Here is a 546116-nt window from a genome sequence, read left to right as displayed (position 1 = left end):
CCATTTTGAAACAATTCCCAAAACCATCTAAAAAATTGCATGCAAAAAATTTATGTTCCTAAGATTCAGTCTCTGATTAACAAAACACAGTGTTGTTGTTACCAATGTTGAATCTTTGTCTTACAAATTGATTGAAAGGGTAAAAATCATCTGTCATTTTAGAATAAATTCCTTTGCCTGAATGTATTGCTCTTGGCAACGCACTAATAAGATGCATGTCACATTTTTAACCACTAGATGGCGACATAAACATGTCTCAAATAACGAGCCTTTTTCTGCCATTCTTTATATACAATCTATGCTTCATATCGTTTCAACGTGACCGCATAAATATTGTTCCAATGTAAATGAATATGCTTCATTAGAAAATAATGGAACGTTATATTATTGTTCCTTCAAAATTATATAATTCCGAATAGAATCAAAGAGTTTCTATTTAAGATTGTGCACAGGTACTACTCAGTTAAACCTATTAGGTTATATGTAATTTATTCTAAAATGTAGGTTAAACTGTATAAGCACTTTGCTGGCAGTGAAAGGAAAATGATTCAGCATGTTTGTTTGTTTTATGCCACTTCTTTTTAGTGTGATTTTCAGAGGAACCTTTCAAGACATTTTGAAAAAAAAAAAAAGACAAATAACCTATGGATATTTTCCTCATTTTTATCAATCCCAGTTTCTCGGCTGATGAAAAGTACATAATTTGATTATTATTTTAGCAAAAAAAAAAATTATGTATGTTCAAGATGTCGCTTATAAGACTACCGTCTACTGTCTACCGTAATACTACATCTCGGTTTTTTCCCCAATACGTTTATGAGATCATGGATGGATCATTGGAGATGGTTTTGTCTTGTTCAAAGTGTAAAAATGCATTCTGAGAATGAGCCCCGTTCTGTTTCACCGTTAGTAACTGCTCACTTGCATTACTAGTAATGATGACAACGTCGGCTCGCGCACACCCAGCTCAGTTCAAGCGAACCTCTCAGCTGATACACGGTGGAGCGCGAGCCCCCATTGGATTTAACCAGAGCACTTTCTGCCACGGGTCCGGGGACTTTCCCCTGGGCGGGGGGGAGAAACTGAATCCTCAGCTAGTAGCCCAGAGTGCAAGCCTTCAGAATACACAGGCTAAGGTGGGCGGACTCGGACTATATATAACGAACACACATGAGTGGTATTTACAATCATGGTGTCACTCTAATTGAAAATTGCCCGGCAGTGTAACGTTAATCGGTAAAAATTCCGTTAATGGAAGCGGCAGTTTACTGATACAAAGATCGTCTCTTGTTTGTAAATAGGCCAACTAGCTCTTGAATTAAAACGTTCAAAAACCGCAAGGGATCATGGGACATTTAAAGTCACAGTACCTAAATAATGGCCACCACAAACATGCGGTTCGTATCTAAACTATTGTTAGTTTATGCAGGCACAGCACTGTAATAATATAATAAATCCATGTAATTCATGAGGCTGCAGCCTGGATTATTATCACTTCCGGGTTTACAAGTCATTTCTGCCTGCGACTTAAACTGTCTGAGTGCAATAGTTTAGGTTACATTATTGTTATAGCACAAAAGTAAGGAAACTGCAAATCGATAATTACTGTTGTCTATATTTTTAACTAAAAGAGGTGACGTGCTAAAGAGAAACAGGGAGGAATAAAGCATCTGAAAATTAATCGTTCTCTAACTGGGAAAAATGTTGCAAAATATTGTAAATTATTTTTCTAAACAACCACTCTCCCAAAAAAGGAAGCATGGTAGGCTAATAAATAATATTTCATGGTCTTCAATGCAAAGAATAATGTATTTTATATTCGTTTTTGTAATTAGGAGGATATAACTAGGCTATATCATTTACTTTCTTCCATGAATATGCTTTACCCATTTGCTGAATTATATTTTAATGCGACAAACTGATAATGTATCTGTGTTTTGTTTTGTTTTTCTTCATAAGACAGCGAAAACAGCCTGTTCTCAAAGGCAGGCCGTTTGTTTCATTGATTAGGACTGATAGGATCATCTGGATCGACAGAGATCAATAGGTGCATGCCATTACAGCTCCCATTCCACTGTCCTCTGAGTATATCATTTAAAATTCAAAAAGGAAAAGCAAAGGCACAGGATTAGAACTAACACTTAATTAAGTGTGACGATATTAACAAGATTACAAGGTAGCCTATTCTATCACAACAGTCGTGGAAAAACATATTTTTTTAAAGAAATCCTTACCTCATCTTTGAGGGTCATTGCAGAGGTCACGTGCTCGTCAATAGCGGCCTTTGCGAGTTAACTCCTGATTGAGGTGTAGAAACGCGCAGGTGTCAGAGATTACTGTCAGTAGTTTTTTCAGGGGAAACCAGGTGGCGCAGTTTCTTAATTCCTCAGTTTGTTAAACTTGCGGGATTGTTATACTGAATGAATTATGCACACAAAAAAAGATTCCTCTCCATCTACTTTTCAAATGCCAGCTGGAACATAATCATATACATTTTAAAACATTTTAAATCTAATTTCACTAAATGACACTAAATAACTGTAACCCCACAACAAAAACTGAGAGCAAAATTAACAACACTGTGTCAGTGTTTACAGAGGTGGCACAAAATTTTTAAAAAAATGACTCTTGAATAAAACTACTAACCTACACTTTGTATTATTATCTTTTTATTTGAATTCACTCATAACCTTTGGTGAAATATTTTGAGTCTTTACCTTGATTAAAAGTATATCGCAATAGCCCATACATATAATATATAAGTAGAGCCTTTTCCTTACACGACCGTTCAGTATATAACAATGAATCACATTTTAGAATCTATTTTGTATGGCAATTTTCACAATCGTACATCATAACCCCAAGAGATGTTTTTCCATCATGCACATCTGTGCAGTGACATGTTGATAAAGGTGAAGTCAACAAGTATAGTCACTCATGAACCTCATGAGTACAGGTATGAGGTACTCGCATTCATATTTTACTAATATATTTCAGAGATAACTACTGCAATTTTACGTCACTATGTTACCTAACAGACTGATATTTAAAAACAAAACATATCACAGATCAATGGTATCAAAATGAGCTGAACCCCATTGAAATTCTGCCTGAGATGCATCCATTATTGCATTTTATATTGTTAGAAGCACAAATGATACCTATAAATACTGTATGTGTGGTTTGAGTGAGTGGTGTGACTGCATTGCTGAGGTTATCAGGAAATCATTGCTTCAAAATATATTGCAGGCATGATTAGACTGATATGAAAATTATACTCAAAGTGTTACACCAGTATGATGGCACATTAATTACTGCTTGTGCCAACATTCATGACAGATGTTGCTGGAAAGACAGCCCACACAGAACTGTAAACTATGTGGAGGATTTTGGGGCATTTATTTATTTTTTTCCAAGCAGCACTGTGGCAGTCAACATCTACAGGGAGGTTCTAGCATCAACATGCTGCGAGAAAAATTGAGGTAGTTTGTGCTCCATCTCCTTCAGTACCTGCTGGAAGAAAACAGTGTGTCAAAAAACAGGAGGTATTATTTAAGAATTTTAGACACTACCAGGTGAAGAAAGAATTCAAATCTAGACTGTAAAAGTAATAATTCCACTGTGGAAAAATAACACTTATATAGGCTTGTTCACAGTAAATGTAAATATCCAAACATTAAAGCGCTCGTTGTGAAGAAGTCTTTAATTATTGATGAGAAAACAGTATTTGCAAGAGCATAGGGTTCGTCTCAATACTGCATTCTTGAGATTTTATTATGCACCAGTTTGTGTCCCGTTTGCATTAACGCATGGTTTAAATGTCTTAATTTTGGCAAAGTTAAAGGCCTCGGATTCTTTTTTGTTTTTATTGGGGGGAGCATATGCACATGCAAATATTGAGATGGGTCTCATGAGAGCGACAGCAGTCTTTCAGATTTTTGCTGCCTATTTGTGAAATATTTTTAACTTGTTTTGATTTCTTTTAGTTAATTCTTTTAAACCTGGAGCGACATCCATTTTCTTGTGCTACTCTCGACACCTTTTACAAATATTTAAGCCTTTGAATGCTGAGATAATTGGTGTGATTTCTTTTAAAAACATAGGGGGAAGCAATGAGCAATTTGGTAAAAAACATTCCACATACTGCAAGAAATTAGTAGATGTAAATTATTTTCAAAAACTAGGAAAATGTCCCAAAACAGATTTAAAGTTATGCTACAGAATCATTATATTTTATGCACTTTTTCCAGGTCATTTGCTTTCTGTTTTGTTTGTATTTTTTTACTCATTTCCACTTAATTTTCTTGTATTTTTTATTCATTTCTTCCAAATGTCTTCTTTCCTTGCTCATTGCATTCTTCCCATGTTTTGACAGAAATCAAGCCAAATTGCTGAGGTTTCAATACCTGTGGTGTTGCCCTCTTTTTTCCAACCTAAGAGGCCGGTAGTAACATTGGTCCTGGTGCAGCTAAGTCTGGTTTTATCTTTTATATGCCATTATACTTTGGGGGATTTTTGCATGTTATGACACACTAAACTGCAGCAGTGTGTTATAATCATCACTGTAGTGTCACCTTGTATCTGTAATCTGGGGATTTGTATGCTTTCACATTAAATAAGGATTATTTGCCAACTACATAATGTTAAATTCCAGGATTATTTGCTAACTACATAATGTTAAATTCCATCATTACAGAGCTAAAACAACACTGTAATATTCTTAGCGCCTTGACAAAAAAAAAAAAAACATGATGAGTGCATCATATTAATCTGCAATATCACTTTTAACTGTAGGCATCAGAGACAAATGTAAGTAAGTAACATTTTATTTATATAGCACCTTTTAGAACCCAGGTTACAAAGTGCTGTACAAAAGGAAAGAGTATGTAAGGAAACTGGTATCTCAAAGTTGTACTTACCCATAGGCATACAGTTCACAGGTTGAAAAACAAAATTTTACCATAGACATGTGGCAAGGAATTGATATAACTCCATATAAAAACAAGGCCACCAGTGCACCTTGACAAAATGTTTGACACACATTTACAATAGTTATGTTCATTTTACCCACAACATGAAATAAATCAGAGGCCCCCACTTTTATTTCATCATTGGTCTTTCATAACCCTCTATAATATATTTGGGTGTTTTTTTTAAAGTTTGTTCTTACTTTTCTCTGTATGTGTCTGATTTTTTTTTCATTGTCTTTTCCAATTTTTTTCTTAAATTGCTCTCATGTATTTTTGGCCATGCTATTTTTTGCTGCTCTTCATTGTTCTCTTGTTGCTTTTTTCCCCTCTGGCTTTCTTCTCACTTACAGTGTCGTATCTGTAATCTTATTTCACAAGCTGCTTCAATCTCTTCTGTTTTCACCTTTTAATCCTATCATCTTAATCTTTTTTTTTTTACATCGAATTTCTCTCACACTCTCACTTTTCCATTCTCTCCACCCTTTTTTTCTCTCATTTTCTTGTCATCTGATCCGTCTGCCTCCTCTCTTCCATCCCACGCTTTTCCACTGTAGATATCTCTTTGTATTGCTGTAATCTGTTTATAAATGTGGAGAGACGGTGATAACTTCATGATGGATGTTTCATCACTGAGCATCAATTTTCAAAGAGCTGAACTGAAGTAGAACATCAGAGTTGGTACTAAAATAATTTGCTGTATGTGTATGCACGTTTAAGACATGGCAAAAATATGTTGACACAGACTATACAGCATACGGCGCCATCTGTCCTTGACCCTCATTTTAGGTAAGCGAAAAACTTCAATTAGGAAAAGGCAACAGGGAGGAAATGGCAATAGAGGAAAACAATCCCTCTCACAGGCAACAAATCAGAAAAGATATGAGGTTATGTATGCTGATACTTGGAAATGCGTGTTATTTAGAGTGAGCATGTGTGCATGTGTGATGGCGTGCAATGTGAATGTAAGTGTGATCTTAGCGTGGGAAGGTTACGAACAAAATAAGAATAGAGAGAAAAGGAGAAAAAGAGAGAAAAATATAATGGAGATTATTATTGTTATAAAGTTATATGGATTTTACTTAGTTAAAGGCACACTTATGTAAAATGTAATTGGATGCTGTTTAAATGCTGTTTAAATCATTATATAGTATAGTATAGCATAGTAATCAAGAATGCTGTGATGTTATAGGTTATACATATAGACTACCATAATTGGCAGGGATTATTTGTAACCTAGACATCTGATTAATTTTCAGTTGGCAGCCAGACTTTAATCTTTTCTCATTAAATTGTCTGCCTAATATGAGAAGAGCTGCTGCAATTGGAATTATTGAAGATCTGTTTAACTTACGATATCAGCAATTTTTCATCATGAATAATTAAATCTATTATGAGTGGTATTTGTATTAGTATTTGACTATTTTATTTTCGCTGTTTGACCCACCCACCTTTGCAACCTCCTAACCCTCCCTCCCTGATGAGCGCTCGGAGCAGAGACGGTCAGAGCCTTTGGTCTGGCTGACTGTTGTTCAGCTGTTCTGTGGCGCCACAGGAGGCCATCAACACCTTGATACAACTAATGCCCCTCTGGCAAAAGTAATTAAAGACCCAAATTATTGTCTATAAGAGGCTAAGCTGCGCTGAGCTGCGTTCATGTTCAAGGTGGTGCTATATTGTAAAACTAAACAATCTAAGGCATCGTTTGGTACCAACCGTGTCGGCATAGCTTGTCAAGAAGTGAGTTTAATGCCCAATTAGGCTGAATTTTGGTGAGGGAACAACTATCATAGTTCAAAGGGGTCGTTGAACTCTAGCCTAGAGATATCTGAATAAAATTGGGCTCTATGGTTACTCCTGAGACTTCCCTAAAAATGAGAAAACTTGTTCCCACCAAATGTTTTGTTCAGTAAATGTACTCCTTCAATTCAAAGCTGTCTTTTTAAAGAAAATGAGATCAGGAAAGTACAAAAGAGACTGACAGGTGTGACAGAGAACAGTTGGGAAACAGACAAAGGCAGGAAGAAGTAAGGACATAAAAACCACAAAAGAAAGTGAAAACAGGTGAGAGGACTGTATAGGAATAGACAGGAAGTAAAACCAACATGACACATTAAGAGTGAATCTAGGATATCAAACAGGAAACATAAAAACATGAATGAATAACATGAAACAAGAAAAAAAAATGTGAGCAGAAACAGAATATAAAACATCACATTGCACAGTGTGATGTAATGTTCACATCACATTGTGCACATGCATCATATTGTCCTACATGTCTTTTCATTCCTTAGGTTTCCTTTTCTTTTTTTCCTCCTTCATTTTTCTCTCCCCCAGTTTTTTGTCATGTATTTCACTGTGCCAATTTACCATCTTACAACTCTTCAAAAAACACCACCCATCAGCATTCCTCTCAGTTTCATATTTCTTTTCATCAGGCCTCCTCTACCCAAACCTCCTGCATTTCACCCTGATAACCCCACTCTGCCTGCACAGGATAATGATTTTGAAAATTGGCTTTATTTTACCTCCCTCCTGCTCTTTCTCTCATTGCTTCCATATCGTGCTATTTTACCGTTTCACATACTTTCCTCTCTGTGATCTTCCTGTGTGCTTCTCACTGTGGGGCTTTTGGCTCTACATCCTCTTGAACCTCTCCACTACTCTGTGTATGGTCAAGTGCTTTTTTTTTTTTTTCCCAGCCAGACTATCCAGATAGTGACTCGGTACAATTATCTCGGTTATATTATCATATAACCAGTTATATTATCATGTAACTGTGAACCATTCTCCTCCAAGTGAACTGAAGCTTGTTAAGCAGGGACACAATTATGTGCTTCAGGTTCAGTCTTCATTCTTGGCGTCACTATGGTTACAATGCCATTTAGTGGCCTAATAATAAAACTTGAAAATGCGGTTAAAATGAAATAAAGTGCTTACTGCTTTGTGCTTATTCATTGCTGCTCGCTCTCTCTCTCTCTCTCTCTCTCTCTCTCTCTCTCTCTCTCTCTCTCTGTCTGTCTCTCAATGCTTAGGAGTGAACAGGCCTAGCAGACACAGGTCCAGGAACCCAAAATATCAGGGGCCCCCTCAACCCTCACCTGCTAAATGTCGCTTAAATGAACATGTGCTGACCAGGACGCCACTCAAAATGACCACAAAGAGATGCAAAGGAACTGCAAAAATAATAACCACAAAACGGGGCAAACAACCACTAACAAACACAAAAAGACTACAAAGAGACACAAAATGATGGAAAAATAAATGTCACTGCCCACCACTGCTTCTGAGTTTCTCCCAGCCAGCCACAAACCCGCCCTGCATCAGCCTCATTAGACTGTTTTTCTCAACCAATCAGCTCCCTGCCTGTTCTTTTGCCTAATTACCGTATTCCCCTCACCTGAGCTTACTTGCCCTTTTCCCCACCTGTACTTCATCCCCTCATCAGTGTAGTTTGTGTTTAAGTCCTGTTTTTTGCATCCATGTTTTATTCCTGTGATGTTTGCTTACTGTGTCCTTGGAATAAAGAGTTATTTGTTTGAGTTCCTGTTGCCTACCACCTCCTGCATTTGGGTCCACCTGCTCTGTATTACTTGACAGGCAGAAGCAGGAACGTAAACACAACCTTATGCTGAATTACTTCACTTCTCCTTATTTTTTATTACTACCATAAAACCTCAAGAAGCTCCAGTTATTTTGCTTATGAGCTGATCCACTTATGTTTGTGTCATCAGGCGCTGATGCCAATGTGCAGCCAATGAAAGGAGGCAGCAGAGCCCATGTGATAACACAGATCAAACGCCTTCTAATTCCAGAAATATATTTTGTGCCTTGGGCCGTCAGTAATCCCTTCTTGATCAACTGTCACTAAGCTGGCCTGAAAAATGCTGGAAGACATGTAACGGTACACATCGCTGCATTCTCTGAATCCTCTACCTCCAGGCTCCCACATCCTCCTCCTCCACATTCCTGCATTCGTCCTCCTCTTACCTTATAGTTTATCACAAATCTGGCCACTGGTGTATGTGTTTGTTGTGGATGTCAGAGCTAAGGCTTTCTGTTCGAGTTTGCTTCCCTTGAGCGTCAATGTGCCCTGACAGTTGACCCTGACTTTCCCCTGCGAGTGTTTCCCTTTCTCTTCACACAACACCTCTTCTTCTTCTTCTTCTCTTGAACTGGTTTAATCCCTCTCACCCTGTCTCCAACTATTCTGACTACTTATTCTTAATTACACACAAACACATGCACATGAGCAGCTCCTAATTGACCAAATAGCTGTGAAGGTGCACTAACATTATGGACAGGAAAGGCCTGTCTGCTAATGGGTGCTAAACATCACAAATGGCACCCATTTACAGGCAATTAATCCACAACTAAATTGACTGACTCGCCTTACATTAAGTCCACCTCAAATTTTTTTTGGTGTCTGTGGCAATTCTGCACAACTCGCACCTATAGTAATTCTGAGAGGACCAAAAACATACCATCTTTCACCCTATGAAGACCTGATTGACTGCTTATACATATACATAGAGCATATGTAGGATGTCTTTTAGCCCACATAGCTGGCGGCTGTTCTGGCAGAGGCATCACAGCAGAGGCCTCACTGTCACTGAGGAGAAAATAGCAACAGGGAAGGATAAGGGTATACGATTTTAAATGGCAGGAGGTGCATTTTCTCTCCATGAGAGGCTGCAGCTGTAGAAGGCATCCTGCCTGCATCTTCACCTCCTTCAGTCTGCATCATAATGAAACTTTTGCATTTAATTTCACCTTTGGTGGAAAAAGAAAGGTTGTTATCTCTCCCTGCCTGCTGCAGTTAAAAACAGATTTTACTTTCAGCTATTCTACTTTTATCAGAACTATGTGAGATGTGTAAATAGGACTCATATTAGAGCTTCTTCATATGAAGACTGATCCGAGCATTATTTTCTGCTGCTGCTATTACATGACTGGCCCATGTCTCACTAACCACTGGTTCTTCAGACGTAACAATACAGTGTTTGTAGGAAATCTTTACATGTGAGTTACATTGTACATAGATTTTTTATTAGAAGGACATTAAAGAAAAACTTATTTTTGAATTTGGTATTTTTAACATTGACCCTATTTTTCCATTTTTTGTGTCTAAAGCTGCTTTTACACAGTGATCACGCTATAGGGCTGCAACTAAGTCCCCTCTTTATACTGCCCCTGCAATTTTACACAGAACCAAATGACGGCAGCATCATGCCACTCCAGTTTATGATCATACACTGGATTGTGGCATCCAGCACACAAAAGAGGCAGGACATGTAACACAACAGCATCGGCCTCCAGTTTGACATATAATATATGCATCAGTATCACTTTGTGAACGATAATGAAGGCATAACATGTCCAGTAACAATCATCTACCTTCTCTGTTATATGGCAGCTGATCTTGTCCTCTGCTCAGAGGGTAAGGAGCTCCAAGTCTAAGTTTTCACTATTTGTGGACTTTTACAGCCACTGTTCTTTTTATTAGCCACTTATTGCTGCAGCTGCTTTTAAATGTCCTGCAATGGATCGCACACATAAACTCGCCATCAAAACATCACACTGATGCCACCCATGGTCACGTCTTTGCTGCTATATGTCTTACACAGAGCCTGTTTCGACACTGTTACTACCTCCTGTCCAAGTTCAGAGGCAAGAGTCTTTTTACGTCCTTTAAAAGTGCCTGATTTACCAGTGACAGACCCAGATTGTTATCATACATGTCTAACAACATTATGGAAACTTTTTCCATACATTACACTGATCCATTTGGTTTGTTAACCTGTGGAACGAGCTCTCACTTAACGAAGTGTTTCATTCTGAAATCTGGTTTTCCACATTGTTGAAATCAGCTAAAAATTTTCAGCCGTGACATTGAAAATCTTTTCAATGACACAAATCTACTTTTTCTGTGCTCCAACATAAAAAAAAACTTTTCCTGGAACTCCTCTCTCCAATTCTTACTGATGTTTCCACTTTTGTTTTTCCCGCAACAAGTCACCTCTTGCCAAATGGTTGTCCGACACTCCTAATAATAATCCGAGCTTGTCGGTGGCAGAAAACAGCACTTTTAATGGACATAAATTTATGGTGCACAGATGCCCGTATGAATTACATACAGTAGCAGCCTGTTTCTGCAGTTGCAGCATTATCTCTCAATACTGGACCAGATGCAAAAGTTGTCTTAATTCGTCATTTAGACAAAACAAAAAATGGGAGCATGGGAAAAAATGGGGCCAGGTTGAAAAATACAGACGCTTCCCTTTAAATATTCAAATTCCATAACTTGAACTTCTTATTTTTTGGAGTTAATGCACTTGGGGATAAAGATGCTGTGAAGTCAAACCGATGTGCATTGAGACAGAAAATATACACAGTGAAAGTGAGCTGTCAGCTGCTGCGGTGGAAATTTCAGGCTTAAATTTTCTAGGTTAGAGCTGTTTCAGGTTGTGTTTGAGGAAAAGGAATCGACTGGCTTTGAAGAGTGAAAACGAGCCAATTGCCCCAGATTCAACACACTGTGGGCTTGAAACTGTTCCATCTTTTCTCAAAACCTGCAGCCGATGATGACATGAGCTTATAATCTTTTTAATCACCTCTTAAAAATTATTTTCAAAATAGCCTTTTATTGATTTTAGCACACCTATGTATTTTTAACATAACTTAATTAATATTATGAATCTTTATCTTATATTGTTGGGTATTCTTTTTTTTATTATTTTTGTATTTAATTAATATTTAAATTTTATTTGCCTAAGTGCAGACTTCAAATGAGTTAATTTCAAACACTTGGTTACTGTTTAATTGTTGATATTTATCTTTATTAATTTCTAATTTACATTTAATTTCTATATTACTTTTATTGCCATATTTTATTTGCCTATGTCCTGGTATGTTTTAAATTCTGGTTCAACCAGCCAAGAAGGAAAATACGTATATTTTTTTCAGTGTCTTTGACAGTACATGTTAATTCTAATACAATTAGTACACTTTTACTATTTTTTCTTGACATACCAAATGTGAGGTGGCAGTTGGTGGACCATTGAAACCTCAGCATTTATTTACTTATAAATATCTGTAACTTTTCCATTGATGTCAGTTAATAAGCATTGGGAAAGGGGACAATAAATGCATTAATTAATGTCATCAACAAGTCATGAACTTTATTTCATGCCAAAAAACAAACATAGCATTCACATAACAACAGTATATTCCTCATAAAAGAAATGATAAAACACTTAAAAAAGGAGTGAACACATTCATTCCTCACGTTGTCAGAGCAACCACAGCTCAATATACTATCATACTGTACATTTACCAATGTTCTACAGCTATGACTTATATCTGTCATTAACTACTATACACAATCTTATACTTTCTGACGTCATTACATCGAACAGATCTGCGTAATTTCTGTACTCAAAATATAAACTTCTATTTGTGTGTATTTAACTCTTCTGATTACACACTGCAAATGCAAAACAATGGCTTTTGTGTTTTATTTCTAGAGTAACAGTACAGGCAAACTGCAGACTTATTAGTTTTTATTGTCTGCTAATGTCTCACTACACTTCAGTGCAGGTCTTGATTAATATTACATTTTCAATAGACAATTTACAATAAATATCCATTCTTTACAATTAGGTCCATGTTTCATATTTTTCTAAAGTGCAGAAGTGACACACAGATGATAAAAGTTTAGATGCGGACCATAATCGTTCATTAACTATTGGCTGTCTAACCCATCAGCAAAAAGACGCTTGGTAGCAAAGCTTTGAAGGAGACAACAAAGCACAAAACCACAGAGAGAACACGGGGAAATGCAGGTTAACCCTAACACTATTTCTGTTTTTGTCCATACGGAAAAATGAGTGAGGGATAACGATGGATAGACAGATCAGTTGTTATTCATGTGTTTCTATTTTTGTGGCATCAGCGACATATCTATTCTAGGAAGTAGTTTTTGATAGAAATAAACTAGCACTGAGAAATAAGAAATCATGCAAATCTTTTTTTTTGTCATTTCTTTTGTTTCTATTAAAATCAGAAATGTGCCTGTTAAATTAACATTGGCACAAATCCTGATCACACAGTAAAATACTGCATTACCGTAATTCTCTCTTTCCGAGGTTTAAATTTGTTTCACTCTTGAATGGTTTTTCTGAGCGGTCTTCTTTTTTAATGGCCTCAGAGCATAGCTTTGCAAAAAACGATCCTGGTCATGCCATAAGGAGGAAGTTGATATCAAAGAACAAAAAAAAAAAGATAAAACGATTACGCAATTAGCTCTTCCTCCTGCTTTTATTGTGTTGAATAGCAGCAGCCTTGCTCTGTCAGTTGTTGTTCATAATCCACCAAGAGGCTGTCAAATGAAACAATAATTAAGCATCAATATTTTGTGCTCTTTCCCAAGAAAAACAAATTACCAATGACAGCAGACAGAAAAGGTAAATGTCAACATGCACTTAAATTTTTCTCTAAGAAAGCAATGGCCTCCTGAGATTACAGTTTATTAACTAGTACAGTATTTCTCACACATTAAACCTGCATTAACTGATTTTTTTTTTACAATTTCAAAGGCAATGCTATTTCTAATTCTGTTCTCACAATTGTAATTAGAATAGTTATAATTTATTCATAAAACTGGATTTGTGTCAGTTTTTGTGTGTGAAGGCTGCCGTCAGTAGAGATTATTGTTTCAGAGCCAGGTTCCTACCTGGGAGGAGCATGGTGGAGACCATCTCAGGCTCTTCCAGTGAGTCAATAATGCAGCGCTGGAAGGTCTTACTGATGGACGACTGCAGGTAGCTGAGAGGAAAGAGAGATGAAATGCTCAGCAAGGCAATAACACTTCAAAGAGAGGATGTGAACAGCTCGGTGTGCAGGGCACATTTTGGTTCAGCACTGAAATTCTCAGAACATGTTTTCTAGTCTAATAAGCCGTGAAGCCCCTCTGATCCTACCTCATCCAGGAGAGACGGTCCTGCCAAAATTCGTACATGATGAAGCATGATCTGTCTGGCAAGTTCTGGACTGAGACGCTGAAAATAAAATGAGACAGCGAGAGAAAAAAGAGGGTAGAGGGGGTTATCTCATATGTTTGGGGAAATTAAAGCGATTTTGAAGTGGCTGCACTGAATCACAGAGATCCTGAGGCAAACAAAGGCACTGAGGCAGACAAAGGGACATACTGCAGGTTGTTTAGCTGGCTGCTGGTGGTATCTGTGTAGATTTTAAGAGCTTGCTGAAACTGCTCCACATCCTTTTCCTTCACAGACATTTGTCTTTGGACCAGGAGTATGTTCTGGAGAGAGAAAACAAACTGATGTCACGATCCCGTCTTCAAATAACTCCAGCAGAATACGCTTAATTTGGATTTTTAGTGGATTTGCATTTGTATGACTGATTCAACAGTATTACATATGATCAAATACATTAAAAAAAAACACAAAACACCTCAACAATTAGCAGTAATATCATTATATACATTTTATTTTGTGCAAACATATCTCATGTAATTTGACACAACCTCACATGACTCACCGATTTATACGTCCCTGCCAATGTGTCCTCTTTGAGAGGTTCAAGATGTGGACTCTGGAAATGAGGACATAAAGCAGCAGACTAAGCTCAATAGATTCCAGCAATAGAACGACCACAAGTTACAGTCTGTCACAAAGCATTGGTTTTTACAAGGAAAATGTTCATATTAACCCTCAACCAGCCTCACTACAGCCCTGAGAATGATAGTTAGACTATAATCTTGTCTGCATGGCCTTGATAAGAAAAAATAATTATTAGTGTGTTAGCAGGCAAGCTCATTATCCTTGCAGCACTGATATCTGACCTTGGAAAAAGACTCATCCATTTTTTCCAATGAATATGCAAAATTACAAATGCAATGAGTCCCACAGGAAGTTCTTCTTCAGACATTCAGGCAAAACTTAGGTAGCTTTTTCACAGAATTCAAAATATCTGTCTACATCTATGATCCCAGTGCATCAATAGCAGAGCTACACCAATGCATCAATATCTGTGTGAAGCGTAAAGCATTGAGTGAATCGCAGCATGTATTTACAGGCTGATGCTTATGCATGACATTCAGTTTGTGTAGTTCAATACAGCCCGAATCGTTGGCCTAAACAACAACACACACTGTGTACAAATCGTTCTCTCTGACAACATGTACCACAGAGCGAACCCTGTGTTTCTGCAAACACACAGTAGGGCTCAAACGGCCTGCTCGACATTTCTGTTTGTTAACAGCTGAGCCTCTGCAGTTAATCCTGATCCTAACAAAGAGCAGTTCTCTTAAAAGTCAGAAATTGGATGCCTATAAAAAATAAGGAATTTGAATAGGGAAGAGAGGGGACACCATCCCCCTTGTTAGCAAAATGACTAAAATGAGTCCCCCCTTGTTAAAAAGTCCCACCACACCAAGACCTATAGCTGATAAATTATTGAGAATAACTATATTTTGAGGGAGTATTTCTACTGTCACTGTTGCAGCCATGGATATATAAAGAGAACTGGATACATTGTTGTAAGCGGGGCCCTGTTCCTTCCTATGAAATTAGCTCAGTTGCACATGACGCCTAAAAAAAGCTCAGTTTTCGTGGTATAAAGTTTCCTGGATCTTCCACAAAGTTGGGCACATGAAGAAAGCTTACTACAGACTTCTGAGTCCTTTTGCGGGGCTTATGACGCAAAAAAACAAAATTACCCACTACAGGATTAAGTATTTTGGGGCCCAATGGCCTCATGTGGCAAACTTGGAAGTTGAAATTTCTTATTTGTACACTTTGTAAAAATGGGTTCAAATCGTGACACTGTTCTTGGGGGCGTGGGTGCAGCGTTTGTTCGCAAACTAAGGACCAATTGCATGGATTCAATCATCTCATGTGATGCTACTCAGCAATTAAAATCTTTGTTTTCTGATAAGGATTGAAACTCAGCGAGTGAGATACACACAGATGATACGAGATGAGAGAGGAGTCTGAGAAATGAGAGTCAGAAAAAAGGAGTATGACATGGCATGCTCTAAAGAGAGAAAAGTAGAATGGATGGACTCTTACATGTTCACAGCTGGCATTTTAAAACCAGCCTATCATAAATTTCTGAGACTGTGGTGATCATTAAAAGCCAAGCACCTTTTGACTAACATACCCCTTATATCCCCATACCCGAACAGTGGGCTTGTAAAATAAAACATTTGGCACCGAATCACTGATACCTCCTATCAAAAATCAGCACATCGCCCACTGCCTACAACTATAATACTCACTATTGAAGGAAAAGGGAAATACACTCATTTGCTTTCTTGCCAAGAGTAAGATGAAAAGATAAAGATACTGCTCTTAAAACTCTCCCCTAAATATGAAGCAGCAAGCTGAGTGCTGCATATAAACTGGAAGCAAAAAAAAAGAATTCACACAAACCTCGCACTCCAGTTTGTCTATGAGCTGCTCCAGTTGGTTGATCTGGGAGCCCCAGTGGTTGTCTGGCTCCACACTGACCCCTGACCCCAGAAACACAAAGTCATCACAACACAGGAAGTCTGAACAATGACAGTATATCAAAGTGTGGCATTTTTTGTTTTGAATGACCTACTTCTGAGCTAAGACAATGCAATATGCCATTTAAAATTCCCAACTCTCTCCAGTATCTTAATCACAGTGTTACTGAAACCAACCTGTGGTGAGCATGCCAGAGTAGGGGTCAGTAGGGGAGAGACACATGTTCTTCTGGATGCGTCGGCCGGGGCGTTTGGCCACCCTCTGGATAGGCAGGTCCTCGGGCTTCTTTACTATCCTCCGCCCTGGACAGCCCTGGTCGTGAACCGCCTCCATAGCGCAGTCCAGTGATGACTGGAGGGACTGCAGCTGGCTGGAGGTCTCCCTGAGCAGGAAGCGTGTCACAAACTGACCCAGCACTGATGAACCCTGATAGTCCTGAATGGAAGAGGAAAAGTAAACATGAAGGATAAGAATCAAAAGTACATTTTTTCCCATCATTCAGTCATTTCTCATCTCATCTTTAGAAATGTTTTCTGTAATTTTGTAATTGATATGATGGACTTGTCTGAGTGTTCATTTTCAGCTCGGGTGATTAAATAAATTGTGAAGAAAGAAGCTACAGACACTCGTAGATTTTTGGTTCATGTTATGCTCAGCTTTTTGTGCAAAACTGCTGATTCTTACATTATCTTGTATTTTGAGGTTTTTTGTAAAGATGATGCTTTCACGTCTTTAAAAAATAATAAATATACCTGTTCCTCGCTAGCGCTGCTGTCACCCGTCCCTCGTTAACACTCCTCCTTCCCTTGTTTTTCCCTGTTTCATTGTCAGTTCGTCTATGTTCAATGTGTTCCTGGTGTACTTCTTGGTTTAGATATGCATTTTTCTTGGTTTCTGGATTTACTTCTGCCTGCTTCCTTAGTTTTTTGTTGCCTGCCTGCTTTTGATGACTGAAACTGTGCTGGTTATTAAAGCTTCCCTTTGTTCCTGCAACCTGCCTGCCTTCTGTCTTGCATTTTGGTCCTTTTGAACTGAAACCACACACAAAGTTAAAATAGCATTATTTCCACCTGCCAAAAACAAAAAAGTAGTGAACACTGAAACACTGTCTGACGTGTGTAGATTACCCTGAATGAATCAATGCAAAGCACACTAGGGAATGTCTTGCAATGAGATCATTACAGCCGCGGCAGAACAATCTGCAAGTTGAAATGAATGTGGGCCAGACCAATGTCCCCCTCCTCACTCCCTACCACCCTACTTCTAGCCCCCTTGCTCAGACCTCACTCATCTTCGTACTTCAACTTGATTCTGATCTCAATTACACACTGTTTTGTCACTGTATCTTACACGGCTGTGACGCTATCACATGACAAAATCTGTCCACAGGCACACAGACAGACGTATAACACTTGGGAAAATACAATCAGTAGTAGTTCTCACTACAATTGGTGTTACCTGGAGCACATTTCACCATGATGACATGCACAGACTCATGAGGTGAAAACAATACCAGTAACAAGGTGATAATGGACATTTCCATGAAGTGTGAAGTGGTGTCATGATAGTATAAGGATGTCTAGTGGCAGTTTGTGGAGAACTTTCTGAGGCTGCTGTTTATTTTTGGGGTTTTTTTGCCAGCTCATATTTTTTGGATAATGAAGCCCGTCACTGTCACCAGCACCGTGCAGCGCAACAAAATAGAGACTGGTAAAATGACAAGGAGACATCTGAAAAATGACCAAGGAGCTTGTTGAGATCCTTGTTTCTGTGTGCTGCGTTTTCTCAGCACCAGAGACGCTGTACCACATGAGTAATGAACCTTAGTCCTTTCCTCAATTTCTCCTCCTATTCTTTTCAAGACAGAAGAGCTGCGAAATGACAGCGGATGTTTTCTTGTTATCTCAGGGCACCACGACAACACAGTGGACATATTTTCGTCTGTGAGCTCATCATTATACTCTTTGTTTGTGCAGGCACTTTTGAAAATACATGTGAGCCTTGGTGGCCCTTTGAGTACTGCTGTAGGATTAGTTTTATCTTTGGTTTAGCAATAAGAATTTAATAACTACAGCAGATCTCAGGATGGCTAAAAAAGCAGCTTCTCTTCAGGGCAAAGAAAGCTTTTTGAGTGACTAATAGCAACATGAAAAATGCATGAGCCATTGGAAGGCATGGGTGAGAGGAAAAAATACAATGTCAGAGAGGATGGATGTAGAGAGAAAGGAGATAAAACAGTGAAAGAGAAGCGTGCGTCTGAGTGAATAATGGACCCGGATTAAGAAGGAGAGAATGAGACTGAAAGAGAAGGAGATTAGAGCAGCTGAAAAATGGCCACGTGTTTGTGGTGCAGTTCTGTGGAGGACATCTGAAGTCAGATCAGTTGGACAGCTGGGGGGTTTGTCAGCCTTAGTTACTGTCATCTACGCTCTGCTATCCCCCTATGTTCTCTCTCTTTATCAGTAACACCCACTTCCTGCGCTGCACTGAAAATAAGTGGCTGCATATCACAGAAAACAACCTCATAACAAATCTGCATTTTTCACAGTCCGCACCTGATTCTTTTCCCTCATCCAACAGAAATAAATATTCACCAGTTGGCTTCACATGAGGTCGATAACACTGAGCTGAGCTATTGATTACATCTTAGTGGAAGCTCTCTGGCGTTGATCTCGGCTGTGTGCGTCTAAAACAAAATGATTACAGCCGTGCATGTCGAGGGCTGACACTTAGATCCCCTCTACATCTCGTGACGTATACAGTATACCGTTCTGCTCGACCAGGCTTCATAACAGGATTTCATAACGCTCTAATTATCATGTTTCACAGCTCAAGGCTGGTGAGTTGATGAGATGCTGTGTCTCGTTATGTGGTAATACATGTGAAAGAAATGGTGGTTTCAAAATGTTCACTCCTTTGAACTAAACACCATTGATCTCGATTTCAGCTCCAAAGCCTTAAGTTTCCAACTAGGACAGAGCGTTAGAGAGATGAAACCAAATGTATAAAAACATGTAAAGATTCTGGTTAATGGTTTGAAATAAAAAGTGAAAATAAACCCTAAATGTTATGTCAAATGAACAATATGATACAAACAGTGTACTCTTGTGATGATACATCTTAGGTGGTCATCATTGGGTTTTAATTTGCTACATGTAGAACAGTTGTTATAATTTTGCGTTTTTTATGTTTTTACTTTTACTTACAGTCTTGTAAACATCCCAGCCTCAATAAATATATTCACTGATGTCTCTACAGACAATTCCTATATATTTTTTGTTTTATTTTAGTTAGGTTTTTAAGCATACAGTATCATAAGTTAGTTTTTTTAAGTCTAGCTTTAACTTTATCTCAGTTAACTAAAATGTTTTGTCACACTTAATCTAAGTTTTTAGTTTATTTTTAGTTTACTTAAAAAACCTTGACACAAAATGCTGGTCAGTCGGTCCATTGAAATATCTCAACAACTACTGGATGGATCGCCATGAAACTTTGTACACGTATTCATAGCGCCCAGATGATAAATACCACCAACTTTTGTGACCTCCTGACCTGTTTTCTGGTACCACTGTGAAGATCATAATTGTTGTTTTGAACAAAAAGTCTTGACAGAACATAAAAAAACGATGGACGTAGTGACCATGACATCACTCATTGGATTGTGGACTCTAATTTTTAAGCCTTAAGTCTGGCATTTTGGCTGTCAAAATCTTGGATTTGGAGCCAGAAGTGACCTGAGGTTACCGTAGCTGGATGCATTTATATGGGTTAGTTATATAAAAATTCAACCCCTGAAAAGTTGTCATGAGCAGCGAAATACTGGAAACTCTGAATAAAATTAGGTTCACACATGACTCCCTGAGGATTCATTGCAAATTACTTCTTTCTCTCTTTTGTCCTCTTTTACTCTAGCACAATCATAAGGTCGCATTCCTAATCTATACTTAAAAAAACACTTTGTTTTACTTAAAATAGCAAAGTCAAAATACTAAATCAAGATGATAATCATAGTAAGCATGGTAGATCTGCTTAACATGTTGGCATTATCACTGAGCATGTCAAAATGCTGCTGTTATCATTTCGCTCAAACCACACTGTGACTAAGAACGGCTTCACAGAGCTGTTGGAGGACTTTCTTCTTGTTTTGGCTGTTGATCTGAGAATTCAAGCAATATAAGGTAGTCATCTTTGGCTCTGGAAAATGATGAATTTTCATGATTTTCTGGCATTTAAAACGACATAATTGAAATATTAGGAGGACAAATAAATAACCAAGAGAATATTCAGTAATGAATAATGCTCCATAGCAATCAATGCATCTACAATACCCGCACCAAATTGTGAAATCAGCCATATTATTCAACTGTTTCCAAAAGAGCCCAAAAGATGTTCACATAAATTGCTTTGCCTTTTCTTTACTGGCTGCCCAGCAGATTTACTAAGACAAAATGCTGTCAGTGTCTCTCACACTACAAGCTGACATTAACTATCTTGTTAGAAGAGACCGTTTTTAAAAGCATGCAGTTGTAAGCTTCTGTGAGCTCATGTTTGAAAATGTATTGTTAGTGAAAACAAGCAGAGCAGATATCAAGCACAGTCTGTCATGCTGGGCATTTTTGTTTCCTCTGCATCGCCACCACAGCAGAGTGATCTCAAAGACCTCTGAGAGGGTTTCAAACTGACAGCTGCAGCACAAACACAAAACAGCCTGAAACCCTGAATGCTTGGAGGGATAGCAGATGCCTACAAATGTTCCAAAAGCTGTTGAAATGGATAATAGTCTGCTGATGTCATGCTAAATTATCAACACGGTGCAGAGGTGAAAGCCATTATCACCCACCTCTTTAGTTTTATCCATGGCCTTCAAAATGGCCACATTCAGCTTTTCCAGAGCAGACAGGACGTTGACGTATTCCCCCAGATGTGGAGTGAAGTACTCTGGAGGAGAAGAAGACTTGTTGAATATACTTTGTGCTTGATCAGCACATCGATCAGTGGTGCTCTTCCACAAGCAGGAAATATATCACATATGATACTATTACAATGAAAGTGTTTTTTCCACTGACATGATTACATGTTAATTTCTAACTCACTGAAACTATGGGATGCTTGTGTTTTAGTTGCCAACAGCAGCTGCTAAAACTATGAAACATCTGGCTTCTTTGACACATGAAGCTGATCTTATGTATATAACATTTTAGGGGTAAATTTATAGCAAAGTCAGCAAAACAAAGCAAGAACGACACATATGTTACCTGAGAGTTTGTCTATGTCCAGGTTGCTGTGAGACAATGGGAAGAAGACAAAAAGAGACATGTTAATTAATTAAAGAGATGTCACTCAAGTGTTTAGGTTAAGACTTTTTTTGTCAGACTTTGGGGACTATCAGATTTTTTATCTAGTGCCATCATCTTGTCAAAATTCCAGTGGATGTAAACTGACAGGATTACATTGTATCTCGTTTCGCCAGTGCTGCTAAAGAAGTCTCCCCCAATACTGGACCAATTAAAAAAAAGTTGTCTGTATTAGTCACTTAGACACAGAAACATGGGAAAAGAGGGGCCTGGTTCAGAATATAGATGTTTCCTTTTAATTTCAGCGTGTGTGCATGGGGTTTTCAGCATTTTGCTTAAAGCATAGCCTCAGTCACAGCGAGGCTGTAGAATCTTGTTTTCTTGTTTCGTTGTAACTTTCCATTTGAAATAAGGAGGTATTGATTTCCACTGCTGATCTCTGAGGGGCGTTTAGACAAGGCACTAAACAAAGCAGCACAACTGCCTTGCAACTAAACCTAGAAGCACTTTTACTGTACATAAAGTATAATGTACTGTATTTAGTCATTATAACAATTAACATTATAACAAATAGTGGTGGACTTGGAATTTGATTTGTTTCCTTTAACATTTAAATGAATGCATAGCACTGTCTGTTTACGTTTTGCAAGCTTTCTATCTAAAGCTGAAAGTACGCAGATTAACTAATTCTGCACATTTAGAGGTGCAGCTCAAGCTGTAACACCTCATTTCTATTTCAACATTGTGACCACAGACACTGCAAACAATGCCCTCATATTTTTAGCCATAAAACTGATTTTTTTTTTTAATTCCAAAAGACTTTTTTCAATTTTGCATCTTTTTCAGTCGTATTCGTGCTCATCAGCGTGCAAACAGAGTGCTGCAAACTCTGAGTCTTTCACGGCAGAATTAAACCTCTAGATGGAATATTGACATAATCTCCACTGAAGGGAGGTGTTGACATCTCACTGCCAGGCAGCAGGAGAGCAGGAGGGGCTACAGATGGCAAGAGAGTTGGAGGACACCCAAAAAGGAAGATAAGCTCACTCTGTCTGCTGCCTGTCGATGGAGCAATACAGCTCCTGCATCTGGTCGTCAGTGAGGATACCATCAGTGAAGTACGACTGGAACTCCTCCAAGGACAGCTTGCCGTCGTCTGAAAGCAGACAAACACGTGAAAATTACACCTCACTGACGCCTAGGAGGTTTTATCACCTTAATGAAGAGTTTCTACATTATTTAGTATAATGGAACAAGGCCTCTTTGGCTTCAAAACACTTAATTAATTCCAGCAATAACCTTGATCGAATGAAAATGGTTCACATCAATTCACATAGTTCCAAGATCTTTATTCCACTTTAAAAACTCTGTCGAGGATAAACTTAGCAGTGTTTCCCATAAAACTGAATTAAACTACATTCCCCTTATGCGAGTTCATTACTGCAGCAAATGAGTATTTGTTGATATGTGTTGTGATGCAGCCGAAAATCCAATATTTGCTCTTAGGAGTAATAATTACCCAATTGAGCACCACATTTTCATTTTAAAGAACCCATTTTGGCCTTTATTCCCTCACTGCTGAAACCTGACACTGCATAATTTCAATTTCTGCCACAATTCACTTCTCCCTTTACAATTTTGTAACAATCACATAAACACACTTTGCACATCAACGAATGTTATACCAGTGTGTGTGAACGGCAGAGAATAAACATAAAGAGGAAGCTGAAAGCGAGCTCGGCCCGCCTCTGATAAGCAGTGTCTGGGGCTGTGTGCTGCAGGCCTGCAGGGTTCCTGAGGAATTTGGGAGCGAAGACTGAGGGCTAGTTTGAGTAGTCAGAGCAGAGCTAACTAGCGGACAAACTTCAGACGGTAATGAGAGCTCGCCTCCATCTCGCCAGCTTTGCTCTGTAAGCATCGAAGCCTTTTGAGACCCGGCTCTGAGATTCCTGCCAGGCAACAGAGCTCTGACTGATAGGCCCGAGCCAACAGTAAATCATATCATCTGTTATGTTTGTGGGAACTATTTTGACTTGTTGCCAACTCGCACAGTGGATGGCTCTGGACACGATGCAGCAAAGGCTTGTAAGCAAAAATGACACATTTCCAGAAGAGATTTACTTCAAGTTGTATTGTGTGTTTACTACATAAAGTGGAAAGTGTTTTAAATCGTTTTGTTTTGAATCGTTACATACTGATCACACCCTTAAGATGGAAATCTGTGGGTTCGCTGAACATTTGTTGGCTTCGTTGAACCTCAGATGAAAGATGAATCCATTAAAATCACAATTCTTATCTCAAACTTTCTGTAAAAAATCTTCCTTCCACATAATGTAGGAGTAAACACAATCTGTTACACCTCTGACTCACTCTGCAGCCTTCTCCATCAGAGCTGCTTTGGTGTAGATGCACACCCAATTAGACACCAAAATACAAGTTACAGTGCAGCTCAGATGGCATGTTATGCAAGTGTAGCCTTTTCTCAGAGCTGCAGTGGTGAGCTTTCAGCTGTAGACTGAAATAGTGTTTGTCTCACAAGCTAAAGGAAAGTTATCTGTGCAGCATGTGCTCCGCCTAGAAGATTTATGATTTCTTTCCAAATGTCATCACGTAATCAGAATGTGCAAAACCAGTCTTTGGAGGCATTTATTGATAATTTGTATTGAAATAATGAGTCAATTACTCAATTCGTGAGACTCTCCTCAACCTGAACGTCATACAGAACTGTAGGATATAAGGATGAAATAGTTATTGGTTTCCCATTATAAAATTCCCCATGATGTATTACCGTTTCAAATCTGAATTATTGTTAAACACATTACTGGGTCCACAGTAAATACTATTCAACATCAAGCAAAGTTAGCAACAGTCTCCCAGAAGAAGGTGCAGCAACGTGGGTTTGTTTTGTTGTTCCCTTGTGAATAGAGTAGGCGATCAGCAGGCAAACACAGAGATGCTACTTGTCGCTTGTTCTCATCTACAGTGACACAGACACTCACACAAGCATTTCTAATGTTGATGTACATTTGATGGGGTTTTCACATGTTCATGTAAAAGTGCATTCAATTTTATTTGTGGTTTTCAATATTAAACATGATTTCTATGCGTATATCAGTATGTTTTTTTGGCACATTTTAGCAGTAATGATTTTATTATTATTACTGATAACTGTGGTCACTCATGATCTCATCTCTAGTGGGCTGTTTAGTCAGACATTTCAAAATGACTTATGTTTTTGTTTTCTGGCCATGGAATATTTATTGACGTCTCCTGAACTAAAGTGATGCTTTTACACAACTTTTAGGAGCATAAATTTAACCAAAAAAATGTGGGTAGCATTAGGAAGCAATTACAAACATCCTGTTTTGTCTTTTATGTGGGGGATTTGTTAGACTAGAAAATCAATAATAATTTTGTCAGTGGGTTATTTATTTTCATAATTTATTAAGTAAATATGGTAAAAACATAAAACAACAACTGCTGCTGTCTGGTTATCGAATATTGGAAATTTGCTGCCGTTTATTGTAGATGTAGTGTACCTATCTTGTGGACATTTATGTTGACTTAACATATGTATAATAAGTCATGTGAACTCCCCCTCAGGTTTGAACAACTTGCACAGTCAGTGAAAATGTTGTTACACGAGTTGTGGTAAAAGTAAATATTTCGTTGATGCTAAAAAAATTTAACTTAAATTGTAAATCACTTCTTCACTTTCATGTAACCTTTAGTATGGCATTGGGTTGTAACCATTGCTGTAGAGTGACCTCCATTAGTTAGAAAGATTATTTATCTATATTAACCCTGATAATATTAACCGTTTGTTTTAGAGAACATGCTGGTCCAGAAACAGCGACACATCTTTTTTTTTAATTCAAGGAGCATGTGAATGCAACAAAAGAGCAGACATTTCCTTCCACATGTGAAACAACATGCATTAATTAACACAACGCAATGCACAATTTAACTGTCTTCCTCTCAATGTCAAATTTGTACTTTGATAAAATACAGTGCATTATTTATTTTGTGCCTTCTCCCCTTTGTAAAATTATTCAGTGTTTTCTAATAATATATACTGTAATATATTTATACTCTTTGTAAAAGTCTCATGTAGTTCTTCATCAGGAAAGCAGCTGTCATGTCATCAACATTCAGCTCCTAAAACAGCGAGATTTAATTAGAGAATATGCAGATTTTGCAGTGATTGATCCCGAGACTTTGTGACTAACAACTGTCAATATGACACCTCTGCTGGGAAATTTGAAGTGTTGTTGAGACAGATGATAAATCTGTACCTCACAAAAGAAGCTAGGCAGTTTACTAGCTTTAATTGTCTCATTTCACACTTAATGTAACGGCGACTTCAAAGAAAATCACTCCCTGTACCATAGCTCGTATCTTTCCAGTGCCCATTTTCCTTAAGGGAAAGGATTAAAGTGCTAAAAACCGAAGAAGCACCAATAATTCATAAAGCCCAACAGTGCAATTCAGGAGAATATGAGGGATAAGAATAGATTGAGGAGTAGACACAGACCATAAAACACACGCTTTACAGAGGATCATGGTGAAGCTAGGTCAGAATTTCAACTTCAAGTTATTTACAATTTTGTGCAGTATATAAGTTTAAAAAATATATTCATTTTCTGGTCATAATTTCAGGCATCAAAACTAATTACTGGAGTTATTTTGTAGCTAAAATAGTCAACCAACTACTAATGATGTCCCTCTCCTCCATTCAGAGCTGCAGCTCTTCTGTACATCATCCTTTGAGGATTCTGCAGCAGTCTACAATCCTCCCTGCCACTGCACTGAACACAGCGTTAATTAAAAAACTGCAAGTATGTGAGGCAGAAACCTCACAGAGAGTCTTATAATCTGCGTGTCAAGAAAGAAAAAGCAAAACTACCTTTGCACCTTACATTTTAATGGAAACACTTTTTTTTTTAAATCAAGAAAGTAAAGCAAAACAATACCCGTCTATGTTATTAAACTAGAGCTCTATAAGCAAACCAATCAATGGCCTTCTTGACAAATCATTTTTCATCCCACTGTTTGTTGTAAGCTCCGATGACGACACTTTGGTCTGTTTATTATGAAAGACTCCTGAAGGCAAATGTGTGACATATCACACTTAACAAAATGAGTCTCTTCTATTTTAAAAGACAAAATCTAACTGCTTACTGATCAGTGTTTTTCACACTTTCCTGACAAATCCAAGCCACACACACTGAGAAACTGGATTCTAATATCATAGATCAAATCCGTTTTCATCTCTGAGCTCAGTGTGCAGAACTTCATGCTCTTGCATTCACACGATTGTTTTATTGCATTTAAATAAAAGCTGTAATTCCTCATTACAACAGTATGGAGGAATGAGAGTATAGTGAGTAGGTAGCCAGCCCTCATTATGTGCTAAATCCGCAGTGCTCGGAGTGTATCATGGCAGCCCACTCAGTGCTGATTGGTAGGAGGCACTTTTCCTCTCGGGTGCACGACTCAGTGAGTTCGTGAAGACGAGACCCAAGCAGAGCTCGGCTGCAAATTGAAGATAGCTACCACAAACATGAGTTCTCGCCTCTCGCTTTTATCTTCTACAAAGAGTGAAAAATAAAAGCTTTGTGTGAGGGCTGGAGGACGGCGGGTGGAGGAGGAGGAGCAGGCTCACCAAATGCATTTAATATAAACACTAACTGAAATGGAGTTAACATTTTTTTCTATTAAAACCTCACACCTCTGTTATGTTTGCAGCAACTGCGTCAGTCGACTAATTCACAAAGTAATCGCCCGAGATGACACAACACTTCAAGAAATAAACAACCACCCACCCATTCCTCTGTTTTCAACACTTTCTTCACAACAGCCGCACAGAAAAAGCATCTTTTAAAGGTTCTTTCATAATTCACAATTTTTTTTTATTTGAATACCTCCACACATGGCACCGCAGACGACCCTTGCTTATGGTGGCTCATGTTGTATCATTAATCCTGCTCTAATGCAACACATCCAGCATCCTCTCCAGGAAACTGATCAGAGTTCATCGATACTCCACAGTACATGCATTAATCTCTTGCCCCTTTTTACATTCCATTTAATGGAGCTGCGGCGCATGAATAAAAAATTAAGACCAAAATCATTTTCCTGTTTGTCAGCACTGTTTTTTTCATGCGGAGCTGAATGCTCCGCGTTTTCCCACAAGATATTTTGGGAGGGGGGTTCCTTTGAAGTAAAGAGTTGATTTAAATATAACACGGTAACACGTTTAATCAAATGTAACAGCGACACGTTTGCAGAAGGAATATATTACAATCACATTAGGTACAAGTCTGCAGTGAATTTGTAGCAGTTTAAAAATGTATTTTCTGCTGAGGCCATATTAACAGTCGAGCAAGACGACTGAGACTGGAGGGATATATTTCAGTCTCACTGAGGATATATTATTAGATATCACTGAGATGTTCATGGAGTTCATCCTGTCAAATCCAATCACATCTGAATTCCAGTAAGAAGCAGCTGCACCTGACTTGGTTATTTTTATCTTTCTGGATCTCTCCAAGGTGGCAATAAAACAGAAAGATCCATTCGAGTCACATAAATCCCCTCAAAGCCAAAACAGGTCGCCTGTCTGAACCAAGTCATCAAACACTTAAGTTTTAATTAGCCATGTCATCTAATTAGGTGCATATTTTGCTTACTCACCATTTTTGTCTGCCCGGCGGAAAATCTGCAAGAAGAGGAGAGGATCATGTTTAAGTGGTTTTGGTTTAGGTTGGGGTACATGCACAAACAACACAAAGACAGTGAAAGAAAATAAAAACAAATGTCAGTTTGAAATTTCAGCAATTAAGAGGACAAAAAGTACAGACAGGAAATCTATCTGTATCACACTAGTCCCTTTTCTTTATACACAGAAGAGAAACCCAAGAGGAGCTGTAATTTTTAACATTTCAATAACAAAAGAGACATCTCAGGAAATGAAACGCTGACATTTATGTGCACCCGTGAGGAGCTTTGGAATAATGGCTTTTTTTTCTTACAGGGCATCTGGAATGATCACGCTGCTTTAAGATATGTAACTGGTTTGGTGCAAAACCTGAAAGCAGGAAGCAACCGTGCTTTGTGTTCACTGATTGATGCTGTGAACGCGGTTATAAAATCATTACCGATATCTTCGACCTCATCTCAGTGTAACACTGAGCCTGTGAGAAGTCAGATCCGTTGATGGAGTGTGAGGTGTTTTGTGTGAGATCAGAGTGGCAGCTCTTTCATTTCAGTGTTTTTTTTTTACTTGCTCAATCATCCTGCGTGGACCAATGGAGTCCAGCGGCTGGTTGATTAACTGAATCATCAAGGTGGAGCGGTGCACTTACATCCAGCTGTCGACTTTTGAGCACATCAGAGTGTGAAGGCCTGGACACGCAATGCACATATCCCCCCTCAATTCAAGACACATCTACTGATCCTCACAGAAATATATACCATAAAAAATGGTACTGACTGTGCATACAGAATTAGAAAGATGGCACTGAACATCTCAGGAACCTTGAAAACATTCAGCCTTTATAGTCTCATTCAGAGAGGACTTAAAGGACGCAACCAGTTTGTACATTTAACATTTCTGCTAACCATATTTGTATACTTAAAGTACAGTTTGAGGTATTCCCTACAAATCCAGGCTGGTTTCCATTCATTCCTGTATGCTATGCATACTCTTGAACCCTGACTATGTTGTGTAATCAGCCACAATGTATCAAGCCTGCTCTCATTTATTTCAAAGTTACACTATCATTGCATGGTAATGCAGTTTATGGACAAGATAGATAGCTAAAAGACTTTGATATGATCCAGAAATAAATAAGAAGAGGCTGGAGGGAATGGTAGGGACGTAGATTCAAACTGATTGTTGAGGCTAATAACAATATCAATAATTTCTTTAAAAAAAATCTTTTCATTTGTTTTTTTTTTAAGATAACCCATTACATTTTTCCCAAAGCCCTCTTATAATTGTTTCTTAAAGGATTGTGACCAAGATATGTGCTAAGTTTTTAACATTACAGTCAAAACTAAAGTTGTCAAAAACAAACACTGACAAAAAATATTAAGTTAACCTAAAAAGCCAGACCACACTGTACATTAAATTGGTGACAGACAACTTAAATATATATCAAAAACACTCTAACAAATAAATAGTAAAAACATTAAATTCAGTAGCATGTGCATATTTTGAACCAACCAAATTACTGATATTTAGGAAAGCACGGAGCCCAAAAACTGACTTGAAGCAGTAAAAAGGTAGTCAAAATGGCAAATCTGGAATATAATACATTAATAAACAATACAATTAGTGCCATTAGTACAGTGGAAAAAATACCAGCAAATGGAAGAGTATAAAGCTTTATATTTCAGTATTATCTATTTATGTATTCTGCTATATTCTGGACTCGTCTAATAATCTTTTAATGCCTTCTTTTAGCTTTGGGACTTCATAAAATAACCCCCCTCACATAAACTATTAATGTATTTAGCTGCAGGAAAGCTTTTCATGCTGTTATTTATGTTGAGTTTTATAAAGGATTTGTAGTGAAAGCACTAAACCACACATAACGAGTATGGCCCTTTAGCACCTCTGAGGAGACAGGCAGTCATGAGGACTACTGCTGGATGCAGGTGATGGTGTGAGACCTGGAGGCTGTGCAATCATTGTCAAATCTCCCCAAACCGTAAAAGTGCTGACGCAAGCATCCTGTCTAAGACACCTCAGAGGAAGCCAACAGGGAGGTGCTCCATAAAAATCTGGGGAACAAATTGTGAGCAATAAACATCAGCTCTGGAGAAACCCGAGCAGGAGATTTACTGGCCTTTATTCTTCCTTTGTGCTGTTAAGTGGGAGGTCGGTGGAGTCGATGGAGCTCATTCTACAGAGCCAATGAAGCTCTTCTAAAAGCATTATTAGCTACATGGATGCTGCTTGTTGTTGTAATTTCTATCTCAGCCAGTCCCGTGGGCCTGCCGATATATCACACTCATAATACAAATACAGTAGGAGTAGCTGACACCCTTTGAACATCTACAGCGTCTTGGTTATTTGTGAAAAGCACGACAAAGCTTCCCATCAGCCTCTCAGGCTAATTACTATCTCAAAAGGAGCAGCAATACACTTCTCAGTGAGGTAAAAGCCCTCACACGGATGTGAGTCTGTTAAATCAAACAATGTGTCCTTCAGCTTGTCTAATTATATCAACAGACAAAGACCCTGTTTTAAAGAAACAGAGACAAGCAACACAGAAACCCTCTTTAAGTCTAGGAGAGCTGAAATGTGCCTGTGTAGAGGGAAAAGAGCACGAATAAAGAGAATTTTCTGTAAAATCCTGCATATGCCAGTGTGAGCATCAGCACGGTTTAGTTAAGGGTAACTATGTGGGAAGTAACCTGTGTGTAAATGAGGTGTGGTAAACTATCTTAGCAGCATCCAGATCTCCCTGCTCATCTCTCAGCTAAAATTTGCATCATACAGCATCATTTTCGTAGGCTCTGGGGTTTTTGCTTAACAAACAGAGATGATTTTGTCATTTTTAGGATCATCAGTACATGAAGAAACACTTGATTTTTGCTCCTTGCCAATATACTTTAGTGGTAGAAGGTTTTTATTTTACCATGCTAACAGGCCAGAATCACTCTCACCTTTCAGACACTCAACTGTAAATTGAACATTTATTGATTAGGTAAGATTCATTTAAAATTGGTAACAAACTGACATTGGAGTTTTATGATTTAATGTTAAGGTTAACCAATTTAATGTGAATGCTACCAAGTTTTTTATTCCAAAGGATACCTGTCAATGTAAAGTTAGCTTCTTAATAGATAGATGACAGTAATTTTCATCCAGTATTTTCATGGCACATACTATGAAGCTCCTTTTAGCATATTCTAACGTCAATGTTTCTTGAGAGTGGAAATTAATAATTGTAACCTACATTAATTGCATTGGTGAAATGTATTTTTCCTCCATCAGGAGAACCTCCCAAGTGCATCTGGGCAAAACACCACTTTTTTTTAGTTTTTTAGTCCCACCTTCGATGCAGATTAAACAGTAAAACTTTGCAGTGCTGATCAAATATAAACCAACATTAGGTTACTGTTTTGTCTTTTCATCGCCTAATATGATTTCAAAAACACATTAGTGTTTTGTTTGGCTGTGAATTTGAGAACAAGGATCAGGGACCATTTCCTGTAATGTAAAAATGGAGGCTGAAAATACTGAAACCAAATGGTAAAACTAAGCAGTGCTGATAAAAATATAAACCAATAATCTCTTACAGCACTGAAAATGTTCAGAAACATATTTTAGTTTGCTGTTTAAATGCAATTTGATTGTTTATCAGCAGCAGATTAGTAGCATAGCTGTCTGCCATACTGTTTCTTGTGGGATGGCTAAGCTTGCATTACGTCACCCACCGGTGCATTCTGGTACTTGTAGGTTTTCTATCTCTTGTGCAAAAGCAAATGCAATGGCCTTTATTTCTGTTTTCTCTCTTCAGCTAACACCAATTTTTAAAGTATTTGCATCATCCTACTGCATAGACAACCCAGTTTTCTGACCAGAACACCTTCCCACCAGTGAATTACATCTTTGAGAACACGCAGGAATTAAAGAGCAAAGAATCAGTTAAGGTCGATGAAGGTGGATAAGTTGCCTTCCGGTGATCATGCTTTTAATTTCTGCAGCTGTTGAAGAATGACCAACCATTAGCCATTAATGTGTTCAGAGAAGAAAGGTAATGCAGTGTTTGCCTGGAGAGAAAAGAATGCTAACTGCATTTATACCAAATGCGTACTTGCTGCAGTCTAATGTTCCCTTCACTGGCCAATAATCTGCCTTGAGGAAACTGGAGAATTTTATTTACAGTCAGCTGTCAGGAAGTCTAAGGCTGGGAAATGATGCTGCTAATACACTGTCTTGTATTTGTGTCGTCAGTAAACCAGAGGCACAATAGCCATTAAGGCTCCAAGCATAAAGCAATGATTTTAAACTGACTGTAATACTGCACTGTATTAGTAGTTGGGGTTTTTTTTTCATACTGAAGCAAAAGAAAAAGGCAGTGGAGTAAGAGAACATTTGTGCATATAAATCCAACCCTCTGCCAACTGTGCAAGCAATACCCTGGTTAAATAATTCAAATATAACATCTCTATTTTTATGTATCTGATTAGAGTTGAGGGGAAGGCTGCAGATTAAGAATTCATACATATCATGTTTAATACAAACACTATGCTTGTTTTATCAAAGCTACAATCAATGTCATGAGGCTCATCAGCCTATGAGGGAAAAAAAGCAAATAATCTAAAACAGCTGCATTGTAAAGCTATGCTGTTTTAAATGGATTAAAACATCTGTATGTCAGATGACTGTGTTGTGGCATCTCTTTTGTCATTCACGCACTAATGGTCATGCACTCACCTTTCTTACATAATACTGCACATCAAGCACGATGTGAATGGGAGGCTGACAAAATGAACCATTCATAAAGAGCAGCTTAAAGGACGGTGTTTTACTCATATTGCGCCTTTTGAAAGACGACCCTCTGAGAGGCGGTCATGAGCAAAACACGCCTCAATATGCATACATGAGCAAATTTCTAAAAAGATGTGCTATTGGAAAAAAATGACAAGAGGGTGAAGCTACTTAAATGTCACATAAATCAGCTTTTACTCACGTCGTGGAAAAGAGAGATGGCTTGATTTTGGTTGTGGCCAAGCTCCTGCTGTTTCCTCAAGTGTTCGTGCTTTGCAGACTGTAGACACATGGTGATCATCTCCGTACAGGCCAGCATCTTGCCGCTTTCGATGCGATTTCCTCTTCTTTGTTTGAATAAAATGATTGCACTGTCTCTGTGTGTTTTCTGGGAAGGCTCGTCCTTGTCAGGGTGGATGGAGGATGATGATGTTGGTCCTGTGATCCTGTCAGGATGATGAACCCAGGCTGCTGCCCTCTGCCTGCTGCCCGCCGCCTGCACGTCGACAGCAGCACAGAAAACTCCGCCTCTACACGACCAGCAGCGGGTGATTCATAAAATGCACCATCTGCTGGTGAGAGCTCACACACTGACAGAGAAACAGTTAATTATAGGCAATGAGTTTTACATGGGAGGGCTGAACAAAAAAAGCTCTGGCTGACAGACAGTGGTTATCTTCTGGGATATTAATTCGAGATTTGCACCTAACACTGCATCAATGTTCTAATAATATCCCCAAATGAACTATAAGGGGACTTCATCTGACTTTTTTGATAATTTGTGGGCAATATTTATCAGGACTACCCCGCCATCCTGTTATGTTATCTTCATGAAGACAACTTTGCTTCTCTCACATGCCCCCATGGTGAATGAAGAATCAAAAAATAGGGAAACGTTTTTATGAATCAGACATTGTACATGTGGTCATGTTTAGAACAACATGATCACATACAAAACTATAAAAATCAGTTTACAATCTCTCACAAAACTGTATCCAGTCCCATTCCCAGACTTCCCAAGCACATGCATTTTTGTTAAATACCCTATAACACAAAAGCAAACAAACAGATGGTTATGATGGTACTTCATTTATATAGCACCTTTAACAACAGAGTGTTAATAACTATTTGAATATAACAAACTATTTATATGTTTAACAAACCAGACATCGAAGTTAAATGTCCACCATTCAGTCACTGTACAAGACAGAGAGTGACACAACTTTAATGGAACCCTATCAGCATCTTTGCACCTCCCACACAAACACACACACACACACTGACGCACACACACACACACTGACACACACCTCCCTGGGTGGCCCCCCAATGCTGAGACCCATATGACCCTTCTGATGGGTGGGAGCAGAGCTGATTTCATAATGCTCTTTGACATCTTACTAATAACTGCTGACACTTTCTAACCTTCTGTCTATTTGCTGTTTTGAAGTTCGTCCTCAGTGCAGGTCAACAGGTGAGCTTCGTCACTTCTGACCTCTTTCATTATTATTATTATATTATTATTAATGATTCTGTTGTTGTTATCAGCATAGCTTTTTTCATTATTTTGATTTTTTTAATAGTAGAAGGAGTAGTTGTGGTAACAGTACTCATGCTATTGACAGTATTAGTATCAGTGTTATTGTTATATACACGGCTGTACGCTACCATACAATATTTATTGTTACATACTACAGCAATAACAAAAGCAATAAATAAAGCATGTTTTTCATATTTTTCTTTTTGAATTGAATACTTTTTATGTTAATTTGTGTTTTATTCACTGATCGTAGTGGAGAACACACTAAATGACAGAATATAAATGTATGCACACATAATCTTTCTCTAAATGACTTTTGCTGACAGTCAAAGAGAAAAAATATGAGATGGGAATTTAAAAGCATGTAGCTAACTTAAGAAAATTATGCTCTTTGCATGTGATGAATAGTTAAATGTATTTAACAACAGTAAAGACAAACTTTTGACCTACTTGTGGTCTTTAAAGGGTCTTTGATGGACCAACTTAAAGATAACATCTAACCACAAGAAAAAGCCACAGATCCTAAGAATTGCTTTATCTGCTGCCTGCAGGAGATTGTGAAGGAAGTGACACAGTCCGTCTTTGTTTGTAAACTATACCACACATAGAGGTGCTCGTCTGTAAATAAAACTAAAATAAAGATAAGTTATTTTTGTTGACAATTTGTGGATTGTTTCCATCCAACTTTTAATTTGTCCTCTGAGACTGAGACTCTTTTAACAGCAGGAAAATAAAAGTTATTTATCAAAATATGGAGATGCATCCCTGCTATATTTTATTGGGGATTATTTCATCAGTAATCAGCCTCAGCTGATGACGTTTATCAGGGCTGCACTTGAACGCCTGCTGAGTTAAGATAAGCAGCAGCAACCTGCCGCACCCTGGAGGAGGCACCGACTGACACTGAACCAATATACACATCTCTGCCCCCTCTGGACATGCTTAACTATGTAAAGTATGATGCAATTGTCAAGTTCAGTCATCCTCATTTCACATTTTGATCAACTGACTATATAAAGCATGGCATATGAGGCAAAAGTAAATGTATAACCAGTGGTGGTATTTAGTTCCTTTAGTTAAATATTCTTTTAATAATCTGAAGTCCAGCATTGAAATGTAATAAAAGTATGTAAGTGTTTTCAGGAAAATGGTAGGTATAGGTAGGTATAAAACAAAAAAAGTTCCTATATGCAGAAAAATTGGATGTACAAAAAACTCAAAATGATTTTATAAAAATAATATAAAATTACATCAATGTTTATCAAAAGAGTTCCCAGCTAATTGATTGATTAATTGAATAATATTTTCAGCTATACTTTTATTAACTGTTGGGTTGTTTATTTTCTAACAAAAAAAAATCATATTTTATAAAGATTTCTTGTGTTTTTTCTTTTACGCAGAAATCTTAACTTGTAAAATAGTAGCTTAAGTTTTCAGATAAAACCAGTGAATTAAAAAATACAATAGCTCACTCTAAAATCTTGTGGAGTGAAAGTATAAAGTAGTATAAAAGGAAAAGACTCAAGTAAAATATGAGTGCATCAAATTTGTTCTTAAGTACCTAAATAAATACACTTACTTACATTCCACCATTGTTTATAACACTTTTTTACACATCATAAATGTAATGAAATTCACACCCTTTGCAGATATAAAGCATATGTCCGTGATATTTTTCAAAATGAAATTAATTTACTATCTTTTATCCTAAATCAGAGAAGGAACAGCTGAAGTACAATGGCGGCCTTCCTTCACCACTGCCCCTTCCTTAAGTCTGCGCCTCAGCCAGCTTTGAGGAGAACTGGAGCTGCCTTGCTGTCTATGGCCAACCAATGCCCCATCATCGTTCGCCAGATCAGTGTGAGCAGCGCAGCCTCTCTGGGGGCCAAGCTGAGAGTCTCACCCACCGAACAAGAGTCTCACCCACTTCCAGTGGAGGATCAGAAGAGGCAGTTCGCTCAGAGAGCTACTCAGGTGGCTCTGTCTGTATCGGAGAGCTGCCCCTTTGTCAGCTCTCAGATTGGGATGGTCCGAGCCAGTCCTGAGGTACAGGAGGATGTCCAAGAAGGTGGGAGGAACTAACACTCCATAATGATGCTGCATAGACAAAATAGTAACATCTCACACTGACAGACTTGCACTCATCTTTCACAGGTTTGTTGAGTTCTCTGTTGAATGGTTTAAAGGATTCAATCCTCCTAACATCAGCTGAAACCAATTCTGTCAACCACCTCCTCAAAGACAACATGGGTAAAATGTTACCTATTTCATTTGATACAATTTAGTAAAACATGTTTCTTTTATTTGCCTAATTATTAGTTGAGCTGCTCATTGAATGCTGTAACTGATTTTAAGTCAAAACTGTCACCTCTGCAGTTGGTCCCAGCTATGACTATGACCACTTCTTTACTGAGAAGATTGCTGAGAAAAAGAAGGACCACACATACAGAGTCTTCAAGACCGTGAACAGGAGCGCTGAGGTCTTCCCTTTCGCTGAAGATTACTCCATCTCTGGACGGGAGGGCTCCCAGGTGTCTGTCTGGTGCAGCAATGACTATCTGGGAATGAGTCGGCACCCACGGGTCCTCGGTGCAATAAGGTAAAAGGAGACAGAAAAAAAGCAAATGTTTGCAACTGTTCTGGCGCAAAAAAAACCCCAAAACATTAGTTGTTTGTCTGCATTTTCCTTCCAAAGCAGCATTGATAGTATATTTTTGACATAGTGTCCATGAAGTTCTTTTAGCCCTTAGAGGCCTACCATAGACCCATTTTTGTCTTTTTTGGGGGGGATTGGGGATCTTTAGGGGTAGATAGCAGCTGGTAACCTGAAGATTAATTTGAGATGCAGCTCAGCACATGGTGTCAAGTCTCTTTAGTCAGAAATCTGTAATAAACATTGTATTTTGATCTGGCTTCTATTTAAAGTTTGAGGTTTATATTGTAAAGGGGCTTAGAACATTATGATGAAAGTATATGATGGCCACTCACATGCTCAGTTATGGTGCATACATTGTTGCAGCAACCTTTGAGCTGATGTTATTTGTTGCATAGATTTGGTGGAAAATTTAAGCATTTTTACACCACTTGAGAATTGGTAAAAAAAAAAAAAAAAAAAATCCAAGTCCAGTCTCCAGTCTGATTTGATTCTACAGCTCTGGCAAAAACAAAAGCTGCAGCCATTTTTTGACATGTAGGCTACATCAGGGGTCAATCCATCCTTTTTATCTATTTTTCAGTTAGTGGGTTTTGTAGAACCTGGAGCCATTGTTTTGATGTTAAAGAATTAAGTTGAAAGAAAATTTGAAAGAAAAGATGCCTGTGGGCTTTATGTTTTATCATTTTGTTTTGGATGATTTCAGAGATGCCCTGGAAAGGCATGGTGCTGGAGCAGGTGGGACCAGAAACATCTCAGGCACCAGTAACTACCACGTGTCTCTGGAGAGGGAACTGGCTCAGCTGCACCAGAAAGATGCAGCTCTGGTCTTCTCCTCCTGCTTCGTGGCAAATGACTCCACCCTCTTTACTTTGGCCAAGATGCTGCCAGGTAAATACTGACCTCTGACATATATTTTGCATTTCATATATCATAGAAAAGGTGATGTTATCTCACAGGGAAGTTATCTTCACTGGTTTCATGCTGTATTCACTGCTGTGTACAGGGTGCGAGATCTACTCTGATGCAGGGAACCACGCATCAATGATTCAGGGCATCAGGAACAGCAAAGCCAACCGTTTTATCTTCCGCCACAATGACAGCCGACACCTGGAGGAGCTGCTGCAACGCTCAGACCCTAAGACGCCCAAAATAGTGGCATTTGAGACTGTGCACTCGATGGATGGTAAGTACTATGAAATATTACATTGCAGTGATAGAGGAGATTATTTAGATTTCATATCTTTACTCATAAACCTTGTGGAGGTTACAGCTATTTAAAAATACTGTATATATACAGAAAGATATTAGATATAAATCAATTAAAATGGAGAAACAAGAGATGTAAATTTTGATATTTTACCTTCTGTGGCTGAGCTGAATAAGATCATGTGAAAATACTATATGAACATATGTATTATTAAGATTGGATTTATCTTAGTTTACGGCACATTGGTGGCTGTGTGATTGTGGAAATACCAGGCTCACAGTTAAGCCACAATATATTTATAGTCTTAGTAATAAAATTCTCCACTGAAAAAAATAATAATATAAAACTGGCACGTGAGCCACATCAATTCGCAAATTCTTTATGTATATTATAAGTTAAGTCATCATGTGCAAAATTAATAATTTATAGCCAACAAAGGGAGAACCAGGTTTAGAGTATTTATATTTCTATTATCTTCAGTTATTTAGTCTGCGCTATTTATCATTTATCACTGTCTCCCATGGGAGGAAATAGTTTTCCACCCTCAGCTCTATTTCTCTGTGTGATATTACACTGCTGACAGCTCCATAAAGCACAAACTGAAGCAGGCTGAGTGGATGACTGGGACCATATCCAGGATGTTTTTTTTAAACACTAACACAAAAAAAGAGGTGTTTTGATGTAAACAATTTGTAATTTATAGAGATTTTTACATTTGCAAGTAGTGTAAATAACTCCCCAAATTCAAGCATACACCTAGATCTACACAACAATTACATTTGCAGCATAAATTTGCCTATTTTGCACAGTTCTAATTATAGCACCTTATTCTCTGGGGCTTACAGGTGCCATATGTCCTCTGGAAGAGCTGTGTGATGTCGCTCATCGTTATGGAGCTCTGACGTTTGTTGATGAGGTTCACGCTGTGGGCCTGTACGGAGCTCACGGAGCTGGAGTGGGAGAGAGAGACAACATTATGCACAAGATTGACATTGTCTCTGGGACCTTAGGTGAGGAGCTTTTGTAGAGATTGTTGTTCTTTTAAAATGTCTAAACAAGTGAGCAAACTGTTTTGTTTCATCGTACCTTTCTATTATATGTAAGGTATGATGAAATACACTATTACAGTAAAAGGGCGAGGCAAACGGCTTCAAACTGTCTTAGATTAATTGCCTCTTTTCTTGGCCAAATTCCCCATTTACAGCCACTTGCACTAACTGACACTGTCATATTGCCAGCACGGGAGCAATGGCTCTCGACAAGGATGATGCTGCCCCTATGTTGGTTAAATAAGGTCAGGAGTGAAAGCAGCAGTTTTATCAGCTGGGTGCCGACTCTACTCCCTCTCTGGTTGCACTGATAAAACCATCATCAGGGAGTCGTTGAGTGTGTAGCTTTATGACAACTGTGTAGTTCTAGGTAGAAAATCCTGTCAGACTCACATTAGTTGTAAACTAATCCTGGATTACAAGACTTGACATTACAAGACATTGCTGCAAGTGTTGAAATGGCAATAAATAATCAAACAACAGCAAATAAAAAATTCATAGTGGTATATCAACACACAAAACCCAAAGTGCAATTTTTGATACATTATTGTGATGTCATAATTTGACACAGAAATGAAATGTACCATGTCATTTAAGGATATTAAAGTATAGCAATTGGGACTTCAATATTAAACAGTGAGAGTTAATTATCACACACAGAATATGTCATGTATTATTTTGGTGTAGAAAGTATCCATCAGATTCTTTGCCTTAGTAAAAGCAGCAGTGTCATAATGTAAAAATATATCATCATAATAAGTTAGGATTCAAAACTACAGAAGCATCATGAATAAAGCTACATTTGTATAAAAAGTATAAAAAGTATTCAGTAAGCAGGGTGGTGCGTATCCAGCTTTATGTTATTGTGTAGGTTAAATATCCATACTGATGTTATTATTAGAGCAAATATTATTAAAGAGATATATCAGATCTTTTGAAGTGGGGTTGTTTTGGGTACTTATCCATCATCAGCGTATTACAAACAGTAGATGTCAGTCAGTATGCCCCCTGTTTGGAGAAGCAGGCTGGAGTACTGCCACTGAAGCTAAGCAGTGTACTGCTGTGGAGGGCTCAGCATAAAACATATTATAGCGATTGTGATGTCTTGAGAGGTCTGGAACTTTCCTGGAGCTTTCGAGTTGTGGTGCAGGAAATGAAAACAATCAAACGTTGCTTTTCAACTTACACTCACTCCAACTTACAGTTTATTTAGTATTCGGTCTTCTTTAAAAGGTCAACTTATCTCTTTGAGACAGAAGTTAAACAAAACAAAAACAGGCATGTAAATCAAAACTCCAGTTCACTGTCTCCTGGGTACTATAACTAAAATCTCTGCTCGTGTCTGTCTGTCTCTGTAATTGACTTTGCCCCTACATGCACTGACTCCCCTTCAGCTCCCTCACCAGGGCAATCAGCTGATTTGTCTCAGCTGGGCAGCAATCAGTGTCCTGGCTGAAGCCTGCTGGCTTATTGTAGTCTTTTACTGGATGCCATGATGGTTTGTAGGCCTTGCTGCAACCACCAAGAATGCATCTCCCCCAATAACTCTACCTCTCATGACACCACACCACCTATAGAAAAGTCCTAAAAAAATTATTATTCGGAATATTTTCTTTACTTTACCTTGACATCAGATAGAGTTTTCTGATGGGGGAATGAAGCCGTCATAATGCCCTTTTATAAGCCAGACTCCAATGAGGGAAAAAATGATTTCAGTAATGTAATAAAAACAGTAATGTTGGCTCGCTAAACACAGGAGCTGTTTCGATTGTTTGCCTTCTGGTGTGACTTTGGTGTTTTACTGACCAAAGTCATACAACAGCAGAAACGAACAAAATGATCAAGGCACTTGTAGACCAACAGCTCTCATGTTTAACAAGCCAACATGACTGTTTTTGTCAGTGGATACTGGTGGTTTTGATGAGAGCATAGAAAGGGAACTGACAACATTAACAGTTCACCCTTCGGAGTGGGCTATTTGATGTAAAAGCAAAGCAGTGAAAACACTCTATATAGTGCACTCTTGAAATCAACTGATAATGATTTTTTTAGGTGGATAAAATATGTTCCTCATCCACAGCAGTACATTGCTCAGCTTTGGTCTCAGCACTGCTGGCCGTTCCTCCAAACTGGGGGCATGCTGACAGAAATCTTGCGTTATCTGTTACAATACAAACTTCACACTTTAATGGTTGTAAATTATGTACGAATATATTAGTCTACAAGGTTAGCTGTCAAATTAATGCATAAGGTAAAATGTTTCCCCTTTGAAATATGTCTCAAAAAACGTAAGTACTATTAAATGGAAATACTCAATTTAAATGTTGGATTTGTACTTAAATAAATGAAACTCCAATTATTGCCTCCTCACCTCACATGTCCTCTGTCATCGGTTACAGGTAAAGCCTTTGGCTGTGTTGGAGGCTACATTGCCAGCAGCGCTGCCCTGGTAGACGTGGTGCGCTCCTTCGCAGCTGGCTTTATCTTCACCACCGCTCTGCCTCCGATGGTCTTGGCTGGAGCCCTGGAGTCTGTCCGGGTCCTGAGGAGCCCCGAGGGGCAGCAGCTCCGCAGAGCCCACCAGAGGAACGTCAAACACATGAGGCAGCTGCTCATGGATAAGGGCCTGCCTGTGGTCAACTGTCCCAGCCACATCATCCCCATACGGGTAAGACAGTTACCATATCCCACTCCATCAACTCCTCATCTGATCATTCCAGTTGTTAGTATTTGTATTTAGAGTATCTTTTTGGTCAGAGAAATATTAGGAATGCAATTTATCTCAGGAGAAAACTCAAGCCTATCTAAAAATGTTTTCAGAAACAAACACAAATCACAAATTTTCTCATCTTACAGTTAAATAGTGCACTAAAATGTGTTTCTGAATACATTTTAGGTAGCAATAACAAAAACTTAATTCATATTTGTTTAGCGCTGCCCAGATTGACATGACTGATTGACTGACAACTGCATTGGAGACTCCTCGGCTCTGACTGGTTGTTTTGGTTTATGTGCAGTAATGCCATTGGAAGCACTACGAGAAGGCAGAGGAACATGATTTTTTCACAGATTATCTGTCTCTTCGTGCTGAGTGGATGTAGTCAAGAAGCCTGCAGTGAAAAAGGCCTAATGTCTACTCCTCTATAACTTCACAAGTACATCATTAAACATCTGGAGTCTTAAGTGTGCCATCCAAATAATTAGAGATTTTCAGTGTTTAATTATAATCCAATTTATGATCGTTAAAAAGTAATTCTAAGATGTTAAGTTAATTAAATTTGCATTTACATTATGCAAACTTAAATCTTTTTGTGATATCATTTATTTTTACGATTCCATTTAAAAATTCAGTTTTGACTTCATTGTGGCTTTAATGCATCATTTAAATGCTAATTAAAATCATCAATTTGTAATTACTTTTTAAAAATGTATCACACTGTTGAAAGTAAACACAGAAAACTTCTATAAATAATTCAAGCAGCACACTCTTAGCTCTACAGACAAAGTCCACCACAGTAATAGCATTGATTACTACATGTATGTCCTGATTGTGCTGAATAAAAGCATCCACGTCACTTTTTGTGTTCTGTTTTCTAGGTGGGCAACGCCGAGCTGAACACTAAAGTGTGTGACACTCTGCTGGAGAGACACAACATCTACGTCCAGGCCATAAACTACCCCACAGTGCCTCGTGGTGAGGAGCTGCTGCGCCTGGCTCCGTCTCCTCATCATAACCCTGCCATGATGGACTACTTTGTGGGTGAGTGTGGGGATCCTTACCAAAATTAGGTCAGAGCTGTTCTACTAAACCTCCAATCAAGTTAAGTGGGGACAACAGCCAGTACACGTGATTTATGTTTGTCCTTTGTGAGTCTCGTTGCTCTGTAAGCATATATGAGTCTCTTGGCATCCACTTGTCACAACATACTGCAATGCAGCAAAATGACAAAACTCTGAAGAGATCTTTAAATTGTCATCATTTAGTAGCAAAACTGACATTATAACCTTTTTGTGTGCCAACCGAATGAGCAAAGACTAAATTTTACGACGCAGAAATAAATATTGGCATTTATTTTTGTCATTCTTATCAGTGTCTGTGTTTCATTCACAGAGAAACTAGTGGAGGTGTGGCAGGAGGCGGGGCTCCTGCTCAACAGCCCGGCCACAGCTTCCTGCGCCTTCTGTGACCGCCCGCTACATTTTGACCTAATGAGTGAGTGGGAGAAATCCTACTTTGGCAACATGGAACCACAATTCATCACTGTGCTTGCATAATACCATAGTACATGTGGTATCTCAACGCAAGTTATACATGCAATACATGTATACATTTAATTTTATATTCAACAGCCTTTTTTAAATACAAAGTTCTTCATCAGGTGCACTGAGAAGAGTACATAAGTCTTGACTCTGTACTTACATTAAAATGTTCTTTATTGTAAGTGGTACGGACTAAACTCCAGTATTTATATCTGTTTTCTTGTATCTATGCTTATTAAATTGTGTTTGCTGTCATGGATTGGATTAAAGAAAATTGTGTCTTCTCCATTTCAAAAGCATAAAACCTGCACGTTAGGCACTTTCTTAAATCTTTTATCTAGGTGTGATGGTTTGTATTAAATTATTTTTAATTTTATGCTGCGTGATTTCCTTTATACAACTATAATGACCATCATGATTTGTTTTCGTTATCACAATAATTAAATTGCTGGTGTTTCAGTTAAAAATACGATGTGCTGAAATTAACTGGTTCATAAAATATGAGATAATAAAATATTCAATAAATTTGTGAAGTTGGGAATCATTACCGCCAACATACACCTCCCATATTCAATATACTGCTTTGCTGTAATGATAAATATATTGAAACCTATGATTAATGTTGTTGTTAATGCTGCAAACTTAACTGGAAGACATACTATGAACCAAAGCACCTTGTCCAAAAGAAACCATCAAATATGTTATAAAGTTGTGGAAGATTTCGCATTAGTTAGAGAGTAACTGGCATACAAATGATCATTTAGGGGGTGGGGGGGGTGGTTGAAGTGCTCCTTTAAGGTACAGGCACTGACATGGCTATATTATGTGAGTTCGGCTGGAGCTCCTGTGTACCTTTGACTACAGCGCTAGTTGACATTGCAGGGGCTGGCCACTTCTCGTTTGACCTTTGCCTTCAGTCTGCGGAGCTCTGCATTCTCACTGTCCACAACAAGACCACATTCAATCAATGTCCAGGATTTACTGAGCTGCTGCTCCCCATAGTGTTGCAGCGCCCCCCGCAGGAAGCACTCAGCCAGACGTAGCCTCCCCAGACCAGTCTCCACGCACTGGATTGTCTGATTCCGGTGGAGCTCCAATGCCCGAGAGAAATCCTCCAGAGCTGCTCCTTCTCTGGAACAGAGCACCAGGCTGCGGCCTCGCCGACACAGGTCCTCCGCCCAGACTTGGGGGTCCTCTGAGCAGTTGGAGTCAGATCCATTGTGTTTCTGGATAACTGTGTCCAGATCAGCTATGGCCCGCTCATGTAGGCCAAGCTGAGCGAGGCAGGCTGCCCGCTGGCGGAGATACTGGAGTCTGTGATTGCCCACTGCTTGAACTGCCACGGTCAGCAGTGCGAGGGCCTGCTCCCACTGACCATCTGACGACACACTGCTGGCCTCCTGAGCTGCTGCCTGTTGCAGTATAAATGTAGAGCAATTTATAAATTCAGAAATATTCCTAATTTACAGGAAATTAGCCAGACTAAGGAAAGGTGCTGTTGCCCTGTCTTGTAAATTAATGTAAAAGTTTTTATTGATGCTCTGCATCACCACATATTATGCATACTTTTCCATCTTTTCTGACCTTACTGTCCATTTCAACCATAGTAAATATTCATTGTGATACAGTGAGAGAGAACCTCCTAAATTGTTGGACGTGCTAGTAGAGTTTCAGGCATTTTGGTTTTCATTGTTTTTTGTTTTTTTTAAAAATATATTTTAGTTGGCACTGTATCAACCAAACCATAAAAACCATAAAAAGTGAAGTCAATAAAAATGATAGCACGTAAAAAATTCAGGCAGAACAGATTAAATCAAGACTGAATGCAGGGGAAATGTGAAATTATCTTAAAAAAAAAAACAGGAGTGTCACAGAATCACAGAGGAGCTCAGTGCAGTGTGATGAGATGGATAACACCACAAATTAGACAGAAAATTAAATTGAAATTAATCACATTATAATAGTTTTATCTTGCTTTTTTTGCAACACTCCACTGTATCACTACAGCAATGCTGCTCATTCTAAAGTGGATCTAAGATTCCTGCACGGAGGCTTACCTGTGCCATGCGTTTTCGCTGATTAAATGGGATCAGGGCCAGCAAGAAGACCAGACTGGATGAATCTTTCTCAGTCAGTTTGCTGAGCCTGCGAGCTGCGCTGAGGTAGTTCTGCTGCCAGGCCGCCACCACACCCACTCTGGCCTGGGCCACTGCATCTCTTGGCTCCTGGCCAAACACCTGGCACAGATGAGCACCTGCTGCCTTAACTTCACCTGGCACAAATGGACCACAACAGCAGGAGTAAGGATTACTGAAAACAAGGAGCGCTAAGTTCACTGGGAAAGTGGATCAAAGTGGAAACGCCATACAGACTGAATTGTCATCTCTTCAACACACAATTTCCAGTGACATCAAGGCAAGAAGTTGAGCAGCAAAGTTTGGCGAAGTTCCCATCTCACCTTTGGCTAAGAGAATGTCCACATAGAGGAGATGCCATCTGGGGTCTCTGCAGTCAGTCCTCATCAGAGCTCCACCAATTATAAAAGCCTCTCTGAGCTGCTCCTCGTGGCAGGGGACAGCATTAGCGAGCAGGATGTCTGACAGATTGGTCCGACAGAACTGATGCAGCCAATCACAGACCAGCTTCCGTGCCTTGTCTTTGAGTGATAGGATATCTTTGGTGACGATGTCAGCGTTAATCTGAAGTGCTGACAGGATATCATGGGTGCATTCCTGACAGGAAAAGGTAGATGTTTATATTTAAATTGAAGATGCATATTGCCGACAGCTGCGTTAGACACTGTTATGTAAAAATATATCTGTCTTATACAGGGTATACCCACCTTTCAGCTAAAAGGCCATTGGAATAAACAGGAGAGTATACCCACTTTCTCCTCGGTAACCTACCCATCTACCTAGCAGTGTACCCACCTCATCAACTACATCTACACCACTGCACATTGGTCAACATAAGCATGATATCGGTGGTTTACAGTCATTATATATTGTGCCTAGTGAAATTCTAGTTCCATAAACAATTACCTTTCACGGATGGTTGCAGCCACTAATGTGTCAAGCTGCCTAGTGTAGTTAGAAGTCTCGAGAATGCCAAAGAAAAGAAATAAACTTTTTAAAGTTCTGAGCTACGGCATGTTTTGACAGCATTTCAACTCAAGAATACCTTTTGTTGGTTCAGCATTAGATAGGTGAAGCCTCTTCCACAGAGGGCCTGGACGTGTTTCGGGTGCTCCTTCAGAATGGCACTGAAATCAAAGATGGCTGTCTTTCGTTGACCCAGCAGGGCGTAACACCTCGCTCTCTCCAGCAAAGACTCTGCTGCCTCACCACCTGGAAAAATTCATTTAATTAGTTTCACAATATTCACAGCACGATCATCCCAATTAAACTGATTACTTGCACACTTCCATAAAGAAACAGTGACCAAAACACACAGAGTATGCATATATGCTGAAATTGCTTCCTTATTGTCTAGTTCAATAATACAGAGCCTATCTGTCTGCTTTTTGTTTAGTGTTTTGAAAGTTATGTGGCTCTACTGAACTGAGTCCAAACACAGAAATAAAGTCCCCGTTTTGTACCAGCCTTTCTCTTATCCCTCTAATCCTATCTAGATTAAAGTATTACCAACTATCTATTGAGTCAACAACCAGAATGAAACTAATAAACTACCAGAGGCCATAATGGCGATGGAGAGGTATGCCACAGCCTCCCTGACGGCGCTCTCTTCTCGTGTGCCCCCCAGGATGCGTTTTGCTGCAGAGTGGCAGTGCCCCTGCAGCAGAGCTCGGTCCTTCTGTTGTGCCACCGCCAACAGGGGGCGCAAGCAGCTCGTGTCACCACACTGAATCAGCTTTTTTAATAGCTGCAAAAAAAAGGTCAGATATTAAAACTTTCTCTTTTTTACTGTAAAAGCTATAAAATGTGGAGATAAATGTATTAAGCTAGCTGACCTGACACACCATATCACTACAGAATAATGTACTCTGGTTGTATTCAGTTGATGATTTTACATTGCCTGAGACCACACCTATTGATTATGAATGTATAACAATAACTAAAAAGAAAAAAAATGTTTTGCAAAACTAATGTGGTGTATTATTTCTTAGCTTTGCTACAGAAACTAAAAAATGACCTTTTGGCAAACCAGGCCTGTCCAATTTATCTTAGACCACCACTAAATGACATTTAATCCTGGAGGAATATGTTAATTAAATAAAAGGGAATTCACATTCACCGCTCTGTTGGCCTGTGACTAATATAAACAGACCAGTAGTTCGACTTGAGTCAGTGTTGACTCATTTTTACTCTACTTCCTAATTTGTAGTTCTAATGCTGAACATGCTGATGATTCTACAGGTGACTGGGTTGTTTTAATGTTTCTTCTGTCTGCTGGGCAGCACTGTACTTCATAAGGTATCTGTATTTGTGCCCCGTTGTTCGTGTGGTGAAACATGTATAGATTTACTCTGGCACCAGGTTTGACAAAGGCTACGTCTACTCATATACAAATAAAGAACACTACAGTAATTAGAGGGAGTGTAAATGACTCATTGAGGTTCCTAGAATGCACTTTGAGGCTGTGGCTGGGGAGCAATATAAGTAAATGAGAATAAGTAAATGAGAATTATATTATGCAAATGTCACCCAGTGTAACACATACTGTACATCCTACTGTAAGAAAAGAACAGAAATTTCAACACCTTGTTTCAGAAAAAAAAAATTAATTAGATAACTGTGTCTGTATGTGCAGAAATTGTGGATCATTGATTTCTTTTGCCAAATCTTCTCATGCCATAAATCACAAAACTGGTAATGTTTTTTTTTCAAGTAATAAATATATAGTTTTCCTAAATAGGCAGGAACACACCCTGCCCGAATCCCCCTTGAAAAAACATGTAGTTGCCTCTGCACTTTGGTTGCCACCGCTCAAAACTTGCATACCTGGTTGGTGTCATAAAGAAAGCCTCTGTGCAGCTGCAGCAGGGCGAGGCGAGCCAGGATGGGTGCTCGAGGACTGGTGGGCCCGATGGAAAGAAGCAGCCGGTAGGCCTCCTCCACCCGTCCAAGCTGGTACAAGGCATCTGCTGCCAGGATCTGAGACCCATCAGCACCAGGCTGGAGTTCCACCAGCAGTGCAGCCAAAGACTGGACACCAGCTGGAGTCCTAATGCACAAAGAAGAAAAAAGTGCAACACCAAATGAATGCATTTCATTGAGAGAACATGAATTAGAGTGAGGATCATAAACTGACATTTGTAGTTTTATTCAGATGAACTATAACCTTACAGAACTACCAGAGAAAGATTTTGCTACATAGCCTTTTCTTTTCTCACGAGAAATGAAACAGCTTCTTATACAGACATTATGCAGTGATAGAAAAAACAGAACATTTTAAGATCTTAAATAGAATCAGGCTGAGTCAAGAGAAAGGCTATTTCTCAGCAGTGGAAGTTAGGTAGTAGGAGAGAATTGTCAAAATCTCATATTGATATTAAATTGAGCTATGTTTTCCCTGAGAGAAATAAGTTGTACTAAGAAGAAATCTTATTTTGAATTTTCCTGTCCTTTGGGTATAGACATTACATTTCCCAAAAATGCATAGTTCTGGTTTCAGAAGTGACACATCAGACGCACAGCAGACATTTGATTTGTCATAGCAGGGGAAGCACAGGTGTTACTAACAACATTAACGATAGATCAGTTCTTCAGTCCAAATAACCCATGACTTTGTGACAGAGAACTAGTACAAAACCAGCACCCTGAAAAAGAAGCATCTAAATGGAATTCAGCTTTCATTCATTTTATCATTTACACCTGTGTTTTTCCTACTGTGACATGTCAACTGCCTCCAAAAAATGGCCTATTGAGAGAATTTTATGTGAGACAAACATCATACCCTGATCTGTGGTTGTCTCTCTTGGATGGGGCCTGCGGCTGATCCCTCTGCTGGGGCTGCTTGGAGTCCTCATTGGAACTGGACTTGGCTTTGTGCTCTCCAGTCCCTTCCAGCATAACTCGTCCCTGCTCCAGTAACACAGTAAACAGCAGCCCTCGGTAGTTCCATGGCACCAAGCAGCGAACAGTCAGAGCTGTTTCCTGAGGATGCAGCCTGCTTGCTGTCACATAGTCCAGAGCTGTGAGGTAGTTCAAACCACCCATCATGCGCAGGAGCCCCCTGCCACAGAGCGCCCGCACACAGCTGGACGGGTGGGGGGCACTGTGTTCAATTACAGCCTGAAAGTCTTCTAACGCCCCCTTATGGTCATCTGAGAGAAGTCGTGCATATCCACGAAGGACCTGCACCGTGTTTTGATAGCTCTGCTGACCTTGGGAAGCGGCAAGCTGGCTGCAGATAGAGAGGGCCTCTTTGTGTTCCCCTCTGAGGAGAAGACAATCGGCCAGTCGTACCCGCAGCTCTCTGCCTCCCCCATCAGCTTCTAAATGGCACAGAGTCCGTAACTGAGTGATCGCAGGGTCCAGGAGCTCGACCCCTTCAGTGGACCGCAGGTCTGGACGGATGAGGACCCTTTCTCTGTAACCAGACAGGCCTCTCTCTGCCTGCTGACGGAGATGGTTGCGAGCAGCGACCCCTGTACCTTGATCTGTGAACAGCTTTTGAAAATAAATTCGGGCAGTGGCAGGGTGGATCTCAAAAGCCTCCCCCAGGTCCCTGCACGCCTCCGCAGTCCGTCCACCTGCTGACAAGCAGGAAGCTGCTCGACTAGTTAGGAGTCTGGCTCTCCTCTCAGGAGTGCCTTGGAATGACTTCTCTGTACTACTCTCTGTCATTTTATGGCAATAATCATGATTCAAGAGAGCGGAGTACACCTCTGCACTGTCCCCAAACCTGCCTGTCAAAAACAAATGTGCTGCGTGAAGCTCCTGCACTTCTGTGTTGCCAGGTGAGATTGCCAACAAAAACTCAATAACTATAGAGGATGTCTCTACATCTAGCTGATCATTCACCTTAGTTGCCACTGCACACTCACTGTCAAATATTAAAGAGGGGTGTGAGAGCAGTATTTGCTCTGTAAAGGCCTTCACTATTTTGGGTAGGTGCTGAGCTTGCCTGCTTGTCACCAGTGTGACAGTTTCAGATTTGTTGCTCTGGTAAACTTTGAGGTAAAGCTTTAGTCCTTTGACACTGTGAGGCTCCGAGAACAAGCAGGCCAGGGCACGAGTTAACTCTAACACCATGGGAGTTCCACCATGAGAATGAATGTTTCTCATCCCTTCAAGCAGAGCAGTGCAGCGAGCAAAAATCTCCTCACAGCCGTGCCCGCCACTCTGAAGGAGAGACTCCATCTTGAAAATGGTGGCTGACAGATTGTTGGGGCAGAGTGTGGACAGAAACACAGCTGCAAGACCTTTATTAAGACCCTCAGCGTGTTGGGTCTCCCCATGACTGTCAAGCCAGCCTTCTAGAGTAGAGATTACCCCACCAAGGCCTGACTTCAATTTCCGCATGTGGGACACGGTGGAGGCGGCATGGGTCCTGAAGGCAGACATGTAGAGAGAGGTGGCCCTTCCAAGCTCTCCAGCCTCAAGGAGCTTGTCTCCGTCCTCATAAAGCTCTGAGACATTGACCCCTGGTCGAACCACTGCAGTCATGATGAGGCAGCAGGCTCTCTATATCTGTTTTTCTTTCGTCATGTGCTCACAGTGATGGAAACGTTGATGCCACCTAATTGTTAAAAAAAAACAGGAAATGTGTTAAAAGTTATTTTTCAAATCTTACATCATTATGTTAAAGAGCAGAATTTTCAATTCACAAAATAGTGTATCAACGTGTCTCACAATCGGCATTTCATCAGCATTGTCTTTTTCAAGTGTCCCAATGAGCCATGGCAGAGTTAAAAAAAAACAATACCAGAACCTGCAAACTGAAGCTGCTAAATGGAATTCAGCCTTCATTATTTTTGTCATTATCTGGTTCAGTATAATTTCTATCTAAGAATGATACTGATGCAGATCCCCATTTAGCAGGCCCACAAGGGACTATTGCCGACCGAGCTGGCTACTTTCAGTTCAGCACTCTGCTAACTTGAATGGTAATAAAATGATTCAGTGGTCCAACTCTTTTAGATTTTCCAAACATTATTGGACTGAAATGGATTAAATTCTGATAGTGACAGAAGTAATTTCATGGAGGATGTGATACTCAAAAAAATGTATCCACTGATTTAGTACAAAGAAGTCATTTTGGGCCACAAGGCCTGAATTTCAACCTCCTGCAGAGACAGAGAGCCACACTGTATGTGCGATTATCAGACCCACAGTTTTATATTGAACAAATGAAGATTGCAAAATATATTTTTAACATCATGATTGTGAAAAAAATACCAATAGCTTTGGGTTGGCTATTGCCTGTTTAAAATAGAGGCAGAAAACTACATAAGATGAGTAACAAATATTGGCTACAAATATTGGCTTCAAAGCCCAACGCACTTCCTGGGAGCCTGAACTTCTCCAGTGTGACAAGCACGTAGGAGAAAACATGAATGACCCCATCTAGAGCCAATTTTTGGTTTGTCCATTCTAGGCTACTGTAGAGCAATAACTCCATGGATAACATGTGGATTCTTATTTCCAGGTAATTATAAACCAAAATTATGAAAACATAGTTGTGTATGTTATATTTAATTTCTACCAATGTATTGCCCTAAATCCTATCCACCACTGTGACAATGAAAAATGCCATACATGAAAAAAAAATGGTAATAATGAATAAAATAAAAGCCTAATTTTGATATATTTTTTTCTTTCTTTTTTTTTTTTTTTTTTTGTTGCATACAGAAAACCTATAATCCCCCTGAGTGGAGGGGATTTGTTGCTCCCTCTGACCCATGCTTACCAACCTGCTCCTTTTTCTTTTGTTGCCAGAAAAAAATCCATAACAAAACCGAATTAAATCCGTGACTTTTAAAATAAGAAAATAACTCACCGATACGGTGTCAGTTCATTTTCTGTTACTGAAGGTCCCGAGAACAGAAAACCTGGGCCCCATTTTTGTAATTCAATAGCTCTCGGCTGGGAGTTTCCAGGGCAACACGGTGTGTCAGCTCACACAACAAAAGCTGCAGCAAAGTTTTTTAAAGTCTCCAACAGGCGGGGAGACACGGAGATAGCAACTAGATACTAACAAACCAACCAAAACTGGCTCCCCTTCACGGTAAACTCCTCCTGGCTCTCTGCTGCTGTCGGTGCGAGAGCTGTTGTTCTCGGGACCTCGGGTCCGGTTGCCAATGGAAACCACTAACGCTCACGCTCATAGGGAGACCACAGGAAGACACCCTCATTGTTTTCCTGCTTAAAATCGTCTTTAAAATCTGTTCCTTTACGATAACTGATACAGAAAAAGACGGTAAGTGCTTATCGGAATGCTGAAAACCAGAAAAGTGACAAGGTTGTTTAAATGCCTCATTATTTCCCCTCAGAGATTTTCACAGAGGCAGAACATGTGAAAATGTGACAGCCAAGGAACTGTTCTCTACTTATCAGAGGAAGGGGGAAGCCACAAAGTCATAATATTTTTTCAGGAGCCCCCCTAAATGACTTGTGGAAAATGCATGACCTTCCCTCCACCATAAATTAGCTCAGTTGGTGGGTTTTTAAAAATGAGGCTACCCTTTGATGTATAGAAGTCAGAGGCTGGAGATGAAATCCTGGAGTTGAAAAAAATCCTTAGTTTTTTTCACTCTCTTTTGCTGCCTGGTTGTGTGCAAAGAAAAGTTTAATGATAATTGTAAATGATGAAATATCACCATTTTTAGCTTATATTTGATTTTGTTTTGTCTCTCTGACAGAAGCATTTGTCCCACATCATGTATTCAAGGACTGTCAGAAATTTGAAAATCCAAAGATAATTTCTTTTTTCACAGTTTCTGGCTATTGTAAACGCTGTAATTTTGGGGATTTTATGTTTCCTTTAAAAATCTGTGGAAAAATAAATACCAAATACAGCCATATAAAGCTGCACGCCCCTCCCCTTAGCCATATTGTAAGACATATCTGGGATGTCTCCCCCTTTTTTCACCACCAGGATAATAGATACAGATTTTTGTATTTATAGCTCCTATCTAATGTGACCATGGAAAAGCAATTAAAATTGTGGAGTAATTTAAAAATATGCCAAAATTCTGCATTTGAGTACAGATGTAAAATGACTTCCCTCATCTAAAGTTACTTGGCAGCATATCTGTTTATACTAACACGTTAATGTGTTTTTAAAGCAGCTGTCACAATTTCAGATGCCGCAGTTGTACGTCTACAAACTAATTAACATGAAAAAAAATATCTTGGGTCTATATCTATCCAGAGAACACAGACAATGTGGGACAGCTGTTCTTTGTGCTGAGACGGAATTTGCAATTCATGAGATTGGTTTAATCCACCCCAAGAATAAAAGCTCCTCAAGCACCCTGCCTACATCTTCTTTGTATGGGATCCTGTGCTCAAAAGTGTGCGCCAGCTGCTGCTGTTCAAAGACTCAGCTAATACTCCCACCTTGTGGCCAAGAATTTTACCTACGACATACTGTTTGAACGTTATCATGTTACCATTACTTTAAGATAGCTGACTGAGGTGAGGGGTGTTCTTGTGGTATCTTTGGTTGAAGGGGTGGACAGGATGGCTGGAGGTCTTAGCAAAAATCACAAACAGGCAAACGGACAAAAAATAGAAAAGGTAAGACACAGAGGTGGAATTGCAACAAACCTTGTTCGGCAGGGAATGACTGTTGAGCTGGCTCTCTTGTAGGTACAGGCTTGATTGCAGGCAGGTGTGTAGAGTGCAGACAAGGGATGGGGGGGGGGGGGGGAAAGGAGAGACCAAAAACCAAAAACCAAAACACAACAGGCACACACCAAACACACAAAAGTGACTGGAATAAAATAATCAAAAATCACCCTCACCCTGATGGTGTTAGTCAGTCCACTCTTTGAGTTTAGAATTAAAACATACATCACAGAACAGAAATGTGATGGTAAAATACACGCAGGCACACCACAAACCACAGACCTAGATTCTTGTTAGAGCATTTATTAATAAACTCAATTCACTGGAAAGTCCAAGTCCTTTACTGTCAGTCACTGAACTGACACACAAAAACTCTCAAAGTGAGATACCCCAACCCCATAACAGGAAACCATCAGTTTGGATGGAATATGTGTGGAAAAACCCAGCCTGCTGCACCTTGACACCATTTACTTGCAGGAAACTGAAAATCTGACGTCCTTTGGGGATTTCAGTATACTTCCCTTACAAGGGTGCGCAACAAGAATGAGCAGCTGAGTTGTAACAGAAGACTTTCCTTCACTGCAAACACAAAGGAGACGTCAAACATGCTGCTCAAACATCATAGATGCACACTAAAATATTCACACAGTTTAAATAATCAAACTGATAAAGAGTCTTTACTTTGACTAGTTAAATGATAAAATAAAGAGAGAACAAAAAAGCACCAATGTACGGAGGTATAAAATCACATCTCTTTGGAATTTAAATTAAGAAGTTTTTCTCCCTTTTCACCACTGCTTTGCAAATACACACTCACAGATTTACACATATGTACAATACAGTATTCGGAAATAAAACCACAACCCTGAGCTGCTGGCCTTTAAGAGGGAGCATATGAGAAACTGGAGGTTAAGAGGTGTGTGAGAGTGTGTTTTGACAGTAGACCTCATAGGAGGGGATTTCCCTTAATTCTTGGAAAAGAAATCTCCACTTCGATAACTAGAGTTCTGCCTGAGTGGTAACAAGTCTCAATGTCCTTTATGTGGGCGGCTACGGCTCAAGGGGTAGAGCAGGTCATCCTTCCACACTCACTGCACAGTGTCAGGTTATTTCATAAATGACCCACTTATTGTACAGTCTTATTTATTTCTTGCGCACTGCTCTTTGCACTATGTATATCGTTTATTCTGTCATTCTGTGCACTATGTGCATTGTCTTGTTTTTCTTACCTGTTTGTTGTGGTTGAGCGGAGCACTGTTACGAACAGAATTTCCCTTGGGATGAATAAAGTATTCTGATTCTGATTCTGATGATGATGAATTAGAAGGTTTGGCGGTTTGATCCCTAGCTCTTCCTGTCCACAAAAAGTATTCTTCAGTAAGACACCGAAACCCTGAGTTGCTCCCGATGAGCAGGCCGGATGCCTTGCGTGGCTGCTCTGGCATCATCGGTGTGTGAATAAGTGGCAGCTTGCAAAGTGCTTTGTCTGGTTGAAAGCCGCTTTATAAATGGAGTCCATTTACTATTTTGTTGTGCTACTCTTGTTGTTGTCCCATGCATTAGAGGAAGCCACTCCTCCAGTTCTGCTGCTGACTCTGCAGTGCAACAAATCCATTATTTTCTGTGTACAGTACATTCTGCATTTCAAGTGTCAGAGGTAAAATATAGCTCAACAACTAGCACAAATATTATGCACTTATCTGCAGTTCATTTGATACCCTTTACCCTTTAAAGAAAGTGGGAAAAGAGGTGATACCCCAGTTGTAGTTGGGCCAATGAGGATCTCCACAGTGCCCCATAATGCCATGTAACACACAACAGACAGGTGAGACGTTAATGGCAAACCCAACATAATGTGTCCTAATAAGGTTTTTAGTCATTCAAGTCCCTGACCTCCTTATTCTTCCTAAAGATATTCCCTCATTTGGTGTTTTGATGATGGTTTTTGCTGTCTCAGGGCGCTGATACTCCAAACCACCTGGTCAATGGCGGGCTGTCGGTGAGTATGTTTCCCTCGTATTTGCGGTGTGTCCTTTGTCCACTTTTGTTACCAGACGATTTAGCATGTTGAACTGGCGATGAAGCCAGCAACGCCTGTCAGTGGTTGAAATCACTCTGACTGACAGTTCAGCACAGCGCACAAGAAGAGAAATGGAAGTGAGGAAAGTAAAAAAAAAAAAAAAAAAAAACACTGCTCAAAAGGGCCTAAGATTAAAACACACTTATATGTATTAGGCCTCTCACGCACGCGCAGAACATACAGTACATGCTACTCTAGTCTTTGACGCTTGTCCAGATGCATCTTTTTTTTGCGAGACGCAGGCACCATGAGGCCACGCAACAGTCACCTTTAGTTGCCACTAGTTCTTTGACATTGATTTGGTGTGTCTGGATCTTGAGGGGACAAGTGGACCCAAACCACGCCGTTTGTAATGTTTCTCTACTCTTTTATTCTGTTTTTTTTTCATTACTTTGTAAACCGCTTGTAGATTAAAATAAACATCTGCATTACTCAGTATGAGTCATCTGTGACATCATTGCAGTTTTGTGTGGTTGTGCCATGTAATGGCTACAGTTAGTAACGTTCTTTCCAGGAACTGATGTCCACAGGTGAAGCACTGATGTGTCATTGTATGACAGTATGGTGTTTGTGTCCCCAGCCTCAGGTGTCCTGCGCTGTCCCACTGACACCCTGCTTCACTTCAGGGCTCCAATTCAGCTTCTCCAGGCTTTCCTGCAGCAGCTGGGCACAGCCAGATAAATCCATGTAGTGCAAGGCTGAGAAGACATCATTCAGGCTAGCAGAGGGGTGCTGGCTCCACAGCCTCAGCATCTGGTACTGCCTCTCCATAGAGCCCAGACAAAAACTGGCCTCCAGCTCCACCCGTTCCAGCTCCTGATCAGCCACCGACAGCAGGCGCAAGAACTCCTTCCACCTACGCAGGGGCACCTCTTTGATAATCGCGTAGAGGACGATGGCAGGCCAGTGCTCTGTTTGCTTATCTTGTCTGGCGGCTGGAGGGAGAGAATCAAAGACCATCAGAGGACACCAAAAACTCTGCTGGGGATAAAGGTCAGCTGCAAGAGCGTGCTGTCTGTTGCCAAAATGTGAACCCAGATTCAAGCTAAACTAAAGGTCATTAAGATACAGTAACCGTAAAGAGGTATTTGAGTTAAACATGCCAGAAGATCAGCCCTGCACTGACTGCAGTCATCATGAAAAGGTTCATGTGCTCTTAAAGGATAAGTCTAGTGTATTTTTCTCATTGAGAAAAATAATAAATATAAATAAATATACATAATAAATCTCCACCCACATACATTAACAGCAAAGCAGACAGCCACCGTCCCAAACTCGTGAAAAGGACGAAACGTAATCCTCACCACAATACCAACAGCATTACAAATATGACGGGGTTTTCAGCTCAGCCACAAATGCCAGACAGCACAACATGACATTACGAATGACAGGAAATGCAGTTATGTTAAAGGTCCTTCAGAGTGTTGTTTTTTTTTTCAACACAGGGCTGTATTATGCAATAAATGAATAACAACTTGATAAGCATTATAAAGAGTGAAGCATTAATCGACTGTCATTTGCTTTAATTATATGAAACTGATCAGGTATTAAATATCATTAGAATGAGCTACTGAAATGTAAAAAGAAAGCCACGGAAAATATATGTGACCTTTCACACTCCATATTTCTTTAAATAACATCCGAAGATGTGTGGATGGTGTCAAGGAGTTAAAACATCACGCACAAGGATGCAAATCATTTGAGTGACATGCACTTGCTATCTGATTTGCCATTTCCCCTACCGCTGAATTGCTGACTGATGCGAAAAAGTGCGGGCGTCCTGTTTCCCAGTTCCAACCTCCACACTGTGGGTCACATGGCTGATCAATGATAAATAGCGTGCTAAACAAGCAGAGATGAAAAGGTTGCTGCTCCAAGTGTGATAGTGCTGCAGCTGAAGATAACACACCACATCGCTAATCAGTTGGTGGAAAGTGTAACCATGACATTTTTTTTCTCATGTTTGGCATGAGTGGCATGATGACTGGCGATGCTGCATTTTAACAGGTGCAATGTGTTGGCAACTTAATGAGCTGAAGAAGCTGTCTGCGAAAACACATAAACTCTTTCCTCTCCGTGTGGACGTTTTGTGAGGTGACACTGGAATCTTTGTAACAGCCACATCAAATCCGTCATACAGTCATGCTCTTTTCATCTCGGGAAAATTTTTAAAATGAAATTATTTCTGTCTTCTAAAAAACTTGAAAGAGTCATTCATGCTTTATTTATTCGCAGCTTGATTATTGCAGTTCCCTTTTTTCCATTTGCAATATAAAAGTCTTTTTCCTCTCTACAATTAAGACAAAACACAGCGGCCAGGATTTTAGGTACCAGTAAATGAGAACACATCACACCTATCGTGCCATCTTTGCACTGGCTACCTGTCAGTTGATTTCAAAAAAGTTACTTATCACTTCTAAAGCCCATAACGGTTTGGCCCCATGCTATATTCTGACCTTTTGACCCTCCAGGTGGCTCCTAAATCTCGACTAAAAAACAAAGGTTACACTGCGTTTGGAGTCAGGCCCCCCAGACTTTGGAACAACCTTCCAGAGGGACTAAGGAAAGCTACATCCATCTTTTCATTTAAGGCCCCATCAACATGCACACGGGTATTTTGTAAACAGATATTTTTCCTTTACATTTTGGTCTCTCGTCCACAAGCAAGTTGAAGGTCAATAAAATGGAGATACCTCCATAAAACCCTGACCTGGTTTCTCCCCTTATTTTGACTTTGAACAACTTTTTTTTAATCTCTAATTTCTGAACAGGCTCACTGAGATCTTAGATTAAATTAATGTATTACACCTCCTGCTACACTTCATTTTTTCAAAAAGGATGTTTGAGTTTGTGTTTCCCTCAGTCCTTCATACTACCAGTTTCTCTTCACTTTCTATTTTCCACCTCAGAAATGGACTTTCATAAATACTTCTGAAGAAGTCTTGACTTGACTCTGTATCGGAACCAGTTTCACACGTTTCTTTACACTTGTGGAGAAAGTAGTTTCTTACTTTCAAGAGGAAAAGTGTTTCTTTGATAATACGAATGTGTCCTCACATCTAACAACAGAACTGAAACTGCTCTGCCTACACGGTGATGATATCATTACAGCTTGATTCAAAGCCTCTGAACTGCCTTTAAAGCTATAGCTGTTAACTTTTATAAAAAAAAAACTTTTGTCATATTTGCTGAAACTGTCACCATATTCAGACAGTGGTACATGAGTCAGATAATCTGATAAACAAAATTATATTCTTTTGCCTCCTTCGCCCGCTTCTAATGGCATTTACTACAATTTACCATGACAGTTGGAAAACAACCAATCAGAGCTGAGGACGCTCAACACATCTGCCAACCGGTCAGTAACGACTGCATTACCTATTTCTCACTTTGTTTTCAGAAACATATTAGCAGTAAATAAAAGTTTTCTTTGGCCGATGGGCAGTGCTTTGTTTCGGCCATGGATGTTAAAAAAGGGAGAGGCCAGAGCGTCATGTCACTGAGGTACAATACATGGGCAGTGAAATCTAGTCTGAGCTTATGGGAATTACTGAGTCATACCACTGAGGCGTCCGCAGCTGGCCTTAAGTGCAAATATTTTTGTGATATGACTATGATTCTGCATGTATCTTACCTTTGTGTTCAGCGTCTGGCGGTAGAGGACCGATGTGGGCTGGATGTTCGGGTGGGGCTGGACTGTGGCTGTTAGTCATCATGGGTGTTTTCTCAGATATGTGAAGTGTCTTGAAAGGATAAACAAAAAGGAGGAAGTAAAAATCTTTTTTTGCAACCACATTTCTTAAATGTTAGAGAGTGACAAATTAAATCTTTCAACATTTCTAACACACCAGCACTTCTCTATAATTGATTTGTCACAGCTTTAGTTCAATTTAACCCTAATTTGGATCGACATTTTACCTTTGCTCTCATTGACATTTACACTTTTTTTCACAAGGCCCTCTGACTGTCCACCTACAGTGCTGCTACAATCTATGTCACAATCTAAAGAGAGGAGAAAATGTATGAAACTGAGCACGAACCTGCGTGTCTGGGCTGCTGCTTTGATGACAGTTTTGCCCTGTTTGAAAGGAAAGCAGATATGATCACTAAACTTCCTGTTTCAGCATGTTCAGTTGAGGAAGCACATTTAAATATATATACACACACACACACACACACACATATAATTTATATGTATATATAATAATTTGAACTTGAATTGACTTTTTACAAATTTCTTGCTAATTTTTGGAGAATTTATATATAGAATTTCTTTGAAAATACTTTTTTTTGTTAAATAGCAGAAATACTTTCTGTGGCAATAAATGTCCCTTTAACTTGGAATATATTTACACATATTTCTATTGTGTAAGGAATCACTACACACATTTTTTAGTGGATAACCAACAAACCACTAAGCACGAGTAATTACAACCCAATCACCAGAATAAATGTTGTTATTGTACGTTTGTGCAATCCACAGATATGTTACATTTCTACATTATTATGCAGAAAATATGTTGAAACTTGACATTCTTTATGTTTCAATAACTCTGTGGTTAACGTGTAGTTATGTTAAGGCAAAAAAAAAATACTCCGTTATGGTTGAGAAAAAGATCATGTCTTGGCCTACAACAACTATTTTGATGCCACTATTAAGGCTAGAAATGCAGTCAATATCACACTTAAAAACAGCCAGTTTGGATGTTTGTTGGTCTCAAACAGTCGTCTGCAGCTTGGCATGCCGTGTTTCCTTGAATTCAGGAAGAAAACTGTTTTTCTCACATGCCTCCATGGATTTCATTGATTTATCAGGGACCAGTTTTAGCAACAGCAAAACATCAATTTACAAAATCTCATACAGCTTGTGCTCTATAGTCCAAGTTTCATGTATCTAGTCATGTGTTCAGTGCTTCCGGAACATATGCATTTTCACAAAAAAAACATCAGTATTAGCCCCTGTCTTTTAAGAGAGCATAGATAACTTTTACTTTCTGTTCAGTGCTAAATAGAAAGGTTGTAGTAAAAAGTCCAAATATATCGACATTTGGAGTTATATTAAAGTTCGGTTTAGTTAAGTTGAGGGATAAGTTACATAAAAAAAAAAATACTAGAGTGAAGCACGAGTTACTCAAACTGTACTCAATTACTGGAACAGATGTGCTTATATAAATTCCACAATAATTACCGCTGAATGGGGGGTCCTCGGCAGGCGGTTCCAGGTCTTTGTTCGTTCTCCAGCAGAGACAGCTGAATCTGAGTGGGTTCTTGGCAAACACCAACAGCAGCAAACAGAACACCATAAATGTCACCATAACTGTCACCAGAAACACCACGAGAATCAGCCAGGGACTTTCCTTTGCTGTGGACAAACAAGGACCATCCATCAATTCTAACATATACTTATTCTATGTAAAAAACTGATGATGAAAACATGACATGAAACAATCCACGACAACAGCCACACATGGTGGGGACAAAGGGGATTCAACCAGATTCTGTTAAACTTATTAAAATATTCATAATGTGAGTTTAAAATATTAGGCAAAACTATGAAACCAATGCATGATTCAGTCATTTCCCTTGTTGAAGTACAGCACACATTTAGCACTAACCGTTATGTGTAACTCGAATTTTGATGGGGTCCGTTTTGTTGTTTGAAGCTGTGGTTTTTGTAGATGCAGTAATTATAGATGTGGATGCAGACATGGTTGCAGCCGTAGATGTATGTGGACGTGAATGACTTGCTGCACATTTCCTCTTGCATTCTGGGACTTCCAAACACTCCTTCCTGGAAAAAAGAAGAGACTAATGTAAACAACAGTGGACTCTGACAACACAATCACAATAATTCTCGCTTTAAAGGATTTAACACAACAGTCTTAACACAACCGTCAGGTGTCCATATGTTCACTGAAACAGTTTTTGCATGTTGTATTCATCCCTCTTGTTCATACTGAGTAGGTGTAGTTCAGATGAAAAAAAAAACTTCCGACATAAAGCTGCTCACAAAAGGTCTGTGGATTATCTTGAGTGATCGGGTCATGATTTAAAAGAGATATTGCTGTTGAGTTTTTCAGATTGTTATTATTTATTTAATTATTTTTTGGCACTTTGAGGATCACAAGCCGAGTGTCATCTAGTTCCATTACATTGGAGAGAAGACAGACATCTCTATGGCCGATATCTCCGAAACACTGCAAGTCACATACAAACAATCTAGATTGATAAATAGTACTGCAGGTGAGAGGAAAACTACACCTACTACACCTTTAAAATAGGAGTGATTACAGCAAAAACAGCTTCGGTGTTCCTGTGGGCACCTGGCTATTGTTTTTATTTGGAAAATTGTGAACCTATTCTTTAAACAGCAGTACTGTATACAGTTTACTTTATTAACAGTCTTAACAAAACTGACTTTACAGTATGTTGAAACATTTAACATCTCTAGCTATATTGTTCAGCGCAGGTGGCACAGTGCCTCAACCAAACCACAGAAACTGTCTGAAAGAGGTGAGAAAAAAGGTCTGGAATTTTGCAAAAGTTTCCTCCAGTCTGATTTCACCACAGTGATACATTTTAGATCACGACTAAAATGCACTTTGTTTGGTCTTTTTTCCACAAAACAGTCAAAAATCCAAATTTAAATTAATATAAAGCAAATTATAAAATTTGAGTTCCAGAAGTGAACAAAAAGTTGCCTTTTTGGCTTGATTAAAATACTAAAACAGTCAATCATCAGATTAATTTTCTGTCGATCGACTAATAGATTCACTGAATAATTGTTTCAGCACACAACTATTTTGTGTACTTTTATTAACTTGGTAAAGTAAACATCACAGAAATGAAGATACGTCGTATCTACACAAACAAACTCATTGTTGCAATCCACATAATTAAAAATCCATCTGCTCCGATATCAAGCAAATCAGGAAGAGCCTCCTTGGAGGAAAAAAAAAAGAAAATAGCATGAAAAACACTGAATCTACTGCTATGCCAAAAGCTTTACACAAATTACATATAAGTCATGAATTTTTCTAAAAAAAAGTTTTACAAAGGAGTAGAAAGGGGTAAAAATAGTAACTATGAAAAGTAGAAGGACAAAGTGACGATAATAAATTAGACACCCAAAACAGTATTAAATGGCAAAAACACTTGCTATCACAACAGTATAAAGATTATATTTTCCCTGTGATTTCTGCCATCAGTTGAGGTAGCAGCTCTGTATTTTCCAAAATCTACACATGTTGAGACATCTGTCATATTGTAAGATCTCCTACCGTTGGCAAGGCTGGCACTTCATGATGTAGTCAGGATCATTATCAGGCTCTGAAAAGAAAAATGAGATTGTGAGAATTCAAAGAACCCAATGGCTTCCTTTAGAGTGTTTCTATTACATTGAAAAGACCAAAACATGCATCAGTATGACAGCTGTGAATGCCAATCTAAGACTGAGTTCACTTACCCTCACAATTTTTACAGTTGCATGCCTGGCAGTATCTATCCTTGAGGGAAGAGCCTTCATAGTAGTATCCCTTTTGACAGTCACAGACCGTGTTACTATTATAGGTGCAGGGCTTTATTTGCACTTCCTGATCTGGTGAAAAATAACAGTTTCTTTCTTAGTCCACATTCTTAACATACAAACAAGGTTGCCATAAGGTGTCATGTTGGACAATACTATCATGAAGGCGTGATCCAGGGATTATTTTCATCAAGTCAACACACAGCTAACTTTTGAAACTCTATGTCAAAACTTATCCTATACCTTTTCCGAGTCATGACTGAACTAAAAAAAGGCTACAGCTGATCATTTTTATGAAAATAAACTTCTGTCTTATTTGCTGACACTGTCACTAAATTGTGAAAAAAATACATGATACAGATTATCTGTGAAAAACAAATCAGGTCCTTCATCCTCTTCCTACTGTTTTTAAAGGCATTCACCAGAATCTACAGCAGTGCATAAAAAATAACCAATAATGGCCGAGGAGTGTCTGATGCACCGATCAGTTATATCTATCATGGCTCATGAGCTTTGGTCAAATGGTCAAACTTAGTAACATTGATCACATATAAATCCAGATTCTGCTCCTGCTTGCTTATTTCTCACCTCAAATGTTTTCAGAATTGTACTGCACTGCTTTCATCATGGCAGCTGATCACAAACTTTCTCATTTCGCAGCTAAACAGTACACTAAAATATGTTTCTGAAAACATTTGAGGTGAGAAATAGCCAATGCAGCAACAGATTCTTAATTTGAATTTGATCAGCGCTGCTTAGTTTCACAGTTTGACCACAGTTCACAAGCAGTGATTGACATAATTGACAACTGCAGAAGACTAAGCAGAGGAATAAGATCTGTTTTTAACAGATTATTAGCCTCATTAAAAAAGTTAACAACTACAGCTTTAAGACAAGATCCCATTTAAACTGTATTAAAATGAGTATGTGTTGCCTTCGCAGAATACAGCCTCAACCTGAGACCTTACACTATTGTTCCCCTTTGTAACTGCAACGTTTTCTGTGGATATCCCACAAAAACATCCCACACACTGTCATTATCTTCTTTCTTGCCATTTCATTTTCTTGCATTTTTCATTTGTTTAGAATGGCATGAAGATAATGTTTTGTCTTGGTCAAATTTAACTTAAAAACATACACAATATCCCTCAAGCTGACTGTATCTCTCACATCACCCTATAACAATATTTGAACAAGGCACTTACATTCACATATTTTACACCTCAGGCAGTCTTTAGAGGTGTTTTCTTTTTCTGTGTATTCAGAATCACCACATTTTTTACATTTGTGCACTGCAACTGGATCACTGCAGTGACCAACTTTATGATATCCTGGGAGACAGAGGAGAAAAGGAGAAGGGTGAATGAATTACATCCACTTCAAGTGTAAAACACAAGCCCAGTGCATACAGCTCCTTGTCAAAACTCACCTGGTGGGCACATTCTATAGCATTTCCTCTCTTGATCTGTCACCTCAGCGTAACTCTGTCCGGGTGACAGCAAGCAAACTATCAGTGGGAAAACCTGAAACAAAGGTTAAGGTTTAAGGTCTGTGTGGAGGAGAGGATGCTCATAAATCAACTGACATTTTAAAATATTTTACACTCATCTCATACATAAACACACAATATCAAGGGGGTGGGGTGGGGGGTACAAGAAAAGATGCAAAAGAGAGGAAAGTACATTGTTATGCACACTAATGGGGATTTGTCCAATTTTGACAATAGAGCAGAAAAGGTTACCAGCTGTAAAATCTGACAATTTGATTGTACTTAAAATAATAAGTACTTCATATGACCTCCCTTTAAACATCCAAACTATCCCTTTAACCATTATTTTTCACCCACTAATCCAAAAAGTTTTATCAATTTGCTGCTGGTCAGATGGAGCCTGTGAAATACTCTATTATAGTAGCCCATGCCTGATGCATATTGATAAGGAATGAACCAAACCTATTGTGAACTGCCAAGAAGTAAAACATGATATTTGTGAGCCCAGCTTTTCTTCCCACTGCAGTTTAATGTGATATAAAGAAGAAGATGCTGCTGCATGGATTGTCTCTTACTAAAACAGACACACACACGGAAGAAGTTAGACCCAAACTCCGTCTGCAACTCTTTGAATGAAACAAACTTTCCTCTCTAAAGACCTCCTTTACACAGGTCACACCTTTTCTCACCCGCAGATGAGGTGAAGAGACAAGGAGGGAGGCATGGAAAGGAAATATGGGAACCAAAATAGGAATAGGAGTAAAAATGAATCCTAAGCTGCCCTCAGATCTCAAAACCCCACAGAAAACTGGATTGTGGGTAAAGAGGCACCTGTTCTGTGGTGGCTGGGCAGTGATCAGAAAGCACATGGCAGCAGGGTTGCAGGAGTGTTGTTAATTACTATTTTTACAGAGTTAAATCTGACCGCAAACGACAACAGAAGCTCTGGGTTTGGCTCTACGTCTTTATATCGTATGGGCACAAAGGCGCATAAATATGTGAATCTTAAAGCTCAAACAATCGGTTGATTCATTGATTAGTCGCTTGACAGAAAACTGATTGAAAGCTATTTTGATAATCACAAAAATGCCAAGCATTCAGTCTCTCAAAGTTGGATATTTTCTTCTTGGCTTTTATGAGTAACCGTCTTTGGACTTTGGACTATTGATTGAACAAAGCAAGACATTTGAAGATGTCACTCGGAAACTTGTGCTGGGCATTTTTCGCTATTTGCTAGCATTCTTAAGACCGATCAATTATTCGAACAATCAGTAGATTTAGCAATACTTTAAATGATAATAATAATGAAGCAAATTTATAAGGTTAGATACCATGAGCCCCATTAATCAGGAGACCTGCCTCACTTCATTCATCCACAGATAAGTTCATGACTCCTCTCAACACAGAAACCTTGGTGTTTTACTGCAACTGATAAGCAGCAACATGTTGAGCCTTAATGTTAACTCTTAAAAACAGACATAGTGAGACTGTGCTTATCCTGTATAACTCTCTCTCAGTGTTCAATAGTCAGTGATGCTGTACCATGATTCACAGTCACCCAAAAATATACAAATGACAATTTCTTAAAAGAATAGAAGCATTTAAAAATGGAAGCAATTCCTTAAATTGACCTTATCTAGCAACTATTGAGACATAGTGTTTGTTTGGTCACTTTCAAGCAAGACCGAAACAACAGCTACTACGACAATAAGCAATGATGATGTAAATCTACTCATAGAGGCTAACTAATCCTTGAAACAAGCGTAAAGATGATCCAAATAAAACATCTGATTTGGATAACTTACCAAAACAAAGTCCATGTTGGAAGAGTGGACCCTGACAGGCTGTAATGACCAACTTTAAATGAGTGTTTGTTTCACTCATTTAAAAAAAAAAAAAAAAATCAAAAAGGCAGATGATCACAATAGTGTCATAACCAGGCAAGGACGGTTAAATTCACAGACAGGCTGAGGGATTCTGACCCTAAGCCATCTGTAGATTTCCTCTGACGTTGAGTTAAATAAAGCAATAAAGAAAGCCTCTGTGTGTGTGTGTGTGTGTGTGTGTGTGTGTGTGTGTGTTTGCGAGTATTTAGGTCAGAGCTACCAGTTCTTAGGAGTCTTCAGAGAAGTGGTGCGAGAAACAGGAAACACAGTGAGATCACACAACACCCTCCACAATCTCACACACACGTACAGTGACATGACTACTGGTGGCAACGTCAGTGAGTTTTCTCTGCCTGATTGTTTCCTATGATTCCACTGAACCTCTGTGATAATAATGCGGTTCAGACTGGTGACATATATGGGAATAACTCATGAGCTGGATACAGTATGTAGGTGGGAGTGGGAGTAAGGGGTGGATGGGCACACTTTAATATTAGGCACATTAGTGGCTTCTATGCAAATCTTTTTTGCTTGGCGGCATACACACGAATTAACTAAATACAACTAAATACACATTTAGATGACATAGCCTCGTAAGTAGGCAGCTATCAAAATAGGGATCAATCAAGCACAATAAATTTAATCCCTGATCAGACAGATGAATATTCATTTAAAAAAAATATCACATCAAACATTTAAGTCTTCTTGACTGTTGAAAATATTTGAAAACGCAATGTAGATTAGTGGACGTTACAACTGAGTTATATGTGGATGGAAAAAAAAGTTTTTTAAATATAGATGTCTAAGCTATGCAACTAAATCGCCAAAATAAATGCTGGCATTGTTCATTTCTATAAACCACAGATATTTTAAATTAGTAAGTTTCGTATGTGGCGATTATCTTGAAATGTTATGTTCCTGTCATCATATTCCATTTTTGACATTATGTTGTGACAATGCTGTGGAAATGTGTGGTTAGGTTGAGTTAAAAAAAAAAACAACAACAACAAAAAACACTTAGAGTTAAAGGGAAGCTCATGTTGGAGTGAAGCAGCAACCCCTGGGTCTGAAAAACAAAGACTATGCAAAAGTGCCTTAAATCTGCATTCTTTTTGATGGTCAGCAGGTTCTGTTTACAAAAAGGAGTCTAACTGTATAAAAGTCTCGGTGAAAATTACCCCATTTCTCAACTGATTTGGAAGATCAGTGAAAATCTTCTTTGTTGTATGTTTATGGTCTGAACTGCTAGTTTTAGGTATTCAATGGTTTTGCGTCAAAATACCCAATTTGGTTGCTACAAACACAGCTGTAAATGTCGAGACATCTCATTATAAATGGCCAGTTTGGGGGTGCAGAGTAGCTCACCTGGTGGAGCGCTCGTCACATGTACAAAGGCCATGTCCTTGCCACAGTGGCTGTAGTCCTTTGCTGCATGTCATCCCCTCTGTCTCCCCCTTTCACTCTGAAGCTGTGCGATGTAATACAAGAAAAAAGCCAAAAAATAATTAAAAAACAACACAAGTAACAAATAAACAACAAATAATAGGTCTACCCAATATGTTGTTACAAACAAAATTAGAAATGTCCCAAAGTCCTGTCAAAAATAAATGGTTTTGTTGCCACAAACAAGGCTGAAAATGTCCCAATGTCTCATTCAAAATGCTTGGTTTTATCACCGCAAACTCACACTGAAATGTTCCAATGTCTTGTTAAAAATACCCAGTTTGGTTCTTTGTTGGTCTCAAACAGTGCGCTGCTGATTGGCAGCTGTCTCACCTAGATGTCACACTGATGGAGTCGCAGTGTCCTCCATCCCATCCCTCCTCTTCTTCCTCAGCTCGTATATTTGTACTGCATTACTTTGCCGATATGATATAAAATGTACAAATGCAACATATTCGTGGTTTGCAGAAATGTACACTGCCAATTTTTTATTCTGGTGACTGGGTGGACATAACTGTCATTTCAATGCTTTGTCAAAGTAAAACAAGTCCAAACCACACATTAAAATATTCCCATTTCATGGTGAAATATGGTTGAAATAGTGTCTGCAGGTTTCTCTCAACTATGTGTTGACAGAAGAGTTATGCATATTATGTAACCTAAATATTAAAACAAAACAAAACAAAACAAACCACTTTTTAACCAGTTATGATCTTAACACTGTCTAGGTTTTGAAAAAAAGGATTCTTGGCCAATGCATCTGCCTTTATATTTTGTTAGCCTCTATTGGGGTGGTAATACTTATTTTTGTTATTATTATGATAATTAGTATATCTTCATCTTTTTTGCCCTGTGCTTAAATGTTACACACCAAAAAAATCACCAATTCAAATTCCCTTTAAGTGAAAATCTACTTGGCAATGTAACATTTCTGATTCTGATACCCCCTTGGCAAGGTCTCACCAAGCACAATAAGGACTATTATCTGCCTTTAATAAAGGACACGATTAAAACAGTTTTTCCCCTGTTAATCACCAAATTAATATTTACCGGAGAGTTTGATTGTGGGTTTTAAATCATCAGATTTGGACACTGGTGCATCTAAGTTTTGGATTACATCTTTCTTAATTTTATCCTCTATATTTTAGAGATATTGCACTTTTACTGTCACTGTATCTCTCTGACTGCGTTTTTTTTTTTTTTTTTTTAATATATATATATTTGCAGTACGAGATTTCACACATTGTAATGAAGACATAAAATGCTGCAGATTAAAACACCTAACAGCATCTCTTCGGCAATTTCAATTGGTCCTTTTTCTTATTAAACTATTGTTTCTTTACATATTTTGCCACATTCAGCAGTCAGTACTTTACTGAAGTGAAAATTTCAACGCAGTACTTTTCATTGTAATAGAGTATTTTTTACATTGTTGCGTTGCTATTTCGGGATTTGACTTCCACCCCTGCAGATCTGCCGACTAAATCCAACCCAAACACGCGCTGAAATAAGGTTATTATATTCATCATGCATGCGGTGTCCACTAAACATGAACAAAGTAGGTCATCGTGAAAAAATCCAAAGCAACATTACCAAAAAATATATTTCCTCCTGTGTGTGCGCGCGTTTGTGTGTGTGTCTGTGTGTGTATGTGAGCCTGCAGCAGCACCCAGAAGTGAACAAAGCGACCCGGAAGCGGTGGTCCGACTGGAGGCAGGCAGAAAGAACATCAACCTTTTATATTATAGCTGTACTCGCAAGACAATATCTGCAATCAGGACACAAGGTATTTGTGCATGTCTTCTCGTGTCTTCGCAGCTGTGTGTTTCTCCGATAAGCGCTATGCTCCTAAATGCGTGCATTGTGCACGAAATGCAACCGCTGTCCTTTGATTCGTCCAAAAGTTGCAGAATGTGAAAAAAAAGCAGCCCTAAAAGTGAAATTTGGCTAAGATGGCACAGCGTGTTTGGGGAGAAAGGGCATTGTGCGCCGGTTACATTGTGACCTTAACGCGTCGGTACGGTTGTTTTAGTCGGTGTGCTGTTTGGCTCGAGCCTGCATCTTGTCCGTTTCCGTGCTGTTTTTGCAGGGCATGGTTGTTGTAGGAAGTGTCAGTTTTTTTAAGAGGTGGGGAGGCCGGGCTATTCAAACCTGCAATTCGCCGTAAACAATCATTCATGCCTTTGACATGATAAACACACCTTTGTGTGCGCGTCGGCTCGCTTCTTTCCCCCGACAGCCTCCTCACGACAACATGTTCATGCTCCTAAATTTTTGGGGTCTGCAGAATATGGCGTCCCGCCTTATAAAAATAAGGCTGCCATTTTTGTTTCTCTTTTTGTCTGGAAATGTTTAAAGAAAACTGTCTGAGAATGTCTGAGTCGCACCGGGAGGCTCGATCCGTAAAAGCCCGCATCAGTGAGAGTCCACGGAGGCTCCGAGACAGCCAACGTGTCCGAAAAGTCAAAGAAATGCAAAGTTTTTTGTCCTTTATTGCGTTAATGTGAACATTTAAAGCGACGTGCACTTATTTCAGGATTTCACTCTCGGACAAAAGGGACAGAGGAGCTAATTGTCCAAGCTAATCGGCTAAGGCTGTGTCACACTGATGTCTTTTTTTAGGAGTAACTAAATGTTTCTAAGTGACATTTACATGTTTGAGCCGCGTTAAGTTGACGGGGGACACTTTGGGCTCACTGAAGGTCTAATTTACACACAGTTATTAATATGGATGTGAGGCTGTTGCTGATTAGTCTTTATCCAATGTTTATGACTTTATAATTATTTTTTTTATTAATTGCATTTGTAGGCTGTTATAGGGTCTTGAAAATCATGAATAGTTTTCAGACAAAAAGAATTAAATAAAATAAATATATATAATTCAAGGTGCACTTACTAGATTATTCCGACTTTCAACTGCATCTCATGGTCTTCCTCCTTGACATGAGTTTTCTTTGCTCATGGTAAGTGAACCCCATGATGTGATGTGTTTTTTTTTTTGGTCAAACTATACGTTTTAAGATTTAATTAAATGAAATGAAATTGTACTATCTTAAAATCTGTAACATATATATATATATATATATATATATATATATATATATATATATATATATATATATATTTAAAGAAGTTTATTTGGGGCTTTTATGCCTTTTAATGATAATACAGGTGAAGATAGACACAAAAGAAGGGAAAGAGAAGTGGGATGATATGCAGCAAAGGGCCACAGTTTGGAACTGAACCAAAGGCCTTTAAAGTATGTTAAATTGTCTTTATTTATGAAGTCTTAATGTAAATGTTGGTTGTTGTTGTTGTTGTTGTTGTTGTTGTTGTTATTAACTGATTTATTTTAGTTCTAAAAGCCCATAAAACCCAAAGCCAACATAACATTGACCTCTATGGGTAACCACAAACCCAACTTCATTTTTATATACGTGTCATAAAAAAATTAACATAACCTTTATATTTGTCCCAGAGTAAGTTTAAAGAAATGTATATAAATGAAAGTCCCTCTATTGAGCTGACTATTAAATATCCTTTAGTTGCTCTTATTTGTGCCCCGTGTAGTGAAATGTATACTTTATACTTTACTTATCATGTGTCTTTTGTCTTACAAAGAACTTTTTTTGTGTGTTTTTTGTGTTTTTTTTAATTCACAATGCGAGCAATCAAGTGAGCAATCAGTGAATCATACTTAATACTGAAAAGTTATGTGACTGAAGTGCATTCAAAGCTATGAAAGTGCATGTGATGGAAATTAATGAAACACAGAAAGTAGTCTGGGGTCAATGGAAACTGCTCACCTTTTCTACTAAAGATGAAAACGTTGTTCCTGAGGTTAAGGTGTCATCCTTTTCTTCTCCACAGTGAAAGTCTTCCCGTCTGTAACATTAACGCAGTCTGCCTACAGATCATATTCAGAACATTCAAACACTTTGTAGTTCAAAAAACAACACTTTGTATCATAGATTGTGATCCTGCCTGACGTTGTCAAACTTATAGCAAGATAACAGCTCATTAAGTATACTTTGACTTTTGGGTTGATAGTTCAACGTGCTCTGTCTACTGGTTTATGTTTCGGAAAATGAAGCTACCGAACAATGTTATTTCAGTTCTTTGAAAGTGCTTCGATAAAAATATATATTATTAAGTATAACTTGACTTTTGACCATGACTAAAGTACATTTTATTCGTTTCAGAATGGCAGAGCCTCGATTTAACAACCCATATTTCTGGCCACCGCCTCCCTCCATGCCAGGCCAAGTAAGTCCACTCATCACATGTAAATACGGGACATTTCTACCTGTCATTGCCATTTGTTTCCATGTGTGAATGTCTTTTCAGCCATTCAGCACCAGTCCATCACTGAGACAAACTCTCAGTGAGAATCCGTCACAGCTCGTGTTCATAGATTTAGAAAAAAAGAGGTGAACTTTTTACTGTGTGCTGCTCAGTGTTTTCTATCCTGGAATGTGTTTTTGGGGCATGAATGACATTCACACACGGTGGCTGTTTTCTGTTGAGCATGACCCGTTAACCCTTTCAGCTGGATAACCTGGTGCTCATTAACAAGATCAAGGAGCAGCTGATGGCTGAGAAGATCCGACCCCTGCACCTGCCGCCTACCTCCACCCCTTCCCAGCAGTCTCTGCTGGTGCCCACCTCGTCCCCGGACGGCAGCTCTCAACATGTCATGTCGGTGCCAAAGCCGCAGCCACAGCAGGTGCCGGGCCACCACCCGCAGCCGCAGGGCTCTGGACAACCGGACATCGCTCTGCACGCTCGCCCTGCCTCCAGCTCTGGACCAGGTACAATATTCGCTTTGGTGTTGGTACGCCCAAATACATCAGAAGCCTAGACTATCAAAAACCAGCAAGCATTAAAGCTGGCATTTAGTGCTTGGTCACATTTTAGCCTTTGTTACTTTTTTATTTGATCAGATATTTTCTGTTAGATTCAGAAAACTAATTTTTGTTTTGTCTTACAAGGCAACTTGTGTCACAGACCACATATCTTAGACATAATTTGTATATTAGTACCGCAGCTTAACTATCGTATTGGCATAGGAATCAAAAAATGTCAAACCATACCCAGCCCTAGTTTTTTGTAGACGTGTTAAATCTCCAAGTTGAAGTTATTGAGCTGTCTAACTTGTATTTTTAAGGTCTGTGGTTGATTTTCTTCCATCAAATAATTTTGAGGACCTCAGATATAGTGGTGATGACGGCCTCTGGAGACGACAGTTGTTGACTTTACATATACGACACAGTGCAAAGGTCTCTCTATATAAAGACATAATTCAGTGTTCACTGATTAAATCACCTGACAACTTCCAGATGGAAATATGGACGACAAGTCAGCAGTGAAGGCCAAAGGATTGTGGGAAGACTGGCACATGAGACAGCTCAGCGAGCAGCAGGGCCGCGTCAACCATCGCTCAGGTACTGCAGTCTGTTGAAATGGTGACATGTCAGCAAGAAAATCTGCCTCTGATTTATGTAAATCGACAGCAGTTTTATCAGAATTAATGGACAAACCATAGCTGGTAAATAAGAAAAGTATATTTGCTGTACGAACATTCAGTGTGCATTTAGGCAGTGAGCATAGGAAACTGTGGAGATACTGTATTAATAGTTTATCTAAAGGTTTGCAAAATGTCACATAAAACATTTTATTGAACAGTTCCTGACACTTTAAGTGTGGAAATAAACACAGTGTGTATTGTGCAGGCTGAGCTGTATTAGAGCAATTCTGAGAGACACAGTTGTTGGTTTTCAGGCATTTTTGCCTCAGCTAATTTTAGAGTGAAGTTGGTGCAAACCAAACTATAAAACTTCCAGATACCCTGACTTGTGGTAAACCAACAAAATTTTAAAGCAATATATCAGTGTAACGCTCAAGTGATACACAGGCTGAGGACGCTATTAAACTACCATTATCAGTGGTTTTGCAAGTTGTGGCCCATTTGCTACAAATCTGCATTCTCTGCAGCACAGCGGACCATTTTGCAAACGGTGCAAAATGGAATTTTTGTTTATTTGTTCTGTTTCAGGCAGCCGTTGGATTTTATTCATTTCTGTTCGAATCATTGAGCAGACTTTTGGAACTTAAGTTGTGTGCCACATATATCTTGCACACAAGTTTTTAGGAGTCTGCTAACTGATTGTTATACCATACGGAAACAAATGGAAACCAGTGGCTCTTTAGGAGGAAATAAGACTTAGTACAAATGTTGTATTACATCCAGGGGCGATTCCTTGCGTCCTGCCTCACACAGAGTGTTGTTAGCCTGATGCGCATTCCTGTCGGCATCAGTGTCATGTCTTGCATCAATAGATCCCAAGTGCGTTTACAAGGCAGACTATCAGTTATAGTTATAGGAAAACATGAATAGTATATTTTTGCATGCATTCAAATAAACGGATCTCACATTGTATGTGCAAATTATTCGGTCTAGTTTGCTTTATTCAAACCAAAATAATTCAAGTTTTATGTTCTGAATTCTCACAAAGGTGCATGCAGGTTATCATATAAAGTATGAATGTGCACGCACAGGCTGAACCAATAACAGACCTCACTGAGGTCTGCACTGTTGCGTCCTGCAAAAAAACTCGCCCATCTGGGTGAAATACCACATTTTAAGAGAGTCCCAGTAAGGAGTATACATTAAAAATCAAAATCAAAAGATCAAGTTGGTCGTCACAATGTGCCTGTGTACCAAAAATGTGAATGTGATGTAGATTTATAACTTGGTTATAGAAATAATCTAACTCCTCTGTAGTCTTGTGTAGTGTTATAGTAGGTGCTTGTGTTAAAACAGGTGTGGTTTTCACCGTCACAGGTCTGGCTCCAGCATCCCGACCCGACAGCCACAGCACCTCAGAGGCCCTGACCCCCACGACTCCCACCTCCAGCAGCCAGAACCGCTTGGGCGGCGCCCCCTCTGTGAACATCATCTCTGGCCTGGCTAGCGGTCCTGGCATGGACCACATGAAAGTGGGAGGCCTGGCTGGACTGTTGGGCCCCCCACCCAAGGCACCCCGGGGACGGAAGAAGATCAAAGCTGAAAACCCGTCTGGTCCCCTGTTGGTGGTGCCCTACCCCATCCTAGCTGACCAAGGCTGTGTCACCGTGGCACCCAAAGAGGGCAAAACCTACAGGTTGGGAACAGGAAGCTGCTGATATTGTCTTCAAGTTTAAATGCATCACAGCGGAAAAAGATATTTCCTTTCAGCACTGACTTTGCAAAGCCAATTCACAAATTTAATTGTGGTCCACAAAAGATCAATAGACATTGCTCGAGACAGGTTTGATTTTAAGTAAGCTGAAGATAATTTAGATGTGTCTCCTCACTGAGACATCAATATGAAACTAACTTTCACCTGATGTCTCAGTGAGGAGTTTCCACTCATTGAACTGTCAGCTCATCTTTGCCACCTATTATCGCCTAGAAAAATATTGCAAATTTCTTCTTCTACTTTAGTTAAGTGTACTTGATGCATTAGGTTAGCACCATGCAGTTCTTAAGGAATGTTCGTAATTAATAGCTACTAAACCATCAACTTCTTTTTAGTTAATCTATAGTTAAACTGTACTCTTACTTTGGTTGGTTCTCAGTGCCACTGCTAGTTTGGATATAGATTATGATCCACAATTGTTTGTGTTTGCTATATATTTATTGAAAGTGACTTAAGTGATCTTGGTATTTAGTTGTTTAAACATCAGTTGTTTAATACTTTGAAACTTTCAAGGAATACTTAACCCCCCCAAATGACCATTTGTATATCAAATTACTCACCCAGTTTTACGCCGAATTTGTGAAGAAATCTTTGTTTTTCTTGAAAGTACCACTTATTGTCTGCTCTCTTCGTAACCACATTCAATTGACCTTTCTGCACACTGAAGCTGCTCATCCAAAACTGGCTCCATCACTTAGTCTGTTTGCTATTGTGTGATTTTGGTGTTTTAAAAGGTTATTTTATACTCACTAAAGTCACTCAATAACACAAGAAAAATACCAGTTGAGGCAGTGTAAGCTCCTGTGTTCAGCAAAGCAACATGACTCTTTTGTGAATGGAGTCTGGCTCTTCTTCAGAAGGGCTGTCTGTTTGGGAGGTGATTTTCTACATTTTTGGATTCTTGGTTCATCACACACATGCAAGAAAAATTTTTTTTTTTTATCTCAAATTCAGCCTAACACGGGATAAGTCATTGAAATACCGTCATTTGGGAGATGAAGTATTCCTTTAATGGTGTTACACTGTGTAGACTCTTTAGGCTGTACTTTTAGACAAAACTGACTGAAACTACCTGATCTGATCACATTTATGCATTTTTGTGTCCTTTTTTGAAGATGCAAAGTGTGCCCACTCACATTCTTAACCAAGTCAGAGATGCAGATTCACTCCAAGTCCCACACGGAGGCCAAACCCCACAAGTGTCCCCACTGCTCCAAGACGTTCGCCAACGCCTCCTACCTGTCGCAGCACCTGCGCATCCACCTGGGGATCAAACCCTACCACTGCTCCTACTGCGAGAACTCGTTCCGTCAGCTGTCACACCTGCAGCAGCACACCAGGTCGGTCCTGCTGAGAACACAAAGCAGGGAATGTCAAGCTACAGCCAGCTCATCCATCAAATCTTACCCCATTTTTTCATTTTCCTGGCTCAGTATTTCTTTCATTTAATGTTAGTTTCATCAGCGTTGAGACGGAAAGATGTGTGAGAAGATGGCGTGACAGAATTTATTATGGAATCAGATTGTGTTTACACTTCTTCAACTACGCACATCTCTCTTAATTAAAAAGCTAATGTTGAGTAATTTTTTCAAACTTTTTTGATCCACTTCTTTTGCCACAGAATCCACACTGGCGATAGGCCTTATAAATGTGCTCACCCCGGATGTGAAAAGGCTTTTACCCAGCTGTCTAACCTCCAGGTCAGTACATTGTCACACAACTTAATTCTGCAACACATTTAGACAGCTGCACAGGGGAAAATGTAGTAAAAAACAAATTAATTGCTTTGACTGTAATCAAAATGCTAATTAAAGACCTCTGTCTGTTTTTCTTCCCTAACAGTCTCACCAGAGGCAGCACAATAAAGACAAGCCGTATAAATGTCCCAACTGCTACCGTGCCTACTCAGACTCCGCATCCTTGCAGATCCACTTGTCAGCGCACGCCATCAAAAATGCGAAGGCCTACTGCTGTAGCATGTGCGGCCGGGCATACACCTCAGTAAGTAAACCACAGCTTAGCTGTAAGTTATCTTAATGTGTGTCAGATTTTCCCAGGGTGCCTACAGACAGACTGTTGGTATGGCTGATAAGATGATGGCCTTTGATTAAACTCTGCCTCACTTTATCTGAAACTAGACGTGTTTCCTGTTTTTGAGCATTCAAACATACAAAATGAATTCTTGTTTGGGAATTCGTCCACTTCTCATTTTGACATATGGGGATGATGTACCATGCATCAGTTCATTTGATTACTTTTATAGGTTAACCTGGTTTGCATACATATTTGATCTCTTTGCCAGTCAAATGAAGATGTCTTCTACCACCTTCCATCTGCAAAGATCTCCATCAGATTACTCTAGAGCTGAAAAAACTCAATCGACAGAAAGTCTGAGTATTTTCATTGTGACATAATTTTAAAAGTACATTATGTAATTCAGGAGAAAACTGGTATTTAATGACGTGGGACTGAGACTAAAAAAATCTGTTGTCTTTTTGCAGACACATACTGCACCTTTAATGGAATTTTTAAAACAGAAATGCTGAATATTTACTGGTTTCAGCTACCAAAATGCAAATACTGGCTGTTTGGCATCATAATATGAATAGAATTTTGAACTGTTTTTTTTGCCAAAAAAAAAGCAACTGCTAGGAGGAAGTGCTCCTTTTACAGAAGAGATTGATGCTGCTCAACTGTGTACCATTTCATGAGTAGTGCTTGTGATTTAGTGGCATCTAGCAGTGAGGATGCAGATTGCAACAAGCTAAAACTTCTTCCATGTCCCCCATGTGGATTTCTTTAGTGTTCACTGTTCAGGAGCTTTTCACCTGAAGTGAAATTATCTGCAGAGGTCCCTTCCTCTCAAAAAACAAATGGTCCAGGTGAATTAAACATAAAACAATTTCACATCACAAATCAGTTTTTCTCTGACACTGCTAGACTTTACAGTTGAAACATCACGCTGCTGGATCCCACACGTTTACCTAGAAATATGTTTTATTATTTTATATACCTGTACTCTTGGTATATTTGAATTATAAGATTAAGTCAAATGCCCTTAAAATAAAAGGCCAGTAAGGAGGAGAAATGCAGGGATTTCAACTGTTATTGCTGATAAAGATAAAAATGTACAGTATAATAACTGGGTTTATTTTTAGGCTGTTGTCTCATCTTTTTGCTACCAATAGCAGTAATTTCATTTTGGACAATTTGTTGTGCATTGCTGTGTCTTTTGTAGGAGACCTACCTTATGAAGCACATGTCCAAACACACGGTGGTGGAGCACCTAGTGAGCCACCAGTCGCCTCAGAGGACCGAGTCCCCCAGCATCCCCATACGCATCTCCCTCATCTGAGCTCCCGGCTGCTCAGCAGCAGGTCGGATTCAGAGTCTACGTTAGGCTGGAGCTTATGAGGCCCTGCACCCACAGCCATCTACATAAGGCTTACATTAGCATTATGACAGCTGACATGAGCATTCAGTGCTAGATTCAGTACACAGGCCGCCTCCATCCATCTCGACACAGGCCGTCTGTCAAAAAATGAGCACAGCGTTATTTTGTGAATGTAAAGAAAAAAAATACAGCTAGTTGTTGTCCGGAGGATCGAGTGGCAAAGAATGTCTTGCGTCAGATTTAATAAGCACTTTCGTAAGCGTCATGTAAACTGCCGGATGCATTGGTCATCAGAAATGTTTTAGTTAGTTTTTCTTTTTCTCCTCTTCCATGAAATGGGTTTCCAAAATGTGCCAGATGATATTTGCCCTTATAAAGAATTGAGAGAATAGAAAGTAAACATTTGCTGGGTGTATTCTGGAGACATCCAAAGATAATCTTAAAGCACTTTTAGGCCTTGTGGTTTTGGCTCAAATTGTTTCAATCTTGTTGGATGGAAAATGCCAAAGGGCATTACTTGTGGCAGCTAAGAGTACTGACTGTGTATAAATAACAGTCTTTTTCTGTTACCTTCTTTGTTTTTGCTCACACTTTTTGTGCAAGTACACATTTACAGGGTCATCTAAATTTGAAGAAAGGCAATCGGTAGATGACAATTTCAACATTTAATGATTGTATTAAGATGCTATTGACTTGGGGAGGCAAAAAAATAGATGGAAAAGAAGAGCAATGAATGTTTTTCTTTTTAATTATTATTATTTCTAAAAAATCTGTCACTCCATATTTGACATTCACCTTTACGGCACCTTTATGATCATAACACATGATCAAAGAAACACTGCTTTTTGCATTATGTTCTCCTCTCTTTCCATTAACTAGTGCCATATAATGAACCTTGTTAAGGTTTTTTACGAGGAAGCAAATCTTATAGTTCGGTCTGCTTTCTCGACTCTGTTAAGCTTTTTGACTTTAATTTTCTAAGTATTAGAGGTCAAATACGTTGCACATCTTTGAGTGCCAGCTGTACTCTACTCAGCCCGACTTTTAAAACAGCTGAAATTTTACTCAAGTGGTAAATTTTAAACCCAAACATTGGACCAAAATGTGAAGTTATTGTACAGCTACTCTGACCCAGTTAAGTATTTTTTAAATCTTTAATAAGCTTTACCCATTTGGAATAAACTGCAGTATAAGTCATATTCCATAGGCCTATATTATGTGGAGGTAATGCTTCTCCTTTTTGAGGTTTTTTTTTCTCCTTAGTATTCTTTTTATTGTATACAGTATTGTTTGTTGTATTTTTACTGTAACTTTAACCTCTGGATGGTACTAACAGAGTACCCTGTATTCTTCAGGGCACGTCAGAAAAAGGTGCTACGGCTAGACGATAATGTTTGAGATGGAACTGAAAATAATGTAAAATACATATACAGTATATAGTATGTTTTCAAAAGAATAAAAAAAAACTTATTACTCAAGCCACTGGCCTGAAAACAGACATTTACGCCAACAACAGACCCTGCCTCTTCAACTTACTCTCTCTCTCTCTCTGAGATAATGGGAAAATGTACATGTTGCTGTACTGTAAAACATGTTACTCATTTATAGTACCTATTTTTTAGTTTTCATAAACATGCTCTGTTTGGGTTTTGTAAAAGTTTATGTATGAACTTACTGTAATTATTTTAGTCTACCCATATGTTATTAATATTCATGTTTTATATCAGTTATTTACATGTAAGCCTTAACTGTTTTATCATCCCATTTCCATTACTCTGTATTGTGTTCTGCAGTATTCAGTCGTGTAAACATTTTCATTTTTTTCCTTCCGCATGGAGTTCCTGAGCTGTAATCTGTATGATAACTGTTTAACCCATGTTCTCTATGAAAAGATATTGCGTAGATTTATTACACTTTTTCCTGTCTTGCATTGTGGTTTCATATACAGTTTCTAGACGACTAAATATGCACAGCCAAGACTGAGAAGTTAAACTAAGGTTATCAATGTTTAAAAAAGGAAAAAAAGCTTTGTATCTTTACCTTGTTTAATAAACAGACTGTTATAAATTCATCACTTATTAATCGATTTCTGCTCCAAAATGTTTCTGCAAACCAAAGGCGTTGATTTGTTTCCACAATGGGAGACACAAATATAAAACAAGGGTGTCCTCTGCCAGAAACCTTTGAGCATCAAACATTGAATTCTTTTATGTTCAAATTTTTGCCTTCTCTGCATCAATTTATGATGTAAACATCTTTAATTTCATCTCTGCTACTTTCAGATTTTTATTGGTGGGGACAAATGCATATGTTCTATATACTGAGGGAGACGTGTCCCCCTTGTCCTCTCACAAAATTTACGGTAAATCTGTGTCTCTTAAAGTGCAAGATGGAGCAGGGAGGGGTAAAAAAAAAAAACATTTGTTGTATATTCTCTTTTATTTATGAAAATATTTTTTATGTTTAAAAATGTATTTACACAGAAACAAGAAGTCAAAGTTCCTAGGTCTCAGTTCAAATGTCTGTCGCAAACAGGCTTCTGTTATTAGACATATTCACACAGCAGCAAGACAAAGTAATCACTTCATCATTTCAGGCACATTGAAGACAAGATGGACAATAGTTTCCACAGTTTATAGTTCTATTGTTGATATTATTTGACACAAAATAATAATAATGGTCAGAAATATTTCATGGTATTCTATTCTTGACTGAAGACTCATGCACACCTTTAGGTCCATTCATAAAGGAAGGGAGAATACTGTACCTGCACACTGTCCTTTTACTTGCAATAACTTTAATTAGAAATACAATGTTTCGGTTTATAACACAACGGATTTAGTTCATTTAATCAGTGCTAATAGGACGTTTTACAAATTATCTTTGGTTATTAGTTAAACTTGGCTCCTATAGTGACACCTAGTAACCTGCGGACCTGCATCCCCCGACCACGACAACTATAGAGCGAAAACACCGTGAGTCTGTGACTCAGTGATTACTTCCCTTCCTCGAATGTTTTGACTTAGACATGTCTTTATGTTTTATGAATCATGAGGAAAGCATATAAGTATTTTTAGAATAAAACATAACTCTATTCCAAAGTATCTTGTTTCAAATTACCATTTTTTTTACTCTTGTCAAAAACCAATTACAAAATACTAAAAGGTAACTGAAATACACATTTCAAATACAGGTAAGAGAAATACTGACCATCTCTGATCACTGTTCAGCATGGAGGCTCCATTTATAAGTCCAGATAATGTTACTGTGTACCTGAGATTTTCAGGTTGAGGGAAAATAATAGCTCAAAAACATAAATCACCCCAACCTAGCTTTTTTTGTTTATTAGTTTGATGTTCTGTTCCAACATTTTTTTTAATTCAGTTATTATTGTGAGTTTGACATTCAGGGATCCAGATTTATTCAAATATTTATTTCAGTATTTATTACGTTTACTTAGATGCTAAGTGAACAGTTATCCAGTGTCTAATAAAATCAAAGATTGTTTATTTTTTAAATAAGCCAAAGCCAAATAATCAGCTAACACATTTTTCCAGTTCAAAACTATCGCTAATAAACTGTCCTTTAAAAAACCCCTATCGGTCAACCTTTATTTCAGTCCTTAGACCTTCATCAGTTTAAATTTGTAATGTGCTTTGATCATCTGCTGATGAGGGTCAAATTACCCAAACATATTTTGAAATAAAGTTTATTCCAAGTGAAGGGAGAGTGTGCTGGACTTGTGTGCTTTTTCTTGTTGATGTGCACTTTATTCTCATGTCACATCCTTCTCTTTTAGAGTACAAGTACTTTCTGATTGAGAGTCCCTGAAGGAAACCATTGAGGTTGACCCATGTAAAAAAAAAAAAAAAAACTGCTTGTGATGCTTGAAATAGACTGAAAAACCTCCTGGAATTCAGAGGCTTTTTCTGACCTTTTGGCTGCTGTTTTTAACTGCAAGCAAAGCTGCAAGTTGTAAATACTCTGGTGGCTGGAGCTAACGAGCAAGAGGAGTGACAGATCTCCAATATCTAGACTCTGTTTACCACACAGGCTCTTAGACTTAAAGTGGGTCCACAATATTATCAATGTTATACAAGTATGATTTTGTAAAACTACAAGAATGCTGATGCTGTTCTAAGATATTTTTTTTGACACAGTAAAACTATAAACAAACAACCCCGTAAGTGTTGTTCATTGAAAACACTGCAGTTCAATTTAAGTAGAAGAAAATACAAACAGTTGATATACTGATATTCCACTGCTACATTTTTTCAAAATGTAAACACAAGTAAAACTTCTGATAAAGTGCTCAGTTTAAAGAGTCTCCTTCATGAAACGTCTGACAGTCGCCGTGCTAGTGTGACGTACATCGTCTCATCTTGTACCATTACATTAAAAAAAAGGCTTTTAATCGTTCTGATTTGCTTTGGTGTGCCGCTACAAACAACTGGCCAACTTCCGAGGCATGTGCACACATTTGAGCAAACGAACAAGGTTGTGTCACCTTTTCAAGCCTCGAAATCAAATCTCTCATTACATCCTGTTTCATTTCAAATATGTCATAAAAAAATATCTGATTGACACTTGTAGCTTTTTTTTTTTTTTTACAAATCCCCCAAATTTTCCTGCTGACCCTGCATCAAAAAAACATTACTTGCAAGCCAAACAAGAACCTGCTTTACAATACAAAAAAGATGTCACCCTGAGCTTAACTGCAGTGGAAGCTCCCTTTTATTATTACTGGCTTTTAACAAAGATTATTTGCTTTTTAGTTATTGTCTCCAGTGGAAGTGGCAGATGCTTATAACTGTAATCCTCCTAAAATTCTCCACCTCATACCTGGTCAGTGGTATCAGAGCTCCCCTCTGTGCCTTTGGTGTCTGCATGAGCCAGTGAGGTGAGATTCAGGTAGCCCTGCTCTGACGGTTGGTGTGTGGAGACAGATGCTCGAGTGCCGTCCGCCTTCACGCGGCAGATTGCGTCCAGGATGTTCAGTGGGTCACAGGAACCTGACGTCAGACTGGTGACGCAGACGCAGTGAGAAATGGCAGAAAATATAAGCATTCACCTATAAATAAATCTATCAGTGTGTGATGTGCTCAAAATCGCCTTACCTTAGTGTAGATGTATGCAGGAAGCCATCGCAGAGACTTTCAGAGGGAAGCACTTTCTTGGCATTCTGTTGAGCATTTCAACCATTTATGGTTTTAAAAAAACGGTTTTCAATACAATAGAAGAAGCTACATGTCACTCATTTCGGCAAACACTTACGTTTATAATTCTCCATCTTGCTTCACTAATGCTGGATGAATCTTTTTTTAATCTAAATAAAACCTGTGAATTTTGGCTAGCATTTCGCATTAAGGTATAATGTACTGTCTGGTGTTACCTCCAGGCTGTAGAACGACTGGACGTTCCTCAGGGCACGCTCTAGGGAACTGACTTGATTGGAGAGTTTCAGGGTTCGATCCTGGAGTTGTCTGTTTTCCACTTCTAAGACTTTGACCCTATCAACAGAAACAGAAACAAACTGATTTGACAAATGAAAAGGGGAAACACATCATGTCCTTGCGTGCGCACACACACGGACACCTACACCCAAATAAAGGTACAGATTCACAAAGATAAACATACACAAACAACTCATAAAGGTTACATACATGCAAGCACAAAGACTTTACACGTGTTAAATCTTGCACAAAAACATGCGTATATTGCCATGAATTAGGGGACATACATACAAGGACACGCACATTTGGAATGTGTAAAATAATTGTAATGTGATGTGAATATTGGATTTTTATATGATCACGTCACTATTTCTTATGTTCTTAATTTAACTAATGTACTCGTGGTAATGATGATATGTTATGACTTCTTCAGATGCAAAACCGAACCAGGGACAGGGGCCAAAAATTTGCCTTATAAACACATAAATAAAAGAGACACTTCAGTCAACTTAACATGCATTCAGTGATTCCATATCCAAGAAACAGCAGCAAGTGTGAGGTGTCAAAAGTAATTCATTAATGCGATTCACTGAGATACCTATGTTGGACAGTGGAGGCGGTCCTCATGCCGTTGCTGCTCATTTCCTCTGCTTCACTTATCTTCCGCAACAGCTCCCTCTTCTCCTCCAAAAGCTTCTCGTTTTCCTCCGTGACTGTATTGATCCTCTCCTTCTCCTGAGAGCCACCAGGGAAAAATACACAGACACAGAGATGCTTTTGAAAATATTTCTTCGCAATAAACGTGTCTTGTGGGCTGTTTTGAAGCAAAGGAAGTGAGACGGCATTCTGTGTTGTGTGTGTGACCTTGTGTGAGAGGCTGGAGGCCAGCATGAGGTCGTTCTCCAGTTTCTGGATGGTACGATCCCTCTGTGCAGTCTCCTTGAGAAAAACCTGCTTGGCCTGACGCAGCTTGGTCTTGTGCTGATTCTGCTTCTCGTTGTACTTCCTGGGCGTTTGGAAATAAACCTCAGGGAAAGCAAATACTTTTCTGTGCACCTGAATTACTGATAGTGTTGTGATTTTATTCATCTGATCAAAAAATATGTGGTTAATTTTACTGGGATGTAAATATGTATATTTGTGTGTGTGTGTGTGTGTGTGTGTGTGTGTGTGTGTGTGTTTCACCTGACATGTGTGTCCAGTTGGAGGAGAACTTGCTGCAGCTCCCCCTGAAGTCTGTCGCACTCCTGCTGACTGGCCATCAAGTCCTCCTGCAGTCTGTGGTTTGATTTCTGGCTGTCTCTCGCCTGAAGGACACATACAAGACATACATTTTATTCTCAATTTAAAATTCATTTTGAGATGCTGTAAAATTGAAATATATCGACAACATGGACAGCAGTTTAATTAGAGGAATGTGTATACTGACTTTGTAAAAGTGACAGTCAAAAGTTCAGAGATTAAAAGGAGATTCTATCACTCGCTTGTGGGAATTTACTTGGTTGCAGCTACTTACTGAAATCTTGAAACAGCTCAAGATTAAAAGCAGAGATAACATGACAGAGGTCACACACTGTACTAACATCGTTCTGAAATAAGCACCTCCTACACACAGAACCGCTGAAAAAAACAAGGTCACTTTAACTTTATATTTTACTCCTATTAATTGATGAGAACTTGTGCTTAGGAAATACAAACTTTTCAAGTCAACAATTCGGAAACAACATCTAATAAATGACGAGTAATGCAAATTTGAATGCTGTGAAACTAAAATTTTTTTGAATTGCAGTTTTTTTTCTAAGAGCTATAACTGATGGGGGAATGATAAAGTGTTAGCATTTGATGTCCTGAGAATAAGAAGGGGTTGCAGCAGCTGTGACAATGGTCAGTTGCTGTGTGCTGTTGTGCGCATGATGAACACACTGTGTTGCACATGCTTGTAAATTTGAGCAGCACAGAAATCGGCTGAATCTGAGACTGATCAAAGCTGAAAATCAAACGATTCCAGGCCCCGGTCGATCCACTGATGCATCAATACTATTGAATAACGCTCCTTACCTCTTCTCTGGCCTTGCTAAGCTCAGTCTCCAGGACGGCCAGACGGGTGTCCAGCTGCTGTGCACGGTGGCTGAGCTCTGCATTTGTCCTGGCCAAGGAGGCCTCCTTTAGCCTGAGGGAGCGCACCTGCTGCTGCAGCTCCTCCTCACGCTGCTCTAACAGCTTCCTGTGACAGGAATGGAGCAAAGAATAGATAGAAATGTATCAGAATTGTGCCCTAAAACTTGTAATGATGGATATTTCACAATTACTGCGACTGGGACCAAGTCAAATTGGGCAGCATTGCAGTTTATGTGACCTGGTGATGTGCTCCTCCTGCTGCTGGGCTCTCAAGGCTGACAAGGTGTCAGACAGATCCCTGCTGTCCCTCTCCAGGCGGCTGCTCTCGCCGGCCCGGGCTTCCTCCATACGCAGCTGGTGCTGAGCACTCTTTAACTGCTGCTGCAGCTCCAACACCTGCCATCACAACAGAGCCACAGGCATCACTCAGTGACACTAACAGATAACAGGAGCTCGCAGCCAACCATTTCCAGAGTATACCAGGATTTCCTGAAGGTGTCTGACAGAAATAGTCTATATATAATGCTGGTGATAAACCCTGAGAAAGAGCTACGCCATGTGAAGCAGAACAAATTTTACTCTCTTTATCTTTATACAGGCAAGACTCATGTCCTTGTCAATGCCTCTTCTGCGTACTAAATATTGAGATAAGGACCAACTTTATTAAAACTCAGGGGCTATCTAGGTCACAGAAATCATATTGCATGTATTAGTATGCAGTATGTATGAAAATATATTCAAATTGGCTATTTGCAATATCACATCTTGTACTAAAAGGAGAAACTTAGGAGTAAAATCATCCTGGGTCTTCGTCTCAAAGGCTTAAAACAGCAACCAGGGATAACCAGTATGCTAAAGCTGCTTAGCAAAAAGTCCAGTAACTTCTTGTGAACGGTAGTTTATTTGTGTTTCTGTGTGACTTTGATGAATCCGGCACTGACCTTCTTGTCAGCAGCAATGAGTCGCGCCCTCTCGGCCTGCAGGTCCTCCTGCAGACTGGTGGCGGTGCTGCGGTTTGTCGAGTTGCGTGCCAGTTCCAGCTCCAGTTCCCTTATTTTCTGTTGCTGACGTTCACACTCGGACGCCTGAGAGTGAATGCTCTGCTCCACCTGGACCAGCTTGGTCTGGACCTGCTTCAGCTCTGCACAAAGCTGAAGGAAAAACGTGGACCAACAGAGCATGAGCACAAACCCAGATACTGAATACCAGCTGACAACTATCCTGACAATTACAGCTTTTTGTATGGCACCTTTCTTCCCTTGAGGTTTATGTTACAGTTTCACATTTGCTCGCTGTAATTAGCATTCACAGTGAGGCAACTCAGTGACTCCGAGTGATTAAGATGATGATTAAGTGATAAATGTCAGAGGCATTCAGGAAAGTCCAACTGTGCTGTTAATTAAATACCAACCTTGAGTTTTTCCTGGTCCAGCAGGGTGTTGTGTCTCTTCAGGTCCATGTTTTTCTCCTTCTCATAGCGCAGCTCTCTCTCTGCTGAGGTGAACAAGCCCTGGACTCTTTGCAGGTCCTGCTTCATCTGTTTAGCCTCCTCTGCCTTCTGGTTCAGTACTGAGTCCTGAGACTGAGGAGGGAAATGAGAAACAAGTTTGGAAAATGTTTATGCTGAAGGGGAGAACAGATAAATGCAGGAGGCTCAGCTAAGATTTTTTGTGGCTGTTGTGAATCATCAAGCCAATCCCACATGACCTCGAACTTTTTTAATCAAGAGTCACATTCTGTAAAAAGCGCGCGACAAAATATTTAAAACTTTTTCTTAATTGTCATTTCATTCAGTTCAGTGATGTTGCCCAATTAGATAATAGATCAAAAATGTTTATTGCCTCAAGTATGAGGGCATAATGCAGCTGCTGCATAGACCAAAGTAAAGCAGTGAAAAGACATTCATAAACTGAAAAATACTGAATACAAAAGAGACTGATAACTAGAGGTTTTAAACTGAACCACAGAAACAGCGTGGCTATCTGGCTGTTTTATGAGCATGTTATGATCATTCACACCTTGACGCGTGCCTGGGCTTCATTGACCTGAGCCTGCAGGGCCAGTTGGTGCTGAGAGGCAAGCTGTCGCTCTTCAAGCAGCTTGGCCTGCAGATGATTGAGCTCCTGCTTCATACATGAAAGCCACAAGGACAACACACACATATAGTCTATGAATCATACATGATCATAGCAGAGGAATTTCCCTTTCTGCTTGGCTTCTATACAAGCAGGTCAAAGGCTAAGATTAGCTTCAGTCTTCTAGCTGGTGGGGACACAAAGGCTACACAGCAACACTTTGAACCAGGGCATTAAAGGACATTCTCTCTTCTTTACTGTTACCCCAATTTCTGAACATCTGACTCAACAGTCACACAACATGATTTCACATATGAACCTTTTTACAAACCAAATAACCCTGACAGTTACCATCCAGTTACCTGATCAAAGCACCCATCCTTGGTCTTCTCCACTGGACTAAGCCTCGTTTCTTTGTGAGCTGTTTGAAATTCAGGCTTCTGGCTGCTAATAAGTGCTTCCTTTGTAGATGAGATCTGCTCTTGGTGCCACTTGAGCTGCTCTTTGAGGCGCTGTATCTCAAGCTGTAGTCTCTCTCTTTCCCCCTCAGCTTTCAGCTTCTCCTGGACACTGGAGCTCAGCTTGGCCTGGAGCTCAGCAGTCTGCAGCCGCTCAGAAACCATCTCCTCCCTGGAACATATGAACATTTATGCAAAACCAGTAAGCTCCGGTGTTCCAGGAGTAGTGATAGAAGTACCAGTTACAGCAGTGCCATCTCTCATCTCCTAATATTGAATATTCAAAAACACAACTGCAAGCGCCAATGCTTTTTTGTACTGTGAACTCTTGACTGATAAGAACCTCAAAGCGTTGTGTGCTGTCTGGAGGCTGCTGAGTTCAGCAGTTAGCCGATCAGCCTGCTCCTGCAGCCGCTCAACCTGAAGCCTGTTTTCCTTCTGGTCCTCCTGGGTGCGGTTACTGTCCTTATAGCGTTCCAGCTCACTCTGGAGCCGGCTGTGGGTGCGACCCATCTGGGCCACCTGTCAGGAAGATGGAGAGAAACTCATTTTAGTGGGGTACATGTCCAATTGAGTGGTAGGCATGAAATGAGCTGTGCCTTGATATATATATATAGATATATACATATTTATTTCTTACCTAAAAACACCACCCAAATGGTTTAAATGAAGAATTAGACATGACTTGCTTTTTGTGATTTTTTTTGTTGTCTCCTTGCACCAATTGGCTCCATTTCCAGTTTGTATTCCATCATTGTAAGAATATATAGCAGCACTTGTTTGAGACCATGTTTTTGTTGCTGAGCCATGACTTGACCTGTTAACTGACCTTGTGTGTGTATTCAAGCTCCTGATGACTGAGTAGGTGCACCTGTATGAGCAGCCTATGCGTGTGGTAAACCAGTATGCATGCTTCATTCTGCACTGAGGAAAGTCCAAGATTGAGTGAAACGTTTGCACTTTGGCACTCCATGCATTTTTGCACATTTTTTCCACTGTCTGCACAGGCCTGCAACATGTGTAATACAGATTTCTGAAATACAGACCTCAGTCTGATTCCTTTTTTTGTGCCAGTCCTCCTCTGCTGTTGTTTAAAATGTTGAATTGACACATGCTGTGAATACATGTCCGTTTATTAAATGTCGTCAAATTTATTTTGATGCATTCTTTGCATTCAATTATCACTTCTCCCCTTCACAAGAATGTTTTTTCCCCAGTTTCATGAGAAAAGGACGGACCAAGATTCAACAAAGTCAACAAATTGCATGCAGACTAAGAAAATCAACAAACCTTTTCCTCCAGGATTGCTTTTTCCCCTTTGACTTGTGTGAGGCTCTTGATGAGTGTTTTCCCTTGTTGGCATTCAGTCTGAAGGCTGTTGACCTCAAGTCTCAGCTTCTTCAGCTCTCGCTCAGCAATCTGCAGGGCCTTTGGTGTAGAGAGTGAGGGAATTTGATACCGTTTCTTAACAGCTTATAATTCTTATTTTGTAAATATTGTACTTTTAAAAAATAAATACATTAGTAACTATTTGCCTCAGGAAGCTCTTGAGCTGCAAATTAAACGTCACATGGTTTTTACCTCCTTGTCTTTTTTTAGGGCAGCCTGTGCAGCATTGAGGTCTACTTCCAGTTGTTTCCTCCAGTCCTTCTCCTCAGTAAGACGAGCCTCGAGCAGAGCCAGTCTCTCCTGGCTGCTGTCTCTTAGGTGCTTCACACATGGTGACAGAAGAACAAAAAGCATTTATATACATACAAATATATGAAAAGTTTTAAGTTTCTACCTCTTTTTCACATTTTTTTCATATGTCAATCTGAGAGGATAGTATGATACAGTACAGTAAAACAATTTATTCTTAATGTGGCACAGATGGATGGCCATATCTGTGTTATCGTCCAGTTGCTGCTTATCGTTACATAAAGAATTAAAACTCATTTTATCATAACATTTAAAACATTAGGATTACACCTCTTTGGGTTCTTTTTGAATCTGTGTAGCTGAGGTGGTCATGGGCCATAGCTTTCTTGCTGCGTTAATAAGCTGCTGAGAAATTAACACAAAAGAAACCTTAATGATACTGAAAAGTCATGGGTGACTTACCAGCTGTAAGTAGGACTCAGTGGTTTTAACTTCTTCTCCGTTCTTCAGTATTTTTTCTGGGACATCCTGCTTCTTCAGCTCAGCCTCCAGACTTTTGATCTGCATTGACAAGTTAAAGTTTATCTCAATTGTATATGTACAAAAAAACAGAACTATGACCTCAGAGATATTCATATCATATCTGTGTGTGTCGTCATGGTGGAAAGAATCAGTTTTTAAAGAGAGCATGTTTTTTGTTTTTTTCTTATTTTTTTGCCAGAGATCTGTGAAGTTTTGACAGATGGTTAATTTTTAATTTTGCATTTAGATTTTTGAGAGTTTGAGCTAAAGTTTCAGGAAACCTGTTTAAACAAGTTTTTTTAAAAACTGTTCTTCTGGTCAAAGACTAAAAAAAAGTCATGAATTCTTCAACCAGTTGAGTAAATGACTTATTGAGCATTAATTCAGTGCTACTCATTACCCTTCTGTGCAGTCCCTCCAGTTCTCCCTCGTGGCGATGCCTCTCCCCTTTACTGGCATTTTGGGCCTCCCCCAGCAGCGCTTCCAGCTCCTCGTTCCTCTCCTCCAGCTCTTCCTGTTCCTTGCGTAGCCTCTGGATTTGCCGTTGCAGCTCCCTCATTTGTACAAGCCCATCTTCCATCGCCTCATGACACCTTGCAAAATATGAAGATGTTTGAAATAAAAATAGTCTTAAAGAATGTCAACAATAACTTGTCACATGGTTAATCAGGATAAAATTAGTGTATTTACCGTTTGTGAATGGAATCCTTTTCTTGGGCTGATGAGGCAGACACAATGTTTTGTGGTTCACTGCTAAAGCTCTTGTCCTTTTGATCGTCTTTGATTATGACATCTTCTTCTGCATCTTTTATTGCCAACTGGACAAATGCAACACCAATCAACGTCAAGCTGCTGAAACAACATTTTGAGCTTTTATTTCAGTTAAGACATCAGCAGAATACCAACCTGGTCCAGGAGATTTTTCTTTTCAGACTCTACAGTGCGGACTCTCTCCCTCAGAGCTCGGTTCTCAACATCTAGTCTGTCATTTTGCTCTTTGGCTCGCTGCAGCTCCACCATATCTGTGAAGAGACAAAACCACCAGAATCATAAATACTTTATTGATATAGCAAGTATAAATAAGTACCAGCACAAAGTATGTAAAAATAGAAAATAGAAATACAGTAATATTAAAACAGTGAGCACTAATGTGTGAATATTTAAAATGATAAATATGTATATGTGGTGACCACGAATATCTATCTAAGTGTATATTAGACATGACATTTAATTTTTTTTCTGTCTTGTTTTTCCTAATAGGGCTCTCTGTTAGAACTAGTGTTACATTAGTGACTCTGTGCACTGTTATAATTATGAGATTAGATGGATAGATTGATAAACTTTATTGTCCACCTTTAGCTTTGCTCAAAGATACATTTACACTTACTTATACTTTTACTTGCTAAATGTACTATCAGACCATGGATGGATAAGATTTGGCTCAGTCAAACCACTATCACTGTGGGTGAAAGGTATAGGGAAAATATTTCTACTACTAACACAATCTAACATTTTGCTCCAGCATGGTAAGAATATAAGAGGAGTAACTAAATGCAATTGTCAGATGTGAAAGCCAAAGGAGAGGAGCATGTAAAAGCAATAGTAAGTGAATTAACTTCCTAATCAGATAGCGTTTCCAGACATAATTTCTTTCTAAATCAATTACATTTATATGCATCAAAATTAATGTGAAAGATTGAAATTAATTATATTTTTCCTTTTCCTGAGCACAACAGAATCTGTAATATCCAAACAATATCCAACCCTACTGGCAATTCATATCCGCCCATTCATTTGAACAACTCTCAAGCCAACTAGAACTTTGGAATAGTAAAATAAAATCTTCAAACACTGTGGCTGGTGTTAAAGCTACTCACTAAATGGCAGTTTTTATATTCACATCGAAATCTGTCTCACCACAGTGTTTCAGTTTGTTCACTTCCTTCCTCAGGTTCTCTACTTCTTGGACGGTTCCCTGGAGCTCAGGTCCTAAAATTAAAAGCATTTTTTTTTAGTTCTTTAAAGCAGAAAATATACTTACTGTTCATTTGTGCTTTTTAAAACATTTCTTTTCATATGCTGGTCATTGAACTTTGATCATGTTTATGTTTCCTACAACCACTTGATTCTGCAATAATGTGCAAAACCAATGTACAAAACTGTAAGTATAAAGAAACCACAAGAAGAAATCACATCAAAATCTAACACAGACTTGTAATTCTCTGTGGGATTCATACTGTAAGTCATTGCAACATACCACATGGGTCTAGGTTGTTGTTTTTGGCAGCATCCAGCTCATTGGTGAGTCTACGGATATCCTGGTGAGCCATTGCCAGCCTCCTAGACGCCTCTTCGAGGTCCCGCTCCAGTCGCTGGCGCTCATTTCGCTCCTGGGAAATCTGCTCACTGTGGGCCTGATGTGAAAGAGTAAAGCATGGATGGTAAGAGTGGGAGGAGTGCAGCAGGAACGAATACTGGTAGCCAGAATAGAGATGCAAATGGCCCGTCATGCTGTTGCAGGAGACATGCATTCAGACGCTGAGACTCATCATCACTGCAAGCTGGGAAAGGAGCGAGAGAGATGAGCTGTCATCTTACATGTCAACAATCACCTGCATAGAGAACCCACTGGGACAGTACACATGCTGTTACCTGTGACATGCTGTTACTGTTCCACCCGTTTCGAGCACTCATCCGTTGTTAGAAAATTACATTACATCACAGATGTGATACTGAGACAAGCGTCTGCATCATAGTGGTCATGCGGATATCAAGGTATGTCATCGGTTTGAAATGTGTCTCAAAAAGTAGCACCACTGTGAAACAAGCCAGTGACGCCCTCGATATCACAACATCAGTGTGTTAGTGACTGAGTTAGTAGAAGCCGTGAGGTGGAAACCTACAGGGGTGATATTGTGTTTGCTCTGACCAGACCTTCGCAGCCCAAACAGCTTCTTCCATGGACTCTGGGATGAACACTGCTGAGAGGAAAGACCCATGTGTGCAGAATCACAACGGACACTACATAACTATCACGTGTTGTCTCCGTCTTTTCTCTGCAATAATTAGCTTTTTCTTTTCTTCACAAAAGTTAAATCTACCTGAAGTCTTACAGACCTGTAACTCAGCCAAGGCACAATGACAGTGACCTCACCTTCGCCATGTTATCTATGGTTTTCTGCATATCCTCTCTCTGCTGCCGTAGCTCCTCCCCCATTGTGTGGCAGATATGCTCCTGTCAAACAGTCACAGAGAGACAGAGACACACCTAACCATGTTTGGTCTCTGTATTTGCCTTTGGAAAGCTAATCTGAAAATTCAATGACTTCAGACTGTACATTCATTGTTTAAGATGGTAGAGGCAGTCAACATTCATTGGAGGCTTTACGTTTATAGTTCACGTGATGAAACATGAACTACACCTCAGAACAAACTTTATTAGTCGTAAGAAAATTGCAAAATTGATGTGATTGGTACCTTTCCTGCAAAGAAGACAAACTGAGATTCTGAGGTAATTGAACAGTCCTCCTATGTTTGTAGGACCTTTACCTGGTGGTGGACTTCCCTAAAGTTGCCTGTGAGGCTCTGACTCTCCAGTCTCCTCTCAGCTGCCTCCAGCCTTTCCAGAAGTGTGGCCCTCTCCACCAGCAAGTACGCCACCTGCTCACTGGGGCTGGTCAAGCCCATCTCACCAAGGTCCTCCTGAGCCAACATCTCAGCCAGTTCCTTGCTCTGACTCTCTGGAAAAGGGGGGAGTTTACACCAGTCAGAATTTTTTTTTTTTGACAGGACTCTAAAATAACACTGAAGACAAGATAGAGAAACAACAAAATAGTGCATGTGTATTGTTTTATGGAAGGAGCATAAACACGAATAAAAACCTAACTCAGAGTTTATATAAAAAGGTTTGTCAGAGGAGGGCTGCTTCACATGTGTAGGTCTCAAAAACAGGTGCTGTTTGGATTCAAGGACAAAAATGACCAGAAAAAGTGGGACAGGTTCAACTTGGTTTTTTTTCTGTTGAAAATAAATCAAAACCAAAAAAATCCAAGGCCCGCTGTTTTACAAAAGTTAAAAAGCTTTTAACAAATGGGCTTGACGCCTGTGTGTTTCACCACAAAGTCTTCATCGGGTCATGTAAAAACAAGTGGCATCTCACAGATACCAAGCTGGATGTCAGGTGCTAGGCAATCAGAGTAGCACTAGATAATTGTCACAAGTGCAATCAATTAAGTGAGTGTATGAGAGTGCATGTTTTAATATATTAACAGGCATGATTCTAGTACACTCAAGGCAAAGAGGGATTGTAAGCTGTTGTGTGTATGAAATATCTTGCTCAGGGGCTCTGGGGAACCAGGCTAGGCTTAAATTTGAAAGAATGCCAACACTGCACTACATTTGCACCGAATTCACCTTGTTGTTGTCTGATCTGATGAAGCTCTTGTCGCAAGTGTTCATTGTCTTTCTCATACTCTGAAGTCAGACACTCGCGCTCCTCCAGCAGCCCACGAATATGAGCAACATAGCTCTCCACCTGTCAGACAAAAAGAGAGAAATCCAAAAGTAATTCATCTGTGACTGAAATACCACTTTGTGTAACTGGCAGGGACAAAGTCATAGGCTACAGCTCTTAAATGTATCTATAGTTGCAATGAGAATGAAGAGCATGCCATTATAAACTGGAAGCTAGGAACACAATCAGGGCCAAGAGGACTGTGCCAGTTAACAGTTGGTGAAGATAAACTCCAAAGAATCCAAAATATTCACCTCTTTCATCTCATTGGCCTGTTGGGTACGTAAGGTCTGCAGCTCTTGTGTGGCTGACTGAAGCTTTGCCTCCCTGGTGAGCAGCTGCTGCCACAGGTGACGCTGCCGCTCTTCCATACTGGCTCCTGGAGGTAACCCATCCTCCTGAAGCCGCACAGATATCTGGTCCAGCTCTGTCCGCACCTGAGAACCCAGAGGAGGAGCTGAATGTTTTAAACTATTATGTTGATATGCAGCTTGACTGATTTTATAAAATTAAATACTAGCAAGTACTGTGATGAATCAAGAGGTATCCGCAATTTAAGCTTGTCTGTGAATGAATAGCCTTGGCATTACACTCCATGTCAAAGATTTGTTAGTCATAGAATAACATACAGTATATATAACTTAGTGTCATTAACTAAATCTCCTTATTCTCATAGTTCCTTAACTTTTGTATTTCTTTTTTTAATATGCACATGCTACGACACCTGCAATGAAATAAGCAAAATATTCTCACTTTTGTTCATTTGTATGGCTTACTTTTGCCAAACAATGACCTGAGAAAACTATCCTGCAAACTACAGCATTAACAAAAGTGTTCAACATCAAGGTTGTCAGTCATACTGTAACCTGATCAGTTTGTCTGTCACACACAGGAGAGGGACACAACATCAGCGTGGCATGCCAGCACTAAACACCTGTTGCTGAATTCAATACTGTACTTTGTGGGACTTGTAACCTGAGCAAGCCCCCTGTGCAGCAGTTAAACTACTCCAGAAGCTGCTCCAACAACATGCTACATATTGCTAAGTATCAGGTCTCACGTTCCTGTTGTCCTTAAACATCACAGCAATCAGTCTATGCTCTTGTCATTGTGGAGTAAATGGCTTTCGACCACAATCCTAATACTGATGAATGTTGGCTAAGGGTGCAATATTTATTCACTCTCACAGCCGCTTTTGCATGTACATCTTTAATTTTAAAGTAACTTATGCTTGTAAAGATGACAAAGTATGAATGTGGCCAGTGAATAAAAAAAAACATAATCAGAATAACAATGTCACAACTTGACTTGTTCACAAGTGCAATCAAATATTTCTGGGACAAAGCACAAAGCACATTGACTTGGTGATCTGCAAGCAAATTAAGAGTCATGATGGTTACCTCTTCATGATCCATGGTCATACGTTAAGTTTGATGAAGCTGCATCTGTGAATGATGAACCTTTTCCTCAGTGGTGAAAGTACTGATCCAAAACAATTTAGCCTACATGGTATCCAACAAAGCACGGCTCAGTTTGCAATGATGTGGCTAAGATCAGCATGTACTCAAACTTCATCACCCCCATTGTTGTTGCAATACATCCTTGACATCTCTTGTCCTCCAGTTGCCCTGTAAAACATCGGATACTTTAGAACAATGCTTTAAAGTCATGTTTGGACCTGCCTGCAGTCACAAGTTTAGGGATTAGCTACCTCGTTACCTACCTAGTTTAGAAAGGCACACACCATTGTAAAAGCTGAGTTACACCGCATCACCCGAGGCTATGCAAAACTTTAAGATGATTAGCTATATTTTATCTGTTGTAGTGTAATCATGGTATCTTTTAACACAGACAGCAATGCGGGTAACATATCTATTGCAGCCAGCGTTTTCCTGCCATGCATTTGGGAATTATGCATTTAGCAGCTACATCTAAACTACAAGTGATGACCTGCAATGTGCACAGTGCTGATAATGATATTCCCAATATGCAACGACTTCCCTGTCAGGTTAAAAATATTTGTTTTCTTGCTAACTACTCTTCCCAAAATGTCTGACGAGGAGGAGCAAAGGAGGGTTTTTGTAGCACAGCAGCCACTTGCATTCCTTTCTGGCCACGCAAGCTCACTACTCAGTAAGATGTGGTTAACTAATAATAACTAATTTGCGAACCACGTTGTGCTATTACCCCAGTACACATCCCACAATGACAACTGTAGTTGTGTCCCAATTCAGGGTCTACCCGCTAGCTAGTTAGCAAAGTTAGCTCCAAAGTTATCGCAGTATACTTAACATTCAGCTAACGCTAGCTCGCTAACGGTAGCCATAGCTTTCTCCAGTGACCGCTTGGCAGCAACTGATGGACGCCGTAAGGGTTTCGTTATTGTGTCCGAGGGTCCCTGCTTAAACGCTAATTTCTTTGCAGTGGTGGAGCTGAGTGTGCAGTGTGAGGTTAAACTTTTACTCACCTTTCAAGACGTAAAGGCGACAAAAAAGCTAAGTGCTAAGGACAGGCGTGGCGGAGTGAATTGGCTTCTAGTAGCACCTAGGCAACGGACCGTACCATTCAGAGAATCCGGGGGACAATCCATTAGGAAAGTATCTCTGTATTATTGTATATGTACTGAAGTATGTGTATTGTAGTATGTTTCATGTTTCCATGTTCACAGTGCATTGTGGTTTTATGATGATTGAAACTCCGTCCCTAAGTATGTTCAATTGCAGAACGATGTGCAATGTTTTGCTATGGACTGAAGGACATGTTTCATTGAAACAGTGTGAAACGGTGTGCAATGGCCTTTTAGGTATTTTTTTCTCCCATCTGTTGGGTGTTTAGAGGTGTACCCAATCAGCAGCGACGTGTATATAAACCTAATTGTGGTAGATCTTTACTGTGCATATACATTTTGCTTTTATTTTATTATTTTGCTTTTATTTACATGATGCTGTATTTACTCTGGACATTGGTTTTGATGAAACATGTATTATTAATTCATGATTATAAACACCAGGGGGCGACAAACATCAGCCTTTTCCTTGTGGGAGGTGAAATATCAAAATTAATATTAGAATTTTGTCATCATTTTAGCATTTAGCTCGTTCTTCTCATATAATATATTTTGAAATTATATGTTTCTCAGATTAATGGAGAGATGAAGGCATTCATATACTTATTTCTCTGTCTTTCTTTCTTTTATTTGTTTTTTCTTTTTGTTTAAACCCAATTTAGGAACTGTTTTTTATTTATAGGAGGGAAGGGGGTGGTCCAAAATGGAGGAGGCATGTCAAATAATTTTTCAAGCACCTGAGAGGGACTTGCATTTGGTATTTATTTTTAAATTACCTCTAAACCTCAAATCCCACTGGAGGCTTGAAATATGTGTTTTCTTTAAAAAAACGCCAAAATTACACAATTTCACATAGCCGGAAACTGTAAAAACAGGCACAAAATGTGCAACTAAGCCATGAAAATAACTCATTTAAAATGATTGATGGTTGTGTGTTTTCCCTCAGTTACTCAGGGACACTACAATAGTCCTACATGTAGCTTCAGGGAGGGTCAAGATTAAAAAAAAAAAGGAGTGACATCGCAGCCACCCCTTCCTATGACAAGTATAGTACAGTCCCTTAGATGTTATTGTGTAATTGGTGATTTAAAGCTTCATAATTCGTTTTTCTGTGACCTCCACTGACCCCAGTATATAAACTCAGTCGTATTTACTTGGTGTGTCCCACCCAGAGGTTTTCTGTGTGACTGGTGCACTCTGAATACTCATTATGTTCTCCTGTAGAAATGTGAGTTATGTTGCAGCTATGTGTTTATTTTTCATATCTGCCCTAACAAGACCGGGATCATGAATGGATGAGATATGGAAGAATGGTCATTATGCCAAAAATGAGAGCATTCCAAATGCACTGTTTACAAGAAGGTTTTTCATGTGGTTTTTATGTGCCTCTGCTGCCCATGGGTGTGTCCCATTTCAGTCTTTTTTAGGTGGTGATGTTGTACTGAGGGACTACAAGGCAGAGCAAAAAGGGAGCTCTGTTCTGCGCAGAGGAAATGGGCGTTCTCCTTGGAAAATTTGGATGGAGTGGCAGAAAAAATAAGGGGGGTGTGGTGAGACTGGAAAGGAGAGGACCACCAAAGAGGGGCACAATGTTGTAGAGCGGTGGAGCTACTTATAAGATCTCTTTCAAGGGGAACGGTCAATACCTAAGGTGAGTGGATGAATCCTTGACTTTTTCATATGATTTTAATGAATGTCTTGTGTAAATACTGGTTCCAGTTATTTTTAACACAAATATGCCATTACAGTGATTCTTACATCGCATGTACTTATAACACAAGCTTAAAAAAAGGTCATAGGTAGCAACAAGACATGGCATTAAAATATATTTTGTGTGCCATAGAAAGATATTTTAACAATACTGCAACACAGGAAAATGTTACTCAATATATTTTTGTGTGTATTTTTATTTGCGTATTGCACTAAAATGCAATAAGCAAATAAATAAGCAAATAAAACAAGCCAAATTGTCAGGAAATCAATTTGGCTTGTTTTTAAACTTATTTAACTGAATGTTTACCTTTTATTGACTTAAACATGATGGATGAAATCTAGCGTAATGACATAATTTGAATGTAATTGTGAGTCCACCGCCCACCCAAATGGAGCTTTCCAACAGATAACAATCTACACAGATCATTTCTTTTTTCTTTCACTGCTTGTGTCCTCATTGTGAACTAAAATTACTGTCTTCGATGTTTGCTTTTGCACTGTGACTGTACAGCACATACATTATCATATAACTTTGAAAAATGACAGACTTCTCCTTAGACTTGTATTTTCTCTAGGTTATTTATAAGTAGAGCAGCTTTATTTAAATCCAAATTACACCCTGTTTACCCTACGCAATAAAATAAAAATAAAAACAATCCAGAGGTAAATTGGGTAAATATTTTGGAACTGTTTAGATTTCAGCAGACCCACCCATCTGTAGGTTTGCTGTGCTTTGGCAACACACAGGCCAGTCAAAGAGAAGTTATAGAAATAACTCATGGCACTCTGTTTTGAAGCGTGGTCTTACGCAACACAGAGTATGCTCTGTTCAGCTACTCACATTTTCCACTTTATGTTTCAAAGCAAAACAGGAAAGTTCCCCAACACTGATTTTCACAGTGGAACCAGTAAACATGTTAAATTGGGCACACACTATTTTCTTGCTCACTGTAATGTTGGATGCTCAGGAAGCCTATGTTTAAACAGTTTTGGATTTTTTTGGCAGAGAATTGAAAATGGCATACCTCCTTATGTTTGTGACCCTGCTGCATCTCATCACACTAGCAATGCTGTTTATCGCCACCATGGAAAAGGTAATAGACACATTCAGGACATGGTGTTTGTTGGCAGTAATGTTTTTATTTCATGGATCGTGTCTAATCTGTCTTTACAGTCCTGGTGGGTGTGGGATGGCATGGAGAACTCAGATCTGTGGTACAACTGCAGGTTTGACAACTTCACAGGAACTTGGTTGTGTGCGTCCTCCAAGGAAACTGGTGAGCAATGATTTAATTTGAATACCTCCACATGTGAACATTTCTCTCCCAAATTTGAGAACTATGACTGTTTTTTAGATGTGGAAATGTCTTCATGCTTTCTCAGAGTGGCTCAAGGCAGTGCAGGTCCTGATGGTTCTTGCAGTGGTCTTCTCCTCCGTCTCCTTCTTGGTGTTCCTGGGTCAGCTGTTCACCATGTCTAAGGGCGGACTCTTCTACTTCACCGGGCTATGTCAAGTCTTTGCAGGTAACAGCAGGGTGTAACGATTTGTGCCGCCGACATGCCTCTGTATGATGAAAATATTTGGAAAGGGTGACACTTGTTTTGGCAAACTGAGAGTGGAGGCACATGATCCAAGTCCATGGTTAGCCTTTATGCTATTTGGAGATTGGGCCCGCTATATTTTAGGTATATAAAGAACAAGAACTTGTTGGTAGAAAAAACCTAATACAAATAAATGAAAGAACCAGGGCCAACTTTGTAGCCCTGCTTTTAAATATCATTTTGTACTGCAAGTGACAGAAAACATTTAAACCATGTTGTAGTCAGTGAGTACTGGCTGTAACTTCAGTTTATTCTTTCTGATGGCTGAACTGGTACAAACTTGCATAATACATATCCCTGAAACATTTGTGCTCTTTGGGGGACATGAAACCGAGGCCTTTATTTAAAAAAAACAAAAAACAAAACATGCATGCAGTCTATATGAGCCTATATTTACTGTGAAAAGGATATCCAGGTCTTTTGATGTAACACACGATGGCATGACCAACAGAACACATAATCTGTCTTCTCAAAAACAGGCAATTGCAAAAACATGTTTTATGGCAGTAAAGGGAGTAAGTGATAAAATATATAAAGATATATTGTTTCTTTTCGTCATAGGTATTTTTTAAATGAGAGTCTTAACTGCATCATATTAAGATTTTAGAAGTCTGCATCAGGTATACATCTGAGGCCCATTATGGCAAACCCGCAATAAAAGTGACATAGACCTCTAGTTTGTACTGAAACACTGCCACAGTTTTGCATTCATTACATATGTGAACTTTTCTGTGACACTGTTTTAACAAAAAGTTGGTATATTGTGATGTATTCATGTTATTTTGCCCACGTTTTGTACGACATGTACAGGTGGCCAGGGTGTGGTTGTTGATATCATTTTATTGTGTATGGTATTAATCAATATGCGTATGAAATGAATCAGGTTACACATATTAAATATTAACACTTTTCCAGACATCCCAGTCCTAAAACAATCACTTTTTCTTTTTTTTCTTTTTTCTTTTTAGGGCTGACTGCCTTTTCTGCCACTCTCATCTACACATTACACAATAAAGAAATCCTTCAGGACTCCAGAGAGCTGACATCAGGGCGCTTTGGCTACTGTTTCATCCTGGCCTGGGTGTGTGTCCCCTTGTTGCTGCTCAGTGGGGTCATATACATCCACTTGCGTAAGAAAGAGTGACCAGAAAATGGAAAACAATGTCAACAACAGTACTGAAAATAAATTAATCAACCAATTAAATTGACCTTACTGACCCGTTTAAATCAGAAATGCTAATTTTGCTGGAGTCACAGAGTCACAAACGCTCATAAATTTAGGTTTTGTTACATATGATAACCGAATAGTAGATACAAGTGTACTGGAGAAATAATCAATGGGCTTTCTCTGTGAACACTGAATCCTCAGTATCAATCTATTATATAGCCTAATGCTCACCCTCAAGGTTTTTGGCGTAAAATTGCCCAGTTTGTTGACCGAGGAAGGTAAATAAATACCAAAGCAGTGTTGTAGCTAGTGATGTAGCTATTTTTATTGGTGTTGCAGGCCTTATGAGGCATTTTAAAAGTTTTAATTGTAATTTTCTCCAGAGCAAACTAGAAATATGTATATTTTTGTACCTAAAACCGGTATGTAGAACACATTTAGTTGCTGCTTAAAATAAAAATCTCACAAAGAAATTAATTTGTGTGCAGTCCATTGTTGTTACAATTTTGTGAAGACACCCTGATTTGTTTTCATTTTTGATAATAAACTGCACATTTGACATCAAGTCTGTAAATGACCTTTTAGACATTATTTTTCATATTTAGAGCATGTAACCTAAATTATCTGCACCATGTATAGAGTCGATTGTGTGTGTGTGTGTGTGTGTGTGTGTGTGTGTGTGTGTGTGAAGGGCAGACCGAGGGCAGTTGTAAGGGGCAAACATAACAAGTTGCACCAATCAGAAATGAGATAGAACCATGAAACTCTTTCTGCATGTGGTCTATGATGCCTCTCTGCCTGCCAAAGAATAAATTCATGTCTTACACTTGTAAAAGTTTTTTTTCTCATTTTAGAGGTATGAAAGTTTTTTTCATCTACAGACCTCTCTCAACACACTGTCTAAATTTAAAACTGTCTTATTAATAAACTTTCATATCTTTGTCAAAATAAAGTATCTTCCATCGATCTATCTGTTAGCTTCACTGTTTCTAGCCATAATAATAATAATAATCATATATATATATATATATATATATATATATATATATACATCAAAGACATGACAACAGACTAGACAATTACAAACAAAACATACAATTGATTCTAAAAATCAGAGAAGTATAACCAACAATCTTATGGATTTCATACAAATTATGCATTAACATAATCCATATTTATATTCAGTCATTTTAAAGTGGGCTATGTATTAATATACACTAGATTCAGAAAAACTAACAGCAGCCTACATAAAGTGAAATCTTATAACTCATGTATGTACATAGTAGACTATCAAGTAGAACACAGGTACAGCTCTTCTATTTAAAATCTACTTTTTATTCAAATAGCTCAAGAGGTTTTTGAGTTATGACAAAAAAAGGGGGAAAAAAGTTACAATTCCCCCTAGTCTCCCCCTATATGTGTGTGTGTGTGTGTGTGTGTGTGTGTGTGTGTGTGTGTGTGTATAGCACACATAGCAGACATTTTGACATTTAATAGTTGGAAAAGCACAGGTGAAATTGATAACATTAACAATGGCTTGGTTCCATTAAGTGTTCCAGTAAGATATTGAAGTGAGCCAGCATGCACACTGCCAAGACTTCCCCTGAGTGGAATGCAGCCATCATTAATGTTAAAAAATACACCTGTGCTTTCCCTACAATGACGGGTCAATATGTCTGCTGTGAAAAGGGTCTATTATCTGCACTATATATAACGTTACTTGCCTGTATATAGAGCCTATGGTGCTAAAAATGTGTTTTTAAGCCTTTTGTTACGGTTTTATCGGTAGGACACGCTGAGGTCGTTGCCATAGCGACCGTAAACTTAGAGTTTCTCAAAAGGCAACTGGCGTTAGCTTAATAGGCTAATTTTAGGTTGAAAAACTAACATAATACCGGATTTGCCTTTAGTCTGCCAATTTCAATAGGGTCTTCTTATGATAATGGAAGCTAACCCTCGTGCTTTCGGGACAACATCCATGCCCCTCGCCTTACCCAAAGGGACGGAAAAGTTGTGTGAACTTTGTCAAGGAAGAGCTCACCTACAATGCACCAAGTGTCGAGTCACCTTTTACTGGTAAGGTCGAGTTATTCTAGCTAGCTACTATTTTTGTCATCACATGTTAGACATTTAGTTAATGGCTTTCAGACCACTTATTTGCGAAAGCATGATTTCCAAAAGTTAGTGCTGAGTTCATTTTGTGTGGGTTATTATGTACTAGTTGAAAGCATGTCTACAGTTTGGACGTTAGGTGGCAGTGTCCGCCATTTGTTTCACAGCGCCGCTGACAGAAGGCGCCAGAGAGGGAGAGGAGCAGATCAGGCTGGAAATGAGATTACCACAACGTTTATTTCTTGCTCATGTGACTGGGGTGAGGTGAGCTGTTGTCTGTTTGATAGTTTTAGTTGTTCAAAATTACAGCGTTTCCTTCGGCGTTGGCTTACATGTCTTCAGAGTCAGTTACAGATCATGAGATGGTGCTCGATGAAATCCTCGTTGGCACAGTGTGTGGTGACAGCCATCCCTGCAGGGATTAATGTGAAGGGATGAGCTACTAAAGCCAGTGTCTTAAACGGAGCTTACAGCCACTCATTGCCCTTGCTTCCCTGTCGTTTAAAAAGAACTACAAGTCAAGCACATTTTTGAATTAGATGGATAATTGTACCCATGTCATTTAAAGCAAGGCGTAGATGGGAGAAAGAAAGGAGTTTGATCTGAGCAGGAGCACATACAGTAACTGAAAAAATGTAATTGGTAAAAAGTTACAAGAAAATTACCAGAAACAATTAAAATATATAAATATATGTATAAATGCTATATTTTTTTTTCTGTAGCGTATTTTTAAACGTAATAAATCTAATTATATAAATATAGTTTTCTGGACATTTTCTTGTTTTTTTTTTTAATAATGTCAAATTATCCATCCCTGCTAATTTTCAGATAATTCTTTTCACCTTTTAACAAAAAGGTAGGTGGTTGCAATTTGCGGAACATTTCTTGCTGAGTTGCTCATTATGTTCTTCCCATGTTTTTAAAGGGATCAAACCAATTTTTCGGTTCTAGAGGCTTACAGGGCATCTGAAAGCAGCACAAGAAGAGTGATGTCGCTCCAGGTTTCAAAGGGTTAAGAAATGAATAGGCTTTTGTTCTTTGCTTAAACAGATGACTTTGGTTTAAAAGAAGATTGTAAAGTTGTCACATGTTAGAGCTGAAATGGTTTATTGAGGACCTGACGAGCCATATCATGTTATTAGGCTGCTGGCGTGCCAGCATCCAGACTAATATTTGTGATAACTGTTTATTATGAGGCATATTGAAAGAAAATAAAGTACAATTACCATGTAGCCTAAGAAGACCCCTTGATTTGTGTGTATCTGCGCTTCTGTTGTAGTGACGTGGCCAGATCACTGCCTGCGCTGCTCCTGTCTCCGGTCCAAAAAACCAATACAGTGGTGTGCCTCAGTAGAAAAAAACTCAAGGAAAACCAAGACAGTTTCCACAGAAGTGTGCAGGAGAGGAGAGCCAGATGAACAAAATTACAGAGCAGTTATGTAATGGCATACAATTTAGTATGCCCTCTTTGCACTCAGGTGATATTTTCTAAATAGGATAGAGGCTCTGCTTTGGAAGAGTAGCACTTCAATTCAAACCAGCCAATATACTATATAGAAATATTTCACAGTTAACCCTTTTAAGCCTGGAGCAACATCAATTTTCTTGTGCTGCTTTCAGATGCCCGTCACAAGTATTAAACCCTTCAACCCCGAGCAAACTGGTGCGATTTCTTTCAAATACATGGGTAAAAGGCAATGAGCAACTTTGCAAGAAATGGTCTACAAACTGCAAGAAATTAGAAAATCTTGAAAATTATTTTTTAAAAGCCAGGGAAAAAGGTAAGAATTTAGGGAAAATTTTAAACAATCATTATTACATATTAAAATTATGTTACAAGCACTTTTCAAAGGTCATTTCCATGTGTTGTTTTTTTTTAATGAAAAAAATGTGGTAATTTATTAAAAACCTAAACAAATTTCTTACTACTTTTTGGGGGCCTTTCTTCTGTCATCGCTCATTGACATTCCCATGTTGTGGGTGAAATAAAGCCAACTTGCTCAGTTTTTAAAGGGTTAATGGTATTATTATTTTGCAGCTAAGATGCGGTATAGGCTGTTCAGATCATAGCAGGGAAACAGGTTTTTATCAACAAATTGATCCCTAAGCCAACAACATTATGCCCAGAGCAGAGATTCAAATGCATTAAAAAATGTTTGAAACAATGCCACAAAGAAAGTGATTTGAACTTGCATTGCTTTTAAAAGTCTTTTTTATTCTCCAGTCATACAGAGCACCAGCAGGCTGACTGGATGGGGATCCATGAAAGAATCTGTCAGCTGCTTGTTCCCATTCGCGCTCCGACACTCTTTAGTCTCCGCTCTCGAGCCGGCAAAATAGAAATGCAGCTTAAAAAGGTGAGGATGCATGTGATGCATTGGGACCCTGATTGTGAAACATAAAGTGCAATGTCGACATGCTTTTTTTGAGTTTGAGTCTAGTTTACATTTCTCACTGTCAAGGAAAATGTAAAGAACAGCAGTAATCATGGAAACTTTATCTCTAGGCTGTTTAGAATTTTTGTATTAGAAGTCTGTCTGTGATCTCTCATTTCGTTTCAAATGGTCTAATGTTTCGCTTCCAGGCTTTTAGTTCTAGCTTTTCTAATTTCATACGACATAAAGAGTAACCTCTTTTTTTTTTTTTTTTTTTTTTTACTTTGGCCCTATTTTTCCATGTTTTTGTGTGTAAGTGACTAATAGACAATTTTGCGGCTTGTGAAAGGGGCAAGTCATGAAATGGGCTCAGATTGTTTTTCTAAGTGTCTGTCATCTTCCTTTTCCTTGATCTGGTCCGTTTGTTGTCTTCCAGCATTTACTTACCTCTCACTAAGCTATAGACTGAGACTTCTCTGTGAACAAGACTTGAATAGACATAGTAACAAATAGACCAGATCAGCGAGAGGGAAAGAGAGACATTTTATTTCTCAGTAGGGATCCTTTCCATAATGTTGTTCGACACTTAGAATAACAGCCTGTCAGTGACACAAAAAAGCACGTTCAGTGGGTGTACGTTGATGGTGCGCAGGCGCTGCATAGGATTACATTGCAGCCTGTTTTGCAGCTGCTGGCTGCAGCACTCTCACTTAAAAATAGACTATTTTCAAATGGTGTTCTCTGTATTAGATAAATCACTAAGAAAAGTTGTAGAATTTGAAACCACATAAGAACAGTGTTTTGTTGTCATTTTACATTTATCTTTGTAAAAGATGTGTAGGTGTGAAAGTAACCTGATGTGTTCCTTGGGTTTGGTTCCTTTCTTAGGAGGAGCTGATTGAGATTTGCAGGTCGGTGGCTCAGAGTAAGCTGTCAGAGGGGAAACACCAGGAAGCTCTGCCTGCCGCCCAGTTCTACCTGCGCTGTTCCATCGACATCCACGGCCCCAGCTCTGTCCAAACGGTCCCTGCCCACCTGCTGCTGGCTGAGGCCAATATGGGTGAGGAAGGAGCACAAAATGGTTTAAGCTCAAATTGTCTCCTGTCTCCCACTTGATGTTTTATGCATAACTGTGTGTGTCCCTTTCAGGTTTGGGTAATCTAGCCCTGGTGGCGGAGCTCCTGTCAAAGGTAGAGTGGATGGTGTTGAAGAACCCAGAATGTGGTCCCTCGGTCCACCAGCGGCTGCACAGGAGCCTGGGCCGCCTCTACACAGCGACCGGAAACCTGGAAGCAGCTCTGTTCCACTTTGCAAATGATGTTAGTGTCATAAGTAACACACTCACCAGAAACAGCTTCAGTACATGAAGCATTTACAACTATTCAATAACCTTTTTGATATTGTGAGAAACAAAATGAAAGCCACAACTCATCTGCACATCTCACCTCTCCATTTGAACTTTCTCACTGTTAAAATACTATTGTCGCAAGTGAAAGTCAAAAAGACTTAAATGGTTATCAAAATAGTTGGGGATACATTTTATGTATATTGGCTAATTTGGTAATTAACGAATAATTTCAGCTGTCCCTGTATAAATTGTTCAGTAATTTTATTTATAGGAAAACATCAGATTTTATCAAATTTTCCTATGTTTTTTTATGCAGACATATCAATTTGTAAAGTAACTAGTTACCAAAGTTGTCATATAAATGTGGTGTTATTATAAATATATTGTGCAAATTGTTTATCTTTCAGGATGTACAGTGTGTTGTTCCTTTCTTACCATTCACTGTATATGAATATACCTTGTAAAAAAAAGCATATTTCTCTGATGTTTTTTTGTTTGTTTGTTTTCAGATATATTTTTCCAGCGAGGAGTATGGTCTGGATAGCACGGTCACTGCTGGTGGCTGCTTCCTCATGGCTGATGTTTTTGCCAAACAGGGGAAGATGCACACTGTTCGCTCCGTGTACTCTGAGGTAAAATAACAGAGATGAGACAAATTTGGCCAAATCTGTGTTTGTCTATATATTTCATGGTTTATCCTCTACTGCTTATATTGTAGGTGGCACAAACTTGGCACCGGCATCTGACCAAACTCTTCAAGACCCACGTCGAAAATATGCAAAATCTTGATATGTTGTTGAAGCCGTCTTATGGTACGTCCTCTCATTAGATCCGTGCATTGTATATTTAATATAACAAAGCCATATAAAAAAATAACAAAACAATATAAAACCATACATATAGCTTTTGTCAACCTAGCCTATTCTACCACACTAGTCAAAAACAGTGCAGAGTCAGAAAATGATGACATCACCAATCCATCATTTGCTCCTATCGCTGATCAGCAGAGAGCTCAATTGGCGTATCCCTAAAAAAAAAAAAAATAAAAAAATAAGGTCAACAGTGCCTATATTTAGCTGAGCTGTCTTGCTGTGCAATCCGCAAGCTAAACCCCAGATTTACACTAGCATGCTTAGGGCTGACTAGAGACCAGTGCTGACACATCTCTGGCTGTGCAGCATCCGCACCACTACCCACTATCGCAGCTGCTGCCCTACATATGATGCTAAGCCTGTTAGCTGCAATGTAAGTTCCCAGGATGTTTACTAGGGAAAAGTGGCCGTTGAAAGGAAGTTGAATAGTTACACTAACTATACAGAAGATGCAGACGGATCGGTGTATATATGCCTATGGTAATGTACTGTAAGAGCTAAACAACATATCCATCTCTGTCTCTTTTCATGACTTTCAATCAGCCAAAGCCCAGCAGGTTGAAGTTGATGAGATTTTGAAGACAATGTTGGAGTTTGTACAGAATGACTTCAGAAAGGACTCAGCTCAGATTGCACTGATAGCCCACTGCCTGGCCATGCTGTGGTTCCTGGGAGGAGACTCCCTAAAGGTGAGTCACCTGACGAGGTGTGCAGGCATTAAAGGCTCAGTTTGACACAGTGACACAGTTCCCCATTTCCTCATTTCCTCATACACCTACTTTGAAGGGCCGTCTCCAGATGGGATTATCTCTAATTGGTAAAGCCGAAAAGATGTGGTGGGAATTAGCGGGAGTTGATTCAACTGTCTCGACACTCTGACTTCCACCCTTGACTTGCAGTCTCTCAGTAATACCATTGGCGGCTATTTGTGCGTGTAAACTGCACGTGTTTAACTGAGGGATAAACTAGCAGATCTTCAGTGTGTCACGCCAGCTTAGAGGACGAGACAGCAACAGTGCAGCGAATGTGTCAGTACAAATGACTTTGCAGGAAGTTTTGTACCAGAGAGGTGACTGCCCTGAGCAGGCGAAGGAAAGAGATTGTAGCCTGACTCTAGTAAACACATAAATGGACACGACACCAGGCAGTCATGTTTTTATCTGGTGATTTAGTGGGTTGTTACGGCTGAAAAAACACAAGTTCAGTTTTTGTAATATATACTTCACCACCAACAACACCAAGGTCCCCTAACTAGTGGAAAAAATGCTGAACATATCAAGTCTTCTTTTTTTTCAAATGGTGCCACTCTCTCAGGTCCAACTGTCAAGCAGAGACAAAATAACACAAGTCAACCAAGTCGCTCCCTGTGGTTAAAAATCTACGTTTTTAGTGCCAGAATAGCGGTTAAGAAAATAAGGATCATGGCTCACCATGCCGGGATGGTGACTAAGTTAACTAGCCCGCGGGACATTCCTACCGATTGAAGAGTATCTTTGATCTCCGCAGTGAAATTAAGTGTTTACTTTCCCACTTCCTAAGGGAGGTCACAATGAAGAGTTAGCGACATTTGCTCATCTGTACCACCAAGCCACAAGTCTGCTGTTCAGTCCTGTGGTCCACTTTTCCTTAGATTTATTAAACTATTAACCAAAACAAAAACTAGGCATTTTAATGACCACTTTTCCTCTTTTTTTTTACAATATGGACTCCAGTCACATGACTTAGACTCAAATCAGATTCCAATTACAATTTTTCTTTTGAAAAAATCCAAAAAAAATTTACAACTTGTACTCAGACTCACTGACTTCACTTCACTGGGACTTGAGCCTTTTTGACTTGAATATACATGACTTCCCCCAAACCCAAAGATTTAAAGTATATTATCTAAAAAGTGTGTCACGTCAATTGATCTCCTGTTATTTGCTGAATCAACTGTCAATAATGCTATTCTTTCTAGCAAGTTGACACGTATTATTTAGTTCCCATGCGAAAACTATGTGATGGTCAACTAAAAACGAATTGCAGTATGCAAAAACATGCAGGTCAAGATTACATATGAAGGAGAACAAAGTTCAATAAACTTGTTTTGTCAAATGTAAATCCAACTTTTCAAAAATGTTGATGTGATTTTTGTAAATTTAATCAAATATTACTCTGCTGTTTAAATAGCATTAAGTGGTGAAGAACTCATAGTGTAGGACTTTGGACTTGACTTGGGACTTGTCAGTCTTGACTTGGGACTTGAGTGCAAAGACTTGAGGCTAACTTACCACCTGCAAAACAAAGAGTCCCACCTCTGGTAGTGTGTGATGGCAATTTTGATTTTTGTTTTGACTTTTGGCCATGTTCAGTTTTTGTCATTGGGATGCTTGTTTTACATGAATCATAATTCAGTTATCTTATTTTTTTTCCTTGTGAGTCAACGCGTTGTTGCCAGGAAGGAAAAACATTAGATAAGAAGCCTGAGGAGATGTGTGAGACAGCTGTGGGTTGATATAACATCGTTCACACAACACTTGATTTGCACATACACAGAGCATATTCCCAGCTGTTTCTTAGAAACTGTGGGAATTCCACTGATGTCAGTGCAAACCTCAATGAAATCCACATTGTGCCTGCCATGTTTTCCTCTAAGCATGCATTGCTTCGTCAGCAGAATCAGAAAATGCTTTTCATGTCTAAATTTTCTCTCTGTTCTAAACTGTAAAGGACGCTTTAACAGCCTACCGCATCAGGTTGTTGGAGGGGTAAAGTGGGATAAGTTAAGCAGACCGAGTTGCAATTCAATTTTCAGTGATATTATTATATAAGTCAGCTTATTCTCCCCAGAGAGTTTAACAGCTGCAGCTGCTGTGTTTTGTTTCCCTTTGTGCTTGTGTGCCAGGCACTGGGATTTGGCAGCACTGCCCTGCAGGCCAGCCAGCTGATACCAAACCATGACCTGACAGAGCCCATCCAGGGCCTGCTGCAGCTGGTGCAGAGTCCGCGGACAGAATCACATCCTGGTTCTGACTAGTCACCGTACCTGCCCTGCTGATCCCTGTGCTTGGAGATCTGCTCCATCAGGACGTCTGTTTCACCCTACGCTAATTCACCCATGTGAACGAACAAACCACTGAATTGGTAGAAATAGTTTATAACAAAAGAGCTTATGATGTAATTTAGCGTTCATCCAGATATTGTATATATAGGCAATGTAGCACATAATGACAATATATTGTTGGGTTACATATCGTTTTAACATTGAAATGCTCGATAAAAGCAGTAAAAGGAGGAGAGGACACATTTTCATTGCTTTTGAATAATGACTCATCTTTATTTGAATCTAAAAAAAGAGGGATATATATTTACATCATTTTGCACATATGTGAATTACATGTATTTGGGATCCTTTTTGAACACTGTCAGAATGATACAGAACAGAATAATGGTGAGGGCATTTGCTAACAACCATTTTTAATGCAATGTTTTTGCTTAATTCGTACCTAGCAGTCCATAACTTCATCATCAATTCACCATATGCAGATATAATTAAATGTCTTCTAATGTCTATATTTTAACAGAGCATAAACATTGCATTTTCTTTCTGCAAATCAAAGTATATTGTAAACCTTTAAGCAAATCTCATGTCTGTTGTAAAACACATGGACATAAAATGAACCCAGTAATTGCTGTGAAATCCTACATATTATATACAATTCTGAAACATTTATTCATTATATCAAAACAAAGAATCACTTTTAAAATCATCTTACTACTAGTGTTACTAGTACTGATTTATACAACAAAATGTTTGTTTTTTTGGCATTCAGATTCATTTTTATGTGTCGAGAGGCAGCAAAGCATGGAAACGCTTAGGTTTCCGTGTATTCCCTTTTTAATTTTTTGAGCCAAATATACATTAGCAGCAGTTTGGAATTAAATAGTAACTTTGTGCTCTGTTGCGTTGCTGTACACAGTGACGAGTCCAGAGGTCCCTACACGTTTGTTCAAGGCTGACCAGGCACCACACGGGCCAGAGTACTTCCGATCATTTTGTGATTTACACACCAACCTCCTTCCTTCCCTGTGTCACGAGCATGCGGTACCCGTTTTCTTTCAATATGCCTTGTATCCACTTTATCATGGCCATTGATCTATAAATACCAAGCAGAAAGAAACCCACCTGACCCGGGATCTTGACTCAACTATGATCCTTAAAATCCCAGAGAAACCAGACAGTGAAAAGGCCTTGTGAAAGTTGTTGGGGCGCAGTAAAATGAACCTGAAATGGCTGGATGTGCTCTGTGTGCATATGGATGATGTGTAAACTACAGACTGAAAAAACAGGGCTGTAAGAGAGATATGAACATTTCATTCTGTCCTATGGCTGGCTTTTTAGTGTTTTGAAAGGATATGTGATCTTTGATTTACACTCACGTACACAATGTAGAATGACACAGGCTTCAATACAAAGACTTAAAAAAGGGGGACAACAACAACTGGAGATAGTTCACTCATATTAGCTTTTATGTTGGGATGTGACTTGTTGGTGATCAAGCCCACGTGCCTTTGCATGTCAGGAGAATGGACATGAGCAGATTCACAGTTTGTTTTTCAGATACTTTCATTATATAGATACCAGACAACATCACAGTAGTGTAAATGGTGTTACTGTCTCAGTGGAGCCAATGTGATTACTTGACGGCAGATTTTAAATATAAAAGCTGCATTTACTGTTGTCTGGCCGCTTTAAATTTGGCACCCCAAAGCAGGCCCCTGTTAGATTCCAGGCAGTTAGTAAATATGGGCCCACAATAAAGGAAATAAAATCAAGCTTCACAGCGGTTTCATTTTATTGAGACAATATTAGTGCACACAAACCACTTTTTTCTCTTTAAAATACCATAAATTAGGAAGAAAACAAGGAACAATATAAAACAAGCAAGGAAAAAAAGTGCATGTTAACCATGGTATACACCACATTGTCTTATATTGTAGTTTAGAACCTTTTTTTCGTTGTTGTTTGTGTATCTTTTTGTCTGCCTGTGGGGCTATGTGTAATGTTTTTGACATGTCTCCAGCTTGGATGAATATGTCATGCCTTTGGGGGTCAGGGGTGAGATCCAGGCTGCTTCCCTGAGTTGTGTTCAACAGAAAGGGCTATGAGTCAAAAAACATGGACGTCACTACGTTGAACAACGTAAGGTTTACATTTGTGCTTTTGATTGGAGCTGTAAATTATTTTTGATGAATGGCATTAGCCTCCCTCGGTGTTGATTTCAGAAGGCATACAAGAGGTAAATCAACAGGAACAAAAACCGTAAGCAATAAGCTTTTGGCCACTGAAATCCCTGGATCTTTTTCCTTTCTTTTCTAAGAAGAGAAAAAGTAACATTCTATTGTAAGAGACTGCAAAAATATACTTCTCTTTTTTTTGTTATTTGTACACCATGCCAATGTATTTTGTGGGTTAAGATAGGTATTATCAAAAAACAAGGGAAAAACAACAAAATCTACAAATCATACGACTGAGAAAACACATCTAACCAAATTCATAAATGTTAGCACCAAATTTCAAACTTTCAGTATTGCAGGTCTGTACAAACAAGTTTGTTCACAATAGCTTATGAAAATTTCAAAGTTGGCAGTCATGTCAGCTGTTCCAGTTTCATCAACTGGATACTAGAATGTACTGAATCCACTACCTAAATATTTACAAAAAAGCTAAAAAATGAAATAAAAAAAGAATACACAACTACTTTTTTTTATTTTTTTAGCTCTTTGACATAAAGGGAAGGAACACCTGGTATATCAGGGGCCATTTGAAAACCATAAGGATCCTGGCTGATATGTTCTGTAGGTTTTTAATATCTATGTCATCCTATGGCAGTGAGAAGTCACTGTTCTGAGGTATATTTTGTTCGCAAGTGTAGACACAGCTTTAACAACCTGTCTCGTGTTTCCTAAATATGTCATCTGAGCGATTAAAAAAATGCATCTGTTCATCATAAAGTGCTAGACATTGAATGGGTTTTTAAAAAGCAGCAGACTGCTGCTGCTGGTAAGGGTAATCAAACAAGCAATCTATGAACGTGAAATTAAAAATCAAGTCATGGCACTCAACCAATTTTTATATGCCAGGTTGTGAGTCGTCAACAAAACTGCTATTTGTTATTTTTACTATCCTGCACAGGTTAGGGCAGTGTTGCTTCAATCGCAGTGAAGAGAATTAATTTATGGACAGCTTCTTATTCACTGTCAGCGTAGCAGCTCTGGCTACATTTCAACTATGCTTTTATTTAAAGGAGAGTAAAAACAGTGAAAATACATTCTGCTGTAGTTGGTTTTACAACATATGACATATTGTCATGTAGTGAAATTGTCTCTCATTTTGGTTAAAATGAAGGGCAGTAAATCTGACATAAATTTCCTCCATCTCCAGTTGCTGCAGGACAATCCCCATTCTGTTGTGTCCTTGACAGCAGCACTACATTGCTACATTGAGACTGTTTAATGTGTCAAGCATGAGGATGTATTCCTCTCACAAGAAGCTCATCACTTGGAAAAAAACCCACTTCATTTTACTTCCAATCCATAAATTATTACTGAAGTCTCAGCAGGAAACCCCCTTTTGTAGATTATCCCTTAGATAATATAAGGATATAAATATGGCAGGTGTATGCTTTTATTAAAAAAAAAAACATAGTCACCCTCCGGTTTCTTGCAAAACAGAAGCTCAGGTCAATTTGGCCGTTATGTACTAAATCCCACTCTTGCCACCACGCTGCGGTGTGAGCTGAGTTTGGATAGTGGGATGTGCAGTTTGGGAGTAGAGGTGCAAAGCGAGAAGAGTCAGGGGAGCAGCCTCAGATCTTTGTTATTTTTGAAGGGAGTTAGTAGGAGAAGGCTCATGTTTTGGTGTTTTTATTTCTGTGGTTGTGTCTGTGTGTTCAGTTTTGCTCTGCTTTGCATTTAACATCCTGTGTTTTTTGGATTGATATGTGTGTTTAAAAGGAATGTCTGTTGCCATGTGTACAGGTGTGTTTTTAATGTGTATTCGTGGTGTTTGTGTGTGCGTGAAGCTGCTTGAATCTTACTCAGTCAATAATTTGATCTCATTGGCGAGGAGGGTGTTGAAGTTGTAGGCTGGATCGGGTAGGTCAGGCAGGGTGGGGGCTGTGGACTGGCGGGGTGAGGACTGAGAGGGCTCTGCCAGCTCCGGGTCGCTCTCACTGGAAGTGGAACCCACGCTCATGTTGCAGACGGCCTCGGGCAGCGAGCCACCGCTGTTGGGCACGGAGAGCACCTCGGGCTCACTGCTGGTCTCGCTGGTGCTCGACACGACGGACAGCAGGGACATCTTACGAGTGAGGCGGCTGGGAAGCATAGACAGGGCGTAGTCGGCAACAATGCCTGCCACATCCATGCCACAGGCCTGGTCGAAGGCGATGAAGCCCACGTTGGCATTGGCCTCGCAGACTACAAATGAGCCATCGTTGAGTTGCAGCAGGTCAATGCCGCACACATCCATGCCGAGGATGTTGGACACCTCTATGGCCAGCTGCTTCCCCTGCTCACTCAGTGGACACATCATACCCACACCACCTAACAATCCACAGAGAGACATCAAACTGGTTAACACCTACAACCATCTCCTGTTCATTCACGTCACCATCCAAACAGTTTAAAATACTAACAAATACTGTGTATGTGGCAGATTTAAGATGTTTTTAAGAAGGATTTTCATCTTTTGAATATTCAGTATCAAAGATTCAAAAAATGCATCAGATCCACCGACAGTGAGTGAACATGATCTGTTTCATAAATGCAGAATAATGGATGGGACGCTCCTTATCGGCTGCAGAACTGCTCCTCACAGAGGAGAAAAACATGATTTGGTTAGCGCCAGTTGGATCAGATGCACCTACAGTTACTGCAAATGTCAACATGATCTGTTTCATAAATGCAGAATAATCTGATGACTGGTGTCCTAAATATGTCACAGCGCATTACAGCCTCAAAGAGACCAAAACAGCTCATGCTCTGACACTGAAAAACAGTCTCATCAGCTAGAATACTGTGTCACTTGATGTCTCTGGGGCAGACTCGGGACAAGCCTGTTGATTTGGTGTTGTTTCTCTAAACTGGCTTATATAGTGGATGGAGAATTATACTTGATCAAAAATTTAGAAACATGAAATATTTTCCTCATATGCAGGAATGATGACCAATGCAGGGACACACAGGTCTTTGTTAATGATAAATGCCTGTTGATTGTCTAAAAAACTCATTAGTCTTGAAAACTTAAACCTATTAGAACCTATTTTCCAGTGTTTTTTTTGGGTGTGAGTGACCAACAGGATCAACACATTAAACCACTCCAGTATTGAGCGAGACTGCTGCAGCCAACATCTGCGAAACAGACTACATGGTCAATTTAAGTCCGCTAAAAACAATCCTTATATCCACTAAAAGTATGTTACAAATTATGAAAAGAATCCTGATGAAGATTTACCCTTTTGTTAAGGAGAGAAGTATTTTTGTTTCAGAAGAAAAGCCCAGAAATTGTGATCACCAAACCCACCAGACTCCATAAAAAAAGACAGTAATTTTAGTATGTATTGAGGCAGCATATTTTCACATCCAACTTGGTGATTAAAAAGTTTACTTCAACCAAACCAGAGTAAGTGATTGTTGGAACATTGGAGGGACTAACCAAGACGGCTTTTGAGAGATTTATTTTGTTTCTGTTAACTTTAAATTAAGTGGGTTTTAGGAGGATAAAATTTGTGTTTATTTCAGTGGAGACTGCTAGGTTTGGTGATAGCGATTTCAGGCTTTTTCTGGTTAAACAAAATGGATTTAACTCTTTAACAAAAAGTTCGATCTCTGTAAGGACCCTTTCCATACATTTTCAGACACTTGGAATAATAATCTGAGCCTGTCAGTGGCAAGAAACAATGCACATTAAAAGTGCGAGCATGCCACAAAAGTGTTTACATGGCAGCTTTTTTGGCAGCTCTCACTCAGTACTGGACCAATTTCAAAAACATTTGTCTCCAGTAGTGAAAAACATGGGAAAAGAGGGTGCAGGTTGAAAAGTTGGGCCTGTCCCTTTAAGAACTGTTCCAGTGTAGCAATGCTCACACTGTAACTGTAATAAGAAGAAGGGGGAGTGAAATCAGTACTGTAATATGTCTGTGACAGTGCTTAATAGTTTAGTAATACAGAGTCATCACAGGCATCTCGGGCGTCTGCCTACCCAGGGAGCAGTTGCTTTGCATGCGACCATCAGTGGAACAGCGTAGCATCGAGCCGATGACACGACCGCCCACCAGGACCACCCGCACATCTCGGCCATGTGACTCCTTGACGTACTCTTGAAAAAGGTAGGGCGTATCGTGACGGATCAAGTGGCACAGGTCTGTGAGGTGGTGTTTGTCCCGTGCCAGGAACACAGCCTTGCCTAGGAGAGAGAAGGACATTTAAGATAAAGGGAGCAGAAAAGTGGAGCTACTCCTCAGGTTGTTAGGATGACTGTAAACATGAAAACAAGATTTGTGCGGGGTCTGATATTTGCATAATATTAGTTGGGAGTTGGATACCCAAGTTTTGCTGACAAGTAGCTGTTTCTGCTGACCAAGTTTCTTGTCAGTTCCTGTTACTCATGAAATGGATGAGACACTCCTCTTAGCAGCCACAGAACTGCTTCTCACAGAGGAGAGAAAACGCCTGTTTTAATTAGCACCACTTGGCTCTGTCTTCTGGTTGTCAAGCCCTCTGACCCCCAAAACCTTGTGATTGTTGTGCGTCTGTGTAAGTGCACATTGTGTGTAAGTGACAATCCAAATAAGATGTCAAGGCAATCCCTTAGTAACTTCATAAAGATGTGAGGATGGACAGTGACGGACATGTTGTAACACATTACAAGTCAAAAACAAGATAAGCAAGAAGTCACTGTCCTGTGACTCAGCGAGACACATGATCACTCTGAGTGAGATTAAACACACTAAGGCATACACTCTTGAAAATTGCAATTCTTAACATCCCAACAACTTGCAAGGAAGAGAACATGAAAAATGCATTTGGGTCATGAAAACCTGGAAAAATGTTTTTTTACAAAGACATTTTTCAGGCCTGAGAAGGCCATGTAATTATTAAAAACAACTGAAAGTTTTGGAAAAGTCATGGCCTCTTGTTATGTCAAAAAAAAAGGGGCAGTACTTTTTCTTTGGATAATGTCTATGTAACAAAGTTATGCAACCGCAAATGTATTTTCTGTAGCTGCTGATGTAATGATGCTGTTTGCCATCACGTACACTTCTTCATTTTCACTCCATGTTCTGACTCTCCCTTCATGTATGCCAACAGGCTGAAATTATATTTGAAAAGAGTTCAAATCTGATATGTTTTGAAAAACAATGGGGAAGTGGGGCAAGGAAAAAAATTAGGGTCCTTGAAAAGTCATGGAAAAGTCTTGAAATGCTGTAAGGAAAATGTGTAGGAAACCTGTTGATACCAATGATTCTTACGATTTTGAGACAGCCCTTTATATTTGTTTACAGGCATTTGTATTTGCTCATGAGAAGGAGACCAGGTTGGATATTAGCCAATGTCAATGGTCAACCACAGAGGGGAGGAAAGCAACCCTTGAGACGTGGAACTCCATAAAAAGGGTCAAGTTAGTTGACCAACGGCTGCTTTCCCTAACAATGCGCTGTGATGGCAGTCCAGGCTGGCCAAGGTCCATTGTTATTCCTTTATACAATGGCAGAGCCAGTCAAGTGTCAATAACTATGAATGGGAAAAGGCTAATGGGTCACCAGACAATGCTGGAACTTATCTTCAACACTAATGGCAGGGCTCAAATGTCCCACACAGGCCTCCTGAGAATTCATGCAAAATGAGGAAACAACAGTTTACTAGAAATAAAAATGATTATCCAAGCATCCACACTGCAGGCATTATAAGTTCCTGTTTTGTGTTTGCTGCAGCACCACCGTCCTAATCATTTCACACTCTGTCAATGAATTTCATGTTAGGGTGGGCTGGGCTGCCATTAGGGGCCTGCGGTGTACAGATTTTTTAAGTGTGGTGCAGTGAACAGAGCTGGTGACGGGAAGAAAGTGACTGATGATCTTACCTCTGTGGCCACGTGCGTTCTTCACCACCACAGGGTAGCCCAGTGGCTCCGCCTCGTCAATCATCTTGCGGAAGTTGTCATGCCCACCTGGGAAATGCCCATGCACACAAACACAAAGCAGGAACACATGCAGACACATTCGCCCACACACAGGTGTAAAATATATTAAAAACTGTCCTTGTTTTGATAGCGTGGTTCACACATTACAGCTGACTGAGCAGGGTGGCGGGAGGAAACGAGGCCCTGTCGCCATGGCAACAGAAGTGACTTAAAACAGCGAGGCTGTAGCAGTGTTTCCTGAGCTTATACTTATTTTGCTGCCTGATTCATATGATTGGAACAGAACAGTCGCTGAGGGACGCATTAATGTGAAGCAGCTGACCGTATCTGATGCTGGCTCAGAGTGGCAGCTTGTAGCAACAGATGTGCTTCAGCTTTCTCTGCTCTGGCTCAAAAAGTGATTGAAAAATATCAAAAAAAAAACCTGAAAAATGTATGCGTTAATAACTTCTCTCCATCTTCATCTCTGTTTGCCCGTCTGGTCTTATCTGGCATTCGGTCAAGGGAGCAGATGTGAACTACCTCGTCACACAGCTTTTTCCAAAGGGATTCACATGTGTTTTCAGTGAGAGGGAGGAAAAACAGAGGGAGCAGATGAGGAGAGCGAGAAGACATAAAATGTGGGTCCGACCGCGTCATAAGCTGCTGAGGTGGAGAGCAGGAGGCAGGCAACGGCATCTTTTATTTTGAAAAATTCAGGGGGGGGCATGGGGTGGGGCGTTGGGGGGGCCGTGTTACATAAGCTCTCCAGCCGCTCTGCATGCACCGCCTGGCCTACTGTGCAGAGAGACAAATGGAATGTAGGCCAAACACCCCCTCCTCTTTCTTCCTTTCTTTCTCTGTCTGTATCCTTCTCTGTCTGCTCTCACAAACACCACAGCATTGTCGATTTTTGGAAAAAACAGAAAGAAATGTGTGCTGTCTGTTGTCAGCCATTGTTTTGTATTTTAAAATCAACAAAGTAGAACAAATAAAGACAGCAGTCGGGCTTGTGTTGTTGGGGCTGCATCCTCACATGTCTTGCCTTTATCAACAGTAGGTTAAAACCAGTGGTGTTAGAGAAACTGAGAAATTATAAATATATGTGGTGTAGTAGACAGCTAGTGGATTTGGCCCTCTGTTGTTTGAGCAATGGCAGTGGTGAAGTGACTGTCTGACTGATGGCTTATTAATCTGTTACACAAACACATTTGGACTAAAGCCTGTGATGCAACTAATGTGATTGGTATATCAAAAAAAACATGCTTGGCACAGCAGTGCTGGTGTTCATGCTAATATTCGTTTTATTCTACATGACTGTAGATTCTACTCCCTTGTAATTTGTTTATACCCACACAGGCAATATTTACATCTTTTTTTGTTTACCATAACCTATAGCTTGTGTTTTTTGGCTTTCACTTAAGTTGACAGAAATAAATTAAGTCATGGCATGAGCAGCAAAAGCTGTACATAGATGTTTTAGTAAACACAAAGCACAATGAAAATTCATAAACTGATGTATGAAAGAATGTATGTTTTGAAGCTGGGTTTACTGACTCTGTGGTACTTGCCCCTCAAGTGGCATTGTCACATTGTCACTTACATAATGTAAAGTTATGTTCTTATTACAAAATTACCAGCAACCCTGTTACATAGGTTAGGTTTAGGAAAATAACACTGGGTGTCTTCATGTTATGTACTTAATGCAAAGTTGGGTACTTAGTGGAAAGGTACATAGGTTAGGTTTGGAGTTCAGTTGCTGAGTTAGGTTGGTTAGAGTTAGGTTAAGAAACATGGTGATGACGTACCTTAAAATATCTCAAAGTTAACTCGGTTTCACAAGGGACACAAACACTGGTCTCCTGAGGAAAGCCCTGTGTTTGTTTGACCAATCCATTATACCAACGTGCCTCCTAACACAGAGTTTTGCTTTTTATACAGTGCATTGTGTATGTCAATGCACTGATCCTGTGATTGCAGTCTTCCTGATTACATGGGTTATTTATGAATTCTGCTGCATTGCATATGAACAGTGCACGAGGACAGCCTGATTTGAGCCAAAGTGTCTATATTTATTCATTCTTGAGACAATTATTTTTAGTGCTCTTCTCAGGCTACCAGTCTGTATTTTGTAGTCTGCACAGAACCCCAAGAACCCTGCAGGAGGTACAATGCAGCGTGGACTCTGTAGATGTATTAATAAAGTTAGTTGCATCACACATTCATTAACTGACTTGCTGATTATAGTCACGGAGAACCACACCACATCAGATGTCTTAGTTACAACAACACAGTGCTACCACAACACACCAACACTGTGAAAAAGCTAAATGTCAACTATTGATTTACCGTAGGAAAAGGTGTCAGGGAGAGGCACCCCATGGCCGGCCAGCTCCTGAAAGGTCCAGAACTTGTTGACGCAGTTGAGTATGGCCTGGGGACGGTTGATCAGCCGGCAGCCCATCTTCTCCAGGTGGCGCAGCACAGTGATGTCACTATCTGACTGCACCCAGGGCGTGGGCACTCGTACTACCACCACCTGAGGATAAGATGTCACCAATTCCTGCTCCACTCGCAGACCTGGAGGGTGAGCAGGTGGTGGGGGAGAGGAAGGAGAAAGGGTGGAAACAGGAAGACCATCATCAAACAGAACACTAGATTTGTCATATATACAGTTAGTTCTTCAGAGCACTCAATACACTTATGTAGAAAATGCACTCATATTATCCACTCTGTTTCTGCAACCAGAGCCATCAGCCAACACCACCTCTCCACTTGCCACGTCAGAAAGAGACGCATCATTGTTTATAGCGACCATTGCATCCTAAAAGTTACATTTACAGGAGCTGGAAAGATTGTGAAAGTGGTTGGTGAGATTCTGAATCCACCATCTCCTGATGGAAAAGTTAACTCTACTTACAGAGACTATTTGTGGACATTGTTCCAGTCGCTGCCACACAGCTCTGACTGAGAGCTGGCCGGGTTACAGGACAAGGCAGAGGCAGCCAGCTCTGAGGCTGCTGATGTTAAGTCATGAATTTGGAACCTCTCTTGCCAGCCGAGTATTTACACGGTGCCCATATCCACATACAGTAGTCCCCTGCGATGCCGCCAGTTCCTCTGCCTTTTGGGCCATTATATGGTCTTCTCCTCTGACTCAGAAAGGGATAACCTTCCTGACGTACTGATGTTATACACTATTTTGTCTCAATGTAGGGCAGTGGGGTAGGGAGAGATGTCTGAAAAACCCAAGGGTCTGCAATTTAACCACACATGAAAACACATCAGAGAGAAAAGCATCACCACAAACATGACTAAACTAACAAAGTATTTGTTTAGTTTTGTTCTTTAAAAAATTCTGGATATTTTTGACTAGTCCAACATTTCTTAAATTACATGGTAATACATTTGGATCCTAAATCATTGTCATTTAACGACTATTATCTGAAATCCCCTGCCTTTTGTTTTATTGAGAGTCAAACTGACATTGGTTTTCAATGCCTCAGCCTGACACCACTTTTATTATGCAAATGTGAGCTAAGTAAATACAACAGGCTAACTGAACACATCTGAATAGGTCACTGATCAGCCTCAGCACAGCGTGCATAAGCCCTGCAAAACAGGAGCGAGTCAAAGAGAAGCTTGTATAGTACCATGGTGGAAATAAAGTTGGCATGACACAAATACACTGACTTTTCTACACTGAAAACAAAAAACGGTCAAATTTCAAAATTTTCTCCATTCTCTATCAATCAACTGCCATCTGTAAAGAACAGAGTAAGATTTTAACAGAATATTGGCTTGATATTTGCCAAACACAGATGGCAAATTCACCAGCCATAATCAGAGATTTGGCAGCATTTTACTGGAGACTGGTGTTACTTTGTCACCCTTTATGAGAAGAGGAAATGGAGACAGACTGTGAGATTTTTGAGAAGGCGATGCGACCCAACAGCTCATCAGGAAGAACAGATTGGGTGACGACAAAACCTGTGTGTTTGTTCTGGTATGCATACATCTTTATATATGAATACAGGAAAAAAAAAGGAGGGGGGGGGGCATCTTTGTCATGGGCACAGCGCTTCACCTCTATCGTGACCTGAATTTCAGCCATCTTAGAATCTGCAGGCTCACAATAGTGACAACGCTGCTGGCTGAGATCATCAGAGGTCACCAGAAGATTGGTGGTTGCTGAATACATAATGAGAGCAGACATGTGCCGGCAGATGCACTGTGCATCAAACCTACATGGTGTGTATCATGCACACACTTTGGGTGTGGCCAACACATGTTTTTAGGGTAATTCAGTGCAGACACAGGTAGAGGAGAGAACAGGAGAAAGGCAGCAGGCAGAAAAGGTCAGAGATGTCTTGTAGCCTTAACAGAGAGGAAGGGAGGGAGGGAGGGGAGGGGCAAATAGAGGCGTATAGGAAAAAAGGAGTGCCAAGCCATGAAAAGACTGCCACCCCTCCCTTTTTCTCCGCCTCCTTCTCCTCACAATCTCAGTATAGAAGCAGGAGGATTTACTGTCCCTTCAGCCCAATTCAGCACTCACACACTGCTCTGATTGTGCCGCCTCTGAGAGTGGTATTACAGTGGGAAGTGTCAGGGGATGTGGTCTCATGGTTTTTGACAGACAGTATTCACTGTTCATGGTGCTCATCTCCATCTCCAGGGGAACCAAACAGAGACCAATGAGGCAGCCGGATGAATCAGCCCTATTCATTTGTGCAAGAGTTTGTGTGCACTGCACTGTACATCATGTGACCATTGCAAAAACATTCAGAAACCCTCCTGACCATTACTGTCTTTAACAAAAGCAACTCGGTTTTTTTTTTGTGTGTGACAATGTCTAATTTTCTGTGGGTGTGACCTGTGAGAGAATTTCTTTCCCTTACATCTACGACAGACCGTAATGTTTTTATGGTTCAATGGACTGTATATGTGCGTCCCATTTTAAATCTGCCTGACAAAGCTAACAAGCATTACAAGCATTCTACGCATACCGCTGCGACGTCACAAAGCAGGCGATGCCGACAAATGCTGTGCCAATGCTTGGCCAACGGGTCCTGCCAGTCCTGAATGCCGTCTCAGACTGAGTGTGGGTATCCTGTCTAAATTAGCCTGATGATGGGGCGGCAGCTTAACCCACAGTTTCTTCTGGTTTGGTTTGAGCAAACAATGCCTTCAATGGTCTATTTGCATATCTGTCATCAGTAACAGACATCAGACAAAAACATATACTGTAGGCCTGCTGTGAGGCCAAGCAAAAAGATCTTTTGTTCGCTGAGCACAGAGGCCTGCATATCCTCTGTGAGTTAGCCTGTGAACTGTATAGCTGAAGCCAATTTGGCATTTGCAGTACTTGATCTAACCTGCGGCAGACGAGACATATCAAAAGATAACAGAAATATTTGAACAGGATATAAACAGAGCTCAGCAAACATATTAAATTGCCACAGAGGACTTTCAACATTAAATAGGTCAAACACATCAACTATCTGTTATCTTTTATGCGCCTGCTTTAGGGCTTAGAAGTAGTTCATTAATATTGTATACAATATTTCAGATGAGATTTAGCAGGGTCATATGATGATGCTTTAATATGATAACTCTCAATTCTAAAAAGATAAAGCTCTAAGAAGTAGAAAAACTTGTTCACTTTTCTTAAGATGCCAGTTCTCTTTGACATCACACTTCACAGCAACATGCTGTTCAGTTTGGGGAACATCAGTTTAAGCTGTGATTTAGCATGTGCAGTACTACAATGATCAATCAATATCACACCATAATTAATAAGGAAAATATTCATAGTAACATTTGTAAATATGCATACAAAAACTGAATTGCTATGAATCCTTATGAATAATACTCACCGCGGATGCAATATGTTATAACAGTGTTGTTGTAGGGAATTAAGGTGTACTTGTGTGAGTCTTACACTGTCATCACGCCTTACTCAAAAGCTATTTATGTTTTTGACATGATGCTGTGTAGGAAATATTTTGTTTCCACCAGCAACAGAGACTGGTGGTACAAACACTAAATATGCCACTGATATTTTAAGTGAATTACCTTTGACATCTCTAAATGAGGCTTCATCACCTACCAGAGTGTAATACTGCTGGCTCAAGATTTCTGTGGTGGCTGATTTCAGGTTGTGTGTGTGTGTGTGTGTGTGTGTGTGTGTGTGTGGTGAGGGGGTTATGTGATATGACAGCAAAATCAGAGGAACATGCAGAAAATATTCCATTTTTCAATAATATTTGTTGGTTTGTGGTAACCTGCAGCCCGTTCCCACCACAGTGATGATACAGTGATCATTCAGCTTCTGAGAGCATTAAGTTAAGAGGTTTAGAGTCCAGTAATCATACAGCAGACACTGCTCCCTTTGGCGACTGCAACTATGCAAATTACAAATGCAAGTGCTTATTTGTGGTATGACCATGTATAAAAAGAAAGGCTCAACATTCAAAACAGATAAAGAGAGATGCGTCAGCCGCTCGCGTCATAATAAGGACCTCCTATTCTAGGAAGTGTTGTCAGGTACAACAATAACAGTGAAAACAAATTTTCAGCATGTGTCAGTCAATGCTGCTGTCACTTGAACTATTTTTTCTTCTCGAGGAAAAAGCAAGAACTGTGATCCTCTTTGGCAGTACCAATAAAATGCAAATGTCCCTGGCTGCATGTGAGTACCTGCAAATGAGATATTGCCAGCTATAAAGTGATTACCTGGTTTTCCTTTGAGGGAGTAACATGCACAATCATAAAAGTCACAGCCCCAATAACTCAGTCTTATCATATAAAGATGTAGTGTATATTTGCTAAGCGTTTTTAAAATATCTATATTACAAGGCAACTGAGAACCCAAAAACGTGGGGTAAACATAAGCGACAGTGAAATTAAGGCCCATCAAGTATCCCTAATTTATGACATGAACCACCACCTGTAAAATAACACTCCGCAGCTTGTCGATGTAAATCAGGCTAACAGCTATGACATACTGCTGGTTTCATTTCTCATCAAATGGGGAGTAGGCGCTTCATAAATAACCAAATGAGGAATGGCATTCAAGCCACAGTATCTCAGCTGCATGGGTGTTGATGCTGAGACACACTCACATGTCTGGAGGTATATTAAGCCTGCCTTAATCTTCACGTTCACTGACAAAGGAGTGTTGCATTTGTCGTGTTTGGGGTAAAAGTGAGTCCACAGACGTGTGAAACCATCGCTAAGGATTGTGCCATCAGTTCATATCCGGTTGCTTTTTAAGCATGTTGCAGCACAAATCATGGGATGTGAAATGCCTTTAGCTCGCTGAATGCTGGGTTTGGCTCTTACGCAAGGGACCATGATTGGTTATTAACACATGATGTTGTGTGTGTGCATGCATAGTCATGTCTCCTCCTGGGGACACGTTGAACCCATTAACTTCAGTACGAAATGTGGACCTCAACCTGAGTCAAGACCACACAAATGAGCCTAGGGAATGAGAAACCTTTGGAATAGCAAGCTGTAAAGGTGTTATCAGTTTTAGGATTGCATTCTGACCTAACCTAAAACAAATACTTTGTGTGCAAGACCTCTACTTTTTTATGGTTGAGGTTGCTATTGTAGCATCTTTTACTAGTGGAAAGGTTATCCTTGAACCATTTCTGTGTCTTATCAGAGTCAGCGTCCCATATCATTCTTACTTCTAAGTACCATGTACTAATTTTAGGACAAAACATTTCTTTTTGCACCCTCTGAAATAACTTGTTTAATTGATATCAAATGATGTGTAAAACCTCATATGTAAACACATTTTATTCAGATGTAAATGCACCTGAGTAAAACAGACAGTAGTGGTAACCACTTAAAGAGGTGGTCAGTGACTGCAAGAGCATTATTGATTACATGATGGTGAAAAACCATTTATGTTTCTAATGTAGAACCAATGAGGGCTGTAAACACTCACTGATTATCTCTCAGTCAGTGCATAAGTAGCTGTATTTCCCTATGTTTGTCTTAAAATCCAGAGGCTGCTTATTGACTCTGGTGCTGTATTCTTATAATAATCCACATGAAAATTCAGACTGACTAAAGGGATATAAATACTACAAGATATTGGCAACTTTAACTCCATGAAACGATGTGTTCAAGCTGCCAACTTCTGTTTGGACTTTGATTTGAAGTTCCTGAAGAGTTTCTGTAGTCCACATGTAGTGTGGGTGATTTAAATGTAGATAAAAGCAGCATGTAATATGTAGGTATGCAGGGTCAGTGTGCACCTCAGGACCCCAGCCATATGTAATCTTTGGTTTCCTGTGTAGCAGGCCAACAGTGTGGCCAATCTGTCCACTCGTTGTTAATCTGTGATGTCAAGCCAAGGCTCAGAAGACGTTTACTGTGTGCAGACTTAGGGCCAGGATGGATTACGGCTCTTGCTAACTGCCCTGCTCCAGTTGTGTGTATCTTTATTAGATACAGGTCTAGACAGCCGCCTGCCTACCTATCCTGTTAGCTATGTATGGTTTCATTGTCTGACTGTCTCCAAGACATATTGAGCATTTTCTGATATCTAATGATTAGCCTATTTTGGTTTGTTTCTCAAGCCATGGTAGTAAAAACGGCATTATAATGTAATTTTCATGTGGTAGATACTCTTTACATATGCCAAAAAAATTCTTCAATTTTTGGCTCTACTATGGTATTTGAAAGACATGTAATTCCTTAAGCGCCATGCCTTCCGCTTCAGTGCTCCATTGTGTTGAGTTTACAGCTTTGTCATGACTAAGCTGTACAGTAGACCTGATGTAACAGTATGTAGTCTGCAAGGGACGTGCTGCCCAATCTCACCCCTATTCGTCCCACATCATTTCTCAACTATTCAGCCTCTGCCAGTGCCAGCCTACACTGTTTATGTGTTAATTGAGACCCGCACGCCTCTCATCTGGTGACACAGGCCCCACTTCACACCGCCCTGATGAATTCCATGTGTGTCTGTTTGTTGAGAGCTCCTACTGTTACCATCACTTTATCAAGGCCTCCTGAGTCGATGCTGTGAAATGTTGTCATCTCGTAACAAGCAGAGCACAAACAGAGTGTTCTGGACATAGCAGTACTGAAATGACGACAAAATATTGACTAAAGGTGTGTCATCACAAAATAACGCAGATAGGGTAAAATATACAGAAAACCTGAAATAGTCGCTGGATTAAAGGGGAACACCAACTAAATTAAGGATTTCAAAATGTTACTTTCATGGTGGAGGAAAGTTCAGTCAATATTTGTGAACATGAGCTACTCTGGTTCAAGTATTAAGTCTGGAGCTGCTCTACAGACAATGAATGAAAGCCGGATTTTGTGGACAATATTTGTCTGTTTTACACCCAAATGAACCTTATTCTATTGTGATGTTCTCATTTCTTTAACAGAAGTATAAATATCTATAATATAATATGTACCCAAATTATACTCAGAACATTCACCTGGGTGCTCTCAGTGTCTTGTATAACATATTTCCTTTTTCATTGTTTATGGAGCAGCTCCTGACTTTATACCCCGTGACATCACAAATTTGAATTAATTTACTTACACAATTGGACTGTCATAGACCATAAGAATAAAATGACTGAATTTTCAAAATGGTTGAAATTCCCCCTTAAGCTGGTAGTTCAACTAAAAAAACAACAACAAAAAAATAATCCTAGTTATTGTTTTCCTTCCTTTAACCTGATTTTTTGGAAGGCTTGTGGTTGGACAATGAATTCATTTTTTAGAAATGACTTTAGGTGCTGGTTATAGTAACATTTTAAATCAAAAATACTGAATGGATGGCTCAAACTCGACTAGGCTACTTATAAGCAAGGTGTCTGCAGGTATTAGACACTAAATGTAATGCTTTTTAAGACCTTTTCAAGAATTCAAATCAAATTGAAGACAAATAATTATTTTCTTATTTTAGTATTGCACCTTTTTAAATATATATGTATATATATATAACTAAGTGGAATATAAAGATACATATATAAGTAAGTGGAAGGTCAGAAATGTGAATTTTCACACAGTAGAGCTCGACTCATTTTGACAAAAAGAAATTAAACACTGTCAATTATTAGACTAAGACCTCACAAATTAAAACTAGGAAATTTAGGACTTTTTAAATGACCTGCTTGCAAACCTTTCTGCATGTGAAACATGTTTACATTCTTCTTTTCAGGACAGTTTTGAAAAGAAATGTGCCTGGTGCCGGGTTACCATGTGAAACACAAGCTAACACATTAAAGAATATCATGAATGTGTTTTCAATAACAAATGCCTAGGCTTTATACTAGGGCTTCTGTGATATTAAAAATCCCTGTTGTTTAGATGCTTAAGTAGATCGTATCATGGACGGTATTGTTGGGACTGTAACGTATTCAGTGAAATTAAATCAAGCATCATCACTCCCCTCTGGAGGCAGTCTAGCTGAAAGTGGGTTAGGCGGTCACGTCTGTGGTTACACTTGGCTTCCTTGCTAGCAGGCAGACCGGGCTAGCCCCTCTACTCGCTATACAGCAGTGTGGTCCCCAAACAATGACGGCCTGCCATTAACTTTGAGGAGCCCGTAGATCACTGTTGATCACTGCACCATTCATCCACACAGCTCACGACAACACATCCACTGTTTTGAATAACTGGGTGATACTTGCCTAATTGCCCCTCGCTGATCGTTAGCACGATTTGATCCATGAGAAGGGAGCGGAATTCAACATCCTCGTCGGCGCAGCGCTCCTTCAGTGCCCGGAGGATCTGAACTTGTGGGTACTCCTGGCTGATACGCCTGTCGGTCACGAACCAAACCCGAGAGCACATGTTGGATTCAAAAAGTTAAAAACAGAAAATCCGGCTGTGAAACACACAGTTGTAGCTGCGGCAGGTGTGGTGGTGGTGGCGGCGAGGGCTCCGGGGGTCGGGCGGCAGCACACAGATGCTCACACAATGGAGACCTCGGCGGCTAACAGCACGAGCAGGCGGTGATGTGGCTAAAAACAGCGCTAACCGTTGAGTGGACCGAACCTGCTGATGAATAATCTTCTTTATCACCTTTGTTTCCCTTCATTTGCAGCCATTTAGTCTTCCCGGGGGGCGTTAGTTGAACCCAGACCGCGCAAATTCGACACGAGCGAGATAAAAAATAACGGTATGTTGACTAGCAGAAACTTGTATCTTTCAACCGATGATATCCAGCTCTCGGCACTATTTGCCCGCCGGGGCGAACAAAGCCCAGGCTGTGCCGCTGTATATCGTCCAATAGCCGCCTCGAAACTGCCGATAAAGTTTTCCTGCGATCGCTGCACGGCTTTGCAAACCGCTAAGTCGTGGCTTTATGACAATAAACAGCTAACCCACACAACGACTACCCTCTCTCCTCCGTTTGGCTGCTGTCCACGAGGTATTGGTGCTGAAAAGTGCACGCGCTTCGTTTACAACTCCACTTCTCCGCGTGCGCAGTAAACAGGGACTGCCCCAAAATAAAAGTTTTGGAGCGGCATTAACCAATCGCAACTCGTACACTCCCTCATTGTCCAAACAGCACGCGGAAGGTGTGGGCGGGCCGCGGCCGTCCTTACCAATGAGGGCGGGATAAACGGAGCACGATGAGGGCGCGCGGAGTGCTGTGTGAATCAGTGCATGGAGTCTGCAGTGCGCACGAGACCGCGCACATCCCGAACCGGTTCAGACCAGACGGTGCGAGGAGGTTTGGCGAATACCGACAGCGCTGTCTCCATGCCGAAGTGGCAGGAAATGAAACAAGGTCATCACAAACCAAAGACGCTTCCTAGCTTCCTTTCTTCCGTTCGGTTTGTAAAGACTGAGAGGCGTTTATTTTATCAGAAAGTTGTATTTTTACAGTCAAGCAGTGCAGTCCAGGGATATCTGTGTCGGCTGAGTAGGAGGAAAACACTCCCATGTGATAACGGTGAGAAATTATGCGAGTGACCCACTTCCTCTCCTCTCCTCTCCTATCCTTTTGCCAGACACGGCGACTATCACTGGGGGTGGGGTTAACTTAATGATGTGAACACACAGACACCATGCACATATTTTTAGATTCAGTGGGTCTGGCAAAAAAAAAAAAAAAAAAAAATATGACGCTGCTCATAACTCCTGAGTTTCACTGACAATCAACACGTGTTTAAGTTTTCTTCAGTATCAAAATATTACAGTGATAGACTATGTGATGTCTATTTACGGATGATGGGTTTTGCAAACATGCACTGCCAATTAGGCATATCCTGAATGGTGCTAACGTTTCTGTTTATCAGTGGCCTTCATAAGTAGACTATTCAGATCCATTACTTAAGTAAAAGTACTAATACCACACTGTAAAAAAAAGTATGTAAAGTAAAAGTAAGTAAGTATATTCAGGAAAAAGTACGTAAAGTATTTAAATTAAAACTACTGTAAACCTGTGTATATACATATATATACACACACACATATATACTTTCACAAAATTCAAAACTATGAAAAAAAGTGAAAAGGTCTTTATCAGAGTAGTTGGCAATCCATTTTCTGCCAGTTAATCAACTAATCAGTGCAACTGTACTTGTATAAACTGGTTGGTAATTTAATTTATAACAAAACATAATATTTTATAAACTTTTTACGCAAGTATCTGAAGTAAAGTAAAGTAACTAACGCATTCAGATAAATGTATTGAAGTAAAACGTAAAATATTTCCCTCTGAAATATAATGCATCAAAAAATATAAAATAATATCAAAAGAAAAGAATTGAGTTAAGTACAAATACCTCCAATTTGTAGTACAGTATTTGAGTAAATGTACTTAGTTACATTCCATGGCCACTGTTTATAAACTCCCAGAATATTATGTCAACTGTAGTTTCAAAACTTAAATATCATTATACCATAGATAGAAATAAGACAAGGAATTAATACCGGCAACACTATTTTTAAGGCTCATTGTTCTTATGTGCGCCCTACACATGCTCTATACACTAATATTTGTCCCGTGTTAAAAACAGTGGTGAGGAAATATTCAGATCTTTTACCTAAAAAGGCTAAAAGTTACAATACTAGGCCAGCAGTGCAAAAAATACTCTGTTACGAGTAAAACTACTGCATTCGAAATAGTTCTCAAGTAAATTTACATCATCAAAACGAAGGCCTAAGTAAGCTATTGAAACACACACACACACACACACGCACACACAAACACACACACACACATATATATGCAATTTTTTCGGCATGTGCAACTCTCATCTCAAGAGAATATATTGTTGTGACTCAGCAATATATTCTCCATATCTCTTATAAACCCATAAAAGTTCACATTATCTTAAAACAAATAATTATAAAAAATAATCAAATTAGAATTATCAAATAATTTAAATAGGCTAGCCTAAATCTGTTAGCACATAATGGCTGTTGGCATATTAGACTACCATTTATTCAGAAATGCCTTTATAATAGATTACTTTGTATTTTCACCATTTTATTATGTTTGTCAGAAATATATCACTGCAAGATATTACTAATACTTATAGCAGACATTGATAGCTCCACACTTAGACCTTGAAATTTAAATTCTTATTGTTTGCTTTGCATACGTATGTCTTGCTACTTTAGGTTCCACACTAAGAAGTTGCATCCCCTGTTGCTCTGCCCTCCCTGCATCCCCTGAGCTCAAGGCACTGCAACATATGAGAGCCAACAGCAGGATCAAACCGGGCAGAGCCAGTCGTGCTCGACCAATCATCACAAAGTAAGGGGAAGGCACCACAGTAGACACATTCCTGTTTATAAATGCAGTACCAGACGTTTTTTTTTTTCTGCAAGAATCAAGACCAACTTCCCATCCTATTTGTCCAACATGACTATTAAAGTATTAGTATGTTCTTTTTGAGATAAAGTGTGAAAATTGAGTAGAGGTGACATCATAAGTCCCTAATTTGCCGAATATAAGCTTGTAAATGTTTGGATAGAGAATAAGCACATAAAATTCAGCCAGGCCTAATAGCTGTTCACATTTTGTCATCATGAGGTCAACAGACATTTCATTATCGTTGGCTTTGAGGTCAAGGCTGTTTGCATTTTGCATGGACAAGACAGATAAGACATGTAACAACGTCAACACCCAACAATGTTTCACGTGACTATTCACAGTGTTAAAGTACATTTTGTAAAATGAAAGCAAAACACAGATAAGTGCACATTCAACAAACCTCAATGTTTTTTTTTTTAGTTTATGAAGATGGCAACACATTATCTTAGACTAGAGAGCCCTCTAGTGGTGGACATATAGATTACAACAGTTTGCCCAGAAGAAACTCCTAGACAAGGTTAGTCATTCATTTATACGTCTTTAATGTTAATGTTTGAAACTTTAAAGTAAATTCATGGCCCATATGTATATATTTGTAACAATCACATTGGTCGTTATCATTTTAGGAATGTTCGAATTACATATTTGTATAGAGCAGTTGTTTTTTTTTTTTTTGGATCTTGCAGTGTCTTTTTGACAATTTATGTAATTCATGAAGAAATAGAAATTCCAGCACTGTTTATTGGTGCTTTGAAAATTTATGAAATACCTACATAGATATTTAATTAAGCATTGCACGCAGCTCCACTGTCCAGACGAGTGCAGCACTGAGCTGTATTAAACCTAACGCTGACAAAGTGGGAATGCACTCCAACCAACTCTAAGACAAAAACACAGACTTCGTTCCTGGTTTGAAGCTTGGGAAATAAATTTTATTAAAGGAATGGTGATCCAAAATCTACTTGTAGTTGTTTCGACAGCTGAACAAGTCAGCTTAAAGATCCCCCTCAGACTTTAAGACATTCTGCTCGCACTAGTTATACATTTGTTTCAGATGTGGTTTTCAGCAAACAAGTTCAATGAGCCTTACTTGTCAGAAATATTCAAAATTAAATCTACTCCTCATGCCTCGTTGAAAAATCAATATCTAAATACCCTAAAATGCAAATACTGCTGATTTCAAGAGTTTAACTGGTGACAGAAATACTTTCAGATATATAGAGAGGTAAACAATAATAAATTTAAAAATAAAAATAATACAGTGTATATACAACTAGAAATAAAAACACCAACTACCAGAGCAATTAAAGACAAAGTTACTAGTGAAAGGGAAAAGTTAAAAAGTAAAGTGACGGGATATGATTAATAGCAGCGGGTCTAGTATTATGTAAACAGCGTACACCAGAATAATAAATACTGTTAGTCACTATATGTCTCTTATACATCACTGAAATGTCCATTCTCCTGTCTCTATGTGCACTTGAAGTTTCCACATAACAAGAGCAAATTTGTGAGATCCCAAGTTTGATGTTACAAAATCATGCTTGTTATCAGAGGTGCGGTAATCAAGGTTTTGACTTGAGTCACAAATATGATTGGCCTATTTTAGACTTGTCTTGACAAAATCAAATAAGATGTGTGATGTGACTTTGACTTTAACACCAGTGACTTGTGACTTCACTTGGACTTGAGTCTTTTGACTTGAAAACGAGTGATACCTTCCCCTAAACCCAAATACTTAAATATATGTTATTGAAAAAATGTGTCACAAATTACTTAATTTCCCTCCGTTTTCTGAATCAACGATGTTAATGCAATTAATTCCCAGCAAGTCGATACTGAATTCCCAGACGTTCCACTTTAACCAAACTGACATCACTCAAATAAGTTACAAGAGAAAACCATGAAGAACTAACGTTAAATTTTGTTACTGGATGCCAGTCAGAAAAAAAATACACCAAATATGATCAGTATTTGTAGGATAAAGATTCGACGATGATGTGGTTAACAAAAAACAAATTGCACTTTGCATAACGTGGATAAAGAATTACAGATGAAGACACAATAACATCCAACAAACTTGTATTAACAAAAAAATGAAAAAAATGCATTTGTGATTTTTCAGAATATAATATATATTGTTACTCTGATGTAAAATGGAAAAATAATGACTTGTTTAGGATGCAAAACTCAAAGTTTAGGCTTTGGGACTTGAGTGCAAAGGCTTGAGACTTAGTTTTGACTTACAAAACAATGACTTGGTCCCACCTCTGCGTGTTATCATGTCATTTTTAAGGTGAACACAGAGAAGCTTCCAGCAGATAAATGCAAAAACAGCCCTCAAATGTCAGACGCTGAACCGACGTCATTCTGCACAGTGAAGGTCAAACAGCCGAGTAACAATAAGCAAAACTGCTACTTGTTGCAAGTCAAGCTAAATATCCTTTTCAAATGTTCTTCTTGCCTGCATTAATACACTCCTAAGCAGTTTTTCAAGGCAGTTTTGTTTGTATAACATTGTTCAACAACAAGGCAATTTAGTGCTTTACAAAAGACACAAAGGGGAGTTCGAGTTATTTAGTCTCTATATTCTTACTTTTTTATTGAGTGAATCTTTTCAGTCATCTTCTCTGGATACATGCAAATTGCAGGCTTTGTGACGGGATTATGGAGCTAGCTCTATGCTAACTCTGCAGCAAACAACTATGGAGCTAAGTGTTAGGGGGATTTGCACACTTGCCAAGCAAAATGTGTAAGGAAGCCTGCTGTGTCTGCATAGATTTAAACCTGGCTTGTGCCATTGTTGTGCTCCTCTCTCTTACATGCGTATCTACTAAGCTACTTCCAGTTACCTCACATAGTTCACAATGTGTAGTGTGACACAGAGGTAACAGTCGTCTGTAAGGAAACTACCATGAAGTGCTGTAACAGATGAAGCTGTTGTTCACAGTGACACAGCTGTGGGAGCCTCCTGTTTACAAAAGAGGCCTTTGTTGTCTGTACTTTTAATTCTCAGAATTTAGTTACACATGTGTGTTTATTTAGTGATTCAAATCCCAGTCAAAAACTTTGAGGTTATATTCAGAGCTGAGGGGGGAAAACTCAAATGACTTTGATACAAATGTCACTCAAAACTTCTATTTAGATCCAATAGTTTCACCAAAAAAACAGTTTATATCATGTTACACTAGTTGTATGTTTGTGTTTTGGGAACAATTGTCTGTTTGTCATTGTTGCATTATAAGCAAAACTCAACTCGCACTCATCCATAGCCGTAGATATCGGGGGGGAGCGGGGGACACATTCCCCTCAGTATTTAGAGCATGTTCATTTGTCTCTCCATATAAAAAAACATGACAGTAGCAGAGGACTGTTGCCTGTCAAATCATAAGTTGATACAGAAAATGCACAAATTGGTGCAGAAAAAAATCCCCCAGAATGTTTGCTTAAAACTTTCTGAATCACTGAACCAAATGTTTCCTAAGTGTCCCCCACCCCAATTCTTAAACCAAACCTACACCCTTGTGCTCATCTTCTAGCATTACAGTATAGGCTATGTCTTCAGGGTTTAAAATCCATATTTTGGGCAATCTTTTGCAGTTTATTCATTGTCCGTAAGTGCTTATCGTATGCAGGGTTGCTGAGGCCTTTACCAGCTGACACTGGGCTAGAGGCAGGGTACACCAGACTACTACAGGGCTGACACAACCAGCCATACAGACGCACATTCACGCCTACTCCAGAGTCCACGATTAACCTAACCTGTATTTCTCTGGACTGTGGGGAGAAGCTGTAGAAAACCCACACTGACATGGGGAGGACATGCAAACTCCACACAGAAGGGCCCTTGCTCATAGTGAGGCGACAGTGCTAACCGCTGCACCACTATGCCTTTGTAAAGTGTAACTCAAATAACTGACGCACCGCTAAAGTCTACTGCAGCAACGGTATCAAATGTGACATCATACACTGGAATCCTTGAATCTGTGTGAACTGATGAGTTATAAATGCCAAACACATCCTGCTCTCCTTTCTCTCTGGACAGAAATCTTGAAGGCGCTCCTGTGTGCTGTCCTGTCCAGGTGGGTGTGCTGTGCTTCACATGAAGCTTCTTCCTGCATTTAATCAACAGATTACAGGCATGCAGTTCCTCAACTGAAACAGATAATACACCACCAAGCCCCCAGTTTGTTGCCCTAACAGAACAGTATAATTTGCCACTTTTATGCAGCAAATGTTTTGTTGTACTTTGTGCAGGGTATTAATATTATTATTGCACACATGTCCTTGCCTAAAATAGTTGTGCCTAAAATAAGCATTTTGGTGTCTGGGTATCACACAGAGAGTTTTCTTTAGTTTTACTGCTTTAGCAAAACAGTCAAAAGTAGAACCGCCACGATTAGTCGATCAGTTGATTAGATGATCAGGATATAAGTACAACTAATTGAATAGTTATTTGAATAGTTTTTTAAGCAAAAAGGCCTAACATTTCCTTGTGTTGCCTATTAAATGAGATAATTTGATGCTTTTCTTCATCATACATGATAAAATGAGTAGCAGTGGATTTTTATTAACTGTTGGTCGGATAAAAATATCACTTAAAGATGTGACCTTGGTTGCTGGGAAATTAAACAGGGCAGATTTCACTATTTATTTATTCATTTATTGACATTTTATCCTAAAACGATTAATTGAGAAAAATGATGGGCAGATTAATCGATAATGCAAATAATTCATTGACGCACCTTATTTGTCATGATTATAATGACAATGATGACTGTAGTCTATCATATGATGATGATTACTTATCAAATCCATGAATCTAACATAATGGTATGATAATTTATGTCACATTATTATTAGTAATTACATGCCAGGCTTTATGCCAGACAAAGGCTAATTATGGTAGGTCCGTGTGTGTCTTGGTGGAATCTCATTAATATTGATATTGGGAACTAGTTAAATGGATGTGATTTCTTTTTTTTTTTCCTATTGTGGTGCATGAATTTATCTTCAACGTGCTCCGGCTGGCGTTGGAAGTAGTTCCGGTGGTTTAGCAGCCGAGCGGAGCACAGAGACCCGGGATCTTCGTGTTGTTGAGCGCAAATGCGAATAGCGGGTCGAGTCCGCCCGTCATGACTGTCGAGTGACCACAGCAGCGGTCAGTTTGACGCCGGCACAGCACCGTGCATGCAGCCCGGCTGACAGCGCCAACGCACCGCCGGAGCTTTTGTCTTCGAGGGGGAATTTTCAAGTGCAGAGTCGGCGTCTGGAGCTCCTGAAGCAAGAGTACAGAAAAATTGAGCCGGCTCATCTTCACCTACGACGGTGAGTAGTCTGTGCAGAAGAATGTTTGAATGTCAGTCATGAAGGTTTGTGACAAATAGCGATTTAACGGGGAATAAGTGTGATTGAAAAGCTTTTACTTAATGGCTGGCTATGACAAGTTCGTTGCCTGTCACACTGAGCACGCATCCAGACACTGTAGCATTCGTCTTTATCCCAAATGTCCGTCAGATAAAGTCAACTTATTTTAAGTTTGCAACAAAAGTCCATCATTCAGACTGCGGGGAGAAAGTGTGCGAGAAAGTGGCGTTTAACATAACAATTATCCGAGTGTATTGGACGAGGACTGTGCCTTGCACAGATGAAAACACTTTTGAAGTGATCACAGTGGAAGCTTACAGCCTGACCGAGCAACATACCCAGCTGAAGACTGTAGAGTTCTCATTGGTAGTAACGTAATTGTATAGAAATGCAAAATTAGCTTGAAACTAATAACACCAACTACCAAGTTTAAATTGCTGGAAGGAAAAGTAGCAACAGAGGGGGAAATTAGCCACTTTTGCGTCACAAGATTTAACCAATTTAGGTTCACAACATAACATATTTCTATAGATTTATATAAAGGTGCATGAATACCTGCCTAGGTGTCAATGACACCATGGCAGGCATTCACAGGTGTTGATTTATTTTTGTTTACTTGTATATACCATGTGGACACACAGTATGTTTGCAATCATATAATTTAATTATGCCTGTATACATCACACTTTTAAAGGATGTGATATTTTCAGTGGTGCTCCGTGTTTAGTTTAGAGCCGACTAGTTGATTAAATGTTGCTGTCCTTGCGAGTCAGCACCAGAAATACAAGTCGGTTGAACTTGTTTACTAAATTATCACTACTTTATGCGATTGCATTCCACAAATGAAAATGTCATTGTAATAATCAGCACATTTTCTGTGGATTTATTTTTCTAAAGAATATTGTTTTCAATAAATGTAATTTGTTAACTTTTGTCGATAGTTGTCATGCATCAATGAAAATTATGCAGTGTTCATAATGCATGGTTCAAAGTATTTCACATTTCTGTGGCATTTCAAATAGTATTAGGTTATTGAAAAATTTGGTTTATTATTTCAAATGGCTCTCGTAATATAGGTCTACTACTACTTGCTTACCTTAATGGATTTGGCCTAAATTGCTCAATTTTGACAGTTTTCTTGAGTGTTTTCTTATTTGTAGACTAGTCGATAGGGTCTAGTTCCAACCTCTGTTTTAAATGTTGACAATATTAGTTGTAATTACATTTTGTTGAAAGTTAACAAAATTTACAGATTTGAGATTAATATTACCTTAATATTTGCACAGATAGCGTTAAATGGCACATCTTTGGGTGAAATGTTTCAGCATGCTAATTCACGTTATACAGACAGAAAATACAGTTATTTGTCATAACTGTCCTTGAGTGCTTGTTTTTTTTGAACAGTGTATGCAGGTCACTTTTATTTACAGTTTTCCAGTATTTTTGTTGATGGTGCAGTTATGCTCACCCACTATGGATTTCTTTTCCATAGGCTGCCTAGTCTCTTTCCATAAAGAGACTATAACCTTACAATGAACGGTGAGCGTCTTATACTGTAAAGGAGTCATTATCTTTCATCATGCTGCAGTGTGGAGAGCCAGCCAATACTATACAATTTCTTCTCTCCAAAAACACACAGACAACGGGATGTGTGTATGTGTGTGTGTTTGTGGGCGACAGACTGAGAAAACGTTTGAGAGAGTACCCTGTTCCTGATTTGGATGCGCCTCTAATTCCTATCAAGATGAGAGCTGTCTGAACAGATTTCTCTCATCATTATTTGCTCTGAGATTTACTTGCGCTTGTAAATGGTGTTGATTGAGGGTAATTTGGCTTTTTAATTGCCGAACAGCTGCCACACTCACTGCTGATTGCCATTGTAGACTTTCTCAGTAGATCACTCATAGACCCCTAAATGCCTCATTAAAACGTTATGCAGAATTGCATGAAACGTGAAGAGAAGAAACCCCTCACAATGTTTTACTGATTTCTGTTTTATCATCGGAAAGGTCGTTGTAATTATCGTCAATGTCAGCAAATGCAATGCTAAGAAGCGAGTGTAGTAATGACTTTTTGAAAGTTGAATTAAGGGCTATTTGTGGATACACTACATGCATTTGAGTTTCTTTGATAAAGATGAGCTTCATATGTCAGTGTGACGGATGTAAGTTTGGCATAGATGAGAAGGACTCAGAGGGCAATTTTCCACTATTTATTCCATTCTTTGCAGGAAGACAATATAACACACACATACTGTATGTTGCTTCAGGTTGGTCACTGCATATCTGGATCATCAATGCAAAGCAGCACTTGGAGCACTTTTCTTTACACTGTCCCAGGCAATGCAACAGTACTAGATAACTTTGACATGTATATGTGTATGTATGTGTATTATGTACGGCTTAGCCAGTGAGTTGCCCGTGTTAGAAAATTATTAGCTTTTAAAATTTACTGGAAAACATTGTTTGTCCAGTTTTCTTAATTTGGTATAACAAAACATTAACTGTCACTCTGAGAGAGAGTTAAGTTAAACCATGAAAAATATTAAAAAAAAATGTTAACCTAGTGCAATAAGATGTTTGTAGGGAAGCCACAAAACATAGAAAACAACATAATTCCAGTTACCACAGACTAAATATCTGCAGGAAGACAATTCAACTCATATATTTCTCCAGGTCGGTTACTGCACAGCTGGAGTTATATTTACTAGGAATGTAAGAAAATATGCGATATTAAGTCACAATAAAATATTGTGATTCTTTGTGATATGCTGAGTATTGCAACAACATATACTGCAATTTATCACCTTTTGCTCAACTGTTAATTATTTTCCCAAGAAAAACTTTGTCAACTTCTGTTTTATCTAATGAGATAAAGATTCTCACTTCAGTCATTTTTATTGAAGCAAAATGTAATGTATGTGGACAGAAAATACTGGGAAATATGATACTTGGCGTTGTTGTTTTGAAACATTATTGTAGTACAAAGTGTTGTGATACATTGCTCTTTTAATTTCTTACCCTGCCTCTATTATATTTTTTGATACCGAATCGATCTGAAAAAACCCTATGTTGATTTTTAATTAGTTTACATGCAAACGTTTGTGGTAGTGACTCATTTTGTGTTGAGATTGCTCTATACTGAGACAGATTAAAATTAAAAAATTAGACTCAAAAACTTGCAATATATCACCAAGCTTGCAGTATTTAATGTATCGCAATATATTGAATCATATTGTGTATTGTGATACATATTGTATTGCCAGTTTATTGTCAATACAGAGCCCTAATATTTACAAAATAACAAAAATTTACACAAATGATGGCCAAAATCTCCACACGGCTACATGAGTCATGTGTAAAACAGGCGGCCTGGCATGCCAGGAGAGCACTTAGTGAATTGAAACAGTGAAATGGAAACGTCGACAAAGTTAATATTTTAGCTGTCAAAATATTTTACATAATACTATTATTAGGCAATATGCATTTAAGGTTACAGCTAAAATGATGAGTTCATCAAAGAAAACCGTAAAATGGCACCACACAACTTACTCACGTCTTATGTGACTTAATTAGCAAGGAAGTGTTGTCAAATAAAAATAGACAAGGCTGCTCAACAAATTATAAACAGAATGAATAATTTTTTTTAAAAAAAGAAAAGAAATCAGAAACTAATTAATAAAGTACATTTTTACATATATCAGTGATGGCTATCAAGATTTCATGTTGTCAGCCTGCATATTCATTATAACTTGACTTTATTTTTTATTTTTTTGCATTTGTGACTACATTGGTAATGTTTGGCAACCAGTCCTTTTTCTCAGTGTCTGCGAAGAATGATTTGCCACTAAATTAAATGTAACGGATTTAAGATATTGTGCATGTCTCAAATCATGACAGCATGTCTTATGTTAAGCAGCTTATGTTTGCAAACGAAACCTACAGTTTTTTTCATATATGTATTTATTTTTTTAATATTTGTTTGAGTACATATAGACTTGAAACACAATCCCAGTATCCACGTGTCTGTGCAGTTTTCACTCTGAGTTCATTTTATTGAAAAACCCAGCATGAGTTAACTTTGGCACTTAGAAGTATTCTTTTTGTGAGCTCTGAGAAAAATGTTTGTCTGTCTCAGCCCCAGTGTTGATTCCCTGTAAACAGACAGACTATGGTCTCACCTTTTCATACCGCTGCCATTATACACAACCGATGTTTAACCTTGGAAAGAATATCCGCTTCTTGAGGACTTATTAAGTAAGATTATGCATTTAGCAAACACCAACACCCACTCTCTTCAGTTGTATGTACTGTTGCCTGTGAGCATCTTCGTCTTTTACTGTTTATCACGAACACTTCCTCTGGAGCGTCTGTTGGTACACTGCCTCGCTCAAAGACAGCTGAGGTGAGGAAGAGGTTTCCTTTGCTTCAGCTAGACGCCCTCTAATCTGTCTCTGCAATTATCAGGCCACCACAATGTCGCTAGGTCATTTTAGTAACTTCAGGTCATGTCAATAATCAGCTGTTTGAAGCATCATTTAGACAAAGTGATTATTGAAATGACCTGATATTTGAAGTATTTAGCGGACCCCTGCAAGTGAGTGAAAGTCAAACCTTTCATCTCCAATAACATGCTCCTCAGATATTGATTTACCTATATACTGCACCATAGCAGACTCCTCTATCATCAGGCGGGGAAGGCGAAAAATTTGACAACGCATTAGAGCAGACTTAGTCTGCTTTTAAGTACCTTTAAGTTCTCTGAGTGCTCCCAGTCAGTGTGATTTTTGTCTTGTCCCCAGGAAAGTACACATAATTTGGATTCAAATGCAGCAAATCCTTTTATCTTGTCAAAATCCTCTTTGATTCTGTTAGGAAAGCGTTGCTATGATTTGAAAGAGAAAGATGTAAAAGATAAGATGGGGGATGATCACTTTTAAAGGGCTGTCATTTGGATTGAACTCAGCAGCGGCGGCGCTGCCAGCGACGAGAGTTCAGTGCAAAGCTTCCATTGTGAACCTGATGTAAAGCCTGTGTCTCTCACAAGCTGAGAGTGTTGTTGCACTCTCCTGGTTATGTTTTAATGAGTAACAATTGTAAGCCAATTTGCATGTAAAACAATGTAATTATAAACAAGCATCAAAAAGCTGTAATACTTCTAAAAAATGTAAATTACTCTCCATTATAAAGCGCAACAAAACCTAAGCCATGCCTCTGAGCCAGGGCCTCTAGGTTTTGGATGCTCGCTTCCATTATTAATGCTATTCACAAGCCAAACTTTTTAGGTTGGTGCAGTTGGGCTCTTTAATCTATTTTTGCTGTAAATTAATGAATTTTTAAAGAGGACTAGTCCTTGCTGAATAGGGCTGGATGTGGGAATGTAGTTTGAGTCGTGGTGACGCAGTGCTATAGCCCCCTTTACTGTGCAAAGCATGAGTTCACAAACAGCATCCCATCTCTCTCTTGGGACCTCTCGTTGGGGGAGTTTGCCGAAATGCTGCACTCCTATGTTTTATTTATGACAAAATATGCCTTTTTAACTTCGCCGTTGTCAGAATCTGGAATTGTGATAGCTCTTTCCTAGTCGGCAGTGGTAAGTCTTCTGGGTCGCTAACTCCCTCTACCTTGGCAGATGTTTTCAGGTGTTATGTTCTGTGTGGGCTTAGCCAGTTAAATATTTTATTCCAGGACTTTGGGGATTCAGTGGAACCTACTGATTTTCTTTGCCTTCTTGCAATCAGATGTTCTCTCAGACCTGAGAAAAAACGAGTTAAGCAGTATGTTGTTTCATTCGAGATGCCACTTGATTGACTCTGTCGACACTGACCGCTGATGAAACTGTTTTTCTGTTGTGGATAAATTATCATCCTCTCTCAGTGTTACTCTTTTTTCCAACCTTATTTTTCCTTTCAAGCATCAGTTTGCCTGACCACATGCTTTAAGGCCACAAAATGTATCTCAGTTTGAAACTGCATTACATCGATGCCTCTCCAGGTCTCCTTTGAGAATAAGTAGACAGTATCAAGCGATAATTGCTTAACCCAGCTCCATTGAGAGATGAGCAAGCAGCCACCATAAGGGCAGCTGATTTGCCTTGATATCTTATAATTGAACCTTTTCAGGGGTATGTTTTCTGGCGCTGAAGCAGAAAGTAATTAAGACGTTCAATACTGCTTTTTGGACCTTTTCCTCCTTCTTTTGAATGGCCCACACTCCTAGACATGACAGCGCTCAGTATGCTTACAGACTTTCTTTTGACACATTAGCCTCACCGTTGCCAAGGCAGTCCTTCCCAGAAACCCCCTCTGCTCTGCACACTCCGGGTGGGTATTTTGTCATTACTTCATTTTCCTCTGAAAATATTTTGATGCCTCTTTCTTTTGGTTCCCTGCCCCCCCCCCCCCCCCTTCTCTCACCCATCCCCCGTCACTCCATTCAAAGTTCTCTATTAAAATGCAGAACTGTAAAGCCTCTCTCAGTCTAAAAGCCTGCTAGCAGCAGGGGACTGTTAGCTGTTAGTGATGCATACAGCTGAGTGAGTGCATCACAGCTACAAAGTCTAATGGGTGAATACATTCAATCACACACAGACCCTCGACTCTTTTAAAGGGACAATGTTCCCAGTCATGAAAGCTCCATCCACAGTGCGGAGAGTGATGTATTTAAATTCTTTGGAGGAGAAAGATTTCTTGTTCATAAACGTCCAAATCCGTGCTCGTCTTATTTTCTGTATTAATGCATGTAATCTTTTTTTTTTCCTGTAAGTGCCAGGTAATAGCTCACAACTTCCAAGTTACCAAAGTTAACTTTTTTTCTCCGTGTCGGGTAAACAAAATGAAAATATCCCACGTTCTTTTTTTAATAGATTTTGAACCACCTTTGATACCTGCCGATGTTAGCCAAATGTCTTTGTCTGAAAATGTATGTTCCTATGCACACTCATACTACAAGCAAACCACTTAATCAAACACTCCTACGTCTGTATGATCAGCTGCCAGACTATCCCCTCTTCGCTACCTTTATTTTCTATTCGACTACAGCTCTTTGAAATCTGTCTGGTTGGTAAAGTTTTTGATGTTTCCTGATCAATGATGTCGAGCTAAATCTTGTGGGCTTTTGACTCATATGTGCAGGAATTGTGTTATTTGGGGTTATTGTTTGAGCCCCCAATCACTGAGGTACTTTTAATTCTCTCCTGCCCTGCAGCACAGAGATCCGCTTTCATGTGTGCGGTTTTCTGAACTGTTGTGAAATTTTGGTGAAAGAAATCTGCTCAATTTTATTGCAAACATGCCATTAATCATATATTTATAAAGAATAGCACAGGCATTTTGTTGGTATTGTTAGATTGAGCGTGGACTTTACAATCTGGTAATTAGGTTTTTAAATAATGTCTCATTTGAAATTTTTCCGATTTAACATTTTTATTGGAATATCAGTTAATTAATAAATAGTGTTTGAGGTGCCACTTTCATTTGATAAACAGCAAGGAACATCATCAGGTATCAAAGGCACTCCTGATGTGGATCTGAACCTGAGCATGATGACATCATCTCAGGATCTGGTACAGTATCCCTGTGGCCAGTGGTGGGTAGAGTACTGAAAATGTATACTCAAGTAAAAGTTCTATTACTCCCATTTTAAAATGACCTTTTTTCACAAATTACCCAAAGGACACATTACTTAACATTTTAATATTTTTTAGAGTGTGATGGGTAATGTTAGATAATAATATTATTAGTTATGCAAAGCTTATAATAATAATAATAACAATAATATAAAAAAACATTAAAAAAAGGTCACGTTTTTAAACTAAACATATTGGTTGATATGACCATTACTGCAGTTGTGTAAGTGAAGTTAATGTTAGTTGGTGTGTTTTTGGACATAATTCCATCAGTTGATGACACAAGGCTTTTTATTGTGAAATATTTGCAGGACTGTGTTGTTGACAATGCAGTGGCTTGCAGGGCTTCATTAATGAGTGGAGTATATAGTTAATATACATAGTTTATATAGTTAATAGTGGAAATAGCAGCCGGCAGCTCTGCAACAGTGTCGCTTCAACAACGCTGTCAGTGTGAAGACCACAAGCTTGCCAGACGCAACAGTTTGGCCACCACGCGCTCCTCATGAATGCAGTGTGTCCCGGGCATAAACCCTACACACTGGACCCTTAGCTGCTTTCTAAAGTACACCAATTTAAAAGACCTACAGGCCACTAGCTGCAAGATAAGTCAATGTTATTATCATAACATCAAAGAGTAACGTTAGACATGAAAGATTAACGTAGCTAAAATTAGCTAGCTAAGTATATTCTTACCCCAAGTATGTACAGCTTACTTCACTGTGCTTGCAGAGTCTTAAAGATTTTAAAAGCAGAGATCTCTGTTTTTTTGGGAGGCAAGGCAGCACTTCATCATGTAACTTGTCTTTTTTAGATTATGGCATTTGCAAATGTGGCCAGGGATGGTTAATGGATGCTTCTGGGTGTTGTGCCGTCATCATTGCATCGTAGTCACAAGGCAGGTGGTGCTTCTTTTTTATCCAGGCAGCTGGCAACCTGGCATCTACAGCAGAGGTGCTGCTCGCATTCTCTCCCCTACACTCAGTCCCTGCATTTAGAGCAGACTTATTGTAACAAATGGTAAATGTAGTGAAGAAAAAGTAGATTACTGGCTCAGAAATATACTTCTACTTCGACTAATAGTAGAAATACAGTCTAAAAAAAGGAAAATGAAAACTACTTGTTCCTTTAAAAGATGCTTTTTTTCACTCATGTCTGTTATCTTGAAGGCATTGCCCTGCTGATAGACTGTTTGGATGTTTCCAGTCTGAATGTTTGTCCCTGAAATGCAAAATTGTACCTGAAGGAGAATCTATTGACAAAAGTAGACAGAAGAGTAACTGTCTTCTCTCTCACTCATACTGGTGTTTCAGTACACCCAGATAATCATGAACAATTACCTGAGATGAGAGATGAGAGTTTAGCACTCATCATCTTGCATACAGTATGATACATTTCTGTAGAAAACTGATAGCCCTAAGATAAGCAGAGATGTACTGTAAGCTGTCTTCTCTGCAGTGATTTTTTTTTTCTCCCCTGATAACATGTGGGCCTCTGAGGCTGATGTGAAACACATCAGATATCAGAAACAAAAGGCACAGGGCCGAGGTTAGCCCAGTCACCGTGGGACCAGTTGACTGAGTCGACTAGGTAATTGGCTGCGTCTACCCGCCCAGCAGGGCCCCTCTCCCCAGAAGCCAAGTCATGCCCCTCCTCTTCTCTCTCAGCTCTCTTCTATTACTCATCATCCCAAAGCCTCACCAGGCTAGCAGTGCGAAGCTACACCGTGCCGCCATGCAGCCAGCCCACGCTTCCCAAACTTCTCAACAACAACAGCCACGGCAGCACAGCAGGTCAGGGCTTGTGGCAGGCTGATTTGCAGCTTGAGCCTCCTTTTAATGAGGGGAAAATAAGTACTTGTTGTTCTGTGTCTTGTGTGTCACCACCCCCATCCCCACCTACCCACCACCACCACTACAACTAGCAATGCTACCTTCCCTTCAGCGAGAAAAAAAAAAAGAAAAGAGAAAAAAAAGGTGCACTAATTAAGATGGCTTCCTGGGATTTGGAAGAGGGGGGTTGGCTATGGCTTCTCCCACAGTGGCAGGGCCTTGAGGAGGAGATGGGGGTGGTGTTGTGCAAGAGGCCTCATTGGGCATATCTCTTCTCTCGGTTCCTCTTTCCTTCCCGTAGTCCCACTGCCTGGCTTGTTTGGCTTGATGAGTCTGCTGCTAAACATTTGTTTTTTCTACTTGTAATTAAGCGAGGTTTTTTTGCAGGAGCTGAGTACTTCCCTTCCTCTTCTTCATCCTGGTGTATTTGGCTCTCCAGGGGAATTGGTGGAAAGAGAGACTGGGGTTTGTGTTGCTCCTGGTAGGCAGACTCATTGAAGTTCTCCCACCTTGATTATATACAGTGAGCATGAATGGAAAATGCGTGGGCCAATAGGCTCTTTGTTGTTCAAGGACATGCAAAGGTTACTGCATGGGATGGCAGATGAAGGTTTAGATGTAGATTTCTGTATCCTTAGGAGGCTGAATCCATCCAGCCATTGTTAACTATTCACTGGCATTGGCCCGCTCTTTATTCGTCTCTTTCAGAAAACCCGTAGGTTCACCTGCGTTTCCCAGAATATAGGGCGTTCATCTTCCAAAAGCAGCGAGCACTAAACAAGGCAATTTTCTTTGTTGAATCAGAGTGTGATCTGAATGCAACATCTTCACTCCAGTGATGAGTAACAGTTACATGACATTCTCAGTCCAGTAGTGACAAATCTACGAATGTACTGTGACTGACTGGAGTACAGAACAATTGGTGAGTAATTTCTCTCTCGTGTACCAAACGATTGTCTTTGTTGTTTTTCTTTTTCCTGAATCATGCTGAAAGTATTTGCAAAAGCCCCCACCACAAAAAAACTTTCCTTCTCTACTTACACAGGACACATTTTTAAGTTCAGCGCCATTCTAAAAATAGCTACCAAATTAAAATGTTGGGGCTTTGTGAATTTTTTTCATTGTTTGTGTCTGTGTGAACAGGATCTGAGATGCTGGGGGAGTCGGGGTGGAGGGGACTTGACAGGAGAGTGAGGCACGTCGAGAGTCAGAGAACGGGAACACAGTGTGGGGGGGTTACGCAGAGAGGGAAAGGGGACGAGCCTTTCGGCTCCTCTAGAGGGTTGGAATTCCTCCCGAGCTGTTCCCCCCATTTGGCAGGCACTTGTGAAAACAATTCCCCAGCTTTTAGTCACTCTGCAGATCCAATTGCCATTTCCACTTTGGAGAGAACGAGAGTGAGAGGCAATCCAGATAGACAGAACACAGAGAGAGAAAGAGAGAAGAGTTTTAATCGGGTTGGACAGATGCCGAGGCCAGTTGAGCGGTTGTGCGATATTAATATCTTATGAAGGCTGTCTGGCAGTGCAAGCTCACCGTCTTGTGTGGTTCTGTGTTTGTGCGTTGCAGCAGCGGCCATTGCAGCGGCTAAATGAAGATCTTGTGAACATGCACGAGGGAAGGACTCTACCTTTCACTTCGGTGACTTCCCCAGATGCTTTGGCCCAAAGAAAGATGGAAAGGAATGGGAAGAGTAAGACACTTAACTCATACCTAGTCCCCTGTGCTGCTTTGCTTTTCACTGTATAATTAATGGAATACAACTGTTTGATTCAAGTTTTTTTCTTATCCATTGCTCGCATTGCAGATCATATTTATGTGCAGTGTTAAAGATGAAGTGATGAACATGCCAAAATATTTAGTTTTCCATTATACAAAGCTACACTGTATGTGGAAAATAATGTGCAAGTTAACATCTGAGTGTCTCTGCCAAGCGTGCTTTCTGCTCCAGCTAAAGGAGATGAATAGGCATAGTAAACAAACCTCCTGCTCTTCCAGACTTGAGCCAAGGCTGCTGCACAGCACCCATTCAGTGAGCCAACAGGAGATCCTCCATCCGCCACGTCGCTGAGCCTCTCACCCTTTCCCTTCTACTCCCTCGACCTACAAGCATCATGACCTCTGAGCTGGAGAGCAGCCTCACCTCAATGGACTGGCTCCCCCAGCTCAGCATGAGGGCAGCCATCCAGAAGGCTGACGCGGGACACCTCCATGGCCATCACCATGGACACCACCACCACGGCCACCATCACCCACATGGCCCTGGCAAGAAAATCGCCCATCTAGACCCAGGTACAACGCTGGACCAGGAGGAAGCTGCACAGCATAGAGATGGTAAACCACCTTACAGCTATGCCAGCCTAATCACCTTTGCAATCAATGGCTCGCCGCGCAAACGGATGACTCTCAGCGAGATCTACCAGTGGATCTGTGACAACTTCCCCTACTACCGAGAGGCAGGCAGCGGCTGGAAGGTAAGAGAAAAACTATGTGATATGGAGTGTGGCTCTTTAGTGTTCAGTTTTTATAGTATGGTTCTGTCTAATCTAGGGTTTGGCTGGTGCCAAATTTTTCAAACTGGTTTTATATTAAGCCAAACACCTGACTTGTATATCAAATTCTACCAGTTGTCACACTCAGGAGCTGCTTCTGAGTGGAATATAATGACACCATGATTACACCAAAAATAAGCATTTGAGTATCGCGTTATTCATTCATTCAGTCATTGGCTGTAACCGCTTATACCTCTGATGGGTCGTGGGGGGCCTGGAGCCTATCCTGGCTAACATTGGGCGAGAGACGGGGTACACCCTGGACAGGTCGCCAGACTATCACAGGGCTGGCACATAGAGACAGATAACCATTCACGCTCACATTCGCATCTACGGCAATTTAGAGTCACTCATTTTTGTTAATCGGCGGCTATAGGGCGATTCATAAACTATCGTTGTTAGCGGAGCTTGGCTCTGATAGCAGCCAAAGGCGGTGCAGCCTCCATAAGCCACATCAGAACGTTCATCCCCGGGTCTGACCAGAGCTGAAGAGCGGAGGATGTGTTAAATGATCTGCTCCAGAGAAAGCAGCACCCCTCTCCGCTGTGTGACGGTGTCTAATGTTAAGTGTGGTGTTCTGCATTTTAACATGTATTTAGGCTACATGAATTTTGGGCTGGACTGCAACAATTTCATACACCTCTGGTTCCCAGCCTGGGGGTCGTGACCCCACTTTGGGTCATGAGATTTTCTCGATTTTAAGGGGTGTTAAAAAACTTTAAAAAAAAACTTCAAGATGTACTTTTTATTTTTTAATCTCACAGGGCAGGACCTGAACACAATATAAGCTGTATTCACAGAGCCTTAAACCTATGCTAAACAGCCTTGTCCTGTCGTAGAAAAGACAGCCAAGCAAAAGGAATTTCTCAAAAAAGAAGCCTTTAAATAAGGCGTATGATTGTAGGTATATAGAATCCAATAAAAAGTTTCAGCCAATATCAGGAAAACTCATCTCTGATGCAATATTAACAGAAAAATTTCTGCTCAAAATTCATCGTAATTGTTTATCTATCACAAACTTACTGCAGTTAGGGATTTGGGTTAATTGAACAGTTTAGCAGTTGTTCTACATGGTTATTGTTATGTATTTAATATAATATGAAATATGCCTAAAATATGGCATCAGTTTACTTATTGATGGTAAAGACGTCCCTGAAGAAAAAGGTTGTACACAGTGCAGACAAATACTAGATTTTAACCGAGTCTTGTTAACAGGAAAAAAAAAAGTTTCAAATTGTGATATTTACGGGAAATGACAAACAATATAGCCAACAGCAAGAACCTCAACTGAAAGTCTCGCTGGTGATCTCCCTCATGACTAACTCTGTCATGTCTCCTCTCATCACCCCAAAAAACACATGAACCTTTCACTAAACAAAAACTGCATGGCCGCTTCTCGCCCTCCCACCTCCACTGAAATTTGATCACCCTCATTTTTCTGGTGCTCAGCTCAGCAATAAAAGACTTTGTTTATAAACCTAATATATCAATATTATTATTAATTGTCATATTAATATTAATTACCCTGTCATATTGCTGATTACTAATGTAATATGAGCTGTATTTAGCACTGTGATGCCGTCAGCATAGGTTGCTGATGTAAGCTGCTTTTTAATTTGCCAGAACAAGTCATCATGACAAATGATGGTTTGTATAAATTTAAACTGCTTCAAGTTCGTACACCAGACCGGATTGGCAAAACTGTAAATGGACCCAACTGTAGTCCAATCAGGTCAGTTTACTGCTATGGATCTCGGGTCTGCTTTAACACGTCTAATACCCTGTTGGATTGTTATTGTATTATTAATTGACAGTTATTTTTTAGAATTGTATTCACAGTTATTAATTATATAGGGCATTATTGCTGCTGTTTGTTGAGGTTTTTGTTTTTTTTTCTAAATTGTCAATGCTTCATGCCTATGCTGGGGTTAATGTGGGGTCTTGTTTAAATAATTCCTTTTTGAATATTGGGTTTGGTTAGGTTTTCGGTTAGGACTGTTTTGGGTCGCGTCCAACATATGGGTTATACTTTGACGTATGTGTTATATCAGTAATCGAAACCTTTCAACATAGTGGTTCTGAATGAGGGTCTACTGTTTTGTACTAAGTGGCTCTGAAGTGTGCAGAAGTAAGTAGGCGACGTCTATTATTTCGGTGTTTTTCTTAGCTCATCCTATTTTCAGGTCATAACCACAGTGCTACTACCCTCCTGACCAACAATATGTGTTTACAGAGCTCATCAAATCTTTGCGTTTAGTTATTTATAACTTTTAAATGTTGAAAGCTAAACCTAGATTTGCATTCAGCAAGCGGCTTTGATTCTGGATTCAGATTTGATCAACTGCTCTTAAACCTTAACCCCATTGCAGGTGCTCAAACTGCACAAATCTGATCTGGCGGTTGCCTTGAAGGGCACAGAAACCTTTTAGTGAACCAGGATTGATTGACAGACAGTTTTCGTCTCATTCAGACGACATTATTAAATCCTTATGTAAATGCAGCTATGCAAATCCTGGCTAATATGAGCAGAAAGGTGGCTGTGTTATTGGAGACAAATGAATAGATCCCTACGGTTGTGTCTTGGGGATTCTCTACCTTATTAGTGAAGAAGGGGATGGATATAGTCCTTCCACTGACACATTGAAAAAGCTGTCTGCAAACTATCAACCAATTCATCTCTCTGAGAGCGGGAACATTTTTCTTCTTCTCTCATTATTTCTCTCTCTTTCACTTTCTATCTTCATCTCCCAAGCACTTGCACTCCACCCTCCCTCCCCCTCTCTCTTAGTCACTCACTCCTCTCTTCTTCTTTCCCTTTCACGAACCTGTGTTTGTTCCCCGTCTATAATCTTCAACACACCATTCCCAGAGCAGAGATGCATGCCAGAAACGGAGACAAAAAGGTTATGATACAAGCCAGGTTGTGTTGGCAGAGCTTCTTACCTGCATGTAGGATTCAATCAATTCGTTTTCTGTTCGGAGAGAGAGGATCGGGGTTATTAAGACCATTCAGGCTTTCTCTCGCTGCAGCTCATGACTGCCTTCTCCTGCTGGTTGTATTTGGGTGCCAGGATGTTTTAGTATCCCATAATTACACCTCTAGATTCATTGATTTGTGTGTGTGTGGCTGCATTCTAGTAGCATCATTAAAGCACTGTTCGGAAGGCGTTGTGCTTATATTTTCACATGTTCTGGCATCTCTCCCTGATATCAGTGCAGAGAGTTTGTTGTGAGATACATAACCCAAAGTTGTGTTGCTTTCTACTTGGGCCAGGGGCATATAAACAGTGCACAATGTTCTTATTTGTTAGTATTTTACAGAATATGTTTTTAAAGCGCAGAACTAGGAAAATCAACTGATAATGGTAAATCCGTTAACCGCCAAAGATATTTTTGATGTTAAGCATGTCGATTGATAGTTCAATTTTGCTCCTCTTCAGTTTACCGTGCTGCGCACCACTGTGAGGGCAGGACCTGCCCAAGACTCTAGGTAGCAATGCTGCTAAATTCAGCAATTACTTCTGCTACTTTTTCAATGAAAAAAGCTAGCACTAAATCCAAAAGTCTTTCAAATTTGTCGGATAATGTCAAACACTCATTTGCATATAGTGTAGTAATTGCGCTGTGTTAGCATGGCTAGTGGTGCTAACGTGGTTAAAAAAAAAATAGAGGGGTATTGCAGCTCAAAATGAAGTGACTTACCCACAGGAACTACCTGGCGGGGTAAGTGTAAGGGGGCCAACGTGTCTGCGTCAATGCTGTCCTGCCACCGGGACGGTGTTACTAGCAGTAATCGCCGAATGAGTGGCACTGCCAGGTAACATTAGTTAACCAGTGGAGACTGGGGCGTGGACAGCAGGCACTGTTTCCATTAGGGGGACAGGAAGTGCTCTGGGTTATGAAGCCAGTTTTCATGTAATTACACCGACACATGATGCTGTGTGGCCCGAAAAGACTTTTTCCCCATAGACTTACGTGTTGAAAGAGATGTCTGTAAATCAATGGATACATTTTTTTTGATCATCACCACCTCCTTGAAATTAATCCTTTTACTATCAGGATTTGGTCCATTCAGTCCAATAACATTTAGAAAGTTTAGAAAAGTCGGCGTGATCTAATCACTTAGTGCTAAACCAGAAGTCTGTAGTGTGTCTGCTCTAAGGAGCTCTCAGTGTGAAAGCAATGCAGATTATCTGGATAATTTTTTAAAAATTCTTTTGGGTCTCATGCGCCAATGAGAAACTTAGGAATATAGGAATGAACAAGGCCCCACCTTCAACGCTGTATCCAGGTCTCTTTATGCATCCATGGATTCCACATGTTAACACAGCCAGCTGGCTGTCTGTCTGCAAAAGCCAACAGAAAAGGTTAGACATTTAAATCACAAAACATTAAAATTTTATCACCACTAAGTGGATAGGGCTTTAAAATGTGTTGCCAAAGCTCATTGGGTCAGTGGAGCGCCGGACTAAAGAAAAGGCCTCTTGTATTTTACGTCATTTTACATTTAAAACATTTTTTTTTTAGAATTAGCCCATCTGTTGCCACTCAATGAGTGCCAGGTTATCGAAAGCAAAATTGCACTGACATCCGTACACCGAACATAGAAAAACCTCTTAGTTTGTCCCTTCTGTTGAAAAGAGTTACACAGATCTGTGGGGAAGAAAATATTTGCAAACCACAGACCTGTGCATGAACTGCCATTTCAGAAGACTGCAAAGTAACAAATTAAGCAGGGTGAAGAACAAGTTGCATTTCTGTTAGTCTTTGAGAAAAGGCTGTAAACTTTTTGCTTCCTGGATGACCCGACTTGAAACAGTGGGGCTTGTTTTATACCAGCCATGGCCGTCACAGGGAAAGTTACATAAGTCTGGTTCATTCCAGTTCAGGTGATTGCTGTCAGCTGTACACAGTGGGACGCAGACACAGAGATTGTCTGGCTGCCACGTTCGGCAGACATGGTCGGCTCACACGTTGCAAGTACACACTTTGAAATCCGTGTTTTCTGAATGTACCGGCTCAAGGCGACCGCTCCAGCTTTCAGAAAACGGCCTCATATGTGGTCCGTCTTGTTTGCCATCTCCTTCGCCCTCTGCCACACATGCATGCACACACAAGCTCGTACACCCACAGAGAGACTCCTTCTCAGGTAGGCAGTGTACGTGTGCAGTCTGCAGATTACACACAGGGAGCTCAGCAGGAGAGGAGATGGGGGGGGGGGGGGGGTTGGAGAGGAGAGAGGAGACTGTCAGAGAGCAGAGGAGAGTTTTACTACCCAGCACACGCACTCCGTCTGCTCTGTATGATAATGTGAGAGCGCAGGAACGGCAGAGTTGAAACCAGGACATACACACACACACACACACACACACACAGAGACACACACATTGGCTCCCATCCTTAGAAATCACATGAATACATACACTGGTTGAACACCGCAGGCTTACTGCACGTGTTGCATCTACATATATACACACACAGACACACTTTCAAATGCATTAAACACCCAATCTAGTTAGCCAGTATAATCATGTAGCTTTCCAAGGTCGTGAGATTTTTGTGTCTTAGCTGGAAATGAATATGGAGAGCTCTTTTCATCTGAGGAGTAATGATGAGAACCTTCCTCCGGAGCTGTGGAGGAGGTTTAGAATTTGTAACAAAAAATACATGAAATTAAATAGCACACGAATGCATAAGGCATTTGTTTATGGAGCTTGTTGACACTCTTAAATTCATCTTGTGTAACATGCATGCCCAGCATTTCTGTTTTTAAAGCAAAGGAATGAGAGTGGAGATACAGTATACTGGAGTGGAATGCAAACAGTGTTGCATCAGGCTGCGTCATTACCGCATTATTTTCTGTGATTGGAAAAGCATTATCTCCCTTTTGTTATCTTTAACAACCTCTCCCTCTCTCTGTCTGTGTCCTGTACTGTGCACCACTCTACTTTCCCATGCCCTCTGCAGCCTTTTCACACCCACGTGTCCATCCACTCTAGGGTCCACCTTTGCCACGACTCATAGTGCAGCCAGAGACCAAAGCCACGCAGGGGATTTTTATTTATTTATTTTTTTGCTTTCTATCTTGTCTCCTATTCGTGGGTTTACCTGTAATGAAATCAGCTTTTGGTGTTTTGATTGTTTTTTTTTTGTTTTGTTTTTTTTAATTCCAAGTGCTATCAAAATTTTAAACTCTGGAAACGGACCTTCACCACCTGCCTCACAGTATGTTTTGTTTATTGTTTCATGTTTTGACTTAATTAGCTTTTCTTTTATGCTGTTTTAGTGTTTTACAGTCTTTATTTGTTACTCCTGCCAAGGAGGTTATGTTTTCCATTTGGTTTGTTTGTCAGCAGGAGTATGGAAAAACTACTGGCTTGATTTTCATTAAACATGTTTAAAGGGTGTAGTAATGGCGAAGGAAGAACCCATTAAATTTTGGTGTTGATCCGAGTCATTGGGCATTTGCTCAATTTATTTTTCACTTTTGTTAACATTGTGAGATAAGGCATTTGGCCTTGGCAGAGGTCTATGCTCTCTTAGTACCCTTTGAGTTATGATGCAGGTTGTTTTGTGCTCACGAATAGGGCTGCAGCTAACATCAGTCAGTTATTTGTGTGATGAATCAGTTGTTTGATAAAATGTCAGAAAATGGTGTAAAAGCTTTCCCAAAGCCCAGGATGATGTCCTCAAATGCCTTGATTTGTCTACAAACCAAAGGGATTCAGTTTGCTGTGACACAGAAGTAAAGAAACCGGAAATAATTCACATTGAAAATACTTTGTGAAAGTACTCATAACTACAGTGTCGTCATGATATCGATACAGAGGTGTTTGGTCAAAAATTGTCATGATATATGATTTTCTCCATATTACAAAGCCATAGTTTAGACTAACTATAATTATGGGAACTGTAGGTGACACAAAGCTCACCTCACCATTACATCGCTACTGAAATGTGAAGGCCTTTCCATAATTTACCACTTGAGAAATACAGTCTAGACTTGTACCTTCACTGAATGGCTTGTTGCAGACTGTGCTGACTAACCTGCTCTCTTGCGACCTCTGTTGCCCCAGGCTGGCTCCCATGCAGCCAGGCTAATTGCCTGCGAATTAGCAAGGCCTAATGTGACGTTGTAAAGGGCAGTGCTACCACAATGGCCTTTGGCCTTTGGCTGAACACCACATGTCACAGACAATCACCTGATATGAATCAGCACTGGGCCATTATTCTGGCTCCCATCCTCTCCTGTCTGCTCTGTGGGAGATCGGCGACTGAGCTGGAGGTCCGTGCACGGTGTCAAGTGTATTTACGTATGTGGAGAAAGGCTGTTGTCATTGGCTGCAGGTAGTCATTATGTGGCTGTAACTGCACTGATGCTCCTGAGCTTGTTTCTTATGAGCGCAACTGGAATTTCACTGCAGTACTGTACATGTTGTGATTCAGCTTTGAGACAATCTGTGGAAAACAGTGTGCAGACAGAGAGCGTGTCTGTACATCTACAGTATGTAGCGCTTTTGTACGTGTCGTGTGTGGCTCTTTGTACTAGACGATTACATTGTTTGTGTGTCTACAGGGATGTGTGTTAGTGTGCTTTTGTCTGTTTTCCAAAGTAATATTAAAGGAGGAGAATGCCACAACCATCTGTTTTATTGCGGCTCACCTCTGACTGTGTTGATCCCCTCGTCACTAAGTAACTGTAACATGCATCCCAGCATTCCCAGTGTACATGTCACATTAGTCCAATCTGCTGTCCAGATGTGTGTTTGTGTGTGTGTTTGTGTGTGTCTGTCTGTCTGTCTGTCTGTCTGTCTGTATCAAGGTCATAGTCTCTCTCTTGACACTGTGTTAGAAATTTTGATTCATATTAAACCTTGACTCTAAAATGAAAATCTTTGATATTTTGCTGTCAAAGCTGAAAGCAAATTTAATTACAATTTAGAAAACAAAATCCCAACATCTGACACAAAAACAGTAAAACATGTCAGAATCCAGGAAATGTTCTACTTTTCTACTTTCTAAAAACCTAATGTCACACAGCAGACCTAAGTATTAAGGTGTATAGATTGAACCTTTTTACTGAAGAAACTGAACCTACTTCTTGTCGACAAGTCAGCATGTGACAGTTTAAGGGCGAGTCCATCTGCATTTTTCACAGGTTTTTCAAGTGGAAATGACCACTCAGCTGTTAGCAAAAAGCAGTGATGTAGGTTAGAGCACTGATAATAATAATAATAATAATAATAATAATAATAATAATAATAATACTAATGATAATAATAAATAATGATAATAATAACAAAAATGATAATTATTGAAAGGGTTTGTTTGGATTCTAAAAGTGGGCTTGTATGATGTACTTTCCACAGTAAGCGTAGTTTCACAGTTTTACCTTGCTGTCAGACAGCTCTCTCCAACAGGGAACTAAAGCGGTCATATCGCTCTCTTCAAAGCCACCAGACTCCATTGATAAAAACAGTAATTTTACCTGGCAGAACACAAGCCTTTGCAGCCCTACAGCTATCATTGTGTGATTTTTGCATCTGAAGTAACATGGCATCCACAGCATTGTGATGCTCAGCTTCTGTGTTGTTATAAGTGATACAGCTAATTTGGAATATTGATAAAACACAAGTGACAACAGCAGGGTCTGAAATGTGAAGCGTTGCTGCCTTAAACCTGCATTCTTTGTAATGGCCAGCAGGGGGTGACTCCCCCGGTTGCAAAAAGAAGTCTGATCGTATGTGAGTCACTGACAAAAATTCCCTACTTCTCACTGAATTTATGACCTCAGTAAACTTTTCTGGTTTCAATCGCTAGTAATGCAGCATGATGTTTATTTTGTAAATTATGGTGCCATTTACAGTAAAATAAATGATAAAGCAGAGTATGTTTTAGGGCATGGCTACCATGGTTACAACGCTGACTTGTCAGTCATTATAGAGGGGTGGCAATGCATCTCCAGCCAGATCCACCTGTCGCTTCTCTATAGCTCAACACTCAAATCCCATTATAGTCATTTCCATCCAAAAAACCAAAATGGTAGTCCATAAATGCGATTTGTGACTTCACTGTGACTACATTCACCTTTATTTCTATATTAACACATAATTCACAAAGAAGGCTTTGCTCAGTCACAAAGAGTCACAGGCTCGCTTACTGGTTTATATGTAGCAATGTCATAATTCAGAAACCTGCGTCAGGTCAAGAAAGAAAATGTTTTTCAGAAAATAGCATTTTGACACTAAAACATACATACTGAACCAAAGCTACAGAATTATATAAAAACCTCAAAAAATAGAAAATAATGGACCCAACCTTTAAACATGCTCTTGGTCATAAAAATTGCAATGTTGTTACACAGAGATTAATAGGAAACAAGTCATAGTAAGTTTTACTTATGTAACATGAAATCATCTTGAGATAGGTGATAGATAAAAATTATAATTATTCATCATGAACAACAAAGTTTTTTTTTCCTGATACAAACAAAGACTCATAACATATAGGATATTCCCCAGAGGTTTAAGTTGAACTCTGAAACAATGTGATAACATTTTTGCATTAGGCAATACATAACATTTTCTTATTTGGTAATATACAAGGGCACTTTTCCTTCTCCACATTTGTATTTTTAATATGAACTGTATCGTCTGAAGAACAAATCAAGATTATCAGCAGTGTCATTTTAACACACACAGCACACATACATGCTGCTATTAATTTAACTTGTATGTGTAACACTGCTAGAGCTTTTAATTACATACTAATCACTAATTGCAGTCTCAGTATTAAATTCTTAATTAAACGCGAGGAATTTCTCTTGCTATCTCGTCGAGGATTTGGCACCCATCCAGCACAGCGTTTCGCTCTCTAACCAGCCAGGCCTGTAGCACTCTCCATATGGCTAATAATAGGCTTAAGGCTGGTTCCCGTAGCACTCTGGAATGCAACAATTATACCACAGAATAAGCTTATTCGCTAGTCCCTCGGTTTGTACCCCGCAACGAGATGTGGGCCTGTCTCTTGTCAGATCCTAAATAACGTCAGAGTGTTTTGTAGCACAAAGGAGGAAACTATAGATGTTTGACAAAGTTAGAAGCCCAGCTCCAGTCTATGAGGTGATTTTGTGCCAGCAAAATTATTTTGACCTGAAAAACCAAAGCAAATTATTGTCAGTGATTGTCAATTGTGAGCAATCAATTTGATTTTTAGGTATTTCAAAAAATCAATAGAAAGACAGTGAAAATATGGAATTGATGTAAAAGCTAACTTTGATATAGTACCAGAAACTGTGCATAACAAACACTGTCTCTTTGTCTGTTGCCAGATTAGCTTGTTTATGCTCTGAACAATGTCACTATAGCCAAACATGCACAGTATTATGCGGTGTACTTTTTTACATGAAACCAAGTAGTTATTCCAGCCTGATTGTGAAGACAGTGATCAGCGGAAAGAATAGCCCAGATTGTAGATGAGGCAGACACAGATGAAAGAGAGACAACCACCGTGCACTTCACAGCCCCACTGTCAGGTGAGGGAGAGTCCGCTGTGCCTTCGACAGGTTGACAGCAGTTGTGACACTTTATAGTTTGTAAAGTTAAAGAGCTCAAATGCTTACTTATTATAATAATCTGTGTCCAGTGTATTTAAGTGGTTTGTTTAGTTTTGTGTTTTTACTAAGTGTCCTCACCATGAAAGATGTCAAAAAGAGCTAGATGTTCTCTTCTTTATCATCCTCTTTGGCTTGCCGAACATCAAAAGTGCACGTCACAGCCAACATCTGCTTAGGAGTTTGATAGAAACAGTCAGCTTAGTTTTCTGAACCTGAAATGGTTAAACCTGTTATACCCTTTTGTTTAACCAAAACAAGTGTTCAAGGCTTTGCATTAGATGAGCTTGCCTGTCTCTTTCTTTTTTTTTTTTTAATCATGTGTCACATTTTATGTCACACACGCAACAAAAAAACAGAAAAAAACAGCATGGAGGCCAGTGAAAATGCAATAGTGGTTACTTGTTACTTATTCAGTCTCTCTTTTAACCTCTGTGTCTGTTTGGAAATATGTCTGAGTGCTGCTTGGATGGGGATGGGGGAAAAAGGGGCAAAAATTAGCGTGTCCATCTGGTTCTTTACATGTTCCCATCACTGCCAATCGATTGGAGCTGGAGCAGATAAATACCCATGACTACTGCGGTCATTTGTTCTGGGAATGAATGCTAATTGTAACCTTTCCTACCAAAGACAAAAGACAGATGTCTGTGGGTGTTAGTGGGTTTTTTTGTCCCGTGAGAAAGCAGATGACTGAGCTAACACAAAAGCGATATGACTGTGGCTCTTAAATGTTAGCCACTAAACCAACCTGGATGGCTCAACACAGCCCAGCACTGTTAAATAAATACTTTCATGCCTCACTGTAGCATGGTCTTCATTTCATCAAGAAAGACCGAGAATAGAAAAAGGAGGCTGTCAAACATTATTGGGATGCAGAGTACAACCAGGGCACTCCTTCCTGCTTGTCCTCCTTCTCTGCTCACTCGCCTCCTCTCCCGGAAAGCCGCTGACAGTAACTGTCACTTCACCGCATCGCTCTGCTCGACACAACCAGCAACAGGAAGTGTGCCACTGTGACCTCTTGCTGCTCCGCCACCTAGTTTGGTTTCTGTGTTATTTTTAAACACTATATTAAAATAACAGCTGAAAGCATTTGTCTTTCTAAATCAGCCGTGAAATGAGAGATCCCAGTGAGGATGGTAGCGAGTAGAGTATGTCAAATGTTTGGCAGTTGGAGGTCGGGACACCTCAAAAGGGTTGCAAGATAAATTCAAGGGGCCATGAGACCTGTACTTTTCTCTAATCATTGCTTTTATATTGTGAAAGACTGAATAGTTTCACCGCTTCAGACCTCTTAGGCTGAACTGCTCATGATATGCCATTTTTCTAATAGTGGTGGGAATAGTTTTGCAGAGCGGAGCCGTGAGCAACTGCGACCACTGAAGTCCTGCTGGCACAGCATACAACTGCACAGCATGGCATTGAAAAAGAAGTTGTGTACCTTGTTGACTTGTTGGAGTTTTACTGGTTTGCCAAAAAGTCATCACGTGCAGCTCTTCATTTAAATAGCTTGCTCTGGTTTTTATTGTATTTTAGTTTGGAGACTGGCACTGCACAAAAAATTATGGTGAGAAACACTTAAAATTTACTCCTGTTGCTTCACAATAAAAGCCTCCTGTTTGTTTGCTTGAGGAAAGCTTTGATTGTGAAGCAGCAGTAGCAGCAGGAAATGTTCAGTTTAGATCCACAGTAACTTAGAACAGCCTTGATACAGATATAGAGCGATCAGTGTGTCACACGTGTCAATCTGCATAAGACACAGCTCGTTTGAGAGGGGGTGATTGTCAAAGGTTGGTCGCAGTCAGCCCAGCTACCAAGCAGGACCACTGAGAGGAGACGGTTAAAACACATGTTTTCATGCATGGCGTGTGCCCAGCGTAATAATGAAAGCAGACTGACCCAGGCTTGTTGAAATGCACCACATATGTAATCTGCTCTGCAATGATTCAACTGATTTAGGACACATTTTGCTGTAGCAGGGCTTTCTGGTAGAAATGATACGCTGAATTTTAGTGTAGCCACAAGTGTTTAGCGTTGTGTTTAGATGAAGAGGCAAGCAGGATATCTTTGGAGGGGATCTCCATTTATTCTGACAAAACATAAATAAGAAATAATAAAATTACTGCCATTGACTTTTTCGTGGCTTTCATTGTCTGCCTGAGGATAGGCAGCTAGCACTGTTTGAGTGTTTAGGAAAGAGGTGTGCCTGGATGCAAATAGTGACATAGACGTGGCATGGGAATTTCAAAATAATGGCAAATTCAAGATGTAGATATGTATCAATGTTTTCACTTTGCATCGTTAGTATTGGGTTGCTTATCACTCAATCTATATACATATATCAAGATCAGTTTGTAGCATTGTGTAAAGAGGCATTGCTCCCTTTGCAAAGGTCTTAAAAAGTGCACTGGCCTCAGGAAAAAAACCCTTTGATGGTGGCACAACACCAGGAAGAGCGCATTCAGCGTACTGTAGCTGATTTAGTTAATTTAGAGATAGCATGCAGATTTTTTTCCCCTATTGACCAACAGATTGGTTGAAGAGTGGGTAAAATTACAATCGACCAAGACTTTCTTTGGTTGACTACTGCTCTAACTTTTTTGGAGCTTCTTACCAGATCTCCAGAGACAGCAGCTTGTGCAGCTACAACCCTACTTCCACCTTGTCTGAGATGTCTTTGTGCCAATCTCTTACACACACACACACACACACACACACACACACACACACACACACACGTACACACTCACACACATTAACACATTCACTCATGTCCTTTCTCTCCTCTTTCCATACCACACGAACATATCTGCAAGCAGAAACTGCTACACTAATGCTTTAAAACATGTGTATACTCACACACACTCACACACATTCACACAGATAAACAGGTGTGTGTAACTGCTCACAGGCGCATGCACAGGTGCACACACCTGCCTACATACACAGTTATGCACAGGTGCGTGCGCAAGCAAAACTGAAATACTCACAGCTGCCAGCACACACACATTCAGGCTCACACACTCTGGTGTACAAACACTAACTGCACAGTCTCACACACACACACACACCTCATCTTATAGATGACTTGTGTGAAGTACTTCAGTGAGGGAGTGAGGAGGGCGGGGGAAGGGTCCATCAAATGAAATGAATATGTATTAGATGGGGATTGAAGTAGTGACTTGTATTCAACCCCGCATTCTCACGGAGCGTCTGTCACTCCGTCACCATCAGGATATAATAAGGCATCTCAATGATGCTCAGAACCCAGGAGACTTTCACATCTAAGACACCTGTCCGTATGTGCACGTACCCCCACACTCCCTCTTCCAGCCGACTCCAGCTCTGTGTTTCTTTGTGCCTCTTGCACCCCCCAACCCTCCCCCACCTCCCAGCTCCTTCTCCTCTGCCTTACCTTCAAACTTTACCACATTTTACCCTCTCTTTATGCACTGTATGGGTTCAGCTGAAAGTTAATAAAATATCCTCCGTCTCTCTTCTCTCCAAATATCCCCTCTTGCTATATCTTCCTTCCTTTTCTCTGTGTTTCTCTATCTCTTGTTCTGTCTGTGGGCGCACAAGGACTACCTTTATGATACCACAATGCATTCATCCTGAAGGGCATGGGAGAGATGCTCCTGAATAATGCTGTGTGGGTGTGCATTTGTGTGCGCACACCAAACTCCATAGGCCCTCCATAGTGTAAGACCAAGGCCAGCAAACCTCTCGCCCTTTGACCTCAGTCTCCCTGCAGATGCACAGCTGAGCCGAGATTAACAAAACCCCATACATGAAGAATACCTTTCTTACCTTGAAACACTTGAACAGCTTTTCTTTTACAACCTGCCAAGCCACATTAGTGAATTTATTTTCAAACAAAAACTCAATTATCTTCTTTTCTCCAGCCTCTGAGGCTATGCCATCTCTAAAACCACAATGGTCCAGTATGATGGACTTCACACAGAGCACTTTGTTTCTTTCATTTTTGCATTTGTTTGCAGCTGTCCTGTGTTAATTATATCTCTAATGCGTTAACTTAAAAATTGTGCGTAATTGTTGAAGTGCCATTTTAAGCTTTATACAGTTTATTTTTACATCTTCAGCAGTCCAAAATTGATACCTCGGGTTATGCATTTGCATATCTGTATTTGATTTAAATATCCTGCACACACTCCAACTCCAACAGCCATACGTAAAAAAAGATAGGGTCTCAAATCTCTAACAGGTGGGATAAAGGAGAGAAACCATGAGCATAATTTAATTTTTTTTTCAATTCTCTTTCATTGAAGGACAGATGCAAGTCAAACAATGTTGCAATTGAATGAATATCTTCCTTCTGTTTTTCTTTTCTTTGTCAAGCATCCACTTCTGTACACACATATATATATATATATATATCTATATATATATATATATAAAACAAATAAAAGGAGAAAAGGGGAGGTCTTGTGAATAGATAATGTTAATAATGGTGCATGAGAGTGAATGAAAATATTGTATAATTAGTTAGTATTCCTCTCATAATTTAAAATTTTACTGCAATAATTCCATCAGTACAGTGATAGAGTCATACTTATCAAGCGTGTTTCCATCCACCTTTCTTTATATGCACTTTCAATTTGCACTTAAAAATCATGAGTGGAAACACAGAAAAATTGGTTTAACAATCAAAACAAAAAGCAACAGTGTAATGGACATGCGTAATTTTGAAGCAGACAAAAAACAACAGATATGTATGGAGCAATAAGACAAGGGCTGTAACTTACAATCATCTGCCTTATTTTTGTTCAATTAATAAATGAATGGTTTTGTACATAAAACATCAGAAAATAGTGAAACATGCATTGTGTAATTTCCCACCAACCAACATACCAGTATGATAAAGAAAGGTATCAAACTGTCACATTTAAGAAGCATGAATCCCCCAAATGTTTGGCTTTTATGCCTAAAAAATTACTGTATTACTGTAACAGTTATTTGTCTGTCGAAATAGTTGCCATTTAATTTTCTGATGATCATTTTTTTTTATTAATTGACTGATCGTTTTACAGCTCTAGATTAGACTGTAACAATCATCAAATTAATTCATGAAACAAACATCATATTTCCAAAAACATTTCCACTTTTTTTTGAGGTTTGACGCTCTTTAAATTGAATCATCTTGTTGCACCCTTGTCTTTTTCTATAATGGCACCCAACTGGAGAATTAGCCCACCAAGTGTTTATCTCGATGCACCCAGCTCCTAATTTATTATAACAGTATACGGATTGAAATTTGTATTTTCTTTTGCTGGGATTACTGGAAATTTGGCTAAATTTGTGCTGCATTTGGATGGATACTTGACCACTGATTGATCAAATGTTTATCATACTTCATGATGTAAACTTAGAAAACAGTGTGTTCATGTAGGATCCAATCACTCATAGAAATGAGAAATTCTGCTTGATTAAAAAAAAGGCCTTTTGCTTTTGTTTATCACAGAAATGTTGTTTGGTAGTAGTTGTTGACCTCACTCCTAAAGTTTTTAATCAAACAGGCTTGCACCACAGCTGCTTACCTGATGATTCAACCAGGAGAGTTTCATGCCCATATAAGCGCTGAAGCACTCCAACTATGAGTCACCTCACATTGTCTAGCAGAGTTTGAATGGGACTGGAAACCCAGGCACCCGAAAGTACTTCCTCCCACTTTGCAACTCTATACCAGTTGGGCTGCGCTGTATGTTTCTAGTGCATCCAACTTCACCAACGAACCATTTCAGTGTAATCAGCATAGTTGTTGTTAAAATGGGCCAAGTGTTGTTGCCTCACTTGTGAAACTTTTCAAGACTGTTTAATTCAGTTTAGAGGGAAATGCCATCTCATGTTGCCCCTTTGTATTTAACTCAGCTGCCATGACCCAAATCTTCCAAACCTACCCACTTATGTAACTTAAGTCTTCTCTGTGTGAGCTGTTTCCTTGGCGTACACACACACACACACACACACACACACACACACACACACAGAGCAAGCCTCCTGCCTATGGCCAGAATATCCTTCTGGCGTCTTAACCTGTACCCTACTTCATCCGCGCACACACACACACACACACACACACACACACACACACACACACACACAGAGACACACACACATACTTTAACCTCTTCATCCATTTCTGCCAACCTTAAAACGTGTCACTCTTTCTTTGATCACTTTTCCTGACTGATCCACCCACCCACACACACACACTCCTCACACTCCTTTACTCTGCCTTCCCTCTCCACCCTGAAAGCATGTTTCCAAAACCTGACTTTTTGTCACACATCACATTATATCACATTGCATTTTGTCAAAAAGTCATCCATGCTTATCAAGCCCGCCTTATATAACTAACCTCTTCAAGTCCAGGATGCTGCACCCTGCTTTAAGGAGCAGCAGCAGCAGCAGCATCTTCCTCATACTGATATAAACACTATGGACTGTACATACCACACATGCATGCACAAATTCTCATATCTAATTATAACTGCATCAAAACGGTTGTTTGACCTTATTTTTCTGCAACATAGCTCTTAATCTCTAGCCTCTAAAAATTGCTGGGAAAATCAAGAGGCATTATGGGAACTGGGCACATAAGGTATAGTGTAAAATGATTGGATGCAGGTGCACTCTAGTCTGCACTCACAATGATATATACGGTATCTTAATGCGTATATTCACACATACACACTCCTAGTCAAACAAAACAAATATCCTTTTCTAATGCTATCTATCCATGTAATGTAGGAAAAACAAATTTAGGTTTTGTTGTCATTTAATTACATAATAAATTCTAGTTAGTTAAACGTTTCCTTATCATATGGAGAAATGTGTATCACAGTCTAATCATTTAAACAATGATGCCATTGAAACACAAAGAATAATGAGATGTAGTTATTGCCTAACATAATATCAGAATCTTCTAAGTTTTATGTTTTTTTTCCTTAAAAAATGTCCTTAATTTATTGAAATAAAAATATTGCCATGGTCCATGGGTATCATGTGTCTTCTTAGCTGAATGAACTTAAAGCCAAAAGTGTTGTCAAATGGAAATGCCATAGATTGTCTAGTTCATCATGTTGTACACATTTCCATCAAATTCAGTCAGAAATATATGTGGTCTCAAGAAATGCTGGAATTTGCATTACAAATTAGGAATTTTAAATGTAATAATTCAATTCAGTTTTTTTTGGGCCCATCATAAAATAAACTTATTCAGGTTTAAAATTGGCTTTATTTTCAAATATGATTTTGGCCTTGTTTATAAAAAAAAAACAAGCCAATAGAGATAAAACATTTATTGTGTTGCATTCTGTTTTGCAATAATGCTTTCATTTTGTCTTGTGTTAAAAATCCAATGCAGCCTTTTCTTTTCCAGCGCTGCACTTTGGCCTATCCCTAAAATCACAAACTCACTCACAGCCACTCAGTCACACAGTCACTCCGGCCAAAAAGAGGACGCAAAGAAAGCATCTGGTAAATGAGTAATCTTAGTATAGTAGTGTAAGTAGTAGTATAGTAATATAGTAGTCAGCCGTAGAACAAGCTGCACAGCAGGAGTCAGGAAATTAAAAGTGTATCTATAGTTGTTGTGGATTGCCAAGCAGAGTGAAACACCAGCTGCCATAGACACAAGGTCACCACATTGTTTAAATGTGGGGCAAAAGGAGCAAATTGCTTTTGGAAGAAATACATTATGTTGCACTACTTTGTTCACATGCAAAGTGACAGAAATAGATTTGGTAACATTTTTTTTTTAAAAAAAGGAGCAAGAGAGAGAAGTTTAGCTTCTTTCTCACTGCCACCTGGCTGGCCTATCCCGGCATGAAGTGTATGACAACATTGGATTGTAGTTTATGAAAAACATGAACATGCCAGTATTGCTGATTTTGCTGAGTTTTTCTGGACTGCTGGGTAAAGAGAAGGCAAAGGCTGATTGACTGTTTTTAAGGACTTTTAAGATGTTTTCCTGCAGGGAAAACAGCGAGTGCTTATGTTGTGTTGTGTCATTTTTCTCATGCCAAAGTTATAGAGATGAACTAGTGATCTTCTTCAGTGTCCTTCCTATTCACCCAATCACACGCAGACACGCTCACAGATACAATGCCCGTGACCGTGTGATCCATCAGCTGCTGGGCAGGAATGGCGTGGCCCCAGCCCGGCCCAATAAGCTCATTAATCAGGCAGGGTGAGGTGGAGTGGGTGGAAGGAGGGCACAGCAGTGAATCTCATTATCTTACTTCACAGCGCTGCTAATCAGTACAATTATTGATAATGACTATTCTCATTCAGTGAGGAGATATTACTATTTTCGTAACATGTAAGAGAAAAGGAGGCATTCGCACCGATGTATCCATTATGCTCAAACTGATGCTTTCTGGGTGGAAGGTCTCTCTTCACACACATTTTCCTTCTTGAACAGTATGTCCTTGCAGATGTTAGTGGTGAAATTTGTATGCTTTATGTTCCTCTATGTTCTGTTTTATTTGTCATTGACCTTTTTTGGGTGTGTTTTGTGTGGGCGGCTAAGAGCGAGCGTGCATGTGTCATTTATGGACTTTTTGCGACAAAGGCTCCCTGCAGAACATATTAAAAATGAAATGGTAATAATAATCATAATTGAAATGAAATTGTAATTGTTTTTGATAACAAAGTCTTGGTGATAATGACCTAATCAAGTTTTACTTGTGTTGGTGCAATGCTGACATTATTTTGTGGGTGACAGTCGAAGCTTTGAGACGATAATTGACAGGAACATTTTGAGACAGAACATCAAGCAGAAAAATTCATTGTTTATTTCACATCAAACATGAGCTATATGATAATGTCCATATATCTGTTCTGTTGGTTGGGCCATGCTGTAAAATCTGACAAGTCTATCTTAAAAAATAATCTTGGATCTAAAATAATCTTGGGAACTGATTGCCTTGAAAAAGGAAAGTAAATATAACTACAAATCTTAATTTATCTTTACTTTATATATAAGTGTTAAGTTTACTTGAAATTTATGCATTTTGTGACGTTGGAGCAACTTAGAAATGACAAGTGAAATGAACTTGTTCTTACTAAGTGTTAATAACTTCAGTAAACCAAGTTAGTCTGACTTATTTCGATCATGACAGAGAGAATTTTGCCAATGATGAAGTTCGAAGATCTGCCAGTTCTGCTTGTTGACATGTTTAAGAAAATACAGATATGATTGACAACCAGCACAATACAGATATAAAGCAAAGTAAACTTGGCTTACTGAAGTTGCTAAAACTTAGAAAGATTGATTTCATTATACTTGTCATTTTGCAGCAACTTCACAAAATTAAGCGTAACTAAATTTCAAGTAAACTTAACACTTACATATAAAGTAAACATCAATTAAGATTAATATTAATATTAATGAACATTTCTCTCTCTCTTTTGTAGTGGGCTGCCACAAATATATGTAATGTGTGGGAATATCTTCTATAAGCCAAACAAAATTGTGTTTATCTAAACTAATCTCTGTCCTTTGTTGTCTTAACTGAAGGAAGTGAACCTAAAAATGAATTTTTTAATTTTGTAAGTTTAATTTGACAAAGAAATGTATGCCTGCAGCCTGTAACAGGTCCCCTTGCTATGATAAATGTTATGGACTTCGAAGTGGACTTGTGCAGCAAGTTTAATAGCATTAAACGCTGGAACAGGATAGAAAGATGTTGATAATTCCTACAAAGCAGACTAGAGATGAGCAATATGATGCCAAATGAAATGAAAATTATAACAATCAATGTTGAACCGTATTCTAAAAATAACATTTTCTTGCCATAATGGCTTGCTGAAAACTACAAATCAGTATAAAATTATATGCTGAAATATGATTTAAATACAGCAGACCGTTAGCACTGATCATTAACAAGATAAAGAAATAAGTATAATGTGAAAACTTGTTTGTTTTGATTGTTCGGTATCCCGACATTTTGATTGGTTTAGATTAAAGGGTGTATCACCAATCATAAGGGACACACTGATCAAAACAAGCTTCCCAAACATCCCAGAAATAACATTGTAAGGGGACAGCTTCCTCAAACAGCAGGGAAAACCTCAGCCAGACTTAATGACACGATCAAAATAAGGCCAACTCTTAACGTCAGCATTGGTAACTTTTTGGTCCACTGTCCAGCCCCAGCAGAAAACGCACACATGCTTGAAAGTGAAAAGTGCCAGAGTGTGCAAAGTCGTAAATACACAGTGTTGTGCAGACATTGCAAGTAGTGCACAGGTGTGCAAAAACTGCCTGGGTAAGAAAAAGAATAGTGTGTAAACAAACAGGCAGAGCTTAGCAAAGTTAGATGGTCTGGCTGCTGAAGTGACAACCGGACTCAATGTTAATGATCCAACGCCACCTCCCACAGGAAAGTTTTCGGAACAGATGGTTGCCTTTGTGTGCCGAGTCGGTGGCAGTCCTCCTTGCCTTTTTCATCAGCCGACTGTCATGCGTTTCCTTGATGGACGGCCACGTACAGCCAGTGACCCGCTAAGTGGAGCAGCTGAAAACTGCTGGAGCTTTTCTCCAGGAGGAGAAGGGGCGAGGCAGAGGTGGATCAGGCTTTTATGGTATGCTAGAGACGGAGAGAAAGGTGGTTACTGTAGGAGAAGCAAAGCTGGTGTTGAGCAATGAGAGCTCAGGAGAAAGAGCAGAGAAATACCTCCTATCCCTCTGTCTTCTCCCCTCCTCCTCCCCAGTGGTATTAATTAGCAGCAGCAGATGAGTGGAGAGCGGAAGCCTGAAGGGAGAACAGGTTCATGTCAGGTTAGACTGCACTGTTGTGAGCTCTCTCTCTCTCTCTTCCTTTGCCTCTTTTAACAAGACAACACACACACACACACACACACACACACACACACACACACAATAAGAAGTTAAAAAAAATTGGGGAAATTTCCCCCCCCCAGCATAGCCAAAACTGTGATTTTTTTGTTTGTATAAAAAAAGGAAGGTGGGCGGCCAACTTTTTATTTTTGTTTGGAAGGACAGTGAGTGAAATGACAGTGAAATGACATTTTCACATGGACATAGTCAAGGTCACCCTAACATTTAAGCAAACCTCGTAAGGAAAGGATTTTATTAGAATTTAAATGTAGGACATTTCTAAGTGTTACAGTGTATTTTAAGGTGATTTCAACTTCAATTTTCTAAAGAAAACAAACACAAAAAACATTTTAAAGTAAAATCACATCAAATGTTGGATTATCCTAGAAAACATTACAGAAGCATTTTCAGCAGGCCTTTTGAAGTATTTACTTATTTAATTGAAGAAGGTTTAAAATGTGCCACCTTAAAAAAAATGCAACAGCACAAGTAAAAGCTTATGAAAATCCAAGGGGGGTGTGGCTTGAGTTGGTTTTTGCAATGGACTGCTCCCTTGACCGCAGTATTTTATGATCCAAATCAGTTGCACAACACTGTTCTGTCTTATCTGTTCTTGCGCTTTCAGTGTCCTCTTTTCAGACCACAACTTTATCAGTAAGGCCTACAAAAGGGTAAAAGTAGACTGAAGTCTTGCCAGTACTTTCATTTCTTAATATTGTTCTCCACCCACTCCAAGCATTTTGCTTCCCCGAACACATGCATTAAATTTTTTAAAACCTGTATGATGTAGAAAGAAATTACAACCATGTGACATCCTATATGGCTATGCAAGTACTGCAAACTATCTCTGCGGCTCTGCACAAGCTTTTCCGCAGAAGTATAAATAGGGTGTTATTTGTCCAGCTTTTAGGAAGGCTCGTTTTGATGAAATGTAGGTTGTAGCTGGCTGACTACCTTGCTGCAGTTGGAAGGAGGAGTTGTTTGTGTTTTCAGATTTTTTATTTAAAGTTATTGACCCAGGAAGCTTGAATCTATGAATATCTGTCCAACTTTATCAAACTGTTTTTTCCTCTTCCTAACATACAATGAGAGAGTGATTTGTCATGGATGGAGCGCAAAAAAATGTCCACATATACTATGAATGAATGTTCAGGGTGCCTATTGAGCCCCGTTAGAGCCCAAGGAAAAGCTTGCTAGGTCTGAGAAGCACAAAGCTTTGCAAAAATAGAGCCATGTGGAGTTGTTTTTCAATTAAGCGTCACTTTGCTCAACCTGACGCGTGGAGGAAGTTGGGATGTCATCACTGGCAAAGACTAAAACAAGCTGATATTCATTTGTTTGCTTTTGAGCATCGCATCCAGTTAGCAAGAGATATTACGTCAACTAATAATGCGCAGGTTAATCCACAACCAACAGTGTTACTAGAAGATATTGCTGGTTCAAGCAGGTCAGAATGTGACAAAGCAGAGCTCTGAGTACATTATTAATAACTTACAGAGACTGCACACAGTAGTCCACCCTCCACCTTCTCTTCCCTTCTCTGTCCCTCTCTCTAAAACACACACACAAACTCTCTCTCTCACACACACACACACACACACACATACACACACACCCCTTGGAGAGCAGAGTAGCAGTTTCAGTTCTCCCTATTATATTTCCCTGGAAACAGGAAATTGTTTAGATATGTATTCCAAGGAATCTCATTTCCTCGGATTAAACCCTACTCCAGACTGGGACCACTGACACTCACACCTCCTCCTCACAGCTCGGATAGATTGTTGCTCAGACTCCCTATGTCTTCTCCGCTTGTCTACATTGAATACACTGCAGGCACCATTTTCAGTCGTCACTTTCAGGTGTGTCTTACGGAAAAAATACACTTACTTTGGATCAATACGTCCGTCTACGTCAGCAGCATAACGGCAATTCACTCGACATGGTAAACAGTGGAAAGTGGAAGACTGTCTACTCTACCGTCACTAATGGCCAAAACAGAGGTCTGGAGCTAGACTCTAGCTCAGCTTCAGCAGATGCAGCAGAGGCTACGGAGAGTGGCAAGATAATATGTCAGTGTTGCTTGGATGATGTTGAATGAAAGGAAGCCTGTATACGGCTACTGATAATTTTGTACAGAAAAAAACATTTTTTAAGTCTTTCTTATCCCATTAGTTATTTTGTGACCTGTCTGAGGGTCCCAACTCCAAGGTTGTGAACCATTGGTATAAGGGACATATCCAGAAGTGCTGTTGCAATGATCATTAGAGACTTGTACCAGAATCAGCTGATAGTGTAATAAAGTGAATACAAATGTAATTTGCTTATTTAAAATGGATAAGTGTTAAGTGTTTTTGTTCTTTCTTCTCTCCTGCTGTTTCTCCCTCTTCCTTCCTCTTTTTCTCTCGCTGTCTCTCCCTGCAGAATTCTATACGACACAACCTGTCCTTGAACAAGTGTTTTCTCAAAGTGCCTCGCTCCAAAGACGACCCTGGGAAAGTAAGTATTTCCTGAACAATGTAATGCAACTGAAAAGCTCAGCTTGAATTATGGTGCGACACAGAATGAAAATGCAAGCCTATTTCAGTGAGCTTACAAAATGCAGCCTACTTTTCATGTGTTTAGTCACCCCTTGTGCCGCATGTGCTCACACACTTGTGGGTAAGTACACCCAAAGACCCAGAGACCACACTCACCTGTTCTGATTCTCCGTCACACACATGCAGTGCGTCTGAACTTAAAAGCAATTTGTAGCTCCATAACCGTGTGAATGCCTAATGCCGCTTTCTCTGTTTTCTGTGGCTCTTCCAATATTGATTCTGCCAAGTAATAATGTGGTACAGAGAGTAATGAATAATAAGTATATGTAGGTACACTCCTTCAGATGCAAGGCTGTTCACGCATCTGTTATGCTTTATTAAGCCCCGTTTCACTCTGTCTCTCTCTCTCTCTCTCTCTCTCTCTCTCTCTCTCTCACACACACACACACACACACACACACAAACACACACACAAACACACAATCAGAGGAAGCTTTGATATGTTCACCACTGCTACAACTGTGGTTAGGAAGCAGAGTTGCCCCCGCCACTTCAGCAACGGCGGTTTGATAACAACAATTTGTCAACTCCTTGTTTGTGCTGAATCGAAGGAATTGCTCAGACGGAGAAAGTATATAATTACAGTTGATCACTGAAGCTTGCCCTTACAAGAGTTTTTAATAAAAAGCTCAAAAGTCTGCATTTCAACTCATCACAGGGTTAATGTGAGAAGTAATCCACCACTTTTACAAAAACTGACAAGCCAGAACTTTTCATCGAGCGCTCAAAACTAATTTTGTTTTGGGGGGGTGGGGGTGGAAGAAGGCGTTTCTCCAGGCTGAGGGGATTTTGGTGCCATTGAAAAATGAATAAGGGGGAAGAAGGTTTAAATAATTCAAACAAAATCCTTGGGCTTGAGTGGAGGCCTATAGTCTGCAAAGACACAAAGAGAGCGGCTCCCCCCTGATTAGCCTGACTTGGACCTGACCAGCACCTTAATTCACACCGTGGATCGAAGTGGTCGATACCTCGGCATGGGGAGGGAGCGGGGGTCTTCTGTGTGTGGAGAAGTTGAATGTACAAGCTCTGTTTGAAGCCATAGAGAGAGGGGAGAAGCTAAATCATGCATGTGCTAACGTTAATTGGCTGTGTACTGTTCACTGATGTGGGACTGAGAGACAGGGGGAGGAGAAGAGGCAAGGATTGGGGAGAGTGAGGGGGGGCTAGATGTTCAGAGACGAGCCGTGTGTGTGTGTGTGTGTGTGTGTTTGTGTGGCCTAGATGAACCTCCTGAATTCTGTCTGCAGCTTTGGACCTCCCTGGGAGAGAAGAGGAAAAATGAAAAGGGAAAAAAACAGACCAGGAGGAAATCAAGGACCTAAAAGCAACTGATTTCCTCCTCTCTCATTGATTGTCTTTATTTTGGAGTCTGCTGTGTTTTAACATTGTGTATCAAAAGGATTGCTGTGGATTTTCTTGGGAAACAAAGCAGGAGCTTGCACCATAGGAAAGCTAAACCCAGAGAAAACTGGAATAAGAACAGATGATTTTTTTTTTTTTTTTTATCGGATGCAAGGGAGATCCATCTAATGCACTTTTTTTTCAGTTCAGTGACACTTGTTTCCTCCATTAGAGGGACTGAAACAGCTTCACTGAGAAGGAGTGGGGAAAAAACGACTTAATAGTAGCAACAAAAATGCAGAAAGATCAGAAACAAATAGGAATGTTGTAAAGAATGGATTGGACACAGTGGACACAATGACAAATAATGTGATAATAGATAGAAACTTTATTGAGCAATGTGTGTTCAAATCTAGCCGAAACTATCACTTTGTGTGCAAATGAGTAAAACTGTATCAAACTTTGGAAAATAACAGCTGCTTAATCATTTACAATATTGATTCAAGGATTGGCAATGTTCTCTAATACAGAAATCTGGGGTTTATGTTGACATCAAACTGGACTGCTCAGACACTTTCTAGGTTTTTTTCCAAAGGAAATTAAAGTTTTTGGTGTAACAGCATTACTGCCAATGATAAGGAGAGGATTAATACATTCATTAAATAGACAGGATCTGTTTGACTACCAGAGTTGGGCAGTAATGAAGTGCTTAGTGACATTAATGTGATTACAGTTTCCAGAGTAGTGTACAGGATTACAATTTGATACTCAGAGATTACATTACAGAGTTAATCAAAGCAGGAATGCTCCATTACATTGACATTTTGGGGTAAACTTGTTTGCTGTTTCACCAGGAATTAGATGCAGGGTTGGTATCAGTTTCATCTGTGTGTGTTCAGACTGAGATGGGGATGCAGGGAGGTGGTTGGGCTCTACAAAATGAGGAGAAATATGTTGTTAGCTTGCTTTCTAAGTGAGTTTTTGGGGACTCCCTGAGAGGAACTGCATACTGAGGAGCTCCCCCCAGAACTTCATAACTTCAGCAGAGGTTTTTTTGTATTTTTTGCATTTGCATTTGCATTTGCGCCACCAAAAGGACCGCTGAAGTGATGTACTGTAAACCGCCCAGTGGTCAGTATAGCAATGTAAATCAAAAGCACATTGTATCTGTCTGTCCATTTTTCCATGTTTATATGCCTCCACACTGGCGATAGCCATGGCCAGACATTATGTTTTTGTGTTGTCCATCAGTCCCATTCTTGTGAACGTGATATCTCAAGAATGCCTTGATGGAATTTCTTCAAATATAGCTCAAATGGCTGCTTGGAGTTTCAATGGCCAAAGGGCAATGGACGTGACTTAATATCTTAAGAACACAATGGAATTTGTTCAAATTCAAATAAACATCCACTTAAACCTAAAAATAAACTTAGAATTTGGTGGTCAAAGGTCAAGGTCACCTTACAACATATGTTTTTGGCTATAACTCAAGAATTCATAGACTTTTGTGACCACATTTCAAGCAAATGTCTAATGGAATAAAATGATGAAGTATTGATGTTTTATATCCAAAAGGTCTAAGGGCAGCTTCACTGTGACATGATAATGTTTTGCAAAAACACTTTTCTACTTTTCTGGACATTGCTCAATGTCATATCTCAGGAACAGGAGGGGAGACATTAGGTCAGATGCTGAGTTGATGACACTTACCTTGGGTGCCCACCTTGAAACTGTGCTGGTTGCATAGATGGTATGTGGTGCCGGGGAAAGTTGTGTGTGAAGCATCCATGTTTTCACTCGCATGGATGTAAACTGTAAGTGCAGCTTGGCGGTAATTCTCGTCTCCAAAGGAAATTAAAGTCCTTAGAGGTCAGTAAGAAGCTTTTAAATATTCTCTAAATGTTGAAATGTGGTCAGTGCCCTGTTTTATGCTGTTGTATGTTGGTGTAACAGCATAACTGCCAAGATAAGTAGAGGTATTAAATAGGCAGGATCTTTAATTAGTCTGATTACCAGCATTGGGCAATGGTTAGTTAAAACATATTTTAGCAACTAAAAAATAATCAATATTAGCATAAGTTTACGCTATATTGAAAATATTTTCACCACTTTACCTTGCTGTCACACAGCCCTTTCTCACACTCTCTTCAAAGCCACCAGACTCTTGACAAAAACAGTAATTTTACCTCACAAAACACAAGTGTTGCCTCAATCAGTTTGTTTTTTATGTGACTTTGGTGGATCCAAACTAACCAATTTAAACACCATGCGGTGGTGATTGAATCCATATGACAAGTACCTTTATGCTTGATACACAAGGCGAAGGTAAAAACGCTTTAAAAATCAAATTCTTTACTTTTATAGTAATGGAAAATTGTATGTTTTCCACCCTGTGATGCTGCCATTTTTATTGAAAGTGATTATTTGATGACTTTTCCACCACTGACTCTTAATTAAAGAAAGATTAAAAAGAATATGAAAGTGTGCCTAAACCAACAGAGCATCAAAAGCAGCGGAGAAATACACAAACAGAGCAGCTTCCATCAAACACAAGGCTTAACTCTTTGTTTTTTTGGGGGGGGTCACTCTCCAGGGTTCCTACTGGGCCATAGACACCAATCCTAAAGAAGACACGGTACCCAGCAGGCCAAAGAAGAGGCCACGCTCTGGAGAGAGGGTGAGTACTTTACCCATGTCTTAAAAAATTCTGCTTGAGCTTATTTTAATAACCTTATAATGTGGCAGTTTACCAGTTGGTGTTCCTCGCCACAGACATCTTCAAAGTAAGGAAAGACTTTAAACTCTTGTAATCCAAGGCACAGAACAATATCACCTTTCCTTTGTAAGTTACCAGTTTCTTAAATTATGTCTTTGTACCACAGTCATCAAAGTGGCGAATGATGTACGTGAGCAGAAAAAAAAGAAAAAAATTGCCAAGGCCTCCCAGCTCATCTGGGTGCGACAGAAATGTTTGTGTGAGAACAGACTTCCAATCTTTTTCCTATTTCAATGTCGTAATGATGCCAGGATAGACCAGCAGGCAAGCAAAGTGACGTTACAGCAAAAATCTGTCATCTCTGTGTGGCTTGATGACACACATTTTGCAATTTCTTGACCGGTGGTTATGGTGCACACTATGGAAAAGCTTCGTTCCCCAGGCTGTGAGACTCGTCGACTCCAAAAGATGTAGCAGGATTAAAGAGAAATTTTAATTCAATTTTTAAAACATTACTAATAAAGCTACCTTGTACCTTAAAAAAATAATCGTTAAACAGCCCTAAAAATTACCTGTGTGCTTCTGTTTGGGAAAATGTTTAAAGTATTTTCGAGTGATGGGTTTTTAATAGCTAGCTCTATTGGCAGCTATTGCTGCTCTCTGTGATAAAGGTGTGGGTGCAGTCAAGAGAAGAGCCAGTAGTGTTAAGGCCACAATGTAGAGGGTTTCACAGAGGACCGGTTCTTCCAGACCTTAAGGTGTCCTGGGCTACATTCCAGTATCTCTGTCGGCGCCTCATGACAACACTGGTGTGTGTTATCCCATACACTCATGTGTTTTTCTGCACAGAAGCAGATCATGCGGCACACAGTGATGGAGTGGGCATGTGAAACTACAGAAGACTGCCATACCATTGCTGCAGTAGCTTAGCAACATGCCATGACGGCAATGCTAGGAGTGCCAACAAAGTTACGGGAATGTAGCCTCGGACATCCGAAGGTTTGGAGGAGCTGTGAAATCCTCCACATCACGGCCCCCACCACTCCTGACTCGTACTATGGCCATCATTCGGGAGATGAGGTTTGGACCACCATGTCATTTACTTGTTTCACCGCACATGTGTGTGAGGTTATTTGTTGCATTTGAGGTTCTTCACCTACGTAGCATAAGTTACCTACGTGACTGTGGTACAAATAAATCTCTCTTACTGGATATTGTGGTTGTTTGAATGATCTGTATTGTCTATCATACCCGAATAAGATTTGGCTGGACTTTGAATAGGATTTTGTAATTATAACTCTGTAAGGCAAAGACCTCAATTACATCATGCGCCTCTTTCCTTGGCTGGGTAGAACAGGCAGAGTTATCCTTGACACTAGATTTGCTTTGTGCCATTTGATTGATATTGACCCGCTTATTACCAGGCCTCTCCTCCTGCAGAAAGCTAGAAAACATGCCTGAACCCCGTTACCAGCAAATGTGAGATTTTCTATGTGCCATAAAAGGACCAGAGCCTCAATGAAACGATGCCTTTGTTATATGTTGTACATACATGCTTGTGGATTTTCAGTTTTCGAGTTGCCACAGAAACGGCAGTAAGAAGCAACAGAATAGATGTGAGAACAGCGAAGTGGGAATGAAAATTGGTTTTGGGAAATTGATTGACAGCGGCCAAGGCTATAAATATATGTAACCCTGCGTCAACCACGCAGAATGCTGCTGGTGTTCAATCAGCAACCTGAGGATCTGAATACAAAGGCAGTAAGCTCCATGATGTATTGCAGGTCTTGTATCACCTCCGTCTGCCTACATTTCGGTCGTTTCCACTCTGACTGTCTCTGTATGACACAGCAGCGTGCTTCAGCTGATTTGTACAATCATAGCTGCTGTTGGTTTAAAGACTGAAATTTCAGTTCTACTTCCAAATCAAACTATCAGATTCATTACATCATTTTATTAACATTCAACAGATGAAATTCTCTTTTAACCATCATTTAAGAAGAGCCAATAACTCAAACTCTTGCTGCAAAAGATGCTGCTGCATTTGGCAGCACATCAATGCTGCATCCAAAATCACATAAGAACTTCCCACACATGAGTACTATTGCTCAAAATACTGTTGTGTATATAAACTTTAGTATGTTTGATTTTGAACACACTGAGCTGTGATTGCCACGTCACTTCCTTATAGCCTCTTTTCTTGTTGGAGATGCGTAACCATGGTAACCCATGCCAACCCCAGCTCTACCTGCATGTAAAATATCTGACTGCAAGCACGATGAGCCTCTGGAATTCCTGCTTTTTTCTTCATGTCTATAGGAGTAGCGTAACTTCTGCTAGTAGCTAATTAGTAGTACTTCTACTAAACTTTTACAAAAAGCAGACCACTGGCATGTTTTTCACCAGATTATTCTAAAATTAGCTTAATGTTAAGCCGATGTGTAGCTGGTATAATTTCTTGCCAGTTTTTTGATATTTCAGTCTGGATCTAAACAGTGAAGTGACCGACTGATCGGCCTCCCTGGAGCTACGTCACTAGCATAGCTAACTAAAAGCCCAAACCATGTTGTTCCTTTAACAAAGCTCAGTTATCATGTAATATTTCATCCATCTGTATTGGTACCCCCACCATAATACATCGCAGTTTATTTCCTGAAAGTCATTGACCTCTATGTCTGTTGTGAATGTTGTCATAATTACCACATTGCATTGTGGGATAGTTATGCTGGTGTATTGTCCAATGCAACTGGGAGACGTTTGCTTAGAATTCTACCAAAATCTATTAATTTTAACCCAAACCACATTTTACCAAGAAATATTTTTCTGTCAGAAGATGCCCAAAGCAAACTTATTCCAGCACCATGTTCAGCCTGCTAATTGTGACCAATTAACATACTTAGTGTTGGATAATGATATCGATATTGCTACAATATTGTTGGGTTGACCGCTGGTGCTTTTATAAAATATTTACACAGTTAGATTTCTGATGAATCAGCAGTAATGTGGATGTAATGATCTGGTAAGTTTAGAAAATTACATCACTTTACTGTAATGCAGCAAAGTGGTAACCTCCAGGGCTGAGCATGAAGCCAACGCACAAGTGCCAAACACTGCAGTTTCTTAAACTGCCACTTGAGGCTGGCTCAAAAATCACTTAATCCCCGTACACCACAATGTTAAAATGCTTAACTTTACAGCATAAATAAATGTGTTTATAGCCTGGTACAAAACAAATTTTGATCTCTGTAACTAATTTTTCTCTTCATGATAACTGTACGGGGGGGGGGGGTTATAAAACTCAGCAGTTTACATTTTGCAATTTAAGTTGCACATAAATAAGGGCGGGTCACTGTCTGACAGGCTGTCTGCAAGTTGTCGCTACAGTCTGTGAGTTAGATCGACCCCTCACTCCTCCACAGCTCAAACCTTTTGTTCAGATATGGCACCAAAAATGTATACTGTAAAATTGAAATTCCAACTCTATACTGTTTTAGGGTATTAAATAACATGCAATTATAGAATTTTAGAAGCAGCTGAAGACCTTAATTTCCTCCTTATGAAAGGTTAAAAATGCTTGACGTGACAGCATGTTTTGCAGAAAATACCACAGATAACATAAATACAATATAATAACTAGAATGGAACAGTGTCATGATAACAATTGATAACTTACTATTAGCATCTGGTCTTAATGCTAGGCGTCAGGTAACATGACGACCGTTCCTTCAGCCAAGGTCGAGCAGCCAATTGAGCAACTATTTTAAATCATGGCTTTAATTCCAGTGTGCATGTACCATTTGGTTTATAATAGCACACTGTAGATCTTTGTATCCAGCTGTGTGACCCACTGGGATTTTTCTGAATGTACAACTGACTATGTTTGTTGTTGCATTAAAGAAAACCTGCAGTCTTTCATCATAGTGCAGCACAGCTGGTCAGCTCCCCTTTTTTTTCCCTCATTGCTTGTCTCTGTCACTGTTTGTGTATCTTGATCATTATCTTTCTGTGCGTCTGTTTGTCTGCCACTCTTTCCTCTGTCTCTCCCTCTCTGCCTGTATCGCCGCTTTAGCCTCCTCCTCTCCAGGGAACCCAGGCAGGCGTGGAGCGGCAAAGTGCACAATCACAGTTGCTCATTGGAGGAAGAATTGAGGTAAAAGAGAGAGAAATGAGGGAGGGAGGGATGGGGGTTATAAAAGGGGGAACAATTGAAAGAAGTGTGAACGAAAGGATGCAGGAAAAAAAGACATCAAGGTAGACAGAGCAGAGAGGGAAAATCAAGCTGCAAAGGGGAGAAGGGAAAAAGTAAGAGGAGTAAGATGGAGAGGAGGGAGGAGGGAGAGTATTCTAGGCTTGTGTTCCAGTTAATTACCACAGAAGGCCCCGGGGCTGCCGTTAGACATATTTTCTTCACTGTTTTTTTATTTTTTTATTTTTTTTATTACAAACATTAATTAATTCAGAGCCTTGTCATCTCGTCTTACATGGATGGGCCCTTCGACCCCTTTTCTTACGCCTCACTTGCACCGCTGGCAGACACACTGTGGGCTGTCACATGGGCTAAAGAGAAACAGGGAGGTTTTAAGTGCTAAGATTTATTGCAGCGTTACCGAGAAAAAAAGGTGGGCTAAATATGTCGTAGTGTTTTCATTGGGGTTTTGTTGCACCTAGGCTACACAGTCAAAGTCTTTAAAGTCTCCTGATGACAGCGGCTGTGCAAACGAAAAGATTTGAAGTTGGCAGCGAGGCTAAACGTCAGCTGCATAAATGCATTGTATAAATGTGTAGACAGGCAGTGTACACTTAGTTTAGTAGCTGCGTCTCCGGTGCCCTCAGCATAATCACTCTCTTTCATTTCCTGTATGCCTCTCTGTCTGCCTGTCTGTCTGTCCGTCACCGCTCAATTATCTCTCCACCTATTCTTCCCTTTTGCTCCCCTTCTTCCACAAGCCTTCCTCACTCCTCTCTTCACCTCTCCGTTGTCTTCTTTTTAAGTGCCTCCACCAGGGAGCCGACAACCCGTTTCACTGGGAGTTTATCATAAATTAAAGATTGCATTGTTACCAACCAATCCTCTTACTGTAAGCAGTTTGGGAAAGGCAGGCAAGCTGTCTTGAACCCTGAAAGGAGTCAGACAAGGAGAAAAATATTGTCCTCATTTTTTTTTCTTTTTCCCCCACTTTGCGGGCATCAATTTAGCCCCTCATCGATCTCTGAATAGTTCATCACAACCTCACACTCCGTTAACTGTACTTTAGCTCTTTGTGAGGACAGCAGAAAAATGAACTGCTGCTGAATACATTTTAGACATTTGAATAATGCATGAGGATGGGTTGATTTATCTTATCAAGAGCAAGTGATGTGTCCACTTTTCAGGCTGTTTAGGTGTCCGGCAATTTAAATGAAGTACGCCTCAACTAGTTGCCATAGTTGGAGCCAGGGGCATGGTGGTGATTCAGGAGGCTCAGTACAGAATCATGAACTTGCAGCGTTCCAAAATTTCTCATAACCTTTGTCACATTTCATTTCCTTCCTCATTTTTACTGTCACTCAAGTCTGCATATTTCCAGTCAGTGGAGAGTTTATTTGAAATACCTCTGCAGATTAATCATTACGCAAAAAAAGGATATATGAGTATAAAGAAAACTAAAAAAGAAAATACTACCAACTCTACTATGCATTGCTTTAAAAAAAACATGCATGCATGGCTACAAAACGGCGATTTCAGGTATACTCGATAAATGTTTGATTAGGCAGGCAGTCACAAAGAGGTATATATATCCTACATTTACAATCCTCCGTAAAGCATTTAAGTCTGTTATTCTGAGGTTTCCAGGCGTGCATGGGAGGATTGACCCAGGTCAACAAATTTCAAATGATACATAGGAGGAAAGCTTACAGTATATACATACTTGCACTATAAATGCTAGACTTTGCCTGGTAGAGCATGAAGTGCTGCAAATGTTATTCTTTTCCCAATATTTCCACTGTCAGCAGCGTCAGTTTCAAGAAACCACTTTAACCCATGAAATTTCCCCAAAATGGAAAGCCTTTGGATTAAAATATTCCACATTTTCTCCAGTATACCAAAAATCCTGCTGGAATCAAATCCAACTTGGATCATCACAGGCATTTTGTAAACTTGTAGTTAAATTCTGGGAGAAAAAAAGCTGAAGTCTCTCCAATGAAGCTGTGGATCACAGAACTAAATGACAAATTATACCTGCACAGAATCAGGTTTATCTTAAATGATAAACTGAAGCAGTTTTTAAAAATATATATCACTATTTATATTTTTTCCTGAACACAAAAATCAAACACAGTGCTGAACAGGCAGGTGAAACGTGTATTTCGATGAGTATATCCCCCTTTTTCTTTCTCCGCTCTCCTCCTTTTCTCTCTCTCTTTCTTGCTTTTATTTTACATCATTTTTAGATAAGTGAAACATTTGCAACAGTTCCCTGTTTTGAGCAAGTACAGAACATGTTTTTTTGCACAAATGCTTCTGATAAAAATATGAAACAAAAACTTTTTCTTTGTTTGGTATTTACACCTGTGCTTTTCTCCTCTGACATGTCCAAATGTCTGCTGTAAAATAAAAATCTGTTGCTGGTGATCCACTGGAAGAACAAATTAATTTGGTGTCTCTATTTTCGTTTTCCACCCTCTGTCCTCCAATTTTAGGCATCAACCCCTTACAGTCTGGAGTCCGAGTCTCTGAGGATGGACTGCATTATGTCAGGAGGAGCGTCCCCGACTCTGGCCATCAATGCTGTAACCAACAAGGTAAGAAACCAGCTACTCACTTAGAAAAGTTTGGTTTCACCAGTTGTTACTTAAAATGAAATACAGCAACAGGTCAGGTATCAAATATTTATTCCACAAGACACATATCTCAGAGTGCAGTACATGTCGTTTCCTCTTATCTAGAACTATCTACCATTCAGTTGTGGTCAGAACGAAATTCCCGACCTGCTTGCATTTGAACCACTGAGTTGGGAAAAATACGGATTGATGTTAAGTGTTTGACTTCTTACGGCCACCAGAAACTTTTGGTTGTAACAACTGTTACTGTGTTGGTATGATTTTAAAAGTATTACATATTTGCTTACTGTTGCCTGTAGAGGTGCAGCAATTAGTTGATTCATTTCCTGCTTTCAGCCTCTCAGATGTGATGATGTGGTGCTTTTCTTTGCTGTAGTCTTTGGGTTTTGTGCTGTTCTACTTTTTTTCTTTTTTTTAAAGGCATTTGGAATACGTCCCCTCTGGGTCCTGGAAGGTTTTTTTTTTTAGCATTTTTGGTTATTTCCTGACATTTTATAGACCAAACACATCAATCAAACAAGAAAATAATCGACAGATGAATTAATAATGAAAATAGTCATTAATAATCATTAGTTGCAGTTAAATGTGTGGGAAGTCACATCATGGGGGACCTATTATGCTCAGTTTTAGGTTAATATTTGTATCTCTTGTTTCTGCTAAAACATGTTTACATGCTTTAATATTCAAAAAACATTTCCTCAAACTTACTGTGAAAATATGACGGAAAATAAGGAAAAGCATAATAGGTCACCTTTAACTGACATTTCACTTTTAGAAAATGTGGTTTGAGAAATTAGGCCCAACTTCAAGTCGTAACTCCGATGTTAAATGGTAGTTTTTCTAAGCTGGAAGTAGAAAAGACAGTTGCAATGCAAGTTATAAATTAGATCTTTATTTAGTGCAGTAGACTGTTTAAGAAATAAAAAACAGTATGGTTCTTAGTTTGTTATCATATTTTCAGGGAAGTAGCAACAGTTATTTACATATTGACACAAGTTCATAAGAACTCAGTACAGATGCTGATATTAGCTTCCTAGCTGATTAAAAACTCTTGAAGTTTATGGATGACTGTGAGTCTGAGTCACATCTTTCAGAAATGTATAACAACCTCTGTGTGCTCCTTTATTTTAGATGACAGGGATTTCTGACATGAGTGGGTGAGCCATGACTCGATGACTTGTACTCATCATATTATGTGTAACTTACAGAACTTTTAAGTAGTACAAATAGTTAAGAAACATGCTGCTCAGTGGCCGTTTATGTCTAATGAATATTTATTCTCTAATGACGTGTAATGATGATTTTTGACAAATGAATTAGTCAAGACGATGTAGTCATTTGTACTTGCTGCTGAGAAAGAATGTGTCAAAGTTTGTCAAGGCTATAAATAATACTAACTGGATATATGACATACTTGACTGAGAGCTGCTGCAGAAGCAGGCTCTGTTTTTCTCTTTCACCATCAGTGGCTGTTTTATAGGTCCTCACTTTCACACAGACACACGCACACATACACACGCACACGCTGACAAAAAAGCTGAACTGGGTGTGACCATCTGTATGAGGGTCAGAGATCAAGCAGCAACTGGGACCTCTGACGCCTGTCTGATCTGCCACACACACATGCACACACACACACACACACACACACACACACACACACACACAGAGAAAGATGATGTGTGGTACGTGACCTTTTCGTCTGACCCTGACCAAAGAGAAAATTTGTCCCACAGCAGCAGCTCACATAACTCTTGAGTGTTTGGTCTGGACGTGATGTGAACGTCTGGACTTGACAGCTTATTCCAGTTTTCCATTTTGCTCTTTGCTCACACATCTTGACTTCTCATACTTTCCAGAAATTGTCAATATGAAACACTTAAATCACAGATCTTTTAACACTTTCGGAAATCTAATATTATTTGAATAACTTTTAATGTATTTTCCAAGTGTCACTTTATAAAACAATTAGCATTCATGTACTAAAAATATAGATCAACTGCTGATTCCTGCTAAAAGTAACAATTTGTGTAAAGTGTAAAAATAGGTGAAAAAAAGACATTAGATTTTTTGTTTTAGTTGTTGTAATGCACATCTTGGCAACAATAGGCTGAAGTGCCACTGCCCCATGTACTAAATAGTAACAAAACAAATCATGTTTTTTCCTGGGTTTGATTTTATTCCTCCATGCAATCTGAACAATATGTGCATGAATGCATATGCAACATTACTGTCATGTTTTTCTTTTGACTTGTTTTTCTTTTTCTTTTTACTGTATTTTATTCAGCACTAATCTGCCGTTAGTGTGAACAGAAGGATGAAGTGAAAAGGCCTGAAAGATAGATAAACTAATAGACTAATAGCATATTTGCCTGATCGTACTCACCATGGGTGCCATTAATTTTGAAGCAAATATAGTAAGTATAGTATTGTATAATATAGTAAATAGATCATGTATGTGGGATATCTTAATCTTCTCGAAAATCAACTACTATATGAAGAGGCATATTAACCAGAGATCTTGTGGTAGAAACCATTGTTTTAACAGTATAAGGTGGTCTTGTGTCGATATGCTGGGCGCCTTAAAACAAGCATAGTAAATCTCTCTCTCTTTCTCTCTTTCTCTCTCTCTCTCTCTGTTGGAGTTAGGTCAAACGAATGATTTTTAATTGATATGCTATAGCCTCATTTTTATAAGAGTGATATTGGTCATATATCATACTGGTTTAAATAAACATGTTTTTCCTGCTTTGCTGAAAAAGAGTTTTGTTAGTACTATTACATTTGGCTTCATTATAATTTGAACAATGCTGTTAATGACATTAATTAGCATCTCTGTAAAAGTTCAGTTTTGTTACATCAACAGACATAAACAGTCTTAAAATGTGACAAGAAGAAGCAAGAGGTGAGCAGCATTAAAAGCTAAAGAAATGAGCATGAAGAGATTATTGTTTCCCCGGACAGTTTTTTGTGTCACACAGGAAACAATAACAAAAACAGTTAGTTTGCCTCATGCATGTCAGTTTTCACTAATCCTGTTTTACTCAAGGGGAGACCAAAACCTGACTCGTCTTAGTCATCACTATACATTTAAAAAAAAAAAAAAAAAAAAGGTTCAGAGCAGGGAGAGGAAGACCTTGATGGTAATGATGCTGTTGCCAACGTCAGTGATATCCACCCACATCCAGACAGGTGGCGTCCTGCAGGCGCAGCAGTGCATCAGAGCCCCTTCAATAACACATTTGCTCTCTAATATTCTGTTTGCATTGGAGAGTGCCTGTGCTTCTGAAAGAGACATTCCTATAATATGATACGAGGAGCTTAGGATAACAAAAAATATTTTGCTTGAGAGAGATCGTTAAAGTCGTCATTATTTCAAGATATTGTAATGTTTTTACTTAAATTCCTAAATTCCTGGGTCTAAAAAAACAAAAAATCAAAAGTTGAAACCTTTTTAGAGACATCATGGGGTGTTTGGTCATTATCAGGTTCTCCTTCTTTTCTAATGCATAGACATAAACTTAAATTGCTCTCGTAAACCACGTAATTATTTCCTTGTTACTACAGTAACACAGCAAGGAGAATTACAGGTTTGCTCAGATGTCTGCACAAACACCAAAACAGAAAACGTTCAGGGTTAACACTTAAAAGCCGACTTCTGAAAACGCTCCTTTTTTTTCCTGCTACAAGATGCTCTACAGGGGAGAGCACCGCCCCAGAGAGCCTTTACTGTTGTCTCACCCGAAGGCTATAATTTCACATTTGTCTATACAATTAAATGTAGCCTGGAGCTAATGCCGGCGCTCTGCTTCACAAGTACTGACAGTCAAACAAAACAAGAGGAACACGATTCAACATAATCCTGAGGCATTTCTTTTTTGAAAGCTTTGTGATCTGTCACCACACGACGATATACAGCACACTTCCTCTGAAGCGCAACTTGTGTCTTCATCGGTGCCAAACTCTCAGACAGCAAAGTCATTTCTGAAGTCAGTGGTTTCTGGGTCAAGACTTTTAATCAAAATCACTGTGTTCAAGGAAGAAAAAATAATCATCATTAGTTTAGGTTCTGTGCTGCAGCAGCAAGATTAATTTGCATATACCAGCACTTAAATTACCATATTTCCTCACGAGTTGTCTCATAAGTTAATGGTGCATGGATAACTTCTTGAGGTGTTCACTTTGGGCTGGACGTGAGTCGGCAAATAGACAAAATGCAGTGAGAGTAACAAAGTGGGCAACAATAAAATCATGAATCGCTGCTTTTAAAGGATTTCACATGATGCACTGCCTCAACGTTTTGGCCCTCTATAATTGCCTTTATTGTCCAATTAACATAGATCCGGTGTGTGTGTGTTTTTAGGTAAGCCTGTACAACCCGGAGGCCGAGGGCAGTGAGAGTCCGGGGAGTCTGGGCAGCCTGAGCAACAGTCTTTCAGAGCAGAGTTTGGCGTCCGTCAACCTTAACAACCTGAGCACTGCCGTCAGCAGCGGCAGCAGCAACGTCCACAGCTACACGCCAGTAAGTCCTCTTCTTTTTCCTGGGAGACAGTCTAATGATTACTGTAGGAGAATTTCTCTTTTCTTATGTCTGTCTGCACAAGGACAAGAGCTGCCCTGACGTGGCTGCAGACTCGTGTCTAAGGACACTTCAGTAGAGCCGCTGCTTTCTCCCACTTCTGCTTTTTTCTTTCTTTTTTGTATCTGGAACTGGCAAATTATAAACCACCAGCATTCAAACTAAAAATGATTTTTATGATAGGCTTCCGTGTTCACTTGATTCTCACATAGTCTGGATGATTCAGCCACTGGTCCAGACACTCTCAGTCAGTACAGAAGGTGTCTGCTGCACACTTAGCAGACTGAGGAGGTGGTAACCAGCTAGCGACATGTACGCTGGATCTACAGTACACCGCTGAAACTCTCATTTTCAGTTTCATGTTCAGACTTTGCAAGCAGATATCTTGTCAGCATTCTTATTATTTCTTTTGCAGATTGTGCTTAGAGTTAAGCAGATGGCATGAACAGATTTTCGTATGTCTTTTTAACCTGCAAAAACCATAAGTTTCAGTCGTGCTCACTTTCTACAGTGTGTCCAAAGTTTCTTAAATCCAATTTTGGAAGTATTAGGTATTAAAAGTCATTAAATAGTCTTAAATTTAAATTTGTGTGGTCTTCATTGCCTTAGTCATTTTTATCTAATTTAATTTATTCCTCTTTTAATTTCTTTTTGTCAAAATGAGTCAAGCTCATCTGTGTTGTCTTCCACATTTTTGATATTACTAATCTTATTGTAACACTTGTAACATCGTGTTTATACTCGGCCTGGGCTGTTGGGAAAATGTAGATTAACATTACTTACCTACTATATTCCTACAGGAAACTGTCCTCTGCATAGGACCACATATAGCCTACTACTTTTATACACACCTGCAGTGCTTGAAAAAGAAAAAGATGATTAGTCTAAAAATAAGCCTTAAATGGAGTTTAAAATTATCCTGAAAAGGTCTTAAAAAGCATTCACCCTGTACTAAATAGTTCAAACTTTTAGCAAAATAGCCCTTTTTTTTATTATTTACATAAAGAGTCAAACAAGCCGTCAAAAAGGCAATTTCCGTCAGTGTTTCCCATATAGAGAATTTATTTGCGCTCCCTCAAACAAATCAAATTGCCCCCACCCATAATGATTTTTGCATTTATCATTTTTTCTTCTTCTCAGAAGTTTGGAAATGCAACTGAAAGTGCAGATTGATTGAAAACTCTGCTGCTTGTTGTTGAATGTTGCATTCATATATACACTGATTATTTCGCATGTGAAGTGAATTTTTGTTTTCCAGCCGGCTGTATCAATCCTGTTTGCAGTCCCTTTACGCCCCTCAGGGTCGACCAGCACAAATAAATTCCAAACCTGTGGGAAATGGCTGCTATGCTTTGATAGAAGTGCCTCTACCGTGCAGAATAAAACAGCAGGAAACATCAGCCGTCCCTTTGTGTCGACAGCTCACCTTTCTCGTCTCTGATGCATATAAATGATGCCTGACCACTCCGGTATTAACGAATTTGAGACAAGGGGGCTAAATTGTCTACAATTAAAAGCAGACTCATTCTGTTAGCCAGCAATTAAACACTTAGCTTGTCCTGTCTCTGTGCCATTTACTGCACACACACAGAGACACACACAGAGTGAGGTTTATTTAAATCAAGGCCGTCCCATGTCATCTGCTGTTATGGTGCCCACGGTCTTGGCCCGTGTAAAGTACACTCCAGACTTGGCAGGCCACAGATACGCTGAGACGTATCTGGCCAGATTTTACACTGGCTGTTTAAATGATTCCTCATCTTTTATAAAATAAGGTCCTTCGGCTATTTGAATCGATTAGTCTCAACCAGTGAGTGTGTGTGACATGATAATAAGTTGCCTTTTCATGAAAGAGGCACTAGATTAGCCAGCTCTCCTGTCTAAACTGTCCCATGCTGAGTGATTTTCGATTTAGATCAAAATATTTTAGGAAAGCAACAAACAGGCTGTCACCAGCTGATCAGATGCAGAAAACATGGCAGGAACAGGAGTCTGTGACATCAGAAAGGCTTTTGACAAAAGAAATAACACTAAACTGAATTTTGAATTTGATATGATACAGGTTAAGATGCAAACAGGTTTTACTTATTTTGGCAGCTGGACAATCCTTATATATAGAATATCAAAGAAATCAGTATTTTACATTCAGTCATCCCCATTATTGGATTTTCTTGCTTATAGTGCTTAAATAACCAGAGATAGATAGATAGATAGGTACTTTATTGATCCCGAGGGAAATTTAAGTAACCAGCAGCATATTAAACATACAGAATAGAATATAGACCAATAAATATATAAGCAATATATACAGAGAAAAAGAGAGATGCAGAATATGCATTGGATGCATTTCACTGCACACTAAATAAATGAAGGGATAAATAAGCTGATACATGTATACATAAATACAAACTTATAAATATGCACATCCATACAACAGCAGACTTTTACAAGACTAATCATGTAAACACCAAGAATTGTAAATCATTTACATTTAATGTGGGTTCAGTGTTTGAAACATCCTCTTAGGGATCGGCAATATCTTTTATCAGAGTATAGGTCTGTGTAATTTTAGCTCATTTTTCGATGGTTTAGAGGGACCATACTGTACCTCTTCATATATGAGAACTATATAACTAGATAACTATTTACAGCTTCACTGTCCTCCTACATGTTTGCCAAATCACATTACTTTGTGAGGCAGCTGGATTTGCAAAATCGCGCAAGAATTGCGAGAGCAGACGAGAATCATCAGGTCTCGAGAGAATACACCCCTAATTTGCTACAAGGCCTGCCCCGAAAAAGCTTCCACAGGAGAAGCGGGTGGTAAGTGTCTACCTGCGGACACATTTGCCTGAAGTCAGTCTGTCAGGTACTTTGGCCCAGAGCAAGATCTCTCAACAACTGCAGAGCAGATTCCCTTTAAATTGGAACGGTATTATCATGGTCCCAAGAGGATGAATAAGAAAGATTTTAGTGATCTCCACATTATTCCTCTCGAGCCACTAGCAATTAAAATGCCCCTTTGATCAACACTTGATTTTCTCAAAAACGTGTTTGCATTTTCTGGTTTTCAGCTGAAACAAGATTTATACCCCATGCCATCATATCAATAGCACACAGGTAGAAATGAAGAAAATAAGAATAGTAGAAATGCAATAGTGCCATCTGTTCATTCTAAATAGAGAAATTTCTCAGCTGACTTCCCGCCTCCCTCATCTTGATATTACACACAGATGCTTTCCTTCATATTGTCCTGCATACAGACACACTATTGATTTGTGTAGTGGTATACAATAGTCACATCAACTTCAACATTTTATAATAGTATACAATGGTGCATGAAGTTAAAGCACTAAGATTGAAAAAAAGACACTTATGAGTCCATTAGAATGAGTTTTAGATATTTGTGGTCCCCAGATGACAAATCCTGCAGTTTGTATCGTTCCCACAACAGTTTTGAACTGCCTGCATCAGGCCAGAACCTCTTTTTACACAAGAAACATCAAAATATAAAGGACAGCAGCTATAACATTTATCTTGCACATTAATGCTGTCCAGAGGATAAGCCCCGCCTTTCCATTCTTTTATCTTCCCTCTTGTGTCATTGATAATTTCTCCTGAGTATATTCATGTTCCCGGGGGATCAACTTTTTAGGAGGAAAAATGTGCTTGAAATGCTGCCGTATTCCTTTGTATATACTTAATTGTAATCTGTTTTATTCAATACTTCTCAATGCTGTTGCAACAGCTTTGATTTCCAATTTGTATTGTCATTAAAGTTCAGTCAAATCTAATTATTGGGATTTTTGATAGACTTGTAGTGGGTTTGACGTGTTTGCCAATGTTTGTGTCTGTTCCTTTAAACCAAATATAATACAATTTTAAAGGCCAGTCTCGGCCCACAAACATTTGGTCCAAAATTACAGGCACGTTGAAAAATCCTAACTCTTCATTATTTTTCCCTTGTAACAGCTGCTCACCTTTTTACCATCAATCACTTCCCCCTCACTCACCTCCCACCTGCATTAGCAAAGGTCAGTGCAATCTCATCTCGTTAACCTCTCATTTCTAGAGGCCATCCTTTGTTTTCCTCCTCCCTGCATCGCCTCCTCCACCGCTCGCCCTCCTCCTCCACCGCTGCAGACCTCATCTGCGGTCTAGTCCAGGGGGATCAGGGTTAGTTCTGCCTCATTACCTGGCGCAGGTGATACCCCCCTAACTGACGGTGATTACTGGTGGCATCACTGGCAGAAATCTCAGAGGCACCAAGAAAGTTGATGGAGAGGCTGCCATTACTGGGTGGAGGTAGATGTGTGGAGGATGTGTCATGCTAAGTTGGCTTATATTTGCGGAGGCACACTGATCACAGCGAATTGCCTGTGTTTGCTGGGTGGATGGTGAGGAAGATGACAGCTGGGATGAGATGATTGAGGGTAGGGGAAGACAGGCTGTATTCACAATATGAGATAGAAAATTTGAAGCAGTGGATTTTGTTTTTGTGTGTTCATATGAAAAGAGATGAGAGCCAGCAGAGATTTCTTTTTAATTGCGTGAAATTGAATTTGGTATGATCATCATAGTGAATTAAAAAGAAATGATTTGTAGAAAGGATTGATGTGAAAATTGAATTTGAATGGCACAATTGGAAAATAAATTAAATTCCTCAAAACCAAATGTGATAATTATTGAATGTTACATTTTTTTCATTACCGTGCTGCTCTCCTGATTAAAATTTAGGTTACTCTATTTAGTAGAAACACATAGTTTTTCAGTGTGTTGACTGACAGGTATCACCATACACGAATGCTGGCATCAGAACACTGAAGTCACAAATTTGGACTATTGTTCCGCGCAGGCTGCAGGCATTGTGTTTTCAGGTTGTCCTTCCGTACATCCCATTCTCACGAACAAAAAATCTCAAGAACGCCTTGAAGAAATTTCTTCAGATGAGGTACAAACATCCACTTGGTCTCAATGATGAACTGATTTGATTTTGGCAGTCATAAGTCAAAGGTCAAGGTCATCGTGACCTCTTCTCTCTCATTGTTTTGAAAGTGATATCTCAAGAACATTTTGAGGGATTTTTCTCAAATTTGACAAGTCATCCTATTGGACTCAAAGATAAACTGATTAGAATTTGGTGGTTAAAGATCAAGGTCATCATGACCTTGCATCTTTCTCATTTTTTGTGAACACGATATCTCAAGAAGGCCTTGAGAGAAATTCCTCAAGTTGGGCACAAATGTCTACTTGGTCTCAACTATGAACTGATTAGATTTTGGTGGTCAAAGGTCAAGGTCACTATGACATCACAAAACATGCTTTTAGCCATAACTCATGAATTCATTTGCCAAATATTTAAAAACAATTCACACAGATGTCGGATAGGAGATATTGAAGAAGTGATAACATTTTATATTCAGAAGGTCAAAGGTCAGCTTCACGGTGACATCTTAATGTTCTGCAAAAACGTTTTTATGGCCATAATTCAACTTGATAACTTATCCCCATTATCAGCATTAGTTTCTTGTTTTATTTTTTACTCTGTTTTCAGATCTCACTTGCAAATGAGATCTTGATCTCCATGCGATGTCCTGTTAAAGTATAAATTAGTGGCCTCACAATGGCCAGACTTTTCAGATACCAAAAACACTGTTTTATAACAGTGTTTTATAAAAACATTTTATAACACAGCAGCATTTTTAAACAATTGTGGAGTCATTAGAACAGCAGCATTTACAATAATGTATAATATATATATATAAATTGAGCCTCAGTGTAGTTCAGGTAGGCACAGACATTGTTATAGTTACATATTCCATACAATTTTACTGTAAATGTCCTTGTCCTTTCTCCAACACTCGGCAGTCCATATAAACATTTGCCGCTCGTTAAATCTGCATACAAAGCTGCCACACTACTAACTGTCTTTAGCAGTTTAACTCCTTCCACCTCCACAGCCTCCACCTACATTTAGGTGTTTCTCATGTATTTTAAATACAGTCTCTGTTCATATTCATGAAGTTTTGTATATCTCAGGCTCTGTCTTAGGGGTTGAGCTCAGGGACAGACTGTGTCAAGCTTGCAGAGATTTGTTTCAAAGCACCACTTGAGCAGAAACACTGTGCCAAACTAAAATGTGTATTAATGTTGCAATAAATGATGAAAACCTTGACTCGATGTCATGATTAAACAGTAACCTGCCAGGAATGTGCACTTAGTAATATTTTATCTATCAGTGTGGTGCTTTAATGGATGGTGTCACATTTGTTTTGATAAAACTTGAACAAAGATCAACTTTTTAGCTCAATGATCTTGTGTTTTTTTCCGGCCCCAACACTTGTGCCAGGACTCCCAATATACAATTCAATAGTAGTCTCATTGAAATTAATGGAGGATGTTTTTTGATGGTGATGTTGGTTTGACCGCAACCTTTACGCTTTCAGCTGCTGTGTAAATTCAGCCTTTGATGTATTTTTCTGTCTGTCTTGAAGGTGAACAGCCACTCAGAGCCTTCGTCCCAGTCCCTGAGCCTCCAGCAGCCCGCCCAGCCACCGCCGCCTCCCCCACCTCCCCCACAGCCCCAGTACGGTTTGCCCGTCCCAGAGTCGCGGGACAAGCAGCTCTGTTTTTCGGACTTTGAGGACCTCAGCGCTTCTTTCCGCAGTCTTTACAAGTGCGTCTTTGAGCAGTCCTTCTCACAGCAAGGTAGGTGTTGACCCTTTGCATGTGGATTAGTGTGTTGCTGTTCATGTGTGCCTGTCCTACATCTTAATTGACACATTTATTCACAGAAATAAACCCCTGTAAACCTCAGTGCCAGGCTTCATGCACATAATTAACTGTCAAGCTTAAGCTCCTAATGAAATCGAAAGAATTTAGTATTGTGTTCATAGCAGCAAAAGCATTCCAGTATTAACCTCCACCAGACGCTACTCCTACTCCATTGTATTTTAATAAACAAACAATCTGTTGTTCCGCATATCTGCATTTTACGGCTCGCTCAGTCAAATGAGTAAAGGCAATTAAGAGGAAGAATTCAACAGAAGGAGAAAAAAACTCACCAACACATCTGCAGTCGAGCAGAGCAAAGGGTTCTGCAGCTTTGATAGCAGCTAATTAGATTGGTTCTAAAGTTTGTGAAGCATCTTGCTAATTGCTTCCTGAAGCTTTCAGGTCACCAGGCCGCCTTCCACTTCGACCCCCCACCATCCTCCGCCACCCTCCTATCACCTTCCTCCTCTGGCTTCCTTCTCCCCACACACATCCACGTTTGGTAACCGAGGAGATTGATGCGCTCTGTTTAGCTCCGCAACTGCCGTCTGCATTCACCCTCTGACAAGGTCCCCTACCATTTGTGGTCAGAGGTGCACTCAGAAAAAATAAGACAATGAGAATACTAGTTGGAAGAAGAAGAAAAAGACAGACACCTAGAAAATGAAGATGAAAATGGATTTAGCGCTTCGTTGAAAGGGTCCCTTAAGTGTGAGGCTTAGCAGGAAACAGTGTCAGCAGTCATTGTATTTGAGAATTTGAGTCACAGTGAGTCACCCAGACAGCGCAGCTCATCGTCTCCTTTGAAAAACCACACTGAGTCCAAGACCACACACCAAACTGTAAGTGACTCAGGTGATGTCGCAATCATGTCCCAGCAGATCTTCATCCTCATAAATTACAGGTCAAACAACAGCGACAAAATAAACCTCAAATTAAAGTGGAAGTAGGCGAGTGTTTTTGCTTAAACTGATCATTATGCAGTAAATGTTGATCGCACAATGTAATGGCTGTAGAGTAATGACATCATCTTTGCTTGGGTTGATTCCCTATAAGAGAACACACACATGCCACGCCTTTAACTACCTGGAAAACGCGAGGTCAGGTGCGCGGCGCTACTGTGGTGTCCACTATGGTGTCCACTCTGTGCCAACTTTCATGAGCACGGAGGCAGGTTGAGTCTGAGGTTGCTAAGCAACCGTAACCAGCGGCATATCATAGCCCTCTTAACAGAAATCCTGAGTGCCAAGCTGATCTTCGTCCAGGTGTTTCTTTAGTGTGAATTGGGCCTAAAATGTAGTCCATGGGGGAGATGTTAAGCTCAGGTTATCACTGCATTAAAATGTTAAACTTCTCGTCCTGATATTTACAGATGAAAGGAGGATATCTGCTGGCTGTGATGTGTGGTTGTTCCTTGTCACCTAACATCACCTAACATGCAGTGCACACTGCTACGTTCCAAAAGTTGAACTCTGTTTATCTCATGTTGATAACCAGCACTAACAATTGCAATAGTGCTGTCAGAGCTAACAATTTTAAACAAGGGGAAATCTGAGGGTGGGTGTGTCTTTGACAGCGACACCTCAGTATTAGTGGTAAACACAGTATGAGTGCAGAGCACTCTCATGCACCGAAATGCCCAGCACGTCTAACACAACATAGAACAGAGAAACTCAGATTACAACACGCAGAAGGAGCGGGATTTCAGTCTCTGCTTATTACGCCTTTACTTCACAACATCTCTACATAGGTTTGCTGCTATATTAATGCTCTGAATGTCACATACAGCTGCTTTGAAAGACAGATATTAGAGTGATTATGTGTTGGTCTTTTATGGCAAGCATTCCAGTTGTCTTTGTAACAATGGCATCAATAATAATCCCAACTTTGAAATGCTAAAGTGTGGGTGTGGGACAGTTAAAAATTTGTTTTTACTTTAATGGGACAGGGCTTGAAATCATCAGATGGAGCAATGTGCAAAGCCAGGCGTAAAAACAGTTCATTTTACAATCGCTTTAAGCAAGGTTTACTTTATGTCACAATAAAATGCATCCATCCATCCAGTTTTTTCCGCTTATCCGGGGCCGGGTCGCAGGGGCTACAGGCGGAGCAGAACATTCCAGACGTCCCTCTCCCCAGCAACGCTTTCCGGCTCCTCCTAAAGGACAAAGGGACGTAATTTTTCAGTGCATAACAACTTTATTTGACCTCTGAGACATTTGGTCTTACAACATCCAGACAATACATTGGTGAGGAAAACCACAACCAAGACTTTTTAAAATTGTGCATAGACTCGTAAACGGAAAATAAATAAAAAGACGAAACAATGTCTTTAAGTATTTTTTTTATCAAGCACTGAAAGGACACATGGCAGTGGGAATAAGAGAAATTAAATAAAAGCTAATTTTACAAGCACATAAAGCGTAGCGATTCCTGATTTCAGGAGTGGAAATTCCCTCACTAAGATGTGCTCAGATAGACTCAGTACGCTCATTGATTTCATGATGATTTGTTGGTCAGAAAAAGAAAAACTCAAGTCCCTCTGTTCCACTCCGCTGATCTTTGAAGAGATCTAGACAGCGCCGCTCAGGCAGTCTCTGTCTTTCAGTGACAAGCTGGGAAACGGCAGATAAAAGAAAAGGTCAAAAGACTCTCAACAAAAGATAATAAATGTACTTAGAGGAAGGAATTAAGTTTCTGAGGAAGGTGCCCTCCCGCTGGCCAAACAATCATCATCTCAGTCTCTATCCAACCTTAATTGATTGTTCAACATTGTATCAAACTAACTGAGGGAATAATTTACATTTAACTTACACTGCATTTAAAAAAAGACAAATGAGCACAACTATGGTCCAACTCTGTAGCTGAAGAAAAGACAACAATGCAGCGTTGTCTGAAATTTAACAAGGTAGCTGCCTACTTTACAGTTTCTGCAGCTGTCAGTATCCATGATGAAAAGTAAAGGAGATAAAACGCACTCTTGGGGCGAACCTGTGCATCAAAAAAACAGCCAGTGATACGAATTCTCAGCCGTCTGTTTGTCAGAAAATCTAAAATCCACAAGATACGTACAGAAGATGGATGCAGAGGACAAGGTGTGTGTGTGTGTGTGTGTGTGTGTGTGTGTGTGTGTTTGTGTTTTTATGGGGTTTTTTTAAAAGAGATTAGACTGTAATCATTAAATTGTTTAGGGTTACTTATTTTTGAAAACCACATCGAAAGGCCTTCCAACTAGTAATTAACAAGAATTAAAACTCAAACTAAAATTTGGAAAAGGAAAAGAAACGTTAGAAAAGATTAGGATTAGTAGTCTCTGCTGCAATATCAGCAGTTATCTTAAATTTGTAGTTATTCTTTGAAAAGTTGAACTTGAATGTTTGTGTGAATGGGTGAATGTGGCATAAAGTATCGTGTAAAAGTGCATTGAGTGGTCAAAAGACTAGAAAAGCTCTATACAAGTTCAGTCCATGTGCCACTTGTACCACCAACCTCAGTTTTTGGTTAATGAAGAACTTATTCTTTTACAAAGTGCCTTAAGGTCAACAATACTTGAGACTGACTAGAGATCACTTTACCTTCTTCACTGTCCCCTGTGATCATTTTTTCACACAAAATAATACATATCAGAAGACACAACCTCTGTCCAACTGTCTTCAGAGCTTAGACGACATTAAATGGCAAGCTGGGTGATGGCAATGGGCAAACAATAAGACGTTAAATTAATATTGTTTGAACGTCCAATAAAGACATCCTGTCATGATTCAAAAATAGTTACAGAATGAACGTTGGGCAACCGTCTGCGACGTTACCTGATCATCAGCTTGATGCCCTTCGAGGGCATCACAGCAATGTCGATATTTGATGTTGATATGAGTAAATAATAAACACTGACCCACACGGGACTAATCCCATCTCATTGGCAAATGTCTTGTTCTTGACTTACACCATGACTTCTACCTGTCTGTGGACTTTGTTGCTCCTTTATACAACGTCACCTGGCTTTCTCCCATAAAACCCTGAAGGCTACTTTTCCCCAGTTGTGATCCAAGCCAGTTTTCTGGCTCCTATAAACACCACATGTGTAGCACGACAATACAGGACTATAATTTACATATAGATATACATAAATGGCGTAAACATGTTTTTTGTACTTAAACAATGGACGATGACAAACACTAGTCTTTGTATATGTGGAGTGGACACAACAGTGTGGCTGTCTGATCAAAACCATTTTCCAACCAAACAAATGAAGTGCCAATCAAATGTTGTTGTATTAAAAAACAGCAGTAATATGAGAAATATGTCCTTGTTTGAAAGGGAGGGTATGACTGATCCATATTTAGATATGGAAACAATCTGTGTCACCATCTATGTCTTAACCGTGTTGCAGCGTTTTGCATCCAACCAAGACCATTTTCACCAGGTACACAATGTTATCAGACCGTTTGTTAGGATGCTGTTGTGCTTCATAAGCAACAAGAGCTGAACAAAAAAATCCACCAAACACTCAGTCTTAGTGCTTCTCTGTGCTGTAGCACGTGTCGCATGCGTTTTGTTTTTTTTTTTAGGTTTATTTTGTTTTTTACTTTTCAACAACTCATACAGTCATAATCACAATTTTGCCTACAGTTTTTTTTATTTCTCCACATCCTCCACATTGCCCGTAGATAATTGCACAATAACAGAATAAAATAAAAGAAATTAGATAATAATAATAAAAGATAACAGTAATAATAAAAACACATACACAAAGGCAAGGTAAGATGGATAGCTGCCCCAAGGTTGAATGTGCATATTTATTACAGAGATTTTAGATTTTTTTGTTTCAATTTTTGTTGTTTTGTTTGTTGTTCTGACCTGTGAGATTTTGTTTTTTGTGTTGTTTGTCCCCTGGCAGGTTTGATGGGGATGCCCGGCGATTCCAGCCAGCAGGCCCGGACCGCCTGCTCCTACCAGCACTCTCCTGGCGCCGGAAATGGCAGCAGCCACCACCACCAACACAACCACGGTCAGACGCCGCACCACGCTCACCTCCCCCAGCAGCACCTCTCCCCTCACTCCACCCACAGCCAGCACCAGGCACACGGTCAGCATGGCCAGCACCAACAGCACCCTGCTCATTCACAGCAGCACCCGTCTCTCTCCCATCAGGGTCACACTGGACAGCCCTGCCCCACAACTGGTGAGAGCAAGTTTCTAATTGTAAGGTGTCTATTCGTAGGACTGTGACTTTGGTTAAACCAAATCAGAAAAGATGCTCACTAGAAAAATGTATGCCTTCACAGTAATATAAAAGATGCTATAATCACATTCTACACTTAAAGATTTAAATTAGCTTTTTAGCAACATAGAAGACCATTCATATATCTGTTCCTCACTCTGTGTTATGGTGAAATCTGAAGAAAACTTGCTCACATGCCTCTGGGGAACAAAGAAGCTAAAATCTGAGAAAATTCTTGTTGAATTAAAGTAATACAGGTCCATGTTTAACAGCAACAAAAGTATATAAAAACATGTGTTGACAAACTCTCACATAACTCCTACAGTATAATCTAAGTCTCATTCATCCGCTTTTATGCTCAGAACTTCCCAAACAGACAGCCCTTTCCAAAGCGGAGCGGATTTTCAGTAAAACTTATCTGTGCTCTGTTCAAAGCCAGACTACAATAACAGTAATTTTACTTTGGTAAATACAAGAGCTTTTGGTCTACCGCTGTCTCAAACTGTTGTTTGTGTTATTTATTGACTGTGATGATTTAGAGCTAACCTCTTTAAAATACCAAAGTCACATAATAACACAAACAATCTAACTGATCGAGGCAGCGGCAGACCCGCAGATTCCGTGTTCTGCAAGGTAAAATTACTGGTTTTGTCAGTGGGATCTGCATTTGAAGAGAGTTTTGCTTTTAGTTCAGTTTCCCATCGGCAAGGGTTGTCTGTTTGGGAAGTACTGAGCATGAATGGATAAATGAGACGTGGATAATATTGCATGAGTTGTGTGAAAGTTTGTAAACGGATGATTTTCTTTGGTTTCTCTAGTGGTAAATGCGGACCTCACTTACTTCAAGAATTTTTTCCGTTTTTTTTTTTTCTTCATTCACTGTGGAGGCATGCAAGAAAAAGAAAAGATTTCTTCATGAATTCAACGTTGCACAGGCTGACTAATTACTATAGAAATAATCTTTTGGGGGCTGAAATATCCCTTTAACAATACTCTAGAATGAAGTTATGGCCATCAATTTGAAATATTTCAGCACTGTTAATCAGAAATCACATTGTTTCCATGAGGTTTGTCTGCCGAATGGCTATATTACTCCACCCAAGAGTCTTGATCGTAATTATTATTCACATCATATTGCATATTGTGTATGTTTGAGTATAAATACAAGCAGCTGAGTGGGAGAACCGTTAATGTCAGTCTCTTAGGTGTAATCACAAGTAGGAGATATGGGGAACTTCTGACGGCTATAAAATCTCCCACTTGGGGAAAGAACTTTAGAAGTGTCCACAAACCGGTGCCAAAATGGCTCCAAAGTTACCGTCGCTGGCAGTTTAAAGAAAATAAAGTCCAACATCAACACTCAGTGCAGCAACACACTTAGTGCAGTTATTTTTCAACTCTGCTGCATACTTTTTTTCGACTAATTCTTGTGAAACAAACCCATAAAGTGTACTGTATAGTGTTTCATATACTCTATATTGATGCTGTTAAGCAGCAAACAATGATTCTTCTTCTCCCAGCTCCCAAAGCCACATCGGTGTAAATGCAATTCACCTAATACATCAGAATAGGCCTGTCTCTGCACAGACTCATTGCATTTATATTATACTCTTTCCTCTGTAAGGTCCCAGAGCAGTGGATATTATGAGGCTGGGCTGATACAGACAGGTTTCTCCAAAGCTTCACTGAGGCTTTTCCTGCTCATATTCCCAGTCTTTGTTTTTTTTCCCCTTTGTGTCTCTGCAAGACAGCTCTCAGGCCAAAAAAGGGACTCTTCAGACATTATTTATCTAGGTTAGTATTCCTCTCCACCAAGCAGAGGATGAATGAAAGCAATCCCTCTGTCTTTGATCCACGGCCTCTGAATGTATTGTTGTTTAGTTTGTGGCGGTGAAGGCAGTGAAAAGCATCCTCCTTTTTCTTTTCTTTTTTTTTGTTTTTTTCAAAAGCAGAGCTGTGGCTGGGATTTTTCTATGTGAGGTCGTGCCACCTTGTGGTTGACAGCAGAACTTTAAATGAGACGCGCTTCACTTTTTGATTTGGTTTGGATCGCCTGTTTCACATCATTCGACATTGTCACACTAGTCAGACTCAGCTTGTTTTCTTAGCTTTTATTTTAGTGTTGAAACTAGGGCTGCACAGTTGATCAAAATATTATCAACATTGCGATATGGCCAAGTTCAGTATCCAAATTGCAGGAACTGCAATTTTCTAATGAAGGTAAAATGTGAATATTGCATAATAAATGATGCATTGTATGCTGCAGAGATGCCCTGGCTTACAAATATACTCCAGACGTGAGGGAACACAATTGTTAGTTATAGACCTAAGTAAAATCACATTGTTATTATTGTTGTTGTTGTTGTTATTATTATTATTGCAGCCCTATGTGAAACAATTAGTGGATAGAAAAAAAATTGTAAACTGTGAAGTAATTTATCAAGAAAAACACCAAATATCATCTAGTTCTAGGTCCTCAAATGTGACATTTTTGCTGCCTTTATTTTTTTTATCATAAATTAGTAGTTATTCTTTGGTTTGGAGTGATAGTCAGACAAAACAAACCGTACGGAGATTTCATCTTGGGCTCTGGGTAAATGTAATGTCCACAATTTCCAAGGGACTGAACAACAAATCAAAAAAAAATATTTATATCAATTCATTTGGTATTCACAAAATTCACAACCACATAAAAACGAAGTAAATAAATAGATATGTTCTTGAAACTAAAAACGACAACAAAACATACACGCAAAACAACAGTAGACTAACATTGAGAAAAAGTCATTATGTATGTATGCTCTCTTACAGGCATGTCATCAGACTGGTACCCCAACCTGGACTGGCTGAAGGAGAGCTGCCGCATTGCTACCAGCTACAACTGGGCTGACGTAGACCTCTCCCCATTTCAAGGTAACACACACACACACCCACACTCACACACACACATCGAGTGCTAAGAGTCTTGGTGCCATCAGTGTGAACTGCATTTGAAATGAGCATTGATAAAGCCGTCTGCTGCAGCCTGTTTCAACACAGTGAGAATTGATAAAATGCTTATTATGCCGATCAGTTACTTTGATTAAACCATTATGATTCCTCTGTGCGCTTTCATATACACTCGCCCTTGAGGCACAATATTATATCATCCAGTGTTGTAATAGTACTGGGCTAATAAAAGTCATTATCCTGCATCTGAGAGGTTGCCCTCTCTGTTTCTATCTGTCTGTCTGTCTGTCTGTCTGTCTCTCTCTCGCTCTCTCATGCACACACACACACACACACACACACACACACACACACACACACACACACACACACACACACACACACACACACACACACACATGCCATCTCCCTCCCTCCCTCCCAATTGTATGATGTGAATAATCCAATTAGGCCCCGGCTCAGTAACAGCCTCTTATCACACGGTCAGTGCACAAAGCCGGCAACGTCCACACACGATGGATGACGACGGCTGGTCTTATAACACACGGGCCCGCTGCCTCTCTCCCTTTCTCTCACTCTCTCTCCTCCTGCAGCGCTTGACCTCCCTCACACACCGTCGTAATGCCATCCTCCACCGTCTCCAAAGAGCAGGGACCGAGCCCTCCACCGTCCAGCCAAATCAGCAGGACCGAGCCTCTCGTCTCTGTCACAGCCGAACACAACCCGTATGAATTACATTTTGGGAAATATCATACGGCAGGTTGTTGAATAGAAGCTTAGGTGTTTCTTTGTTTGAGGAAAAGGAGGTGTGATAAGTTCAGGGTCTCGTTCTGCATCGCCAAATGTGAACAGGCATGTTGTCAGAAGACTGATGGTCCGTGACTTGTAATTAAGGTGGAACTATAGTGACAGTTAAAATTATAGAGGGGATTTTTATCTTGGATGTGACTTCACAATGATATATGGTACATATAATTTATTTCGCATTTGTTGGATATTAATTACATATGATTTTCTGAAGTTTTGCTCTGGGGTGCTTTGAGTGTTTGTCTGGATTTAGACATTTCAGACAAGGAATGAATGCTGCATTGTTTGTCTAATGTAAAGAAAATGTAACTGTCAAAGCACAATATGAGTCAAGATGGTATAAGTGTGGATCTCATTCATGAATGAGTGCATACTTATTTTCTATTTACAACAGTGAGTGTGTTAGCCTCGTATTTCTTCTCATTTTTTTCCCAACACATCTTCAAAGGACCCAATAACTGGCAACTGGCAAATGACTGTAATGGAGTAAAGTAGAACTTTCTACCATGAAAATACACTAATACAATTTTCTGAACATAATCAGACATGTTACAGCAACAATATGATCCCAAATTAAGGAGAGATTAACAACATGTGCAACCAAGATTACATGTTTCCTTGAAGTTAGCATGTAGCTACATGTAGCTACATGTAGCTACTGGCTACACAACCAAAGCACTTGCAAGATGACCATATCAAGAAATGTTGCTCAAGCTGATATCCAATTGTTTCAAAAGCAGAAAAAAACTGAAGCAGAGCATTCAGAACAGTATGAAGCCTCTGGTATTTTTTTACAGGGACTACTTTTCTATACACATACTTTATCATTTGAAACTTTGGCCATGTTTAATATAAAGATCTGGCTTTTTAATGCAACGGGAATGCGTATCATTAGCATTTACACTTGGGTCAAATGACTCCACAGCATTTGCGGGTGTTTATCACCTCTGGCTCTGATCGGCTTTGATGGAAACGGAGGTGAACGCACTACTTTCAGCTCCTTAACCGGCGAGATACAATGAGGCGCAGCCGCTAATTACTGTTCTTCTCCTCCTGAGAAGCGCTAAAACATCGATCCAAAGTAGTCCGCATCAAGCTTGAAAGAGAGACTGAATAAGTAAGAGACATATAAAGAGAAGTAACCACCGTTAAGTTTTTACAGGCCTTTGTCAATGCTGCTCTCTACTGTTTACCAGTCACAAACTCCCTTACACACACACACATACACACACACACACACACACACACACACACTCAAGGCACACTCAAGGCACACTCCTTTGCTGCAGAGCTGTACATACAGCTCTTGTCTATTGGTAATGGGAATGCAGTCTATAGCCTATTATTAGCAGGTTTACCCGTGTTTGAAAAAACCTGCGTGCATACACAAATTTCTTTGTGGGAAAGGGGGTAAGAGAAAATAAGTGAATGTATAATCATTAGATTATTAGATAATAACTGTAATATATCTCCAGTGAACATTTGTAACGGGCAAATATCGCATATGAAATATTCAACAATAGAAACAAAAGTTGGATACATTTAGAATATTAGATATTACGAAAGGTTTTATGTAACATTGAAGCACCTTATGTGACACATGTGGAACATTCAGGTCCATCTTTGCCTCCTCCTCCTCTGTGTGTCTGCCAGGTCTGAAGGAGAGCATGCGGCAGGCTGAGCTCAACAACTGGTCACTGGATGCTGCCCAGATGGCCGACCTATGTTCCTCCATTAACCAGTTCTTCACAGCCACGGGGGTCATCCCTCCTCAGGGCGCCGCCCACCCACAACCTCAGGTCCAACACCCGACACCACCAGGAGCACCACAGCACCCGGCTCAGCCGCACGGGGCGATGCACCCAAAGGCCAGCCAGCACAATCAGCACGCGCAACACAACCAACACAACCAACATAACCAACACATCAGCACGGGTCTGTATATAGAGCAGCGTTTTCCTCAGATGTTACTGCAAGATACAGTTTTTTTTTGTTTTAAACAAAAGGTATACTATATATGTGTGTATGTGTATATATGTGTATATATGTGTATATATGTGTATATATGTATATATATATATATATATATATATATATACTTATATATACTTGACCATTGTCTTAAAATGTTCTGTCACCTTTGGTAGTCAGAAATGTCCTGTGACATTTCTGCACTTGCCCGCTGTGACAGGAGCTGAATTAAAGTCTCCTCACTGTGCCATTGTTTGCCCATTATAGATTTACAAAAGAATTATGGATGTTGTCAGCTTCATGGCAACTCCAGTAAAGATATGAAGACAAGGGGATATTTCAGCAGTGGGGAATCCAGCACATTCTGTCGGATCTCTCAAGCTTAGCATAATATGGCACTAAAACTGTGTGCACATGATAGCAGCTCGTGTTCTGCAAAGACTCACGTGTGAAAGTAAGGATGTTAATCTGACACTTAGTCATTGCCCTTTTGTCTGTTCTCCCACAGGGAACATGTACATAGACTCGAGACAGAGCATTTCCTCTCTGATGGGCCCACCAGGATACCCCCACATGCCCCCCATGAGCAACACGGCTCCCGCAATGACAGGTGACTCCTCCATCGCTCTCTTAACAGGTCAGGAGGAGCAGGTGGAAATGCAGATAATGTGTGTGTGCGTGCAGGTTTCTATCCATGCATGTGTGTGTGTTTGTCAGCATCAGAAAACAGCAAATAATCAGTATTTGATAATAAATAATGTGATAGTGTTATGCAGCAATATCACAACAAACACACTTTTAATTACAAAGCATAAGAGAAAGAACCATAAAATCAAAGATTTTTCAGGACAGACAAAAAAATGGGACAAAATTTGTCCAGAAATTTAGTATTGCACTTCCATAAAGAGAGGGACTTGCAAGAAATAGATTTGATGCTGCAGAGATATCCTTTTAGTCTTTAATATGGGTCACTCTCCAAAAACACTGGATCCTACATTTCCCATGACTCAAGTGATGCTTCTCAGACTTAACAAAACTTATCCAGGATCACACTGATAGCAGAGTAATGACATTTGTTACATGCCATACCTCTTTCTCTCCCCATTTCTTGTCTATTATGTCATCTGTAAAAAAAAAAGTAAACATGCCCCAAAAAAAACGCTATCACCTCTTTTTTACAGGTTAGTAGTACTACTCATGGGTAGTAAATACATCTTTATGTAAAACATCTGTGAACTACCCCTTTAAGACAAATAAATGTCTCAGATTTTACAGAAATAAATCCCTTTTTAACATAAAAAAGTTTTAAAAATATATAAATAAAATAAATAGCATTTGATTGACTGCCAAGGTTTTTATTTGTCAGTATTAAAAATGTTGTAAACCACTGTAAACCAACATTTTCAGTATTATAAATGGTCCTATTGCAACTCAACACCTATTTGACAGTCTGAAAAATGAATTTTCTAAGCTACAGTGGCTATATTGGATTATATTACAAGATATCTGTACAAATTTTTTTCACCCTCTATATCTATTGTGAAAGTCAAATTACAACAGTGATTCATTAAAATCACTAAAAATCATTGTCATTGTTTCCAGGTGGAAGAGAATTTTAAGGCATGGTGGATTATTGGAGGCTGTTCTCAGGATCTCTGTGATTTTGAACTTTTTAAGACTTAAAGACTGATCCCCCATGACATAATCAGATGCCTTTTTCTGTTCAGAATATCTGTGACCTGTACTTTATCCTACTCGTATATGATTAAAATTCAAAACATCTGGAAAAACTCCACAGCTGCGTCTCTTCCCGGGATCATGAACTGGTTACTCAAGATAATCCGCAGACCTTGTTGTGAGCAGTTCATGTAGGAACTATTCTCTGTGCACCGAACTACATCCGCCAAAAGTATCACCTCACAGAGGGAAGCGTGAAACTTCTGCTAGTTCATCTGCCACCACTGAGCAAGCAAATGTTAGACCTCAGCTGAGGAGGATGCCATTATGTTACAGCTCGTGCTGTCATGAGCATGAGTCTCTAACCCATGAATAGATGCGCGCTTCCTTCTGCGCAGTGATTCGGTTTTTGGGTGTAGTTCAGTCGAAAGAAAAAAGTTCCTACATGAAACTGTCCAATTATAATGATTTCTGAAAAGAGACAATGCTGTTTTTCCAAAGTTTTTTTTGGCGCTTTGACACTAAGCCTAGTGTCATCTAGCTCCATTGTATTGGAGAGAAGGCAGATATCTCAATGGCTGTTATCTACGACACTCTGCAGCTCACGCTAAAATTATCTAGATTGATAAATAGCTATACAGGTGAGAAGAAAAATATGTAGATTTGATTTGGGGGTGAAAGGTCCCTTTAAGGTATCTGCTCTTCCATGTTCAGGTCATCTCAGCCAGCTGAGCCAGCAGCAGCAACAACACAGGCTGCCTCTTGGACACTTCCAGGTGAGACGCATGCTTGCTGCGGATGACATCCAGGACGACTTTGACTGGGACTCCATCGTCTAAACTGAGCCGTTAATGGAACAGAAGGATGAAAAGAGAGACAAGTGATGACAGGTGAGGTATGGAACTAGCCGACCCCCTTTCACCTGTGTGAAAAAAACAACAGAAGACAATCCAACAGAAAAAAAAACGGAGAGTAATTTTTCTGATCTTGCTGGCTTTTTATTTTCCTGATACAAGTGGATGGTGAGTCTAAAGACAATCATTTAAAAAAAACGGGACTTACTTGGATTGGACCAAGCCGACATGTAAACACACATCGTCCAAAGCGAAATGTCGTCTGAAGCTCTCTGAATTGTCTCATGTCGTGTTTCCCTCCAGTGCCAACAGGGTTAAAAGTCGCCAAAGTGTTGTCAAATGGTCTGTGAATTTCTTTTTTCTTTGTTTCGTTTGTGTTTTAACTTGTGTCCGATATCTGCCAAGTTTCAGTGCCTGTGCCTGAAATGAATAGAAACATTTGTCCCCTCTAAACTCCCTGCAGAAAAATCATCTGTCACACACATTTAACAAACTTTTTCATCCTTTTCCTCCTCATCTCATTAGTCTCGCTAATATTGAGCAATCTTTGTGGCTGTGGCTCTTTACAGCTACAGTTAGAAGGAGGATTTATGAAGGAGGAAGTAATGATGGTGTGTCTGCTCAGTTTGAAACAGCAGTGGTTGGGTGAAGCACCACCTGCTGGTTAAAACAGGCTCCATCATAACTTCCTTTGCCTGAAGAAGTTCTATGCACCACAATCTGCAATCTGCTCTTAGTTTGTTCTGTCACCCGGCTGTAAACCTTTATTTTATCATTTTTAATGTCGTTATTGTGCGTGTGAACAGTCCATGGTGCCATGTTCTCAGGGTGTTACAGTCAAATACCATGTCAGACCAACACAAAGCCATTTACACCTTTGTATGCGAGGTTCCTATGTGTTGTTCGGTGCTGTCAGTGTTCACTTCCTGTTGGCGAACAGCGAGCCTCCTGGTGACTGTGGTCATAAAGTTTAAAGGTATACTATGCAGGATTTACCCTAAAAAGACTGTAGATTCTTACAGAAGTAATCCCTCTAAATCATCACTTATGACCCACTAGAAGTGTGGTGTGATGAATTTATCTGCAGAGATTCTGCCCGCTGCCTGTATTTACTTATTTTCTTCTTATTTTGATGTTTCAGGACATTCCTGGGCACAGCACACAGGTGAGGTCAGGACTTTATTGATAAATAGAAACCAGGGGCTGTATTCACTAAGCTTACAACTACAAAGACTTTCTCTTTGTGAAAAAAAATTAAGAAAATTCTTGAAATTGTTTCCTTCTCTAAGAATTTTCCCTGAAGGTTAAGAAAGTCTTGGTATGATAAAAGTTATCTAAATCATCTTAGCCCTCAACAGCTGTCATGGTGAAAAATGGCTATGGAGAGGAGGACTTTTAAAGAGACTTAAGAGTTTCTTAAGCAAAGGAGAGAATGGCCAAAAGGACAAAGACGTAGGACATTTATTCTCCAAACGCTGGATGACAGTGAGTTAAGAAAGACTATAGATTAGATCATGCAGAGATAAAGTTTTTGGTCGATCTTATTAGAGATTTGCTCACATCTCCCACCCAATGCAACAACAATACAATGCCAACAACATATTGATTTGTAACTGGAAAAGCACAAGAGTGCTGCAGGGATGAGTGGTCTCTGTCAACTTTCCCCCTTAGCAGAGTGATCACAGAATTGATTACAACACCTCATTTCCCCATTACCCCAAAAATAACTTAGCTCAGAACCGAAGAAGTTGGTTCACAGCTGGAACATGGTTATTTGTGGAAATATGTGCTTAATTGGTGGAAAAGGGGTATTTCAGTCTCATATTGTGACGCAGTTCATTTCATTTCCACTGAGTGAAAAAGGACAACCAATCACATCTGTTAAACGAATGAGTCATACCTAGCAACAGGGTCAAAACACCTCCTCACTAACATTAAAGTTCCTGTCCTTTCTTGCTCATAGTTGCTCTGAGAATTGTCCTGTATCACTCCTAAGCTAATATCCATGCTAGAAGTTTTTAGGATAAGTTAGGAGCTCACTGAGTGTATTATCAGAATATTTGTTTATAACACGGCTGCCAGACAGTAAGCAGCACGCATCCAAGAGAGAGCTATGAAAATCATAAAAACAGCGCAAAAACACTGCAAATATAGCAAGGCAAAATGTCAAAGCTAGTTCCAAAATGAGAAATGTCTCTGGGGTTGGCCTCCATTTTTGCTTTTTTGTTTAATGCTTACAAACAATAAGTAACAACTTCTGCATAGTATACCTTTAAAACCTTCATTTGTCAGCTTATAAGCTAACTGATAGAAAATACTGTGGAATAAGCTTTTCAGTAGCTCAAACAACAGCCACTAATTAAAATAGAAATGAGACGCTGGCTATGCTTGGACTTTGTCAACTATAAGACCTAGTTTTCTGAGGTATAATTCAGTTTGTCAAGGTTTTATAATTTTGGGAAAGTGCATATCAATAATGAGCAGGCAGAGAAGTCATTTCAGAATGCCTCATTTATGAGAGGATGAGCAGTTTTTGCACAACACCAAGCTTGATAGCATCTAGTGAATGAGAAATAAAAGAAAACCGTGAGCATTTTTATTTCTTTGTTTCAAAAGACATTAAAAAATAATAGATGAACAAAGGAGCAAAGACTAAACAACAATTTCAAATGCTCAACTTTTCTTACTGTGATGTTTAATTTTGTCTGTGTACAAGTGTGTATAGTCCGCTCTGATTTCCTTTATCATACAGCTTGAAAAATACACATCAGAAAGAAATAATTTGTTCATATTAAGTGGGTACAAAGTGAAATATGGGACCTTAAAGTGCTCTTTTGTTTGGAAGATCTCCGTGATTGTTCGAATGGTCTAAACAAGGTCTCATTTAAAAAAAAAAAAAAAAAAGTAAGAAAAATACTCTTTATTATTGCCATTAAATGCTGTATTACAGTGACCAGCATATATATATATATCTTGTATGTTTGTGTGTTGTTGTCCATGTAAATAGCAGTATGTTACTCCAATGTTTGCCCTTGAAAAACAGACTGAGAAGTGAAAACAGCAAATGGAGAGAAAGTATTTTGTTATTTGTTCTTCAGGAGACACAATATGTACATACCTTCAGTATATTGTAAATAAGTGATACAAAAAATCGGCGTTTTGTGTGTTATAAATAATCTGTGTATGGCGGTTCAACAGTTAAAATCTGTTTCAGTGTTTATTAAAATGTCATTGGCCATTTTTACTGCTCTAACCTCACATCTGCTGTCATTATTTTACCAGCATGTTGGAGTTCATGGTCTTAAAGGAATACTTCAGCCACAAAGTGACCATTTGTAAATCAGTTAGTCACGCCGTGTTACCTTGAATTTGTGAAGAAAATGTTTTTTTCAAACGTCTCAGTGGAAAACGGCAAACATGTCGATTAATAGGTTGAAGGTTGAAAGTCACACAACTCGTCAGTGGTGGATTAAGTGCCTGAAAGCCATACTTAATAAATGTAAAGATATCTTATTAGAACATGACTTTGGTAAAAGTTTAAGTCACCTTTAAAATGTATGACTTACCTAAAAGTCTTGAAGTTTCTTATATTACATGTATTTAAGTATGAAAAAGTAATTGAAAAAGTATTAAAAGTACAAATAAATGCTGGTCATTTAAAAGAACAGTTAAAGGGGGATTGGGGTTAGGGAAAAACAAGGTCTTCTTCATACCTTAAAGCATTTAAAGAAAACCTTTGAGCTTCAAGACTGACACATGGCAGTGAAGCAAGCACAACACAGTTACCTGCCACAAATCACCTTAAAAAACTACTTTCCCTCTCTGTTGTGGGACTCCACTTTCTGTGTCCATTATAAGGTCGGTCTCAATGTCAAGTGCAATGTTAGCACAAGCTTACTTGCCCGCATGTAATTAACCACAATCTAAATTGCAAGCGGGGACCACTGATTTGCCAAACCTTCCTATTTTATTTTTTAGTAATGAAGTAACAAAAATACTTAGGAGATGTTTTGGATTCCATGTTTACATTTATTTAGGAAAGCGGAGAAAAAGTGAAAGGCGGCAGAAATATATAAACTCAAGTAAAATACAGAAACTCCGAAAAATACTTGAGGATTGTACCAAAGTAATATTACTTTGTTAATACACCCCAGCAATTTGTGCAGAATAATTCAGGTCTCATTTATCCAGTGCTTTCTAAACACATGCATTTTTCACAAAAATCGTATTATTTAAAACTGAACTGGAAGTGAAATGTATCTCTGCTGTCTCCAAAGCCAGACTGCAGTACTAAGGCTTTTAAGTGAGAGTGCATGTGTCAGGAAGTACTGAGCATGCAAGTAAATAAGTGAAACTTGGATTATACTACACAAATTTTGTGAGAATTCATATAGTTTTGCTGTTGTTAAACATAGTCCCCATTCAATCAATACATCAGTGTGTTCCCAGTTCTCGGTTGCTCTCACAAATTCCAAAGTAACACTTTATGACTAATTAACCCGTTAACTCCTGGATCGACATCAGTTTTCCTGTGCTGCTTGGAGGAGGATTTCGAGGAAATTACCTGAAAAACAGATGGGAGGGGGGATTTATACATGTTATCAAAAAACTAGGGCAAAAAATGTCTAGAAAACATTGTTTATAATTCATACCATTATATAATAAAATTATTTTACAGATATTTTTTTTTAGGACTTAAAGGTAATTTTTTACTTTTCTTTTTCGGGCTTATTTTTGGGTCTTTTTGTTGTAATTTTGTAGTAATTTCTTACCAAGTTTTTGACCAATTCTTGTTAGGTTGTTCGTTGCCTTCTTTCTGTGTTTTTGAAGAAATCAAGCCAATTTTCTCATGTTTCAAAGGCTCAATATACAAATGGTCATTTTGTGGGTGAAGTATTTCTTTGAAGAAAACATTACGTGATGATGGACAAGTTGATATAGTGCTATATACTATACACTTTTTAAAAAAATGGAATATATTATTCAGGTTTTCACCTTTTTTTTCTTTTTTTTAAATAATTTTTTCTTGCTTGGCTTTGTGCTGCTCGGCCCCTCGCAGCTTGTTGTCCAACAGGTGTCAGCCTAGTGCCAAGCAACAGTTTGTTTGCCCTCCATCTGCATGTAAACTCACAGACCACCCATGCTTGTCTGTGAGAAAGTCACACAATGTTCTCACTGTATTTACGGCTCCTTTTCATTGGGAAAACCTGCTTAAAAAGCAGCTCTCTCTTGCTGCTGTCTGCCGGCCACAGATGTACGCTGCCACTTTTCTTTTTTAGAACAAGGTTGATGATTTAAAAGATCAATACAGATGCTTGTTTCACTCGCTGTTTGCTTACTGTTAGAGACTGTGATCCAGTCGAGCTGTTGCAGACACTTTCTTGGCTCCTAACTCTGTTATTAAGGATTATTTCAGACTGCCCAAAGCTTTGTTTACACCTTGCTCCATTCATTCAGAAAGCATTTCAAAAGCCTGTTGCATCAGCTTTATAATTGTACAAGCTGGCCAGTTACAGTTTGAAGTGCCTGTTTTGTCTTGATAAATAACTCATCGGTCTATTTAACAGTATTTCTAAGTGTGAGCTGCTGATATTGCAGTGTTTGCAATATCAGCAGCGTGCACACACACTCACACATGCAATTATGCACTTAGAGTGTACGAGGGCTGGCTGTGCACCAGGAGGAGAACGCGTCGTACACGGGGCTGGACCACCTTACTGCCCCAATCCGGACTCCCTCCCTCCCTCCCAACTCAACCTGCCCCTTGCTCCTCAACCCGCCCAGCCCACCACCAGTACCAGCACCCCTCCTCCACTCTCAGCTCAGTCACACTCTCTTTTCTCTCTCCTGCTGTGTGCCAGTCCCACTCTCCCCCCCTCTGCTTCCTCAAAGTGGCCACAGCTCCTCTCTTTTCTCTTGTCCTCTTTACATCCCTCCACCACTCTCTTTCTTTCTCCAGCTGTGAGAGCGACCAGACCCGGCTCTTCACCTCCACAAGTTAAACGGATCTCAAACTTCCACTGAAGACTTCATTTTCATTCTTCAACTTTTATTTTTTGGGTACTTCACCCTTCACCCCCGTGGAGCAGCTTGGTTGGTGTGTGCCTGGCGTGTGAGCGGCAGCGTGTGCGAGGGCTCTGGTGTCGTGCTCTTTGCCCTGAGGGAGTCCCTAAAGGTTGTGAGGGAGAAAAGTTTTCACCACGATGAATGTTCAGCTGCTGCTCCTGTTGGCCCTGGCTGGCCCATTCTGTGCCTTCACACATGCAAGTAAGTGAACTCTCTGCTGTCAGCGTCCTGCCATTAGCACACTGTGTCCCCTCGCTCCCTCTGCCTCCATGTGCCCACCCCACACCTCTCTTTGTCTGTTATAATCCCTGTTGGTTCAACAATAACACTCTGGATGCTGGTTTCAGAATGCAATTCAGTTTTAATGTGTGTTACTACTTAACAACGTTCTTATGCTCAAATATTTTAGGAGACTTATAATATATATAACTAATATTTTTTAATACTTCCATCACTGAAAACTGCCTCCGATAACTGCCGGCTGTAGTCTGGCCCATATGGTCCACTGTAGCCGAGAATCAGCGTGATGGAAAAGTAAATTTAACAAAGGGGGCAACTTATTTGAACATTTGAACTCCCTCTGTCTCGCTCTCTCTCTCATTTTCCCACTACTCTCAAGCTCTTGAGGAAAAGTTTGATTTGCAGACATGAAGGGGAAATGTGATGTAATAGCAGGAGCTCTGCTGCCTCGTGTCTGTAAATTCTTGGCACTGGCAAAGAGAAGAAAGGAATATCCTTTGGAAGGCTCCCAAAACAGAGCTCATACACAGCGAGGGGGGGGGCTGTAAACTGTAACATACACCGTACACATTTATCTGAAAGCTTATCCACTGTCTCCTCTCACTTTACCCCTGATTCTCTGCTTTCTCTCTTACTGCTACTCCTCTGATTTTCTCTCTTTCTCCCTGTTTGTATGTTTTCCCTTTCTTTCTGCTTCCTTCCTTTGCCTTGACCAGCAGTGTTTGCCCAGGGCTAGCAGCAGGCACGGTGGGGGGGTGTGGCCGAGGCCTGAGGGAACTGTAGGGCAGGGCTGGCTTGCGTGCGTGTATTAATAGAGAGAGGCTCTATATTTAAGAGGGTCATATGGATGAGAGAGGAGCAAGAGTCGGGAAGAGAGCAACACCCGGTATGTGATGAGCTTTAAGAGGCGCCCCACCCTCTTTTACTCACATGTTGTTAGTCCACGCAGCACGCCGCCCCTTGGCATTTACCCATCTTTGGTGGGGTATCAAGCTTTACCACTTAAACCCCCCTCCTTTCCCACCTCTCCCCCCTGTCTCTTAACAGTTCTCAAACCCGCTGCCCCCATCCCAGCCTGATGAGTCTGGACCCCGGGGGACAGGGTTGGTGTAGGCATTGGGGGGGAGCAGAGAGGGGTTGGGTCTATTTTTAAACAACAACCTTTACCGGTCGGAGGCGACGTGCCTACCCCATTTCCATGGAGGTTTACTCTGAAAAAAGAAGTCCTTAAACTTTCAGAATGATTCTCAGCTCAGCCGTCTCAGGGAAACAAAGAAAATAGCTCATTCCACATCTATGCTTCACAAATGGGGGTTTTTAACTCCCTCACGCCTGCACGCTTAACTAGCAAACCCTGTGTATCCTGTAAAACCCTCACACTGCTACCCCCCGCCCCCTTCCCTCCGGTCTCCCGGTCTCCGTCTTAATGAGTTTTGTCTGCCTCTCTGGGCCTATAACATCCCCATCACATCTGGCTGCTGAAGGGAGAGGTCAGTGCCCTTTGTCCGTGCCCACTTCTAGAAGTGACTCAAATGTTGCGTTCATGCTCCAAATATGAGACACATGCTGGTAAAGAGGGACCATGAGGAACGGAGCACTTCTCACGTCAACAGAGTCTCATTTTGAGAAGAAAAAAAAGCTCAGTCATACTTTTTTTTTCTCAGACATAAATTTTCCACAAGGAGAAAGAAACATCTGTTTATGGAAAGGAGGCAGTTTTAGTCGGGACCAAGCCCAAACCCTGGTGACTCCAGACTGTAACAGTGCTTATAGCCCAAACCTCCCCGTGGAGATTTTTTTTGTGTCTCCTCTGTGAGTCCTGACACAAATGTCTCATATCTCTAGCACCTACGTGTGCTGCAGGGTGAGACATGGTGCGAGAGAAAGTAAGGAAAAAAAATTAGAGCTGCTGACTAAGGAACACTTACACAACTGGGTGGGTGTTTTATGATGTGGGAGTCAGACTTGAAGGTTAGTGAGATTAGAAATACATTAAGAGGCTTGCTTGGTGATATTGTAAGTCTGGAGTGTTTAGTTTGAAAGAAAAAGGAGAGAGTTGGAAGGCGTTGAGTGATGCCACAGCATGATCTGTTTATTTTGCCTTTTCTACTATGGTTGCATTTAATGTCACCCCTGCACTGATTCATTACATTTTAGGAATTTAATCAGACCTGTAAAGCCAAAGATTAAAGGCCCGCTTGATCTCGCTCTGGACCAGTTTCTGCCCCTGGCAATGGCGGTCCAGATGGGACTTGTTTCATGTCCTCCTGTCTACCAGGAGGAGGAAAATCTGTTACTGTATGAGTGTGGACGCTCATTGTGTTGTGTCTGTTGATAAGACTGTCTGAGAATATTCCACTCCAGTCTGTCTCCTGTGTGCAATGCAAGGCACACCCCAGTATCTCCATAGCTGACTCCTACTGGCCGAGCGGGGGAGGTTGCTCCGCGCGGCATCTCGTCAAAGCGCGTTGAGTTGGGCAGGGCGCCTATCTCTCACATTTCCCTCCTCCAGCGCCAAAAAAACATTCCTGGGCTCCAAAGGTGGACACACTCCCTCACACCGTCTGCACGAACCCTTTCCCTCCTACACAGGACTGTGAATTAGAAGCTCACACAGGCACACACACACTCACACACACACTCACACACACAAATGTGGGGGCCTCAGTGACAGCTGATTGTGATCGTAATGGATGGAAGCTGCTACTCCCTCTTTTCCTGTCTCACACTGCATATCGTTGTGTCCCTCCCTCACTCTTACACTCTCTGTGGAGGTTTTATTTATGCCAGGCAGGAGCGAAGCCCCACGTGGGTGCCAACACCTCTTTCTCACAGCTTTTTGTTGTGTTCCTGTTCCCTTTCTTCCAACTTTTTTATTCTTTCTTTTATTCTCTTCCTCAATGTGCATCCCATCACTAAAGCTTAGTAGAGGGAAATTTTAAAACCAATGTCATTTATCGGCTTAATCACTGGCACTCCCAGAAATTTTTTAAAAGCCGTGGCCAGATGAGGCCGCTGAAAATCCCCCAGAAAAAACAGAAATCCATGACATAATTTCAAGCATTTGATTAAGCTGTTGAAGTATATAGGCTAGTTTACTAGTTCTGTCAATATGAGAGTTAAGGAATTGCATACTGATATATTTTGGTTTCTTATTTCACAATTAATATCACAATTGTTTCTGATGTGCATCGACTAAAACCACTACAGTGAACATTTAAAGTTCCACAACAATTGAGTTTTGATGTGTAATGTGTCTGTATATACACATGTTTGGCAATTCATTGTTCTTCAGATAGGCTGGTTGTTGAATATACAGCCTTAATTTAAGGGAGTACATTGACTGTAAGGAATAAATCATTTACTGGGAGCAAGATTAAGGGAAGGATTGTGAGTACCCATAGAACTCATTTTCATCCAGATATCAAGTGACCTCTTTAAAAATGGTCATGCCAGTTGGTCCCTTGCTAAAATTTAGCCTTACTCTGGAGCATTATTTAGCCTCCTCTCTGACAAGTTATGCCATCATAGCTGGTACCAGTTGATGCCTTAGTTTAAGGCAAGAGGGAAATCCAGGTACTTCAAAAGTATGCAAACGTCAAAAACAAAGAGGATTTACATTAAAAAGCCTTTATTATAGTGGCTAAATCATTAAAAAAGCCAAATTGTTTTGACCAAACACCGGCCTAACCAAACATATGCATTTTGGATGTAGACCAATTGATGCCTTTGTTTGTCTGGTTTTACAAGACACCACTGCTCAAAAAATGGCAACACATTGAATCCAACTGAATACAATTATTTTTTTAGTAACAGGAGTTGGGTCCCCCCCCCCCCCGGCTCTCCCTTGGGAGCGCCACTGGTCCCATTTACCCCATTATTATTTGAATTTCTTTCTGAAACCTATGATTACACACAGTGTCATCACCAGCTGTACTTACCTCCTCTCTTAATGTTTACATAATGAGTGAGAAGGTAAGAAAATCTGTTTTGTAATTTGGGTGAATCAACCCTTTAATGCCCAGTCAGTGGCTGAGGCAGCCACACACTCATACACAGACATAAACACAAGCTCTATGAACTCAGTGGCACTGTGGCAGGATGAATTTAGGCTGTTTCATGCTTCACATGGAAACATACGCGAGAGAGCACGTGTGGTCAAAATGATGTAATGGTGGGTAAAGTGAACCGACCATTTAGAATAATAAGAACAACGCCACAGTTACGTAAACGTGTCTGAGTCTAGGATTGAAGGAATGAAAAAGAAAGTTGAACGGCTTCCAGTTCTTTTGTGTTTTTATTTGCAGAGGGGATCTGAGTGTCCTCGCAATGACACGGTGCTACATATCTAGAGAGGTTGTTGAGTGGGTGACTCAAACCCCTATCAGCTTTAGGGGTCCTGATCCTGTGCTCTGACCCCCCTTGAGGATTAACTGGGGGTCACTTACATACATGCTAACCACTTCACACATGGCACACATCTTGCTGTGAGCAAAGACAACAGACCATGTTCACAATGAAATCGAGCAGCAGCAGGGTGGAGGGGAGCTCTCCCTCCACCCCCTCTCCGGGGATTCAGCCTTCTCAAAGGTTTCAGCAGCAACAAACCTATCCTTAGGGAGTGGCAGGGTCATGGCGTGAAGACGGAGGAGAAGCAGATTAAAAGAAAACGAGAGAGGGGACGACACCGCAACAGTCTTAGTGTGTTACTCACTATGCAGCTGTATTAACCCGCGATAGTCAGCACAGTGGGAAGGAAATACTACTTAGAGCTAATTGTGGGAACTGTACACATAATGAAGCAATTGTTGGAGGGGGTTGAGGGGGCGATTACACATAGCGTACAGCCATAGTCTGTGAAGCGCAGACAATTTTATCATCGCTTACAGACTTTCCAAACAAACAGTCTGAGTCGTCTTTAGAAAAAAAAACCCCGTCAGTACTCTGCCGCAGTGGGAACAAATGTTTTGTTATATTTATCCCGCCTGTTGCTAATGAACACGCTAGCCAACACAGGAATAACTGCACCGGTTGTTCGACCATTCAGTTATTTTTACCCTTGTAAAGTATTCTTTATTATTTTAAGTATTTAGAACAATCAGAGAGAAAACGGGGATGGAGAGAGCATGATGTCAGACGCTAAGTTTGGAAGATTGTTTCTGGTCTCTGCAGTAAGAATGTTTTCAGGGAGAAGTCGTTTTAAAGATTTTTCTAAGAGAAAAAGAGATTTCAGGCCAACATCTTGTCAGTGGAAAGTTAACTCTAGACCATAATTTTGGTGCCACACTGAAATCTACCTCCTTAATTTTGAAGCAGTGCTGTCCAGGCTAAGCTTTCAGTTGTGGCTGAACGTGGGGAGATGGAGTTCTGGTTATTGGAGGGAAATGATTAGGTTGAACCCCAGGCCGCTTCATAGTCCAGACCTTGATGAGAGACACAAGGATAAATACATGCCTTTTTGCAGATGGTAAATACAAAATGGGAGCCTCCATTTAACTGAGAGCAAAGACGATGAGCTCTTGAGCTCTTACAAAACTTTATTTTAATCATTCAAAAAAGGTAGTTAAGATTGACATCGTGCTACAATTCCACAAATCTTTATTAATAAGCGAGAAAAACAAAAGCTACAGGTGCTTTCAAATTGTATGGCTGATATTTCTCAGTATGTTCAGTCCACCATTTCATCAAACCTCCCTGACTCTTTCTTAAACTGCAAATCATCCAGTCATGGCGTCTCTCATCACACCATCAGGCGTTGTCCCTGCAGCCCCACCCTTTACGTGTTAAGTGGCAGAGGGTTAACAAAGCCTTCCCGCGCTGCTCTCACAGGCTGCTCACTCCACAGGAAATGAGGCAGACGATGTGGCATGCATGCACGCAAACACAGTCTTAAAGACAGGATGGAGGGGGTCGGGATGTGCGTTTTTATGAAGTCACAGGGCGTGGTGGTCGTGCAGTCACGGTAGCCATGTGTCAATGATGGTTGTTAAGAAAAGAATGTGAGAAAGAGGAAAGGTCATATCATCATGTCAGGGAGGAATCTAAACATTTGTCATGTCCTTTTTGACCTTTTTTGTACCCATTTGAACACACTGGGTGCCATTTCTGTGTCAGTTGCCTGTCTGGACATAATGTAACTGGCCAAGAGGCAGAACAATGTATAGGCAAGCTAGACTGAATCACTATGATATAGTAGGACTGGGTGATGATTTCTAATTTATTGTCCCCTCTATTTAAACGCATCAGGATTAAGTTTACAGTCCCCTCATCTGAAGATTGCAGGATTTTGTGCTCGAGGAAATAGAAGTTAATATTACTTTTTAGAAGGTGAATTTTATTACTTTAGTAAAGATAAATAAGATATATAAGTATATCATTCAAATTTCAGAGGGGGATTTCAACGTACCTCACAATTCCATTCGGATTCAAATGGTTATGATGCTATTATAAGATGATTATCAATGTGTTTTGATACATCAGATTTTGTTATATATATATATATTTCCAGACATGATTCATTGCTTTCTCACTTTGTGACTACCTACTTATAGCTTATTTGTAATGATCTATTATTGGAATAAACAGATTATTTTTTTTCCAATATCTTTTATTAAAACAGTAGGTGTAGTAGTAAAAAATGGAAGATGTAAATCACAGAGTGTATAAATAATGGACGTAGCGACAATGAAGTCACCTACTGGTTTGTAAACTTCTCATTTTGAAGCCTCACCATCTTGGTTTTTTGAAGCCAGAAGTGACCATATTTGTATGAGAGTTTGGAGCTGTTAAGCAGCGAGCGGTGGATCTGACTTACAAACTGCAGCCAAGTGGCCTTTCCCTTAATGATGTGTAACTTTAAGCCTTAATGAAATTGAAACTGGTGAGAAATATTAAATTTCATGTCAGTACAGTTGTCATAAATGTTGAAATTATCTATAGGGACCAGAACTTTGAAATGTTGGGCATTTTAACATAGGGGTCTGTGGGGATTTACTCAGTTTTGGAGCCAGCCTCAAGTGGCCATTCAAGGAACCGCAGTTTTTGGCACTTCTGCACTGGCTTCATTTCTCAGCCTAAGAAATATCTGCTTGAGGTAAACATCACATAGGCTATCTTTTGAAATCACTTACGTTTCACCATTAAATTGGTTCAGCTGTGCGGAACGTGCAGCCCGGTCTTACAAAATTGTCACTGGTGATCGTAATGTCGACAGTTGGGTTTTAAAATTCCCATTATTGACTTTTCTGCATTGAGACATGATCTTTCAAGATCACACTGCATCTAAAATCATTTTTTTCCTCACGCCTACAAATCATATGACAGAGACAATATGCGTGTATACAATAACAGTGAAAACAGCCACAGTAACAGATTGTATTCATACATTAAGACCTGCATGTGAACCCATCTTTGCCCCCTCTCTGCAGGCCCCACAGGGATCCCTGAAGACCTTGCTGAAGTTCCTGTCACTTCAACACCAGCCGCCGTCCCGGAAGCTACCGAGGCTCCACAAGAGGAGCTAATTGTTATCACTGGTCCAACTGCAACCGAACCAGTGTCAGCCCATAAAGAAGTAGATGTTGTCACTGAGGCGGAAGTTAGCACTGAGGCAGTGACTCCTACCATCACTTTCAATACTGAAGCAGCCGTCGTTGAGACAGAAACTCCTCCTGCTGCTACTGAAGGACAAGAACTCATCACCGATCCTCCTGCCTTGCAGACCGCAGCCCCCACTGAACCAAAGGAGGCTGAGGCCCCAGCCGAGGCGACGGCAGCCGCCAAGACAGAGACGGATGACGGTGTGATCGTTGAAGATCCAGACGGTGAGGAATGAGTGGGAGGGGAGCGGAGGCAGTGTAAACGTGGTTAGTTGTTGAGTTTTTGGTTTAGTTTATTTACAAGGGTTTTATGAGACTCTCTATGAGCAGGCCTGCTGCTGGGGTGGCAAAGGGTGCAGATGACCCTTGGCCCAAGGCCCTGGGGGGGGGCATGCAACGGTCTGTGCTATGTGGATGTGATGAGGGGCCCGATTTGAAAAATGTTGTCCCCCTGTCAATAATTTCTAATGGCATGCCTGTCTGTGAGCCAAATGTGAGGGGAATATGTTTGGCAGGGCCACAACAACGTTTAAAAGTCACAAGCAGGTCGATATCTCTCCAAATATCTATCAAATAAGTCTATATAGTATTTTATTTAGTTTTAAGATTAAGCTACTGGTCTAGCCAGTAAATAAATAGCCTTTACATTACATTAACATCTTGACATTTGTCTTGCATTAACACACATTGTTTTTAGATTTTGCATTGTAAATATCTGCTCATTTTTTGGCAGTTAGATAGATAGATAGATAGATAGATAGATAGATAGAACCCATTTATTTTAAATTCAGACAAATGGTATTTTTTAATATTTAAATTGTAGTTTACATCTATTCTGTATTTATGTTTCTTGATTTTTCCAGCACTTTTACTTTTGTTATTCAGAGGACTTAAAATAATCATCAATTACCAATGGGTGGAGTACCATCATATTCCCCTATCCCTTCCCTCCCTCCACCCATATTCCAAAGTAAACTGACAAATACACGAAACAACACTGAAACAACCAAAAAAAAAAAAAATCAAACAGCAACAAACAACAATAAATACACAAAATCAGCAAAAGTGGCAAAGCTGTAAGTAATACAATCATAATATGCCCCTAATTCCTGGTCTACCTGCATCCTTAAAGGCTCAGGGCCAGAAGTGGTTGATTTCATTTTCTCTTTTTGTGTTTAATGTAATTTACCAATACACCTAAGCAAATTTATTGTGTTTGAAAGACCGCTCGGCAGTTAACTAGGTTCTGATCCTGAAAACTGGTGGGCTAAAATCAAAAGCAAACTGAAGTCTGAAAAATGAACTCTTTCTGTCCCACAGAGGGCCTGAGTTCTGGCCAGGTAGTCGGCATCGTGATTGGCGCTTTGTTGGCAGTGGTCATCGTCATCGCTGTGGTGATCGCTGTGGTGAGGAGGATGGGAAAATACTCGTAAGTATTTAAATCTGTAATGGTGAATACACACACACACACACACACACACACACACACACACACACACACACACACACACACACACACACACACACACACACAGCTTGAATCCATGTGAATGCAGGCAGTTACACTGATATTGTGCAGTGAGTCATCACTTCTGGCCTCCTCTAAATATGGAGCGAGAGAACAGCATGAGCTTTTAGTCATCACTGACACATCCTATGATGAAATAACATAGGCAGTGATGTAATGGCTCTTGGAGAGAGAGATTTGGTCTGTGTGATAAGATGACCTGGCATGCCCAACACAAACTGCGTAGGATTTCGACCATAATTGGTCTCCGCATGGTCGACCGTCTCCCTCTTGAGAATAAGAGACATCCCATCCAAGTGACAGCGTTCCCACGAGCCACACCCCCCTCCCCCGAGAATACTGTCCTGAGCTGCATGTCTTGCTAATGATGGATGTTTCTTGTGTCACAGGTCTGCCAAGAGCAAAAAACCTGCGAAAAAAGACAGCGTTATGGTTTCTGTAAATTTCTCTCTTTGATTCTTCCAGCTAATCACTTTAACCCTTTCAATTCAAGCCTATCGTGATCCTAATTCTCAGATGTGTAACAGATGTCTTTTCCCCAAAATCCACCGACAGAGTTCGATACTTGTTGCTGCTTCTGCTGACACACAGTCACATGGCCCAAAAGAAAAATTGGGCATTCATGGTGACAAGTAGCTCGATTTTGCCTTTAAATTGAGCTTGTCTATTGACTCAGTGTCTGTCTATGTGGCCAGCAGCCTGAAAGCAGGCTGGTTTTATATCCAAAGCTTGATTTGACCCATGGAAGCAGAGGGCTCGTGTTTGTCAGAAGTGGGGCAGCAGCACAAAGTCATCAACTTCTGTTTGGTGTATGTCTCAGGAACTAATTAATCAGTCTGTCTGTGAATATTGGTCTATTTTAAAATGGTTTATTTCGCATTATATCGCTTACTTAAGCTACATGTAGACCAGGGCTGTAAAATGTATTGATTTTTATTGTCATCACGATGTCAACTTGTGCAAAAAAAAAAAAAGAAATTGTGAAAGACTGCAATATTGCACTCAAAGATTTTTTGAGTCACTTCAAAGAGAGTATCAGTAGAATACTGTACTCGCAACTATATGCATATTCAACTATAGTCTGTTTTTATTGCTGCCTTTTCAGTTCAGTTTGTTTAATTAAAATAATTTCTTTTCTTTTTTTTCAACAAGCGATTTGTTTTATTTTAGTTAAACTGAAAGCAGCAGAATTGCACAACTGCACTTTAATATCTGTATTTATCGCAGAGGGGCGGCCCACCCATTGTTTTCCAAGTCACAAGAAAGTCTCAAGTCTTTACACTCAGGCCCCAGGTTGAGTCCCAAGTTTTGAGTCCTAAACAAGTCATAATAAACTCCCTCTTCACCAAATGTACTAATGCCAAAAAAACATAATAATAATAAATTAAATTTACAAAAATCATGAAAGATTTTTAAAATTTGTATTTATTTTTAGGACAAGTTTGTTGGAAGTTGTATCTCCATCTATAATTTTGGACTTGCACATTTTAGTTCTTCATGGTTCTCTCCTGAGTGCTGTTAATGGGGTTCAAACAAAGTGTTGACTTGCTTGGACTTAATAGCTTTAAAGTTAGTTTATTCAGGAAATGAGCAGAAATACTAATTTTGGAGATATTTTTAAAAATAAAATACTTTTTAATCAATGGGTTTGGATAGAGGCATTGAGTATTTTCAAATCAAAAGACTTGAATCTAAGTAAAGTCACAAGTCATTAGTGTTTACATTGAGTTGCAAGTTTTTTTATGATTTTGTCAAGTCAAGTCCAAAGTTTAAAATTTGTGACGAAAGTCTGCCTTGAGTTCATGTCATGTGACTCAGGTCCACACTTCTATTTAATTGTAATATTTTTATCTCAATCAACTTCATCTTGTATTTTCCTCATATCATGCAGCCTTAATGTAGAATGAAGACTAATCATATCAACGCCAAAACAACCTGACTTTAAAACATGTCTCCCTTTTTAAAGTTTTATATAATCAAGCCTCTTATATATTATTGTTATTTCTTTTTTGTTTTTTGACCTACACCTTTAATCTTTTAATAAAATCTACAAACCAACATTTTTCACCACCCGTGTTGTTGTCAGTGTTAAATTAATTGTAAACCAAGAGACACTAAACTCAACAAAAATTAATAAACTTTAAGATATATTGAACTTCGTAACACTAACTGCTACAAGTACAATACCTCCTTTTCCAACCTGACTAACTCTTTCTTTTTTTAATCCCACAGCCCCTGAGGAAAAAGTCGGCTAAGCAGCAGGAGCGCCCAAGGTTCTGGAAATTCTGAACTACTGAACTGTGACGTCATTCGCGATCATTAAAACAAGCACGATACCAGAACTAAACTAATCTAACCAGGACTCTGGACTGTTGCCAAAAAAAACGAGGGGGAGGGAGGCTTGTGTGTGTTTATGTGTGTACTGTATGTATGTGAGACAAGAGGGGTACATGAGCAAACCTCCTCACCTCCCCCCCGCTACCTCCCTGACCCCCCCAGGAGCCTCTGATATAAAAGGCTCCGTCCTCCCCTACTCCTTCAGGGAGAGAACAAAACAAGGTGACGGCAGGATGTCACAATGAATTTCAGGCCTTTTCAAATGCATTTTGCTAAAAAAGAAAAAAGAAAAAAAGAGGGAAAGAAAGGTAGAGGATTATCTGACATCGAGGGATAAAATCTCTCTCCTTTAAAGAGTGACTGATTTAGATTTGCATGGAAGTTTGAGAGGACATTAAAATGAAAAATACAGAGAAAACAAAAGGAAATTAAATGCGCATAAGAGGTGGAAGCAGAAGAGACTTACAAATTCCACAGGATGTATATACAATGCAAGGGGACTACATAGTATACAGCTAATGACTTTCTCATATGTTGCAGTTGCATAGGCTAGTGTTTGATATTATGGAATACACAGTACATACGTGCAGCCTTAGGCTATTGTTGTGGCTAACAGACCTTTACAGCACCCCTGGGCACCAGTTAAAGCATTTTCTCATGTAGCCTGAATCCCTGATATGTTGGCCAACTGTATGAAGCACCGTGTGCAGAAGTTGTCTCGACATAACACACTCATGAGCTCTGAGGGCTAGAAAGGAAAAAAGGACACCCTCATTTGCAAGAGTAACGTGACATTCTGCCCACTTTAACACTGACATATAAAAACCTAATACATATCTGTGAAATTTAGCAGAAGGGTTTGTGCCACTGTCTCTGGTATTCTCTAGGTAGTTAGGAGGATTTTAACTTTTGAAGTGCATTATTAATGTGAATTGACTGTACTTTTTAACTGCCACCCATTCCAAAAAACGACAGCTTTGACGACTTCTGCCTTGTTTGTTTGTAAAGGCCTACAGCCAGTGGTTATTAGACATAGCATTGTCTAGGCAATGTATTCATTCTGTTAATAGGTAGATTACCAGAACAGCCATCCGGTCTTTAAATTGAGCTAACCCCAGATTGCGTACATGGGATGACATTTTTATAGTTGCACTTAGTTTTTAGTGCACAGTGTTAGGCAGTAATGCCCTGTTTTGTTATTTTTTGCAACTGTAAGTGTGCTAAACGGGTGTACAAATAATGAAGTCTCAGCTTAGCTCCGCTTGCTTTACAAACTCGTTTAATATGTGCACTGAATGAGTGGTGTAATGTTTAATGAATAGGCTTTAGACACTGCAAATGTTTGCAACGACACGTCTTTTGTTTCCTCTCCTCTGCTTCGCCGCATATTATCAGTTTCTAGGTCTTTAATTTGTGCCATCTGATTTGTTTGAACCCTTTTATTTAATTGCGGTGTTTTTGTTCATACTGTTTCAATAAAAAACTGAAAACACTGAAAGCTCTCATTTGTCTTTTGTGTATAAAAACGGCTCTGAATGGCTTTTTCAAATATCCGTTTATTATCTTAGCCATTTCCTATCAATTACATGAGTAGCCTAGTTGCTGTGGCAACGCCTTAAAGTCAACACATTCTTAAGCAGCACTGTAGTTAGTCTTGAGTCAGGGCAAAATACTTGTGTCAGTTAAAATCTCATGACACTTATTTTCTGTTTGCAAGTGAAATCCACACACATCATTGACAAACTTCCTACATCAAGTCCTCTCTGATTGGCCCGTTTAAGTAATGCCTCGAATTTAAGAAAACACCCCTTTTCAGCAGGCAGACAAACAGCACCAAATATGGAGCAACATGTGGCTTCGGACCGTTGGGTCGGTTGAACCCTCTGACAGTTAGGTGTGTTTTTTATGTCATGTTGTGGACTTTTTCATACGGTGCTGTTAAGCTGAGGCAAGGCTCCAACAGAAGGCTGCGAGTTGCACAGAGATGCTCTGTGTCTGGCTCCCTCTCCTCCGTGTGGTTTTAGGCAGCGGCCCAACGCCCACCACCCCAGCCTCTGCCCCACCGGCGGGCTTCATAACTCTCTTTAGCTCACTCTCTTGCCTCAGACTGCTGGGAACAATGGAGTCTTTTGAGAGGGGCAGATGGAGAGGCTATGGGCCGTGGCTGTGAAGCTGCTTGCCAGCAGCTCCCTCTCTCCCCTTCAGCAAGGGGGAATTCTGTGCATCGCTGTGGGGTGGGGTCACTTCCTGGGTGGGCCTAGCATCGATCATGTGCATTTACACACTTAGAAATACTCTAACAGAGAGCTAAATCACTGTGCGCCCTCTGTGCAGATGAACACATGTTAAAACTATCATAACAGTCATGTTCCAGCAAAATGTCCCAGCAGAGGCAGTCATTAAGACACACCATAAAAGTGTGTGATTCACTGAGAGAGTCTCAGTCAGATTCATGACACACACACACACACACACACACACACGGGTCTATGCCTCATATTTAATTATCAGACTCGAAACCGCCTGCTTTATGTGGTGTGCAGGCATAAATATGAGCTGAGTGTGTGGAAGTGTTTGTGTGGTACACCATGTGCTTGTTTTGGGTTGTTATGAACTGTACATGTAAATGCGATATATCAGCCTATATTTATACATGTGAAATTAAAAAAAGAAAGAGTAATGGGTCCATCAGAATACTACACAAAGTTTCCCTCCCTTTTCCTGTGCTCACCTAAGTGACTGAGAACGTGTCTGAAAGGAAGGAAGAAACTGTTCTAGCAGATGGATGGATGAGGAAATATCTTCCCCTCTATAAAAACCACACCGGTGTATTTAAGAATGTGTGTTTATGCGTATTTTTCTCCGAGCAGTGGCAACCACACATACCAGGTCACTTATAGCTGACTATGAGCTGCCTGTTTGTGATATTCTCCACACAGAAGAGACCTGTGGTCGGAACTGGCATCATTTTTATTAGTAGAAAAACTGTTGGTGCCCACTCAGCAAATTATAATCCAACTGTGTAAAGAAAGCCCAGATTGTGTAACAATAGAGGAATGAGGTTTGCTGAAATGCGGGGCTTAAATTTAAGTACCAGGCATCAGGCTAATTCTCTTACATTTGTTTTTGGCAGGTGAGGCCGTCTGTTCTACAAGATATTTTGTCTTTTGGCCCAAAGAAAAGGTTAAAATTAAGGAAAAATATGAGCTAAATGTAACTTTATCAAATCTTCATTTTTATCACATTGTTTACATACAGCCTGTTTTAATTTTTAAAAGTGAATTTTGTCCATACAAGGATCCAACAACGAAAGGATATAAAACAAGTCATGTTGTTCCTGAAGAATTCATAATTAAGATATTACAGACATACAAAATGTCACACGGCACCTAACAAAATACAGAAAGGAATAAAAACAGATCATTAAGATAGTAATGATAAAATTCAGATCTATATTAAATATGGTCTAAATGCGGCAAAGAAAATGATGTTCTTTGAGACCAATCATCTGTCTTTTTAGGGATGTGTGAATATACTGAGCAAATATAAATATATATGTTTCAACACAAATGTGAAAAAGTTGGGCTATTTCAAGAAAAAATTACCAACTATAGCTTTAAAAGGTTAAATCAAAACAAGTGGCTGTCAAATTTGTATAGTATTCTGTGTTTTTGGCTACTAGAAAAGTCTGAAATCATCCCATTGGAATATTATGTAATACAAAATACCAGAATACTTGTGGGAAGAAGACAGAGGATGTACAAAACATATAGAGGCCTCAGCTGGCCAGGGCCCAGGACCTTCCAGCTACTATCATGTCAGTCATACTGCTAACAGTTGACCGTATCGAAAACCATCTGACAGCATCAAATGCCCTCATTTCCATCGCTTTATAAAAACACAATCTGGGGCATGACATTTCAAAAGTGTGTGGGGGAAATGCATTTGTGGTTTTAGGTGGGTGCTTTTTTTTTTTTTTTTTAATCTACAGGAAGTGTTGATAGGATAGGAGGTTTATAGTATGCTGTATGACAAACAAGACAGGAGTGTAAACAAGCAGCAGTTCTCTCTATGTTGGCCCTCTGCAAGCTTCATCTCATGGGGTTGACATGAATGCCATCCTACGTTGATATGAGCCGCAGAGTGTAGGTCTGCGTGCGAGGAGCGCCACATGTCAAGCCCATAGAGTGCAGGGGGTTTGTGATGTCATTTGATAAATGTCAGCCCATAGGCCCGTGGGCTTTGAGTGCTGCAGACAGCTGGGTGGATGGAGAGGGTGTGGTGGGGGTAAGAGGGGCGAGGAAGGGGAAATAAAGTTGGGTGACAGGCGCAGTGTGTTTGTGGTCAGATACAGTGTGGATGATGCAAGGAATAGCTGAATTTGCTTGTGTGTGACTGTGTGGCAGCAGAGAGTCGGAGACAGTGAAAGGGGAGAAGGATTCATGGGGTGTGCATGTGGTATGTCAGAGTGTGTGTGTGTGTGTGTGTGTGTGTGTGTGTGTATGTACAGTATTCCTGTGAATTCATGGGGGTCAGAGTGCATCTCTAAATGTGAGTGTGTGCAGCAGTGACAACAGGCAGTGATTCGGGAGGCCACTTGTGGGTTTATTGGACTTTAAGGGATTAATAGCGTGGGCAGGGTGTGTGTGCTGTCAGTACAGAAATATACAGCACAGTGGGCCACAGTTGTGTGCACTTATGTACAGTATCATGTTTTTTTTTTCCCCTGAACAATTTGCATCTCTGTGTTCCGATGTGTTCACATTTACATGTTCTTCTCTGCACATCTGGCGTCCCACGACATGAAGCAGTAAATTTTTTTCATCCAAGTGACATAACATGTTGTCTGATTACAGGCGAGGCTTTGTCTGCGCCGAGTGGCACACATCTTCTATAAGGGCCCCTTATTGTTTCATGCCAAAGCCCTGCTCGCAGATCCGCCTGATACACAGACACGTTGTGGGCCACCTCTCCCTCTTTCCCTCTTTGTCTCTCTTGTCCTATATGTTCATGTGGACGGTGAATGTTTCATTGTGCACAGAGTCATTGGCACAAACCGGCGCCCACTGCCACAGAAACCGCCAGCATGCATGTAATCTGGGGCACACTTTGTCTCAGGTTCTGTCAAATTCACTCAGTTTCCTGTTTGATTTTTTTAAATAGTCGTCAGGCATATTCAATACTGTAAGATGTTTTGGTAGATTTATCACTTATTTTTCATTTATATTCATTTTTAATGTGCTTTTATCTGCAGAAACACAACAGGCCATTAGAATTAAACATCCAACAAAGATCTGAGGTACAGCATAATGATGGTGTGCATACGTTCCTGATACATATCATAACCATGGACAGATTATGAGACACTGGGGCCCTTGATATGCAAAAGGCCCCACCACGTCTCCCTCATCGGGGGAAGACACATAGAGTCTATATGTTCCCTTGATTTTTTTTTCCTGTCTTTTTGGAGTCATTTTGCATCTCTTTAAACAATGTTGTGTGTAATTGAGGCAAATGTATGTCTCTGAGGTGATTTTATATCTTTTAGGGTTGTTTTGTGCTTGCCTTGAGGTTGTTTTGGGAGTTTTTTGGAGTTATTTTGTGTACCTCCAAGGTAATTTTGTGCCATATCATTTATGTCTCATTTAGGTAGTTTTCTGTCTTTTTTTATCCTTTTGTGGCTCCTTATTTTTATTTGTATCTGTTTTTAGTCATTTATATCTCTTTCAGGTCATTTTTGTCTCTTTAAACTGATTTTGTGTCTCATTTAGGTATTTTTTTTGGTTGTTATGTGTTGCCTTGTAGTCATGTTGTGTCTCTTTGTGATGGTTTTGCTGGTTTTGTAGTTATTTTGTGTCTTGTTACAGTTCCATTGCATCTCATTCATTGTGGTCTTTTTGTGGTCATTTTGAATGTCTTTCTGGTCAGAATGTGTTCATTTGAGTTATGTTTTAAAGCTGAAACTGATGCTTTTTGCCCCTATATATACACACATATCTATCTATCTATCTATATATATATATATATATCTATCTATCTATCTATCTATCTATCTATATATATATATATATATATATATATATATATATATATATATATATATATATATATATATATATATATGTTGTTTTTGTTTTTTGAAATCACAGAGGTGTCAGCTGCAGTGCCGCTGTTGTTGAGAACAACACCTCAATACCTCAAATGTTAAACTGAGCTTTTATATCATCATGAACATCCTCTCAATGCTTTTAAAACGTTGTTTCTTAGTTCAAACAAACAGTGGGGTTATTTACGGTCAGTCCAGGTGAGGCATCACATGTTGACCTTAAGTTTGGCAGTGAAGCAAGTTGCCTATTTGAGTCACACAGGAGAGGATGCATACCCTTGGCATGTGGTCGAAACTTTACACACACATTCTCACTTTACTTCAGCTGAGGTGCACTGCAAAGTGCCATTGCAAAGATTTTCTAGCAACCATGATGCAGCAAGTACAGTTTGTTCTCTAATGAAGCTGTAATGAACTCTGTTTACTTCTAGCAAAACTCATTTCTACTTTATTATGGACTCTGACTGCTCAGCGTGTTTGACATGGCTTTCAGGCAGTTTGCACCTGATTATACAATGATTTGATGTACGTGTTTGACCAGTAGATCTAATCACGAGCTGCTTATGATAATTTCACAGCTGCAGTTTCCATCAAGACATGCTGGAGCCTTGGCATACCCAGAGTGACGCACTATGACAAGCTATAAATAAACATCATCAACAAACTAAATGAACAATGTGTGAGAATCTTAGAGGCTTTAATGCGGTTTGTTAGATTTATGTCAGTGCAACACACCACTGTCAGCAACTTTACTGCAAAGTTTGGGAGGTTGAATCTAAAATACAGAGAAGGAGAAAATCCTGAGTATAGAGCGGCCCGTTGTTTATGATCTTTCATTATAACTTGCAGAAGTCCGGCATGTAGTTTATGAAACTAAGCCCACATACAATATAACAACAAGAGACCATACATGCATGCATGTGCCATGAGATCACCACCCATGTGCTGCACGATGTCACAAATGTACATGTGGGGTTTGGTGGACTCCTACAGATCCACTCAAAGAGAGCCGTTTATGTTGACTGTGGCGGTTGAAATAATGCCGTGTGAAACCAGAGGGTAGCATTCTATCAGTAGGTGTGAGCTTTATATGAAGCAATGCATTGTGGTTCAATTCACAATTGTTGGGGAAAACAGAGAGCTGCTCTGGGAAGTGAAACACATGCAAGTGCACATCATAAATCTTCGACTTGTCAGCTCGGTTTGGCTTCTGTTTTCTCTCAAGAGCTGTAAAACAGAAGTGAATACTGAAATGATTGACAATGTGATTTCAGAATATTGAGATGTGGGCCTTGATATAACATCATAACTAATATTGCCAATGTTATGATCTAGCAAGTTTTTGCAAAATGAAATTAAATCAAGCAACAAGTGTAGCCTATGCACTGAAACAGTATTGTCTTTTCAGTAACTTTTTTATGCAAAAAAAACTTACCACTAACACACTTTATTACAATTGATAACAATAAAACTGATTTCTATGGACATTTCAAAATGCTCACGCGATTCAATTAACAGAGAAATACATATGTATATTTACACTCTTTGATGTAAATGGCTTTACTGAAGTTAGGACTTCTTTATATTAAGACTTGATAATATTGCACCCTCTACTGGCCAAATCAATGCACTGCAAGGATGGAGTTTAAAAATAAAATATGAGATATGGTTGTGCTTTTGAAGTACATTGCATATGTATTCATCAGACCACTTGACTGCTTAAAACTAAAAATGTATTTATTTGTTTAAAAAATTAAAATGCATTTTTGACAATGTGGAGAAAAAATATACAGATAATCAAATTATTAAAAAAAAATCAAACTAAAACAATCACTTGTAGATCTTGTCAGCTAATAGGTAAAGATGGCTGGCCCTGAGTTTAAATAGTTTTTCATTTTTATTTTTTTTTTTCTCCTCACAATTTTAGATTATGAAAACACTAATCATGCTTTTAAAAAGTAGCTGAAGACAAAATCAATATCTGCAATAGCCTATCTTAGATAATATAACAGCTTGTCCTACAGATTTACATCTGTGCATTTTAATAAATCAGTTTGTATAGGCTGTCAGTTCTGCTCATGCTGTCATTTTAGCCTAAGGTGACAGCTGCCTTTAGCTATGATTTTTTTTTTTTTATCCCAGTGTTTTAACAAACCTGTTGTTGATTGGTCCACATTTGACATCCACATTCACTGACCAATCAGAACACCAGATTCTTGTTGGTACATTTGGGAAGGAAAAAAAAAAACACAACTATACACAACCTGCACGAGAGGTATATTTCAACCGTTTCTGCGGCACTTTGCAGCCTCCATAAGCATGTACGGAAACTGTGAGGGCAGGTTTGTATGACGGTCCGCGCTCGTGCGGGTCGTGTCGAACATCCTGCTCTAAATGTAGCCAGCTCGCCAGGCTAGCATTGTAGCTAGCAGTATTACTGTTGCTTTAATGGCGATAACAGCTGATTTCTTTCACTTAGTAAGCGAAGCATTGAGTCCGGAGTTTGAAGATTATAAGGATTTAATTTAGCGAGCGCTTTTCAGGAGCTCAGTGGCAGGGCTATTTTGGAGGATTCAGTTGACCTTTCGGTGGACGAGCTAGCAGCCTCGGTAGCAAAACAGTAATGTGACGACGTGTTGTGTGACCAGCTAGCAATGGTGCAAGGACGGGGGAGCGTCATCAAACCAGGTGAAGCAGAGGCGTGCAAACGCACCCGAAAGCTAATCCGAGTTGTAATGATACTATAAAATAGAGAAGTCATTTTTTGTTTTACGTGCATTTTACGTGCCATAAGAGGCAAATTAGCCTGTTGCAGCGCAGGTGGATGGAAACATAAGTTGAATATTGCGAAAGTGTCTCAAATTATGAAGTATGTAGGCCGTTAGATGGTGTTGGAACAATTTTCGATTCTGCTGACATGATATCGTGACTGAGTCAGTTTTATTTGTGCAACAGAAACCACAGCACAGAGATTGTCCTGAAATAACTGAAAGATTACGTGAGCTATAGAGTCTTTGTTTACATTTCCTCTTGTGTCTACAGTTGCCTGAAATTGGTAGTAATTGAATAACTATGTAGGGAAAAGCGATTGATTTTAAAAAATGTAGGGAAAAGGAGCAAACAGTTAAATAAGCGGATGATTGAAGAGACAGTTAAGAAACGCTGATTTGACGCAATAAGAGTTCACGCGATCGTGAGGAGCAGGTGGGAGAGCACGACAAATCTGGCACAAAATGATGGGCCTGCCATTTTGTCTTAACAAGCAGATGAATGTCAAAATGCACCGATCTAGATGTTTACAAGTTTTAAAGTATTAAGTGAATGGTAGCTACTTTAAAAATGCTTATGATCGAGGTGTTCAGGTGTGAAGTGTGTGTAATGCATGTAGCAGGTGGTGTAGGCAACCATACCAGGGTAGATAAGGTAATCTGGGGACAGATTAGCTGCATTTTGGGACTGTATTAACTTTAGGCAACTAGTAGGTAAAAATGAAACACTTGCTGTATATAACACAGTGTGGCTATATTAGCTTGTGCTGTGTTTCTTGGCTCATAATGTAACCTTGATATGCTTGAGGGACATTAGCATAAGTTAACAAGACAGGACCCAGGGTTTATTCAGCTGCCAAATGACTGAAGAGATAAAGTAAACTGTGCTCACATACTCCCACACCACAGCTGTTCACTCGGATCAGTTTTTGCTTCTTATTATTTGGACGTTTGAGCTTAGGTGTCATGCCATATTATGAATTGGGTTTCATAGTTGTTTTGTTTCTCAATGTGTGCTTTGTTGTTTTCTTTCCTCTTCCAGCAGAAAGAAAAAACCTGTGTTCATCTATCAAACAAAACATGCCTTCTACTTTGCACTGACCATTAAAATGGTAAGATTGTTTAATAACAATTCTACATACTCTACAGTAACGTTTAGGGGTGATGCAATATGTCCAGACAAATAAAAAAATATCTAAAAAGAATAAGGATGAGTTATGATGTATAGGATTTAGTCAGTTTCATGAACATGAGCACAATTTAATGTAGTATTAAGACTGCAATACTTCTCAGACTGTCTGTTGAGAGTTGCATGAGGTGGCGGCACTTTGCTGTTTGTCAGTAATGAATGAAAATGACTACCACTGCTATTAGAAGTAATACGTGGTTTACATGATAATATCTTTAAAAAAAACAACTTAGACAATAAATGAAGACTTGTGATATATTGATTTGCATTTAAGTGTTAAGTGTGATTTATTTGCCTGTGTTTATGATGGATGTTTAAAGAGGAGCTACGCCCAATTTCAAAATTTAACAATATTATTCCTATGATCAAAGACAGTCCAAAACTATAAATAAACATGAACAACTTTCTCCCAGATCCAAAATCTGGAGTGCCAGTACTCAAGTTTGTGACGTCATCAAGTATAAAGTGTGGAGCTGCTCCACTGACAGGGCAAAGATGTTATAAATGACAGTAAAAGCACCCAGGGGAATGCTCTGAGTATACGGGTACATTTATATGGGGAGATTTACTTCTCTGGTTTCTGGTTTTAAGAGAGTAACTCATGTTCACAAATATTGATTTCACTTCCCTACGCCATAGAAATAACAGATTGAAATTCTTAATTTAGGTGATGTTCCCCTTTTAGGTCATTTGATGTGGTCCTTAAATGGCCCTTTAGTTCTAATATTTGTGGCTTTGCTCAATGACAGTATTTTCTTCATCTATGTAATAGGTGTGACAACTGTCAAAAGTGTGACAGAATTCCTTCAGAGAGCTGGATACAACCTCCACAAGAAATGGAGGACTCTCCTCACTTGTACATCTCTGAATTTGGAGACAATGAGGACATGGAAGAGGAGGAAGAAGACACCCATCAAGGGGAAACCGACATGGAACCACACACGATCAAGTCGCTGTCTCCAGAAGATAAACACCCCAACAAGGATACTGAGAGAGACTGGAACTCATTTCCCTGCCAGCACTGTCGGAGACTTTTTACCAGCAAACAAGGTTTGGAAAGACACATGCACATCCATGCTTTGGCGAACAACGAGGCACACACATACAAAAGCAATAAGAGAAATGCGTCTCTTGGTTCCAATCTGGATCAGCTGCAGCATGAAAAGATGAAGCCTCTGGATTCAGTGGGCTTAGTCATGCAGCTTCATACTTCCTCCCCCAGCAGCTCTAATACCTCAGTTTTGTCAGCGGGTGACCACACTGCTCAGCCAGACAAATTGGGAGTTTTGGAGGGGCATCATGCTTGCAAGTACTGTGAAAAGATATTCACCACACACACCAACAAGCGACGACATGAGCGCAGGATCCACGAGCAGCACCTGCAAGTTACACATGTGGAAAAAACCCAGCTGGCCCAGGAGGAAAATCTTCAGAGGATATCTAATGAAACATCACAACAGAAAACAGAGCTTGGTGACAATACAGCACTTGCAGCTGTTGTGGAGAATGAAGTAGAACACGCAGAACAATACATGCTAGATGTCCCAAGTAATATTTCAGAGAATCTCAGCTTTTATATCGATGGAAAAATAGTGTCAACGAGTACAGTCAGTAGAAGTGAAGCAGCTGAGGTTCATTCTGGGTCTTCGACTTTAGTTGGACTGGATGCCCTGATTCTAGACCCCGCCCATATCAGCCATGTTTTAAATACAGATTCAGTTACAGGCAAAGAGATACCAGGTCAACCGCAGGCCAAGAGAAGAACTGCGACACCACCTCTTTTACCACAAATTAAAACTGAACTGGAGTCTGAGGTGGTCATGTCTTCTTCCTCATCTTCACTTGTATCTTCGTTGATAGAGAATCTACTTCCTCAAAATACAGAGTCTACTGTTGCGAAGAAAGAAAGAACTGTGTTTCTGTCCCCAAAGCTGAAGCAGCTCCTGGAGAAGCAGGATGGCCTTAAACCTACACTCGCCCTCATTACAGATGGCCAGAAGCCTTGTTCACCTGTCTCTCTCTCTGTCCTGCCTGCTGGACCAGGAAGGTTTAAAAGAAGGACTGGGTCTCCACCAAGCTCTCCACAGCAAAACCCAACAGATGAAGCTGCAGATACGGGAGATTGTGATGCTGCAAGCACAGGACAGATGGATAACCAACAAAATTCACCTGTGCACCAAACTGCCAATGTGGAAGAAGAAACAGCTCCACCTGCAGAAGAGCCAGCAGTGAAACCTGCGTTGACAGAGAGCTGGGCCCCCACGACTGGCGGTAATTCCTGCAACCAGCAACCACTGGATCTCTCTAATACAGTCAAAAGAAATGAAGATGTTGCTTTAACTGATGCCGTGCTGGATTTGAGTTTGCAAAAAAAGACCCCTGCTGAATGTGAAGTTACATTAAATTTAGTTTCAGAGGCAGTTTTAAATGAAGGAAAATCAAATACATGCATGGTAGAGACGGCCTTAGTGAATATTGGAGAGCAAAGTGTAAGCCTAGGGAATCCCGAGACCCCTTTAGTCACAGACTTCATACTAACAGGGGCGGATATGGTGACCCCAATGGAGCCTATGGCAGAAGGACTTGTTTATGGACTTGCGCTTCCCTCTGGTTCTCTGACTCCATCACCTGCCGCCCTTACCCCTGTTGCCTTGCAGCCAGCTTCACCGTGCACTATAGCATTTGCTTCCCCAGCCTCACACACAGTGCTCCCCGCTGCTCCTTCATTAATCACAGTTTTAGCACCACCACCAATTTCTAACCCTTCAAGCCAACCACTTCAGGTATTAGCCCCAAATATATCTCCTGAACCCCTGGTAATCTGCACAGAAAATGCATTAAATTTCTCAGAGTGTGATTTAACGACTGCATTCGCCACTACAAATTCTGCAAACCCTGTCACTCTCTCCCAGTCCCTTGACCCGACTCTAAATCTACCTGGCCATGTGTTCCTCTCCGATCAAATAGCTCTCAACCCACCTATAGTTGAGTCCACCCCGATGTCAGAAGTGCCATTCACGCCCACTGTAACTTTAAATGATTCCCTCATCAACTCATATAACATAACCAGTAACACAGTGTTGATAGAGTGCACAATAGCTCTGGAAGCCCCAGGGAGTGTAGTCCCTGCTGCGGTTACCTTACAAGAAAACACTGCTGAGCCTCCAGCACCTACACAGATGGTTGTTAATCACATAGAACAGCAACAGATTGTATCAGTGCCCCATCCTCAAACTGTGGATCCCACTATTCTCATGTCCTCCATCGCAGAATCAGTAACTCTATCCACCACCACCACCTCAGTGCTATCTGATTGCCCTCCTGCTGCGAGTGAATCCAGTCCTGACCCAGAGCCTGTTATTAATGCAGAGCAGTCAACGATTAAAGAGGAGGAAGCTGCTGACAGTACTGTTTCCATACCCGAAATCTCATCTAAAACCGCACCACCGTCTCCTGAGAAAGCTGAAGAGGATGAGTCCTTAAACAACACACCAGGCGATGCACAACAGCAGACTTTCACCAAGAATTTCATCTGCAATGTGTGCGATAAGCTTTTTCATTCAATGAAAGAACTGGGCCATCACGTAGGTGACCACGCAGACGAATGGCCCTACAAATGTGAGTTCTGCGTGCTGCTTTTCAGCAAAACGGCTGCTTTGCTTGATCATCGATCAAGCCTCCACGGTGTTGGCAAGACTTACGTCTGCAGCGTGTGCACAAAAGAATTTGTCTACCTTTGTAATCTAAAACAGCATCAGGAGGAATTACATCCCGGCCAGCAGTGTACATACGCAGAAGAAGAAAAGGGAAAATTAAGACCTCAGAACTACAACAACTCAACAAAAGTCAACACTGAGCCGTCAGTCGCTGATGCTGCAGAGGAACCTCAGAAACCGGTGAAAAAGGAAGAAGATGAAGTAGATGTAGCTGCTGAAGAACTGTTTACAACAATAAAAATCATGGCCTCAGATGGAGCGAAAATCAAAGGGCCTGATGTTCGTCTTGGCATTAACCAACATTATCCCAGCTTTAAGCCCCCTCCGTTTCCTTACCATAACAGATCACCTGCTGGCTCAGTGGCCTCAGCCACAAACTTCACCACCCACAACATCCCACAGACCTTTAGCACGGCTATTCGGTGCACTAAGTGTGGAAAGAGCTTTGATAACATGCCAGAGTTGCACAAGCACATCTTGGCTTGTGCTAATGCCAGTGATAAAAGGCGATACACGCCCAAGAAGAACCCCATCCCACTGCGGCACTTCGCAAAAACTCAAAATGGAGTTCTGTCCACCACTAATTCTACTAATGGACTAAATGCTTCAAACAGATCCAGCCAGTCAAACAGGTCCAAACCTAACCAAGAATCAGCAGCTAATGTGAAGTTCAAGGTGCTGAACAAAAGGAAGAAAAAGTTGGTCCAAAGGGTCATGCCACAGAGGAACAAGTCAGTCCCTTCATCAAATAAAATGTCACCTGCGCGGGTGGATGAGCAGCAGGAAATCTTTGTGTGCCCACACTGCAGCAGGGAGTTCACAATGCGTCGCAGCAGAACCAAGCACATGGCGGTCTGCCCCAAGAAACCTAAAGAGGTGAAGAAAAGGAAGGAGGGAGGGATCTCTGTGACAAAGGAGAATAATGGACACCTGCATAGAGTGGTTGAAGAGAAACAAGCCTCCCCTCAGCATAAAACAAGACTCCAGACATCAGGCCCTGCTAAAAGGCCCGCCGTTCTTCCAGTGCAGACTGTCTTTTCAAATAAAAGAAGTAAAATAATTATAAAAGAGAGCACACAGCCAAAACAAGAGACACCCACTCTGAATGAACTTCCCATTGTTCGCACTTTCAACCCCTCTATGCGCCAGTATAGCAGAATGCAGCAAAGCGTCAAAGGAATCCCCATAAAAATCACCATAGTTAAACCACAACAGGCTGCACCACAGAAGGAGGAGCTGCCTGCCGGCCAGAGCCGAGAGGAGGCAGCTGTCACCAGCGGCTCTGAGAAGAGTCCCACAGCCTGAAGACTACACAGCACACCACCGGGGATCGTCAGGTACTTGGATAATTTAAGTTAATTTGCAAAATGATGACGATAATCAAGTGATGTGTTAAATAAAAACATTGCAAGCAGAAAAGACAAACTCAGTAATTCCTCATTTGTGCAGGTTTGATAGGTACTGCAGTATAAGTGCTGCAACAATCAATCTTTAAGTGATACACAGTTTAATCGTGCAGTTAATTTTCCTCGACAGCCACCAACAAGATCTCAGCCCTGCCATATTCTTCAAAATTAACTTATTTTATGTATAAACCCTAAAAAATAAAAGAAATAAATAAAACTAGAGCCCAACTGATATATCGGTCTGCCGATTTTATCTGCCAATATTGGTCCTACACAGATATATTATTATCTGCTTATATGTTGTCCGATAGGCACAGTATGAAAAGTTTATTTCCAACAGAACACAAAGCAGTAAAATTAGCGTTACCAAATTCCTAATGAAGTTTACTATTTCAGTGCACTAATGTTATTTTTAACTAACAATAAAGTTTAGTGTTGAATTGTGAAATATCCTGCCTTCATTACATGTCTTTGTATCTGATAACCATATCTGAGGGATATTGGCACTAGAGTGTGTGTACACATATATATATATAATATATATATTATATATATATATATATATGTGTATATATAAATATATATATATATATATATTTTTATATATATATATATATATATATATATATATATATGTGTGTGTGTGTATTATATATATATATATATATATATATATATATATATATATATATATATATATATTCTGTATGTGTATATATATATAAATCGCTCGATATATCAATATCACAATTTTTAAGTCCCAAATATAGTGACTGGCATCGGTCCCAGTAATCCAGTATCGGTCAGGCTCTAAATAAAACATCTGAAATTAAAAACATGAATGCAATAACCAGATGATTTTAAGCAATTTAACATCCATATTTTTCTATGTTTTGTTGTTGTTTCCAGGACCCCTGCTGTGCGGAGCCCCTCATACATATTTGTGTCGTAGTGATACTAAAGGCAGAGAACTGCTAATCCCACTGTACACCACACGGACCCAGACTGCATCACACTGTACAATAAATGACTGAATTGAGGACGGATAAAACAGGCGGCTGAGGATACTGAAGTGAGTGGATGTATTAAACAGAGTATTTGAATGCTTTTGTAGTAGCTTGAAGTTTTGTAGATTTCTCCTTCAATTTTGCAAACTTTCTGTCACCGGCTTGGATTTGCACTTTGAAGTTAATCTGACTGCTACATGTCACAAATTGGAAAGGAAGTGGGAGGAATTGAGCTGGAAGGCTGCTCTCATTTCCTACTTGGTGGGTTATTCTGAGAGGTTGGCAGGTGGCAATCATTCTCAGCATGCATTTGCACTTTTCCTTATCTGTTGTCTGTGGCCTTTTGGTTTAAACTCTTTACTGCATGCTGTGAGCTTGTACTGCGGCTAATTAATTAATTTATTAGGATGGATTATGTTGATGCAATTTGGCCCTAAGTCTGATGTTGCTCTGTGTTGTAGTTACACTGAAGACACGTTTAGATCATTTCTGAACGCACGACTACAGAATCATGGAAAAGTAAAAGACTCTGTAGTGCAGTCTGACATTGACCACAAGCTAATTCATGTTAAGAGTTAAAAGCATTGTTGTTTAAGAAAGGCAGCGTTATCATCATTAGTGTGAATGTAACATTGGTAGTGTTAATGCTACAGCCTTTGCAAATCAAAAATGTGTATAATCTGGTTGGCCCAGTTGTGTATCTGTGTGAAAGTTCTGAGAATAATTCTCTTAATGTGCCATCAAATGTATATAACATGACTAAATGTGGCATAAAGGTGATGAAGGGTAAACATAGTGTTCTATTTCCTACATATGGAATTTATTTTGGTGGCCCACCGAGAAAGACTAATTCATTTGCCTCGTCAAAAGTTTGCTGGGAGCTGCAGATTACTCAAAAACAACAATGCAATGATTTGCTACCACATTTTATAAAAGGGCTTATTAATGTCATACGCTAATTCTGGAGTTTATGGGGCCACCACAAATATGTTCTCAATTTGTTGGAAGTGGTTTGATGTATTGGCACTGCAATTGCTAAACAGAATATAATCTGCATATCTTGGATGCCTCGTTGCCACTTGTACTATAATAAGAGTTCAATTCTAAACAGCGTTGACAGAGCCAGTGCTTGGCCTCACTGCATCCATTCAGAAATCCTCAAATATTTATAGTAGTCCAGTTTGCTTGTAGGCTTTGTTTTGCACCTGTTTTACAAAATTCTTGTCAGAAAATATGATTTTGTGTGTTTTTTCCTCCATTCAACATCTATAAATCTCCATTTTAGTAATACAGTCTGTTTAGATCCTTGTCATCTGTAGCATACAAGCCCTTCATCATCGCTTATATTCTCTTGTCAGTAGTTTATTGTGTGAAGTGTGTATCATGAACATGTATATATCACAAAATGAAAATGTAACATCAGTTATGGGGTCATTTTTGCTGGAACCCTGTGGTGATATATCGAAATGTTTGTGGCAAGTTGTCACTGATCTCAAAGAGTGTGTGTAATGAATTGTATCTGTTTAATTTACATTTATATAAGCTACTAATTTGAAGATCCACTGCTATACAGGGTAATATTTTCATTATGATTGAATTGAATTAATTAATGTAGGCAAACTAAACCTTGACAATGGCCTGTATCTGAGAGAGAGCGAGAGTAACGGTACCTCTGTTTTACATGTTTTGCCTTTTCAACCCTCGCTGGTAATATCTCCGTCATTCAGACGTGTGTTGGATGTACAGGAAAGTTTGGGAGACTGTTATTTAACTGTGAAAAGTGCTTGTAGCATTTCGAAGTGTAAATTGAGTCATGTATATTTATTAATAATTTAAAATCATGTTATCAATATCAGAACAGTTCCTCTGTATGATTTGCACTAAAGTTTTTCCAAGCGAGTGTTCAAAATAAATGGAGAATGTTAAGATTATGGGGAGTTTGTGTGAAGATTTCTTTGGTAAACAAATCAAACTCATCTCATTATGTTGGTAGATTATTTATGTTGATGTCATGTCAGGGAAATTACACCATAATCTTAGTCATTATAATTTTATTTACTGTGTTTTTTGACAGAATTTTAATCCCGATTTGAAGGGAGCCTTCTGCATCATGCACCAGAAGGTAATAAAATGTCCAGGTGGTGGCACACTTTCCTCACGTTAACCACTGGAGCGGTGAACTCAATAGAGAGGGGATTTTGTAACACCACTGCATCTCTTCTGCACTCCCACTTTCTGTTTGAAAATCCATTTACAGTGACATGTGTTTTCATCCTATTTTTAAAACATTCTCTCTGGCACCAGAATATTAACATTTGAAATGCAAAAAAAAAAACAAACTCCCAAATCAAATATACCCAAAGCTGTGACCTGTTTTCTGGGAAAGCAGCCGATAATTTTGTGGAAAAGCAATTAACTTTTAACCATTGTTTGTCCCATTTTTTATCCTTCATATTTAATATCTACAACAAAAGGTACATAAATATTGCAGATGACCGAGGAACAAAGAGACAAAGCAAAAGTCAGAAAATGCAACAATTATGTGTTACACTTTTTTCATTTTATTGTGCTCCCTCTCTGAGGGATAAATAAGGTTATTCGGCTTTGCTGCAGAGTAGATTGATTGAGCAGTGAAATCCAAAACACTGTAAATGCAACATACTTGAACTTCCCTTTGTAATTAATGGAAGCATAAATGTTAACACAGTTCCTTAGTCTTTTTTTTGTAACTGGAAACTGCTTTATTCATTGTTTTTACTTGTTCAAATCACCAGGTCCGTTTGTTTTGGAGAAGGATTTTTGTGGATAATCCAGCTCCTGGTAAGAACCTCATGAACATCTGAAAATTAAGTTATCAGAGAATAAAGGTGAGCACACATTAGCAAGTGCTGGGCTATAGTAGCCTGGCTCTGAACAGCATCGACGACACTGATTTATAACATGAGGCTGCATTATGCAGGGTTTTTTTTAAAGGTGTTGTTGTCTTGTAGAGAAGAGACCTCTGTGGATAACTCATCTCCTTCATAACAATGAAATTTTTATGAAAGGTTTTGCAGAGAAATATTTTTATTCTCCAGTTTTTTTCTTTCAAAAAATATTAGATACCTTTAATAAAGTGATGGCACTGGAAGTTTTACTGAAAAACCCATTTCCACAGTTATTTTACAGATACCTGCCTAATTGTTACAATAAATACCATCAAAGTGAAAAATGGTCAAATGACTGGCAACAGCAGCTGCCAAACACAAACTATAAAATTAAAAAATCAAAAGGTTTCCACTAGCAGTCTGCTTCTCTCCTGCATATCCTGGTGCTTTGCTGCCATCCGTGGATCAGTGGAACAGAATGAAATTACTGAAGGGGATGTGTTCGGCATCACACACATCCTCATATGCATTCACAAGAACAGACAAAACTTGGATCCGCCTTGTTAAAACATCATTTCACAGCGCTACTGGTGGTCGAAAACTCTACTTGCTTTGCTTGGGGGCCACTTTTGGAAAATAACATGAGGACAGGGGCCAGTCGCAGCAGCCCCATACATGTTCCTGAAATTTTAGGATATTTCCAAGATTTTTGGACATTTCTCAGATTTTTGGACATTTTTAGGATTTTAGCATCTTTCTTTGATTGAAGGACATTTTTAGGATTTTAGCATCTTTCTTTGATTGAAGGACATTTCTAGGATTTTAGGATGTTTCTCGGATTTGGGACGCTTTTAGGATTTTAGGACATTAGGGGCTTAGCTAGTACCTCCTTTGGGGGGGTGCAGGGGATCCTCCACTGGCACCTTTGTTAAATACACAAATATCTATTGTGGTGCTGTATATGCATTTCGGAACTTGGTTTATACTAAAGTACAGGAACAATTCTCAGTGTGAATCACATTTATTGTGTATTAGGAATTGGCTGGGGAGCCACCCGGCACCATATCAGGGGCCAGATTTGACCTGTGGGCTGTAAGTAAAGTTTTCGGGTATATTAAGTTTTGTGCTTAAGTACTCATATACTGCCCATACACAGCTTAGAAATGAGACATCTTTGCCTGGCAGAAGCCTTGACAGACCACTTCCCCCCTTTTTAATTTAACTTGGATGTTGACTTTAATTTAGTAAAACCAAGTTATTAAGGAACAACACTGTCTCTAGAGACTTGGTCCAAGTACTGGCCTGTGTCGGCACGCTCTCTCAATCAAACATTTACAGACGAAAAGTAATCTCTGCCCAAATATAATTGTTCATCAACATGCAGCACAGTGGGCATGAATGTAATTGTAATTTTGGCAGTTATGCAGAATCTTTTATTTGCTGCAGGCAGATGATACAGGGGTCTAGGGGAAAGAAGATTATTGTGATTCGTCAGTATTATGAGAGTGCAATGGAAACAGTGGCTGTGCCGTACATCAGTCTGTGACATTGACATATCGCTGTAATTCCCACCATCCTCTGGTGTCGTGGTTATAGCCAACACTGTAATAAAATGCAGATGAACACGACTCAGCAGCAGCAGGTGAAGCGAGCTGGTTCAGTCTGCCGCCGTGTGTTCTTTTGCAAAGGCTTGTGGGTTTGTTCTCTCCCTGGTGAAGCTGATATTCTCACTCTTCAGAAGCTTTTAGTACTTTGCGACAAACCAACACAAGTGGTTTGGATTCATCGGGTATTTTTTCCCTCTCAGACAAGTTCAAAGTGTTTTTTTTTTCTTGAAAAAAAAAAATTAACAGATAAGATTGAGAGCACATGTAACATTTGTAAATGAACTGAGGAAAACCAGCAGCTGTCAGATACAGTCAAGATTTAGTGTAGATGTGTATAAAAAGGCATTCAACACACCTCATGTCCTTTTGTAGTGATTAAAAATAAAATAAAAAAAAGTCCAATTACAGTGTCTGAGAATAAGGGAGCAGCCTTCAGGTGCTTAAGCAGCAGCGCCTGGCAGATGATTTTTAGCTAGGAGTTGTGCCAGCGTACCTATAGCGACAAACTACAGCCCTGGGGTACAGGATCTCCCACAGCTCACAAGCTCAGCAATAACTTCAAACCGCGAGGCTGCATTTGTATGCTCAACACAGCTTCGGATCTTAGCCCAGGGCCATGTTGAATTCTCACAGGAAGTTATGATGAGGAGTGAGGACACATGATGAAGAGATGATTGAAAAACAAAAACATCCATCCCAGAAGTCTTGACGAGAAACCTTTGATCTCCCTCTCGTTAATTTCGTCAGCCTTATTGAAAGTTTGACAAACAATATTAACGTTGAAATGAAACCAGTGATAAAGTGTGAGACGAGCTGTATTTTTTTCTTCCTGCAGCAGGCGGGTCGGAGGTCTGTGCCGGTTTGAGGAAAGGCAAAAAGACCAGTAGAGTCTGAGTGAAGGTGCTGATTAAGTTTGCATGTATGGGTGATCCGTGCATGAAATGATAATGGAGACCTGTCAGGATCACTGTGTTTGAGGTGACGACAGATGCGAGAGCTTCGTCACACCACCTCTGGCACTGCTTGTTGCGGCTGACATAACTGATGTGTTTTTGAGGCACAATCTTCAGGATGTAATGCTGGCTGAGACGCATTAAACCAACTGCATATTGAAAACACTTTGCTAATTTGAAAAATACAAGTGCTTTAAAGGAGCGGTGTATAAGATTTAGGGGGATTTAGTGCCATCTAGTGGTGAGGATTGCGGATTGCAGCCATGTGAAACTTCTCCTGGTTAGAATTTCATTCAGTGTTCATTGTTCAGGAGGTTTTTACCAGGAGCCAGATTATCTGCATTATCTCCCCTCCTCCCCAAAACAAATGGACCAGGTCATTTAAAATATTAAAAACACAGAATAAAGCAGTTTCACTTTACAAATCAGTACCAGCTACCTGTATGTGTGTGTGTGTTCAGAGTGTTGTGTTGTGTTGTGTTGTTGTTGTTGTTGTTGTTGTTGCAGTCGAGCTTTCTGCTTCTGTCAGATGTCTCTACCCGGTGATCTAATGTGTGGATTCTGTCTATGTTTTTGTTTACATGCTGCATATGTTGCTTTTGTTTTATGTCGCTGGTGGCAGACCAGTTTCCCCCGTGGGGATTAATAAAGTGAATCATATCCTGTCCTGCCCTGTTCTCTAGCCTGTTCTCATTTTGAAGTTGTCAAATACGTCCACTTTGTCAGTGATTTCAGCTTAGGATACTGACGCTAAAAGCCACCTTTGGCAGCATCAACTCATAACGCAGCCGGACGGAGCCTGCCACGGCCGTATGATATGCCGCTGGACTGTATTAGGTTAAAATGCTGCCAGTAACAACATTGGAGCTGAAAAGCATTGTCATCATAGGACATCATTTTAAAAGACGTGTCTGTAAAACAGGACTGTTTTTTTATGACATATTTTGACAGGACACCTTGAACTGCAAACAAGGTCAATTTTTTATTCTGATTTTTTTTTTCTGGAGGCTTTATATTTGTAAAGTCTTTCTTTGAACTGAGAAATATAAAAAATCTGTGACATCATCACAATGATGCTCAGTCTATGAGCCGAACAGAACTCATGGGGGAGGCCAGCGAGTGAAAATCTACTAGGTATATTTAACGGGCTGCATATTACAGAAGTAAACGCAGAAGCTTGAAAGTTTTTTTTTGGTGTATGTGCTAAGTGAGGGCATTGGGATGAATAGGATGAATCTTGGGGTCTGGTATCTGGTTATTATTCAACATACATGACATACTCTGTGGACAAGGACCTGCACCCTAAATAGTTTACATGTAAGTGGCTTATTATCAGGTAACAAAAACATTAAATTCCTAAACACTGGACCTTTAACAGAAAACACAAATGCAAAAGCGGCAACACAAGTTGTTCTGGCTTTTGCATTTGTGCTCTCTGTTAATGCACCTATGTTTTTGAATTTGCAAGGCATTTTGGATATACACTTAGGTGAGGCCATCTTAGCCACCTTACCATGTCACTGTCTTTAATGAACTCTTTACTGAACCTTCCTCTTAAATGTTGCTTCTTTTATGTGTTTCTTGTTTTGTGTGTATGCTGTCTGAAAAGTTATGGCCAGATCTCCCTTCAAAAGTTATAAGTTAAAAGTCATAAATAATTCAAATATCTGAACATATGTAGGCCTACAGATCTCCTAATCCAGCTGCCTCTGACAACTTATATAAGCCTGAGTTCAAAGGAAAGATGAACCCGTCTCTGGTATTATAAAGGTAAATGACCCCCCCGCTAAGCAGCTCTGGCTGGAAGCAATAATGCAAACAGGAGACTAGGATAAAGTACTTTTGTACAAGTCTCCTCTTCCCTCTCTGCATGCAGTTCAGGAGCTGAACAGACATGGTAATGAGGACATTAATAAAGGATGTGGGATCCATTTTTAATGATCCACTGGCCCCTTTAGTTTGAAACTGATTTCCGTATCCGTGTTTGAGTTTTCTGCTCAGAATCCTTGTTTTGCTTTGAACAGGACGCGCAAATGTGCTATTTTTTGCCCCTGCCAGCGAAGTGCTGCATAAAACCTGCATACACCTGACTGTTTTTGTGTGTCAGTGAGAGACAGAGAGATGCAGGATTAGTCTTCTGTCTATATTTGGGAGATAATACCTGAAGTAGGGGAGTGAGGGGGAAAAAGAGTGAGAAACTCAAACTTTATTATCCTGGAGGAAATTCAGTTCGGAGCGAGGCTTCAAACACACACAGTAGATCACAGAGAAGAGGAGAAAAAGTGAAGGTGGTGGCAAATCATAATCCATTGAAGGGCATTAGACCTGCATTTGGCTTCGCTTTTCACGATGTGTGCATGCTGGCAAGCTGAACAACAAAGTCATGATTAGTTTTGTCAGTTAATTTCAGTTTAGCTTTTGTTTCTGAGGAACTTCAAGTCCTGTTTTCCCTCTCTGTGATTTCCAAGTTCCCATCTAATATGGATGCTGCTGAATGAACACTCCTCAGGCCACATGGAGAGTACCTATGCTGGTGTTTGCTTGCAGCGCATATGTGACAGCACTCACCAAATTTGTTCACCACCTAAGTCAGATGTCATGCTTATCTGTTTTGTATCGGGTCCATTTCCCAACTCGCCGTAGAGGAGTCAGATTGGATTAAAAAGAGGAAAGATGAAAGTGAGAGGAAACCACAGCCAGAAACTACAAGCAGCAGCAGCTCCAGTATAGTGTTAGAACTGGCTCCACTTGCACACATGCACACACAGTCATCTCTATTCTCACTTTCGTCGGGGGAGAGAGTCTGTCTTCTCTCTGCAGCAGGCTTCTCCTTCTCATCGCTCTCTCTCTTTTCCCTCTCTCTCCCTCTCTTGCTTTGTTCATGCTGTGTTTGCTGTGCTCTCTGTCTGAAGCAGCGCCACACTGGAGCACTAATGAGCGGGCTGAGAGCAAACCCAACACAGATCTCCCATCAGCTCAGGAGCAGCAGCAACTCTGACGGCATCTGAGGCAACGAGACACAGCGCTGATCTGCAGTCAGCAGGGAGGCAGAAGGGAAAAGGCGTAGGAGAGGTCGTGAGGTTGCTTCAAAGGCACATTAGCAGTTAAGAGTGAGAGGAGAGGATTGCTCCAGCGCAACAGCCAACCTTCTCCACACTGACCCACAGTTCACTTTTCTCTTTCTGAAGACGAAGGACCTTTCCCCTCCCAGAGGAGTTCAGCCATGGAGGAGATGCTCACCTGCAGCCGCAGCCCTTTCTCCCAGGTGTTTGGGCGTCAGGGTCAACTCATGCAAGCCAGTGAGTGTTAACAGCCTGCCAAATCCTGCAAAAATATCAAAGTTTTGTTTACATTGCATGACTCTGATTAACTTGATTGCATGCAGGGTGTATTAATGGTACACCCACTGTCCTTTTGTATTATGAGTCTTTGAAGTACACAGCTCTGATAGTGACATTATTGATATGCAAAATTAAAACATTTACAGAGGCAACAGTTGAAGACATGTGCCCCAGTTTCACCAAAAACCAGTAAGAAAAAAAAAATCAATCACTTTTCTTTAAAGCAGCTTCTGATGCAATTTACCTTTCAGTTCTCTCAGTATTTTTTTGATCATGTTGCTCTTTTATCCCTATTAGGGGTGTTTATACGTTTAGTCTTCTCTGTTGTGAAATCACTGTGAGAAAGACACGGTTTATATTTATATATGGCTTCTTGCAGCATGGTGTATGGGTTTTACATTTTCTTAAGAAAAATTACATAATGCATTGTGATGTTTGCATCAATCTTGAATCATTAGTGTAATGCAGTTTGACACAGCAGTGTGTTAATGTTGATAGGCTGTGATGCTCCTTTCATGCGAGATGTGAAAATGTGTGCACTCTGTCTTGTGTGTGTGTGTGTGTGTGTGTATACGTGGGTGCAGGTGGGTTTGCGGAGGAGCAGACCTTACCTTTCATTTGTACAATGCTTTGATCTCCGTCTGACCAAACATGCCACAGGTCTAGAAAGGAAACAAGAAAAAGTCGTCAGCAGACTTAAATTACACTTTAAAGTTCAATCATTTTACACAACAGCATGAACTAAAATCTAATGCAATCCGTTGCATAGTCTCTTTGTGAAGTTACTAATGTTTGATTTTTTGAATTAGGAGAAGTGCATATTAATTGTCCACCTGGTCAACAAAACATACATTTTAGGGGAGAACACATGGAACAGCCCCCCGCCCCAATATTTAGCATTTTCTCCCCCCGACCAAAAACGTGAAGGTAGGAGAGGAGTTTTATTTTGACAATAGTCAAGAGATTTAAACCATATATTGATGCAAAATGTACAAATTGGTGTATAAATATTAAATGTTTATTCACTAAGCATTTAATACAGAACGTTATTCACTAATTCAGATTAAATGAAACAAATGCTTCTGCATTAAGTTCTGAACCAACACTGCAAATTAATTATTGTAGATTTAATCTCTGCAAATATGTCTGAGAGTGAATTAGCAATAAAAAAATAATTCATGTTTGCTGATAATTATGCTCATGTACTCTGTGGGAATTTTTAAAATCATCAATATTTGAAGGGACTCTCTGCAGCACGGGTGCCAGACACCCACAGCCCCCTTTCAAACTCTGCTCATGTGGGTGCATATATGTATTCTTTATATATGTGACTTGTGTCTGTGTGAATTGTATGCTTGAGCTTTGAAGCCCTTTGGCTTTTTTTCTTTTCAGGATCAAACCTCACAGCATGACACAATCTGCCCTGGGTGTTCTGTTACAAGGTGTCATATAATTCCTAAAAGAGAAAATGGCACCCTTTGGCCATGGCTGACCTGATGTGAAGTATTGTGAGTTGTGATATTTCACAGGTTTGCTTCAGATGATTGTATGTGCATGCTCGTATCTACTGGACATGTACTTGTGGTGCAGAGTGGGGTTTTTATTTCATCAGTTCATTTGCCATATGAGGCAGGACCTTGAGCTCTTAGTATCGAGTTGTCAGATTTTATTTTCTCATTTGTCAGTAACTAATGGTTTGCTTTCAGGCTGCCTGTTTTGCAATAGGAGAGTGATAACCTTTCCCTGGCCTTCCTTAGAATTGGAAAAGTTATATTTCTTTCAGTTACATATTTTTTTGCCAGCAACGATTTTTAATGGCTTCTTTTACAGAGCTGCTCCCTCTGTGAGCTGCTCTGGCTGTAGGTTAACAGTTCCTATTTTTTGGAGTCTTTAGCCGTAATCATAATGACTTAGACTGGATAGTTTCCCTGATTTAAACAATTGAAATGATTGCCTGCCTCACATCCAGGGAAGAGAGGCGAACGCAGCAGGCAGTGCAACACTGCGGAAAATCAACAGGAAAAAAATGTTTAAATGTTTGGAGGCGCGTCAAGCTTTCTTTGTGCAATTTGTTTTTGGACTATCACATCCTGAAAATACACTCACACTGAATATTCAGTCTTTGTTGCACATTTACTTTACATATGCCCAAGGGGGATCATTGTGTTCCCTCTCTTTCTTCCCCCTCCATTCAAAGGAAACTTAAAGACAACTTGAAGTCAAAGTGTGTTGCTCATTCACAGCGACTGCTTACTGATCAGTCACAGCAAAGGTGAGAGCGCTGTGTGAATTAAACCTAAATGTCAGTCCCTTCTTGTGAAAATGACATTATCATTGCATGTGTTGTGGTGAATTACAGTCAGTCTTGCGCTCCCGAAGTTATCTATGCTCTTTGAAGCTTGTGCTGCATGTCTGTGATTTCGGATGTGCGGGAGAAGGAAGGGAAAGGGGAGATGGAAGGAGAGAAGAGGGAGAGGATGGGGGCAAGAAAGTGAGCAAGCTGCAAATTGTGTGAATAAGAGATGGGTGTTTTTTTTCTATTTTTAGCAACAACCTTACATACTGTTACACAGCTGCTGGAAGACTAATCCACAGTAGCGCTGGCTCGCAATATCTGAACAGTAATTATAGGGGGATTTTTTGTTATCTTTGGCTGTCACCCATCATTGGATCAGAAGTCCCTCAGCTACAGTGTATGCAAGGGCCTGCCTGAATTGCAGAGAAAAAAACCCTATTACATGAGTGTTGCACATGCCCAAAGACTTGAATATTAACAACCTTCTGGTGGTACCCTGACAGAATAAACACTTGACAGATTTTTTTTTCTCATGAGTCACATTCACGTGGCAGTGCCAGGTGCATAATCCTGCTACAATTCTCTTACTTCCCACTGGTGGTGTGATTTTTTTTTCTGTGTTCAGTGTTGTGATGTGTTGTCAAAAATCCCCGAGCAGCCGATTCTCCCGTTTGTCACAGGAGCATGACAACTTAGTTCACAGGCTTTGAAATAGTTAAAGTATTCTGGGGAAGTTCATTTCTTCTGAATTTTCAAGGTTAGTCCGTTCTAGGCAGAGCATCACTTCTATAAACCACCTCGTGTGTGACTTTGCTATCAAATACACTGTTCTTGTAATTGAAATGATAAGATCGTGTTCCTCTTGAGGCTCAAAGACAATCACAACACAGCAACATCTGTTTGAAAAAAAGTCAATGAGCAAGCTTCCCATTCAATAGCACAGAATTATTTGAAACATTTCTGTTGGCTGTTGATAGTCGTGGATCAATAGTATCACTTCATTTCTGGCACTCAACTCACCTCTTGGCTGTTACTCAATTCAAACAAAGCTTCCTGTTTTCTCTCGTCTGCTATTGTCTCTTGGCCCAAATTCCAAATCTCACTGCCTGTTGGTCTGAAAATAAATCAGCATGTGAAATGATTAATGCCCAACAATGATTTTGACTATTTTCACTTTCCTCCTTTGTTAATTTCTTCATTTGTTGAAGTGGATTTGAGTGTATTTAAAGCTGCAATGATACCCCTAAAGGTCCGTTGTGTAAAATTTGGAATATAATATTCATAACTATGTCTTCCTTAGTTTACAGTCACCTAAACTTAATAGATGGTTCATTCTAAAACACAATGACTCTATCTATATGAAGCGGGTCCTCTCTTCTACAGAGTCCATATTGTTCTACAGTAGCCCAGAATGGACAAATTAAACACTGGCTCTAGTCAGAATCATTTGTGTTTTTGCGACAGCCACCGCATGTTCTCCCACGGGCATGGCATACAGGGGACGTTTCTGTTCTTCAATCTCACCGAGCAACTTAATCCTACTCACTAGACCTTTAAGTAGCTTCCTATAGTTTTCCACTATAATGTGACATGATACATTTTTTTGCTTATTATTTGAAACCATGTAAGGATCAGAGCATCTAACAAAACACATTTTTTAAATTGTATATCCATTTCAGGTTATACTAGATCACTTTATCTGGGAAAAAGAATCCGACTGCCTTGATATTATGATAAATTGATCGTCACTGATAGAGGTTTATATTTTATTAATGCCACTAACTGGTGCAATAAATAAGATACAGTATGGTCAGGATGTCAGTTTAAAACATAAAAAAGAACAAATGTTATCAAAAACTTTTGGCATAGTGAAATAACGCCAAAAGCACTGTCAAAGTATTTTATAAGTCTAGAATGAAAACAGGCCGCTCAGTCCAGATGTTGTCAAAGCAAAAATAAGTCCAGAGCCATATTATCTGAGGTTCGAAATCCAGAATCCATTGTTTTTGACAAAGGCTGTTAAAAGACAAGAGACACACAAAGTACAGACAGTGCAACTAATGACAGCAAAAAGCAGACTGAAAAATGTTCCACATCTCATTAAAATATAGTTTTCATGTAACTGTTAGTCTACCTTGCTTGAGTTTTCAGAGTTGCCCTGCTGTTAGTTTGTAGTTGGCTTGGAGGTGAAATGTTGCCTAAGTTTGGAGCTTGTGGCCATGTATTACACATCCCACCGTTAACCATGGCTGTATTTCCAACAAAACCCCAATCAGATTATGATTTACAGAAACAACGTCAGACTGGAGGAGAGTATATATTTTCAGTTCAGCAGTCAAAGTTGGAGACTGTTTCCTTTCTTACCTATCACTTTACCCTTGAATATCCCCTTAATACCTCAATAAACCGTTGGTAATTCCCTGCTCAGGAGGGGTGGACGTGATTTGAAGTTTTAATACATGACCACTGCAGGTGTAGGACATATTTTGGTCTTCTTTGAAGTGATTAATTCCTCTCTTGCTTCCACTTGTGTTATGGTTCCAGCACACTCACAGATTTCTCACACCTCCTTGCCCGGTGGGCTTTCCTGCAGTAAGAGATTAGCTTCATGCTCCTGGTGTTGCTAATCATGTAGAAGGAGTCACGTTGCATGAGGTTTGCCGGTACAGTCAGTGTGTGCTCTCAGCAAGGTAACATATAATTTTTTTCTCACATGGTGAGTCACGGATTGAGGCTGTTTTCAAGAAACAATTTTTATTTATTTATTTGGTTTACTTTTAAGGGAAGCTGTTGATTGATGAAAAACGAATACCACACTAACTTTGTCTCTGCGAGATCTGTACATCGATACTTTCATTCACAGTCCACCTGATGTCATTTGGATGTGCATTAAAATAAATTCAATTTAGTAAATTGAACAAATGAAGCCAAGGGAGAGACATTATAACACTCAGCCCGATTTAGATGGTCTCACATAATTTCAGTCGGTGAGGGGAAAAATGTTTCACTGCACTTGAAAATAAATCAGGCGCTGACAGACTACAATCATGACTCCTGATTTGTGTCAAAAACATGCTGTGCAGTACTTTCGGGAACAATTTACTGCATACTTCCAGCACTTTGCCGATAGGAGGATTGTTTGGCATGAGGAATTTAGAAGGACAGTTCACCCAAAAATCCAAACTATATATTTTTCCTCTTACCTGCAGTGATGTTTATCTTTTTCTTTTTTTTTGCTATGAGTTGGCGAGTTTTCGAGATATTGGCTGCAGAGATGCCTCTTGAATATAATAGAACTAGATGGCACTTGTCTTTTTGTACTCAAAGTAACAAATACATTTACATACAAAGTATATCTGAAAAACTCAGCAGTAATGTCTCTAACCAGAAATTAGTACCCAGTAAATTAAAATAATCCGCTGACCTTGTTGTGAGCAGTTTTATGTAGGAACTATCTTCTTTCTGCCAAACTATCCCCACCGACTGTATCACCATGCAGAAGGAAGCGCACATCTACTCATGGATGAGAGACTTGTGCTCATGACAGCACGAGATGTAACATAATGGCATCCTCCTCAGCTGAGCTATAACGTTAGCTAGCTCAGTGGTGAGCTTGCAGTAGATGCACGCTTCCCTCTATGTGGTGATTTGGTTGGCAGATATAGCTTGGTGAACAGAAAATAGTTCCTGCATCAAACTGCTCACAACAAACTTTGTGGGTTATCTTGAGTAACTGGGTCATGATTTCTGTAAAGAGACATCTAATTCTATCTTGTTGCAGAAAAGAAAGACATCTCTACGGCCGATATCTCCAAAACAATAGACTGATAAATAGCAATGCAGGTAAGAGGAAAAATATGAACTTTTGGTTTTGGGGTGAACTGTCCCTTTAAGGGGAACATAGACGAGTGCATTTTACTGCATGTTGTGATGATTAGCACTTACCAAATTTTGGCTGGGATACCTTATGTATTTCTGCTTGCATAGTACTGTGCAGAGGTTTGGGTCTACCAGAGATAATTTTCTTATTTTAATTTTTATATTAAATTGAGTATTATATATCCTTATTAGTATTTAATCTCTATTAAAATTGTCTCAACATCATGTGCACAGCAAACAGCAAACATACAGCAAACACAGTGAGGATGTGGTGTTTTCATGCTGGCTTCTCTGCAGTATTTTGGTTTATTGCAGCATAAATCAGATAATAATACTGTGACTATCTGGTCTTGGGAATGCATTTTCACCTGAGTGGGTCTATGGTCTGGATTAATAGTACGTTTATGACCCCAAAACAAAACAAAATAACAAAACCAGAGGAAAAGAAGGCGCTTATGTAACATGGCCTGGTGTACTTTATGTCCAGACCTGTTATTGACAGGTCAATCACAGATGACTGCTGGTCATCCGTCTGCACCAGTGGACCTACTCTTCCTCACATGAGTTAGAGACCATGGTGTTGCCATCTGTGAAGCTAAATCGCATCAGAATCACATGTGAAGTATAGAGCTTGCCCCTGTGTTCACCCAGCCAAGCCTATTAGCTACGTAGATTATTATTTTCTTTACGTGGGTGATGAAACGCAAATGTTTCCTCTGTGGCAGCAAAACACTTTGTGTCAAGTTGTTCTGGGAGTCGTTTTTACAGCAGCAGACCCCTTCCAGATTTATCATTCAAAATTCCTTACAGAGGAAAACTGCTGTCAAGGCAGTCATTTGAGTTTGAGCGGCGGACCATGGGACTTCTGGCATGCTGAAAAATTTACAATGCACCCCCTCCTGCCTGTTCTGGGGCTTAGAATTGGACATCTCCAGCTTCCATTAACCTTCAGATGAATGAGCATGCTGCCAGAGGAGCCTGATTGAAAACAGAGCGAGGGTCAGCAGGCGCTGTCTACTCCGCTCCTCCTCCCCACCTCTCTTCTATCCTCCACTGAGCTACCTTTCCAATATAAATGTTGTGTGTTAGCACATCCTGTCGCACATTGGGTCGTTATGAATACAGATTACGTGTGTTTAAATTGTTGTCTTCTGCGGAGCATTTACAAGAGATATAAGAGCAGAAAGCCAGCTCTAATAAAATCACTTCAGCCCACTGATTTTATCTGTAGTGCAATAAAAGCCATAAAAAGATAACATGTCTGATACTGTAGACATGGCACTGCAGAGAGTGTGGAAGTCCTGTGCAATGGTAAAACTATAACACACCTTTAAGGACATTATGGCGGAAGGGATCTGTGCTCTGGAGCATTATACAAACGTCCTAATTCATGAAAAAAAATGTTTCTTTTAACATCTTGCTTTTCTCTGGTTGCTGCTCCACTCGATACCATCTACTTTGATGTATTTATACAGTTTTTAATAGCAAATCAATAGGCGTGAATGCACCATATTCACTGCATCTGAAGCTACTTGAATTTAGGAAGTTACAGCTCTCGATGAATGTCTGATGTTTCAAAAAAAAAATCCATTATTATTGCTGGGTTTTTTTTTTTAGCATCAATTGTCAATGATAGTCTGCTAGTGTTAGGGGATTCATATTTTTCAAATGCATAAAACTGAGGCCAAGGGAAGATTTTTTTAAAGCTGAATTCCAGTTTGCTTCAAGGTCTGACAAAATTCATTGGAAGTCATGCTCCAAGTTCATGTGCATTTCAACAAGAAAATGCAGTGCACTAATGTGTTCGCTGTGTTCGTGTCAGAGTAGATAACTGCCTGACAGATGTGAGAAACTGTATTGTAATGTACCACATCTACATGTTTAATTTTCTTTATTATAGATATGACTAATTCAAAGGAGCAATATGTAGGATTTACAGAATTTAGTGGTATCTCATGGTGAGGTTTGTAGATTGCAACCAGTTAAAAGAAAGCAATAATACTTTGTCATAGTACTTAAGTATTTTTTGGATGGGAGTGAAAGAAAAACTGGATTTTGTTCTTTACGTCATTTTAGATGCAAGAAAGACTTAATTTTTTCTTCAATTGTAATGTCCGCTTCATTTTTAAGGAGGTGAATGTCTTATGAAGAAAAAAAAACTCTGACTGCTTGCTTTTTTTTAAAAAAAATTTTTTTTTTAATTAACAGCATTTACACGTACTTTGACATTTAATACTTAAGTATATTTAATATCACATCACTTTGGACACAGTAAGTATAAGATAATTTACCCAAGTTATATTTTATTAGGTTACCTAACTACTACCAAACTTATTTTCTAGTAAAATATCTGTGTTTTTACTCAAGTAGCTATGTCCTTCAGGTACCTCATCCACAACTGGTTAGTTCACCCAAGTTAGAGAGAAACTCTCTAACTAAAATTTGTAAGAGCTTGGGTTTTATTTCCTGTTATTTGTGGTTTTATTGCTTTATATTTATGTGTTTGTATTGTTTTATAATGAGATTTTGCATCCTGCAGCTCACATTATTCATCCTCTTATTTTAATTTTATCATATTTCTAGTCCTGCCCTAGTTTTGTCTTGCTTGTGTCAAGTAGGACTGTTTGGCTTTCTGTTGATAATTGCTTTCTCTGTTTTCTACTTTTGCACTTTGTAAACTATGTTTTTAAAGGTGCTATATAATAATAATAATAATAATAATAATAATAATAATAATAATAATAATAATATAATAATTTGTTATTATTATTATTATTATTATTACTAGTACCTACAGGATGTTGACAGGGTCTCCTTTGGATTTTCACTCATAGCAGCAGTATTTCTGTGGAAAAAAATGAAATTTCATTTTTTTTGAGCACTTCATGAAATTCACTACAAATTTTCTGTTGATTTTTCTTTTTTCTTTTTCTATTTTGGGTGGGGCCTATAATCGCCTCCACGCGGAGGCAGTGTTGCACACGGGGATTCATAAACCGAGAGCCACCGGCGGAGTTAACCAAATTTATAAGTTCGTGGAAACAGGTTTTGTAAAAACTCGAAGGAAGCGAGACGAAATGTGTAATTACAGCAGCTACTCGGGAGGAAGGTGAAAGTCGATGTTTTGAGGATGAAAACAGTGAGGCGCAGTGCTCCTGCAGGTGCGACTATCCGGCTAGCTAGCTAGTGAGCGGCCATCGTTCAGGTAGAGTTTAGCCTAAAAAATGAGCTAATAAAACCGAGATGAGTCTCGTCTTTGTCGGAGTTACAGAAACTGTTCCTTGAGGCCTCAGCACAGAGGAAAACAAAGCACAAACTCATGCTGTAAGGTAAGACAGCCTGCTCTTCTACCATGTGATGTTTTGGTGTAATGAACACAGCAGCGGGTTGTGGAGCTCCGTGATCAACATGACTGTCATTTACTTTGATTCAGTCCCAGTTTAGGTTGCAGACTGATGAATTAAATGAAGATTACAACATGGTTTTATGATTTATCAGTCGCCAACAGGTGTGTGTGTTTAGTGATTCACAGGTGTGTGTGTGGGCAGGGCTTTGAGCAGTTGATTAAGTTTCACAGAAAAAATCCTGTGTTTATATGCAAGTGCTTTTTAGTGAAGCAGATTTGTGGTATTTATGTATCTGTTGGTAAACAGCATGGTTTTTAATCCCGCCTGCATGAGTAAAGGGGTCTCCACTGTGTGAAGTCCTCTGTGGTTTATGGAAACCTAATATCTTACATGTTGGAGATGGACCCTGCAGAGATGAAGGTGATAGCAAAGAGATTTGTGTGTTTCTCTGCATGTGTTTGCATGCTTGGTGTTCTCTATAGATGTGTTTAAAAACAAACTTTTCACAAGTTTAAATAGCTGGAAAATAAACAATTTCCATTTCCCACTATTGTATGATGAGGCACTTTTAGTTGTTTATATTCTAAGACTATAGATATCTAAGCCGAACAGGCACCCTGAGTTCATTTTATTTAATTAGGGGCCTACTTTTTGAGATAAGGACTTAAGAAATTAATCAGGTATCCAGCCAGTTAAAACAAACATTATAAGTAATATTTTAAACCCTGAGTTTTTTTTTTCCTTTTAAACTTTTTATTTGTTCAGCAAATATCACAAAGGCAGTACAGAACATACAGCGTAAAGGAGATGTTTACAGTAATATTCACATACTTGACATACTTAAAATCTTTTCACGTCCACATTCAGCATAATTAAATATATCTTCAATGGCAGTATTTCTTTCCAAAATATACCTAATTGGTCAGAACGAATATTTTATCACTTATAGTCTAATGACTAGAGGACAAGATAATAGTAATATTTAAAAATGATTAAAAAAAAAATTTTAAGTAATAAGATTATTAACACAGTGACTTGAGTTCTGGCGTCGCTGGTATTAATGGGGACCATTGTTTATTAAACCTTTTAGTTTTTAACTGTAAAGTTACTGTGATTTTTAAATACAAATTAATCATATTAAAAGCATTTTCAAACCCAGAGGGCTTTAATTAAGACTTATATCAAAAACTCAGGTATATGTTTAATTAGGCCTAATTATTATTATTTAGGGACGCACAACATTGGATTTTTTTAAACCTAAATTAAGGTACATAAAATGTATATTCTGTGTACATTTAAAAAAAAAAAAAATTCAAACAAAACAGCTTAAATCCAGCTGTGTGGCATGGGTCCCGGTGCATGGACAGAGGTGGTGTTTGAGGCTGCTGCTGCCTGGCTATTGGCTAACATCCAGCCCTGCCAGTTTGTGGCCTGTCTATGGTGCTGCTGTGCGTCACCAGTGGTTGATGTGATAATCACAGAACCACTGAGAGCCAACTGGTAGTTTGTACACCAGTACAACAATATTTGACTCACTTTGCTGCAGTGAGCTTCAGTCTGGACCGTTTATGTTGCTGCCGCCAGTGTAGTTACAGTGCTGCTTGTGTAAGCAGCAAAATAAAACGAGGATGTACTGCAGAAATAACGCATTTAGTCTTGTGAGTGACTTGCCTGCAATCGCTGCTCACATAACACTTATTAAAATAATAAAGCAATCTATAATCTTTCAGAAAAAATGGTCTTCACTCCTTTAATAGCTCTACTTCTGAATACATTTGTGTTCTCAGGTGGTTACACATTTTACACAGACTGGTGTAGTTTTGTGCCGAATGTACAAGGATGAAGCCTGAAGGCACAGAGTGCAGTGTTGCATCCCATCTGGCTTACAATAGAATTACAGGATTCAGATTAAAACTTGACAATGTGTCAGTTTGACTCTATTTGAGTGATCATGGGGATTCTTGTGATGTTTTTGGGACAAATAATTTCTGTTCTGGCTCATCTGGAAGGCAACTGTAATCCCCACTAATTACTCAAAGTTGATTATGTTTGCAGTTGTGATTGTTTTGCGGCGTGTTTCTCATTCTTTGGTATTCAGATGACACGTGTTTCTGTTCTCGTGTTGTCGTTTTTTTCTGTTGGATGCATTTATCTGCAGCGGCAGGTGGATGATGCATCATCAGTGGCATGTGATTTTTCTGCCAATCACGTCAATCCAAGTCGCTAATCCTTCACTTTTCTGCTTATAAATCCTCACTTCAGGCATCTGCGCTCTCGCATCTAGACAATCCATCTCCGCCAAGCTCTCCTCTGTGAGACGAGAGATCATTGATGAGTGATAAAAGCTTAGACTTTAATCCCAAACACATACAGGATTATAGGACAAGTGTTGCACATTTGAAGTAAAGCAATAGCGCTTGCTGTGACTTTGAGATGACGAGAGGGGAAGTTTTGTACTAATGGCCTAATTATCCCAGAAAATACTCAACCTCACTGAAGAGTTGTCAAATAAATGTCACTAAAAAAACATTAATTGAACGGTCTATAGACACAATTAGCTGCCTTCTATTTTTATACTCAGATACTTTTGACGGGTAAAATATTCGCAGCAGTTTCAGCCTGTCAAACAAGAGATCTTCAAAAGTTAATGCCGAGCATGGTGCATTAAACTTCAGCCGCAGATGAAAATCGAAATGCACGGTAAAATATTTAATTCACCACGGTAGACAAATCGTAATGCAACCCTTGGCTTTTATCAGCGTGCTGAGAAATGAATGATGAAACCCTGATGAATGAAAGTGGCTGAAATCCTTTTGCCTCCAGCTGTGCAATCGATAAGCATAACATACAATATTTTTGGTAGTGCAGAAAGTTCTCTTATTGGATCTTCAATGTCGTTCCATCTCCCAGAAACTCCCTGTAATTTACTTTAGCTCGAGGAAAACTATATGAAAGAAAGAAGCAATAAGTCCAGTTCTTATTAATCAAAGAAGAATACTCAATCAGAGCTCATAAAATAGTTTTTTTCTATCATGTGTCAGTAAAAGGTTATCAGACAAATAGATAATTCATATACCACATCGTCTAACTAAGGTTAGAGGAGTGTGTCTCTTTCTTTGGATGTGTGAAGAGGCTTAAAATCTCACCTTCCACGGTAATTATCAGAGGTTGCGCTGCCTGAGGGAGTAATCTCACTCTGGCTGAGGTGTTAGGATGGCACAGCACAGCACAGCAGGCTACAAAACCACACAGAGCTGTTTCACTGAGCTGACCCCAAGATCAGTCAGGTCTGAACAGATCACAAGTCCGTGTTGACTCAACTGCAAAGAAACCAAACTCCAAGGAATACCCAGTCCATTTTTAAGTGAATAGTATGTGTCAATGAGCTAAGTTAAACCTCCCTCTGTCCTGCAAGCTCTCACATCTCCCTGCTCATGTGTCAGTGAAAATCTGGGGGGGATTTTTGTTGGCTCTTGGGTTGCTGCTTGAACTGTTTGAGCTTGAATTGTAGTCTAACTTTTTATTTTTGTATGCTCACTGCCACCAAGGGCACAAAAAGCAGATCGAGAGAGAGAGAGAGAGCCGCCCCTCTCTGTCTCTCTCTCTCTCTCTCTCTCTCTCATGCAGATCAAACGCCACTGAAAATAAAAACTGAGCAGTGCTAATCAAATCTGAGTCAAGATTCTGTTACTGCGTCAGGGGTCAACCGATATTGGGCTGATACCGATAGCTGGTATTTAATGTATATGATGTCATGAATCATTTTGATTAAACATTTGCTGAAGGCATTTAAACAAAGTTTTGTCTACATTTTGACAGAAAGATTCTGATTTTTACTGTAACTGCATATCAGTGCCAAATATCGGTTATCCGTCTTATTAAGAGAGATGACTGGTAAACTCTGTGAATCACAGTCAAATGTAGGTCACAAAATAGTAACGGGGGCTCATGGAAGACGGGAAACAACAGGATAAGGCGAGAGGGAAATCCAGGCACTCCAAACCAGGAGGATTTAGATTAAAAAGCCTTTATTATAGTGGCTAAATCTTTAAAAAAGCCAACATGTTTCAATCAAACACCGGCCTTCGTCAGGGCTTTGTTTAAGCCACTATAATAAAGGCTTTTTAACGTAAATCCTCCTCGTTTTTCACATCCACATACTTTTGGAGTGCTTGGATTTCCCTCTCGCCTTATACTAATAATCGGTATAGGTATCGGCCCTGAAAAACCAATATCGGTCGACACCTAATGTCAGATCCCCCTTTTATAGCATCAAAAAACAAATTAAAAGAGAGCAAAAAATGAAAACCTTAGCATACAGCAGCATGACAAGAAACCGTCTTTGGGGAAAATGTATTCGATGTAAAGGTGACTGTCATGTCTTCCATCGTTATTTATACAGTCTGTGTGTCCAACCAGTCCAGACTCCTACTGTATATGTTCAGTCTGTCATTGAAGAAAAGAAACATCAAATTCTCACATTGAAGAAGTTAAACTTCTACTTTTTTCTTCTTTAACATATTCACAAATCAGCTCATAGACTAACTGTTACAGCTCTACAGCAACAAAGTAATTGCATTAGAGAAATGCAAAGGTCTGTTTCAGTTAAACTTTTTTTATCATTACATAAATTGTCCACCAGAGAGCACTGACAAGTTTATTTTTCTGTCCATATCTCAACACTTAATACAATCCTTAGTCAAAACTTGACCCAACACTTAAATTTAAGGGATCCTTATGACTAGATATCACAAAAGCAAAGTAAGAAAATGGGCTCTTTGTCATTTTGGGCGAGTCATCACTCGATCATCTTCTCGATCATGTCTTAGTAAGTCTGCATACACGCTGTAATATAACACAACGTTTAATGAGCATTTCCTTGAGTTGTTAGTGCTGTGCCACCATTTAAATCTCATTTAATTAGACACAGGTCCGCTGAAGCCGTTTCATTAAATGGAAGTTCCCTGATGAAACACAACATTCAGCTTAAACTTAAACACTAAACCCTGACAGAGGACTGTCATTATACATGTAATCCCTCTTGTTTATGTTTTGGCAGCAGCTTCCAGCCCCCACAGCCAAATCAGCAGGGATGACAGTGAAAGGAAATGGTCTTGTCAAGTGTGATTCATGCCCCCCCCTCCCTTCTCTCTCTCCTGGTGCCAGCAGACGCACCTCTCAAGTGTAGTTTGAGAAGCTGTGATACGGCGGATATGTCTACTCACATTACAGTCTGCCATACTTTCTTATTCAAAGCATCATTTTCACTGACCAACACCTTTGCCACTGAAAACCCTGTGATGAAGATTAAAATTCAAACATCGAGAGTGCAGGAGACCAGAGAGTGTAGTGTGTGTGGGTTGTTTTTTTTTTTTTTTTTTTTAGTTTTACCTAAAACCAAGAGAATATTAAGGTCGGTTTTTAGTCAAAGTCAAATTTTCTTTGCTTTCATTTGCTGTAATGTTTGTGCTAATGCACTCAGCATTAGCCATTAACTGTTCATCCACGAGTTCAGAGAAAGTGCATAATCCTGTTAAAGAGCATTTGAAATCATTTCACAGCAAGAGCACTTTTTGTCTTTAAAATTCACACCGCGTCGCAGAGAAAATAAGAGCGCCGCATCCAGAAATCCTGCCTGGTGGATGTGAGGTGTTTGGTGGAGCGCTCAGAAGCTCAACTTTGAACTTCACTTGGAGGTGTTTATCTTGGGATCCTCATTTTAATCATCACAGGCGGACAGATACAATAAACATATGAGTCTGTTTTTACAGCAAACGCAAGCAAAGATTCGTCAGCCTCTAGACACTTGGCCTAGATCCAAACTTTGACTGTATCTACAAAGACAGTTCTTATAGTTGAGAGAAGCGCTGCGAACAGCACTCTCTCAGACCACCCAGCATCTATGAAAAGACTCCACAAATGTTCTCAAGGCATAAAAGCCAGACAGTTTTGAGTCGACAAAACATCTCATCTCCACTTTGGCAGAGGGGTCTGTGTATTGAATCCTTCCTGTTTGTGCAGAGATTTGTGTTGGCTGTGAGCAAAATCAAAATTGACCCGAGTCAACAAAGCTTTAAACATGAGGCTTTTCTTTTTTTTTTATCTAAAGAGCCCAGAGTCTGTTTATAAACTGACAGTGTTTATGAGGACACATTATTAGAGGATGAAGTTAATGTACATACAACAATTTTGTTGCCGCTGCTGTCCCTTTGTGCCCAGACATCAGACACATTTTTTTTTATATTGTTCTATGTCTCTTACTGAAATAGCGTCTAAGCTGTAATCCATTCAACAACTGAGGATGTTGTTACAACTGCAGCAGAAAAACACAAGAATGAGGGCAGAGAGAAGAAGAGAGCCTCAGTCATGTAAAGCTCAGCAGAAACAGAAGGGAAAAAATCGAGGGGGATGCATTCTCTGCTGGAGGGAGAAATAGACAGATATGGTGAGCCAGCGCCGGATTTTTCTATCACAGGCAAACACACGCACATAAATACACCCACATGCACACACACGTGCACAAACCATTTTTAAGTGCACAGCTAACCACCTCCAGGAAACCACATCCCATTTATGCTGCTCTCCCTTTATTCCGCCCATTACAGCGGTAACAGATACGATTAGTGGAGTTTAATGAGCTCTGCAGAGACGAGAGCTCTGCTCGCTGCTCTCTGCTTCACAGCTACAGAACCCCCGGGGTTCGGCTCCACCGTACCAATGATGTCTGTTCCTCACTTTGCACCACCTCTGCCTCTTTATCATCAGCATGTAAATCTTGTGCAAGGACTGTAGGTGGAATTTGGGTGGCATTATGTGCATTTGTGTATATGTCTGTAACTGTGCATAATGCGTGAGCATATGTGCAGCCTGTTTATCGTGCGTCCATGACCTGCGGTTTATTCATGAGCGTCGAATTCTGCACTTTGCCGTATTTGTGTGTGCACCTGGAAGAGTGCATGTAGAAAAGAATGATTATTTTCACTAGTCATCTTAATTGAGTCCAAAAAGTGTCAGTTGATTGTGAAAGATGCCCATCGAAAAGCCCCATGTGACGTAGTCATCAAAAATCAGAATCAGAAATGCTTAATTGATCTCTGGAGGGAAAATGGGTCACGCTGCAGTTGCGCTTATATACAGATCGAGAAAAAATACTGAAAGTATAAAACAGAGAGGAGCAAATGATCACACTTGAGAAACTCAGTCAGGAAATATTTAGCATTTTGGCTTGATAATAGAGTTACCAAGGAATGACTCATAAAACCTAGAAATTAGTTGCCATTTTAGCACATCTGGTTCCCTTGTTTGGAAGTCAGTGGGTTGTTATGTCTCCACGGCGGTGAAAGCCGAGGTCGAGACGTTATGTTTTCAGGCCGTCTGTCCGTACGTCGGGCACATTCTCGTGAAAGAAATGGAGTCATCCATGAAACACCATAGACTTTAACAATTCATCAGTTGTCAGAGTGTGTGTCTGTGTGTCTTTAATAGATCTGAATGTAGCTCAGCCTTTACTGGGTGATGATAACATTTCTGCCTGACTGTCAAGTCAGTTTCATTACAATTGTTAGACCCTCACAAGGAAAACACTAAAATCCTTGTTAGAAAAGGAAATGTAGACATTTTAGTGGCCAGTGATTCCTGTGGTCTCTTTTGTTTGTTTTTAGTCATTTTCATTCATGTTTCTCAACAGAGGACTACAGTACTCATGCATATTGCATGCAGATGCCTATTGTGCCTCGTTTTCAGTGAAGGTATTTGGTTCCTTTTGATGGCGCGCCTTCGTATCTCCCACCAGCTTTGGCACTCGAAATCCACAGAGAACTTCTGAAATCACTTCAAACGTCATCTGATCACACGTCAGGTGTCAAGCAGTAATAACATCACTTAAGGCGGTCTGATGTGCTGAGAGTATCCTCGTGAGACACAGCTGAGCATGAAAACATCCAATCCTATCAGGTCATATATTTTCAACTCCAACAGACTTGAACTTGATACAAATTTAAAAATTGTCGTATTCTGTTTTCTCTTCATCTTTTATGGTGTGAAGCTGGGGAATGTTTTTTCACCGCAGTGATTTTAACAGTTTTCCTTCATTTTACAGTGTAATTACATTAATGGGAGTGCTGTAAACACCATCAGCCTACTTCAGTTTACAGGCATTAAGATAAGCAATGAGCCAATACTGCTGTGTTTTATTGTTATCAGTAGGGGGCAGTGTTGTATAGCTCTGCTACTAAGCAAGATCATTTGCTCTGTCAGATGCTTTTGGATACTGAATTCTCTCTATTATAATATGCACATCACTCCACTTAATCAGGATCACATCAGGACTGGTTGTGTAGAAGAATAGTGGTTGTTTCCTGCTGTAATTTCTTGAGTCACTTCTCAGTGGCAGCTTCAGATTCATGGTCTTGTAGTTCACCTGTCTTGTTTCTTAATTTTGTACTTTCAAATGCTGTGTTAGAGGAACAATTTCTGCATGAAAATAAGAACTCTATAATATTTACATCTAAAAAAACCTCTGCATATTCACAGGCATATATTCAGCTCCCTCTGTTTCAGAGCCTCAGGGCCTATCGAGCGTTTACTAAAGGGCCTAAAATAACTATTATTGTACCGTTAATGATGCCGCACATACTTGAATATAGAATATTTGATTAGTTTTCCCTTTATAGCCCTTACAGCCCATCTGTTACGTTTGCCAGATGTTTAAGAGGTGCATCACTTTAAACTGTGCCCAATTATGCACATACTAAGCCACATGCCAGGCTTACAGTTAAGCACCAGAGGAATTAGTTTCACCATTATGAACACAAAAGGAGTATTCACTGGCCGAAATTGTCCTCCATTATGCGGCTATTGGACACTTTGATGCAAACCCATCTGGAAAATATGATTTTAGAAAAGCAACAGGCCGAATAAAACAATTCAGCCTCTTTTGATTCGACGTGTCCATGGCAGTGAGCAAGCTCTTTTTGATATTGAAAAATTGTGAAAATTAAAAAAAGGGATCCATACGCTCAGTGTGATGAGTAAAAGTTCTAATTTTTATTTTGTTGTGTGAAACTGTTGCCCGTTTTTGCTGACTGCTGACCAACTGAAGCGACAGTTCATTTATTTATATGGCCTGTCTTCACAGGAATATCTCAGATGAGGGAAAGAGAAAAGCCTGCTATAGATCTAACATAATGATCAATCACACGACAAATGAAGCTATACATTATTACACACAATACTACAGAGAGACATGATAAATAGGAGTACTGTGTAAGTTTCAACACTTGGTCATACAATGTTTCAGTACTGATACCAAAACTATATATTTTTTTTTGGATACCTTAAAATGTGGAGAAAAACATGTTTTTTTACAAAACCCCTTTTACGTCTGTTATATTCAAGCCCTTGCCAAACTAATTCACACAAGACTTGATTTCGCCCAGCGCTGCCAGTGAAAGCTCTCTGTATGAGTCTTGTGTCGGGTGTTTTTGGTGACTCTCCCACGCTTGTGCACCGGAAGCGATGCATTTTATGTAATTTACATTCGATTTGTTTGTTGTCTGTGTGTATAAGTGTGATTCTGATGTTTTCTTATGACACTATACATGCTGACAGTTTGAAATAAAGATTAACAAAAGAAAGAAAGGAGGACGGGCCACATGTGAGACGATAGCGACTGAGCAGCCGCTAGGAGTATGGCAGAAGCTGTGGCGGTAAATCCTTAAATGCGTCCTGGAAAAGTATCTGGACTGGATGCTCCGGATGAAAAACAAAAAAGAAAACTCTGCAAAAAGTATCAAAGCTTCACCAACTTTATCATGAAAATAATATTTTTATAATAAAGTTGTTACTTCAAACGCTGTTGGAGCTTTGATACAACACCGTCCTTCCCCATTCACCTCACTGGTAGGTGAAGTTGTGCCACAACCCTCCTGTAGAGAACACATTAGAATAAGAAATATATGCTAATATTATTCACAACTTGAACTGAGGCATACACTAGTTTGTAAAAGAGGGAGTAAAATGTCCCCTCTTCACAAAATGCATTTTTGTTAATTAACACGATTAATAATTTAAATTTTGAACTACAACTGCACACTACTTCACACGTTGCGTAGACATAATGTGCGATGTAAAGTGAAGTTTTCAATACTTTGCAGCAAAATGAAAAACTTGGATGAGGATGACCTTGTACAGCTCAGTGCACTGCAGCAAATGTAAGTCTGACATCAGAAACCCCCGGAAATGGATTTTTGGCTCATCACTCTCCATATTTCTCAACATTTCTCCAAGATTTCATGTGTGCTGCGAACAATTCCCATGAAATAAGCCCCTTTTATCTCGACTTTAGCCTGACTGCTGCACCTTATCCTATTAGGTTTGCTGCATACATTCTTTTAAACATTTGTCATCGGTTTGTGATCTTATTTCCCCTGGCACCCAGACTTCTCCCTCCTGAACAGATAAAGGCCTGACGGGGTGCTGCTGTAGCCTCTCCCCCCTCACTTGTTGTGCTGTTCCTGCTCTATAGGAGGACATGTAAGGCACTTTGTGATTTGCCTATGCCAGCAAGACACAGCAAGAAAGAGGAGAGATGACAGGAAGAAGAAAAGAGACAGGAGAAGCGCAAGCGCTGAGCTGGAATGACAATTTTCTATTCTTTGCATCCATTGTTACCTAACTACTGCAGTTGTAGCTTTCTTTTTCCTCCCCACCTCTGCCTCTCTTTCATCAGCTTTCAGATTTGCTGAAGGCGAGCTGTAGGGGAAATCTATTTCCGTTTGCAGATGAAGAATGTTGAGACGCACGGAGGAAGCAACACCTTTTAAGAAACGTATTGATTGTGTGCTGGTTAATAGTTTGTCTGTGAAATGATGTGTGATGCTTCCAAACCATTAAATTGTGCGTTGTTGCTTTAAAGGCTTAATGATTGCAGTATTAGGCAACTGGATGGTCAATATTTGATGTTGAATATACAGGGTAAAGGTTACTACGTGTGTGTTCGACCCACCGTACTGCAGCAAAATATATTGATTTCAGTGTGTAGTGTAGCTTTCATGATCAATAGCTATGAATTTAAATGTGATCTATGATGTCGACACTACAGTTTGAATGCAAGTGTTAATGGTTATCTCTCTCTCTGTAGGCTATCAGGCCTGTGGTAGTCTGGAGACGTGTCCAGGGTGTACCCTGCCTCTCGCCCACTGTCAGCTGAGATCGCCTCCATCAATCAGTTATGAAAACAAGATAACCGAGATAAAACGATTATTGTGCCACATTCCATTTTGCAATTATGCTGTCGTTTTGTCTTGTGTAATTCAGGTCAGTCCCGCGCCCCCTTTCCAGTGGTGCACTCAGTATTGCCAACCTCTTGCTAGATTTAGCAACTTTTAAGACCCTTTAGTGACTTTATGTCAAAAATAACTTCCTTACTGTGACCGCTGCAGGTGCAGCCTGTTGAGTTCACTTTATCAATATATTTATTTGGTAAAAATTTATTGTGATATTTGATTTTCTCCATATCACCCAGCCCCAAATACACTGAAACCCTCTGATTTTCTATGCAGCACATAACTAAATAACAGGATCACACTGTAAAATATATTTTAGTTTATGATATATGCTTAAGTTGCCACTTCATGAGGTATACCTATAAGATCTAATGCAATCCACCACAAAAGTTCAGCCATAAATGCTACGTTTACAAAGACAATGATGTTGAGTTTTTAGTTTGCAGTGGTGTTTAACTGGACTGAATAATATTGAGATTATTTTCTTGAATAATTAATTTATTGTTTAGTCTTTAAATTGTCAGAAAACCGTAAATGTCACATTTTACCAAAGCCCAAGGTGACATATTCAAAATGCTTGTTTTGCTTGACCAGAAGTCCAAACCCCAGTGAAATCATATTTATTGTCATACCAGCAAATAATCAGATTTTAGTGGTGAAGTGAATAGCTTTGGGCATTTTTTTAAACTAATCAGGAATATCAGGAATTCGCAATAGCTGGGACCTCCATTGCCAAAAACTTTTGCAGCAAAGGGTGGAAAATTTTTAAATGGACCGACCAACTTCCCAAGCGAAAGTGCAAGCTTATAGAGTTTTTGGTTGCAGCTACAGGATTTTTTTCAGCTGCAACTAATTGAGGTGTTTCTAATGTTTTGTCCACCCCATTTATTATAAAACAACATCTTTAAACATCCAAGCCTAACTCTGACCAAAATCTGAGAATTTATTACAAAGTGTCTAACATGCTGCTTCTGGTTATTTAGAGAGCAGAAAGTAAAAAAAAAGTAATCCAAAGCACACAACAGCGTTCCACCAATCTTACCTGCTTGCCCTTTTTTGCACAACCATAGCTAAATTTACACCTCAACATAACTTCTGCAACGCTTCTTTATATTTTACATAAAAATATTTCGCATACATCTCAAAGCTGTGCTGGCTCACAAAACTGAAATCCTTTTAGTGTTAGCGTTCTCAAGGTGTGAACAGGGAACTGATCAATATTACACAGTTTTAACTCAGAAATGCCTGCATGTCTATTAAACGGCCAGTAGAGGGCAGTAAGAGTAAGCAGCTGAAATCACATTTGCCAAAGCTCCACCGGAGAGAGGAGCTTTCATACATAACAGCTAATGTGCATCAGTGTGATTCCACTTGAGTGAAAAAACAGTGAAAGTAGCAGGAAGAGAAATGTGGCCTTTTGCCTTTTTGCACAAACATCAAGTGGACACTAACTGAGTAAATGCGTGAGAACACCCACCTGTACTGCACTTGATTATGTGTTGTGACTGTTCAGAAAGGTGAACTGGCTGGAGTGTCTGTGAACTCGGGTGACAACCAGCCCACTCACATATTCAAACAAATGACGTCTGCTCAACTCTCACCTCGAGGGGACACAGTCTTCCTCCTCAGCTCCCTCTTTGCCTTCTTATCTCTGCCGCCTTCAGTGCCGACTTGTCAAATTTCCTACTCAAAGCTTGTTTGCTTGGAAATGTCAGCCACGGTGAAAGAATTTCTTGGTTATGTAACACATTAATCTATGCTCTCTTTTTTTTTGCGTGGGCTTTTGTGTGTGAAAGAGGCTTTATATTTGCATCCTGAAAAGACCCTATCCAGATTTCTTGGCCTAAAATCATCCTACTCTGTATGGATTTAGCAGGTTGGATTTCTTAATTTGGCAGAAATGTGCCAGTGCATGATTCCAGCAGAACACAAGAGATTTAAGAGTTCAGAGCCTGTATCAGATGACCTCTGGACAGAAGGTCGATCCTTGATCACTGCTCCTCTGTCTGCCTTTATAACTGACAGAGCTGTAAAGTTTGAAGTTTTAGCAAAGTTTAAATGCTGGATAATGAGACATTAGGGGTTGGTGTAGCAACTCATGAAAAATACAAAAGATACTTATGCTAAAAAGGCAGAAAAATATGGAAATTGCTTTTTCTCTCACTCTTTCATTTATCCAACATTTCCACCATGTGGGTGGCCTCGGAAATAGTTGTGGTGACCTTTCAAAGACTAAGGGGGATTAATGGTAAATTGAAGAGGTTTGAGGAAGTGTGTGTGTGAGAGAGTGTGAGTGTGTGTGTCTGTGTCTGTGTGAGAAGGAGGAAATACAGTGGGCCTGGCTATATTTTTTTTTTATTGTGGAAGCCTAGCTGGAGAGGAAACCTGAAAGGAGAGCTTTGCCAGGGACACACAAGGGCAAGAACAGGGAAACAAAAACAGGATGGCTCTCAGGCCGACATGGAACATTCTGGACCAGAAAGGGCGTTGACAGAGAAAGTCAGTGACAGTGTGACAGTAGGAAGCTGTGTTCTTCCACTGTGTTATCTCTGTTGTTCCTGCTCAGAAAGAGGCTAGTGCTGCATCCACACAGGAAGAAAAGAATTTTGTGTGTGTGTGTGTGTGTGTGTGTGTGTGTGTGTGGCTCTCTAGTATTGAAAGCATTTTACGATCCACTTAAGTGTGCCTGCACTCTGATAGAGAGGATGTATAAATATATACTGTAATTTACATTTGTACAGTTTTATCGTCTTTTGTAATGCAGGTTTAATTCACCAGATTAATGACTGATATTTTAATCACTTCCAATCAACATCCAAATCTAACAAATGGTTGTTATGTTAACGGACTTATTTCCGTGTGTCCCTGTAGCTGTGCAGTCCCTGAACAGCCTGAATGACCAGATTGCAAGCTTTATGGTGACTGGACCCAAGCCCCTGGAGCAGGAGCAGCCTGTCTTTCCTCCTCCAGAGAAGGAGACGCTCCAGAAGTCCATGACCCTGATGAGGCACCTCCTTGTGGATGCACAGGTAAGAAACAGAACATTCATTGGCTTGCAAGAAGGCAGGTGGGGGTAGAGAAAGAAAGTCGATATCGATAGTCACTTTTACACAGAGATCGTGCCAAGTCCACTCTTTATTCTGCCTCTGCGTTTTTACGCAGTACCAAACAACAGCGGCATCAGTCCGCTCCAGTGTGTGATTATACACTCCATCACAGCATCCCGCACACAAAAAAGGGATGACAGACGTAACATGTAACACAACAGCCTGGGCCTCTAGTGTGACATATAATATATGCGTCGGCAGTGCTTTCTTAACAGTAACAAAGGCATATCATGTTAATCACAATCATTTACTGTCTCTGTGGTGGCTGATCTTGTCCTCTGCTCAAAGGGTAAGGAGCCTCCGAATTGAATTGTTTTCCCAGTATGCAGACATTTACAGCTTCTCATGCCGCCCATGGTCACGTCTTTCCAGCTTCACATTTTACATGGAACGTCGTCACGGCGCTGTTACCGCTCTGTCCCCTTCTCTGCGATAGGATGTTTATGCAGAATGTTACATGCAGAACAGCAGGGCGGCATAATGGAGTGATTTTCCCGTCTTGAGCAGGCTGTGTAAATGTGGCTACTGAAGAATAGTTGTTGTATACGGGATGAGATATTGATCTACGTTGTCCTTTTCCTTATTTTTTTTCCATTGTGGAATGCAATGTTTCAACTCCACTTTTTAGTACTGACTCAGCTCGATTTGAACCTTGACTGAGGTAGTACCAAAAAAGTACCAGGTGCTAAACACAACTTTTGCTAAAGAAAAGCCAAAAAAGAGGGAGTCTAGTTGAGTAGAGCCGTGCCGTACCCTGCAGTGGAAATGCAGCATTAGATCACTGGTTGAAGCGGGGCTAGTGTTACTGGTTGGTCACACCAGCCTTTGTAACAGCAACATTTCTAGGTCTGTCCCTGAATCACGATTGTTTAGAGTCCAAGAATTAATCACCAAAACAGGCTAATTTCAATGACATTGTTGCGATCAGTGATGATGGAGAGGGATATTAGTACAGTGCTTCTGTAAACTTTGGTGAACTTCGATATACATATTTTCACTGTGGCCCAATAGCAATTATTGGAAACTTTCATTTTAGCTCTATAACAAATCCTGAATAAAGTAACAATCCCATCACTGTTTTTTCGTAGTGCAATCATGGCCCTTACATTTACGGTGTAAAAATGATTTCTGAAGTTAAAACTAAAACTAAAAAACAGAAAACTGCAGATGACCATGTGATCTGAGAGCATGAATACAATATTTACATACATGCATGTTTTATATTATTGTAAATTAAGTGTTTTTGTTTTTTAAACTCTTGGTGTATTTAAACAAATAATTTTGAAATTTTGAGAAAAATTTACCCTGCGGTTATTTTTTTGAACTATTTCTGATATTTTATAGACCAAATGACTAATTGCTCAATAAATCTAAAAAATAATGAAATGTGATTTCTGCCACTTGAGACAATGCAGGTGGCGCAACTAAGCCCAGTACAACTGTCCCTCCCAGCTCCCTTACGGTCAAGATGGCAGCAAAAAAAATAAAAAGATGGACTTTTCATTTCATATCGAGCCTGACTTTAGTGGATCATAACATAACAGATATGGACTCAATCTGCAGATGCTCCGGTTCAAAATGAGACTGTACGGCTTGTTTTTAGCTGAGCTGATTGCCAGAAATGCCTCTTGCTTTATGCTTTTGCTACTTTTGCGGATCACTTTTGACCCTAAGAGGACTGAGACGTCAGCAGTCAATGATAGTATAGAATGTTTTTTTTTTCAACAATTGTGAATTACCACAACCATGACATAAATGTACCCACAAAATATTAGGCTGATGTGATAGATTAGCTGAGGAAAGATAGGCACACACACACGCGACCAAAAACATGATCCCCACCAGACTTTAGGTCTGCAGAGAAAATAAAATAACTGAAAATAATGATTTGTTGCATAGCTATGTGCAATGCAGTGAAATTATCTAGGACTAATGACTAATGACTAATAATGACACAAGACACATTTAATCCACTTTATAAGCTGCAGGCTAATGCGATCTTGGAGAGCAAAGGTCAAAAAAGACGCTTGAATTTGTGAAATCACAAAAAGAGAAAACCCAAGGTTGTGTCACTACCTGGCGGACTCGTAGTGAAGGACTTCATGCTTCATTTTGCACCAGCGCAAATTGTTTGTGAAGACACAGAATACTATTTCTGAGCTGCTCCAGCAAAGGGTCTCAGATGAAATGAAAATATTGACTTTTTGTAATAGGGGTGCAACAACAAGGTTACATTTCCTCCATGAGAGTCAGTTGCCACTTAAATTCCCTCAGTGTGATGACAGATCCACTGAACAGAACATAGAAAGTATCCTTACAGTTAATTTGTTTTTTTGTTGCCACCTCTCCTCTCACTTCAAGTCCTTCATTTAGAGATGACCCCAGTGTCCTTAAGATAATTTTCCGAGGCTTCAATCATTAAAGTAAGCAGCTGTGAGGATGTCTGTGGATTGATGTTTGCGGAGTGCTCATGTGGCACCCGTTTGTTAATCATGAATTTGCTGAACCACGTTTGTTGTGTCAAATAGAGGCGAGAGGGACATGACATTATTGACAGCATCTCTCCTGCATCTCTCCTCCCTCAGTTTTCTCCTCTGGTTTTGCTCCTGCTCGTGCTGATAATTTCACATAACCTTTGTGAGGGAAGAGGAGGAGGAGGAGGAGGAGGAGGAGATGAGAGGCTGGATTCCTACGAGCTCGAATTAGGGGAGGGAGGGTGCAGTCAGCTGAAGTGGCAGTGTCAAGAGTGTGATTGAGCTGTTTGCGATTTAATGCGCATATGCTTGTTGTGTTAATTTGTTAAAGTTTCATTTGTATTCCCTCACACAAACACAAATTAATTTGTATTGAAAATTTTCTGTATGAGCTCGAAAGTAGCAGATGTTGCTGAATTAAAATGCTCATGAACTTTAATCTGCTACAGCATTGCAAGGCTTTAAGTGCTCGCTGGTTGGCCATTTTTATATAGAATAATTTAAACAAAACTAAAATTGGTTACCACACAGATCCAAACAGTACAGAGTACCTACTTAGCATTTTGTCTCTTGGATTCTCTCAGCCTCTTGTCTATGTCTCTGCAAGGCTAAAAAGCGTGTTTGATGCTCAAAGCTCAGGGAAAATTCACTTGCACACCAGGACAGGAGACGCAGAGACTACTGAGTGACTGTTGACTGACATTGAAGGCTCCTTTCTTCTCTTTTTTTCACTTCATCACTTTTTCTCTCTTTCTCTCTCTGAAAGACAGGTAGCCATCTTTCTTTCAACAACACGGCAGACTCTGTCTTGTTAATTTACTCACTTTCCAGGTACCTCTCATTCTGTCAGCAAGCTTCTGAACATTGTTCTTTTCCTTTTAGTTGTAGCACAAACAAAATGTTGAAGCGGGTGTCAATCAGTAAGGATGGTTGTCCTTTTTTTTGTTTCCTCAGAGCAAAAAGCTCCATGCAGTATAAAGTGGCTGATGTGTCAATATGGAAAATATGTCTGTATAGTAAATTTGTCAGGTTCGCCAGTAAACTGTATAAAATATTGGATGCAGCCGCCATGACATCCCCCATTTGCTTCTTGACTCACATTTTAAAGCCTTGAGTTTGGCATTCGGCATTCTGCCATCGACATCTTGTTTTTTTTGTTTTGTTTTTTTCCCTTGGAGCAGGAAGTTACCAATGTTGGACGAGAGGGTCATTATGTATAATAGCATAGATGGATGGGTTATATAAAAATTCAGCCCCTGTACAGTTTTCATGGATTTTGAAATTAGCCATAGAGACCAAAACCTTTTTCTTTCTTTTTTAACCAGTCTTTAATAATATTTATTTTTACTGTTTAGTTTGGCATTTAAAAATTGGTGTCCATGGGGATTGACTGCTTTTAAAGCCAGCCTCAAGCGGCCATTTGTTGAACTGCAGTTTTTGGCCCTTTTACTTGGCTTCATTTCAACTTGGGTCCGTGTAAAACATGACAATGAAAACATTCATGTTTCAAAATCTAATATTATATATTGCAATTAAATACAATTTCAATTATTGGAATTATAGAGTTTCTGTTGTCATGGAAAACATAAAAATGTCACAAACCTGGAAATGTGGTTTGATTGTTTGACAAATTATACGCATCTATGACGCATCTTTTTAAAAGTTTATTCATGTGTTTATTCAATGTTTGCGGTCATTTTCTCATAGTCTTGTTTTGACGGTTTAATGCCACATAAAATAACAAATTTATCTGATTCCTCAAATCCCCAAATGACTACCAACCACTCTGAGAAAATACAAGAAATGGCAAATTGAAATGTGTATTATCAAAAAATGAAATATTTGATAGTAGGCCTACAGAAGTTGGTGGCTAGCAGTGTTTCAAACTAAAAAAGTACTATTGAAGCTCAGCCTGTAGTATACAGATACAGTTTTAAACAATTAAGATTATTATGATTGTCTAAATAATTATAAATCATTTAAAGTCTGATAAGTATAAACAAAATTCTGTGGTTTAAGATAACAAGGCGTATCCTAGACTTAGCATGAATCACTGGAAAATTATTTCCAAGACAGTAGATGGATAATTTTGATACTGTAATACACTGATTTTCTTTTCTGTGTTTCTGGCTTTGATCAAATGAAATTGGCACTTCATTTTCTTTTACTTCCACCTTGATGGATCCCCAGTGACTGCGGGGGGGGCTAGCTGACCTCTCTGAAAAAACTTAAGATTCTCAAATCTTCCTTTCACCTTTCTCCACTTTATCATGACATATCATTAGAACATGGCAATTTTTACCAACCACTGCTATTGTCCTGCAACAGACAGCTCACTGCAGAGCGGCTCCATGTGGATCTTTCTGTTCCTCCAAGGGCCCATCTGGTGTGTATACTGCAGTCAAGCTGGGAGGAGATTGGCTGCTGAGCTTTTGCCACTGACCCTCTCTCTAACTCCCCCTCCCGTGCCGTGCCCGGCTGTGACTACATTAACTGTGCTGTCAGTCATTAGCGGAGGGGAATGTGGGGAGAGACGGGGAGAGTTTAAGCAAAAGGGGGAGATGGACGCAGATTGGAGACCAGTAAAGGTGACTTTGACAGTGACTGGTTGGAGACACTGATAAATAAGATCTATCTGACCTCCTCCGACCTCCACTCTGCTCTAATCATCACTGGAGAGCTGCGGACAAGTCTGTCACTTTAACAGAAAGAGCAGATTCCTGGGTCCTTTTTGTACAAGTGCACAAAATTTTAGAGCTAAAATACAATGAATATAGAAACATGTTAGATCAATATTAAACGTAATGAAATTTTTCCAAAAAGCAGTAATTGTGAGCCTTTTGTAATTCGTATTGACCACAGAGCAAATCAATATTGCTGGCATTGCTGGCTATTTTGAGAGGATCAATATTGTGTGGCTGTAAAGTGCACTAACTTAGCTTCGCCAGTAAGTATTGTAGAGTTACAAAGTCTTCTTTTTCTGAACTCAGAGACATGGATACAGTATTATAGAATCCCCTGGAAAATGTGTTGTGTTGTGTGAAAGTAAATGGATGGTAATTTTGACATAAAACTGCACTTATTAACAATTTCATACTAACAGGATGTCATTCCCAGGGCTAGTGCACTTGTATTTTCATAAAGCAGGGTTTCTCCATCCCTCATTCTTCAAAAACTGTCCACATTAGCACTGTTAAAAAAATAAAACAGGCAAGAACTTTTCAAATTGATAAAATGTTGTGTTCAGTGCTTGTTCTGCTGACACCATGTGGCCAAAAAAAAATAAAGGTGTCATTTATACTCCCTTTAACCATCACGGCCCACATATTTCCATGGGTCCTTTATAGGGAAGGGAATCACCAGGGGCCCCACCATACGATATTTTCACGGTACATAAGTTAAATATGTTGCGATATTCAGAGTATGAGATAACATTTATTGTGATATATTGCGATTAATTCATCTCCTCAAAGAAAAACTTTCTTAACAGCCATTTTATCTGATGATGTATTGCAGCAAATTGTATTCATTGGACTGAAAGAGCAATTGATTTTATTGTTTCAGTAGGCTACCAGTAATTTCATTTGTGTTTGTAATATTTACATTTTGTCTAATCAAAAAAACTGATACACGGGTGCTATGTCAGATATTGCCATACAAAATCATGGCTGTGCTATACTGCATCGATATTTTTTCACCCATCCCTGATGCTTTATGTTTGCATAGATACATCCACGATGGCACTAGAGGGCAGAGTCAAAAGTTTATGGACACAACAAACATGGCGTCTGGGAAGGAGGTTGTAATAATGTATCTTTTAACAGAGGCAGCGTTGTGGACGGCGGTGGTCTGTGAGGCCATTAAATACACTGGGACATGGGACAGAGTATGTTTTTCACTATTCAACAGATTTGCTCCATTTCGGGATTTTTATAATGTCTTTGCGCATTCCTATGGTTGTGTCTTGCTTGAACTATCCTGCAGCCCCACAGCAATTTCCGATGGTGCTGCTTTGTTACGTCCGTATCTGTAAGCTTTCAGAAAACATGCACAAATATGGACAACATGAACATAGAGTACGGACAGAAGGCTCTGCCTTTGTATGTGTCTGACATTGAGCATTAATCAACTTTAATACTGCTTACTTAACAGCTAAGGCAATAATACCCCTATCTATAGCTGGCGACGACTGAATACCTCAGTCAGTTGTATCAAATCAAATCCTGTGTCCAAATTAATATTTCAACACAAAGGACTGACTTCCACATATATTAGCCAATACTGCTGGACCTGTGCCCAGGGTCACGGAAGAGCGCAGGCTGCCCACAGTCTCTGAGGACTGGGGGGAGGTGCTGTAGAGGGAACGAGTGTGTGATAGGTCTGGTTGGGTCAGTCTGTCCCTCTCCGACTGGGGCCTCAGCTGGCCCTCCAGAGCACGGTTCTTACCCATGCATAATACATCACCTTGGTCCCATCTGCCCTCTCAACCCTTCCTCTGACTCCACCAGGCCTGTCTAATAGGCGCTGCTCAAATACGGGACAGCCAGATATGCTGCCATGTGCAACTATGGTGATGGCTTATTGTGGCCCAGCTCATTCCCAGAGTGTGACAAATGAGAATTGAAATTGGGTGATTTGGTTCAAAGAGAGTTTTGTCTTCATCTGCTGTTGGAAATAGCCGCAGTGTTTCCTTGCTTTCACTCTGCTGTCAAAACATGCAGCAGTGTTTTTTAAAAGGCGAGAATTAGCTCACCCGAGTTCACGGCTTCGCTGCGATGTTTGAATTTGAAAATGCTTCTTTCATATCAAACGCAGGAAGCTTGAACTTGAGGTCACTTGTTTTGAAGTCTCTGTTATTATTACATTTTCAATTAGTTTATTCCTATTCCTGTTCGCCTTTCCTCAAAGTTATAATTGCCCGATCTCTGTGAACGTTATTCACAGTGATGGCACTTATACAGACAAGGTCAAACCCCTGTCATTGTTAATGCTGCTGCGGTCAAGACTATCGCCCTTAATAAAATGCACAGGGATATCTCATTCACGAGCAGATAGTATCCAGGAGGAAAATGTAAAATTATGTCTTTTACTCTTTATCTGCTACTTGCAATCTTTTTTTGGGGGCCACACAAAAATTGAATGGTGGGTGCGAGATCGATGATATTACTCCTCTAGCTGGTGGACTTGTATGTTGAGCAGATTGAAAATGACGGCTTATCTTGTAAGGAATAAATTGAAAACCATTTCATTATGGGAATTCAGTTCTGAATGTTGCCTGAGGAGAAAAGAGCTCTCTGTCACAGTGAAACAGTAATGGTATGAGAACTGTCATGAGTCAGCAGGAAATCATATAGTGTAAGAAACTGTATCCTTTACTTTTACCTAAACTCTGGTAATCCAGGTGAGAAGTCGCACACTATCATTAAATGTGTGACAAATAAATCAAAACATTTCTTTACACTTTGTTATTGCAGTTTGTGTTGATATTTGGACACACTCATCTGAAAGAGATTAACAGAGCTTTATCCGAAGTTTACGCAGTATTAAACGTATTGTATTACAAACATACACTTAGCTTTCATGTGTGTTGTTTAGACCGCAAATGATGACAGTGTTAAGAAATGGCAAGGAGCTGCATTGATGAAATGCAACCTGAGAAAATGATTTCAGTATGATCCCTTAATGTGAAGGCTTGTCAGCCATTAAAACACTGCACAGCCGTTTCTAATAATGAGAAATGGATTTTACAGCTCTGGCATGTTACCACAACAGCAATGATTTTATGCTCTTTCACAACAATTATTGGGTAAACAGTAGCATTGTGGCATTCATTTTGGACAAAAGTTGAGCCAGGAGCAACAGCATCTCATTGGAATGAAAGAGGGCACTGCTTTTCTTCTTTTTCTGAACTTGAAATATTGCCGACTTGACACTGAAAGTCTCCTTTCAGACACATTTTATATACGTATATAAAAGACATGTTTTTCCCCACATAATTGCTAAGTGTGAAGAATCATATCTACATTCAAAAGTCCACACTCTATCATGTTTGATGTCCAAACTTTATGCTAATCCAAACCCTGCTCTCTGTACAGACAACTCCATTCTGCGCTTGAGATTTAAGGACTTTTCTGTTGTTGTGTTGAAGTCTATTCCTCCATTGATTTGTGTTTTGCGTATTAGACTGCTTTGGTCTTTCTTGACATACTTAATCTAGCTTGCCCAACATGTTTTGATCTCAAATTAGTGAACAGACATCGACCCCTTCAGTAGAGGAATGTAAAAACATGTCTCTAGTGACAAACTTTGCACAAATACAAGCCAATACAGGCATGTCAAGGTCAGACATTGAAGGTGGCATAAATGCAGGAAAAACTGCTGAGTTGAGGGGTACTTTAAAAACTGTGAAATTTTGAAAAATAATGATATTACATGATCGGAAGCTGAGAGCTACCACTATCACCAGATTAAAGTTAATTCACACACAGCTCAGAGAGTTAGGCTTGTTGGAAAAACTGGCTTCGGGCTTGTATAAAAAATGTCTTGTTATCCTGCTAAACTGTCTCACTACTTTCTGTTATCTGACATGTACAGTAATTAGTTCTCAACTTGTAACCGAATACACTGGTTTTGCAATTTGCATCCTACATCAGAGCAAGACTCTCATCAGAGCAAGAAACACAGCCACCAGAAATCACAAAAGTCTCAGTACCAGCATTGAGTGACTGAGCTCCCATTAACTGTGTCAACGGACAGCAATTAGAGAACAATGGGACACAGGCTCCACTGTATACGTTTATCTTTAATACTGTGTGTGTGCACTGAGGGATAAATCAGCAGGGATTATACAGTGTGTGTGGTTAAGTTTAGGCACAAACCCCACTTTGGTTAGGGTTAGGAAAACATATTGCTTTAGCTTAAAATACCTGGTTCGGTTGCTACAAACACGACTGGAAATGTCCTAAACTTGCATTCAAAAAGGGCAGGTTTTGTTGGTCAGTGTTTCTCTTCTGTCTGTTGCTTTGCATCTGTCCCACCTACATTATACATAATCTCCTCTTCCTATTCATGAGAAACTCAGCTCATATACACGTAATCTTAACAATGGCATGCCTATGAAATGCCCATATTTCATCCTGGTGACTGGGCTCCCCTTTAATAGTTGATAGTTGATGTATCAGGACCAGCACATATATCAGCTGATGACTAACAAGAAAGGTTGTCAATCAAAGAGCAATTTCTCTACTCTAAATGTTTTGCTTATCTGGGTCATCATTTCTTTATGGGATTCTTCTCAAAAATGTTAGTTTATGTAATCTGCTCTAGCTCTAGTGTCTTTTGTGCTCTTTCTGAAGTTCAAAACAGATTTTCAGTATTCTGAATGATTGTGACTAGCTGTATGAGTCATGTTTTGAGTATTTGTTAATGTGTTGGCACATGGTGTTGTACTAACATCCTTGAAAATCAGTAAATGCTTTCCCACAGTATAATTATGTGGAGGCACAGAAAATCTTTCCACTCACCTTACATGTAAAGACCCAATACATTAAATAAGAAATGGTATGTTTCAAGTGAGCTCTCTGCAATGAAAACTGAAAATGACTAGTTTATTGATTTAGACGTGTGCTAAAAGAGCAGGGGAGAGAGCTGATGATTGTGAAAGCCTTTACCACACTGCAGAGTTCCTAAGTCCTACTCGCAGCAAGCTTTAACCCTTTCAATCAGAGGTCAAGGTCTGGCTCTAACAAAGACTTGCACAAGCTGTAGGAATAGCACCATGCGTGGTTAATAGTCTGCATTGATCCTGAATGCAGTACCTCAGAGAGTCTGTGACTACCAGCCCTCGGAGCTGGTCTCTGAACACAGCTGGAGCAATGACTAACTGTCCTTTCGGGGTTCTCCTGGGATAGGGAAAGATAAATGTGCATCCTTCAAGGTGAAACGCAAGCTTAAGGTCAGATTCGAGCAAATGGCTAAGTAAAGATGTTTAACCCTGAACAGGCAGATTAGGCTTGAAACGCTGGATGTGCCCCCCCCCACCGGGAAATGGCTTTATTGGTTTTCCAAATCATTGTGTTTCATTTTGGTGTTGAGTGAGAAGGCCACTTCAGCTCGATCTTGCTGTATTGAATGCTTGCGAACCACATGTGGGATTGTCTGCAAAGAGATACAGGAACTTCTGTTCGGCTGTGAGATAAAAGGGGATGATAGTAACTGAAGCTACAAAAAAACGTATTTAGTTTATCCATTACCCCGCTGGATACTAAGTGGCTCATGGATGACCCAAGCAACACCCTCCAGGGCTGAAATATGAAGCCTATGCGACAGTGCCAAAAACTGCATTTCCTCTAATGGCCACTTAAGGCTGGCTCCAAAAGCGATTCATTCCCCATAGACCCCCAGTCTTCAAATGCTTCCAAAAAACTGTTTCAGTTTCTATGGCTTCTTTCCTCCATTCATTGCAATTGTGTGGAAGTTGAGTTCTTATATAACTTACCTGTTAAAATTTTGTCTTATAAATAAGTCTTATAGCTGCGCATTTTAAAGGGAAGGTCTGCTTTAAGTAAAAAGGCTGTCTGGGGTGGGGGGGCGTCACTACGGTCTATGAGTCAGAGCCGCCTCTCGCTCCTTCACAGCTTCACCCTCTCGTCTAAATATGGTCACTTCTAGCCCCCAAAAACCAAGATGGTGATGGACCAAACACCCGACTTGAGGCTTCCAAACAGGAGTTCACAAACCGGTGGCTGATGTCATGGTGGCTGTGTCCTGTATTTTTATATAGTTAATGAGATTACCTTATTTACAGACCAAAGACTGTAGAAAATGTTTACCTTTTGAGAAAGAATCACCATAACCATTCTTAGAAATGTGCTTTGAATTTATTTTAGGCTCTGAATGCATTTGGACAGGCTGGAGTGTTATTCATTGTTTTGTACATTTGTGAAACTTTTGACTCTGACGTCCAGTGCCCTCTATTAGCTGTGTATGCCATCATAACGGACGCATGGAAATATGAGGGCAGTGAGGCTTACAGTGTTTGAAGTGGGCGTATCTATTTTTGGATGTAAGTGGAGTATAAATTAGCCCTTAGACTGCCAGAGTGTCTAAAAATGCATTTATTATGTTGCTAAGTGACCCAGAATATAGAGATCCTTGGGAATATAAATTTACTGAATAACTCATACTTTTGGGTACTGAATAGAAATATTTGCATCACTGGCCAAGTCATACCAAGGTTACCAGGCAACGTAGCTTGTCCGACAGGCACTGTTGCAGGCAGCCATAGATTTTCCTGGCTTGTCTTTGTAGACAGAAACCTTTATTTCTATTATATGTGTGCATGCGCTCGCCTTGTATAAATATTGATTTTGGTTTGGGTTAGTTAGTAGCCTGATGGTCACAGTGGCTCAGTTTCTGTCTCCGCAAGGCCGGCCTGCATTACATACAACACTCTACCAATCTAACTTGCTCATCTATTGATGCAGTCTAAGTGGAAACCACAGCTGATGGGACTGCTGCCTCAGGAGTGTGTTTGTGTGTGCACACGAGGCAGTGCGTTACTATGGAAACAGGGCATCAGAAGACTGTTTTGAATGTATAAAGTGACATATAGGCGGAGAGGTAATAGCCTAAGCTCGTTTATTGTTAGTCCATCTTGCTTTGTGTTTTTACTCCTTGTGTTGTATTTCTAATATTACCTCGCAGAACCAGCTTTGTCCCGAGATCAAAGGCTTTGCCCTCAATTTTGAGTTTGAGGTTTCAGAGCTGCTTTGGGCTGCAACTGACACAGATGTGTGCTGTGGTCATAGCTACAGTGTTTCGTTGGGGAAAAAGCAGGACCCTTGGATGTGACTTTAGGTAAAAATGCTTTAAAGCATTGGTCTCATGAATGTTTTAAATGTGTAAGCATGCATGTGGAATCACTACCGTCTTCAGTTCTGTAACCTGCAACAATGTGAACTGCACCTCGGATGACCGTTCTGACCTTTTCCTTGTCTTTGTGCCACCCATAGTTGACTTTGACTTTACATCTAACTGTCAAGTACAGCGTGGTATCCCCGGTAACAGCAGGTCTTGTAAAGGCTAAGGCTAATCAAAATAATGACCACTGAAGGTGTGGTGAAGGTGTGACTGCGAAGTTTGAAATAAACATTATTAGTGAGAATCTCATCATAGTTTCCTCTCAACTTTTCTTGCCTCTGCACAGTGGGAGTCAGGTTACACGCTATACACTTTTTTGGCCTGAATATTAGATAATCATTAGAACCTAAGCAGCACTTAACCAGTGTCCATGTTTGAAAAAGACTGAATAAGTGAGAAATATGTAAAAGTAGTAACCACCACAACATTTTCACTGGCCTACATGTTGCTTTATATTACATATTGCTTTGTCATACTGTCAGGATGTCTAAATACCTAAATATCCTGGCATCGTAATACTGCCCAAGCTGAGCTCCTATGATACACGTAGAATGTTGTTTTGCTGACTTTGTTTCACTTTTGTCTTAACACCAACACATACAGTATATTGATATGGCATGTGTTTTGGTGGCATACAAATTGGCATTTTGAGAAAAGTGAGCTTTAGGTATTTTTAGGACTGCCCCTCGAAAGTCCGAGGCTTGAATCATCAGTCAGAGACCCTCAGTGGACTGAGATTGCTTCAAGTTGAGCATTCAATGTTATATATGCAGTGTACTTCTTGAGAGGTTTTGGTTCCCAGATTTTGCTGCGGAGTGAGTGCTCTTGACTTACATGCTACCTTTGGCAGCTGCGACATGCAGGCAATGGCACGGAGGATGAGAGACACTGCAACATAAGGTGAAGAGTGGTTCAGTCTCAGTGGTTTGTCTTATATCTAGAGTCAGCAAATAATGCTGTTGTGCATTGGTGATCTGTTGCTAGCTTGTTTGCTACATAACATGAATGCTGCCGTCACACTGAACATCCAGCGGAGCCCGTTTCAGACATTAAAACTGTATGGAGAAAAAAAAGCGTATCATTGAATATTGTTAATAAAGAGCCAAATCCAATTAGACAGACTTCTCTGTTGGTCTGAGTTGGTAACACTGCAGCGGGCACAAACCTATCCCAGCATGCATTGGGCGAGAGGCAGGATACATCTTGACCGGTCTGTCTGGCTAACAAACACAGACAGACGCAACATTCATAGTCACATTCACAGCTAGAGGCTGCTGAAAAAGTGTGCGATCACATTTCAGCTCAGACAGGGAAGAATCAATAAGCTTATGATGAACTGTGCTTTCCTTTCTTCTGCTAAACCTGCTGCTGTGGTCAGCCTTGTAATGGTGGATTCATAGACAAATAGATTTCCACTCATATCAGATGTTTCTGCACTTTCTTTTAAACACAGTAGAAATTGTGTAGCCCGAAGCTGCTCATTTCATGTGGGTGCTGATGGAGAAAAATGACGGAGTGGGAGCCCCAGTTTGGACTGGGCTGATTGAAAGATGATAAAACGTTTTTGAAATATGGTGTGGGGGGGGGGGTGACATTGCCGACACATATCACTTTAGCAAACACTGCAGGGCAAGTCAGCGGGAGTTGACAAATAGAACAATTCACAGCGGCCTAATCCATGATTTGAAAAGCGCTGGTGCTGTCATCAAAGCCCTCTCGTCACTTTGGATTATTCTCTCTTGAAAGAGGTTTAAAGGAATCAATAAATAGACAGCGGACTTAACAATACACAGCTCAGCAGTGTTTAGTTTTGGAATAATCACTTTTTCAGAGGATCATAATGAAAAAATAATTAAGGGTTGCATTATCTTTGGAATCATTAACATGTTGTGCTCAAGCATGAATTGAGGCCAGCCCTCTCCATTTCAACAGTTTTGAAGAAATTATCAGTGTAGTGCAGCTGTGGGAAAAGCTTATTGGCTCTCGTGGAAGCCTTGAGATAAGAATACCCAGTGCAACACTTGGACTCTGGGTTATAATTGTCTTAAATTAATTTAGATTCTTTTTTTCATTATTGGTTAGATTGAGTTCTCCAGTGCAACCTGTATTTTGAAACACCAAGTGAGCCTGACAGTCTGGAGTACACAGAAAATAAGTCTTTTATCAACAGGGACTTACCAAAAAATTTTAACTGCTGGAAGGTTTTATAGTGTTAATATAAAAAAAGTAATAATTCTTGCCAATGGGTCAACTTAAATAGAATTCCATTCCTCAAATTACGTCCACCCACACAAAAACACAGAGTATATCTTCATAGAAGATGGAGAAATCTAATTGAATTGCCCTGTGCTACTTACACTGCTCATCCAATCATACACAGATCTAAGACCCTGTACGGCTCATGTCTCTAATGCAGATTCTTCTCAGTTGCGAGACTCCAAGGTCAAGAGTGCCACACTCAATGGAGGTATTATCCTTGTGGCAAATCAGCCATCCATCTGAAAAACGAAATGAAACAACTGTAGCTTGGGAAATTCACTCAGTCTTACTGCAATAACAGATGCATCTAAAACCTCATTTCAACAGTTTGATTGCCATAACACATTTGAGATGCAGAGTTATAATTGTACTCTCAGAAACATTTAGTTTGTGCGCCTGCTCCCTTGGGCACATTTGTCTGTAAAGCCTCTCCCTCCCAAAATATGACACAAAAATAACGCTCAAGGCAACATCAAAAAGGCGAGGACCAAAATTGCCCTCTTCAAATAGGTTAATGCTTTCCTTATAAATGATTGGTCTGAGCCCCTCTGTGCACTTTCTGCCATCTCCTTGTCATTTACTTTGCTTAGGAAAAACTCTATCAGTAGAACATTAACATGGAGTGATATCAGTCTCGTCTTTGATCTTTGGCAGTGATTACACACTGTAAAAGTAGACAGGATAGATCTCCTCGTCGTTAAATACCAGAGTAAATGGGATTAGGTTTCGGTTTCCCATGAGGCTAACTGAGCCTTGCTACAAAGCTGACACACTCAGGATGCACACAGTGCTGCCAGAGAAGTAGTTAACAGCACTTTCCTTTGCATATTGTGTAACTGTATGTGCATTTCTGACTCTATTGAATTTTATTTAGGTAATTTCAAAGGACTTTTGCGGATAGAGCGCTGGATTTGCATAAAAGTAAACTTGCTGTGGCTTGAATTGATTCCTGAAATCCTGCACAGAACAGTGAATTCACATATTTTATTGAAGAAATTTAGAGAAGGCAACTGCCCGGTGCTTCTGATGTTACCACAGGCAAACCAGACAGGATTTGCCTGCTTGTACATTTCAGTGAAGTGAGCTTTGAGTGTAACTTCAGGGTTAGTTTCATGCCAAAATAGGATATTCAGTGTACAAGAGATTGGGCACACTTACTCCAAGAAAATACACTGTCCTACGTAAAATCAGAAATCATAAATAACTGTAGCAGTGTTAAAGAATTTAAGAGTTTGTATGTATTTAACACTGTCGTTACCCTTTCAAGGTGCTTAAGCTGCACAGATTCTTCCTCCATGACCAAAGTGTGAAATCAAAAGAAAGTAATCGGTTCCTCCCAAGTGTGAAATATGAAAATGGGTTAATACACAATGTTCAGTTAAGTATGTGTATTGTTTTGATTTGTTGCACCCAACAAACAAAATCATTTGTCTTATTATGCCATCTACAATCTCTTCCTGGGGAGATAAACAATCCATTCAGCATGTGTTGGATCAACCCAGAGGTCTCCTGCTAGCTGGATGTGCCCAGAAAACCTTTAAACTAGGAGGCATCAGGAGGCATACCTCAACTGGCCCCAGCTGATGCGAATGAGCAAAGGCTGTGACAGTAACCGCATTACCGCAATACCATGGTCATGTGACGTCTACCAGGGGATTGAGCTCATAACTGTCATCATCTCTTTTTTTTATTTATTTAATTTTTTTGCTGGTGAAAGTTACAGGAATGCGTATGGTGTGTGATATGAAATACAGACATTGTAATCATTGTGTAGTTATCATTGTTCATTTTCTTCCATATGTTCATTGGCATCTGAAGAAACAAAAGTTTTCCACAGCTTTTCCCCTCTGCCGACTGTGGTATCTATAATCAAAGAGAGAAACTCCCGCACACTGTCCCGCTTACTGCTGACATATTTATTTTATTTAATGAATAAAACGACATTTTGGTCGAACAAACCTTCATCGAGTGTATCTGGTACACCTGATCAATGTCTGTTACTGTCAGCAGAAAGAATGTAGACGCCATCTTCCTCTATCAGAGCAAAAAAAATGCTTGTGCAGTTTGTTTTTTTTTCTTTAAGGCTTACAGTAAAGAGAATTTTTGAAAAAAAAAATTAAGCAAAAAATGATTTTTGCATGATAGATATATCACTTTGACTGACATGACAGAAACCTGACAGTGATTAATCAGAGTCTGGCTGTGGTTTTAGACCGTGCCAAAGCGATATCCAGAAGGAGTGTTCATTGCTATGGATACATGCCTGTGCTTGAGCCCTGCTGTCACGTTCATAGGTGCAAAGTCTGCATTTTTCTCTTGCTTCCTCACAGTCGCTCACTTAGACACACATAAAGTGTCCCTGTCTTCCTACTATTTCTTCACTTTCTGTTTAAGGGTCATCAGAGCTGGCTGTTTTTCTGTACTTTTTGCTGACTCTGTCTGGGCACGCTTGGGCGTCTTTCAATTTGGCTCCTTCTGATAACTCAGCCTCCTCCAATAGATAAATATTAAATTAGAACAAATTACTTTCACTTTCTCAGCAGGCAATCGTGTCCTCTTCCCCTGAGGCCTTTAGCATCAGCTAAACAAGCACCGCTGCTATCTGTAATTAGGAATGGAAAGAAAACAAAGCACCCACCAAAACATTTGAACTGCTAAATGAACGCTCTTTGCATTATCGATAGCCGTCCGGCTGCCTCCCCTGGAAAACTGGACATTATTCATATCAGCTCTGCATATTCACAGTGAGGTCACAAATTGCTAAATGCGCCACATTTCCTCCACTGAATCTGCATTTATGAATATTCCTCAATAATGTGGAGGAGAAGACTTCAGATGGGCTTTTAAAATTAAAGCTAGATGTTGGTTTGCTTGGATGCTTTTACTTCTACATGAGAAGTGTCTCATACATATATACTGAAATAATCTTCTTGCAAATCCTTTTCATGTTTGTTTTTAGCACAGATTTGAGGTTCCAGAGAAGGTTGTAATCCTGTAAGCCTGTTTGAGTGTGTAATATTATTAGTATAACATGATTTGGATGGCAAAAGACAAGTGAGTTTGATTGGGTGTTGCTCCCGGGGGAGCACTTTTGGATGAAGGTAATATTGTGCCGCATCTGACTATCTGGCACCAGTTATTAGATGGTTTGTGTGATATGGACGTGCTGCCATGCTGAAAGCTGCTGCAGATGGCTCATATCTGTGTGTGTGTAGCAGCAGCAAAACCTCAGCGTAGAGCAGTGAAGGCAATATCCTGAAGCAAGTATGCAATTTGCTCTATCACTGTTGTTAAATCAATCTTTATTATACTGATATACCTAGCTGTCTGCTGGTCTATCTATTTATCTGGCATAGTATTTGTCTATTTATTTCCCTTCTCGAATTCTTATCAAACCAGCTCTCCGTCTTTTTGTTTGTGATATTGACGATACTCTGTCTTTAAATATGTATTATAGTCACTATCCAGTCTGTATGTGAGTGTATGTTGATACACAAAAATATACCTGTGCAATGTAATCAACCCCAATTAATACATTTACAGTACATATACTCCTCTTTGTGTAAATGCACTGTCCTGAAAGCCTCGTTGGTTTGATGACAGTTTGGGTGGATATGGCTGTCATTCTGCTTACACATTGTGTCTGTGCAAGTGTCGCTAAGAAAAAATGCACAGCAAGATACATGGGCCTCACTGATGTGGATGTCTCTGACCGAACATGTATTTTTCCCTTCACTCAGATGGAAAGTACAATTCTTTTAACTCATGGTTTTTGTTAAACAAGTCATGGGGGGATGGTTGATGTTCGGCTCACAATATAGAAACACTTGCTTTGATCTGGGATTTGATTTTGTGCTAGGGCCACCCATGCAAACCACAAGAAAAAGAAACAGCATGTACTGTAGGTTTTTTTTGGATTAAAGCATCCATACAGTAACAGAGCATTTGATACCATATAGGAAGGATTAAGGTGGAACTTTTCAACTCTTCCTCCCTAGTGTTGCCCAGTAGTTTTATTGTTCGCGCTACTGTTACAAAGTTAACTACATCCCACCCAACTGGATAGCGTTACTTTTAGGTATGCCAGCATCTACCATTTCCACCACTATGGATTGTAACAGAAAAGAACATGATTGTTACGCTTTGGTAACTGCAAACAGCCACTGATAGGGGATAAAAAGCACTATCCTCTTCCTGTTTGGTGGTGCAATAGTTGGCTCACTGCCTCTGTGCTGTAAATCCAACATACATTTTTCTGGAAGATTGTTTCTGTGACAGACAGAATTGACCAATCTTAAGGGTGCAGTCCTCCATTTTCCATTTTCCATTGTCTCAGACTTGGAGGTGCTGACTCTCATGACCACTGCACACTCGGCTGCAGACCGCCCCGGTGCATGCTGGAGGTCACGGTGGTGTGATGAAACCAACAGAACAACATCATCAGCAAAAAGCAGGGATGCAATTCTGAGGTCCCCAAACTGATCTTTTTTTGCTAACAATAAGTCAAGTATATATATATATGTCAGTAACCATTGCAAGCTGTTTAAAAGAATGACGAATACTGTCATTTTTTGGAATGCGCAGTCTCTTGTGGCCACATCTGCAATGCAGTTGCAAATTCAACTCGAGAACCTCTATGCCTGATATAAATACATTTAAAATAAATATGACTATTTATATAGCCTATTTTTGCTTACAGTATGCTATTTGTTTTAGACTGGGTGTAATTTGGAGGCATGAGAAATCCACAGTGAGATTGCTCACCTGGAGAGAATTGGGTAATGTTGCGCAGCTTTGCAGAGTCTGTCCACAGACATTTAGCTGCAGTGTGACCTCTCTGTGAAGACATCACCATTCATTATCAAATAAGGGTGAGAGAGCAGTCTCCCTGGGTTTGCATATGGATATAAATGGTTTGCAGCAATTTACATTTCAATTCCAGTCACTATATAAGAAATTAGTCAGACCCAAACCATGAGCTGGTGAATTGTGCAGGAAAATGATTGACATTTTTCAATTAATACTGTAGGACGAATTTAATATGTTTTGTGCATTAATTAACTGGAGGAAATGGAAGTGACCCCAGCTAAGGTAGAATTAGTATGATCTATGCACTGATCTGCTGGGGTTGATTACCCAGCCAAAAACAGGAGAGTGAAAGAATGCAAAGTCATTTTTGATTGATGTCGATTCATATTAGTACTGATGGAAAGGTCTGATAAATTCACTATCAGACTGAGCTCCTGCCAAATTAAAAAAGGTCAGGGTTTCTACGTCTGAATTCCTCGCCGTGTTTGCAGTGCAGTGGCTCTGTTTGAAAAGGTCAGATGATCGCAGTATGTAAACAGCAGGGTTTTAATGGAAGAACCTGTCTCTCTTTGAAGCATCACGCAGCAATGTGTTTTGTGGTTGTTACTGTTCAGAAAAGATGGAACTTTGTTTTCCTAGATCGTGATAGACGCTTTAAAATAGAAGATCTTCCTTTAACCTTACTGCTTTTGTGATTTGCTATTACATTTTTAATCCTAACAGAGGCATATTCTTACATATTGTTAAGCTATTGAACAAAGCATGCCAAGATTTCTCAGACAGGAAAACGAAGCAAAAATAGAAACTTGTCAGGTTGACGGATGATGCGATATGACACAACATTAATGGAAATATATAACGATCAATGCTGACAAAAGTAGATACGAAGAGCCCTGACTGACAGTTATACTTGTGAAATGAACATTATTTATTATTTCCACTTTTCTCCTTATCATTCACCTTGAACTGAGACTCTCCCTCGGCCCTATAAATGGCGATTTTTATCAAGTTTTGACGGAGAAGAAAGACATGCTGCTCTGATGTCAAAATGTGTCTTGCTGTCATGAAATATTCATTATATTTGCCGAGGGTGTGCATTAAGTTTAGAATAAGAATAGCTTCAATTTTTCAGCAGCACACCATTGATCCGGGCTGTGTCATTAGTTGAATGACTCATCAGAGGAGTGTCGCTGAATATTGATCATTCACTTGACTGAACCCTGCAGAGTACACTCCCCAACCTTTTTCTTTTCTTTTCTTTTTTTGAAAAACTGAAATGTGTCAGACATATATTTGCTTCTTCCTCATTCAAGTTTATTTCCAGTTTTCAACATTTACAAGGACACTAGGAATAATATAATAATATTTTTAAATATGTGTGTTTCACTGTGATTGTCTGTGGGTACTGTCCAACTCCATGTATTGAAGGTTTGTGTTTGCCTGTGGACACACTTATATTGACACGAGGATAGGATTACAGTGCTGTTTCTTTTCCTCACTTTCTCCCTGTTCCTCTCTCTCCCTCAGATAATTACACTTCAGCTATCTTTGATTTCCTCTGCCCTCATTGGGATGCTCCCACGAGTTACCTTCTATCTGGTTGCTTTTGACACGAGTAGTAAATAACAGTGAGAAAGGCCATAAATCATGTTAATTCTTCCTCCAGACCTCTCATCCAGATTGATCACTCGTGTGCCTTTGAGGTCCACCTGTGAGTCTTTTCCTGCTGATAAAAATTAAGTAGAATTATGGGAATTATGCACAATAGCAACCTTTTGGTTCCAAGTAAACCTACAATGGAGCATGTGTTGAGGCATGGCAGAAAGGCTTTTTTTTTTTTTAAAAAAAAAAATAACAGTTAAATCCTATTTTAACATTAAAATAATCCAGAATCAGAGTCTGGTTTATTGCCAAGTAGGTTTTCACACATGGAAAGCTGCTTTCAGTACATAACATAAACATAGTGAAAGAAAACTAAACTTAAAATAAAGGCAAGTCATGCATAAAACATCAACAACAACAACAGCAACAACAACAAAAACAAACAAACAAACAAGCAACAGGAAATACAGATATAGAATAGAATATAGTCATAATAAAAAAAAATATTAAAAACCTTTAAAAAACATGTACAATATATGAATTAAAATGAAAGAACTGTGCAGTTTTAGAAAGTGGTTGTATTTGCAAAAAGGTGCAAAATTGTCCCAAGAATGTGCACAAAGTATAAAAAGACTGTGCATTGTGCAGGGGTATAGTCCCAAATATGTGTTTTAATATAACGCAAATAGACAGTGTCTATTAACTTTCCATTTTAAGACATATCGAGGGGGGAGACCTCTAGCTCACTTGTATGTGTGTGCCCAACTCTCAGCCCTTTGCCTCATATCCAACTTTTTCAGCTGTCTTATCAATTAAGACAAAAATGAAATAATCTTCAAAAACAGACAGATTAAGGAAACATAATTATCAGTTGGCAGTATGCATTGTTTTTTTTTTTAAATAAAAAAAATATATAACAATAATCAATTTATAATGACCTTTTATATCTCAATGTATTAATTAGTAATATGACTGAAAAAAATCTACAATAATTCTGGTGTCATTTTCCAAACAGTGAAAGCTTGACTGTAATAAATACACTCAATCTAAAGCATATTATGTAGTAAGGTATATTTACAAGATAAATGTAAAAGTGTTTTTTTGCTAGTTATGAGGCTGGAGGGCGATTTAGTCAGCAGGGAGAGTGGAGGAACCTCTGAAATGAAGTGTCAAAAAAAAAATCAGACACAGCAGCCCTGTGGACGAGAGGGCAAGCCAAAAGAAATCAATACAATATCACATCAGATTACCTTCCATGACGTGATCCTGAGATGCTGCAGTTTTCAGATGTCACAAAGGTCGTCATCTTTTTTTGTTCAAGTTTGACTTTTGTGACGTTGAAGGAGAGCCGCATTGAGACACCAGCACACACGTATACATACACGCATCTGGCGAGCTGAATAACTGACTTGTTAATATTTACCTCACCTTGTGCCTTACTTAATTTCACTTCTTCAAGACTCCACTTTTTTTTTTTATAATTGACTTCACAGGAGGGCTCACTGTGCTTACTGAGTTGGAAAATCATATTTGGATACACAGCTAGTGAACTAATCCCAACCATGCAGAATTCTGGACTGGACTGGTAACAGCTGCAAGGCATCCTCAAACACTGGTGCTTCATCTCCCTATTGGCAAAACTGAGATTAGTCTCTGCAAGACTTTTTTTTCACACTTTTGAGCTTATCTTTCACTACCTTCATTTGCTTTCCAAATCTAGCAGTAGAGTGCTGGAGGATGTTGGGATGTGTGTTGCTCACTCAGCCCGGGGTCAAACAGTGATGACCTTTTATCTGGCTTCACATAGACAGAGCACTTACTTTCATATCTTAACAGGATACATATGTGAGTCACTTTTACAAGGATAGCTGGCAAAAACAAAACATGTACATTAATGTGTTTTCCTCCATTTGCTCAGTGGATGTCCGTCATTTTCAGTGTAGCATTTTCAAACCAAATATTTGAGTCGAAAAGTCATTACTGTGTTTTTTTCCTCACAAAAGAGAATCACTCTGAACTTTTGATTTATTATGAGACATGTATCCGTGACAGCACTATATGTCACCTTCATCGCATCTGTAGGTGCATGAGTTAGTGGCTTGTCATAATGCAACACTTCCTACAAACAAGGTGTATTTTTTTGTTGGATAAGGTTCATAACACTTACAAACTTTAAGAATTTCCCTATACTGCAAATGTGGGGAAAAATAGTTTTATCTTCTGACACATAAAACAGAATCTAAGTTTGTAAACAAAAGCTTATACATGGTGATTGATGATATTATTGTATCATAGATAAGTCACATTAAAGTACCAGTATTATGAAAAGTTGCATTGCAAGTTATTTTTGATAAACACAAGTCTAAAGCCTAGATTTTGTCCTGCCATTTTATTCTCATTTTAAACACAAATAATAATAATAATGCTCTGGATGTCTAATAATAATAATAATAATAATAATAATGATAATAATAATAATAATAATAATAATAATAATAATAATCACAATAATGATGATGATAATAATCATCATCATCATAATGAAATCATTACAAATTTACAACAACACACAACTCGGGAGTCAACTTTGAGCAAATACATGTTTGCACAGTACAACAGGTAAGGTCTTAAGACTGTGACAGTGTTATTGTTACCATTAATGCCACCAGTAATTAATAAATAACCTACACAATCATATCATAATATGATTGTGTAGGTTATTGAAACTGTGGTATCATTATCATACCTTGAAATTCTCAAACCATCACAACCCTAGTCTACATAGTGTTTTAACCACGAGTCTCTTAAATGACAGGTTTCCAGGTGTTCTTTTAGGGCATTCTCACTCCCAGTTGGTCAAATACATCTTGGTCAGTGGCTGTATGCTTCAGAATATGATGCTGTAAGTGGCATTATTGTATTATGATGGGAGCAAAGGAAGTCAGGTGATGTACCTAAAAGAGTGCGCATGGATTAGGCTGGATGGATTGGTCAAGCAAACACAGGACTTTCACCCAGAAGACTGCTGTTTGTGTCCCATTTGTAACCAAAAGTCAGCGTTTTCTTATGTTAACTTACGTATGTAAGTTAATTTACATAACATACTTAACTCACATTGCGTATGTGGAGAACTTAGGTCATATAATGTCAGTTAACACAAGTAACAGTATTTTTTTAGCACAAAACACGATCATTTCCTAAACCTTACCAAGTAATTTGGGTCCCTAATCCTAACCAGAACCTTATATTGAAAGACCCTAGATGCATGCAATAAGCAGAATATAATGAGCAGAAACTAATGTGCAAAACTTAGGATAGCGTAGACCGTCATATTAAAGCATAGGCCATATTTTATGTGTTGGGATAGATAATGTGCTTTCAATTCAGAACAACAACAGAAGTTTCTTGTAATTGATAAAAAGTCACCCAGTATTGATGTCCAAGTTAACATGGAGCACATGATGGGGCAGGGATTTTAGGAGCACTTCTCTTGGAACAAGGTACGCACATTTTACCTCATACAACACAGGTGTTCATTTTGGCTTGTCCCTGCCTTTTCGGCTCAGGCTGTAATTACAAAGCACCCATAGGTGTCCACATCCCATTGTTCCCATAATCAGCACTTAGGCTGTCGGTAAGCACTCTACGGTAATTTAATACTGGCGGTAATGAGTTCATTTGCAAAGATCTGCATATTTTGAGGAGAGGTACAATGCAAAACGCCAGGAGTGATGGAAAAGCTGATTCCCCATGGTGTTTAAGAGGCTTCTCTCCCCGTTCCCATAACTGATTCCTGTTTCTTCTCTGAAATCATAATAACAATGGGAGCCTACTCAATTCTGCTGCAAATGAATCAAGTGAAAATATCATTAGATATGATATGAATTGCATTAATTTACAAAATGAAGTTTGGTATGCTCCACTAGATCAACTCACTGGTGCTGAGCTGAATCCAGATTTGGATATTATAGGGAGATAAACTGTTAACCCAACATAATTTTTGATTTTATTTTTTGTGCGTCTTTGCATATTGCAGCAACACTCTTAAATGGAGATTACTGCTGATTCAATCTGAGTGAAATCTGGTATTCATTAGTTTTGCAAGTGTAGCTCAAAATGTTTCACCATTTAATCGTTAAAAATTTTTCTTCTTTCCCTTGCTCATTGTCTTGTGGCCCCCCTAAAATGCATGAATATCATTTTTAAAGCTTACGTTAGCGATCTTTCATAGCGATCGTTCAAAGCTAAAGATGTGATGGCAAATTGCCGGACTTTAAAAAACTCACAGCAAAGCATAGTCATTTCACCTCAGTACTTTGTGTTTTACACCTTGTCATGAGTCAAATCATGGAGCAAAGGTAACATATGCAGAGCTGAAATCACAGATGGTACAAAACAACGGGTAATATCTTTGGCCCACCAGCTGATTAAAAAGCCTGTTAGACTGCTGGAAGTTTCATGATAACAAACTGTCGTCATTCCCCACTGATTGCACTGATTGAATTGCAGTACCAAAATTCATGGCCCAAGGAGAAAACTAATGTTGAGGATGCTGTCACTAAAGAAAAATAAACTAAATTTTGATTACTTCTTTTTGGTAATCACATGTCTGATCAAAAGATGCCCAATATTGGATTTTTTTTTTTTTTTGCCAGTAAACGATATGCCAGTACTGGTCAGTACAAATGACATGCAGATGTTATTGTGCATCCCTTGTCTGATCAATTAAGCATACAAATTAGAACAAATGACAAAAAAAAATAGATACATAAAGTTTTAGCTACAATGAATTTCAGTTTACCTTTAAAAAACGGTTATATTTGGATGGCTCTAAACTGCATCTTCAAAAGAGGTTTTCTATTGTATAACATCTCTTCCTCTCATATTGTTACAAATAAAAGAACATATTTTTGGTATTTTTTTTACCACCTTTGTTGTTGAAGTGTAGAAAAGCTTGTCATCCATGTGCTGTGCCTTTTGAGGGAAAGTGCTTTTGAAAGGATGTATCAAGCCAGCCAGTATCAACCCCCCTACAGCACCTAAACAGAGCTTCTCTCAATCCTCGTCACAGAGACGACGGCTGCTGAATACTGAGCAGAAGAGACAGGAGCTGCCCCTCAACCTCGAACACACAATTATTCTCTCACCCGCTCTCACACAAAGACAGACTTACATGCATATACATGCGCGCACGCAATTAACTACACTATGTGAAATAGCACACACCTACGCAGGGATTTTAGCTCCCAGAACACTAACAGCATCAGACATACAACCACACACTCCCTTTCAGCAGGAAAAATGGACCATCTGTGAGCTCTTCAGGCCACCAGCCAATGACATTGTTTAGGTCTCATTTTAACAGCAGTCGTGAACTGCATTTTGAATCTTTGTTCAGCCGTCTCTAGCATTTGGTCGTTGAAAAGCCTTTTTTGTTCTTGTTGTGCAAACAGTGGTGCGTAGATGTGAAAAGAGACTTTATTAGAACTAAGCCTCGCTCATTTTTCTGCTTTTGTATAATGTGAAGTACAGTCATCTTCATTTACAAAGGTGGTAAAAACATACTCATCATGCTAATGAAATTTTATTCTGATACTGCATATTATGAGGTTCATTAGGGAGTTTAAAGAAAATGCAATCCTCTAATATCACCAAATTGTTTAGTTTGAAAGACTATTTTATAGAGAGGAATTGTCCTTTCCTTAGTTGTATCAAGTAGGGATTTCCAAATCGAGTTTGTGTGGCTCCGATCCCCGTCAGAGTCCTTTCATATTGGATATCTCCTAATACAGAGTCTGATCAGATACTTAGTTTATTTACTTAAATCTACAATTGGTAACTTTTATTAAAATAATTCATATTTGCTAAAATTGTCCCTATATTCTGATAAAAGGACTTGAGATGGGTAGTCTGTGAAAAAAGTGTGTCCTTCTCTCTCTACCTACTGTTTCAAATGGTATTTGCTAGAATCAGACTGCAGCACACTGAAAAGAACCAATAAGAGCTGAGGAGTCTTTAATGCAGCTGTCAGTCATGTCAGTCGCTGCTTGTGAAATGCAGTCATACTGTCAAATTCGGCAGCGCTGATCATATTTACATCAAGGTTCTGTTACTGCATTGCCCGTTTCTCTCTTCAGATGTTGTCAGAAACATATTCTAGTGTACTGTTTAGCTGTAAATGACAAAGTTTGTGACCGTCATGTTGGAAACAGCTGACTGAAATACCAAGCATCGCTCACTGGTCAGACCAACTTTAGCCATGTGAATTCTGTCTTGTGTTCTCCAAAACGCTGTTTTGCAAAGGTACCATCATTGCATCCTGGACCTGGCGCCACACAGGACAGTTGTGATTGGTTGTCACAGCGCTGTGATTGCGGGAGACTACAGGCTTACACACAGGAGGTGTCATACAAAAATGATGACCGAATGAAATTCTCAACAGATAACCTGCATATTCATGAAACTTATAGGAAATGTCACTGCTTTATTTTAGGTTTGATAGGAGCTTAAAGGGACACTTTGTTCACCCCAAAGTCAAAAATACATAATGTTCCTCTTGCCTGTAGCACTATTGATCAATCTAGATTATTTTGGTGTGAGTTGCAGAGTTTTGGAGATAAAGGCCGTAGAGGTGTCTGCCTTCTCTTAAATATAATGGAAATAGATGGCAAAACATTTGAAACGCGCTGCAATGTCTCATTTTTAGAAATTATGATACCCAAGACAGTCTACAAAACTGACTGTGAGCAGTTTCAACTATTGAAACTATTGGAACTATTTTCTGTTTACCAAACTACGTCCGCCAACAGTGTCATCCCACAGAAGGAAGCACTTTTATAAGTCCTTGGCAAAAAGTTAATTTTTTTTTTGTTTTTTGATGGATTTGCATAAAGGTAGTTTGGCAGGACTAATATTAGTTAATATTTATATATGTAATGTCTTACATTGGTACAATGAAAAATACATTTTATCTTTGTAAACATAGCACCTGCTCTGTCATTTTGATGAATACTCTACCGTGTATAATCAGTTGAAAGCTCTTTTATAGTGAGTTTTATTTTTGAAGGTTAGGCTCGGGCACAAAATCCGCTTCCATCTGTAATACAAAAACAACCTTCACCACCTTCAGTGGAAGGCAATCGATGATATCACACAACCAGATTCAGACCAACATGAAAGCATTTTTCTTTTTTGCCTGCCTGACATCTTTATTCCCTGCTTGTATCTGTCAAAAGGAGCGTGTATCTTAATTCCCATCAAAGCCCACAAACCTGTTTGTGTCTGAGATTAGCCCTGAGCCTCAACCGTGGAGCCAGGGTCCATTTGGTGTTGTGACGTTCCCAAAAAAATATCTGTTTGCCTCTGCTGTCTGGATCTGCGTCACGCTGACAGTGGCCATGTAAAAGCAGGAGGATGTGAGCAAGAGCTTAGCGTGAATGGAACAAGAGATTAGAGAAACTGGGAGAGTTGGGATGAGGATACAGGATATTCCAGTTGCACACTCCCCACCTCTAACCTCCCCACCCTTGTCAGACAGAATGGAAAACTTGTCCGTGTGTGTCAACAAACTGTGTTTACCGGGGTGCATCTGTGTATTTTATTTCTTAGCCAGCGGTGCACGCAGTGCTGACGGCAGTAAGGGCAGCAGCGGCATTGATATCCATTCACTGGGAGCCCATTTGCTGCCTGACATGAATTACTTGTATCACTTCAGTGATTATAAGTGTAGACAGCCTTTAGGATAGAGAGATAAAGAGGGATTAGAAAAGGGGAAAAAGTAGAGTAAAAACTAAGGAAAAAAAACAGAAAAATTAGATCTTTTGTGATTATATATCCATAGCTTTTTTTCCTTTTATTGAATGGAATGATAAAGCAGTTTTAACTGAAAAACCTTTTTAAAACTCAGTCTAAGGTCACTTTCAGGAGCTGAATATTGTTTCTTACAGCTGGTGCCATTTTTGGATCCAGTTTTCAGGTTAGCATTTGGATTAGCTAAACACAGAGGCTAACAAAATTATTTTCAAATCTCTTATTTACCCCGACTTTTAATTCTACCGGAAAAGGGCACATTGTCGCGGTTGTTGTTCAGATGGTAGAGCAGATTGTCCTTCAATTAGAAGGTTGGTGGTTCGAGTCCCAGCTCCTCCAGTCAATGTGTTGAAGCGTCCTTGGGCAAGATAATGAACCCCAAATCCATTGGTGTGTGAATGTGTATAATTGGTTAAAAAACTGAGTAGCAGGTGGCACCTTCTTTGATAGCATCAGCCACCAGTGAGTAAATGAATGTATGTATGAAGAGGTGAATGTGACTCGAAGTGTGAAAGCGCATTCAGTGGTCAAATGATGAGAAAAACGCTATACAAATGCAGGTCTGTTTACTATATAACCATTTATAAGGCAAATATTGTTTTTGAAGACTAAACCAGCTGTAGATAATTAACATAAACTGTTGAATTTGTTTGACTTAATTGCCAAATTGTAACCTGGCAACTGTCTTTCTAAAGTGTTCTTTGCAAGGTGTCTGTATGCAACCAAAAATGTTTTTTTCGATAAAGAAACAGAGATTTGAAAGGATTCAGAATCAACTCATCAATTGAGTGATAACATGTAAAATATGAATGAAACCTACATTTTTGAGGCTACACAGGGGCAGCAGAACAAGCTGAAAGCACAACATAGATGAGTGTAATGCCATTTTAAACACACAGTAATATTATATTAAATTTACAAAAGTTATAAATGCTTTGTTAAATTTGGACTTATTTGTCAAAAGTTTCTTAAAGCTATTTAGCTGTTAAGCTAATTTTAGCCAAGCATTACCTTGCCAGTTATGTTAATTTTAGCTTAGACTTACTGTTTTTTTGTGCTACTTTAAATGACAAACTAAGCTAGAAGTTTTAGGATGTTGTCGGATTGGTCAAACTGAGTGATCAGTAAAAGTCAATTAAGTGTTGGCTTGCTGGGAATGAATAGTGTTATGCATGTTGATTGAGGAAATAAAAGAATTTGTGGCACACTTTTTAAACAGCATACTTTTTACTCTGTGGGCTTGGAGGACTGTATCAGTTATTTTCAAGACAAAGGGCTCAAATTCAAGTAAAGTTACAGGTTAACGATGTTAAAGTCCAAGTTGAATTGCAAGTCTCTTTTGATTTTGCCGAGTCGAGTCTAAAGTCTTCAGTCTGACTTAAGCTCTAATCATACAAGTCTGCACCCTGCAAACAATGTCCTGTTTACACATCCAGCAGTAACGGATCCACAGCAGCATATATTTGTTGTTGTCCAATATTCACTGTCCTTTGGCCTCCAACTCCTGAGACAGATATATGGCTCTTAAACTGCTAATGCTCTACTTTGTTGACCAACCAGTGCCTAACTTTGTTTATCTTTAGAGATAAGGACCTGAAGTGAATGTCCTTCACTTTGGGAATTCAGCTGGTTTGGACTAACACTTGGCGTCAAACTGATGACCTTTTAGTTATACAACTGTCTATTTAATCCCTTGGGGGTTAGGCAGACAGTTGCCCCTGTACAGAGCTGTCTGTCTCTCCACTCCTCCAGCTGCTCAGTGTTATCCATTTTCAGATAGTTTTAAACAGTGAAGGAAGAGGAGGGTTGAGAATAAACAGATTAGTGCACTGAACATAATTCTGTGTTTTTATAAGACTTGTGTCTGTTCTTTGTCTTAGTTTGACCCATCCCAGTGGAATGAGCTCATAACTCGTCCTGTGTCACTCAGTTACTCCTCCGCTCCCTCATTGCAGAAATGATCATTTATGCATAACTGAGATAGTGCACTCCTTTATTGGTAGGGAAAAGTAGTTTTAATAAACTTAAAAAGCAGAAGGTCATCACTTTGCATCATGAGTCATCTGAGTTGTGTTTTGTATGAGTAAAGCCTGTGGTTACAAAACTCTTTGTCAAAGTTTGGTCACCAGGCTAACTCAAGTGTTTACTGATTTTGATCCCTGAACTGTTATCTCTAGGGTTGCATGATAATATTGACACATCATCAGCAGATATTGGCTTTAATTAAAATAAAATATCAGAATCGGCCAGAATGCTGATTTCTGCCGATATTACAGACCAGTATTATTGTTATTGTTATTGTTATTATTATTATTATTATTGACAAGTAGACTTGGACAAAAAATCAAGTTAAAATGTTGGGGGTTTTTTTGCACAATGAATAAATATGACATACATTGAAAACAGGGCTGACAAATGTTTACTTTTAAAAAATGCAATTAATCACAGAATTTCAATAGTTAATAGCAATTTGTCGTACTTTTTAATAACGTTTTCAATGCCATTATTTTGATTTCAAACTAGTTACGAAGTCCGCATTGACAAGGTAAAGCAATTTCTACTAGATTTTCTTGATCAGGAATCAAATGACAGCAAATCCTGTGAAATGGCATGCTGTTTTTCCATCGCCAAAATTTAGCTGAACTTTGGAGCATTATTTATTACTCCTGAAAAGTAAACATGACATTAATGTTACCTCTAGACTCCTCATGTCTTCTTGTTTCACATGATAACAGTATCATTTTGAAACAGCCTGGTACAGCCTAAAGACGAGAATTTCAGCCCGGGATTAATGCAATTTAAAAAACGCATTATATACATCGCCTAATTGAAAAGCATTGTATGTTATGTCTCCATCATGCGTCCATCACGATAATGGTATGCTCACTATGATGTTCATTCCACTACAAAAGATACTTGATGATCTCTAAAAATTATGTGGTGAAAAAACTGGATAGCTGGATATATCGATATCTGTATCGATTATCGGCCAAATGTGTTGTTACACATCGGCATATAAGATATCAGCAAAAAAACCCAAATCATGTATCCCTAGTTATTTGCTGTTGTATACCTCCATGAAATGTCTTATTTAAAACATCTTACATCTTTCAAATATCTACACTTTTCGATGACCTTTAAGCAGTTGCCAAATTACAGTAATGCATAAGCATAGCTCTGTTAGTGTTCTCATGTCACAAAACAGAGTTGCTTTATTTTATATAACTATAAACAGTCAATACATACAGTGAATGACAGCTGTGAGCTTAACTTTAAATCCAGAGAAGTAATCTCGTCAATTATACACAATTGAAATGGATCCATAAAGTCGTAACCCAGAAAGAGGAAATGGAAAAAAATGTCTTAATAGTTCCTTGCTTGGACAAGATCTTCAATAACAAAAACTTTGGTGAACATTTCCTTAGAGATACTGGGCTGTTTGTAGTGACTCATATGAGGGAGAACACAATCATTTCTGATCTTTCTGATGCTGTCACGCAGGATCTGTTGCCCCAGTGTAAGCTCTCTATTTGTGGAAGGAGCCTGAGGGCATGTTGGGTTTCTCTCCTTTGGGTGCTGTCTGCAGCCTCTACCCACAAGTGACAAGATGTAAGACTTTCTGCACAACAGTGGGCATAAATGACACAGAACTGGTATATGTTATGGCAACATCTCTCTTCTCGCAGTATCTCTATCTCTTTTCCTCAGTGTCCCGCCTGCCACAACTGTGCTTGTTATTTGTGTGCACTGTGTGTTCTGACTTTGCAGAGAAAGCTTTTTCTTTTTTTTTTTTTTTTTTTGCCAAGACCCATTCTCCCCTAAGATAAGATGATCTCGATAAAAGATCAAGATCGCATTCAGCTACAAAAACCCTATTTCCTTACTCCTCTGGGGACATTAAACCATTTCCTTTTGCTTGGGAAAAAAAAAGAAAAAAGCAACCAAAGTATTCACACGAGCACGGCCCGCATTAAAGCACCTTTTCCACCTCATTGGCTGGCCTTTCCAGATGCTATCAATGAGCAGGTGATTTTGGTGCAGCCCATAAGTTCTGCATTGCAGAGGCTTAGTCTGAATCACTAAATACAGGTTGTGGTGTGGGTATCTTTACAATGCATTAAGACTATCTGCACAGCAGTGACCCTGACTGCTGCAAGTAGAAAGCATTATAAATATACAATAATTACTTCTCCTTTCTAGGGATTTAAAATAAAAAAAAGATTTAGATGAGTTTCATATTTGAATTGTAATAAAACTTTCTTTCTATATGAATGATGCTTGTTAATTTTTTTCATTGCTAACAGACTGACAGAAGAGTGTGATTGAACACACACAGGCGGATTAGTATTTCTGTGCGTCTCCTGCATGCTCGTCTCATAAAAGTTTCCTTTGGGACCATGCAGTGATTAATTAATAAAGCTTATCTAAGGAGGGAAAACTATGTAACTTATCTCAGTCGATGGCTGTCTTACTGAATCTTTTAGCAATTCTATGATAAAGCACAGAAAAAATGCCCATTCTCTGGTAGACGTGTCTACTTTAAACTTTAGACATTTATAAAAATACCTCTGCGCACAAACCACTGCAAGCTTCAGTAAAAATAATTTTCTGTCAATAACCCCACTTTTTTAGCCTTTCAATCATACACTTAACTACAACTTATCATAAAGCCGGGGGATATAACGAATATATTTGAATATCATTATTATGCGTTTTTTGGCAGATCTGATATTGTCATAGTATAGTTTTCAGTGTTTCTGTATTTCAGTGTTTAACTACCTGATATTCTTTAAATAATGAATCATATTCTGTAAGATGATGGTGTGTAGCATTACTGTCCTATGAAAGCTATAATATCACGATATTTTAGGGTATTTGTGCAATAAAGATACTTTTGACGAAAAGAATATTTATTTGTTATTAATTTGATGAACATACAGTTGCAGCAAAATAAGTGTTTTATTTGTAGGCTATCTCAACAAAAAAACTGAACAAAAATTATCTCTCACTTTCACTCTTTGTAGACAACAACAGTAACTAATAGTGAGATTCAGATTCAGTATAAAATATAATTATTAACAACTAAATAAAATCGTTAAAAAATTACACAAATACTGTTGCCAAATGCAAAAAAAATAATTATTCAACTGGTTATTGCGTGATTGTTGTTAGTTAACACAACAGCCCTTTTAACACAAAGACCGAGCTATAAGGCTGCTACGAAGTCCCTTCTTTACACCACCTTTGCATTTTTACACAGAGTCAAACAACGGCGTCATCTTCTACTCCAGTGTGACTTTAGACAGCATGCCAGCATTGTGAAAGCAAAAGCGGGTGAGACGTAATACAACAGCGTCTGCCTGTAGTGTCACATATAACAAAAGCGCCATCAGTGCTTTCCAATCATTTAGCTTTTGTCACATGGCTGATCTTGTCCTGTGTGTTAAGGGTGAGGAGCTCCTGGACCTTATTGTTTTCCATAATTACGGACATTTTCAACTGCTGACTGCTGCCAGCTACTTTTTTAATCTTCTGCGGTGGATCACAAGCATAACAAGCCATCAAAATGTCCTGTCCATGCCGCCCATGATCCCATCGCCATGAGACATTGTTTCGGCATTGTTACTACCTCTGATGTCACCTGAAAGGCGAGACAGCTCTGCCCCGGCCACTTTGCGATTGTACCTTTTCTACAGAACGGCAAGGTGGCATAATGTTGTGAAATTCCTGCCTTAAAGAGTTCAGTGGGCTAGTGACTCGTTTTTACATGACTTTCGTTGAAACTGGTGGCTGCAAAAGGCCTGCCACATTGAAGAATGGTCACAGAGCAGTGATCCCACTCCCCACTGTCTCTATTCATATGCTAATCCAACCCCCAGCACACCCACTAATTACTGATCCTCAGCCAGACGGTGGGTCCTGATTCACTCCACTGACCAGCAGACACATTCAAAACCCCAAGGGGGAGAACTGAGTGATGGGTCATTTATGGGATGTACACACAGACATGAATCAATTTTACAACATCACGTTTACAATGTGTGGATCTTAACAATCAATAAACCAGTAGGCCTCAACACTTTTAGAAGTTGAGTTGTTGGAACGAAGGATGTAAATCTGAACCAGAACCTTCCTATGACCATGTTGTTCATTGTTTAGCTGTTTCTTCATATGGCTTTCTGAGTAAAGCCAATAATGACAAATAACCAAAGGTGGTCTGCAGAGATACTCTATTCTGCTTTTTAATCTGGTTTTAGTTGGTATGGAGACTGGTGGAGATAGGTGCACAAGTTCTCCGTGGTTAGTTAAACTAAAAGGAACTGAAATCATATTTGGTCCTGCTTCTTACCATTGTCTGGCTTCCATGATCTCTTCCTCCCAAAAGAAGCCCTGGTTCTCTTTGCAGTTTGACCAGAAAAAGAAAAAAAAACTCATACAACTTAGGAAAAGTTTTAACCACAGTATGGACCATGAAAAACTGAATGTGAGTGGCGTAGCACACACAGATAGTACATACAGTTTATGTTTCAGGATAAACGTGGCAGGAATAAATGAAGTATCAGGTAAATGTGGACTTTTTTTTTTTTTAGGAAAAACTCTAAGTCACATGGAGTTTGGCTCTTACAGATATTTTTCTGATATTTTCAACTATGGCTGTGTTAACCAAAGAAAATCTTGGTCAGTTGAAATTCTGCCTACCCTTTAACCAACTGATTGCCCAATAGGGGAAAAAATCTGCATGTCATCTCTAGATTAACTAAATCACCACAGTGCACTGAGTGCACTCTACCTGTTAGTGTTGTGTGTGTTCGACGTGTTTTTTTTCTATCTCAGGGCTCGACATAAACACTTCCACAGAGCAAGTAAACTCTGTGTTCAAGCAAGTGGAACCCCTCAAGTGACAAAGAAATGTGATCTCCAGTGTAACATTATCTGATTATCTTATCTGAACATTAACTGATGAAAAATCTGGCATACTGGACACTTAAGATGCCACCTCTGAGGTTGAAGGTGTCATATACAGCATAATGTTACTAATGTGAAATATATCTGTATTGGTGTGCTCAGTATCCCACCTGGTAGAGTGGGTGCCCCATTTACAAAGGCTGTGTCCGTGCAGTGACCACGGGTTCAAGTCTTGCCTTGCCCCTTTGCTGCATGTCATCCCCTCTTTCTTCCCCTTTCACACTGTCCCTGTCCTATCCAATAAAGACAACATCCCCAAAAAATATCTTTTGAAAAAAAAAAAAAAGAATCTCTGTATCGCAGTGTGCAAGAGAGACTTTTCTTTTTCGGCCAGAAGCTATCGTGAGTCATCCTGCCGCTACAGCAAGAGCCCCTTCATAGCTTCGCTATCCAGCGTTGAACTGCAGTCTTATTGAAGATTTTCAAAATTAAATCCAAAGTGATAAATCTGACACTGAAAGTTTTTTTCAGTTCTCCGATTAAAAATGAGAGTTGAAAAATGTTTTACTTTGGGTAAAATGCTGCGGCCGTCACTTTCTCCAGCCATCCAATCACGGTGGAGAAGGGGCGGGAAAAAAAACACCAAGACCATCCGTTACAGAGGATAAATACAGATGCTCAACAGCAACACCTGTTGTTGAGATGGGAAAAGGAACACTTTGTTGGACACGCGGCCATATTGAAGTAACACCACCAATAATCCAACCAATGAGAATTTAGTTGCACAAGAGCATATATCATCCAACCGATCGACCAACCAACTGGAACACATCAGATTTCATCCTGTTCATAGTTCAGTCATGAATTCTGAGGGCAGCACAAAGCCTCTCTCCTGCAGAGCTGCTGGCAGCACCGTCAGCCGATAGGTCAATCACACTAGACGGCAGTGGAGGAGGTTTCACTAGCGTCTGGTTCAAAAGTAGTTTAGCCAACTTCACTGACAGTCATCAGCGAAGCTGAGAGCGCCGGAGCAGCCAACAGACTTGAAACGCACTGCCCTGCCTCACGCTGTCTGGCGTCACGCTGTTGTCTGTCTCCATTCTTCTCTCTCCTCTGCTGTAGTCAGTTTTGTGGTAAGGTCATTTTGAGACAAGTCTGTAATGTTTACAGCCTGCCATGCTGTTGCCTCTGCATTGCTCTGCCGACAATTACGCAGCTAAAAAATGGTTTGAGGGGCTTTTGACAAATATGTATACCAACATATAGTATATGCAGGTTTACTGACAGGATTTGTACTCCTGAGAAAAGACAAATAGTGTAACGGTGGGGTACGGATATAATTAGATAGATAAAAACAAATCCACTTATACTATTAGATACCACCAAGTCTTAATTACCCGGATGGGTCCACTAGACTTTTATAACACCTGACAAGAGAAGAATTTCATTAATGAGCACCAAGTGACTTTGGTATTATTAGTCCCCAAGTGTATGTAAGTGTGTAAATGGGTGTACAGTATGTGTGTGTTTGTGCCTGCTCTCCCCTGTGACTAATGTATCATATGCAGCAGCAGGGTCGTCTATAAATAACAACATGATGTTCATTTACTGAGTGGGAGGGGTGACTTGTGTCTGGGCAGATGGATGAATGTGTGAGTGTGTGTGTGTGTGTGTGCGCATGCGTGTGTGTGTTGTGTGTGTGAGTGTGTTTTGTTCTTGCTTGCTAGCGGACGGTCAGTTAGGTTTTATTTGAGACAACAGTGTGGACTTCAATATTAAGCCCACACACACATTCACAGAGTGCCTGAGGCAACGGCAACATACACAGCAGTTGCTCGCTGGCCGAGCTTGTGCAGTGTGGTGGCCGATCTGTGCTTACCTCATGCAGGATGAGGTTGAGGTCTAACTTCACATAACCCTGGGAAACAATAACAACACAGCTGTACTGTCGAGTGAGTGGGCATGCTTTGACAGCCAATGTCAGATTATAGCTGAGAAATGCAGGATTGAGTCAGGGTGTTGGGTGGGAACTGGGGCAGTTTCTTCAGCCCTGGAGCTCAAAGACAGCTATACAGAGTAGTTAATTATAAGTGCTTATTTTTACAACCAACAATTAGAGTCTATACTGTCAGATTGTCTCTCCTGGGCTGTGAGATTGGATACTGAGATCATGAGAACAAAATCAGCTACCCCGTGCCCTGCAAATCAGGCAGTTAATCACTGTGGTTTGTGGTGGGGACGAATTTCAAGTTTTGGGGGTTGTCTTGTTGAAAACTGTTTACTTGTGGTATATTTCCAGCAGCAGGTTTGCACGGTTCAGTTTGGTTCAGTATGCATTTTTTTTTACATTTCCATCGTGAAAAGTTGAGGGTGGTACCTTTCGTACTTTTGGAACCGTTCCCATTGTTGGTCACCCCTCTACTTGAGGTACCTATCACACAGATTCAGAACTAAATGGTGGAGCTAGAAACGCTGCAGTTCTCTGATTGGTCAATAGAGAATCAACACTGTGCTCAGGACTGAGCGATGGCTGGTTTAACCACTGTTCATATCGTGACAAGTTTTTCATATATTAGTAAACTAAAACTATAAAATGAAAGGCTGTTTGCATCCTTTAGAAGCAGCTGTGGATTGAGAAAAAAATAATTCAATCCACTGGGGCAGACTGCCGGCAGCATTTTAAGGTGGATTTCTTTATATTTAATGTGTGTGAACTTTCAGCTAGCTCTTGTGAAGTCTTAATGAAAACCAATGCCCAGGATAAATAAATGCAGAAATCTGTGATGTGATGTAACCAATATTGTTGTAAGTACACTAGACGCTAGTGTGTAGATGTAGAAAGATTGTAGGGAACATATTGCCTTTTCACTCAATATTGCATACTAGTACAAAATTACGAAGATGATGCATCATATCCAGCATTTCAAATGAATCAAATACGGATACATTTATAGTCACAAAAAATGGCAGTTTAATCCTCTTTAAGCCCTGTTCGTATCCGATGCCTATTGACAAGCAAGTAATTCTCTGTCAGCTCTGCAGTCTCAGTATTGAGCTACTTTGGATTCATCATGAGGCTTTTCTATCCTATGAGCTTCTAGTATCCATCTGTCTTTTATTTGTTTCCCCGGTTATATTTGACATTTGGAACATCATTGTCCTGCATTGCTTCAACTACGATAAAAGCAACAGTTTTTACACCCTGACTGCCAAACATTTCAACAGTACCCCTCTGTGGTACTGCAAATAGAGAGAAAGAAGCCGTAATGTTTAATTCACTGTAAGTGATTAGCCGTATCTGCAAACAGGTGGCAGTTAGTATGTCTGTTTGTGGCCTGTGTATGTAGCCTCACTTCTTTCTGTGAGGGGAAAGAGGGAAAAATGGAGAGCACAACTAAACAAGGCTTAGATCGGATATATACTTAAAGATGCATTTGTGCTGCATTATTGAGCAGACCCTGTGAGGTTGGGCAGTCATCTGTAAGTTCAGAGAAATGGTTTGATTCAACAGCCTGACTAGAAAAGTCCAGTTAGAAAAAATTGGGTGAGTTACATTCTCCCTGTTCCAATATCTATTGTGAATAAGCACATTATCGTGTTTTCCCATTCTCTCGCTAAATTTCAAAGTTAAGAAATAAAAATAAATCTTATTAAAACACTGTGAAAGTTCCTAGTATATTACTGAGAATCATATTAGTTTGGTGATTATATTTTGGGCTGCAACAACATCTATTAAGCATTTGACAATTTTGTCGATGAATCGAAGTTTAGAAAATGTCAGAAAGTAGTTAAAAATGTCCATCACAGTTAACCCTTCACTAGGCCCCACCCCTTTGTGATGGTCCATCAAGACGTCGGAGCTAGCTGAGAGGGCAACAATGTCACTAACTTCATTCCCTGAAGAAGTATTATCACATTTTTGGGAAAACAAAAAAGACTGAGAATGAACAGAAATGTCAATTTTCTACCAGGTGTGTGTCATCGCAGTGCGCGCAAATGAACAATATTTGCTGCTGGCTTCCACCAGTCCACCCGTGAAGGTCTGGGGGCTGGCGGACTGGTGGGAACTCCAGGGGAAGCCAAACACCGTTCATTTGCACACACTGCAATGACACACAGCTGTTTACACTTATCAGGGTTTAATTTTAGTTTTTGAATGGGGAAGAAATGTGTATCTCCTACCAACATCTTTGGGAAACGAGTATCATAATTACACGTGCCAGAGGCACAATGTTTATGACTGCATGAGAGTCTGTGGAGCAGAGCGGTGTAGTTGTCGGACCCTTGTCAGGGCCGGCAGATGCTCTGCTATGATTGGCCAGTCTGTGTTCGAAGGACACACCCACAATGATATCTTTAAATCACTTGTTTTGACTGCGCAAAACATGAAGATGCTTAATTTCCAATTACATAAAACCAATAAAATCAGTTAATTCCCACATTTGACTTTGGAACAAGTAAAACTTTTTGGTTTTCTGTAGATCGACTAACCCAATTAATCAACTAATCACTTAAACATTATTGGGCTGTATGAACCTCAATATGTAATATTTTATTGTAAATGGTATCACTGCCAGATTCCAGCTTTGAGCACTTAAATACATGCACAAAATATGTACACTTTTCTTAGCTTTAGTCAGAAAAGTAAGACAGTTTAACTTCTCAAAAATTACAGCAAAGCTTTAAAAATGCATTTCTTTGTAGGAGGAATACCTCGCAGTGACACTGTGATGAAAGCTTTGTTTGCATAACTGTTATTGTTTTCTCCCCACAACTGCTTCTTTGTCAAACTAATGATTTCCTTCCCTTTGTCCATGAGTCCACAGAGGGAGGTGCATGCAGTACACACAGACAGAGAGAGAGGAAAAGCTGCAGTGTTTCGCTGAAAGTCAGTTTTTCATAGGCTTAGTGAAATGTCTTGTGTTTCAGCTCAGGGAAACACACAAGCCCGAAACCTTACAGCATTATCTCCCAAAGACAGCTGTGCTGAGGACCTCTGACTTCCATGTGCTTATATGGTCTAGCTCAGTCCTCCCCCTCGACTTTCTCTACAAATGGTACAGTCCATTTAAAAAGGTGCTTGTCATCTCTCAATGCTCTGTGTCCTTTCAACAGTCAGCTGCAGGGAGCACATTTCACAGGGGCAGTGCTGGCTCTCTAACACACATACAGACGCACACATGCACACACACACTCGCATGCTGTTACGGAACTCTTAGATACACACATACAAACACACACAAATACACACAGGCATGCTCGTACACTGACACACTCACTCCACACATAGACACCATCTCCACAGCGTACACTCCTTCCAGCAGATACACGTTTCCCCTGAGCTGGATACCTCTCTTTAAGGGAAAGGACAAACTGCTTTGAGGATTTAACTTGGCTTTCTCATAAAAAGGGAGCGAGAACAGACAGAAAAGGAGAAAGAGGAAGGATTTATTTGGGGACACCTTCCTTCACAGGAGATGTACAACTTGTCAGCATGACACCTTGTCTGGATTCCCCTCTCCTCCTCAGGCAAAAATCCTGAAAATGATGGATGACAACAAGCAGCTGGCCCAGCGCATTGATGGGGCCATTCAGTCCGCCAGCCAGGAGGTGACCAACCTGCGCTCAGAGCTAAGCGCAACCAGCCGCAGACTGGCCGAGCTGGGGGCAACCGAGTCAGCCAGCATGCTTGAGACTCTGCAGCACAACCACAACGGTAAGTGAGCGACTCAGAGAGAGTGGACTGAGACTAACTGTGTGCTGCGAACATGTGGAGAGGGATGAGTACGCTCTGGTGCAGCTGTGTGTAATGTTGCTATGTGTGCACGTGTGTTTCATGTAATGGATGATGTGCAAGAGTGAGTTGAAAAAGCTTCCCCTCATGCAGCTATCCATGGGAATAAGTGCATGATTAAAAGTCAGCAAGTGAGTAAATGAGTTGAACAAAAGAGGTGAGGGGTTTCTCCTGGCTTGTGTCCACTCTTGGTTCACCCACAAATCCCCTCTCATGTTGAATAATTAACCTCCTGAACCTTGAAGAGGGGGGTAGTGCTGCACTTTAGTAGAGGCAGAGTGGGTAAAGTTACAACCTCTTTTCACTCTTGGGCACTCTGTCTGCAAGTTCATTCGGTGCTCCCTTAACTGGGCAATGGATCTGTGTCTCTTGAGGAGGAAGGGAAAAGGGGGCTGGTTTTAGGGTTGCTGTGGGTTACTGTTACCGAGAGCTGCTTGAATGGCTGCCCAGTCTGTAGAATGCTGTCCCCTGTGTGTGTGTGTGTGTGAGAGTGTGTGAGTGTGTGTGTGTGCTGCAGCTGCTCTGTTTGCCCTTTTCCAACTTTTTCACACAGTTTGACACACAGATAGGTAACAGATGTGTGTTTTTGCGTCTGTGTACATGCATAAGCACGGATGGCAGCATTAGCATGTTTGGATATGTGTGGCCATGGGTTGTCATGTCCTTTCAACTTTTGGCACACACACACTGTCACACTCTCGCCGTTTCCATAGCAGTCAGCTGGTACAGTGAGCTGTAGATAGAATACGTTCCATCTTGGCTTTGGGAGCCCTTGGCGCTGAAACCACATATATATCTGAGATACTTCCGAGATCAAGCTCCGTAAAAGGTCCGCTGTATTTCCTCTCTCACATTCAAATGGAATAACGTGCCGACTAACTTTCCTTTTACAATGACAAAGAGCCATTTAGTCCTCAGTTGACCTCTGTAATGTTTTTTTTTTTCAAAGAGGAAAATGTGAACGTAGGTTACCTTACACAGCTGGTCACGAACAGTTTGGTCATGTGTCAGCATTGTTTTCAATGGACTGCCCCTGTCGCTTTGTTTTTCAGCTATCTCTTTCTGTTTGTGTGTGTGTTTCTGTGTGTGTATGTGTGTGCCTTGCGGTATCCCTTTAACCCTGATGCATGCTCACACTCCTGCTGTTTCCATAGCAGTGTGTGTGCCAGTGTGAGTGACGACAAGCATTCCTCTGGGAGGGTTTGAGCACTGATGTCATTGTCCCTTGTAACTGCTTCTCTGCTCAGCTGAAATGATGCCTGAGGTGTGCATGTTCAGTAGTAGAATAACGGATGGGGCGATATGAAATTTTATTGCAGATTGTGGTTTTAAAATCCCTCACAGTAAGTTGATCATGGTGAATGTCCATTATTGAAACAATTAAGAATATAGTGTCCTGCAGTCCCCAAACATGTTCTGGGAAGTTTCTGTCCCTGGATTTAGCTGCAGAGTGAGTGCTTCTCTCTTTCATGCTTCTTTCTGGTACAGGCAGCTGCAGACCCAGACTGAGGATGAGTCTGATAGAGACAGAGGTAGCTGGAAGAAAAGGCTTTGCCCGGTCAGGCTCCAAGATAACGTTATCCTTTTTTCTGCCTTTATCTTAAAAGTGGTGAATTTACAGCTCATATTATAATCTAGGGCTCTACCCAACTCAGAATTATGTCAGTTGAACCATATGTCGCTGTTCAATGTGAATATTTAACTATTTGTTCCTTTTTTACACATAGAGTTGGAAGGTTTGGGGTTCAGCAGGACATTCAGGATGACAGTGATTTATTAAGTTGCTGTGGGCTGTAAATTCACGAAGCAGAAGGCAGAAGATAATATTATCTTGGAGCCTGACCAGGCAAAGCCTCTCCTTCTGTGCGAAGCTGCCACCGTGTACGCAGCTGCCTGTACTGAAGAGCAGCGTGAAAGCGAAGATTGCTCATTCTGCAGCCATATCTGGGGAACAAAACTTCCCCAAAAGCACACTGCACACTGACAGAAAAAATAACAACAAAACAATAAAAACTACAACTGCTTAACCTGAAGGAATTCCAGTCGACTTATGATTAGAATTTCTGACTCTCAGGGGGCAGCCATACTATAGTCTCTGTTGTTTGATTTCTAGTGTCTGCAAAAAAAATTGTTCATGATCGTGATCAATCGTTAATGTAGTCAGCACGTATTAGCTGGCTTGGCTTTTTTACTATGTTAAGTGAACGTAACTGTAAACCTGTACATTCAGCAGATTCTAGTTCAAACTGTTACTATATGGGAAAAAAAGGATTGAATAGTCGAAAATATTCCCATTAAACAGCCAAATCCAAGCAGAGTACAGCCACAACAGAATCTGCAAAACCAGTTAAAGCCACTAAAAAGGATGTTCACTTTAAAAAGATGTGTGTCTTTTTTGTGATGCTATAAAAATATTTATGTATTGAATGTAAGGTTAAGAAATTCTAATATGTTTTAGTGCCATTTTTAATGGTTTTGACCACAATTTGGTGATTACCAGGATAATATCATGAATTGCAATTATTTTGGCTAGGATAATCATGACAAAGAATTTTCATATCGCCCCATACCTACGTGGATGTCATTCAGATGTGGTGAAAATTAATAAAACTCGCATAAGGACCACATTAAGAGACTATAGCAACAGACTTTCTGGACTGTTATTAAAATGTTTCTGAAATGATGCACATTAAGAAACTGACATCTACCTGTAGATCTCTTTTGCAAAATGGATTTTGTCAGACATAATTGTCTAGAGATACAGTGCTAAGTGGCTCTGAGTGCCACTTTTTTCATCATCACAAATGACACAAGCTCAGGTCCTTTTGAAACAGAAGGTTATGGTTGCTGATGTCTGCCTTTGTTTGGCCTGTATATCTTCCCACTATCATTGTGTCATTGTCAATAAGTCCCTTTTTTTTTTTTTTTACTTCACAACCACCACTCACTGTCTGTTCTCAGCCCCCCTTTCTCTCCTCCTAGCTGTTCTATACAAGCCCAGGGTGTATAATAGAAACGGCTGGGGATAGGGGGATTAGGTAATTTATCACCAGTGGCTGTGTTGGGAAGGGAGGTGTGTGCTAAGGGTTGCTGGTTCATTGCACAACCAGCAGAGTGGGAGTCCTGAGGGAAGATGTGCTGGGGGGTGCTACCTGGCACTTCACTACCAGCAGCACTAACCTTGCTAGCAGGCTGGCTTACCTTAATTGCATTTCTACTGCCTTGGGGTTTGTATTTGCATGTTACATTCATCCCAGCAAGTGCAAACGTTGGGAATATATGGGACTGCTTCGTCTATTGTCTTGCTGCGGTGGTCTGTGGAGAGATATATGCTTACAGCTGTTTCTAAAAGACATAATATTCAGCCTACACTATCCCTCACACAAATATTTTGCATCTTGTCTTTATTCTCTGAGCTCACCAGTATCCTCATGTGGTAGTTCATGAGCATCCCCCTGGACTTTAATGGACTACATTTAACTTTGCTTTGGCGACATGGGGCTGCTTATATAGAGAAATGCTGAGCAGCCATAAAACTGGCTCAAAACTTCTGCCTGTGGCCCCATTTCTCACCGTTCTCATTTTCTCTTTGTGTATGGGAGAGAATGTCACGTCGAGCTCCCCTCCGGAAATTGGAAGAGTGAATGAGAAGCCCATTCAGGCGCTCATTCAGTCACATATAGGCCATGTATTTCTTTAGCTAGGGGTATTTTTGAGGTGTCTTTCAATTTACTTTTATAAGATTTTCAGTAATGGTGGTAGTGGACACAAAGCGTTTTATTCAAATTGCATCAGATTTAGAATGAAATGCTTCTTGCAGCCTATTTTATAAAGGTGCGTACAGGTAGGAAAAACTCCTCTCTTTGCAGTCTCCAGTTTATGTGCCACTCACACAGTCAAACCACGATTACGCACACTAGATCCACTGTGGTTACCTTGATTATATCTGGCACAACCGATACAGAGCACCCGTCTGTGCTGTTGTGCACATCAAACTGGTTGGGTTTATCTTGGTATTCTACACAGTCTCTCAGTGTATGCAGTGCAAATCAACAGGATAGTGGGAGATAGTGACATCCCCAGTATGCATGTGATAGAGGAAGGCCTTTAGCTACGATAAACCACATGCTGCTGGAGCAGAATTATGACTTAACACATGTTTGGCTTAAGAAATAAGAAATGTATTAAATGAATGGAATCCAAAAATATCGTACTTGTATGTTTTACATGTTAACATGATTTTAAACTGAATGTTACCAAGCTGTGTCTGCTTTAGACAGGAAGACTTGGACATATCTTAAACACAGTTATCAGCAGTTTGACAAGCTCCACTCAGAGGCATTTCCAGAGCTTGTTGCTGCACCTCCCAGTGTTTATCCGCAGATGAAATTTACTCTGTTGTCATGGAGAGGGCTCAGTTGTCATGACGTGATCGGCAGTTTAATCAGTGCTTTAAAGTCCTGCTCATTATACATTAAAATGCATGTAACCATATGATAGATACATATCAAATGTTCATGTTCCCATTCTTTTAAATTAGGAGTGAGTTTATCATGCTGCAGTAGCATTCACAGACTAACATTTTATTGCTAGTTACAGTAGCGTCTGTGTGTGACCATTACAATCCCACGACACATTGTTGTGCATTAATGCTGACGCAACCAGCCAGTGCTCTTTACATAAACAACATCCATTCTCAGTATCAACTACTACGTAAACTTTATTATTTCATGCTAACTGTAGACTGGCTCATGTACATACCTACTAATGCTGAAACCAATTTGAACCAACCAACCATTTTGAAACCAAAGATCTGGATGTCATCTCCCAGAAAAAAATGCAAGAGACTGCATGAGACTGTATTATCTGCATAAATGGTGACTTTTAATTAAAGGAAATAAAATAACAAGAACACTGCATCAGCATTCTGATGTTAAATTGAGGATGCATGATGATATTAGCATGTCATCAGAATCAGCCAATATCAGCTTTAAAATGAACTATCACAATCAGCCAACATGCTTTTTCCTCTTTTGTGCAAAAAATGAATATTGCATACAATGAAAAGCATTGTATTTGATGTCCCCATCTGCTGTTGGGCCATCGAGATAAGAGTATGCATAAATGATGTTAATGTTTTTGGTCCTTGACCCTGGAACTCCAGCACCATTAGGGAGGAAATGTTTCTGTTTCCTCCCTACATTGCACTTTTAGAGTTGTAGGGCTTGTACATGCTGTTAAGTGTCAGAAACAGGTTGCGATAACAGTCTGATTTGTCATAAATCAGGAGTAATACAAGCAAATTGTGACCCTGGGAGGAAGCCATGAGAGGGCAATGGGAAACAGGAGTCTCCTGGAGAAATGGGAGGGTTGTCAAGTATGGTAATGCATGTATAGTGTCCATGTCAACTTAAAATTATGTCACCAGAATACATCACATATACTAGTGATTGGTTAAGGCAAAATAAAATCCTCCATTACAGAAAAGGCTATATGTCTAATATAGTTGCAGTCTGTTTAAACACATGAAAGAGTTGTGAATAATGGGTGATAAGAGTGCTGTTGTAATTCATTAAGGTTTCCTTGCTTCCAAACACACACGACATGAAGTCATATGAAGTGTTTTTCCATCGTTTGGGATGGTTAATAGTAAAGTGACAGGAAATTGGGCAAGGGAGGGATAGAAGGATGACATGCAACATATGTCCCTCACTGGATTCAATCCAGGAACATGATGATTACATGTTTCCTTTTTTGCAAAAAATACAAGTAATTGTGTGCAATACTACTACTACTACCACTACTACTACTTATACTGCTACTACTAATGCATTTGGTTTATTCTGACAGTGTCCCAATGCTTAATTGCCACACATCTAATGATTTAGACAGCTATTAAAACCTTTTGCTCAGATTTTTTTTTTATATATTATTTTTCCCTAGAGAAATTTTATTACGTGGAAGAAAGCAGTGTATAGGGTCATGAGGGAATTTGAGCAAGGACTGATTTTCAGATAAATCTGTAGCACCAATTTTCCCACCTCTAGACCTAGTAGCATTTCAAGGAAAATTTCTGTGTGACAGTGTTGTGAATTAAAGCAGGAATATCTCAGGGACAAGCACGTAAAGGGTTGTATCCATATGACAAAACAGACTGTCACATAGAACGAGTGTTAGAGTCGCAGGACACCACTTGTAATGTATTTGCATCTGCACAAAAAACATAAATTGTTGAATACTATGTACATCACCACTGGAAACTGAGCAAAACTGCTCCTCACTCGCAATGTTCCTGAAAATACTACGAGACGTCCTCCACAGTGTACACGCATACATCCAAACATACATTTGTCTTTGGTCCATCTTCTTCTTTGTTGTGTTTTATGGTGGTTTGCATCCATAAGTGTTGCATTACCGGCAAATTTTGTATGTGCGTACAAAGAAAACCACTGGTGGTGCTTAAATGATTATCCTAGTAATTTTCCTAGTGTTTAGCAACCTTGTTTACTTTGCACTAGTGCACTTTTATACTTTTATGAATGTCACTGATAGAGCTTACTTTGGGTCTACATGTGAAAATATGTTGATACTGTAATTAATGCAGGTTTTCGGATAAAGCATAGGTTATTTTCTGCAGCTGATTGTATTCTAACCACCTCTCTGGAGGGATGATAATGTTTATTTATTCAGCACTCAGAGGTTATGAGAGAAGGTCAGTTCTGTTGCATTTAATGACTCATCCATTTTTGAAGCTGAGAGTGAGAGTATTTCACTGAACCTTGGTTGGTCAAGCATTTACAAGATTATTGACCACATTATGTACCTCAACACAAAGGGCATGCATTTCTATCTAAGTCTCATTGAAAAGTTTTACATGATGCCAGGGTAATCATTTGCATTAAACACAGATTTTATCTTAGTGGTATTTAGAAATAGAAAAATATATTAATCTTCAAGGAAGGGTTATCCAGAGGATCAAGGATGAGTTAGGCCCATTATATCATTTAGCATAGAGGATTTGCTCTCTCGATACATCATTAATGAGCAGACAAGTTCGGCATGTTAAAATGCTACTGAGACTATAGTTTGCTAGTGTTCTGTAATTCTGTCCACGAAAAGCCTCCTTGGCCATTGACATTAGATATTAAACAGGATTAAGAATTTTGGGAGGCTATTTGCTTAAAAAGTAGCTCCATTAGAGGTGAAGCAGAGCAAAGTAGACATGACAAGACTACTTATGCTTATAACACTATTAGCCAGGGTTTGGATTGTAATGAAAAAAGTGCCTGTCCTCTAGACCAGCATCTGCACAGCATGTCATGGTGGGTGTTTTTACTTGCTCCAGCCTCTATTTCACAGGCACCTTAAAGTAGGACAGCCCACATCTCTCAGACTGGCCCCACCTGCAGGCTTACAGGTCGATGCAGTATTGTGATGGCCGGCCATTCATCAATACAGGACTTTGAAAGCAAGAGGCTAAGCTCTTCTCCCTCAAATGTGTGGCTGAATCCATTGATATCTTACAATAGGAGAGGAGCAGCTAATTTCTGCGTCCTCCTTGTGTTGCTACAGAAAATTCCAACATCCCACTGTTTTACTTGCTGTTGAGCAAAAGCCCACAGCATGCCTGTTCCCAACATTAACTGCCCTGGTATCACTCCTCAGGTACGGATGTGCACATACCAATGATGGGCACGAGTACACCAGTTCTGTTTGGACGTCAGTGTTCGTATAACACCTAAAGTACTTCCCACCACCCCTCCCACATGTGCATGTGACTTTTAAACATTTTTTTTTCACTATTTCTGTATGTACTATGGTATAGCCTTTATGATAGAGCTGTGTGTAGTGTATCAGCGCCTTTTCGCCCTGCTGTTGTTCTCTCTTTTTCTTTCTGTGGTTATCATGAGACTACTGCTGTGGTTGTTTGAGCTCCATACCAAGCAACAGTTGTTGAGAGTCTGCCCTGCACACACACACACACACACACACAAACACAAACACAATGAAAAGGCTAGCATGACACACGTAATGTTAACTTACAAGTTGGATTTGAGTTTGTTGGGAGTGGCTTGGTGACGGATGTTAGCTGCCGCCACTGTGTAAGCTGGTGCTTACCAGGCAGAAGTTGAACTAATCTCGATAAGAGCAGCTTGAGAGACAGCCAGTCCGTGCTTCTTCTAACCTATGTTATGCTAATGGCAGCGACAGAGATTTGGCGCAGTACTTTAATGTGAGTACTACCTAAAATGCCCATCTCTATTACACTCTACACAAGGGTCAAGAGCATTTTGGGACATATTTCCCCCTTCTGAGGATGTTAGCAAAGATCATCTTCCAAAGATTGTAGCTGTGGTGCCACCATCTGAGGTCGCAACAATTACAGATTGTAAATATTGAATTTGGTCAATATTTATGATTATATATCCTGTTTTAAGAATATAGCTGCAATAATACATTGTTTAATCGAATCCAAACTCTATAGGAAGAAAAATCTATCATTACATGTTATGTGTGGGGTCTCTAACATTTTCAGCATCAGTTAAAATAAAGTAAAAAACACAAACATGTCTGTGGGCCAGCCTTAACATGGCATTTCAGTGAAATTACTTTGCCCTGTGATTACAATTTTCAATGTGTGTGTACAGATCTCTGCTCAGTGGGGATCCCATCACTTTGTGCACTGCCTTCAATTGTCAGTATATATTAGAGAGACACTATTCGCACTGTAAACGCTTCATTAAGACCAAGAAGAGTTGGACATTTGTATTCCTGCAGTGTACAGCATTCACATGTGCAAACACTGACACGTGACTTGCACTCCTATTTCCCACTAAAACAGTCACATTTATAAATAGCACTTACTAACTGCTATTGTACATGGAACTTGCAGTGATTCATTTTGTTCCACGACTAATTTCTTTAACACACAGAGGACGTCATTGCAGCACTACTTATCTAGCTGTTTAACTGTTTTTACTCTTAATTTCCAAGTTGATATGAAATAAATAACAATGCAGATTGTCTCCCCTCAAAGGTACAACTGTTTAGACTCACCGTTATTTCTTAAATATATGAAATGAAGACTAGATTTGCATAATTTAAGACACTTTTATACCTGCAATATTTGAAAATGTCAACAGGCTTTCACATAATGTTATACTCTCTTCAATTAGGCTAATGTATGCAAAAAGGGGTCTTTGGTGTGAATTTTTCCAGAGTTACTTTAAATGTCACTGCTTTCTTGTTAATAGTACAATTTGAGTGCTCTGTTAGTTGCATTATACTGCACTCATGTTTATGAATAGAAAAGTATAGCGCTGGAAATATATTGTATCAAACAATACCTAATTATTTCATTATATTTGAGTTATTTGTAACATTTGAGGGAAATGTCACTCACTAATGAATTATTTAGATAGAAAACACAAGGCAACATTTTTAATAACCAAGCTGGTTGTACATTTTATTTTATATGCTTTATTTAACCCTTTAAAATTTGTATCGACATCAGTTTTGTTGTGCTGCATTCAGACACCTTTCACAAGCATTTAAACCTGAGAGAACAGGTTTGATGTGTATTGAAAACATGGGGGAAAAAAATGAGTAACATGGCAAGAAATGTCCTGCAGATTGTACAAAATATTATTTGGGGTGTTATTAGGGGGTTGGGGTTATTAGATATTACTAAAAACTAATTAAGGGGAAAATGTTCACAAAACTGTAATCCTTACAAATTATATTACAGAAAAACAACCCCCTTCTTAATGGCATTTTCCTCCTCTTCTTCTTCTTCTTCCTCTTCTATATTTTTGTGTATTTATTTATTTTGGCTGATTTTTAGGTAATTATCTTGTAACTTTTTACTACTTTTTTTGCACATTTTTGGGCCATTTATTGTTAAGTTGCAAGCTTTCGGTCCATGTTTTTGAAAGAAATCCAGCCAGCCAGTTAGTGAAGTTTGCTTAAATTTTGGAACCAATCTCCAGATGCCAAAGCAGTGAACATTTGATCACCGCCTTTGCTGCATCAAGCCTCTGGGCAAAAATATAATTTCCACTATTGTCTGCTTGTATTATTAAGTTCAGGTCCTGTCAAAATCCCAGCAGCGTAACTCGAATGTAGAATGTCCTCACATAGATTACAGGTTTTTCCATGAATTGCATTTCCTGCTGTCTTTTGTCTGCTCAGACGACGCCTGGAAAACCTGACATTTTGCAACATGCCATTACCTTCATACCCTCTCACAACCCCTTTCATTGATTTGATGAAGAGGGATAGGTGTAAAGCTGCTGTCACTCAGAGAGGCATTTGGTGTAAAATGGCAGCTGGCTGACAGAAAAACAAAGAAACAAAAAAGACAGGAATGATATAACGGAGGGCAATGCACTCGTAAAAGTCTGCAATGAATTACCCCAAGCTGCGAAAATGGCACCAAATCTCATTAGTGTTTTTTTTTGTAGTTAGAGATGGCTTTTGAGTCCCTCTCTGTCTATAGCAATGAGAAACTTAATGACTTGTGTGAGGCAAAATGATAGTCCTCCTCAGGTTTCATGTTTATGGCACGTTTTATGGACATTTATTTGAGTAAGTTACCCAACAGATGGTTACTCATCAAAGCAGTCCTCGAAAGTGCAACAAAAAATTGAAAATGCCACAATTGCCTTTGGCAAACTTCATTAGGTCCTCTGCTGGCATCAACTGCAGTAACTTTCCTAATGAATCCCAAGTTTCCGAGGAATCACCACCCACTGGAGGTTGTATTTCAAATGGAACGACCCATGTCGGTATAATTAATAAGGCTGAAACCTGAACATGTGGTTGGAGGTAGTAATTACTTGCCTATAAAGCATGTTAATGATGAGTGATGTTAGTCTGTAACCATATGCCTAAAGGTCATTCATTTACATATACATGTAGTCATCAGAGAAGCTTGTGAATTAGATTGATTACAATGTGGCACAAAGTTAAAATACATCCCACGCTGCCTCTTACGTGTGTGTTCACCATATTCTGGGTGTGTATTCATCACAGCGCTGCCACACACACACACGCCTCTGTGTGGCCTTGTCATAAGTTACCGAGCACAGAAGTAAAGTGTTTTCCAGACTATGAACAGGCCTTGACACACAAGCAGTGGCTTTGTTTGACATTACAACTCAAATACTAATTAACTTCTACCCCCACCACCACACACATATTTATTCTCTACCTGAATAGACAATTTGATGCCCTTCATAGCATTTGGGTAGGTCAGGTCTGTAGTGTGTATTTGATGTTTTGGGTTGGTAGCAGTACGCATTAATGAGTTTAAGTGGCTCTCGGGTATGTAAATGAGTGTTGCCCTCTCTCCTTCAGCCTGCCTTCCCTGAAAACTGATGCTTACAGCAGTCTCACGCACAGCGGCAGATGGCGTGAGCGAGTGTGCTCGGTAATCGGTGACATTGCACATATTCAGATGCCATGGAGTGCAAACGCTGAGCTGTTTCATGCAAAACTGTGGGGTGAGAAAGAGAAGGGGAGAAGTGCTTTATGCAGCATTAATGTCACTTTACCAACAGAATGACATTACAGAGGGAATCTGGACTGTTCTGCTGCTCCATGAAGGTGACAGTCCAGTATAATGGATTGTGCACCATGTGGAGAGACTACTGTGAACAATGATTAAAACTCTCATTAATTTGATGGAAAGCTTCATTAGTGGGTGATGGTGGGTAGTGGGCATCATTGTTTTTATACTGCATCCACTAAGATCCCCCATTAGGCTCTAGATGGCCTTCATTTTATGTGTTTGCCACAGGGCCAGGCTCAAGCACATTAGAACAAACTTGTCCCTCCACATAATGTGAGCGAGAAGCATTCGTAACTGTATCAATGCCAGTGATCCAGTGATCATAAAGGAAATGAAATGAGAAATTAGAGCAGCTGGATCTACGAAAGGCTATACTGCAATTACATCGGCTGGGTGTAGAAATCCGCACAGAGGAAGCTGATAGGTCTGCACCGTTGCCCCAGAGAATGCCTCCTAATAGGCTGAGATAGGAGATGAGGAAAGTGTGTGCTCGTCATGCGCGGAGCCCCCCAGTGGTTTTTGAATGATGTGATGTGACGGGAACTGGGGGGGGAGAGGAGGGGACTGGGGAGGAGGAGGGGGTCCTCTGCGGGGCTTCCTAAGATTTTGTCAGCAATTATTCACAATGAGGTGCAGCCAGACGATCGGCTGTGGCAGGAGCAATGATGAAGTGACATTTCCTCTGTTCATCTCACATTTCTGGAAGAAGTAGATTGAAAGGATGTGAGCTTTGCTTATTTCTGTCCTCTGTTCCATTTCTGTGAGGCCGATGCTGCGATGTACATGTGTTTGATCATTACAAAGTGCTGCAGCACTGTGAGGAGACGGTGTTACTCTTGATGTCATCCTTTTTTTTCTGCAGGTTTCACAGATAAATTTTCATAATGTATTTGTAGTTATACGTTTTCCAAAAAAAAAAAGGATTTTATTTAATTGTTAGACTTAAACCCACCAGCCAGTTTTACTTCCTGTTCAACAGATAATGTTCTTACTCAAACAGACAGTGGGGTGTGTTCAATATTCTGAAATAACATTAATCGATACCATGGCAATGAGATTGCAGCAAAATGACACTTTATTCGATGGATTTACTGTTTGTCATAGCAACAAGTAGTAATGAGCACAACACACCGACTCTCTGTCTTTTACTCGCTCTCTTCTTTATTGTCTCCTCCTGTTGCAGCTGTTGGTTGTTGTAGTGATCAAGCACCATTTGGCTGCTGCTGCACCGAGAGTCGCGCAGCCATACACTGGTCACAGGGCACCGCAGGGAGGATATGTTGCCAAGGTCTGTTGTTTGAAAAAGAGTTACGGCACATTTCGGATGTGCACCACTTACCAGCATTGGCCACTCTCTCATCAGCTCAGCAATGACACTGCCCTGGCAGAACTATGCTTCTTTTTATTTATTTTATGTTATTTTTAACAGGATTTTTCAAGGTTTTGACACAAAGTTTTACGCCTCACAGCATTAGGGCCGGTGTTGGTGGATGGTGGAAACTTTCAATTCTTCCTAAAACTGCCAAGAGGAGGTAAAGAAGAAAGCAAGTGAGAGAGACAGTTGTGTTTTTTTATTTTTGTTGTTGGTATTTTGTTAGATTGTAGTTGTTCACTGCACATCGGCTGCAAATGCCTTTGTGAAAATAGACAACATACTAAAGTTAGGTGAAAGACACAAATACACAGGGAGGAATAACAAAGACTATCATACCATAGTTATGGTCAAATACAAGTAAAGCTGGCAAGCTGGCTTACGATGATGTTAATGATGCTTGTGACAGTACACCTGCGCAAGCTTGGACGATGATGTATGACTTGGATCATCAATGGTCATATGCCATCTTCCCATTTTAGCGAAAACCTTAAGTTTTTTTATTTTTTCACTTTATCAAGAAATATTTGGTGAATAGTGTGGCTAAACAACATTGGCAGCACACGACTCAGATAAATATGAAATATCATAAAAATGCCAAAATAGACTGCAGAGGTGCTTTAATAATTATTTACAGAAACATTACCAAGCATTGAGTGTTTATATATTGTATAAATAATTCAACTGTTTAATGACATTTCAATGCAGAGCAATCCTAATTTTCTTCTCCATCTACAACAGGGTGTTAATTTTGTATCCTAGCTGCAGGGTAAACAGTGTGTGCAACCCAAGATGATAAGAGTATTTTGGGTGCAGGTGTAGCCGAATAGAATTACTGCATAGCTCTGCAGAGGCATTGCCTAGGCTTGGAGCATTTTCAGACATGCTGTGCACTGGTCCTGGGTCGGATTTCTGCTCACACACATCCCACTGCAACCGTTTAGGAGCTGACAAATAGAGTCAGATCTTGGATCAGTGATTCTGCAAAGCCTCTACTCGAGTGTCAAACGGCTTCCACCGGCTCACAAGGACCAGTCAAGGGAGCTGTGAGGGTGTTTCAACATTTTTGTGAGACATTGCCTTGAAATTGGCACATAGCTCTTTGAAAAGGGCACAGGATGGTATGTTCGTCGAGTGTTTAAAGAAAGGCCCAGTGGGAGTGTGGAGGTACTCATGTACAGCAGACACTAACGTAGCTATTCAAGTATTAAACTCTCCCTCCACCTCCCACTACTTGTACTTGACATGCTGCTTGGAATGATGCCCTTAAATCTTGTTGATGGTGTTGAGTCTGGATAAGTTCACTATTTAGGTATACCAATAACATCTCACTTCCTCTCTTAATGCTTTCTCTTTAATATAATTCAGGCGCTGATCATGTTGACTTTTGGATGGCTTTGGCTTTAAGTGCTGCCATTATTAAGTTAGAGGTTACAAGAGAGCTTTTGAGATTTTAGTTGTCTGGTGGTTCCTTTTTGTTAATACTTGAGGCCAGATTTGGGTATGTTTTTTTTGTAGGTGTCAATCGGTGCAGACGTGTTTCAGCATCGTTCTTATTGCTATGCAACACAATGATAACTAGCAAGCCATTCAAGTTGCATTGTTAAGTTGACAGGATATAATTTAAAAATAATAGAGCTGCAAGGATTAGCCAGTTAATTGATTTTCTCAGTAGAAAGAAAATTAATTGGCAACTATTTTTGATAATCGGATAGTAGTTTTAGTAATTTTAAAGGCAAAAAAGGCCTTAAATGTGAGATTTTAATGCTTTTTTGTTTTCATACATGATAATAACTGAATACAGTGTTACCCCTGGGATTTCTTCCAGCTGAGGTGCATGAGTTTTATTTTGCATCACAGAAGATATTTAGTGTGTCCAGTGACACGAGAAGGGCTTCAGACACATATTAGTACACAGGTTGTAGATGCCAAATTAGGCTTAGTTAAATGCTTTTCATACTCGTCATGCTGTTACAATCACTACTGCACGTGGGGGGAAGATGTAACAATTGACATCCAGTGTTTCAGTCAATATTATCACTCGAACAAAGCTTGTAAAAAATGACTGTTTATAAGCAGAACACACAGATACAAGTTACCAATATAAAAATGTGATCCAAGTAATTTTCAGTAATGTCAATAAACAATTATAACAATTGCCCCTCGTCTCCCTAATCAACCCTACATTTCCAGTCGCAGAGACAAAAAGACTCCTGGAGACTTGCAGATGAGACAGAGCCCGTATACATAAAGATGCCATGTCAATCCTGTGGCCACAAAGCAGGACAAAATCAAAACTAAATGTTAACCCTGTCAGAAAACAGCAGAGTGTATCATAGCCCCTACAGAAGCATTCAGTGCAGTGTGTGTGTGGCGAACGAGGACAGAAGCATGGCGTGTCTGTGCTCGGGACATGCAGCTGGCAGACAGGGTGAGCCGCCAGTCAGGTTACCAGTAAACTATGAATGTAACAGTGTGCAGTGTGAGCTACAGTTTGTCAAATCCTGCGTTACAGGACTAGTGAAGCTATTGTAATGGTTTGTAGAGAAATTGTTTCGCATGTTTTGATTAGCTCTTCTGATCGGCCGTTTTAGAGGCTGCAATCATACTACCTTTTATTTATTTATTTTGGATATTTTTTTGGCTTTTGCCTATATTCAGATAGGACAGTTTAGGTGTGGCAGAGGGAGAGAAAGGGGTTGGCATGCTGCAGCGAGGACACAGCTCCTGTATATGGGGCGCCCAGTGGCTCATCTGGTAGAGAGGGTAATTTTGTGACATTTTATCAACAAAATGATTAGTCAATTAATAGAGAATGGGTAGATGATCTGATAATGAAAAAAATATTCTTTGCAGATCTAGAAAATAATGGGCAAAATTAAAGTTAATGATTGCTTTTCTTTGTCTTGATGAAAAAGTTATGTATATGGAAATACGATGCGGCTAGACGAAGAAAAAACTGGCCTCACTTTTTCTTATCTTGTCTAACAGCTGCTTAGGTAATGCCCTTTTCAGAGTTTCCACAAAATAAATCAAAGCTAAGTTTGAGATGTTTTCTATTTGGAGAGCCCAGGAGTGCATCCCTAATGCAATATGTCCTTTGTTTGAAAGAGACAAATTGATGACATAAAATATATGAATTGACAAAGGCACAGACTCACAGAAACACTTTTTCTTTTATCTCTTTCTTATCGTGCCTCTTGTTGTCTCCTCTAATTATCACATCAACAATCAGCATACACAATGCTCTATGCTCAAGCCAGTTAGTCAGGCCTGGCTGTTGTGAATACGAGTTTTCATTCAGGCCACAATTGTACATCTATCAGCATGCAGGCTGTCCAGCCAGCTGGTGCTTGCTGGGTTGGAGAGGCAGATTGGGCAAGCCTGGAAGTCACAGTGGGGGCAGGTGGGCCCCGCCATCAGGTAGCGTAATACCCACTGGCACAGACAGAGCCGTCTCGGAGCCGCTTGACGGGGGACGGGACATGTGTGGCGGCAGGGAGATGGAAGCATCTTGAGCCATGTGTATGCCAACCCTGACAAATTGGATAAAGCCTCCAGTGGATAGGAAGGGCAGTGCCAGTGTGAGGTTGACATATGAAGAGGACTGGCACAGTGGGTGGAGTGGGTAGAGGGTGGGAGGGGTGAGGCTGGCGGAGAGCAGATGTGTGTGTCATCACAACCCTGGCATCACACTGAAGGAGTGGAAGCATTACTTACGTTAATGGACGTAAACAGACGGATACACACATACACAGGGAAATAAGTGATGTCTCTGTATATGCGTGTGTTTGTGTGTATATGAGTATGAGACAGAGAAAGACAGAGAGGACCTGCCCTTCTATAATAAGGCCAAAAAAAATACTGCCTATAGTGCTATTTTCACACGTACACAATGTCTGTCTGGGGAGACTCTTCATCCTCTACCTCATTAGTTTTTTCACGTGTCATAAACCAATTTTTTTGCCTCTCTGCTCATATTACCTAGTATGAAAAATGACTTGAAAGTCATATTTTATCTGCTGATGCATTTGTGCTTTGAAAATGCCCACAGACTTTCTTGCAGTGTCAGGTTAGCTGCAGTGTTTGTTCCTTCAGAAAAACAGACCACACAGTACAGGAGAAGCTGCTCAGCAATAGAGCTGCTTTGCCTGGAGGTGGTGGAAGTGTTATCTAAACTGAAATTACTGTAGAAACATGCTTGTCAAAGCAAATTTGACAACACTGAATTACCTAAATTTGATGCAGTTCAATTAGTGTTATGCCGTGAATCGCTCTTCAAATCGTATATACGGTGACTGATAACTGTCATATCATACTGACATGCAAAAATAGGGCTGTACCCGACTCGAAATTATGTCAGTCGAATCAGACTTATTTTAGTTCATATTGCACCAGTGTTTGAATCTGTTTGTTTGCAGCGTTATGGTGGTTCTGCTCATCAGAAGCTCTCTCCTAATCAAACCTGATTTATTAATGACTGATGGATTCTTTCATCACCTTTCCATTGTAAAATATTCATATGATATTGCTGATTTACATATTTTGATACAGGTGCCAATATGATATCTATCTAATGCTATCACAGTGCTTTTCTTGATAATTTACGTGATATTTTAAACACATTTTACCTTTCAAAAATCTGTGATTCAAGTACAGTAGGGCTGTACCCAACTCAGGATGATGTCAGTCGAATCGGATTTGGTTGTTAAACAAAACTATTTGAATATACGTTCTTTTTTTCCATATTGAGTTTGAGAGTTGGATTGGGGTTTAGTTGGATGTTCAGGGTGACAGTGACGTGCATGTAATATAGTTAACAAGCCAAGTTATCCCTCCGAGCTAACGTGTGCTAACTACACTACACGACTGATTTTTTTTATTTCTTTTTTTTGCTGACACTAGATATGTATCACATTAAGTTTCCGTGAGCTCTAAATTCACCACTTCTTAACAGTGGGAAGAAGATAACTTAATTTTGGAGCCTGACTGCTTAAAACCTCTTTCTTTCCGGACAGCTGCATCCGTCTCATTCAGACTCACACTGGGTCTGTGTCTGCAGCTTCCTGTACGGGGGAACAGCATGGAAGAAAGCACAGCTCACTCTGTAGCTGCATCTGGGCACTGCAGCTTTCTCAGAATTAAAATAATAATAATTATTATATCTTAGATTTATATAGTGCCTTTCACGATACCCAAGCACGCTTAAGAGCGTATAATAAACCATAACAAACAAAAACAAACTGAACAGAGGTACAAAGAAGTACACTGACTGACAAAAAAACCCTGACTGCTTGACTTTGGTTCTAATCTTCCACCTTCAGGGGGCTGCCCTAATCGACAGATTAATAGAAAACAAAAATATTAATTAGTTGCAACCCCATTAAGTTGTATGTACGGTGACTGATGACTGTCATGCCATGCTGACATGCAAAACCATTATATTTACTTCAAATTACAAGTGGCTCCAGACTAAATTAGATACTCCTCATGGATTCTGTTGTAAAGTGTGTGTGTTTGGTAGTCTTGGTTTGTGGAGTGTTTGTGTAGGTTGCCATAATTACAATGATCACTCTCAAATTTGTCCTTTTATTATTGAAATACCTGCTACACTCTAGCTCAGTTAGCAGACAATGAAGAATTAAAGGTCACTTATTGTACCAGTAAAAACAGGTGGCTAACAGTCAATAAAAATGTAGGTGGGCACTGAGAATATTGCATCATTACATCAGGCGTCCATTAGCAAGCTGAAGCAAAATTGGTCATTTACGCTAAACTAAAGCAGTTACAGATTTCTCACAGCTGGTTTCACCTTAGGAAAAGTGGGGATTAACTCAAATGTTTTCCCTGAGTTGCGAAGACTAACCTTTTCTTTTCAGTCTTGTAGGTTTCTCATATATGAGGATTTGTTCATTCAGACTGATTTACTGACTTGACAAAAACTAATCAGAGGCTTGGCTTTAGTAGCAGTCTTGGCTGGCATAATTGTACTTGCTGTAAACCATTTAAAGATCTCTCCTGTCATCGTCTTTCATTGTATTGATTGGAATAACACTGCAATGGCCAACTCTGTATCTGAGTGTAGTGCAGTTTTCATTATGTAATGACTTTATTAAACATTAAGTAAGAAGATATTAGATGATGCTGTATATTTAAAGCAATCTGCAGCCTGATCTGCATTGTTAATTGAATTTAACTGTCATTGATTATCTGCACTGCTGGTCCAAGGCAGTGTATCACTATGCACACGATGCGATAGCCTCTAAGATTCAACAAGCAAGGGTGTTAGTTTAGGGTCGATGCATCATTGAGCCCACGACCCTTAACTATGGACCACATGACCTCCAAACTGAGGATGCAATGTCCTCGCACAGTCATTAGAGAGTGCTCAATGCGTCACCATGCCTGTTTAAGACCCATTGAATCTTTATCAGCAGGCAGCAGGGCAGATGCCTGATCAATAGAGAGGGGGAAAGAAACGGAAGAGTCACTGCGACCAAATGTTTCTTTTATATGTGGTCACTCAAAGAAAGTCTTGGAGTCATTATTTAAAAGTGCCTGTCTGAATGCAAAAAGATGGAAATTTGCTTACATTTTTACAAAAATCCTCATTTGGTATAGGGAATTTAAAGAAAGGGCATTTAAAAAAAATTGGGAACACTTATTAAAAATAGTAATTGTACACATTACTATTTTTAATGTGAAATGAGCCCAGATCATAATCATGTACATATGTATTTGTGTAATGCATTACTTTATAAGTAAACTGAAAACACTAACACACTATTTCAAAGTAACTATGGTCTTTTTTAAACATCTTCTTTAGAAAGTGTAGATCTATTGAAAAATGTGGTGGAAAATAAGCTGTTTCAGCTAAGCCCCGGTGATGTTTTCAGCATCTAGTAAAATTATAATATTTAGATATTTGTCATTTTAACTTAATGTTGTTTTCTTGTCTTCTGGGTTTTTTTTTGGGGGGGGCTGCTGTGGTAAGGCAGTGTATTATAAACAACAGTTATATCATGAGTACTTTACTCATTGCTGAGATTTCGAGCATTCAGAATCGCACTTCTGGCCCATTGTAAACAAACCCCCAGACTGTTGTGTTTTCAACTTCTGAAAGAGGGAGGATGGTGCTACCAGTGTGACTGGCACGATAACACCTTCTTATTCTCAGACCAAATTAGCTTATTGTCTAAAGTTGTGTTTTCACAGTGATAATTTTCCTCTTCACAAAATCTTTGTTAGATCTCTACCTTCGTCTGTTAGCTTGCTCACTGTGTGATACGCATATTTTCTGTCCTCTACCTGACCTTTTAGTGTTGCCTGGGTTGCAAACAAACATCCAAAAAAGCTGTAAATTACTGACTTAAACATCAGGCCATAAAGATGTCTCTTTCTACAAAAAAAGCCTCTAAATGTTGTGGTAAGTCTTCCTATTTGTATTTAAGAAGTTGGTTCTTATCTGAGACATAACAAAGAGACAGGTACCGCCAGCTGCTCTGTCAGTCTAGAAGTAGTCATGACGGTTCATCTCTCTCTCAAGCAAAGAGGCTTTGTCTCGTATCTCCCATCCAAACAAGGAGAGTTCATCCAGAGTTCAAAAGGAAGTTGAGACGGAGAGCTGGATTCTCACTTCTCCCTGTGTCAGTTACTCCCAACCTTTTGGGTCTTACTCTTCTGGCAAGCGAAGTGTTTGGTTTGACAGCTGGTAGGTTGCAGTTATGCAGCGAAGACATATTCCTTACTACCTGCCTCTAGTTTGAAACAAGTGTGCTGTAAAAGAGGATTTGTCATATTTCAAGGAATATCTTTGCCTCAGCCAGCCCCGGGGGGAACACTTCTCCTTGTCAAAGATGCAGATTGTTAAGAAATGCTGTACGATCCACCTGGCCAATGAAAAATAATGCAATTTAGAAATGGTGCATGAGTGAACAAAACCCATTCCCGAGTTCCAGACGATGGATTTATGGGAGAAAAGGACGACAGCATGATGAATTGTTATGTTCAGCATCTCATTGGGATTTTGTTGGCAGCAAGACTCGGAACCAGTTACTTAATTTTTTTAAGTATAACTGGTTCTGGTTCTTAATTTTGATATGGACCTGGTGACATGAGGCCCTTCAGCAAGGTTCATTGTTTCTTGTGTGGATGTACACATGCATGTTTGTGTATTCTCACACCCACACACACAATCACACAGAGCTATTTGCTTTGTGCAGTGAGTGATCCATGTGTTGGCATGCTCTGTGACCATTAATTGATGTGGCTGGCTGTGTAGACAGAATTGATTCCTGGTACAGGCCATAAAGCACAATGCTACAGCTTTTCACTGTCAAAAGCTACAAGGCCATTACCTTGAAAGGAAGTTGATGCCACCATTGAATAGATTCATGGACAATATAATAGATATAGGGAAAAAAAACAACTTTATTCCATAATAACGTACTGGGCCGTTGTGCTGCTACTGTGCTGACTCTTATTCTGCTGTGTCAGCTTAGTATTCATGTATACTTATATCCTTACTAATCTTGCCATCTTGTTCAATGTATCTATTTTATTTATTTCTGTTTTATTTTAAAGGCACCATGTACATTAACCAACATTTAATCAAAATGAAATGCACCCCAAATAGCTGAAAGGCTGATAGTTTTTTTTTATCAGCAGTCCTTGTGCCTGATGTCATTAGACATCCTAGAATAATGACAATAATACAATATATACTACATTAATAGTATTACATTAAATATTAAATTATTATTAATAATGTTACATTTTCGGCACAAAGAAGGTACTGTTGATCATTAATGTGCATGCTGAACCGTATTGGGCCAAATATAGTGCTCTGCGTAACACCAGTTGATTGATACAGGGAGGCTGACTTACATTTAAGTATTTTGACAAGTTGGGAGTGGAATGAAAGGTATTTTATTAGATTAAAAACCTGGGAAAATTGAAGTTGAGCAGTTTATGTAGTAGGATAGTATTAGTGTCGAATTATTTCGGTAAATTAAGGAATTTGTCTCTTACAACCTGCCTTTGTCAGTTGCCACTCTAACCAGTCAAAAAAAACAACAACATTATATCATATGTTACCCCTGCTCCTCCCTCTACATTGTCATTTCTCACTTCTCTCTTTCTCTCATTTGCAGTGTTTTATGTTTAATTTACCAATTGAAACTAAAAAAATGTGACGCATTCATAGTTGTCAAACTGGTTGTAGATTTAATAGTCAGTTCATGAGTTGCTAACTGCTGTGAAGAGTCGCTCAATGCCTTGAGGGATGTTCTTTTCTCAAAACTACCAGTGCATCCATAATCCCGCTAAAACCAGTACTGTTTTCATAATAAAGAGTAGCTTTAGACTGCATCGAACACCACGTATACACGTCTGTATCTATGTTTGGATCCCTGTCATTATGTCTTGTTATTGTAAGAATATCCCCAAGATTGATGCCTGCGTGTATCTGGATCCAAAGCAATAAGCTGCTTATATTAGACTTTAAATCCTTCAGATCACCAAACAACATCTTGGCTTTCGTTGCACAATTCATAATCAGACCATTGACACAAACTTTATTTGGATGCTCCAAAATCCGCTGATGGATTGCCAAAACCCTCAACCTTATAATGTTCTATAAATCTGCAGCTTGTAATGCGATCGATGTTTTGCCTTTGCATATCTTACTTGAGTGGATGGATGGATAGATAGGCGGCTCTCGGCAGTGGGTGTAACGGCTTGTGAGGAGGAATAAAGTCTATCGCCTCACAGACAATCGATCTTTGTCAGGAGTGACGAGCCAGCCTGTGCAGTGTCTGTCTCCCTCAACAAAATTGACTTACATTAGGCTTAGTGCTCAGATATTGCTCTGCTGCTCAGGGTGTCAGAGAACTGTTCTCAGCCTTATGCCCCACACCGTGATGCCAAAGTGAATCATTGATTCATCGATTGTCGGCCTTTTAGCGTTCTTGCTATTTGGTACATCTACTGCACACAGTGTCATTGTCAATGTGTTTTAGGATTTTTGAAGAACAAATTTCCTTCAAAGTATATTTATAGATGGCTAAGTTATTGTAAAGAATCCACCTCAAAGGTAGGTATTACAGGAGAAAGCAATGTTTCCAAGTTAACCCTCTTGATGCATGAAGCAACAGCACTAAGGTGTGTTATATTTTAATCTAGTACGAGTAGTTGAGAGTTAAGGACACACAACTTTTATTAACTCAAGTCACCCTTAGAGATTCACATTTCTAGAATTGTATGGTGGTGCATTTTTCTGCAGAGACTCTGCCCCCTGACTGGATTTTTTAGTATTTTTTTTTTCTTATTTTGCTGCGTTTGAGATGTTAATGGCGCTCAAGTGAGGTCAGGGCATTATAAAAAGGCAGCAACCAGGTGCCAGACAATCCATCAAAGAGACACAACACTAAAACCCCCACAAATATATCAAGACAAATTGCCAAACTTCATCAGATAGTTCCTGATCTAAGTAGAAATATTATTATACAACAACAAGTTCCGACCCAATTGGTCAACAGGACACTTCAAATGTGTTTAAATCTGCATGACAGTACACCTTCCTCATAACTGAAAATATTACTCTGCCATTTTTGAAGCACTGTACTTGCAAAAACACCAGGACTGTAGAGATGTTCATCACTTCAGTGATGGACCTCGGCACAAGTGCCTCGGTCCTAACCGCATCACTGTCATGCTCAAATGACGTTAAAGCACACCCACTTGTGTAATCTTGTGTAATATTGCATATAGATATATGTATATATGCTGTCTATATATGTTTTGATATGCAGCCTGGAGTCACTGACTCAACAGTAGGAATCAAATGAAGCCGTCTTATCACAATTTCTCTCTATTGACGATTTTGACAAATTATGTAATAATGTAATAATGTAATGTAATATAACTGTCTCACAAAAAGATCAAACATGAGAGTGTGTTTGAATAAATGCTATTTAATGTAGGGTCCACTTTCAATGTTAATGTTTTTGAGCTTTTCCCCTGCTCGGGAATTTAAAGGACATGGAGCTGTTCAGTTGGAGTAAGGTAAAGATGGTGTAGTTATGCAGTGGAAACAGTACTGGCAAGTATTTTCCTCTTTCAGCTGTGACAAGACATAAACCTTTGTGGTTGTTCTGCAGCGTTTGTTATTCCTGACGCTCCTCTCATGTCATGTTTTACACTGGAGGATGGTTTTACAACATCAGTTCAGTGCTGCTGATGTTCCATTTTTTTCTTTTCTGTTGACCACCAGATGATTAAAAGTGTATATTGTCTAAATACGGAAGGCATTGCCACACTTAAATTATTTTTGGGTGTTAATGTGATACAACAAGCTGAATAGCCACATAAAATAACCCCACACTGGCACGACCTTGTAGTCTCCCTAAACTCTTTGCACAAAGCTTTACGCTCTTTCCAGGCTAGTAAGGGCTTTGCCTTGCTGCCCCAGATCAGAGCGTCGCTCGAGGATTAAAGTCACTTTCTAAGCGTTTGCCTCCAATCCGGCAGCACAGTTATCACAGCCACATGATCACACTATCAAAGCTCAAGCCCACGCCTCAGCGTAAGTCTGCGCCAGCCCTTTTAAGATGTTAACAGCTCCACAAAATGTAGCGCTCACGATGATGCAAGAAAAAAGCTCAGCTGTGTCCTCTCGCTGTCGGTGTGCCTGATCGTTCCACCTATGTGGAAGCTCCGTGACACTCTCTATGTAGATCTGAGATAAGAGTGCATGGCAGCATGCTTGCTGAGGGCGCTGAGGGAAGAATTGTGAGTTTTCTCTGCTCATTAGGATTCTGCAGCGGCCGCCGAGCGAGACTGCGATGAGAAGAACTGATGAGAGGAGAGGCAGCGGAGGGCCAAAAATAGATCAAAACCAAACTGGAGTCCAGAGTACTGGTGGGCATGAGGAGGGAAGGAATGTTGGCCCTGTAAGGCTGGACACGCTAAATGGAGCTGTCTGACTAGATTGCAGATAGAGAGGCGCCCGGGAGAATGATAGTATAGCGAATGAGCTAGCTTGCTAATGATGGGAAGTATTTAGGAATACTGATAACAGTAAGAAGGGGGTCTTGGTTGTGATTGGGAAGGATGAGGATTATAGAAACCCTCAAGCTCTTCTCGGCTCTCCCTTTCCTTTCACTCCATCTCTTTCCTCCCCGTTATCTCCTCTTTAGTTTGGCTGTTCTGAGTCTGATTGGTAGAGAGATAAGAGGCTCATGATTCTTCAATTTTCTGCTCCATTAGTCTGACTCACTTTATGCGGTTGGTCTGTGTCAGTGGCCCAGTGGCTGTCCGTCCTCTTACCTTCATCATCTTTGTTTGGTTTGTCAAGGCTGCCACTCCTCAGCCTTTCATCCGATCAGCCGCACATCTCAATCGCGTACAATTCTTTGTACAGTTTGGATGCGTTTTTGTTTCTGGTGTGTTTGAGCTGTATGAGCCAGGTCATTAGCACATGCTACAAGCTGGATTCTTTGAGTACACAATCCATTTTCTGTAGTTGTGATTTATTTAAAACATTTTAGTGGTGCATTCAGCATCCAAATAAGATAATTATAGCGCCTTGAAAATGTGACCCTCTGTCCACTGTCCCACTCCATCCCACTACCATCCTCCCCTCTCTCCATACAGACCATTAGCACCGCGCTGGTCGTGCTGGAGTTTTGTGGAAGGACGACATTTAAGAAACATCGCCTTTAGACATTCATCTTCTTCATCCTCTTGTCGGTTAACCTTTCTCTCTCCCTGTTTTCCTCCCTCTACATTGTCATTTCTCACTTCTCTCTTTCTCTCATTTGCAGTCCTTTCCTCCGGTCCTTCTGTGACTTGCAGTTTCATTCGGGCAATTTTTTATTTTTTTGTCTCCCCTCTTATAGCTCCCCTCTCTCATTCTGTCTGTCTATTTGCCTCCCCCTCTCTCTCTCTCATGTTTCTGTGGATCCATGAGCAGAATGGAAGCAAATAGAGTGAGGCAGCGAGGTAGAACCCACTACCTCATCTGGTAATGAGCCTGGAAAGTTCCCAGTCAAAAGTACACCATCTCCATGGAGACCGAGGTAAAGTTGCTGGCGCTGTCTGCGCCTGGTGTCTTTGAAGGCCCCGGCTAGAGTAAACAATGCCAAGGTCACCGCTCCTAGGGGTCTGTTTCAGCATCTGTGACCACAAAGACACACCGCGGTCTTTGAGGACCTGGTCGTGGTTCTTGGGAGCTTGTTTTCTTTTTTCTTCATCGTTTTCATCCTGGACCTTTTCATTAAACTCACTAGACCACCCTCTTCGTGACTTACCACCCAAATCACTTTGTATTTTTCTCGACCAAACCTCTAACTTGCCATCCTTGTGTTTAATTTTTTCCCCAGTCCCAGAGTGAACTTTCTAAACCTCTTTTATTTCCAGAGCGCAGATGAATAGCTCTCCAATAATATCCCTATGCAGCCTCAGCCCAGCATATTTAATGTGAACTTGTTTGTGTGTTCCTTTATTTGATGTTGCTTTAAGGTTCCTGTTGAGTCATATTTTTAGCACCATGTTCTTGTTTTTTGTGCTGTTAAATGCCCTCTTTGTCCTTCTGCAGCCTGCCTTTCTCTCATCCCTGCTCCCCACCCACCCCCACCCTTGGGCCACCTTCATTTATTGTTCAATTTAATTATTAATGTTCTTAATTCTAGACGAGGGAACAAAGCTGCTATGTCGTTTATTTATGCCTTTGAGCTCTGAGTCACTTACTCTCTTGCTACCACAGTTGCTGCTGCAGAGTCACAAGTCATTACGAGTTGGCTAATTACATTCAGAGGCACCTGCCCACACACAAAGCACACAGACGGGTGGTTTAGTCACATTTTGTCGTCAAGGCTGCCTCTCTTGCACTGTGAGTTCAGTGTAAATGTTAGGTCATATCTGGAAGAGGCGTGTGCAAAGCTGTGTGTTAGAAATATCACGATGTAGGCTTGTAGCTTAGTTGCAACCACTACAGTGTAGACTAAACAGAAATAAACAAACCACTGGTCCTTGTCCCGTGTAAACCTGTACAATAACACTGTAAAATAACCACATAATGACACAGGATGCATCCACCATGACCTTCTTTCTATGGCAAGAAATGTAATGCTTTCTTGACTGGAATAAAACTTTCATCAGTTAATTAAATTTCCTATTTGGCAACAAAAATTAATAGAATATAGATTCTTGAGAACAGAATTACATTAAAGTATATATAAAGAATCACACTTTTTAAACTGCTTTTGTATGGCTTTTGCTAAGAAATATGTTTAGGAGATTCTGTTGACGCCACTATACGATGAGATATGGTCATCAATATGTAGTCTACAAAAGGTTTATATGTATTTCAGATGTTGGGAAAACTTCTCAGCCAAATTTAGCCCAGTTTTAATAGAGGTGTATTAGGGGTGAATAAGTACCCAAAAGTCATGGTTTGTATAAGTTAAGTGAAGGAAAAAACTAACAGCATAAGGATATGGTTATTGTCATTGCTTTTGAACAGATATTAGTAGAGGGACTGAGGTAACATTTTGCAACTTTGATAGCAATTCAGATCATAAAAATAAATAACATCTCAAACACTTAAGCATTATAGTGTACAAAACACTGTACAAACGCTAATGCCAAAACACAGCAGATCATGATTGGCTATTAAACTGAAGTGCATTTGTTATGCTATGAAATTGAAAAATACTACTATACACAGTATAATAAAAACAAATAAAATAAAACTTGCGCATTAGGAGGAGAACTTCAGTTAGTTGTGCCACAGCTTATATTTAAACATTAGAAGCACCCAGCACCTGCTGATACGTGATGCCGTCAGATGTGTGCTAGCATGTTCAATGTGTTTCCAGTCACATCCCCAACAATGGCAGAGCAACACCAACACACATCCTTGTATTATACACAACTCTCTCTCCGTTGCTGTTGTGGCTGACTGGGACCTCGCAGGTCTTCTAGCTCTGGTGTTTTCATTAACACTAAACAACGGCATACGGCTAAAGTCGGCCACATTCACCAGACTGTGAGGAACAGTTCAGCCCTTATGTGCATGTGTCTTCAAACCTGCAAATCATCAAAACATTGGTGCTGGGTGCTTTTATCAGCTTCTACAACAATAAACATATACTGAAAAACAAAATGGAAAGCTAAATCCACGAGCCTACATAATCAACAATTTATCACCAACAGAGACTATAATGTCTATGACGAATAATAATCATGAGGCGAGAAATTCTGAAAAGTTTCGCCGGCTATAGGGATTAATTGGTACACATCACTTTCACATTCAATCTGTGAGGTCAGACAAAATGGTAAGTGTTGCTAATGTTAATGATGTTTCTGTTTTAGATTGATAGATGCTTTTATTTGTCCCTTAGGGGAAATTGGATTGCAGCATAATCAGAAAGGCATTACATCAAATGTTGACACGGTGAACCATCAAATCCTCCTCTCCACACTCTCTGAGCTCAGCATCTCAGGTTCTGTCCTATTGTGATTCAAGTCCTACCTCACAGGCAGATCCTTCAGAGTGTCATGGCGAGGAGAGGTGTCTAGGTCACATGGCCTATCGACAGGGGTTCCTCAGGGGTCGGTGCTTGGTCCCCTACTCTTCTCTCTGTACACCACCTCACTCGGTGCAGTGATCCGCTCCCATGGTTTCTCCTACCACTGCTATGCTGATGACACTCAGCTCTTCCTCTCCTTTCCACCTGATGACAGAACGGTCTCAGCTCGGATATCAGCGTGTCTGGCTGATATCTCCACATGGATGAAGGAACGCCACCTTCAGCTAAATCTGTCTAAGACCGAACTCATGGTCTTTCCAGCTTGTCCATCTGTTCAGCCTCGGATCAGTGTCCAACTAGACTCGAGCCTACTTGTGCCCACAAACTCAGCCAGAATGGCTGTCATGATTGATGACCAGCTGACTTTTAAGGTTCATGTGGCCTCAGTTTCTCGGTCTTGTCGTTATGCCCTTTACAACATCAGGAAGATCAGACCCTTCCTGACCCAACAGGCCACACAGGTTCTGGTTCAGGCTCTTGTGATCTCACGCATTGACTACTGCAACTCTCTTCTGGCAGGTCTTCCTGCATGCTCATTCAAACCTCTTCAGATGATCGAGAATGCAGCAGCACGTCTGGTCTTCAACCAGCCCAAAAGAGCACATGTCACCCGCTGCTAATTTCTCTTCACTGGCTTCCAGTGGCAGCCAGAATCTGTGCGGCACTTCTTCTGCCACTAGACGGCAATACCTGTGACCAGTCACACCTGAAGCACTTTTTGCACTTACTAAGGGTTTTTTCCTTAAGTCTAAATTCTTGCTTGTGTTGTACATCGCTTTGGATAAAAGCGTCTGCTAAAAGAAATTGTAGAATTGTAGACATCAGACTATCGTAAAGTCACCAAAAGACCAACGACATACTTGTACATAAGCAATCATGTACCAGGAGGAGGAGGACAGAACAGACCAGCTCAGACTGATGAGACTGAACAATGTCTACATTCACACATTCTTCATAAGCTGTGTAACTGCAGCATTTAGCAGCATATGCCACCCTTCAGGCTTGTAACTGTGCAGGTATTTGACATTGTGCACCTGTGATGCCGTGTTTGTGTTTAAATTGTGCAGCTCACTAGCCAGAGTGTCCGACGCCATCCCCAGATGCTACAGGGCATATATCTAGCTATTAATTGGTGCTGAGGGCAAACCCAATACAGATGGTATTTGCACTGTGTGATGAAGAGGATTTTCTGGGTTTACTGCAATCTGCAGTGCAGCTAACGGAGGAGAGGAGAGACGAGGAGACCGGAAATTGGAAAAGAGAAATCGGGGTATGGTATGGTATGTCCGCCAAGCAGCAGTGTGAATTTGCATAATTACTAAATATTTAGAATCAAGACATAAAGATTTGAGATTTAGATTTCACATTGAAGATTTTGATTTAACATATAACATTTCAATTTCATGTTTAACATTTAGATTTAACATATAATATCTCAATTTCATATTCAGTGTTTAATTTGATAACTTTGTTGAATTTATTCCTTCGTGAAAAATGACAGTGAAAATGATTCATGAATATTACAAGTTTTTCAAAAATAATAAAGTTTAAGATCTCCGTTCCTTGATGCAGCATTTACTGATATACCCCAGCTGTGAAGGCAAAAAGCCAGTGAGTCATGTATACATACCACATAGCTCTACAATTCCACCAAATCTACATCATGACAAAAGTGATTTGACTGCATTATTTATGCTGGCTTACACATTTTAGAAAGTATAAATGTCTTTTATTTAATGAAGATAAAGATCAATAAAGATTCTGTCCCCTTTCAGGCACTGCAGTGGATTGACAGTATTTAAACATTTCAAATGTGTGTTATTTAATACGGCCTTGTTTATGAAGTGATAAATACAAATGTCATACCATACTTAAAAATTTTTATTTTTTTATTAAAATTTTTTTTTTATTTATTTTTTTTTCCAATTAAAATTTTTAAGGTTGTGGGAGAACCGGAGCGCCCGGAGAAAACCCACATAAAAGAAAAAGTGTACTCCACACAGAAAGGTCTGGCCTGAACCAGAACCTTACTGAGAGGCATCAGTGCTCACCACTGATGGTGTACTGAAAAAGGGAAAGAGCAGAATAATGCTGTGTTCAGACCAAATGCGATGCATTCGAGATCACCTCCATCCATTCATCCATTTTGGACCACTTATTTCCCGAACCATCTAAACTGGATGCAAAGGAGCAGCGGCTTTACCCTGAGCTCCTCCCGCATGTCCGAGCTCCTTACCCTATCTCTAAGGCTGAGCCCAGCCACACTCCAAGGAAGCTCATCCCGGCCGCTTGTATCCGCGATCTCATTCTTTCGGTCACTATCTAGAGCTCGTGACCATAGGTGAAGATTGGAACATAGATGAGCTGGTAAATCAAGCGCTTCACCTTCTGGCTCAGCTCCTTCTTCACCATGACAGTCCGATGCAACTCCCGCATCACTGCGGATGCTGCACCAAACCGTCTGTCTATCTCACGCTCCGTTCTATCCCTACTCTTGAACAAGACCCCGAGATACTTAAACAAAGCCGGGAGGCCTCCTTCTTCAGCTTGGAGAATGAGTGAGATCACCTCATCACCTCATCGTATTCATTGTGAACACAGCATTATTCATTATTGCGATATAGAAAGAAAGAAAGAAAGAAAGGAATGAAGAAAGAAAGAAATCACTTCTTCGAAATCTACCTAAAACCTTGGAAAAGGTACACCAATAAGGATTGGAACCAGACTGTAGATAGCACTCAAGGCCTCCTGGGCAGCAGCTTGTTGCTTCCCTGATGCCTCTTAATGGCCCTAGTTTGTGCAGTGGCATATCTGGGTACTGTTTCACCAGTCTCCGTTAACAATATCTGGGGCCGAGCCGGACGCCCAGGGGGAGGACATGGTACGAGAGGTGCTTCCTTTAAATAAATGGATGACAGGCAGGTCGACTGCTGAACGGCCTTACTGTTCTCTTGTATATTAACTGCAGCCTGTTGCATTTGAAGTACTATTTGGTGGCCGGGGTTAGGGTAAGGTGGTGAAGCATTCAGTAGGTTGTGGTTTTTGCCTCTGTGGGATGGGTCTGGAATTGGTCCTAGATTATCTTTTGGCATTGCAGACACGGCAGGCTTGGACAGCAGACTTTTGTGGCCAATAGGTGGCAAAGGTGATTCTTTCAAGCATTTCACATACTCCTGCTTGAAAGTGGTTGTGTCAGCACTTGTCCCCTTCAGCTGATGGTAAGGGCCCTTTGGTTTTGAAGTTGTGACCAAAGGCACATAGTTGCATGGAGGCTGGAACTTCTCCTTGTACTCAGTGGTCACGGAGGACACTGTGTGCACTCTTTTAGGGCCAGGCTGTGTAATGACACTTTTAAAAGGTTTTGGTTTTAGTGTGGGTGGGGACAGTTTGGAATTGACTTCAACTTCAACAGACTGTTTTTGGAAGCCACTCTCTTTGGAAGCACTGTCTTTGACAAGTGATCCTAGGTTAACCTCTGGTCTTATGGACACAGCAGGCTTTGAAAAAAGACCTTTTTTGCCAATAGGTGGCAAAGGTTGCTGTGGAGCCCTCGGTGAATGTTTAATACATTTCACATACTCCTGCCTAAAAGTGGTTGTATCATTGCTTGTCCCCTTCAGTTGATGGTACGGGCCCCTTGGTTTTGAAAGTGTGACCAAAGGCACATAACTGCATGGAGGCTGGAATGTCTTCTGATACTCAGTGGTCATGGAGGACATGGTCTGCATTTTTCGAGGGCCAACCTGTTTAGTGACGCTTTCCAAACATTTTGGTTTCAGCGCGGGCAGGGATGTTTTGGAATGGCCTTCACACTGAACAGATAGTTTTTTGGAGGCCGCTTTCTTTGGAAGACTTGCCTTTGACAAGTGATCCTTGGTTATCTTGTGGCCTTGTGGACACAGCTGGCTTGGATCGTAGACCTATGTTGCCAATGGGCTCCAAAGGTGGCTGTGGAGCCCTTGGTGAATGTTTTAAACATTTCACGTACTCCTGCCGGAAACTGGTTGTTTCAGCACCAGTACCCTTTAGTTGATGGTAAGGGCCTTTTGGTTTTGAAACTGTAACCAAAGATGTGTAGGTAGATGGAGGCTGGAACCTCTGCTGGTACTCTGTGGTCATAGAGGACCGTGTCTGATGCCGTGTGTGGGGTTCATCTTTACTGATGCACTGTACCCGGTGTGGTTTTTGGCTTCCTGCGGTTTGGAAATATTACAGCCTGCTCTGTGACTCTGAGTGATATGCTGTCTGTGCTGCGTGACATCTGTGGGAACACTCTAAACATGCATTCCTCACTCTTTGTGACATCACTTAGAGTCATGATGTCACCAGCAGCCTTTGATCTTCTGGTTGTTTGGAATGTTCCTACAAGAAGATCAAAGGCTGCTGACATCATGACATTCTGAGTGACATCACTTGCCAAGTTATTCAACAAAGTTGTCAAATCTGAACATTGAACAAGAAATTGAGATATTATATGTTAAATATGAAATTGAAATGTTATATGTTAAATCAAAATCTTAAATGTGAAATCTAAATCTCAAATCTTTGTGTCTTGATTCTAAATATTTCGTAATTATGCAAATTCACACTGCTGCTTGGCGGACATACCAAAATAAGAGCTTTATGTTCCGTGAACATGGCGAGTGACAGATTTTTGATTTGAATGAAAAAATTAAAATCGGGAACCAAGTTTTTACACCACGGTAAAACTGTGCTTCGCCCCTGGCCTGGAAACTGCTGTGAGCAGGGCAGACTGCACCTCCAGAGAGGAGACGGACTCACTGTAGCAGCTGAATTGAGCCAGAGCTAACCTGCTAACTCAGCGAGGGCTGTCACAGCGGGCAGCTTTTAAAGCGTGTTTTACAGGTCATTTCCCAGTTTGTTTTGTTTTTATTTTTTCTCTCTTTTTTAAAAAAATTATGTTATGTTATGGTAATTGGTAAATAAAGAAAGAAAAAAACATAAAAAATTTAACAAACATTTCAAAACTTTTGATTTATGGTATGACATTTGTATTTATCGCTACACAAACAAGGCTGTATTGAATATAACACACATTTGCAATGTTTAAATATTGTCGATCTGCTACAATGCCTGAAAGGGGACAGAATCTTTATCTTTATCTTTATCTTCATTAAATAGAAGAGATATTATGCTTAATATTATGCAGTCAAATCACTTTCATGGTGTAGATTTGGTTAAATTGTAGAGCTACAGTATGTGGCGTATATACATGTCTCATTAGATTTCTGCCTTTACAGTTGGGGTATTTCAGTAAATGTTGCTCTAAGGACCTGAGATCTTAAAGTTAATTATTTTGAGAATCTTTCAATTAATATTCATAAGTCATTGTCATTGTTTATGGGATGCTGATTGTAAAGTTTTGCACTCTGAAAGAAACAGCAACATTTAATAAAAAACAAGAGCTTGATGCATTGATGTTCTTTTAACATGGCCACCGGCAGATTTTGGATTTGAAATGAGAAAATTTAAAATCAGGAAACAAGTTTTAACATTGCGGTTCTCCTCAGTATATGATGGATTTCTGGCTGACTGTTGACCATGAGCAGGTCTGTGATCCCTTACTATGATTTTGACATACTGACACACGAACCTGATGTTGTCTGTCGATATTTGGTAGTTGCTCTTCTGGAAATATCTTAACAGGTCAGGAGTTATGATCGATACACCAACGGATGGATCCAATAATTCGAGGTATACTGCACCTAAAGCTGCTCAGTATTTTAGTGTAGTTTCTTTTTTTTGTGAGTTATTTAAATTGAATATTCCCTGTAGTCAAATACATACTCACCCGCAGTGTTAAAGTTTAAAGCTTTTTCTGAATTTCTGTTCTGTTCGCTTTTTTAATGCTTTCAGAGTGACAGATGAAGGTCTTAGCTACTGGTGGCCTTGGTAATCACACACTGTGATCACAACACTAATGAAAACATGGAGGGGAATGAGCATGTGCCACACAACGACAAACTGATGTGTTCAAAACTGTTGTACTGGCGTACCTACAGTTTGAAGTGTAAGATCATCGACCAAGGTGACCCTTACCCGAAACCAAACCATGAACTTTCTGTAAACCTAAGCTAGTAATTTGTTGCCGCTGAAACCTTCCTTTACTGTGACCACAGAAGTTAATCTTAAAAAGACACTGTATGTATGTAAGGTGCACAAACTGACACATCCAAAATTAATGTGTCGGGAACTGATATGTCCAAAACTGATGCTAGAGGAGTACCTACAGTTTGAAACACAGCACCACTGGCCATACCTCTTTGTCAACCTAAGCAAGTATTTGTTGCTTAAACCTAACACTGTATGCATAAAAGGTGAGTAAGAATAAGAATACTAACGTTATTGTTACCTATGGCTGACTAGCTAGCTTCATGCCAGAAACACCAACTGCTCCTTAATTTATGCACAGAATTTGTGTTCACTATGGCTTTGCACATATTTTTCAATCTTAAATGCTACAATAGAAAGAGCAGGGGAGAGAAGGTGGACCAGAAGGTAACACTGATGATCATGCAGGGGCTTCACAGGTGAGGAGAGATTCTAATTGGCTGAGAAAATATATCTTTAGAATAAAAGTGACTTTGAGATGAATTTCCACAGCTACTTCCTGACTACAATTCTTAATTCTGTTAATCTGTGTCACTGCAACAGACAGAGCAGGGTGAAGGCAGCACGCAGTGGTCAGGACAGAGACCAGGCCGCAGCACTGATATTCAGGCAGAGGCTTCACAGGTGAGGAGAGATTATAACTAATGGCTATAGGGAAATATATTTATAGAATAAGAATGACTTTGGCATTCATCTCTCTACAGCTATTTCAGAACTACTCTTCTAAAATTTCTTTGCACATATTTTCTGTCTGTATCGCAATAGATGGGGCTTTATGATTTTGATAATCTTAAAAGAACTTGAGTCGGTCCCCAGGTGCCATACTGTGGTTGTTTGTGGTTATTTGGTTCTTTAGCTACTAAGGAGAGGCACAATTGAATATGAGAGGATGATATATCACTCAATAAAGGTCAGCTTATTCCTGAAAAATCTGTCCCCCTCACTCCTGAAATGATGGCTACGCACCTATGGGACTCGTTCATGAGTAAGGGTAAATCCGAGCGTGACACAGACAGGTACTTTGTTGAGGCATCAGCAGGGATGCAGAGTTCAGTTGGACTGTTATGGTGAAGAAGGAACTAAGCTCTCTAACTGCTGGTCAGTCTATGTCTCAGACCTCACCTACCGTTATGAGCTTTGGGGAGTGAGCGAAAGAATGAGATCACAGACACGCACTTTACACATGTATATATGTAGATATGTACAGTCTCTTAGTTTTTTTTTAAGGGTTTTTTTTAAGCATATTCCTTTATATTCTATTAATATTGTGTGCTCTTTATTCTCTGTTCTTACTGTATGGCGCTGCTACATCCCAATTTCTCAGTTTTGAGATCAATAAAGTATATCTATCTATCTTTCTATCTATCTATCTATCTATCTATTACTGGCCAAAAAACTGAAAAAACAACAAGCTGATAGGACAATTCATAAGATAAGGGACACACTAACAAATAAGATAATATATGAACCCAAAGATATTGAAACTATTTTTAGGAATTACTATGGGAAGTTGTATAGCCAGCCTCCATCAGCAGACACTAACCAAATAAGAACCTTTCTAGACACATTGGATTTGCCATCAATTGGACAGAAGCAAAATGATTGTCTCACATCTCCGATAACAAGAGTAGAAATAGAAAAAGCAATAGCTAGATTAAAAACAAATAAATCGCCAGGCAGTGATGGCCTGCCATCTGAATGGTATAAGACATTTAGTGAACATCTTATACCATTACTTCCTCATTTAATCACACTCTTAACTGTGGTGAACTCCCACCCTCTTGGAACGAAGCTATAATATCAGTGATTGTCATTGATTGTCATTGATTGTCATTGCTTTTGAACAGATACTAGTAGAGGGACTGAGGTAACATTTTGCAACTTTGGTAGCAATTCAGATCATAAAAATAAATAACATCTCAAACACTTAAGCATTATAGTGTACAAAAAACTGTACAAACGCTACTGCCAAAACACAGCAGATCATGATTGGCTATTAAACTGAAATGCATTTGTTATGCTATGAAATTGAAAAAATACTACTATACACAGTATAATAAAAACAAATAAAATAAAACTTGCGCATTAGGAGGAGAACTTCAGTTAGTTGTGCCACAGCTTATATTTAAACATTAGAAGCACCCAGCATCTGCTGATACGTGATGCCGTCAGATGTGTGCTAGCATGTTCAATGTGTTTCCAGTCACATCCCCAACAATGGCAGAGCAACACCAACACACATCCTTGTATTATACACAACTCTCTCTCCGTTGCTGTTGTGGCTGACTGGGACCTCGCAGGTCTTCTAGCTCTGGTGTTTTCATTAACACTAACAACGGCATACGGCTAAAGTCCGGCCACATTCACCAGACTGTGAGGAACAGTTCAGCCCTTATGTGCATGTGTCTTCAAACCTGCAAATCATCAAAACATTGGTGCTGGGTTGCTTTTATCAGCTTCTACAACAATAAACATATATTGAAAAACAAAATGGAAAGCTAAATCCACGAGCCTACATAATCAACAATTTATCACCAACAGAGACAGTAATGTCTATGACGAATAATAATCATGAGGCGAGAAATTCTGAAAAGTTACGCCGGCTATAGGGATTAATTGGTACACATCACTTTCACATTCAGTTTGTGAAGTCAGACAAAATGGTAAGTGTTGCTAATGTTAATGATGTTTCTGTTTTAGATTGATAGATGCTTTTATTTGTCCCTTAGGGGAAATTGGATTGCAGCATAATCAGAAAGGCATTACATCAAATGTTGACACGTTGAACCATCAAATCCTCCTCTCCACACTCTCTGAGCTCAGCATCTCAGGTTCTGTCCTATTGTGGTTCAAGTCCTACCTCACAGGCAGATCCTTCAGAGTGTCATGGCGAGGAGAGGTGTCTAGGTCACATGGCCTATCAACAGGGGTTCCTCAGGGGTCGGTGCTTGGTCCCCTACTCTTCTCTCTGTACACCACCTCACTCGGTGCAGTGATCCGCTCCCATGGTTTCTCCTACCACTGCTATGCTGATGACACTCAGCTCTTCCTCTCCTTTCCACCTGATGACAGAACGGTCTCAGCTCGGATATCAGCGTGTCTGGCTGATATCTCCACATGGATGAAGGAACGCCACCTTCAGCTAAATCTGTCTAAGACCGAACTCATGGTCTTTCCAGCTTGTCCATCTGTTCAGCCTCGGATCAGTGTCCAACTAGACTCGAGCTACCTACTTGTGCCCACAAACTCAGCCAGAATGGCTGTCATGATTGATGACCAGCTGACCTTTAAGGTTCATGTGGTCTCAGTTTCTCGGTCTTGTCATTATGCCCTTTACAACATCAGGAAGATCAGACCCTTCCTGACCCAACAGGCCACACAGGTTCTGGTTCAGGCTCTTGTGATCTCACGCATTGACTACTGCAACTCTCTTCTGGCAGGTCTTCCTGCATGCTCATTCAAACCTCTTCAGATGATCGAGAATGCAGCAGCACGTCTGGTCTTCAACCAGCCCAAAAGAGCACATGTCACCCCGCTGCTAATTTCTCTTCACTGGCTTCCAGTGGCAGCCAGAATCTGTGCGGCACTTCTTCTGCCACTAGACGGCAATACCTGTGACCAGTCACACCTGAAGCACTTTTTGCACTTACTAAGGGTTTTTTCCTTAAGTCTAAATTCTTGCTTGTGTAGTACGTCGCTTTGGATAAAAGCGTCTGCTAAAAGAAATTGTAGAATTGTAGACATCAGACTATCGTAAAGTCACCAAAAGACCAACGACATACTTGTACATAAGCAATCATGTACCAGGAGGAGGAGGACAGAACAGACCAGCTCAGACTGATGAGACTGAACAATGTCTACATTCACACATTCTTCATAAGCTGTGTAACTGCAGCATTTAGCAGCATATGCCACCCTTCAGGCTTGTAACTGTGCAGGTATTTGACATTGTGCACCTGTGATGCCGTGTTTGTGTTTAAATTGTGCAGCTCACTAGCCAGAGTGTCCGACGCCATCCCCAGATGCTACAGGGCATATATCTCGCCATTAATTGGGGCTGAGGGCAAACCCAATACAGATGGTATTTGCACTGTGTGATGAAGAGGATTTTCTGGGTTTACTGCAATCTGCAGTGCAGCTAACGGAGGAGAGGAGAGACGAGGAGACCGGAAATTGGAAGAGAAATAGGGGGAGATGGGAGGCTGAGAGAGGGGCTGAGAAAGAAAGTGATAAACATTCAGGGAGGAGATTGAAGGCAGGGATGCGCAGAGAGGAGGAAGCAGAGGGAAATACACAGAAATACAGTATATGACATAAAGCATGACATAAAGCATACATAGACACTGGAAGAGCATGTAAATCCCTCATACCTCTCTGTTTAGCTCTGTTTGGCCATATGTTAAAGCACTTGGTTCTTCTATGTGCTAAATCTTTGTTCACTTTTTATTATTTGCTTGGAATTTAGGCCTTATTTAGTGCTAAGAGCTAAAATATATGTAGTGTAAAAAGCAAGATCTATACTGTTGTCTCGACCATATAATTTCATGTACAGTGTCTTGTTACATTCCGGGTATGGACACCCTAGTCAAGATAAAGGGTTAACTTGCTCGAAATCTTTCCCCCTTTAAATCCTAGCTCATCCTATAATTAACACTGATAGGATCTCCTGGAAACTCATTCAACTTCCTAATGTGCAAAGTTAACTTGATGAACGGCGAGCAATAATGCATCTGCGCCCTCCATCAGTCACCATTAAAACTGAGAGGTGGCCATTGCATCTCAATATAGCATTATTAGCAGTGGAGCTTCTCAAGAAGATGGAGCGCTCTGAATACTAATCCAGAAAAGGAAGCCTCAGTGTCACGCTGAAAATGAACAGCCACTCCACTGTAAACTTTCTGAATGATTTTCAACTATGATTAATGTGAGTGGTAACTTGTACTGATGAGTGGATTGTAACTTAACAAACAGCAGCTGTAGATACCGAAACAGACTAATTTTGAGTCAAATCTTCAGGCATTCACATTTGTTTTTCTCATATCTCTCAGGAAAAGCAGCAGGATCTCTCAGAGACACACTATTTTGCTCCAAGCATCACTGCATTTATAATTTACGAATGCAAAATAAGTCTCTCAGGATGCAAGATACAACCTGCAACTCCCAGATCAGTCACTTTCACTATCAGAATGTTTTTTTACCACAAGATTTTCAGAAAGGACTTTTCTGATGAACCAAACAACAACGTCCCCCGTGACTCACACATGCAGCCCACACAACATCCCACAAACGCATCTCAGTTCGTCATAACCGTCGATCTTCTTTCTATTCTCTCTCTCACCATAGACGGCCATGATGATGAATGCCTTTCTATTTGACAGCCATTTACTTTTTCTCTTTTCACTGTTTCTCCAGACTCCACACTTATGAGTTTCACTGTCGTACTCGGGAGCCAAAGCCGTAATGTCAAAGTATACCACAAGCCAACAAAATTGTGGGATACTGTACAATATATGGTACAATTTGGAGGAGATTGACTGTGAATGCTCTGTCTGCTGGGAAAAGCTATTAAATGCGGCAATGGTCCGGGGTAAGCTCGAGAGACATGTTGAGACAAAAAAGCAGTGTGTGGTGGTGGGGTGCTGTGAGAGAAAAAGGATCACTATGGAGTGCCATATTTGAAGGAAGTTTGTGAACGACTGGTTTATCCAGTGCTCTGTGTAGATTCTGCTGCAGTTGTTGACAGTATTTTGATTATGACATGTTCTCTGCTTTGATATTGGGAGGATTTGACTCAGGCTTGTTACATCTCTGTAGTAGGGCTGAGCAATATATCATTATTACCAGTATATTGATATGATGATGTGAGACTAGGGATTGTCTTAGATTTTGGATATCTTAAGTGTTGTTTTTTCCTGGTTTTTAAGACTACATATAAGTAAAAATGTCATTTTCTTACAAGACTATTCTAGCTCTTTTATTATTTGTCTTTTAAGGCAGTTCAAAGGGCTCTATGTAAAATAATACCAAAAACATCAAGACAAAGTGCAAAAAGAAATGCATCGTAAAAGAACAATTAAAACAGACATTAAAGAGTGATTTAAACAATAAAATATGAGAATACAGAATTGAGAGACAAGAATAAAAGTTTCAGTGCAGTGTAAAGTGGACTTGCACTAGTATAGCCCATCTTGCTAGACTTCCAGCTACTCAAGCACTTTTACACTACAGAGCCACATTCACACATTCACACACACATCCATAGACTGGTGGCTGAGGCTACTATAGAAGACACAGCCATCAGGAGCAATGTGGGGTTCAGTATCTCCCCCAAGGATACTTTGACATGTGGACTAAAGAGCCCAGGGTTCTTCCGCTGATCTTCCAATTAGTGGACGACCCGCTTTACCTCATGAGCCACAGCCAATGCAGTGCAAGGGATGAATAAGTATTTGATTTTAAAAAAGGGAAGCAAAAAGTCTATAGCCTTGATTTAAAACAGCTGAGACTTGCAGCGGACCTGGAGTTTGTTCCAGATATGTTGCATATTAAAAGCCTAACATATTAAGTGACTATTTAGATTTTTAGAGCATTGGGTTTTTACTACAATGACATATGATAATTGTCAGTAAATGCATCTTTAGCACATGGACACATAACAAAAAACAATATAAATATATCTAGTAGGCCATTCACATATTCTTGAGAATTTCTTGACCTTTATGCTATTGTTTAAAAAATCATCAATAATTTTCTCAGAGCTCTGAAGATACCATTTAAGAGGTTATCATAGGTGTTGTATCGTCTTTTCTGTTTAATTTCCGTTGTTAGTTTCACGATCAATTTGCACTTCATCTCAATAGAAAATCAGTAAGTGTAAGTAGGTTATTTCTGTGACTTTTTAACGTGTGAATAGTATGTGTAAAACAATCATTAAAACTACAATTAATAAAACTTTTAACCTCACGGCAGCCCTTTTCTCACTTCTGACTGAGCAGGAAGAGTAGGCCGTGGAGTTCTCCCCCTCGCAAACATGATGGATCGCAAAACAGCCAGTGTCTAGAAAAACAAACCAGCATTTAAGCTCCTAGCTGCCCACTGTTCTTTTCTGTCGTCTGTGGCATAAATCTCAGTCAAGGCATACAGAGTGCCTCCTTTAAGAGAGGTGAGAAGGGTTATTTATTTCACTTTACGGGGAGTCCGTTAGAGATGTGTGGTGGAGAGTTCACCTTGTCTTTAGGGAAGGTTTTAGAGGCTGATGAAAGAGTTGGGATGGCAGAAAGGTATTGAACCATTGTGGTTGGTGATTTGTGCTTGTGTTGTGCTATAACATGCATTGTTACCATGGCAGACTTCATGAGTGTGTAGGCCTGCTAAGATGGTATGTGGGTACACTTTTCCTTTGAGTTAAAGAAGTGTTTCATTGTTTGAAAGATGGTCTTTTCATAAAGCAGAGCTGTCAATGCTGTATAAAGACACAAGTACGTAATTGGTGCTGTATGACCAGAGAAAACAGAGAAAAAGAGCCATGGTATTCACTATTTCCCAAGAGGCAGAAAACCTACAACAACCAGAATGCACTGTGCCACAGTGGACCCATAAACGCTCCTGCTGGTGAGGTGACCTATTCCAGTTGAACAGAGAAAGCAATATGACAGCCGGCTAAGACCAAAGATCTCCTTTTACAGGAAAACACTGAGCTGAAATGTGTTTCTAAAAACGTTTAAGGTGAGAAATAGACCACGCAGTGACACAATCTTGCTTCACATTTTATCAGCACTCAGCATTTCCAGAATTAGAATCTATGTGTGGCAGTAGCTGACAACTTCCTGTCTTTTTTATCCTTTGTGTGCATATATGTTTTTGTCATATGGGTCCCCAATCTAAATTCTGATGTTTTTGCGGGTCAGTAAACAAGTGCAGGCTGAACTCGCCATTAGGTCTTTCTTTAAAGAGTTTAAGTTGCATGGTAGATAATTAATCTGTCTATCAGGTCAAAGCTTATCAGATTGATGAATGAGAGGAGGAGCTTGTTAGCGTTAACTTTTAAACACAACATAGTTAAGTTTCACTTTGATTGCGCCTGGCGTTTTGCTGCTCCATATGTGCCCAGAGAACTCTCTGCACTCCGAGGGTATGGTACAATTAAACAGTGCACTAATATACTGTATGTTTTTTAACACATTTTAGCTGAGAAAAAGGCAAAACGGTAAAAGAAACTTGATTCACATTTGATCACCACTGACTAGTTTTATTGTTCATCTAAGTTTGAGAGAGAGGGAGGAGTGCGTGTCTTTCTCAATCAGTCTCTATTCTCTTTTGTTTCTGTGCTGCAAACTACAATCTGTAGTTCGAGCAACAGCCTTAGAGCCAGTGAAAATCTGCCAGGTGATGTGAAGTGCATCATCTGGTAGATTTGAGAGAGATGAGCAGGGAGATTTGAGTGCTGGTAAGAGGGAAGTTTACAAAAGTTCATTTACACATACCACCCACATTGTTATAATACAAAACTAATCGAAAATTGACAGTGTCCCTATCAACAACACATATACTGTATTCAAGCTGTAGATAAGATACATTTAAAAAGATGAATAATACTTCTGTCATTTAAGAATAATCGTGGAATTGTATGCAAAACTTTTGATACAATGCCTCAGATCAGACGGTGCATGTCCTCTTTCTCTCTGAGCACACACAGTCTGTCTGTCTCTCTCCCTCTCTCTGTGTCTTTCTTTCTGTCTCTCTGTCTCTCTCACACATGCACACTCTCTCACACATTGGCGAATAAATAGGTAGCTGGGGATTGGTTTAACCACAACAACAGCTGCTCATGTCTGGCTACTGCCATGTTAGCCAGCAGCCAACCATGCAGTGTGTGGACTGACACAGAAGACACAGTTTATTGGCAGAGTCTGAAAGCATGTGCTGTGTTTATACCAGACACACAAAAAAGTTTTTGTAGATTGCACAACATGGACACAAGGGGCTCTGAATGGTGAATGTAGCTGTGAGTTGTGAATGTATTTATTAACAGAGGTTTACAAGCAACTCATTGTGTAACACATACAATGCAAGATTTACATTTTGACACCATCACATTGCAGTCATTTAAGTTGGACTGGAAACAAACTACCGTGTAGCAGTCAAAATGTATTAATTTATTCCTGCATGGCTATAAGATGGAAAACTGTTTTCATTTTTAGTTGTTTAGATTTATTTATTTTTGAAATCATTTGATTTACCTTAAGCCCACCAAATTGATATCCAACAAATTGTGACAACAGAAGCCAATTGCACATGACCACAATGCAAAGACTACTGCCAATAGCCAATTAGCATGTGTATTCTGCACCTACATGAGAGTAAGTAACTCTCCATACCAACAGATGGTGGAAGTCTGTATTCTTCATTCAAAAAGAGAACTGGAAGGATGATGGGATGAATTCAAGATACCAGTTAGCCAGTTAGCACATTAAAACACATCCAGGTGTTAAAAGAGCAAAGAATATTTACTGCTTTAGTGAACAATAACAACAAAACCTACAAACAGTTTTTGCTAATTAATAACTAAAATAACTAAAACAAAAATAATCTTACCTAAAATAAAAGGTTTGTTTTGATCTCACGCCCACTTGTCTTCAGTTCATTGTTTGCCTATTTCATTTTCAGGATTTTTCTTGTGCACTGATCTAAACTGTTGTTCTCTCACAAATAGGCTCCACAGCAGGCTGAATAACCTGACAAAAGTCCAAAAACTACTAACCACTGTCAACGGCTTGGGACACACTGCAAAAATTAGGGTGGCAGACGCTGACTGAGAGCGCATCGGCAGAATGTCGGCTTGGTGTGTCAGGGCCCTCATAAGGATTTTGATCTGCAATGCAAAGAGTAGTACACAACAAAATAAATCAGCTTATTTTACAAACACATCCCCATCTAAATAAAACTCAAGAAAAAAATCTACATCAAAATGTTCTCATTAAGATCTTCTTTTTCTTAATCCTCTTTGTCCCCTGTGGGACATACTGCCACAGTGAGCTCTCTCCCTCCAAATACTGCAGAAATGTCCACACTTGGTTTGACTCACATTCCCCAAACATCCTTAGGTGGGCACACAGCCCAGTTTCAGCAGAGACTGAATGGATGCTTCTGTTCAGCTGCATTATACAGTGTGAGAAGATACAGCATCAGTGCAATGTAAATGGAAACATGCAAATTGAAAGTGAACAGATGCAGATTTGTGGGCACGGATCGGGATGAAAGTGTGTCCACTGAGGCTGAAAACGTTTTGCCTTGAGTGAAAATTTGCAGTCACTTAAGTTAGTTGAATGGATATCACTTTAATTTGCCCAGAATCCACATTTGGTTTACTTGCTGCTGATATCTTTGATATGTCTTGTTACACTGCTAATATTCAGGTTAAAAATAGTAGCATTTGGCATGAGCACTTGGAAAAAAAAACACATTTCTTGATATTGCTCTAAGCTATTTTGTCTCTCACTGTTGTTCTCCTGCAGTCACCATGTAAACAAACAATAATTTGACGAACGGGTGTTTGGAATGAGGCTGAGACCTTCTTACTGATTCTAAATTGTTTAATGGCTTCAGTTAGAGGAGGAGGGACAGCTTTGGAAATACATTATGACACTAATATTGCAGGGATCTCAGGTGGGTTTCAGGCCTTTTAATCAAGCTTCAATACACATAAACACATTCTCCGCTTTTACCACTGTTTAGGGACTATTATTGTAGCCTTGAATTTAATGTGGGGTAGGGGTGGAGTCGACATAATTGACTGGAGGATTCATAAGAACCGTTATGGGCTGTGACATCTCCAGATATGCTCCAAATGACCTCCACTTAAAACACAATGCCCGTCCCGTGAGTGCTACGTTTGTCTCCTGTGTCACTGTGAGTGTGTTTGTCCTCCTTGATCAGGGCGTGTCTTCAGATGGTCATCAGGGGGCCAATGAGAGGATGCCTAGAATGGATACGCGCGCACACACACACACACACACACACACACACACACTTGGGCGCGTAGACACACTCACACACAGATTAACGGGGTAAGCTGTGCCGCTCATCTGGGATAAATGCGGTCAGTGAGGGGAACAGCTGAGCAAACAGCTCTGGCAAGAGGCAGAGAGCAGAGTGGAGAGGGAGAGGGAGAGAGGGAAGCAGGGATGACGAACTATTCATCCCGGCGCAGTGTTGGCGACCGGCTGCCACGTTGGATATGCATCAGCCCTGAACCTGGGAGAATGGGGACCAGCGGAGGTAACGGCTAACGCACACATATACTTTACTCAGCTGTTTTGTTTGTCCTGGGGCAAATTGCAGCAGGAATGGAAAGAGTGAGGCCAAACTAGTTCACTGTGCCCTAGATGAAAGAATTTATTCAGAGGCCTGGGAAATCTCTCTTTTATAGTGACAAATCAAGCACTGCTACTCAATGTGCATCAATCTAAATTATTTTCCCTTTAAGAGTCTGGCAGCAATTGACCTTTGTCAATCTTTTTTAGGATAAAACAAGTGACACTATAGAAGATAAGTGCTGTTAAAATTAGAAAAATGATGAGAAAGATTTTGCTCTTAGAAATTTCTTTTTAACACGTTAACGTCTCAATATTAAACAGAATTTCTTGTTTGAAGCGCTTTGCAGCGCTCCAGATGTGGCACAGCGTTGAAGTGAGTCATGTTTTAGATGCAGCAGAAGCAGAGGTATTAATGTTGGGACATGAACCCTTGTTGTACAGTACATTATGAGGCCAGATGGCCTGATGCTGATAGTTATGAACCATTGACACCGGTGTCATTAGGATAGATAACAGTGATCTGCCACATTAATCCTCCACTACTTTGTCCACATAAAGGGGAAATACAGTTAAAATGGTTATAACCTAATTGGCTGGGTTGTTGCTTGACACCAGGCTTGATTTTGAATTGTAAGTTTAAGTTCTCGGGTAGCCAATACTGTTATTTTTTAGTTCTTTACATGAGAAAGAAATGCACCTGTAAGGAAAGATGAGCATTCCTGACTGCTGGGGAGGACTGTATCACCTACACTTAATTCAACACTGTAGTGTCAAACACATTAGCTTGCCCCTCATCTATCCACAGAGACAAGTCAAAACTAATAGGTAAGACTCAGTGCCATTTAGGTTGCAAATTGAATTGTAACACTTAAAATCCACTTTCGTCTCAAGGCTTTTAGAGGTTGTCATCTTCTGGACCCATTTTGTTGCCCAACTCAATTTACTCGCACTGAAACCTTCTTTCAGTGTCGCTACAGGCTTTAGGAATTACCAAGCGAAAAATTAACTGTGATCCCGCACTCTCATTTTGGCATATTGACATTTCTAGGACAGACTTGTTGTCGCTGAACATGCCGTGCAAAAACTGCATTGGCAAAAAAAAACTTTGTCAAAAGAATATGTTACAAAAAAAACCCAGATGCCTCAAAAGGAATATCGACTTGAACGTCTGGAGACATCATGTTCGCTTTTCTGTACTTAACTTTTGACACGTAAAGGGGTTTGTTTTGTCTGGTTCTCTCCAGTTGATCCCTTTCATGTCCAGAGAAAAAAAACTGACGTCCAAAAACAGTTGTTTGGGTTTCAGAAAAGCCCTTTGTCAGTGGCTCCTCCTGGTGTTTGAAGACACAGTGCATATACACAGTCTATCAGACGAGACGCTCGGGAAGGTATAGCAACCTCTTAAACATGTTTCTGAGCAAGATGCAAGATGTTCACTTGTTTGTAGCTGGTGTTATGTTTTCATCCAATTTTTTGACTACGGCTGTTGCATGCCTGCACAGCACACCTGCTCACTGGGTTTTTTGGGTCAGTTGTAGTCTATTGTGAGCTATCTGCGTTGTTTGATTTTAGAGTTTAATTCAGGATTTAGTTATTATTTTGGCAAAGCAGCTCTGCATCCTCTCGAAACCCACAACTAAAATCTCATATCTGCTATTTTTTTGGCTTCAGTCGTAGCACTGTTCTTTCATGTTGTTAAATGAAAAAGCTGTCGACATTTGTAACCAGCGCACTATGCCAGTATAGTCCAGATAAAAATAAGGTGTAAGGTCTTTTGTTGTGTTCTGTCTGATGTGCTGCCCATGTGTTTCTCTGGCAGAAATGCCAGTGTTTGAGGAAAACAACTGAAAGCTCTGTCTTATTTTATTACATTCATGTCACTGGATATTATGCAAAATAAGAAGCACATCATATAGTCTGTGTAAATTCAAAAGTCCTGAACAGATGGTTTACTCATTGATGCAGATCACATGAAGCTGGATGTGTGTGGGTACAGATGGCTGTCCAAACCTGTTTGCACATTGTATTTGTCCTCTTAGTGTACATGTGTATATGTAGTAACACCAGCGTCCTCTTCCCATGGCAGAAGCAGCTCAGTTGTGTCGTGCAGCCACCGCACCAGATTGGGAGAAGCAGCTGATGGCTATTATCAAATTCCCACTGCTTCTCATCACCATTCATGTCCGATGAGTGAACCTCCTGCCAGTGTCTCGGGAGGTTCTCCCAGTTAAACCAAGGTTAAATCAAATCAATTCCCATGTCCACATGATTAGGCCTTACCCAATTGTTAATTATCCAGAGCACGGGGGAGTTGATGAAAGTGATGGGCAATAAGAGACTGGCAGAGGGATAGGGGCACTTTGATAGAGTCCTGCACTAGAGTGCTGTGTTGTGGTTATGTACATTCTCTTGTACAAAATCTAAGGGTCTCCTGCTTTGCTCTGTTAAGTCAATATAAATCAAATTCCTCAAGTTTTAGACTATTGCCAGGCGGCCCATCCGCTAGAAGAAAAAAACAAGAGTTAGTTTTGGGTGGCATGTAATATTTCATACCTTCCAGAAATGTCACTGAGGTATACGCTATATAACAGTATAAGTGTGCAGCACTAACCCCACCCCCCATCACTGATGGCGAGTACACTATGTACTTTCAGCTTTTCCCGATTAATAAATACACAATATAAACTCACAAGATGGTAAGAAAAAATAATATTCTCGCACCTATTTTTCTTAATAAACAGAGAAATATAACTGTGTACCTTTTAATTTCAACTTTTTGAAGACTGATGAGGTTTTATTTCCTTGTTATTTCATTATAAAACACACTTCATTCAAACTGGACGGAAACAAAAAAAATAAATAAATAAACTGTCTTGGTTACTGTTACTAGTTATTTAGTTGGTAAGTCCACAGTTCGAACAAATACCTGCTGCGATTGTTCAAAAGAAAATTAGATGTAAAAATCATGTAATTCTGCGTGGTCTAAAGAGACCTCGTATATGAGCTGACCCTGTCATTGAGGGGGAGGGGTTGGTGGATGGGGTGACACCTGGGCCTGACACCTAGGTGAGAGTAGGGGTTGGCAGTATATCGTTTATACTCAATATATCGTGACTGGTCTCACTTAGGATCTATAAAATGACTATATTGTAAACATCGAGAATGAATTGACTGGTACTGTTTTTTTGTTGTTGTTTTTGTTTTTATTTTATTTATTTATTTTATTTTAACAAAAGTTTATTTAGTAGTTTATTATTTTAGTAGCAGTATTTCTAAATATTGAAATGCATATTGTGCATATATCTTAAAATATATTGACATTATTTATATGCTATATTGCCCAGCCCAAGCAAACTTCTCATTTTGTTTTTATCTAGTTTTGTGTGTGTGTGTGTTTGTGTTTTTATCATTCTGTGTCCCCTCTCTAAATTCAGATGTTTTTGCGGGTCTGTGAATGCAGCTGAAGCAGAGCCTGTCATCACAAGTCTTTTCCCTCAGCAGCAGTTTTAAGAGTTTGAGTTGTGGGATGATTAATTAATCTGTGGATCTGGTTAGAGCTGATCACATCGATCGATGTGAGGAGCAGCTGCTGCAGAGGGGAGTGAAGAAAACTTAACGACCCAGTGTAATCAGCGATCAAGTTTCACTTTTACTGTGGCTGTTGTCCTGCTACTCCATCCATGCCCAAAATATACTCTGCACTGGGAGAGTATGGTGAATAAATAACTGAACGGCAAACAAGTATTCCAATAGCGCTCCTGATGAATGGTCCAGCTTCAAAAATATAAAGTCATTATGTGGCGCCAATATTTTGAATTGTGGAAATTAATTAATGTGTGGGAAACCTTGCATACAACATTTTCTGCCATTTGGGTGGATACAGCAAAAAAGCAATTTGAAGATGTTACCTTGGTTTTTGCAAATCTGTGATGGGCATTTACACATTACTTTAATTATGAATCAATGAAAGGCAAAAGTAATCAAAAGCAAGAATTTTAATTTGTTACATGCTAACACAGGCCGGACAACTAGCCATTTACACAACTATGGTTGATGTTCCTGTCCTACCAAAACAAGTGCTCGCACAACTTTGAGTTTCTGCTTTTTATGTACTCAACAAGCGATGCACTTAATGTCAACCAATAGAACAGTTGTGTCAGCCCAAGAACCAATAATGTAAAAGTCTAAAAAGTGAGTCATTTCAAATTTAGCTCTGGTGTCTGAGCTTTCCTTCTGTTGCTGTGCCAGAAAATGGCTTTGTCAGGCTATTTTAGCCGAGGCTTCAAAGATTACATTTCCCCAGATTTGCTATTCTGGGAGTAAAATGGCCTTTGCGGTGTAACAGGCTTCTGATGGGAAATACTCCTGAAGGGAGAGAGAGCCCTGGGTCACTGTGACTTTTGGACCCGCAGTGATGCGGATATACTGCTGCTGCTGTTCAGCATTCAAAGGTCTGCTTTCACTGCAGGACTCCAACCGACAAATATACATCCACAAGGAAAACACTCTCTTATTTTCATACACATGCTGTTTAATCTTGTCTCTGTGGTGCAGATTGACAGATGAACTGCTCATGTTATAAACTTTGGTCACATTCTTGGTAGGGAGCTTAATCTACCCACACTTAGCTTTTCCACATAATCTCAAGAACCTTCTTTAATCCGTGGATGTCTGTGAGCTTTCACTATAAGCCTCTGGGAAGCCACATTCTGCATGCATGTGTGTGTGCGTGTGTGCATGCATGCGCGTGTGTGTGTGTGTGTGTATGTGTGTGTGTGTGTGTGTGTGTGTGTGGTTTTGTGTATGTTTGCATGCATTGCCATGTCTCTCCTTCTGCAGCGCATTTGCTGACTTGACTTTTCACACCACTCAGCAGCAGTAATGAGTATGAGGCTGGTTGTGACAGGCCTCCCACAAGCTCCATGCATTATTTAGCTAATGGTCAGGTGGCAGATGCTGGAGTGTTTGCACTGAGACCAACATCCCAGTGGGCAAAGCCTGCCCTCCTCCTTGAATAAGATCAGTGATGTTCCTCTCCGCCGGTCAGTGAGCTCACTGTGGTCTTTCTGCGTATCCTCCCAGTAGTTAATGTGGCCTCCCAGGGGCTTATGTTTGAAAGCTTGGAGTCACCCACAGTTTTAAGGGCTAATTTCTGCACTCTGAGTTCAGAAATACCCATCGCATTTACATGATCAAAAAAACAAATCAGATGATCCACAGCAGGATGCCCAAAAGAGTTCAGAGATGCACTTTTCATTCCAAGATAAAGCCATCTGTGAGCACAGCATCGTGTTGGCTCCATATTAAAAAATTATTTATGTGATATATCAAATGTCAGGTTTATTTTTACTGCTGTTTTTATTGGTGGTAAGACTACATCTCTCTTTGCCAGTGGTGCACTCCTGTCAAAGCCCAATGTATTTACAGAGATGGAGGTGATGTTAAACTGCTCTTTCCATGTACAGAATAAGATGTTTAGTGTTCAAATGAATAGTTGAGTATTTTTATGTCTTTAACAGCAATTTTGATAATTGAGTATTGGTTGAAGTTATTTATCAAAGAAAAATTGGCAAGCATTTGCTGATCAGAGACTGTCTTGTGAGGATTTGCTGTTTTTGCCTGTTTTATATCATCATAAATATGATATGCTTGTGTTTGGCTTTTGAACTTTTGGTTGGACAGAAATTTGAAGACATTATTTCATGATGGACATTTGTCACTTGACTGTGCAATTAATTCAACCCAACTGCCAGAATAAATGGTGGCATTGTATGTGTCTGCAAACCACAGAATTTAACATTTGCACATTAGTATGTAGGAGATATGTTGCAACTATATTTTTGTTTGTTTTTTGTGTTTCAACAACTCTGTGGTAATGTGTGGTTGTGTTTTGGCACAAAAACATCTTGGTTATGGTCAGAAAAAGATCATGTTTTGGCTTAAAATACCTGGTTCAAGTGACACAGTTACTGCTGAATATGCAGCTGGTGTTGTTTTCTGTTGGTGGTCTACAGCTTGGTAGCCATCTCACCACCTAAAAACAAGCCCAAAAACATCTAGATGACAAAGTCAGTTCCTTTACATGTAATCAGAACTAGATTGCCATAGAAACTAGAGCTGTACCCAGAAGTATGTCAGTAAGTATGTTGACTATTCATTTTTTTGGCTCAGACATGTGCAACACTTTTTGCCAATAATAGGTATTGAGCTAACCCACAATGCCAACATTTTCGTCTGGCAAATATACTGATTATTTAATTCATGAAGAAAATATAAAAGGGCATTGTCAATAATGAAAATACTTGCTAGTTGTAGCCTGTAGTTCTTGCCCCGTCTTCTAGTGTTTCTCTAAGCACTGCGCTGCGATTACGCCACTGAGGCAGTATGGGGTAGATGGTTCGGGGCAAACCAGGTCAAGTAATTACAGACCCAAGATATCAATCTAGCTTTCTCATTATGCTGTTGCATAAACAAGCACAATCATTTGTCCCTTATTTTCATACTCTGAGCTTTGTGGCAAAAACCATAAAGTATCCAACTTCACACCAGCTGAGGCCTGCGCTTGGAAATCTAATGATGCTAATTGCAGTCATTAGCTTGGCTTTAGCGGCTCAGATGTTGTTTGGACATGGATGTTGGTGGTGACACATTCTGTTGTATTGTGTAGTATCATCCAAAGCTAACTGGAGCACCATAGAGTGCTGGCTGGTGTAATTGGGAGATGTTAATTAGTCTATTGGATGGAGCTTGTACCCTCCTGAGTATTCCCTTTGTGCTCTGCCCTTTTCTTTGTACAAAGCCAACCTAATGCTTATGTCAGTGTGAATGTGTGTGTGTGAGTGTGAGAGAGAGAGAAGTCATACCAAAGTGTGAGTGTGTGCATCTCTGTTTGTATATATGCACGAGACACTCTAGGGGTCTAGCTAATGAGGCAGTCATTTGTTTAACGTAATCACCCACCAGTTTATGCCACCCGCTTCCCCTGGCATTGGGACAAGCCCTATTATAAAAAAGGGTGTGTTTGAATCACACAGCAACAGCCATCCCTCCACCTCCCTGTCCCTTCACCCTAACTCCCCGGTCACATGCTGAAATGGACCGTCATTACCCAGCTGCCAGTGCGCCAGCCAAGCATTAATGATGCCATTCACTAGAGATGTTCCAATGGTGTTGTCGGTCTTAACTCTTTTTGGGTCCCTGTGGCAACTTCCACTAAAATATGTTAAATACTGAAAAGAGGCTGTTTTTCATAACGCTTAGCATCCAGCCAAGTGTTTGGATTTTATGCACAAGCTGTCAAAAGATGCTTCACATGAATGGCTGCCACACATGAAGGATGAGAGGTGGTGAGATGGTAATGAAGCCAAATATATCTGAATAGGCTTTTTTTTTTTTTTTTTTTTTTGCCGTTTTTTGCAGTTTCTCTGCAGAGTGGAAACGGCTCCTTGCATTTGATGGCGTTTTCAAACAGTAAATTGTCACTGGCCTTGATGTTGGTTTCGAGCTGTTGGGAGTTTTTTTAGAGCACTAAAAGTGTGGCGTCAAGTCTGATCACATTTAATTTTGAACATAAATCGAGCTGAAACATTGCATGAGGGAAGTGGCAGACTGTTTTTTAAAGTAGGAAGGATGATTGTATGTACATTGAGGAGGCCTGGAATAATAACTACTTTTGGTGAAAGATATATTGTCCCAGATGTAAGTGCTATATAAAGCTATATATGTAATTATCATTTTGAGAAATTGAATGTGACTGACATAATGATAACATTATAGTATGTTAATGCAAGTTCACTCTTTCAAAGTGCAATGGACTTTAAAATCTTAAGAATATTAAGACACTGGAACTGGAGAACAAGGAAGCCCTTTATTGAGCGTCTGAGTAATGCTACTGTCTAATCACAACTACATGGCCCCCGACTCCCTCAAAACCCGCCCTTTTTTCTTCTTCTTTTTTTTTGACTGTCTGAAGAATATTTCTTCATCTTAATGTTATTATTATCATTATTATTAGTAGTAGTAGTATTTCTTCCTTTTTACTTTATGTTGTTCAATTTTAATTTTCATCTTTATCTGCGATCAGCGGACAGGATTTGGAATATGGGTGCAAGGAGTTACTGGATACGGGATATGCCTTGTATGTCAAATTAGAGAACAGTTCACTGTGGCATTCTAGATGTGACATTGTTTTTTTTTTCTAAAATACTGGTGTAAAATCCATAAAAAGATTTGAGAGAAGAAAGAAAGAAATTGGGATGTTAAAAAAACCCAATTTAAGTATCCTAAATAAATAAAACAAATAAATGTGAGTGAGTGTGCACATGTGTGTGAGTATGGAGGAGCTGAGTCCCACCCACTGTGAAAGTCAAACACAGAGCAGACCGGACAAGAGGACAGAAGCAGTGTCTCAGCATGTTTTTTTCTGTTCACGCAGCTTAGACAATGTAAAAAAAAAAAGAACACAAAGAAATTGCGCCGAAGTGTTATAATGGTAGAGAAAAGCCTTCTGTGTACTATAGCATCAGCTTTGCTGAAACGTTGATGACGTTCTTATATATATAAAAAAAACTATGTGTAAAAACAACCTGCAATGTCATACGATATATGGACCTAAGCTTGATTGTTTTTTCTGACCTTGATAATTCAATAACGTAATTATTATGTCAGGCCTCACATGTATATTGCAGTCTAATCAGATCAGCCATATCAGAAACAGCTATGTTTGGTTCAGGTTAGCCACCACTAGCTTATATCAGTCAGATGCATTATATTTCTAAGCTTTAAAAGCAGCAGAGCTGTCATAGCGCTATTTAGCGTTCAAACTATTAATGTTGTAACATTAGTTTTATGGAGGAAAATATCCTTTATATTATTTTAGTATTCAGGCAGAGTCTTGATGACGAATAAATCAGTCAGAGAAGCTATTTGTAATTTGACAGAAAGCAGACGATCTGCATATCAGCTGGCAGACGGCCTATCTGATCCTCCAGCTGCCTGTCTTCTATGAGATAACACACATCACCCAATAGGCCGACAGAAAATCAGCTGCTGCTAATGAAAGCGGGCCTTTCATCGCTCTCTGGCCTTGGAGTTAAAATACAGAGGCCGACATTTATAAAGCATAAACTTGGCCTGAAGTGCCGTTTCCGTGTTTTTAATGGGAAAAGGAATAAACACCTCACATCAAAGATACACACAGATATTTCTGGCTGCATCTTCACTAAACTAGTGTTTTGTTTTTGATCTATCCGTCATGTTTCAGTGTTTAAAAGTAGGCGCAAATTACACTTGAGGGAAGTGCTGTGCAAATTAGGGCCCGAGTGTATCGAATGGCTTAATCAGAGCTTACATTGAGAGGGCTGCAGACATCAGACGATTGCAGGGCTAATGCTGGGATCAGGCTGGAGACGTTCAGCCTCATGTTCATTGGTATCAAAACCCAAATCATATTAATCGACGTGCCATAACACAGGGAGCAGCTGAATCTAGTTCAGACATGCAGACACGAGCCATGGAGCACAGCAAAACATACCGGTTCATTTTTATATCTTTATGCCTGAACATTTTAGGGCTGCAAATAACATATACTTCCGGTTTTTTTTTTTAATAAACTAATCATTTAAAATGGCAGAAAATTGGGGGAATGGCCCAAAACCAAAGTCAACATTGGAACATTGCTTGTTTTGTTTAACCAACAGTTCAAGATTCAAACTGCTAAGTGAATGGTTTTTTGTTTTACCATGGATTAATTGGCAAACTCTGATGTTTTGTCTGTAAAGGTGGCACAGGCAGAACTTACCATGAGTTCTTTTCCCCTCAGCAGCAGTATGAGGAATTTGAGTCACAGGGTGGATAATTGATCTGTCGATCCAGTCAGAGCTGATCAGATCGATGAATGAGAGGAGCAGCTGCTGCAGCATTTAAAGCACACTTCAGACTTAGCACTATGAATGGTTAAGTTTCACTTTCACTGCGCCTAGTTTTCTGCTGCTCTGTTTGAACCCAGAATATGTTCTGTGCTCCATGGTTCAACCAAACAGTCTTTATATTCCAATAGCGCTCCTTATGAATGATCCAGCTCCAAAAATATCAAATCTATACCTTGTGGCCGATGGTTTAAAGGTGGCTGGCCACCACGAATAAATGAATGTGTGGAAAACTTTGTCATTTATTAAATAAGTGTACAGAACATGGGCTGAGCTAGTACTCGACATGTGTCGTCTTTTCAAGCCCCCTCTTCTGTATCTATGCTAATCCTGGCTATTTATGGGACAAAATATTGATATTGCTATCGTGAGATTTCCTCTGCGGCACGTTATCAATACACTGGCACCAAATATCAATATTTTCACTAAGACATACAGGTGCTCTAAACATCCCTTACATTAAGCCTGTTACCATTTTGTTGTGTGTAGGCTACTTTAGCTGAAGCTAAACAGCGTGGAGGTACTTTTAAGAGGGTGTGCCAGTAGGGAGCTCAATTCAAATGATTGAGGATTGTCATGCCTTCCCTCTGAACTAGCAGCACAGATATTATGAGAAAACGGGCCTGACACACAGATACTCTCATTTAAAATTTGCTAATTTAACATGCTGCTACACAGATCAGTAATTCTGCTGTTGTTCAGGTACTTGGTAGTGCTACGCAATATCAGACAAGTATTTTTTCTGCTCTTCTGAAGCATGAAAAGAGTTGTTTTGGCTGTGAAGTGCTTTTGATGTGGTATCCTGTGAGGAGAAAGATGTATGGAAAATGTAAAATACGCTGTCTCTGCTAGATAATGAAAAGGCCTCACAACACAGGAGGAATCCTACTTCAAAAATGTGTCTGAAGTCAGAAGGGGACCTTACCCTCTGCAGGCACAGTCATAAACATCCACATTTCACATTCTCTAAGATCTGGCTGTTCTTGTCATAAAGGCAGAGTCATTTTATAGCAAAAAGTACATTTGTGAGAGTAAAAGTTGAAGGATTTTTTTGTCTGCTCCCACCTACAATCAGAAACTATTTGGGGGTGCAGCAGTTATTTATCTCCAGGTAAACTGGCAGATGGAGGTGCAGAATTAATACATGTAGAGCCCAAATGGACAAACACAATAAATAATAATATGTTCAAGTGAAACCACCCCAAATCCTCAAAATATACAGCATCTAAAAAGCAGGTGCTCATCAGTCAAGTTAAACTTTGGGGCACAAACAGGAAGGAAGAAACATTATGTAATCAGATGAGCATCTGGACACTTTCTTTCTAATTGGAATGATTATTAATGCCGGGGGCCAGGAGGCCAGCTGAGGCCTGCAATTGCCCTCGTGCCGTCCCCTGTGGGAGCCTAGTTGTCCCGTAAAGCTGAGGGCCAAATCAATGGCTCTGATTTGGACTGCAGCTGGGTCTTCTCAACAACCATTATCTCCCCACCACAGGAGATGCCGGCTGCCTTATTGAAATAAATGGCTGTTCATATTAACAGCTGTAAGGTGCACATGAGAAAAGAAAGCCATGCATCTAGATGTGACATGCACACATGGTAAATAGCATTAGCTGTCATTTACTAGTTGATGATGATCCATGATGTCAAATTTAGCAGTTTGACCTGTTTTGAGCGACGCCTTTTTCTCTCTTTATCTTCTTCCTCTTTAAGTCTTTATCACAGAAATTCATATGTGAGTGTGGTAGACTTTATCCATAAGACATAAGAAAGTATGGGACAATATAAGATTTTATTGCAGATCACGATAAAATAAACCTAAAAGATAATACACAAGACAATAATCCGTTTCCAGTGTTTTAAATTAGCCTGAGAAATGTCATTGAGGGTCTGAAATGATGCATGTCCTCCCAGATTTAAGATGTATTCATTTATTTATTCTTTCTCACAAACACTGAAATAACATTTGTTCTCTGTAAAAAAAAAAAGAATTAAAAAGAAAAAAATATCCGAATCCTTAAATTGAAAACTGAATACTTACCCAATTAACATATACTAATTAAAACGTAATGCAGGACAAGCTAAGCACCACACTGTTTAGTCTTTGCAAGGTGCTGGAAACATCAAGAGTTCAAACTGGAAGAGAAGATTTCTGCACATTTACATTTCTGCAATGTCTCACTTTATTCAGAGCTTTCAGTCAGTTTATTTTTTTAATAAGCAAATGTTTGTGGTATTATAATCATCAATTTTCATACCGCTGTACACCACTGCAACCCCAGTCCCACACCTACAAGAAAGCAAAACAAGTCTGATTGTCAGAGTTAGAATAAACTTACACGATAGATTGCTTGTGTATACGATAGTTGTTGTTTCATGGCCAACCTCCAGTTTGTAGCTGCTCACATTAATCCTGTAGACTAATTTCACTTTAACCCCACTTTTTGGCCGCCTAGCCGTATTCATCACCTTTTTGACAGCAAGCAGGTACATTCAGGTTGTTTTATTATTGTGCGAGTGCATAATGTTTCCCATAAAGCACTGCTACTGTCTTATTCTTTTAACCTATCCCATAATGATTATAGGCTCAGATGGCTACAGCAGTCAACACAGCCTCTAATATCTGGTGCAGAGGGAGCCAAGAGGCTGCATTTGTAACAGGGACTGTGCGTTTAGCTAAAAAGCCAAGAGTTCCTTGTCAGATACACCAGATCATGTGTAGCCTCTGTGACTATTATGATATTGATCCTCTTTGCAAAACTGATGCTGAGCAGTGGGTGTCACATGTAATTCTCACTGCTTAGACTTTTATGAGTTGCTTGGCTACGTTGGTATCGATCATTGATTTTTTGCATTGCTCCACCACATTGGTGACGGCGAATGAAAAACATTTACATGGCGACGCCTCTGAATAGAAAGCTTGTGTTAGACAGACACTCCACCACCTTTGCAGAAGTGGTTGATTTAACATGCATGTGGACACGTCTACCATGTCTGGGTCGTCATCCTTTAGACAAGCAAATTGCAGCAATCAAAGTAAACCGTGATGCTAATACTCACGCCAACGCCAACAGACAAACCCGAACTCTTCAAATAATATAAGACTGAAAGTGTGTTCCTTCTCTGTCTGTCAGTCTTGAAGGTGTAATCCAGAGTGACAATCTTTGTTGATATTGCCAAAAGCAATTTGTTGAACATATTTGCTGCCTAATGAGTTTGGAAATGAAATACAAACAGACAGAGTAATGTTACAAATTACTGTTTGATTACCCGAATGCGATCTCTCTGGGAAGAACACATCACTGATATACAGCAAATCAAATATGTAGTTACATCAAGCTTTGGGTGCTAGTAAATACATTTTTGTTCCTGGATTACAGGGGAAATATAAACTATGTTTGCTGTGGAACATAAAGTTTCATAATGTGTTCAATACCAACAAACCAGCAAAACATGTGGAATCCTGATGTTTTGTAAGTCAGTCTAACCTCGACGCAGGGAGGAGGTTTTCATTTGATGATGGAAATGTCCTGTTATTGAGCTGCTTTGGCAAAGTCAGACACGATAGCCTTCTCTTCTATTGCAGTGGTTTGATGTTTTTTCTTTTATGAAACCTCCTTAGCCCTGTGTGTTTTTTAAATATTCCTTTTGCTGACGCCTTTCCTGTCAGGTAAAATGTAATACACATGCAGAAGTCAATCCTATCAATTTTTGTCTGTCAACTGGTATGCCAGGGAGAAAGCTTCACCTTTAATTTCTTTTTAAAGGAAAAGGAGGGTTTGACGTCACTTCTTCTATCCTCTATTATCTCTGTATCTCTATTTCTATATTATTCCTCCATGCTGGCTACAGCCATGGCCAGAGGAATTAAGTTTTCTTGTTGTCTGTCTGTCTGTCTCATTTTGTGACATCTAAAGAGCGTTTGGAGGGAATTTCAATTCCAATTTGGCACAAACGTCCACTTAGACTTAAGAATGAACTGATTAAAAAAAGCATATTTTTGGCCACAACTCAAGAAATCAAACGCTAATTCTAACGAAATTCATAGGACAAAATAATGAAGTGATGACATTTTATATCCAAATGATCAAAGGTCGACTTCACTGTGACATCATAATGTTCAAAAACACATTTTTCTGGCTATTACTCAACATCATATCTCTGGAACAGAAAGGGAGACATCAAGTCAGATACTGCATTAGTTCCAAGTCTACACTGCGTAAATTGAGTCTGGACAGACATGGGCGTAAACTGTGAGTGGGCTGGATGGCAGAGGCATAAAACTACGAGGTGGTAATTCAAGTTCCTCTCTCCTTCATCCCCTCTCTCTCCCTTTGGGGATTGCTGTCTGATAGAGATGTGATTTTCATTTTTTTTTGTTCCTTCTCTTCAAATGTCAACTTCAGGTGTTTATTTTCTGCTCACACTGTTGTGTTTTCTTCATTCTCTTAATTAAAATTCCTTTTTTTGTGTAGTTGCTCCTCACTCTCCAGCTTGTTTTTAGCAATTCTGTTCCAGTCTTTTTCTCTCTGATTTGTTTAAAGGTTAGTCAGTGTGGGTGGACTGATGTATTTTTCTTCTTCTCCCTGTCTTCTCAGACACATGCTTCTGTGCTCTCTGTTCTCGTCCTAGAAAATTAGTCAAGCTTTCGTGCATTGAACACGATCAAGTGACATTCTTCTCCACAGCGTAGCAGCAGAATTTACTACAATTTGGAGTCATGCCATGGTGTTATCATTTGAAACGGTGTCTTTCTCTCACTCATTGAGTCTTACTGTGCTTTGCCCAAACTTGCCCTCAACCCCCAATGCTACAATTTGTGGCCGCTGAGGAGATGACAGGATTGTTCCAGGTCAGCCATGGAGTTTTGACCTCTACTCCTCTTTGCCTCTTATCCAGAAAATGGCACCCTCGCTTGGCTAAGCCAGCTTGATTTTACCTGAGAGCCTTAGCCTTTAGTCACGCTCTGATAAGTGATTGACTAAAATGGTGTGCTGTCACAACAAAGCGGGCCACTGAGCTCGCAGACTCCACATATCCCGCTTACCTGCAGATGCTTGGCTGGCAAAATCAATTCAGCAGCAAATTTGGGCTTTTGAGCAGAGAGTGAGAAGTCTGTTAGGTTAAAAAAAGAGTCACTCAGGGTTACTGTCTGCTTTGTGTCGTCACGTCACCCATCATGCTCAGCTGTACTTTGTGTAAGTGCCGAATAGCAATGCATGCAAAATTAAGATGGTGAACATGGTAAACATTTCACCAGCTGAAAAACAGCATTTTGCTCTTCTCATTAGCCCTTTTTACACTGCCTGTTCAAGGTGTGAATGGTGCACCAATATTCTACTTCACTGCTCTGTATAAAAGGTATGAAGACGGAATTAGGGGACAGAGTTGTCTTGCCTTTAAGCCAATGTATATGGTAAACTAGATTGACGCCTGTGTAAAAACTGTGAGCTATCAGGATGGGATGAGTGTGATGTTTTCACAACATTTTATGTGTGCATCCCTCAGCCATGAGTAGTTACCAGCTAACTCAAAAAATAAGAATTGGAACCAAAAACGTTTAAAGACTGCGGAGACAATGAGGTCGCAGAGCTCCTTACTCTCCGAGCAGAGGATGAGATCAAGCGTCTTATAAAGGGACGGTGAATGATTCATGTTACTGTTTAGAAAGCACTGCCAGATGTGTATATTAAAAGTCACCTAGATGCAGACGATGTTGTGTTATATGTCACACCTGCATGCTACTTTTGCATCTTGAATGCCAGCATGCTTTAAATCAGATACAGGGGCGTTGGGAGCGAGGCTATAGACTCTAAATATTGTTTGTATATTCTTGAACAATTTTTGTCTTTTTATGTCTTTCTGCTATCCTTTATTCTCTGTCAGTACGTTATCATGATGTTAGAAAAAGTAGAATTGTTGTTAGAATTATTATTAGTCCAACTAAAACTGGATTTTTAAAATACATGTAAACATGTTAGTCCAATTCAAATCATACCAAATTGAATTTCTCAAAATCGGACTAACACCCACATAGTTTGAATAGAAGTAGAGCTTTTCCATCATGTAGACACCATAGTTGGAATTTAACTTGTTGTTCTGCGCGGGCTCCTGGATGCCACTGGCCTCCCTTGGTGGTTAGGAATAGGGACTATTTTTTAGGAAGGGGTGCTTCAAAACAGGTCAGGCATAAAAAAAAAGGTAAGCACTGAGGAGGGACTTGTGTTTTTAATTTTGGCTTAGGTGCGGGACAAACAACTTGAAAAGGTAGTATTTTATATTTAATTTAAATAAAAAGGTCAAATTCCAGCCACTTCTCTTATCTAAAAAATAAAGTACAATCCCACAACACCAGCACAGAAGCCAAGCGATGTACTGCTGTGGATTGTGCCATGGCAAAACTTACTTCAGCCTACTAAAAAAAACAACAAAATCATTTAAAGTGTACACTATATTTGAATACTTGCTGTTCTTTACCTTCCATGATAGCTGATGGAGGCGGTGGAAAACCAGCAATGACTATGTAGGTAAATGTACTGTGTGTCTTTTTGAAGAACTCCCCCGTCCCAAATACTACAACTACAAGCCAAGCAATAGCAAGAAAAACTGCACTCCTTCTGGTTTCATTTTCATGGTGTCACAGTCCTATTTAGTAAAGAGAATGATCAGAGGTCTTTTTGCTGAAATCAGTCTTTCTTTCAAGGGCCCCAATTTAGGACTGACGACCTTTTGTAACAAGTTGTTTCTATAGTCCAACATCATTGTTGCCTTTTGAGATCTTATTGCTGGAGACAAAATGAGTCGTCTGGCCTGTGATGTTGGATCTTAAGGCTTAACAGATAAGAGGGCCCTTATTTGCTCCTATGATACACCAGCTTTAAAGTTGATTTACAGTGCACAGAGCTTCATTCATTATATCATCTGTCCCCAGACACCCTCTGCCTCCCTCTTTTTTCAGAAAAGGTGTCAGCTGGCACCAACGTAATTAGAATCTACACACACGGCATAAGATTGACTTTCGACAGGCTCAGTCAGGCTTTCATTTTAAGTCTTTAAATCTTCACAAAAGGCCTAATCTGTCATACACTTGTCTAAACGATGAGATGGTGATGCTAAGGAGCTACAAAGTCTGTTTTGTCTGTAAATCTCCCACAAATTTTACTCATGAATTCAATGCCAGGGCACTTACATCAGGCCCGATGAGATGCACTCGTGTCATTGACAGAGTTAGGGGAATCATTAGCTGGCACAGGATTGTGTCAGCGTACATCAGTGATCTAAGTGCTGTTATGCACACTGTCATCCTTTGGCAGTGCAACTGTGGAAGTAGTCTGCTGAGAATTTTCATTTGGCTCCCTTCATTTGATTTGCACTAATTGCAGTTTTTGCATGGCTTTGGGGGAAAGAGGTGAGAGCAGGAGAGGAGAAGCTATCATTCTCTAATTTGTGCAGTAACCTGTCTGACACGAACATGCACAGGCCGGATGAGAACAGACTATTCTTGTTTGGAGAGTGAGGACATGGCAGTAATAAGAGAAAGGTGGACAGAAGGGGTAGGGGATGATCAATTGAAACAGAGTCAGAGGAAGGACAACAGATATGAGGAGAACTCAAGACGGAAGTCAGATGGAGAGGCAAAAAAAAAAGGAAAAATGGTATTGAAATAATTACTGTAAATGGAGGTTATTTAAAGGTATATACATCCCAAACACGTTGGAGCTTTAACAGCCACTTTGCATCTCTGGATTTGCTTTGTCATATGTTTTTGCAACTAGTGTTTTAGGTAGACCAAGAATAATTGATTTAACATTAGCTGTTAGCAAAATGTTATAAAGGAAAGAAAGTTTTATGACATTCATTCTCTGAATGATTTGGTTGTATTTTGCAAAAAAAAATAATCTGAACTATGTAATACAACATTAACAGCACTAATTTTTCATCCATAAGGGTAAGTAGTATACATGTTTTTGTGTTTTTTAATTGGAATCTGTACTCTTATTGGCTGATACAGTAGATCAGGTATCAGAATTGGTATTGGGAATGGAAAAAAATTGTATTGAAAGATCTCTAGTTTTTTCAAACTATCTTCAAAAACACCAACCATTATAACACAATACACCATTACAATTCCAGCAATTAGATTACAGCACAATGTAAGCTAAAAATGGAAATATTATAAGCTTAAAGATTGTATTTACTGCAGAGCTTTTGTGTTTGATTATATGTATATATATATATATATATATATATATATATATATATATACCAAAGATTAATCACAAAATATCTTTAGGAATTACCTGAAGAGCTTAGATTGATGAAACATTACGGTGTAAGATTATACTCGAGGGGAAAACTTTACTCAAAGTGCAGCATGAAGGCAGCACAATAGCTCTACTGACAGGGTATTAACTTTTTTTGTATGAAGATGATGAGCTGATGAAAAGGCAATCTGCGCTATGCCTGCTCTAAATCACCTTTTGAACTGGTATCAAAGCCCTTCATTAATCCACAGCTCTGAAGAAAAAGCTGCTGTCTTGCTTCTAAGGAACAGTACCTATTGAACATTACCATTACTCCATTTACCATTATGGCGAATGGAAGATATTCATTTTCAGGGTAATGGTTTGCAGCATAGGTTCCAGTTAATTTATTTAAATAGCTCTGCATCTCAAACATGTCTTAAATGACTTTACAGAGAATATCTGTGGTGTGTGGGAGTGCATCTAGATCTGACTAATCAACAGTCAATCACAGGAAGAAATGAAGCAGCAGTAAAATAAAATACAGGAAAGCAATCAAAGTAGCAGAGCGTGTTGCCGAGATGTAACGAGTTTATCTAATCTCCATATATTCTTGTCTCACACCAACTATAAGAAAAGGAAAAACTTCAAGAAACCTTATGTAAATACTATAAATAAACATAAATGTCAATGGAAATTGATTTTGAACTCTATGAAAGTCCTCCTCTTTTTCTACTGAAGTGCTGAAAACATGCAAGGAAAGTTGGATGGGCAGCAAATAGCAACTTCTCCACTGGCAAGGTAAACTGACAGAAAACAAAACAAAACAAAAAACAAAAAACAAAAAAAAACTGACAAGGAACCCTCGACTGCCACAAAACACTGAGTTGTTGGATGAGTATCCTTGAAGTGAAGGAGAGCCCGAGTGACAGAGAGCGATTCACAGGGGAGATCTAAAGCAGTAGAGGTGGAGAGACAGCCAGAGACACAGTGAAAGAGAATAAGAGATCTAAAGAGAGAGAGAGAGGCAAAGTTACACAGTATTGGAGAGTATGACAGACCTAAAAAGAGAGCGTCTGTGGGGCAAGCACGCCTCAGGGCCTGCAAACCTACTGCAGAGGGATTAATGATGCCAGGTCAGACCCTAAGCTTGTTTACAAAGAGACACACAGCTGTTTTACCATTGCTCCTCCATGCTGGAGGGCATAAACTACAGTACCCAAAATGCAACTAGAGATACAGATCTGAGGAGCTGAGGGAGTGCTTTAATTAAAGTTATGTGTCACAGATGATGGTGGAATGACAAAACTCTAAAAAGCAACCTTTGACCTCAACAACTAATCAGCTCCACCTCAAAAATGAGAGTGGCATTTGGTGGGATGACGGGTGGGAATCCTCGAACGCCGTACGCATAATCCGGCGTGCAGGTCAGCTTGGCCACCTGTCCAATGGACATCTGAGCTACACCTTCATCCCAAGCCCTGATGGCTTGTTGCTGTCCAGTTTTGAACTCGAGGGCGAGGAGAGGTTTTGTTTCCATTAATTCAGTGAAACATGAGAAAATTGGCAAGACAAGTAAAAAGTTACAAGAAAATGGTCTAGAAATAAGCAAAAACAACAACAAAAAAATCTAAAACTAAAAAACAAAAATGACCTTAAAGTATTCTTATAATTATATAAAAAAAAAATAAACATAGTGTTGTGGATTTTTCCCCCTTTTTTTGATTTCTAATCATCCCCCTAGCTAATTTTCAGTTTTTTTTACCTTTTTTTACTTTTTTTTTTTTTTTTGCAATTTGCAGGACTTTTCTTGCTCATTATCTGTTCTCCCATGTTTACGTTAGAAATCGAGCCAACTTGCTCAATATTCTGTGGTTTAAATGCTTGTGAAATGCATCTTAACACAGACAGGAAAATTGATGTCAAGGGTTCAAAGATAAATGAATCAAAGGTGGTGGAAACAAAACGTGGACTGTAGGGAGACGAGGGAGGTCTCCTTCTCTGCGTTATACCACGGGCTTGTTCACTGGACATATTTAGGGCTACCAACTAGGACACAGGGGCGTGTGGAAACAGACTTGTGCTATGAGGACCACTGAGCTCGAGATCCCCGAGAGGGTGATTTGCCTGTTATGTAACCTTGACCAAACATGTACCACTCAGCATCTGGAGGTTGTGGTGAGGGTCAACTCTTTTGTTTCTCAGTAAAAACATGGACTGCTTCAGCACTCTGCACTCAACACAAGAGCCTTTTTTTTTTTATTCATAAAAATACCAAACGCACTCCTCCATGTAGTCTGTGTAAATGACACTGACCCCAGCAGTGATGCTGCAGTGTAGTATCCATTACAAGAAGCTGTTTTTAACTGAGAGGGACCCCTTAATTTAGCTGAGACGCTACTGTAGGTGACCTGTGACCAGACTATATGATTGGCTGCTCTACTGTGCTATTTTAAATATAGGACACTATCAAGTCAGTCAGCTCCGTTATGTCATACCTCTAACTCTGCAGAGAATTAGAGGAGAGTTTTTGGCTCACTCTCTGTTTTAAATGCATGTTAGCTCAGAAAGGAATAACAGTTGAATATCGTCAATTCCTGAGAGCAGTGTCCTTTTCAAGATTTTCTTTTCTTATTCCACAGATTACTAGAAAAAGTCAACTTTCCAGTACAACTACAAACATGTTAAATACCTGAAATGCCCAAGCTAATATGAAATGTGAGCTTCCAGAGCATTAGTTCCCAAACTTTGTCCTCAATGTTGAGATGTGGCCTACTGTATGTTGTCTAAAAAAGTCTTCTTACACCAAGTGGGGCTCGACCAATACATCAAAAACAAGCGGCAACCCCCAGTGCTGAAAAATTAAGCCAAGTGCCAAAAACTGCAGTTCCCTTATGGCCACTGAAGCTGGCTCCAAAACACAGTCAGTCCCCATAGACCACCATGTTGAAATGTCCAACTTTACAGCAGAAATACATGTATTCAGCCTGGTACAAAAAATGATTTGGTCTCTATAGCTAATTTTCTCCTTCATGACAACTATAAGGGGGGTGATTTTTTTTTTATAAAACTCACTTTGTTTGTTTGTTTTTAAGGCTTTAAATTATGCATAAAGGTTTGGTGTAGTGTAGTCACAAGCTGTTAGAGGAGCGTCACCTCTGCTACCTGGTAACAACATCTTCAGCTTCTCAACATCTCCACAGTCTCCTCTAAATATGGTCACTTGTGACTCCAGAAATCTAAGATGGCAACAGCCAAACTGCTAAACACTGCAAAACTGGAGTTTGCAAACCACTGGTTAACGTCACGGTGGCTCCATCCATTATTTCCTACAGTCTATCGTCTTAAAGCAAGGCCTGCCATCCCAACTGTATATTTTCCACCAATGTCTAACATTTAGGGAATCCATCATAAAATGAATAATTATCATGATTTTCAGTGAATGCCATGGACATTATTCTGGGCATTAATTGATGGATTCTGAAATCCATAAAATTTCAGGAAATATTTTCAGAACCAATAAACTCTTACCCCTGACTGCTATTTCAGCGTAAGCTCTTGCTAGCTTATAGTTGCAGGAGATGCAGAGTGAAACAGATAAGGGCTGAAGCCACTGTGGTTATTGGTGAGACAGCCATGAGCCGCTCTGTCAGTTACATGTCAGCTGTGGTGGAAATGAGACACATAATTGTCAGGACAAGGCAGCAGCTTGACAAGGACAGTTGTAGAATAGCATGAGGGCAAATATAGCAATAGAGCCACTTGGCAGGGTCAGAAACCTGGCAGAATCGAGGTTCAAAGAGCACCAACCTCTGCCCGTCTGCCTCCTGCTGCTGTTGGCAGTGTTTACTCAAAACAGCACTTCTTGCTGGTGGCAGGCAGACAGAAATGTCAACGCCCAGTAACCGTAGCACTTACAAACTCTCTCCACTTCTTTGCCTAGCAACACATTGCAGTGACAGCTTACATCACCACGCTTGCTGGCAGACTCCTCTGCTACAAGCCTACAAGCCTCTTTGCCGCTATCTGTAAATGTTAAAAGGCAAAGCGTGGAATATAAAAAAAAATGACAGGAAACACTGAAAAGGCCTCAAGCTGAAAACAATTAGGCCCATTTTGTGATATTTTTCTTTTTTTTTGTTTTGTTAGTGAGAAACCTCACATGAATCCTTGTAAGTGAATGGTGGTTTTGTCTGAAGTTATGTCTGGGAGAAAAGTCATCTTTTGGTGTGTGTGTGTGTGTGTGTGTGTGTGTGTGTGTGTGTGTGTGTGTGTGTGTGTGTGTGTGTGTGTGTGTGTGTGTGTGTGTGCGTGTGTGCGGTGTGTGTGTGTGTGTGTGTGTGTGCAATGTCGACATGTACACCCGCATAAGTACAGTGAACGTCTCTGATGTTCAAGTCAATCAGACAGTTCTGCACGGGTGTCATCATTTACCTGCGGATGCTGGTGTGATATAAGCCCTCATGCCAGTCAGCTAACAATCCAATTTCTTTGCTTCCAGGCAGCGGTCATGAATTTCACGGTCTTTGTCTCTTGAAAAAATGACATCTCTCATTGTTAATGACTTCTCCATTGGTAACGCGTGTCTTTAGAGGCTTGTATTTATTATAGGAATGGAGCTTTGTGTCATTTATTACATTAGTGGGGCAACAGGGAGCTTAATTATCTCTCATTATGCTCCTACACCTGCTTTCACTATAAATTCCACTGACAACAAGAATATTAATGTAGCAGTGAACATACTGTATATTGTATTCTCAGTTGTTATCTAATTTTCTGCTAATATATTAGTCTTAAATTTTCTAAACAAAGAGTATTCAGGTTTAGTATGTAGAATAAAAACAATTCTTTCTTTCCTCCCTTTTCCATGACTCCCAGATGGCATGCATGATAAAAATGTTTTACTCTATTAGATATGAGTATTTAACAGTCATACTCACACAGTTGCAGGCACAAAGGGACCCATGAAGCGCACTATATGCAATTGCAATCATTCAGTGACACATTGTCACATATTAGTGTGGGGATTTTAGGTCAAATCTGCCATGGAATCTCTGTGGTTTGCTTTACAGCAATAATAAACCTATGGCCTGCAGGCCAAAGTCTGGCCTGTAACAGGGTGCTGGGTATCCTGTCAATCAATTTTTATAATTAAACAGTCAAAATGAATTCATCTGCACTGAGGTTTATTTCTTTTCTTCGCACTTTAAGTGCAAATAAGGTTCAAAAGTGCCTTAAAAATATTCAAAATAGAGTTTGCTTATATTTTTTAAGTGCCAGGGAAGACCTGACAGACAGTCAGGCAGGGCTGCAAAATCTATCAAATATTAATCACGATTACAGTTTAGACCTCCCATAATTTAATGAACGTGATCAGCTGTGATATTGACAATTAAAATGCATGCTCTGCTCATAGAAAACTCTTTTACATATCAAATCAAGTGTTTTCTAAACAAACAGCAGCCTCCACTTTTGAAGTGTCATGCTACTAATTGTGCGTCCTGCATCCTGCAGCTTTCCTGTATGTTACAACCGCGGATGAGCAAAACAAAAATCAACCATCATCAACCATCATCATCTGATTTAGGAGAGCATGTGTAAAATTGTACTTGTATGATAGCATGAGACACAACTACCTTGTGAAGCAAACAGCAATCTGCAGTGCGATCGCTGCATGAAGGCAGAGAACAATAACATCACCTCACTGAACCCCCGTCTTTGTTCAGCGTCAACCCAGACATCCATGACAGCAATGCTGCAGTATGTCACGGTACTGTGACCACTGTTGAAAAAAACAAAAAACATAGCTGGGGATATGTAGCCATAGGATATGCACTGAATTCAGGTAAAGAAAAAACTCATTTAATTTCTATTTTGATGCTAAGATTAGTATTACTACATTAGCAGGAATGTAGCAGAACATGGACGCTGGCCATAATTGTGCAGCTCTAGGTCTGGGTTAAATATTTATAGATTAAATATTCATGTTTCCAAATTAACTGGCCCTTGGGCCTCATGCCATTTTGCAGCATTGACCCCTGAGGCAAAGCAATCTGAGTACCCCTGCTTTTCAGTACGACCCTTCAGTAGCAGGCATGTTTGTTATCACATATTGTCAGTGCAAGAGAACACAAGTTAATGTAATCTTCAGCAGTTTCTCTTTGAGATGCTCCTGTATGTAGTGAAATGTACAAATTACTCAAAAATCACATTAAGTTATCAACTTCATGCTCAGTGTTTATATGCAGTGTAACATTTGCCATTGTTTTGCAAGAAATTAGACAAAACTGACGAAGCTCAGTGACTGATTCTTTCATTTTAAATTGTTTTGATTAATTAATTTGGACATATACTAAAATAACATGAATGTCTCAGCACAACATAATTCTACTAAATGATAAAAGGCTATATTGAATCACCCAGCATCCTTGTATCTGGTAAAACGTTGTGTTAGTGTTTGATCTAATAAGTTTTGAGCTAATCATGCAGCTGCAGACTGACGGTAAATGTCAAGTGTTCAACCTCGTTTCACTTATGCAGATGGTTAGCCTACATTTGCCAATTTCAACTGGCAATGTCACCTCTAAATGTTGAACAAGAGGATCAGCTTTGTGGATTGTGGCATGAATCACTCCTCGCTTTTTAAAAGCAGAGATGTAGATAAGAAGCGTGCTTGATTTGGGTTGAAAATGTCAGATATTTCCGTCCCTCTGTGGCTGGGAAATTTTCGACAAAAGGCCTGAGTCCTACAGCCATTGTCAGCTCCTACAAAGAAAAGTCAGGATGGTCGCTGCATAATAGGCTACTATATAAATGTATGTATTTCCCCTCTGGATGCCATTACCCTGTCAACGCTAGCACAAAGATATAAGCGTAGCGCTGTTTAAGGGTTATATAGGGACGGTGGATGTTCCAGAGTTTAGGGTTAATGCTCGGTCTTGTTGTACATTCGTCTTGCTAGAAGGAAGGGTTTTACAGCCACTGAGTTTTCCACTCCGTTCTCTCATGGCACATTGACTAATGTGACCGCTCCAGTGCCAACCCCCAACCAATATGTCTCTTAGGAGCTTGTTAGCCACGGACCTGCAGTGACCCAGACGCCCTCGCCTGTTCCCTGAAAGCTGAAAAAGTTACTGATTTCCTTGTTTTTCCCTAACTGCCGTTTCTCGACAGGAGAACTCAACTTGAGGCGACAACTCATCGACCTCTCGGTTGCTTTCGCACACAAATAAATAATGTGGCAATTGACGGAGATGAACAGGGAGTATTTGTTTTCATAGTGACTGGAAGTAATGTCTGAAATAATGAATTGTCAGAACAAACTTTTCTGTCTTACTCCAGTAACTTTTTTGAATAAAAACTCTGCAGTTAGTTGTTTGGAAAGAAACAATTATTGTTATTGTTTCCACACAAATACAGAATACAGACATATAACAACAGTATGTCTGCAGTTTTGGTAACACACGTTGTGGATCGATCCATCATGCACGAGAACGCTGCTGAGGCTCAGATGCTGATTGGTGCTGACTGTTGCCCGTCCCAGCCCGCTGCCCCCTGCCGGGCCCCTCCCTCCTGCCCCTCTCCAGTCCCCTCCTTTCCCCATTAGCCGATCGATAAAGCTCTAAGGCACACCTGAACGGTTGCCGTTTCAATGCTGCCGCTAAGTGCTTTGGTGGAGTGATGAAGAGGGTTTGTTAGGCTTTATAGAACCTAACAGCCGTCTCACGAGCATCTGGAGATGCTGTGTGGTTATAGCCAAACTTTTAAAGCAGGCTATTGGACTCATTATTTCTGCGTGTGTGTGTGTGTGTGTGCGTGTGTGTGAGAGAGAGAGAGAGAAAAGTGAGCACAGTGAGTCAGCCAAATTAGTCATTGTTTAAGCCAGCAGGACAGTTTTATACCCCTGACCCAAATCATTCATAATAATCATCTTTCTCAAATGTTTTATGTCAGGTTTACATGAATAATGTACACAGGCATATGGGACAAACTAACCTTTACAGTCTGTGCATTTTGAGTTTGTTGAAACAAACAAAAGGCAAAGGGAAGGAAAAGATATCAGATAAAAGGCAGCCCTCCAGTGCTAAAATATTAAAAAAAAAAGATGATTTATTGACAACTAAAATAGAACTTAGCTTTCTGAAAATTAGATTTTTTTTAAAATGTGAATTTGCAGTTAAATAAAAAGATTTAACTATTTGGTCCATTTTGTGTGTGTGTGTGTGTGTGTGTGTGTGTGTGTGTATATATATTGCTTGGAGTTAGGCAGTGCGAGATGTATATGTTGTACGCACCTCTGGAATAAAACAAACACAATTTTACTCATTTTAAATGTTAATAAAAAAAGGCAGTCAATAGTCAATGTTTGATGTATCTCACTCTGAATTAAGAAAAAAAAAACATCACAAATTGAAATGTGAAATGTGATAAAACCATCATGATCTGATTTATTATACAGCTCTCTATTAACCTGTTTTTTTAAAATCCAGATAAGGTTGATAAGCGCTCCTGTTCTTAGCCTCACCCGGCTTCCCACTCTCACACTCTGCACTCTCCTCTAGAAGCAGCTGGGAGTTGTCCAACTTTTCCTCAGTTATCTGCTATTGGCTGTTGAACCACTCCGCTGGAGCAGCGAGGGGTTAAGTGGCTTGTTGAACACAACCTCGGCTCTAGTTGTTGATGGAGGAGGAACTTGTTCACTTTCCCCACCCACATTTCCCAAACCGGTCTGGGATCTGAACCTCTTGACCTGCTCTCGTCTCAGCTGCCACCATGTGGGTTTGGCAGCAGTTTTTCTGTATTTCTGAATATTTCATCTCGCTGCATGGATCTCACAGCTGAGAAAGGTCAAAATGACATGTTACTCCGTGTTATGTTTATGCTTTTCCCTTGCCTCATTTAAATGTTTTAATTGCAGTCACGTAGTGTGTTGGAGTGTGTTTGTGTATTTTTCTGCGCAACCTGGGCTCCTCTCATGCACCTGTCATCTGTCAGAAATACTCAATAAGACTTGTTTAGTAGTGTGAGGTAGAAAATATAGAATTACGTTCAAAAGTTCAGCTGCTGCTTACTTTCCCACAACAATAAATGTATGAAAAGAAAGCAAACACTGTCAACTCCAGCCGGTATGTCTTTGATTATACAATATTCGAATACTTTACATATACTAAGATGTATTTTCAACGTATTATTCATGATTCAACAAGCATCATGTTAAATACATGCAAAATTGGATGGCATGCTTATTAATTTGGTCACCTTGAGCATCCAGTTTGTTATGATGCACTGTTCGGCTGTTACCTTCAACAGACCAAAAACAGTTCTTATACCAGTATAAACCACTCTGAACATGCACGGCTGCACTGTTTTAACACATACACTGCATGAAAAATCTATAACATGGCTAGCGAGAGATGGAAGCTGGAATAGTTTGTTCCGCTTTCCATATCTCATGTCCTCCAGAGCTCTGAGGGAATACCACCATCATCATTTGGTATTCATGATGCAGGATTTTCCCCAGTCGATGACTGAACTGCTGAGTTGTGAAAAGATTTTGCCTGATGTGTAACATGCTTCAGAGCCCACCGAAGTTAATGTCTGACAGTTGGTTGGCCTTGAAGTGGGGGTAAGCGAGGCTTTACTGGCAATTTGTTTTGCAGTCTGAGGAATTGAATAGGTAGCGTAGCGCTGGGCACCGTCATGCTCCGTGAGCTTCGTGGAACTTTGGTAACCTGTTTGATTTGTTGTATCTGCCTGGCTTTGCTCTCTGTGGAGGACGGGTGTGCTTTCTTTGCTCTGAGACCAATTTGAGGTGCATCTTGACACAGAATCCATCTATGTTCCCAAGATAACTTTTATAAGCAACCAGCAATTCCAAACAATTTGATTCAGACTATTTGTGCTCTGCAATGTGGAGCGTCACAGCATAATGCTAGAATTTGATTGTATAAACACTTACAGGTTGCCTTTTTACCGTATAATTTCTGCCGTTGGTTGCAGAAAAGAATCTTGAGGCAAAAAATGAAGCTAGATACATATAAGAAAAAGAGTAAAATTATCTTCACATTTTAATAACCATCATTTTTAAAATATCATTTGTCACAACGAGCAAGTCAAAATAATCCTCTTAAGCAGACCGTCGTAATTATGTCTTGCTGCTGTATTTATACAGTATGAAATGGTCTCACTAATTGATTTTGTCAATGCAGAGCTATTTCTGTGTGGTGCATAGAAATACGTTTGTGAAACCGTATGTCTTCACATTGCTACACCTTTATCAAGTTTCCCAACTCAGTTATAAAATGTAAAGTCTGTCTGGAGGCACATGAAACATGAGAGCACAGTGAGGTTTCTGTGACCTGACATCAACTCTCTATTCTGAAAACATCGATTCAGAGAAGTTAGATTATTGGTTGTTTACATGTTTAGGTGTTAACCAACATTTCTGTCTTATTCAGTTTTTCAGCATGCATGAGTATTTTGTTAGCTTTGGCCCAGCTGTTGAAAGTGATGCGGCTACTTCATGAATCCTATTACTCATCATTACAATACCTCATGCAGTATAAACACTGAATCATCACTTTTTTTCACAGTGTGGTTTCTCTAGTGATGACAACAGTATAAATATTTTTAAGTGACACCTCAAAGTACACACTTAGCTGCAGCTGGCTGTGATCTCAGCACTGGAGTTTGCAATGGCTGAATTTGAGTTACTACAGCTTTTGAGTCCATCTCCAGATCTTCCTCCTGATTAGTTAGTCAGGAATTTAGATGGAGGGACTGCAGGATGCAAAAGGTCATCTCATTTGTGGTCTAAAAAACAGAGAGAGGGAGCACGCTGAGCGCAGCTTTACTATGAGATAATATTTAAACCATTAAATAGTGAAAAAAAAGAAATCAATTAGTGGTAGTCAATGTTGATATTGTGGCAGCCAGCACGGATAAATCAGTGGGTGGGAAAAACTGCATGAGCTATATGAGGAGGGACAGCTATATGGAGCAGTTTACCTCAGCAAGTATAAATCATTTTTATTCAGTCTATTGCACGTGTACATTTTACTATGTTTATTTAGTATAGCACCTTTCACAGAGTAAGTGCTTCTCTGGAGTGAAATTGTTGAAAATAAGACCATAAGACAATCAATAGTTCATCAGGTCTTTAAGCAATATAGCTTATAATATACAGTCAATATGCATGTGATTCAACTATGATTCAATTATTGAAAAGCAATACTTAAAATTTGCAATACATATAATTATGACAAACTTCTTCCTGGCTTTGCTCTCTTTTCTCTGTTCCTTGTCAGTTTTCATATCTTATAATTGGGAGCATTTGTGGCTGCTTTTGGGCAACACTGCGGTACAGCGATCACACCACATATATGCCAGAAACACCAGATACAAACTTACACTCAGGTATAATAATCCTTAAAGGGACAGATTCCTGGGTCTACTTTAGCAGCCTTAACTGGGGAAGAAAAAATACTTCATGAGTGCCTATACTACTGTTCTGTGTGCTGACAAAATGCATCACTCGCAGCAAGAATAAATTTGCCCCAAATCCTTCTTGATCAGCTCTCATTCTTGGCCAAGCCTACTTCTTGTTTGAGTGTTTGAGGCTTCCTTTTTTTTATTGTAGCTCTATTTATTTTATGTCAGTTTTCTTGTTGTGGGACAATGTGAAGATAGATGTTATCCGAATGCATGAATTCACAAAAACTGTAAAACCCTTACCATTTTCGAAGAATAATGACTTTTAATAATAAGCTAAATATCTTTATGTACTGCTCAAACAGGGCAAAACACATAATACTATAAGAAATAAAAATATCAGAATGACAATAACCCCTTTGACTTAAAATAACAAGAAAATTCATGATTTGGATGAACCTGTTGAACCATTTAAAGGAATACAGTGTTTAACCTGGTTTAAAACTCCCATTTGGACCATACCAGTTTAATGTCAAATTGCATGCTTTGCCTGGACAAGTCCAGACTCCCTACTTTGGGAGAAATTACACAGCAGGCTGTTTAATGTCTTCAATATGGCATCGAGTCCTCCTGCCAAAGACTGAGCCACATCAGAGGAGGACATGCCAGCCCAGTTTTCCTGGGAGTTCCCCAGTTTTCACTGCCCTCTCCTGGTGTCCTTCACCTACAGTCCAGTCCAAATATAAACTGAGTGCACTGAGCAGGCAGGACCAAAGTCAACACATGCATGGACATCATGGTGATGTTTTTGCAAGTTAGTTCATTTTCACCTCAGTGTTGAATCAGTAATATTGGCTCAGATAACAAGCAAATTTTAGACAAAAAGTCCTTTATACCTTTTGATTTCAGCCATATAGATGAGATAAAACAAGCATAATGCAAACTATTGTTAAGTATGGACAGCATACATAAAGTTGAACTGTTTTTACTTTAAGAACTGTGAATTTTTAGCTTTTCTGTGCCTTCGTGATTCCTAAAATCAAAGTTCAGACCTACTTTGCTGCTTGCATTTACATTTCCTCTGATGTAACACTGTGTTTTCTGTAAATGCTGCAGTCAATTCAGAGATTAGGGCCAGTTAATGGGCACTGTGTTGCTTGCTGGGAAAGCACAAGCCGAAACACAGATGTGGTTGTCAGTAGCAACAGTGTCAAGAGCCGTAGAAGATCCACAAACTCTGCATGCAGCGCTTCGCATTTTCCACAAAGCGCCATCCCTCCACAGATAACTATGAATACTGTGAACAAAAGGCGTGAATGTTAGAGAATCCATCAATTTTCCATCTTGTCTGTTCTTGTCTTGTTCACACATTGCGTTGTTGCTGTGCCTTGGTTGTAGTTAACTGTCAACACTCAATATTAGCTTTGATGCTTTCCTCATTTCCTAAACAAAGAAAGAAATAGACTGAAACACCATTCATGTGTGTGTGTGCTTGCTTGTGTGTAGCAGAGGAATTTAAAAAAATAGGGGAAATGGCCTCCTGCAAGCCTCTATGGTTCAATACACTGTGATTTTTTCCCATGTTATCTCACATATTAAAAAGATAAATACAGAGAGCAATTTTGGAGGACGACAGAAAAGAGTGCAAACAGACAAACTAAAAGTGAGGGACGAGATGAGACTCAGCAAAGGTGAGAGGAAGCAGAGACAGACGAGGAGACCAGGAATGAGCCGACAGGTGGAGGTGAGAGCAGGAATCCTTTGGAGAAAGGGATGGAGCGAGAGGAATGATCCACAGTCAGCAGATGAAAGAGGAAGTGAGGAGACAGAGTTGAGCATTTGTCAGGTGTTAGTGAGTTTCAGAGTGAACGGAGACAGAGCTTCATCTGATAGCCACTCTTCAGAGAGGGAAGTGAGTTTGGCAGGAGTGGATATATTTTGTCATAATGGGAAGCTTGTGTGTGTGTGTGTGTGTGTGTGTGTTTTTTTCCCAGTTGCCAAGTTGAGAGCTATTAAGTGTTTTTGATTTTCCAGCAATTTCCTTTTTTATCATTTCACACATATACACACTGCGTATATCCCTTATTATAGTACTCTTGTCATTCACTTAAGTTTGGCCCTTTTGCAGTTGGGGGCAAAATTATGACCTAAACTGCAACCAACAGCCAGTGTGGCGATCCAGACGTTTTGGCTTCACTTTGGAGGAGCTGCTTTCTATCTTTGTATACAGTCTTGATTGTTGTATTCCGTGTCAATGAAAGCACATCCACCGTTCGTGGTCTAGCCTACCAAAAAAAGGGGGAAGGATAAAGCTTTTTGAGCTGCTGGAAGACTTTAATATGAAGCAGCAGGAAGTATTGACTTTCACTGATAGTCGCGTAACACAGAAACAAGACACAGGAATACAGAATCAATTGGAGATAATTAATAGATGACAGAGTAGTTCTCAGAGCAACAGAAGCGAGAGCTGATGCATTATTCTGAATTCGCCAGGATAGTAGGTAAACATGGTGTAAGTGTTGAGGAGGCTTCTTATTAAAGTTTGCTGAAATACAGAAATAAAGGCTTGTTTGTTCTATTATTAACTTGTTTAAAATCAGTGTCTGGGCTTCTCTGTATTTAAGATAGATATGTGAGAGCTTACAATACAAACACGGACAAATAGAAACATTCACTTTTTCTACTCTCTTCCTTTGTGATCTTTCTTTTCTTTCCTTTTTTATCTTTCTGTTTCAGCAGCTGGGCTTTTTCCACCATCCCCATCCATGCTGTCATTATGTTATTCCTTGATTGAGGGGATGGAAACTTCACCATATTGTCTTTATTTCCTGCTATATCTGCCTCTTAACCTCCCTCCTACTTGGTCTTTACGCCCTGTGTCTCATTTTCTCCTCCTTCCCTTCTTTCCCCTGTCTCTCACCGTCCCACTTGACATATCTGCTCTCATTTAATCTCTTTTTCCTGCACACTTCCTTCTGTCTGTCCCCTTCCTTTCACTGGCACACTAAGCCTCGGAGCAGATTCCTTGCTGCCCTTCTCCGTGTGCTGCACTCTTCATCATATTGAAAGAGGGAGGCTGGCGGTGGATCACATTTTGTGACACACTGGCATTGATAATGACTGAGCTGATTCAAGGACGGATGCTCATGTGAGAGAAATTATATTATGAGTGTTGATGCAGCAAAATCTGCACAAATAGCTTCCCAAACAGCAGTAGTTCCACAGGGAAGTCCTCTTCATATTCTGATACGCCTCAGTATTGGAGGAGGTGAGATAGATTTATTTTCCTGACTATAGATTATTTTATATTTATGGGCTCATAATTGCAACCAGTCATCATTAAGAATATTTTTGCTGTAAAAGAAATAATAAAAAAATAGTTTTTCTCTGTTAGCAAAGTAGATTTTGTTGTTTGTCTGCTATTTTCCAGTTCTTCTGATGACCAGTTTAGGAAAACAGACTTGAAAAACAGGAGCGGTCAAATTATTGTGTCAACACATTGATGCATCTGATACTGACAGTCTGCAGTACAACTGTATACGATAACCTGTAATTTTGAATGTGCACAATAGTCACAGTTGCATGCATATTCAGTCTTTTTCTTGTTAACAGGGAGACTTCTCTCTCAAACATGGACAGGAATCCCATCAAACAATATATCCAGCTAGTGCTGAATAAATGTAAAATAAGGTCATGCTATTTCACTAACTATTCACTATTCAATTTCTTGACTAAAATGTTTTCAGAAACATATTTTAATGCCGTGTTTAGCTGTAATAGCAAGAATTTGTGAACAGGAAGGGAGCGTCATACTGCTTTCTGCACAGCGAAAATGGAGGCCAAAAAATTGGTAAAACTAAGCAGTGCTGATCAAATATAAACCAAGAGTTGGCTCGTGAGTTGCCTTTTTCTTGCTTCAGATGTTTTCAGAAACATCTTTTGCTTACTGTTAAACTCTAATAAGAGGTTGTTTGTTACCAGCATTGTGTCACATGGATGAGTGCTCATTACGTCACTCACCAGCAGGAGCATTTATTGCTCATGTGCTGCACAGTCGATTCTGGTAGTTGCGGGTTTTCTTCCCCTTGAGCAAAAGCAAATGCCACAGTCCTTTTTCTCTTTTTAAATCTGGTCATGTTGCATAAATTTCAAAAGTATTTGCATTTTTTTACTGCATATATGACACAGTTTTATTTGAGGGCCCTCTTAGGTTTTAGTTGTGTTTTGTGAATTGTTTTAAGTTTTTTTTTTTAAATCTATACTTCCCACTTCTTCTTACTTCTTGTCTCCACCAGTTTGACAGTATGATGATAAATGCACACAACTTTATATCGACAGGATACTTTCTAAAAAAGTTTCCCCATCTATTTTGAAGAAACCTAAGTACCTGTCATTGATTATTCTGTGACCTTGCACTGTCATCTTTGTAGAAAATTATGCTTTTGTCAACTAAGGATATGTGTTATCCTTGACAAAGTCCCATGAATATTTATCAGTCATGGATGATTTACTTGGAAGGAAAACAATCAGCAATCAGTAACCAGGGTAGACAAAGAAAACTTTTTTGTATTTGTTAAGTATTTTTAAAGCAAAATAGGAAATAAAAAAAGGATCATTCACATGGGTAACAAGGAACAAGCCGCTATATCTGTAGTGATCATAATCTTTACTCCAGCATTTATTTTTTGGTTGGTGGCACATTCCTAAAATGTGATGCATTTATGCATGCTGCCAAAACATGACAATGGCCTCAAAGGAAAAAGGGCAGTTAGTAGTGAAGACAGAGGATTGAGCCGACTGTCAGTCAAATTCTGAGCGAATTCTAAATTATGTGAGACAGTCCCGGTCTGCACTCAGTGTCCTTTATCCAGGAGGACAAACCTGTGCACTGTATTAAGTGCTTTTTTAAATTGTTTTGTGCATTTTTAGTTGTGTTTGGATGCTGATTAGCTGTTGAACAAACCCTGATGCATTTACATTAATGTAAATGTTCACCGCTGCAACGTGTGAATAAAGGAATCGTAATGAAGAAATAATGACAATAGGTTTATTTCAAGCAGAAATCCGTCCTCTATTCATCACATTGTTTTTGAAGGGTATCCACTGTGTCGGCAGTAATCAGTATGCTGTTATCAATCCACTTCAGTATAATGAAGATGGGCCCATCAAGGACAATGGTCTTGTGATGCTATAGGCTGAAGTCCAACCGCAGTGGACGTCCAAGTCCTAACTTAGACTAACACCCTGTACTTAATCTGGAGCATGGAGCATGCAGGAGGTCATAACAATTTTGAATAATAACTTTGTTCTTTTTGGCTGAACTTCTCCTCAGAGACCTACCTCCCAACGCATGACACTCAATTAGAAACCCATTAAAGCGACAGAGCTAGAATATTAGATTTTTAGCCCAAACACTTTGGTAGTTAAGTGGCTTTCAGATGAAATGTTATGAAATGCTTGCAGATTATCATATTATAAAACATTACACTCGGCAGCACTAAAAGATAAGCTGCAAACAATGCACATAACACCACCGTGCTTTGCCAAGGCAAGGGGATATAAAAGAAAAACAACAGCCTCCCAAGGTCCTTTGGAGAATACTGCACTTGAATAATTCTGCACTGCCTTCAAGTCATAATTGCTGTTAAAAGCCGCTCATAAAACACATTTGGTGGAGATGGTATTTATTAAAATGATTCCGAACAAATTGAGGGGCGCTGAAGTGGATTTATTTTCAATTTTACCTTCTAGGTTTTTTTTCTCATATGGTAATTGCATTTGGATAATTATTCAAATATCTTCATATTCATTCTCAAGGCACTTTTCAAATAAGTTTATTAAGTATCCACAGTTTCTCTGTTTTCTGTTACAACATGGTTAAAGTAATGTGGTTTAATTCCATGTCCCAGGGTAAATTTTGCTAATATTGTCAGAATATCATTAATGTAGTATTATGGATTATCAAAATGAATTCTGGATTTAAAGGAGTAGTTTTGGAGAATACACTTAATGGCCTAACAGACAGATAAGGATGGTATTGATCTTGGATTCCAAAGCTTGGTTTAGGCTGAGGGCTGATGGCCTAAATCTGATTTTTTTTTTTTTTGCTAGTGACTCAAATCTGTCCCTCCGTAACAGTGTGAATAATGACTTCACATGAAAATGTATCCTTTCTTATCGGATTGAGGCCAACTGTGATATGTGGTCCTCAATCAGATATAGGTTTGATTTTTTGCTGTCCGTCCCCAGTCAAAACAGACATGCGATTTCTAAGTCACTCCAGATCGACATTCGTAAATGGTAAATGGATCTGCATTTATTTAGCACCTTTCTAGTCTTCCAACCACTTCCCACTACATGACACATTCACACATTCATTCACACATTGATGGCAGTGGCTGCGATGCACAGTGCCAAACTGATCACCAGGATCTAATCTAATCAACATACGCACATTGGCAAACTAATGTTGATTACAAGATACTGAATTGCTCCTGAATCAATTCAAGAGCAATTAGTGGCCGCTTCACATTTTGAGCCATAGTGACCCCATTCATCACAAATCTGTGCGGTCTGTTTCAGTGAAGCTATTCATGTCAAGATCCCATCACTCTTGGCTCGCACTCACCTCTGTACAGAAGTAGCAGCAATTGCTCCACAAACAGCCATAATTAAAAATTTGGCTCTCTTTCTCCTCACCATCATCTGCTCATGAATTTGCTGGCTTCCTCTGCACATTAGCTTTTAATTGAAACGGTCAACGCTAACTTCAGGTGCCGCCATGTTTACATCCATATGACAGCAAGCTGCATGTGACATCTTTGTTATTGTTCTTTAATGCATGTGGGTCAGCTCAGGACTGTAAACAGCTCACTTGGACATCTGATACTGGACACATCTTTAAGAAATGGACCTAAGCAATAAATCCAAAAAAGGCTTGCAGTGTGATTTTAGATTAAAGCCCTATTTGCACGGGACTCTTATTACCTGGAGATGTCTGGTAATATGTAATAATTGCATAGGTGGTCCACAATCTTAATCCTGTGCACATCTGCTATGTTTTTAATTTGTCAAGCAGAAGCTCACCACATATTACCTACCATATTGCGCCAAACAAAGGGGTCATGTGATAATAGTAGTCCTGTGCAAAATTGGCATCTCAGTAATTTGGGGTGGTATTTAGGTTTTTTTAGTTTTTTTTTTTTTTTCATTTCTCCACAAATCATTTTTGGGAAACTGCATTGACTATTATAAATGAAAGTTTTGACAGCTTTTTGGGTGCAGGAGGCTCATCTAGCTACACAGCATGGAGACCCTTTCCCAGATAGACCAAACTCAAATCCATCAGAGGAGGGAAACCTGGAAAGATGATGATATGGAGGATGTGATGAGTGGCAGCATCATTCTTTATGTTTAACCTACATATTAAAAAAAGAAAGAAAAAAAGGAGGTTAACCTTGTACATCTCTGCTGGTAGTACTGTGTAGCGTTTCTGGTTTACATATAACGGTGTGCATCATATTCAGGGAATGATGTCAGTAAATTCAAGTACAGACTTTGATTATCCCGTGTGAATGTGCTGCAGGAAACACAGATGTTTGGGAGGTTATTTTCAAATCACATGAGGTCCCGTGATAATACTAGTCCCTTGTGAACAGGGCTTAACTCCACATATTTCCAAAATCTTGACTCCCGAACTACAGACTGTACTGTAATTATCTTTGATCTATGTGCATTAATTTATCCCCATGACATCTCACCACACAGTAGATCTTCACATGTAAAGACTGGCAGGTCAAATAACAACAGCTGCCTCAGCTGATAAAGTTACATGTCATTAACATAGCCACTTATAAGCTCTCATTATCTCTGTATATATAATATGACGTTCCTCACAGCTAGTGTCACACACAGGGAGTGTTATAATTCTCGTTATTTAAAGCCTATCAAATGAGATGTAAATGCAGCATGCTGTCAAAGGACACAAGTTTCATCACAGTTCAGTTTCCTGATAGGAGCTGTCACACAGCTCTCCATCTTCCAAAGTGCTTTGATTCCAGGGATAAATGTGGTGTTGAAGTGGCCGCGCTCAGGCCATTTTAAAGCTGTAGTGCTCGCAGGCACCTGTCTCTGGTCTGTCATGGAGCACAGCAAATGGGCCATTTTTTACTCTCCATACAGTGGTGATGTGTTCATTCCTCTGATGGCCGCTGTGAAAATGACATTCACGCGCTAACAAAAGCCCATTTCTCTGCGGTTTAGTCTCTCAGGCTGCAGCTCATTTTCTCCTGAGTCCTCCTTATGCCAACTAATAACATCCCCGGCTTACACACTTGGTTTGAATGGCCTGCCCAGTACATTCAGCAGCCTTTCATTACAATATGAATTGACAACCAGTCGTTGTAAGATCGCCGATGGTTAGCGTGGGCGGCTAAGCGCTAGCTCCCCACAATCACACACTCCTGGTCCATTAGTTCCATTTATCTGCAGGGTATTTATAGGGCACCTTGAATTGGGGTCTTGAAGCAGGTGATGCAGGGGGGAAAAAGGCCTGTCCTGGCTGCTGGTGATTAATGCATGAATACGCAAGCTTTATCACAAGTCCGGCAGCCTCGGGACCACAGAATGTCAGTGCAATTAAAGGCGGGTGGCCGATATAAGAATAGAGAGGTAGTGACTATCTGCAGATTGCAGACCGAGTCAGGGAACATGGGCGGCTCGGTGAAGGTTCCAGCAACAGCGCCCATTCATTCCTTAATCACCTCCACTTCTCATTAGGGCCTTCTTTTGTTCCAGCCGTCGTCTTTTCCTGCGCTGTGCCAGTAGATAAAATATGGCGGGCTCAGAAGAGTGAAGAGCTCGGGGAACCCCATTAAACGGCGACAGAGAGAGGATAGAAAATGAGGAGGGAAAAGGAGAGGTGACGTTGGAGTGGTGGAGTCAGTCGGCTACGGAAGAAGAGAGGACTCAAGGGAGAGCGATGGTGACAGGAATGTGAGAAACAGAGAGTACTGTCCAACCATGAAGACGTGTAATTCATCTCCATCTTCTCTTTAGGACTATTGGAACATCCAACCAGAAGAGTGTTACAATATGGAGAGTTTTAAACCATAATCACTCAGAGTTCAGCTCATTACAGCTCCCAAATTACCTCTACAATAATCTCCACAAACCTGTGAACTTAAACTCTGTGTGAATGTGGAGTGCCGCTGTAAATGGATGTAAATTGGTGGTTTTATTCAATCATTCTGCTTCTTAATAGTGCATGGGGGTCCACTTCCTGCTATGCAAAGGTATCAAGGTCTCCATAAGATAAAGTCTGTTATTATTATTATGCCTGTTTAATGGAGAGTGAAGTCATCTGGAGTGGTTTGGCATATCGGAGCAAAAGAGAGAGAAAAAGAGGAGAGCAATGTTTTGCATGTGTTTATGCCAACAGCTGAGAGCCATAACAGCTAACTGGCTTTGATATAATGGCTACACCACTGATCATTACAGTGCTCATGGGCCAATTACACAGAAATACACTGTGATATATAAAGTCAGTTCAACCTGTAGTGACAGACATATGAGCCTATATAGATAAAAGCTAATATTTCCCAAACTCTGCTCCGAAAGATGTCAAATAAAGCCAGTGTAAATAATATTGTGCATTGCGAAAGAGAAATAATAAATGAGACCTATTTTCAGTGATACAGTCAGAGCAAAAAAAACAATCAAGGCGGTGTTGAAGCGTTGTGCGCCTGAATATTTTCCTCGGCTTCACAGATTACCTTTTGACCGACTGCTTAATATTTGAATCCCCATAAGTAAGTGTCTGAGTTCTTCAAAAAAATGCACAATGAAGTCTGTAGTTTGAATTAAATCTCCCTTTAGACTCACTGAGGTAAAGGAGGCTTAGCTTTCTCTGTTTTGAGGGAATGGTTTATTTTGGGAAATGCGGCCCTCACTGACAAGGATTTTGTGTTTCATCCCCGCTGAGAAGAGGAACAACAGGGGGCTCATGCTGACAAAGGCTGAGTCCTCCGTGTAAAATTTACCGCAGCATTGTAAAGGTTAACATCAGACTCCCATAGGACTCCACAGTCAGGTAATCAGGGTCACTGAAGACACACTTCTGTTGTATAACACTTTTCATGGTCAGACATAAAAAGTGTGTCAACAAGGGATGAGTATTTTGGATAATTTCCATATTCAAGTACTCATATTAAATTATTATAGAGTATAGACCATAGAGAATATCACAAGAACCGATACTTCTGCTCCAAGTTGATGCAAAATTCTGAAAACATCACGGTGCTCCTTTTTGTCCTGTACTTTAGGTACTAAGGATGCAGTTCTTACACACCTGACAGTGCAGGATTAATGTTAAATGCCAAAGGAAAAAGATGAACCTCTACCAGCAGTAAGCTTTTTTTTTAACAGTGGTAACAGTGGTAAAATTGGTTATTGATAATCTTGGGAATTTCACCAGTATTGGTATGTACTACTACATGTCTGGTATCATGACATGCCTATTATTGAGTGCTCAAGTACTTGTACACAAAACTTAAAAATAGGGTCCAAAATGAACAACCAAGCAAAACTGTAGATAAGGGTTAGAGGTAGCTTACCGTTCTGCACTGAACAGACTGTAGAGATGAACTTACATGAAGAAAAGCCAAATGCACAAACATTAAGATTTTGCAGTCATTTTAATAATCAAGTAATTTACTAGTTTATTTTTTTTTGTTTATACAGACACCTTGGCCCTTATAGCTAAACAGATAATTTCTTAAACTACTAGCCTATTTTGTGTTTATGTAAAATGGCCAACAACTGAACACGAGTGCCTGATCACCATTCTGCCTGTAATGTTAGATCCAGTGATGTCTGACTGAAAACACTTAACTTTCTCTGCAGATCTATCATTTCTGCTAATGTCGATCTTTGCAGATATTCAGAAATAGCAGTTGAATCACTTCCTTTACTTAAAAAATGTAACATTTTAATATAGAAGTTTCGGACGGACGGACAGACAGATCGAGATATAGATCTGCAATAAGCTAATACTGATTGAGCCCTACCCAAAACTGCACACATCAGCTCTGTATGTGTTTCAGGCTAAAGGCTTCATTACAGGGAAGTTATGTAATTTTCTGAAACTAGCAGACTGTGCTGTTCTATTGTTTGCCTTTACCCACTTAATCATTATATCCACATTACTGACAATTATATATCAAAAATGTCATCAACCTTACAATATTAGCGCAACATCAATATCAAAGTACTTTGTCAAAAATATTGCGATATTTGATTTTCTACATATTGTAAAGCACTAATTTAAATGCAGAAGTGTTTATATTCAGAATGGCAACAGTCCAACGCTGCTGTCAAACCCTCCTTCTTTCCCACATGTGGTATTCACTAAGGAAAGGAGCTGTTTTAAGTCTAGAGCAACTGTCTGGCAAATTTCATTTTTTGCACATAGACCCTGTTTGGTGGGTATAGAGTGATTTGGATAATTACATAATCACAAAGCCTCAACAGTTGTTGTAGTCTCTGGGCCAAATCATTATTCATTTCATCACAGCAGAAATACCTTTTCCCTCCGTTGTGTGCTCGGCTGGTTAAACCGCTTATTATTGACAAGTCGAGGAAGTTTGATGGTGAGGAAAATGGAACACAGCCATACAGTATGATAAATTCTCATCAGCATCTAAAATAAAAAAGTTTGTGCTGCAGAGCAGTTCATTGCTTTCTCACAAATGCTATATATATCTCCCCAGATTATTACAACCCATGCCTTCACTGCGATTGTATGCGTATATGAAACTTTCCACAGAGACAAGAACTGAATACAACTTAATGTGAGGAAACAGTGAGGGCTGATAAAAGTGAACATTAAATTATTCCCCACAAGCCTTCTGCTTTCTTTGCAGCTTTAAAGAGAGGCAGATAACTGAAATGTGATGTTATTATTCAGCACTCTGGAATTTTAATGAAATAATCTTCCCATACCAACCTGCTGTTTTAATTGCCATCATAATGTATGCATTGTTTTAGATTCTGTAAACATACAGATTCTCTAATTTTATACCAAAATGAAACTGTGAGGCAGACATCTGCACCTGCAGTGAGACTGATCGGTGAGCTTGCATGTTTGTCAGATATTGTTGCTGCTGGCATATGAGGAAATAAGGGAAGAACAAAGAGAAGATGGAAGCAAAGAGAGGAAATGATGCTCTTATCATGAGATCCTTAATAGATCATCCCAAACATGATTAATACAACAAGCCAAGGCAAAGGTTTATAGAAAGCTTCACTCTCACTCAAGGTGCAGCGTTCAGGCAGCAAATGCAGAGAGCCAAAGCAACAAAGGAGATTTTGTTTCTGATTGTTTCTATAACTCCTCTTTATTATCAGCCCCTGATATCTCATCCAGTCTTTTTCTCCCTCTTACCATCTGTCTATCTACTCTGTGTCACTGTCTGCAGTGTTTCTTTGACTTTAGTGAGCTCAGATAAAGACTAACAGATCAATATGAGGCACTTGGACCTTACCAGACCCAAATATTTGTTGCGTTGAAAAGGACATTGATTCAGAGGCATAGACGGTGACCCAGAAAACATTACGATTACCTGCTTGATAAATCAGTGTAGCAAAAAGAAAAGAAAAAAAAAGCCATTTTCATTGCCGACTATCACAAACACAGAATGTCTGAAAGCTTAAGTGACGAAAAAAAAACAGCAGCCTGACCATTCTCTCCCCGTACCTGCAACAAAAATAAAAAAGCATCCCGTTTGTCGACGAGGGAACAAAATGATTAAAATTTATTTGCAGCCCAGCAAGTGGTAATGATTTCTTACTTCTTCTTTTATCTTAAACCTGTAAGATTTCAGTGTAAAAACATTTTCACAGCCTTAACACCAAGCAGGGCTGCTGCAGCTTAAAAAACATCATAAATGTGACTCTATAAATGTGACCTTAATGTTTCCACATTACAGTTTGGATTGCTTTTGAGTTTTGTTGCTGTAGTGGGAAGTCTCTCTCACAATAAAATTGTGTAGGAATGAGTCCTAAAATGTGGAAATGAGTTAGCATGTTTGCTTCTCTGGGTTCCTTCTTGTTAAAGTCATAGTGGTTTTGGGTGGGTTTTTGGTTAGATTCCTGAAATAAGGTCTGTGGTTAACACAAGCTTGGCCATTTAAAACCTGGATTCACAACAGGGGAGGGAAAAAACAAACTTTGCAAGACATGTCCCAAAAATTGCAAAATTATGAGAAAATTACCTTAAAATATTTTTTTAAAAAAACAGCAAAGATTGTAAAATTATTTTTTTACAAACTAGGGGAAAATGTCCAAAACAATATATTTGGTAATTATATTTCAGAAAAAAATTCAATAAATACATAAAATAAAGGGTTTAAGAGAACAGCATGTTTGTTCTACATTATAATTAAATACTGCTAACAACTCGCAATATGCAACTGATGACACAACGAACATAGCTTTACAGCTTCACCGTTGTGGCATTGAATGTTAGCTTATAGCTTCTGGAGATTTTATTTAAACTTCAAAAATCATGAAAGACCTGTCCATATGTGAAGATTATCTTGCTGAACAAAAGTCCAAAATCCAACTTAAAACTACCGTTGACTTTTTAACAAGGGAACCAGGGCGACGCTAGCTTCCAGGTCGGCTGACAAAAACGAAACGTCCCCACTGCACTGTATTACAAATTGCATGCAGAAATGGTTGCTACATGATCAGCCATCACATCTATGCTACACTGACACATTCACACTTTAATACGGGCATCAACAGGTTCTCATGAGAAAACATGCTGCACTGAAATGTGTGTGCAGTTTGTTTTAGGTTTAATGTCATTTCCATTTCTGTGTCTGATGCAACATTGTGACTGAGCATTTTATAGGGAAGCTTTGAAGATTCACTTTATGTAGAAAAACTGTGAAAGCCACACATTATGAAAAAGTTCAAACGTTATCTAAAATTAAAGCGAATGAAGATCTCTAAAGACAAAGCAGAGTTGAGTTATGCATCCAGTCAAGTTCTTTACTGCCATTTGAAGGAGAGGGAGCACTCTATCAGTCCCTCTTTAGGGACATTTTCCTCATCCCATTGTGCAGCACAGGACCTGTAGACATGCATCATTGTTGTGCAGAGATGTCAGAGTGATGGGGCTGTTAAAGTCAGGCACTCCGAGCAGTTTGGGGTTTGTTTGCTTGCTCAAGGGCATCTCAACTTTGGTTTCAACCTAACTGCATTGCATATAGAGTGAACAAAATGTCAAGTTGAACCTGAGCTTGCTCTCAGTATATTCCCCTGCTCTCCTCCATATCAGCTTTTCTTCTCCGTCCCCATCAAGCGACCACCATGGCTTACTTACTCCCTTGCATTTATTCCACACTACAACTCTCATCCCCTTTTCCCTTACTAAGTTTTGAAATGTTGGTGAGGGCCTGTCAAGGGCACAATGCAGGGAAGATAAAACATTTTCATGAGGCCACTGGGCAGCAGCAGCTTGTAGCTCACAGATAAGTACGCACTGTGAATTTTAACATTATTCAGAAAAGTGACATCTGTGTTCCTGGTGCCAAAGGCTGCACCGTGGGCAAGTTTGAAAAATTATAGATGAGCGAGATGCTGGGTGGCAAAGTGTTATGCACAGTTTTAAAAAACAGCCCATATGTGCTGTTACCAATCACTCTAGGTGGGGACAGGCTGCCAGGCTGTTATTTGTAGCCGTATAAAGTCCATTTCGACAAGCGTGGTGACTAATCTTGCCATAATGACAGCACCACCCCAAGACCTCGAGCTCTTCACCCGGACACATCTGTGCTCAATTACTGCAAATAATTCAACCAGTAACAGCATCTTAGTAGGTGGGTGGTGGACTGATAGCAGAGTGAGCAGGAAAGAGGACAAGGAGAAGGAGGATGAGGCCAGAGAGGAGCAGAGGTTGAAGAGTGAAGTGGAAGAGATGTAGTTTGCTGGATTGTGAATTATAACTGTGTGTGAGAAAAAGCAGAACCTTAAATCCTTTAACATTTTATTAGTTTTTTGCCAGCCGAAGATTACTTTTCTTCAAAAAGTGGCATTTGTGACCTTTTGCTCATTTTACTTTGGAATAAAAGTGTAGTCTGTGGGCTGGAAAAGGGAGGACAGCAGAAACAGACTGCACATGTTGGAGGTGACAAAGTCATTTTAGCAAAAACTTTTATGTGAGCTGACCCGGAGCAAAGCATTCAATATGCATTCACTGTGTGCCACTGGTGAGGCAGGCCAAAACTATATTAGAAACCACTGAACCTCACCGGAAATCAAATCACACTTTGGTCATAAAAATGCTAATATTTACATGCAGCAGTCTCTCAAAGTAGCAACTGTGTTTGTGCGCCTGCATCTGTTTAAGATTGGATGCTTTTGCTTCAGCGGGGTGTTGACGCTCTCCCCAGGGACAGGAGCTGTGTTGATGAATGGTAAGCTACTGTGGAGTTAGTACAGTGTAAGGAGCGAGGAGTAAAAGTTCATTATGTGCGTGTTGAGAGAGATGAGTGGTGTGTTGCATTAATCATTTTGTTTCCTCATGCATTCTGTGCAGAGAGGCAAACTTATGCTGATGAGGAATTGCAGTTTGGGTATATGCAGGCATTTTCCCCTCTTCTCATTTTTATATTTCTGTCTCTGTAGTCCTTTAAGATCATTTTTTGAGACTCATTTTACAGCTACAGTTGCTCCTCTACATGCTTTAATAAGCATAATCCACACAGAAACTCAAATTAAGCCAATAATAATCAGTAAGAGATATATTTAGAAATGTCAAAGCATTAATTTCCTTTCTGTTTGTGCTTATATGAAATTATTTTGTATTTTCACAATCTTAATACACATGTTTGAGCTCAAATCTCATTACCAAGAACACAGATAAATTAAATAAATAAATCTGTCCTTCTTTGTAAAGCCTCTTTACGTTTGCACAGAAACCCCACTGTCACCTGCATCTGGCTTTTGTATGTAATGACAAAGGTTACAGTCGCCATACACTCATGGGTCGGCATTCACTCTGCAGTTGATCCGATCAGCAGTGACTCTAATTTTAGCCCTTTAACCCTTTTAAAACCTGATTTGACATCACTTTTCGTGTGCTGCATTCAGGTGACCTCACCTTTCACAAGCTATTTAACCCTTTGAAAGCTGAGTAAATTAGCTTGATTTCTTTCAAAAACATGAGGAGAAAAGGCAACGACCAACTTGGCAAGAAATGTCCCAAAGATTTCAGAAAGAAAATGACCTTAAAATTAGTTTTAAAAAAGGGTGGACACTGAGAAAGAGCGCTGTACACTGCAAGTTTTGCCTTCTTCAAAAAACCTGCATACACTTGCTAATTTTGGGGGGTATTTCTAAATGTCCGTTAATTTAAGCTTGTTTGTTATTTGTTTTTTTTCCCCAGATCCCTCTTCAAACCAGAGGCAGAAGCCACCAGCAACTGACCTCTGCTACAAGACTGAAATCAGCAGTCTGATGGACTTCAACTCCCCAGATGCTTCCCTGGATAAAGGTAAGTTGAACCAGAACTGTTTGACTTTAAAGCAAACGTCAGCTTGTTCCTTCTGTGCCACTATTGGAGAATGTTGTGGCACAGCAAGGTGTACATATGAATCCAAGAATGATCATGCAAATGCTCGATATATACACACACACACACACACCTGCAAGTACACAGTACAGGAGGAGCCTGTATAGTAGCCCCTCTGCATCAGTTCCTCTCCCTTTTCAGCATTTTCTGCTTGCACCTGTTGTTGAAGCCTCCAAAACACATGATATTTTAGCTGAGGAGGACTGCATGTAATCCAGGTTGCATCTGGCAGTAAATGAACGCAGCGAGTTTTGTATTTAAGGAAACATCACAAACATCTTTGTAACTAATCAGGCCAAAGCTGCTTCTTTATTTAGTGTGTGTGCATGTTTGTGTTGAACCAGAAACACAACAGTCATTCACAACTAGTTATTCATGTTTATGAGCAGTTTGAATTTTACAGTTTGGCCTCTTGTTGCTGCTTGGATGGACCAGAACTCTCATTGCAGTATGAACAATAATAACACAAGAGTTAATAATGGTCCTGACTGAACATTTTCGAAATAAATATTTAATTACACAAATTTTATTTGTAAGGAGAATGTGATTACTCAATAGGTTGTCAGAAATTTTAGGTTTTATATAATTGGTACTTTCATATAATTGGTAAAACATAGTATAATGTTTGTATTTTGCTGGTAAATGCAATTGGAGTCATCTGCAATATCAGTGTTTTTCTTCTCTCTTTAAAATGAATATATTAACAAAAAAATAGTATAATTTAGTCACCAAATGTATTACTTACATTTCAAATAGTTTTTGTCCCTAAAATTAGAAAATGAAATGATAAAAACTTCCATGTACTTGATGTCCCGACAGTGTTGTATAACAGGAAAAATGCGGGAACCATTTTTCCTTCAATTTTCTTTTTATCTTTTTTTTCAGTACATAAAAGTGTTGGTGCCTTTTGATTGTGATTGCATTACAACGGTTTGTCATTGGGCCTTCTGCAGTCTACCCTCAACTCATTTTCTCTTTCTATGATGAATTTTATTAGTTATAAGAATTAGTTTATTGATGTGCACTTGACACTGAAACAGGACCCTGTTCCAGTTTAAATCTGCACATTTTGATGCTGAGCATCCAGTTTCTTTTACCAGTGGAGGATTTATTCAGCTGTTGCTCAGTGGGATCTTTGTCTTTTCTGCCATTTCATTTGTTGATCTGGTTGAACGAATGTACAGCGTTTTGTTCTCCAGATATATATATATATAAAAAATATATATACAAAATAAAATCTGTTTGTGGGGGACTTTCTACAATGTAAACACATGAAATACCATTCAGTATATAAAGGTATCCTGTCAGCCATCTGACTGTACCCAAACAAACTTCTGTTGCAGAACATTACAAACTGTTGAAGGGTAGTTATATATTTTTATAATACAATGCTGTTAGCCTCTCTCATCAGCTGTTACATTTTGTAAATTTGATGCAAATTAATCAGAAAAATGTTTAAATTCAGTGTGCTGACTCAGGAGGTGCCTGTGTCCATTCAGCATGTAATACCTTTCCATCAGAATTGGTGTTTCATTTAATGCATCATTTCTTCCAGTCCTCCTGTTCAATGATGCTACAATATGTCTCTGTCAACAGTGCATACTAACAAGCTCCATAGTCATCTGTGGTTACAATCTGCTGTTAGTTTTCAGTCACTTGCGTCACTATAAACCATCCCCAAAAAGCAGCTGATAAACTCTGAAGCCTTTATTTATTCCCAGACTCTTATCTAACTGGGTGGTCAGACGGGTCTCACGTAGGCGTCATCAGCTCTCCAGACAAACATAGTTACAGGCGTTTATCTGTTGTCTGTTTCCAGCCCTTTCATAACAAAAGCGCTTTTCAAGAAGTTAGAGTCTTGTAGAGAGGATCAAAGTATCTAACGATGGCACCAGCACAAACGCATCTCTTCAGTCGTGGATTCTGTACGGCTGCCAGCTCCAGTATGGATCTCTGGTGTCACCCAAGTAGCCCCCAGGGGCCCTTTCCTCATTAGAGTGTCCTGCTTAGGGGTCTGTTTGGCTGCCAGTTCTCTCTTCTCTCCTATTAGCGTCTGTCGATGTCGTGATGATACTGAAACAGCTCACAAGTCGTCCAAAGAAAAGAGAACAGTGTTACTTTGGTGTGTCGGCTACATTTCACTGCTGCAGATCAGCAGCACAAATGTAATGTACTTGAGAACAGTTTTAAAATACTTGTATTTTACGTGAGTATTTACACCTTAACACGACATTTCAGGGGTGAAATATTGTACCCTTTACTGCGTATATCTTACGACTAAAGCCACTTTTCTGTTCAAGATTTTATACAATAAACAAAAGACCAGTTTACAATCTTTGCATTGTTGTAGATTAAACTGCTCAACATTCATTTGTTCAAATGACATGTCAATCAATTGGTAATGTTCCAGCAACACATTTGATAAATGTAAGCATTTTGCATAATGAGTACTTTTTTACTTTGGGTTTAAGTATATTTTTCTGCAAGTATTTCTGAGTTTTTACTTTAAGGGAACCTATAATGCTCATTTTCAGGTTCAAACTTGTATTTAGGGTTTCTGCTGGAACACACTGAAATGCTTTATGTGCATAAGCACTTTATTTTCCTCATACTGTTTGTGCTTGAACATCTGTTTACACCCTCTGTGAAAGAGAGACGCTCTGTTATAGCACCTGTCTCTTTAAGATCCTCCAGCAAAAGCCCCGTCTGCTCTGCTCTGGTCAACATTTCCGGGTCTTCTGTATCGTCTGTATTGTCTCCGCATCCTCATTGCAGCACAGAATAACGACTGTCGCAGAGTAAAGCCGAACATTCTACCACGAAAAGTCACCAATAAAAACCAAAGTCTTCTCAGAGGGACATGTTCCAGCAAGAATATGAGTCAAAATTGGGGACAAATTAACAACATCTGCAACCAAAATTACATTTCCCTGACGTTAGCACGTAGCTACATGTAGCAGTATATGTAACATAAAGACTTGCAGTAGCTTGTGTGGAGTAGACGACAGTATAAACAAATCTATCATACGCTGACATCAGCTTGTCTCAAAAGTTGAAAATAACTCGAGGCCCGAGGTTTTTACTCACAGGACTTTATTTTACACACATTTACTTTATTATTTGAAACTTTGGCCACATTTTATATGATTTCTGACATTGCAATGTTTTGTATGTATTATTGTTATTGTGGTATTACCACTTTTACTTTAGTAAAATATCTCGGTCCTCCTTCACCACTGCTGATCTGGAGCATCTGTTTTTGTACCCGACCAATGAAATTACATGCTGAAAGATTTTTAGTTTTAGGAGTCATTGGGAAGTCAAAAGTTCAGATATTGAACTTGAGGGGGTAAGTCTTATGCACATTTTTAAATTAAAATTTTGGCAGATACACACGTATGCACACACTCTCCTTCAGCACAAACCAGCTGGTGCACTTGGTCTGTGGTCGTTTCCTGGGTGCTGGAAATGTGCAGACTCAGGGAAAACTCATACACACACACCGACAACCCCTGCAGTGCCCAACCAAGGCCACGTATATCACCGCAAGTTTCATCAGAATGAGAACAGGGACGTGAGGCGCTGTGTTATCAGCAAATTCATCTCAGGTCTGCAGTAAGAGACACAGGGAGACAGGGAAGGAGAGGGGAAACAAACGTAAGCAGTGAGCACTGTATCATTATGGAGACAGGTGCTGCTTCTGCACATTAACTGGCAGTGATGTCACCAGCTGGGTGAAGCTTGGTGTGTGGGCTGATTTAAATAGGAAGGTCAGCACAAAGAAGTCAAACAGGGCGTACAGAAAAAAATAGGAGGAAAGAAGAGACAGAAAAGGAGAGAAGAAATAAGGGGGAATAAATGGTAAAGGGGAGGAGGAGGAGGAGGAAGAGTTGAGAGATTGCCTAAGGACATTGTGTTGCCTGCGAATGTATTCTGATTAATGAGAGAAAATCATACAGCAAAGGAGGGGAGGAGAGAGAGGGACAGAAGTGAACAAAAGAACAATAACGTAAGGTGAAGATGTGTGTGTGTGTGGGCCGGGGTGTATGTGTGGACTGGCCTCTGCTGAGCACTTCCATTTTCTCATGCGCTGACACTTTCCAAAACACCTGCCCCCATCGAAGCCCTCTTATAGCCACTGGGAGGTTGGTACTTATATTGCCTCCAGCAACAATATCCAGGCCTCTCCACTGTAATTTACACGTCAGAAATAGCCATTTAGAAATGCCCAGGCAAAATGGTTTCACTTAGACTTTGCTTTTTTTAATTTGACTCTGACTAATTTGACTTTGTATTCCAGCCATTATGGCCATGCTCTCAGTCCTGCAGAGTATTGAAAGAGGACAAGAAGATGAAGAGAAAAGGTCATAATGGGAGTTTCACACTGTGGATCCATAGAGGGTAATGGGATTCTCCAGATCCACAACTTGATTTGACTTTCCCTTTTGATTTATTTCTTTTTTCTTTTTTTTTAAGCACTAAAGTCATGCCATTATTAGAATATCAAACCTTGATCAAGCTGCACTCTCTGGGCTGAAAAATGAAGCCAGCACAGAAATGCCAAAAATGTCAGTTCCTCTAATGGCCACTTGAGGCTGGCTCCAGAAGTGAGTCCATCTTTGGTCCCCAAGAAAGCCTTTTGTTGATTTTGGTTTTTTTTTTTTACAGTATTTAGTCTTGATTAATGAAGATCAACACATAAGTGGCCTCATGCCCTGACAACTGTCATTTAGAGTTTTAAATTCTTCTTTAAAAAGATAGGCTGTGTGGTACTGAGTGTGATAATTCTGCTCTATTTTTTTTCTTTGGATTGAGCCACACACATAATTAATGTATAATTTATATAAAATGTTAAACTTTTTTTCACCCTTTTTCACACTTGACATAAAAACAATTGTCTCACCTGCCAAAATCCACCAGATCCGTTTTTTCACTTTGCTAGTGCAGTGTACAAACTGTGGGTTTTTTGTTGACTCGTTCATTGGTTAGAAAACTTACTAGAAGGCGATTTTCCAGTTCTGTTGTTTGTCCATCGTCTCTGACTCCAGCAGTGACGGTAGTGTCTGGCAAAGTGCTGCTGCAGGCTACCAGTAAGCTACGCTGTGTCTTAAAAGTGTTGTTTTTTTCTTTACATTCATAAGTGGGTGGGAGAGAAAAAAAGTAATTGTTGATCCCACTTTTGATTTTGATGATCCAAACTGAAAGCTCATTTCCATCGATTTTCTTCACACATGAAATCTCAAAAACTGTGCTTGCACTGTCAGAGACAAAAGGGCTTTTCTGTGTGCTTGGGTGCCTCTGTCCTCTAGCCTTTCCATTTAAGTCAACTGAGAGGTTGAAACTGACAAAGGAAGCAGAGCAGCAGTCTGATTATCTGCCGTCTATGTCACTTTATAACGGCTTTATTAAAGAGGGCTGCTGACAAGTGCAACTTAAAGGTCATAAAGTCAAAAAGTGAAAATTCAAGGGGTCGAGATTTAAGGCATAATTTGTGCAGTCATGACAGAAGTCATGTGCTGGTACATGTGAGTGTGTCTTCCTCCTCTGAGCCTTTTAAAAAAAGGTTTTGCTGTTTTCTTCCTTACTCTTATTTACTTAGAATCCATTTAGAGGCAGGTGGCAACACATTTTTATATTTAAATACATTTGTCACAATAAACGCTTGCCACATACAGCATTATGGTCTAAATTTAGATCTGAAGCTGTGCACTTTAATTAATCAATCAAGCCTTTCTCATATAAACTCAAACATATTTCATACTAAAAATGCAGAAGAATAGAAAACATGGAAGCACAGGTCAGCGCAGCACACAGAATGTGTTTTCCTTCATTTTATCGTAGTGATGGTTGCTAAGCAGTGGTGCCTGCCGCAAAGCTGAGTGTGTGTGATGTGTACTATCAGTACACTCCAAATTGCCAGGTCTCAGACTGTCTGAAATTCTTTCTGTTGGCTCGTCGCTTTTTCTCTGGTAAATGGACCAGAACCAGTAAATGTGCTTTCAGTGACCTTCATCTGACAGCTCAGCAAGCCTTCAGTCTGCTGCTGATGGTATCACCGAGTCACACTGGATGTATTTGGAAGCACACAAGGGATAGCAAATGAGTCAAAAAAATGAATGAAAAATAAATATTCATGTATAATTTTACTTGTTAGTCTACACTTTATGTGCTCAAAATTGTTATATTACAGTTAAGTTAAATTAAAAACCATTTAGGCTGTACTTGTTTTAAACGTAGTCTCAAGCTCTGCTTAAGTATACTATATGTTTTAAATGAAAGGTTTAAACCTCAATATTTGTTTTAGCAAGAATCTGTATACCACAATACAAGGTTTATTGTACAATATCTTGCAATATATAGTGATACTGTAAACAAGGCGATATATAGCAGTTGTTTTTTTTTTTTTAGATACTTTTAGTAATTTTAGGGGCTAGTAGTGCACACTTTATCACTACCTTTGTAGAGTTCTTTGTATTTATGCAAGTCATATGTTGGAGTGGAGTAATCACAAGGCTGAAAATAATTATATTTCCCATGCAATGCAATTTGAGTTACATTAAATTGTTAGTACATATATTTAAACATTTTCCATCAAAAACATACATTTACAACTGCTGTTTTATGAACTTCTTATTTATCTGCGTAATCCAAACTAATTGCAAAACCCACCAGTGGAAAGCAGTGGTTAAGGATGTAGGGGGCTTTTCGAGGTTTGGTCCCATGTCAAGTTCCTGCTGGTTATGAAGTGTCATGAAATACTAAAAGTGATGAACTAAAAATCTGAAAATGAAAATTGTCTGTCACATTGTGTTTTGTGCATGTTTGTTTTGCAGTTAAAGTTACTATTCCAAAATACTCACTTACACCTCGTTAGGTTTTGGATTTACACTCAGCCAAAGCAGCTCAAGGTGCTACTAGAGGTGTTTTTTCTATTTACGAATTCCACCTTGGAGTCTGACACGAGGCAAACAGCCAACTGGTACAAGCGTTCACCAGTCGTAATACCTTCTGCCTGCCCTTCAAACGGCTGCTAAAAAGGCCCACGGGCAGCTAATCGGAGCTGGCGTCTGGCAGGAGTGAATTGGCAGCGGAGGTGATGGTGGAGAGGGACGGTGGCTGTCTGAGCAGCCAGATCTGGAAGAGAGCTGAGTGGCACCTGGTGGCTGCCGGTTCCTTTTCACTGATTACTGAATATGAAGGTTGGACAGTAGGAGAACAGACAGGTGAATAACGTAGGTGACAGAGATCAGAAGAGTTGGTCTAAGGTACAAATATATAATGCACAGTAGTAAAAATAGGTTAAGGAGTTGTTTGAGTAACGAAATCCAGGTGAGTAAGAAGATTAGTTCAATTGCAGAAGATGAAGTGCAGAGACAAGCATGTTTAACACTCACAGTAGATCAACAACATGAGGTTGCACAGCCCCTAGGTCTCATTTCACACAAAAGACTTTCAGTTGACATTTTAATGTTGACCCACCCTCCACATGTATGTTTTGCCTGAGGTAAAATAGTTCAGAGGTGGGGGAGGATGTGAAGGCGGTTATGGGACGTCCTCTTGAAGGTCATAGCAAATCCGGGACTTCAACATACCACGAGTTATCTGTAGGTGACCCACTCATGTAATGTATACACTGACATGTCGTAACTTAAAGAATGCAATAACAGTAGTCAGCTGACTCTATAGTTTGCCTCTTGTTTAACACAGTGCTCAGGTCAACCAACAGGCCTGCGTCAAAACAACATTTGAAACATTTAAACAGTCATTTCGGTGATACAACCGCTTTGGCAAAGAGGGGGTCTCAGGAAAAAAAATGTAGGCTTGTCCATCAAAACACTGATCTACTATTGTAGCAACCTCATGCAGCCTCATCCAGTAACACACACTACATCGGCCAATCAAAATTTGCAAGTGCATATTCCAGGTAAAATGCCCTGAAACGTGCCTGGTAAAATTGCACTCTTCATCTCGCAACTGTCAACAGAGGATGAAATGATTTATGGTCTACTTTCCAGAGTATTGTAAACTGCTCTGCAGTGGTTGACACACAAGAAGTCCTCAAACTCATGAATGTGTCACTCAAACTTGACTTTCTAATGTGTACTAAAAAAGTACTAAGTACTAAAAAAGTAGCACTACTGCAAAATCAAGAAAATCTTACTAAAAAGTACAGAAGTGTTATCAGCTTCATGTTTTTAAAGTATCAAAAGTGAAAGTACTCGTTATGTTGATTGGCCCTTCCATTTTTTTTGTTTATCATTTAATTAATACTGTTATGAACAGCTTTTATGTTCTTATTATATTTTACAATGTACTTTTTGCATTGACTATACTGTATGTTTATAACTTTAACTTTAACTTTTTATCACCGGGGGGGGGGGGGGCCCCCGGCCCCCGGCCCCCAGTACCCTATCAGGTGCCAAATTTGGCCCGCAGCTGTAAGTTGAGTATTACTGCTTTACACCACTAGTTCCTATGAGCACACCCACATCAATGTGATCCCTTTGTTTTGTTAATGGAGGGCTATTTCTGCTCCAAACAACCTGATTCCACAGCAGACATAATGTGAACTTCCACTGACGATATTCTGTGTTAAAAATCACATCAACACAGAATAATATAGAGATTCAAACTGCTTTTGCTTTTGATACGTGAACACATTGGCTTTTGTTTAGAAAAGCAGTCTGCTTGAAAATCCAAGCAACAGTGAGCATTACAGCGTGATGAAAACATTATTTACCCCTCTCAGTGTTTTACAAAGATTCGGACTGCCATTGCCACTACATGACCCCAACATGTCCCTCCTTCCATTTTTTTGTGGTGGAGGTCATGATAAATTCCTTTCTATTAGTCATCTTCACAGTTCACTAGTGACTTTTTTCCTACTAGTTCACACTTTGTGAAGGTGGATTGATCTTTCATTCAGGGGTTGTTTCAAGGTTTGCTGTGCAAGCTGCAGTTTCAGGAAAAATCCTATGAACATGAAAACTTGAAAGTTTGAATTTATGAGGAGAGTGTGTGCACTAGCAGGTGCATTGTGTGTTGTAACAAAAGGCAGTTAGATGGTGCTGAAGACAGGCGTTTAAAGATGGACACCACATTGTTCACGAGCCGAGGAAAAAGAGCTGCGGTGATAAAAAGCTGACCATCCATGCGCACAAACACAAGCTGAATTAATTTCTAATCTTTCTCTCATTGTTTCTATTTTACTTTCCCACATAAACAATGGGGGGTTGACGTCTTCTTGGCAGTGTGAGGTGGGGCTGCTGTCCATTGAGGTATTGTGTAAACTGACTGCAGAGAGAGAGAGATTGTCTGCTCTCATTGATTTTCATTTAAGGGATAGTGCTCTCAGCTCGTCACTGCCAGGCCTCCCTGAACTTAGAAACATGTGTGCATGCTTGTGTGTGCATCATTTGAGCATCAGCACTTTTACCCAAACTGCTTTTTAAATGCAACTCTTTTTTTTTTCCCCACGATGTCATACATTCTGAGGCGTGCATGTCACAGACAGCTAATTTCCTGTTGTTCCCCAGTCCCTGTAGTGTGATTTGATGCTGTCTTAATGCAGTGTAAATAGCCTTAGCGTGCCAAGTACATTCTTTTAATTAGGAAACCCAACAGACCTGCTGATTAGCACTTCATCTTCATAAGTGTCTAGGCCTGAGACGCAGCTGGACCACTTCCTAGTTACCTTACACTCTAGCTAGCATGTCCCAACAGGTCTGGAGCAAGAGTAGTGTAATTAATATACTGTAGTCTGCCATCTACTGAGCAAGCAAAGGTGGTTTTGTTAATGTAGTCCATGTACGATGCATGTAAGTCACTGAAATATGCAAGCTTTTTTTTACTGTTGCACAGCTGGGAGCTCGGTAGCTCACAATGATAATCATAGAAGTACCCTTTGTCATAAAATGATCCTCCTACATGCGTTTAGGGAACTGCCCTGCAATCATTTCTCGTGTAGCCAAATTGAACGGGCACGATTCTTTAAGTTACTGTACAGCCCACATTTTCACATGATGAATGGCATGATTATATTTTTTCTCAGATTCTCTCTCTAAGTTTCTTTTCTCCAGAACAGGGAATTGCTGAGTCATCTCTCATCCTTGGATTTGTAATTTTAAGCCATTGAGCGCTAGGCGAAGGCACAAGGTGTTCTTTATAGCTGATATAACTGCTGCAGCTTTCCACTTCTCTACCATTAAAAGGCATTTGTTACCATTTCGTGAACCAGCCGTGTGATTCTAAGAGGAAAATAAGGTCCAGCGAAAATCAATGACTGGATTACAATTGTGTAGTACAAAATAGCTCAGCGGCTCTCTCCCTGCTGAGTGTTATCATAAAGTGAAATCATCATATATTCACATGCACACACATGTACACACCACACAGCCTCACAGTCATCTTGTGCCCGTACCTTCAGCTTTCAATCAGCTGTGTATCAGCTAAGCTGCAGGCCTGTGTGGGCCACAAGCACCCCTTTGAGTAGGCGGTATTCAATTTCCTCACCGTGTCCATTATGCATGGACACAATACACATTAGGAGATTATTTTCCTTAGCTGCTTTATTGTCTTGGAGAGTTGGATGGTACAGCTCTGCAGAAAACTCAATGTTTCTGGCAGAGTTATTGATTGATCTTGAAATAACAGCACAGACACTTTTGTAACGTTGGTTCAACATACTTAAGTGTAGATGTGACCTTTTGATACCAAATAACATCTGCTAGATATTTTGACAATAGAAAGTCAATCAATTCCAGTCATTTACTGATTATGCATTTCCACAACCCAAGTTTCACAATGAACGTTTGCATTGTATGATTCTGCAAACCACTAATGCCAATGTCTCACTGAAAAACATTGAAAAACACTTACTGTGGTCAACGCAATAATGGAATCACGGCTTGAAATGCTGCTGATAACTTGCTAAAGAAACCTAGTTTTTGTGGCACAATTACAACTGAAAATACTGCAAGTCCCTCTTTCTCTCTCTCTCTTTCTCTCTCAAAAACACTTTTGGTGGCACAATCACGGCTGGGAATTCAGCCAGTGTCTTCCTAAGTAACACCTGCTTATGATGGCACAATCACAGCTGGAAATGCCATTCATGACACGTGAAAAAACACCAGCTTTGAATAGTACAATTGTCACTTGCAAACACACCGATGTGGAACTAAAAAACATCTGCTTTAGGTTGTGCAATCACCACTGGAAATGCTGCAGATGTCTTGCTAAAATCAGCTGATTTTGTTGTTGTTGCTCTTGAACAGTTGTCTGCAGTGGTCTGCAGCAAAGCAGCCATCTTTCCCTGTCATGCCGTCTACCATTCCCTCCACCTCTCATGACAAAGTCACCTCATTCACAGGAAATCAGAACTACGTCACTTCAGAAACATTGATATGATATCTCTGAAAGGTACAAATGTAACAAATCTGTGGTTTGCAGAAACATACAATGTCAACGTTTTTCTTCTGATAACTGTGCTGATGTCATTGCTGACTGTGTTGAGATGCATTTCTGGTCAGTGGGGAGTTGTGGAACCTCAAGTGAGCCATGTAATGAAGCATGGCTCAGTAGTTAATTGGTGTTGATTAATTATTAGATACATAATTAAATGTACGTTCACAACCTGCATTGTTTTTGCCGCACTGTTATGGAAGCAGGATCTAAAGGAACATTTGTATATGGTTGAGTCCAGAGTGGCCTCGTTGATTAATGGAGCTTGAGGGAATTTAGCCACCAAGAGGCCAGCGCTCCTGTTGGAGTGTGGGTGGACTCATTTTCTGTTTTCAGCAGCATGCAGGTTGTGTGGCCCACATATTGACTGTGAGTTTAACTCTGAGTTTGGAAGTTTTTACAAGTAATAATTAATTGCTCCATTTGAATGTGACTTAAAACTTGATAAAACAGGAATTATTTATAAAAATATTTGCTGATAATATTCAGGTTTGCGCATAACGGCTCCGCAGAGAACGCTGCTTTATTCTAAGTTATTACAAGCATGAAAGGGAAGTAACTTCAAGATACAATTCAATCAGTGTTTGATGAGTCTTTTTTACAGTTTTGCCTTTTTTTTTATTACTAGTTCTGTACGTGCACTTAACTTGCAGGAATTATGGTCTGACTCATCATTCTGCTTATTTAAAGAGGAGTTATCTTTGTCCTTGCAGCTTAATTAGTGCACAGGCTTATCACCCTTGTGTAATATTGAGGCTCCTTCTGTGTGACTACTTGCACATCACCAATCCCTCATTCACCTGCTGGGCTTGGACAGCATGTCACTGCAGGGGCAGTTGGGCGAAACAAGCATACACAGATTGTGTGAACAAATAGCATGCACCTGTGTCTGCACTAATCATGGAAATCTGTTTGCTTACTTTCTGTGTTAAGCTGAGAAATTTAAAGGTGTAAATATACTCAAGAATTGAAGGTTTAAGGGATAACTGTTACAATGAAAAGTTAACACATCCATTTTATTACAATGAAAAGGTCAGCTGTGCTTTAATCCATTAAATGACAATATCCACAATATCCTGTGTGTAACCCCTGATTGTAGCTCTGAATCCAGACATTATTGTGTCGCTTTGGCTCACATTACTCCTTCTGACTCCCTTACAGAAGTTTGTTCAAGTTAGTTAAACTGGACTGATTGCCTTGAAAGCAAACAAACAAAAACATTACTTGCAAAGTTTTTTTGTCCGCCGCCTGATCACAAATTCATCACAGCATTTTTCTTTTCCATGTGTTATTCACTGCTGTGTTAATGGCACCCAAGGGTCCATGATACCATAGGTGCTGTTTTAAAGTATAAGGTTACTGAGACCCTCAGGCAGGTCAACAGCTGGCAGACCTGTTGCTGTGTTGCCTGCTGGTCTTTAAATACGCACAAATCGACGCTTACCTGCTTGCAAGCCCACACCTAAGCAGGGCTCCTCCCCTCATTGCTGCGTGTGTGTGTACGTTTGAAAAATGTGGGAAAATCATAGTGACAGCCCCACTGAGCTCCTCCTCCTCACCTAGTAAACCATTAAAGTTGAGGGGGAAGGGCTGAGTGTACTGTGTCACTGAAGCCGTGGGAGTTGCCTGGAACAGGTACACTCAGAGAGGGAAAGACGCAGCGGCAGCTCCCTGGATGTATTTCCTGGTGTCATTTGAACCTGATTCTAGTGGGGGAAAAAAATAAAAATGGACGTGGTTTGAGTGAGAACTGCTTAAAAGAGGAGGAATTTTGGAGTTTTGTTTGTCCTGAAAGTCTCGAGCACACACCTGACAGATCCTGGAATCCTGGAATCCTCTGGAAAGCTCCCCTTGGAGGAGGGGATGAAGTCAGACGGGGAGCAGGGAAAGTCTGGTGAGTTAGGAAAAGACAAGTGCAGCTCTGATATTGGATGATACTATGATGTGAGTTTTCAATCCTGCACTTTTCAAACAGTGAAAAGGTGAAGGTGGCTTACTCTTTCTTTCTTTGGACTAAAGGTCCCAGAAGAAGTGATAGGTCAACTTTTCATTTTCAATGGTGTCATGTTTACGTGTTGGCGGGGTCATATCTGACAACAGATCACTCACTCAGTCACCTGTTTTGTGCTGAGTCGTTGGGAGACTTTAACCTGCGCTGATCTCATAGTTGAGTTGTTGAGTGTACTCCAACATTAACCCTGTAACATCCTGCTCAGTCATCTGGTAGAGCAAATTTTGAGTCACTACATCTTAATGTGTTACGTATCTTGTATATCGTAACCCACTGAAACCTGGATCTATATCTCTTTCCTTGTGCCGCTTTCAAACACCTTTCACAAATAGGCTATTCAACCTTTGAACAATGATTTTTTTTTAAAGATAAGGGAAAATATTTAGGCAAAGAAGAAAAAAAGCTTGCGAAAAACATTTTAGAATTATCATAATTACATATTTAAAATTACATCACAGAATTGTTAATAAATAATTTTTTGCCTTTTTTGTCTGTTTTTTTGTTTGTTTTAACTTCCTTTTGTCTCTTTTTGTGCTAATATATAGGTAATTTTTTGTTCTCCAAATTTTTGGGTCATTTTTCCTGAAGTTGCTCATAGCCCTCTTCCAAGGTTTCAAAGGGTTAATTGATTTGAATGAAGTTTTGAATGTTGAGTTGAGACTTTCTCCGACTAGCACACAAAAAAATGAGCTGGTAGCGATATAGAGACACAACACTGCTAATGAGGGGATCCGACCTTTGACGTATAAAATCAGGAGACTGGAAAAAGAGCCATGACTTGCACTTTTCTGAGCAATTTTAGACAAAGGTGTCACACTGCGGTCTAGTATTTGTTGTGAGTAGGTTGTGTGGGTGTTTGGCTGAGGTCACAGTCTTTGGGTTTTGTACTGTGAAGTCTGTCTCCAAACAGCAGTGTTTTTATGGTCATGTAAAGAAGGCATTGTGCTCTGTTTCTACTGTAAACACAGTGGTCTGGGGTTGTTGGCTGCCGTTTTTAACACGAATACACGTTTTACTTTCACAGAGGAATTCTTGCTGCGTCAGCCTGACTGGTTTCAGACTATTTTAAGTGAAAAGCATTAAATTACAACAACTGAGGCGTGTTGCCATTTTGAGAACTGCTTTGCTGTTTTGCTTCCAAATACCTGCATTTTATCTTTATACTGGTAGTCCACCTGCCCTTCAACTTTGGACTTAAAATAGCCCAAGCTCAGAGGTAAAAGTTCACAGCAGACAGATAAACCCTGTGTTTTCTGCTTGTTTGCAGAAATTCCATATACTAGCAACCTAGAAATGTGGCATAAAACTGGTCAACCGTCAACACTCAAAACTGTTTTTCAAGCACATCATGTAAATCCGTCAGGCTTAACCCCTGAGGTGTGGTTGTGACACAATTAGTGCTTTCAAAGCAAAACAAACAGCTGCAGGCTATGGATGGCTGTCTTCGCCTAACCCTTACTATCCCAGGTGTGGTTACGTGTTTGCAATTGTGCTCAGTTAGTTGCTCACCTCTCTGTCTCATATTTCTGTGACAGCCTCTGTGATTATCACTCAGGTAATTTGCGCCCTTTCTTTGCAAAATGAAATTGTACGACATTAGTCATGCAGCCATTATTGCTTGTAACCATAGCAGCAGATTATGTATGATCATACCTGCTGCTGTTGATGTCTTCCAAGCAGAATAACGGAAGAAAATGTTTTGGTTTTGATCTTCTCCGTGTTAAATTCACATCAAACATCAGCTCCTCAGCTCTGCCAGCTCTGCCAGTCCACGAATCCCTCAAATCATTTCAGATTGCATTGCTCCTTCATGTCTCATGGCTGTCAGTCAGAGAGAAAGCAGTGTGTCCAGATGAGTGACATGATGTCAGAAAGGCTTTAACCCTGTGGATTAACACCTTCTGTTAACCAGGCTATAAAACAGAAGCTGTTGTTGGTTTCAGCTGGACAGCCTGTTCCTGCCTGACTGACCCGACACTCACTCAGGATCAGCTCAGGACTGTTAGTGTGAGCCTGCGTTTATATTCTTAAATGCATGCACATGTCCATCTGTGCATATGTCAATTAACACATGTATACATGTGTGTCAGTATTTTCAGCAGGCTCAGTTTGACAACATAATTAAACAAGCAGCTGAGTTTGGTCCTGTGTGTAATAGCCTTCTTTTTCTCACTGTGCTGCAGGTGAATGCAGCACGCGGCTCCCTCGGGTGCTAGCTACTTTCTTCCTATTGTGGCAGACACAGAAGACAATTTGGAACCAGTTAAAGATAATCAGCTGCCTGTCAGAATGGAGTCAGGGATGATGGTAAAGTTAGCATAATAATCACGAGGCATGCTAAGTTAGGTTTGCGAATGCTTTCTGATAGCATGGAGTAATTTTGTATTTCATTGAGGATGGACTGTTTGAAGCCTTTATTACGTCCCATCTATCTCTTTCTCTGTTTGAACACCTCAGTGTCTAATCACATTTACTCTAAAGCAAAAGATTAAATTGTCTGCTTTCTTTGTCACCGTCACAAATCAGATTCACCTCAGTGTTGGCTTTCAGACACTGTCCATTCTCAGCTCATCAAATATACATGGACGGTTGATGGAATTTGCTCTCTGTAAATCACTAAAAAGGTAACTCAGATTTGCTGTGACAGACTTTTCAGTCTCACAGTTTTACTTACTGAAGCTGTCAGCAGATGCCCCGCTCATTACGAAAACCGGGAACAAATGTAACTCCGCAACCATTTGCTACATATTTCAGCCCAAGATTTATTTTTTTTTTTGTGATCAACTTTTCATCAATATAAAATGACAGCAAAGATATGGATGACACATAGCATTGCAGTAAGAAATTCAAAACGAAACAAAACAAAATTAATGGCGACAACCTCCCACCAGCCCACCCCACAAGATCTCTATATTATTAGACAAGACAATATGTGTTTGGGGAAAAAAAGAACAAACGTGTTGCAGGAGTGTCCTGGATCATATCAATTTGTGCAGCATTCTGTCTTTAGCACCATGCATCCTAGCAACTGAAAGTTCAATATTAACAACACTGATATAAACATTTAGCCAATGGGATTTTTATGAGACTATATGGAGGACTCCAACTTGCAGCATTTTTCTGCATTTAGAGCAGCTAGTAATATTCATTGTTGATGTTGTGAAACATTTAACAGAAAAAAAGTCATTAAGAAGCAAAACAGTGAGCATGCATGGTGCTTCAAAATTAGTCATTTTTGCCAGGACAGAGCAAACTAGTTCCAAAAGAGAGATACATACCTCACAAGACAAGTCCCAGAATCTTAATGAATATCTCGAGAAGTGGTTTCGGTACCTCCGTACTCTAATATGTCTGATCAAATAATGATTGTCACTTTGGCTTGACTTTTCTTGGCATTTATATTTGTCAACAAAGCATGTTTGTCGATATGTTTGTTTATATGGACTGAAAGAGTTTGGTCACAGTGGTTAGGAGCCACCTCATACAGGTACGCTGTGTGTGTGTGGACTTTCTCACAGTTTGATGAAGTAACCATGGTGACACAGTGTCTGCCCTCCCATTTGGCCCAGACTATAAATAACAGCACAGTTAGCCTCCGGCACCAAAGGTCATTTTTCAACTATATGCACACGAACACACATGCATGCACACCTGCTTTGTCACACAAGCATGGATGCACATCCAAACAGCTCGTACCTACCTGTCTCGGCTAATCTGTCCGTCCACATAACAAGATGAATCAGTTGAATTTGAATACGTTTTCCTCTCAGCGATTGGCAGAAGGCCCCGGTCATCCTCACAGAGATCTCCCTCCAAAACGCAGCCTGTTCATTGTTCCTGTTTCATCAGAATTTGTTGCTTTGTTATCTACGTGACTCCCACTCATGCACGGCGGTACTACTCTCTGAAATTAACTGTTTATTTTTTTTTGCATTATGCTTAATAGCAACACCCGGGGAAAATGAGGTAAACATAATAGCACAGTGTTAACAAGGCGTAACATTAAAATGGAACCAGAAGGAAAAGCCAGTGAAAATAGATGTTAAGAAACAAGCCAAATGTTGATAGCTTGTGTATTCACATAGCTGTTTTTTCATATCATGGCTGAATGAATGACATGTTCTTACCAGCACAGCTCATCAAGCAGAACCAGCAGCGATTATTGCCTGGCCTGATGCCACCAATTACCATTCTCATCGTGTTTTAGTGGGAGCTGTCCAGAATAAAAACTGTAGCTTCTTTCTGGAGGCAGAACCATAGCAGAGGGCTAATTCATTAGTGCGCCAGCCTCGGCAGAAAGTGTACACATAATTAGTTATCCCACAAAATAGGCAAATAAGGTATATTTCTGCAATTACATGATCCTAGAATTGGCTGTGTGTGTATTCTCGCAGCATTTATTAGCCACCTTAATGCCCACTAATACAAAATGCAGGAGGATGATAAATCGCATAGAGCTAAATAGGAGAAGAGGATATTTTCCAGCTTGGACCTTCATTATACACACACTTGTGGGAACGGGCTGCCATTTTGGCTCATTTGCAGTCTTACTCTCACATTGTATTTTAATGGCTCCATCGATCCAGCATTGTACCCAGCTATCTTATCTTCCATTCAACCCTCTGTCCCGCGTGACCTGAGCAGCGCCTCTTCCAGTTCCATGGAAACTCTGCTGCTAATCTCCATGACGAAGAAATCTGAAATGCTGTCCTGTGTATCTGTCCATCTACAGCCTGAGAATGATGGTAATCTCATGTTTGTGGTTTTTCACAGCAGAGATGGGAGAGAGACTTTAAAACAAAGTCATTGTCTTGGCAGATTACTGTTAATTCGGCGCAAGTACAGACTGTAAAAATGAGAGAGAGCGCTGCTCATGTAACTTGGTAAAATGACACCGAAAATGAAGATGGTTGCAAATCTGTCATGCTCACAAACAACACTTTCTGTGAGCAGCAATGCAAGTCTTGGCCAGTGTGACTGATGCTATCCACAGACACACAAGAGGGTTTTAAGCCAACGGACGCAGATCGTGGTGGAATGCGGCTGAGATTAAAGCCAATCTTTCTCTCTGATCAGTTTTTTGCTCACTGCCGAGCTCTGTTCTAACCCCACTCTCACACAAGTTCAGCCCCCATTACTCCAAGGACCTGGAGCATGAAATAGGCTTGCCAGCATGTGGATGTCAGATTGTGTGATGTTAAAGCTTAGACTACTTGATAGACACAGGCTGACTAGAAGGGAGGGAGTCATGCAGCGAGTGACATGACATCGTCATTTAAATGCTTTTGATTTAAATTAATGGTGACGGCCTTGAATTCTGTGGAATTCAGGTTATAGTTTGCGCAGTGAAAGCATCAATATGGTTCCAGGGTCCAGATTTGCAGCTTTTCTCTGCTTTATATGATTGGTTATTGGATGTTTTGGAGTTTCGAACCCCATGTTAGACCACACAAACAATTTAAAGACACAAATTTTCAGTCAAGGAAATTCTTAAGGCTTTTTATTTTTATTTTTATTTTTTTTACATTTTACAGGCTAATTTTCTGGATCCAAACCTTGGAATCTACCCAGTCCACCTAATTCCAGTTGACTAATTCATCTGGTATCATTACACGAAACAATGGCTTCTTTGTCATGTTAAAAAAAATATGTAATTAGCACCACAGAGTGGATTGACCATTTTTTTTAAGCAGATGTCAAGCGGTTCGCAGAAACCATTGATGTGTATAGCAACGATGGCAAGCGCTAAAAACAAGACAAATGCTTCTGTTGAGGCTGTCTTAAATTGACATGTCTTCTCAAAATCGCCCGGCATCTTGACTCAGACTAAACCTGCTGGTTTTCCAAAAGCAGTTTTCCTCCACACCAGCAAGACAAGTATGTTGGCATGTTGGCTACTCATCAGTGGAGACTTTAAGTGATGTCAGATTCAGGAAATCCGTTCTGGACACACAAGTTGAAAACTGTCTGATATCAGGCAAACAGGCTAAATGATCCATACATTCGCTGGCATGGTAAAAGCCTCTGAGATCTTCATAGTCTGCTCTTTGTAATAATAAATGATATAATAATCCTCAAACTTCTAAGCAATCATGATTTTATATGAGGCTAAAGACCATGGGGACTTGAGGCTTGCCTTCACACTGTTGTGCTCATCAATAAAAAGCAATCCATCCCCTTATGTGTTCTCCTGAATACCAATATCTCTTCATCACTGTCTCCGTTAATACAGAATATTAGAGTCTGATTTCTGTGATGGAGTGCCCTGAGGCAAGATGTGTTTTTTTCCCTTTTTTCCGTTTTCATCAGGCGTGACCCTGTCATCTCCTCGGGCGACGCAGGGAGATTGTTCTGCTCATGAGAATTGACTAGCTAATCCAGAGCAAAGCACTCCCAGACAGAGCAGACACTGCAGGCTGCCTTCATCAGTCAGAGCTCAGGCGTTACTACCGTCATGAGCCACTGATGAATTTGCTATCAATGGTCCATAAAGATGAGTGTGTGTGTGTGTGTGAGAGAGAGAGAGAGACAGACAGACAGACAGACACTTTGACTTTTATTAATGACTCCTGCATCTTATTTGAGATGAAGGACTATGAAATATATTTTGGTAATTTCGCCCAAATGACGTGTGCAGGATCTGAAGTGAAACAGTGCACATTTGCATTTACTTTCAGGAGGACCTGCATGTGATAATTGCACATTTTAACTTTGCTGTTCTTTTGGCAAATTTTTACAGCTCATTTGTACCCATGACGAAAACTTCCTCTCTGTGTTTAACATAGACAAACATTGTACAGCTCAGTGTTTTTGCATGTTAGCTACCATTCATGTATATCTAATGTTGACCAAATGCATTCCATGCAGTCAGGCATTCATTTCATTTCTGTGCAGTATGAAAATCAATCAGCAGATCCCTGAAATTTGCTTGAGTTGTATAGTTTGTCACAGTGAGTTTCAAGTCTGCATTTTTCTTTGCATGTTACACTTGTGCAGTGATGCAGTTTTATTGAGAGGTTCAGCAATGCATGACCTCACTGTGTAATAATGAAGCAACAGCGAAAGCAGACTTGATGTTCGCTGTGATGGAAGTCAGTGAAATACAGGGAAGGGTCTAATTTACAGAAGCAGCATCTGCAAAATTCTAAGTTACTTTATGGATCACTGGTGTGGTATGAGGGCAGATCTTCAGACAGTGTGCATAACAGCCAAATTAGAAACCTTTCTATTTGTTCATCTTTGTATTTAGAAGAGTGCACAATAATCAGCAATCACCAGTGGGTAAATATACCAACAAAACATTGTACTAGAGGGGGCACCCATTAGCTCACCTGATAGAGCGTGTGCCCAGGTACAGAGGCTGTGTCCTCGCCACAGCAAAGGGCCGCGGGTTTGACCCCAGCCTGCGACCCTTTACTGCATGTCATCTTCTCTCTCTCTCACCCTTTTATTCTAATCAGTCCTATCTAATCAATGCAAAAAAGCCACAAAAATAGTCTTTAAAAAAACAAACCAGGTATCGTCCTATCCCATATCCCTCATCCTTTTCCTCCATTCTAAAACAAACAAAGATGTTTACTTAAGTATATTTTCTGAAACTACACTTTATATACCTTACACTGCAAAAAAAACTATCTTAAAAAAGTAGTCAAAAGACTGGCAGCAGCGGCAACCACAGAAAAACCAAAATATTCAAGTAATATGTCCTCATTCAAATGAAGTGCAAAAGCAATACATTTCAGGATATTTTCATGAAAGGTTTTGCAAAGACACACTGTGTTTTTTATAGATTTTCCTGTGCATTATATTAGTGAATTGTTACGATCAAAAAACTGCAATAACGTTTTAACATATACTCAAGATAGGTAAGATAGGTAGGATAACAATTTTGTTTTGGAAGACTTGAGTCTCAGTGGATACTATATAACACAAATAAAATAATCTCAAACTTTATCCTGCTGCATTTGTGTTTGCATTTAATGTTTAATATCCTTTTTTTTTAATCACAAATTAAGCTGAAGTTGTGCCGAATTGAATCTCCTCAAGTTGAACTGTGAGTGTGTTGTTTAAAGTATTATATAAGATGTGATTAAATATAATGAAATTCTATGTTCTTGGTTTTTACTTTTTTCTGAAACTACACTTACAATTTATATTATATATAATTTACTAAAATACAGCCTAAATTTTGTATCTTGTAAATGTGTGTATTTAAATAAATTACACTTACAGCATTCAACGATCACCACTCTGTAAATATAATGAAGCACTAAAGATACCATTGAGAGTGTACCCTCAGAAAAGCACATATGTTTAATATACCTTTGTGTAGTGTGTAGCAAAAAATTAAATGAAATACTTTGCTTGTGCCTGCGTGCACACACAAACAAACACATGGATGCACCCACACACACGTATACACAAAGTGGGTCTATAAGAGAAACAAATAAAAAAACAATGCAAACGCAGTGACATTTAGTTATATTATGTCTTTGGTTTGTGCTGTACCATAAGGCTACCAGCCAGTCTATTATTAATCACCTCTGAAAAAGTTTTCCAAACAAGAAAATAACAGGACCCAGCAGTCTTGAAAACTGTAACCAGTATGTTCTTTTAGAGTTAATCCCTGTTGAGGTAAAAAAAAAAAAAAAAAAAAGTAATACTGGTCCAGAAACAGCTTAAGGTTGGAGTAGAGTCGAAAAGTTTCTAAGTTAAACACTTGCAATAAATTTTGTCCTCTTTTTTTATTTATTTATTTATCATTCTGAGGACACAAACAGATTCCCGTAGGAAAGAAAGGTCAGATAATGGCTGCTGTTTGCATACATGCCTGCAAAGGGCAAACATTAATCAGTATCCCATCATGCATTCAGTAATGTGTGCGTGTGTGTGTGTGTGTGTGTGTGTGTGTGTGTGTGTGTGTGTGTGTGTGTGTGTGTGTGTGTGTGTGTGTGCATCCATAACAGCATTGAATGAGTAGAATTTTCAGTACCTTTTTGTATCAATTTTTCTATCACTGTAGATTGTAGATAAATCCATGAAATGCATGTCCTTCCTGGGATACAATCGTTACAGGGAAATGCAGCCATGTCGGAGGCGCTTGCATTAGCCTGGAGGATCTCTTGCATGTAGTTTTCTTCTAAATAACACTGCAGACTCTCATGGATTTTATAGGAGTCTAGCCGGTAAAGTGCTCAGTTGCTCTTTGCTCTGTAACACACCACAGAGGCAAAAGGAAGAGAGGAGAGACAAAATCCAACAGAGCCAATGTGTCGTAGAAGCGTCTGCATGTACCGAGTGAAATCAGAATATTTCTTTATATTATTATATAATTACAACGTTTATCATTACATTTGTTTTATCTCACCACTTTTATGTAGCACTAAATAGGTGAAATTGTACAGGTTTTGAACTGGGCATGAGTGCTGCCCTCTGAGTGTTTGCACTTTGTCTCATGACTGGAACTAATAAGGAAGTCTTTGTCTCCATGTGTTTGTCTATATGTAGATTATTTGATTACAGAATGCCAAATCTGCCAAAACCTCTTATTCACAGCAACGTGAGTGTTTTAAATCTTTTTTTTTTCCAAGTGTATTGAAAGAAGTGCTGAGGAGGGTAAAGCTTTTAACCCAGCGTTGCATCTTTTGAATAGGTTTATAGAGAAAAATCTGTTGGAATGTAATTATTCAAGCAGTGATGCGGTTTAGTTGCCAAGTCCAAAACAAATAAGAGGTTGTAGGCTGGAGCCTCCCCCTGTCACGAAAGCACTTGCTGCTCAAGTTGTTGACCCCAGCTGCTCTTTTATTGCCTTTTTGATTTAAAACATCCTTGACTTGGGTTGCTCTTGTGTCCTGCACAACTGTGGAACAAAATGCTCTGCATTCAGACTGTGGATAAGGTTTTAACTGTATATAGACCGGTCTGAAATCATCCCCTGCTAGCTGCCAAATGCAGGTAAATTGTTGGCAAAGGCGTAATCTCTATAAACAGATACTATTTGTATATGTATGCAGTTGGAGAAGAGGAGAAATTAGAAGTTATGCAGTCAAGGGACAGTTCATGTAGAGTGTAGGTTTGAGTTTGTCAAAGAATAAATACTGTAGCTCCTGAAAATCCAAGTAAAGTTCATGGGCACGTTCTTGTTTGCACATACATGTGTACAGGACTCTCTCAGTCCTAAAAACTAAGACTCCTCTGAAAGCAACTCTGTGATTCAGAAACTGACTGTGGCCTCTGCAGCGGGCTGGGTTTGATTCCTGCATGTGTGCCTTTGCTGCATGTTTTTCCCCTTCTCTCTCCCACCTTAACTGTCTGCCGAAAGCTGTCCTATCAATGAGGGAAAAATGCCCCAAAAAATCATCCTTGAAAAAAAAAAAAAAAGAAGAAGAATTGATTCTGTAGCACTATAGCTGGACTTGGTATCAGATGATCTGGTGATTTTGTCAGATGGGATATTGCAGTAACTGTAGCATACACACACAGACTGTTATGCGAAATAAATATGGAAGTTAGCGTGCCAACTCTATTATTGATACATTTTTAAGAGGTCTGCAGACAGCATGTGCACCCATTATATGATATCAGCCATCATCTGCTCCATACTGTGGGCCTGTGCTGTGTGCCCTCTCTCTGCAGGCGGACTGAATAAGGATTCTGTGGGAACAATAGGTCCGTTAATTGATTTTGTCTCCAGTAACAGGCAAAAATTGAACCCCACCCCATCGTTCCCTCCCACTCACTCTGAAGAGGGAGAACCAATCTAAAAATTTCCCCCCTCCAGACACTTACTGTCATTCCCTATCAATTTTCGACCTCCAGTTCCGTTCCAGCCAAGTCCAATTTCAGCTGCCTCTTGGCCACTGGACTCTCTGACGGATTGCTGGACCTTTTGCAACTTTGGTTTCTGACTCCTGCTCTTTTTGTAGAAATGGGAGGGCAAGAACTGGAAGATGGAAGAACAGTGCAGGATGAGAGAGTGTGTGGGAGACACTGTGAGTGACATGAAGACAGAGGAAAGACAAAGAGACCATAATGTTCTCCTATAGAAAGACATATAGTGATTATGGGGTCTGAATAGTCTGTGTAGACTCAGAAAAATAGCGTATTTTAAGACAAATTATAAAATCATAGTGTCTAAAAAGTGTTCACACTGATGAGGAAGCCTTCAGAATTTTACACTGTAAAATCTGACGCGTTTTCTCTTGTCTAAGAAACCAATTGCCTTGAAAAATGTAGGTGAACATAACTATTAGTCTGAATTTTGTTTACTTAATGTCTAATTGTTAAGTTTACTTACAGTTTAGTCATATTTACTGCATTTTCTGAAGTTGTTGCAATTGCAATAACAAGTTTAAAGAAATCTTTCCAAATTTTAGCAACCAAGATTACTGTGTTCTATTTCTGTATTCTACCCATTGCAAACTAGTCAATCATATTTTTATTTTCTTAATCATGTAAACAAAACAGAACTTGCACATCTCCTAACTTTATCATTGGCAGAATCCTCTTTGTAAGTCAGACTGTAAGTCAGAGTTTACTTAAGTTAAGTTAACACTTACAAAGAACAAGGTCATTTCACTTGTTATTTTGAAGTTGCAGCAACTTCACAAAATTAAGTATTTGGCTCCATTTAAAATAAACGTAAAACTTAAAATTAAGATTTATAGTTATATTTGCTTTCCTTGAATGATGCCACCAGAAGCAAAATGCCCAAAAAATCCGATGTAATCTTTGTAGAAGCTGGTGATTTTAATCAACACATCCTTCAACTCCAAAGATGTAGCAGGATCAAGGACAAATTAATTTTTTACTTTTTAAACTCTGTTTAAAAAATGACTAATAAATCTACCTTCTACCCTCTTCTTCTACCCTCTGCCTTCTTTTTCAAGGCAATCAGTTTTCAAAGAATTTTAAGTAAGATCTGCTTGTCAGATTTTACAGTGTACAGTTTTTTAATCTCTTTTTTGCACCATTAAGTTCAGGAGATGACAGACTTTGGGTCCTCAGAGAAGTGCTGATATTTTGGAATAATTTAACGACCAGTTTTGTAGCATGCTGAAGCTGTTACACAAAGGCTGCGGGATTATTTAGGAAGACAGTTTCAGCCGTTTTGCTTAAATCATACAAATCGGAAATGACACTGATCAGATTCATAATTCACTGGTACCAACTGCATGTCAGCTGATGCATGGACGCTATTATGCAAATGCACACATTTAAACAGTCATTTACATCAGTGGCCGGGGATGGAGATTTTATTTACTGTTTCGATGAATCATAATAACTAGAGGCGATCCCATTTAGGAAATGGGAATGGAAGGGAGGCAGAGATGGAGGGAGGGTCAATGAATGCACATATTTCTTCCCCAATCGAGTCAGAGACAAAGATCAGTCGTCATTAGCCTCAGTTTAATCCCTGTGGCACTTCACTGTTGCATAAGACTTCAGTCAGAGAAACACATTAAGCCCATACTATTTAAAGAAACACTCTCCTCAGATATCATGTATTTTTGGTGATTTGTTACAGAAAATGCAAGCACCAAGCTAATGCTTTTAAAAACTGCTAATGCCTCAGTCATGAGGTAATTTCTTTAAAACCCAGTTGGATACATTTTAGTTTCTGTACATTTTAATATATATTGATGCAAGAGCTTCAGTGAGTATTTGCTTTTTTAATTAATTTTTTTCCTCATGTTATCATGGAGTGCTTGCTTCATTGATGGTTTTATTTTATTTTATTGTATATTTATTTTTTTCGCAGTGTCTTTTAGTACAGTGGTTCCAAAGTGGTCCAGCCAAGGGGTCCAGATTTTGTCCTTTGTCCTTTTCATTAGTTCAAGGTCTACACATCAATAGCCACATATTCAGTTTTATTTTACAAAATGTAAACATCACATGGCTTAGAAAAAAAAAAAAAAAAGTATTGCGTCCAAAAAAGTGCATACTATTGCTTCAAGATCAGTGACATGTTTATAGACCAAGTAATACCAAGAACAGGGCAAGACAATAGTAATGTAAGAGCAGGAATAGCACATCAAAATATTCCTGTGCCAGAAATTCAAAATAAACTGTATTTTTCACAAACTTTCCATTCCAAATGGACCCATAACCCACATTTGGACCGCGACCCACCAGTTGGGAACCACTGTTTTAGTATTTCGTATCTACTTTGAAGTAGATTAGCCGTTAGGAAATAGGGCAAGGGGAAAGAAATTTCAAAACTGGGTCCTTTAAACTTACACTCTCCCTATTGTTCAGCAGATGAAAGTTTGGACTTAATATTTAGAACTGAAATCATATTTTTGCTAGTACAGAGAAAGTAAAGTAACAGAAACGGTACTGCTGAGTGGAGAATTCCAGTAAAAAAATGGGTTTAAATGTAAACTGTACACAACCCTTAGTGGAACCATGTTCCCAGTTTTCTAATGTGTGAGCTGCGATGTTATAATTAATAGATTTAATGGCCAAAGCTTAGTACCAACACTAGATGTAGGAGTTAAATTTTTACCTATAAACTAAAGTGTATGTGACGCTCCATCATTCAGGAGCAGAACACATGCCTCCTCTGTCAGCCAGTGGGGAACAGGTGGTGCTGAAGGCAGAGAGAGCTAACAGCAGAGAGTCAGCAAACATCCGACCCCGATACATCATCTCATCCCCACTAGTGCCGCTGTTGTGATGGCAACAGAGTCACACCACTGCAAACTAAAACACACAAGCCTGTGTTGTCAAACTTTCTGTGTGCTCACAGTCCTGCACACCGACAGAAATATCTTTTTTTATGTTTGTCATCTCTTTTTCTTCTGTTTGGGAGGAGAAGTAATTAAGGCCAGAAGGTTTTGTTGACAGTTGACAGTCTCGAATGAGATGTATAACATCTGACTGCGGCTGCTTTGGTGAAATTTTTTTCTTGAATACCATCTGAAAAATGTACTTAAATCACTTTTTATCGAGGACTACATTCTTTTTTTGCTATTTCTTTCTTTCTTTTTTTTTTTTTTTTTTTACAATTTTCTGAAACCTCTATGTGAGAAATTACCTTAGGTTCATGAAATATGATTACTATGAATACCAACCATTTATTTTATTGAAACGTGTTATCTGTTATATTTCAAACAAGCTTTTGCAATGAACTTGTAATTACACTTAATTTTCCCATAACTATCTATTAATGAAAATAAATGTTTTGTTTTTTTTAAAGTAAACATGCTTTGAGGTGTTTTCAAATGGCTTCTCCCACCAAAAAATGCATAGTATTGTAAACAATTAGAATGTGTGTTTATTTTTTAAAAAAAAGCAAATAAAAAAGTTTTTAAAAATGTTAGGCAAAACTTCATATCTGTAACAAGATTATGATGTTAATTTGCATATACATAAGCATCCTAAATTATGTGCTTCACACTTTCCACAACAAAAAACGTTGGCAGGGTTGAGCCTCCACGGGAATGAGCTGCACGCAGTCCTGGAGGGCAGAGCAGGAGAGATTGCACTTATCAGGAGGCTCCCACTCTGACTGTCATTTGTAATGCAGAGCTATAGTGCTTGTTTGTTGCCAACCTAGAGACAGTACGGACATTGAAAAATAGGTGGCTGTCTCTGCTTCCGTTTACCCCACCCTCCCCCCAACCTCTGACTGTCTTATCGAGAGAGCTGCAGCCCTGCACTCGCCTGCACAAAGCTGGAGAAGACAATAACATATCTGTTTTCACCTCACACACTCTGCTAATAACTGCTGTGGCATATTCAGACAGTTCATCTTGAGTTTCCTATCGCAGATGTAGAGGGTCCTCTTGCTGGTGAAGTGTAGAAATGTAGCCAGTCGTTGCTGCAGTTTCGGTTGTCTTATTGAGTGTTCTGACACATAACTGAGTCACCACCAAAGTGTTTCATATAAATCAGGGAGCAGGATGTAAAAGCAAAATCTCCATATTTTCAATAGGTTTATTTTTGTCATGAAGCACCGCTGCTCATGAATTTTAAAGACGAGGTGAGAATTGGTATGTTTGTCTGCAACATACATCACACTTACAGTTTGCACTGTTTGACTGACTATAGGTGGTTCCTCTTTTCTGTAAAGATATATGCTGTGAAAAGAATATTCAGCCTACCTTCACAGTGCCATTCGAACATTTTCAGATGTTATAGATATTAACTTTGCTATTACAGTTTTTGTGCTGTGATAACACTTCTTGTGTAATTTTTGAATTTAATTAAAGTAAGTACATATCATCACCTTGGTCTAGCACTTACTGACAGCTAGGGGTAGGGGAAAAGTGTTTCACTGGAGTATCACACTATTTTTTTATTTTATGCCTCCACCTCCTGAGGGAGTGTGAGGTGCAGCAACTTGCTTATTCTTCTCTCAGCTGTGGTCAGAGAGTGAGAGTGAGTGTGGGGCAAAGTGCTGGGCCTGAATCAACCTTGTACTGCTCTAAAATGAAATAAGATTTTTACCAATTTTAAATACTTCAAATATAGAAAATCATTGTGGCAGCCGACACAACTGAATCAATATATGGGAAACACTGCAGGGATAGCTAAGTTCAGTTTACCTCAGCGAGTTTTCCATTGTAAGTGTAAATTTTAGTAAGTTAAGTTTATTTAATGACGCACATTTCACAGGGGAAGGACACAAAGTGCTTAACTGGAATAAAATTACTGAAAATAAGACAATTTAAAAACAATGTTAAGTTTATTTACCACTTTTCTATGCAATATATGTATGATTCTGCTGAAATAAAAGTTAAAACGACTGGCAGACACATAGTGTGCATTGATTTTGGACATTTTTATAATGATATACAGTCTCTAATGTATGATTAAACTTTTTCCCATAGACTGTTACGAAAACAATGAACAAAAATCGCAACAAATTGTAATATCAAATTGCAATAACTAAAAGTTACAATGCATATTGAATCTGAAGACAATCATATTGTCCCAGCCCGACTGCTGCCTGAAAAACTTCAAGTACTCTCAGTTGTTTGAAATGGAGGCACATACAATTAGATCAACATCTTCTATAGATCTTATGCTCTACTGTAGAGGCTGTATGTCTGACAAACTCCTTTAATTTAATGTCAATTTGCCATAGATATAGCATGGAATTCAGTAAAGCAAGCCAAGTTAATTTATATGTCACATTTTGTACAAGGTTTGGTAATTCAAAGGAAATTACATAATGCCATAAAACGAACACTATGAAACATTTAAATTAAACAGCATTTCAAAGTAGATAACAAAGACTGTAACAAATAGATCAGGATGGAAGTGCAAGGTGAGTGATGAAGAAAAGTTACATTTTTAGCATTCAAAGTCACCTTAAGGTTTGTGTAAGCTCTATGTTGCATGATAACTAAATGATATTACTGTCAACTGATTAGACAGCTACCACTAGGCAGCCAGTGTACCATGTTCCCTGTCTGTTACGTTGTTAAAATTGTGTTTGTTCACTGTTTTGCAGTGTCCCACTGTGATAAACAGCAGGAAGTGCAAAATTACACCCTAGCACTTTGTAGTAACAAGTTCCCTCTCTTTGTTGCAGCACTGAAATCAATTTTTATATAATTATGTTTGGTTCATTATTTATCCTTCTACAGTGATCGATCTTGCAGCTGGATTTAAGTGTTTTTTTGGTGAAGTTGTGGTTATTACAACTTACTGTGGGAGGTTTAAAATCAGTGTCTGTATTTTGCAATCAGAGATTTGTACTTTACCCAGAAAATTTCAAACATATGTGCTCCCAGTTATTGAAGAGACAATGAAATTCTTTAAGGGAGTGAGTGTCATATAAACCATAGTTATACCAACCCATAGTATATATGGGTTGGCTCTTAGACATAATACCCACATTTTCAGTGTCCTTGTCCTTCATTTTCTAATCCCTGTTTTGCTGCCTTCACACGATCGATACATGCAAACCTAATGAATAAGTAATCAAGTTGAGTCTGTGACTAGTATAGGATTTTTAAACACCAATGAACTGTATCTTGCGGTCGGTGGTTTCCAGGACGGGCCGGCTCTTTGGTTTGCCAATAAGGGTGTTGCTGCTTGAGTTGCTCCGTAAAATGTGGTCCTATTATCGGGTCCATTAAGTATACCTCTGTGTAATGACACTCCACTCGCCGACGTTTTTCTCTCGACCCTTTTCCTAATAACCCCTTTTACATTTCATTTTCGTTATTTAGCAGGCAGCCCTCATCCTCAGCCACTTACATTTAGTCAGTGAACTCAAATTAAAGGACTCGAAAGCCCTGGGAAGCAGGTGCATGTTGTACGAGCAGTGAACTGGTCTGAAAGGCTCATTTTAGTTTCAGGGGAGAAAAGGTGAGAGCTAAAGTGATCCATGTAGTGCTAAAAATGCATCAGAGCAAGGCTGCATGCACCACATATTCTCCATTATATTTTCTTGTCGCAGTTTGCTTTTGTGTCCCTGCTGTCCTTATGTAACATATCAATCATGAGTGTGGAGGGAAGATGGGAGTATAATATCAGGTCTGCTGTTGGAGGAGTGAGAAATATCGGTTAGTGTCATGGCCAAACCACAGGATCAAAGATACATGTGTCAGTCACAAAGGTGACAGTCAACAATATACAACCACAATAAATGTGTCACAGGTAACACATTTATTGGAGCGACATAATAACGGCGCCCTAGTATGTATTTTAGATAGCATACCGGTGTTCTGCAAACACAAGAGGCATGATGTGTAACGCAACATCATCAGTGTACAGTGTCATTTTACACAGACGCATAGATCTGTTACTTCCTTGCTGTCGGCTCAACGGTGCCTTATATACAGAATATTAAGGCAGAATAACAGCACAGCATTCCTATCTTGAACAGGCTGCGTAAAAGGGGCTAGAGTACTGTCCTCTGAGATATGAAATAACAAAACCTTACAAAACGAGGCTCATTTATTGTTTATTCTCCGTGTGGAATACTGGACTGTAATAGCCAGACTTTGTTCGTTAGAAATGTAAAGTTGCTAAACATTTTCTTAATGATCATTTACAGATTTCTTAATCTCACTGATGGTGTAATAATGGTGACAGACCAGCCCATTTTAGTATGAAATGGGCATAGCTTACTGTATGAGAGGATTATTTCCACTGATACTCTGGAGAATGCAAAGTATTTGCTGTTTTGCTGAAATGACAAACATTGCTGGAAATCCACTTCTCGCTCTGAATGTTGCTCTGTATACATTTTCACACTGCAAAATAATCATCCTACTCTTTACTAAGAAGTGCAATCCGTATTCCGTCTTTAATTTGTTGTTGCCTCTCTGAGTATTTTGGTATATTCACTTTCCTATTCTCAGTATTCCCATTCATCTTTGATTGATTTTATTTTTTCAGACGGTAATATTGGAGCTGGGAAGTATGAAGTGTGATTTATGCGAGGCACTTGATAGTGGAGCCGTGCGAGATGGGGCTGAGCAGTTTCCTCACGCCAGCCGTCCAACCCCCTGCCCTGAGGATGCATGAAATTGAGCAGAATGACTCAACTCATCCTTATACGCATTACTCTCAATATGCTCCACCTAGACAAGTACTTTCCATGTGCAAAAAAGACATTCTTGGATAAAAAAAATTATTTTTTCGGGTGTGATGTGAGAACTGGAAGTTGGACGTTTGTCTGTTGTGGCTTGTTTTAAAATCGAGTGAAATGCTCTCTCTGCTGCTGATTTTTGAAAGCGCTTTGAAACATTTCCAGTGAGTCAAATTGGGAAGAAAAATCTTTTTCTCCCTGCTGCTGTTTTCATTTTGTTTTTGCGTCTTTGTGACAATGCCAGTGAGGAGTTCTTTAAAGCACCAGTCGCTGAATATTAAATGGACTTCTCTCCGTTTCTCAGAATTTCTGCGAACACAGAGCAAGTTCAAAACACAGCAGCGAAGAAATTAATTATAATATCAATGTCTTGTCTCTACTCATCTTCTGGACCCCACCCACCCCTGTGAGGCTTATTACCAACAGTAATTTGGCGCTGCAGTTCCCTCAATTACAAATGAAACCATTGCCTCCTATGGTGGTATTAAACCAATTAGCATTTCAGACACAACCATCTCTGCAGTCATGTAGCTATTCAAAGCTTATGCACCTCTGTGAGATGGGATTCCAATATGCATACGACCCTTCTCTAGCTACTAGAATTACATTGTTACTTTGGCTTAAAAAGTGTTCTGCTAAAACAAAGCCACACATGCTTTTACAAAGAATAAATTAAGCTATGATTTGGTTTGAGCTTGTTAAACCCTTTGCTCTCTCTTTGTTGTAGTCCTGCTGCGTGAGGAGGTGGCCCAGCTCCAGGAGGAGGTGCACCTGCTGCGGCAGATGAAGGACATGTTGAGTAAGGACCTGGAGGAGACCCAAGGAGGTTGCTCCGCGGACGTGCTCTCTGCCACCGAGCTCCGCGTGCAGCTGGCCCAGAAGGAACAGGAGCTGGACCGAGCCAAGGAGGCTCTGCAAGGTAAGAACCTCGCCAAAGAACAGCAAGCTGTGTGTGTTATTTAAAACACTAACATTGTTATTATCTTAAGATATGGACATCTGGGAATCAGAGATTTACACAACAAAAGTCAGTGTTGGTGGGCGTGCCCTTTTAAGTGAAACTGTGAAAATTGGAAGTTTGCAAAGCAGCATGAAGTTGCAGCAATTCTCACTTCCTTCTCAAATCATTCTGTAATTGCTTTATTTCCAGCTGCTTTAGGTTTTCAGTTCGCCACTCTCAGAAAACCAGCCGCGTTTTGCAAAATTGAAACCATTTTTACTTGTTACCGTATTGTCAGTTTGAGTGTCTATAACAGTGTGGTTAGTGCTGCCCATTAGCTGCATTATAGGCCATTAGCATGTTTTCCGCTCGAGAGATGGAGTGGTATTTTGAGGTGAGAGAGGACACAGATGCTTTGACTCTTCAAAAAGGCCGCTCCACGCTGCAGGCAAATCCTGCAGCTCCCCCACTCTGCACCGCCCACGCACTCTGATGTACATACAGCACAATGTACTGTAGAGGCTCCACTGTATCTCCACCGTGTGCTGCATTCTGGATTTATAGATTTGGGCAGATGTGACTTAAAATGTTGCTAACATGTTCATATAAGCTTCACCTGAACAGTAGCTCAGTGTTTTATTTCACTTTTTTGTGTATATTTCCAACTTAAAAGGCCATTTTAAGAACTTAAGTTATACTTAATCATAATAAAAACTTAAGACTTATTTCCCCCCAAACTGGCCCCTATAGGCTGTTTGTACAAGCAGCTTATTACTGTTATTACTGTGCAAGATTATATGTCTGGTCAATTAAATGTTGCTACCCTCACTAGTCTAAGCCAAAAATGCTTGTTGGTTAAGTAAAACTGCTTATTATTGAAGTGGTTTAAAAAATATTACTGTTAACTTTCATTTATTAATGATTTGATTATTGAAAAATGCCAGCTGTTTTGAGTGGCTCTTATAATACCTGTAATATGTAATTTAATTTTCCTCATTGTCCTTTGACCTTTTTCTGCATGTGCTGTTAAGGTGCATGTTAAGACCAGTCAACTAGTCTAAGTTTAAATTTCAGTTTGAATGTCAGGGGAGTTAGCCAGTGGGAACATTCCTGCTTTCCTGCTTATTACAGCCAATATTTACTTTTATTGTGAGGCGTTTACCTCTAGTTGCCATAGTAATAATGATGAGAGCAAAGGAGGAAGTTAGGTGATGGAGTATAAAGAGTGACAAAGTCCACCAGGGTGATCAGGGTGGATGGATGGATGTCAAACAAACACAGGACCTTGACCTAAGAGACTGCCAAAAGACCCAAAGCCTAAAAATAGTCATTGTAAAATTATAGTAGTCAGGAAGTATGGTAAGTAGTATGTACTTAACTTATGTGTGCAACTTAGGTCATGTGACCAACACATTTGTTTTAACCCAAGCCATGATCTTTTCTTAAACCTAACCAAGCACTTGCCTTATACTTACCATGTTTACCACCTGTTTAAAACTGTAACTATAATGGTCATTTGAGAGTCATTGGCAAAAGACCTTTTCTGTTGTTTAGGTATGACGCTGTGTTGGACATGGTCTTGAATGTTGTAAAATTCTCCAAGGATCTGACTTAAAAGCAAAAATATTCATGACTTATGTTTAGACCTGGTAAAATGAATGAATAAGAATTATTCAAAACAATCACAGGCAGGTCTTTTATTGTCATACACATAATATTTAATTATTAGAGCCATAGACTGATAGGACTTCACAATTGTGCATAAAAAAACACTTAACATATTTAAAAGGTAAATGTTGTGTCATTGAAATGGTCGGCATCCAGAGACGTTATTCATGACCTGTAATTTTCTTATGGAGATTTGTTACTTGAGGTGGACTTTAGAGTTGACCTCATGTTTTGGGGGCTTTTTACTTTAAGTGCTGATTGAAATGACGCTTGAAAAATGGATGTTTTATTTGTTGGCACAGATAGGACAAACATGTTTAGTAACAGTTTGATCAAATGAAAAAGTTACTGTCCTAGCTGTTTTTAAAGATGTGTTAAAATGTATAAGTATTGGTTAAAATGAATAACATACACTTCAACCTTATGACTACATTATTAGAGAAACCTCATTTGCAAAATAGAGCTCCTTGAATTACTTCTTTAGAACTGATGAAGTACAAATGTAGTTTACAGATTCCTCTCTGTTAATGACTAACTTAGTGCTCTGTATCTGTTTTGTGCATGAGTGAATGTAAAATGGGAATACATTTCTTACATATGCCTTCATGGAGACTTTGCAAAGCATAGGGTATAGTAATGAACAAGTTCTAGGCAGTGCTCAGTGGATTGCAGGGCATCAAGCAAAGATGTCATCAGCGTGGCACTGAATCATTCTTTTCAAAGAATAATCGCCCATGGAATGAGGCAGAGCACAAAACCACCATTTGCTATCAGACAAACACACGACATGCTGTCAGGGGATTTTGTTGCTGCGACATTTCACTTGACACTTGCAGCCTACGCTTTTTTGGGGGAAGAATTGCACAAAAACAAAACAGACTGGGGCAGTGTAGAATAGAGCAACACATCAAATAAATACTTATCTCCTCTTCAGCGGGATGTTTGGCTGTCTGAACAGACTGCACACAGGCTCATATATTTGACTGTATGACTCAGGCCTTGTTAATGAAGGCCAAAGCCTACAGAGCCCAGCAGGCACTGACAGCAATCAGCAGCTAATGAAAGCTTTATAAAGGGGGACTTTGGTTGGCTTACGAGGTCCAGAAACGTTAAGCAGGGTGGATCTGGTCTGCAATTAAGATGGGAGTATCCTGGAGGACAACAGGAAATTGGCTGTTGTCGTTTTCAAGTATAGTTCTGTAGGAGGAGGTTCACAGAGGCAAATTAAAGCATGAGAAGTTATCATGGTTCCTACTTTTTAATTATTTTCGCTCTTAAAGCTTTTCTTATTGAAGCAATGGAGCAGAAGTTGATCTTTAAGGCCAGAGAGTAAACCATGTGAAAATATATATCTTTATTTGCATTCAGTGGTGAAAGCAGCAAGATTTCTAAATTATTTATGTCTTTCGCTGTTATTTTTCACATGACCTGGCCTGTACAGCAGTGGCTGGATCCCAGCTCTTTTGTAAGTCCATGGTTGTCACACTCCATCTTCACGCACTGACACTGTGGCTCGCTCAGACTCCAAAGATGCTATTTTTTAAGACAGCTATGAAAAGCCAGCAAGAGCATTAGCTAGCTTTTTTTCTCTTTGGTTACATGTGGTGGGATGCAGCCAGTGAATGTTGGCTTTGTCCCCAGCAATATTTACAGTTGTTTCCAAGCAGAAAGTGGAAACACATCTGTCATCTCATTTTCTTGTTTGTGTTGCTTTTCCAGCTTCTTCATGTTCTGTGTTGCGGATACTTGCTGGCTATGGTACTGGACAGTGCTGGTGATAATTGACAGCATGCAGAGGAAACTAGTTTATTTTGTTTATATTTATACGTATGTTGATTAGCTTTCACGGATGCATGCCAGCCAGTAGGGACACTGAAGAGAAAATGAAAAAGGTAGTGAGGCAATATCTAAATGTTTATGCAAAGCAAACAATCAGCAAGTAAAGGATAAAGTGAGGATGCATTAAAAGTATAGTGTTTTTTTTAACTGTACAGTAGGTAAACATCATGGAAAAAACTTTATGGGGTTATTATAGTGCACTGTAGTTCAGGTGTACAAAGACGTTTTAGAGAGTTTTCAGCATAGTTCTGAGTTGTGAACACGTCCTGTCTTTGCCTGAAAAACAACTGGAAAAGGTCATCCATGTCCGCCCATGTCAAAAGGGAGAAGTGTTTGTACCTGTTTCAAATGGCCACACTCAAGGCCACTGAGAAAAACCTGCCATCATACCAAAAGGCAAGATGCAAAAAATTGTAGAAAAAGAGATTATAGCATACACTTTCAGTCTTTCCTCAAAGGCATTCATGTGAGAATGTGAGCGGAACGCGAGCAAGTGATTAGCGCAAAGAGCGCAGAACAGATTTTTCATAAAGTTGGAGAACTGCAATGTGCAATACTGCTGAAAACAAGGTCTGCGTCCTGGCCGGAAACCTCATAAAATGCACTGTTCAAATATTTCAGTCAGGCAGCATGTTATGATCATTTTGGCCCATTAAATGTAAGGCTTAGATAATGTATACATTTATACATATATACAGTTGCATTTTCTCTTCCATATTCCTACGCAGGGGCCCAACTATGCCTTGCACAGTATTAAGCAGGGTCAGAGAGTGCTTTCACTTTAACTATAACGTACCTGCTGTAGCACACCAGATTAAAGGGGTTCTCATATTCCAGCTGGTTTAGAAGACAGGGCCAACACGCAAAGTCAGCAGTCAGGATTAAAACGTTAAAACATAAATGAAATTATTATTATTATTAATTAAAATAATTATCAGCCATCGTCGCAGTACGACTCACATGTTTGTTTTCCAAACCAGATGCAGAATTCTGCTCCATCCAGCACCAGTTTTGTTTCAGTACTGCTGACACCATAAATTTGAGTTCACAAAGTACTTTCAAAAGGAAACCGAGAAGTCATACACATGCACATTATTCATGTGAGTCTTTAATTACAATATAACACGGTTGTGTTCTCACTGCTCTGCTCACATCCTCTGGTCTAATCCCTGTTTTACTTGGTACACGTACCACTAATGGCTACTTGCTGATTAAAGTAGTTGCAAATTTTGGATTGTCTGTTTCGGAAAATCACAAAAATTGCCACTTTCCAGTTCTCTTCGAAAGATTTGAAAAACACTTACTGTGTAGCGTACTAATCCAGGTGATGTGTGCTAACTCTGCCAACCATGATACCTCATGGTGACAATTTTACGTTTATTTTAAATCCTTTTTTTTTTTTTTTAAATGTTCAGGGCCCCAAATTACAAGTGTATCGAGTTTCTTGCTTCTATGAAAAAATGAACATTAATATTCACATATCAATTGGACTATACTGAGGCCATTCACACACATTTACTTATAAAGTCACATTTTAGTTTAGCCTTTCACAAATTTGGATGAACATTGCATTACTATTACAGAGTATTTTAAGATAGGCCTACTTTAGAAAAACATTTATTTATTTATTTTTTAATAAAAAGACTTGTCAAATTCTCATCCTCTCTGTACTGGATCATTCTTCCAGAGGCAGATGCCTGGTTATGAATATCTCTGATGTTCCTAAAGCTACCAACATTCCTTGTTTGGTGACTTTTTGTGTTTGAAGGGTTTGTGATACAGCAAAGAGAAAAAAAAGTCATTGTTGTTAGAGGTTGAAATAGTCAAGTTTTAAAGTGACTAAAAAAAAACACAGACCAAATGTTGAGAATACCTCATTAACTACAGTCATTTCTGTATGCTGCCAATTGGAGGCGAGATGTTGACTCTATTTGATTTCCCCCAGTTTTCACAAGGCTGGCATATTGTGAACATCATACCAGATGCTCTGGCAAAGTGTTTTCCTCGAAGAATGAGAGAGATGTTTGGAGAACTTAAGCGCCCTGGGGTTTGTTTTTTTTTATTGAAGTGCCACCAACAATTATTATGAGGCAGAGTAGCTTTATTTATTTTCCTGGTTCTGCTTTGGATGAAAAAGCAAAAGGCTGGAGCAGTAGAGTAGCGTGAATGAAATGCATCATCCCCTCCTTTACTCTCTGCCTCTTGAGATAATACCTGTTTACTTTGGGAATGGTTCACAGAAAACTGTGTTGCCACTCCTACCATCGGTTCAGTCGGTTCACGAGTAAATTACATGCAGATTTTCAGTTGCCTATGAATACAAAATGGAGAATTCAGAGAGGAACACTGTTTTTCAGTCTGTTATTCTTCATTTCCCCCCTCGCTGTCTCATCCTGTATCTCTCCCTCAGCCTTTGTTTGGTGTGATGCCCACACCGTTTCAATGTTAAGGCCTGAGCTCACTCCCACTGTGTGCCAGATATTAGCCTGTGAGCACTATAATTGTAATCGTGGGTAATTGCCAAGCTCTCTCGATTGCAGGTTTTGTTATGATGCCCGTGGGCACTCGATCCAGCCCAAGAGGCGCTGCTGTGTGTCATTTCACCCCCCAGACCTTGAAGTACACAAATGACGATGAATCGAAACTGTGTTGGTGATCTCCAAAGTTTTATGTGAAGGAGCAATGAGAAAATAAACTGCAGTTTGGCTAATGCAGTTGGACTCTCTAAAACAGAGTTCCTGTGGATCCAAATTATTGGTATTATTGGAATTAAAAGTCTTGAAATAATCTTTCAAAAGTCTGAAGAATGCTAAGATGTGGGAAGTAGGATTTTATGAATTGTTTACTTCTGACAAATTTCAAAATAATAGGTAATGCCTTTTTTTTTGTTATTTGAAATTTACTGAATATCTCTGGCAATAATGTCACATCAGGATAATGGAACAAACAACACTCATCTATTGATAGCGGCTGGGATGGTCAAAGCAGAGGCTCCTCTGTATGCTGTCTAGTTATCACGGTACCATGGATGTATTAGGACACCTGGATACCCCATTCACTTCTATGAATATTGCTAAGTGGCGCATGAAGCCAAAAAGCTCTTTATCTGCGGTGTGAAACAGGATGATCAGCGCTGCCTCTGCATCATTAGGCCCAAGCTGGAGCTATTTCAGGTTAAGCATTCCGCTAACTGGATAAGGAATAATATTATTTAATCTTGTGGCTCTTCTAGACTTTCCAAATTTTATCAGGCGAATGGATCAAATCCTGACAGGGAAACAAGTTATTTCACAGGGATTGTGACACTTCAAAAATTGTCTTCAGTGCCCAGTGCACTTCCTGGTGCCCTGCATTTTACCATGGATGACTTGGGGAAATGCAAATTTATTTAAAAAAAACAAAAAAACATTGGCCATTTAACAAACATTTAGTGGCATGGCTGAAACTAGTACTAGGCTCTGCATACAAAGATCGGTGTATTATTAAAAAATGATTTTCAAACTGCAGATTAAGAAATATAAAATCCCCAAGAAAACTTGCTAAATGCCATGTAATTCCCAGTTCTGTTTTACCCTCGTCCACCATGGGACAAAAAAGTCATTCTTTAAGTTTCAATTTAAATTTGAACAAAAGTGTTCCTGACCCTTATTGGGGTCACTTCATGTTTATTTTCCTTAAATTTTGATTATCATAAAATTGGTCTTAAGTTTAATTCCAAGTGGCATTTTTTTTTAAGTATTAAAAAGTCTTAAAACTAACTTGTGGTTAGCTGTAGAAACCCTGTAAAAGGTTTATAAGTTTACTCAACTCTTATTTGGATTTTCTCATCAAAGTTGTGTTCATTGAATTTTCAAAGCATAGTTGTCCCTCTCTTCTGTTTTTAATTAGCTATTTCCGCTTTGGCTAATTACTATCACTGAGGGACTCCCAGTCAATCCAGAGCCCAAATGAAAGCTGCAGACAGCTATGTATCATCAAAGCACAGTCTGCCTGCTCTGTTTAGTGTCATTTCACGCTACAACGTACTCAGAAAGCAGCTTTGTCCTTGACTACAAGGCCTCTTCCTTGATAGGCATTAAACACCCAAACACACATACACACAGACAGACACAGACAGACACACACTTTGTAAGGCTAAAAGTTGTCAGGCTACTTAACCTGATTACATTAAAGTAATTGCAGCCATTTTAGTGGTACCTTTTATTTTAAAACAAATTAAGGCTTTTTTTTAAAAAAAAAAAAAAAAAAAGAGGTGCCAATTGAATCACGGAAGCTCCAAAAAATAAATAAATAAATAAATATTTCCAGCTGATGTGTTCTTGCAAGTCTTTTGTGATTTATTTCCCCAACGCTTGCAGCAGCTCCATGATAACAGGTAATGAGGATGGTTTTGCTATTCAATTTGCACCTTAATTTATTCACATTGGATGAAAACACGTTTGGATCACACTGGCCCCTAGTGGTAATCGATGAACCTCTGCTAGACTTGGTGAGAGAGAAGTTGTACCAGCACCTTCATATCACAGTCTACATCACAGCTGACCCACTCTTTGTACTCGTCTGTCACGGCAGTGTCACATAGCTTGCACCTGAACAATTAGACTGAGCATCCATAAAGATTACAGCACGAGTTAAGGTCGTTTTTTGATACAGTGGAGACAGAGAGGTGTGTAATGAGGTACTGTTATGGGATCAAAGTTTGATTCGCCCCTTGATTCCCACATGTGTCAGTTCTGCTGCTTAAATAGCTTGTGTACACACTGTTTCTCACACGCACACACCTCCAGATCACCTATTAGTGAGCAACGTTTGATCTATTTTTAATGGCTGTAGCTTCTCGGTTGTGCATAAATTTATAGCAAAGGTCAAATATCATTGCTGAGTTGCTAATTAACTTTAATTAACGTGTGTGAGTATCGTGGCTGCAATGATGTCTGATACAATAGCAGCATGATCTGATCTGATAGCGCCGATGCAAATATCAACCTCACTCAACCATTGAGTTTGTTCTTACTGAGGAGGTGAGCGCTGTGCAGCTCTGAGGCTCCTACTTCATTATTCAGTTTGCAGATTTAAAATCCCAAACCGTGAACAATGGACTCCCTCCAATGAGCCGATGTCTCTTTTGTTCTCTCTCCCTAAATAATTATGATAAGAGCTGACTAAAAGCCTGTCCCTTCTCTTTAGGGCTGAAGTTGTATGGAGTAGTGTCAGCGTGGAGTGGTTTCATTCATTAATGCGAAGAACATCATTTTCTGAGGGGGCGTTGATAAGTGGGCCTGTCTTTGTGATCCTGTTGTCTATTGTTGCAGGTGAATTGAACTTGCTCGGATAGCAAGTTTTACTAAAAAGACAATATGTAACTTTGAGAAAATCTTTTTTATCAGTAACACATCTCTCTAAGGCCATTATATGAACTTTAATCAGCATCATGTTGCCCTTGTCCACACTCCATAGGCGCAAGCGAGCCGCTGGGCGTCAGCCAATATAGTGACGTTACATACACAAGACTTATTAACCTGCACTGTGTTGACAAAATGCTGGAAAATAAATTACAATCCCTGCTGTTTGTAAATTACGTCCTCAGCTAATGATGCAAAACAACCAACATCAGATCCATGCAACGTAGCTTTACAGTTCGCTGGCTAAACTTAGCTCTTTGGCTGCCCAGCTAGCTCTAACGTAACTGCTCTACATGGATCTGACGTTAGTCGCGTCGTCACATAGGCTGATGAAGTAATTTGAAAACAGCTAGAAACATTACAGATAATAACTAATAGCAATAACTAATAGCGTTTTCTACTCAAGACAGTACTTGTGATATTAGCAAATATTAGACAGCTAAAGCCAAAATATCAAAATATATTTCATGTCAGTGTTTCCTCTAGGACTGAATTTATGATATGGGGCACTGAATTTGATGAACATTATGCTTATCAGACCACAACTGAGACAAGGATTAGCTAGCTTGAGAACCTGGTGGTCGTACTGCCTCACTCCCTGCAACTCAGAGAGAGGCTGTAAAAGCTCAGATTTAGCCTGCAGGTGTCGCACCGGCCGAAATGAGCTTCCTCCGGAGCAATGGCTGGGCTCAGCCTCAGAGATAGGGACCTGAGCTCAGACATCCAGAGGGAGCACAGAGTAGAGCCGCTGCTCCTTCGCGTCAAAAGGGGCCTGTTGAGGTGGTTTGGGCATCAGATCAGGATCCTCCTGGTAGAGGTTTTCCGGGCACATCCAGCTGGTAGGAGGCCCCAGGGCAGACCCAGAACACGCTGGAGGGATTATATTTCTCATCTGGCCTGGGAGCGCCTTGGGGTCCCATAAGAGGAGCTTGAAAGCGTAGCTGGGGAGAGAGATGTCTGGAATTATTTCTCAGCCTGCTTCCCCGACCCGGTCCAAGATAAGCAGATGAAAGTAGATGGACTGAAACCCCCAGTGAGGCAGGTCTCTGGGCAGCCACTGTGTAATGTATAGCCTGTAACGGAAACACAGAATTTGACTATGTGCTGTTGTGGGTGCCAGTAGTTTGTTGATATTAGTTGACTCCATTTCTTTGTCATTGTTGGACTCTACTAGTGCTGTAGGGGAGATGAATTTTAGCAAGACACTTGGAAACAGAATAACGTCATATCCTTTGGATTTTCCCCAAAAATGTATTCAGAGTTCTTTACATAGAGGGCTGTAATTGGCTACAAAGTTGGAAGGGCTCAGTTTTTAAGTTATGGTACAATTTGTTCTCCTTTGGCAATAAATAGCGATAAATACTTGTAAAAAGCTACATACAGTACCTTCAGTTAATTGAAATGCATAAAGATTGCATATGCTACAGGCATTAATTCCTCAAAGACCCCAGTATTGTTGGCATGCTCGCTTTTCATTTATTTATCCATCTCCGTCAGTTAGAGACCAAAGGGAAAACCTGATTGTTAGAGAGAGTTGAAAACAGAGAGGCAGGAAATGTCATTCAGCCGAAATCATGGCTGGGATCTTGTTATATTTGTACCATAATAGATTGGGCACACCAGATAATGAGGGTTGTAATTTAACCAGAGAGGAGCTGTGAGTGGGATGTGAAAAGCGTTGCACAGTGATAGGTAGGAACCGCAGCAAAAGAGACGGTTGAATTTGATTTTGTTTCTCCACATTCAAGGATCATCAAAGCATCTTTTTCCTGGAGCCGAATAATGTTTGACACTTGATTATCGCTGGAATTACACACAGAGAGTTTGGCCTCATAACGTGATACATTCATGTAGTGTTTTAAAGTGGTAGCCAACCAAATATCTTTCCTTGGAGTATCAAACAATAACCCCCTGTAGGCTTGAAAGGTAGCTGTTACCAGCTTGTAATTTGCTTTTTCACAAACGACGACAGTTCTGGTCAGCTTGGATTCATGTCACTTACAAAAAGGGGTTCCTGTGGTGACATGTTTTCTCAGCAGGAAAAAAGCACTAGCACATACAAGAAAAGTGTCCTCCTGTGCTATAATTTGACTGGAACATATCCCAACCCTACCAGTATGAGGAAGAGGCAGCAGAATGACAAATAATACACTAACAACACTGAACAAACAGACTACAAAATCAAAATCAAAAACAAAATCAGACAAATATATAACACCAATAGGACTAGTTTTAGAGAAGAATACAGCGGCTCAATTAGTAACCAGCTCGCAATGACCCCCTGTTGCTTCTCCTTTGCTATTCTGACCAACAAACATCAACTCATTAATTATGTTATCTCATATATATCCAATATATATGTATGTGTCTCTTTATTTAAACTTTTGCCCATATTTATCTAAACATTTATTTATTTAAAGAATAATTAAGAAATGTACTTTCAGTTTCACTTTCTTGTGGGGAGATGAATAAGAACATTAATACCACTCTCAGATGCGCTAAATGTAAAGCTGGAGCCAGCAGCTGATGAGCTTAACTTAGCATAACAACTAACTACTTGAAAAAAAAAAAGCCCCTTTAAACTGTGTTGTAAGAACCATGATCATCAGCATCAGACAAAATAAAAAGAGTAATTCTTTGAGCTTTTTTTGAAAAAGTTTCAACAGACCAAAAACACATTTAGTTTAGTTTGCTGGGGAAAGAATAAGAAAGGAACTCTTAAAAAGCAATTAAAAAAAATGAATCCTTTGTGATGCTATATAGCGCCGTAACCCTCTTCAAATGAACCACTGAGGACCCAACAATTTTCTGTTTGTCAGCTTTCTCATCGAAGTGTCAGAAAAAAACAAATAAGCACATTTTACAGGAAGTTATTTGTCATACAAAAGTGACTCCAGCCAGTAGGAACGTCCTAACTAATAATTTGGCCCACTTGTTACAAGCAATCTAAGCTCTCCAGCAGCAAAGTATCATAGAAGAGCCTAGCAGACAAAGGCTTTTATCCCACTGCAGTAGCCGAGGCTCACATTGAACTACTTTAAAGCATGAGGGCTTTGGTAGCAGAAGAGCCTTTGTGTTGTGAGCTAAAAACCACTTATGCAGATTTTAGAGTGTGCCAAAAGCTTGTGATATATGCAGGTGTTTTTGTTTTTAACATTGAGCTGTGGGAACAGTGGCTCGGACTTTTGATAGTGAATGTTTATTCTGCATGAGTCCTGATCTGCTCCTCTTTTGCTTTTAGTATTTCAGGGGTCTGCATGCAGGAACACATAATTCTGCACAAAGATAACTGCCGATCCACATTGTAGACACAGAGGGCAAGTACCAAAGTGAAATATATTCATATTATAAAGGTGCCTGCACAGATATCATTCCTCCATGAAAAGACTATTAAATTGAAGCCTTTTCAACAGCTTCCTCTCCATGTCTTCCTCCTCCTCTAGCTCCACACACATTAGCTTCAACTCTGTATGGTTCCCAGGTGGTTCCCTCTTCTTTCATCTGGTAATAATTCTTTGAGGCTTGGAGCGAGCCACAGAGTATGTTAGTCATTAATATGGCTGTCAGCAGGTGGAGCGATTCTAGCGCTTCCTATCTCACCTACGTTCTTTAGGTAACTGCCCCGGGGGCATCTTCTGTGATTAAAGTGTTCATACATAGGTTATAAATGGTAAGTAACAGTGCTAACATGATTTGCAAAAGTGAATGGACCCTTTTAGCAAGTCACAGTGAGGGCTTTCTTATATCCGACACCAGGAGGGTTGATGTTGCCAAACGGTCACAGGTGCAGGATGTGAGGCAGCAGCAGTGTTTTTGGCTCATCTCAAAGACGGCTTTGATTTCACTTCCTGAGGCAGGTGCTGCGAGGTTTCCTGTTTCTCTTGGCCAATAAGAGATGTTTCTTGTCTTCATACGCCGGCTAGTTTGGCTTGAATATCATTTTTGCTCGGGAAATCCACCTCCTGAAGAACGGGTGAAAGGGAGAGATATGAAAGGGTGACAGGAGAAAAAAGGAGGAGAGGAAACGAGAGGGTGAATCTCCATTCCACTTGCCTGAGCGTGCTCCCCAAACAACAACTTGTGAATGTCACGCAATTAACCAGGCTGTGATATAAGTTAATTAATGACACACAGCTGGCTCGGAGGGGAAAAAAAGAGAGAAGGCAAAGAAAGGTGAACACATGATAACAAGCATCGAGAGGGAAACAGAGAGGCGTGTGATGTTATGAAACCTCCAGCAGTCAGAGCTGCTGTGCTGTGAGGAAATATATGTCAAAGTGAAGAAGACAAAGGTGGACAGACACACTGAGAATACACAAAATGTAAATAAAGCATATATTGTCAGTTTGGAAAGCTGTCTGGAGGGGGACTCGGCTTTAAGCTGATGTCTGGAAAACAGCCTTGAACGAGGAGGGAGACAAAATCAAGAGAAAGCAGGAGATGCAGAGGAGAGAGAAAGGATATGTTGTCTTTGAGGAAATTAGAGATTCTGTGAATAACTACAATGAACCATATTATTTATCATGATGCGTGGGCGAGATGCCAGAGGATTAGAGAGAGCGTGTGGCAGAGAGATAGATGAAAAGAGAGACCCAGCCTCTAAAGAATCCGGCAGCAGAGAGGAGATTGACGGGAGGGTTCATGTGTGATTCACCCCTTTATCAACACGCAGCCACACCACATTAGAGCAGCAGGTGTCTGAGAGAACCTCATTACTTAATTATTCTTCATGATGAAACTGCTACAAACTGAATCACAAAATAATACAAATGAATAAATACTCAAATATGAACCACCTCAAAATGTTGTAAGCAGACCAATATGAGGTCTTTATATGGAACCCTTTGAAACCTGAGCAAAAACATGGGAAGAAGGCAACGAGTAACAGAAGAAGAAATGACCCAAAAAATAATATTTTTAATTAAAATTATTATTATTACTATTATTATTATTATTGAGTTTGTAAAATAATTTTAAGTACATAATTCTGATCATTAAAAATATAGCTTTTTGCCCAGATTTTTTTCTTTTTTTTCTATGGGCATCTTTCTCTTCCCTAGCTTTTTAAAAAATAATGATCTAAATCTGATGATTTCTTGCAATTTGCAGTTTGGTTGCAAATTGCAGTTGCTCGTTGCCTTTCCCCCCCATCTTTTTGAAAGAAATCACACCAATTTGCTCAGGGTTTAGGGGTTTCAGTAGTTGTGAAAGTCATCGGGAAGCAGCACAAGAAAAGGAAAAATGCTTGAGCTTACACAGGGTTAAAGGAATTTTACTTCTTAATTTACATATTTGCGCTTAATATATCTATATGTGCAATTGCTTTGACAAAAAGACAAGACACGACACTCACTAATTTTGAGAAGACCTAGCTGACGTTGTAAAGCGTTTTGCTCACTAACATCATTCCTCAGTAACGTTGGAAGCATTTGTCATTGTTATTTATTTGCTCTGTGGGAATAGACACACATGACATGTTTTCCTTCTAGCAATTATGATGTAACCAGCTCTGTCCAAAACACAAGGATGCTATTTTCTCTAAAAATGTGTATGATTTAACTCACCACCACCAATATGTTAAGTAATCCATAGTTATTTCCTCCTTTACATGTAAATGTATGCTTTGTCAGACACACCAACACACAGATACTAGGTCCGATAACTAACAACCCCCCCCCCCCCCCCTCTCTTTCTTTCTCTCTCTTTCTCACTCTGTCATCATTTCTTGTAGCCATGAAGTCGGACCGTAAGCGTCTGAAGGCAGAGAAAGCAGACCTGGTGAACCAGATGCAGCAGCTTTATGCCACACTAGAGAGCCGGGAGGAGCAGCTCCGCGACTTCATACGCAACTATGAGCAGCACAGAAAAGTATGGCACACATGCTCTGACCATAAACAGTCACGCACAAGTGCATGCAGAAAAAAAATCCATTTAAAGAGGCTCTCCTTGTTTCATACTGTGTTGGCTGGATGCACATAAGCACAAAAAGGCCCGTCCAAGCAACAGCAACCGGTTATTTAAATAAGTGAGAGGACTTTCTTTGGTCCTCACAGTTAGACTTTAAAACAAAATATATCTGCATGCAGTTGAAAGAAATATTTTATAGATGTGTCAGGGTATTGATCTACTCAAGTGTAAAGAGAAATGACCACATTTTTGCACATGTAAATTTTAGTAACAATGAGTTTCCCTTGGCATTAAGATGAGATGTTCTGGTATGTGCATTGCTGTTGTATTATATGATCTCATTTTCAAGTATAGACATCAAGAGAACATGTCGTACTATCTATGACTTAACATTTACGAGCAAGGGACTGTTTTAGCCTTAAAAGAGCTCTATGCACTATTCAAGATATAAGTATAGCAGCAAACAAGTATTTGCTATGTAAAGATATAGTGGAATAATGGCGTCCTGACCTGAGAATGAAGTCCCACTCCCCCTGTGTGTGTGTGTGTGCAGTAATCCTGCACACACATCTTACTGGCTAGCTAATCACCGATACTCCTCACTGCACTTAAAAGGCGTTACTGCTGATATCGAGATGGCAGAAGAGGAGCGCCCACCCTCCAATTCCCCTCCAGGTTAACATTGTAAGCTCTGTTAGCACTGTTGTTGTGCTGTTAGCACCACTTGAGGGGTATCTATCATCAGAAATCAGTAAATAATACTCATCGCAATGTTTTATTAGTTTATAATCACCTGAAAATAAGAACCAATGTGTATTTATTACCTGAGAATGAGCTGTTCATATCTACATACAGGTCCTCTTTCATCAAGTCCACCATGTTGTAACAACAGTAGCCCAGAAAGGACTGATCAAACACCGCAGTAGATAGGGCCATTTCCATTAATGGGTCACCCTTGTTCATGCTTGGCACATGGGGGAAGTTTCAGTTCTGCAACCTTACCGCTAGGTGCCACTCAATCCTACACATTAGACCTTTAATGTCATCTCAAGCAAAACAATAATTGCATAATCACTGACAAAACAACACAGTAAGTAGTAAAATTCGCAATTTAGACCCTTTTCCTTTTCTGGAAAAACCTTTTGCCCTGACTGAAATTTGTTTCAGTCAATTACTGCGCAGTTTTGACTCAATCGCTCAGTTTTTAAAGATGTGCTCAATGTGTGAACCAATCCATCAGGATCTCTGTGTGTACTAGGAGAGCGAGGATGCGGTGAAGGCACTGGCCAAGGAGAAGGACCTGCTGGAGAGAGAGAAGTGGGACCTGCGGCGGCAAACCAAGGAGGCCACAGAGCATACAGGCATGCTGCGCTCCCAGCTTGACCTCAAGGAGAACCGTATCAAGGAGCTGGAGGCTGAACTGGCCATGGTGAGACAAAAAAACAGACAGGGGGCTAACTAGACTGACAGAGAGGCAGGCAGGCAAGCGGAGAGACTCAATGCCAGTAATGTTTTTTTAAACATCGCTTGCTTTGCCATTGTAAACTTTTTCTTTATGTTTAGTGTGTAAATTACAGTCAGCAGGAGTTTTTAAGGCATGGACACATATGTATTGTATATGTTGAAATTACTGACAGGAACGGTGAAAAGTAGATATTACTAGTGTAAACAAATACAAATATGAATGCACAAGTGTTAATAGTGTTTCGTTGGTGTACAACACGTCTGTCTGTCACTATTTTGGGTGTACTGCACATAATCAAACGCAGAAAGCTTTTAAATGTACAGTACAGCCATCCGTCATGTCTTCAACCCCCCAGATGAGTAACTGTGTCAATCAGAGAATGGAGTTCCGGGTGTTTGAACGCGTTGCGGACAGGGACTACTCTCCTAGGGTCATGGCGGTAAGATGGGCCCTCAGCTTTGAAATTTGACCTTTCTTGATCCTCCCACTCCCTGGAAATCTCTCCTACTTGTGAATTGTCATTTTGGAAAGCCCCCCCCCCCCCCCCCCGCACGTTTTTGACTAACCCTCAGCCGCCCCTGACTGATCCCAGTGATCCTAACACCAGTGATCCCACGGATTCCTGCAGTGATTGATTTGAATGTTTTTAATGGAGCAAAAGAAATGCTTTGGGGTAAATATTCTTATTCAACTAATGATTACTCCAAAGGTTTGTGATTGTATTCTGTTTTGCATGTCAAAGACTGTGATTGATAATCGTTTGACCGCTGGTAGGTCGACATGATTGCAGAGCTGATTGTGCCGGCGTTGATTTGCAGCCTGCTGTCGCTTGGCATGATGATAAGACACGCACAATAACAAGATTTCGAGTGTTTGTAAAACACTGACATGTCAAGGCTAATCAGAAAACATACACAAATTTTGACAGACTCAAAATACACTTGCACAAACACACCTCCCAAGGCTCCAGCAGTTTATTGTGGTTGCTGTTAGAAGATGGAGAATTGCTTGGAAGTGCTTTGTGACAAGGCCCTACAGTGCAAACGTATTCATTAAACCTCTAGAAAAGCTTCGTTATTTCCATTTTCTCCATTTTTACACTCCGCCAACCTCTAACTTCCTCCCCCCGAAAGGGAAGCAAACAGCAAACACCTCCTCCAGATATTCTGTTTTGTTTTTTTTTTCTTCTCCACACTCTCTGGAGTGGCAACGAGAGATTTTACACAACAAAAGACGAACATGAATACAGCTGCATTTTTCATGAGACAACAACCACATGAGGAGCCCAGGGGAGAGCTCATTTGTCCGCATGCACTCAGAGGTTTTTGGATCCTGGATGCAGAATTCAAACCGCACATGTGGGCACACATATGACACATACATAAAAATGATAACAATAAAACACCAACTGAAAAATGACTCAGAAATAACTTCCCTCCAGGATTGCTGCCTGATGTGATTCTGCTTTGACTGATTGCATCCGTCTGTTTACCCTCTTAAGGCCAAACAGTCACTAGCCACCCTGACCAAGGACGTGCCCAAGCGCCACTCTCTGGCCATGCCCACGGAGACGGTTGTCAACGGCAACAACCAGGAGTGGGTAATGCAGGCTGACCTTCCACTGACAGCAGCGATCAGACAGAGTCAGCAGACTCTCTACGTCCACACAGGGCATCCCACTGACAGACAAGGTAGGCTGACGTGAGCACACGTGCCGTACCTGCATGTGAACCTGCTTCACACACATTCACTCCCGCCATCTGCTCAGTACGACCACATTCTTGGCCACTGATGATGCTCCGGTCGTTACATTTCATGCGCTTTATGTAGCAGTTACAGTGAACATATTTTTGGCTTTACAGCTTCCATTCGTCTTTGCCGCACACAAATATTTTCTCTACATTTGAGAATGGTTGCAGCTGACGATCAGTTGGTTGTTAAGTGCTGCTGCTGTCTGTTCAAGTGTAATTTCACACCCAAGTTCTAAGGGAAACTGTTTTTGTTTGTATTTTGTTGTATATATTTTGCCGGGGGGGATTTCAGCTCTTTCTTTTTGGCCCTTATTTCTACTTTCTACTTTCAGGCTTCTCTCAACATTTGTAGCTTCACCATTTAACTGAATTGTGTGCAGACATACCAACAAATGATGTGGAAACAACATTCTCTGTCACTACTTATAAGTGATCTGTGGTTTATGCTACAGGCTGACATTTGCAGCTGAAGTGCAAACTGTAAGCCGAAATAGTCATTGACTCCCATTTGAAATCACAAAACAGAGTGAACAGGCAGCTATAACTTGCAAAGCTCATTCACTTTGACTTTTGTTGCTCCTCTTGGCTGAAAAATAGAACTGTGTCCTTTCTTCAGTGGAGCAAGCCAGTTTTGGACAAAATATTTGTTTTTATGAAATAGCTATAATCCTGAGGTAACATTATTGTTAAAGAAACACTTGGCAACTGCATTTAACAATGGCAAAACTATATCAAATCATTTGTTTACAAATTCATACAACTTGTGCAATATAATCCAAGTGTAATTTATTCAGTTGTGTGCTCAGTACTTCTCAAACTAAGTGCCCTTTCTGACAGGGAACTGAACTGAGAGTGAAACTTATCAATGCTCTCTTCAAAGACAGACTGCATTGACAAAAACTGCAATTTTACTCCGCTACGAGAGCTGCAGGTCAACAGCTGCCTCAAAGATCATTTCTGCTATTATGAAACTTTGGTGAGTTCGAACTAACCCTTTAAAACTTAAAAGCCACATAAATACACAAACAAGTTAACAAATCGAGGCAGTAGCAGACCTGCAGCTCCAGTGTTCAGCAATGTAAAATTACTGTCTTTGTCAGTGGAGTCTGGCTTTGAAGAGAGCAGAGACAAGTTTCACTTTTAGTTCAGTTCCCTGTAAGACAGGACTGTCTGTTTGGGAAGTACTGAACATATCACTGGAAAAATGGGACTTGGATTGTACTGCACAAGCTCTGTGAGAGTTTGTAAATGGATGTACTGATGTAGTTTTGCTGTTGTTCCATGCAAATGACTTAAGTTCATTTATCCTTTTTCATGAATTCAGTGTAAGACGGGGGTCAGTTATTGATGCACAAATGGTCATCTGGGGTTGAAGAATTCTTTTAAATAATCTCCTCCTCTCAGAATCCGGGTTTGAAGTGTCATCAAAGTGTATGAGCCAACCACACAGAAGCCGTGAGCCTGAGATGACACAAAACAACATATACAAACTTAGGGGAAAAACTGGCACCTCTCAGCCTAAAAAGAAAGTTCTACACAAATTAACCTTGCTTCCACAAGAGAAGGAGTCTATCTCAGTCCTCCTCAAGCTGTTTTAAAGGGCAGCCTCGGGTTCAGACAGGTTACTGACTAATTATGGACATCTGGAGGGAGAAGTAGACAAAGTGTGACAACGTGTGAACAGTCACGAACCCCCAAATTGCTATGCAATTGGCTGTACTGTATGTATCAGTCTCACTGGTACACATACACACTCGCTCACACTCTGTGAAGCTGTTTTCACTGTTGCTTGGCAACTGCAGATGATTGCAAATAATTTCAGGCTTTTAGTCAGGGTCTTTTTAACTATATTTTCATTTAAGGATGTTGTGGCCTAGGAACCAGATTTTCACACCCCAAAAAGAAAACAAGTCTTCTCTGTCTTCCCTCTCATCCCGTTTAGTGGCTGCCGTGCGGGTGAGCCCGTGCCACTCGCGTCAGCCCTCCATCATCTCCGACGCCTCGGCGGTGGAGGGAGACCGGTCATCCACACCCAGCGACATCAACTCACCACGCCATCGGACTCACTCCCTCTGCAATGTAAGAGCTGCCCACCACCGCACCCTCCCACGTAATCAGCTCCACTGTAGTAACTGCCGACTGTCCTGCTCCCTGGCCGCTGTCGTTTCCTCCCGCCATCTTTCTGGCTGAAATCATGTTTGTCCCACGCAGTCTGTCGTGTACTCACTCTGCAGCTGTGACTTGAATTTATGTGAAAACCAGTTTGTGGTCGTTGAATACGTGCATGCCTGGCAGCATGTCAAGTGACACTTCCCTTTTGTGTTGTGATCTTTATCTCTCCTGGTCTTTATCGCGCACTCTGCACCACTTCACTGACTTCTCTCTGCTTCTATATCTCTCTGTCCTTCTGCTCATCTCTTCATCCTCTCCTTCCCCCTGCTCCCTCATTCTTTCTCTTCTCTCAGTCCCTAGAAGATCTGGAGGAGGCGAAGCGTAAGAAGAAGAAAGAGAAGATGGGGCTTGGCTCTCTGTCTCGTGTCTTTGCCCGGGGAAAGCAGCGCAAGTCCCTTGACCCTGGTTTGTTTGATGGTACTTCAACGCCTGATTATTACATAGAGGAAGATGCAGACTGGTAAAGCACGTGTGCGAGCGAACCACCTGGAGAGCCTTTGTGGCCGTTAACAGAGGACAGCGTTGTGTTGTGTGCGTGTGTGTGTGTGAGAGGATGGGTGTGTGTTTGATGTCAGCGTGTACAGATACAGTAATGCGTGTGCCTCGGCACTCTCACACACATGCATACTCATGTGTGTGAGAGTGCCTGCATGTCATCCACGGTCAGAGGCCATGTCAGGAGCCGGAGGCGCGTCTTGTTTCGCTGAAGTGTAAACCTTAACGAGCAAATTGCACCTGTATGTATGTACAGTCCTGTATATAGAGTGGACGGTGTGACACAGCGACCATGTGGATATGTTCTATTGTATCTGCCCTTCAAAACGGCTGTGTTATTGGATCTTTTAATTGTTCTTTACATTTTGACTTTTTGTTTTCACTCAACTGGAAACTTGAAGGACTGCTGTACTTGTAAATAACAGTTGATGTGCACTTTGTGCTTGTAAATGTCTCCTTGTCCTGAATGCCTTTTGTTATTTTTTTGACATGTACTCCCCTCCTCTCACTACCTTTTAACTTGAACTCCTCCCTAATTGTCCTGCCTGGTCCATATCCCCCTCCTTCCACACTGCCATGACGAGAACAGTTTCCTGTCGGCAACATGCAGACTCCTCAAATCCGCCTCTAATTCGGTTGTACAACACATCCCTCAACCGCCAAGAAAACTGTGCACTCCTTGATGTTCGCTCAAATGAGACTTCAAAGACACTGCTAAGCGAGGAATAAACTTTCTATGCAGAACAGTTTGTTCCACGGCAACATGAAGCCAAACAGGAAATGTAAGAAATGTGTTTTCTATCTGCTCAGATAGAAGGTACATGCTGAAGGTACATGTGTGACATGCATGCACATAGCCCCAGTCCCCAAATGCATGTTGAACAAAACCCTACTAAACAGTCTTTCTCTGGGTATGTTGTCGAGGAGGTGTTTCTTTAAAAAAAAAAGAAAAAAAGAAAAAGAGAGGTCAGTTGCTGATTTCATGATGTTTATTCATGATTTCCTCCATTTTCAAATTAACTTATTAGATTTGTTATTCAGAAGAAAAAAAAATGTTTAAGAGCTTAACATCCCAAACTAAACATAGAACGCTTTAATCTGCACCTGCAAGGCTCTTTATGCAAAATTACATTTGAAATATTAAAGGTCAGCAAAGTCAACAGTAACAAAGAAAACCCAGCGCTACACTTTGAATGATTAAATCTTTACTCCACTTATTCATGAGGCTTTGTACCTTTTTCTTTCTGTAGGATCGTACAGTAGCTTGTAGCTATCGTTTTAATAATACTTTAAAAGGTTGTTGGGAGTAGAATTATTCTGGGAAAAAGAAGGCTTAGAGAAATCATAGCATAAGTGAGAGCATAAAGATCAATTTTACTAACACTGCAGATATTAGACTGATGGTCAAGACTTTTCCAAGCATCAGGATTTAGGTCATTTTACCAGAAAATCAGAACTTCAGTTTAGAGGCTTGGAGCGTGGAACTGACATTAAATGAACTGTTATAACAATAACGAGTGCCAACCCAAGAGGTTAAAAATTAGGCTAATCAAACTGAAGCAAATGCATACCTTCTCCCATGACCCCCAAATTCAGATGCAGAGTTCAGGCCACTGTTGAAAAAAAGCAATTAACTTTGTGCCAAAGGTTAATAGCGTTTCTTCAAGCAAAAGAATGTCTATAGACATTGGATTATTTTCATCCTTTCACTGGACTGAGCCAGAGTCTGCACTGCCACCCCCAGGAAATCTTTTCTCTCCCTGTTATTAAACTAACACTGGGTATTTGTCAGTCTCATCTGAAACACTATAGAGTCACAGATTACATTGGAGCTGTATTTAACCACAGTGCTTGTCAAAAAGAGCGTCCGTGTAAGCAACGGGGGGATTACCGTTTAACCCTCAGCTCAGCCTGCGTTTCGGCTTGCAGATATTGGATTTAGAGGTGAATCACTGAGCTAATTCATAGATAAGTCATCATGTATTAAATTGTATGTATAAGACGAACAGCTCAATCAGTTTATTTCATTAACTATTTAATGAAATGTATGAAAATCTAGGCTATTTTTATTTTTTCATTTAACCATCCTCTGCTGATGGGAGGGAAAAAAAAACATATCAGATGAGAAGCATTGTATTATCTTTATGTTTTGAGCCACGGTCTCTTTGTTTTATTTTTTATTTTCCACAAATATTTTACTTTTTGTAAATGAGATAACATTACAGAAAATGAAATTAATATTATTATTAAAGAGTTTTTATTTAAAGTCAAAGATGTAGGCCTCAGTGGAGGACTTTTACTGTGAGGTCCTGAGATGTGTAGAAGTGGATAGTAGCGAACTTTTAAAGGCATGGCAACAAAAATTACGCTCAAAAGAACTAAATGAGAAGAATAAGACTATTTTAAAATAAAATAAATAACGCTGAATTTCCATGTGGCTGTCCTCTCTTTCCCTGTGTTGATGTTTGTGTGTTTTACGTGTTCATTTGTTGTGGTATGGCTCTAATCCTGATTCGTCCCTTTATGCTGGGGGGGCTGCCATTTTTAACATATGCGTTAGCCTCCCACAGCCCTGCAAGTCCATCTGTGAGAGGACTGCATCCCAAAAGCTTTCGAATGGCCTCCTTTCCTCTCTTTCCCAATTTTAACTCCTCATTCGCACTGACATTTCTTCCTCTCAGATATCAATAAAAATCAATAATCAGAAAACAGGAGAGAAAAGGAAGCCATGTCAGATTGTCGGAGCAGAGCTCATATGTGTCAATAATGTTCTGCTGTGATTTGACCCCTGACCTCTAACACTGATCCCCTCTTGCCTGACCTCCACCAGACTCTCAACTCAGTGAAGTGACCCAAGAAGTAATCAATCAGACTCAGTAAGAGCACAGAACAAAAGTTCCAATTGCTTTAAAAAATGAGCTGTGCTGGGTTGCAGACTGTGCTTGCAGATGCCTTCTAACTCTCAAACAGTATCACAAATTGACCTTGGATCTTAGCACTTCTTCAAGTTCAATCTAATTCTGATGCAAATCATCCGAAAACAATTGAGTGTGCAAATGATGTGCTTTCGGGGGCAAACACAAATGGGTTTTTTTTTCTTGTTGATTGATATTATTCCAACAGCCTCCTACTGAAGTCCCAAACTTTCTGTGACATACTTATATAAGTTCAACGCAGAAGTCGGACTTCACAAATGCTCACGTTTACCAGATATCCTGACAACAACGACCACTTGGATTTAGCAGGAGAAGTTTTATATTTTGGGAAGTACACCTAGAGTTAATGTTACTTTCATGCCTGCAAGCTAAATATGAAGCTACAGCCAGCAACTGTTTGCTTAGCTCATGATAGACTTACCTGATGTATTTCCCCCAGCAACTACTGGTCTTTTTATGGGAAGCGAAAGAATAACAAAACTTGTTGCTTGTGTGAGTTATTTCTTCCGGCTAGCAGCTATTTAACTTAGCTTAGCATAGACTGGAGAGAGATTGGCTGTAGCTTTTTCATTTGTCATCTATCTCTCATTTACTTTTGTGTAAAAGCCCCAATGAATGACAGCTCTTGTCTTAAAGGATACCAGCTGGCTAGCTAGCTCGCTTGATAACCTAGCACAGTTCAACGCACAAATGTAACACAGTCTTACCTGATGTGTTTTATGCAGCGATTCCGGATCTTTTTTATTAGCTGGGATGCAAAAGAATTTCGGGTGAAAGTTCAATCTGCCGGTGCGAAACGTACAAGTACCATAGCTTCAGCAAGCGAGAAAGCTTCAATATGGCACTGACCGAACTTATGTAGTCTTTCTAGTTTCATAATTATCTTGACTTGCAAAATTATCTTTAAGACTGACAAACATCTTACTGTATGTGTAATTCATGGCACATATTAAACAGGATCAAACTATTTGTTTGTCTCTTACCATTACCTGCCCTGAGGGGAAGGGACGTGGCCCCTTTAATATGGCAGCTATTGCTGATAACCTTGTGGAGGCATAGTGCCCATCCTCTGGTTAACACCTTTTGCTCTCCCAGCACTGTTGCCATGTTAGCTGTGTTACAGCTGTTAGCACTATTAATGCTGGCCGCAGCCATTTTGGCTCAGCCATCTCCATTTTTGCTCACCGGCAATCCTAGCTCAGACTTTGAATGTCGTATATTGCTTCTTTAACAAAAATTCAAGCTCTAGTCAGCAGTCAAGTAGCTTGCCTCAGACTGGAAACAGACTGGCGATTATCAAGGACATAATTCGGACATATTGATCTTTTCCTTTAAGGCATTTGACTCACTAAATAACCACTTGTAGAATGCATCAAGTACATCAGTGGCCATGGTTGTATTTATTTATCTTAAATTGTGAACTTATGTCCATCTAGACTTATCAATTCAAGTGTAAAACATGTTGTTATGGAAAACAAATTTCTAACAAATGTATCATGTACTCATGGTGCACAACACTATCTGCTCCTCCATTTGTCATCCCGAGTGTCAGAAACACAAACATCTATTACACCAGCTATTGAAGGGCATGATTAAGGACTGATTGCCTAAACAAAACAGTCCCCTGTGTCTTCTGTGAAGTGTACACACTGCTGTTCTCTTCACGCTAAAGGACTAACGATCCATCGGTGTTTACAAAGCACACCTAACATTCACGGCCCTAGATAAAGGATCAAAAAGACTTCACAGCAGTACGAGCACATCGCTGTAGGATGTTCTGCTGACCCACCACACTTTCAGTAAAGTTTTTAAAAATGACATGAGAGGGTCAGCCCCACAGGAGGACCCAACTCTCAGGTCACAGAGAGTCCAGTCTCCAACAGTCTTGCCTTCAACTGGATGTCACGCAGTCAATTTAGCACTAACGTGACTTGTCTTTGTAAGGACTCTTTCCGAAGTGAAAAACAGACCTTGTATCTGGACAGGAGTGCATTGCTGTCTGAGGAGCAGATTTATTCAGCTTAATATGAATTGCTCTCCCAGGGGCACTTCCAAGTGCACCTTCAGTTTATGTATGGCTCTCAGGAGAGCACATAAAAGCATCCAGCTCGAGATGAATGACCGAAATCGAGTTTAATAAAAATCTGTTTATTTGGACCCTGCAATCATTCAGTGGTGAATCTCTTTAAATAAACACGCAGTGGTGCAGTAAAGCCTGCCATAAAGTAATGCAGGGTTTGTATTTGCAGAAAATGAGGAGATATAAAGTGACAGAAGCACAGAGGAAACAAAGAACCTGTTGAGTTATTTTTTTATTCTATTTTAAGACTGAAGGCCCCAGGCAACTTTTCAGACTGAATGATTCACACAGAGTGTTATTCAGTTTTTTATTTTTCCGCTGAAAATAGCAGTTGAAACAAAGTGAATGTTTTGACGAGTAAAAATTATTGACCGTCTTTTATGACTTAACTCTCAGGTGGATGCTTCTGTTAAAGGCTCATTTGCTTCCCAAGAGTCCTTACAGTTTTAGCCTTGGTGGCTAACGCCGATGTACAGTCACTGGATGAGCCACGGGTATATTGTGAGGGCTGGTTTGTGCTGATGTTGTGGTTTTTATAAAGTGTTCGACGAGGCAGATGACTTTGAGGTGTGTCACTTTAGTTATCAAAGAGGTGAAATTAAGTGTTGCTGCACGGGCGACGTTGGGTATTCTCTTTACACACACACACACCTTAAAGAGAAGCTTTAGCCACAAAATGATCAGTTGTAAATTAGTTAGTGTTGCTGTGTTACCTTGAATTTTTGAAGAAAACTTTGTTGTTCCTGCATGCTTCCACAAAAAAACATGACCGCAGTTGATTGATTTATTGATTGTTTGGGAAAATCTCATTTATGTTTATCCAGTATGCTCATTTCTTCCGAAACATGCATTTTCACCTAAACAAAAAGCTTGGTATTGGAGTCTGGCTTTGAAGATAGTATTGAAGACTTCATACTATTGCAGGTAGTTACTTGTATGCAGTTTCCAAACTGACATGCAGCCTGGGCTTGACTGGAAATTGAAACTGCAGCTTTAGGAGCACTTGTTTGCACTTTTGTGTGTGTTTTTTTTTTTTTTGTGTTGCAAGCTCGGACCACTGAGTCAAACCCTCTGATTTTATTTTGTAGTTACAATGAAACAAAAATGCTTGTAACATGGAAATACAAAGATACTGGTGTAAAATTGGAGTAAAATACTTTTACTGGAAAACATAGAAATGTAGTACAGAGTAAAAGTATACATTTTATTTAGGAAGTGTAGTGGAGTAAAAGTGAAAATTGACAGGAATATAAAAATATAAAGTGGCCTACAGGTGCTTCAAAAAATACCTAAGTGCTATAAAACAAGTTTCACTTTTAGTTCATTTTCTGCCAGAAAGTGCCTTCTTTTTGGGAAATACTGAGCATACGACTGGATAAATGAGACTTGGGTTATACTGCACAAGTTGCATGAGCATTTGTAAATGGATGTTTTGATATAGTTTTGCTGTTGTTTAAGGTGAACACTAATCAACAAATAAATCAATATGTAAACCATGAAAGCATGTGAGAAAAATACATTTTTCTTTACCAATTTAGAGTAACATGGCATGATTAATTGATTTACAAATGGTCATTTTGTGGGCGAATTGTCCCTTAAGCGAATGAGTGCACTCCACATATGTATATGTTGTGAGCATTAGGAACAATGATAGTTTGTCCAATATTGAAAGCAACCAGGATGCTCTACCAACTGCTGAACCAAAAACTAGTACTAGGTCGCCACCTGCTGGTAAATATGGGGAAAATGTTCTTAGTGAAATGAATTAAACTGTTGTTAAACTGTGCCTGTTGGCCAGTGTATTTAAATATTGAGAAAAATGCAAATATTTGGCCCATTTTAGTTACACAACAGGTAAGCATTACAAAACATAGAGCATTCAAAGGGCTAATCACAATTCGAGGGCCCATTTTATCCCCATCGTAAATTATTCCATAGGGCCGATTTCATAATGCATCGAAATTTACAATAATTTTCCAAATTGCAGGCTTGTTGTTTACATGGAGCGGTTGCTGCGGGCTAATTTAGACAGATGATTCATGTTAATTCAACAGCTCCAACAGCTGTCTGTTTAATGGACTTCTTAAGTGACGAGCTTGTTGATAAAAGCTGCAACTTTGTTTACAGCATCACTGGCAAACGCTTGGCTTGTTGTCACGCAGCCAAAAGCTTAGGATGTCGTTTAAAGCATGTTTGTTTTGAGGAAATTACTCACCAGCTTGTTCCCTTCCCCCACTGACTGATTTCATGTTAAACTGATTTTAATTTGTTGCAGTGTGGTGGGATTGACTTTTTGTTTTTCTCATTACTCACTATACTCACTACCACCTCTGCCTTCACTCACACCCTCAACTGCATCACCCACGTCTCCCCCCCTTCCCTCACCCACCCACCCAGACTCGGACAGCCTCTCCAGCCCCACCCGCCACAGCCTCAGCCTGTCCGACGGGTCAGAGGACCAGCTGGACCGCCTTCAGCAGGTGGAGCTGGCTAGGACGACACCCATGTCCCAGTGGAGGGCAGGCACTGTGCAGGCCTGGCTAGAGGTGGTCATGGCGATGCCCATGTACATCCGCACCTGCTCAGAAAATGTCAAAAGCGGAAAGGTAGGATTACATTTTCCACATCATGCATTTTGCATTTTACATACATCACTTTGCACAAATGTGTAGATTACCAAATCGGTTATGGTTCAGTCCACCTGGCATTTGATTATCAGATACTTTGTGGCTTTAATTATAGTGACTGTATCACATTTTTGCAGGTTTTACTTGGACTAACAGATGAAGACCTGGAGCTGGGTTTAGGTGTCAGCAGTTTAATGCATCGCCGGAAACTGCGCCTGGCCATTGAGGATTACAGAGATGCTGAGAATGGTAGAGGGTGAGGAAGGGAAACACAGAACTGATGCATAAACTTGTGCATATTGTGATAGTGTCAGAGGGCCATCTGTTGGTGATTCAGAGTAACAACATACAAAATGTGTTGGATCATTTTAAAACTCTCAGAAGTCACAATATTGATTTAAAAAGAGGGATAAATGTTTAGACATAAAATAATAATGCAGCAGTTTCTGTTTTTACAAAAGTTTCCTTCTTTTAGATTCAGATTAATGATATTCAGCTCCAGACTATAAACTCTTCCATATATAAATGTGTTTGCTAGCCCAGCAATAAGATGGTGATCTGTCCAGTCCCTGCCTTTAAGAACTGCAGTATAAACTTAAAGGGTCCTTGTGCCCAAATCGCACAGAAAAGGCATATTTTGTCACTTACCCCTTGTGTGTAGCACATCCGGCCTCTTTAGTTTGAGCTGTTAGTTCTGAAACCTCAAAGAATTAAAATTACATGAAAAAAATTAAACAACAATGTGCCTTTTTTTAAAGTCAGTGTCCCTGTTACTTGGGAATGACTTAATTGTGATCGTAATTTCCATAAACTAAGGATGAAATGTTCAAATACTTTTTTTAGTCTTACGAAAACTCATAGAAATTGAAAACACAAAACCAAGCCTATTATAATTTATCCTGAAAATAACGTTAATGTCTGAGCCAAATTTAATAGAAATCTGCAAATGTCGAGGTACTTTAATCAGAACCAAATGCATGTTTTTTAACCTTACTCTTTTAAACATGCCATACTTGTCCTAATATGAGACTGTTTGTACAGAAGTGTTTTAAATAGTTTTTAGCGAAAAATGCATGTTTTACAAATACTGAGCGTACTGCTGGATTAATGGGAGTTTGTGAACAGATGTTTTGATATAGTTTTGCTGCTGTTGACATGAACCCCTATGACTTCAAGTCATCAAGGATTTTTGGATTCTTCGTTTTGTTTTGTTTTGTTTTGTTTTCTTTACAAAGTCAAAGTAACATGGGTTGAGTAATTGATATACAAGCAATTATCTTGGAGTTGAAGTATTCCTTTAACAAACTTTAGCGCTGTTTGTCTGCAGGCTCTCCAAGGCTGCAGATATGGACCACCATTGGGTGGCCAAGGCCTGGTTAAGTGATGTGGGCTTGCCTCAGTACTCACAGGCCTTCCACAACCACTTGATAGACGGCCGCCTGCTAAACTCCCTGACACGTCGTGACCTTGAGCGTCACCTCAACATCACCAAGAAGTTCCACCAGGTCAGCTTGCTGTTGGGTATCGAACTGCTGCACTTACTCAATTTCGACAAGGAGGTAAGTCACATTCTGCACCATCTTCACAGGCAGAGGATGACAGTGAATATACCTGGGGATGCTGTAGCGGCAGGTGAAAACAGAACCTATCAGCTGAGTAAAAGGGGTTTGTTAAAATGGTTTCCAGGCACTGCAGGCTCGCCGGGTGCTGTGTGAGCACCAGAATGTGGATCCGTTAGTATGGACCTCTCATCGGGTTATCAAATGGATCAAAGATATTGACCTGAAGGTAAGGACAGAGAGTGTACATTTAAGACAGTTAAAACAATCAGGTCTATGTAAACAGAATATTATCCTTTTTAAACTCACATCTTGAAACTAAAAATAGAGCCAGAGTCAGTGCAACAAAGCAAATGTTTGGATTAAATATTAATAATCAAGAGATACTAATGTATTGACCATTACAAGAGCACTATCACGTGGTATTGTGAGTAATCAGGGCTCTTGTGTTTACCCAGTGCTCCCTATCTCCGCAGATGATAGCAGGCCATTGTACTTGTATTTCTAAGCTGCTACTGGTTGATTATAAGGTCTTTTAGATTACCGCCTCTATGGTGATGCTGCAATATTATTATCCCCAGTCAATATTGTCTCCTGTGTGGCAGAGGACACGTTTCCATTATGAGGCATGACCACATTCAGGGTGTGTAGAGATAAGGCCGTCTGGACTGACATCCTGTTAATATCCTCAGGGAGTGTGATTTTATACTGACATGAGTGAATCATTATGTTCTTTGTCCAGGAGCCAAGTTGACATTGTTTCTGTGAGATATGTGAGGTTGATATCAATGCCCTTAGCCAGTGATGGGCACAGCATTACATCATCATACACTACATGAGAGAATTTTAGATTCAAGCTTCTGAATGAAAATGAATCAATTTTTGGCCCTCTTTCTTTCCACCTGTCCAGGAGTTTGCTGAAAATCTTCAAAGCAGTGGAGTTCATGGCGCTGTCATGGTGCTTGACCCCACTTTTAACAGTGATGCCATGGCAACAGCGCTTGGCATCCCTAGCAACAAGCACATGGTTCGCCGTCACCTTGTTGAAGAGATGAAAATCCTGATTGGCCAGGCCAGGTGAGAGGAGACATTTCCATAGAGACACCAAGACAGATCCCGCTATAGTTATACTCACAGCCTCTGTTTATGTTTTAGTAGATCATATAAGAGATGACTTAAAGGGACAGTTCACCTTAAAAATTTTGTACATAATTTCTTCCTCTTGCCTGTAGTGCTATTTATCCATTTGGATGGTTTTGGTGTGAGTTGCAGAGTTTTGGAGATATTGGCCGTAGAAATGTCTTCTCTCCAAATAAAAATGATGGCACCGCTTGTGGTGCTCAAAGCACAAATAAATAAATAAATAAATAAACTCTGTTTCTTTTTCAGAAATCATGACCTAATTACTCAAGATAATCCACAGACCTTGTTGCAAACAATTTCATCCAGGAACTATTTTCTTATACCTCTATACCGAACTACACCCCCTCAACCGCATAACTGCCACTAATGTTTACATTTTGAGCTATCATGAGCATTAGCCTCCTGTTCATGAGTAGATGTACTCTTCATTCTAGACAGTGATATGGGTGGAGGATGTGGTTCGTTGGAAATAACAGTTCCTCCATGAAGCTGCTTACACAAATTCTGTGGATTACCATGAGTTACCAGGTCATGGTTTCTGGAAAGAGACATTACTGTTGAGTTTTTAAAATGAATTCTTTTGGAGCTTTGAGCACCACAAGCCAAGTGCCATCTAGTTCCATTATATTGGAGGAAGGCAGGCATCTCTAGGGCTGATATCTCTATCACTCTGCAGCTCAAACCACACCAATCTAAACTGCTAAATAGCACTACAGGTAAAAACAAAATTTGTATTTTTGATTTTGGGGTAAGCTGCCCCTTTAATCCTAAAGGGCAATCTTTGATAATACATGTTTCTTTGTAACTGTGGTAAAAAGGTGTATTCTAGTGTCTTTTAAATGCCATTTGCGGCTATCCCTGTCACTCTGCTCCTTCCCATGTTCCCTGCAGGACCGATGCCAAACAGGACTACGAGCATCTCGGCCTGGGAACACCACCAACCCTTCTTCGCCAAAACTCCCTGGGCAGGCCGCCTAGCTCCACCAGCCGACACACTGATGACGAAGGCTCGCTGAGGAGGAGGGCTGTCAAGGTAGGAAAAAAAGACTCATCCTAAAACTTCATGAGTTGTTTCCCTCAATATCAGCCAATGCTTTGATATAAGAATCAAAATCGGGCTCAGCTACTTACTCATAGTGCAAAAGAGATGGAGCTTAGTGCTAACACATCATAAGACAATGTTACATTATACGGATTTGACTCAGCAGGTGTACAACATTAATGAGATCAGTGCAGACAGGACAATCTGTTTGGCAACAGACTGAATACAAAATACAAGACACAAACTACGCCTGTGCCGATGGCAAGAAAATGTGTTTTAATTACACCACACAGAGAATATTTCCCCAGTAACATATCCTGCCATCAGTGGCACCATGTTAACAAGGCCTGGCTTGAGTGTACTTGCAGTTAAAAGTATGTTTCTGTCTCAGCCTCCAACAGGGTTCAGCCCAAAGGCCCGCAATGGGCGAGACTTGAGTTGCCATAGCAGCTGTGGCTCGCTGCCTCGTGAGGTCCGAGATCAGACTCCACCCAGAGCCGAAGGAAGCCCGATCCACGGTTACACCAGCATCGAGGTTACCAATGTGTGAGGTCATTATAGTGTGATGAAACACCAGCCATCAGCTTCATCACAGCTAAATCTACATTATGGACATTTGTCATGTGAACCTGAACATGGGACAGTTATTTTTTCTAAAGATGAGAATTTACAGATTGCACTTTTTAAATGGAACAGGGTGCTTTTTTACAAGTTTCCTGGTTTATGAAAAAGAAAAAAACATACTTATAGGCAGTTGGTATTTTGATGTTGTCGGGGGCAGTCATTTCGCCAACAGAGAAGAAGGACTCAATCTAAATTATTATTTTTCTATTTTTTTTGTGTGTGTGTGTGTACATGGTTCTTTGTGAATCGGGATGTGATTGGCAATTTGTTGACTGGTTGCTGTTGACTGTTTCTCTGAAGGGATATGAGATTTTGAAAAAAGACTGTTTGTATTATACAGGACACTTAAAGACAAAATGAAAAAAAAAGTTTCATAATATCAGTGTAAATTTTTCTTGTTTCATTCAGTACCGCTGTTTGTGATGCCTTGTCATTGTAGCCGAGGACAGCGGACTGAAAAAAAAAATCAACAGAATTTTAAATTCTACAGTTTTATGTTTGACAGTCATTTTTCATCTTGCACATTTACACAGTTGTGTCTAAAAATGTAGCACCCTCTTCTGATGTTTTATACTGTGCAGTAAACATGGGAAAAATATTTGAATAATGCCAACAAAAGATGACTGCAGAGCTGTATGTCCATAAAGCCTAAAGGCTGAACGCTGTGAGGATACATCCATGTGAAAATGAAAGAGTTCCTTTTAATGAAATAAAGATGACATCTCAAATTTGATAGCACTGTTGCACCCATCCTCAGCAGAAATTTTGATTAAAAAAAAAATCACAGTGACAAATAATAAGATTGCGTCATGCAATGAGAAAGGGAACATGGCTGTCAGCTACCTGTCCAGTAATAAACAATGTTTGCAACTAGCTAGTAAAGAAAGTCACACATCAAGCAGCTTAAGAGACCGGCATTTTTCACAGTTGATGGAGGCCAAACCAGAACTGGAAGGAGAGTAAATATTTGACTTTCATTTATTAGACGGCCAGAAACACAAAACCAAATAAAAGTGTTGTACTGCCTATGCTGGATATCTAAACAGGCTGCTGTGTGCAGCAACACGTTAGCCTCAGAAACTTTAAATAACTTTAAATATTTAAGGTTTTTATGTCTGCCTGCCTGTTTTGGACTGTTTCTGTCCCCTAGTGGCCAGAAAAAAAACAACAGTGCAAAGCCCACACCAGTATTAATTTATATAACAAAGGCCTTGTGCCTTTATTATAGTGCACCGGGAGAGAGACAGAAAAGTGGAAAGAGACAGGGAGAATAACACAGCAGAGGGCTGCAGGTTGGGATTGAAGCTGTGCCACTGCGAAGGCCTCAGCCTATCTGGGGTTCACACTCTACCAGGTGAACTAACAGCTAATATGTTTGAAAGACATGACAGCCTGCTCACCTTGCAGATGTGCTCAGCTTGTTGATCTTGACATCACATGATCATATAGAGACTTGATATAGGACAACATCAATATACATATTACCCAGCAATCATCATTGCACATCTATATATGACAAAGACACCAAAGAAAAATAAAAAAGTATTAAATCTTTTTTTAAGTAGTTTTTGCAGAATAAGCCTAGAAGTTTGTTATATATTGATACTGAGTTTCTGAGGCTTTGCCTTTTCAAAGGCATATCTTGCAAGTAGCACAATTTCTTTTATTATTATTATTATTATTTTAAACATGACTTCTTCTTTAAACTCAAAGAGGTTTTTGTGGTAGCTCTCTGAATCACCAGCCATGACTCAAACTACATCAAACATATTGTGTAGGGCCCACCCTCCTTAGAGGGCCCTTCACCCCAGTGGTCCCAGTTTGTATTTACACTCCTGGTGGGACAGTTGAAACTTAGAATTAAAGAGTAAATGTTCAAGAAGTCATTTGCATGAGGAAATGTGTGTGGTTCACTGCCTTCAATGCAATGCAAATAACAAGTCCATTCTAAATTACCTTTGTGTTAACTGATTCTGTATACTTGACTGATTTCTCAAAAGTATTTTGGTGAGTCACACCAGTAATCTCTTCTCTACTTGCTGTAGGGCATGTTAACTCAGGTGTTTGTTTAGACCTCTACGCAATACGATATGTTGCAACTTCCTTGTCTTACACACAATGACTCGACTTGACTGTGGCAAGCTAAGGATGACAAAGCACCAGGTGATACAGCTACGCTTTACCTACGCTCGACGGGGTTGGGAAGAATATAGCAAATAATTATATGATGCCCCTTTGTACTCTGGGATACCAGAGGTATGACGAGGGAGGGCGCGTCAGGGGAAGTTCCTGAAAAATAAACTGGGCAACTTATTAGAGAAGCTGTCAGTGGAGAAATGTCATTACATGCTCATGCAGCAGCCATAAAACTGAGATCAATAATTACACGTCAGTGGATGTGAAGGAGCTTGCCCGTTAGATTCCAACATTGGCAGTGGTTATTTTATTTGAGTTATGTATGGTTTTAGTTATAGGGAATGGTACACTGCATATATTGATTGAATAACACAATGCCACATATATTTATAGCTAAGTTAATTTGCTCCACTTAGGGCCATGAGGCCTTGTAAATCAAGCTTATCTACGGTATATCTCACTGTTTCATTTTTCCTTTGTAGCTGCCGACATAGCACTTAATTTGATTACAGGCTGACAGTGATAGGATTTCCAGATGTAATCAAGGCTTGTTCGCTGTGGTCTGTGTTTCCATCTGTGTGTGTGTGGTGGTGGGGTGGGGGGCTAATACAGAGGAACCAGACAAAAGCTTAGAAGGAAGAAAACCTCCCCAGAGCCCCACACAACGGCGTTGCCTCACTCAAGAGGAACAATACCGTGAGTGACCAGGGCTGCTGGTTTTGTCATTATTGTGAAATTAGTCCAGTTCTAGCTGGCTAAGACAGAGGTGGGACAAGGGAGCGGAGCCCATTTTTACTGTCTTGGTTGACTCTTTTACAACATAGAAGCACAAACACAGAGACTTGCGCATTGTGTTGTCGTTATGCATGATTAAGGGCCATGTGAACGATGAGTGTGTGGATCAGTTCTCGTGGATTGGTTCTGTCCAAAGGGCTCGAAAGGAGTCACAGCAATTAGGTGGTAAATTTACAAAGAGGAAGTTAAGATCTGGTTGTGTGAGCCTGGTATGAAAGTGAGTAATTTTGTCAGTAGTTATACTGCATGAGGAAGTTTTTATTACTTACTGAGTCAACAGTTTTATTTGCCATTTGCCATTTGACAGTTTTTTGGGGGGAGATCCAACTCAGCAGAAATGTATGCAAAGTCAAGAAGAGAGAAAATTGCTGTTTTATTAGAATTTCCAAGTGACCTCCATCGCTCATTCTCAAGGTCTTTTTGAAACCTTTTGGTGACCCCTGCTGAACCTCAGACCAATGTTTGAGAAATGTACAGCAGCTGACTTTGACTTTGACATTTTTATGTATTTATCTAATTTTATTGTGTGTTCTAATAGGGATAAATATTTAGTATAAACTAATGCCACACACCACAGTGTTTATAGCTTAAGGTAATTTGCAATGTACATCCCTAGATGGGCCTTTAAAAGCAAGACAGCTTTGTTATTAGAGCACATTTCGTTACAAAGAAACCCAATATGCCATACATTTTTATATTTTTTTTTTAAAGACAATTATTATTACCTACCCAAAATACCTAAACACACACTCACACTACTGTTTTGAATACATAAAACAAATACACAAAGACAGTACAAAACACAAATTTGTAAAAAGACACAACTCAGAAATAAAAAAACGCAGACAGACAGAACAATACAAGGCAGAAACTAAAACAGAAACAAAACACAGTTTAAAAAAATAGCACCAGATTATTCATGACTGCTTGAGTGATCACTCCCCAAAAACTTTTTTTCCAGTTTGTTTTTGTGAGGGTGTCAGTCAGAAAGAAGTCTGGCAATAAATAGAAGGACCAAACAGTCTGATTGTTGTTACACTATAAACACATTTAAAAAAAAAAAAATGTTTAAGCCAGTTTCACAACAAAAATAATCCACACTGGGATTTCCAGTCAGTCAGTTTGTTAGATTCATTTTAATTACCAAAAATTTCCTCTCCATAGAGGATTCTTTCCCAATCTTTGATGACCACATCATGTGTCACCATTAACATAGCACTGCAGCTTGTCTTCTGCCAAACACAGCTGACTGTCTTCCAACTGTAAACACCAATTCTAACAGACTAACAGACAGACAGTTGTTTTTCACAGCAACATGTTGGCTAAATAAAAATAAGATATAGGCTAATTAAAGAGGGCTGCATTCCATTAGGCTGCTTCAGTTTCAGAGTCTGAAACACTGTCATGACTCACTGTAACACTTTGATAGAACAGACATGATTAATGTAACACCTATGACAAGTCAAAATGCTGTGATTAACTTGTGCTGAGTTTAAAACCAGTTGTTGATTTTTATTTAAACCCAGATTAATAATCATTTATTTTTCATTTATCACAGAAAACTTTCTTCATCTGACTTGTATGCTCCCTGCAGACACATGGTATATTACTGCATGTTTGGCTGACTGTGCTCTCATTAAAGCCTCTCCAGGGTACACTAGTTCAGCATTTAATCGGAAATGTACTGAATGCTGTCTCTAATTTGCATACAAATTACACGTTTCTTCACAGAAAAGTCATGAGATGTTATCAATCTTTACTGTTGCAGGGGAACACAATTTCACAACTCTTTGCTGGAAACTATCCAGAATGTTTGGGGGCATTATTCAAAATCGTCATTAGATATTATAAATACTGAATGTTTCCCAGAGAGTTTCCCGGCAGTTTACACTGCAGCACACATAAAAGCAGGGCCGGCTCTTGGCATAGGCGATATAGGCAGTCGCATAAGGCGCCATCTGCTGGAGGGGCGCCGCCATGCCGCCAGTCCCCCTTGGCCTCTAGGGAAAATAATAATAAAATAATAATTTTCTATGGCCACTGGCGCCCTCACTTAGTGTTTTCTGTCTAGAAAAATATATATATATTCACACTGCAAATAAATAAACAGTGTCATGTTCCTAAATTATGTGTGAGCACGCGATGTGTCGTTATTGGGTGCGGAGGTGCAGGTTAGGGTTAGGGCGCCTAGGGCACCAAATTGGGTAGAGCCGGCCCTGCATAAAGGGACCAGTACACGAATCTTTACTGCGAATCATTTAGCCTGGTTTAATACTACCTTATGTCTCCGACTACGGATGGTGCAGACTGAAGACAGTTGGACTGTTACCAAATACCAAAAATATTTCCCTACATACTTTTTCCGCTTCTACACGCCCGGGGGTGAAAGGGTTAATGAAACTGGAAGTGCAGCAGTGAGCCCCCTCCCTGCTCCTGCTCGCTCTCCTCCTCTCTCTCTGTCTGTCTGGGCCCATCCGTCTCACAAAGAAAAGTTCCTCCTGACCCACAAACGCTATCTGACAACAACCTTTGCCACATACACTCCTGTGTGTGTGTGTGTGTGTGTGTGTGTGTGTGTGTGTGTGTGTGTCGGCACAGTTTGACAGTAAACACCACACCTCCCAGCCTTGAAGAGTGGAAGAAGAAGACGTGAGGAGTTACTTATTGTCAAAAAGATGCGAAGGTGAGTGTAAAGCCGATATGCTGCTATACCGGAATTACTCATTTGTATCGCCGAAATGTTACTTGAAGTTACACCGTTGCGGACGTTTTTCAAGGTTCTGGAAAGTTTTTGTTGCGCTGCTTTATGTTACGTATCCTGCTGTGGTCAACGTAAGCTACCCGCCCAGTCTAACTGCACGCTATGTGTTAGCGAAACAACGGTAAAATACGCTTACTGTGAGAGTTTAATGCTCAAACAAGGTCTAACTGTACATCTGGATACGCAAATATAATCGTAACAGTAGTAAAACATATCATTTTACCCACGCTAAACTAATTATTAATCGAAGAGTGAATGGAGTCGTTTTAGAAACAGATGGCTGCAGGACTATTTCCGACTGGTGAAATTCCGCTTAACACACAGACACTAACTACTTATTGTGCATGGTTGTGTGGAAGTAAGTTTTCGTGTCAGTGTCTTGAGTGCAAAAAACTGTCGTGATGAAATAATAAGCCTCAGGCTGGACTGTAACACGCATCAGGCAAGCCCTAAATATGTTACATCTTTATGTGAATTGTCTCTGGATTGCTCAGCAGGCTTGTGAGAGATGTGTGTTTGTAGTCTAATTTTACCAGTAGGCCTACACTTTGTGTATGTCCAGCTGCCATGATTATCTTAACTCAGTCTCATGCCATGCATACTTTGCTTCAGAGACTAGCCCCCTCAGTCCCAGCAGGTCTGAGCATGTTTTGCAGAGTACACACATTGACATACTTTGTAGGTGTGTTTATATGAATAGTCGAACAGGTTACATATAGATAGTTAATTTATTGGATTTTTGTCATTAATAATTCCCAGCAGTTCCCTTCTAATCTGTTACTATTGCTAAGAAATTGGTGGCCTTGTGATCAGTGGTGTGTTCAGAGTGTGCAGTAGATGCTGATCGGTCATGCTAGTTTCATTTTAGAGAGTCATTTCACTGTGCAACAGTTAAAGTGGAAATACAACGTTTTCCATTCATAACTTTTACAAGTGGTATGATTGTGGGGACTGCTGTCAGAAAGACAACTCGATCACTTTCAGTTTCCTCTTAGCCTAGCAGCTACCACAGTTACTTTAGTTGTTCCACCATGTGTGCTACTTTAGATGGGAACTGCAGTTAACAATGATACTATAAAATAAGTAGCCTAATTGATAGCTATTGGGATAAAATGACAGCACTGCCCTCTTCTTGTTTTGTTTTTGAAGTAGTTGACACGCTTCCTTTGTGCCATAAGTCGCGCCTTTATTTTGCCTAGAAATGGTACCGGGGGCAGACAGAGCTTCATGCATCAGACCTGCAATAAGTCATCTAGAGTAGGTTCCCATCACCCAGGGTTTCTAAAACATTTATTTATTTGTGGTGGCCTGCCATGAATAAAAACACCTGCCGCCATGTACTGATTTTATATTTTTGGAGCTGGACTGTTCATAAGGAGCGCTGTTGGAATATACCATTTGGTTATTCATGCTGTGTCCCCCTTTTTTGGGAATAAAATGTGTCACTCAAGAAGAGAAATGAGAAAATGCAGAATAATTGTTGTATAGTGGGGTACCCAGGACTTTCAACCTGAGGTTTTAGGCACATTAGATATGTGAATATTCACTGTATGTGTGGGGAATTTCTAATAGATGATAGTGACAGTTACTACTGATAGCCAGTGTTAGCTTGAGTGGGAGGCTGCTGCAGTACAGTCATTCTGACTCACACAGTATTGCAGTTTCAGACTGTCGTCTTCCACTAAATCTCAGCCCAGATTAAACAGTCAGCTATTAACAGGTTTGTTATTTACAGACAACGTGTAGCCTAACAATACCTGCTGATTCAATCAGATATACATATTTGAGTGAATCACCAGATATCTTGATCTGGACATTTATATATGTATCTTGATAAGCAATATCAGCACATGTCTATTTCCATTTGAAATTTATGCTAAATTAATAATGTTTCCTTTCATGTTTGGTTTATGTTTGGTTTACATGAAAGCATTTAATGATCAATACAATAGATTTGAAAGATGGGAAAAGAAAGTAACATAGCATTTTTTATTTATATTGAAAGACAATATATTGTTATATTTTACAGTGGCCAGCTATCCTTATCTACCCTTGTAATGTGTTGACATTGGGTAACTAGTAACTTTGAAAGGAAAGTCTGCTGTAAATTTTTACTATGCAACACACCCAATTCTCAGAAGGCTCCACAAAGGTATTTTTACTCCAGAGAAATTTATGCTCTGTCATTTTCTATGAGAAAAGGGTTTTGGTCTCTTTAAAAGCCATAGTTACATAAAAGGATAACTTTGAGTGGCCAAACCACTTCAGATATAGATATCATGAGAGTCAGGGGGTCATATTTTGTGTGTGCAATCTCACATGCCTTTCTCTCTACAGTTTTTGACCGATCGAGCTGGTCTGACTGAAGTTTTGGGACTGACAAGATGCGTTCCAGTGTGGATGGACCACCGCACCCCCTTGATAGAGGAGGCACGACAAACAACAACAACAGCAGCAGTGAAAACAGTGGAAACTCCGGTTCCCAGTATGCACTATGTGCTCTGGGGGTGGGGCTTGTTGCCCTCGGCATTGTGATGATTGTGTGGAGCGTGGTACCTGCAGACTCCGTCGGTAATAACAGCAGCAACTCAGGTGAAGTTGATACTACTGATAACAGGAAACATAAAGCGTCCTCTGTGGCCTTCGTCTTGGTGGGGTCTGGGGTGGCCATGCTGCTGCTGTCCCTGTGTCTGGGAATGAGGAACAAACAGCGGGAGCAGCAGAGGCTCCTGGAGGCCCAGAACCATGCAGGAGTGGCAGCGAGGCAGCGGGAGGAAAGAGAAATGTGAGTGCAATCATAGATTTCTAAAGAAAAGATTTATTTTACAGGATTACAAATTTTTGTTGTGGATCGAAAATTGAGAAAACGGATTTGACCAGGTAAACTGCCAGTCCTTCGCACATTTTTTTGATTTATTTTGACAATAATTTTATCTGTTAAAAATGTTGACAGATTACACATTTTTTCTCTTAATTTTTAGAGTTTTATGAAAAATCAGTAATTAAACTGATAATCCACGATACTGAATATGATGCCGTGGAGGTCGTATAGCTCTTTGCAGTTCTAAGACTTGTTTTATGCGACTTGACTTGTCTTTTTGCAAGCTATCACATATTTGAATGGAATCACTGTCAGGGATTCTGATTAAACCAGCAATACACAGTCAACATGAAACATGTAATGGTGAAAATATATCGATGATATAGAGAGTGCTGCATGAATGATGGAGTTTTTTTGTGGAGGTTAACATTCCCCTTGTTCACTCAACCAAAAGGGATTTTTCCATTGGATTTTGGATAACTGCATCAAATAAGCTCTGTGGCATATAAAAGTTTACAATACATAAACATTTTGTTCATCAAGATAATATTCATAATTTTACATCACCAAAAATCTGAAAAAGTAAAAACTCAGAGGTTGGCTATAAACAAACTACATCACGGTCGCTTGACTTCATTGTCACCACCGCAAAGCTTACAACCTGCAGCTTTTCCTCTTTGCATGACCTGATCTAGCCAACGGCCATGACTGTGCCAGTTTCACATCCTTTTTCAGAGACGACCATAAAGTGTAGCTCAGTATTTAAGTATTAACACAACAAGGCTGTAAAGGTGGATTAGTGAGTACATGAGATTCTGTGTTTGGCTTAATGTCACTTAACACTGCCTGACAACTGTTGTTGTCTCATTTTTTCACTTGTTAGCCACCACCTTTTTTAAATTTATAAATTCATTGACTTTAAGACAAGGGAACCAGGGTGTAGAAATGCTAACTTATTTCCAGGTTTTAGGGCTCAGTCCTGCAGCACTCTATAATTCCTCTCATTTTATCTCTAGCAAAGAGCCTGACGGAGTCATGATAACGCATAATGATTCATGTGTCTTATTTATATCTTTATGTTCCTCTAAATGTCTGCAGTGCTGAGGAACAAGCCCAGCGCTACGCTGTACCCAGCTATGAAGAGGCAGTGGGCAGTGGCCAGTATCCTGTCCGTCAGAGTAACCTTCGCCCAAGCACCTCCCAGCTACCTTCCTACGATGACCTTGTTGAAGTCGATGGTGTACAGTATGAATTCGAGGGGTCAGAGGTCCCAACTTTTGAAACACAGCCTGCTCCGGCTTCCACTGCTCCCACAGCTCCCACTGCTGCTGCTTCTGCATCAAATCGCAGACCTGTAAAAAACAGTCGTAAGCTCCTCCCTATCAAGATCCGTAGGATTAAATCAGAGAAGCTGCACATGAAAAACACTGATAACTCTCAGCCGCCAGCTGGATTTAGTATAGAACCACTCACTCCGCCGCCACAGTATGAGGATAAAGTGCCTCCGATTTGAGATCAAGCTGACGGTTTTAAACTATCTACTGAAACTCTTGGAATTTCCCATGATCACCTTTTGTGGATCTGGATCTGTGTTTTTTAGACCCGAAGATGGCTCTTCTCGTAGAACATTTTCAGCGGCACTTTTTCTAATAAGACATTGTCTCATCGGTTCTGATTAATCACTTGTGCCATCACTCTAAATCATGTACTCGAAAAAAACTTTTTTTTTGTTTTCTTCAATTCGGGTCTCTGCACCAGATACAGACAGTGACGGACATGACTGCTGGAACCTTCCTCACTGTTTTACTGACTCTGTCACACGGTGGCACATTGGATTAAAAGCACACGCCAAATTCAGTTTTTCTCTATGTCAAAGTCATTTTCTTTTTATGCATTATATTTATGTACTTCACTGTGCACCGACTGTACACTTGAGGCGACGATGAACTAGATCATGGGACATTGATGAGTGGTTATAGTAAGGATTTGTGTGCACACTCAAATAGATATGTGCAGGGCACTCATTTTGTAAAGTGGCTGCTGTTTGGGCAGTGTTTCACCCTGCAAGGATTTGGAATACTACTGCCAGCGGTTTACCAAATATAGACTTCATGGTGAGCTACAGAGCATTGTATGTGCTCAGATGGCTTGACCTGATTTAGTATGCTGCACAGCAAATCTCCCACACTGTCAACAATATTGTCCCTCCTGGTCAAATCAGCAACAATTCTGATAATTGTTAATGGGTGTTGGAGATAGTCTACTGCCGGAGTCCCTCTCCAGTTCCATGTTAGCTTCTGTTGGACTAGTTTTGGTTCAGATGACTTTCTTTATCAGCCTCCTTGAAAAGGCTGAAAGATGGTACTGGGGTTTTACATATTCTAAGGCACAGTAACAACAGGACAGCACTATTTAAGAATCTTCTATTTTTAACTAAGATAAAACAAAGCTTCTTAAGCATTTTTCAGCTACTGCTTCCATGACTTAGCCACTGGCTTTCTACCAACACCTAATGGGAATTATAGTTTTTAAATGCTAACAAATTATCACTTGATGTTATCTTTAGTTAGAATATAAAGGCACTCAAATGTTACTGTCTATTGCAGCAGTGTGTTTAAGACAAACCCATGTGCAGTGCATGGTCTGGTGGAATGAACTGCAGTTTGAAAATATAGTGGAGCTTCAGCTGTTCATGAGGTTAAGGATCTGGGTATTTCTTTACTGAGTAGGATAAAATCAATAAGTTTCTGCACTAAGTCCTTTCGTTTATTATGCTATGAGAAAAAAAGACGCTAAAACTATCTCACAGAAACACAACTCTGATATGCCAACAGCTTATCGATTTGTCGTGGTTTAAGAGCAAGCAAACAGCTGCCTGATTACAGAATGAGATTAGCGTGCCATTAGAGTTGTGATTCAAGCTCACTGATGAAATATAAGTGGTTTCCACCAACTCCTGAGAAACATAGTGGGTCTTTGGCTTGCTAAATTTGAATTCTCCTTACTATTAAGTCATTTATTTTGTTTCTATGCTCCTTCTACCAGGCATATTGTCAACATGCATGTCTCATGACACTTAACCAGCTGGTCTACCTGTGTGAAAAACTATACATTGAGCTTTAGAGTAATTTGTGAATTTACAATTCAACTACCATGTAAGAGTGTAAACTTGTTGGCTGTCAGTCGGGTAGAAAATAGAGAGTGTAGTTCCTCCACTTCCACCCTCCCCTATTGGATCTTATTTTGCTAAAAAAATATGTATGATAGTCTATAGTGAGAGACCAAAATTTTTTTGGCCCCTTATGACATTATGCCATGATTTAGACACACAATGTTTGTCAATGTAAGTTGCATTTTTCAAGTCAAGAAAGTTGCTGTTTGTTGTAATATTTAGTTTTGTGTGAAACCACTCAGTGAACTGTATTTCTTGCCTTGCATATTATACATCTCCTACACCAGTTATCTAATTAGTCAGGTAACTTAGCTCTGTTCCACACACAAATGTAAAGCTATCTTACCTGATGTGTTTTAGCCAGTGACTGCTGGTCTGTTTATCAGGTGGCAAGTGAAAGGACGAGCAGCTGTTGCTCGTGTGAGTACGTCCCGGTACAAAGCACACCAACATAAACAAAGAAAGTTAAAGCATCAGTTGGATGACTTGTGTTGGCTTTCTAACGGCGTACTTTCACTTTCCTATACTAATATAGTTTTAGGACAAACTACAAATTTCTTGACTTGCAGAAATGATCTTAGATTGACAAATAAATATGTGTAATTCATGGCACAATTCAGTGACTACAGTTTTTTTATGAAATAAGGACCCATGGGGGTCCATTGGCAGGGGAGTGACCTATATTTTTGTGCAGCTCCACTGGTCCTCATTACATTGCCTTTTAAGGGAAATATTTTTCTAGTAAGAAACCATTTTCTTGAAAGTTGACAGTCTCATCTCATGGAGTCTTAAATGAGTGCTAATGCTAACTGCACTAACTTCAGTGCCTTTGTGTTCACAACACTGCTGCTCTTCCTAAAACATTTCAAAAGACATTGTAAGACTGAACCTGAGCTATAATGTTGCTCCTCCAGTGCAGTCTTGCAAACAGCGGGTAGCGGAGGAAGTATGTGATAATGGAGGGAGCTCATGTGAATAGTTGAAAGCCTGTAGCCCCTGTAGCCGTGGCGAGCTCTGCAGAGCTGTGAAGGCAGTAGTGTAGTCTCTGCTTCTCTCAGGGCTTGTTTTTGCTTGAAATGACCAACAGAAAGACTCTTTGACTGTGCAGCTGGGCCATAACAACAGCAACTATTGCTCTATCGCTTGCTCATCTCCATTCCTCCAACCACAGCTTGACTTGCAGCCCTGTATTCATGTGGAAGTATGCAGAGAATGAGCAGATAAGAGGGGAAAGAGCTGTGCTGGGAGCTGGTTTTAGTTCCATTACCATGTACTATTTTATCAACACAGACTCAACAAACTCCCCTTTCTTCCTCATATTAGATTGTTTTTATATAAACAGCTGGGGCCAAATTTAAGGATTTACCAGTCATTCTATTGAATGTTACACATTTTATGATGTTGCACAACTACGTTTTTTTTCCTCTTGTTTTGTGGGACAAAAGACATTTTTCATTAGTGACTTCACCAGATCTACACTGTGTTTGAGTAAAACTCAATGTAGTTAAAGCAAAAAACTACTCAGATAATGTCAGCTAGTTGTATTGTATGTAAGTTTGCTGTGAAGTAAAAGGCAACAAGTTCATTCAGTCACTTTGGGTTTTTCATTGCAATTCAAAATTTAATTTTTTACATTTATGACTTGTTTTGCCTTGCAGCGTATTAAATCTTTATTTTTTTTGTCATTTTATGTACTGCAAACAGTCATCGTACCTCATTTGCACAGTACCAGTTAACTACATGATTGATTTTATACTACATGGTCAAAAAGTTTTACGTTGATGGAACGAGTGTTTTAATTTAGCTGCCGCTTTCTGTTTTACTTACACAAGTGCCAGAAGCATATGCTGTTTGTTCATTTATTATTGCTTTTTATTACTCAGATTTCTTTTTTATGTATGTACTGTGAAATGTGCTTTTCTATGATAGTTGTAATTTGTTTGTGGAAAATAATTTTTGTCTTTGAAGAGTAAAAACAAATTTATCTCATGAATATTTTATGAGAAATAAAAGGAAGTATTTGTTAATTAACACATTGTTTAAGAAGTGTATGTTGCTGTGATAACTGAACAGTTGTGTTGACTCGTATGCCATATTCCCCTGGACATTTTTGCATCTATATTTTCAAGCCTTGTTACTGTTTACCAATGCTTAGTTAATATGCAGCCACTGTATCCAAAGTTTAATGTGAGAGAAAAGTCTGGATGATATGTAGCTGTGAAGGCGCTGCATGGCCAGGTTTGAAAAGGGCCTCTTGTATTTCCAGGGCACAGACTGCACTTAAGCTTCACATCAACAAACAATGGCTCTGCATTCCATTTGTTTACACTGATAAACAGCATTTTCTTTTACTTTGCAGTAAAAAAAGGAGACAACACATCATAGTTGTTCATATTGCTGACCAAAGCACTTGAACAGCTTCTTCAGTTACGGGTCATAACCTGCGGAGTAAACAATAGAAAACAGTTACAATACACTTCCTGTTTTTGAGAGCCGAGGCCTTTGTTGGCTTCAAGTTACATTGTTTATGCTGGCAAGGTAATCACAAAATGAACATGTTCCTCACTGAGTTGATCCAGTTTATGTAGGAGCTGACTTGTGTGAAGACCGTCGGCTTCTGGAAGACATTGCAGCCTTGACCAGAGCCGAAGCTCACCACACCATGGACCTCCCAGGAGCCATCAGGGTTCCGGCAATTGAGGGGGCCACCAGAGTCTCCCTGCAGGTCAGCACACACACTATGGCTATAACAGCTTATGTGCAGACACTAAGGAGGTATGGCTGCACTATTTCAAAGTAAAAGTTTCCATAAGTCTTTTACAAATTAATGGAAATTTCACGGATAACGTAGTGCTTTAATTGACCATTAAATCACTTTTCCATCCTCAGATATCAAGGATGAACTCACATTGCAGCCAGCGGTGATCCCGTCACCTCCGGCACAGACCATCTTGTCTGTGAGCAGGAAGCTCCACCAGTCGGACTGTGAGCAGATATCGTGGCCGACCACTGGCAGAAGAGCCTGCTGCAAGATGTCAGCGGCAGGACCGCCGGCTGTGGGGAAGAAACAGACTTAACTCAGGTAAAAAACAAGAATCTGTTGTGAGGGAGGTTCACTCGGGGGACAGGTGGGATGCTTGAGGGAGGTACATTTTCCTGTTACAGATGGTGGGCAGGGTCAACAGTTAGAGGATGGAATTTAATACCTGAACTAATGTACTGCACATGGGATGCCTCTGGAGTCATGCAGCTGCAAAAGTGCTAAATTAATTTTGCTGGTTATACCTACTGCCATTTATAGTTCTGTATAGCACAACTTCACAGGGAACAAACTCTCCCTTCTGTTGCAATTTCTAACTGATCCTAAGCATTGTCCTATGGTGCAAGAATGGTGTGTAGGCTCTTATAAACCCTAGTAAAATACCAGAAGCTCAAAAGATAGTCCCACATGTCTTTATGTTGACTGGTAAGAGGGCTGCAAACCATGCTTGTTAACAGATTTTACTTAATTTATGTCAAAGGTAATAAGCAGAGCAAAATTAAGGCAGCTAAACCTAAAATTAAAACATAAAAAGCATGGTTTGCATTTCTTTTTTATTGATATCAAGCCCACCTAAGTAAAACTCTGCGTGTGCCATTAAAAAAAAAAAGAGAGATTCATCCTGGTTGTTAAGGTCAAAGGTCGGAAATAGTCCTACGCAGCCACCACTGGAATCTAATTCTACTAATAGTACAATATATTAGTGTAACCTAATTGTTATATGAAACAGTGCCGAAATACCGGATTTGAACATAATGAATAGATGTGCAAAATTAGAAAATTTAAAAGCTGTTTAGCATCTGAATGTTGATTTCGGATAGGAATGTCAACGTTGTTAATTAATTATTCCTTACAAAAAAAACTTTTTTGATTTCTTTTGATAAACCATTTATGTCAAAGATGATCAGAAGTTGATAATTAGTAGCTTCAGTAGCACATGAATCTCTACACTATCATATGGTTAACTCTCAACTCTTCATTCAGCAGGCAGATGGATTTATGTTTCTTTTTCTGACCAATTAATGAGTGTGAAATATTTCTGACTTCAATATTTGACCTGACTTGAGTGACAGGTGCACAAACACTAACTATAGACACTGTAAAGCAGACATTTATAAGTCCAGGGTGGGAATTTGTAATGCAGATGCACAGTGCTGAGGTGTATTCACTCACTAGTGAGTCGACCCCAGCCGGTGACATAACAGGGAGCACCGTGGGGCAGGACAACGCCAGACTCTGGGACGCAGGCAGGCATGATTGTGTCAGAAAAGGTGACAGGGGAAGACAGCTTGATCATGGCAATGTCGTCACTACAAAAGGCAAAACAAAACGCACAGTTAGGAAGTAATGATTACGAAAAAAAATGCGGTTCATGCTAAAGTAATGTTCTGCTACATTAACTTCCTAATTTCAAAGAATACCAGTGAAGTGATTGCTACTTTACTTGCACATGCTGATTATGTTCTTCACGTGGACTCATGAGGTGATATTAAGGTGTTACCGGCTGAGCATGGCGTTGTAGTCTTCATGAGTGATCATTTTGGCCGCCCTCAGAGCTACTGAGCCCTCCTCGCTGGTCTTCAGGCTGTGTTTACCCAGCTCCACTCTGTAGTTATAGCGTTTACTGTGGGTTGGCAGAAGACATGTTGGTGGATTGCAAATGCTTAGTAGTTAAGTAGAGGTAATGCATAGCTACTTAGGAAACAGAGCTGTTTTTAAGCCGTTAAAGTGGTCATTTTTTAGATCTTTCTGACAATAAAATATATTTACTATGAAGAAAATGCAGTCTTTCTTTCTCTGCTCAGGCATGATGGCCATTGCTGCTGATTCTTGACCCTGTTCTTCTGTGCATTCCCAAAACTAACAGCCATTACAGTCACATACAGAGCAAAATGCATCATTTCCTTTTGTGCAGAGGAGTATTTCCTGGCACAGATGTTTGGTTTGGCATAGTAAATATGAATTCTTATGAACTGGGCAGTATGAATCACTGTGGACTATAAATGGATGATGAACAGCAAAAGTTCTTGAATACATAAATCTGTCATGGATCATTCATTTACCCAAATAGACAATTTCACCATTAGTTTGTTTCTAGTGCTACCAGTAATATACATATATGAAGCACTTAAAGCCTTCCCACCCTCTCCAAAAGAATGTGCTGTATTGTAATTGTGATTATATTGTCAGGGTGGAGTTCAACATACTTGATGCAGTGAGCAGCAGTGAGAACCCATTCAGGAGAGATGAGGGTGCCTCCACAGACGTGCCTCCAGCGCCCACTGCTGTCCGACTGGAGAGAGATCTGAGCAGAGCAGAGAAAGGAAAGTGTGTATTGCTTCACATTACAATTTATATCATACATGCAAAAAATCCATTTAATTTGTCCTCTCTCTGGCCACTCTGGAATAAACACCATCATCAAAAAATCAACATTACTAAAATATAGAAGATTCAGAGTTTTTTTCAGTATTATTTTTTTTTCCCACAATCATTTACACAATCAAAGAAACATGTGTGCCATATATATTTTTTTAAATCCACAAATGTAACTCCAACTGCAAGTTGTTATTATTAAACTTGTTAGGACTATTATTTAATCCTTATTCCCCAATATTCACCAGTGTTGTGCATGGAAAGTCACTACTGTTTTGTTAAAAAAAAAGACACAAAAAAATAAGCACAAAATTAGAAATAGGCTTTACAGATAGAAACCATTCCTATCTGTAGCGGTAAAAGAACAATGTGTAGTTCTGTGGTTGTCAGAGTAAACATGTTTTTACAGACTGAGACCAGAACTCACCTGCCAGGGCCAGCTGTGAGGCCTAGCGTCGTCTCCTGCCACAACCCTGCTCAGCACAGGAGGGAAAGTGGGAAGCCCACATCCATATGCTGGGACAAGGTTAGTAATGTATATTGTGATTTTCACACCAGACCAATCATAAAAAAGTTGGCATTATTATGGCAAATGTTTTTTCAAATCCAAATCACTGAAGCTTAAACAACAATTTACACTTACATTGCACCTTAAGTAGGGATTTGATGAGACAGGTAGACAGGTAGATGTATTACCAGACCAGCTGGACATACTGCTTATTATTTGTGCGTAACTGAAAATTTAATAGCTTGTGGGATAGAGGACAGTTTGGATTGGGTTTTTTTTGTAAAAAAGAGGGGGCCAATAATGTCATCTAAATAGGAGCAGGTTAAATGAGGAGGCCAGTGGATGCCTCTCGTCACCCACAATGATGTTTGCCTTGTTAATTTCTCTGTCTCTGTAAATACACTCAATATTTGGCTTTTGAGTCCCCAACAGTTTGCTGGCTGTAGTTACTGTTTTCCCAACAGTCTTTTTCTTTTTTTTTTCTATGCCTCAGTAGCATTTCCAATCCAGCAGATGATGCAGAATGTCAGAACACTTTCAATAAAAGCGGAGTGAAATGTGCAGCATTTATGCATTGACATTAAAAGACAACAGTTTCTTTAAGAAATACAGTCTTTGTTGTGCCATAGTGTTAAGGCAGTCAGTCCAGAAGTCCCATTTAAGTTTGTGGTCTAGCACAATACCGAGGTACTTTACTCTGTCACACACTGAATTGGCTCCCCATTGATGATGGTGGATTTAGGAGGTTGATGCTTCCGAAAATCAATATACCACAGCCAATGAGTTACTTATGTGAGAAGATTGAAATTGTCTTACCGCTAGCTACCACAAAAGCGAGAACCACCAGACTCCTCATGACTGTAGAGTATGTAAGTGTGTGCCTAAATCTTGTTTTAAGAACAGGCTTGTATTTATACTGTATGTTAGCACCTTCTAACCAGTGTATAGACTGTCCTGGGAAACCTGGCTGACACACGCAGAAAGTCAAACAAACAACGGTAGAGACTGAGAACACAGCATGTGGCTGCAGACAGGATTTTCCCATCTCTACTCCCACTGGGGAACATTTGATCCTTTCCTGCAATTTAAGTGTCCTTGGTCAAACTTAATACATTACATATTTGTCAAAATAAGTCACTTCATATTCTGGCTGACTTCTCAGGCTTATACTTTGGATATGCTTGTATGTGTTTCATATTTTTGGGAAAGTGCTAACCTGAAAATGAAGACAAAGATGCAGAGATAAAGTATATAATATAAAAGAACACAAAATCTTGGCATTTTATGTCATTTTCATTTTATTTAGGTGGTATGTGCCCATGCAGGCTTTGATCCCAAAAGCTTTTCCTCTCAATAGGCCACCATTTTCTGTGGAAGAGATAATAGAGGCTGTTAGATGAAGTGCAGCATCATGTGAAGCAATAGCACATGGTATATTCTTTTTAAATGATCCAAATGCTTTACTATTTTGATCCTTGACATAAATAAAACAACTATGATGTAGCGAGAGCTTACAGAGTTGATCCAGTCGATGTAGGCGCTGACGCGGGTGAAGACGGTGGGCTTCTTGGGGAAATTGCAGCTGAGGCCGGAGCCAAAGCTGACGATGCCGTGAACCTCCCAGGCACCGTCAGTGTTCTGGCAGTTCAGAGGGCCACCAGAGTCGCCCTGAGTCATGTGAGAGAAAACATATGATCAGTGTGCAAATTCCACATTGAACAGTAACTTGTTGTCCTTGAAAGAAACTCAGTGACTGTACTCAGTGTTTGCACATAACATTACTTATGATACCTTACAGACGCCCCTTTATATGTTTTAGACCTTTTAATGACACTTCTCTGAAATACTGAATGTTATTCACAATAGTCTGTAGATTTTAAATATTAATTCTTAATCATTTGGTTGATAATTTGACAACAAAAGCCAATCACATCATAAGGCTCAGTTGACATCTTCAAATTGCTTGTTTTGTCCAAAACTAAAAGATATTTGGTTTTAAAATGTTGAAAATAAAAAAAAGGAAAAGAAATAAAACAGCCAACATTCACACCTGTATATAGTAAATATTTGTGAATATACAGATAACTTAAGCAATTAATAAGCTTTCAAAATAATTGCTGATTACTTTTCTGACGATTACCTTATCGATTGATTGTTGCAGCTCAGTTTCATCACATTGCTTTTATTTTGTGTGAAATGTGTGATGAAAGATGTATAGTGAAATGAAAAATATATGTGCCCTTTCCACAGATAATACAGAAATAAAACTTAACAAACGATCCATGACAGACTTGACTGGTTGAAAAAACAACAACCAGTGTTGTTTGTTGCCTCCAGTTTACTGATGTAGGAATTGGTGCTACAATATGATGTGTCATTTTGTGTCATTGTAGACTCACGTTGCAACCGGACACAACTCCATCTCCACCTGCACAGACCATGGTCTCCTTCACCTGAGGACCCCACCAGTCAGACTGGCTGCAGGTGGCATGGTCCACCACGGGCAGGAGAGCCTGCTGCAGGATGTCAGCAATGGGACCTCCAGCTGTGTGAAGGAGAAGATGCAGACCAGCTCAATTTTAGCTCAGGTAAGAGACTGGTGAGAAACACAACCTTTACGAGAAACATGTTGCGTTAGATTACGGCTTTGAGGGAAACACTTTGGGTGGAAAGGATTAGGTAAACAAATATTATCCATCCATCCTGCTGATTTTTTAAAACATTTTTATAAAAGAAGATCTCTGCAGTAAAAAATATCAGTCAGTATCTTATCAACTTAACAAGAGTTCTCCTTTAGTACAGTATATATGCCTTAATAAATAAATATAAAACAAAAGCTTAGGTACTATTATAACACTGTATACTAACCTAAATTGAAAGAATCTGTTGGTATGATATCTTAATTAAACTGTAGTAAATATTTTTTACTCAGCTAGTTTTTCCTTTGAGATGTGATGCACACTCCTGGAACTATTATCTGATGATATTTTAAGAGATTAATTAAAATTACAAAAGGCAGGACTGGGCACTTACTGGAGATGCGACCCCACCCAGTGACGTAGCAGGGATAGTTGTTGGGGAGGATGAGGCCAGCAGCGGGGACACAAGCAGGCATGATGCTGTCAGAGAGGGTGACGGGGGACTCCAGCTTGATCAGGGCGATGTCATTACTAGAGAGGAAAAAAACACACGTATTTAGATTCATCATATACCTGCAATTCTTATGTTTACTGAAATGATCTTTTTTATTTTCAGTAATTCATAGTTTAGTGAGAAGTAATACCGGATGAACAAGGGGTTCCACTTCTCATGTACAACAATAGTAGCAGGGGTCATGAACACAGCACCCTCCTCTGTCTCGATCAGGTTTTGCTTTCCCATGGCCACTCTGTACTCCTTGCCTTTGCTGCAGGTTGACAAAGAGAAGAATATGAAGCAGTGATATATGTGCTCAGAGATTACACTTCTAAAAAACAATCACGAGTCAGTTACCAACCCAGATAAGTCAATAACCCCATCGGTTTACAATATGCTAAATAATCTTTCTGTATAATTAGCTGCTGCTTTTCCTTTGGTTACTCGATTAATTTCTTGAAATAAGTAAAAATGTATTGAAAACTATGTAAAACAACCCAACAATTGACAGGCTACATTCCATACAGTACAATCCATGTCACTGACTGCTAATATTCAGTAGATATTTGTGTCAGTGTTGCACTGAGTTATGATAAGCAGTCTTTATGAACATTTTTGGGCTCCACTGTTTCATACCTGATACAGTGAGCTGCGGTGAGGACCCACTGGTTGGAGATCAGAGTTCCTCCACAGGTGTGTCTCCACTCGCCCTGTCTGTTGTACTGCAGGGAAATCTGAAACATATACATGAATACTATCAACTTACTCATAAGTTGTCTTTTTTCTTTTCTGCATCTGCCCTAAAAAATAGTGTTTATAGGCACACACACAGCTGTGTCTCTCTGTCCAACATTAAATGCACCCTGAATGTAGCCAGTCTATAATATTAATTAAAAACTGTCCTGTTTTTTTGTGCCTGTGAATATTTTCTGTAGTTCACTTTTATTTCTGTTATAGAATTAAGGCAAAGACCAAAGACCCAAGTTGAAACAAACCATATACTCTTGCGAACAAGCATTTCTTGCCTAAAACTCAACATTGCTCAATGTGAGAGTTTTAGTATTTGTCACATACTGTACTGTATATCTTAACTGTGTGCCTGATTAATCACTTTACTCTAACGATGTCTGCAGTCTAAAACATTTATTTTCAGACAGTTGATAATTTGTTTTCTGAGCATGTTTTACCTGCCAAGGCCAGCTATGAGGTTTGGCATCCACTCCTCCAACCACCCTGCTCACCACAGGGGGGAAGGTGGGCAGGCCGCACCCATAGGCTGAAGGGACACAGAGACAGACACTTTTTGAACACAAGTGTTAATCTGCGTAGAGTTTGTAGAGAAAGATGAAACACTGTATGTGAACATGGCTCAAAACAGATGGCTGTGTCAGTGTTGTGTAAGATCCTTACCACCAGCAACAAAGAGAGCAAGAACCACAAACTTCATGATGTCTGTATCACCACAGTTTGCAGGGAGGCATCTGACACATTTATACCTTTCATGATGTTATGCAACCTGCAAAAGCTGGATCAAATTCCTGGAAGTATTCCCTTTGACAAATCTTAGTACTGGGGTGGAGCTAAGTGGACATTAAAACAGCCAGAAATAAACAGGAATACTAGGTCAAGGCCAAAGTGTCCTGGAATTATGTATAATTTTGAACTTGTTTGAGCTTGTTTGTTGAACAAGTCAGTGGAATAAAAGTTTTTTTAAGCTTATATCATCAAGAGCTGGAGTTGACACAAAGAGCCTTACTCCATATCAAATATAGCCCTCCCTATTCTGAATACCCTTACATGCAGCTGAAGTATCCCCATCTCATAAAAAAGTATGTTTCCTGTGACTGTACGGCAAGTGCAATTGGCAGTATTAAGTTATTAGTATGATGCAATACTGAAACTCCTATTACTTACAGGGTAAAAATTAAAGGAAAAAACAACATGAAGCGTCTTAGTATAGAGTTAAATCAACAGGTGCCTCTAGAACAGCTTCAGTGCTTTTTCCCAAATCTGTGGAACTCTATTAGAGTTCATCTACAAGATAGTCCCTCATTTATACAAGCAATTTTTATTTATTCAGGTAATTTCACTAAGACCAAAATTTCTTTTTAAAAGTCATCTAAGCAAAGCAGAGAGAAAGAAAAGCAAACAACAACAAAAAAATGACATAAAGCATCAGAGACAGTCCCAGACGTCACTAAATAGATTTGAATATGAAAGTATATATAATATAATTTAGTCTAAGAGGATGTTGGTGAAAAGCATCATCTTACATGTTCATCCAAAATCTTCCACAGGTGTTAAACTAGGTTGAGATCTGGTGACTGTAAGGGTCATAACATTATTTCACGCCATTTTTATACTCACTTAAAAATTCATTCAGGTGCATGGAAGCATCAGCATTTGATATGTTTCTCCTGTCTTTTATGCAGGCTTTTCCATTTAATTTGTCACCTGTCTGTCTGCATAAAACCAGGTCTGTTTAAATGGTTTGATTTGAATATCTGCTCTTAAAAGTAAAACTGTGAAAGTGCGATAACTCTGCATTGAGCAACTAACTTTTTGCATCACAGCAAAAATAATACAATAAAAGTTTAATAAATATGTGATTTTAAATAAATGTCAGCATTTGATCTATTAGCTTTTCAGAAAACAAGTTGGAGCAGCTCTAGGGCTTTAATATTCAAGAACACATAGAAGAATATCACTGCACAAAAACCACTATAATACTTCATTACATGTCAGAATTCTTCATAATTTCTGTATATTTTTCAGCATTGCAAAAAAAATCCATTGATTTATTTCTAATAATTACATCTACAAAACACTTATTTTATTATTTGCTAAGTATTTTATGTGTATAAATAGCATTTAATCACATAAAACATTGTAGTGGGATTATATACAATACATTACTTAGTTGCATATATTCTAATTTGTGCACAAATATTGCTAAAATGTATTTAGTGCACATTGTTTACATATTTTGAAGTCCTTTGGTTATTTTAACATGCAAACATATAGAGTAAGACATATTTTAAGCAGATTTTTTGTTGTCCAGATCAGAAGCTAACCTCTCAGGTAAAACCCGTACAATTTAAATATGAACAACAAACATTTTGGATACAATAGGATGGTACTTTTATTTTGTCTGATAGAACAGGACACATAGACTGACCATTTTTAAATGAGTGCATGACCACAGTATATTTCAAAGGGAAACACCACCTAAATAAGAATTCCACTTTGTTATTGTCATGGCTGAAGAAAGTTTAGTCAATATTTGTGAACATCTCAAAGCCAGAAACCAGAGAGGAGTAAGTCTTAAACTTGTGAAGTCATCACATATAGTCTGGAGCTGCTGCATAGACAATGAATGGGAGCAGAATGTATGTTTTCTTTTTCATACCCAAATGAGCTTTAATCACTTGCTGTGTTCTCAGTTGTGTATCAGCAAATGTATCCATATACTCAGAACATGGGTGCTCTCAGTGTCATCTAGAACACCTTCCCCAGTTGACTGTCTGCTGAGCGGCTCCAGACTTTATACTTGATGACATCACAAATTTGAGTTTTAGCACTATAGTTTTGGGATTTGGGAGAAAGCTGTTAATGCTTAGTTCCATTTTCCAGAAAAACATATGAAGTTTGAAAATGAGCGCAGTTCCCCTTTAAAGTCAAAAGACCTGATCAACTCAAGTCACGGTGAGACACCTGGGAGGTTCACACAGAGGTTGAGTTGGGGAGATAAGTGTGTATTTGGGGATATCTGTGGTTACTTATCTCCAAGGTTGATTTATTTTTCCCACCAACTTTTCCTGGCTACTCTGAGGGGAATGTTGAGTAACACATTGTAGGTCTAAAACAGGTCTGTTCAAGCGCTATATAAGGAAGAGCCCGTCCCCATTAGCTTCTACTGAAGACAGCCACAATGAAGTTCGTGATCTTGGCTTTGTTTGTTGCCGGTGGTAAGGCCCGATACTCTTCTGTCCAGACAATTAAATGTGTTACTGCATAAAAATGTCCACATTCTTTGCATGAAGTGGTCTAGATATTTGATATGATGCATTGAGTTAAAAAAAAAAAAACACCAACTCTGAAACATTAAGTCACCATTGTAAAATCACCATATTCTGTACTGTTGTTTCACAGCCTATGGGTGTGGCCTGCCCACTTACCCTCCCACCATCACCAGGGTGGTCGGTGGAGAAGATGTCCGCGAGAACAGCTGGCCCTGGCAGGTATGTCTCTTCAGACTTTTCCTTTAAATACTGTGTTTTCTGTCCATTTTTTCTGAAGTCATAAAACATCCTTGTGCTGTCATTGTTTGTTCTCCTCAGGTGTCTCTGCAGTACAAGAGCGGCAGCAACTTCTACCACACTTGTGGTGGCACCCTGATCTCCAACCAGTGGGTCCTCACTGCTGCTCACTGCATCGGGTGAGGCTGAAATGTTATGAAATCAAGCAGGTATACAAGGCACAGAGGACAAAGAGGGCCAGGTCCGCAGGGCGATAGACTTAGTGCAGAAGAAAAATTAGTTTGTATACTTAACAGTCTGATATGTAAGATACCACAGAGTTGGCATAACAATGCAGTTCAGTCTTTATACTGAAGAAAGCCTTGATGAACTGTAGTCACTGATTATTAGTATTCCTACTTTTATTCCAAGAAATAATTTAAGAAAAAAATAATACTAATATTTATAAATAAAAAATGATAATCCCACTTTTTAAATGAACACTTTATCAGAATCAGAAATATGGGATGGGAATGAGAAGTTATACGAAAAATAATCAGTATGTAAAAATATTTGTAAGTACATATATATATATATATATCACCCAGCTATATATATATATATATATATATAGAGAGAGAGAGAGAGAGAGAGAGAGAGAGAGAGAGAGAGAAATAGGGACAATTTTGTGTATCATACTACACTATAAAACTACAATGTAAATAAAAATGCTGAGAGGTGGGATCTATACATATATTAAATAAAAATGTAATAATAATCTAAATAAGAATATTAGTTTAAAATGTACAGTGTGAATACAGTATTAATGCCAGAGTACCGCACAGTTGAATTATTGCACAAATTGTCCAGTTATGTAAATAACTATAGTAACAGCAGTAGGCTTTTGTCATGGGTGCATTATGACAAAATGGGGCCCCTTGGGCACAGATAATGAAAGTGCCCCGCCACTAATCCTACACAGGGGCAAAATGCACAGACTTAGTGGTGGTTTTGCCTGTCTTTGTAATTGTTCAGCAACTTTTTGTGGGTTTTTTTCTTTTTGTGGTCGTTTTGTGTCTCTTTATGGTCATTTTGAGTCTCTTCCTGGTCAGTATGTGTTAATTTGACATTTGACATTTTGTAAGACAAGGCCAGGGAGCCCCCTGACACTTTGGGCACCTGGGCCTGTAACAGGTAAACCTGTTTCCATGGCTATAGTTATACAATGGTAGTAGAGGTAATACTGTTCGTACTTGTTGCGAGTAACTTGGGTGCTCTGATGAAGTGTTCTCGGATAGATTTCAGATCAAAGCAACTCTTTTTTCTCTGTATTTTTAATTTTTTTTTTTTTTTGCGGCCAAGTAGCAGTCGCACCTACAGAGTCCTCCTGGGAAAACACAATCTGAAGGTCAACAATGAGCCTGGTTCCATCGCCATCAGCCCTGCCAAGATTGTTGTCCATGAGAACTGGGACTCCTACAGAATCCGGTGGGTTTACCCATTTCCCCCCATGTTGCAGACTATAGACTATTTAAATCTTGACAACATGAACTTCCTAAATAGGTCCCTTTGTATTTCCTGTTGGGTTTGTTAATGCAGTGGCTGACAGAAAGTAAATAGGGACCAAAGCTGTTGCCATATAGCAATAGAAGAGCAATGAAAAGGTCTACATATTTTGCCACTGTGACTATTTTGTTCTTTGTGTTCTACTCATGCTTTTAATTCTTATTAACATTTTGTTTCTAAACTTGGTGTTTGCTCTCATGGTCTAGTAACGACATCGCCCTGATCAAGCTCTCAACTCCTGTCATGTTGACTGACACCATCATGCCTGCCTGTCTTCCCACCTCTGGCGACATCCTGCCTAATGGCGCTCCCTGCTACGTTACCGGTTGGGGTCGTCTCTGGAGTAAGTCATACTGACCAAAAAAAGAAAAAAAAGAAAAAGAATCGTGTAATATCAGCTTTCCTGTCAATGTTGTGTGAGCATAGCAACTTATTCCACCTTCTCCTCTCAGTTTTATGATACATTTAGTTACCATTTCACCACTGAAGAATTCAAAATCATCTGTGCTGATTACATAGAAATAGGATCTATAATCTTTGATAATCTTTACAAAACTTTCTAAACTTTTGGAAACTTTTTCACCCGCTTTTAAATGTAAGTGGGACCTAGACTGCAACACTGAATCTGGATCCTCTGTTCTCTCCTAAAGCTGGAGGTCCCATTGCCGACATCCTGCAGCAGGCCCTCCTCCCTGTGGTTGGCCACTCCACCTGCACCAGGTCTGACTGGTGGGGCAGCCTGGTGACCAACAACATGGTCTGTGCTGGAGGAGACGGAGAGCTGGCTAGCTGCAACGTGAGTCTGATGTTTAGTAACAGTCCCTGTAAAACTAAATCCCAGTCTTACACCCAAGCATAATCTCTACATTCATTTCTCTAAAATCATCTTTTGCCAAATGTCGCTTTTGTCTCTGTTCACTTCAGGGAGACTCTGGTGGTCCCCTGAACTGTCAGAACTCTGATGGCTCCTGGGACGTTCATGGTGTGGTGAGCTTCGGCTCTAGCATGGGCTGCAACTACCCCAAGAAGCCCTCCGTCTTCACTAGAGTCAGCGCCTACATCCCCTGGATCAACAACGTGAGTGATAAAGCATTAGATTATAACAATAACAATAATAACAATAAAAACAACAAAATCATCATCAACAACAATAATAATACTGATGAGGATGATGATGATGATGATGATATAATAATAATAATAATAATAATAATAATAATAATAATAATAATAATAATAAAAAGATGTATCCAAAAGTTATCATGATACCCTAAATACATTTTTGTTTATTTTTGCTCAGGCAGATAGCAGTAAAACTTTTCAAATTGTTACATGGCCCTGTCTGAGAAGTTGTTTTTCTCAAAAGGAGGATTTCTACTTTCAAATTTAAATGATTTTGAAACTTTTAAATGAAAGTATGCACTTTATAAAATACCATGGTAATTATAATCTTAATTTGAATTTGAGTCACCTCGACCTCTGAAGGGTTGATCAAAAATGAGGTGCAGCTGCTCTAGTGACCTCTGGTGGAGTATTTTAAAAATATTCTCTTTCTTTCTTTATTTTTCCCTAGGTGATGACCAGGAACTAAGATGGTGGTTAGTGGCATTGTTGATGGCTGTACTTCATTAAATAAAGAATGTAGTGGCTAAAGCAGTGTCTCCTGTGCTCTCTTCTTCATCAAAATGGTATTTATGTGTTGGTTCAACAACTGTCACCACCTGAAGCCTATTATGAACTTAACATGTTTGTCATTTATGAGAAATCTGAAGCCATGTTACTGTTTCACAATATTTGAACACTGGATGATTTTCAACTGTAGTCATATGTCCAACTATATATCATCTCTTTCATTGAAGGCCTTTTGTGCAAAAGTTCTCACTTTGGCAAATAATAATGACTGCTGCAAACAATACATTTGTTTTTGGCAGTTGCCATACTTGAGTAAAAGTACAGATATCTTAACAGAAAATGACTTTGGTAGGAGCTGAAGTCACCTGCTAGAACATTACATGGGTACAAGTTTTATAGTATCTGATATTTACTGTATTCAAGAATCAAAAGTAATGTATATTACCACATGTAATTAGCTGTTGAAAATAAAAGGACAATTAAATTCTGATAATAAAAAAGCATATAGTTAGAATTTAGATAATTATGAACATGTACACTTTAAAAATGGAGTGCACATTACACTTGAAGGAAAAAATGAAGTCTGCTTTACAGCTTGAAGGATTTAGAGAACAAAATCCAGTTTTTCTTTCCCCCAACTCCTTCATGTGTCTGTCTATGTCATGTTTGTAGTAATTAACAAAAATGCACATGTATGCATTTTGTTTTTAAAATGCAGTGGCGAAAAAGTGACAGCTGACAGAAATATAAAAACTCAAGTAAAGGAAATGGTACAAAGTATTATTTCTTATGCTACATTGCTACATTACAGCACTGGTTTTTAATAGCAACCACTTATTAAAATACTATGACACAGCCACCAAGGTGAGGGAAGAAATAAACTGTTAGTATTAGTAGTATTAGTAGTAACCTTCAAAGTAATAATAAGAATGATAATAATAATAAAAAGTGTAAAAAGTCACAGTATCTCTATCACTCCTGCTTTGATTTGATGCCACTCCACACTGCTCAGGTGGGCTGGTCCACACAGGTGAATAGGCATGGCTTTTGGCAGGCTCATCGTCACGGGGGTCAAAGGGGATGACCCCGGCCCAAGGCCATGAGGGTGGGTGTGGGAGCAGACTAGAAAAAGTCTATGGTTGACCTTTAAATTGTATTAAGTACAATTAACTCACTGACTGATATCACTTTATGTATAAGTTATATGTATTTCCATGATTAATAAATGTATTGTCATCATTAAACACATTTCAACGTGCCATCGGAGACTCCCACCCCCGCAGGTATTTTGAAAATGGTGCGGTCCATCTGACAGCGAGTGCACGCGAAGATGTGAAGCGTCCTGCGGCCTGTTTAGCTAAGTTAAAAATGCCTCATTTGGGCACAGAAAAGCGCGGGTTCAAGAGAACAAGAAAATGAAATGTGCAGAGAGGCAGTGCCCAAACGTCTGGCTAACGAAAAAATGTGAAGAAGCAGCAGGTACGACAGTTAGAGCTAAAGGTGAGGCGACACAATAATGTTTGGCGGTAACAACCTGCTGCAGCGGGCTCAGCGTTTCAGCTACAGTACCTGCCAAACTTTAGCTAAGTCAAAATGCGTCACCAAAACTCAGGGACTCCTTGAAGAAAAGCCCGGCGACAAGAAGAGAAAAGGACAATGAAAGGAGCAAAGAGACATGAGCCAAATGTTTGGCTTCAAAATGTGGACAAGCAACAGGTACGACAGGCGGAGCCGAGGGTGAGGTGAGACATACGAATATTTGGTAAATAAAACCTGCATCTGCTGGTATCCACAACATTATAGGCCTAGTATTTGTCGGAAAACGCTCCACTTTATACACTTCTGGTAGGGAAAAAGTGCCATTGTCATTTTTTTTTAAAAACGTTGTCGGCCTATCTGAATATTTCTGCATACCGGGATCCCTTAATCTTCTTGAACTGCAGAAAATCAGTGTGACTAGGAAACAGAGTTGACAGTCACATCCTGTACGCTATTTCATCTCTGCACATAATTTGACCAATATTTGATAATTGGAACCCTCAAGGTTGAAAAAAATAAATGAAGAATACATTTCCCATTTGTTCGCTCTTGATTTGAGCTTATGATTTAATACCTTCAATAATTTCTTCAAACAGTGTTTGATTTTACTTTTCTGTGATCATTCACTGGAGGGCATTTGTTCAGAGACTCATACATCTGCTTTTGAAAGTAAGGTTTTAACACTGAGGCGATATGCTACAAAAAAGATGTGAGAATATGCTGAAGTGGATTATATAAGTGGAAGTATAATACAATTTTACCTGTATTCCTTAAAAAATCTAAAAACCCACTAAAATGTAAAGGAAATAGGCCTACTAAAATACAGTGCTAAATATGATTGTGTATGCAAGATGAGGTCCTATGACTTTCTGTAAGTTAAATAAACTTTATAAGCCGATTATTTTGTACTGTGCCCATACCTAAATTGTGATGAGGACCAGCTGTAGGTAATATATCTATCTGTATAGTTTGTGTGCATGATGTCACCACAGTAATAAGAGGGTTCCCATCAAACTTCTTTTCACAGTATCAAAACAATATTTTCTGATCTGAATATTAAGCTTCATAGGTTCCATTTTAATATTCCCTTTGCTTCTTTAATCAAGTACTAAAGCCTGTCTGTTGTTAATTAGCTATTCAAGAATTTGATATTCAACATAGGCTACATAAAATTCCCATGTAGATATAAAATCTCAGTGCTTTTATTAAGCAAGTCTTCCCCTCAAGGAATCTCTTTCCCATGTCAAAAATGGGATTAAAGTCCATACTTTGATGCAGGTTTAGCATAGGCATATACCCAAAATGTTATTTACACTCTTTTTTAATCACACTATCATACTTGTAAAGAACACTTTCATAATGTTGGATAAACCTTCTAAAATCCATTTGTCAGTATTGTGTTTTTTTTATGAATACTGGTTTTTAAAAAGGCAAGGAGGATATAGCTTTTTAAAATGCAGGACAGGGATGTGAAGAATTATACTTCTTAAGATTTGTAATTATGATAATTTTCTTTATCCACTATGGACCACCCTCCCCTGGGAACTGACACACAAATACTGAAGAGAAACCATTACTATGCCCACTTTCCAATTCACATTTTCTGTGTTACAGGTTCTTTAGTCACAACCCCAATTTCTGTCCTGTCTTGTACCTGGAAAGATCTCATTTATAACCACGATGTTCCACAGTAATTACTAACAGAGAACTACAGTGTCCCTATTTTGCTCCCAGGGCTCATTTGCATGTTAATTATCATTAGCAACACAGGAAAACAAGTCATGGCAGTTAAATAAGAAACTGTATCTTTCATTTCTCCTCCACCATGGTTTCAGATGACTACCATTGTATTTTTTGACACCACATACATAGGGAAGAGACTAAAATCAAAAACAAAGCGATATCAGTTGCATACAGAAATAGTTCATTTTGCTCTGTAAAACTGATAACTAAATAAGTTCCACTAATCCTCCAAGGAAGAGATAGAGAAAGCTTTGTTAAAATTATTGATGCAACCCCGAGTATTAAACTTAATTTTTAATATACTCATATTGATTTTGTTTATTTGCAATTATAACAACCTCCAGATCGATGGGTCATATTATATATTACATTTTTGCCAATTCTGGTTGGTAAATGACCAGTGTCGGGAGGGTCACTTTTGAAATGGAATAGGTTACAGATTACTAGTTATCCAGTTAAAAATTTAATAAGTTACATAACTATTTTAATGACTCCATCAAAGTAATGTAACTTGACATTTGATTACTTTTTTAAAAATTAATTTTCGAACACATGTTTTAAACAAGGCAGTGAAGCTGAAAAGACCTAAAAACATAAGTTCATAAGTGTTGCGCTCAAATTAGTCTCAACTTGTGTTGTCCAAAAAATATGCCAAAAGAAGGCATTCCTGCCAGCTACAGAATGTTTTATTCAACATATAAACTTTTTACTGAAGACATTTTTTTTCATACGTAACCCTTTTGTAATCACATTTCGATCAGAAACTGCAATTTAATTACATATTTTTTTTCTCAGTAACTGTAACTGATTACAATTACATTTATTTTGTGATTTAATTTATTTAACTCGTTACTCCCTAACACTGTGAATGACCTACATTTGCACAGTCAAATGCTTTTTGTTTTGTAACTTAAAAGTTTCATGAACTTTGATAACAGAAAACATATTATTTATCATAAAACTGTGATGACCTTCAGAATAAAAGTCTTTAGTTTTAACATGTGTTATGCATTTCCAGGTTACACCGAGTGGGAATCCATAAAGGATCACTTCTTAATGCTGGGCGGAGGCCACTGGAGATTTGCAAGACAGGTAAGACAAGTGATTTGCTTGTTGTTGACATTTCACAAAAGGGTTACTTGTATGTAATGTATTCTACATAGGATATTTATCAGGAAATATTTGTATGTCCCTTTCTTTATGATGATGATAATCAAAAATGACCCCTTGGCACCTGAAATGAGTCCTTTTTCAGGAAATGGCAGGGGTTCAGTGCTAGAGTTGAAGTGTGTCTGAAAATTATTTTCTTTCGCCACAAGATGGCGACAGAATACTATTTAGGAGCCATTTCATACAGTGAAAAGGCTGCTTTGCCAGAGTAGAGCACATACATAGTATGTAATTGTAGGTCTTTCTCTATGCAGCAGGTGGGTGGAGAATATTTATTCTGTAACAGAATTGGCCCTTTTAAACTTGGATTAATTTTGAGTAGTATTGTTGGGAAATATCCCTGATTATTTGTTTTTTTATTGTCAGAAGTGAAGTTTCTTCTTTTAGCTAAAAGCAGTCAATGAGCTGTGATGTCATTTATATATGTTCACTGGGGCTAGATTTAAAACCCTTCTGAGTTAAGCATTGGCACTGGTCGTGCTGAAGAATTATAGTAATTTTTCTTGCATTCCTTTGCTGTTACTGTGTTATACTCTCATTTATATTGTTGGATAACCATATAGGGTCATAGAAGCTTCTTTTTCATGACGTTCATTTCTGGTTTACCTTAATCAGATGCAGTGTGTGTGGGCATGTGATGCTGTTGTTGCTCTGACAAAATGGATGTGTCAGAAAACGGCTTTATTCTAGAGAAACACAAAAACCTGTGTTGTCGTCAAACAGGTTTCCTTTGACATGAAACAGCCAGTGTCTGCCTAAGCCTCGGACACCAGCAGGTGTGAGGTTTCCAATCCCTGCGCTGAACCCAACAAGCAGTAATGCTGAACAAATGTAACCTTTCAGCCTCTCCTGTGCTGCGATGAGATGTTTTTGGCACTCTGTAGAATTCCTGGATGGCTCTGTCTGACTTGGCTTTGACCCTCGCCCATCTGTTACCATGTCCGGGGTTAGAGGACTACTGAATGCTACACATGCTGTTTGCCTCAGGGTGTGGGTAAAATGTTTTGGATGTGAGATGTGTGAGGTGGATGTTGTGATGGACTGTGAGGGTAGACATTTGGCTTGTGCGTGGACCTTTCAAGTTCAAGCACAGTTGAACCAACTGTATTTGCAATATGTCGTGCATCGGCTGTTCTCTTTACAAGCACAGTTTCAAAATTGCTTGTAAAGATGAATTAATTTGTAAGTTCCCGGTGTAGTAATAGCAGTTTCTAAATAAAGTGACAACTGACATCCAAGTTCAGCTATGTAGAAGGACAAATGGAAAAAAGAAATGCAGTTTCCTTCATTAAGTGCTTCTCGTTGCCACTCCAGTATTGGTAAGGGCTTTCTGGCTGGGGTGGGTTTGCTTTTGGTAAATGGAGTTTAAATATAGCTCAGGGCAGAAGCTGTTAAGTGGCCCTGCTGCACCAGCTCTGTCAATACATATGACCAGTGTTGAGCACCACTTTGGTTTCTGAAGAACATGATTTTACCTGTGCCAAGTGTCAACCGCAGTGACTTCATGCCAGACATCCTCCAAGTCGCCCATAGCCTTTCACTTTGCACTCCTGGGTGTGCTAATCACCTCCTTCAAATGGGGCCATGAGATCACAATCACATTTTCTTGTTGTAAAAGAGCACTGTGAATGAAAAGAGCTGCAGGTGTGACGTTGTGTTAGTGACATTAAATGTATTCACTTGTCACCTCCTTGACTTTGCGCACTTTTCCAAACGGGATTATTGGCTGAGGAGATCCCGTTGTAACAATTCAGTAATTTACAATATTGAAGTTTTATTCGCTTTCATGTGCCAATGTGTAATTCACTTTTTTTTTTGTTCTTGTTCTTTTTTTATTGTTATTTTTATTAAATGCTCTACTCAGTCTGATCTTTAGTAGTTTCAGCACTGCGCACATGACATGGTAGCAGGTCTGTTTTTGCTTTTATTCAATGATCCACCAGCATAGGCTGGGGATTTGGGAGTACCATGTGCTGCCAGTGGACAGCAGTCGTACAGGCAGAAAATCAAACTTTAATATCAGCACAGTGGAAATGGACAGCATTGGAAATATTAGTTTTGACTTTAAGTTGTGCAGTTTAACAAGGGGTACCGTGGGGCAACGCACTATTAAAGTGTTACAGTCTAGGGGGAAAATAGTACCTTTATCGACATGGGCTGAGTGGCCTTGCTGATGTCATCATCACCCTATGTTCGTGTATGTACAATGAGGCAGACTCTTCCCGTGTGGGCATCAGGGGACAAAGTGGTCTTTATGCAGTGTGCCGAGCTGCAAGGCAGAAACATTGTTGAGCAGTAAAACATTCTGTAACCAAAACCACATGTTCCAGAGTGGAGGACAGACAAACATAGGCAGCCTCAGCAGCTCCACATCAGGAGTTGGTGCCCTATCATCAGGGGCTCCTTTTTGACTCCAATGCAACACCCTCGTTCAACATTGTGCATTTTATATGTATCAGGAAACTCAAATCAAGAACAGGTTGTCCCTGACAAAAATGCTGTGGGATGATGCAAATAGGTGTCTGAGGGAAGAGAACAAAGTTTTGGTTTGACACATTTTAAATACAACTGAACATGCTGCTGAACACTTGAACATTTCTTCAGCAGATGTTTAAAATGTCTTTCTTTGCCAACAGTGCATGGCTCACAGACAGGGACATGCCAAACATCACTGCCAATCAGCCATGGAATCACTGCATCAAGGACACAATTACTGAGCCAATACGAGACAAAATTTTATTAGTTTGTGGGCAAAGAGCATTTGACTTAAGTTGACAGCATGCCATATCAAATATCAAATATGTGAATTTCATATTTCAGGATTAAGCCTTAACACCACTTTAAAATGTGTAGTCTGCCATTGTAATCATACACATTTTTATGTTCAGTTCAGCAAATATCTCCATACAGTCAGTCAGCTGTCCGTTCTGTGTGTGTGCTAAAAAATAAAGTTGGTGTTCATCACAGCAGCTGCTGCCCAAAGCACAGTTGCTTTTTGGTGTAATAAAAAGTTTCTATTTTCTTCATTGTAGCAACTTTACAGAATAGGGTAAGGGAGTAACGTTTTGGTCAAAGAGGGAGAGAGATGGAGAGCTAGCAGAAAGACAGACGGAAAGATCAGATTTTTTCTTTTTTCTTTTTAATGTCCCTGACTCATGATTCATTTTATTATTTCTACCAGTTATGTCTATTCTATTTTCTATAATGGTCTAATGGTGCCTAAGGTAGTTGTGCTTCCTCTTAAATTTAAATAGTTCACCCTTATAATTATAATTGATGATCATTACCTGTTTTGATGCCCCCTTTGTTACTTATTAGTACGTAGCGGCAGCGCTGGCTTTCATGCGCAGCACTGGCTCTGCAAATAGGACACAAACAAAGTGGCCTGGACCGAGCCACATAACATTATGCCAACCACTCTCCCTCATCCACGTCTATGCCCATAAGGGACATAGTTACGCCGTGATTGTAATGGAAAAACATAAATAACATTGGAGATATTACTGGAGCCTCTGATGGAGCATTGACAGGGATGTGTTTGTTTTGTTCTTTCTCCAGAATCACAGACTCCACCTTTAGCCCAGAATGGTTAATTCTAAATCAAATAAAATTTCAATAGCCATTTTAATGCAAGATCGCAGTCTTTTATATCAAACGCAGATTGTTGATGTAAAACACAAGTGGCTGGAACAAGACCAGCTTTGTTGAGATGCAATTAAAAGTGAAGACGCATCCACAATAGCAGAGAAGGCTATTTAAACATGTCACAGAAAAGTAACTTAGTGATGACGAAGCCTGTCTAACATCACCTCAGCTCGTTTGGAGGCTGTCGGGTGGGCTGTTGGCCCAACTCTTAAGATGGCCCATATCAGTCACGGCACAGCTTGGCGCTGTAACTAACAATGGAAATGCAAATCGACCCACCATTGTTTGGCTTGCGGCAGCCAAAAGTGCCAATCGAGAAAACCTACAAAAGAGCAGTTTTGCTCGTAAAGTTGTTGATATTAGTTTCAAGCAAATGAGGGGGAAAAAGCAAGTAATAGCAAAGGTGATTTGATAAAAACTTTTTCCATAGCCTCTTTGCATCTTTAGGCTTTTAATTTTGTTCTCTCAATAACCGCAGTGGATAACTGTTACCAGAGCTACTGTGTTTGCTTAATGGCGGCGGCTTAAACTATTGGAAAACTTGTCAGTTGTGGTGTTTTCCTTCATAAAACTGATGTGCAGGCTGGAGCTGCTGATTCACTTCTGTTGTTCAGTGTTTTATTTCCATTCTTCTCCCAGTCCAATAAAGTTTTACAATTCCCCCTCAGAGCTCTTACTGAATGTGCAGTGTGATAATTAGCAAGTTGGTAGGAGTTCATTTTCAATTGATTCCCCACCCCTCTCTGATCATTAGGTGCTCTGTCTTGAAATGCTTAAAACTGCTGCTGCCTCCCTAGGAGGTCAGTCCTAATTAAAGGGACAGTGTGCCACATTAGCCATGCACGGAGTCAAGCCGGCAACAGAGTTTAGATCAGTCAGCCCCCAAGGTTAAGACTGAACCCTTGACCCAGACCCAGTGCCCTCATTTCCCTCTACCTTCTGATGCTTGCTTATACCTTTTTAACTTGGCTTAGCTGAATGCCTGCACACTTAACTTGAACAAGGACCAAACTATACGTGTGTTTCCATCCACCTCTTTACATGTACTTGTTTTTAATTTGTAAATTTGAGTAGAAATGCCAAACATTTGAAAAAATCTGGAAATACTCGCAATAAAGATGTTACACTTAGGGGAGGTGGAAAAGTTGGTGTATCAACAAAAATTAAATGTGACTGAGTGCAATGGAAACAGATTTAGTGGATAAAAGATGAAGGAAATGCTGTACAGTCATGATGTACTGTCATTGCATAGGTCGCTGCATTCTCTCTTTGTTATCCCTGAATGGCTCTTGACACACATGTACACACAGGGCTGTTACCAGAACTCTATCCAAGAGCACATAGCTGTAATATTAGTTTTTCAAATCTCTTTTTTGCCATTGTCCAGTGTGTTCTCTGTTGTTATACATCCATTGTTTTCCTTTGTTTAAAATTTGACTGGTGCTCTTTTTAATGACTTCATCCTGTTGTGGCCTCCTATTCTACAGTGGCACCTGACTGGAGAATTAGCACCACCCAATGCTTATACTGGTGAACCAACTCAATATTTGCATAACAGTAGTGGATGAAAAAGTGCATAGATTTTCATTTTCTTTGGCTGATTTTCTTGAAATCTGATGGAAATCCAACCTATGTCTGATTTTGTTTCTCTCAGATTGTTTTCCAATACTTCTTCTCAGCTCAGATTTGTTGTTTGTAGTTATTTCATGATGATTCTGTTTAGATTATTTTTTTTAGCCTTGGTTGGTGTGGCTGTGTCAGTGTCTTATTTGTGTTTGAGGGCTGTGAGGCGGATAGCAATTAAAAAGCAGATGTTGCTTACTGAACTGTGTATGCAAATTATTAACTGATAAATGCAAATTCCCTGGCTGTGTGACAAGCTCTTTAGTAGACTATAAATAATTTCTGGAGTTAAAACAGCCTTGAACTTCTTCAGTTACAGGGCCAGTCTAATGAATTTGTGATTGTTAATATATGTCTTTATCTGCTTCAGCTAAGACCGATAATGGTTTCTTTTGAAGTGCCGGAGCTGTGTGTCAGGGGCCATGTTTGTGTTATTGCAGATCCTCTGAGAGCCCATTGTTTGGAGACCTCACAGGTTCCTCCTAATCTAATTGGCCATGGATGTCCTGGCTCAGGACCTTTCTCCATGCTCTGGGGATTGACAGAGCTGTTCATGGCTCGAAAAGTCACTTGTCCAAATACAGCCTTGTTTAATTACAGGAGGGGGCTGCATGCGTATCACCGCACTCAACCACCCCCCCAAACCCAAAAAATGCCCAGTCTAACTCCTTTCAGACTAGATATTCAACTCCACCTCCAAAAGAATCTCTATCCAAATAGGAACAGGATTTAGGTCTCCTCTCCTCCTTATCCCAAAGCCCTTAAGCACCCTCCACTTCTCCTCCATTCACTTTCACTTTGCCAGTGACATACCTCCCAGTGGTTCTCCATCCAGTATAAACACAAAGAGATCCTCCTATGCTATTACTTACACCGCGCTTCCCTGATCCTCACCCCCAACACCGCCCCCACACCCTCCCATCCCCAGCCAATCCCTGACCACCTCAGCCTCCACCTCTATATTCCGAATTGCCAATCCCAATCTAATTTATGGAATATTTTGGAGGTAACCGTATACGGCGGCAGGGGAGATAACATCTCCAGGCCCCTGTGAAGGACAGGAACTCGGCAGTGTGTGCTTAATAACATAAACTGCTGAAAAAGGGCCCGGGCCGGTGCATTGGCAGAGGAGCAGGCCGGTGAGACGGATAGAGAGAGAGCAGAGAGAGGGGACCCAGTGTTCTGGGGTGGGGTGGGGGTAATTGAGACCATGTGAGCCTCCCCCAGTGAAGGGATTAGAGAAGAAACGGAACTCTCTCAGCCCCGAGATCGCTTTCAATTAGATGCGCCCAGAGCAAGGGTACTGGGGAGACAGGGAGGGTGAGAGACCAGCGTGGCCCAAAACGTCTGGGCAAAGGAGGGAGGAAAGGTGAAAGAGAAGTTAGGGTCATGTTCCCACCTCCTCCTCTTCCTGCGTGTCAGTGCCAAAGTCTGGGCTGTCCGGGTCATGTCTGTGTGTCGCAGTACAGCAGATCCATGTCGTAAGGGCGGACACATAACGACAGCATGGCTACCAGCTTATTTTTATGCATTTTTTTTGTTTTAACCGGCATTCATAGACAGTAGACAAAGCATATTTTCTCTCTCCACTGATGCTACGCTCTCAAATGTTCATGCTGATTTCATACTTTACCACAACAACTACTGTCTATCTTCCTCTGCTGTGGCCACTGAGCACAGCTCCACAGGAAGTACCGAGGGTTAAGTGCCTTGCTCAAGGGCACATCAGCACAACAGAACTTCTCAAACCTGATCATAGTGGTCAGAGAAATGACACCTACATTTGTTTCAATGCATACTGTCCAGAAAACCATCCTCTGGGCTCTGGAGCTCCCGAATGGAGCCTCAGTCTGGAGCTGCACTCCTCCAAGCAAACGGTCAGTTCTGCAGCTTGACTCTTGTCAATAAACTCGTTGATAACTTTTAGGTTAACTGTGTGATGTTAATAGTTAGTCCCGTCACTGTGTATGTGTGGGCAGAGGGACTGAGCATGAAATAAGACTTTAAAATTTTTAAAAAGTATTAAATAAAATAGAAAACCAATCTGTGGTGGTCAGTGTTGATATTGTGATATGTATGGGAAACACTGAGTTTTATATTTATTTATTTATTTCTAATTTCTTTATTGTCATTTCTCATAAAGCCCTCCTAAAAAATGAATGCCTGAATTCCAAATTTAAAACAAAAAGCTACCCAACAAACAAGTTTCCAGATTAGTGATTGGCATTTTAAGCACTAATGTAAAATTGAATGTAGGAATAGGAGTTTAAATTGATCGACAACAGAATAAAGCGCAATTTGAAATTAATTTATTGAACAACTAGGCTTTAATTAGCCTGTTAAAACATAAATTTAAAGTTAAGAGAAAAACAAGAAAAATCCACAGACTTTATGTTAAAGGTTAAATGAAGCACTGAAGGACTGTCTCCCGAGCCGCTGTCCTCCAAGTCAGCTGGCCTTCTGCCAGGCATGTGCTAACACAACAGCAGTGGCTAACACCCTGCTAACACCGAGCCTTTTAACAGTCCCAACAAACTCTCACTGACACCGAAACAGCTGAACTCTGTCATTACAGCCTTAATAACTGTTTGCCACGTCATGCTAACGGTAAACCCTGTTGATGTGTGTGTGCCTGTAGGTGGACTCTCACAAACTGTGACCCGGTGCAGAGGTCACACTCCCAATAGCAGTAGTAATGTTGATAGGAGGTGATGAGCGAAGCAATACACTGTATCAGTTATAAATGAGATTTTACACATTTTAAATAGTAAAAAAAAAATAAAAGTCATGTTAACATGTGGGTGATGGAGAGTATTCAATGCACTGAACAAATACTGACATGCAACAAGTACTAGAGTACTCGTACCCATTCCTAATCTGATTAGCTGAACATCTGGGTCCAGCCTTAATGCATACGCACACAAAAATAATCAGCCTTATACACTTATCTGTTAGTATTTAATCTTAATATTTTCACTTGCCTACTAATTAGTAGTGGAAGAAGTATTCAGATCCTTTATTTACATAAAAGTGCTAATACCCCATTGTAAAAATACTTTATAAGTAAAAGTCCTGCTTTGAAATTTTGCTTAAGTAAAAGCAATTGTATAATTTATTATTTTAAAAATAAGAAAAAAACATCCCAAAAACTCGAAACTATTAGAAAAAAAAAACCAAACCCCCTCAAAGTTATCAAAAATAGACCCCCCCCCCAAAAGACCCCAAACATTTATTAAAATTAATAGATAAATAATAAACGTGCAAAAAAATCATTCAGCAAAGTAAAGTAGTTAAATGTTTATCAAAATAGTTGGTAATTAATTTTCTGTCAACTGAATGTTTGATTGATTAATTGACTGATCACTGCCACAGTATTTGTATGAACTTTTAGGAAATTTAATATATAACAAAACCTCATATTTTATAAACTCTGCTCATGTTTCTATTCAAAAATCTTGATCTGTGAAGTAACTCAAGTGTTCAGATGAATGCAGTGAAATAAACAGTACATTATTTCCCCCTGAAATGTAATGGAATAAAAGTATCAAGTAACATGTACTTGGTTAGATTCCACCACTGATACTGACTTTTTTGTATGTAAAAGAAGTGGCTCCTAACACAGTGTGATTTAAATCAATGAGATGAGACTTCATCTCCAACCATCAGGAGCTGTCAGACTAAATCCTTTGGATATGTCACAGTGTCATCAGCCACAATCAGAGAAGGCGCATTCACAGTGGACCAGGTTTTCCATGCCAGTCTTATCACTTCCATTCCAGTCTGAGGACCTTAGAAAGCACAGATTTTACTCGTCTCGGGAAGTGGATTTTTTCAGCCATGACTGCACACACACACACACACACACACACACACACACACACACACACACACACACACACACACACACACACTGCAAGGTTAAACCCTGGTGTGTTTTGCAGCCATAATGTGTCTGCCTGATGACCATGAGCCGGCCCTATTAACATCATAGCTGTCATGCTTCAGTATTGATGAGTTACTGTACAAATGTGCATACCTTGTCTGTCTGTGGTTGAACGCATGGCTTTTTCTGTATTTTTGTACTTTCACAATGTATTACCAAATCGAGAAGGTCAAATTAAAAAGGTCATACAGGGAAAATGTGAAAGAAATTAGTTACGATAACTGTCTAAAACGTTTAATATTTTAAGGCAGTTGGAACAATTTAGCAGTTCACAACACATGATAATTCAGGTGGAGAACAGGAAAGCTAAAAAAAAGTGACCGTGTGCTGTGATGCGGAAAAACCCCTCACAGTATAAATTAGGTCATGTCTCAGTGAATGGTGAGTGACTTGCAGAAATACATCAGGTGTTTTTCTGATGAGGTGTGTATCTGAGATATCTGATGAGGGAGGTTAGGTTTTTATTTTCTTTAGGTTTTCTTTAACTGCTGCCCCTGCTGAGACTTTCATTGAGATGGGGCTGATCACATTACATAGCTAAATGTTGCAAAATGTTGCTAACAAACGCAGCGATGTACATATGCAGAAACGCATTGGAAATCAGATATTATGAGCGCTCTATATTTAGGTGATCAGTCTGAAACCTCCACAGATGTTGTAAATGGAGCCTTACAAGGCATCACTTCATTCCCTGTATTACCAGTGTAGAGTGCTGGCCTTTTGTATGAAATGCCACATCAGCCCCTCCTGTGTTTAGGTTTTCATTGGCACAGCCATCCAAAAGCCGTGATTGTTTAGAATTTGCTGTTTATTTTCACAGTGCCTAAATGTTTTAGAGAAAACCCCTCACCGTAAAAGACTGACAGTCCGAAATCTCTGTGTTATGCTTTCAGCATCATTTAACTCAAACTGAAGGGTTTATATGCGTGCAGCTCCATTCCTACAGTCTGCTCCTGTCTACTTTAAAAGCTGACTCCTATGGGCATTTGTGTATAATCTTCCAAAGGTCATAAACTCCCACTATACCTTACGAAGTGCTGCTACATTTAGAGGCTTTGGATATTTAACCACCAATAGTAAATGGAGCCAGTGCTTTAAGCTAGTGACAGTTGCATTTTTTTTTTGGCTTTTAAATAGAGACTTTAGTGTTTTTGCTGTTAAGCAGATATGTGAAAGACTTTTAAAACTTGAATCCAAGGCTGCCTGCTTAAGCTTGATTAAATTACTGAAAGGCCATTTCCAAAATTCCCTCCTATCATATGTCACAGAACAATACACAATAATATCTACATCTCACAGTTTTGCAAGTCTGGCCTTTTCTAAAAAACCGACCCACACCTGTCATGTAAAACAGTTGTCATTAAAGGGAAACATCAGAGGCTCTGCCATACAATATCGTGATACTTAAGTAATGATACAATATTATTCCAATTTTAAATGTGTCAGGATATGAGTATTGCAGTAAGAATTATATTGCGATTTATTACCTTTTTCTAAACTGCAAATTGTGTCCCCAAAGGAAAACTTTGTCAACAGTTGTGTTTATCTAATAAAATATCACTTAAGTCATTTGTATTGCATCAAATTGAATCAAGTGTACTGAAAAAGCAATTGGTTTTATTATTATACTATCAAGTTTAATTTGGATTTGTAATGTTAATAGTTTAAAATGTTTAAAAAAATGATACATTTTTCCCCACCCCTAGTCATAAAGACAAAAGACATTCTGGAAGTCAGACATGAGCAGATATATGGCTTTAATTGCCAATTGCAAAATTCAACTATTGCTTGACAAAAACGTCTTTTGTTCAGTCTTTTTTATTAAGATGGCAATTATCTAATTATAGTCATATGGGACAGCTCTGCGCTATGTTTTAGGGAGTCCAGGCTTGTTGTCTCAGGGTCTGTGGCTCCAGGCGGACCCATCCAGGAGGGGCGCTGAATACTGACCAATTTTCTGGTGGACTGATGGGTTAATGAACATTTTCTTGCAACCTCCCTGACTTTGAGGCCTTGATTTCTGCTCATGTTAGGGCAGTATAAAAAATCAACCTGCAGACTTCTTATTTTTGATACTATATGTAGTCCAGCACAGTAAACATCATGCCTTTTTTAATTTTTTTATCAATGTTTCTATTGATGTGTGTCACTGCAGTTGAGAACAGGAATGTGAATGGTTCACCCTGCTGTTTTTTTTTCTTGAGTGAATGTAGAAAAGTGGGGAAAATGTATTCATCAGTCTAAAATTAGGCTGCAATTACTGATTATTTTAACAGTTGAATAATCTGTCAAATTGATTATTGATTTTCTCAGCTAATTTATTACATGTTTGGTCTATAAAATGTCAAAAAGGTTCCCAGAGCCCATGATAGAGTCCTGTTTTGTCCACAACCCAAATGTATCCACTATTTTGTCATAGAGGAGTAAAAAATATACATATAATCGAATTTAAGAATCTGCTGTCAGAGAAATGTAACCTTTTTCCTTTTAAGAAAAGGAAGAAGAAGAATAGTTGACAGCTAATGGATAATTTGATTCATCATTGCAGCTCTAGTGTATAAGCCTATGCCTTGTTTTGGAGAAAAAAAATCCACTCTCACCCCCTCCGCACACAAAGGGATTAAGAAGAGTTGAATCATCGTTTGTTATAGCTGCACTAAAATCCTTTTCTCTTGTAATCTGTAAATATTAATCTACCAGTAGAGACAATGAGGAAAAAAAATCCCACTACATCCTAAGATATGAGGCCTTTTTTATTATTTAAACATGTGAAGATTATAGACTTTTGCGAGTTTACATTTCTCGTCCTGAGCTAAAAGGACAGACTGGGGAACCGTAAGTGTGCAGGGTGAAAGGCCAGAGTCATTGTCAGCCCCTATGAAGTAATTATGTGTTTGTGTTTATAGTATGTTGACTTCCCACTCTGTCTCCCTTCTGCACTCCATCTTTCTGCCTGACTCCCCCACCCCAGCCTCCTCCTCCCCCTCCTCCTCCTCCCTCCTCCTCCCTGTCTCCCTCTCTGTTCTTTGCACTAGTCGTCTCCCTCTGGGAAGAGGTGCCTGAGATGTTGGTTCGGCCATACATCTCTGTCAAAATCTCTATGAATAAATTAACCTTTTAAAGATTAGTCCACCCTAATACCTCAGGGTTTTTTAAACAGAAGAGCGGAGCCCCTCCAGCCCCCACCCGCTCTACGCCAAGCCTCACCAACTTGGTGTTAATAGTGGAATGAGAACTTTTAAAGGCACAGGGGTAATTTTTTCACTGACTGTACACCATGATAGGATTGTCATTACGTCCCTATTCATTTTTTTTTTTATGATTTTTACATTCTTCATGTTAATTTCTATTCTTTGATTTTAAAGCTATTGAGCTTGTGCATGGCAGCTTTACGAGATTTTCTCGGTTTGGAGCTGCACGTTGCATGTCACCCCCACCTTTTTTTTTTTTGTTTTAAATACACATGCTCATATTTTCAATGTATTTATCCATTATTGTTATCTCTAGAGATAACATTTCAGTCACCACCTTAATGTCACTGGCGCATGTGGCCACATTACTACTTACACCTTACTGAGGAGTTAGTCCACATCAGCAAATTGTAAACAAATCTCTAGTTAAATTGATTTACTTTATCTGAAAGGTACAGTGTGGATTCAGCGGGGTATTTTGGCAGTACTGGAATATAATGTAATAAGTACATTTTCTATAGTGTATAAACACCTGAAAATAACAATTGTTATGTTTGCTTTATAGAATGAGCTCTTCACATTGGATACAAGCGGGTTTTTGTTTATAGAGATTGTTATGTTGCAGCGCCATGTTTCTACAGTAGCCCAGAACAGACAAATCTTAACACTGGCTCTAAAAAGAACAGTTTCCATGTTTTCACGTCAGCCACCAGAAGTAGAAACTTTTGTGGATAATTTAGCTCCTGATAAAAACCTCATAAACAATGAACACTGAAAAAATTCTAGCCACTGGAAAGTTTCAGCTAGTTGCAATCTGCAATCCTCACTGCTACATACCACTAAATCCTAAACATTTTACACACTTCACTATTAAATTACATTAAAGTGAAAAGGAAAGTTCCAAAAAGTCAAAGCACGAAGCAGCTCAGCAGCAACTACTGTAATAGATGTTCACAAAAGACAGCTTGGGTAGAATTATTAAAATTAACATTTGCTTTCATATCCCATTACATTGTTTCAACAATGACAACACTAATGATGCTGGCTGATCTCTTGTGTGACTTGGCTTTCTTGACGAGGTAAATCTTCTTTTAACTTAAAATTGATAGACTCAATTATTTAGTAGGAGATAAAAAAAGATAGTCACCGTATGTGCTGCTGAACAGAAAATCTCCTACACATGACACTGAAGAGAGGACAAAATGCACCAAATTACATGAATGGCATTATAGTTTAAGATTAGTTTTCTGTGTTGCTGTCATGTACTGTAGGCATGAATTGTAATTATTCCCTGCAAGTGTGCCAGTGCCAAGTTTGTTGCTGATAAGATTTAAAGACAGAATAAACATTCAAACCTTCTGCTATGGCATAAACACTGTACTTCCTATTTAATGTTTGAGACAAGCTGTTTAGAGGAATTACATTTTGACGTTACTGTACTCACACATTTCATTTACACCATAGGAAGTAAATATTTGTTGCATGACAAAGCAGCAGTTCATTGGTAGATGAAGATACTTGTGTTTTTGCTAATGAAAACAAGAAGAATCAGATTTTATAGACAATTTAAACCCTCCAGTTGCACAAGTTTAAAAGTGTTTCCTACAATCTGTTTCAACACCGCTCTGGGAGAATGTCCAGTAACTCTCGTTGTTCCTTTACATAAAAACGTCTCCTTGAGTCCTGTAGTGAGATTGTGCCAAAAGCAGGGAGCAGTTGGATCGGACTCTCCCTGGCCTTTTTCAAAGACTTGGGCTATTTAGATGGGGAACAGCACCTGGAATGGCTCCAAGCACCCGTAGGCACTCAGCCTGAATGTATGTGACTTTGGCTTTGCAACATGCATGTTGATGCCCCAATATTCTGTGCTGCAGTCAATAAAGACAACTGCTGAGACGATGTTTGGTGCTTCTACTGCAGAACAAGACATTTTGTCATTGTTTTGGAAATGTAAAAAATTATGGCTTGCTGAAAAGCATATATTTTTTTAGCAACCAAACATAACAGTGGTCTCTTGTTGGCAATTGGGCCAGACCTATCCACCTAGGTTTTTCAAACAAATCAGGATAATTATGAAGAACAGGTTTTAGGTTGAAATTCCTTGAAAAATAAACCATTCTTGACTGAGAGAATATGACATGTATTGGCTATGTCACTGGTTTAAGGTTTCACTCTCAGGGCAGGCAGAGGCGTCTCCTGGACTTCCTGAGCTTTAACTTGTGCCAACTCATGTACTTGAGAGCTGGAGGTCCCCTCCTCCTTTATTTTTGGGTAGGGAGGGGGATGGATCAGTGAGGGAGGGGTGAAGGACAAGAGTTTCTCCATTCCTCCAGTCCTCCTGGTCCTCAGTCTCCCCTGTTCGACCTCATCACTCAATCTTCGTTTAGCCCCTGACATGTTTTAGCCGAGCACTCCTGGCCTAATTTATGTCTGTAAAGACAGGCTTGGCAAAGGGGAGCTTCCAGTAAAAGGCCACTGCCTAAGCCACTGACCCACACTGCGGCAAAGTGGCTAATTTAATTTCTTTTAGATGGGAGGAGGAAACGGTAATGTCTCTATTACCACGAAAAGAAAAAAAAATCTGCCATCTTGGAAAATTCGGGGCTACACAGATGTTCTCCTGGTTTTTTTCCCCCTGCCACATGCAGACTACTTGTGATGAGAGTCAAGAGGGTCACGCTGACCTTTGCAGGGAATCTGCAACGGTTGACAACATGTGGCTCCCTAATACACAAAACACATCCTCTTATAGTAGAGAGGCCAACACTGCAGAACACCGTCCAATTATCTTTGCTGGCCTCCAGACAAGTCTGGAGTGCCCTTGAGATTTATGGCCCAAATTCCCACGTCTAATGGTAAAGTAGAAGTTATTAACTTTTCAAAGTGAGTGTCTCTCATACCCATGCACCCATGTCCCTCTTAATTTTTGTGTCTGCATAAGCTTAGTTTAACTGCCTGATTAACAATGGCTATAGCTGCTCTACAGGCCACGGGATATGGGCAAAAAGTACTTTTATAGCTGTTTTTTTTTCTGTAGCTGATGATGTTTTATGCTACACCAGCAGTGCTTTAGTTTAAGTCTTTGTTCCTAAAGTCTTGAACCTGTAGACTAGAGGACCAGAAATGGATTGTTGCCTTACATCTGACACACACTAGTTTAGGGACAGCCCAGACTGGAATGGGAGGCAGTTCTAAGTTTTCCTCAGTAGGAGGCTCCAGAGATCACAGAATGCTCCTGTGTCTCACTGAGCCGAGGAGCACAGCCCATCTTTTGGTCTGCTGCCCTTCCCCTACGCTGCCAGACCCACAACAGCAGCAACAGTGCACATATGGAAATGCTTGATTTGATATAGTGTCATTTTACTTTGCAGAAATGAGTATATGCATGTTCTCCCCCTTTTGTGCAACCCGCCACCGCCACCACTGTAACCCACGGAGTGTGGAAATACGATCCAGGGTTACTACTAGGGCTGTTAAAAAAAGAACACACTTCTCATTAAATGATTATCTACTGCCACTAGACGATTATGATTTGGAGCTGGAAAAATCAGGAACTGTATAGCTGATAAGATGTTTTATAAAGCCTGCATAAAGGAACAAATTATACCTGATTTTTTTTTTTCTGAGGCCTGTTCATAGACACCTCAGCACAACACAGAGAATACCTGATAGAAAAAAAAATCAACGTTCATCAAGATTTTCCAAAATCTTTTAGGGAATATCTTGCATGCCACTACAGTGTTGTGTCAGTTCAAGGAATGAAAGGCATTTAAACTAGGTCAGTGGCGATTTAAAGAAAACAAAACAAAACAGTGATATCAAAAGGGTGAAGATAAATCATTAATTTGTCCTGTTTTCCCTTAAAACATAAATCTCCGGCACATAAATCATATTGTATTTTTAGGAACCGCAGACAGTGTCTGTGTTCTATTGTCTACAGTGTGCAGCTATTTTCGGCTGACGTCATTAAGACCTTGGACTGTGGCTCAGTTCTTAGGAGTTATTTTTAATTTAAATCCAACCTTTGTAATGTTATTTACTACAATATATGTATTTACAAAACATAAGCAGTGCAGCCATAGTTCCCTAATGCCAAGCCTTTAGGTTTCAGTGATTGTTCTCCATGCAGTATTTTTTGGAGGCAAACTACAACACTGTGACAGACTGAAAGCACTGATGTGCATTAGTGTTCTCGGTCTGTAAGCAGAAGGCTGCAGGGAAAATGTGTGTTTGGGGAGAATCCAGCATCCATAGAGTACAGTACAGCATAACCACCAGCCAAGTTCACTGAAGTCCAGAGGAGAAGGCAAGAAGTACAATGTTATGATGTAAGCCATCAAACCTTCGAAATAACGGTGCCAGTTGTGATTTCCTGAGATTTCCCAGAATTTTTTTTTCAAGCTGCTGGTAGTAAACTGCATTGCATTGTCAGGGAAATTTTGTTTTCCCCCCTTTTTGGGGCTGTTAGCTGTTGTGAGTGGAAAAAAGGTCCCTGCTCCAAGTGGTCAAATAACTGCAGCTTTTTCAGCTTCTGTGTACAGCCCGCCCGCTGAGATGTAAGCAAGGGGCCAGACAAAACCAAACAAAACAACAGTAAGCAGGCTCAACAGACTGGGTTGCCAATGCAGAGTCCGAGTAAACACAATGATGTTTTTTTTCCAAAAGTAATATCACCAGAGGGCCCTTTGTTTCAGTTAAAACAGTAGGGTTGAAATCTGAGAGATCCTTTGGCCTCTGAATATCTGTAAAAATATATGGTTAGCATTTATTGGACATTTTTTTCATCATAATTTATCACATTTTCCAAAGATGTACAATAACATTCTAGAGGTAAAGATGTGATTCTATAAATTTGTGGTGAAATCATATGTGCTCCTCTATAATCCACCTTGTTTGTTCAGAGAAGCATTTTCTCCTGAAGAATGTGCCAGGATTAATCCTGTGTGACCCCCACAGACAGGATTTTCTCTCCTGAGATGTCATGGGGAAAGCGAACAGAACACCTATCTGTTACCTTTTACAAAGAGAACCAGAGTTCCTCCTAACTGAACAAATGGACCTGTCTTGTGCGAAAGGGGGACAAAGGCATTCTCACTTTCAACACCCACGCCACTGCAGCCCCAGCCCCGACTGCTGCCTAAAGACCAGTAAAACTGTTCAAATGTTTCCTCCGCCCCAGAGTCTGGGCTAGTTCCCCTTAATCTCGCACTAGTTGAGACCTCAAGAGTCTGTCACCTTTCCTGTCACGCTCGGCTGCCTGCAGCCCATTGGCCGGCAGCAGATTTATTTCTCCCTGTCAGGGCCAATAGCGTGGCGATGTGGCTCAGCCCACTGTTTAGTTACAGTGACAAACATGCTGATTAGAGAGGCCCGGATGATGGATGGCTCCTCGCTGGAGAGCGGCCCGAGTTTTTAGCGGGTCATAATGGGCCTGACACTGCACAGCCCCTCTCTCTCTCTTTCTCCCTTTTCTTTCTGTCCTCTCCTGGCGGACAGACCCCTCCCCCACAGGTCACACTCAAAAGGTCAGGAGTTAACGGGCCAGCCTTTGCGTATTGCCGCCAAATCAAAATGACCCTGTTTGGAGTCATATTTGTAGACACTCCATCATCATCATGGCCACTGCGACACCTCTATTCCCTTCCTCCCCATGGCCTTTTCTCCTGTGACCACAAGCTCCCACGCGGGTAAATAGGAGGGTACACAACCCTGTTGGCTTATTTAAACTGCCGAGCCTTCTTGCTCACTTTTGTGCTGCTCGTGTGCACAATGCACACACAGACACACACACAGCAGCTCCATCCTTTAATGTGGGCTTTCTTATAGTGTTGTATTGAATTTATTTTTACCAATTGAATCGAGCACGTAGCTTGCAGAGTGTGTCGGGGAGTGTTTGGTATTGAGTCATGCTTGAGAGACTGTTCTATCTGGAAATATAGGTCTGCCACTTAATCCACTCTGAGGTCTGCAGCACTCAGACCTCTGCTGGAAGCTCGTGCCACTAAAACCTTTGGGATGATTTCACCGAGGAGTATTTCAGCTGACCTTGACATTGAGGCCAAGTTTCTTTCACTCTCTGCTACCTGGCTCACACTTTGCATATGTAATGATATATAAATATAAATATAAAATGGCAGAGCCTGAACTGGTGGCATTTTAACATTTGCTGTTAAACAGTCAATACATAACAGACCTTTTGTTCTTGAACTGCCACTTCAGTGAGAAGTAATGCGAGCCAGCAAGCTGGGTTTGTAACAGAGTTGCTGCATAGCTTTGAATGTGAAGGGCCAGATGTTTAACCTGAATAGTGATTTTAAATATGCGGCCAGTCAAATCCAAGAGATGGTTCTGGCTTAGCACTGTGGAGCCCAGGTCCTAGGGGCCACTTTTACCCTGAACATCAGGATGTTGTGCCCAGAGGCACGGTGCGGATGTGTGTGTGCGTGTGTGTATGTGTCTGTGAGAAGCTGGGAAAGTGCAGAGCAAGACAGCACCTCATTTGTATTCTTTTCGAAACAGATGCTCGGCTGCATTAACGACTTCTAACTAAAACATTCATAAAGTGTTATTGGATTTTTAGCAGTGGGGTTAAGAAGTATGACCTTGGAGGTCCGAAGGTTGCCAGCTCTTCTCTCTTGTTGCCCCCCCCCCCCCTGCATCCTCCCCTTTCCTCTCTCTCTCTGTTTGGACGCTCCGGTGACATCACAGCAGCTCCGCTTCAAATTGGATGCAGAGAGTGAGAAGTTCAGTGGTAGCCCAGGGCGGTGAATATTTTTCCATTTATTTAGGGGGGGTTGGTGGAGGGGAGCAGTAGGGGGGGAGCAGTACATGCAGACAAAAAGGGGCAGAATACATTACAGGTTAAGTAATAAGTAATCAAAATAGTACCCTCTGTGTGTACGCATACTCCACTCAATCTCATGGTTAAGTGAGCCATAGCTGTGCTTGGGTAGAATCCCCTTTGGACACCTGGCTATTTTGTGGAATAAATCAGAAAAGAGGTAGCGGGAATGTGAGAGGGGCAGAAAAAGTTAAAGGGAGCAACAATGATTGGTACCTTGCTTGTTTTATCATAGTATGCAGGCAGTACATTTGGCCAGCTGATGTAGAGACAGTCTCATAGCCTCAGACTGCGATTAATATTCTTTAACTATTATTAAACTGTTATTCGATTGCTTGTTGAATGTTTTAAATGTCTTGTTTCACGCTCGGCATCATTGAAAATGAGGGTCTCCCTCAGTGATTACCTGAGTCTTAAATAAAGGTTTGAATCACATAAGAATATTGGTAGCCTTCTTTCGTCTTCACCAGCTGTGACAATGTTGCAACAGTTGGTGTTGTTTTTGCCTTGTGAGTAAGGAGAGGGATCGAAACCTTGTTTTATTGAGGACCCAGTTCCGCTTTTTTCAAAACCTGAAAATCAAGAACGGGGGACACACAACCTCCACGGCCAAGCACATTAACATTTTGCGTCAAATTAAACCTAAATGCAGAACCTTCAACTGCCTTTTGGTTGAAATAACTCAAACTCTGTCAGCTGCTGCAGCCGACACAGTCACAAGTCAAATGTTGAAATCTGAGTTAAAATTGGCTGGATAAGAGTTAGCTCAATATACGAGGTTGCATAAGGTTTTATTGTAATGTGTTCAAGGTCAGCTCCGTAAAATGACCGGTAAATAAAACCTCATGATGATGTGTTCAGATGTAACATGAACACAAGAAAAGAAAATTTCGTTCAAGGAACTTGAATAAAACAGTTGTTTGAGTGAGAAATTTGTTTTCCCCAGCAATACAAAGTGGATAGTAGAGATGGAATTACAACCTGTTTAATGTCCTTTCATAAGCTGTAATCATCATATAACACCAAATTAAAGCTACTGATGCCAAGATTTTTAAAAGTAAAACTTTCAATTAAAATACAATAATATATTTCTTAATCGCTAAAACATGACTGAAAGTTACAGTAGACATTAACCAACACTTCAGTGTGAAAATTAAATGATTCCATTTATGTTAAAAACATATTTTTGACTTGCCTTTCCACCAAATAATAGACAAGTATAGATAGTGGTATCGATAAAGCCTTGGATCGTTAAGGAGTCTCGATAATGGTATCATTATTAATAAAAGTAAGCAATCCCCATCAACCAATCAGTAGACCGGCATAGAGGGCTTGTCACTCCCATGCTATCAGATATGTAGATTAAAATGCTAGTGATGCTTATTAGTTTCATTTTTAACCTCCACTGTTGGTTTGTGGTCAGTGTGAGACTTAGGTTCCATCACATTTCTCCCACTACTGTTAATAGACCAGTATGAGTCACCTCATTCCTTGGCCTGTCCCCCTGCCGATTGAATCTGTCTTTGTGCGCGTGTGTGCGCATGTGGTTTGTGTGGCCGCTCATGCATGTGTATATGTGGTGGAGAAAGAGGCCCGCAGAGAAATCCAGGAAATCCTAGGCTCTGGTCCCATTTCTTGAAAAGATATGTATTTTCTCTGAGTCTAGTGTGTTCTGCGCACTTTATGTGTTATGTGGCTTTTAGCCCGGGCCTGGAGGAAAGGCCATGTAGAGAGGAACTCATACTCAAACAGCCATTCGCAAAACGTATATCACATTACACAGCTTACGCTCTCTGAATCCAGCTAACACTCATGTAGCAGTTGTGGATCTAATCAGCAGATCGTTCCTGACATTAACGGCACGCCTTCAAAATGAATCTCAGAATAAGGCAAGTTGTGGATTGTGGACTGTGGCGTCTATGATCCGTTCTTATTTGCTCTCCTTAAACAACCTCTCAACAATAATATCTGGCAAAATGGATCGGTCATTGGATTGGCAAATCAGTCTGAAGGGCTGGACCCTCGTAACATAGCAAGTGTAATCTAGTGAGAGAGAAAGTGTTAAGCCACCATGAAATAGAGGTTAGGGTTTGATGCCAGGCCCAGTTTGTCTTGTCACCCTGCCAAACCATCTGTATAGACCAGTGAGAAAGTCAGAACCGAATTTGCTCTACTTTCATCCATCTTTAACTAAACCGACCAACCAGCGGGAGCAACCTACCAGTGGGACCCCACAGCCTCAACTGAATGTAGAAATCCTCAACAATGAAAAAGCCACTTTCAGCGAACATTCTCTGCAGATATGAATGCTGTGTGGTTACTATGGAGACAAAATATTTTTAACATTACGCAGTTGTTGTGCTGTATATGGATTCTTGCTGGAACTGATCTCTGTTATATTCCTGAAGAGATGTAGCCCAGAGACTGCTCATTAAACTGGCCACCCATGCAATAAACACATTAAACAAACCACAGATTAGAAAAGGCTGTCTTTTTGTTTTACCGGCCTCTCAGCAAAGAAACTGCCCAGTTTGAGATGGATTTGATGGCTCTTAATAGTGTCTGCCTCTTTTTAATAATGCTCGGTCTACAACGCTAGACTATGCTTTATTGGTCTGTTTGAGTCCGAGCGCAGGGCCATTAGCAGGGGCCAAAATGGCCCATAAAAGTTGGGCCAAGTCTAATTATGTGCCAGTCTTATAATATTAAGTATTTTGCAATGTGTCAACATTGCTCTGTAGTTGATATCAAGCTTACGTCTTTGTGGTAATTAACATAAAACAGTCAATAACTGGTCAGTCAATCTTGAATTTTCTCCTTTCAAAGACCTACACTGATGACTGAGCAAACCCTAAATTTTATTTCCTAATGGTCCAAGTTTTAACACGGGGTGGGGGGGTTCTTCACTGAGCTTTCAAGGTGGTGAACTTTATTTCACTTTAGAATTACATGCTTGGATGTGGAATGATTAGCATAATTGTCCCATGTTCACATATGGCTCGTATCGACAGTGGAGCAGAACTGCATATCAAAGAGGACTGCATAATCACCATAATTACAATTGAGGATGCAATTACTGATATTATTGCCATATTAGTGTTGATTCTGTTTTGCACACTCACCAAAGCTCAACAAAGAGAAGAGAAAAGGAAGAGGTTGTGCTGTACGTGAGCAGTATTTTTAACTGCTTGCCTCGGTGGCGTTAATTCTTAACCTCCACTGACACAGCTTCCTCGGCCTCTTCCTCAAGGTTAATATCTTTAATAAAAGTTAATATGTGGAAAAGCGAACACTCTGCTAGTCTGCCCCACCAGACTAAATTGGACTTCTCGCTGGGCCCGGCCTCTCTCTGTATCATTTTTTGGGTGACGTGTGACGAGCAGTAAATTGCTTTCTTATGCTGAACGTTCGCTCTGCAGACGGCCTTGCATTGTTTGTCTGACCTGCTTTGATTCAAAATCTCATAGCTGCGGCCTGGGGTTTGCTGGAAACTGCAGTTAGATAATATGTGTGCAAACCCTCTCATCACCTTACCGAACCCATCGCCTCCCCACCTGACCTCCTGTCAGCTGTTTGTGTCAGCCAAATTTCTCTGCAGACTTCTCCGAGGGCTGTTTTATTTCTCCTTTTCATTACGGCTCATTTTGGCACATCGGCAGAGATTTTGAGGTTTCTCAGGTCTGTTATACTGTGCATGAAAATGGCAAATGTGTTTTCCCTTCCCTTAAATTCGCTGTTAGTTGAAGACTTTGAGGTGAGATGGTACGGTGCCATGTTTTGCACCTCATTTCATTTACTTGGATGCCCTGAGGAGGAGGATTCAGGGTGCATGCCTACGTGCAAAATATGTACATAACGTGTAATGTGTTCTCTGTGTGTGATAAAATGACACACATTTGTATGTATGGGTATACCAAGCTTATTAAATTTTCTGTGTATCCGTATGTGTGCGCAGACAGATGTGCATGGAAGCGTAAAGGGAGCATACCTTGCGCGCAGCGACAGTCAAGGCCTTGGGCCATGTTTGCACTGGGTGACAATAACCCCTTTTATTCTGCTTCTGCCTTCACCAATGTTTTGATTTCTACTTAAAGTTTTATGTCAGTGCCCTCCCTCAAGGGTGCCATTACCTTGTATGCTAATAGAGCTATGCATATTCTATTACTGCTGTCAGGGCAAGATAAGGGACACATTCAGCAAAGGAGCACTTAGGGGCCAATGAACCCAGCGAGGGGTCCTGCTGCTCCTGCATTATCAGTCATCTTCACATCTGAATGGAGCTGGCTTATGGGCCTTCTCTTCCCTCTCCCTCTCTCTCTCTCTCTCTCTGCAGTAATGACTAAGGACTCTCTTCCGTAATAATCAGTCACTGGGAAACCGCCCGATCCCTATCTTACACACACCCAGACAGAGGCGACGTGCGCGCACACATACACACACATACACACACACATCGAAACCATGCACAGCTGCAGGCTCAATCTAAACCGACCACAAAGAATGCAAGTGCAGGGCAATAACACTAACACTGTCACACGGAGACAAACATGTCTCATTTGGGGTCAGTTTGGATGGGGCTAAGTAGGTCTTTATTTTCAGACTGACTGAAGTCTTCTCTCCCGCATAATGGTAATGAAGCCATATGGTATGTGGAATTGGATTACTAACAAATGTTCCATACCACCATCTTTCCCCTGGCTTTCTTTTTTGCTTCACAGCCCCCCCCTCCTCCTCCTCTCTCTCTCTCTCTCTCTCTCTCTCTTTCCCTCTCCCTCTCTCTCTCCCCTGTGTCGCTGTCCCCCAATAAAGCAGCCATTTCAAATTGGAACAGCATGTTGTCTAGGAGTGCGCACCTCATTTATAAGATTAAATTAAAAGCCAGCCATGCTCGGATAGCATTTTGTGATGATGAGAAGGAGGAGGGAGGTTATGGGAGCGGGGGAACTGTTTCAGCTGCACACAATCATCTTCCTGTCATGTGATTTGCTGGTTCCTGGTGGTGACACCTTCTTCCTGTCACCTGCTATGATGTGTCAAATGCCACACCTAAGACCTTAAAGCTAATGCATCCAGGGTTATGAGCTCTCGCAGTTTCTTTTAGTTTAGCCATACTTTTTTTTGAAACGTCATGGAAGCCTTCTTAACACGTGTTATAAAGTAGCTAAACATGGTTACAGGTTTGTGCCTTGTCACAGACACAATGTAATGATATATCACACTCTGAGCTTAAAGGGCCTTGCAAATTATGCTCTATAAATGGAAGAAAATCTCATTCTGTTCCCTACCTAAAAACAGATGAGCTTTTATTGAAAACGTGGAAGCGATTAGTTTAAGGGGCGTCTTTTAGTGTAATTCCCAAATGAAAGGAGCAGACCCTGTATTTATGAAGCCCGTAGCACAAAGAAGGGAGCTCTTAATGAGGCAATTAAGCGGAGGGGTCGAGAGACTTTGATCTAGAGCGCAGTGATTTTTACAAAAACATCGCACAGTGATAGATACTCATAACTCAGGGGACTTAATTGTGCTTAATTTGTTTGGAATAGGAATGTGCTTTCAATTAGAGTGTGGATTTGGACCCGTGTGTTTAAAGGAGGCTGTCAGGGAAAATTAAGAAGCAGTTTGGTTCCCCTCCTGTGTTACTGTTTTTTATCATGGCCAGAGAGAGAGGGAGAGAGGGAGAGGGAGAGAGGGAGTCAGCAGATAGACAGATGAAGAGACCAAACAGAAGGTAGAGAGGGGTAATTAGGCAACAAAAACAGACCCCTCAGAAGAAACCATGGATGAATGGATGGTTGAACAGGGCAGATGAGGGAACTGTTGCATGTCTCCCCGCTCTCTGTCTTAGCAATAAACAACAACTGTTCCTATAGCAAAACAAGAAATAATATCAACAGAACAACTATCTTTATGTTTATTTATTTTTTGTCATTTTGTCAATCTTGATGATGATGATGTTTCAGTCAAATGCGTATTTTGATATTTGATCAGGTTATAATTTTTGTACTGCACAATTATGTTGAGCACTATTTGGGGCTTTACCTGTTAGCTTGTGACTTTATGTATTTTAATATATCATATCACTATGCAGTGACAAGAAGCAGAATAACAATAATGCAAAACTCAATAGTACAATAGTATTTGGCACGTGTTTTAATGAAAACGTAGAATATCTTAATATCATAACGCATACATAAGTACATACATACTCACCTGCTCATATGAGTGTATTGAACAGAACCATTAATTAAACTGGCATCTATTGAAAGGCGTCATTTTATACTGTTGTTTGTCCTTCCGTTTGTCCCATTTTCGCAATATCTCAAAAACTCCTTAAGGGAATTTATTCCAATTTGGCATAAATGTTCACTTGAGGTCACTGATGAACTGATTAGATTTTGGTGGTCATAGGTCTGAGGTCAAAGGTCAAGTTTTCTTTTTGGTTATATTTGATTATATTGATTATATCAATATTATTTATATTAAATGCTATTAATTTATTTAAAAAAAAAAAACTTTCATACTACAAAGGAGGGACAGTTGCATAGATGAAAGAGTTGACTGATAAAGTTGGAAAGTTAAATGTATGTGTATCCAAAAAATTTTTTCTACAAGTTGGAAACATGGATTTCTGTGTCAACATTGTTTGCATGTTTCCATTGATTAGTTAACATTTAAAGAATTTACAGTGTTTCTTTTGAAGCTGACCCTCTGTCACTATCCAACACACCTTACGTACCATTTTTACAGATATTTAAGTAAAACTTTTTACAGATATTTGAAGAGTACAAGCAAAATTAGTCCTCCAACCCTTAAGATTGTTCGTTCATTAACTATTAAATAGACAATCAATATGCCTGAAATTTAAATATGGCAGACATAAATGCAACTTATTAATTTAAAGCAGCTATGGGAAGGGCATGTACTCCAGAGTGCCAAAAGTGTTGCAATGTAGGGGTCAGCAGACTATCAGCCTGGCCAATTATCGGTGCTAATATTTGGCATTTTGCCGACTATCTGTTTCAGCGTTTTATTTCAATGATCGCTGTTAAAATGAATGAAAGTGCATATTGCACTCAACCAGCACCAGGGAAGGCAGTCTGCAATACATGCAAAGAAAGTGTCAGCATGGGAGGAACTTCAACTTTATAAATACTCAGGAAGCGATTTTTATTACTACATTTTTTATTTAAATTTTCACAGAACTTTATAATAAAAAAAGTTGCAGGTAACTTGCTGTATATGATGTTGAAAGTTTCAGTACTGATTAAACAGTTGCTAAAGGCATGTAAACACAGTTTTGTGTTGGAGTTTATTATGTTCTAAATTCTAAATTTTGACAGAAATATTTTAATTTTTGTTGTAAATGCATATCGGTTCCAAATATTGGTTGTCGGGCTCTTTAGGTACTAATAATATGTATTGGTACTGGCCCTGAAAATCCAGTATCGGTTGGCCCCTAATGTAACAGTGAGAACCAATATTGCTGTGAAATTTGTAAGTAAGTCACCTATGCCAAAAGTGGATGAGGAAGTACTGACCAACTACTCACATAGATGCAATACTAAAAGCCATCTCCAGAAATCCCCAGAAAATTGATATTTGCATTTATGGATAAGGTGGGGTAACAATTTTTCATCTTTAAATTTTCTGAAAACTCCTATTCAGATCCAAATTCTTGCAGCATTTTTCTAATTCATGCTGTCACTCATCTTCCATTATGCTCTGAACTGCTGTTCAGGTGCTGCAATTTAGTGACTAGCAGCCTATTTCCAACAAGTGTCAGCCACTTCAGGAGATGAGCGTTGAGCCTCTTGTTGATTTACCTCTCTTGACCCCAGATGTGTGTGTGTGAGACTGAATGCGACGGTAAAGAATGGAGAGAGAGGAAGAGGAGAGTCTGCACCACGCTGACAGGCAGATGGTCTCTCTCGCTGTCTCCCGAGGTCTTCCACTTCACACCCCATTACACCTGCCTCTTCCCATCAGCGCGTTGTCTGTCATTCACTGCACTCTCTCTCTTTGCCCTTCTCCATCTCTCTCATCCTTACATGCTTGTCTGCTTGTTGGCTGCATGTCAAGTGTCAGGTGCAATCCCGACTGACTGATCCGCTGTGGCGTGTGCGTGGGTGTAAAACCAGTAAAGTGATGTCCCCCGCTCGCCCCCTCCCTTTCTCCCACATCCCTTGTCTGCCCCCAAAGCTGTCCGCATTGGTAAAGCTTCTGCTTGCTGAGAGGCCAGGAGGCCTACGGCAGTCTCCAAGGAGCTGTTAAGGTGAAATCCCCCCATAGCAAAGATACTTGGCAGCCATTTGCAGCCATCAGGGACAGAACCTCAACAGATCCACTGTTGAACTACCATTGATGGTGAGTCGTAGGCTGTGTCTCACAGGCCATTCATTAGTTGTAGTCTCCTTTTGACCAGATTGACAGGCCAGGTCTATAGTTTATATAGCTTCTTTTTTAAGATAACAAGTGATCTAGTAATGCCTTTCTATAAAGTAAGGAGACTTGAGAGGCAGGTTAAAAAAAGATATGATCAAAATTGAAGCAGTAGAGATAGAGATATCCTGTAGAAGTCCTAATATGAGTCAAGATCGACAAACCCAGAATCCCACGTTTCCCATAATGCAGCTTAAATAAACACCACCAGTTTGTGTCACACACTTTTTGGAGGCTCAAACCCCAGTCCAACTGACCCCTGGTCTGTGAGACCTGACAAAGCTCCTTTGGATCCTCAGATGACATTAATACAACTGTTTTTACAGAATAGCACTTCTTATGACAAGTAAATACACATGTAAAATCAATGGACTGGCTCTTTTAATAATGCTCCTTCAGATAATAATGCTATCATTACTCTACTTTATTTGGCTCTGTAAACATAATTTCACTTTTAATAGAATACATTAAGTGAATCTAATTTTTCTCCTCTGTTCAGTCTTCATCTATCACTCCTCCTTTATTACACTTGGCTGCTGTCCATTCATTTTCCATCCCTACAGAGCTATTTTTCTGCATCCCTCTGTTTTCCTATAGGTTTAATGAGAGGGGCAATGCTTTTTAGATCACACTCTCTGATGAAGTCTCAAATGACTTCTCTTCCACTTCCTCATTATTGTTCTCTTTATTAACTTCTTTAGCTTCCTGCACCTGTAGCATGCTGCCTCCGGCTCCTTGTGCTGATGCTAGCAACCAGCCAACATTTACCCTACTTTCCATCCAGAATAGGAGTCAGGATGACCAAATTAACAATTGGGTCTGATTATTGGGTTTCATGGAAGTACTGCTGGGCATTGTTTAAAAAAAATCTGATGCCACTACCTTTAAAGTGATTACTATACCAATAGAGTACTTCATTAGATACCCAAAATGTTGATGGAGTTGTGTCTATACTGTAAAACTTAAATTAATGACCTGGGCTTTTTTTTTGCTTCAGTCACGTTATCCTCTTAAAACAACCCAGATGACCACCAAGGTTTTTAGATGTTGATATTTAGTTGAATTAAGGTTGTGACCTTTGATGACCAAAGAAAGTGACGCTGCTGCTGAGTGTGAGCTCTGCACAAGGGAAAGTTGTAAGAGTCTGCCTGGCCGCCAGTTTGTAAATTCTTTTTATATCTCAATATAATTGTTACTTAATACAAATTGAGTGATGTCATTGTCATATTGTTATTTTAATTTTGTTCTGTTCTATATTTATATTTCATGTCTATGCACTGAAATTCTTAAGCAAATTCCTTTTCTGTGAAAACCGTCTTTGCAATAAGCCGGATTCTGATTCTGATATTTGAGTGTGTAAAAAGTTTTCTAATGATATATTGGCTAATACTGCGACGAAGCTACCTCAAACACATCTTTTTTGCATTTTTCTTATGTTGTCTTGTGAAATTGGCAGACATCTAGTCAGATATATTGCCATGCTTGATTTATTGGTTAACTGTAGTGAAAATGTCGGTTAAAAACGGTATAACTAGGTGGTGCTCACTGAACATAAATCAAAATAATGTTACTGCACTGCCTATTTCTAAAATGTTTCCAGAAACATATTTTAATACCCTATTTAGCTTTAATAGTGTGTTTGTGAACAGGAAGTGGGCGCCATCCTGCTTGCTGCACTGTAAAAATGGAGTCAGAAAAAAAACGATCAAGCGGTAAAACTAAGCAGTGCTGATCAAATATAAACCAAGATTCTGATACTGAGTTGCCTATTTCTCACATTACTTGTTTTCAGAAATTTTTTTTAGCCAACTGTTTAACTGTAATATGAGATCGCTGACTGCTATTTTTTCAAACGCAGCAGTTTGTGTGTGATGCCACCCACTGGGGGGGCATTTATTGATCTGCTGTGGCGTGATGCATTCCGGTAATTGTAGATTTTCTTCCTATTAAGCAAAAGTTTCAAGTATTTTTGCCTTTCAGCTGCAGAAATGGCCTTGTTTTATGTAAGGACTCTCTTTATATTGTTGTAATACTAATGACTGTCAAAAGGCCTTTGGTCATCACGTCACTGTGTTACGTTGCGCAAAATCTGTTACTTTTTTTTCTTATTTAGTTTCAACCCTCTAGCAGAGCAAGTGAGGTGTTAATGCTAATTACCTACCCTTTGGTGGGGTGAGGAAAGAAAGTCTCAGCGTTCTGAACATATTGTATGAGAACGGATGGAAGAGACAAAGATCAGTTCTTTGGATTGGGCCTTTAAAACTGCTAGTCGTTTATTAGATTCCTACCATAATACAGACAAGGTTCTCCAAATTGTTTGAATCATTGTCCCCCTGGATCAACGTATGCTAAAGATTTGCCAGCTAAGCAAAATCGCCCGAGCTGTTTCCTGCTTCTTTCTCTGCTGGCTTTATTGTAGAGGTAAACCTGGCCTCTCCAAAAAAAGAGCCTTTAATTAGCTTGAATAATAGCCATGCATGTGTGGACTTAATCCCTTTGGCCAGCGCTACTCCGTTAATGGTTTCCTTGTCACTCACCAGGCACTGCATAAAAGCACACTCTGCTTTTCACTCCTAACACCTTTCTTCTCTCTGCACCATCCCTCCTACCCAAGCCCACCACTCCTAGACCCAAGCATCCTTCCTCCATGGACCTCCTCTTTTATTCCCTCCCCCCATCCCTTGTCTTTTGATTGAGCCTTTGAATTATGATGAATCTGCCCCTTGTCTGGTGTAGGAGGTTATCCCACTTCTCCCTATCGAGAGAATAATGACTGATTTGCTACATTTGTGTTAACTACTCTGGTCAGTATTGTATACCTAAACATAAGCTGTTCTTTCCCCCCAACAAGGCAGTATTTTAAGTAATTTGATGTCACAAATTCAGACTAATAGTGGGGAAAAACTTGGGCTCACACACCTCCTCATTTATGGAAAGTTTGCCATGTAAAATGATATAACACCAGTGATAACCAGTGTTCTTAGAGCTGTTGAGTCAAACCTTCACTGTAGAGATTTAGATTCAGTGTGACAACTGACATTTAGTAAGCATTTATTATGCTCATGCTCCTGATCTTTGGATCAAATATGCTAAATGCAAGTGAGCTGGTCACACGCACATCGTAGCCTTTGCTCTTAGTCTATATTTTGGTCCTCTGACACCAGAGGTGACACCCTATAGAAGAGCACTCTACATCCAAAGAGTATTAAAATGTAAATCAATAAGAGATGGAGCATGGCAGTGCATTTTCATTGTTGGCGTTTTGTCTGGACTTCCAGTGCGTGACCTTCTCCAGAGGGAGACGAGGCACAGCTCACCAACATCACCAGGACTAATATTGAACTGGTTTGTCCTTTCTTGTAATTTTCTCTGTCTTTCTCCCTGTCAGGGTTGCAAATAGGAAGCACTTTATGTCATCGATTATTGGCAACATTAACAATGATTTAATTGATAAATAATGATTTAAGAAAAAATCTTTTGCTTATACTGAACAATACCAAATGCAATCTTCAATCAAAGCTCACAGCACCTAACTGTGCATTCTCTGACAGCATTGCAAGGCCTGTCAAACCTATGTAGATGTAGAGGCCTGGACGTATGAAACACATTGCATGTAACTAAATAGTGCTTTCCTGGCTTCATTTTTCAATTACACCATTGCGCTCTTTTTCCAGACCCCAAGATGGCCACCTCATCATAGAATAATTATATAGTGTCCTTAGTATGCTGATGCATGTTAGTGAAACACGCTTTCAAAATACACCATTCTACTGATGGCTAGAATGTTAAAGGAGAGTGCACATTGTTTTTATTTCACAAAAATATATTTATTTGATCAATTTAATGTCAAATGTTTGACCAAACTCTTAACGAGTGATTAATCAATTGTTGATTAATCATTATCATCCCTACTCCCTATCTGTCGGTTTGTATAGTCATGAGCTTATTTGTGTCTGTTTCTGAATGCCAAGAGGCAAACAGGCGCAGGTTTAACATTAAAAGACAAAAAATGGCTATTGATGTCTACCTCTGGTAGGGAAAAGACACTCTCCCCTGCAGTTCTACAGGCCCAGTATAAATCTTTTAAATTACAAATCAATAAATAGTTAATACAATAATAGGAATCTTTATAAATATTTAAGTAAGAGGACAGAGAGGTGGGGGCAGAAAGAGTGCACAAAGTAATGCCAGTGCATATGTGCAGATTATCAATGAAAAAACAAAGCAGAAGTAGGTCCACAATTTGTCTGCTTACTGCCTTTTAACTTTTGAATGTGTATTTTTCTTTACCTATAAGAGGATGTATGTGTGTATGTGCTCCTGAAGGCTAATCCATAATAGATGTGCACATGTGCGTGTAAAAAATGACAGCGTATGGCCAACTTTAACTGAAACTGATTAAATGTTTTAATGCTTGCACGTAGTGTATATCTCAAATCACATGCAATCAGCTTTGGAGCTACACCACTTTCTGTAAACACAGCAAGCCCAGCTTTGGCATTTAAACTGGCAGAGTATAAACAATAGTCATGTCTTAGCTGCACGCAGGGTGCTAACATGAACCAAATGCATCTGCTGACATTGTGTTTAAACACCATAACTGGGCAAAAGAAAACAGCGTAGATACCTTTTCAAAGCATACTGGCACATATATTCTCTACTCTGCTCTGCCTATTTATCCTCCCATCCTTCTATCTCTCTGACAGCCCTAACATGGTTCCCCCTCTCCGTCGGGAGTTAATTTGCCGTAACGTTCCCGCTGCACACTGTGATCACCTAGTGAATACCCCCATAATTCTCTCTGCCTCTGCCTCTCCCTCTCATCCACCCATGGAAATGACACCGAGGGGTTGACAGTTCAATTTACCCGTAACGGATGGCGGCTATCACGGCAGCACCCGTGCGCCAGCCCTTTCCTGTTGACTTTTATTTTTACCTGCCAAGAGAGAGATGCTGCTGGAGCACGTCCCGCCGTTCACCCCTCTAGACTCCAGCGGCGCCTCCTCTCCTCATCATCACTGCTGGTCCTCTGGGGAGAGATGCTGCCACTTGTTTATGTGACCCTGTCACTACCCCGCTACACATACACGCTCCTCTCCCCTGTGTATTTATCAAGCAAATTATTCCTCCATTGCCGCCCCTCCTCTCCTCATCTCCCTGTTCTTCATAACATAATGGAAGAGTTATTGATCTATATCTTTGCTCATGATGCCTCTCAGCTTGTTGTCGTTAGCCCCTCAGCATGCCATTGATATACCCCCCCCCCCCTCCTCTCTTCTTCTAAATGATTTTCTCCGTCCTCTCGCCTCTTTCCCATTATCCTGGTCCGCTTTACATAAATCCACCCGGTCATTAGATCCATCAGAAGCTAATGATCATCATCTTTTTTCCTCTGCTCCTGTCTCTTTTTTTCCAGTCACTCCCCATGGCTCTCTTTCTTTTGCCTTTACATGCACATCCATTCTGAAACACATGCAGTGTTATTTCCATGCCTGTGGAGATAAGACATACTGGTTTTCTAACCGTAAAATCCCCCCGTGTGGCATTAAGGTGATGAGCAATTGGATACGTTTACAACGCAACTGCTTTGTAATTGCAGTTTTACAGTATTCTATGATTAGAATATAATTAATATTAGCAGTAATATCTCCTAGACTAGCTGCAATGCTCTCTCGTACTCTATAGATATGTATGACTGGTTCCAAATCAACGTATATCACTTTTTGCAACAAAACTACGTGGTGTTACCAGGCCCCAAGGAAGTGTGCCAGGGCTCAAAGCCAATTTTTGTAGTGGCCAGAAAGTGTAATCACACCATAACATGACACCATTGGCCCACAACTTCTTCCCACGACTTACATTGCGAAAGGGACGTCTCGAAACCTATCCATCCATTTTCAACTGCTTAGTCAGGACTGGGTCGCGGGGGCAACAGGCTGAGCAAAGTAAATCGGTGAATACATTTTTTGAGTGTCACAACCCCTGCAGAATGGCTCATTTCATTATCCAGATTTTAATCATATGGTCCTATAACAATTGGAAAGTAAGAACACAACTCATAATGACTCACAATGTCCCCATTCAAGTTAACTTAGTTAATGTAGAAGTAGCCATCTCGGCAGGCGGCAGTCTCTTATGCGCCTTCTCTATTGCCACACAGCCACTTATTCAGGTAATTTAATTTGCAGCACTTAAACCATTTTTGGCTTAATCTGCCACTGAGCCATATTTGCAGTGTATGCTGCATTTTTTTTAATAAGAATTCAACATTGACTTCAGGATGCAAACACCCATTTCTTGGTTGAAAGCCCTGTGTTTGTTTTATCCACTATCCCTCCTGCTAACCTTATAGGAGCGTCTTCGATAATTGAACAACATTATGCAGACTTTTTTTTACCTTTTATGCTATGCTACCTTACTTCCTCCCTTGCTCCTGTAGTAATTACTATGGCCACTAGAGGGGACCGTCTTACAATAAACGCAAATATGGATCGTAATAGGCTGCTTGTACAGTCAACCTATGTGGTTGTTTCTTGGCGAGAGCGGACAGGCTAGATACATGTGCACACGCCTCTCTGCTCTCTTTCTCTGTCCCAAGGAGACGCTTCTTCATCCTGGCATAGCTGTCAGCCATAGAGGACGTCCATTTGTGTCATTCATTACCCTCCTGTCTCCCTTCGCTAATAATGAGCTTCACTTATTATAAAACATTTATAGCAAGGGGGTATATTCACTTTCTGCCCCTTCCCCCCCTTTCATCTCTCTTTCCATCCTCTGAAAAACATTAACATTTCTGATCTATAAAGTCAGTTTGGTCTTTGGAGTTGTGTCACAGCCTGCGCTACCATCCTGAGAGTGTGCCTGACAGATAAATAATGAGACAGAGACACATGTCGATCATTTGTAACCAGACAGTAGATGGCTGCCCCTCCCCTCATTGCTTGTAAAATGAGCTCATCTGTCCTTTTGATGATGCATGAGTGTCATAATGGGGAATCTGTGGCTATTGCTTTGTCATTGAGCAAAGTCAAGGCTGAGAGAAAGACTTGGAAGTAATGGTGCTATATTTTGAGTTTATAGTTTGTGACAGGCAGACAGGCAGATATAAAACCCTGTAGATTTCAATGTATAATCACAGACAGTGCTTCCCTGCCTCCAAACGTCCAATTTAAGTGCTG

General features: G+C 39.8%; 16 protein-coding genes across 31 annotated transcripts; 10 read left to right on the top strand and 6 right to left on the bottom strand.

Annotated features, from left to right (window-relative positions):
- Window positions 1-12224: 12224 nt before the first annotated feature.
- Window positions 12225-33780, bottom strand: LOC121947146 (N-terminal EF-hand calcium-binding protein 1-like). Its single transcript, XM_042492073.1, has 12 exons — window positions 33507-33780; window positions 28492-28516; window positions 22843-22951; window positions 21757-21782; window positions 21342-21439; window positions 16678-16936; window positions 16424-16503; window positions 14529-14582; window positions 14177-14289; window positions 13949-14026; window positions 13702-13793; window positions 12225-13347 (listed from the first exon to the last, which is right to left on the bottom strand). The coding sequence occupies exons 1-12, from the start codon at window positions 33621-33623 to the stop codon at window positions 13319-13321; spliced, it is 1080 nt and encodes a 359-aa protein (XP_042348007.1). The 5' UTR covers window positions 33624-33780; the 3' UTR covers window positions 12225-13318.
- Window positions 33781-34650: 870 nt separating this feature from the next.
- alas2 (aminolevulinate, delta-, synthase 2) lies at window positions 34651-44280 on the top strand. The gene is made up of 10 exons (XM_042492624.1): window positions 34651-34778; window positions 36561-36912; window positions 36999-37094; window positions 37221-37443; window positions 38204-38388; window positions 38504-38683; window positions 39553-39717; window positions 42156-42424; window positions 43354-43516; window positions 43868-44280. Exons 2-10 carry the CDS (start codon window positions 36582-36584, stop codon window positions 44029-44031), a joined length of 1776 nt encoding a protein of 591 aa, XP_042348558.1. The 5' UTR covers window positions 34651-34778; window positions 36561-36581; the 3' UTR covers window positions 44032-44280.
- Window positions 44281-55131: 10851 nt separating this feature from the next.
- si:ch211-112c15.8 (tumor necrosis factor receptor superfamily member 1A) lies at window positions 55132-67839 on the bottom strand. Its single transcript, XM_042490955.1, has 10 exons — window positions 67673-67839; window positions 65808-65901; window positions 65584-65709; window positions 64319-64450; window positions 64134-64182; window positions 62469-62644; window positions 62042-62215; window positions 60894-60931; window positions 60488-60596; window positions 55132-57788 (listed from the first exon to the last, which is right to left on the bottom strand). The coding sequence occupies exons 1-10, from the start codon at window positions 67685-67687 to the stop codon at window positions 57436-57438; spliced, it is 1266 nt and encodes a 421-aa protein (XP_042346889.1). The 5' UTR covers window positions 67688-67839; the 3' UTR covers window positions 55132-57435.
- A 3049-nt stretch (window positions 67840-70888) lies between these two features.
- On the top strand, window positions 70889-81902 carry LOC121947498 (zinc finger protein 362-like). Of its 2 annotated transcripts, none has more exons than XM_042492580.1 (9): window positions 70889-70982; window positions 73399-73462; window positions 73773-74007; window positions 74536-74640; window positions 76041-76359; window positions 77553-77777; window positions 78059-78137; window positions 78280-78438; window positions 79676-81902. In XM_042492580.1, the coding sequence occupies exons 2-9, from the start codon at window positions 73400-73402 to the stop codon at window positions 79790-79792; spliced, it is 1302 nt and encodes a 433-aa protein (XP_042348514.1). In that variant the 5' UTR covers window positions 70889-70982; window position 73399; the 3' UTR covers window positions 79793-81902. The 2 variants fall into 2 exon arrangements, with proteins under 2 accessions (XP_042348514.1, XP_042348513.1); XM_042492579.1 differs by having other exon boundaries at window positions 73746-74007.
- A 2640-nt stretch (window positions 81903-84542) lies between these two features.
- Window positions 84543-98399, bottom strand: ccdc30 (coiled-coil domain containing 30). Of its 3 annotated transcripts, none has more exons than XM_042491849.1 (28): window positions 98332-98399; window positions 98009-98236; window positions 96863-97045; window positions 96509-96629; window positions 95645-95835; window positions 95250-95330; window positions 94999-95076; window positions 94353-94509; window positions 94013-94084; window positions 93002-93117; window positions 92786-92913; window positions 92496-92688; window positions 92036-92134; window positions 91517-91645; window positions 91226-91363; window positions 90279-90457; window positions 89840-90107; window positions 89421-89528; window positions 88814-88984; window positions 88344-88553; window positions 87641-87798; window positions 87343-87508; window positions 86470-86591; window positions 86149-86290; window positions 85883-86019; window positions 85224-85341; window positions 84949-85013; window positions 84543-84854 (listed from the first exon to the last, which is right to left on the bottom strand). In XM_042491849.1, exons 2-28 carry the CDS (start codon window positions 98027-98029, stop codon window positions 84668-84670), a joined length of 3738 nt encoding a protein of 1245 aa, XP_042347783.1. In that variant the 5' UTR covers window positions 98030-98236; window positions 98332-98399; the 3' UTR covers window positions 84543-84667. The 3 variants fall into 3 exon arrangements, with proteins under 3 accessions (XP_042347783.1, XP_042347784.1, XP_042347785.1); XM_042491850.1 differs by having other exon boundaries at window positions 89421-89525; XM_042491851.1 differs by having other exon boundaries at window positions 94999-95073.
- A 2196-nt stretch (window positions 98400-100595) lies between these two features.
- On the top strand, window positions 100596-103960 carry LOC121947057 (epithelial membrane protein 3-like). The gene is made up of 5 exons (XM_042491940.1): window positions 100596-100825; window positions 101894-101981; window positions 102062-102164; window positions 102271-102411; window positions 103458-103960. Exons 2-5 carry the CDS (start codon window positions 101904-101906, stop codon window positions 103631-103633), a joined length of 498 nt encoding a protein of 165 aa, XP_042347874.1. The 5' UTR covers window positions 100596-100825; window positions 101894-101903; the 3' UTR covers window positions 103634-103960.
- Window positions 103961-105372: 1412 nt separating this feature from the next.
- On the top strand, window positions 105373-115684 carry zmynd12 (zinc finger, MYND-type containing 12). Of its 2 annotated transcripts, none has more exons than XM_042492242.1 (8): window positions 105373-105733; window positions 107994-108126; window positions 109033-109204; window positions 109294-109463; window positions 110002-110124; window positions 110211-110304; window positions 110908-111053; window positions 113249-115684. In XM_042492242.1, the coding sequence occupies exons 1-8, from the start codon at window positions 105594-105596 to the stop codon at window positions 113378-113380; spliced, it is 1110 nt and encodes a 369-aa protein (XP_042348176.1). In that variant the 5' UTR covers window positions 105373-105593; the 3' UTR covers window positions 113381-115684. The 2 variants fall into 2 exon arrangements, with proteins under 2 accessions (XP_042348176.1, XP_042348177.1); XM_042492243.1 differs by lacking the exon at window positions 105373-105733 and adding an exon at window positions 105982-106028.
- rimkla (ribosomal modification protein rimK-like family member A) lies at window positions 113656-132928 on the bottom strand. The gene is made up of 5 exons (XM_042492244.1): window positions 132205-132928; window positions 123878-124108; window positions 121490-121576; window positions 119609-119812; window positions 113656-117951 (listed from the first exon to the last, which is right to left on the bottom strand). The coding sequence occupies exons 1-5, from the start codon at window positions 132365-132367 to the stop codon at window positions 117440-117442; spliced, it is 1197 nt and encodes a 398-aa protein (XP_042348178.1). The 5' UTR covers window positions 132368-132928; the 3' UTR covers window positions 113656-117439.
- Window positions 132929-140414: 7486 nt separating this feature from the next.
- On the top strand, window positions 140415-215729 carry LOC121947426 (forkhead box protein J3-like). Of its 5 annotated transcripts, none has more exons than XM_042492484.1 (14): window positions 140415-140675; window positions 151742-151865; window positions 152171-152646; window positions 176625-176699; window positions 180735-180818; window positions 184927-185007; window positions 187539-187640; window positions 192043-192201; window positions 198753-198966; window positions 203930-204214; window positions 207065-207166; window positions 209663-209944; window positions 210489-210590; window positions 212372-215729. In XM_042492484.1, exons 3-14 carry the CDS (start codon window positions 152287-152289, stop codon window positions 212494-212496), a joined length of 1971 nt encoding a protein of 656 aa, XP_042348418.1. In that variant the 5' UTR covers window positions 140415-140675; window positions 151742-151865; window positions 152171-152286; the 3' UTR covers window positions 212497-215729. The 5 variants fall into 5 exon arrangements, with proteins under 5 accessions (XP_042348418.1, XP_042348416.1, XP_042348420.1 ...); XM_042492482.1 differs by having other exon boundaries at window positions 210489-210617; XM_042492486.1 differs by lacking the exon at window positions 184927-185007 and having other exon boundaries at window positions 212372-215728.
- Window positions 215730-218299: 2570 nt separating this feature from the next.
- Window positions 218300-231778, top strand: si:ch211-156j16.1 (uncharacterized protein LOC564557 homolog). 2 transcript variants are annotated; one of them, XM_042492346.1, is made up of 5 exons: window positions 218300-218778; window positions 226245-226640; window positions 227736-227844; window positions 228333-228381; window positions 230176-231778. In XM_042492346.1, the coding sequence occupies exons 1-5, from the start codon at window positions 218715-218717 to the stop codon at window positions 230230-230232; spliced, it is 675 nt and encodes a 224-aa protein (XP_042348280.1). In that variant the 5' UTR covers window positions 218300-218714; the 3' UTR covers window positions 230233-231778. The 2 variants fall into 2 exon arrangements, with proteins under 2 accessions (XP_042348280.1, XP_042348281.1); XM_042492347.1 differs by lacking the exon at window positions 228333-228381 and having other exon boundaries at window positions 218301-218778.
- Window positions 231779-238645: 6867 nt separating this feature from the next.
- prdm2a (PR domain containing 2, with ZNF domain a) lies at window positions 238646-248403 on the top strand. 2 transcript variants are annotated; one of them, XM_042491506.1, is made up of 4 exons: window positions 238646-238661; window positions 240197-240266; window positions 241116-245396; window positions 246375-248403. In XM_042491506.1, exon 3 carries the CDS (start codon window positions 241180-241182, stop codon window positions 245362-245364), a length of 4185 nt encoding a protein of 1394 aa, XP_042347440.1. In that variant the 5' UTR covers window positions 238646-238661; window positions 240197-240266; window positions 241116-241179; the 3' UTR covers window positions 245365-245396; window positions 246375-248403. The 2 variants fall into 2 exon arrangements, with proteins under 2 accessions (XP_042347440.1, XP_042347439.1); XM_042491505.1 differs by having other exon boundaries at window positions 238660-239074.
- A 6411-nt stretch (window positions 248404-254814) lies between these two features.
- kazna (kazrin, periplakin interacting protein a) lies at window positions 254815-479333 on the top strand. Of its 5 annotated transcripts, XM_042491186.1 has the most exons (18): window positions 254815-255198; window positions 278919-279076; window positions 320464-320650; window positions 412765-412872; window positions 445702-445893; window positions 460555-460691; window positions 461989-462159; window positions 462551-462634; window positions 463697-463886; window positions 465889-466025; window positions 466412-466535; window positions 474027-474235; window positions 474394-474512; window positions 475584-475815; window positions 475943-476044; window positions 476726-476892; window positions 477850-477991; window positions 478392-479333. In XM_042491186.1, the coding sequence occupies exons 1-18, from the start codon at window positions 255123-255125 to the stop codon at window positions 478548-478550; spliced, it is 2694 nt and encodes an 897-aa protein (XP_042347120.1). In that variant the 5' UTR covers window positions 254815-255122; the 3' UTR covers window positions 478551-479333. The 5 variants fall into 5 exon arrangements, with proteins under 5 accessions (XP_042347120.1, XP_042347116.1, XP_042347117.1 ...); XM_042491182.1 differs by lacking the exons at window positions 254815-255198; window positions 278919-279076 and having other exon boundaries at window positions 320046-320650; window positions 461992-462159; XM_042491183.1 differs by lacking the exons at window positions 254815-255198; window positions 278919-279076 and having other exon boundaries at window positions 320046-320650; window positions 466412-466523.
- Window positions 479334-484006: 4673 nt separating this feature from the next.
- On the top strand, window positions 484007-492340 carry tmem51a (transmembrane protein 51a). Its single transcript, XM_042492025.1, has 3 exons — window positions 484007-484238; window positions 486654-487101; window positions 488236-492340. The coding sequence occupies exons 2-3, from the start codon at window positions 486701-486703 to the stop codon at window positions 488648-488650; spliced, it is 816 nt and encodes a 271-aa protein (XP_042347959.1). The 5' UTR covers window positions 484007-484238; window positions 486654-486700; the 3' UTR covers window positions 488651-492340.
- A 347-nt stretch (window positions 492341-492687) lies between these two features.
- On the bottom strand, window positions 492688-497101 carry LOC121947118 (chymotrypsin-like elastase family member 2A). Of its 2 annotated transcripts, XM_042492027.1 has the most exons (8): window positions 497050-497101; window positions 496153-496241; window positions 495557-495654; window positions 494851-494973; window positions 494523-494659; window positions 493218-493363; window positions 492876-493028; window positions 492688-492750 (listed from the first exon to the last, which is right to left on the bottom strand). In XM_042492027.1, the coding sequence occupies exons 1-8, from the start codon at window positions 497087-497089 to the stop codon at window positions 492733-492735; spliced, it is 804 nt and encodes a 267-aa protein (XP_042347961.1). In that variant the 5' UTR covers window positions 497090-497101; the 3' UTR covers window positions 492688-492732. The 2 variants fall into 2 exon arrangements, with proteins under 2 accessions (XP_042347961.1, XP_042347960.1); XM_042492026.1 differs by having other exon boundaries at window positions 492694-493028.
- A 412-nt stretch (window positions 497102-497513) lies between these two features.
- Window positions 497514-500877, bottom strand: LOC121947119 (chymotrypsin-C-like). The gene is made up of 8 exons (XM_042492029.1): window positions 500779-500877; window positions 500556-500644; window positions 500005-500102; window positions 499517-499639; window positions 499267-499403; window positions 498633-498778; window positions 497749-497901; window positions 497514-497601 (listed from the first exon to the last, which is right to left on the bottom strand). Exons 1-8 carry the CDS (start codon window positions 500813-500815, stop codon window positions 497584-497586), a joined length of 801 nt encoding a protein of 266 aa, XP_042347963.1. The 5' UTR covers window positions 500816-500877; the 3' UTR covers window positions 497514-497583.
- A 2351-nt stretch (window positions 500878-503228) lies between these two features.
- LOC121947120 (chymotrypsin-like elastase family member 2A) lies at window positions 503229-506825 on the top strand. Its single transcript, XM_042492030.1, has 8 exons — window positions 503229-503336; window positions 503521-503609; window positions 503709-503806; window positions 504972-505094; window positions 505379-505515; window positions 505823-505968; window positions 506097-506249; window positions 506746-506825. The coding sequence occupies exons 1-8, from the start codon at window positions 503300-503302 to the stop codon at window positions 506761-506763; spliced, it is 801 nt and encodes a 266-aa protein (XP_042347964.1). The 5' UTR covers window positions 503229-503299; the 3' UTR covers window positions 506764-506825.
- Window positions 506826-546116: the final 39291 nt, after the last annotated feature.

Source organism: Plectropomus leopardus, chromosome 8 (assembly GCF_008729295.1).
Source record: "Plectropomus leopardus isolate mb chromosome 8, YSFRI_Pleo_2.0, whole genome shotgun sequence".
NCBI classification, from domain to species: Eukaryota; Metazoa; Chordata; class Actinopteri; order Perciformes; family Serranidae; genus Plectropomus; species Plectropomus leopardus.
Note: the sequence above shows the minus strand (reverse complement) of the source record. Positions and strands in the feature narration are given on the sequence as shown.

What these genes read in the sequence shown, in the direction of transcription:
- si:ch211-112c15.8 (XM_042490955.1), bottom strand. An exon ending in AAGTGCCAGCCTTGCCAACG is followed by an intron (nt 62,645 to 64,133) that starts GTAGGAGATCTT and finishes TCTTTTTTCCAG; the next exon opens with GAAGGAGTGTTTGGAAGTCC. An exon ending in AATTCGAGTTACACATAACG is followed by an intron (nt 62,216 to 62,468) that starts GTTAGTGCTAAA and finishes GTTTGTCCACAG; the next exon opens with CAAAGGAAAGTCCCTGGCTG.
- LOC121947119 (XM_042492029.1), bottom strand. Translation starts at nt 500,815, where the DNA reads ATGAAGTTTGTGGTTCTTGCTCTCTTTGTTGCTGGTG. An exon ending in TGCTCTCTTTGTTGCTGGTG is followed by an intron (nt 500,645 to 500,778) that starts GTAAGGATCTTA and finishes GTGTCCCTTCAG; the next exon opens with CCTATGGGTGCGGCCTGCCC. An exon ending in CTCATAGCTGGCCTTGGCAG is followed by an intron (nt 500,103 to 500,555) that starts GTAAAACATGCT and finishes TATATGTTTCAG; the next exon opens with ATTTCCCTGCAGTACAACAG.
- tmem51a (XM_042492025.1), top strand. Translation starts at nt 486,701, where the DNA reads ATGCGTTCCAGTGTGGATGGACCACCGCACCCCCTTGATAGAGGAGGC. An exon ending in CAGCGGGAGGAAAGAGAAAT is followed by an intron (nt 487,102 to 488,235) that starts GTGAGTGCAATC and finishes AAATGTCTGCAG; the next exon opens with TGCTGAGGAACAAGCCCAGC.
- LOC121947120 (XM_042492030.1), top strand. Translation starts at nt 503,300, where the DNA reads ATGAAGTTCGTGATCTTGGCTTTGTTTGTTGCCGGTG. An exon ending in GGCTTTGTTTGTTGCCGGTG is followed by an intron (nt 503,337 to 503,520) that starts GTAAGGCCCGAT and finishes GTTGTTTCACAG; the next exon opens with CCTATGGGTGTGGCCTGCCC. An exon ending in TGGGACTCCTACAGAATCCG is followed by an intron (nt 505,095 to 505,378) that starts GTGGGTTTACCC and finishes CTCATGGTCTAG; the next exon opens with TAACGACATCGCCCTGATCA.
- LOC121947146 (XM_042492073.1), bottom strand. Translation starts at nt 33,623, where the DNA reads ATGCTGGCCTGTACGGAGATGATCACCATGTGTCTACAGTCTGCAAAG. An exon ending in CCGCCGGGCAGACAAAAATG is followed by an intron (nt 22,952 to 28,491) that starts GTGAGTAAGCAA and finishes GTCTGCTTTCAG; the next exon opens with ACGACGGCAAGCTGTCCTTG. An exon ending in GGACATAGACAAACTCTCAG is followed by an intron (nt 21,440 to 21,756) that starts GTAACATATGTG and finishes CTTCTCCTCCAG; the next exon opens with AGTACTTCACTCCACATCTG.
- LOC121947118 (XM_042492026.1), bottom strand. Translation starts at nt 497,089, where the DNA reads ATGAGGAGTCTGGTGGTTCTCGCTTTTGTGGTAGCTAGCG. An exon ending in CGCTTTTGTGGTAGCTAGCG is followed by an intron (nt 496,242 to 497,049) that starts GTAAGACAATTT and finishes ACCTTGTCCCAG; the next exon opens with CATATGGATGTGGGCTTCCC. An exon ending in GGATCACCGCTGGCTGCAAT is followed by an intron (nt 493,029 to 493,217) that starts GTGAGTTCATCC and finishes GCTGACCTGCAG; the next exon opens with GGAGACTCTGGTGGCCCCCT.
- LOC121947426 (XM_042492482.1), top strand. Translation starts at nt 152,287, where the DNA reads ATGACCTCTGAGCTGGAGAGCAGCCTCACCTCAATGGACTGGCTCCCC. An exon ending in TCATTGGAGGAAGAATTGAG is followed by an intron (nt 185,008 to 187,538) that starts GTAAAAGAGAGA and finishes CTCCAATTTTAG; the next exon opens with GCATCAACCCCTTACAGTCT. An exon ending in ACGTCCACAGCTACACGCCA is followed by an intron (nt 192,202 to 198,752) that starts GTAAGTCCTCTT and finishes TCTGTCTTGAAG; the next exon opens with GTGAACAGCCACTCAGAGCC.
- zmynd12 (XM_042492242.1), top strand. Translation starts at nt 105,594, where the DNA reads ATGATAATGGAAGCTAACCCTCGTGCTTTCGGGACAACATCCATGCCC. An exon ending in GTTGTTGAAGCCGTCTTATG is followed by an intron (nt 110,305 to 110,907) that starts GTACGTCCTCTC and finishes ACTTTCAATCAG; the next exon opens with CCAAAGCCCAGCAGGTTGAA. An exon ending in TGGGAGGAGACTCCCTAAAG is followed by an intron (nt 111,054 to 113,248) that starts GTGAGTCACCTG and finishes CTTGTGTGCCAG; the next exon opens with GCACTGGGATTTGGCAGCAC.
- ccdc30 (XM_042491849.1), bottom strand. Translation starts at nt 98,029, where the DNA reads ATGACCATGGATCATGAAGAG. An exon ending in GCAAACACAATATCACCCCT is followed by an intron (nt 94,510 to 94,998) that starts GTAGGTTTCCAC and finishes CTTTCACATCAG; the next exon opens with GCCCACAGTGAGCAGATTTC. An exon ending in CAACAACCTAGACCCATGTG is followed by an intron (nt 94,085 to 94,352) that starts GTATGTTGCAAT and finishes TTTTAATTTTAG; the next exon opens with GACCTGAGCTCCAGGGAACC.
- si:ch211-156j16.1 (XM_042492346.1), top strand. Translation starts at nt 218,715, where the DNA reads ATGAATGTTCAGCTGCTGCTCCTGTTGGCCCTGGCTGGCCCATTCTGT. An exon ending in GATCGTTGAAGATCCAGACG is followed by an intron (nt 226,641 to 227,735) that starts GTGAGGAATGAG and finishes TCTGTCCCACAG; the next exon opens with AGGGCCTGAGTTCTGGCCAG. An exon ending in AAGACAGCGTTATGGTTTCT is followed by an intron (nt 228,382 to 230,175) that starts GTAAATTTCTCT and finishes TTAATCCCACAG; the next exon opens with CCCCTGAGGAAAAAGTCGGC.
- LOC121947498 (XM_042492579.1), top strand. Translation starts at nt 73,400, where the DNA reads ATGGCAGAGCCTCGATTTAACAACCCATATTTCTGGCCACCGCCTCCC. An exon ending in CTCCCTCCATGCCAGGCCAA is followed by an intron (nt 73,463 to 73,745) that starts GTAAGTCCACTC and finishes TAACCCTTTCAG; the next exon opens with CTGGATAACCTGGTGCTCAT. An exon ending in AAAGAGGGCAAAACCTACAG is followed by an intron (nt 76,360 to 77,552) that starts GTTGGGAACAGG and finishes CCTTTTTTGAAG; the next exon opens with ATGCAAAGTGTGCCCACTCA.
- kazna (XM_042491186.1), top strand. Translation starts at nt 255,123, where the DNA reads ATGGAGGAGATGCTCACCTGCAGCCGCAGCCCTTTCTCCCAGGTGTTT. An exon ending in TCTGCAGCACAACCACAACG is followed by an intron (nt 320,651 to 412,764) that starts GTAAGTGAGCGA and finishes TTTTTTCCCCAG; the next exon opens with ATCCCTCTTCAAACCAGAGG. An exon ending in TCAAAGATATTGACCTGAAG is followed by an intron (nt 476,045 to 476,725) that starts GTAAGGACAGAG and finishes CCACCTGTCCAG; the next exon opens with GAGTTTGCTGAAAATCTTCA.
- LOC121947057 (XM_042491940.1), top strand. Translation starts at nt 101,904, where the DNA reads ATGGCATACCTCCTTATGTTTGTGACCCTGCTGCATCTCATCACACTA. An exon ending in TTATCGCCACCATGGAAAAG is followed by an intron (nt 101,982 to 102,061) that starts GTAATAGACACA and finishes CTGTCTTTACAG; the next exon opens with TCCTGGTGGGTGTGGGATGG. An exon ending in TGCGTCCTCCAAGGAAACTG is followed by an intron (nt 102,165 to 102,270) that starts GTGAGCAATGAT and finishes ATGCTTTCTCAG; the next exon opens with AGTGGCTCAAGGCAGTGCAG.
- rimkla (XM_042492244.1), bottom strand. Translation starts at nt 132,367, where the DNA reads ATGTGCTCTCGGGTTTGGTTCGTGACCGACAGGCGTATCAGCCAGGAG. An exon ending in CCCTGACACCTTTTCCTACG is followed by an intron (nt 121,577 to 123,877) that starts GTAAATCAATAG and finishes GGCATTTCCCAG; the next exon opens with GTGGGCATGACAACTTCCGC. An exon ending in GAACGCACGTGGCCACAGAG is followed by an intron (nt 119,813 to 121,489) that starts GTAAGATCATCA and finishes TCTCTCTCCTAG; the next exon opens with GCAAGGCTGTGTTCCTGGCA.
- prdm2a (XM_042491506.1), top strand. Translation starts at nt 241,180, where the DNA reads ATGGAGGACTCTCCTCACTTGTACATCTCTGAATTTGGAGACAATGAG.
- alas2 (XM_042492624.1), top strand. Translation starts at nt 36,582, where the DNA reads ATGGCGGCCTTCCTTCACCACTGCCCCTTCCTTAAGTCTGCGCCTCAG. An exon ending in CGGGTCCTCGGTGCAATAAG is followed by an intron (nt 37,444 to 38,203) that starts GTAAAAGGAGAC and finishes GGATGATTTCAG; the next exon opens with AGATGCCCTGGAAAGGCATG. An exon ending in TTTGGCCAAGATGCTGCCAG is followed by an intron (nt 38,389 to 38,503) that starts GTAAATACTGAC and finishes TGCTGTGTACAG; the next exon opens with GGTGCGAGATCTACTCTGAT.